General features: G+C 40.1%; 26 protein-coding genes and 1 non-coding gene across 60 annotated transcripts in view; 16 read left to right on the top strand and 11 right to left on the bottom strand.

Moving 5' to 3' along the window:
* The first annotated feature begins 294 nt into the window (after positions 1 to 294).
* Positions 295 to 48239, top strand: dtnbb (dystrobrevin, beta b). 7 transcript variants are annotated; one of them, XM_022210469.2, is made up of 21 exons: positions 296 to 518; positions 618 to 673; positions 3211 to 3251; positions 5314 to 5381; positions 5604 to 5684; positions 5818 to 6031; positions 10494 to 10579; positions 10849 to 11003; positions 11098 to 11203; positions 13074 to 13240; positions 17828 to 17952; positions 28881 to 28955; positions 33382 to 33472; positions 35422 to 35510; positions 36150 to 36263; positions 38373 to 38469; positions 39328 to 39348; positions 41345 to 41504; positions 42639 to 42728; positions 42875 to 42938; positions 43852 to 48239. In XM_022210469.2, exons 4-21 carry the CDS (start codon positions 5315 to 5317, stop codon positions 43904 to 43906), a joined length of 1857 nt encoding a protein of 618 aa, XP_022066161.1. In that variant the 5' UTR covers positions 296 to 518; positions 618 to 673; positions 3211 to 3251; position 5314; the 3' UTR covers positions 43907 to 48239. The 7 variants fall into 7 exon arrangements, with proteins under 7 accessions (XP_022066162.1, XP_022066163.1, XP_022066161.1 ...); XM_022210470.2 differs by lacking the exon at positions 618 to 673 and having other exon boundaries at positions 295 to 518; positions 11101 to 11203; XM_022210468.2 differs by lacking the exon at positions 618 to 673.
* Positions 48240 to 53356: 5117 nt separating this feature from the next.
* Positions 53357 to 112940, top strand: dnmt3ab (DNA (cytosine-5-)-methyltransferase 3 alpha b). Of its 5 annotated transcripts, none has more exons than XM_051947203.1 (23): positions 53357 to 53482; positions 54691 to 54895; positions 58485 to 58592; positions 68039 to 68381; positions 76090 to 76136; positions 79017 to 79163; positions 88242 to 88640; positions 90638 to 90796; positions 91011 to 91118; positions 92745 to 92901; positions 93015 to 93161; positions 94972 to 95016; positions 95351 to 95430; positions 95620 to 95732; positions 102320 to 102503; positions 102586 to 102670; positions 104409 to 104554; positions 105674 to 105764; positions 105849 to 105997; positions 106416 to 106501; positions 107339 to 107408; positions 108204 to 108322; positions 108434 to 112940. In XM_051947203.1, the coding sequence occupies exons 2-23, from the start codon at positions 54812 to 54814 to the stop codon at positions 108573 to 108575; spliced, it is 3009 nt and encodes a 1002-aa protein (XP_051803163.1). In that variant the 5' UTR covers positions 53357 to 53482; positions 54691 to 54811; the 3' UTR covers positions 108576 to 112940. The 5 variants fall into 5 exon arrangements, with proteins under 5 accessions (XP_051803163.1, XP_022066176.2, XP_022066178.2 ...); XM_022210484.2 differs by having other exon boundaries at positions 53365 to 53510; XM_022210486.2 differs by lacking the exon at positions 79017 to 79163 and having other exon boundaries at positions 53365 to 53510.
* A 3330-nt stretch (positions 112941 to 116270) lies between these two features.
* dpysl5a (dihydropyrimidinase like 5a) lies at positions 116271 to 133145 on the top strand. 2 transcript variants are annotated; one of them, XM_022210490.2, is made up of 13 exons: positions 116271 to 116428; positions 121818 to 122088; positions 124964 to 125122; positions 125283 to 125462; positions 125785 to 125853; positions 126295 to 126339; positions 126529 to 126604; positions 127480 to 127636; positions 127722 to 127863; positions 128102 to 128244; positions 128362 to 128569; positions 129983 to 130151; positions 131541 to 133145. In XM_022210490.2, exons 2-13 carry the CDS (start codon positions 121828 to 121830, stop codon positions 131624 to 131626), a joined length of 1695 nt encoding a protein of 564 aa, XP_022066182.2. In that variant the 5' UTR covers positions 116271 to 116428; positions 121818 to 121827; the 3' UTR covers positions 131627 to 133145. The 2 variants fall into 2 exon arrangements, with proteins under 2 accessions (XP_022066182.2, XP_022066181.2); XM_022210489.2 differs by lacking the exon at positions 116271 to 116428 and adding an exon at positions 121526 to 121669.
* Positions 133146 to 134185: 1040 nt separating this feature from the next.
* Positions 134186 to 142683, top strand: mapre3a (microtubule-associated protein, RP/EB family, member 3a). Of its 2 annotated transcripts, none has more exons than XM_051951432.1 (7): positions 134186 to 134329; positions 136252 to 136379; positions 137387 to 137532; positions 137628 to 137820; positions 138747 to 138889; positions 139654 to 139806; positions 141239 to 142683. In XM_051951432.1, the coding sequence occupies exons 2-7, from the start codon at positions 136259 to 136261 to the stop codon at positions 141305 to 141307; spliced, it is 825 nt and encodes a 274-aa protein (XP_051807392.1). In that variant the 5' UTR covers positions 134186 to 134329; positions 136252 to 136258; the 3' UTR covers positions 141308 to 142683. The 2 variants fall into 2 exon arrangements, with proteins under 2 accessions (XP_051807392.1, XP_022066180.1); XM_022210488.2 differs by having other exon boundaries at positions 137628 to 137784.
* A 9225-nt stretch (positions 142684 to 151908) lies between these two features.
* On the bottom strand, positions 151909 to 172571 carry LOC110957995 (otoferlin-like). The gene is given in 43 exon segments (XM_051956643.1): positions 151909 to 152501; positions 155291 to 155391; positions 155706 to 155884; positions 156055 to 156296; positions 156475 to 156573; positions 156775 to 156863; positions 156976 to 157118; positions 158325 to 158485; positions 158709 to 158879; positions 158964 to 159091; positions 159206 to 159337; positions 159494 to 159631; positions 159745 to 159857; positions 160848 to 160920; positions 161059 to 161190; positions 161292 to 161318; positions 161878 to 161951; positions 162133 to 162295; positions 162398 to 162559; positions 162651 to 162770; positions 162853 to 162938; positions 162941 to 163013; positions 164803 to 164937; positions 165036 to 165160; positions 165332 to 165521; positions 166224 to 166376; positions 166470 to 166586; positions 166682 to 166772; positions 166883 to 166983; positions 167072 to 167192; positions 167434 to 167611; positions 167862 to 167970; positions 168314 to 168537; positions 169052 to 169238; positions 169333 to 169519; positions 169595 to 169754; positions 169847 to 169931; positions 170025 to 170087; positions 170179 to 170310; positions 170393 to 170447; positions 170528 to 170654; positions 171068 to 171138; positions 172277 to 172571. Coding segments are annotated over 42 exon segments (5373 nt in total). The 5' UTR covers positions 171114 to 171138; positions 172277 to 172571; the 3' UTR covers positions 151909 to 152320.
* Positions 172572 to 176575: 4004 nt separating this feature from the next.
* Positions 176576 to 182356, top strand: LOC110957996 (ensconsin-like). Of its 3 annotated transcripts, none has more exons than XM_022204264.2 (15): positions 176576 to 177106; positions 177773 to 177877; positions 178072 to 178146; positions 178245 to 178408; positions 178481 to 178580; positions 178739 to 178855; positions 179063 to 179196; positions 179345 to 179481; positions 179573 to 179817; positions 179892 to 180057; positions 180140 to 180308; positions 180447 to 180551; positions 180661 to 180711; positions 180857 to 181085; positions 181463 to 182356. In XM_022204264.2, the coding sequence occupies exons 1-15, from the start codon at positions 176992 to 176994 to the stop codon at positions 181471 to 181473; spliced, it is 1923 nt and encodes a 640-aa protein (XP_022059956.2). In that variant the 5' UTR covers positions 176576 to 176991; the 3' UTR covers positions 181474 to 182356. The 3 variants fall into 3 exon arrangements, with proteins under 3 accessions (XP_022059956.2, XP_022059954.2, XP_022059955.2); XM_022204262.2 differs by having other exon boundaries at positions 176578 to 177106; positions 179039 to 179196; XM_022204263.2 differs by having other exon boundaries at positions 176580 to 177106; positions 179039 to 179196; positions 179573 to 179811.
* A 111-nt stretch (positions 182357 to 182467) lies between these two features.
* LOC127535330 (uncharacterized) lies at positions 182468 to 187869 on the bottom strand. Its single transcript, XM_051953011.1, has 13 exons — positions 187592 to 187869; positions 187183 to 187302; positions 186475 to 186594; positions 186185 to 186304; positions 185829 to 185948; positions 185512 to 185723; positions 185380 to 185425; positions 184797 to 184930; positions 184566 to 184697; positions 183211 to 183325; positions 182978 to 183112; positions 182765 to 182890; positions 182468 to 182623 (listed from the first exon to the last, which is right to left on the bottom strand). Exons 1-13 carry the CDS (start codon positions 187770 to 187772, stop codon positions 182469 to 182471), a joined length of 1716 nt encoding a protein of 571 aa, XP_051808971.1. The 5' UTR covers positions 187773 to 187869; the 3' UTR covers position 182468.
* A 728-nt stretch (positions 187870 to 188597) lies between these two features.
* On the top strand, positions 188598 to 198921 carry ahi1 (Abelson helper integration site 1). Of its 2 annotated transcripts, none has more exons than XM_022204258.2 (27): positions 188598 to 188715; positions 189115 to 189193; positions 189585 to 189703; positions 190022 to 190602; positions 190692 to 190780; positions 190878 to 191064; positions 191303 to 191495; positions 191585 to 191680; positions 191770 to 191955; positions 192112 to 192264; positions 192504 to 192636; positions 192829 to 192952; positions 193239 to 193468; positions 194518 to 194627; positions 194737 to 194855; positions 195035 to 195165; positions 195265 to 195405; positions 195533 to 195726; positions 195824 to 195869; positions 195981 to 196033; positions 196367 to 196484; positions 196737 to 196786; positions 196865 to 196930; positions 197014 to 197176; positions 197261 to 197346; positions 198050 to 198138; positions 198358 to 198921. In XM_022204258.2, exons 2-27 carry the CDS (start codon positions 189184 to 189186, stop codon positions 198536 to 198538), a joined length of 3648 nt encoding a protein of 1215 aa, XP_022059950.2. In that variant the 5' UTR covers positions 188598 to 188715; positions 189115 to 189183; the 3' UTR covers positions 198539 to 198921. The 2 variants fall into 2 exon arrangements, with proteins under 2 accessions (XP_022059950.2, XP_022059952.2); XM_022204260.2 differs by having other exon boundaries at positions 188689 to 188813.
* Positions 198922 to 199314: 393 nt separating this feature from the next.
* slc18b1 (solute carrier family 18 member B1) lies at positions 199315 to 210398 on the bottom strand. Its single transcript, XM_022204257.2, has 14 exons — positions 210108 to 210398; positions 209840 to 209979; positions 206004 to 206099; positions 205837 to 205910; positions 203871 to 204018; positions 202674 to 202830; positions 202443 to 202579; positions 202250 to 202351; positions 202076 to 202167; positions 200621 to 200716; positions 200434 to 200508; positions 200254 to 200347; positions 200096 to 200145; positions 199315 to 200007 (listed from the first exon to the last, which is right to left on the bottom strand). Exons 1-14 carry the CDS (start codon positions 210136 to 210138, stop codon positions 199953 to 199955), a joined length of 1347 nt encoding a protein of 448 aa, XP_022059949.2. The 5' UTR covers positions 210139 to 210398; the 3' UTR covers positions 199315 to 199952.
* A 632-nt stretch (positions 210399 to 211030) lies between these two features.
* On the bottom strand, positions 211031 to 228714 carry tulp4b (TUB like protein 4b). Its single transcript, XM_022204254.2, has 16 exons — positions 228572 to 228714; positions 227666 to 227951; positions 224392 to 224661; positions 223084 to 223212; positions 222838 to 222999; positions 222524 to 222704; positions 222320 to 222427; positions 221288 to 221454; positions 220051 to 220275; positions 219568 to 219802; positions 218578 to 218701; positions 218265 to 218409; positions 217245 to 217338; positions 217011 to 217154; positions 213473 to 216885; positions 211031 to 213238 (listed from the first exon to the last, which is right to left on the bottom strand). The coding sequence occupies exons 2-16, from the start codon at positions 227681 to 227683 to the stop codon at positions 213122 to 213124; spliced, it is 5532 nt and encodes a 1843-aa protein (XP_022059946.2). The 5' UTR covers positions 227684 to 227951; positions 228572 to 228714; the 3' UTR covers positions 211031 to 213121.
* A 420-nt stretch (positions 228715 to 229134) lies between these two features.
* On the bottom strand, positions 229135 to 232890 carry myct1b (myc target 1b). Its single transcript, XM_022204256.2, has 2 exons — positions 232683 to 232890; positions 229135 to 231042 (listed from the first exon to the last, which is right to left on the bottom strand). Exons 1-2 carry the CDS (start codon positions 232735 to 232737, stop codon positions 230552 to 230554), a joined length of 546 nt encoding a protein of 181 aa, XP_022059948.1. The 5' UTR covers positions 232738 to 232890; the 3' UTR covers positions 229135 to 230551.
* A 4094-nt stretch (positions 232891 to 236984) lies between these two features.
* On the top strand, positions 236985 to 332754 carry syne1b (spectrin repeat containing, nuclear envelope 1b). 12 transcript variants are annotated; one of them, XM_051949525.1, is made up of 147 exons: positions 236985 to 237113; positions 247138 to 247199; positions 249724 to 249819; positions 252376 to 252459; positions 252774 to 252794; positions 253329 to 253421; positions 253588 to 253766; positions 253958 to 254154; positions 257460 to 257569; positions 259063 to 259095; positions 259368 to 259475; positions 259554 to 259691; positions 260151 to 260315; positions 260434 to 260546; positions 260697 to 260865; positions 260948 to 261044; positions 261160 to 261180; positions 261490 to 261692; positions 261786 to 261950; positions 262065 to 262217; positions 262312 to 262455; positions 262807 to 262974; positions 263127 to 263285; positions 263363 to 263527; positions 264033 to 264167; positions 264477 to 264635; positions 264872 to 265080; positions 265560 to 265668; positions 265862 to 266026; positions 266933 to 267100; positions 267189 to 267365; positions 269352 to 269492; positions 269581 to 269741; positions 270000 to 270150; positions 273316 to 273543; positions 273630 to 273728; positions 273910 to 274097; positions 274288 to 274411; positions 274515 to 274681; positions 276078 to 276231; positions 276343 to 276968; positions 277104 to 277283; positions 277403 to 277553; positions 277778 to 277936; positions 279617 to 279799; positions 280131 to 280232; positions 280387 to 280590; positions 280752 to 280959; positions 281114 to 281226; positions 281371 to 281576; positions 281656 to 281805; positions 282942 to 283233; positions 283369 to 283541; positions 283646 to 283955; positions 284402 to 284566; positions 285268 to 285624; positions 285754 to 285890; positions 286551 to 286728; positions 286838 to 287020; positions 287130 to 287273; positions 287750 to 287905; positions 288243 to 288407; positions 288503 to 288675; positions 288826 to 288979; positions 289136 to 289279; positions 289583 to 289747; positions 289870 to 290187; positions 290321 to 290476; positions 291301 to 291471; positions 291704 to 292030; positions 292132 to 292284; positions 292513 to 292680; positions 293155 to 293331; positions 293436 to 293582; positions 293665 to 293790; positions 294149 to 294325; positions 294637 to 294902; positions 295133 to 297293; positions 297395 to 297732; positions 297817 to 297961; positions 298049 to 298267; positions 298371 to 298639; positions 298819 to 298984; positions 299112 to 299267; positions 299380 to 299532; positions 299633 to 299815; positions 299942 to 300079; positions 300812 to 300997; positions 301089 to 301211; positions 301311 to 301493; positions 301809 to 301952; positions 302280 to 302468; positions 302617 to 302757; positions 303015 to 303128; positions 303427 to 303588; positions 303740 to 303934; positions 304038 to 304214; positions 305193 to 305384; positions 305861 to 305992; positions 306837 to 306937; positions 307033 to 307186; positions 307283 to 307411; positions 307506 to 307661; positions 307968 to 308177; positions 308411 to 308512; positions 308641 to 308760; positions 308965 to 309165; positions 309291 to 309464; positions 310168 to 310299; positions 310549 to 310745; positions 310940 to 311072; positions 312304 to 312486; positions 312657 to 312806; positions 313054 to 313230; positions 313335 to 313490; positions 313591 to 313746; positions 313888 to 314058; positions 314275 to 314408; positions 314542 to 314746; positions 314868 to 315050; positions 315160 to 315306; positions 315401 to 315555; positions 315840 to 315987; positions 316068 to 316162; positions 316266 to 316500; positions 316648 to 316842; positions 317287 to 317412; positions 317608 to 317763; positions 318526 to 318684; positions 319267 to 319433; positions 319540 to 319702; positions 320207 to 320394; positions 320469 to 320619; positions 320781 to 320963; positions 321134 to 321271; positions 321860 to 322051; positions 322179 to 322506; positions 322960 to 323028; positions 323751 to 323878; positions 324146 to 324272; positions 324683 to 324894; positions 325988 to 326188; positions 326297 to 326425; positions 327028 to 327240; positions 328142 to 328234; positions 329131 to 329189; positions 331702 to 332754. In XM_051949525.1, exons 1-147 carry the CDS (start codon positions 237047 to 237049, stop codon positions 331943 to 331945), a joined length of 26400 nt encoding a protein of 8799 aa, XP_051805485.1. In that variant the 5' UTR covers positions 236985 to 237046; the 3' UTR covers positions 331946 to 332754. The 12 variants fall into 12 exon arrangements, with proteins under 12 accessions (XP_051805485.1, XP_051805482.1, XP_051805510.1 ...); XM_051949522.1 differs by lacking the exon at positions 236985 to 237113 and adding an exon at positions 245516 to 246033; XM_051949550.1 differs by lacking the exons at positions 236985 to 237113; positions 322960 to 323028 and adding an exon at positions 245516 to 246033.
* On the bottom strand, positions 332752 to 336446 carry ccdc170 (coiled-coil domain containing 170). The gene is made up of 8 exons (XM_022204253.2): positions 336345 to 336446; positions 335996 to 336169; positions 335420 to 335701; positions 334324 to 334524; positions 334057 to 334230; positions 333698 to 333940; positions 333248 to 333451; positions 332752 to 333149 (listed from the first exon to the last, which is right to left on the bottom strand). The coding sequence occupies exons 1-8, from the start codon at positions 336360 to 336362 to the stop codon at positions 332889 to 332891; spliced, it is 1557 nt and encodes a 518-aa protein (XP_022059945.2). The 5' UTR covers positions 336363 to 336446; the 3' UTR covers positions 332752 to 332888.
* A 2147-nt stretch (positions 336447 to 338593) lies between these two features.
* Positions 338594 to 343095, top strand: rmnd1 (required for meiotic nuclear division 1 homolog). Of its 2 annotated transcripts, none has more exons than XM_022204250.2 (12): positions 338594 to 338985; positions 339185 to 339632; positions 339727 to 339832; positions 339918 to 339993; positions 340346 to 340385; positions 340490 to 340590; positions 340671 to 340777; positions 340862 to 340926; positions 341042 to 341118; positions 342127 to 342247; positions 342343 to 342459; positions 342536 to 343095. In XM_022204250.2, exons 2-12 carry the CDS (start codon positions 339207 to 339209, stop codon positions 342566 to 342568), a joined length of 1269 nt encoding a protein of 422 aa, XP_022059942.1. In that variant the 5' UTR covers positions 338594 to 338985; positions 339185 to 339206; the 3' UTR covers positions 342569 to 343095. The 2 variants fall into 2 exon arrangements, with proteins under 2 accessions (XP_022059942.1, XP_022059943.1); XM_022204251.2 differs by having other exon boundaries at positions 338594 to 338779.
* Positions 343096 to 343200: 105 nt separating this feature from the next.
* On the bottom strand, positions 343201 to 356133 carry akap12a (A kinase (PRKA) anchor protein 12a). Its single transcript, XM_022204249.2, has 4 exons — positions 355454 to 356133; positions 350960 to 351053; positions 344445 to 350814; positions 343201 to 344354 (listed from the first exon to the last, which is right to left on the bottom strand). The coding sequence occupies exons 1-3, from the start codon at positions 355541 to 355543 to the stop codon at positions 344468 to 344470; spliced, it is 6531 nt and encodes a 2176-aa protein (XP_022059941.2). The 5' UTR covers positions 355544 to 356133; the 3' UTR covers positions 343201 to 344354; positions 344445 to 344467.
* A 16227-nt stretch (positions 356134 to 372360) lies between these two features.
* LOC110957980 (syntaxin-11-like) lies at positions 372361 to 373374 on the top strand. The gene has a single exon (XM_022204241.2). The coding sequence runs from the start codon at positions 372361 to 372363 to the stop codon at positions 373216 to 373218; it is 858 nt and encodes a 285-aa protein (XP_022059933.2). The 3' UTR covers positions 373219 to 373374.
* Positions 373375 to 377780: 4406 nt separating this feature from the next.
* On the top strand, positions 377781 to 383270 carry stx11a (syntaxin 11a). The gene is made up of 2 exons (XM_022204273.2): positions 377781 to 377912; positions 380995 to 383270. Exon 2 carries the CDS (start codon positions 381000 to 381002, stop codon positions 381876 to 381878), a length of 879 nt encoding a protein of 292 aa, XP_022059965.1. The 5' UTR covers positions 377781 to 377912; positions 380995 to 380999; the 3' UTR covers positions 381879 to 383270.
* Positions 383271 to 384319: 1049 nt separating this feature from the next.
* Positions 384320 to 384402, top strand: trnal-uaa (transfer RNA leucine (anticodon UAA)). The gene has a single exon. It is a non-coding gene; the product is annotated as a tRNA-Leu (tRNA).
* Positions 384403 to 386477: 2075 nt separating this feature from the next.
* On the bottom strand, positions 386478 to 392921 carry fbxo30a (F-box protein 30a). Its single transcript, XM_022204248.2, has 3 exons — positions 392716 to 392921; positions 389138 to 391212; positions 386478 to 389036 (listed from the first exon to the last, which is right to left on the bottom strand). The coding sequence occupies exons 2-3, from the start codon at positions 391148 to 391150 to the stop codon at positions 388833 to 388835; spliced, it is 2217 nt and encodes a 738-aa protein (XP_022059940.1). The 5' UTR covers positions 391151 to 391212; positions 392716 to 392921; the 3' UTR covers positions 386478 to 388832.
* A 2560-nt stretch (positions 392922 to 395481) lies between these two features.
* On the bottom strand, positions 395482 to 401542 carry si:dkeyp-110a12.4 (alpha-tectorin). The gene is made up of 9 exons (XM_022204272.2): positions 401104 to 401542; positions 400100 to 400188; positions 399854 to 399958; positions 397703 to 397863; positions 397492 to 397627; positions 397018 to 397112; positions 396428 to 396596; positions 396116 to 396230; positions 395482 to 395803 (listed from the first exon to the last, which is right to left on the bottom strand). Exons 1-9 carry the CDS (start codon positions 401189 to 401191, stop codon positions 395628 to 395630), a joined length of 1134 nt encoding a protein of 377 aa, XP_022059964.2. The 5' UTR covers positions 401192 to 401542; the 3' UTR covers positions 395482 to 395627.
* Positions 401543 to 402178: 636 nt separating this feature from the next.
* Positions 402179 to 424950, bottom strand: shprh (SNF2 histone linker PHD RING helicase). The gene is made up of 30 exons (XM_022204246.2): positions 424774 to 424950; positions 423116 to 423708; positions 421839 to 421968; positions 421506 to 421724; positions 421157 to 421235; positions 419824 to 419974; positions 419595 to 419697; positions 419249 to 419508; positions 418544 to 419155; positions 416478 to 416729; positions 416301 to 416379; positions 416023 to 416186; positions 414202 to 414458; positions 413866 to 413987; positions 413534 to 413622; positions 413247 to 413339; positions 413020 to 413127; positions 411554 to 411696; positions 411292 to 411465; positions 411119 to 411181; positions 410808 to 411033; positions 409128 to 409265; positions 408261 to 408362; positions 408070 to 408141; positions 405358 to 405546; positions 405164 to 405256; positions 404987 to 405073; positions 404045 to 404223; positions 402783 to 402863; positions 402179 to 402690 (listed from the first exon to the last, which is right to left on the bottom strand). The coding sequence occupies exons 2-30, from the start codon at positions 423698 to 423700 to the stop codon at positions 402594 to 402596; spliced, it is 4947 nt and encodes a 1648-aa protein (XP_022059938.2). The 5' UTR covers positions 423701 to 423708; positions 424774 to 424950; the 3' UTR covers positions 402179 to 402593.
* A 1194-nt stretch (positions 424951 to 426144) lies between these two features.
* Positions 426145 to 452400, top strand: grm1b (glutamate receptor, metabotropic 1b). The gene is given in 11 exon segments (XM_022204243.2): positions 426145 to 426606; positions 428890 to 429720; positions 431704 to 431953; positions 439472 to 439707; positions 444925 to 445171; positions 446883 to 447051; positions 448191 to 448317; positions 449745 to 449963; positions 449966 to 450532; positions 450535 to 450670; positions 452247 to 452400. Coding segments are annotated over 10 exon segments (2697 nt in total). The 5' UTR covers positions 426145 to 426606; positions 428890 to 429005; the 3' UTR covers positions 452278 to 452400.
* A 48-nt stretch (positions 452401 to 452448) lies between these two features.
* LOC127533222 (metabotropic glutamate receptor 1-like) lies at positions 452449 to 453325 on the top strand. The gene is given in 3 exon segments (XM_051945765.1): positions 452449 to 452557; positions 452677 to 452900; positions 452902 to 453325. Coding segments are annotated over 3 exon segments (504 nt in total). The 3' UTR covers positions 453073 to 453325.
* Positions 453326 to 464087: 10762 nt separating this feature from the next.
* On the top strand, positions 464088 to 497944 carry stxbp5b (syntaxin binding protein 5b (tomosyn)). Its single transcript, XM_051949703.1, is given in 33 exon segments — positions 464088 to 464425; positions 464427 to 464595; positions 466728 to 466760; positions 466763 to 466827; positions 470701 to 470782; positions 471603 to 471703; positions 473134 to 473268; positions 476494 to 476557; positions 478246 to 478329; positions 479440 to 479563; positions 479727 to 479805; positions 480434 to 480587; positions 480696 to 480731; positions 480733 to 480770; positions 481351 to 481462; positions 481464 to 481499; positions 481666 to 481678; positions 481681 to 481731; positions 481844 to 481885; positions 483123 to 483343; positions 483528 to 483712; positions 484068 to 484193; positions 484398 to 484549; positions 485811 to 485873; positions 485961 to 486017; positions 486112 to 486159; positions 487990 to 488040; positions 489156 to 489395; positions 491440 to 491797; positions 491928 to 492093; positions 492463 to 492574; positions 492939 to 493159; positions 494382 to 497944. Coding segments are annotated over 33 exon segments (3486 nt in total). The 5' UTR covers positions 464088 to 464399; the 3' UTR covers positions 494424 to 497944.
* Positions 497945 to 498897: 953 nt separating this feature from the next.
* On the top strand, positions 498898 to 561052 carry sash1b (SAM and SH3 domain containing 1b). 6 transcript variants are annotated; one of them, XM_022216958.2, is made up of 19 exons: positions 498899 to 499492; positions 499596 to 500198; positions 543137 to 543265; positions 544216 to 544266; positions 544732 to 544781; positions 549587 to 549627; positions 549909 to 549995; positions 550136 to 550248; positions 550699 to 550800; positions 551731 to 551863; positions 552589 to 552989; positions 554317 to 554391; positions 554485 to 554628; positions 554732 to 554864; positions 555106 to 555275; positions 555359 to 555565; positions 556229 to 556379; positions 557473 to 557604; positions 559331 to 561052. In XM_022216958.2, the coding sequence occupies exons 2-19, from the start codon at positions 499743 to 499745 to the stop codon at positions 560158 to 560160; spliced, it is 3405 nt and encodes a 1134-aa protein (XP_022072650.2). In that variant the 5' UTR covers positions 498899 to 499492; positions 499596 to 499742; the 3' UTR covers positions 560161 to 561052. The 6 variants fall into 6 exon arrangements, with proteins under 6 accessions (XP_022072651.2, XP_022072650.2, XP_022072653.2 ...); XM_022216959.2 differs by lacking the exon at positions 554317 to 554391 and having other exon boundaries at positions 498898 to 499492; XM_022216961.2 differs by lacking the exon at positions 559331 to 561052 and having other exon boundaries at positions 498902 to 499492; positions 557473 to 558672.
* ddo (D-aspartate oxidase) lies at positions 560639 to 567808 on the bottom strand. Of its 2 annotated transcripts, none has more exons than XM_022216969.2 (5): positions 567521 to 567808; positions 563442 to 563658; positions 563172 to 563280; positions 562902 to 563078; positions 560639 to 562149 (listed from the first exon to the last, which is right to left on the bottom strand). In XM_022216969.2, exons 2-5 carry the CDS (start codon positions 563611 to 563613, stop codon positions 561591 to 561593), a joined length of 1017 nt encoding a protein of 338 aa, XP_022072661.2. In that variant the 5' UTR covers positions 563614 to 563658; positions 567521 to 567808; the 3' UTR covers positions 560639 to 561590. The 2 variants fall into 2 exon arrangements, with proteins under 2 accessions (XP_022072661.2, XP_022072659.2); XM_022216967.2 differs by having other exon boundaries at positions 563442 to 563661.
* A 98-nt stretch (positions 567809 to 567906) lies between these two features.
* Positions 567907 to 573841, top strand: part of zbtb24 (zinc finger and BTB domain containing 24) — a 15824-nt gene continuing 9889 nt past the window's right edge. The window contains exons 1-3 of the mRNA XM_022216966.2: positions 567907 to 567954; positions 569816 to 570658; positions 573327 to 573494. Coding sequence (XP_022072658.2) covers positions 569845 to 570658; positions 573327 to 573494 — 982 coding nt within the window. The 5' untranslated portion in view covers positions 567907 to 567954; positions 569816 to 569844. The remainder of the gene's footprint in view (positions 567955 to 569815; positions 570659 to 573326; positions 573495 to 573841) is intronic.

Here is a 573841-nt window from a genome sequence, read left to right on the forward strand (position 1 = left end):
AAACTTAAAAGGAGCGATAGAAGGAAAGAGGTTGCATTCTGGGAAATGTAGGCTCAAGTATTGTTGGAGCTTGGCAGGACACTTTGAGCATCATTTACGACCAACATTACTCTATTTTGTGCCACACTGAATTGCTGAATTATCCCTTTAAATCCGTACAAATCAGTGTTTTCCAGTCTGTTGTGGTGAGGATCATAACTCAGAGCAGCAGCAGTGATAGTAGTAAGTCTGGTGCGCCTTTAACCAGCGTGATGCGCACATGCGTAAAAGTGTAGTAGGTGTCCGCGCATGGCATCTCGGCGCCTCCTGCGCTCTGCCGTCCTCTGCCGCTGGGTCGCTGGTGATGCCGAGCGTAGCGGGGCGCTCGTACATTTCTGCGTGCGGCTACAACCGCAGTTGCCAAGACTGAATGAGACGGAGGGGAAGGAGCTGGAAACGAGATGATGGACGGTCCGAGCGGTTCCTCATCGGCCGGACAGCTGTAACGTCGGCGGAGACGCGCGTGGATTTAATCAAAGGTGAGAGTGCGGCTGTGAATCACGGAGGAAATAAACCCCCCTTAATTCACCCTGTAACACTTATCCTCCCCATCTGATGCTGCTGCTGCCGCCGAGGAGGAGGAGGAGGAGGAGGATGATGATGCTCTAAACGCAACCTGCGTGATTTTCCTCCGGTAAAGGCCAGTTTCTGCTCTCTGCCTCCTCGAAGCACGGTTTGAAAAAGATGCTGGCTTGCTATTGTTTGTTGATGATGAGAGAGGGGGGAAAAAGCACATCACGACACACATTTGCCCATTGCGGAAATAAGGTAAATAGGCAGTTAAATCAGCAATATGGCTGCGTTTGTGTCTCCAGAAGTGATTATTTTTTAAGTGTTGCGGTCGCTCAGTGAGAATTCAAAGGCTCGGAGAAGTGAATGATATCAGCGGAGGGGAGATACTGCAGCAACCGAGTCCTTATGTTGACTCGCCTCAAAGGATGTTGTCATTACCTCGGAGCTGAAGGTGCGGTTACAGTAGAGGGAGAAAAATAGAGAAAATGCACCTTTCCAGGCCTGTAATGATGCCCTGCACAGTCTGACTTGACCACATTGGAATTCTAATGAGTGTTTGTGCGTAAATGTGCCATTAATTCACAGTTTTATCACAGACATCATCACACTGGCTGTGGATTCGTTCTGTCATGAATTATTAAAAACTTGCTTCCTTATCTCACATTTAAAAAAGGAATCAACTTCTGCTTACATGTTCCAGTGCAAAAGAAGAAGAAGAAAGAAAAGCATCCTGTTAGTTGCCTACTCATGAATTTCATATTTACAATAAGCCATTGTGGTGTTTTGCTGACATGTGCCTGTTAGGTCTCCCACTGCATCGCCAATGTTTTCTCCCCAAAGTGCAGCAGTCAAAAAAAAAAAACCAAAAAAAATGTCCAAAAATAGTTTTGCTTGTGCTCCACTTAATATAGAATTGGTAGACTTATTTCCAAAGTGTCTTTTCTCACCCTTTGCGCCCTGAATTTGAACGTTTTGCCCTCATGATTCGCTCCACAGGGCTGCAGTTCTGTTTAACAAATAATAACTGAAGTGGTTTATTGCTGCCTTGAAATGCAGCCATATCTGCTGCTCGTGATATGAGCCGAGGATGAGTCAATCGGGTGCTCAAAAGAGGAGAAAAAACCCCCAGAAAATCAGTCATTTACAATAAATATTCTCTGGTTTCTCAGATGCTTTTCTCTCGCGCATTTTAAGGGGAGTTTGGGTTGTGGAATTACAAAGGTGTCACCTTGAACCGTGGGAAATTATAAGCGCAAAAATGATTATTTGGTATTAGAAATGAGCATTAGGTGCAGCCTTTATGATAAAACCTGTTACTAAGAGCCTCGTCCTTTGTTGGAGCCTGTAATCAGCAATGAAAACCACTAAACACAAGCCAGAGTTGCAGGTTTTTTAACTGGAAAGAGGCAAAAATGTTAAGGATAAGAAGAAAACACCAGATGAGATAAAATAAAATTAATTTATTAAAATATAGTTAGGTGAAGGGCAAAATGGAAGTCAAATTCCATAAAAAATAGAATTAGAAAATAATAAAAACACTGTCCTAAGTAACATATGCAATGAGGAAACAGCCAACGATAAATAAAATAAAATAATAAATAGATAAAATATAAATAAATAGGCGAAAAGCAAAATAGAAGAAGAAAATCATCAAAATATAAAAAGACAATAATAATAATAAATAAACTCATAAATGATTTGTTGAATAGACTAAAATATGTAATTAAGGCAGTAAATAAAAAATAAATCAATAAATTAGTTTGAGTAGGAATACTGATCAGATATAAATATAATATTAATATTCAAATGCCTGACTAAAAAAGGGAGGTTTTGAGTTTGTCTTTAAAAACATCATGCAAAAATTTTTGATAAACATAGCATAAAGTTTTAAATTGAGAAGGCCTGAGCAGTTTATTTGAAAAAGTAGCATAAATGAAACATAGAATCAGTAGAAACTTGAATCCACAACACCTAAATGTTAGAAATCTGTGTCTGAAAAGAAGAAAGGATGTTAAATCTTCTTAATTTGTGTTATCCAAGTGTTGTGGAATGTGGATGTTGACACGTAACAGTAGAGCTCAGTGTGAGGAGAGACTCTCTATAGGGCTTATAAGGGAAATAAAGGTACATTATACGTAGAGATGGAGAGTTAGACTCCTTCCTGGGCCTTGTTTGGTCACGCTCTGCTGCTTTGCTCATCTCCTGGTCAGTGAACGCATCCTCCATGCCATCCAGACATGTTCGGGGAGGCGCTCGGACGGTCCAGAGTTTCCTCCCAGCACTCGTCACTCATTGGCCGGCCCGTAATGCGCCTCTGCGTCCGTCATCATTACGCGGCTCCTTTCGGTGTCATTAAACCCACAAGGATGCAAGTGGCTGCTGAGCGCGATGTCATGGAGAATTACCATTCGCACAGAGCACAGGCGCTGGAGAGCTAACCCATCCAGAGCTTACTGATATACATCTCTGCAGGAGGAGGAGGAAGGAAAGAAAGAAAGAAAAGGGGCAGAAAAGCACAAATTGAGAGTTAATGAAGTCTTTGAAGGAGCCAGAGAGAGGAGAGGTGTTAATTACTCATTTAAAAGTCGACTACAAGCAGCTTATCTGTGTGGAAAGACGCCCTCGCTAACAGTTTTCAATGTCTCTTTTTCTTTGCAGGGTTCAGGGCTTCACTTTGTTTGACATTCAGGCAGCGGCAGGTAAGCACTTTGGAAATCCTCGATTCTGTGCCAACAATTTCACGTATAATGAGAATTAAGTGTCTTATTGAATGCAAAATTCAAATTGAACAAGCTTCACACCGGCTGAATGCACCTGTTTCAAGTTAAAATGATGCCGTTTGAGGAAAACAACTAACTTGTGGCGCAGCGTTCAAAGCCCCGAGGACACGTTTTTGAAGCAAAAATGAATAAAGGAAGGAAACCTGTAGCGTTTCAAAGAGGATTTTTCTTTCTAAAGTATGACTTAGAGCAAAAACAGGCTTTTTGAAGAGGCACAACGGTGTTCAACAGATGTGGATTCTTCGGTATGAAAGAGATGAGGTGTCTGCATCGTTACTACTAATTGTTTATGATTAGTAAACAACATTACAAAAACAGATTTTCTTTTTTTTTTCTCTGCAGTTCATTTTACTGAATACATCTTGTCAGTATGTTTTAAAGGAATAGCTGCAGGCTTTTTTTTTTTACAGGAATATTATTAAATGCATCGGCTAGGTGCAGATACCAGGAAGTTACTGCACATATTCCGCCTTAAGTCCGCCACCGGTCATATTTGCAGTTTGTTTATTTGTGCAGATTAAATAAAGAATAAATAATATGTTAATAATGAGAGCTTTGGAGGTCACAGAGCTGGTTGTTTCCATTGTTTTCGGTCCTCAGCTGCTGGCCGTAGCTTCATACTAAGACATGAGAAAAAGCTTATTTGCTCTTATATTTATATGCAAGAAGTGAATAAGGTCATTTCCCATAATGTTGAGCTATTGCTTTGACCTTAATTATAAAGAAACAGCATTATTTATTTTGTTTGTGACCAGTTCAGTCTGATTATTACTCTAGACTTTTAACCCATTGAACACCGAGCAGGTTGAGGGCCTTGTATTTGCTCCCATCATATTTTTACTTGCTGTGGGCTCGCTTTTCACTGCGAAATAAAATCCTGCATCTCTATGGAAACAGCGCAATCATAGCTAGAAGTAGAGAAGACTCAAACACGTCTTTTGAGCAGAAAAATGCAGATATAACACCATAAATTCTATAAAAAAGACTGAAAGTTGAATTTCTTTGAGTGTTTATCTGACAAAAATTGAAAAACCTGGAATCATGTCCAGACATATTCATTTTTTATTCTTTTGTTTGTTTTTACTCTTTATACATGTGTAGAGACTTTACTACTTGTCTCCTATCCACTATGTTTAAACACATCCTGCAGTTCATCCTACGGCGCCCAAAAAGTCCACGAATTTTTGTCACATGACTCTTAGTTGCAACTGACTCATTCATAGTTTTTCTGTTGCATTGAAGAGCACAGAGTCTTTAGTTTTTAACCAAACCTAGTCATTGCATTTTTTTTTTTTTTTAGCGATTTCTTGAAAACAAGACATGCAGAATGAAGCGAGTTTGATGAAATATCAGGATTTTAAGCTGAGATTTGGATCATTTTTGCAGCAGAACGGAACAGCGCAGTGGATGAGTAGTTCAAGGAGCTTCATAAAGTTGAAAATCTGACCATTCTATTGTTTTTACCTCTGATAAACGGTGTTTTTTTTTAAAGCTAAGCTGCCTTTCAAACCAAATGACAGGTTTTTGCCATTCAGAGGGTTCAATTTATGTAATTTCACAGCTGCATCATTTCACAAAGGAATCAGCTAGTGCGATGACTAACTCAGTCCTTGATTCACGGTGTGAATTATCAAGACAAAAGAACATTCTATATGTTTTGGTGCACTCTTATTCAAGAGTTCATGTTGCTGTTTCATTCATTTATTCCAACCATGGAACAGATCACTGACTGTGTGTCCTCCGTTGATAAAATGAACACCAGGCTCTGTTTTGTTTTGCTGTGTCCACAAAAATCATATATGTATCTATTATATCTCTGTTTCCTTCAGTTGCATGCGTGATATGTGCTGAATGTGAATCCGTCCGGCTGGTCTCTTATCTGAATAACTTTGGACAATGGAGGGAGCTGTGTGTTGCATTTATGAGCATGCTGCTGTCTGAGGAGTGAGCGCTGCATGCTCTGCTGTTTGATGTGCCACAGAATGATCGAGGAAGGCAGCAAACGAGGCAAGGCCATGGTGGAGAAGAGACAGCTCTTCATGGAAATGAGTGAGTGGAGTCCAAATCTCTTTTTCACTATCTACAATCAGCGCGTGTGATTCTTTGACTGGCTGGAAGTTGCACAGGAGATGCGTGGTCCCTCACACGTATGATTCCTCCCACACGAAGGCAGTTTGGAAAGCGTTTGATTTCATTGAACTGCTATCTGCGAGAGTTTTGTAGTAGATTTGTCAAATATACATGCCTGATTTTTCTGGGTTTGTCTTGCAGGAGCTCAGAACTTTGACGTTATCAGACTGTCGACTTACAGGACTGCCTGCAAGCTCCGGTTTGTGCAGAAGAGATGCAACCGTGAGTAGATTCCTGAAGGCTTTCTCATCTTTTTTTTTAGCCGCTGTGACACGGTGGAACCAGCAGAATCATTTGTTTAAACACGAATACGGACATGATTGATCACGCTCCGTCTGTTTCGCCCCCTCCGCAGTTCATTTGGTGGATGTCTGGAACATGATCGAAGCCTTTCGTGACAACGGGCTCAACACGCTGGACCACAACGCTGAGATCAATGTCTCGCGGCTGGAGACTATTCTGTCTTCCATCTACTACCAGCTCAACAAGCGGCTGCCCACCACCCACCAGATCAACGTGGAGCAGTCCATCGGGCTGCTGCTCAACTTCATGGTGGCCACATATGACAGGTAGGAGACAGGTGAACACAGACGAACAGATTCCCAAAACCCCTCTGCTTTCTGTTTTCTGGGTAAAACTCATAGCAAACACAGATGATAACACACAGTTGGAGTGCATCCGAGTATTTAGCAGTGAGTCTGAAAGTCTGAAAAAAAACATTTTGTGTGAATTTAAAGATTTTTCTGCCCACTAATTATAGTATTTTAACTGCTAGTCAACAAACAAATGTAACCCAGCTCAATTCAGGTATTAATTGTCCCCTACAAAGAAATTAAAACAACAAAAAAACAACAACAAAAGAGTAAAAAGTGTTAATGGCATACACTTCATCAAAAATCAATACATCAGTCAGACTTTATTTACAGAGCACTTCTCATCCAAATGAACTGTAACACAAACTGCTTTACAGATGAAAGAAATAAAAATGCGATACAACTACAACCCGAAAACCTCCCAACATAATCTTAAAAATTAAGGAACAAATTTTTAAAAAATTGTTAAATAAAATAGATGTTATTAAAATATAGACAAATAGTTGAAGGGCAAAATAGAAGTGTAAAAACAAAATATAACAAAACGATAAAAATACAGCTGTAAATGATGCATTAAATCGACTAAAATATGTAAATAAGAGAAGAAATGAAGAAATCAATAAATGAAATTAGTTCTAAGAAAAGTAATAAATAAATAACTTCCATCAAATCAATCAAAAGCCCAGCTGAAAAGGTTGGTCTTTAAAAATATCATTCCAAAGCTTCGTAAAAATGTGACTATACATAGCATAAAGTTTTAGGATGTGTAGACCAGTTTGGCTTATTTGAAAAAAGTGCATCAATTCAACATGAAATCAATAAAACTTGAATCCACAGCACTAAATTTAGGAAATCTGTGTCTGACAAGGAGAAAGAACGTCAAATCTGTGTCATATTTTGTCCAATCTGTTGTTTTCTGCGTGTAAATGTGAACGTTAACAAGCGATGCATTTACTTAAAGGTGCAGAGAATCATATTAGGCCTTTTTTTTAACTGCATATAGATTAGGATGCTTATCAACCGTGACCTTTTTCTGTTGTTTATTTACATCCAGCATGCTGTCTTACTCCAGAAATACACATCAGCACAGTGGAAAGAGAGTAGATAAAGTATTAGAGGCCTTGAGGGTGTATTTTTAACTTCTGTCAGCACCAAAATCGGGATTTTAGAGATATTGAGGTCATGAGTCAAAATCCACCCCAAGACACCAATAAGACTCTCTGAGATTGTTTCATTATCATGTGGATTGTTCATACTTTATGTGCTGAGTTTTATTTAACAGACAAGCTCAAGATACTGCACTCAACTAGCAAACTAAAATATTAATCCATTTATTATGCAAAAAATATGTCTATTATTACCCCTGTGTGAGGATTCGCTGCTCCTCTTTAGCTTATCTTTGGGTTTTGAACAAAATGAGACTTCCTCCCTTTGAAATTTGAATAAAATTAATTTCACAGAGCAGTTTTCTTTATGATATAAGCTGCAGTAGAGTTTAATTATTATTGTCATACACTCACCCGCCACTTTTATTATTCGAATTTGTGTTATTATTATAGTGAGTGATGTAGTGGTGGTGTGCTGGACTGCATTACATCTAAACATGCTGCTAATTAGATTCAGAATCAGAAATATTTTATTGATCCCTGAGGGGAAATTGCTTACATTACAGTTGCTCCCATTTAAAAAAAAACTACGAATAAAGATAAACATAAATAGAAAAATATGACCTAAAATATAAACATAAGTAGAAAAAGCGTAAGCAAAAAAAAAGAAAATATGCATTGTACTAAGAAAGTAAAATACTCTGAATATGGGTTCCAATATTTTATTTTAAAATAAAAAAACAATATAAAAGTATATATAAATAAATAAATAATATTATTTTAACACAAAAATATTTTGAGATTTTTAAAATAATATTTTGTCCACCTCATTATTCGGAAGACTTTCACCCAATAATAAATAGAAAGTAGAATATTCACCTCTTTGAAAATGGCAACAAATACTGAAAATACTGAAGCATCTAACAAATCGAATTCATGTCAGAACTGTTCAATTGGACTGCATTAGATTTCACAATAAAAGCACCTAGTAAAGTGTTAAATAAAGTACAAAGTGTATATTTTATAATGGCAGGTTTATAATTTTTTTTTTAAAAGAAATTACAGACACATAAAATACAGTGTTAGCATTGTGTTCACCAAAATAAAAGCCCTGTCATCCTAAAAACACACTGGAATGAGCCCAGAAAAGGAGAATCAATGTCGAACTGTGCAAATATATCCAGAAAGGCTAAAAAAAGGCTGCTGTGTAAAATAAGCACCCATCAGCTGGCCGTGTTTTACTGTATCTCCCTGCTCTTAATGCCTCCTCTGTGCTCCAGGGCCCCAGACTGCCGTTGCATCCCGGAGCAGAGAGCTTTATTATTGACCGTAAAGCTCTCTCTCATTATTGTACCTTGTGCGCTCAAATTGATTGGCTGCTTGCCCTCTCCATTCATGGGCCTCATTCAATTGGTTTACTTTTATCTGCGAGGCCATTCTGGTCCCGCTCCCTCATTATTCATGCCGCCGTATCTCTGGGAAACTTTGTAGGAAATGACTGAGTCGCAATCACAGGAAGCGGTTTCGCTATCTGTCCCTCAGGTCCAAACTGAATTAGGCAGGAGAGCTTTCATGCACTCTGCTACCTCTGCTCGGAAGCAGCGGCTAAATGAATCTGAAATGAAGCAGCTGCTCTCGTCTTGGCGAGCTGAAAAGATTTTTAAGAAAAATGGCGGCCTAATAAAGCAGCCGAATAATGACGGCGTATATCCATGTTCATCTGTGATTTGAGGGTTAGTTAGTGATTTTTAATGCACTAATTAATGCAACACTGATATGTTTCACTGCTGTTATGTTTATTATAATACTGTTTCTCTTAGATTGTTAATTTCACCAGAATTCTTACCTTAAAACAGTAAAATTAAACATTTACTTGATTTTTTTTGTATTTAAATGGTCCTAAACTTGTAATACTTCGGTAAAACATGACAATAATGGAAGAATGTAATAAATTAGAACACAGTTTGTTAATATTAGCTCAAAACGCCGAGGTAGTGTTCACTTGTTGTCATAGTCATAATGATGCCTTGTCGCTATCACTACAGAAATCCTTTACAAATCCGTGGATCCAGACTATAAGCACAATCACTGCCAAAATTTAGTCACTTCGTCCTTCGTCATCTCTGACTTTCCCTGAAAATTTCATCCAGATCCATTCATCCGTTTTTGAGTAATGTTGCGCACAGACAAACAGATTCACAGAAGGACAAATGTACGCTGATTGCCACATAACTCCGCCGCGTTCCTTGGCGGAGAAATAAACCAAAATATACATTAGTACTACTTGTAGAAATAACAGTATTGCACACATCATTGGCACTGTATCCTTAAGTATTAACATTACACAGATAATTGTCTAGATTGCACAGATTTGTCCATAAGTAAAATAATAACAATATAGCACATATTCTAGTATATGTAGAAAAAAATAGATATTCACCAGTTAAAGTAGTCTTCATGTACAAACTGTAGCACTGAGTAACAAGAAAAGCGCTCAGAGAGCACAGTAGTCTGCCAAAGCTGCTCAGTCATATTATTTCTGACAGAAAAGCCCCGATAAATCCGGAGTGGTGGATTTGTAGTAGGATCACAATCATGTGGTCGTTAGCAAGCAGCAGACATAGTGGTCACATAGTTACAGTGCCGCGATCTCGCAGTGATCCAGAAATCTTTAACAAATCCGTGGATCCAGACTATAAGCCACATCACTGCCAAAATCTAGTCACTTGGTCATTGTGTCTTTTCTGACCTTCCCTGAAAATGTCATCCAAATCCATTTGTCTGTTTTTGAGTACTGTTGATAAACAAACAGACAGACAAACGCACACCAATCGTCACATAACTCCACCGCGTTGCTTGGTGGAGTAAATATAAGAATTTTATTTCCTCATTATCTGTATATTTTAATTGTTAGCATTTGACACTTTATGCTGCATTTTTTCAATTCAGTGCATTTTTATTCATTGTATTTTTTACACGTTGTGCTGCATGTTGTATCGTAGTATATTTTCCAATATATTTATATTTATATTTTCAGTTACTGTCACTTTACTCTTTGTTCTTGCTACTTTAACAACAGAAATCTCCCTTGGGATTAATAAAGTCATTCTCTTCTCTTCTCTTCTATTTACAGTGTAAAGAGCAAAAAACACTGCATGTTTTTTAATTTTTTTGTAAAAAATTAAGACTAAAATATGCTATTTTTGAATAAATTTTAAAGTTGTCTTGATTTATATAAATCATCTTGCGACCCCATTCAGTGCCTCGACCCACAGTTTGAGAACCACTGCTTTGCTGTATTGTTAAAATGTCCCCTCTCTTTCCATTTGCAGTGAAAGTCATGGGAAGCTGACCGTTTTCTCCATGAAAGCCATGCTGGCGACGATGTGTGGAGGCAAAATTGTGGACAAACTACGCTGTAAGCTCAGTTTTCATTTAGACTACACTGCATTTTCCTCCTGTGTACGCTGCTCTGTTTTCTCCACTTCATGCAGTTGCTCAAATCAAACACACGGGGGCGCTGTTGGAGCATATATACAATATTCAGTCCCTTTAAATGTACATGTGTTAACTCTCTGCTAAGCCCAGGCTCTGAGGATCAATAGTTTCCATTCATGTAAATGTCAGAAGCCAGTTTGCGCCCCGTTTTGGCTGAGAATAAAGCTTTGACATTTCGCCGTCTCTCAGATATTTTCTCGCAGATCTCAGACTCAAGCGGAGCCATGGTGTTTGCTAAGTTCGACCAGTTTCTCCGGGAGGTGCTGAAGCTCCCCACGGCTGTGTTCGAGGGCCCCTCATTCGGATACACGGAGCATTCGGTTCGGACGTGCTTCCCCCAGCAGGTAGGAACTGGACGCTGAACCACACACCTTCATCTGCTCTCTGGAGGAAGCCTGACTTACACTTGATGCTGAATTCCTGTGTGTTTGTATCCAGAAGAAGATCATGCTGAACACGTTTTTGGATGTGTTGATGGCAGATCCTCCCCCGCAGTGTCTCGTATGGCTGCCACTCATGCACCGACTTGCTAATGTTGAAAATGGTGAGTTTTTGAAGTTTGGGAGTCAAATTTGCTGCTATGTCTAGAGTTGTTTGGGAAAGAAAAGCCCAGCTCTTCATGCACTTTTTTCTGATTTCTCATATCGTATGACAGTATGAGCTCAAAGATTTCCATCGACAGTCACACACCAGACGTCTTTCTACAATCAGACTGTGGAAGTAGTGCAAAAAACAGATGCATTCTTCTTAGCTTTTAGAGCTTTGTTTATTTGTTGTTTTCTCAATTTAGCCTTCAAATGCATCAGCAGTTCAGCTACAGAACCTGTTTCCACACATATCCAAAGACAACTTGAACCCCAGTAAATGGAAACCGTAAAATCCCACATTCCAGATCAGGTTTCTCTTTAAAGAGTAGTCAACTCTGGAACTCAGCACCAACTTAAATCAGGTTATTTACAGATGGAAAATGTTTCACAACAAAGTTTAAGTGCTGCCAAAAGACTATTTTTAGCTAAATGTAGTTGTTATTTTCTCTCATATGCAGCACAAGTAATGTATTTTGTTGTTTATATTATCATTTATTATTTAATTGTACTGTGTATTGACAAGATCTGAAAATAAACTCTCCGTATTAGAATTATGATGCATTTCCCCTGTAAAATAGAAATAAATGCGATTAATGTGAAAATTGGATATTACGACGAAATAGGTTTGCAAAATAGACTCACAAGCCGATCCTCAGTAGATTTTCTGTCGCAATAACCAGCAAACTACCAGGGAACAGGCACATATTTAACACCACATGCTGGAACAGTTAACATGCAAACAGAGAGCTTAAATATGTCGCTGAAAAATCCATGAATGTTGACTGATTAGGATGCATATCCACAGTTTTAAAGTCAAGAAATAATGGGAAAGATGCAGAAAAAAATCATCTTTAAATAAAACAATAGATAAATCCTCAGCCTCTACAAGTAGAACTTTGCCAAACTGACGATCAAAATCTATATAAATATACTGGCTAAATCTAAACAATGACAATTATTTGGTATTATAGTGAAAACTAGTAAAACGGTATTGACTTTTATACATCAAATAGTGTTATAATATCATTTAGAAATCATTTAGAATGAAGTAAAGGGGCTGCAGAGAGTAGTTAAAGAAGTATTTTTGATTTTTTCCTTGAGATAATACCAATACAACGTCAAAAGTAAAAGGACAAGCTCTAAAACATCCCCTTTGACTGATACATTATTATATGTAACATTGCTCATACTGATAGATTCGTGTGTAAATAGCATTTCACCATTTTGGCTCTTCAACTAGGAGCCACTTTCATTTACTTTATGGGCAATTTAGGGATTCTGTGATGATGTATGAGGTCGGAAAGAATAAAATGTTTTGGAATAAAATGTAGTAATGTTTTGGATTCTTTGTTGATCATTTAATTTTTGGTGGAATATGTTAGATTTTTTAAATACTTTGAACTTGAAACAGTGTTAAAATAGGAAATGTGTCTTTTGTGGAGCTGTAGACGACTCATAGATGGCCGTAGGACGCTGCTTTAAAAACCGAGCCAAAACATTTCTGAAATGCTGGTTAAATCGCCAACTGAGTGCTGTATTTTATGAGTTTGTGTAGTCCCTTTTCTGTAAAGTAACAACTAAATCTGTCAAATAAATGTGATTGAGTATGAAGAACATAATTTCCCTCTAAAATGCAGTGGAGAAAGTGTAAAGAAACATAAAATGAATATTCAAAGTGGAAGCATCTCGATATGTTATTTCATTCGTGAGTAATTTCACTTATTTATAGGTTGGCTGCCTCACAGAGTTTTTAGTTTGTGACCCTGACAGCAGAGACGTCACTGCTCTGACAGAAAATCCTCTTTGTTGTTGTGTTTGGACTCTCAGTCTTCCATCCGGTGGAATGTTCTTATTGCCGGAGTGAGAGCATGATGGGTTTCCGGTATCGGTGCCAACAGTGCCATGGCTACCAGCTCTGTCAAAGCTGCTTCTGGCGTGGCCATGCCAATGGTCCCCATAGCAACCAGCACCAGATGAAGGAGCACTCGTCCTGGGTAAGAAAAGAGCTCTGAATCTCTCTCATTTTTACATTATGCTGTCGCCTTTTCTATACAGAGTCAGTATCTCTCTGAGAGCGTGGAGAGATTTTACAACATAGCACAGCGTCTCCTTGCATTTCATAGTAATCCAGGAGGGATTTTATGGGCTTTTTACTCGTTTTGGCAAATGAAATTGTATTGATTGAATTTGCTGTGTTGCCGCATCCCCCCCCCCCGAAGCTCAATCAGTGTGTTATAAATTGAAACAAGGGGAGTCACAGGCGCCGGATCCCAAATCCATTTCCCATCCCACTCGGATTTCTGCTCAGAGAAGAATGACTGTCGGTAGCTGCAGGACTGGAATGACATGCCTTACCGCATGAAACAGCGTCTCTAATATGACAAAAACATTTATGAGGTTTATCACATAGGTGGATGAATGTGTCCTGGATGTCGTCCTGTTTTCGTGGTGAATTCGTATAATTCTCCATCACATCTGTGACATTTTCTGCCGCACGCCGTTTGGTTTGCAAAACCTCCTGTAATGTTTGTTTTTTGGCATTTGGCAGTTTTTCCTTTTCCCTCCATCCTGATTAGTTCTCAGTATTACTGGCAGCCATCCTTGTTGGGACAGAAAAAAAAAAGGCTGCTTATTTAGGAGTCCAGTGTTGTGTCCCTCCCTGTCTGTTACAAGTGCAGAATATGTAGGTTTTCACTGTTTTTATCATGTTACATCTCAATACAAGCAAAATCAGTGTGCTTTTATTAAAATACATGGACTAAAGTCACCATAATACCCATAATATTCTCCAAAATTCCCCCACAATAATGAAAAATGTTGCATTTATAGCATGTACTTTACTTTTTGGTGGAAAAACAACAGTGCAGTGTTTTATTTTAGCTCCAGACAAAGTGCTTCAGCTTGGAATTTCACATTTCTAAATCTTTCTTCTCAATATGTTGCACTAAAGACAAGCAACACAAACAGAAATATGAGCGAGTGACATGTAATAATATAGAAGTTAAGGCAAAGCTAACTAATATTTGACAGTTTCTCTCAAAACGGGCATTTGCTGTCGTCATACAAACACATTTATGACCTAAATGTAATCAGAAATCTCAAGTTCTTCCTGTTTTGAAATGGAAAACAGAAGGAACCCAAACACTGGATCACTGCATCTCCTGCAGACCGTGCTGGTATCTCTGATGCAACATACAGCTAATGCAATATTACATCAACGTCTCTGCATGTCAGTCTTATCTGATGCAATCTGTGAAACTGTTGCCGTGTACTTAAGTTATTCGGACAGTTGCAAGTTCAAGGGGTGATGTACTGCTTTAAAATCTCAGTTTACCTGTTCCTATGTTGTGACTAATATCTGTCTTTAAGTAGAGGCTTAAGCCTTCAGGCACAAAATCAGAAAATATTTTTTCTGAACCTTAATATTCAATTAAGTTGAGTAAATTTACACATCCAATAATATTGTTAGGTCTAAGCTTTAATATTTAAACTTGTTGTTTCTCTGTTTGGAAGCACTTTGGCTCAGCATATGTTGTTTTAAATGTAATATATAAACAATGGTGACTGCTGTGATTTTACACTTAGAGTTTTCATCAGCACATTTACATCTTTAAATCACTTAACGAAAGTGAGAAAAATGGAAAGAGCAGCTAACGATCAGTTTCGATCTCCACTTAATCCATTGAACCCAAAGCAGTTTCTTGGTGTTTTTTTATTCCTTATACTATGGGCTCATTTTTCACTGCAAAATAAAGTCCTGCAGCTCAACCATGGTGCCAAGGAAAGAGAACTCAAAGACGTCTTCTGTGCAGTGTGACAGTTACATGGGCATGAATCATAAAAAAAATGGAAAAACGAAAGTTGACTTTCTTTGAATATTTTTTACAAAAATGAACAACATTGTTCCAAAACCCACCAGGTGTTACCAATACGAGGACAAATGATGACTCTACATACTTACACTTAAAAGTTTTTTCCAGTCTGGTTTCTACAAACACGTCCTGCAGTTCAGCCAAAAAGACACGGAATTTTTGTCACTCAAATGTTGGCTATAGCTGAATCACGAATATTTTCACAGTTGCGCTGAGAACTGCAGATTTTTTTTATTTTTATTTTTTAGGAATCTGGCTAGGACAGAATATTGACAAATATTTCATGAAATACATAAAGCCTCTTGATGAAATACCACAATTTAAAGTTCAGATTTGGTAAGTTTTTCTATTAGAATAACATTCCTCTGATGATTACTTCAAAGACTTCTGAAAAGTTGAAGATTCTTTTCTTTTGTACAATTTCTGGCTCTGATATATAAAAAATAAAACATCAAAACTGCTAATTGTATTTATAGGGTTCAGAGGATCAAGTTTATCAGCAAAGAATACAAAGTAGACTGCTCGTATTTGTTATTTTTATGACATTACATGTGAAAACCTTGACTAAATTGTGTTTTTCCTTAACGATGGTGTGTGCTGCTTTTATTCCAGCTAAAGCAATTTATCAGTCTAGCATGTCGTGAATGTTTGTACAAACTTGAATGTGTCGAAAATTACTACCACAATCCAAGAACAATACGGTAATGTTTAGATTAAAGGACACTGAAGCTTCAAATATAAAGTTTATCGACACATGCGGTTACAGTAGCAGCCATCAGAAACTATCCATCCATCCATTATCTACACACCGCTTAATCATCATTGGGATCATGGAGCGGCTGGAGTCTATCCCAGCTGACTCAGGGTGAAGGCAGGGAACACCCTGGACAGGTCGCCAGTCCATCACAGTACTACACATAGAGACAAAAAAATACACTCGTATTCACACGTTTGGGCAATTTAGAGTTACCAATTAACCCGAGCATGTTTTTGGAATGTGAGAGAAAGCTGGAGAACCCAGAGAAAGCCTACGCATGCTCCATGGCGAAATATCCTGGGAAAGCCTGGCGAAATTGCTACCCACCAAGCAAATGTGCGGCCCCCATCATAAACTAGAATCAGGCATAATACTGTTATGGGGGAAAGCCGGAGAACCCAAGACTCACAGACAAGTGATTAACTGAAAGAGATTTATTTAACTAGATAACTAAACCAATACATAAATAGAGAACTGAACTGGGGTGAAAGAACCAAACCAAAACTGCTAAAACTCTACAAGCAAACTCTAAGAATACAAAAATGGAAGTCTACAAAACTGAACTGAATTTACAAAACTGAGCTAAAGAGGGGTAGCCTAGCCGCGCTAGACAACCCACGGCAACGAATTTAATTCTCTGCCAGGGTGGGTCTAGTTACACTCCTTAAGGCTCGAGGCTGGATTCTCCTAAAACTGACCGGACGAATCACCATGAAGTGTAGAGTCAGAAGGCGGGCGTAATGAAGTGACGACAGAGGCGCGACGATTCTGACAGAAACAACCGGAAACAACTAGCCTAGTCGTGCTAGACAACCCATGGCAACGAATTTAATTCTCTGCCAGGGTCGACAACAAAAACGACAACAGTCGTTGAGCTCCATTAGCACCGACTCTGAGTAATCTTTCTGTTAACATGTCTGTAATATACTTGAGCTTCACCCATTGACTGTATAAATAAGGCTTCACCGAACTACCGCATCCTAAAACAAAGGACGGCACTGAAGTGTTTCATTGAGAAGAAAGACGTATTTGGACTTACGCCTACGGGATATGGCAAATCCTTAATATACCAGTTGGCTCCGCTGGTTACGAAGCTAATGGGACTTAGCCACAATCTGGCACTCTAGGAACTCTGTCAGCCTATTCGTTGCGCTGATTGGTTGTATACCTACCCAATTGCTGCAGAGTGATTTGATAGACAACCTTTTAGCCTGCCTCCCTCCCTGTCGAGCGTGCCTAGACCCTTGTGTCTTCAGAGCATGGGTCTAGCGCGGCTAGGCTAAAAGAGGGGTACTCGGAATATGGGGGAACTGACAACCGAGGTGGGCAGATGAGTTGATTATTGCAATGTGAGTCACCTGCAGTAATCAGCTGAGTGTAGACAGGTGAGCAGGGAGAGCAAGACACAGGGACGATAGAGACGAGAGGGAGAATGAAGGACAGAAACAGGAGCTGGAGCAGGGATCATGACAAATACTGTCTGCCTGTTTAGATCATACTACAGGTACAGAGTTCTAGTGTATGAGTTGAAAATTTAGAAGTGCCTGAAAATGTACATAAATAATAATAAAAATCTGCAAAATCAATTATTGAAAGCAGCTGAAGCCTATTTTAATAGTGTTGTTAAATTGTCAGTGCCTGTACATTTCTGTAGTCATAACACCATCTACAGTTGTCCAGTGTTGTGAAGCTCATCGGTAATGTTTCCTATTTTTCCTATAAATCCAATGTAATGTATGTTTTGGGAGCTGTAGGAAAGTTTGGATTACAGCAGCTGATTTAGTCCTACTTGAGAGTGCACAAACACCTGCTGATCCTCACTTTCAACCCAGTGAACAAACTCTCAACTCGGTTATGTAGAGGCCTCCTGAAGCAGCTCAAAACTGTTACAAACAGCAGTCGATACAACAGAAAAAGTGACGGATCATCTGTGTGTGCTGCCCACTTTACAGAAGTCTCCGGCCAAAAAGCTGAGCCACGCCATCAGTAAATCTCTGGGCTGCGTCCCGATCGGAGAGCCGCCGCATCCCGTGTTCCCCGAGCAGGCCGAGAGACCGCAGGAACTCACCCACACTGTGTAAGTACCACGCATCGGCGTCATTATCGAGAGGGGAGACGCAGCTGATTTGTTGATTAACGGCCCAGCGAGAGCATGATCTGCACTCTGTTCCCGTCCATGTTTCCATTTCAACACATGACCGATGCTGTGCCATCTCACTAAGATTTCAAAGCCCCTGATTATTTGCTAACGTGGAAATGCTGATATACTACGCAGGTTGCGCAGGTTGCTCACATCACAGTCGTTTCCATCAGTCTGTTTGGCAATGAAACAGGTCATGATGTCATAAATCTCGCATTCCCGACTTTGAGGCTCCTGGAAGTCATTATAGGAAACGCATTATATTCAGCTGCTGTCTTAAACCCTGCACACTCATTTACATTTCACTTGAAAAATAGTACAATTTCCATAATCAATCCCACCGCCGAGATACATCCACGTAGTCGCCGAGGTCACTACAGTTCTTTTTCTCATCGCCGCACTTGAATCTAATAATGTTTCAGATTTTTGGGAAAAAAAGAGAAAGTGATTCATGATTTTCGTTTGTTCGTGGCGTTAACGGGATCACAGGAAATCTCTCAACTTTCTCATTTGAGCTTTCAACATTTCCCAGTGCACATTTCATAACAAAATCCTGCTTCGCATTCCAGTCACGGCCATAAATCTAAGCTGTCTGTATATGCTTTCGCTGCCGGCAAGTGTCAGTGAGTAATTGATGGTGAGCTGCATCACGGGGGAGAAAGTCGCTCAGTAAATGCCAAGAAAATAGACACAACGTAAATACATTCGCATGATTTTTCTGTTTCCCTGCGTGATAGACACCATCATCTCTGAATCGCATCCAGGCTCTGCCCACTGGCAAGAGGATTTCTGTGTTTTTTTTCTGCATTGTGCCCAAACTTATGCATTTAGGATGAAGTTCACATTTGCATAAATTTACAATTCATCACGACGTGGAGAATCAACTGTCGACCCGGATGTTTTCCTCCGACCGAGAGATGAGGCGATTGGATTAAGCCCGCGCCGTATAGGCTGTGTAGCATGAAATTACATCACACAAGTAGATTAATATTGATAAAAATAAAACTTGAGGCTAAAACTAATTTGGAGTACGTCTCTCCACTGCCCCCAGCAAGCAGTAATCCATGTCATTTCTCGCCTTTTCTTTTTTACGATGTTGATAATTTCAGATGATGGTGGCCCTGAGAAAATATTGAGTTCCGTAGTGGAGAATGCAGTCGGGGCTCTTGGGTTTTTTGGATTTTATAGCACAAAAGTGTTTTATTGTAATTACTGAGTATGTTTTACTGTAAAAAGAAAGATTGTTTTGCAGTGGGACCTAAGTACAGTTTATACAAGTGCAGTTTTGAAGAAGTTGTAGTTTGATTTCTTAGATTTTGTGCTACTGTAGATGCAAACATGGCACTTAAACCATAAGAGTTGTGTAATATATAATTTCAGCACCAACACAGATTAAGGCAAATGAACTCGAACACATGATGTTGCAGCTTATGTTGGTGCTTGATAGCCTAGCCGCGCTAGACCCATGCTCTTAAGACACAAGAGTCTAGGAACGCTCGACAGGGAGGGAGGCGGGCTCAAAGGTTGTCTTTCAAATCACTCTGCAGCAATTGGGTAGGTATACAACCAATCAGCGCAACGAATAGGCTGATGTAGTTCCTAGAGCGCCGGATTGTGGCTAAGTCCCATTAGCTTCCCAACCAGCAGAGCCAACTGGTATATTAAGGATTTGCCATATCCCGTCGGCATAAGTCCAAATACGTGTTTCTTCTCAATGAAACACTTCAGTGCCGTCCTTTGTTTATCTTTCAAGTTGAATTTTAGCTTCAAATATTTAAGGGCTGTGGCCAAAGCCGAGTAGAAAGATAACCGTTTATTGTGCGCCGGTTGTTTCTGTCAGAATCGTCGCGCCTCTGTCGTCACTTCATTACGCCCGCCTTCTGACTCTACACTTCATGGTGATTCATCCGGCCAGTTTTAGGAGCATCCAGCCTCGAGCCTTATGGAGGGTAACTAGACCCACCCTGGCAGAGAATTAAATTCGTTGCCGTGGGTTATCTAGCGCGGCTAGGCTAGGTGCTTGATAGAAAAAGAAGGCTTTGTGATGAATCTACAAGGGAACATTGTCTTATAGAACCTAATTTACTCCCATTTTAAGGTTCTTGGATCCAGTTTTTTTCACTTTATTTACATGACACGCAGTTTGTGAACATGCAGGATCCACGTGTGCACAGAAAAAGTGAGCGAGGAACATGTGAGAAACACTGATAAGTATATTTTGTCACCAAAAGTAACGCAACCCCAGTTGTATGGACATATTTCAGCAACAGAAAGCATGATGTCGACCTGAAGTTGTCACTCTGTCAGGGGTGTTTTGCTGTTGTTGCCACTTCTTGATTTAAATCCGCACCGTAAAGCTCTGTATGATGAGTGTAAATCCTGATCTGTATGCCATTCAGAGCAAAGAGACAGTCATTCCAGCTCAAATCATCAAATTTTTAGAACAATTCCTGCTCGACGACCTATGATTTGCCTGAAATTTTAATAGCATAAAATATGGATATAGTTAAATACTTTGCCAGATATTTTTAAACTGCTTGTCAACCCACTTTGAACACATTTGATTTTCTTTGCACATTGAATTTTGAGGCTGTTTGAACAACAATATATCAGTATTAAGTATTCCATGTTTTGTTTTGTATTATTGTGACAGCAGCTAAACACAGCTCTGAGAATATCACCAGTTGACTCAAAGATAGGACTTTTTAGGACTCCTTCAACTCACCAGTAATCAGAGAATATTTGTTCTACTTGCGCCCTTATCCAACTTCCGAATTAATGACATGATGAGAAATAATAGTGAAAATTTTAGATCTTAAACTTCAACAGTTCCAGAGATATTGTCATTCAAACAGCCTCAATTTTCAATGTACTAAACAATGTGCGTCTTGATGATAAGATATAATAAGATTTCAAAGCTTTTTTAAAAAATTTAATTACATTTTTGATTCCAATTCACTCAACTACAAAATCACCCATGTCATCCCAAAAATGAATAATTCTTTCCAAACTGTTATTTAAGTCATCTGACCAAAATTCTGGTACATAATCATATACTGCCCATATGGCAGAAAGCTAAATATCCCAATGTCAATTTTTTCCAGTGTGATGCAGCCAAATTACTGCACTGCAATTATCTGAAAGCTATAGCTGCTGTTCAGAGTAAGACTTTCCATAAGGGTCCACACTTACTGACCACTTCATCAGTTACACATGGCTTGTATTGAGTTGCAGCCCCTTTAGCCTTCAGACTTGCCTTAGGCGTAGATTCAACAAGGTGCTGGGGACTTTCCTCAGAGCTTTTGATCCATATTGACTTTCAGCTGCTACAGAATCCTGGACAACACCTTAATGATGCGAATCTCCCGTTCCTCCGCGTCTGAAAAGTGCTCTGTTGGGTTGATCTCTGGTGGCTGTAGAAGCATTTTCAGTACAGTAAACTTACTGTCATGTTCTAGAAACCAGACTTAAGATGTAGGAGCTTTATGACATTAGTCTGCTGAACATGGCCATTAAATTAGGGCTTATATAACCACAGAAGGTCTTTTAATGGCTACTTTCAGCAGGACCTCATGCCGTCTTTGAGAGGTTTCTGGAGAGCAACAACCCTCAAGAAAGCTGTGGTGTTTAAATGATGCTCTTTTGTTACTAAAGAATCCAAAATGTGCCTAGAAAATATCACTCAAACCATTATACCGTCAACAGCAAACTGAAGTAAGGATGGATCCATGCTTTTATGTTGTCAATGCAAAATTCTGACCCTTCCATCCCAACACCAATCTTCTATTGTTCAGATTCACTGAGCCATTGTAACCTCAGTTTCTTGTTCTTAGCCGACAGAAGTGGCACCTGGACTCGTCTTTTGCTGCTGTAACTCAAGTTTAATGTGCTCAGAGACGTGTTTCTAAATTTTTTTTGGTTGTAATTAGCTGTTGAGTTACTGTGATCAATTTGCCAACTCAACCCAGTCAGGCAATTCTTCCCTTACCTTGTTTGTCCTGTATTTGGACCATTTTCTATAAACCCTAGAGATGTGCGTGTGTGAAAATCCCGGTAGATCAGCAGGAGCACTCAAACCAGCCCTTCAGCCACCAACAACCTCAAGTGTCCAAAGTCACTTATATCACCTTCTTCTGATGCTTCTTTTCAATTGTAGTAGATTCTCTTAATCATATCTACGTGGCTAAATACATTGAGTTTCTCCCATTACATTGACTGATTAGCTGCTTTAAATAGCAACTCAATACAGTAAAGAAGGCCAGTGAGTGTATATTACAGTCTAATGATTAAACTAGTGGTTCCCAGTCATTTCCCCTTTAAACATCTGGTTTAGCATCATTTAAATAACTCTTAGAACCCCAAAAAGTCCAATTTTAGCCAAGCCAAAAACAAGAACGAGCCTTACTATTTATATTATTGCCAAAATGTCCTGCTTCTTTTCCTTATCCGCATCTAATTGCTGTAACATTTAAATTTCCGGTGAGAGATCAATAAAGTTTATCTTACCATATTTTATTAGTCTATCTTATCTTAAAATATAGTCAAATAAAGTTAAAACTAGCGCTATGTAAACAGCTACAACAGTAAAATAGTGTTTGCATAGTTATAATAATGCAGTCCATGAAATTATATAACTTCTTGGGATCAGTTTTTCTGCATAAAAAGTACTTTTTCTAATACTGGCTTTACTTAGAATTCTAGATGGAGTATTTTTACTTGCAACTGAGTGTTTTTAGATGGTTGTTCTGGTATACTAAATGGAGTAAAACCCCTGGATACATGCATCCACCATTGGACATTTGATGCAGCTAGGACTATATAGTATATGTGATTCCTCTAAAATGGAAGTTTTTGGTCATTATTTCCTGGAACTTCCTATGTTCTGCTTTAGGACTTTAATGGACAAAGTGCATTTTCATGCTCTTACAGATGGCATTTCAAGGTTGGTGACTCTGCATGTGCGTGTTCGCTGACTTTTAGGATAATGGATGTGACTGTTGACCCCGTTACTGGTTTCTATGTGTTTCAGCCTCTATTGTTATGTCTGACGCATGGAAGGTATTCACCAAATGTCCCTGCCTCCTTTCCCCGATGGAGGAAAAAAAAATCTATTTTTGGTTGCAGCAGCATTTATGTTTTTATTTGTGTGTGCGGTGATGAAGGAGCGCCTCTCATCAGCCCTGCAATGAAAAGATGTTTTTAAACCTGACAACCCTTCAAAACACGTATTCATCACTGACTGCCATTCTCAATTTTGGTTCAGATTGAATGCTTCCATATTTAACCGTGCCTTGTCTTCAAACTGGCAGACAGATATATTGGCAAATCAACGGGCCTGTGTGTAGGAAAACACACACAGTCGCGGGGGAAAATATACACACTGTTTTTCAGCAGTTTTAGAATATGATGCACAATATGAGGTTACATCTTCTATAATACTTTTCAGGTGACACCATTGTCATAACAGTCTGTTAAATATGGAGCTTCAACAAGCAACTGGTTAGCCTAGCTTAGCATAAAGGCTAAAAATGGAAAACAAGGCAGCCCAGTTCCATCTGAAAATACTAAATCTGCTACTGGCAACTTTGAAGTATTAATTTAAATGTCGTATTCTAACTGTTTAAAGGTGGAGTCTGTGATTCTCAAGAGATATTGTTGGCATTTAGATAGTTAGCATATCTAACCTTGTTAGCAGATGCTAGGCTGTTGCCTTTTACTCTCTGTCTGTGGCCTCATTTCTCAATACATTATAAAATCCTGCACCTCTATGAAAACGAAAAGAACTACAGAGAACTCACAAATGTCACTTGTGCAGAATTACACTTTTATAAAGCCATAAATCCCCAAAAACAAGAAACAAAAAAGTTGAATTGACTTATTTTACATTAACTGAATATAACCTCGAATCAACAAGAACGACATTTTTCCAAGCGACCACAGGTGTAACCAACACTGGAGAAAAACTTTTATCTCTACATACGATAAATATTTTACTAATTATATTTGAATTCATTTCTATACTTGTTTCCCATGTATACACAGCCTGCAGTTCAACCAGATATTTACAGATTTTTCTCATGTGAGAGTTGGTTGCAGTCGAGCCACGAAAACCTTCACAGTTGTGGCCAAAAGTGCAGAATTTTTAGATTTTTCAGAATCTGTTTCAGGGCTCCAGACTGCAACTAAATGGTCGCGTTTTGCGTCCAAAATTTGAGTAAATTTTTCATCTACTCGCGCATGTGCGACCAGTAAATTTGCTTTTTAAATTATTATTGAATATTTTTTGTTACTGACAAACGTCTGCTCCACACTTCCGCCCAGTAGACAGTCATGCGCAAATGAGCTGTTTGCCAACCAATGTTAACTCCAAAAGAAGAAGACAGGAGTCGAACACCGAAGAAGAAGGCGGGCCAATGTGTGTGAGAGCACGGGGCGAATGACGGTGAAGCTCCTGATGTTTCAGAAAGCCTTTAATTACGTTCAGCCTTATTTTGAACACAAATTCACCTTTCTGTCCTTCACTCCTTTCTTGTCCTCATTCCAGCTGCTTCTAATTTCAGACACATCCTTTGCTAGAAAGCAAAAGCATGGAACCGTTTTCTTTCATCTTTATGTGAATTTTCGGACTTTTCGGCAGCGTCTTCGTCATGTCAAGAAAAACCTCGTCTTAGAGAAACATTTCCTGTGCCGCTGGAATGGTTACAAAATAAAAGCCCATAGCATTAAAAATACGCCTTCAAAATAAAAGCCCGGAGAGAATGGTTATTTTAACACTAGCAAAACAAAGGCTTGAAAAAAGTGATGAATTGATCAGCAGACCTTTATAAGAGAAATTTACACGTGATTCTGTATAAATACATAACGTGCGCAAGCATAACACATGCCTGTGTGCAGCACAAGGTCATTTTTATTGAAGTTTTCATCTGCCGGAAATTATACATCAACTGAGCAGCCTTGGTGGAGTACTGCGCTCTCTGAGTGATATTCTTGTTATGTTGTGTCAACTGCTGCACTATAAAATGTGAATTGAAAACATAGTTTCTGCATTTATTGGGCAAGTATTTATCAGTAATACAGTGAAAATGAGAGGAAGTGTGAATATTTACTTTGGAAGTCGATTTTGGTGTGCGCCCCTAAATTTTCTGCTTGCGTTCCTAAAATTTTAAGTTGGGGCCACTGAGCTCCTGGGAAAAAAAGTTAGTCTGAAGCCCTGTGTTAACTGTAAAGAGCTTATTTTTGACAAATTTATTTAAACAAGACATATGGAATGGAGCGAATTTGACAAAATATCAAGATTTTAAGCTTATGTTTGGTTGCCCCCCCCCCAAAAAAAAAAAACAAAAACAAACAAACAAAAAACAGAATGCAGCATGAGACATGTTTAGTGCAAGGAGCATTAGATTTTTTAAAAAAGTTTTTCTTTTAGTATTTCTGGCTCTGACAAATGGTGTAATTTTGGCATTTTTTTTGCTTGAAGACAGCAGGTTTTTGGCTTCATAGTGTTAAAGTCCCTCTTGTTCCTTTTGGCTCCTTCTTATTCCCAACATGCATGTGGAATTATCTACCGAATTTGTCAAAAAAGTGTATTGGGCTCAAATGTCAAACTCCACCTTTAACAATAAATACAAGAAAAAGCAGTGTAAAAACTGCCATTTCTTTTATGCTGGTTCATTTCTTGGCTGTGGCTCAGAGACTCATGAAATTCCTTAGAAGTGGAGATATTGCTTTTAATCCAACATGCCAACTGTAAATCTTCTACACTCTTCTTAGCCTCGAGCAACAAAGTAAGAAGAACTGGCACTAATGGAATAATTCTCATTTGTTAATGGTCAATTTAAAAGAAATTATGACTGAATACAGTAATTATCTGCATACCCTTCCCAGTTCCCCCGTGGGCCACAGAAACCTTCCCCTCAAACTGGATCCCTCAGATAATTAGTCACAGGAAAACTGCCAAGCCTCCAGTTTTACTCCTCACTGTCTTCATTTTTATCACATAAGAAAGAGCGAGAGAAATGCACTGTTGGTATTCTAAAACTAGTGCAGCCAGCTACTTGTCAATCCTGATGAATGTTATCAGCGGAGAGGTGTTATTTCATGTTGTAAACCGGGAGGCATCCATCAGTGGCGTCTCTCAGGTGTGTGTGTGTGGGTGTTTGAGGCTTCTGTGAGTGACTAATAATGGCAGAATCGGGGTAGAGCGTCAGGTTTGATCAAAGCGCCCAAATCGAACGGACATGAGTCTCCCAGTTGTCCAAACACTCGCACCGTCTTCAGACAAAGTGCAGCTATTCTGATACTGTTTTGAAATATTTACTGGCACCCGAAAGTGCAGACTAACAGTGAGCTGATCTGTGAGTTTTTTTTTTCTTCTTCCCTTCCACTCAAACTGTCAACGAGATTCTTGGGGATTTGTGTTTTGCAGGAGTTATAGGTTTGGGGATGCACTGTCTGTCTCGGAAAACTTTAAATCTAGGATACGGCTTCTTACCTTCAGACTTAGCACCGCTTCTGCCGAAAGACTTTAAGCACCAAAATAGACCGGGAGTCGAAAATAGGCATCTTTTTCATTAATGTGGAACACACACTATAGCTTCAAATATCAAATTCTCCGCTCTCTATATAATCCCTGGAAATCCATTAACATTTTAAAACGCCTCGCTCTGTTTTACGCCTTTTCTTTTTTAAATTCTCCGGGTCAATGCAAATTCCATCAGTGTCATTAAAATGGAGAGAACAGCCATGTAATTCACTTTTCTCTGAGCGTGATCCATTGGGTTTTTATGGCCGAGGTACTGAAGGCCTCGCGGAGGGGGGGAACAGGAGCACGGTCGCCAGCAGGAGAAGAGAGGATGCTTTGCGTTCTTATTTTTAGCCGATTGAAGGCAGCCGCGCTTCGTCAGAAATAAGGTGAATGCGTGAGGCGCCGCTAGACTTAATTTCCCCCCCCCTGTAACCCTGCCAGCTGCCATTGTCATTCTCCGCACGCAGGTAACACGAGGCTTAGCGCAATGCAGGCTTTGATCTCTTAGCACCTAAATGTTGTGTCAATTCACTCCCCGTTTGACCTCTGAGGCGCCCGGATGAACGTCTGGACTGTTTGTCCTGAATCAGCATTCGGTGACCCAGAAGGCTGCAGACAGCAGTGTGAAGGATGCTGGAGAAACTGACACTTTAATGCTTTTACATAAGAAGACACCCCCCCACCCCCGTTTTTTTAATTTATATCGCACCCTGCAAGAGTTATATTCTCAAAAAGGCATGCTGATTATTTATGGAATTCTAGCTGTGAAGAAGAGCTTTGACTTATGTAACTTGCTGAAGGTAAAGGGGGGAAGAGTTAAGATATGCAAATGCAATTATAGTAGAGGCCAGTTTGTTACACGCTTTCCCGCAGAAGGGATGAGGGTAGGGTTTTTTTTTCTTAGAGATTGCAATTTTGAGCAAATGGCATTTCCCTAATTTCTAGTGTTAGAGAGAGAAGAGAGAGGGGGGTAAAAAAAAAAAAAGACAGAAAAGAGAGAGAGAGAGAGGAGAGTGTGTGATAGAGAAAATCTACGTCGTCATAAAGTCACATGACCGCCGAGTTTCCTTGGAGACAGCAGCAGTGTAGTACATTGAGATGCTCGCCCGCTCAGATTAAGCATCTGGCAACAGCAGCGGTTTGGATGTATTTTGCCAGCCAGGCAGGTGCTTTCTCTCCTCACAGAGGTAAGTGCAGGCGCCTCGTGTCTCGCCGTCTGTCTGTCTGGATTCCTGCTATGGGATGCAAACAGTTTTCACATGGGGCTGGGAGTGCTTGGAGGGACTGGAAGGCGGCATGTGCAGGTCTGAGCAGCTCCCGTTTATTGCATGAATTATTGCAAGAGATGTCTTTTGATTCTATTTGGCTATTCTTGAGAGGAAATGTAGATACATAAATATTTTGAAAAAAAAGAACATGCTTAACCTCCCCTTGGAGTGTGCGCATTATGGCAGGGAATGTGAGCAGCTTTAGTTTGTGAACAACAAGAAAAGACAAAAAGAAGCTGCTTTCTGTTTAGTTTTGATTTAAAGCCAAAAAAAAAAACAACTCTGTGGCTCGTGCTGATAACAGTATTTTGCCCAATGTGGATATAAATAGTTTGATTTGACTGAAAGGAAAAATGCTGATTGCACAAATAAGCAGAATAAGACCCAGTGCTGTGCCTTTCATGTGATAATGAGAGCTTTAAATAAAGCAGTCACTTACAGTAGAATGAAGGCTGAGAGATGCAAGGTGCTGATTAAAAAGGGATGCAACTACACAGGCTTGGAAATCCGGCGTTTGATTGGTTTGTTATTCACCACCTGAGACGTGCAGGGTGGATATTGTGATCCGTTAATGAGACTCTGTGGTCCGGGGCTGGTTTCGGGGGGCTCCGGCACCGATTCAGCCGCCAGATGGACCCCATTGCTTTGTTTACTCTCACAAATTACCTCCCACAATGTCACCTTTCCCTGGTTTTTCACAGACTCCCGGTTTAATTAGATTTCTTGTCTGCTGTTGTTGCTCTTGCTCGTGTTAATTAGGTTTAAGCTAATAGCCCCCAAAAACATCTAAATTGCTGTTTCCCCGCAGAAAAGTCAATTATTTCGCCACAATTTTCAGCTAACTGGAGTACAGCATGTTGTTGCCTGTTTTGTTTTGGGTTTTTTGAGTTTATAATGATCCCTTGCCTCATCCTCACTCCCCCTCTTTGGTACAGTTGGATTAAATTGAAGTCAGGATCGCTGATTCATGATTATTAATAAAATGCAAATGCCCTCTCCTCCATTTCCCCCCGGTGACAAGCACCACAGGCCTCTGCAGTGTAGCATTAAAGACCTCTAATCTTGTCTTTTAGTCAGCCGAAACCGGTGGCCAACAACATGAACGACACAATGCTCATGTCCTCCGGGGCACCTACTCCTACCAAAAGGTAAGCAAACGAGCTATTTGTAAGATGTTGTTTCTCTTTAAAGATGGCAAAAATGTCACTCTGACTTACACACACTGAAAATAAGTTCTTTTAATCACACCGAATTCAGTCTGCCGTCCCAGAATAGGTGACAGGTTCTCTCTCATCACTGGAAATAACAAGAATGGCGTGGCAAATCATACTACAGATGTAATTTGTTCCTTCACACTCGACACACTTCTTCTTCTTTTTTTTTTTTGCATCCGAATAGCGTGCCCTCACGAGTGTATTTTTAGAGGAAAATTTGTTACGCTGTCATGAAGAATATGTGAGCACTCCTACTTAAAGGGGCTGATTTGACAAATAGATTATGATGGAACTGGAGCCGAACCATGTAAGCGGATCGCAGCCGAGGAACCGGCCTAATTGTCCTCTCATTTCACCCCTCTCACTCAAAGGCCACCTCTATTATTATTTACTTACAGTGGTAATGAACCGCTGTGGTTCTGAATTCGGTAATGGAGAGAGCACTCTGATGGAGCTGTAATGCATCTGCACTCTCTCTCGGCGTGAATTTCCCTTTTGTGCATCTCGCTCTCGCATCTTTCCGGCAATTTGTGTTTGCAAGACGGGACGACTCAGGGGCTCGGGACTTTTCCACAGCACATTAGCAGGGAAGAGACGTCACTGCCTGGTGTACAGAAAGACTAGATGTGTGCCTGTTTGCATGCTTTACCAGAAGATGTTTGATTAAAATCCACATAAAGACTTGTGTCAAGAATTCAGAGGGTGCCTGAATGACATCTGTGCATGTTTTCTTCCACTTGGGCTCCTCTGGGCTCAGTTATCATACAGTACAAGGACCCCAGCAGCTGAAGGGCAGCATGCACACTGCAAAAAAAAAAGAGAAAAAATCCACCATTGTGCAGCAATTCTATGCCTTAAAATGTGTGTTTTTAGTCACAGCAGTCTCAAAATCTTCCACTCGAAACTGGCGTTACATTTAGATGAGAATGTTATTATTTCACCTTGCTAAAAGCTAAAAACAATCAATAGCAGATAAAATTTCTTGCAGAGACGAACACTTTGTGCAGCTCAGTCTTGTCTCAGAGGGCTGACAGTATCGAGATTAGAGCTGGTTTTGAGGGACAAGATGGAGACACCTGAGGCTGTAAAACGAAGCCTCGCGTCCACAGAGGTCAGTGGAAGGCATCACGAGAGGAAAGCGACGCTCTCCTGAGGTTTGTCTCACAGTGTTAGTAATGAAGAAGCCCGATAACCTTTGTCTTGACATTTTGCTCTCTGAGTCAGACCTGCTTTGGGAAGATGTCATGCACCAAAGAACCCGTTGCCTTGGAGGTGTCTAGACAACTACAAAGCTACCATTTTTGGGGCAGAAATTGCGGATTAAGCCGCCGTGACACTTTCCAAAATAGGTTGTGTTGAGCGTGGGTGTGGATACCAGCAGATAAGGTGGCTGAATGAGGAGGGAAGAAGCAGGTTTCATTTAGTTCCAGGAGAACTCCGGGGCCGGTTCCCACCAGCCTCTCTCTGTCTGCGTCCCACATTTGGTTTGCAAATATGAATTTATTGTTATAATTACCTGGCACTGGCCTGCCTGCCGTCACATGAAGGGCCTATGAGTCAAAGATGCGACTGCTGAATAATGCAAAGCTGCTCGTGGCTCTGTCTCAGTTCAAGAGCCCCAAACTGAAATGCAGCACCAGAGCTGTCCTTGTTTGTTGACTCGCTCAGATTCCGTCTTTTATCGGAGGGGGGAAAAAAAAAAAAGAAAAAAAAAAGCAGAACTTCACTACAAGATGTCAGGGCAGAGCAGAAAGCGAATGAGCTCCGTTTGAAGGATTGTGAGTGTTGTGCTTGTAGCCTCCATCACAGTCTGCTCTCTGATACCGTCTGCTCTGCTGACATGGCATCTCCTCCCTCCCACATCGCAGACAATCGCTCACCATTGGCAAACCAGCACCACGCAATTTATTACCCGTTTGTCATGCAGAAGCACTACGGCAGAAGATGACGTTTTAAGAAAGGAAAAAAAAGCTGCCTTGAGCTTGAAGAACTTTAGCTCAGAGTTAACTGACAACTGATCAAACGTTAAAAACAACTGTAGATGTTGTTATGTGAGACTCATGAGCTGCCAGAACGTTTCACTGAGTGACATGCTGGATGCTTTAAGATGGAGTTTGTGAGTCTGGGGAAAGATTGTTGATATTTAGTTAGTTTGCATAATTAGGTAGAATTGGCCAGATTTAAATGAGCACAGGCCAAAGTGTGCACAAGTGTGTGCAGGACGTGTTGTATGCGAACACCCAATTTGTTGCAGTGCAAATAAGAACTGACAGCTAACCGACTCACTGAAGTTTAGATTAAAGCATCTAAATGTTCATTAATTAATCACAAAGTCTTTTATCTGCTTTATATTTTCCTTCGAGTTCTTATTTGGTGTATTTTTCATTCAGTACATTAACTCTGCCTCTGTTCCTCATTACTTTAAAACAAAAACAACAGCGAAATATGCCAGATTTCTCAATTTGAATGAACTGAATTGAACAATAATTCAGTTTGATCATTTCCTGATTTTGAGGGAATTCAATTGTGATGAAAGTTGTGTATTGAATCTTAATTATTTTAAATGTGGTTTTTCATGCATTTCTCAGTTAACTGTAAAACTGTAAGTCCTGCTTTTTTAGAATTTCTGAGCAATGCACAAACATAAATCCAAATTTGGTGAATTATGAAAACTTATCTGTATTTTATATAACCCCCTGAACCCCAAAATAGTCAATATTACAGCATGCATCATAGCTAGAAACTATAAAAACAGAGACAATTGTTGGATTCAAATGCGGTTTTGTCCAAAATTATAACTAAATCTAAGCTCAATATTGTGATATTTCACTAAAATCAGTTTATCTACATGTCTTATTTAAAAATTTGCAGCAGATTCTGTGAAAAATTGAAAATACAACTGTACGCATTACAAAAATCCAAATGCTTTTCAGCTGAACCTCAGACTGCACAGCAAATAGTAGGCAAATATCGGAACAAATTCAAAATGTTGGGAAAATACCTATAGTATTTAGAGTTACAAGTATTTCCGGTATTGGTAGCACCTGTGGGAACTTGGAAAAATATTGCACCTGTTGATTCCACTTTCTTTCAAATTTTGTAAGATAATTTAAAAAAAATAAACTTTGTTAGATGCCCAAACTTGCAAATTGTCTTTATTTCCAGCCATGGCTGTGCTGTTTCCGTAAAGGTGCATGACTTTGTATTGCAATGAGAAATGAGCCCACAGTGGGTTAAAAACGTTAGAGGAGCAACAGAAGGTTAAAGCCTCGTTTGGGGAAATCACTGCAGAAAAGTTGAACCTACCACCTCTAGCTACCTTTAGCTAAAATAGCACAACATGGCAGACACAGTGGTGTCTGGTGAGAAATTGGGTTCAAGTAAAAATGCTTCACACGTGCAACAAAAATGAAGATCTGGGAAAGATGCCAGTTGAGGATGACTTAAAGGCAGTTCATGTGTCTTCATCGGGCAGCTCCCTGATGTGTGTTAATGTGGTACTTTAATCCTACAAGAAGCCCCAGACTCTGCCTCCGCTTTAGCCTCGGGACAAGACGCTAAATTATTTAGCGTGTGTCCCATTAAAACAAGACATTTTTTGATGTCTTCATTTTGGAGATTTTGAGGTTTTGTGGGTGCAGATGAGATGCAACTGAGTTTTCATGTGACAGGTGACATCATCTCGATTTATTTTAAGATAGTATCGCTGAAATATGGAAAAACCCTCGAAAACGGGCGAGGTAGCTGAGATTATCTCATCGCACCGGCAGCTTTTTGCATCCGCTTTTGGGAAAGATAAGATTTTCAGGCTGGTTTTGCAGCAGCGAAAGCTCGTCGATGCGGCAGGTTTGAAACCAGATTGGGGCTTTATGCTCTTAATCATCGCTTACTCTCCAGTCAGACTTAGACAGCTTCCCAAACAACACTTCAGCTCCCCTTCACTCCTCACTGCAGACCGCCTGCAGAGGAAGAACAGCATATGTCCTGTCATCTGTCCACGCCATATGCCACGCCCATCGTCATTCAAAGTCTTGTGCTTTATTTGACATTTTCAGTTGCTGATGAAATGGCCAGAATGGGCTCTGGCACGGTCACAAACGCATTTGGCATGCTGCATTCTCTCCCTTATCCATCTCCGTTCATTGTTATGACCAATTATCAGACTGTCTATCAACACAGGCGTCAGAGCCAAGTGGCATATATTAAGGTCACCTCAATTATAAAGTTTTTTTACACTCATGCACATTGTTTTATGTAATCGCTTTTGACTGTACCAACTTTTACTTACATAAGAACTTCTGACACGAGAGTCGGTGTTGCTGTGTGTGTGTTAGTGATGTGTCTCTCCGACTTTGGGCAGTGTCTTGGAGAGTCCGAGCCGGCTAGATGAGGAGCACCGCCTCATCGCTCGATACGCCGCCCGCCTGGCAGCCGAGGCGGGAAACTCCACAGTGAGTATCTCACACGACACGAGGCCTCCGTGGTGGGCTTCAGCAGACTCGCATTTTCAAATGGGACGCTTTGAAGTTATTGTTGTCAGCTGAAATGTCAAAGCTGCAGCCTGATTTTTTTTGGTGCCTTCATTTGACAGTAGAGACACAGACAGGAAATGAAATGTGGGGGGATGACTTGCTGTAAAGGTCAAACTGAATGAGAGCTGAAGTGGGGACTTGGGATGCTGAGGGCGTTTTGAGACCATGTGGTACGAGTCATCGCAGTTTTTTTGAAAACAGTAAAAGAAGAAACACAAGTAATCTGATTAAAAAAATAATAATATTGAAGATCTTAGTTCTGGTTGATGGTAGAGTGTAGCAGGTAGTCTTTAGAGATAAGATCAAATAAAATAAGCTAGAATAAGATCAGTTCAGATGATATAAGATAAGTTAAGTTCAATTCAGTTACGGTAAGATAGGTTTACTAGTTAAGCTAAGTTCAGTTCAGTTCAGTTCAGTTCAGTTAAATCAAGATAAGTTAAGTAGAGACAAGTTCAATTCAGATAAGATAAGTCAAGGTAACTTAAGGGTAAGTTAAAATAAGTCAAGGTAAGTTAAGCTAGGCTAAGTTCAGTTCACATTAAACAAGTTCAGTGCAGAAAAGGTAAGTAGGATTCAGTTCATTTAAGTTAAGCTAAGCTACACTAAATTCAGTTTGTTTAAGATAAGTTCGGTTATGTCAAGTCAAGTTATGATAAGTTAGGTTAAAAAAAACTTCATTGATCCCGAAATAAATTCTTGTGCCAGATATGGCTCAGATAAAATAAAATAACATAAAAGCAGAATAAAGGCAGAGCCTAGAAAAACAGTAATAACATTTCAGTGTGACACATACTGAAATAATACAAAGGGGATAAAATAAGACCAGAATGGAAAAGTCAAAAATGATGCTGGCAATGATAATGAGGTAATAGATAATATCACAAGATACTGAAATATTGCACATGAAATTGAAAAAGACACACTAATCAAACACTGTTTGACTGCAATCACCTATTGTCCATTTTATACTTTTAATACTTACTTTTACTTTGTAGAAATCTGTTTCACTTTGACATGAAAGAGTCTTTTTGGGGGTAAATCTTGTCCATAAAAGCCAAATTAAATCGGCCGTGATCGCAGCCATAAAAGGAGAAAACTTCCAAAGGGGCTGAATACTTTCACTGGCACTGTAAAACAGCAAATACTCCTCAAGCAGCTACTTGATCAGAAACAGACCAACTGCTGTGACTGTTTGCTCTGCAGCAAAACAATATCACTTTCTTTTAATGAAGAAGTCTGTTAATAATAATTGCAAGTTTACATAATATAAAATGCAATCTGATTTCATGCTGCACACAGTCGGGGGGAATGCAGCTCGTTGAATCTATTCCTTTGCAGAAATTAACAACTAAGTGGTGCAAAAAATGTAGAAAATGACAGTTAGCTTGTTTTGCAGACACATTTTTGATGAATAATCAATACTTGAGTGTTTCACAGGAAGATCTACCCCACGTTTGCTAGTTGAACGTGTTCTTTAATGTGTTTTTGCAATTATTTCCCCACACGCTGATTGGCAAAAATGAGGTTTTACAACAATCCCAGTGCTAACTTGAAATGACAGAATTCCATCCTAATATGAGGATGGAGAAAACAGGTTTTATTGTCCAACAAACATGCATGACAGGAGCCCTATCGGGAGGCTTAGTTTGGGTTTATTTGGATTCCTGCTCTGCTGTCTGGCTGTTATTTGGAGGGATGATGGTAAGCTGTGGTGAAATAAAATGGTTCCCTGTTTATGCAGGAGCATAATAAGTCTCCAGCCGAGCATCATTACTGCTCGCTGTGGTCAGACGGAAGCTGTTTGCGTTTTGACTTTTGTTCTCCCACCGTTTTTAATGCCATTCTATGGTAATTTTGTTTTCTAGCAACAATGTCCTCCTACGGATCTGAGCTTCAACTTCGACGCCAATAAGCAGCAGAGACAGCTGATTGCAGAGCTGGAGAACAAAAACAGGTACCATTTATCATGTAGTCATAAATTATACATGGGGGGCAAATCATTGTTTTTAAGTGGGCAGTTGGCAGTGGTTGAAAGTGAATATGATACCTGAAGTTTTGTATTTAAGGACAGTTTTAGGTCCTTCAGTTACACTCTTTTTACATCTACAGCTATAGAAACTTTGCAGATAGTGATTTTAGATGCAAAGCCGGTGATAAACTTAGAAAATATGACACATTTTATCAGATTTAGCAGCTGAGCACAGTGTAGAATAGTTAAAGCGGCAGTGCAACATTTCATGTAAATGCACATTTGCTTTCTTGCAGAGTTGGTTAAGAAAATCGATACCACTCTTACATCTGTACGCTAAATAGATGGTTACAGCGTGCGGCATGGCTAATTAAACTGTTCCTTAATTGACTCTGGATTTAAATGGCTGCTTACGAGTTCATGCATCACTATAACAATGTAGTATATTTCATAGAACAGCTCTCAAATTGGTCATTAAGCTTTACTGATACCGCTGATACTTCAAGTACAGTTTGCAGGTGAGAATTTCAAATAATGCAGGACTTTTATGTGCATTAAGGTATTTCTACTTTGCCATATCATTAGTCTAATATGAATAAAACATACTCTATCTGGTGCATTCAGGGAGATCCTGCAGGAGATCCAGAGGCTGCGTCTGGAGCACGAACAGGCCTCTCAGCCGACGCCAGAAAAAGCCCAACAGAACCCAACACTTCTGACTGAACTGCGGCTCCTCAGGTATCAAACAGCACCATCGCTAACTGCATTTTCTACCCAACGCAGGGAGCAAACAGCCATTTATTAAGGAATTTAGGCAGCAACAAAACAAACTTCAGGGCTGCTGTGTTGAACTCATTCCTCAAGTAGAAAAAACATCCTCCTAATTCGGGAGGATGTCTTTGAATTAGCTTCACTAGCGGCGGCCGAGCGGACATTTGTCATGCTGGCAGGACACTGAGACCCTTGGGTTCGGTTCTTGGAAGAGACTCACCCTGAGAGGACGAGCTGCAGCACTTGTTGCCCTGAAGGACTCCTTGTTTGTCTGGTTTGGCCTAAATAATGAATCAGACGCAACGCTGAAGGTCAACAGTTGTGGGAAAATTATACATTTCAGATTCATTCATTTGCATTGTGTTTTCACCAAAACAGTAATTCTCTGACATGTTAGAGTGTTGCGCAATTAGTTGTATACATAAAAACATAGTAACTGTTATTGTAAAATGAATTGAGTCACTGGAGGATACATTCATTCCATTTTCTTCAAGTTAAATTCAAGCATGTTTAGAAGCATTCTTAGTCTTTCTGTCTCCAGAGCTATAATATATCATCACTGAGCCGCAGAATAAAGGATAGGAAATAGATTTTTACAGTCTGTAGATGTCTTTGAGTGTCTCATAGGCTGACTTCAACCAGATTCATGATTTTCTACAATATCTGAAGCTTTTTCCACTTACAGCTACACACTGTGAACACCAGAGGGTGATAATAAGCCAGAATCATCCCTGAAAACAGACGTCCACATGCTGTATATCACTTAACAGTGGACTGAGACTCAAGTAACTTCAGGGCAGGGGATTGGTCCTAGAGGAGCTACTTAAACACTTGAAAAAGTTCATTTTTTTCAGCAGCCGGTTTCCACTTTGTACACTGTGAAGCTGAGACTTTCTCTCGTACTGCTCTGTAGTAGAGTCGTCCTTCTGTACATGTTGTATTCCTGGAGAACAGCAGCAGATGACACATGCAAGAGCTGTTATAAATAACAAAAATAAGCAATTTTTCAGCTCCTTTGACACAGCCAGGGCTCCAGAGCAACATTTTTGAAGCATAAAAAAGACATTTTGGTGTCAGATGCATCACTGGAAATCATGAGATTGACTGATCACAAGTTGAAGTATGTTTATTAATAGTGCAGCTGGTTAAATTAAATTCCATTTGGTATGCTTCAATCTAAGAAAAATATCAATCTTTATTTATGGAGCACTTTCAGAGTGTTAGCAAAATAAACTGACAAATTCCAAAAGCATTGGTTTGTAAGACAGATAAAACCGATTTATATATATATATATTTTTTTTTAAAGTTATAAATATGTGTATTGTATCTTGTGTGTTTTTGGTGTTATATGTGAAAATGAAGCAATGTTGATTGTTCAAAAACTGGATAACATTTAAATAGCTGCTTCTCAATAAAAATATTTGGAAAAAAAAACAACGATTCAGCATTTCTAAGAGAGAATGTACATGATGACTGTAAAAGACAAGAATGGAAACAAATCGTAGTGGGAAAACTATTCGTGTGCCTGATTTAGAAAGTTAAACATCAGAGCCGGATTTCACCACTAGGCCTGTAGTTTGATATTCCTGCTTTAAGAAGACATAATCTCGAGTGTTTAGGGAACATATGGCAGAATAATAACCACACTTGAGGTGTTTGCAGAACTGATGCACATAAAAACAGTGAAAAATATCAGTATTCAACATCTGAGCAAGAGTGACTTTGCAGTGGGATAAAGTAGTTAATTCAATGCTAATGCGTGTGACTTGACATACATTTACCACACAGTATTTTTGTAGCTGTTCTGGTTTATTGGACTTAAACGCAAGTCTGGCATCTGCAAAGAAATCTACACAGAATGCATGTATTTATGAAATTATTTGCTCGCAGGCTACTTCAATAATTTAAATAAATGATCTGACTTGGACACAATAATTGAATTACTACCGGTTTCCAACAGGGAATAAATTAATTTTCGCATTTTGTCTGCACTATAAATAACAAGGAAAGCACTTTGTGTGAGATTCTGCTCTGCAAATGGATTTAAAGCTTGCATTTCTAAACTTCTTCTTCAGACACAGGAAGGACGAGCTGGAGAGGCGCATGTCGGCTTTACAGGAGAGCAGACGGGAGCTGATGGTGCAGCTGGAGGGACTCATGAGGCTGCTGAAGGTGAGAGCATCACCTGCTTCAAGAACATTTAAGAGCTCAGTGTTAATATCCTAAGATGCACATGAACCCTCGTGTTGTCCTGCAAGTCAGAATTGACCCGTTTTAAAGTTTGAAAATGTGGGGGGGAAAAAATAGAGATTTTCACAGTGAAACTTCTGATGTCCACATTTTCAACATTTTTAGGAAATCTTTGAACATTTTTTGGTGGAAAAAAAGAAATGTGAAAAATGTATCTTAACAACAATTCACAAAAAAATCAACCAAAATCCAGTGACATTTGCTATTTTTTTTGTGAATGCTCTTAAAGAAAATATTAGACGTTTTACTGATATATATGTAATCACTTTAGATATTTTTAGGATTTTTTGGATGATTTTTACTCATTTTTGAAAAATATTTACAAGAATTTTCTTGCCAAATTTTGGGGGATTTTTTTTAAAAACAAAACTTTTAAGGGGAAACTTTTAAGTAATTATTGGAATTTTCTTCTTGAAGGTTTTGCAAATTTTCAGACTTTTGGGAAATTTTTTTGCTGAATTTTTTTTATTTTTTTTTTCAGACAATTTTTTGGTGCCTGTAAATGAGGACAACAGCAGGGTTAAATCTTCTAAATCTCCTCTTATTCTTTAGCATTTTGAAGGTTTGTCTACCTTTCAATAATTCCGTTTTAAAGCTTAGCGGCCTGTTTTGTGCAACGTGTTGTGTTTAATTCTTCAAGCCGAGACACTGCAGTGATTTTCGCTAACTGTGACATATGGTGCATGCAGAAACTCCCTTTTTCTCCTCCTTTCATTGCTTTAATTCTGTTACTCTCACTCTCCTCGCTCTCTTTCTCTGCTTACCTTTGCTGGCTGATAGGATGAGGAGCAGAAGCAGGCTGTAAGTTGCCCTTAATTCAGTTTGCAAGGCTCGATACCTGCCTCTAGCCGCATCACTTAGTCTAATGCTTCCATGCTCTCCCCCCGCCTCCGTCTTCACGCAGATGTGATTGAAGGAAGTTTTTTATAATACCTTTTAAGTCGGCCGTTAGGAGAGATGATAGGATTCATGTAACACGGTTATCTGGTCATCACATTCAAGCTGCTCCGCCGCCACCGCCGCTGCTGCTTCCTCGTTAGTTTCACAGCGACAGACGCAATCTCTAAAACCAGTTTTCCGAGTTGAGAGAACTGTGTTTTTCTCAGTCCAAATGTCAGGGACCTGTTCCTTTCATCGGCGCTAACAACCTCCCTTCTAATGTGACTGCAGTCTGGCTGGCCATCTGCTGCCTGGCTGCGAGCCACCAACCTGGGCCTGCACCAGTCCCAGAGACACACAGTGATCCTTTCTCTATGAGATATTGCTCTGCGACTCAGCACAGGCCCCTTTTTGCACACCCACGCATGGTTCCCATTAACCCCTCCATGCAGCAAAGGTACACTGTAGAGACTCAGCCAGTATAGGATTACCAGAAAACTCCTTTTTTTTCCCCCCTCTGTTGTTTTTGTTTGTTCTCCCCGTACGGATTAAGTTCTTTTAGTCACATCTGTGTTCTGTGTTTGTTTTAATAAAAGTCACCTTTGGAAGCAAAAAGGCCATCTCTTCGTTAAGCTGCAATCTGTGATCACAAGACTGCATTCATCCACTGAAACGCAGAATTGGCTTTGTTGATGAAGAGATTATTGAGATTTAAGTCCCTTTTTTCTCTCGCTATCGGAAGCTTAGATTCATTAAAGGCTTGCACATGGAAGGATTGCACAGTATGTCTTGAAACTAACCAAATATTCATTGTTATTTGTGATCTAGTAACAGTGAGTCGGTTATCTCATTCTTATGGTAAAATACAGGGTGGGCCATAAGTTTCCATACATAGGAAAAATAAGCATTGTATGTTCGGCAACCGTTTTTATTTATATAATGTACTCTATATGATTACCATTGTTTCGAAAATGCATATTAATACGTGTTTTCCACTGCTGATGAACTTGCATTAGCACAGTTGAAGTTTTGCTTGTAACGGCGTTGGTGATACGTTCCTTGAGATGATTTATGTCTCGTAGCTTCACCTGATACACCGTGGCCTTCAAGTACCCCCAAAGATAGCGTCAAACGCATCTTCTAGGGTATCTGAAACTTAAAAAAAAATCCATTATACATTTTCTTATGTATGGAAACTTATGGCCCATCCTGTAGTGTTTATTTACAAAGGAATAAGGATTGCACCAATGTCATAAAAGTGATTCTAAACCAGCTAAATGAAATTACTGTGAGATTTTTATTTTTTAAATGGCATTTAAACAGTAATATGGAATGAGTTGAAAACCAGTACTGGGTCAGACCAAAGACTGCAGCTTTGAATACTTTAAATCAGGAAAAAAAAAACTTAAACAGGCAGATTCTGTCTTGCAGGTGAGATTTTTGTTAAGTCAAGAGAAAGTTGAATTAACTTATGTTAATAAAATTTCAACCACATTCCCTGCTTTCATTCTTTAAATTACAATAAAATGATGTTTCAGAACCCACAGAACCAAAACGGACTCAAAAAAACCCTCTAAAATCTCTATAATCTCTTAATGTCCCTCTCCAGAGCTTTCAATCCCATCTCAGAAGATGAAATTAGCTTAAAATAATCTAAATGTACTTCTTTATTTCTGCCTTCGTGCCAAGAATTAGTAAAAACAAAATACAACTCTACATTAAATACCAAATCAGTCAGAAATATAAGACATTTAGCAGAATATTCTGTTATCACTTTCCTCAACTGAAACAATCAATGTTTTGCTCTTTCATATTTAAAAAAAAGGAAGCAAAAACAATAAACCTTTACCATTCAGAGGGTGCCTGAGTGTGGAGGTGAGGTTAAAGTAACTCTCATGGTTGTTTTTGTCCGTTGCAGTCCCAGTCTGGAGGCTCCCCTCATTCCTCCCCCAGCCACGGTGCAGGCTGCTCCATGCCCATGCCCATCCGCTCCACCTCAGCCGGGTCCACCCCGACCCACACACCACAGGACTGCCTGGCAGGCGTGGGAGGAGACGTGCTGGAGGCCTTCGCTCAGGGTGAGTCTCAACCAACACCTCCAATGAAGAGCAGTCACTGCAAACTCAAACATGTGGAAACTTTTGAGTAATTAATGTTGGCGTGGAATTAAAAGATGTCAGAACTTGACGAATGTTTTCCATGTGGTGTATTTAAAGTCACTCTTGATTAAACCACTGAAGGCTCATCTCTGTCTATCTATCAATATCAATCTACCAATCTGTCATGTGAATTTAATGGTGACTATATCCAAACTTAAAGAAAAGCATGTTTCCATCACTGATTTTTTGCATTAACTCTGTTTTTTTTATAAAAATTCCACGGACACCTTAAGCAAATTTTCTCTAATTTACCCATTTCTATTAACTTTTTCTATTGCAATACTTCAAACTAAGCATAAAAATACATAACAGAAACATGGCTAAGGCCAGGCTGTAATACTGGAGTAATTCAGCCTTACATGTTTGAAATGGGGCTGCACAGTGTCGTAGTGGTTAGCACTTTCGCCATGCAGCAAGAAGATCCATGGTTCAAATCCCAGCCTGAGCCTGGGATCTTTCTGCATGGAGTTTGCATGTTCTCCCTGAGCATGCATGGGTTTCCTCCGGGCACTCCGGCTTCCTCTCACAGTCCAAAAACATGCTGAGGTTAATTGATAACTCTAAATTGCCCGTAGGTGTGAATGTGAGTGTGATTGTTTGTCTGTATATGCAGCCCTGTGACAGACTGGCGACCTGTCCAGGTTGTCCCCTGCCTTCGCCCGAGTCAGCTGGGATAGACTCCAGCACCCCCGTGACCCTAGTGGGGATAGAGCAGTGTATAGAGAATGGATGGATGTTTGAAATGGAAACCGATTCTAAAGAAGAAGAAGAATGATACAGAAAGCTCCAACCTGCACGTTGACAGGACTCATTCTTTAGGTTTGCTTTGTATGAAACTCTGAGAGTCGAAATCCTTATTTTTGTCATCAGTACACTCCATTTTCTAAGTGGAAATACTCATCCGAGGTGTCTTCTAGCATATAAAAACCCCATGTAGACACATTACCAGGGTGGGAGTCTAACATAAATTTGGTAATGCAGTGATACTACCACTAGCATGGCATTTTAGACTGAATGTATTCTAGCTTTGATTTTAAACTCTCTGTCTCTCAGGTGTACCTAGAAATCTTCGGAATGATCTTTTAGTTGCTGCTGACTCAATCACAAACACCATGTCATCGCTGGTGAAAGAGCTTCACTCAGGTTAGTCTGCAACACATGTTTTAAGCTCTTCTTTTCGTCTTAATTATACCCTCTGATCTCAGATCATCTGCATGATTGCTGCAACTGGATTTCCTTTAAAACACCTGAATCTAGAGGTGATAACAAAAACGGTTTTATTCTTAAAGTGGATGACGGGGCCGAGGACGAGGAGACCAACATGAGGAACGGAGGGGACCGAGGTGAGTTTAGGTACTTATCGATACTGTTCTTTCCTAATTAAAGCTTTAGAAATAGTTTGGTAGAGATATTAGTGTTGATCGTAACAATTGGCCAAAGCATGAACATGCAATATTTACTTTCTTTTTTCAGCTGAAGCAGAATGAACAACAAAAAAGTAGGAATTATAATGAATTAATATTATATTATGCATATATAATGTGTCACAGAAGCCCAGAACAGGAGTGATTGCAATAATTTAATTTTCCCGTCCCCCTCGGTATCACAGCACCAATGTGTTCTCCTAAGACAATGGGATAATTAAATTGTGAAGTTGAGAAAATTACAGTTTGTTTCTTGGACAAATATTAAAAAAAAAAAATCCAGTTACCTTGTTTCCCAGAGATAATTACCTCATGCTCAGCGACATAATCAAATAAGTAGCTTTTACTAGAAAACAAGAGGTAATTTCTCTACTTGATTATTTAATTTTCTTGGGAAACCATATCTCAAGATAGCAAGATAATTAACCAGTTATCATGAGAGAATAGCTCAAACATCTAATCGGAGATACTAACAAAGCTGATAGAATAAAAGTAAATTATTGCAAACGCAGCCGTTCTTGGCTTCCGTTAGAAATTAAATTAACTTGAGAAACAAGTTTCCTGAAGTACAAGTAGTTTCTCCAAACAGAGAAGCAGCAGCTGGTGCTAATAATGAACATGTTGTTTCTTCATTTGTTCGTTTGGAACGGTTTGCCGCAACTAAATATTTGCATGGCGTCTTTATCGACGAATAATATACTTGTCTGGCTCTTTGTAGTGAGCTACCGCTGCTGCCATCCAAAAGTAGCGAATGCATCGTGGCTCGCTGCCACAGAGTCATTTTTATTCCACTAATTCGTGCAGACTGTCAGCGGCTCGGCTCTTCTGTTTGTGTTGTCCAGGCACAGCGAGAGTACAGAAGCACTGAGGGAAAGACGACACCATCCCATCATGTAAGGACGTACAGTCATCACCTGGGAAGAATCAGTAACAACAACAACAACAGGAACCCCCCTGGCATTAGCACGTAGAGTAATGCATGCTGTAATCTAACAGGATTTCACTATGTGAAAAAAAAAAAAAGTTTCTTCACACCTTGCAGGTAGCAAGATGTGTCCAATTAGCAAGTGTGTATGTTGTCCTGTAAACAAAAATCTGCTGTTATTACCCAATGATTTCCCTCATGACGGCTAAGGAATGGCTTGCTGTGCTTTCTCTCCCAACTGTTCCATTGCAGCAGATCATTCTGTATATAAAATACTGTAAACACATGGGGAAAAAAGGCCTCCTGTCACCACGCGTTTCCCCCTTATTGCTTTTTGTATGATTAGCGCTAGCATTTCTTTTATTTTATTTTTTTTTTGGTCTGTTTCGATCTTTTTTTTTTAATCTTTTTTTTTTTCTTTTGCATGAAGTTGCACTCATGTCAGGATTTAGGTACTGTACCACGCTATGCCAGCTCTTTGTGGGTTTGTGATGACAGCCGGGTTGTCAGAAGTGTCCTGCCTCAGAATTCACGCTGAGTGTGTTTACTGGCACATCGTATTCTGGAGCTCAAGTCAGCAGTAGCCGAAATGTGATCTGGTCTCAGTCGGAAGGGACTGAAGGATATTTTGGGAAATAAATTCATTAGTTTTTTCGCCAAGACTTATATGAAAAGATCATAGTTAGCTAAGCTTAGACTGGAAGCAGATGAATCAGATAAAACAGGTAAAATAGGACTTTCCTGATGGAAAATAGTCCAGCACTAAATCCTAAATTTAGAAGAATGAAATATGTGCGTTTTTACACTTCCCTGCAAAGAGAGAAACAGCTTAACTGGTTCTGTCCAGAAAAAACAGTCTTTAAAGGTTAGTAATAATAAAGGAAACCTAATAATTGAGTGGTTAAGGCGCAAATGCCATCAATAGTGAGTCCTCGGTTCAATTTCAACAGCTTTCCTTTCAACATAAATGACAACATTTCTAAAAAAAAAAATTTGGAGCGAGATTTTTTAATAATGTTGTATATATAGATATATACAGAGCTGCCAAATGACTAAATTTATCTTCTTTTTTTGTAAATGAAGCTAAGTTCAGGACTGTTTTGCCACACAACGTTTCATTTACAACCAGAGTTTTAACCAGGCTGGTTTTAAAAGTAGAAAAAGTCTCTCCAGATCTTGCTGATGGACACTCACTGATGTTATTTTAAGCAATGGTGTTCGTGCAAACTGTCGGATCACAGAGGTGCACACATCTTTTTATCGTTTCCAAAAAGACTATGCACGAGGACAACTGTGCTCCCCTGTTACACAATTTCAAATAATGATATACAGAGCCCACAAAAAGCTAAATTTATCTTCTTTTTTTGTAAAATAAGTTATATACAAGACTGTTTCAGAGTAACATAACTTAATATAAAACCATAAATAAAGCCCGGTTGAATACTTACCTCCCTGCTTTGGGCCGAGTTGAGCAAACAGGTTGTACAGAGTTATCATACAGACCTGAAGGCAGCATCTCAATATTAACAAAAACACAAAAATTTGTAAAAATAACTATGCAGATCCCCCAACAACCTACATTTTTTCCCTTTTTGTTGTAAAAGAGGTGCACACGTTGTGATCTTTTTGCAGGGAAATGATTTAGAGAGAGGACAACAGCGATCATCTGATGCAAAAGTCAAAGTTATTGTCCATTCTTCAATATGTACGTGACATACCAAAGGTCAAAAGGGCCCTACTTCTTGCAACAGTAGACATTAAATAAACACTTAGAATGTATGAGATGAAAACAAATAATATAAATGTAGAAATATATGAATAAATAAATGAAAGTAGAGATTGAAAAAAGGCAAAAACTACGTGAAATAAGAACTAGAAAGCAAAAATCAGCCCCCAAACAACTATAATTATCTTTTTTTTTTGGACTGTTGGACTGTTTCTGGGCGTTTTTAAGGTTGCCACACCTCATACAAATCATATCAATCCATAAATTTGTCTATTTTGCTCATTGACCTCCATGTTTTCAGCATTCCTGTCAATCTCAAATTGAATAAAAAAACAGAGAAGTCCCCAAAACTAATATACAGAGCTCGCGAGTTAACAAAATCTATCTTATTTTTTCGAAAAAGTGTACATGCAGGACTGTTTCTGGGTACTTTGAAGGTTGCCACACAACATAACCTCATCTAAAATCAGATCTTGACCTTCTAGTCTTGGCAAGAAAGCACATGAAGATATTTCTTAAAATGTTGCACTTTTCCTTTAATTGTTTAAAGAACTAGTCATGAAATTAACTGCAGTCGTCGTCAGGAGATTCGAAGAATGCAATCAGATGCAAACCTCCAGAATGCATCGTGCACGTAAAACGCGCTCGCTGAGTCGCATTCTATTCTGCTGCTAACGTGCTCCCAGCGAGCCACCCTTTGCAAATAAGAGGGCTGTGCGGTTCCAAAAAAAAAAAAAAAAGAAACCGAGGGGCTACTGCAAAACACAGTGTCGTTTCCTCCCAGCGAGAACTTGAAACGGAAGCGGCTGAAGCTCTCGTCGCAGCTCGGTGCCTCCTTCCTAAAGACACTGACCCAAACCTCCGTTGTTTAGGGAAGCATCTCAGGATGTTTAGCAGTAGCCAGTAAGGCACTGAGATGTAGTTTAGAGTTGTACCGTGTGTGAGGACGTGCGGTCGTAGTGAGCCTGTAGGAGATGCTTCGATAGCTTTATTTAGTTCACGGAAGAGTATCGATAACGTGCAATGAAGGTAGGCGCTCAGGGACTGCAGAGCTACTTTAGGGGAAATACGGTGCAAGAAACCACAGAGTCAGAGGTCAGAGGTCAGCGATAGTTAAATATGAACACAGTAGATCCACAGTTATTTACTATTTCGATGTGCTTGCTGTAAGATTTGGTTCCCACAGTCGTTCCCTGAGTCTGTTTCTTTCGTTTTCCAGTGAAACTCTTACAAAAGCGAGCAAAGAATGTGGATCCTAAGAGCAGTTTTGGGTGAAGCATGTAGTTCGTCGGTGTGTGAATTTGTTGGAAAAAGCAAAGTGAGGATGTTTATTCTGAGTCGCATACAGATCAGGATATAGGTTGACTTTACGTTTCTGTCTTCGGATTTAGTGTTTTGTCAAATTATAACGTGCGACGTCTGGTTTTTCAGTAAATGCCAACGTGGTGAAGGTGTGGGAGCAGCACGTCCTGGGAAATCTGAACAGGAAGCGTGATTTTATTTCATTCTATTTTCAGATTTGTACATTCAAGCCTGTCTTATAAGCTACGTATAAGGTTTCCACAACCTGTTACACTGTGTCAAGAAAAAGAACAATTCTAAATGTGATGTTTTCATTCAGTTCTGTCCTGCTCTATGTTGTTATTCTTATGGTTATTATGATCATTATGGTTTGCAGTATTAGTGGAGTACAGTCATTGTAATGTCAGAATTGCAGATTCACTTGCACACTTGAATAATCGCCCAAATATAAATTATTATAAATTGCAGATGAGTTCTGTGAGCACTGCTGTCGAAAAAAAACAAGAAGTACTGTCTTCCCCTTCATTTAAATGCAGCTTTCTTTTCGTTTTCTTTGGGTTTGTGCCTGTAGCTGTTCTGTAAAGTGCTGTTCAAAGTAGCCATCCAGCAAATACGACGATATCTCAGCCTTTTCTGTCGGAGTTTTTAGTCTCTTTGTGACTTTGTAGAGATTTTATTGATTTATTTAACGTGTTCCCTAAGTGGAGGGGGGGGACTTAACGCTCAGCCTTTACATTTGTGCCAAACTGTTTGCGGAGCATCGTGTGTCCTACAGAATTACAGGTATATATCAAAGTATATCTGCATTAGTATGTTGTTGCCCATAGTTTACTCACAGAATGCCTGGAGATGTTTAATGATTCCACCCCCCACCCCCCACCCCCCCGCTGCTGGAACCCGCTGGACATTTAAATAGTGAATAAAAGTAGAGAACACATTCCAGATTTTGCTGATAAACAGCCACTGATGTCATTTTATCCAAAGCGGAGGCAATACTGTATGTAGACCAAACTCGGGGTCGTACAAAATAAACACATCCGCTCCCACAGAGGTGCACATTGTGATCCTTTTATCGTTTGCAGAGAGACAAATAGGACGACGGCGATCAGCTCCCCTGATGTTCTTTATCTATGTCTGTGTTCCGTACGGTTCTGCTTCTGGTACACATTTGTTTCTCATGTTGATTTTACAAAAAAAACACATAGTTTTATGTCACAAAGCCACTGTCTTTTGTAAATAAATCAAATGTGAGATATATTAAAAAGATTTAAAATATGGCTTTGGCTGCTCATGTTGTGTTTGTTAGTGTGTGTTTTTGAATTTATTTTGAAATGACCGACTGCATTCACCCAACTAGTACATAAATACAATATATGTTGATCTGCTGTTGCATTAGATAGGATAAGATTAAATGTATTGATCCCACAAGGGGGATATTTACATGTTAAAGGCCAAAAATAAAGATATAAGGACCATGTCCACCTTTCACATGTAAAACTAAAACCAGCTACAACAATAAAAAGCTACTTTAAACGTCACTAATAAGCCAATAAAACAGCGACATATTGATAACATTTTACATAGAGAATGCTTCACTGTTAATCCTAGAGTATATTTTACAATAATTACATTTTTAATACTTTTATTACCACTTTTACATGAACTGAAAATACCTCTGCCAATATAATTCATAAAGCCTCTAAAGTGCAGAAAATGTAATAAAAGCTGCAATTATTCCCTCTGATCGTATGTAAATGCAAATCTTTTAAGTTTAATTATGACATGGAAACATAATTTAAGTTATGACATGAGCTCTATTTTGTCATCAGGTGATGTTCACAGAAGTACATTCGGTACTAAAAAGAAACACTGAGTTAAACTGAAAGAACGTCCATAAGTAATGTTAATATTGCCCATTTTGTTCAACAGAATATTGTGCATTGAATGACAGTCGCTGAATTCAAGTAGAAATTTCAGGAAGTAGTTCTATTTTAAACTTCTGTGTCACAGCATCCATTATTTACCTTATTATTTTTCACATTTTGTTTTATAAATAACATACATATTTAATAATATGTCATTGTGGAAGGGACACTAATACTAAACATGTAATATAAGTATTTCTATACTGTGTTTGCTGCCACCTTTTCATACTAAAAGAGCATTTTATCAACCGCTCGGGTACATTTTCTGACCAAAATCTGCTGTCTTTTGCTCTGTTTCTGATTTACCTTCATGTCAGAGTGGACTGTTTCTCATTGTGGACACTGGAATGAGCATCTTCTCTTATTTTAAACACAAAATTTAAAAAAACAGAACCCCACAAGACCTAAATCAGCAGCAATCTGCCTGTTCTCCTGGCTGCTACATGCACAGATAACAACAGTAGAGGTGAGATGAGGTTGAGACCTGGTGACCCGTCAGCATCCTCCTCTGTGGGTTTCCAGGAGGACACGGTTTCCTCCAGTCTTCAGGTCGTGTTGCATCGCGTGTCCTCACATGAACCGCTCGGTGCCACTGACTCCATGAGAAAGAAGAGCTGATCGGTGAACCGCATCCTCCTGCACACATTTCTCCCCTTAAAAAGCCTTCAGCCTGCCCCACAGGGATCTGCTCTGTGAGCCTTTAGCCCTGCTGCAGCTGGTAACCTGAGGCCTTCGGCTCCAGTGTCTCCGACTAGTGGGCATGTGAGGGATTAATGCTGCCGTGGGGGTGATGGAATGGAAATGATAAGAGATTTAACAGGTTGTTCCAGCTGCTTTCTAGGAAATGAAGTGTAGATGTGGGAATTTTTATGGACTGAGCTACATAGTCCCACGTGCATTTAAAAAGCGCAGATTTAAACCTAAAAAAAATGCTTAACTGAGTGAATCTAGTGCTACTTTATTCGCTCTATCTCTATTAAAATGCGCAACCTTTAATTTCTTTCATTTTTGCTGCTTTTTTGTACACTTTTGATGATTAAAATGAGCTCATATGTCTACTTGAAAAGCATCTTTTTCATTATTTTAACCTTAACCCTGGCTGCTTTTAGGTTTACATACAGAAGACAAAAGAATTTCCTGCTGTGTTAACAAAAATTTCATCATTTTGGATTTGTGCATGCGTAACCTGCCAGGGTTCTTCACTGTCTTTTTACTTCCAGTTATAACTTTGCAGAGTTTGTCTTTTATGTGCTGTTTCTTCTGTTGGTTTCTTCATAAATCTTACTGATGCGAATCGTGACCGCCAAATTAAAACTGCTGACTGTAGGCATTTAGTTCCTGTGCGCCGCAAAACCCTAAACAAACTTGCAGAATATATGAGTTTGTATGACTGTAACCACCTTTAAATTTAGGTTTTTATGTCAACTGAGCCTTAAATACTCACCTTAATCACAAATGCCTCTTTTTCACTTCCTTTCTGTTCTTTTAGTTTGAATTTAAAGACTTTTGTGCTGTTTTTCTCTTTATTGCTTTAATTTACACTGCAAAGGACTTTCAAATTGCCAAAGCAAACTTGTCTCGCTTTTACAGTTCCCAAATGAATACAATTTATCAAACTTCCTCACAGCATATATTTCGACTTGTCATAGCAGGACGCTCCGGCACTTAATGCATCGCAGTGAAGCAGTGAACAGTGTTATTAGCTCTGACTGTGTTTGACAGTTTAAAATGTCTGCTGTGGAAAAGGTCAGTTCAACTTGGACAGCATGGGAAGACTCAAGTAGCACAAAGAACGATGTAGACATACGGGAAAAATAAATAGATCTCTTGCAAGAATGTCAAAGGGATAATAATTGTGCCCATGCAACTATTACACATGTGCAAGAAGGAGCATATATGGTGCAAGAGTTGGTGGTTGAGCAAAGGAATGTAGAAATATGAAGCTTTTAACCGCACTGCATGGACTCAGACATCATCTCTACACAAAACATATGAACGGAGTTATGCTAAAAGATGCAGCATTAGAAGAAGAGCATGCTTCAGTGTCAAAAAGTGAATCTATACAATCGTATAATCAGAACAATAAGTATAACAACACATGTTTCACTTCAGCAGGCCCTGAAGCTGGCCCGAGGCATCAACTAATTACATGGCTGCTTAGGGCCCCACTACCACCAGGGGGCCCATAAATGAGCCAAATTAAAAATAGGAAGTCTCCTCAGGTTCCTGTGTGCATTTTGTCATCATTTAACTTTACTTTGTGTTTGTCATACTGGGACATTAATGCACATTTCAAAGGCTGCGCTGTGTTTGACTTTGCTTTACAGATGTTCTAATTGTGAATATATCATTTTGTAACATAAAAGCTGAACTTAAAAGGCTTGCAGGCTTGTTTGGTGGGAGATTTTTTAAACTTTCAACTGCATCTTTCAAATATATTTGTGTAATTCTTAAGTGTCCTTCAGTCTAATTTGACATTATTGTGACAAACAAATGCAAGTTCTGTGCATCTATGCAACGCAGATGAAGGATGATGAAGGTCACAAATATTCAGTGAGGCCCAAATCTACCAGGATTGGTCGAGTTTGACCATCAGAGGAGCATCTTAAAGTATAGTGGACAGGTTCTGTAAGGACCAGTGGTGAACATGAGGTTAACTTTTGCCCTAAAGTCACAACAAAGAGTCTGAACAGAGCAGCAGCTACTGAGGGGACATCTGGATCATAAAAATGTCCCTGGGGTGTAACTGTACACTATAAAAATAATGGTTTTCTTAGACTTTATAAATATTTTACTTTCCCTGTTCCTGATTTGTTAAATTACAAATAATAACTTGTAAAATCACTATGAAGAATAGGTGTAAATGTATACATTACATGTAAATGTTGTAGTCAAAGTAACGTCCACATGGATGGCAGAACCCAAGGTTTCCCAGCAGAACATTACCCAAAGCATCACCCTGCCTCTGTGTGCTAGGCTTCTTCCCATAGTGTGTCTTGGACTGATGGATAAGCCTTCCATATGATGTAAAAGACTGACTATCAGACCAGGCCACCTTCTTTCATTGCTCTGTGATCCACTTCTGATCATAGACTGTATATAAAGATGGACATAGCATCTGGCTCCAGAATTGAAGCCAACCCGGAAGTGTCAAAAACTTGCAATATCACGCCGTCCGCTAGGGTTGGCTCCAAAAAGCTTTTGCTCCATAGACCCCAATTCATTTTTGGAAAAAATAAAATTTGATAGACTTATGTTCTACAGCTCAGGAGTCCCCCCCCCCCCCCGTTAGTTTTCATGGTCAAAATGGGAGATCAGGTGGCCGATCTTAAAATAAATCAATACTGAATTTTAAATAAATCGTTAAAGTTGGCGGATCCAGGGGGCGTGGCTATACTTGATGGACAGCAACAGAAGCCTCTGCGGTAAAATGTGGGCGGGATAAGAGAGTCCTCAGCCAATCCTGCCCCCAGTCGCTCTCCGGTCCAGTCTGTTTGATGACGCTTTTTACGTCACTGGCTCCAAAAAATCCAAAATGGCGACCAGGAAGTAGCAAAAGCCGGGCTTCATTTTCTCGGCGTTGAAACCAATGGGTGATGTCACGGTTAGTTCACGCCTGGTTCTGATGCTCACATGCTCATTGTTGGTGCTTTCGGTGGTGCACAGGGGTCAGTATGGGCACTCTGGCCGGTCTGCAGCCACATGCACAACAAACTGCCATGCATTGTGTATTCTGTCACCTTTCTATCAGAACCGTGTTAGTTCTTCAGCAATTTGAACAACAGTAGTTCATCTGTTGTATAGCACCACATTGCCAGCCTTCGCTCCTCATGTGCATCAATATGTCTTGGCCACCCACAGCCCTGTTGCTGGTTCACCGCCGTTCATTCCTTTGATCATTTCTCATAGATCCTGACCACTGCAGACCAGAACCACCACAAAAGAGATGCAGCTTTGGAGATGCTCTGACCCATCACAATTTGGCCTTGTCAAGCTCGCTCAAATCGCTAATTTTTCCTGCTTCTGAAACATTAGCTTTGATGACAAAATGTTTACTTGTTGCCTAATACGTCCAACCCACTAACAGGTGCTTTGATGGAGAGATAATCGGTGTTATTGACCTCACCTGTCACTGGTCAGAATGTTTTGCCTGATTGGTGGATGCTAAATTTTGAACTACAAGGCAGGAGGCCTACAGGAAGACTAAAGAAGAGGTTAACGGATGTAGTGAAAGAGGAGGAGAAGCTAGCTGGAGTGAGAGAAGAGGATGCAGACGATAGAAAAAAAAGAAGAAAATTTGAGTTCAGTCTCCATGTGTTCACCTTGATGAACACATCAAATTAAAATGCACTTTTGCACATTTTCAAATCACGACACCGCCCCTTTTACACTGCGTGCGCGTGTGAGTGGTGTGTGTGTGCGTAGCGTGCACGCACGCTGCAAAGCGGCTGTCTTTAGGACCCGGGAGCCGAGGCAGCCCGTCTGCAGGCCCCTGCAGTGAGAGCGGCGCATCTGGAGGAGAGCTGGCCGGCCGGGGAGGTGGAGGACGGGGAGAGAAGAGGAAGGAGGCTCCGGGAGCAAGCGAGACAAAAAGGGTCAGGCCTGGGACTTGGGAAAAATCGGGTAACGAAACACACGGCGATTCACGGTGTTTAAATCCGTTTAACCCGGCACCAGAAAGCGCGCAGGAAGGGTAACCTTTATGTGAACAAAAAGAGCCCTGAGAGCGGAAGGCGCTCGATGGAAACGGGGAAATAGCGATTTAGAGAGAGGGGTTTGCCCTTTTTTTCCTCCTTTTTCTGTTTTTTTGCAGATGTACTGATTGGAGATGTGACCGAATTTCACGGATCTCAGGGCGTCGCGGCTCCTTAGAAAAAAAAAGAAAAAAAAGCACACTGGCCTCATTAAAAGAAATAACGGGGGTTTATCCTTGAGTGGCCGTGGCCTGTAAAAGAGCCAACATCCCCCGGGTTGTGCTGCAGACCGGCCCCGCTGCTGCTGCCGCGAAAGACGCCGAAAACTTTGCCATTTTTACGCACGGCCGGTGGATTAATACACGCGTGTCAGCCGATCGCATGTAATGTGGAAGCGTGTGGCCTGATCGTGGTTCTCATCTGTAGGGAAATGCGGTGACACTGAGCGCCTGTGTGGCCCTATAATAAATAATTTTCTCAAGATAACACGTTGTGGTTGTTGCCTGCAGTTATTTTTTCACGACAGAGAATTAATCAGACTGTCATCAATCTTGACTCCACACTCAGAGGTCATTAAAGCCATCCAATATGAATATATATTCATATAGATGTGTGTATATTATATATATATATATATATGTGTGTGTGTGTGTGTGTGTGTGTGTGTGTATGTGTGTGTGTAATCTCGTTTGCTTTTGCACATTTCCACGAGTGTAAGTGTGCCTGCGCTCTGTGCGCATGGCAGACCGCTGGAGTAACTTTAACCCAGACACTTGAGGTGAAAATGAAATATTAATGCCTTTTACTTGAAGAATATGTCCACTATTACAAGCATGCTGGGTGTATTTTGCAGCTTTCAGTCTGGATTTGTGCACAGCCACACATGCATGCGGTGCAAAAGGGCCTGTAGGCTATAGTAGCCATACAGTATCTATAGAAGCCTCCTGTGTGGATCCTATAGCTGCATGACGTGCACACTCCACAAAGAGGAAAGCTGAGAGCAAAACAAGATGATTTCTTGAAAGGGAATGTGCACAAAATATGTGAGAGATGCATGAAACTCCAGCTTGAGGAGCTGAAACTGATTGTCGCCTTTCTTCTCCTCACAGGAGAGCAGAGAGAAGAGGGATCATCTCTCATTTCTTTATTTTTTGTTTTCATTTTTTGACTTTATTTCCGCCCGACATCAGACCATCATCACCCGCAAAGCAACCCTTAAGAATCTCAGCGATGCCGTCCAACACTGTCACCAATGCCAACACCGCCGCCGCATTCAAAGGCTCAGACTTCACTGATTCACCTGGAAACAGAATGGTAAGCAACGCACCTGCAGGAAGTCACTCATGCAGCTTCTTGTGAAGTTAAGATTCCTTCCCTTCATGGCTGATTTTTGTTTCCCCAAAATATCTGCTGAAAAAGCACAGATACGCATGTGTACGTGGGGGTAATTTTAGGCCAAATTACAGTTTTCATAGCAGTATTGCTGTAATATTACACGGATGGAGCATTGCAATTAGAAGAACGTGGTTTACGGTTTTGCACAGTCACTTCAGGGCCAAAACCAATTAAAACCCTGCTCCGTTTTCTGAATGGAGTTAATCATTCAGTCTGATCTCTTGCAAGCCAACTGGAGCAGACTTGAATTTCTCTTTTTTTTGAGAAATATTCAAATCTTTATGGAGGAATCCGCCGTGTTTAGTGCCGTGTCACCTCTCAGGCTGCAGACATCGTAATTAGTCTGCAGCAACACCTCGGCAGCGGCAGCAGCATCAGCGAGGAGGCTGCTGCTGCTGCTGCTGAGAGGTGCAGCTGTATTAGGTGACATTTTGCTGTAGTAATGGTGCTTGGTGACGTGGGCGTTGGCTGGTGTAGGTTGAGTTGGAGCTGGAATGGCTCTCGAGCTCTATTTTACCGGAGGGTGGGAGGGTGGGTGGGTGGGTGGTGGTGGGGAGGATATCTGTCCTCTTCCTCTACGTTCCCATTACACAGTACTGCCCTTAGTCTTGTTGCCTGGCAACAGACATTGCCTTAAATAACTGACTACCCAGACGGAAATAGTGCAGAGATATTGACAATGTAGTAGGGTTCACTCCAGGCAACAACAAATCATATTACGGGCCTTTTTTTTTTGGTTTGTTTTTTTTTTCCACCTTAGAAAATGTGAGGGTGAAGCTGTGTGTGAAAATGGCGTGTTGTTATTTCCCTCTCCGGCTGGGCTTTTGGAGGAGCGGTGTTGTGTTGGTGTGGGCTGTTCCGGCAGCGATAGCCAGGCACGGCTGAATTGTGTCATCCATGTAAGTGCTTCCCAAATGAGGCTGCACACCAGGCTGCACTCAAAACGTGCTATTATCTATGCAAATTTTGCCACCCCGGTAAGGAAAAAGCACCAGGCACTCTATTAGCGACGGCACGATGAAGGGGAACCATCTGCAACGCACTTCCATTACAAAAGCGTTGTTATCTACATTTAAAATAACCTTTCGAAGGCCCGTTGATAACCTTCATTGATGAATATTTGATTTTTTTTTCCTCCAGATTTTACAACCATTTGTGCCAATTATACTCCTCTGCCCATTAATCACAGCTCCAGTTGCTCTGATCACATCCATTTCTTTATGCAAATGAGTTTATTCCCCTGGGACACTAATGGTTGATGGATTTATTCCATTTTAGCAGCAAACACTCTCAGGACGTAACTTGGCCTGACATTTGAAATTACTGCCTGTGTTCATTAACGTCCTTGACCTTTTAAATTATTAAGCAATGGTCTATTTAAAACATTTTTACTGCTTTTTTGGCGTTTTCTGATCTGTAAACTGTACAGAGAGAAGCGATGAGATGTTTCAGCAGCTTCTTGCTGGTGTTACACTTCGTTTTCTGGCAATATAATCCTCCAGTTGGTCAATATTTGATTAGTTCACAATCTGTTGGGTCACTGATTTCAGTTTAACGACTGAAGCAAACACAGAATCTTTTGTTCCACACTAAACATGATCTATGGTCAAAATCTCCCAGAACTTTTTGCCAAACCATAAGATCCATTGAGTTGGAGTTCTGAACACATCAAAAGATGAATTGTACTTTTCACAGCTGTCACAAAATTCCCATTTTTGGAGCCATTCAGTGGCTTATTTTCCGCTTTGGTTTAAAATGTGAAGTCTGTTCTTGACCATGAAAACAGTAGTCAAGAAAAACAAAACTTCTCACACTGAGGCCTCTTTAGTAGCTCTTCTGGTGCTTTTTCCTTTTTTTTTCCACATCACATGATCACCATGAGGAGATGGACTTTGCCAAAGTGTTGAGAGATAAATCAACAAAGTGCTCTGAATCTGCAGATGAAGATAATTTGATAGAGCCACCGACTAAATGGACGTTTATGATCTCAGCTGCTGCTTTAATAGAATTTGATCCTCGACTGGAATATAGGCTTCAAATGCAAATTTCATGTAACATCAGGGTGCAGAACTAATACAGATAGCTCAAGGGAGGGATAAACGGGCAACACTGACATCATACTAAAATACAGTAAGATTTAGGGGTGGGAGTGACTCATGATACAATACTATCATATGTCGCTACCAATAACAACAAATCGTGAGACAGCAATTCTGCGACACTTTGACAGAATGATATTGTGTAACTAAAAATACAAAACATGTCACAAAAAAGGCAAAAAGCAGCAATTATGTATTTATTTATTGCATTGTGGTGCGAGTGAGAGTGTCTAATATCATTATTTTTTAAATTTTAATGCGATTAGTTAGCTCCCTGTTCGCTATTTTTCCACTTTTTCACCACAAGCTAATTAACTTCTGCTCTGTAAAGCACCGCCATAAGTTGCAATGATGTAGAGACTTTGAAACATTTGGTATTTTGATCATTTCCATGTCAAAAAGTACACTTAAATTGGGTTTAAATTGCAAATTAGTTTGTTTCCATAAAATTTTCATCTCAAGTTTTTAACTCCATGTGTGGACAGTAAAGTGTTGTCGCTCAGGAATCAAAAGTGTCTCCCCTGCTTTTCCTCTGTATCTCAGTCACTGTATTGTCTTCCTGTATCCAAGTCCACCCATGACGTAAGGAAAAAGTCATGTAGGATCTTACAGTAATCTTCTCCAGCGTGCCTCAGCTTAAAATAAATGTACTTCCCAACACGTCAGCAGAGGGACCGGAGCTGCAGAATGCCTTTCGGCGCTGAGAGGCCATTTATCTTCGAGGGAATCTCACATTCAATACTGAAGGAATTTAATAAGGACCTCTCCCTCCTCCCCCCACTGCAGCTGTCAGCAATGGCCTTGCAGCCTCATTTGCATTCAAACCTGGTGCTGGTGGTCCTATTCAGTCAATATTGAAACTCAAAGCATCTACATTAGGATCATCTTTTCTCCCATCAACCCCAGGGGTACTTGGTGGCGGCGGACATTGGGCTTTGTTCGCGGGGGTAGACAGTTTTATTAATCAAAGGGAAATTGCAGCAGGGGAAGGTGGGGGCCGGTCAACGTCTTTGTAACGGTGTCAAGAGGGGATTGTCTGAGGAAGGTCAGCGCTGCGTCCGCAGAGCTTTCACTTCAGCCGAGTTCAAAGGAACATGTCATTCAATTTCTATCTGTCTCATTGTCCACTCAGCCAAAGACACTCAAGGACTCGCTGCAGTTCCTCCCAAACCTTCAAGTGTTTCACTCTGCTGCAGTGTAGTGTGTGTCCTGCAGATCCAGCATCATCGTTAGCCGAGGTGAAACGGCCACTTACAGCTCTACTGTACGCACAGAAGCAATCACTCATCACCTCGAAAGATGCATCGCTTTATGTGCACCTAAATGCAAACCTGACATCTCCGAAGATAAAGACGCTCTTACTTAAATAATTGCAGGATGAGTCACGGTTTGCTCTTTTCTCTTGGCAGGGTGAGAGCACAATACTGGACATGGACCTGATGGCCGAGGAGAAGTCGACTCAAAGTGGTGCCTCTTGTAAGGTTGGCAAACCCGGAAGGAAGCGCAAACAGTTTGCAGTGAGTGTTGAGCCCACACGTCTGCATAAACTCCATCAGTCCATCCATGCATGTTTGTTTTATTGTGATTCTCTACCAGCTTTTCTCAAATTTGCTCATAGCCCAGACTAGACGTCAGCTAGCCTTTGAGCATTTTATGAATTTAATTTGTTCATTGGGTTTTTTTTTGTTGGTAAAATGATCCCTACATTTAATAGTTTCCATGTTATTTATTAACCCGTTGCGCTTCAGTGTCCCGCCCGCGGTGCACTTTGAGATCTGCATAAGCAATTTGCTAAATGTCTGAAACTGCAAGCGCGATTATACAAACACTATACACTGATGGAAAGCTTAGATTCTCATGAATCCGCCGGTATAAACCACTTTCAGATGTGATTACCACAGCGGGTAATATAAACACATTTGTCCGACAAACAACGAATATCCATCCATCCTTTCTCTATACACGGCTTCAACGTACACAGCGCGACTCACATTTCCGGGTTCATTATTACACACAGACGAAAATATTCCACAAAAAACGGCCATAATCCAACCTTGGACATCCAGACGAAACAAGCCAGTAAACTATTTTGTCCAAAACATGTCTTGAAGTCGGTATATGATCCACGAATAGGTCGTTTTCAAGGAAATGCACCTCGCGATGCGCGTCCAATATTCCCTGTATTTCTCGTCATATTTTTTATTTACAAATAGAATATTAGCGATTTTTTTGTACTGAAAATGGCTGGAATTGACTGCAGCTTAAAGGGCTACGTAGAGTGTGTCGGAGCCATTGAAGAACTTCTGCACTTTCTGAAATCGACTCTGAACACTGTAATTTTGTGGCATCCTTAAATCGTTCCACATCAGGAACTTGCAGGACGTTTTAGTGCGGCTTGAGCTATTCTGTGTAGAACCTGTGTCAGGACCATTTTCAGGGGAGAAATTATCAATCAATCAATCAATCAATCAAAGTTTATTTGTACAGCCCTTTGCAGCCCAACCGGTGACCAAAGTACTTCACAGTAAAAAACAAGGAAATAACTTAAAAAACAATACAGTAACTTAAAACAGGACAAACATTCACACTTGCACTCACACCTATGAGCAAATTTAGAATAATCCATTAATCTCAGCATATTTTTGGACTTAAGTACCCGCCTTAAGTTGGATACTACCTGAAAAAGCTGTAGTGATAAAAGCACCATTTTCCTGTCCTCTCGATGTCCTTGTTTGGTTGCAGTCTTTCACCGTATAAGCTAACATAACAAACCCTCTACTGATCCATTTCCTACATGTTCATAGAAGTGAAGTTGCATCCAGTAACTACTATTTATCATTGTTTTGTCGTATTCGAAGTTGACATCATGGTCAAAGCTGCAGTGCAACGGAAACAGAAAGGCTTTAAGGCATGATTACGGGCCGTTCCCTTAAACATTTTGTGCCTGTCTGAAGTTCTTGCGGTGGAAACCTGCCTAATATGAATTTGTTAATTTCAGCTCCCATAGCTGCAAAATCCTCGGATTGATTTCTGCCACCTCCGTCCACCTCTTCGCTGTCAAAAATCAACTGAAATGCAAAAAAAAGAACTACCTCAAACGACGAGTTGTCCAACCGCATCTGAAGACTGCCGTTTCAAACCACTCAATGAGTCACAAAGCTGAAAGCAGGATAATAATCTTTCTGCTGTGGAGAAGTGGCGAGAAGGCATTATTTCCTCAATTATAGGGTTTATTGTGCAAGGGAAAAGGAAGACGGTCTTTGGCTTGACTATTATGGTGTGAAGTGATTCTTGTTGGTTCCTGTCTTTGTATGTTTGGATCACTGAAGAAACCGCATCCGAGAGTAGTGATTCAGAGGTCTCTAACCAGGCTGAAACATTCCCAAAATTGGTGAAATTGGTGATAGGAAAGACTTTGAGAAGGTTTATCTATATTTGAGTCATTATCCGGGTTCCTCCCTCTCTGAGACAGACAGGTTTTTGCTCCACTGCCAAGTTTGGCATTTTGAAACAGCTCCTCTGCTGCATGACGCATCGTTTCAAGCTTAAGTATGACCTCAAGTGTTCCATGAGAGACGTTATGCTAGTTCAGAGGCTTGAGTCTGAGATAAAGCATGCTTAATTTGCAATAATACCACCAAAACTGAGTCCTGGATCCTAATTTGCCTCACGGAGCAATTAAATCAGCTCGGAGTAGTGGAGTGGAGTGGGATGAATTTCTGCAAAATTTCCGCAAAAGTCGATGTTTTTTATTTTACTATGAATATCTTCCGAGACACCACCTATGCACAGCCTCAATACCAAAACGGAGGTGTTGTTTCCGCCTTCTAAAATCTCTTAGTGCTTATTTGTACTCATAAATAAACATGACTGTCTCTACCACGTTTCCCAGATAGACGCTACACTCACACCATTTGTAATCTGTTTGTGATGTCTTTTGTAGTTAAAAGCCCTGATTTAATAATGACTCTTGGGCCAGCATGTATCTGGGTGTTTTTTTTCTCTCTCTCTCTGAGATGTTATCATTTGCATAAGCCTCTGCTAAAATTTGAGTTAATTATCTCTCACAGCGTGATCCGACAAACCAAAAAACGGGATTAGAGAAATATTTACAGATAATATACAGTTGGGAGAGAACCACCGGAGGGACTGAGTCAGTGTATTTGAAGCAGCTGAGGGCTTCTATCAATAACTGATAAAGAGAAGCTGCACTCAGAATCGAGGCGCCTTTCGGGAGTGTTTTCACAGCTGTGGGGGATCGACAGCATGGAGCAGACAATCACATAGGTGTTCACTGATGCTGCTGGTATTATTCTCAGTCACTCCTACGTGTAGGTCACCTTAAAGTGCAAACAAAGGAAGTTTTTAAGATTTTTGCTAAAAATAGTTTTATGTGGGACAGTAGTTTCAGTTTTTCCATTTCATGTACTGCATATCAAATGTTAGGAAAGATGGCAAAGGAGTTATATGACAATCTTCCAAACCTCTTTGTTGTTTTATCAAGAAATTCTCATTTTGTAGAATGGACAGACACTGATCTTTGCTAAAAATATGAAGTCCACACTCTTTTGTTTTTGACTTTTCATCTGACAAATGTTGAGCTGGTTTCATCTAATACTAAAAAAATTGGAGATAAAAAAAAAAAAAAAACAGTAGATGATTGCAAGTTGCTTATCTTGTCTCTGACATGAGGAACAAAGTGAATTTATTGAGAACTTACTGATGAATTCATAAAAATCGACTGCAAATGTCCGTTGAACTGTCTGAATCCTAAGAGGTTTGTGGGTGTTTTTTCACTCCTATCACATTTTTACTCGCTGTGGGCTCATTTTTCCTTCCAATAGAAACGGCACAACCATGACTAGTAGTAAAGGGAACTTTTTATTTTTAGTGTCAGACAGCACAGAAAAACCACACCAAAGTTGAATTTGGAAAAAACAAACCATAATCAGCAGCTTCAGTAGAAATCAGCTGGACTTCTTTTAGGTTCTTGAAGATGTTTCATCTTATCCACGATTCTTCTTCACTTCTGACTGACTGATGGGGAGTTCCAGAAATTTATAGTCACATTTTTGTAGTTCTGCGCAATCTGCAATCAGCATTTTTCCAACTGCTGATTGGTTTCACCAAAGCTGGAAAGAATTGTCGATATTTTACCATTTATATTCTTTATTGGTTTCCACTGATGTCTCCTATCCATTTTGCATAAACACTGCCTGCAGTTCAGTTGTAAAGTCCCTGAATTTTTGTCATGCGACTGTTGGTAACAATGAAGCGACTAAAAGTTTCACAGTCGCACAGAAGAACACAACATTTTTTGATTCTTACAGAATCAGCTTAGAGCAAACCTTTCTTGTGTAGCAGTTCAGTAAAGGGCATGTTGAGTGAATAGGTTTTGTTGAAGCATCACATTTTGAGCTTAGATGTGGATAATTTCCCTGATAGAAGTGCTTTTCAGAGATGAGTAGTCCAAGGACTGTCAGACAGTTGAAAGTCCAACTATTCTTTCTGTTTGCACACTTGCTCTGATAAATCACGTTTTTCTGGCAATTCTTGAACTATGGCATAACTTCCATGCCCACCAATGGGTTTACTACAATAGTACATTATTTTTGGAAATACAATTCCTGGGGGGTCTCGAATTCCGTTCCTACGGCGCAACGTAACACGATTTTCACCGCCAGTCAGAACTCACATTTTTGTGTCACTCACCTAAGCTAACAGTGATAAAAATCATAATCTAGGACATAAAAATCCTGTAGAGTAAAAACACATTTTGAAAGAAATTTTTTTTATATCCAATTTCACTTCCACGGAGATTGCTTTCCTTTTCTTCAAAGCAAAGAAGAATCTGACTTATGCTTGGGAGACATAATAATTAAGGGCAAAAAGTTAAAAAAAAAACACAAACAAAAGAAGGCAAATGTAGCACAGTCCAATGTGGCGTACAACTGACGACTAAACAAAGCGGTCTTCCTTGTACAGCGCCATATTGGTCTGCTCACCAACTAGTTGCCACACAAAATTTGTTTTAACGTCACAAACGCCGTACGCTGAATGATGGAACAAGACTTTAATAAATTTGTGGGAGATGACGATGTAACCACAAAACACCGTAGGTTGAGGACATCGTAAACCGAGCACCTACTGCGTTCACCTTTTTTTTTTTTAGGAGTTCAAAGGAATGATTGACACCATTGTCATATCTAAGTAAATATGACGCTATGGCCATTAGCTTGGTGACTTAGCTTATCATAATGTTAAACCTGATGTCACAGGTCAAGCATTAAACAAACTGGAGAACAGGGAATGTCAGTGATGAATATCATTATTAATTGCCCACAGTGCAAAATCATAAAATCACAATCCTATTCATCTGAATGGGGTCTAATCATATTTCAGACCAGTTGCACGAGTCAGATGAACCAAGGCTGAAAATGCCGCTGCATATCGAATAGCACTGCAATTAGTTCACTGATGCCTAAAACCATCGCATTTAAGTTGGGTCTCAATGCCACTGGGAATAAAGGCTGATCATTAGTCAGTAAAACAATACAGTTCACAAAAATAGAAAGAGTTCTCACAGGGCTTTTCATTGTGGACTAACTAAAGCAAACAAAACCCACAAACAAAAACTAAAAAGTACAGCAGGAGACTGCAAAGCACAAACAATAAAAGCACAGTTTATTGATTAAATGAACGATTAAAAATACCCAAAGCAGAATGAAACTCCCTTTAATAAACATCCTTTAAAACCACGTACCTGCTACACATCTGACACACAGCAGGAAATCCCTTGCCTCATAAAACTGTGCGGTCACACTGCAACATGCAAAGACAACTATTAAAAAGGCACACCGTAACTTTTGCAGACGAGCTACCCCTTAAATAACAAACAGGCATCTTACCACAAATCACAGCTGAAGCCTCGTGTCTCTCTGGCCTCGTCGTCAGCACCTCCCCACTCACCTGACTCACGTTATTTGTTGCCGTGCAGAGGACTACCAGGTGCCGCTGGTTACAATAAAGACTGAAAAGTTCCCCCCACTCACTTTCACCTGAGTCTCATCAACCAGTCAGCTTCTGTTGGTATAGAAGCTGATTGGTCTCTCTTATTTACTTATTTGGAACTGCCTCTTATGCTTCGAGGCTTTTGTGTCTGTTGAATCCGGCACGGTGCTCCTAGGTCATGAAATGTTTAGTGGTTGATTCTAACTTTTACCTGTTTTCAAAGCCATCTGGTCCTTGAAATGGAGGGATGTGAGGACAAAAAACATTGGAATAACTTGTAAAAATGAGAAAACCCTAACCCTCCGCATACTACGTTCCTTGGTTTCTTTTTTCCAGTTTACTCCACATGCTTTTGTTGTCCTTTTGGGTTTTTGATTCACTTCTTCTGGCTCCTTGCATTGTGTCAATACCTTCTGGTTACCTATGAGCAAACTTAGAAGAGACATAATGAGTTTGTGAATATGTTGATCCTAAAGTAAGAGTTTTTCTAGGGATGAAGGTGTCTGTTGCTAGATCACGTCGGTAACGTCTGCTGCTCGGCTGTTCAGATTTCCTGACATTTCTCTGAGTAACATAGATTCTCAGCTGAAGGTACTCACTACATCTGCAGACCTGTTGGGCTGTGCATTAGTGAAGCCACTCATAAACTTGTGCAGTTACAGTAGCACAAACTGAAGGCGTTGTGTTGCGATGAAAATCTACATGCATTCAGCTGGTGACGTTGAAGTCCATTTTACACTGCAGCTAATAGATTGTTCGAAAACCGATCACACCATTTGTATTATCATGGAGAATATCAATCTGGGACATTAATTACACTTTTATTTGGCTGCAAAATGAAAGTAATTTATGTGTAGCCTTCATTATGGGACAATCCCAGATAAATGTATGAAGTTTAAGAGTGCTAATGTGAAGCTTCCACATTACAAATAAGTCATTTTCTACCAACTTTCCTGTCTTGTACCACATGTAGTAAGTTTTTATATTCTTCTTTGATTTCCATTCTAACAGTTTGTTCCTCTTGACTGAAGTAGGCATGCAAGCTATGCTTTCTGTGTGGGTCCACATCCGATATCACAGAAACGATGCTCTTTAGCCTCGGTATGGTTTAAGGTGTAGGTGGGTTTCGGTCAGAGTGAGGTCAGGGGTTTCCCCTTGTTTCCAGTGTTCGTGCTAAGCTAAGCTAGGGAACTGCAGGCTGTAGCTTCATATTGATTGTGCAGACATGAGTGGTATCAGTCTTCTCATCTTGTGTAGCTTTTGACAAGAAAGTCAGTATACATGATTCAAAAGACTGCGGTGAACTATTCCTTTAAGCAGAAACATCCCCAAGCAAAGTGGCAAATTCTTTTTCCCCCCACTAGTACATTCAAATGCTTCAGTGAATGTAAAGATGCTGAACAATGCCCATCAAACTTCCTTAACGTGACTTTTTAGCATTCCAACTAGCTTTTTACAACCCAAAGATATTCAGTTTATCATCGTATAAGATAAAGAAAAGCAGTAAATACCAACAATCTTGTGATGTTTGCCATTTACTTTTGCTTAAACAGTAACTAAAACAATCATTTATTATAAGGGTTGTAGACTATTTTGTCAGCCATTGTAATGATTCATCAGCTACTATTTTCATGTCTAATTTGAGGATTTAATCTTATATACCATATATACTAAAGTAACGTGCCTACAGTGTCAGAAAAATATACAGAAATGTGTATTTTAACACTGTAAATGTTAGTTTATTCATCCTATATTCTACAAATAATGTTTGGGTTCAACAAAAAAATTTACGCCATGGTGTGCATCAATCTTTTTGAGTTGTGACAACTTTTAATGAAATTTTGTTCCACCAACAAACTACACTGAATTCAGGGAATAAACTTTTTGTTTTTAATCAGAGGTATTTTTCAGTAGCAGGATTAGCTGTGTGACATTGTCCAGGCATGTTAAGTAAGTAGGAAGATTTAAAATTGAGAACTCAAGCCAATTTTATGAAGGTCTAAATTTAAATTTAGTTTTTAAATCAAGCGATGGAGAAATTTGAGTGTAAATTAAACTTAAGTTGATGCACTTGTGTCAACAAAACCCTTAAAAAATGATGTTTGCAACTAGAAATGTTTATCTAAATCAACAAATTCCATCTTGCAGTCAATACATTTGTTTAAGTGGTGGGAATAGACCCTTGGATTACTTCTCAGAGTGTATTATCTAGTGGTGTGTGAGTGTAATCCTGCAGCAGTAAGTTGGATTATCTAGTTAGTGTTTAGTTTTTGACCTCTGTCTGCCTCTGTGAGTCGGCCTGATTTACCAACCGTGACCTCTGACCTCTGGCTGGGGCCACATGTAGTTCACCAGGTCACTAATCTGTTGCATAATTCTCTCAGCGACAGTCGTGTGTGTGTGTGTGTGTGTGTGTGTGTGTGTGTGTGTGTGTGTTGGCTTTTTGCATGTGTTCCACTTTCTGTTTGTGTCTGCTTGCTGTTGTGTGTAATTTGTCTAAACTCCCTCGTTCTCTCGTTATGAACGGAATATTAATAACGTCTGAGCGGCGGGTTTGTTGTTTTCGTTCATCGTGTCAAACAGATTTACTGGAGAGCTGTTCTTTGTACGAGTGCAATTGTTCAGTTTACAGTTAATTTGCTCTCAGTTACTACAATGATGAAGTCATTTAGCGCCGTGCGGCCTGTGAAGAATGCTTTAAAGCAAACTTTGGCTCGACGCAGCCTTGTTTTATGATGCCCGACGTTTATTCTGAACGTCTGTTCCGCGTCATTTGCATCGCATCAATTACGCAGAATCGTTTTAAGTCTCTGGCTCCCATTAAGGCCACGTTTACATCGTGTTTGTCTATTCAATCTACAAGAATCAGATTACGTTTGACCTTTTAAGCTTCTAGCGCCGGATCTTGCGCTTGCTAAATATCGTGCGTTGACAGACAGATGCCTCCCGAGGCGTTGCTGCTGCTGCTGCTGCTGCCTGCCTTTAAATGCAAACCGCTGTACCTACATCTAGAGATGAAAGCTGCAGCGCTGCTCTCATCAGCTCTGACAGTCTGATCTCACAAGACATGCTCCACTTTCTGCTCCCAGTGACCCTGTGAAGGGATTGTCTGACAAAGTGTGTTGTTTAAGGCTATTTATAGGCAGCAGCAGAGACACTATTGCTTTTCTTCAAACACTTATGAGTTGAAATGAATCTTTTCTAGGCCTCCGGTGTAAAAACTGAAGCCTAAATGCAGCTTTAAGCAGGTCATCTTGTGTAGAATGAAATAGTTTAACTGGGCGTTGCAAACTGGCCGGAGAGAAGAACGTCTTTGTTGTCAAACAGCCAACATTCTCGACATATTTCCGTGCTGCTGTAATGATGAATGCACGACTACAGGAAGCTCACCCGTGTACCTGATGAACTATAATGTAATCCCTTCCTTGCTCGCAAGTTAATGGCTGTGCAGCAGATTTACTGGCACGGCTTGAAGTTTACAACTCCGGTTTAACAGAGCTGGATCGGAAATGCCATAATTCACTGGCTAATAAGTGCAGAGTTGAGCTATGCGCTTGATTCTGTCCAGATAGAGCCGACGAGGCTTAAGAGATGAAATTAAGCTTGTCTAATATGAAATGGATGAATGCCTTAACTCACATTTTCTGAAGAGAGACTGAAAAGTGCTTATCCGCGCTCTGATAGTGCCAGCTGCTTTAACGCTGCTCGCTCAGATGACCTTTTCTCGAGCGCGCCAGATGATTTGTTGTAAATCCTGAAAGGTTTTGTTTAACTCGCAGCCAGCTACAGTATATCCACTGATGTGTCATAACCGCTGGCAGGCAAAACTCTGTTGTACACCTTCGAAACATCACACTGTAACATACTGCTTCGGCAATAACCATCTTTAAGGTTGATGGATTGCCAGGATGTTAACATTTCCACCTTTTTCTTCCTCCTCCTCCGCCTGCAGGTGGAGAGCGGCTCTCTCCGAGACAGTGTGGGCAACAGCTACTCCGGGGTGGGGAGGCCGTCCATGGCACTGATCCACAATGGAGACATGGGCGGGCACAGAGACAGGATGTCCGATGCCTGCTTCCCCAAACAGGAGAAGAGGGAAGTGGAGAACGGGATCCCCAGAGAGCTTTCCTCCTGCCGGGCCGAGGACAGCTCCCAGGGCCGGAGCCTGAGTCCCTCCCAGGAGAACGGATTCCTGCCCAGCCGGGAAGAGCAGGACTCGGAGAAAGACAAGGACGACAGCCTGATGACGCCGCGCAAGAAAAGAGGGAGGCGGAAACTGGAGCGTCCAACGAAATGTGAGTCTCTTCTTGGGGGCGGTGGGGGTTGCTTCTGGTTGTTGAGTTTCGCTATCTTTTTGATCAGCTCTCCAGCAGGAACAGTCACATGTATGTTAGTAGTACAAGATGTTGAGTAATGAGCTGTAAATGGATGTCAGACTGAGTGGGTGCGTGCGGATCCACACACCGACGATGCCAAGATTAGCAACACTGAGGCTAAACGTGTCGCATTCAGCCTGCTGCACAGTGCAGAGAAGAAAAGGAGCCACGGATCTTAAATCTGCAGAGAAAATCGGATCATTATGATGCCGCTGTTAATATTTATACTAGACACGTCATACAGAACGCTATGCATGTTATGTTTCTCACTTCCTCCGAGTGTCTGTGTGGTCCAACAAATGCTTTCAATATGCACGAGCAGTTGACATTTAAATCCTCATCGTGCACCATGTGACTGAAATTTATAAGAAACAGGCAGCTGCAATGGAAAGCAGCAAAGCCAAGTATATAATCTGAGAGATAGCGGAATGAATGAAGTTTGGCTGCGTGTTTCATGCAACATTCTCCTCCCCCTTCCGCTATCCTTGTGTTACAGCTTTTAAAACGACCTCAGAGCAGCAACCTACTTGCTTAAAATAGCACATTTTGACCAATATTTGGATCTGGCAATAAAACAAACCTGCTTGGTTCTTTTGGTAGATGTTTGTAAGGGTTTCCAAGAAAATTTAAGTAAAATTTTTAAAACATTTTCCACCAAAACTAGTCCCCCAAAAACCATTTAGCACGAGTACTGTCACTGCATCCTGGACTAAGCAAGTCCCAACATGATTGGTTTAAAGAAATGCAAACCTGAACTTGATTTTTCCTGCCTACAGTAGAATGACAGCCAGGTGCAACCAGGCTATTCTCCAGTGTTATGGAGATAGGTCTGGCTTTGCGAGACTAAATTAAATATATAATAATATTATTTTATCATCCACACAGGTTGGACATTGTATTGGAGTCACCTTGCAGTTCATTTAAACATCAAACATGTACACAGAAACTCAGTTTAACACTAACTCTGACATTAGGATGAACAAAATCAGTTAAACTTTAAGAAAAACACTCAGATTTAGCACACTGTGTGCAAATTTTACCTTCAAAAGTCATTTGTCAATGAACAAAATATTAATTGGGAACAATTTTGACATTTTATGTTGTTTTCCAGCCACAGAAATTTCCAACATTTATTCCAGCTTCTCGAGGGTGAATTTTTCCTTCTTTTCTTTGGAGTTGTGACACTTTCATTGGCAAATATAAGAGATTTTTGAGACTTCTCTTTGGAGTCATGAGCATTTTTCACCTTTTTCTGACAGATAATGGAAAAAATCATTTATATTTGTGATTAGATGCCCTAATTATGTTAATTTTGTGACTACAATTAACAGCTAAAACAGCAGGAATCAAAGAATTGGCTATCACTTCTTCAGTTTCGTGTCATTATTACATGGTGCACAGTGGAGCGATAATAGAAAATGAGGGCAGAGAGAAGCAGGATGATGCAACAAAGGTGCTGGGCAGGTAACAATATGAGGATGTTGTGGATGGCGTTATTTATGCTGCAAATGATTTATATTAAAGCGTCTTATGAAGTGAAAATTAATTGAAATTATGCTTTTATGCAAAATAATTGGATTAAATGTAAACGGTGCGCATTCTTCTAATAAATAATTTCAAATGTAAATAGTATTTTGGTGACACTGAAGTGAATCCGGTCCAGCCGCAGTGCAGCAGCAGATAACATTGGCTTTTAAAGATAATGTAAATCAGGGGGTCACTGTTGTGAGAAAGTGTCGCTGACAAGTAGTTTTTTTTAGCCATCGTGAAGATTAACCATATCACCTCCCCCAGAAACACCCACACTCACTTCTTTAGTCCTATCTGCCCCTCAGCCACGTGCCTCTCTTGCCCTTCTCTCGGCCACGGAGACACCAGCTATGACCTTGATGAGAAGCGCAGTAAATAAATCGAGGGGCGGAGCTACTCGTCTCCTGGCAACCAGCCTCTGTTGGGAGCTGGCAGGTCTCTGTTGTGGCCGCCTCCCCGTCGGGGGCCCTGCCAGGTGGATGGCGGAGTGCCCAGAACTCTTTACAAACTGAGTCTGCAGTCTGGATTCACCTGATCTGTGCTTCTATCTGTTACTTCACTTCCAAGCAAAGAATGAAGGGATCACCCTGTTTGAAGTGGTTGTAAAGCAGCTCAGAACAAGTTTTCTGCTCACCAAAATCTTAACCTCACACATCTGCCATGATGATGAGGATAAACTTTAAAGATAATCAAAGCCATTGTTCGAGAAATTCAATTAGAGTGTCCTAATGACATCAAATCTGCCCGGATGGCTCAGCTGGCGCCTAAACATTCATCATGATGCATAACGCTTTGTTTTGCAAAAGTTGTTGAACCAGCACTCATCCACAAGGACATGAGATGGACTGTTGGTCAGCTCCTGGTTTTCCAACTGTGTTTTGTCAATCCACCAACTTTATAGAAGGCTAAAATTAAACTCTGATAAGAAGCACTTACTTAGTGTATTATTAGTAGGGATGCACGGTGGTGGCATCATCATCAGTATCACCCGATAAAGGCTATAAAATGAAATATCAGCACCAGCCCAAACTTAACAGGTAATGCCTGTCAGGCTAAAAGGATAAAGATTAATCTGTAAGTTCAAGTAGTTAATTTTCCCAGAGCATGTGTCCATTTTAAAAGCACGTTTTATGTTGCTTATCCTTCTGTAGTGACCTGATGTCCACTGCAGATTAGTGGGAAAAAAATATTTGCATGATATTTGCAGAAATTATTTGGAAAATATCTGCAAAATTCCAACGTCATTCAGTCCGAGCTGTTAGAGTAGTAACCTACTATGCCCTCATCTAGAAACTGTTTGTCACACTTGCAAATAATTGCATTGTTTTATCACAAATGAGCGTTGTGTTGTCTTTTTAAACATGGTCACATAAAAGAAAAACAAATCCCGCAAAATTGCACTAGGGCTGGACCCGAATATCCGTTCGCTACAGCGGTATCCAGATATTAATTTTGGTATCCGAATATTTGTTACCGGGCAGAACGAATATTCGACGTTACTACCTTCCTTCCGCCTTCGACCCACATCGGCTCATATCGGCTCATCCCATCGTGTGATTACATAAACATATACACATATGTCTATGTGATCACCCCCTCCTCCCCCCAGACGAAAATAGGAATATTTGGAGCTCGTCTCTTCCCTTCGCCTTCAGCCCACTTCGGCTCATCCGGCCGTGTTCGGCTCATCTCGGCTCCTCCATTCGTGTCTGTAAACACCACCCGAATGGCTGGGTGGCTGCCGACTCTGACGTCACGCTTCACTTCGTTGCATAAACACAAGACAAGATGGTGAAGACCTCCGCTGTTTGGGAATTCTTCAGTTTAACTGAAGACAAAACGAAGGCAGTGTGCAAAATTTGCATCCGGGAGACCAGACGAATGGATCCGAATATCCGCCACCCCCGCCAGACGTTACAGGGCAGAACGAATATTCGGATATTCGTCTTTAATAGAGCCCGAATATCCGGAGACCAGAAACCATTTTTCGGGCCAGCCCTAAATTACACTTGACCGTCTGAACTTTCTCCCTCTTTTTCCGCTTGTATTAAGAAGAGAAAAGACAAACTGGCAGCTACACTCGTGTTAACAAAATGTGAGGATTCGACACTGTAAAGGATTAATCTTTCCAACTGGAATTTTTAAAGTTCTTCGCTGTTGTTATTCAGATTTTCCCTGTTTTGTTAAATTACAACTAATAGCTGGTTAAAAAAAAACGCTGGGAAAAAAGTATTAATTTACATGCTAACTTTAAAAAAAAATCTAAAATATGTATTTTTACAAGTTCTAATTTGCTCTTTTATAATATGTGATGATAAAAGAGCTATTTTATTGTGTCTAAATCAGCTAAAATATTATCATTTTACAGATATTTGGTGTTATGTTCACTATTGTTTTTGAACGTTACAGTATTCCACCATTTTACATATCTTTTCTGGCACCCTTGCTGCTAGATTTTCATTTTTTTTTAAAGAGATTTAATAGTTAAAAGTGTTGAGTGAAGCGATAAACATTGAGTTTATTATAAAAATCAAGTCTTTAACAGATTGTAGTGTCCCTTGCGAAGAAGTAAGACGGGGTTTTATTGCTCAGTTTGTCTTTTACAGAGGCACAAATTCACCAAACTCAGAGAAACAGCAAAACATTCCCTCTGATGTTCTGTCTGGCGTGACTGACAGGATTCACAGCATTTTGGTTGACCACAAGTTTTCTCATGCTCTGGAATTTGAGGCAGCAGCCCCTAAGGAGTTCTTTTCATCTTCCGCTTTCTAAGTCATCCCTACACAGAATGCCTCTCATAGCACAGGGGTAATTATTAACATGTCAGTCAGTTTGTTAGACAGGAGAACTAGCCACAAAGTCAAAGACAGAACTTCTGCGTAAAGTCGATTAGATCAGAGGTTTTCATGCTCTCTGGAGGCCTTGCAGCAGATGTTGGCGACACGACCGAGACAGTAAGAGATGCAGAGTACAGACTTCAGCCTGGACAGCAGCACTGTGAGGGCAGGTGGCCATGATGCAGAGCGCAGCAGGAGTGAGCACATGAAGTCTTTAAAAAAAAAAAAACAGGCCCACACACTTTTAATTGCATTAGCAAAATGTTCCGACGGAGCTGCCCAGAGTTTGACTGCTAAGTGATCCTTTGTAAATGCAGAAACTCACCGCTGCACCTGCACGACATATAGATTTACCTTCCTGTAAGTGTCAGCAAATCAAACGGCCACTAAAATATACATGCAGGGAGATACTCGCGCTGTAACTAAACACATTTTGCAAAGAGCGTCTGTGTATTCTTAGAGAGGAGGGACCTTGGCGTGGGGCAGTGTGGTGGATCGATAGTCGGCTAAACAGGGTTTCTGTTATCCATCTGGAGGGCACAGGAAGGATTTGAGCTCCGGCTGGAGTGGAACTGAGCTCCAGCAATACCAGAGCTGGAAGCCGCTCAAACTGGCAAAGGTATACTCTCTGTGGGCAACATTAGCCAGCTCCCCTCGCAAACCCAGTGACCTTGGCAGTCCGCATGCCTCACCGGTTTGTTATATAGTCACTTATTCCCGATGAGGAGACCAGGAGAGACGGATGGGGAGGGAAAAAAACAGCAGAGTAGGGGGCTCAGCTACACATGGAACCAACTTGAAGAGGTGGCTGAGAGAGCCGACTATTGTTTGGACAGGTCTGTAGGGTCCTTCACCCACAAGCCAGTTGTGGCTGTGCAGAAAACATGCCATCAGAAGTTGTCCTCAGCCTCTCAGGGCTCAAGTGTTATGATAGTGTTTGGGCTCGGACTTAGCAGATCATCGTGTTTACTCAGGCGGTGGCATCGTGCTAATTCAGGACACAGCTGCTCTGAATGGTGTCATGTCGCTTTTAGAAACACTTGCCTACGTTCAGATTAAACATTGCGAAAGTACTACCAGAGGTGTCGCTCTGTGATGAAGCTGATTTTGGCTTCCTTATCTGTTTCTGCTGCCGGTGTGGGTGAAAAACTTTTTCATGAATCATGAATCCTGACTAGTGTTTCACTTGGGTGGTATCCATGCTCCTTGGCTAACCCCTCGCTGCTCTGCTGAACACAAGCAAACAATGCAGTTTAAGAATGAATTACACGCCCTTGTTGTTGTGGACCTCTAGATCTTAAATCTTGGCCCAGTTAATGGGAAATCCCAACTGGAGCTTTTTACTGTGTTTGAGAAATTTTTATTAGACTGCGGTTTCAGTGCACGTTTCACCAAATATTTTCAGTGCTATTTTTGACAATCTTTACCCTGCTGCTGCTGCTGCTGCGGCTGCTGCTGCTGCTGCTGCACCTCTCGCTTTTGGTTTTGCAACTTCCTCTGTATGTATGGACACTTTCCTCCCCATGCAAAATATTTATCTTTCTAAGAAAAGGGCTGCTAGTATTTAGGGGTTCTAAATCATAGTAATACATCAGTGGTGGATGAAGTTTGCAGATTTAGGAGAACTTTCCCTTCATTTACCCAACTAAATACACCTTTTGAAAACTTTAAAATAATAAACAGCAAAAATGGGAGCTATTTTCCAGATCATTGAAATACACTAGAGTAGTTACTGATTATCTGACTGGCAAAAAGTTTGAGTGCACACAATTCTTAGTTATTTTTTAACTTATAAATGCCTTTAACAGACTTGCCTGAACTTGTCTTGAGCAAATTGTCACCTGAAAGCATCTTTTATGCTTCTGATATTTTACAGACCAATTGATCTATCAATTAAATCTAGAAAAAATTTAAACGATATTGCAAAAAACAGTTGCTCATGATGGATTGCAGTTCAAGTTTGATGTTTCAGGTAATTGAGGAAGATTAAGTTGTGCTTTTTAGGACTTTTGCTTTTCAGTAAAATCACTAAAACATCTGCTTTTTTGTTTAAAAGTTGTCATTTTGGAGGTGCATGATTTTCGTAGTATAGTAATAATTCTACTATTAATAAGGAGGGATTTTAACACAGTAGCATTTTGCGATGAGCCACAATTGAACAGTTTTACACCATTGTACAGTTCAGCCTTTAACATGCTGTGTGTTGTACATAAAAATTGAATAAGAGAACAAACTATATACTAAAAGTGCAATGATTCTCTCTGAAATGTCATCAAGTAGAAAATATGTGAAAAAACAGACCGATTCCACCTCAGACTCCAGTGTCAGCGATATGGAGCCTTCTATCTTATGTGTTCTTCATCAGCACATTGACTTTGCTTACTTGTCATGGTTGTATTGGCAACTAAGTGCTTAAAATGCTCTGAATAAAATGGAAATTTGAACATCTACATTATCACGCCAGTTGGGCAATCTCCATCTGCTGATAAAAAAATCATCTGATGCGATCAAAACCTCCTGCTAAATGGACCTTGAGTTGAGATAATTGGGTCAGTTTGCTGCGAAGTTGAGACGGAGTCAAGAGTGCTTGAGTGAATTAATGACTTTTCAGCTCTGTAGTACATAAAATAAAAGACCTGAGAATTAACACAGCATGCCTAGTGGGCTCTCCCTCACCATTTTCTGTTCCAAACAATACAAATATTCTCTTTTGAGTCTCTCCACTATCGTATGTAACTCAAGTGGAAAAACGAAGAAACTTATGTCTTGATCCAGTTGAGGCTTTGGAGATTGGCAGGCAGATTATATATACGACCCACAGTAGTGAAGCGAAGGAAGGAGCCACACTAATAGCATCCAGCTGTGCGTCTTCTTCCAGGGGGGATATAAGGTCAGAATTGCGACGTTTGACAAAGCAAACCTGGTGACTCTCCCCCTTCATCATAACCTGGGCAGCAGCTACAAGCTCTCTGGGTTGCATCAAACCTTCACCTGGACGCACAAGCTCCTGTGATTTTAAACCCCGAGCACGCATGAGAAGCTTCCTCGAGCCAGTATCACTCTTATTAATTTGACTTTAATTCAATCAAGCACCCAGTTAATGGGATGACATGCAGGAGGAGATTAATATGAGTGTCACATGGTTTATTGATGAATGAGACGCCGGTTAAGTTCAACACAGATAGGAGGGAAACCGATGCTGGTTCCAGCTTTCCTATGAATGATTCAGGCCATCCATTGTGTCGCTGTCTTCTTTCTAGATGTGGAGCACAAGGAGGAGGACGGGAGTGATGCAGTCAAGACCGAGGTAAGATTTCTGCTCCGTTGTGTCTTTGTTTCCCCGGCTGATGTAACTCTTTAGGTGTCTGTCACACTTGGCAGGGCTGTAGCTTCCTTTTTTTTCGGCCAGAGCGATTTACTTTTCCTGTCTGAAACCGTGAATCGTCTGCTTGCCAGAGTGATAGATGGTTGCGGTGCAGGCTGAACTGAAGCTAAATTGGGTTTTTTTTCAGTAGAGAAAGGACAGTTTTCGTTGCAGAAATACTGAATGTAAGTGGATTTTTCACCCGATTACATCACACTGGGATGTTATCAAAGTCAATCCATCTAGAGTTGTTATAGCAATGTGCTTATTTTGTTTTATTACTCTAATCTTGATTGTAGGACGCTTTGTGATGGAAATGTTGTGTGCTTGTCAAAGGTGATTTAACATGAAGGGATCACAATCATATGTTTTCTTGCCGAGAGATCTTTCACATCTGTGTGTTGCATATAATTTATCCTGCAGCCAATTAGCTTAGCTTAGCTTAGCATAAAGACTAGAAAACAGATTGAAGCGACTAACCTGACTCTATCCAAAAGAAAAGGGGTGTTAAACGAGGGTCATGTACCTGGACTGGTCCTGGCAGCTGCTTACCTGATCCATGTTATCTGTTTGCAGTATTTATGCTAAGCTAAGCTAACCAGCTGCTCCAGTGTGATATTTATGTAAAGACAAAGCGGCAATCTCCAGGGCATAAAAATGAAGCAAGTGTCAAAGGGCCAAAACCGCCGTTCCTTCAATGGCCACTTGAGGATGGCTCCAAAAATGAGTCAATTCTCATAGACCCCCATGTTAAAATAGCCCTTTTTACAACACAAATAAACATGTTTTGAAAGCAGTTTTGGTCTCTATAGCTAATTATTTTCATTCCTGACAACTGTATTGGATGTGAATTTTTATACAACTCAATAAAATCAATTTAAATCATGTTAGGACTTAAAGTTATGCGTAATTAAGGATGTGGCTGTTTTAGTGACGGGCTGATGCCATCACAGGCCTATTTCAACAACTCTATGCTCATTTTGGGATTAGTCAGGAGTTGAGGCCAATTCATGGTTTCCCAACAACCAGCGCGAACTTTCAAAGTGGACAGCAGATGCGCACAAGGTCCTATTTGTCCTACAATAGGTATGCATTGGTCTGACAGTCAGTCGCTATGACTTAGCACTTTTTACAAGATATAGCAGCCAGCCAGAGATTGGACTAGCACTGTGATTTTCCTGACGCCTGCTGAGCACAGTGGGTGGACATGGCACACTATTTCTGGAGAATTTAGAGCTTCCCACTGTGTCTTGGCACCGTCAGTGTAAAGCATTTACAAATCAAAATGACTATAAAGTCCAACCACAACTTCTTCGATGACAACAGTTTTAATGGTGAATCATACAGGCGTCGTATAGTCTCTCTCCCCATGACACGCACTTGTTTTCCTGGCACAGGACTGTGCAGACGGTGGGCCTGCAGTGTGTAGAGTCCTCATAGTCACAAATGTTTGGCTGCACCCACAGACAAGGCTGTGCAGACCCTCGCAGACTGGCTGGATGACAAAATTAACTTGTAACCTTGCGGACATGCGGATGATTAAAAACATTAATTGGTTTTACGGAGAAGTTGGGCACTGCCACTATGACGATGGCCATAGCCACCACACTGCCCTTCCAGACTGCACTGTAGAAAACCTCCAGGTGACATCACAGTGAGTTTGCCAATCTGTTTATACAGAGTTGTATATTTTCGTCAAGCTCTTGGTAAGAAAATATATCTCCCAAAATGTTGAACTCTTCCTTTAACATGGCAAACTTTGGTCTTTGCACACATTCATCAAACACCAAGGTCTTTGAGCTTTAGAGGTGCTGGCAGGTGGATTATGCTGCCTTCATTCAGGCTTGTTTCCACAGTTTGATGCTAAGCTAATCAGCCGCTCCAGCTTTATATTCACATACAGACCAAGCAGAAACCTCTGGGGTTGAAAAATTAAGCATTTGGGAATTGCCTAAATTGCAGTTCCTTGAGGCTGCCTCTGAAAGTGAATCAATCCCCATAGACACCCATGTTAAAACGTCCAACTTTACCACTGAAATAAACAGCCTAGTTTTGACCTCTGTAGCTATTTTCCCTGTTCAGGACAGCTGTATTGGGTCTGCATATTTGCATAGCTCATCTTTTTAAATCATATCAAGACCTAAAGTTGTGCGTAATGAGATGTGCTGCTTTGTCTAGCCTCATATTGTGTTGATATGAGTGTGATTTAGATGTATTCTTTAAATACTGTGGGGGGGAGGCAAAATATGAGTGTATTTTCTAAAGTATCAAACTGTTAAATCTTACATTTTTGTGTTGATTAGCTTTCTGCCACACATGTGTAACAAAAGCCTGCAATGAAAGTAAGCTGTACCTGACAGACTGGGAGCTTTGCATAGTCACCTGTTATCAGCCTCCACAAGTACTTTTCTTGCCTTCGGACTTATGAAAGAAATGGTACCTGATGGTGTATAGATTTGAAATATCAAATACACTTGGGAGCTTTTCGATCAGCTGGTGCCGGTGGCCTTGAGACTGTTGCCAGGGTGTTTGAGATTAGACACCGTGGCATTGCTTCTTGCTGCCTGGCCAATCACAAGCTAATAGCACCATATGGCACACCAACATGTGAGTCATCATCTTTTTCAAAATTCAGACAACCCCATCGCCTCAACCGCCTCAATTACCCACTTGTTAACTAGAATCTGTCTCACAGGCCCTAGTGACAGATTGGATGCACAGTTTTCCTACAAATCCGCATGCTTCCTGATGAGAGAAAAACTTTCATAGGAAGAAATAAAATCAAATAGCTAACATTTTTTTATTTTTTGACACCTTAAACAGGCAGGTCGAGGCAGGCTGCGAGGGGGAGTTGGTTGGGAGATCAGCCTTCGTCAGAGGCCCATGCCCAGAATAACCTTCCAGGCTGGTGACCCTTATTACATTAGCAAGCGGACCAGAGAGGAGTGGCTGGCCAAGTGGAAGATGGAGGTGAGTACCCCAGCTCTGTCCCAGCCACCACAGACAGCAGGGCGAGCGGCAGGCGTCGACTCAAAGCTGCCAGGGCCAAAGATAGCGCTCGTGGTGCGTTCACGGCCAAGTGTATTTGATGGGTCATTTGATATCTCATGAAGGTACCATTTATTTCAGTGGATTTCCAGTTCCATTGGCTCACTCGGCTGCTGCCTTTTTCCTGGCTTTGTTCTTGACTGTTGTATAAGCGGAGAAATCACACGCAGCTGTGTTCATCACATGCGTTTGATGCCTTGACATGATTCATGCTTCCTGCATGGAAATGTTGCCGTAAATTTAGGTTTGCATCAGTCTGGCTGCTTTTGATGTCTTGAAGCGGAGGGGGAATGAATCGAGGTTAAAGGGGTCAGTTCATGCAAGTACCTACAAAAGAATATATTTAGTTTGTCGGCTTTGTTGCGCTTTTTGGTATTTTTACACAACATGATACATAAAAGAGAGAGATGCAACAAAGGTGCCTAACTAGACTTGAACTTTGCACTTCATGAACATGCACCTTAATCTTTTTTTGAGGTTTTAAAAACTCAAAGAAACTTTTTTGTTCTGGATAAACAGAATCCAAATCTGACTAATCCATAGACTTTGCCGAGGTTTAGATCAAAACATGCCTATGTTTATATAAAAAAAAATATCTAAATTTTGAGTAGAATCCAGTAAGAGTGAGAGTTTGAGCCTAATCACAAGCCAAACATTGTACAGAGCAGTTTGTAAATTGATGATGGATTGCGGTGCTCTGCAAAGTTTATCACAACCGCAATCATTCATCATTTGCGAGGTTAATGACATAAATACAGCAATCACGTTTTAAAGTAATCAACCAGGAATGTGTACTTGTTCTTGAAGTGGCCAGTGCTGGATAATGTTGCATTGGGGTCCAGTTTTTTCCTCATCTGCTTTTGAACCCCTGCTGAGTTAGATTTGTTGATTGAAATGCCATCTTTCTTGGATCGAAATTGGTTCTAAGAAAAAAGTATACAGCAAAATCCCTTTAGAGTTCAATCTTTAGCTTGATTTTTTTTTTTAAAAAAAGTAAAAATCTGGTCAAATAAAAGCTTCAGAACAGCCATGGTGAGACAGTTTCACATGAGTACACTTAGAATCAACCTTACAGGCAACAGCAATGAGAAATTGGCTCCTTTAATAATGTGACAGCATCTCAACATGTTGGCTTCATGTCTGAATGACAATTCTGGTCAATTTTCCGTAAAAGTCACAATAGCAATTCTTGCAAGGTCGGACCCAGTGAGATTTCTGTATGACTTTCAACACGACACAAGGCTTAACTTGAATTGTTTTGAGTTTATTTGGGGAAGGTTTTTTACCACATTTCAGCACAAATATTGTTCCAAAAACATCACAAAGAGCAAAAGACACAGTTTGTGTAGTGAATGAGAAAATTTTTGTGAAAATTTTGTGATTTTATTTTATTTTTTCTGCAATGCAATTTCACATCTATTCCCAACTGAAATGCCCACTAAAACAGGTCGTATGATCCTGGTTTAACAAAGTTTAGTTTGTTGCTTCCAGCTGTTTGTAGGATTCTTTTCCTGCGAGTTTATTGGATACTTGCAGCTCCTACGCTCATACTTCCATATATGAGCATTTCCAAAGAGAAAACTGCATGAATTTATGCACAGAACTGCAGCAGCAACTTCATCAATTGCTTAGAATTATGAATTATTCCTGACATGGAGACGAGATTAGTTAGAATCTAACAGTCACTACTTTTCTTGAGCTCTCACACAGAGTCACAGTTTACAAAAAGCAGTTAAGTCATTGTTAATCAGGTTAACCCCTGAGTTCCATCACAGCTTTTATTTTGTTGCTGGCAAAAATAGATTTATCATCACACGTGAACTTCTGTTCACTAAATCCTGTTTTTTCAGGAAATCAAACTTGAGCTTATTGGTGAGTTGGACAGTTTGAAAAGCTTGCTATTACACCGATCAGACATAACATTATGACCACCTGCCTAGTGTTATGTTGGTCTCCTTTATGTTGATAAAACTCCTCTGACCTAGTCGGGCGTGGACACAGGACCTGTGGGGATGTCTTGTGGCCCCGGGATGGTGGCAGTGAATTCTGTGGGTCCTGTGGGTTGCAGGATACCTAAATCAGGCTTTTTCTGGCTCATCCTACATATGTTCAATAAGATTTGGATCTGGTGAGTGTGGAACCCTCAGAACACTCCTGAACAGTTTTTGCGGTGTGTTGGGGTACATTGCCATGCTAAGGGTTGCAACTGGCATTAAGGACTGCTGTTGCCATGGGAGTTGGGGGGTGAAGGGTTGATTGACCTGCAATGTTTAGGAGGAGGGGGTACATGTCAAACATTAACATGAATGTGAGGACTCAAGGTTTGCCGGCATTGTAACAAGATGATTGATGTTATTCACTTCATCTATCAGTGGTCATAATGTTGAGGCTAATCGGTGTAGTTTGAATTCAGATTTTTTTTCATGTCTTGATGTACTGTTCAGTCTTGTGTTTGACAAATACGATACGTGACTCTCTCTGTCAGTGTTTTAATGAGCCATGAGGAGCATTATTGTAAGAGACAGAGTAATGTCCCTTTGTCAGACTAATGAAACCAGCATTGTTCTGTATAACATGCCTGAAAGGGGCTTTAGTCGAAGTGCTCAGAAAAAATAAAATTTCAACTTTTACTATGAACGTTTCTTCTGACAACTGGGAAAATGAGAATCGCTTAATATGATTAAAAGCTCCCAAACAGCTACTAAACCCCTTATCCTTCGAGATTGGTTTGTCACTAATACTCAGGTAGCGATCCAACAATTTTCCCCCTCTTAGCAAATGTGACAACTTGTCCGAGCTTGAATTTCTTTTTTTGGTATGTTATTCGTGCATAAATTTAATCTTCGGAATTGTGAGGTTCTCCATGTTCCCTGCTTGGTCGTGTTAAATTAAATTTCTGGTAGTAGCGTGATGTAGTGCGCCTTCATGTGTTACATAATGAGGAGTCTTCGTAGTATCAACAAGGGGTCTTCGATTTCTGCCGCCTCCCGCCTCCCTCTGCTCTCCTCGGGGGACGGCTCAGCCATAAAAGTGTCTCCAGGGAGGAAATATTGCCAAATTAGCGGGACATGCCGGGTCCTACAAGTGAAATGCCGTAAAATACGAGGCAAGTGGGTAGTTTTGCTTTTTTCAAACCAAAGTTAGATTCACTTGAAGCTCTACAAGGCTGAGATTTAAGGGGATTTGTGAGAGGCAAATTTTGAATGTGGCTGTTTTTTCTTTTTTTTTCTTACCCCCCTCCTCTTTCTTATCTGGTGTGTTGGAAGCTTTGCTCTAATTTGCATAAAGGCTAATTTGTTTTGGCACCAAAGCTTTTTCCTGAGCTCCAGTATGATGCATATGCTGTTGCTGCTGCTGCTGTGGAAGATTTTACTGTTGCACACTCCTGCTCGCAGGGACGACGTGGTGGCTGAAAGGGTTACGGTCGTCTTGCACTTTCTCCAGGATCTTTTTTTTCCTCTTCTTCTTCTTTTTTCATGTGCCTTGTGCTACAGTGGACTTCTCCGTCGCTTTCCCTCTCAGTTTCCCTCCCCCATTCTTCTCCTGACCCCTCCCCCAGCTATGGAAATGAACTCTGTGCTATGGATATGAGGGTGAAGATGAGGTTTGCAGCAAATTTCCAGCCCTGCTTGCAAGACAGCCTCTTGGCTCGTCGCCAACATTTTGCAAGCCCTCTCTAGCCAACCAGAATTCCTGTCGGCAATCACCTGACCCTGAATTCCCAGACAAAGAAATGTTCATGCTTTCTTTTTTTAAGCGATCCCTTCTACCCCGAGAGTGGGGGTGAAAAAAAACTCAAGCCCCACACTGGATTATGAGGGTTGCACGCTGGCGTGTATGGGTATGTGCACTGCATTGTTTGTTTGATAACACAGGGGGATAGTGTGCATGTCTGATTAGCCTGCTTACAGCGAGGGGAATATGCTGACTTCAGGTATTTCCACGAGAGTTGTTGTGGACCATCTGCTCTGCACGGCTTAAAGGGAAACCGTCTCTTTAAAAAAGGAAGAGGGAGCAGGCTTTAGCCATGTTTGGAGGAAAAGGGGGGGAAGAAGAAAAAGTTGCATGCATGAAAAAAGTTTTTCCCGTGGGGTGAATACGCGCTGAAAGTATTTCCTGCTTCATAGCTGCACCTAGAAATGTCAGAATAACATTATTTTTTGTGTGTAACAGTTTCTCAGAGGCAGCGTGATTTCACCTTACATAACATTTAAGTGGGGAAAAGAGTGAAGTTGTCGTGCAGGCCTCGGAGCCGTTTCCTTCCTATCTTTGTGTACTTTGTTCTGTTTGACTCCTGATTTACTGTACGAACCGTAATTCGATTACTTCAAGAGATTTTCCGAGCTCTTTGGAGTTGAACCGAGCAGGGCTGCTTTTTTAACAACTCCACTTGTGGATTCATGGGGAATTCTGTTTATGTATTCATGGCTGACTGTGTAATATTCCTAATTATCTCTTAAAAGGACGCAATACAATGAGAACCAGATGGCCTCTTTTGGTGTGACCCCCCAAGGCCACTCATGAAATACGCTGCCTTTGTAGGGACTGTGTTAAAAATCAGGCTAATGAATGCTGTAGCCACATTGCTGCACACCACAAGCTGCCACTTGTGCATTTCTGCACAGTATTTCCTCCTTTTTAAAGCAGCGTTTTCAAGTTTTAGGATCATATTCTGCAGCTTTCTTTTGATCTCATGCATTTACACCTGTTCTGACTCGAGGAGTGTTTTTTTTAGTCATTTCTGTGCAGTCCTGCTCGGCAGATAAGCTTTAGGTCTTTGCACTGAAGGCACATCTCACTGTATAATCCATCAAACAATTACACAAACCAGTCCCCGCTGTGTGTCTCCTGCCTGTTGCGCATGAGAGACTACTGCATTCAAAGGTCAAACTCTTTTGTGTTGTTTCAAAGGCTCAATGTCACGTTGTGTAAGGAAGTAATGCTCGGTGACAGTTTAGTTCATCTGACTGCTGCCTTTAATGAGAGTTCTTGAGATGCTTTTTTGATTCAGTGCCACCTTTCCCGCAACTTTGAATTTCTTTCTAGCTTTTTGCCTTGAGAGTTTCATGCACATCTCATCTACTGCATCTCTTTCACCCTCTGAGACTAAGAAATCTTCCCGGTACAGGGTGACCCAAAAGTTTGGAAACAAATGAAAAGTCTATAATCCAAATAATATAATGTTATTTCAATAAATCAGTACCACAGATATATTCAGAAGAGTAACAGACTAGTGTAAAACAAACATATTTCGACATGTTCATGCTTGTTTCTTATACAAAGTTGTGGCCGTTTCCACCAACTGGTTACACTGGTATCTTCTGGAATGTATCTTCATTCATGCTTATGAAGGTTCCTCAAACTGGCCAGTAAATGTTGCCTCATAGTACTTTTGGATGTTTAAAAGAATTAAAACTGTCAGTTACTTTACCATCAAGAGTTTTGAAATCTGACACTGATGGCCTGCATTTTGAAGTTGTGCTCCAGCATACCTGTACCTTATGGTTCTATTAATTTTCTTCTGAGTTATTGCACTCGGCAAATACTACGCTTTTAAGCTATTTTATTATACTATAACAAAAATGGGTAAAATAAGAGTGAATTCATGCACCCCCGACTCAAATAGACACTGCAGTTAAACTTTGTTTCCAAACTTTTGGGTCACCCTGTAAAGTTGACAACCTTATAATGCACAGTTGTTGTCGTATAAATAACGCAGTAAACGTGACCTTTTTTGTTAACAAGTGCAGACCACATTTGATAGTAAAGTATCATCTGTGCACCCCAGAGACCAATATCTGTTCTCTCTTTTGCTTTCCTTTTTTTTCTCTGCTTCTCGGTGCACTCTGTCACCCCTTCAGCCCTCAGGGTATCATGCTGCCCAGCCTCTAAGTCAGATTATCCCTTTTTGTGCTCCCAACATGTCTCTACACACTGCCAGAGGCCTCCACAGCTTCTGTTTTCACTGTGTCCATGAGCAAAGCTGCACTCACGGTGTTCATATTTAACATGTAAAGGGGTAAAAATGTGTAGGTGCTTCGCTGTGTTTGTACAACTGCAGTAAGGCTGCTGTCATTTTTGGTATTTGTGTGCAGCGCGGTGTGACAGCAGATATAAAGTGGTGGTATTTCTGAGCAGTCAGTGACGGGCAGGCGTGTGTAAATGATAAAGGCCGCATTGTGTCTTCCACTAGCTCCTTTTGCTATTTTCCCCTTTTAGACTCGGAGGGCCTGTCTTGCTGGTGGAGCTGCACACACACTGTGAGGCCCCCAAAAGGGGGCATTTACAACTGGGAAGAAGTCCAGAGACAAATATCTGGTTCTTATAGCCACTGTACTTTCTCTCCTCCCCCCTTTACTGGCATTTTCAGCGTCACATTCTCATTGGCTCTGAAGAGAAGGAACCCTGGAGACGGCAACACAACCAAAAAGCGAGCACAGAAGCGGCAGAAACACAGCTGCTTCATTGGTGTTCACAGATCCCTCGGTGTACCTGTGATCACTTCATCATTCCTTGCCACCTACATCATCACCTGCTCGTAATGGTTATAGATTGTTCCCCAGCATAGCAGTTTGTTAGTTTTTGCAGTTTACCATCTGGAACTCCAAGCGACTCCAGTGTGGAGCCAAAAGGCCGAACGCATATGGCCGAGGGCTTTGAACCATCCATCCAGAGCTACAGTACAGATATTTATAAACCACAGCAGAGCCTCTTGATTGAAGAGCACATGTTTCTACTCTTCTGCGCCGAAAACCCCTCCCCACGCCGACTAGGCACCACCTCCCCTTAAAGGCGCTATTGTTTACGAGTCACACTGGGAGGAAAGAGGACGGAGGACTGTGCTCAGACTGCTCCGGCTCTGGACGCTTACAGTATGAGTGAGACCTGAGAACCTGAGAAACACTTGAGGAAAGTAAGCACAGCTGTACAGCGGCGCTCTCACGTGGAGCCTATAGTGTGACTAACACGTGTTTACATACGGGGCTGCGTAGATTCAGTGTGTGCGCGGAAAGAGAAGAGAGTTTAGCATGTGAGTCATATCGTGAGCGTTTGAGAGAGAGAGAGACATCAGAATGAGTGCAGCTGTTGGGGATTTGCCGCGAGAGGCTTAAGTCCCGGCTGCGTCTCGTCCTTTCTGATCGACCTAGCGGTTCAGTGTCAGGTACCACAAACCCAGTGAACTCTCCGCTGCAGCTCTGGACACTATAGAGTTACTGTATACAGTGCTGTTGATGAATAGGCCTCACAGTCTGAGATAACGACGTGTTTACAAAGGCTTTCAGGCTCCCTTTCTGCATTTACACGCCAGAGACGAGGTGCACCGCTTGGGCCGGGCTGCTAAAAGCCTGAGCTTATACTAAATCTGATAGTAATACAGTTTATTGATTCCTGCGTGCATCATGGCAGGTAGAGGGCGGCGTAGCAGAGTCCTGAGGGGAAAACTCTCGGCACTAAAAGATTGCAGGGAATGCCTGGAAAAATCTGTTTGGAAGTTTACTACTTTTCTTCCTCGTCTTCATCACAAAGGTTTGCATCAACCAGGTTACTTGAGGAATATTGCGTCTGGGGATAGACCGATTTTCATGGCCCATATTTGACATTTTTCTGGTTATCTGTTAGTCTGTAACATGACTGTGTGTATTGCTCTCTGTGATTGTTGGTTTTGTGTGTTTTCTGTATAATGTGTGTATTCATGCTAAAATCTACTTCACTTTAATTTTGTGTGAATACATCAGAGCTAGGGATTATTTAGTTCGCCGATATTTGGTACTTTTTGATCTGTATCTGTGTTGTTGTTTTTTTTGGCCGATTATTGATAATTTAATGTGCTATTTCAGGTCTGATGCGGCCTCCTTCAGGTCGCAGAGTTGTTTCTCAAGCAGAGTCTACAAAAACTGAACACGTTATTTGCCACAAACCAGGAAATCAGCTTCTCTCACAGTGGCTAAGGCTATGCTAATGACTGGGGGCTAAGTTAGAAGGCAGCCACAGATTTACCTGAAACAGAATCTAGAAAACAGTAACTAAAAAAGCTTTAAGATACAGACCTTAGTGGGCAATAGGTGACGTAACTGCAGGAGACAAACTGATCAATCTCAGTTAATCCAACATAAACAGAGGAAAGCTCCCCTAATTTAATCACTCCTATTCCTATTTTACGTATTCAGTTATAGTTACCCTTGTTGATGAGGAAGACTGGTTATAAATGATAGGTTTTCTGCTTTCACATGCTGTTATAACACTACATTTAATGGATATCGGTCATCTGCCTTTCTTGAGCACCAATAATCGCCATCATTATCGGCCTTGGCAAACCCATATAATTGGATCTCTAAATTTTGTTGCAGGTAATTGGTAAATAAATGCGCTACTTCAGGTCTAATGCAGCTTCCTCTGGTCTCAGAAATGTCTCTCAAGCAGCAAAAACTGAACAAGAAGCACAAGCCATTGCCACAAACCAGGAAATTAGCGGCTCTCGCAGTGGCTAATGCTATGCTAACAGCTAGCGGCAAAATGATAAGGGAGCCACAGATTAACCTGAAACAGAATCTGGAAAACAATAATAAATATTGCTATGCTAAGAATGACATAACTGCAAGAGACAAACAGATCTATCTCAACTGATCCCACATAAACACAAGAGAGCTTCATAATTTAATCACTCCTATTTCTATTATACATATTCAGCTATAGTCACCTTATTAATGAAAAAGCCTAGTATTAATAACAGGTTTCCTGCTTTCACATGCTGTTTTTGTGTAACATTTAATGTATATTGTCTCCAAATATCAGTCATCAGTCTTTCTTGACTACCTTCAATCGGTATCGGACACAAAAATGCCATATCTTTCAATCCCTAGTTGTGTCTGATGTTCTTCTCCTGTTCTTAAAAAGACACATGATTCTTCTCTGGTTAAATTTACAGTTTTTCAGCCTTAAACTCAAACTGCACATATCATGATCCGTCCTCACCTTTGCTCTCACTGGGCTTCGTTTCAGGCAGAGAAAAAGGCCAAACTGATGTCAGCGATGAACGCCATGAAGGATCACGAGGAGAGCGAACCCGAGACCCAGAAAGAGGAGGTCTCAATAATCAAGCACCCGCAGCCTTCAAAGCAGCAGCAGCAGCTTCTGCAGCCTCAGTCTCAGTCGCACACTCAGTCTCAGCCTCAGTATCAACAGCAATCACAGCCCTCGCTGCCGCAACAGCAGCAACATCAGCAACAACATCAGCAGCAGCATCAGCAGCAACCTCCTCCTCCTCCTCCTCCTCCTCAGCAGCAGCAGCAGCCTACTGACCCGGCTTCTCCCACCGTGGCCACGACCCCTGAACCCGTCGCCATCGGAGGAGGAGACAAGACATCCCCAAAGTCTGCAGACACTGAGCCCGAGTATGAGGTAAGAAGGTTTCAGTTTGATTTGTATCTGGTTGTAAGTTAACAGGATTTTGCTGCAGATCTCTAGTGGAAAATGGGTTTATTTTAAGGTCAGGGCTCATCCTCGACATGCAAGGAGCCAGTTTTGGGCATTTACGGAGTTTTACAAGTTTCATAAAGTTCACAAAGACCCAATATAATCGCCAGTACATTCATACAGCATAAAAAACAGTATATTCTGTGTGTGATTCATGGTGGGTTTCAATATTTTACTTAGTGCAAGAATCATAGCTCCAACAATCCACAAAATGTACTCATGGAACACTCCTATTTCCTATTTAATTTAGTTCCCAGTCTGTGTACAGACTTTACACAACTGTTGCAATTACAGTTATTTTTACATATGCAAATCCCCAGATTGCATTAAATCTGCAAACTTGCCGGATAAAAAAGGCATTTAAAAACATTGTTTTTACATTAAATTTAAGGTTGACTTGCAATGTATTATCATTTTAGTAAATTAGAACTTAAAAAAGAAACATAAAATGTAAAAAAAAATCTTTTAAATTTATCTTTAAGGGCTGCACAGTAGAGTAGTGCAGCCCGGGTTCGAATCCCGGGTGGGCCTGGGATCTTTCTGCATGGAGTTAGCATGTTCTCCCTGTGCATGCGTGGGTTTTCTCCGGGTACTCCGGCTTCCTCCCACAGTCCAAAAATATGCTGAGGTTAATTGGTAACTCTAAATTGCCCGTAAGTGTGAATGTGTGTGTGATTGTTTGTCTGTATATGTAGCCCTGCAACAGACTGGTGACCTGTCCAGGGTGTCCCCTGCCTTCGCTCAAGTCAGCTGGGATAGGCTCCAGCACCCCCCGCGACCCTAGTGAGGATAAAGCGGTGTATAGAGAATGGATGGATTTATCATTAAAATTTATTTGTGATAGTGAGATTTAACCATATTTGGGTTTTGGACTGTTTTGGGTTCATTTTTCACTATTTTCTGATCAAAAAATTAAGCAAATAAAAACTGTTTTCTGCATGGTTTCAGATGGCTTTTAATATTTCACCAAATGCAAACATAATGGCTCCAACAATCTCCCAAATATGCTTGTGATCCTCTCATATTTCATTTCTTTCCAAGACTTTACACAGCTGTGACAGTTTCACAGCTATTTTTCACATATGCAAATCCCCAAACAGATGCATTATTGTGTTAAATGTGTATTCAATCTGTAAACTTACCATTTTTAAAAGAAATCTAATGAAATTCATACGTTAAGTTTGAAGATTATTTGCAGTGAGTTATCATTCCCAGTATATTAGAGCTTAAATGATTACCTGACCAACAGAAAATGTAAAATAATCTGCAGATATTGGCATAATCTTTCTAAATTTATGATTGGAATGTTTTATGTGATGGTGAGACTTATCATATTTGGGTTTTGGATTGTTTTGGTGGTCATTTTTCACTATTACTGTACTTTCACTTCACTGCATTGTATGAGATGGGGAATAAATCTGCCAACTTCTTGCCCTTTTAAAAGAAATTAATGCTTTAAGTTTAAGGATTGTTTGCAATGTATCATTATTTTTGGTATATTAAAGCTTTACTGAGCAACAGAAAATTAATAAATCTGCAAACATTTTCATAATCTAATAACGGTTTCCAATGAAAATATTACATGTGTTAATGAGACTTTATCATATTTGGGTTTTGAACTGGTTTGTGTTTATTTTTCACTATTTTCTGATCAAATAATTGGCGCTTATTCGAGAAAATCACTGGCAAATTAACTGTTGAACTGTCAGTTACAGCCTTTTATATGTTTATTTAACCACTTTTAACTACTAGTATGTGGTACTTTCATATATGTTTTTGCTTTGTAGAACCCTTTTTTTTTTTTTTTAAATCTATGCCAAAATGAAAAAAACACCCACAGATGGGCTGTTTAGAAAAGGTTTCACAGTTTTGCCCAGAGCTCCATACAGAGCGGATGATTTGTCTTTTGACTTTGGCTGCAGGACGGTCGTGGTTTTGGCATTGGTGAGCTGGTTTGGGGGAAGCTGCGAGGATTCTCGTGGTGGCCAGGCCGCATCGTATCCTGGTGGATGACGGGACGGAGCCGAGCTGCCGAGGGAACCAGATGGGTCATGTGGTTTGGAGATGGAAAATTCTCAGTGGTGAGTGTCTGAGAGCCAACGTTAATATTGCTGTCAGGTGATTTTTTTTTTCCAGCTTTTTCAAGCAAAACGGCCTTCTGTTTATAGTGACAACCGCACACTTTGTAATGATCTTTTTTTGATTTATTTGCTCACCAGGCTGCTCTTATAAATCACCTGTCACCTTTTAACCGCACGATGTGACGATATTTCAATTTTCTGTGTGTTTTCGCAGGTCTGTGTAGAGAAACTCATGCCTTTAAGTTCCTTTAACATTGCCTTTCACCAACCAACTTACAATAAGCAGCCCATGTACAAGAAAGCCATCTACGAAGTGTTGCAGGTGAGTAGTAGTGGTGGGTTTTAAAGTCGGATTTTTAGCTTGAACCGTTTTGTACAGCCTGATTCACTCATAAAATATCCTCCTATTAAACCGAGCTCTTACCAGTTTATAATGTTGTTTTTTACATTAGATAACTCGAAAGTGTAGCGACGTTTTTAAGCATACACAGTATTGATAGCGTTGTACAGTGATTTCCCTGTCTGGAAAGGGATATTTGGACATTTTTTGTCAACTTTCATACGTATTTTTCGTGCACAAATACAAATTTTGGGACCAGTTGAAATAGCAGTCTAGTTTTGGGTTCACAGAATTGATTATATGATTATTTGTACATCTTGCGTGTTGTTTCTGAGATGATCCATGAAGAATCCCACTATCTTTGAACCTGTGAATGAAAAGAAACCGCTTGCATTCAGAAAAACATGCATATTTATTGCTTTATTCGCGAACGAATGTGAATTTTGAGACCCTTTATAATACTACAGTAGTGCTGAGTTCACACAAATGGTTGCATAGCATCGTACAGGTATTTTTATGTTTGTAAAGAGATAGTGTGGCATTTTTTGGAAGCTCTTAATGCATATTTATTCAATTATTCATGCACAAACGTGAGACCATTTACAATAGCAGAGTAGTTGGTTGCATTGTGGTCATTTGTGGATCTTGCATGCTGTTTCTGAGGCGATCTGATCAAAATCTTACAATGTTTTAAATGGTATTCAAATAGAACTTCGCTGTGCATTTGCATTTAAAAAACATGCACATTTATGCGTTTATTCGTACACGAATGTACATTGTCAGACTCTTTTCAATACAAGAGTAGTGTTGGCTACACACAAGTCGTTGTATAGTATTAATTTATTTATTCATGCACAAATCCACATTTTGAGACCATTTGTAATAACAGTAGCTTTGGGTTTGCACAGTTGATTGTATGATTATTTGTGTATCTTGCATGTTGTTTCTGAGATGATCTGTTTTGACTCTTACTATGTTTTAACTATAAATGGTTTTCAAATTCAAACAGAACTTCCTTATGCATTTGCATGAAAAAAAAATGCACATTTCAGAGACTTTACCGTCTTAGTGCTGGATTTGCATTGTACAGTTATTTTCATGTCTGTAAAGGATAGTTTGACATTTTTTGGGAACTTTCCTGCTCAAGAATAGAGGCGGCTACATGTACTTTGCGAAAAGTTCACAGATTTGCCTATCAACACTTCGAAAGCTCACTGTTTTACATAAGTCGGTACTACAAGGGACATTATAGGACGTACTGGAACGACTTCTTGTGTTTTCCTGAGCATCTTTACTCAGATTCTGTTTAGTGAACAGCATGAAAATGGTGGGAACGTTCTTGCAATTAGCATAATTTGAAGAGGCAGATGCAAAAAAAATATATAATTTCAAAAATAAGTGCTCTCAATGAGAAACTTGAGAGCAAAATTAGATGGCAAAATTATGTGAGACAGCTTGCAGGCAGACCCCAGATCTCCAATTATCCCCTCCAAGGAGACTGTAGTTGGAAAAGAATGGCAGCTCTGAATGGCTAGATGATCTTTACTGTAAATACCATTATAATAAGGGTACATTTCAGTCAAAACTGCTTTTTTAATGTGCTTGTAGGTGGCTAGCAGCCGGGCAGGAAAAGTCTTCATGGCCTGCCCTGACAGTGATGAAACAGAAACCTCCAAATCAGTGGAAATGTTGAACAAGCAGATGATAGACTGGGCGATGGCAGGATTTCAGCCCACTGGACCCAAAGGCTTGGAGCCACCAGAGGGTAAGAAGGCTGCTGCTGAATGGGTTCAAAATAGCCACTTAACCTTCAAATTTCTGGAATTATTCATCATGTTTTCTGTTATATTCACTGTCTGATATGCTGTACGTCCCCAGAGGAGCGTAACCCTTACAAAGAGGTCTACCCTGAGATGTGGGTGGAGCCCGAAGCAGCCGCCTACACGCCTCCTCCAGCCAAAAAGCCTCGCAAAAGCACAGCAGAGAAACCCAAGGTCAAGGACATCATTGATGAGAGGACACGAGGTGAGGTGCCTCGTTTATTAGGTTATATAGGAGTCATGAACTCTTTATTCTGTCCCTTGGGAGCGTCTCAGAAGAGTCAGTGTAAGTGGTCTGAGTGCAAAAGGTCCATTAGTGAGTGATGCGACCAGACAGGAAGACTCAGGTTTTTCCAAAGACAATGAATAGGATATTTATTTTTATTCCCAAATGGATTGCAGGTTATTCCCCACAATTGCCAAGAAAATACAATCTCTCCTACATGAGATGTTACAGGATTTTAAACAATTTTAAAACAAAGCAGACACAAAGAACCATAGTTATGAAAGTAGACTAACCTGTCATTTGAACTGACCATTATTGTGTTATTTTATTTCTTTTACTGATCAAGATAATGAGATATGTGCAGCCAAAGTGCATATAGAAGTTTCTTCTTATCATGGATTCTCCTTTTAGAATTTGGTGTCCCACAGGGTTCTATTTTGGGGCCCCTTTATGTTTCAAAATATGCATAAAAAATCTGCCTGGTGTTCATAAATTGGCACCTAATTTTATTTGCCTGTTACATATTTATCTTTTACTATCATTTAAAAGAACGTTTTCAGTCTTGCACTGTTGCAGAAATTCCTCATTTACAGAAGCGATTTCTTTTAATTACACTGTGTAGAGATGTAGGCTTTATGGGCTTCCGCAGTCTCAACATTTTAGTGTTTTCCACTGTTAAGTGTGCTGTTTACACAAAGTTTAATTATGAAATCAAAATGTATTTTCACACCTTTCACAGATACTAAAGCACAATGGTCAATTCTGACTTTCTCATGTACTACAGCAACTTCGAACAAAAACAAAAGCATGTATACTTATGATGAATAAATTCATAAGTAGCGGAGTAGTTTTGGGTTCATATAAATGGTTTCATGATGAATATTTGTAGATCCTGCATGTTGATTCTCAGATGATCTGATATAAAACCATGAATCTTATACAGTTTTACCCTGTAAATGTTTTTTAATCCACATATAACGTCATTGTACGTTTGCATATAAGAACAGCATGCACATTTATACATTTATTCATGCACAAATGCAAACTGCCAGACCATTTACAATGGCAGAGTAGTCCTGGGTCCACACAAGTGGTTGCATCATAATTATTTATAGATCCTACAATTCGTTTCTGAGATGATCTATTACAAAACAATGAAACAAGTCTTTTTTTACTTGTGAATGGCTTTCAAATACAAATTCCTTGTGCATTTACATTCAAAACATGCATATTTATGGATTTATTCATACACAAATGCAAATTTCAAACAATACTACAGTAGTGTTTGGTTTGTACAAATGGTTGGATGATGATTGTTAGTTGTTTCTGCATATTACTTCTCAGATGATCTGTAGTCATCTGAGATAATAAAACTATAAATTCTTTTTTCTGAGCTGTTGATGGTTTTCAATGTCAGTATATGTTTCTTGTGCATTTGCATTGAAACTATGCACTTATATGCATTTATTTATGCAAAAAAATAAATAAATAATAAAATATATATATATATATATATATATATATATATATATATATATATATATATTTGGACCATTTAAAGTAGTAGAATAGTTTTGGGTTCACACAAATGGTTGGATGATGATTGCTTGCAGATACTGCATGTCAGTTCTGAGATGATCTGTTATAGATTTATGAATTTTGCTCTGTCTTAACTTGATAAATCCTTGATATTCTATATTTTCTTGAGCAAACACAAATTTTGAACTGTTGAACTCAGCATTAGTTTTTGTCTGTCTATTTTCCTTAAACCGACATTTCTCTTTCTCAGAGCGCCTTGTTTATGACGTGAGACAAAAGTGCCGCAGCATAGAAGGTAAGTGATGCGTCCTCGGTGTGTTTTCGCTCGCAGCAGCACTGAAAGGCTTCTCAGGAGGCGGCTAGACGCCTCACACTTCCCCACCTTGTTGACAAGCAGACATGTATGCAAGTGTGTTTGTAAAATGATGAAAGAGTACAAAAGAAGAAATAACATTTCCATGATTTTTACTGCTCCCCTGTGTGTTCTCTCCAAACACACTGTTTCGGCTAATTGGATGTAGACCTGCGTTACAGCTGTTCAAATACTTCCAGTCAAGTGTGAGCTTGGAGTGTTCACAACTCTCTGACCTCAGCCGGTTAAACACTGACACATGCTCTTCTTCCTGCAGACATCTGTATCTCCTGTGGAAGCCTGAATGTTAGCCGTGAGCACCCTCTGTTTGCCGGGGGAATGTGCCAGAGCTGTAAGGTAAGCTGGCGATGGAGGTCATTAAAAAGTCTGGGACTCGACTCCAACTAGTAAAAAAATCACAGCTCATTTCAGAGCTAATAAAAAACTGAGCGCATTTCAGGCAACACCTGATGTGACCCCATAAAAGGTTGGATTCTTTGCATGTCTCGCTGCTCACTTTGGACTTTTTCGCCTTCCTCTCGGCAGAACTGCTTCCTGGAATGTGCGTATCAGTACGACGACGACGGCTACCAGTCGTACTGTACTATCTGCTGCGGGGGACGAGAGGTGCTCATGTGCGGAAACCACAACTGTTGTCGGTGAGGTTCTATTGGGTTCTACTGGGGGTAATCTAAACCATGGCAGCGTGTTCTAGTTGTTACATACATTGTGATTGGTGAGTTTACAGTGTTTCATCTTGGTATGCGACTCATTCCCTTTTTAAGAGGGATACACATCTACAGAAAGGCTGTTGCTACTATGTTAGCCAGCAGAGCTATCTGATGTCAAGTCATTGGTGGCTAAAGAAAGGCACAACTGAGGTTTCCCCTCATAAGGCAGGGAAAGCAGCTGATTTGTCACAGTTTCGCTCCATTTCTGCTTCACTAAATTCCATTTGTGGGTTTTGCCTGAATTTTGTTCTACAGCCCATGTGCCAGGCAGCTGCGGTGTGTTTATGCACAGCACAGACATTAAAATGTAAAAAGAAATGTTGTCTACATAAAATGTATTCGACATACATTTTTTTGTAGCTGCTATGTCAGATGATGATCAGGAAAGGCCCAAGATTGAGATATACTAGCAAAGGAAACTTTAATCAAAGACTTAGTTACACAAGGTAGACAAGTGAACAAGCAAAAGGCCGCTGGTGATCGAGGAAAGATAAGCCCATAGCGAAAAAAAGAAAGACACCCAAAGGAACAGAATTACACAAGATGTAGGGAGGTAAGCCATGAGATGACACCAGGTACAAAAATCAGATGCTGAAGGAGAGTCAGGCAGAGGGTATCAAATAGGATGAACTGACTGAAGACCCATAATTACATATACACACCAAGATCAGACTGGGGAGACAAAACACAAGTGACAAACAAGTCAAAAGTTGGATCTGAGGATGTTCAAAAAAGGAGGGAAAACAGACAAAGGGAAGAAGTAAAAACGCCACAATAAAACATAAGTAAGCCAAATAAAACCAAAGATCTCTGCATACATACATGGTAGGTTTTAAATTTCTATCGTTTTTAGATGTGGAGGACTTCCTCCACATAATCCAAATTCATTCATTTAAATCGTAGTTTGTGGCACGAACACACGGCATCTGTATCCTTTTCTGATGCAATCGTACAGTGCAGCGTCATTAAAATCAGGAGCAGAACTGACAGGCTGAGCACATCTGGCACCGACACCAGCTAGTAAAATGATTCAGTTGGGTGGAATTAGCTGCAGCCTTTTACTACAGTTTGCATGGTAAATTTAGTATAATGTGCATTTCCTGAGTCCTAATCAGTAAAATAGAACCAAACTCTGTTGCTCTGAGTTCCATTTTTATTAATATTTTTAAATTATTCTTTCTTTGCTGCACATCAGCCTTCTTTTCTATCCTTTATTAAATTTTTCTAATTAAATCCCTACTTGTAATAGAAGGACTTTCCCCGTGAAAACTCTAGAGGACGTGTTGCGTTTCATTCATGGTCGGGTGACATTGTTTGGGAAGTAAAGGTCTGACTTGGCTCCTGCATTAGTAGTTCAATTTGTGCTGTGGAAATAGACCCTATATTGAATCCATCAGGCCATAAGGTAAACTTGGAGGGGTTTACATGAACTGGAGAACAGAGGGGAATTAGAATTAACAACCTGTTTTTAATACGCACCAAATAAAAGCCTGGTTCTTTCTGGCACTTTGAAAATGTACAGTATTTGCTCTTGGTAGCAAGTAGACTTCTTTTCAGGGATATGCACTTTTACAAAAACTTTAAATAGGGAATAACACAATAAATCTGCTGAACATAGACTCATCTGTTCCCTAAATCAGGAGTAAAATGGATTACCGACACAAAATATTCATCCTAAACCTCCAGAACAAATTATCCTTCATCAGTTTGATTCTGTGAAGTCTCACTGCAGTATGATAATACCGCCATGTCTTTTATTATCCCCCGCCTCCATGAAGTGGAAAAGGGGGATATAGGTTTGGCCTCCGTCCGTCCGTCCGTCCGTCCGTCCGAGATGAAGGGGACAGCTTTTCTCGGAAACTATTACAGCTAGGATTACAAAATTTAGAGTGTAGCTTCACACCATGGACACCTTGATCAAGTTCGAAAATGAGACCTGTGCGATAATATTTAACAGAGTTATGGCCCTTGATCACTATTTTGGATATAGACTCATAGACATCACATGTGGCGGGGGATATTGATGACCATGTCGTCTTTTTTTGGAAACTTCTCCTTTCCCACCACGTTCGGTCATGTTTAGTTAGTTTGCATGTTCAGATTAATCTCCTAGGCCTCTGTGCTGTTCACATTTCTTACAAAATTGTTGGTTAATGTAGAAAACTAAACCAAACTTAGTCTATTTCTTTAATTCTCTGCCAAGGAAGTGGAGCGTCTGTGGCGTTATGTGACGATCAGCATTGGTTTGTCTGTTTGTCTGTGAGCAACATTGCTCAAAAAATGCAATAACGGATTTGGATGTAATTTTCAGGGAAGGTCACAATGACACAAGGACCAACTGATTAGATTTTGGCAGTGATGCGTATTACAGTCTGGATTCACGGATTTGTTAAAGATTTCTGTATCATTGTGAGATAGCGGCATGGCATCACTGTAACTAACAAGTGAACGCTACGTCAGCTGCCTGCTGACGGTCACATGATTGTGATCCTACTACAAATTGACCGCTGCAGATTTATCGGGACTTATCCGTCAGAAATCATACAAGGTACAACTGATTAAATTGTAGGGGTGTCCAAGTCCCATCAATTTCCGCCACCCGCGACATATTTAGGTCACGCAATTCGATATCCGTACATAACGTACACGTGCATAACACACGCCTGTGCTCAGCGCAACGTCATTTTGTTTCTGAGTATATCTATATTAAATGGACACATTCTACTGTAATGCTGCATTTTTAAAGAAAATGCTGCATTTCTGACAATGTCATATGGAAGAATGAACAGCCTCGGTGGAATACTGCGCTCTGAGTGCTTTTCTTGTTTGTAAATGTAATTAAAACTGTTATTTATCCCTAAGACTAAATTAAAATCTCTGCAGGACAGAAATACACTCTTTACACGACTCAGTAGTTATCATGTCACTGCTTTTGATTTCTATTTGTTTTTCCTGACACAAATAGCGAGATTATGCCATCGCTGCTCGTATTGAATACACAAAAGAGGCTTAGCAGCTGATGGCAAATCTCACAGCAGTGATGTCAGGCTCCATTATGGGGGTCCAGCGGAGATGCAACAAACATAAAGTGTGGTCGTACTGTCTGTCAGCTAAATAGTCGGATCGCTGTTCACTACAAAGAAACAGTCTGATAAAGTCTCTTCACGCAGTCGGACTACGACAAACACCACAGAGAACACGCTGTCAGACAAACAAGGCTTTGCTGTAAGTTTAGATGATGACATTTGACATTTGGGTGACATTTTCATAACTCGCTGCCTCTCGAAACTCCCAAACCTCATTCAGAACCGTTTAAACCCGGCCTCATAGGCGTTTAACAAAGACTGATGCTGCAGCTGCATGCCCAGTTCCTGACCTCTAAATGATTTTTAGAAACTGATTTAGATGGGAGAGAAATGTCAGTCATCTGTCGAGCTTCCTTTAAAGGGTAAAGCTGAAGATGTTCTATGGTTTCACTGTCGGCAAATCCCAGCTTTCGATGTCTTCTCTCTCTGTTATTGTGAGAAAATAGTCATTAATTCATAAAGTTTAAGCAATAAATACTAAAACGAGACTAAATGGGGCATTTCAGCTGCAAATGAATACAGATTTGAGGCTCCAGCTGAACACTGTACATGAGATTGACTCAAAATAAACTACAGTGTCTGTGTTTATTGTCATGAAGCCGCATGTGACCCGGTGTGTTAGTGAGGCTGACTGAAGTGTAGTTTTTGGGCAGCGGCTGATTTATATGACACAAAAGAACAAGATGCACAGGTATTTGTCAGTGAGATCAATTCATTGCTTGCAAAAATACAGTAAATTTGAAATGTGACAGCAAAAATACAAACCTACTAGACAGCTCTATAAATAAAACGGCAGAGAAGAACTCCAGCGACCCAGTATTTCTTCAGAATCTAACTAATTATGGCAGATTCATCTGACGTTGCTGTTGGATGTTGTTTACCGTGACAATAAAATATTTCAGGATAATTTATATTTATATGGCTCCTTGTGAAGTTTCAAGGTGCTGCACAAAGGCAACGTCAAAATAGAGGAGATAAATCGAAGCGTACAAAACACCGAATGTGTGAGAGAACAAAATAGCCACAATGCAAAGGACAGCAGAACAAGCAGACCAACATAGCAAAATATATTTTAAAAACTACTTACAGTGTAGTAAAGGAACAGAATAGGATAAATTAGTCAAATTAAGAGCAGGACTTATGATGAACTAGAGCTTTCAATAATGTTTTATAAAAGAAACTGCCAGTCTGAGATCCTCTGAAAGGGAGTTCCTTTACTTAAGGGGCACAAATGTCTGATACCCAGTTCTGGTTCCAAGGTTCAGAAAGGATCCTGCCAGATAATCTGAAGCAGCGAAATCTTAGTCGGTTTTATAATTAACTTGTTACCAGTGAAGGCCAGCAAAACCTGGAGTAAAGTAAGTAACGATGAATGCATAAAGGACGTTTTCTAAGTCTGAAAGCCGGCTGGACAACAATTGTCGAGTATGAACACACTAAACCCCAGAACCCACATGTGTGTTTAAAAGACATGTTGTCTTTGAAATATCTGCAAAATGAAACCATTTTTCAGAGCCAAAAACTGTAAAAACAGAATGAATTGTCTGATTTTCAACTTTTTAGTAGTCCGACTCCTTGAACTCATCTTGGGTAACTTTACCAAAGCTCACAAATGTGATATTTAAAGAAAGTCCATTTGCTTTTGTTGAGTTTTTACACGGAACATGTGGAGTAAACAATGTAATTAAAATATTCTGTACTTCTTAACACAACTGGGAAGCTGGTGACTCAGCTGTAGCCATGAGTGCCATGACAAAAAATTTGTCATTTTTTTTGGCTGAAAAATAAGAATTCAAACTATAAATAGTAAAATATCTATTGTACGCAGAGTCACTTTGGCTTTTTTCCAATTTGTTTTTATTAGTAGCACACTCTTGGAAAATTGCCATGCATGTTTATTACATTCCTGTCGTTTGAAATATCTGTAAAATTCAGCTGTGTAAAAGTCATTTCTGTTCTTTTCACATGTAGCCATGCTTGTGCTGTTCCCATAGAGGCGCAGAACTTTATGTTGCAGTGAAAAATGAGCCAGCAGTGAGTAGAAATGTGACGGGAGCAAAAACAAAACACCCAGAAACTGCTTTGAGTTCAGAGGGTTAAAGAAGAGACATGAACTAAAAACCACTCCCAGATTTGGGGCCTGATGTTGCTGAACGTTGGTGAATAACGGGCCTAAACCAAACTTAGAGTGATCTGTATTGTCTTTAGTACTAGAAGGAGTGATTTTGATGATTTCTGTGATTTTGCTGACACCGAGAAAAGCATCCACGATCGTAATTTTAAACCTCCTTCTCTAAACTCTGTCCCAGTTACATGAAATATGCTGGACTCCACAATAAAATCGCTTCCTGCCAAGCCAAACATTTCTTCACAAAGCCCTGGCAGCGTGAGAGATTTATTCCCAAACGGAGAACATTTGTGGGAATTCTGGTCGATGTTGTTTCAGCCCTTCAAGTTTTTTTTAGAAACTTCTTCCAAAAATGGCAGAAACATTGGAACAGAACATGTAAAAATGTGTCCTGTTTCCTGTTACGTGTCGCTTATTGTCTCAGGTTGAACCCATTGTAAGTAGTGTCAGGGATGTACATCTTGAACAGTATCATCCTTGTAAAATTGATATGCTTCTTCTAGATAAGGGGTGTCAAACTCACTTCAATTCAGGGGCCACATGTCGCCCAATCTGATCTCAAGTGGGCCGGACCAGTAAAATCATAACATTATAACGACAACTCCAGATTGTTTACTTTGTTTTAGTGCAAAATTGTGCAGTCTAACAATGTTCACATGTAATGAACTGTCTTTTTACAAAACATTGTGAACAACCTCAAGTTTCTTAAGCAAAATAAGTGAAATTTCAACAATATTTAGCCTCATTTTATCATTTGTGTATCACAATTTACAGACAACAGTGTATCTACAAAGCCACAAAACATTCAGTCGCAGGTCTCTGGAGCTGAACAATACAGTATTTTACAACTTGTCAAGATCTAGAGATTGTTTTAAATTCTCATTCATTTCCACATCTGTGTAGTAATCCTGCCACACAACCTAAAGTGGAGAAGGTTAAGTTATCCCCCTGCCTTGTAGATGTAGATTTATACAGAAAAAATGCATGAAAGTCGTGGCGGTGCATCAGCAATAGGGTTCAATCAAACCAAACTCTGTCGTACTGAAGCTGCTGACTCGCTTTAGATTGCACAATGTTCAGTGTCTTTAAATATTTCCACAGGAATACTCAATTGCAAATTTACACATTGCTAAGTCGTCCCGTGGGCCGGTTTGGACCCTCTGGCCGTCCAGTGTGGGCCCGCGGGCCTTATGTTTGACACCCTGCTATAGAGTGTACTTGACATGGACTTCTTGCTCCTGCTGGATATTGGTTGAATTTAGGACTTGTTGTAGTAATAAACCTCCTTGCTCTTCGTTCAGGTGCTTCTGTGTGGAGTGCGTGGATCTGCTGGTCGGTCAGGGAGCCGCTCACGCCGCCATCAAGGAGGATCCGTGGAACTGCTACATGTGCGGTCAGAAGGGAGTGTACGGTCTGTTGGAGCGTCGCACCGACTGGCCCAGCCGTCTGCAGCACTTCTTCGCCAATAATCACGACCAAGATTTTGTAAGTAATTGGCCTTTTAAGCGATGAATCTCCGTTTTTGTTTCCTACCTGTGTGCTTAACATTGTCGTCGTCGTGTTTCAGGATCCACTAAAGCTTTACCCCCCAGTCATGGCGGAGAAGAGGAGGCCTATTCGCGTCCTGTCGCTGTTTGACGGCATAGCAACAGGTCAGGCAGGAATCCCTGTTCTCAATATGTTCTCACGCTCTTATTGTGAAAAATTAGTTATTAATATATATACAGGTTCGTCTTTTAAGTATGTCAAACAGCAATAAATATTAAAACGGGACTTATTTGGGCATTTCAGCTGAAAATTATTAGAAATTTGAGGCTCAAGTGAGCATTTACAGCAGCAAAATAAACTGCAGTGGCCCGTGTTCGTCATAATGAAGCCACATTTGATCCGGTGCCGAAGTGACGATCGCTGATGTGGAGTTTTTAGACAGCAGCTGGTTTTTATGACACACAGGAATATAAGAAACAGGTGTTCAAGTAAGATCAATTCATTGCTTACTCCAACCCTAGTAATGAATTATAATCCGGTCGCTATTTGATGGCATAGCAACAGGTCAGTGTCCAATCAAACTCTGTATGAATTTTCTGCTTGTTCCTTATTATGCTAGTTTCCTTGACAAACATATTTAGAATGATTTTGATCACAGCGAAATGGATTTTTTATCCATTTAAGTCCACTTTAATGTCAGTTACACTATTATTAGACAATAAGCTTTTAAATAATTGCAGTTTTCTATATGTTTACTTTGTGCTTATATCTATAAATTAATAAATGCACATAAGAAGTTATTATTCCTTCAGAAGTCAACATGTGATGATACGCTGAGTGATGTAGGTTGAACACAAATCATTTTTTTCGTTCTTTTAGTCCACTTTCATGTCATGCATATACTTTTATTAGACAGTACGCTCTGAAATAATTAATTTTTTAAAACTTTTTACTGTCTGCTCCTGTGTGCTAATCAAAAAATGTTTATTTCAGAAGTTAATGTTATGATACACAGAGTGATGTAGGTTGAACAAAAGCATTGTTTTTATACTTTAAACAGGCAATAAACATCAATATGATTGCAGATTTTGTGCTTTTTACTGCGTGCTTTTATCTATAAATCAATAAATGCATAAAAGAAGTTATTAAATCAGAAGTCAACATGTGATGATACATAGAGAGATGCAGGTTGAACAAAGACCTTCTTTTTTATCTTTAGTCCACTTTCATGTCATGATTATACTTTAATTGGGCAATAAACATCAAAATAATTGTCGTTTTTATCATTTTAGTGTGTGCTTATATCTATGAATCCATAAATGCACAAAGGAATAATTATTTCAGAAGTCAATATGTGACATACATGGAGAGTGATGTAGAGTCAACAAAAAAACGAGTTTGATTTTTATCCTTTTACTCCACCTTCATGTCATGTTTATACTTTAATTGTGCAATAAACGTCAATAGGATTGCAGCTTTTTAACTTTATGCTGCATGCTTTTATCTATAAATCAATAAACGCGTGAAAGAAGTTCGTATTTCAGAAGTCAGCATGTGATGATGCACAGAGTGAGTGTGATGCAGGTTGAACAAAAATCTGTTTTTGTCTTTAGTCCACCTTCATGATGTGATTATACTTTAATGGGGCAATAACTATTGAAATAATTGCAATTTTTATAGTGCCTGTTGTTATTGTTGTTATATTAGAAGTAAATACCCGCTGCTACATGCAGTGATGTTGGTTGATCTGACTCATCATTTCTGGTATTATTCAGTTGCTAGAGCTTTATTTCTGCCTAACTGGGGACTTTTTATGCACAGTTAGTTTGTTTTTATTAATACATATTGATGAGTTTGTCTTGTCGTGTCCTTTATCCTGACTTGTGGCTGCTTCCTGTGCAGGGCTGCTGGTGCTAAAAGACCTGGGCATCCAGGTGGATCGCTACGTAGCCTCTGAAGTGTGCGAAGACTCCATCACAGTGGGCATCGTCCGGCATCAGGGTCGCATCATGTATGTGGGCGACGTGAGGAACGTCACGCGCAAACATGTGAGTTTGTTTTACGCTGGCTGCTTTCAGTTGTATCATTTTCATGCTGTAGTCTGAGGATTAGAGCTCTGCACGGTTGTGATGCTGTGGAAAACCCACTGCTTATGTGTTAGCTTAAAAAACAGAGAGAGAGAGAGAGAGAGACGTGAGCAAAGGCAGACCCAACCCGAATGATTAATGGGATAATTAGATCTAATCCAAAATGCAAACTGAACCGACCCTAACAGAGAAAACACAAACAGCAGCAGCAGGATGCGTTATCAATTAATTACACTAATTAACAAACAGCTGGAAAGGAAAGAGATAAGAACTTATTATTTCATACTACACAAAAAAATGACATAAGTCCTAATTACAGCTCGTACACTAACAATAGTAGCTACTCCATTTGGATCCATTCCAGTTTTGGAATCTCTGCCTGAATTAGGCTTCTGTTGCACCTTTTGAAGTTTTGAGGTGCTGCCATCGTGAAATACAGGAGATACAACCAAGCATACAAAACACCAGATATAATAAAGAACTAGATGAAAAAAACAGAATGCAAAAGATTAAAAAAAAATGCAAGCAGACTGATTAGAATCTGGACCTGATCTGATTTTTTTAAAAAAAGACATACACCATAGACGATAACTGTCCGAACTTCTCAAACGCTGCTCAGATCACACATGATGACTGTTTCAACGTGCACCAATTTTCATTTTAAGCCTTAAATGTGGGAGAAGAGCACATATCAAATGGAAAAAATAAATGCAAAAATACCAAACTTGTGGGTAATTAGCTCTGAATTTTAAAATTAGAAACTCTAAGCATTAAAATGGTGTTTTCTAACACTGAACCGCAAAAATCCGAACTCAAACCCTTTCTTTTAGATCTGACTATCAAACTAAGAGATCAAAACTCTTCTTGCCTCATAACCTAAGTGCGTGAACTTATTAAAGATGGAGAGTGGAGACTAAAGGACAATAAAGGAAACCCCCTAAGAGTCTAAGGCATTAAGACTCCAGCATCCAGAGTTGCTTATTTTTTTCGAGTATTTGTGCCACAATATACCTCAGTTTATTATCTCTGCTGTCTCTCTTTATCTCTGTGCTTCCAACTCCGTCTCTTATCTCTGTACAGATACATGAGTGGGGTCCCTTTGACCTGGTTATAGGTGGAAGTCCATGCAACGACCTCTCGATAGTCAATCCTGCTCGGAAGGGTCTTTACGGTACGTTTGGAAAGTTCCTGAATCAACACTATATCATGGGGTTGTGTCTTTCTACTGTGTTTAATGACTCTCTCCGGCCCTCAGAGGGCACCGGTCGCCTCTTCTTCGAGTTTTACCGGCTGCTCCACGAGGCTCGGCCGAAGGAGGGTGACGACCGGCCTTTCTTCTGGCTCTTTGAGAACGTGGTGGCCATGGGGGTCAGCGACAAGAGGGACATATCTCGCTTTTTAGAGGTCAGTCGTCGTGTTTCTCCCTGCGAGTGGCGTCTTCCACCTCCTCCTGCAGATCCAGTGTGACGTGACTTGAGGATTTGTGGATTACGAATGCCCCCTTGTGGCGCTAATTCATTATCTTTAGACACGGATCGTTACAAAAAGGAGCTCTGACCCTTTTTCATCTTGATGTAGCAGCTTTAATATGTTTAATGTGCTCTAATCTGCTGCTAGACAGTGAATATTGCTCTCCGTACTCCAATTGGCTCAGTGGACAATGTGGTGAGGTTAAAAATAATCTCCGCTGTGGAGAATTCATTGGAGCCCACAATGTGGAGATTTGATTCAATTGAAGCCACATTAGCGGTAGTGTTGTACTATAAAAAGATAACCACGTGTTGCTGCTCTGCTTGCTCTCTGATTGGTGCTTGTTTTTCAGTGTAACCCAGTGATGATCGATGCCAAGGAGGTGTCCGCCGCCCACCGCGCCCGTTACTTCTGGGGAAACCTTCCTGGCATGAACAGGTGGGTGGGTGAATGGTGGGGCAAGCAGAAGCCTCTGGCATACCTAACAGACAGAAAAACATCAGGAAGGGACTGCTTTTGTTTATTTTTTTACCATTACTGACGATGGCACTCACTGATGAACCAAATGAAGTAATGAATCCGTCTATTGAGGCAGCTTTGGCTTGGTTTGGATCATAAGCAACAATATTTGTGGCCTTGCAACCAAAAGGTCAACAAACCCTTAGGTTGTCTCCAAAGTCCTGAGCTTTACAGTGAATAAAACAGTTGATTAAGAGATTAATGAAGCAAAATGCTTCTGCTTCACTCTGAAACTTACCTCATGTACGGCTAGTTTCGAAGAGATTTCACATTTCCAGTGCAGATTTGTATTTTCGATCGGAAATTGCAATAAAAGACTAATTCTGTATGAAACGTTGTGCATAAATTAAATACATTATACTTTTTAAAGCAGGGTTTTTGGGCCTTTATGGATAGATATGCACAACATGAAGCATGTTTGGTCCGTATACAGTAAAGACAAGGAGTCTGTTCCTTATTCAATAGAAATCTATGCATTTTTTTTGGTGTTTCTGAGCATTTGACAAAAGTTTTGCTTTAGCAAATGAAGCCCCAATTAGCAAAACTGTTTAAAATAGATCCCTATATTTTGATTTAATTCTTCGTTGATGTAATTTTGGCTAAAGCAAAGCTCTTCGTGGGTTGCCAAAGATTGCTTTCTGCAGGAACAAGCAGTGCAAAGGACACTCAGGCAGTCTGTAAACCTGGCTTTTAAATCTGTTTAATATATTCCATGTGACTGTAAATTGTGACTCCTGTTTATGGTCTCGATTTCAGGCCCCTGACTGCCATGTGCAACGACAGACTGGACCTCCAGGACTGTTTAGAACACGGGAGAACAGCGAAGGTACAGACGTGATGCGGAAAACATGCCACCATAAATCACATTGGTTGCTGATAAGAATTATTTAATTATTGTAATTTTTCTGCATGATTTAGCTGAAGTTAATAAAGCAAAAGGTAAAAATCCATCAGTTCAGAGGAATCGTGAGGCATAAAATCTTCATGTTTGATTAACCCTCGTGTCGTCCTGCGGGTCAAAATTGACCCGTTTTAAAGTTTGAAGATGTGGAAAAAAAATAGATTTTCACAGTGAAACTTCTGATGTCCACATTTTCAACATTTTTGAGAAATCTTTGAATATTTTTTGGTGGGGAAAATAAGAAATGTTAAAGATGTTTCTTTAAGAACATTCACATAAAAATCAACCAAAATCCAGCGAAATTCGCTGGATTTTGGTTGATTTTTATGTGAATGTTCTTAAAGAAAATATTAAAAGTTTTACTGATATATATGGAATCACTTTAGATATTTTTAGGATTTTTTTTGAAGATTTTTACCCATTTTTTTAATATTTAGAAGAACTTTCTTGCCAAATTTGGCGGATTTTTTAAAAATAAAACTTTTAAGGGAAATTTTTAAGGAATTATTGGAGTTTCCTTCCTGAAGGTTTTGCAAATTTTCACAAATTTTGGGAATTTTTTTGCTGAATTTTTGTTTGTTTTTTTCAGACAAGGAAACAATATTTGTTGGTGCCTGTAAATGAGAACAACAGGAGTGTTAAAGAAGTACCGAAAATTGTAGAAAAAGTTGCAGCTTTTTCATGCACTAATGCTCCTTTTTCACTTCTTTTCTCCACCAGTTTGACAAAGTGCGGACCATCACCACCAGGTCTAACTCCGTCAAGCAGGGCAAGGACCAGCATTTCCCCGTCTACATGAACGAGAAGGAAGACATCCTGTGGTGCACTGAGATGGAGAGGTGAGTAAAGATCCTCCTTTGAACTCCCTGTTACAGCTCTGTGTGAGATCACAATTTCAAGATTGTCCCTCTCTGTCTTCCTCCTCCTTCCTGGTCGCTTGCTGCCGTCAGGGTCTTCGGCTTCCCTGTCCACTATACGGACGTGTCCAACATGAGCCGGCTGGCGAGGCAGAGGCTCCTGGGCCGGTCGTGGAGCGTCCCGGTTATCCGCCACCTGTTTGCACCACTTAAAGATTACTTCGCCTGCGTCTGAGCGGCAACGAACGGGCCGCTCCGAAGCGTTTTTAGGAACCACAGCACGCCACGTTGCGACTAGAAAAACGAGAGCCTTGATCCTCAAATTATACGCCGGTATAATTTGCGCGCGAAAACATTTCGACGTAGATTTCACATTATTTCTTGTATTTTGAATTGTAATTCTTATTCTATTTAATTTTTTGATATGTCATTTTACCTTTTTAGCAGTGTTATCAAGTATTGTTGATTTGTTTTGTGCAAGCTATACTTGAGACTATGCTTTCTTCTCGAGACACTGAGACAGCAAAGTGCTACACATGTAAAAGAGGAGGGTTCGAGCGACGGGGAAACACCGGGAAGGGAGGAGATTAGTGTTTTTAAAAAGATATGTGAAATGTTTCTGCTGTGTGAGCGCACTGCGAGATTCCCACCTGCAGTGCGGCCATGCTTCCAGCTACTGAGCCTCACAGATGTGAAGAGAAAAAGGCGATTTTTTTTTTTCATTTTTTTTGTTATTATTTTAAAGTGTCAGGAGAGCCGTGTCTCTGAGAATCCAAAACACCAGATCACATATACCTCTTTGTTTACAGTTTCTATACACAACTGAAGGTAATAAAGGTACTACTGTAATATGGTTACAATACCATGGTGCTCCAAAATGATGAGAAACATCATAGCCCATGTGGCACCGAGACTTTATTAGGACAATACGGAGCTCTTTAACCTGTTGCTGGAAAAAAAAACGTGTTTTTATCGATTCAAAAAAGATCACTTCTGTTCCGTTTTTGTTCACTTCCAATGGAGTGACACACATCAGACGACTGCGAAATAGAGTTCATCCTCTTTTTCTGCGATTTTACAGCTTTTATACAGTTTCTAGTGGTGCTCATTGAAACTCTCAGCCTTGCTACGCTCAGGCGCTCCAGCGCCTGGATCTGCACAAAACAGAGAGTGAAGCTAAAGCCACATGGGAAATGATGTTTTCTGTCATTCAAAAAGTGTAAAAAAAAAAAAAAAAAAGCTAAAAAAAAATCAAAGTCTGTGGTGAGCTACTTTTCTAGTTTCATCCTGACCAATGACATTACTGTACAACTGTTAGTAAGCGTGGCGGCTTAAACTTCCACGTCTCGAAACTGAAAAAAAAAAAGCAACTGTCAGGTGCAAAATCCTCAACGATATGGTGCGGCTTCACAAAGTTCTTCTACCTTTTTATAGCAATTTTGTGCTGTTTTATCAACATTATAAAGCACTTTTATATGTATACTTTCTTTTTTTCTTGGTATTTTTTAAAAAAAGATATTGGTTCTTGTGAATTGTTTTTGTTTTTTTGGGTTTTTTGTTTAGTTTTATGATGTGAACTGATCTACCCTCGTGTAATACTTTTTGTATACAGTAGGGCTGTGCCAATAGAAGTGGAAAGAATGGATTTTGATATGTGAAACCCATGTTATTGGACTTGGTGTACAGTCGGTAGATGGATTGACATTTGTAAACCCCCTTCCCCCTTCTTTTTTCATCCATATTGGTCTCTGTTCGGAAGCAGTGATGCAGTATGTTTTCACCCAAATTCAAAGAATGTCTATCTCTATTATGATTGTAACATTTAAGACAGAGTTAAAGAACTGTGTCGTCTGCTTTGTATTATATTCTTTTGTCCCTTGTGAAGGACAGTCAGGCCTCTGCCACTTCACCGATTAACCGTCATGTTGGCAAATTAGTCTCAGTCCAAAATTTGGATTACATTCACCAAACTTGGGCCCCATCCACATGAAGACAAAACGCTTAACAGTTTCAAAAACGATCGCCATAAAGACGAAGGCATCTCAGAAAATGTGTGCATCTACTAGCTTAGCCGCACTAGACCCAGGTCTGAAGACACAAGGGTCTAGGAACTCTCGAAAGGGAGGGAGGCGGGCTAAAAGGTTGTCTTTCAAATCACTCTGCGGCAATTGGGTAGGTATACAACCAATCAGCGCAACGAATAGGCTCCTAGAGCGCCGGAAATCAGAGGATGTGGTAGTTCGGTGAAGCCTTATTTATACAGTCAATGGGTGAAGCTCAAGTATATTACAGACATGAGTCGGTGCTAATGGAGCTCAACGACTGTTGTCGACCCTGGCAGAGAATTTAAATTCATTGCCGTGGGTTGTCTAGCGCGGCTGGGCTTGTTGTTTCCGGTTGTTTCTGTCAGAATCGTCGCGCCTCTGTCGTCACTTAGTTACGCCCGCCTTCTGACTCTACACTTCATGGTGATTCTTCCGGCCAGTTTTAGGAGCATCCAACCTCGAGGCTTACCGAGGGTAACTAGACCCACCCTGGCAGAGAATTAAATTCGTTGCTGTGGGTTGTCTAGGCTATGCGTCTACATGAATGCACTTGATACGCATGGAAATGCTGTAAAACACATGCCAGACCTCTAGGGGCGCTGTAACGATATGGCGGAAACACACGCAAACAGAAGAAAAAACAGTGGGCATGCGCACTTGCGGCAAAAGTTGTAAAAAGAGACCAAACCGGGAAGCATGAGTGGGCAACTCGGTGGTGATTGAGAAGAAGGAGATTTTGCTGCAGCAGGGATAGTAGGGTCACTAGCTTCATCAACACATTTGCTACACTGTACGCCGCCATTGTTGTTGTCGTTGCAGCGTGTGGCATATGCGTGTCAATGAAGTTATGAAACTGCGCATGCGTGTCAATGAAGATACGAAACTATGACGCAAGCGTATCTGAAAAGTAGCGGAGAACCAGTAAACACAGAGCTGCATATACGGCGTTTCGAAATCTTTCCACTCTGGAACCTGGTTTCAAAAATGATCATTTACAGACCCCCAAAACGCCGTCTTCGTGTGGATGATACGCAGATTCTGCAAGAAACTTATGCGTTTAGACCTCAGTTTGTCTTCATGTGGATGGGGCCTAAATTCTCTTGATTGTAACCTCCAAGTTAATTATGGAGGATTTAGGCTGCGGTTTTGTCAAAACGTAAAACTGACGCAGTGTTCGGCGAAGACGTCGGCACTCAAAGAGGGTAATAAAAAACAGATGTATATCATATTTAAGAGTCTAAATTTGAAAATTTACTTTTCTTAATGTAATTAATTTCTTAAGTGACCTTATCGCCATCATTTTTGTCCACACGCGGGGCTCAATAAGAGCTTTGATATTTTAACCAGATGTTATTCCCCCTCTTCCTCCTATAATACGTAACATCCCCTTCACGTTTGTACATTTTGTACATAGTTTTTCCGGTTGCTGTTTTTGTTCATGTCATTTTTAAAAATTTTTTTTAATTACGTATGAGATGTACAAATATAATTCTTTGCTAATATATATCATCAAATTAGAAATCTTTAGGTTAAAACTGAAAAAAAATCAAGTGACAAAATTGATTCAAAACCATGCTTTAAGCATTAGATTGTAGGGAGACTCCAAGTCAAATGTTTTTTTTGTTTTGTTTTTTTAAAATCATTCTGATTTGTTTGTGTCAAGTGAATCCAGATCTGACGTCGTGTGATTTTAAAATATCGGCCCATGGCCAGCTTTAAGATGAACGGTCTCAACTTCGCTGCACAGCCCTACAATGGTGGTGTTTTTTGCTTCTGTTTCCTTTTGTAAGACTTTAAAAAGAGGGATTTTAGGTGTTTCCGATGGTGCTAAACATTTTATCTAATCAAGAAAAATATATTTGATTGGAAGAGAAATAAACACGTCTTGACGATGACTGTTTTACGTTCCTTGTAGTAATGGAAAAGAACTATTATTTCACTCATATAAATATATTAACAAAGGCATTTTAACTTTGTACTTGAAAAAATAAGGATAACAAATAATGAAAGGTTTCCTATATTGTTTTAGACTAGAGATTGCTGTAGTTGGTGCTTATCTGTGGGAAAATCGTGTGCGGATAAAAAAAAAGAAAAAGAAAAAAAAACAGTAAGAAATTTTACTGTAGCATAATGTATGCTTAATACGCATTGCTTCTTAATCCTACATTCCATGCCGTAATATTCTCCATGTCTGTTTTCCGAATGTTGTTTTTGAATTGATGCTTTTTTCTTTTCTTTCTTTGTTTTTTTGTTTTTGTTTTTTGCTTTATCTTTATCAGAAACATTTCATTATACTGTTCAACGCAGGTCAATTCTTCTATATTTGGTGATACTGTTGACACTCTGTGACTTTCTTTGTCATAACTGTTTTATGGCCTATACGCTTTTTTTCCTCAAGACCAGTTCGTACAGCAAATGTAGCAGTCATTCTCCACTTTGAGCCCCCCCAGCCCCACCCCCATACTTATGTTTAGTGTCCAGAGAGAAGATAAAGGCTCCGTATGTACTTGTGCTGGAGAACACTTGAATAAATGTATTGTTTTTGTGCAAAAAAATTCTGCCACCTTCTGTCCTTTTTTACATGCATATTTGACAAAATCTACCTGACTTCATGAGTTTATACTAAAGCCCCTTAGAACGTGGGTTTTGGGATCTTCTGCCTCTGAGTTGTGCATAAGTAAACTGCCCAACAAATAATGTGATTTTGAGTCAAATATTGTTAAGGTCCCTCTGTGGCCATTGCTTAAACCAGAGGTGTCAAACTCATTTTCGATCAGGGGCCACATGTAGCCCAGTTTGATCTCAAGTGGGCCGGACCAGTAAAATCAGAGCATAGTAACTGATAAATCATGACAACTCCAAATTTTTCCTTTGTTTTAATGCAAAAAAAGTACATTCTGACAATATTCACATTTAATGAACTGTCATTTTACAAAACATTATGAACAACCTGAAGTTTTTTTTAAGCAGAATAAGTGAAATTTCAACAATATTATGCCTCAGTTTTACATTTAAACATTACAACTTACAGATCACAGTGTATTTACAAAAGGCACAAAACATTAAGTCTCAGGTATCTGGAACTGACCAATATAGTATTTTACACCACACAAAGTCAAATAGGAACTATAAAGGAAGAAGGTGATCCCCACGCCGTGTACATGTAGAGAATTTATACATAAAAAATTAATTAAAAGGTCACATTTTTAGAATTTTCCCTCAATGGCTTTGGTGTAACTCTGCACTTTTGGTTCATCTACAAAAAACACCTCATGGACATGTTCATGAAGGAAAATAAGGGTTAGGGTTAGATATAAAGATAGAGGTAATTAATTGTAGCTCTAACAGCTAAAAAAAAGACCCACTTTTCATGCAGCAGTGATTGGTTTACATTATTTTTGACATTCTTTTATTCTAAGAAAACGAAGTTGTATGGAATATGCTCTCTGTATATATTCATAGTACACTGTTTTATGCAATGAAAGCAACTGTCAGTGGGACACTATATATAATATTCTGCTAGTACTAAGGACATATAGTCAAACTAATTATCAGTGTCATTATTACAGTGCAATAGTGTTTGCATATTTGTAATAATAGAAAGATAAAAGACAATACTGTCTAATTTCAGCTTAGTTTTACATAAATATGATGATATGTACCTGAAAATCATGTCAGAATTATTTCAAAATGTGTTTCCTCCTAAATTTTGACATGCCATAGTATGAAACAGCCAAGAAGTTACTGATAACATTCAGAATGGTTCTGTTCTGTTCAAATAATGTTGTCATTTGTATTTAATATTACCGCAATGACAGTAAATTAAGTCAGAATTGTGGCATTAAACCATTAAATAATGAGTAATTTTGAGACAAAAGGCCAAAATTATGAGGGGAAAAAACCCACCGGAATGGGAACTTCTATGACAGCTCTGATATTTAACTGCCCTCATTACTCTGTTTGAGCTTGTATTTGCCGGGAGGCCGATGGAGGAGACGTGAACGTTGACATTCAGCTCCGGTTTGAAGCCACCAGCCCTTCATCGGGGACCTGTTCCTCGCTGTCTCGACACCTGCAGTGCTTTAAAGTCAGGTGTTGCCCTGCAGCTCCTCTCTGATCACATCAGTCTTCACATTTTCACAAGACAGCGCTGCTACAAATGTCACACTCTCATTGGCTGAGTCTGTTTAGTGCATTTTCTTTTATTAAATTGGTTGCAGGTGGAGTTTAAATCATTGCAAGATAAGAAGAAAAGAGGGAATATCTATTAATAACTCAGAATGGAGACATTAAAGCCATGAAATCCATGTGTCTGACAGTGATAATCTGTTTAAATGGCGTGTACTCAGCCTGACTGCGCTGCTATCTCCATATCACCCTGCTCCTCTCATAGTGGTACGTCCTCCTCACACTGGACACGCCCTACGTCCACTCTAATTGGCTGTTTGGGCGACCAAGCCTTCAGTGAGCCCTCCTGATTGGTCAGTGGCACCGTCTCACTGCCTGGATGCTGCAAGAGCGTCAAGTTCACAACACAAACACAGACTGTTAGAAAAAGAGGGGAGGTCTGCCTGCAAATTAAAAGACATCAACTGGGTCTTTATTTAGTAGGATACAGACATGCAGGTCAGATCTTGTTTTTTGCATATATCAGTCATTGTGTATTGCTATCGTAACTGTTTGTAGGATGTTAATGTACCATTATATTTGCCTAATTTAATGGAATGTATATATTATTTACTGTTAAGTGTTAAATTATTCATTGCCCATGCCACAAGTTTGATTTATAGTGATAGAAAGACACCATGGATACTTTAAAGGCAGATAAAGCAACATCACAGCATGTTTTTAAATTGTTGTTATTGTTGTTTATTAAGTAATCTGCTTTGTTTTATTTGTTATTTTTCAAACAGCTGTTTTATTTGTACTTTGGAATATAAAATGTGGCTAAAGGGCTGCTAGTCTGACAAAAAATGTTCACCTTCCATTATATTAAGTTTATAAAACCATTAATGTTTATTTATTATTACTAGACATAATTGAAATGACACATGTTTCATATCTTTTGCTATACAGCTATAACATACCAGGCCTTAAAATTTATATTTATAGATTATTTTAATTATTTTTATTACTTATAGTGTCTTAGATTTGTAAAAGTCATTTAATTTGTAACACTTGTCTTGTGTTATTTAAAAAAATCTTTTCTATCCCTTTTTTAAAAATCTACTTACAGAATGAGCAGTCTAGATATTCCTTTTTAGTTTTTCATGAAGCATTCTCAGTTCTTTTTTAAATAGCCTTTTCTTTCTTTCTTTCTTTCTTTCTTTGCATATTAACAGTGCAAAACTCAAAATGTATTGATTCACTGGCATACGTAGGGCTGCAACTAGCCATTACTCTCACTTTTGAGTAACATGTTAATTATTTTCTCGAGTAATCAATTACTTGTTTGGCCTCTAAAATGTCACAAAATAGTGAAAAATGGCAATTAATGTTTCCCAAGACTGAGAAAATTGCTTGTTTTTTGTCAACAACCTAAGTATGTTTAGTTTACTATAATAGTGGAGAAAACTGAACAGTTTGTGATTAATTTAACAGTTGACAAGTAATGAATTCATTGTTGCAGCTCTACTACTGGATGAATTCATCTTGCAAATCTCTTTATATGGGAGTTATTCAATGTTTTTTATATTTTTATGTATATCTATGTTATTTATCTAGAAATGATAGTATATATATATATTTAAAATCTATAATATATCTCATTGGGGTATGTAAAAATAGAACAACATGTGTAAAATTCCTCCTTCAACAGCCGTGCTTTTATTTTGAAATCCTGAATCTGAAGTCTCCCTTGCATCCGCTCCCTGACTTGACGGTGATGCTGCTGGTCTCTGCTGGTCCCGGACCGGCCAGGAAGGTATCCATCTGGTGTGGATCTCCTTGGGAAGTGCCATCCTCGGATTGTGTTGCTTTCCGTTGCTGTCAGAAAGTGATCAGAGAGCCGAGCGGAGCCGCAGCAGCATCAGGCCCACAGGAGGTACGTGGAGCTCATCATCCGCTTTATTGTCACTTCTAGTCTGCAGAGGCTCCGTCTGAGGAGGAGCCTGGAGACTTTGTTTCCATGCCTCCCCTCCTCCTCACCTCCCTCTGGCTGCACGCCTGGGTGTCTGCCCTGCCCGGCTTCCCTGATCCTCCTGCGACCCTCCCCGGATCTAAACACACCCTGAAGTACCGGAACACTTCAGCACCGGGCGGCAGGCCGGGGAGCTTGTACCGGGAGGCCGTCAGACGAGCAAAGCCGGGCTTTATTGTGGAGGGAGAGTTGGGGAAGGCGGTTTCTAGGTCGCTGTGCAGCCGATTATGTCGGATGGAGACCGGTTTCTTTGTGTCAAGACGCACAAGTGGAAGTGTCATCATCTCCCTGCGTTCACACCTAACCAGCAAATAATTATATTTCCCGGAATATTTACTCTGATTTACACCAATTTTCAAATACTAGAGGCTGCTGGTGCTTTCCTGCAGGGATTAAATTGACTTTTACGCACAGAAATCCAAATGATAAAGCCATTAGAGCAACACACCAGCAGTACCAAGGCCTGTAGTTTAATACGTGCACTCCAAAGTGAGAGTGGAATCAACTGTAGCTCATATTTTTTATTAAATTCATATTTTATTTACACTGATTTCTTGTGCAACTCCAAACATAAGCTCACCTGTTTATATAAACTAACCGGCGACAACTTCCCCACAGCTCACTGCGCTCCAGGCCCCACATGAGAGTAAAAATAAGAACTTTATTGCGCCTGTAGACGCCTCCTCAAACATGCATGGAGATTTAGGAACATCTTCCCCTCTATCAGTCCTCAGATCTGGATGTGTGCAGGAGTCCACGCCATGCAGTAAAGTTGCCGCACCCTCGTACGTACGCATCCTGCACGCACACACGCACGCAAGCACGCAGGGATGGACACACACTCAGGGGGATACATCACATCATTATTAGGAGGAGAAGGGAGGGTGCAGATCTTGGAGATTCTTTCTTTGTTGGTGATAATCACATCAAGAAGTGATGTAAAGGAAGTGTTTTTGAATAATTGTGTGTTATTTCTAATGAGTTGGGGTTGAGAACAGAGTAGAGAAGGGAGTAAGGAAGCCTTTACAAGCTTTTAAAACCCTTTAAAGGAGATGTCTTAATTTATTCAGCTAAAGGAGCAGTATGGAATTTCTCACAATAGCGTCTCTCTCTGTCAAAAAGAATTAAATATGTAGTTTAATGGCATTGTTTGATTGGAGTTGTTGTCTTTACCAACATTGTCTATGAAATGATGACAGACTAAAGAAAAGATAGATTGTCCACTTTGTTTGTGGACTACACAGTTGTGAAGCCTTGAGTTTTTGATTTTCTGTTCGTGGCCTGTCAATCACAAAATAGCCCCGCCCTAAGGCATACCCTGTTTTATCATCCATTTTAATCTAAATGGGATGATAATTTACTAAATGAACATAATTTTGTGATTAAAAAGTCTTACAACTAGCAAATGAGACCATAAACTATTTAGTAAAATCTCTACTGAGATCCCAAATTAAGGGAGAAGCAGAATCTCTTTCTATACACTCAGACTTCTCTGCTGCCAGAGGAGTCGCCCCCTGCTGGTTGTTAGAAAGAATTCAACTTCTTGGCATTTCTGCATTGGCTTAATTGTCAGATCCAGAGGCTCCAACTGTCTTTTGCAATCAGTTTACGGCATTAATAATGCATGTTAAAGTTAGTACTGAATTTCTACCACAACAAAATATGTAGTTTGAGGAGGATTAGTGGAGGATCATAGGGGTTGTTGTCTTTGCCAATTTTGCCGATGGGAATCTTTCGAACATGACCATAGATTGTGTGTAAAAGATAGACATAGCCACCTTGATGCCACCAGTTGGTTTGTTGACTGCTTTTGTGAGGCCTCGAGTTTTTTTTTTTTTTTTGGCCATGTAAGACACAAAGCAGTCCCGCCCTAAAACCTACCCTGTTCTATCATATCTATTTTACTCTATGTGGAACCATAATTTGCTGAAATAACATCATTTTGTGTTTAAAAACTTCTAAAACTTACGATTGAGACCGTAAACTTAGTAGGAAAAAGTTTCCTCTGGTAGTAAATCTAGAGAGAAGCTTCTTTTTGCAACTACAGGGGTTGCCCCCTACTGGCTGTTAGAAAGAATGCACATTTAAGACACTTAAGTTTTCAGATCTGGAGGCTACGTCCATCTTTTCTATACAGTTTATCATGTAGATTCTGGACGTGAAAGTTCTTACACATAGAAAGAACGCTGATAGAAAGAACGTAGATTTAAGGAACTTCAGTTTTTAGATTCAGAGGCTACATCCATCTTTTAGCTCCTGTCTATGACATTGATTATGGACTTGACTTTGCAGAAATCTCATTTTTCAACAAGGTAGTGTAGTGCAGTTCTATTCACATTACATTGGTCAGGTATGTTCACTTTATTTGACCTTTATTCTAAAAAAAATAGCTGCGAGTGACATTCGTTAACATTGTGCAATGTGTTGACTTCCCATACAGCTACTTTAGGCAGCATTATGTGGGAAATGTAACTATTTGGCAGCCCAGTGGTATCTGTGGACAAAACTCTCCATCTAAAGTAATAGTGTTGAGCAAAACATATGACAGTTCATCCAGTTCCTTTTTTTGTCTTCCTACCACACTCACTGAGGTGTCATCCCATATTTATATTTCACTGTTAAAGGGGACATAACAGCACTGACCTGTGACTGTAATGAAATGTACCGTTACATTGGCTCAATCCCAATCTGCACCATCTTGGGCTCACCAAATCTGAGATACATTCTCGCTAAGTGCATGAAGATTTATTCTGCTGTCAGTCTGTCAAGTGCAGAGGGCTTTGATTGCAGACTTTAAAGCTTCTTTAAGTCTGCATATCTGCCGACTCTTCTGAGGGACTCGCCCATAGCTCACAGTAAAATGTGTTTGTCAGGTCATTCACGAAAAATGTGCACAAACTACGCATGGATGGTGTAGCGAAGGAAGTTTATTTTGTCAGTTTCAGCATCTGGCTACTTGCTGTTGTGAATATTTTATACTCTTGTTTGTTTTTTCAATTAAATTTAGGATTTACAGATGCCACTCGCAGCTTTCTTCCTTTTGCTAGTTTGCTAAAATGTATAGACAGTGTAATGTCACAAACAGGGAGAATCAGCTGAGCAGCTGATAAAACTGTGAATGTAACACAAGCCTGTATTCGTGTTTTTTTCTTTTGTGGTGATGTGTTGTTTCCAGGCAACGTGTGCCGTTCTGATTCCTTCTTTTTATACCATTTCGGCCCTCATGAACTCTCACACTCGATCACTCCAGCTGTGACGTCAGTTAAGTCTGTGGGTTTAGTGCTCAGGCCTCAGTGTGAAGATTGGGACTGGGCCAACAAATAAAAACTACAGATTACTTTAGGTTTGAACATTGTTGAAAACATTTGGGACGTTTTAAGTACACAAGTCCATGAAGTACCTAAGGGTGGTCTCTTTGTTTTTAGACCTTTTAATGTGGAAATGTCACATATTATTAAGGTTTAAATTAGGATTAGTGAGGAGGCAGAGCTCTCGTCCATTGAGCTTATAGAAAAGACTGCTGACAGTAGAAACAGGGACGATTTCTGCAGTAGAAACTAGTTTTAGTTAAAAGTAACAACAATTCTGTTTCTGGACGGACTGAATTTTCCTTAATGTTAATATTTAACGTATCACAAGTTTAATTCCATTCACCTCCAGTGTATTAGTGGCGTATTTCAAAGTCAGAAGTCTTTAAGTAATCTAACTATCTAAATAAAGGGATTATTGCAGGGGCAAGCCAGAGCATTCTATTTTTTAGAATTTGATTTGTGTAATTTCTCATACTTTTCACAATAAAGGTTCACCTAAAGTCACAAAGGACATTAAAAAAACCCTCAATTATATCAATACACTGCAGTGTCAGACCACTTTATTATTATTATTATTTGTATTTAATTGGTGGATTAGGAATTTATGGACCGAGTATAATTATGTTTTCATAGGTTGACTGATTAGATCAGCTCATGCTTGACATAATGCCACTACTGCAAAGGTTATGACATTTAAGCCACAAAACCGACATTCATCTGCAATAATCCACGTTTGCTGAAAATAGAATTGTACAGACAGCTCTGATATCACCGTAGAAAGTGTGACTCTGTGCAGCAGCAGCAGCTCAGCTGTTTGTTTGTAGGAGAGTCACATGAGGAAAGGATGCGGGTCAAAAAGGCCACATAAGATCACTACGACATGTCAGGAGACTTAAATAATCAGTGAAGTCACCCTCTGAGCCATCTGCGTACGCTTTGCACAGCTTCTCTCTCAGTTTGGAGGTTGTATTGATCCTGCTGTTGTTTGGTGCTGCAGAAATCAAAGAAGGCGACATTCTGCATTTGTTTGCGTGAAACTGCATCGGAAATCAGATTTCAGTATTTGTCTGTGATAGTAACGGCTCCTGCATGTTAGATGTTGAGGAAAATTTAGTTTCACATCATGAAGGTCTGAAATATTTTGCAAAACAAATCTTTATTACCTCCGCCAGGAGGTTATGTAATCAACGGAGTTGATTACAGACAAACGGCATGGCGGAGGTATGCGCTCTCCGAGTGCCTTTCTAGTTTTGTTTTGTGGTCCAAAAGTAGCCCAATTGATGAGACAACCACAATGTGTAGATTTTAAATATTAAAAATTTATTAAGAAGCTGCTTGAATACACAAAAAAAATATAGCAAATTGTTATTAAACGTAACTACAGACTTGGTTGTGACTGATCAGGATGCATCTCTGTGAGTACTGACTCCCAAGTTGGAAAATAATTTGAGTAGATTAGAGCTATATTGGGGTACAGCACACTGTGAAAAGAACCCCATCTCTACACTCTTTACTCCATTTTTTAGCCATTATGATTCGTACAATTTAGTTCCATAGTGAGCTGAACCTCATTGTAAGCAGCTCCATTCATTCTTCCTCAGTCCTCCTAAAATAATGGCCTTATTTACCCTTGTTTGCCTTATTGTGACCCACAACTGGACTCAGCTTCTTGTCTACTTGCATCACTGGCACGTCAGGTTTCAGGCGGCGACTGTCACAGCCTCCTCAGACTGGTAGCTGATGTCAGTGTCAGTGTGACAGACCGATCACAGAGCAGCATCGCCCATCTCTCCTCTGTAGTCCTACTGCACTGTCTCAGCATGAGGCACCAAAAGTTAGTTTTCTTTAGGGCTTTTCTCTATCTTCTTGCATTTCTACATAGAAAACAGGAGCTTTTCTGTGTGATAGTGGGTCAACTTTGAATCAGATCACTGCTTTTTCGTCTCCGCTCTGCCTAATCTGGTCTTCTTTCTTCCTTACAGAGCAATAGCCATGTCTTCCAGCTCAGCGATGGCCCGGATCCTGATAAAGGGCGGTAAGGTGGTGAATGACGACTGCACCCAGGAGGCCGACGTCTACATCGAGAATGGCATCATCCAGCAGGTGGGGAAGGAGCTGATGATCCCCGGCGGGGCCAAAGTCATCGACGCCTCGGGGAAACTGGTGCTTCCTGGAGGCATCGACACCAGCGTCCACCTGGAGGAGAGCTTCATGAACGCCACCACGGCAGATGATTTCTACAGCGGCACCAAGGTAAGGTCCTGCTGGAAATAGACGGGAAAATGGGGTCTAGTTTAATAGTTCTACAACTTTATGTTAAAGCATGAAATAAAAAGCATGTTAGGGACCAGAAACTATCAGCATTCCTCTCATAAATGACTAAATGCAGGTTTTCTTGTAAATTTAACTAGACTTTCCAGGATATTTTCCTTATTTTTCCATTGCTGATGATCCCAAATGTGTTATTTTGCACTCCAGATATAGGTCAATAAAAGCTTTCCACTGATGTTAATTTTAGCCAACATGTCAGTGACGCTTCTTGTTTCTGGTTTTGATGCTTCTTAATATTCCAGGATCAAATGTGTTGGTTATTTTTGGGCAGAATTACTGCTTCTGTTGCCCTAGTCAAATACAGAAGTAAGAAGTTACAGCAAAATATCGCGTAAGAACACAAATGCAGGAATAAAATAATGTGAAATATGTTTCAAAAGGTTGTTTGGCATTAATTAAGTCTTAACTTATTTTATCTTAAAATACAGCTGTGAGATTCTTGATTGTAACAATTTAATTTGGCTGTTTTGCTGTAATCTATGGTTAGCACTGAAATGCTTTGGGTTTTTTCAGCGAAGAAATAAATCTAGATGTCAATCAATCGTTTAAGTCAGTATTTAAACAAAAATGTCAAAAATTCTGAGGTATGCTTTCTCAGATGTTAGATTTTCTGGTTTTCCTACTTTTTTGTGATAGAACACTGGATTTATCTTTGGGTTTTGGACAAAAAGAGCCATTAAAAGATGTCACCTTAGATACAAATGTGTAATTTGTTGCTTGTTGCTCTTCGTAGAGCCAGAAATTGACAGTTTTACTCACGATTTTAAGTGACGCCATCACTGCTTTAATAAACTGTGGTAATCATGAAGCAGATAAACAACCAACAGAAAAAGGACAAAGAAATAAATCAAGATGATGTTGATTGGCTGTTTGGTAAAAATAGCCAAATTTCCTTGCTTTCAATTCTCAAATGCTAGAATTTCTGGATTTTCTTACTCTTCTATGATCTAAAATTGAATATCTTTGAATTTTGGACAAAAAGAACCATTTAAAGATGCTGCCTTAGTCAAAAATGTACACGTTGTTTGTTCTTGCGCTACAGAGAGCCTGATGTTGCTAATTGTGCTTTAAAACTGCAAAGGGACCAACTACTACTTTGCTTAAACATGTTAGAAGTCATGAATCAGATGAACAGCCAATAGAAATAGGAGAACTGCATTAAAGAAATGGGTCTCAGTGGTGTTGATCAATTGTTTAAGTTGTTTTTTGAATAAAAATAGCTCAATTTATGTTTTTTTTCTTACACTTCTGTGATAGAAAACTGAATATCTTTGAGTTTTGGACAATATTAACTTTGACACAAATGTATAGGTTGTTTCTTCTTGCGCCTCAGAGTGCAGACCAGTTACTGTAGGTTTTGAATAAAAATAGCCACGTCTTTGGCTTTGCTGTCTTAAATGTTAGATTTTCCGTGTTTTCTTACTTTTCTATGATAAATAATGAATATTATTGAGCTTTGGACGAAACAAGTTATTTAAAGATGTCACTTTAGGCACAAATGTATAAGCTGTGCTTTCCTGCACCTTCAGATATCAGCAGTACACCCCAAAACTGCAAGTGATGCATTTACTACTTTGCTTAATCATGTTGGTTACCATGATCCAGATGAACAGCTGATAACAGCTTTAAAACATGCACATAAAATAGCAAAGACTTGTTCAATTTTCTGATATTTTACAGCTTAAACTGCCAGCTGTTTGTTCACATAAATAGTCAGTTAGATGCACAGATAACCAGATAGGCAGTTTTATGTGTCTGGTTTTTCTGGATGTGCCACAAGATTGCAGAATGTGTGTCACCAGCTTCACACGTAGATGATTTTTAGCTGTTAGCGAGGCTGGTAGCTGCCAGAAGCCATGCTGGAGGCTGATCAGAACCGGGGTATCCCACTTCACCACCACGATGACTCAGCACTCTGTAGCACTTAGAGGTGATGGGAGCTGAGAGGTGACGGATGCTGTGGTCGGTAGACGCTGGTGACAGACACTATTCTCCGCCGTCCTCCCTCCCCGCTCCTCCTCCGCCGCCGCTGCCGCCATGCTCCAGATTAACTCAGACAAATGCAGATCAGTGTCCGTTTCCATGGAGACCAGGGGGCTGCTGCAAAGACTGCCGCAAAGCCTTTTCACTCACGCCATTGTGCTGAGAAACAATAGTCCTCAGACCGACGCCCCCCTCCCTCGGCCGTCCTCCTCCCCAGCGCTCGTTACTCCACTCTCTATAGTCAGCTGACAGATGCTCAGTGAAGCACTCACTTATACACAAAACCTGCTCTGTCTTCACTTCTTATGGTTTTTTTTTAGATTAGCTGTAGTTTAAAACGTCTAAATCTGCATTCAGAGGATGAAAACATGAGAAATGCTGATGCTAGAAATGAACTGTGGCTCTAAATAAGTCATGATTACACAGTGAGAAGCAGTCAATCCTGCGCTTTAACTACTGAAGGATTTATATTTCCCCCAGCACACATCTGCAAGTAACCATAAAGATAAGCATCAATGACAACTGAGGCTTTTACTTTTATGTTTAGATCTAGAACTGATCAGTAGATTGCACTTCCTTCAGGATTTATGGGCTTTATAATTCAATATATTCTGCTTTAATGCCACTTTTTTTTTAAAGTTTGTTAATTAAAAGTTCATTTTCATTAACCTTTGGTTCATTTTAGTGTTGATTTACACTTTTTAAGTAACTGAATAACAAATGACAAACCACAATAGCTTTTGCATATTAAATTCTACAGTTAATGTCTTACTTTTTCTGTAATTTGAGACTCTTTTCTTTGGTTTTCTTCCAGGCGGCTTTAGCTGGCGGAACAACAATGGTGATCGGACACGTTCTGCCAGAGAGGAACGAGTCTTTGCTGGAAGCCTACGAGAAGTGTCGCAGCTCGGCCGACTCCAAATCCTGCTGCGACTACGCTCTGCACGTGGGAGTTACTTGGTGGGGGCCCAAGGTACTGCAGCACTGTGTTCCCCTCTCTGTGGAATATTTTATTTCCCTTCAAAATCACTTGTTTTTGGGGAAGCTAGTTCAGTTTTCATTCATTTAAAGGGGTGTTCTAAGGATGCGCTGCAGGCAGTGTAACAACTAATTTCCATTTTTCCCTCCTGCAGGTGCGAGCCGAGATGGAGAAGCTGGTGCGAGAGCATGGAGTGAACTCCTTCCAGATGTTCATGGCCTATAAGGACATGTTCATGCTGAGGGACAGCGAGCTCTTCCAGGCCCTGCAGCACTGTAAGGACATCGGAGCCATAGCAAGGGTTCATGCTGAGAACGGGGAGCTGGTGGCCGAGGTGAGGAACCATCAGAACATTACATATTTATTCCTCAATGCACCAAATTTCCCACACCTGACTATCCTCAATTTGACTGATTTTACACATGGTCGACTCAACCAATATTCATCACTTTAAAAAAAAAAAAAAAGATGGTCAGGTGTGAACCTTTTTAGTGAACTGAGACGGAATGACCCAATGAAGTTGTCATGAATGCTGATGCTATTGCACTTTGTATGTTATTCTGTTGGCATTTAATTTGTTGACACTGAACGGTTAAGAGATTAATTTTGTCACAGCCCATCATATCCATAATTTTACGTCTCTTTCTTCTTCTCAGGGTGCAAAGGAAGCCTTGGATCTGGGCATCAGTGGTCCAGAGGGGATTGAAATCAGCAGGCCTGAAGAGGTGTGAAAGTCAGAAATGTCCTGTGATTGTGTGTCAATCTAAAATAAATGTACTTAATTGAATTGAATTGAATTTATTTATTTGATAGGGACGATGCAGTTTAACATAGTTCCATTACTTAGCATGAATCTGATGTGCTGCACAGAGAGTTTATAGCAAATGCTAATTTCCAACTCTTGTCCCTAGATGGGCCTTTAAATATAAAAGTCAGAATATATAACATCATAAAATAACAGAAAAGTTTACAAAAGAACAATAAAATACATGTTCACATAAAAACAAATAATTACACAAACCAGTTCAAAATAAGTTAATAAAAAAAACATGGCAAACTAAGAATGATTACAGCTCTTAAGATCATTTCAAGAGCAGTGATGGCATTGCTGTGATCAAAAACCTCTACCAATACTATGATTCCTCACAATCTCCGATTTCTTACAGCTGGAAGCAGAGGCGACTCACAGGGCAATAACCATCGCCAACAGGGTGAGTTATCAGCAGACAGGAAACAAATATGTAAAGTAAAAATACTTTACACAAGAATGAGATCATCAGCATGTTAGCAGTGCCACTGTGAGCTCAGTAAAATACCATTACAGCCTCAGAGAGCTGCTAATGTGACTGTAGATAATCTAAAAATGGTCATATTTATCTTCTGTGTGTGTTTTGTGTCAGGCCCACTGCCCGATCTACCTGGTGAATGTGTCCAGTATGTCTGCAGGAGACGTGGTGGCTACAGCTAAGATGCAAGGTGAGGATTTATTTCTTTTATATGTTGTTTTATGTCTCTCTGGAGAAACTTTATGTACTTTTGATCAGATTTGACCTTCATTTGGAGTCCAGTCTTTTAAATGAAATCTTAGATGGGCTGTTTTTAGGTCTATGAAGTTTTAGGAGCTACTTTTTTTTTGACAGTTTGTTTCTTAATGAGCCCTTCAGTGTTTTCAAGCTAATATCACCACATTTACTTTTAAGCTCTTTTCTAATACAAGATCTAGTCATACAACACAGCCCAGTGTTTCCAGGTCCATCCATCATTACATATGATAATACTTGCAAATTTTCAGTTTTAACCTTTATATCCAGGAAAGAACTAGACTTATTCATTATTTACATATGTCTCACCATAAAATACTGCCATTAGAGATGCATTTTCAGAATATGTAGGGGTGAATCTAGCGACATCAGACTTAGAAATTAGGTCAAATATGTGCTTAAGGCTAAACAGATATAACGGTCATTATTTTATTCACTGAAGTGTTTACATCCAGTGGCCTCCTTGCAGAGGTGACAAATATTTACCCCCCACAACCACTTAGCTCCCAAACAAGAGGCCCCAAATTGCCACTTTGCCCTCAGAACCCCTAGAGTTTAGGAACACCACTGATTTCTTGACCAGCCTTCATCTTTTGAATTGAATTCCAGTTAAAAGCAAAGCAATTATTTTGTTTCTTGTAGTTTATTTTGTTTCTGGTCTGGGAGACCAGACGAATGGATCCGAATATTCAGGCCGTCTACGCCATATCCCCAGCTTTCTGACATTTCGTCTTGAATCCCTTGTCTTGCAACACATATTTCCCTATCATTTGCTCTAACATATGTCTACACTTTAACCTCTGCCCTCAGGTAAGGTGGTCCACGGGGAAACCACCACGGCCCACGCTGTCCTGAACGGTATGCAGTACTACCACCAGGACTGGTCCCACGCGGCGGCTCATGTAACGGTGCCTCCTCTCCGCCTGGACCCCAGCACTCCAAATTACCTAATGAGCCTGCTGGGAAAGTGAGGAAAAAGTGTAAAAAACCTCCCATTAAATGCAATCCCATGTGAGTGTGTCTGGTCGTGACTTCCTGTGTCTTCCTTGCAGCGACACTCTGAATGTTTTGGGGTCCGACCACCGTCCGTTCACCATCAAACAGAAGGCCATGGGCAAGGATGACTTCACAAAGATCCCCCACGGGCTTCCTGGTATTCAGGACCGAATGAGCGTCATCTGGGAGAAAGGAGTGGTATGTGTAGCTTCTTTGTTCCCGTCTGGCTGCCAGAGAACTTCCACGAATGGGACGCCTGTTTCGATTTGGTGGTTGTGGATGTGAAACTTCAAAGAAACAAATGGAGTCGGATCAGATGCAAAACCATCTGCTGCTTTGATGCGTCACATGATTCAGTCATAATTTGTGCATGATTTTTAAACGTATTCCCTGTCATTCTTGGCGTTAGGATAATCTTCTCTGTTGTGATCCCCAGATTGGAGGCAAAATGGATGAGAATCGTTTCGTAGCCGTCACAAGCTCAAACGCAGCCAAGATTTACAACTTCTACCCGAGGAAAGGCCGGATCATCCCGGGAGCAGATGCTGATGTGGTGGTTTGGGACCCCGAGGGATCCAAGTATGAAACTCAAGCCGTCCATTTATCGACCGGCTTGTCTCACTGCAGCTTTTATCTCTGAGGCTGATGTAGCTTTTGTCTGCCTAAACTGGGGCATCTCCACCTTTTCTCCTGCAGGACTATTTCTGTGGACAGCCAGGTCCAGGGCGGGGACATAAACCTGTATGAAGGTCTTCGCTGTCACGGCGTCCCTTTGGTCACCATCAGCCGCGGACGTCTGGTCTATGAGAACGGCATGTTCACGTGTGCTGAGGGCTCCGGGAAGTTTTGCCCGCTGAGGACTTTCCCAGATTACCTCTACAAGAAGATGGTTCAGAGGGAAAAGGTACCAGACTGACTTCAAATGCACGTAAAGTAGATGTAGAGATGCTTACCATTGACACTAGTGACTTATATATAGTAGTATTTAGACTATATATTGAATTTGAGACATCTGTTCTGACTGAAACTGTAATTTTCCACATATACATACAGATTATTTCCATATATTGTGCAATAATTATATAATTTGTGTGTTCTACTCATACTGCTACCAATACCACTAGTGCTACAATCTCTACTCTTCATCTACTACTAGCACTACTCATACAAGGGTGCTATTATTGCTACTGTATCTATTGTCTCTGTTGCTACTTTAAATAAGCTTTCTATTATTGTTAATGCTTTTAGGACTACTACGACTGCTTCTATAGGAGTACTATGCATTGTTAACACGGCTAGCACTATAATCTGTGCTATTACATAATGTGGAGTCAAAATAGCTAATTATAATCCATCCTGTTCTAGTATTTGACTAGAAGTGTTTTCTCTTTCCCTTATGGTTCCGCTTTTATTATGGTGAGATTATGATGATCATTAAAAATCAGTGAGACGTTTAAATTGTGGTTTAGCCATCTGAACCCTAAACACACCAGGGATTTTGAAAGGTGATGTGATATATTCATCAGCGTCAGAAACTGTAAAAACAGAAAAAATCTGCAGATTTTCATCTTTCTAATGGTTTTGAAGTGATTGAGCTGTGATGTGCGGTTCCATCAGGAAAAATGATCAAATCTAAGCTATTTGTTCGTAATCACTTTATTCTACGTGTGTCATTTAAAAATTTGCCAAAATAAGTCCTTTGCAATAACCACATTTTGGGGAAAAAAATAAAAATTCTCATCTCCTTTGTGCAACTGTGAAGATTTGACTGACTTGGCTAAAACCAACAGTCACATGACAAACATTCAGAGATTCTAGGTTGAACTGTAGGCAGTGTTTACACAGAGCTGATGTGACACAAGTATGGAGACAAATAAAAACTGGCAATAGTAAAATATCTACAGTCTGTAGAGTTACCATTTTTTTCCAGTGTTAGGAACACCGTGTAGCCACTTGGAAAAATGTTGGACATTGATTTCAGACTTTTTCTATTTTTATAAAATAAATATTCAACTTTCATTTTTATTTTTTTAGTCATTTATACCATTATATATGCATTGTGTTGCATTTCTGAGTTCTCTGTCCTTCTAGCTTTGGTTGTGTTGTTTCCAAAGAAGTGCAGAACTTTGTATTAGAGGGAAAAATGAGCCCACAGTGAGTAAGAACGTGCCGAGTTAAATATGCCTTGGGTACAGAGGGTTATTGGTTCTGATTATAAATTACAGTCAGAATATGACACATTTTCTCAAAGACAGCATTTTTCTAGTGCATGTTTTTAACAGTTTTAACATTGTTCTTATTCACTTTGGTGTGCTAGTCCCAGGCGGTGAAAGCCGTGGAGCGGGAGCCCTACACAGGTGATGTTGTTGCCGTGGTGAATTCAGGAAAGAGGGACTTTGGGGCTTCGGATCTGGACACTCCGACTCGTCCCTGCACCCGACATGGAGGCGTGAGGGACCTCCACGAGTCCAGCTTCAGCCTGTCTGGTGAGAACCAACAGATCTATAGATGCATTTTGCATGTGATTATAATACATGTGCTTAAAAGGAATATTGTTCAGGCTTTGTCCATTTATATTGCTGGAATTTGGTACTGCTGCTGCATCCCTTTAAAGGAGCACAAAGAGTGGCCTGATGAGGGAGCTGTAGTGAAAGTAACTTGGACAGTGCATCTTGTTAACTCTGTAGAGGCTTTAGTTGGTACAGTAGAGGCCTACATCGGGAATGGCTGATAAAATTAAACTTGTTTACATGGTATTTTCGGCGGTTTTAGAGACAGATGAAGCATAGAAGGCCTAGACTGTCCTGTTGAGGTGTAATCTTCACAGTTATGCATCTTGCAGATGCATAACTGTGAAGTTGCAGAATCTGTGTCCTCATTTATATCAACTCTTAAATTTCATTTTTTTAGACTTGCTTTTATGTGATGTCATCTATTTTTTGTCTATTTTATTCTCCTTTTGTCCTTTAAATGAATTTATTTTATTTTATTCAATTTTATTATTTTACCCTTGTTTTTATGATTTTAGCCTCTATTTTCTTTTATTGTTTTTATTTTTTTCTTTATTATGATTTATCATTTTTGATGCTTTTTTATTTTTTAATGTTTTTTTTTTACCAATTAGTGTTTGTTGTAATAGTTCATTTATTTTTGACATTCCGCACCTTGTATTTTGTGTCTTTCACTGCGTTTTAACTCTGTTTCTCCACTTTTTGTTCTTTTACTTATTATTATTATTAATATTATTGCCATTTTTTAGCCTTGTATTCAATTTTATTTTAGCCTCTGTTTTCTTTTGTTGTATTTACTATTTTTCTTTAATATGATATGGCACTTTTGATGCTTTTATTTTAGTTTTTTTGCCAGATAGTGTTTGTTATACTGATTCACTTATTTTTGATATCCTGCATCTTTCATTGTGTTTTAACTCTATTTCTCCACTTTTTGTTATTACTATTATTATTATTGTTGTTGTTGTTGTCGTTTTTATTATCATCATTATTGTTATTATTATTATTATTATTATCTTTAGAACTTGGTAACTGCTGAGAAGAGATAATAATTATCGATGTTTAATTAAAAACTTCATTCAGGTAACAGGATTTTTACGCCAGAAGAAACCATAATTTCCCTTTTCCCACCCTATGATTTGCTAGTAAACATGAATGTTTTGACTGGTGTCTTAAATGGAATGTGAAGAATTGCTTTCATCTTTTAAAGTATGCCGCATTTCCTAAGTCTGCCTGGAACTTAAGCCGTTTACGCAGCTCTTTACAATAACGCTGGAAAACGTGATCAGGCTCCACATGAGTACTATGAGGAAACACTAATTTCTTGTGTTTTACTGCTAAACTCACTGTTTCCGGCTTTTCCAGGCGCTCAGATCGATGACAACATTCCAAAGAGATCCTCTGCCAGGATCTTAGCTCCTCCTGGAGGAAGATCCAGCGGCATCTGGTAACGGAAGAAAGACACCTGAGGAGAAAACGTACAGCCAAGCAAGAAGACTTGTTTTTCTTTCTGGAAGCTTCGATTATGTGTGGAGTTATGGAGTCATGTTTTCATTTTGAACTGTAAAAAACATTGCCATAATAATATTGGGAAAACAACCAGGAAAAATAAGTGGTTATAGCTACCAAATTACAGTCAAATGTTAACCAAATATAAGCAGCAGATAAAAACGATGAGTTGCCATTGAGTTAGTTTGGTTATTGGATCATGTTTAGGGGAGAAAAAAAAATGTTGTATCTTACTAATAGTTTTAGAAATATGAAGGTGAGTCCTGGTTTTTATGATGCGATTGTGTTACCTCACTGTAAAATACGATTTTGCACTTGTATCATGTACTATTTAGATGCCTTTTTACATGATTTAATGTCACAAAACGTCTTTGTACCGCGAGCCATGAGGTGAATGAGATGTAATAAATTATTACAAGGATGTCGGCATGACGTTAATATGCCACTTATTATCGACCGATTGATGACAAAACAACCATAATTCAAGCTGTTTGTTTTTTTTATTATTGCATCATTTTGTGTTGTTTTCCTTTCCATGTTAGAAGAGAATGAGCTCTTTGTTCGGCGGTTCATTATTGTCAGATTAGCATTTCAGATCAAGTTTACAGCCTCACAGCAGAATACACTTCTGTTTCCACCCCCACCAAATGTGAATGAACCTCCGCTGTGGGTCCTGTGCATGGTAGCATAGTTAGATCTACTCCAATAAGCACCACTTCTTTGTATTCATTTCCACAGAGAGCAAAAAGTCTCACCCAAACTGCCTTTTCCGCACCTGAGAACACCGACACCCTCAGACACTCCGTCCACTACCACCGGTGCAGGACGTGGAATTAGTTTTTTTTTTTACGCTTTCTGGTCTGAAACGGCAGCGTGTAATAAATGTTCCTCTGACTGACGTTTGCAATGTAGCATAACCACTGTGAAAAAGGTGAATCGATCCTCGTGACGAAGTCCAACAGCAGATGTGTTAGTCGGTTAATGCCAAGTCTTCAGGGGATCAAATGCCTTCTTAATGCCACCGGAAGTTTGTATTGTTTGTTTAGCAGCTACAGAAAAAGCACTGATACCTTTCCAAGTTCTACTACTGTATTTTTATTGTTTGTTTTTTAGTTACTGAAGTTTGCTTGTGAATATTTGTCTTAGTAGATTTTATTGTATTTTTTTTTGTTGTTTGTTAAAACTGCAGCACAAGCAGGGACGCACACAGGATTTAGCTCATTTTTAGACTCAGTCATTGTTAAAAAGAACTTCATGCATCCACAGTAAACATCTTTATTTGTGTTTTTAGACAGATTTCACTTTTGAGATGCTCCAGTGGATCTTGTCGTGTTTTTTTCCCTCCCAAATGTGCACTGGTGCTGAACAATGTGTCGACACATTGAATTCCGTTATCTCTTGTTTCTTCTTGCAGCTCTTTATCACATGATTTGAGTGCAAATAAACCACCATGAAATCCAATCTTGTGTCCGACTGTTGACAGCGAAAGAGACTCACGTACTGTTTAACTACATTTTTAGGCACTCCCATTGACTAGATTGCCTACTTTCACAATTCAGGGAGAGAGATTTTACTTACATTTACATTTATTGTACAGCTATAGTTAACTATTCTAACAAGAAAAGCATTGCCTGGTTGTGTTAGAAGCAGGAAAACTGGGCAAGTGTAAGGATTTGAACGAGTTTGACAAGGGCCAAATTATGATGGCTAGATGACTAGATCAGAGCATCTCCAAAACCGCAGCTCCTGTTGGGTGTTCCTGGTCCACAGTGGTCAGTGTCTATTAAGCAGTGTTTGTGCATTGTGATATCAACAGTTTTCTATGCTGCTGATTAAAAGTCTCATCCAGCTGCAGATAAAACAACTACAATGTCTCCTTATTAGCAGGCTGTGTACCACAGGCTGCAATTAAAGAATTCAAAAAGTCTACTTTTGATTCTCTTGAAAAAACCTGTTGCAAATCAAATATATGAACATTTGCAGAGAAATGCTTTGTTTAAAAACTTCCACTTAAGCTTTGGTTGACATTATAACACAGACACTGTACTGTGCATTCATCCTGCTCGATCTCAGTGCTGCATTTGATTATTATTATTATTATTATGAAGACTGGAGCTTATTATTGGGATTAAAGGAAGCACATTAATCATATTTATCATATAGATTCCAATTCTTTCATGCAAATCTGAACTATGATGCTTCCTTTAAGATGTGTGATTGTGGATGTAAGACTTTGGACTTGAAATGTAGCGTTTGTACACTGTGATAGCAACAGTTTTCTGTGCTGCTGCTTAAATATCAAGACAAATAAAATACCAACAAAAACACATTTTTCGTGTTTTCATGATGTCTGACCTCACAGACACGCAAACACAAAAAAAGCCTTAGTCACTGGCAGGCCCCTAAAAACCCAACCAGACGCATCATGTGTGTGTTAGCCGGAGCAGGCCACAGTCCTATTTATAATGAACCTTTAGCAGCATGGAGTCGGGCGCATGCGCGGTGCGGGCTGGATTGTTGCAACCCCAGACAGGGCGGCCCGTTACCAAGCACTGCACCGCACACGGTCTGAACGACGACGGCAGCAGCGGGCATTGACACACGGAGCACTGCCAGTGACAACAACACAGACACTCCTGAACACAGTGAGTAAAGAAAAAACCGCTTCTTCCCTCCGCCACGCGCATGTCTTGCCTTTTATTCTGTTGCGTATTTTTTTTTATTATTATTCCCACGCAGCGAGGATATTTCCCGTGCGCTGTCACTCCGGAGGCATTCGTGGAGGCCTGTAGAGGGGGCCGCTAGGAGAACAGCACCAGCACAAGCGTTGCGGGATTTTTTTCTCCCCTCCTATACACAACAGAAAAGGCTCCCAGAAAAACCGCATTTATTGTTCTCCTGTTGGGGCTCGGAGATGTCGGACCTCCGCCCTTCTCGCTGCCTCTCGGCCGTTTCTGCGCCCCGGATTGTGCTGCAGTCATTACCGGAGCTTTTTTTTTTCTCCTCCTCCTCCAAAGGCCCTGCTCATTTTTATTTTATTTTTATTTTTCTAAGCGAATAGATTGGCTTCCCCGTCGTGCTGTTGCTCTCGATGCATGTGTTTATTAAACTGCACACCCACCGCTGCAAGGTTATGATAAAGATCCGGCCTGATCTGTGCCTAGGATCATGCATTTGCAGGACAGCCAAGCCCCCATGGGAGAACGCTGCTGTGCGCGTTGCTGAAGGTGCACTCACAATACAGTGGTGTTATCATGACCAAAAAAATGTGCAAATTGCAGGTTTCACTTGAAGAAATCTGCGCACATGATGCCGTTTCTGCAGCTGCATGTGACCTTAAACGCCTCATCGCCTCTCCTGAGCTCATGTGCTGTCAACATTTGAGGTGTTAAAGGGTCTTTTTTTTTGCTTTTTCAAGGTATTAACAGGCAAGCAAAGTGAGCACAGAGAAGCCTGCAGCTGCCAGATGTGTAAAGCTGCTCACAAACACCAGGGTATTTCTCGTTTAATCTAAGCGGGATTATGCTCACAACATATCTGTAGATTAACACTGAAAGTAAAGATGCTTGTCAGGCTCTGTGTTTACAGTCCAAAAAAAATAACGAATGTAATTTCCCTACAGGGCAATATCCCAGCCTGAGATCTCTATTGGAAAAGGCAGAATCCATTAAAACCTGAGGAATGATAGTAAAAGATAGCTATTTGTAGTAGTTAGCATAGATAGAAATGGTTCAGTGCCACATTATGGTGATGCATTTGTGTAATTCAGCTGATAGAAGTTAAATCTGCAGCTATTTTGATGGTCCGTTGGAGCAAAAGTTGGAGGATTTTGTGTTAAACTGTGCTTAACTAAGCAGACGGCAGCACATAATCAATCACTTAATCAATTACTTGACAATTATTGCATCATTTGTCAACTATTTTGATCATAAGGTCACTTTTTTATAGAAAATAAAGTCAAAGTCTCGGATCTTGGTGTCTTAATTTAGAATATTTTCTATTTTTTCTCCTCCTTAATTACAGTAAGCTAATTTTTTTTGACAAAACAAGACAGTTGAGGATGTCATCTTGTTTTTTTTTTTTTACTATTTTCTACATCAAACAGCTAAATGATTAATCGAGAAAATAATTAACATTAAACATGGCCGTTAATTGCAGCTCTGTTTGGGTGTTGTGCTCATGACAGGAAAACTAAAGCTAACTGAAGACTTCAGAGAATCGAGGAGATTGTGGTATTTATTTTCTATATCAAAGGACTATTTAAGAAGTTAATCATTAGCTGCAGCGTGACGCAAGTATAGTATCAGTTCTGTGTTCTTCTAAGTCTGTAACATCAAATGTGGTAAAGCTCAACAAACGTGGGAGTCCAAACTTCATGCAGCTTGATTATATGATAAATGCAATCAGTGTAGTTTGACTTGCATACAATAGCAAATCAAAGCCAGATGGAGCAAAACTGAGGGATTTAGTAGAAGCGTGCTGGTCTAATCTTCAATCAAACCCCACTGAAGGTTTCTGAAAGCCCAGCTGAATGTGTGTTTTTTTCATCTTGTGTTGTTTCTCTCAGGTAGGGGATGGCAGTGAATGTGTACGCCACATCTGTGTCCATTGACAACCTCAGCCGACATGACATGCTGGCGTGGGTCAACGATTCTTTGCACCTCACCTACACCAAGATTGAACAGCTCTGCTCAGGTGAGGCCAGTGAATTAAAAAAACAAAACAAAAACTGGCTTTTTTAGCAAAGTATTTCTGTATACACTACCGTTAAAAAGTTTGAGGTCACCCAGACAATTTCATTTTTGTCCATGAAAACTCACATTTTTATTCATGTGGTAACATAATTGCACAAGGGTTTTCTAATAATCAGTTAGCCTTTTAGCATGATTAGCTAACACAATGTAGCATTTGAGCACAGGAGTGATGGTTGCTGGAAATGTTCCTCTGTACCCCTATGGAGATATTCCAGCTAAAATAGTCATGTACCATATTAACAATGTCTGCACTGTATTTCTGATTCATTTAACCTTCGTGTTGTCCTGTGGGTCATATTGACCCTTTTTAAAGTTTGAAAATGTGGTAAAAAATATATATTTTCATAATCAAACCTTTGATGTCCACATTCTCAACATTTTTGGGAAATTTTTGAACATGTTTTGGTGGAAAAAAAGGAATGATTAAAAAAATTCTTTCAGAATATTCGCAAAATAATCATGATTTGATTTTTTTTTAAATATTTTTGTGAATATTCTTAAAGAAAATATTAGAAGTTTTACTGATATATATATATATATATATATATACATATATATATGTCGTCACTTTAGATAAGTGTAGGATTTTTTTGGAAGATTTTTACTCATTTTTTGAAAAATATTTACAAGATGTTTTGCCAAATTTGGGGGATTTTTTAAAATAAAACTTTTAAGGGAAATTTTTTAGGAATTATTGGAATTTTCTTTCTGACAATTTTGCAAATTTTATGAAATTTGGGGATTTTTTTTGCTGAATTTTCAACAATGAAACTATATTTTTTGGTGCCCGTAAATGAAGACAACAGGAGGGTTAATGTTACCCTCATTGAAAAAATGTTTTTCTTTCAAAAATAAGGACATTTCTAAGTGACCCCAGACTTTTGAACAGTATTGTGTATTTGACTGTAAATAGCAGAAAACAAACTGTGGTGTCTTTGTGTTTTCCAGGAGCGGCGTATTGCCAGTTCATGGACATGTTGTTTCCGGGGTGCATTCTTCTGAAGAAGGTCAAATTTCAAGCCAAGCTGGAACACGAATTTATACACAACTTCAAAGTTCTTCAGGCAGCTTTTAAACGGATGAGTGTCGACAAAGTCAGAGTCATTTCATACTGTTTTTAAAATATCTGAGATCATTTATTTAGATGCTACATGGAGCCTTTCTGACATTTCCCGTTTCCACTGTCCAGATTATTCCTGTAGAAAAGCTCGTAAAAGGGAAATTCCAGGACAACTTTGAATTCGTGCAGTGGTTCAAGAAGTTCTTCGACGCCAACTACGACGGGAAGGAGTACGACCCTTTACTAGCCAGACAGGGGCAGGACGTGGCCCCTCCCCCCAATCCAGGTGATCACTTTATCCACAAACCAAAGAGAAACCCAGGTAAAGCAAAACAGTTTCGCCTCTGCTGCACGGTCTTGCTGAGCTTTGGATGGCTCCAACAGCGCTCCCTGCAAGCCAGTGGTGTGAGCAGCACGATTCACAGAATGACTGCTGTCCTCTCTGATCCATCTTCACTGCCCAGCATTTACAAAAACCATGACGCTGTAGGTACGACTGGTGGGATTTGTAGTAATCGCCACGGTGCATTGTGGGACGCAGCATTAGCGAGGCAACGAAATCCATCCAATTTGCTTTCTCACTTCTAATTGATCAGTGAAGCTGAAAAAAAACCTGCAGAAATCTTAAACCCAATAAGATCCCCCAGTGTCCTGCATCAATCAGCTGATGCAACACTGCTGCAGCTTTATCTGTAAAAGCTGGTTTGACAAAAAAAGTCTCATTTTACTAACAAGAGTAACCTGACCAGCCTTGCTCTGTCTCTGTGGAAGCTTTTTTTGCTTGAAAATCATGGTGAACAATCTAATTTGACATGTAGCCTGCTTTGGGACTGTCACTGGTCAGCAGTGTGGTTGTAAGTGGGCACAAGGACTGCATTTACTTTCAGAACTATCATAATGCGTGTTTGGCATGTTTTGTCTTTGAGTTTATCTAAAACACCTTTGCTGAAGCACTCATAGAGGTTTGTTAGGACACTTTTGTTTTTCTTTTAAGTTTTTGACTCAAATAAACAAGACTTTTGACCCTTTTGTAAATTTAAAATTTGGCCTTTAACCACTAGTCTAGTGTAATTTGAAAACTATTCAGTAAAAATATCAAAGGCACAACATTGCGCTACAAGCTGATGGCATCGGCGCTCTATAATGTGCTAAATCCATCGCCACAACTGCTACAAAGCTAGAAATAAGAGCAGAATTTCAGTTTTAAGTCAAATGCTTAACACCTGTCCCTGTTTGTGACCCCTCCAGGACCACAGAGGACATCTCCGACAGTTCCCAAAAACATGCCAACACCACAGCGGGTCCAGCACAACACTCCGGCCATGAGGAAGAACCCGTCTTTGTCTAGAAACGGGGGCAGCGATGCTGAGATCATGGAGCTAAATCAACAGGTAGAGGTGATTTTAAATGAAGGAAGGCGGCACTGTTAAACCACTTCATCCTGCTCTTTGCACTTTCTTGGATTGTGAATTGGATTATTAAGGATTTTTATACTAGACGATGCTTAATATTGCAAAAAGCATAGGTGTAAATGATAAAAACAGTAACATTGTGCATGCTGTTTGCACTTTGATGCAGGGAGGGCTCGTTAAAGTTATTAGTAGCAGCTGTGCTTGACTTATTGTAAAGTCCACTGGCTTCTGGTCAAGTATATTTTTGCTAGATTGTCCTTCCTCACATATTTATATTTATATGAACTGAAATGAAAGACACTAAACTGACATTTAAGCTATTGCAATTAGATGAAATGCACAAAAGCAGGATTTTTTTTATACAATATTTGCAAAATACTTTAAATCTTTGTCACTAGAAAATATGTTTAAACTGCAACTAATGTTAAAAGCAACAGGCCTTTTTTACAAACACTTCACAGTCAGTTAAACGCAGCTGCTACTAATAATATTAATAAGTGCTGCCTGGATCAAACAGTGTGATGTTGAGACAACATGCACAGGATAAGATAAGAATAGAAAAGCACAAGTACAACATGATACTGAAAATACACATAGTAATTTAAAATAAATCTACAATAGACAGTAAAAATTAGTACAGGCAGTGATTCTCAGATAGTAAAGTGTTCGGCCTCCTTCACTTTTATAACCTTTTCTTGTTCCTGACTACATGTTTCAACACGTGTTTTTCTTTCCTCCCTAAGTTGATGGAGCTGAAGTTGACTGTAGATGGCCTAGAGAAGGAGAGAGACTTCTACTTCAGCAAACTACGCGACATCGAGCTGATCTGCCAGGAACACGAGAGTGAAAACAACCCCATCCTCAGCAAGATAATTGACATTCTCTACGCGACAGAGGTATCCGTCTTTTACGATATTTGTCGCTATGCAAATTAGAAATGCTCTCAAGAATATGTTGTGTCTCACGTTACATCTGTAGAATATATTTTTTATCATCCCTTATTTCCGTTTAGTCAGCATTTCTGTTGTAGTAGATCAGATATACACTGTTAAATGTCACAGTATGACAGAATAAGGGGAGTCTATGGGCAAGTGTGTGAGGAAGTGTTTTATGGTGCATAGATTACAGCTAAACAGCTGTAAGAACACTAGAAACCACACTTTGGAAATAGATGCATTGCTGTGCTGGTGAATCTTGATGGGAAAGACATTATATCTGATTGGTTATGGTTACTATTATTTTATTTATGCATTTATTTAATCAAGGACTATGCAATTATCTTGGAACACGTAGAACTGGTGCGTATAATGTAGGAATAAATGCCCAGAGCAGTGAGTCCCTGGTTCAGTTCCTGGTTGGCTGCATCATTTAATGCGTCTTTCCCCTATAATTTTCTACACTGTTGCCATAGACTGTATATAGAAGATGAATTTACCCTCTGGGGATGAAAAGTGAAGCCAATGCAGAAGTGACTGAAACCTGCCTTCTTTATAGTAACCAGCAGGGGGCGCCTCCTCTGGCTGCAAATGTATAAAAGTCTATGGTAAAAATAGCAAACTTCTCTCTTGATTTGCTACCACAGTAAACATTTTCCTAATAAGTTTATGCTCTTAATCACGAGTTTTAAGACTTTTTAAATACCGCAGGGTGTTCATTTTACCAATTATGGTCCCATTTAGAGTAAAGTAGATGATAAAACCGGGGTAAGTTGTAGGTTGGGGATACTTTGATTGCCAAAGTCCAAACTAAAGGCTTCCAAATCCTAATCCACAAAGGTGATGTTGCATAGGCTTTTAAAAGTTTTTTTTTTTTTTGTGTATGCTAACTAGGGTTGTTCCGAATAGCAATTTCTGGGCTCCGGATATTTGGACCCAATTAATGACGAATATCGACGAATATTAACGGGCGAAAAGTGAAGCGTGACGTCAGGGTTGGTAGGTTCGCGTGATACAGTGGCGAATATTCGGATGTCAAGACTATTATTCGGATACCACCACAATGATAGGGTATTCGGTCCAGCCCTAATGCTAACAAATTGCTTTACTTTGACAATATCATGCTGGATTTAATCTGCAACAGTGAGTGCCGTTATAAAGACTAGAGAAGTTGTCATTCACTTAGATACACCTGGTCCTGTTATCCCAAAAGAACTGCAAGCAAAACTAAATAAAACCTTAATGATACACTGCATTGAGTTGCTAAAGCTAGCTGAAAAGCACTTTGCTCTTATGTTAGCTTTTATCTTTTCATACGTCATGTTTGTTGGTTCAAAGGAAATAAAATAAAACAGAAAACCTGAGTAATATATTTAATTTTTCTGTATTTCAGGAAGGTTTTGCGCCTCCAGATGATGAGGACCTTGACGAACAAGCTCACCTGGACCAAGACGAATACTGAACCCATCATCTCCTTCTTCCCCCTTCCAGCATCTCATCTCCATCCTCCCTTTTCTTTTATGCCCTCATTTTGTTTTATACGCTCTGCACGCTTTCTATAAATACTCTCCATCGTCCCTGCTCTCCGTATGTCTTTTCCTTTCTTTCTCATATGTATATCTGTTGGTAACTGACCCCCTCCGCCCTCTGGCCGTCTTCATCGCTATACACAACTCCTCATCATCTGCTGCTCCTCCCTGCCTCCACTTACACAGTAACAATAACAGTAATGTACCACATCCCAGTTATTTCAGCATGAGTAACGCAGAAAATAGAGCCGAGCCTGGCATGGAGGTTGTGAACAGTGAGTTTAAGTCTGTAAATATTTCCAGCATTTTTGATTTTTCCGAAAGAACAAATGTCTTTTTGCTCATTCTTGGAGTTATTTATTTGCCTTTGGTGCGCTGTTAATACTACTGTTAGAGCACAGAACAACAACTCTGCTCCGATGTGCCATCAGGACACTCCCTGAGCTACTAAAACTGTAACAAAAGTGACTTTTTAATAACGATTTCTTATTTATTTAACTTATATTTCATTTAGATTAACTTTCTGTAGCAAAAAAATTGGTGCAAACCTACTGTACAAGAATTGAAAGCTGAGGTCACGTGTGTTCTTTCAGTTTGTGCTTGAGTCAGCATCGAGCTTTTTTTGGCTTCTGCTGTGGTGGGTTCGTGGCATGTAGAAACGCTGAAGGAAAGTCTTTGGTGTGATGACTCGAGGCGTATATGATCAGTGCTCTGCGATTATTCATTATTGATCAGCAACATATCTGAGCATGAGAATGTTACACATTGACTGTGAATGAGTGATATTTTGTAAATGTATTTTGTGTGGAGATTTTGTCTGATGTCGCACGATCCCGGTTAATCGCCGTCTTTTAGGCTGACATGCAGTAGCCTATAAGTTTAAACATTTTTAGAGGTGGAATCGCACCTGCAGGCTGACAACATGGTTATAGATTGTAGCAGTTCTAATGTTTTACTCTAAAATGTGACGGACACTGAATCAATACAGACACATGTTTTCCATGACAGCCTTTGTCATGTTTTTACTGCTAACCATACTGTGTTTACACTTTTAACTTGCTGTAAAGGGTCTCCCAGGGTTTACTAGTCGTAGTCTTGGAAGAAAGTCACTATGAAGAAATCTAAAACCAGTTGACTGGTTATCATTAGCATCCAGTAAAAACAAGGACGTCACCGTGTCCTTCCCTAGCTATTTTTACTTTGCAAAACTGGCTGTCGTCTGCTCTGGAACTTGCATTCACTGACCATGTGAACATCTACAGAACACTCATCTTTTGAGTTTTGAATAAATAAACAGTTGTGAAACAAACAGTTGTGGTGTCATTTGTGATGCAAGACTGTACGTGTGTTGCAGGAAGCGTGTGTGAACATAAAATGAACCCTCCAAAGTATCGAATTTAGCCAGAGATTATATTTGGGCTACAGTGAAGCCCATTTAGAAGTTAAAAATGTGACAGTCTTTAGTAACTTGCACAAAAACAGGCTACTCATTATCGGCCTGACACATTTTTGGTTGTGCAGGTCAGAGTGTTAATGAGTGTGTGAAGAAAATGGAGGGAGCGAGTTCGCGTCCCCGTCTGTTCCCCCACCTAATTTCAAGGTTCAAACACTAAACACTGTACATAGATGAAGATGGGGCCCAATCGCACTCGCGAAAATGATGCAAATGACGTAAAAAGGAGGCGAGTTTTCACGGAAAAGTGAATGGAGGATGCTCCAGTAACATTTGAGCATACTACGGTTCAGAGATGAAAAACAACGTGTATACCAGAGTCTGTTGCGATCTCACGATCCTTGTTTTAAGCAGACGCTAGTGCCATTCTTCCGTGACATTGTATCCATTATATAGTCCCACCCAATAGAGCAGATTCTTCCATCCATAACATTAAAGCTATGCCAGATATATTTGCTTCCTAGACTTATCATTTTTAGTTTTGTTGTACTACCTGCACTGTCGTGACAGCAGCCAGGCCGCCGCCCAAACGCAACCGCGTTGATTTAAATTAAGCGTGACGTACATTTATTTTGTATTAAAAAAAATACAGTGTTAACTTTGCTAATTGTTAAAACAATAACACTTGTTGGTATACTCTTGTTGGTGTAATACCATGTACAAATCGTCATTTTATGGCAGGTGATCCCATAATTATACTGGGGTGCACACAATGAATAAGAGGTTTTAGGCGGGCATTTATGATATTTCATAAAATTACGATCATAAAACGGCTCTAAAACGTAATATATTCAGCTGGCCAGAACCTCCACAGAGCACATATTTTTGTAGAAGTATTATTACGTGATTATGATGGCAAGAGTCGTCAGATTACTTTACGATAACAAGCATTATTATGACGACATCATTATAAACTTACGTTAGCTACTCCCCGAGCGCTATATACTCTGAAGCAACTAGTGAAAGGGAGATGTACATCACAGAAAAGTCGGTATTATGTGCTCTCTTTGTTGTGTACCCAATATTTTAGCATCAACGTCACACTACGCATTACCAAAGTTCTGTTTTTCGCAATAAACATGTCACGCTAACAACAACAGGATACAGTTAATGTCTAAGACACATTTAGCTGTTAAAAAGAGAATATGTTTAAATGTACCGCTTGCTAAAAGATAGCCCTGACAGCTGTGGATGGCTGTTTATCATTTTCCTCCGACAACTTAAAAAGGATCCGGGAGATGGAACGTGATTGGTCAAAAGTAAGCCCACAGGCTCGGGACGTGATTGGCCCAACGGAACATGAGGTCGTGCGCTGATTGGCTGTTTTGGGCTTACTTTACTGTAATCGCAGAGTGCAGCAGTCACATTCTGTTAAAATTCATGATTTGGAAAGTAAAAATTTTCTTGGAGGATGCGGGCATCGATCCCGCTACCTCTCGCATGCTAAGCGAGCGCTCTACCATTTGAGCTAATCCCCTTGTACAGTATTAACTCGAGGCAGGCTAAATTATCCAATTAGACACCATAGTCCACTCCTTTTTACTGTGTCTATAATTATTAATGGTAATTTGCACCATTTCACACTCGAACTGTTATTTTTAAATGACTGGAACATGTAACTTGCATTCCCTGTCTCATAACACCTCCCAATGTATTTGTTGTGATGTGCTCCCATCTGCTGGTGAAGAGGAGAAATGGCACCCAAAAAAGAATAGAATAAAATAGAATAGAATAGACAAGAATAGAAGAGAAGAGAATAGTTTTGTTGTATATGAATAGTGTACAACGAAATTAAGCAGCAATCCTCTGCATTTGCACCAATTTAAGTGGCTATTGGACACTCAGGTCTGTAAAGTTTTGTTTTTGTAATCTGTCATGATCACGTTAGATTCAACCAGGTTCTTTCTTGCTAATTCACGTTAAATTAAGTTCGAAACCACTTGCAGATTACAGGGGGCAGTGGCCCCCCGTGATCGTTGGAAATTTAGATTACTGATATTCCGATTTGTGACGCTTCTGAACCCAACTTCGTTGTCCGACTGCACCTGAATACACCAATGACGTTACTTTGATTCTTTGATTGTATTCCGTTTGACTTTGAAGAAGCTTTGAAGACGTTTCCTGATGCCGGAGGAGAAGACGAGCAGCTTTGTACTTTTGCGGTAAGAAGACTGTGACCGTTTTTCAGTACGTAACTGTCCATACTTGGTTCTCACGTGCTCGTGAAACGTCATCATGGAGACTGCAACGGACCAGACTACAGTGGACGTGACAGATCAGACTACAGGCAGGAAGATACCGACCCAGAGAAAATTACAAAGACGAGAACTGTACAAAATTAAATAATCATTCATCACAATCATGATTTTTAGCTTCTACGCCCTTTAAAATTTAAAAATGCGCTCCGCTCTGAAAAGACGTAGCGCTGTTGCGTGCGCCCATAGAGAACAACACATGTGGATAAAATCAATCGCTTTCATCTTGGACTACTCTTAAATAAGGACACTTTATCTCACTCTTTTCAACGTAATTTTTTCTCTCACACCTGTCTGATCACCCAGCCACTGAGCAGCATCGACCGCAGTCTGTGCTGTGAGGCGTTCAGTGAACATCGGAAAATGTCTGTTGATAAGCAAATGTTCAGCTCGTGAGGTGTTTCACCTGTAACCAGGTGGAACCAGGTGAGTGTGAGGAACGTACAATGTCTATCACACTTTATTATCAAAGACAATAACCCTGGGGGGGGGGGACTTCATATATTTCACTATGCAGACATTTTTATTGATGTCCAGTATATTTTATAGACATAAACATATTTGATCGAAATATTAGAAATGGATTTCTGTTTCATCATAATAATTGAGCTAATGCCATTAAATGTTCATCAGTGATTCATCTTTAGTGTGAAACTTTTACTTTACATCTATATTTTTTAAAAATGTAGGTCATTTTAAGGTAAGACATTAAAGGATCGTTTTCTTAGGCAAAAGAATTTAAGGTTTAATCGACTGAAATCTTTCAGTCAGTGTTGTGTTTCTTTCAATTTGAAATGTATCGATTTAATTAATAAAGCTCAGTCAGTTACATTTTATATTATTCCTATTCCTATTCAGATGACGCATCGGTTCACTGAGTACTTCAGAGCCAGGATTTTCTTATAATTATCTGTATTTAAAGTGATATTTTTAAAATATAATTGCAATGAAACAGCAGCAACATAAGAAATGACCCAATATGCAAATGAAGTTCAGCTATTTTAATATAAAAAAATGATCTATCAGTTAAAACATGGTGAACGAAGTGCAGCTACACTTAAGTTAGCGAAACTACGGATAAGCAACGTTTCCTTTTACTTCCAGAAAAATATAATCCTCTTATTTGTTATTTATTAAAAAATCACTAAAAGCAACACTTCCACCAAATTTGTAGCTGTTGAAAAAGAGAATATGTTTAAACTTACCGCTTGCTAAAAGATAGTCCTGACAGCTGTGGATGACTGTTTATCATTTTCCTCCGAGAGTTTAAAAAGGATCCGGGAGATGGAACGTGATTGGTCAAAAGTAAGCCCACAGGCTCGGGACGTGATTGGCCCGACGGAACATGAGGTCGTGCGCTGATTGGCTGGCTTGGGTTTACTTCGGGCTTACTTTGCTCTCACGGCAGAGTGCAGCAGCATGCGAGAGGTAGTGGGATCGATTCCCGTATTCTCCAAGAAAACTTTAACTTTCCAAATCATGAATTTTAACAGAATGTGATTCACCCCTGCCATGCTTCTCTTTCTTCTTTCTACGTTCTCCTCTCCTCCTTCACCCACATTTCAAGCGAGAAGAAGTAGGAAGCGAGGATAGATGACAGGAGAGGACACAGACGTTAATCAGTCTTCAGTTTCACCTGCTCAATGTCACAGCTGACAGCCAGTTATATTGCAAGTCATGGACCACTCGAGAAACATCAGGATTGATTCTCCACACTCTAAAAAGTAATTCAAGGGACCTATGTTTGCCACTTAATAAAATACATGGTTGCAAAAGAAAATTTCAAATTTCAAATTTAGATAAACCTTTAAAGTTGTAATCGTAATTGTGATCAGTAGGGTTTACATTGTAATGCTGGTAATTGAAATAAAAATGTAAACTGTTTTTATTTCGAGCTTAAATTTCTGCATTAGTCGATCAAAAACTACAATGAAGTTGATGCAATGTGGTAAAAGTTAATGAAATTGGCTTGGTAGATAGTTTTTTTCCTTCATCTTGAAAACAGATTTCAAGCGCCCTACCCACCACATAATTAATTTGCCAACTTAAAAGCTTGTGTTTATAGTGATAGTAGTGAAACATACAACACTTAAAAGTTCCCTATAAATAGCATGGAAATGCTACTTGGAACAACTTCATTTTTATGCTACCACTCCCTATAGACAAAAAGCTAATTCCCCAATTCAGTGTAGTTTGTGGGGTGAAGATAGTTTCAATAGAAGTTGTCATAACTCTAAAAGTTTAATGCAAACTGTCAGATGATGTTAAGAGTAGAAACTTTTATTCATAAATTACTTCACAATAAACACAATAAATCAAAACAAAGTTCTATCTTGAAGCAGCAACCACAACCATCACAACAACAATATGCCTAATAATTAGAATTTCAAATCAAAATAAAGTTACCCATTACGTGAAATAACAATAATTTTTACCAATACATTGAAGTAATGGATTTTATATGTCAATATGGGAGGAAGTTTGACTTTTTGTGTATTTCTAATCTACAATTTGATTTTCTTTTTCTGTGAAATGGCAAAGCACACTTTCAAAAAACACAAGTAAAATGACTTCTTTACAGTGTAAAACAGTAAAATCCAGCAGATCTTTCAAACCCCCAGCATTTTTTTCACCATGTATCCAGGCATGTTGTAGATGAAAAGACCCACGATGACCAGCAGCAGCAGAGCAGTGAGAATCTTGATGGTCAGCCACCTGTACTGGTCACACATCAGGTGTTTGGCTGCTTTGAAGGGGATCAGGAACCAGAGGAGGGCGATATCTGGACGGCTGGTGGAGCACACAGATGTAAAAGTGTGTTAGACAAATAACTTCAAGTAAAATGTGAGAAGAAGGCCATTTAAGAAGTAATTTACTGTGAACTTTCAGTAGTATCATAAATCAAAATGTGTAATTTTTTGTTAGTGTTTGAATGACTATAAGCACATCATGTAAACTTTTTGACACATTTTCAAAAAAAAAAAGCAATCTTACGTCTACAAGATTAGACACTAAAAAAAATGACAGCAGGTGTGCCAAAAAATGCAAAAAAACAAGGCATTACTGTAGCATTCAAAAACTGTAAACACAGTGAAAACTACAGCATATATCATGTCGTTTTGGACGACATATGATATTTTTTGACATTTTGGATGACATACTAAACTATGACGTTATTGTCATATTTAACATGACATCCTATGACATTTTCATCAAAGTTGTTTTTTGGGACCTTTTGTTGGTTTTATTCAATAGGTAAGTAGAGATCATCAGTAGGTAACAGACGCAGTGTTCATTTGTTGTCATGGTTACAGCGATGCCGTGTCGGCAGCCATATCTCGCAATGGGAAATCATTAACAAAGCTGTCTATAAGTTGCATCACTGTGAAAATTTATTGAGGTGGTCCTTGTGTCATTTCTGACTTCCCCTGAAAATTTCATCTAAATCCATTAGTCTGTTTTTGAGAAAGGTTTCACACAGACAAACTTATGCCAGTTGTCACATAACTCCGCCGTTCCTTGGTGGAGTTATTGGTATTTGTAATTTTTTTATTTTATTTTTTATATGGCGATTATGAACAGGTTTGGCCTGTTTGTGTGTTTTATCGTCACCAGGAAACATTTTCTGTGATTTATTGTTGTTTGTATCATAAAAAAACAGGGAAAAATCTGTAAAACACCATAAAATATTATATTTATCATTTAAAAATCCTACATATACAAAATGTTTCATTCAAATAATGGCAAATATTTGTAAAATTGCATTTTTTTAAAATTGATTTTATTACAGATTTAAATACAGTAAAGCATTATTTTAAAAAAGACAAATGACCAGTTATAACATACATAGATTTCTGACAGATAATGGTTATTATTCACAGTGTCTTGCTGGCCGAATTAAACAACATTTAACAATGTATTTATTTTAAAGGTTCTTCTTATTATCTAATAAGTAAAATTTTAATCTTAAAAGTAACACAAGTTACTTACATTATCTGACAGATAATGGTTATTATTCACAGTGTCTTGCTGGCCGAATTAAACAACATTTAACAATGTATTTATTTTAAAGGTTCTTCTTATTATCTAATAAGTAAAATTTTAATCTTAAAAGTAACACAAGTTGTCAAATAAATGACGTAAAGTAGAAAGTACAATATTTCATTCTGACGTAGTGGATTGGAAGCAGAAATAACCCAATAAAACTACCTAAAAGGTGTACTTAAATAGAGTATTTGTTTTTTTTCATAAACAAGGACACATATACAGATATACCACCAGAAAACTGAATGATCTAGACATCAATTTATTCACAAATTTGAAATATCATACATTGACACAGAAGCAGGAAGTTGTTAATTCCAACACATCAACTATGTTAAATATGCTTTTTCTTGCATTCCATTGATCAATAAAATGTTTGAACTAGTTAAGTAGTCATGTGTTCTGACAAAGGGGAGCAGTGGACATTGAAATGATTTAACTGGATTACAGAAAACATTTCAAGAAAAACTCCATAATTATCACAACAACAGAAGCAATATGAGATTTGTACACATAATTAACTATTAATAGATACACTCAGGATGCATTACAAGCTCTGCTATTGTAATAGTGCTCTTTTCAATTACTTTTTTAAATGGTAAATTGGAAAAAAAACATTCCCAAAACAATACAAATTCTTACTGAAGGCACACCACTGGAAAAAGTGAAAAGCTGAGCTGTTGTCTTTAAGCTCCCAACATCTTCTTGACCATGTATCCAGGCATGTTGTAGAGGAAAAGAGCCACGATGGCCAGCAGCAGCAGAACAGTGAGAATCTTGATGGTCAGCCACCTGTACTGGTCACAGATCAGGTGTTTGGCTGCTTTGAAGGGGATCAGGAACCAGAGGAGGGCGATATCTGGACGGCTGGTGGAGCACACAGATGTAAAAAGTGTGTTAGACGAAAAACACAAAGCAAGATCTGAAAACAAGCTCAGTAATTTATTGTTGGGTGTAATTTTGCAATGATTACAAGCACACAGCATTGGGCTTCGGGCAGGCTTTCATAAAAAGCAATCTTACTTCTAGTAAACAATGTAAAAACACAATTTGTGAGAAAAAAAAAACTGTGAAAAACTGCAGCAACAAAGTCAGAAAAAATATGTTAAAAACAATCAAATATTTCAACTTTCAAAAATTGTAAAAACAGTGAAAAAAAACAGCAAATGTCTGTAAAATAATAGATTTTTAGGGGATTTAAATAAGGTAAACCAATGTAATTTTAAAGAGAAACGTAAAAGAACAAATTACTATTATTTAAAATTTATTTTTTATTCTGTATAATTTTGTGCTGCTTGGTTTCATTTACATTTAACATGTAAATTATTTATTTGATTTTAAAAGATATTTTTTTATTTCATCAAAATCTGTATCTTTATGGTAACAAATTATTTCTTTCTTATGTGATTTTATTTGTTCATCATCTGTACAGATAATGTTGTAACAAAATTGAGACAATCTGTAAAAGAAGGTAAATAGTTGAAAATACTACAGGTAAAACTGTTACTGTCAGCCAAAGGTCAATCATTGACTTCATAGTCGTATCATGAAACCTGCGAGCTTAGGTCTCGGACGCTCAGGTGAAGTTAAGAAGAAGATTGTTTCACTGATCAGATGACAAGGAAGGCTGGCCAACAGATCTGGTAAGCCCAAAAGTGTAGTGAGGCTTTGACGATGTTCTGGCAAGTCATTCAATGCCTCTGGAAGGGGAGGTGTACATCTTGGAGGGCAAAATGATGAATCTGATTGAAGGCAGTGGAAGGAGCACGTCAAGAAACACCTTAACACAGTTACCATGTGCAGAGTCTGTGTCAGCAGAGTGCTGAGGAAACAGGGTTGGAAGCCTCAGGGGAAGCTTGACCCATATGGTAGAAATCACAGAGCTGATCAAGAAACTCCACGCACCAGGTGTAGACAAGATCGCCCTGAGATGGTTAAGGCTATGGAGATTGTTGGTCTGTCTAGTCTGTCATGCATCTGACTGAGATATCAGACCGGGGTGGTAGTTCCCAATTCTAAAGTGGGGGACCAGAGGGAGTACTTCTAATTATTAGGCTGCCAAACTGCTCAGCCTCCTCGGGAAAAGTAATTCCACAGTGATGGAAAGGAGGTTCTGACCGATTGTCAAACTTTGGATTCAAGAGAAGCAATAGAGATCCCGTTATGGCCATGGAACAGTGGCCCAGTGGGCCAGGTCTTTACCCTTGCAGAGATGCTGAGTGTTATCATGGGAGTCTGACCAGCAAATCTACAAGTGTTTTGTGGATTTGGAAAAGGCTTATGACTGTAGTCTCTGAAGGGCCCTGTTGAGCGTATGGTGAAATTATGGGGTACCAGGAAATGAGTTTCCTCCACCTCTAGGTAGGTTGGGCTCAGTCTAAAAGATAGGGTGAGGAGTTCAGAAATGCAGAGGAAGTTCAGAGTAGTGAAGTGGTCAGACATCCGATTAAGATGTCTCCAGGGCAACTTATTTTGGAGGTTTTCCAGGCATGTCCTGCTGGGAGGCCCCAGGATAGACCCAAGACTCATTGGAGGACTTACCACATATCTCATCTGGCCTAAGAACACCATGGGATCCCTCAGTAGGAACTGGAAATGGTGGTTGGGGAGATGGACTTATGGACCCGACCCCAAATCAAATAAGCAGAAGATTGATGGATGAAAGAAACTCAAAACTGTATGTAAGTGCAGTATTAAAGGAAATATAAATGTGATATTTTCCAACACAGCACCAAAAATAAGGACATGTAAACAGAGATAACAGAAACACGAGACAACTGAATGTTTCAGAGGTCAATTTATTCACAAATCTGAAATATTACTTGACACAGAAGCAAGAAAATCTAAATTTCAACACATCAACTATGCTAAATACACTGACTTTTTCTCACAAATGAAACATTTAGGAGCAGATAAAAGGTCATATATTTTCACAAACGTGAGCAGCAAATATTGAATGGATTGAATGGGATTTTGGAAAACATTTCAAGAAACAAGAAAATCTACATAAATATCACAACAGAAGCAATAGATTTGTACACATTAATAACCAGTAACAGATACACTCAAGATGTATTACCAGCACTGCTAATGGAATAGTGCTCTTCATAATTACTTCATGAAATGGTAAATTGGAAAAACTCTCATGAAACAATACAAATTCTTACGGAAGACACACCATTGAAAAGTGTTTTTTAAGCTCCCAGCATCTTCTTGACCATGTATCCAGGTGTGTTGTAGAGGAAAAGAGCCAAAATGGCCAACAGCAGGAGAGCTGTGACGATCTTGATAGTCAGCCACCTGTACTGGTCACAGATCAGGTGTTTCGCAGCTTTGAGGGGGATGAGGAACCAGAGGAGCGCCACATCTGGACGACTGGTGGAGCACAGAGATGTAAACAGATGTTAAAGAGGGCAAAGCCAAGCAACAAACTAAAATAATCAGTTCAGTAGTTCTACAGAGAGAGAGCTCACATACTGACGTGACCTGATGTAAGATGTGCTCACCTTCACACCACAGTTTATGCTCATATTGTGTAGGTTTCACAAGTTAAAGGGTCACTTGTCACCTACAGTATTAGACACTAACTGTAATTCATAGAATGTACAAAAGCATATATAGTCATGAGAAGGAGTAGTAGAGCAATTACTGGGACAGTTAATTACTAATATATCATGAAAATGTTGCGCCTAGCACATTAAAAAAACAATACCAAACACAAGTAATATAGTAGCATTTTGCACATATTAAATTTGTGTTTCTAACTTGCTTGAACTCAAAGACTGCTATAGAAAATATTGATGTTTCTAAGATATTATTTGTCACAAAAATAGTTTTTCTTGTGAAGTAAGGCATCATATCTTCATTAATGCATTGCAAAGTTACACCATTCTCACTAATGATCAAAATGTATAGAACTTTATCAGAACACAAGCAACAATAGCTAAAAAAGTAAGAACTCCATATCACCACAACGCAGTTTCTTTCATCGTTAACCAGTTGGTGATTTGGTTCCAAACTTACGTTGCTCATCATTGTCTTATCTTCATTTCCACGTGATTAAGCGACTCAAACTGTGAATCAACTGTAGCCACATTTTTGCTGAGGTTATCTTGTCACATCAGTTTCAGTTGATGCTTTTGGGGATGTTGTTTTATTCTGATAAGCAGACTCAACATTGAAATCCTTCCACCACATTGCCAGCATACCCGAGCAGCTTTTATCTTCTTTCTTTGTTCTTTGCATCATTGCTACAGAAGCATTTTCTCTCGCCTCCTGATAAACATGCTTCCACAACTCCTGAATATAATTTTTATATTCATCTAGATCCAATTTTAGGTCTGAGCATCTGCTCATCTGCTGCTGTTGCGACTTTGGAACCCTCTGTTTTGTTTGGCAGGTTTCTTTGAGTAGCTTTATTTCTCCATTTAAGGTTTGAAGGCAGGTTTAATCTCTTGAAGTAGTGCTCTTGATTTTTCTCCACAGTTCTACTGACTTACTCTTCAGGTTCACGTCGGGTGCAGTTCGTGCTCCACAGCAGAAGATGTTTATTCATTGACAAAATTCTGTATATTGTACTTTTGGAAAGGACAAATTGCCATGCACGTTCAAAGATTTTTTTCATTCTTGCTATACTTTACTGTACCGTGAAGACTAGCTGTCTCATCTCTAACCTGCAGTTTAGCTAAAATATCTTTATCTACAGAAAACTAAACATGTTCAATCAACTGTTTACCGCTCAACTAACCTCCCAACAGATGTTCAGCTGACATAAAATTTGTAAAAGTGGTCTTTTAACATTGTTATATTAAAAACGCTACTCCGTATAAGAATATTCAGTTAAAAAAGGAGAATATCTGGCAGAATATGCATTTCTAAGCATGCAATTCTCTGTTGTTTCATCTTAATGTATTCAAATTATATCACTGCCTCTTTTTTAAAATGCTGCAATTGAAGGGTCAGTGTAGATAGAAAATATGAAGGAGAGACAGTAAGAAGTGATTTGGTTAGTGAAACTGCTGGAACTTTCTGAGGAAGTGCTTGAGCAACATCTCAAGCTCCCAGCATTTTCTTGACCATGTAACCAGGCATGCTGTAGAGGCAGGGCCGGCCCTAGGACTTTGGTGGCCCTAAGCAAGATTTTTTTTGTGGCCCCAAAACATGCACAGGGCAACTACCAAATCACGTGCACAGCTTGTAATTGGGTTAAAACACACATGCACATGATTAACAGCAAATATTTATTTTTTAAAAAATGTGTCCCAGACAGGGACAAAATGTGAATCACACACTTATTGTGGTGTGGCCCCCTCTAGTGGATGTGGCTATAAACAATGGCTTAGAGTGTTTATGCCAGCGGCCGGCCCTTTGTAGAGGAAAAGAGCCAGCATAGCCAGCAGCAGGAGAGCTGTGACAATCTCGATGGCCAGCCACTTGTACTGGGTGCAGACCAAATGTTTTATGGCTTTGAAAGGAGTGAGGAACCACAGACGGCTGGTGTCTGGGCGGCTGGAAGGACAGAAATGAGCACGTTCAGTAATACAGACGTCAAGTGCTGTCAACCATTGTATTGTGTTGTTATTCGTTTTCCGAGTTTAATTCAAATGTAAATGTAGCTGACATTACTGAAACGAGAAACAAAGAGGAAATAATCACAATATTTTGAGAAATTAAAGATGATTCTAAGTGGAAATACATGAAAGGGACAAAGAAAGAGCAACTTACCATGTAAAGAAAGAAGTCCAGAGCTTGGCTGAAGTAAATCCGTAAAAATGTCTTTCCTCAGTTCGTAAAATTGCTTTTGCTTTTTATTGTTTATGCAAATTTACGCTTGCATTTTTATATCTGAATTAATTAGAAATTTATTGTTATAATTTAATTTATTGCAGTGTTTATCTTGTTGGATTTTTAAATGGTTTTCCATTTGCTTGCTATTCGGAATCAAGGTGGATTTGTTAAACCTAATTATGTCTGTAAATATATGTATACATGCACATAAACCTTCAAATGTGTGAATGTAGGTAAATGTAGAAGGCAAAGAGTAAACTAGACAATGCCACCGAGAGGAATAGATCAAAAGAATGGTATGACAAGTAGATTCCATTGAGATTTATAGATTTCCCATCCAGTCATAACATAATTGGATGGGAAAACATCCTTCATACTTGGGTTTCTCCAGCGGCTCTGGTTCGTTGCGTCCTTCACCAGCTGGGCTTTTCTCAGCTTCCTCTCCTGTCAGAAGGTGCAGCTCTGCTTCCACTTTTCCCTGCAAAGTCAAAAAAATACTATGCCGGTCAGTCATCATGTGGCTGTGCATTAAAGACTGCAACCTGATTTATCACAAAGTCACTATGTGAAGTCACACTAGTAAGGAAACAACTCAAGTTAGATGCACAGTGATAAATAGATGGACAATATTTCATCTGGAGGGAGCTAGATCAAAATGTTAATGCATGATCAAGATACTGAAAAATAGTAATTCTGAGAATAAAATAGCATAGCCAAACTGGATAACGTGCTTGGCTATGCTAAGCCAAGCTCCCCCTGTGGTTTTGGAGGTGCCTATTTGCTGTGACCCACCGTGAGCTCAAACTCATCTTCTTCATTTCGGGCCACAAACGGCCACCAGCCTTTGATCCTCTTCTGTTTGAAGATGGAGACCATGGGCATCTCCGCTTCGTTTGTCACCATCTCTATGGTGCACTGCTTGGCGGTCTTTGCACCACGTGGGAAACGGTTCAGGTCGAGCTCGATTGCACCTATAAAGACATTTTTTTAACTGAATTAAACACAACACAGGTTAATCGACAAAGTGGGATAAACTAATACTGCTCTGTCTTTAATACTGAAGGGAATTTAGTTTTTCTAAAACATAATGAATTAAATCTTTAAGAGTTGCATTTGGTAAACAAAACTTTAGCCACGTTACCCAGGAAATCATCTGCTGAGAAATGATCAGCGTCCCACACTTGCAGATTAAGTCGAGCCGGGATCTTGTACTCGGTCTCATCCCAGGCGAACATGGACTCTTTTTTAGAGATGACAATCTTCTCCTCAGCCATGAGGTAGTCGAAGGGGTAGACGAAGCGCCAGTTGAAGTTTCCCTCTCCGGTGATGGAGTGATAGTGGACGTCAGTGTCCTGTTTGTCCTCCTGCTGCCCTTTCAACCAACTGTGGCAGAAATAAAGGTGTAGAACGGACTCACAGTTCTTTTTACACCAAGAAAATGGTTGTTTTTCCTCATTGTGAATCTAAGAAGTAGATGATTTTGTGTGCTTCTTGCCACGCACATAAACAAATGAAAAGAAAGAAAGAAGCAATACATCAAAAACCAAAAGCTTCTGATTACCCGCGAACAAAGATGTCACTTGATTTCTCGCCAGTGAAGATATCGTCGTCCTCCAGAACGACTTCATCTGTATTCCAAACGATCACCCTCAGTTCAAACCTGCACACAAGCAAACGTGGTCACATAATGAAACACTAATGTGTATCATTATCAGAGATGGTGGATAAAAACATTTTCAGATTAGACTTTATCATTTATTCAGATACATTCTCAAGGGCCTGACCTTTGTCAGTGGTATTTCGGATAATGATGAATTAAACTGTGTAAATTAGAGCCGTGAATTGACTACTTGACCCGTACTTCTTTGGTTTTCTTGGTGAAATGTCAAGTGCTGGGCCTGGAGCAGTCATATCCTTCGGGAACATGTCCACCCACATCTCAATCCTTCCCTGCAAAACAATTGAACAAAAGAAAATATTGCTTTTCATGATGCAAACAAACAAGAGGCGGTAAGATGAAGGTGCTTGTTTTGCTGACATTTATGTTATTACGTTAAAATACCTGCTCAATTCCAGGTTTATCAGGGTGCAGCAGTGGTCTGGTCTCCACGTGTTCGGGGACGAGTTTGCAGCCGACTCGAGGGATTTCCGCCCAGTGGTTCAGCACAGTGAGAGCGAGGTGCTCATCTGTCTGCTTCTTCAAACCTGACAAACATCATTGCAAATCTGTGCAATTTATCTTAAAACGTATAACTAATGAGACTAAATTATAACATTGAGCAGCGTGGAATCAATGCATGGCGCTGTTGTCTCTCCAGAGGCTGCTGCATATTGGCTCAAAGATTAAGGGTCAAAGTTTTCAGGGTGCATAGACTTGAAGAATATTGTGCATCTGAACCCTCTCCTATTTTATTTTAAGAATATCAGCTCAGTCCCACAGGCTTGACTGAACAGACTGGAGAATGCTTTTGTTCCCCAGTCTATCAAAATGTTAATCCGAATTTGGGTTTGAAGTAGGCCTCACTGCTCCTGTGTAGATTCAATTCAATTCAATTCAATTTTATTTATATAGCGTCAATTACAGTCAAATCGTCTCAAGACGCTTTACAGAACCCATATGCCTGACCCCCAGAGCAAGCCCAAAGGCGACAGTGGCAAGGAAAAACACCCTTTTAACAGGGAAGAAACCTCGAGCAGAACCCGGCTCAAATAGGGGGGACCCATCTGCCTGCTGGCCGGGCGGGTTGAGAAGGACAGAAGAGGGCAAGGGGGAGGGATGGGAGAAGAGGGAGGGGTGAGAAAGCAAGGAAAACACAACACACATTTGAATACATGCATGACAGGATATGTGACACAGACAAAGTATAAGCTAACATTGAAAACTGACTCATAGTTTACTCTTATGATGTACGGCTCTGACATTAAACATACTCCATATATAGCTAGCAGTAAAATTCAAACAGTATGTAAGTTAGCATAACAGTATATTGAAGGCGATGCAGAGTTGACTCGTGGAAAAAGGGAATTGGAAGCAGAGGGCTGGTGGAAGGTCAGTAGCAGCATCCCACAGTGGACATGGTGGAGACTGGACCAGCTGGTGGAACATCGACCGCAGATCTGAAGCATCCAGCTCTGGGACTGAGCACAAACTGATCCATAGAAGCTACTTACTTGCTATAATGATCTATTGTATATTGTAGTATCTATGTTGCTGGTTGGTAAAATCTTGCGCCTTTCAGAAGAGCATTAAAAATAAAGTGAACAATTTCCAATCACATTTTCTAATTGAACACGTCACCATGTCTCTGTTCATTCAGCTCATCCTATCAATCCTCAGAGCTTCAGTAGAAAACAAACTAGACCTCTCTTTCTAGATTACTGGAGTTGGAGAAACAGAAGGTCATAAAGTACCATTTTCATCTTCTATCTCAGTTGGTGCCATGAAGACTCGGTTCTCCACCTTCACTCTTCCTCCAGGGCCGTAGTGAGGCCCGTCCAGTTTGCCGTCCTTACACAGCTTAGCCAGGATATGTGTGGGCTTCATCGGGTCTCGCCACACATTGTAACCATGGCTACAGAATAGAGCAAACATGGTTACAGCTACCCGAGAAGACATACACTAAAAAAAACAACAGTGTACCTGCTCGAAGCAAAACTTTGATTCTACAGTCAAGATACAAACAAAAACTACGTGAGTCATCCTGATGCTCCAACTGTTTTACATTACATAAATCACTACACTTTGTCTGCAGTCTTTCACTATTTTCTACAAGTTGTTAAGTCTTTGTGTCTTACATGGCATAGTTACATGCAATACCACATGTGGCTCTGTGTTTGCTGTAGAAGCGGTTCTCCAGATCAAGTTTGGTTTCTCCAATCAGATCATCGGTTCCCACCAGGTCCCAGTCATAAATCGACACCGTTAGTGTGGAATCCATCGGGAACGTGGCCTCCACATCAAAAGATCTGGGGAACATTGAGATTTGGTATGTTTTCAACCATGTTCAAAACAGGTAAAACTTCATATAAATACAGTCATTCTTTACTTACTTCCCAAACAAAGGGTTCAGCTGTTTAGAGATGTAGTTCTCTTTGTCTTTGATCTCTGTTTTTCCCAGTTTGATAGCAATGTAGGGGTCAGCTTTCCCATTTATGTCTGCTGGATGCAGGTCAGTCGCCTACCAAAAAGCAGCATAACTTCACTGTGAAGTTGATAATCACAATCCCTGCAGAATCTGACCACTCTCTAACGTTATGTACAAGATGATAAAGCAGCCAAGTGAGGAAAATACCCGGATGACGTAGATGCGGACGAGGACGTTAATGGGATCATTGTGAGGAATGTTCTGAAACATTCCCATGTTGGAGTCGAAGCTCATGTCTCTGGACATATCGTCCGACACTTTGTACATGCACAACGAGCCCTAAATTGACACAGTTAAACAACAAAAGAATATAGAGATAAGGTACTAGGAAGATATATTACTTAGAAAACATATAACATACAAAGTACTCCATATTGTCTGAAAATGTCTTATGTGCAAATATATAACGTCTAATGTGTATTCCTTCTTTCTTACTTTGAATTTTCCAACAACCCTGTCCTCATCTGTCACATTTTGGTCGTCATCATCACCACCTTTTCCCCTGAAGAGGTTAAAACTGTGCAGCCAGTCCTCAAAGTTGTCAAATTCACTCTCCAGTTCCTTGGCGTACACCTTGTTTGAGAACACAGAACATACAAAAATAGAAATGCTTTTTCATTTTAGCCGTTTTTCAAGACAACACCTCCACCCGTATAATCATGTACAACCAAGAGGTTGTTCTGTACCTTCAGCTCATCCAGCTTTGGCTTCTTCCTCTCAAACGAGTCGACCGCCGGCCTCTTCTTCTTTCCCTTTCCTTTCTTGGTGCCTTTCACAGGAGATTCATCGGGTTTGATATCTGAGTACAGGTTAGCATTGAGGAAGAGGGAGAAGAAGGGGGAGCAGGGAGGTGGGGACGAAGGAGCAGAGCACTCGAGACATGAATTCCACATGAAAGTTGCCAAAACCAGCTTTTATTCTACATAACAAGCACACCATTGAATTATATACTACTGGAGCATACAGTTCAGTGGGCACACTTGGTGATGCGACAGGATCCTCCAGGCAGGCAGCTGTGTAGACAAGCTTGACTGCTGCTGATTATGTCAAAGTATATGTAACCCAATATAATGTAGTGTAGGCTACATCTGCAAGCTCCTATTATAGATACAATACATTCTGTACAGCCTGGTTGGCACAGCAGAGAATCAAACGTGTTTGCTGTAAATCACTCAGTTTAATGCTCATCCTGTCATTGGACTGCACCGTCTTTGCATTTCTATTCTCTGTATTGTTATTGACAACTTTCATGGCCAGCATACGACTAAATATGCATGTATGGGAGAGAAAAAGCGGCGATCCCACAAACAGAAATTTGGATTCATGTCAGCATCTACATGGAGGCATTCTCGGGCTACGAAGGCTACGAGGTTCACTACTGCACTGAAGGAGAAAACAACAGAGTTAGTGAGCTTATAAAAGACAAACATGCATGAATGTTAGATATTCCAAAAATATATGTCCTATAAGCACTAATACTGGGGTTCACTGAGGACTTCAGTGCTAAAAAGGGTAGCTGATTACTAGATATGCCAGAAGGTTTACCTAGTCAATGAAAAGCGCTTGAAAGAAAGCTAATTTAGCAGCTTTTGTATCTATTTTGCACACATTAAACTTTAAACAACATAGATTTTATACTTGGTCACAATAATGCAGCTACTTAGAGCTACTGCTACTATAGATACTACTTGGTTCAGGATGATACGGAGGCACATGAAAGCATAACGAACAATATAAAACGAACTGCTGAGATGAACTTAACATCATTTAAAATCTCATCTGATTTTACCTCCTCCATCTGCAATGTCCATTTCATCTTTGTCCTCTGAATCTGAGAGAGCTGCCTCTTGAGCCTTGATTGCCTAAAAGAACAGAAGCTTATTTTTCAACTGTATTTACCAAGATCTGAGCTGATAAAGTTTAAAAAACACTGAATGGAATTTCTTTAACATGCTCAACTCTCTGCTTTGTCAAGATCGTATAATAAAAAGCAGACTCACCTCTGTCAAAGTCTCAATGGAGGCAAAATACTTGGACCACCAGTCCAACATGCTCTCATCAAGTTCCTCCTCTTCCATCTCATCGCCCTTCTTTCTCTTCTTCTTTTTCCCTTTTCCATCCTTGTCATCATCCTTTTCATAAAACAAACATTGTCATAGGTCTTGTCAGATCTTTTTATGCAACAAGAAATCATTCAGTTTGATTTCTAAGTTCTTCACAAAGCACTGCTCACCTCAACTTTGACCACAGCATCAGATCCCTGTGGATGAACAAAGAAAGGATGTGAAATCATGCAACAATACATTTCTGGACAAATACAAAACATTATCTCTGTGACAGTTTACTTCATATTTCATTGCTATATCTGCCAATGCTGTTGATTATTCTCTTGATTATTCGATTAGTTGTTTTGTCTATGAAATGCCAGTAAATGGTGAAAAATGTCAGTTAGTATTTTCCAAAGCCTAAGACGACGTCTTCACATCTTGTTTTGTTTGAAACCCAGTTTACTGTTATAGATGAGGAAAGAAACCAGTAAATACGCAAATTTAAGAAGCTGGAATTTTGAAGATGTTTCCACAAAAAATATTCAAACAATTGGTGACTAAATTTTCTAAATAGTTGGCCATTCAATAAATAGCTAAGAAGTGAGTTCATCATTGCAGTTTCGTTGTGAAGAGCGGAGTGTTTTAATCATTGACTTCATGTAGAATTGTTTAGTATCTCACCGGTTGTTAATTTAACTGTTTCCTGTGATGCCATAAAAGTCAGATGTAGCTATTGAATGAAGATTTCATCAAATTTTAAAAGAAACTTACACAGTCCAGCTTGACCACAGTTTCCATCTTCTTAAAAGCAGGTTCAGTTTCCATACTGACCACAATAATTTCCTCTGAAAGATAAAAAGACAATGTGAACGTGTGACCTCTACCATCATAAACTATTACCCCTAGAAACCATGTTTTTACAAAGACAAACATACTCTATACTCTACTTATCATCGCATTATTAAACTGCATGTTTTTCCCAAGTTCTAATAATGCATCACATTGTTAAATGACTTGAGTTTATACCTGTAGTGGAATAATTGTTGGCCTGCTTGTCAGCTCCTCTGTAGATGAACTTCCGCAGGCTGGTGACGGCGATAGAACCAACTAGAGTGTATCGTCCGAAAGCTCTGCAGTCCACAACCCGAATGTTGAGCGGTGGGTGAAGCAGCTCATTCTCAGGCAAATCCTGATACACAAAATCCAGTGAGTTACTTTCAAGTTTATTTATTACAGGCCATTAAAGTAGGTATTAAGAGAGAGCTGTAAATGATGAAATACAGTACAGTACCACTTCAAACCACTTGACAAGAGTGCTGAAGTTGGGGTTTTTCTTGTAGTTGGGAATCAGGGCAGACTGGACTCCTTTTCCGGCGCATTCAATGTCCACACGAGGTCGATCCACCTGAGCCAGATTCACCCTCTTCAGGTCCCTCAAGCCCCAGAACAACACCTAAAGGAAAGGGATGTCAACTGGGTTTACTGGTGTTTTACTTTCTTCATATACTTTCCCATGAATTTAACTGTTCAAATGAAGTCTTCACCTCAATCCTGTACTTGCTGAGCACTGGTCTGATCCCCAGCGGTACAGGCAGGATGGGCCCACGGTCCATGTCTGTCGGCCCATCGATGGGAGGGAGGTCAGCTTTTCCATTGGGACCAATCTAACAGACGACACAAGTAGTTACAAAACAACTGCACTGACAGGTCTGTAAGCAGAGGGTGTCTCTACTTTGACAAACTGACCTGCAGCAGTTCAAAGGCTGCCAGCATCTCCCCAGCGGTGCAGTTTCCACGGTAGATCTGATAATACTCCAGCTGGGGGGGAAACGTGGAGGACCGTAGTGTTCGTCGGCCATCTTGACTATGGGCTTAGCGAAGGTTCTGCCCATGAAGTCGGCTTTACCCTGGAAGCGCCGGACACACAGTGAAGCATGAAATCTGGTTTGAATGTTTGAAAGAATCGTGTTTTCGGCCAGGGGTTAAATTGGGATTTAAGAGGAAGGAGAGCCCTGGTTTAGTGAACTGAGGCCTCACAGATAATACTGCTGACAGTAGAGATAGGAACTGTGTCATTAGTAGAAATTAGTTCCAGGAAAACTGTAAATATTATATTCTGTAGCTACTTATTGGTTACCCAAAGTAACACTAGCTCTGTTTCCAGAAATAAATGTTGCAGCTGAATCTTTTACAAGAATATTTTATTTAATAGTCATTCTTTAAATTAAAACTAATTCCATTTCAGAGTCAGATATCTCAAATTAACCCCTAAAATCTTCCATTTTTTTCATGCTAATATTGTAGTATATTTTCTGTATCTCTAAGCAATTTTTAAGAATGTTGCATCAAAAAACGTTTAACAATGTGAAGCAGAAAGATCGAAAAGAAATATTATGATTCTCCAGAGGAAACTACATTTGAATTGAATCTCAAAATTTAAAAAAAACTCTAGGTTCATCCTGAGCCCAACTGTTTATTTCCAGTGATTTCACTATAGAAATCGTGAATCTGTGCACTCAGTTTAACTGGTTGCTACTAGAAAAGCATTTAAGTTAATAAAGCTACTTCCATCATAATAACATGTCAGAAAATAGATGTGATGAAGTTATCACTGTGGAATGGACCTTCTCTCAGAATGGAGACAGTATGGATTATGCTGCTGCGCAATGTTACAACTAGTAAAAAAAATTTTTTAAAAAGGGTTGGCGATTATTCTACATTTGCCGTCAGACAGCAGATTTCTAGATTTGTATGTGAGCTGGTAATTGACACAGAGCTTAGGTCCAGTGTGCTCCAGCCCAATTTAACCCCTGTTTTATGCCTACCATATCCAGTATATTACTGGTTAATTACTATTGTGTTATTAAAAGCAATTGAAAAAGGTGTAATCATTAATATAAGCTATAAGCAGGAAGAAACATGGCTTAAGATGCACATGTTTCCAAGCAGACTTCTAGATTAAAAGAAGATAAAAGAGCCCCAAGAAAAAGAAGAGAAAGACCCCTAAAATAACCAGTGAACTGCAAAATAGATACGCATTTACGTCGTGTCAAAAAGATAATAGAAAAAGCATATTCAACTAAATCTTTCTTGCAGTTAGTGGTTATGGAGAGTTTAAATTCCTGTTGACCACATACCAAAAAAAGCACAAATTTTAATTTAAAGGAATGCAACAGGGATAAGTTGATGAAGGAGGGTCCATCTGTCTGGACGTATCTTATTCCTCTTGCATGCCTTTTAATACAATATACTCTGCACACATAATAGTGATGCTACTGTACATCAAGCCAGTCCACACTCTACTTATCCAAAGCGTCATCCAAAACAATGGTGTTATTGTCAGGAGCAAATATAAAATTATCAGTTAGCAAACATATTCTCTCAAATAATCAAACTCTTATCAGGTTGCTATTGACACAAACAAAGACAAAATCTCATTTTACCAATAAAAAGTGATTGTAAAACAGGTTATTGAGGACATATCACATGCTGATTTAAAACTCTTGACGTGACATGTTTAGTTTTACATTTCAAGTGAAAGACAGATGCTGTTAAATTATTAGGCTGACAAAGATGAAGGAGCACGATAAGGCAGCCGCTATCCGGAAATTCGAGCTGCATGAAGGCAGAGTTTTTGCTCACATTAATACAAGTGGAAACAGACAGACATCTCCATTTCTAAACAACAACCCTTACCACTGTGTCCTGATCATAGATTTCAATGACGATAATAGGAGGGTCATCTCTCAGTTCGCCGGCTTCTCCGAACAGCTCGACGTTCTCGAAAACCAGCAGCTGGTCCCATGTAGGACAGAGAGTCTCAGCCAGCACCTGCAAGAACACGAAAGATTTATCCAAATCCAGAGCCTGCTTTCCAATAAATCAGATTTTAAGATGACGGGTGATCTAAAACAAAGATTTTTGCTCACCTCAGTGACTTGGCTTTGTGTTGAGAAGAAGACTCTTGCAAAGGGATCAGACAGACCACTGCTGTCAGCTGCAAACAGGCTTCGGGCCTGATACATGTGGACTCTCAGCTGGAAGATCTGCTTCACTGCAGAGATAAACGTCCTCATATATGAATCAGTTAGTCTACAATGTGTAGTCTGCATTTACAGACATTAACATAATTGTTCTGTCACTTGAAAGAAATCCAAAACTAACAAGGTGTTTGATTTTTCCAATGTTGGCAAAGCAAGTATGAAAGAAATACTGATAGTCTTACTCATGTATGTGAGGCTGATGGGAGGTGACATCGGCAGTCCAGGTCCTTTAGATAACCTATTTTCCTCAAATCCGTTGGGCAGACCGCTCAGGTAATCTTTGCGCTGCTTGTTCAGACCGAGCCAAAGATAAATCTCTATCTTGGACTGAACCGTCCAGCCAGCAGGCCCGAAGCCTTTCTTACCGGGAATCTTTATATGAGGAGAAAACAAAACAGTTTTACTACAGCAGACCAACATGGCCACAAACTATATAATGAAATTACATAAAAATGACTCTAAATGTCTATTAGAACAGCAAAGGTTGAAAAAGTACTTCATAAAGTTCAATAATATGACACAGAAATACTTAGTTACATGGTTTTAAATTCTCTTTATATAAAGGTTTTAGAGTATTAGCATCAAAATACAGTTAAAGTACCAAAACTAATTTTACCCATAGTAGTAGTAGTAGTTTTCACAGTGCAAAATGGTATATATATTTAGAATAATGTATAATATTGGATTATATTTATTGATGCATTCATGACGTACGTTCATCACTTTAATGCTGCAGCTGCTAAAAGTGGTTTAAATAGTTTCTGTGCTGCCTATGAATTGCTTGGAGATCAATAAAATTTTATTTTAATCAGTAATATTCCAGCATAATTACTTTTTTTTTATGATATTTTGTATTATTAGGCTAATCTGCAAAGTAACTAAAGTCATCAAATAAATGTAGTTGAGTAAAAAAGAACTATGTTTGCCTCAGACTTGCAGTGGAGCAGAATTATGAGGCAGTAGAAAGTGAAAAAACTCAAGTACAAGCATTTGCACTTCAGTACAGTTTATAAGTAAATGTACCACTGCTGCGGTTTACATTAACTACTTTCTGATTATTCCTTGCAAACTCACCCTGAGAAAGATTGTTTTGACTTTGCCACAGTCCTTTCCTCTCTCCTCATCTGTGCTGGAGAAAAGGATGTCTTTGGAAGGGACACGAGCATAAGCAATACGCTTCCCATTGCTAATCATCCATATGAACACATCGGGAACGCTGTGTTGAGGCTGCAAATACAAAAGAAGACTCATATTAAACATAAAATAAGCACCACTTTACATGAAAGCACAGTAAAGCATCACGCATGTTGCGGATCTTACTTCGATGGCCAGGAAGCGCAGCTTTGTGAGGAAGTTCTGAGCCAGTTTGATTTTATCTCTCACTGTGCTCTTTTTCACCTGTGACCTCATGGCCTTAGCTTGCTGACCTATGCTCTCCTGAAACCAGAAAGAAACGCAGCGCTTAGCAAGAAAGTAGAAACATTTACAATCAAAAAGGGGTAGAAATTTGCGGTTTCATTTAATCAACATACCACTTCTGCCAAGCACAGCTTCAGTCTCTCCCTGTCCAGTTTGGTTCTGCCCGACTGATTCTGGTCCTTGTTTGCCAACGAAAGAAACTGACTGGAAGGATTGGAGTTTGGTCAGTGTGAATATTTTCACTTATCAGTAAGATTCAGTGCTGTAAACTCATATTATTTCCTAATCTGTGGCTAAAGTTTGCCATTACAGACCTGCATCCTTGGCTGAGCTCCTCTAAGACTCCTCTAAGTCGGCGCTCAGGATAGGTCTTCTCAGTTTTGATGATCTCTTGCACATCATTCAGTCCATCCTCCTGTAGAAGCAATCAAACATCATGATAAGAAGTATTATTTTTGTACCTACTAAGACTCACTGAGCAGGTAATAAAGGGAATGACTTGCCAGTTTGTCAGCAGTGTTGTCTATAATGTTGGCGTTGTAGAGCCTCCTCCTCTGATCCTGCCAATAACTCTTGATGTAAATACATGGCTTCCTCTCAAAGTACGGCAGATGGAAGTAGTTTCTGTGGAAAATTAAATAAGAATTACATTTAAATATTAACTAGGAAAGCAGGCGGAAAACAATACGTCCAACCTATTAAACTACATATAAACTACTCTCCTCTCTAGGAAAGGATTAGCAAATTGAGATGTCCAAAGTGCAGCTATAATCCATTCATCTTATATCATCAGCTCTTCATTTTGTTCATTTACAGGGTGGTTTGTTTGCACTGTCGCTCTATCTGATGATATTTTTGCTCTGACCGGTCAGTGATGACAGGTTTCATGGGCGGAGTAGTCGCCACTGAAGCCAGATCTCCGTCATCCTCCATCTCCTCCTCGCTGTCGTTGTGGATCAGCTCGGTCTCTTCTTCATCGCCGTCGCCCTTTTTACCCTTCGTTTTTGGTTGGACAACTCCGTCAATCTCGTTTCCATAGTAACCTGGCAGCAGCAGTTAATAGTGAGCCCATTAAAGGTGCTGCACTTGCTGAATATCTCAAAATTATGAATACACTTGGTCTATAAGTGTTTGCTTTCATATGAAATAGAGCAGTTAATACGGTAAATTATAACTCCTAAACTGTCTTATGCAACTTTTACATGTTGGGACTCTTACAAAATGCATATTCAATTCTCACTAAATTCAGCTCAAAAATAACAGTCCAAATTATGGAAAATTAATGGCAAATACCTATGGTGACCTCAAAGTTGATCGGCTTATCACCGATCTTTCTGTCAACCATCGTGGCCTCCAGGAAAGACCCAAAGAGGAAAAACTCCTCAACTTTCCCGGTAGCAGTCTGTCGAAAAAACACACAGTGTGAGTATCTGACTGTGAGAAAAACTATCAGTCATTTTAATTGATGAAACAAAGGTTAAAAAAAAAACCTCTCCAAAGCACTTTAATTCAAGAAATATTAACAGCTATCACTTTAATCCATTGCTATAGTGCTATTTGCAGTGTGACTTACATTGTCCCCAACAATAAGGAGCCACAATAATGCAAACAGCTATAAATAATGCAGCAGGTGGGCTAAATACAGACTATTAATAATTCACATAAAATGAAGCACAATGACCTGTTGGTGGGAGCAACAACTGAAATCCTCTGCATGGCTGCCCACCCAGGCAGGGAGGACCCACCTCTGAGATGTTGGGCACTCCCTCCAGCTGCACCTCAGTAGAGCTGGTTATGTCAGGTGAGGAGGGGTCCAGGATCTCCACACCGAGGCTGATGAGCAGGCGGGCCCTGAAGGACACCCCTTCGCCGAGGCCTTCGTTCAGCTCCTGGTACTCGTCCATCAAAGTGTAGGTACGAGTGGAGCCGTACATGTTCACCCAGGCAGGTCCCAAGGTGGGGAGGAAGCCTAAAAGTTAAAGAATAAACTGATTTGCATGTGGAAATTTGCAAATAATAGGATGGAAAGGTGCTTGATGGATCTGATTTTAAGGGAAAAATAAAAGGAATGGCTCTGGAATTTAATGTATTCATAGAGAGGATGCATCATTGTATGATCTATTATTTAATATGAACGTAAAAAAATAAAATGATACATATTATATCATGTTGCACCGCAGTTTACAGGACTTTGATGTCTTCATTCATTGTATGTTTTAATTCTTAGCATTTCATTTAGTACATTTTTATTCATAGGATATTTTACACTTTTATCTTAGTATATTTTCTGTTATATTTACACTGTATTTTGTATTCTTCTATTATGTGGTGGTCACTTTAGTCTTTCGGCTTGCTACTCTAACAACAGAATTTCCCCTTGGGATCAATGAAGTATTTCTATTCTATTCTATTCTGTTATTCTAACTACAAAGTTAGTGAAAACTAGCTGGTCAAATGTCGTTAATTAGTAAACAATAAATCACCTTTATCTCCATCATTGGAAATCTTCCGCAGGTCTAAGAAGTGCGTTCCTATAGCAACATCATTCACTTTGTCTGAGTCGCGGATCTGTATCTTCATGCGTCTGCAGAGTGGCGGAAACATCTCCGTAAAGACGATTTGCTCGTTCCAGATGGGCTCGTAACAGCTCTTCTGAATTGATGTTTTCCCCTGAAATCACACATTGCAACCATAAATCATATCATACCATGTACGTGGCTCAAAAGAACAACTACTTGAATTTGTGATCTTTATTAACACTCACCTTCTGCCCAGCAAACAGTACTTGGACGTAAGGATCAACCAGGTCCTTGTTTTCTCCTATGAAGGCCTTTTTGACATTAGCCATGATGCTGGTGTTCATTCTGGGGAGTCCTTCAGCTCTGTAGATCTTCAGGTAATAACGAGCCCACTGTCGCTCTGCAGGGACTCCCTCCGGTAACAACAGATTGCTGAAACAGAATTGTTTTTATCAATAAGTTTTCTGCATCAATGAATATTTAGATGGATTTAAAAGTTGTGTTTACCCCTCTATGTCGTCTTCATCAGACTCGTTGGCCTTGTGTGGAGTTTTTATAGTGTCTCCTTTAGCCACGACTGCAACGTCACATTTAACGTAGCCTTTACAGCCGGCTGTGATGTCGTCTGGGTCAGACAGCAGGGCCCATTTGTGGTAAAACTGATGTTCTGCAAAACAACAAAAGGCAAATTAATTGATATATCAGAGTAATTTATATAAAATAATAACAATAAAGCTTATTTCCATTGATTTTTTTTACCTGGGTGGGAGTAGATGGTGCCAACATCGAGTTTAAAAGTTCCAACCAGTGTTCCACTACGGAGAAGATTTTTGGAGTGGATAACCTAGATCAGGGAAATGAAAACACTAAAACATTAATCACATTTACCTTTTGACAACCAGTTGGCTGATATCAACAGCTTTATGTGATGACTCACAGATATCTTCAGGATTTTGTCAAACATGACATCTGGAGGGACGTGGAAGTCGAACACAAAGTACTGGGAAAAAAAAAGTTTGGCGATATTGGTAATACAAACCTTGTTTTTAAGCTGTTTTCACAAACAAAGATAAACATATGTTGCAACTCACTTCGTTGTAGTACGGACAGTTGGTGGATTCCTTCATTGAGGTGTACTTTTTATCTTCTCCGATCTCCACGCAGACCATCGGATCCATGTTGAGTCCCACCAGCTGCCTGGCTTCAATCACAGTCACACTGATCTGAAATTAAAGGAAGCAGCTCTCTGATTGACCTACACCACCACAGCTAGTACAATAACACTAATATACTCTGCACTCTTACTTGGTAATCTACTGGTCTTCCAGAACTGGGCTCCATCTTGATGTCTGGCTTTGATCTGTGTGACAACATGGAGTCAGAAACCACTGGGAATCTTCAGATGGATAAACACGATTTGTTAAAAGGAACCATGCTTGCCTCTTGTTGGACACATTAGTGGTGACAGCGGTGACTGAAGCCAGTGAGATGGTGTCGGGGTCGGGGCCTCCTCCCATGAACATGCCCTGACGATCCAGGTTCTCTGTCTCCAAAATAGCTGGCTCGTCTGGAGATCATATAAAAGATACAAATTGTACTAGAACTAGAAATTTATGACACTATAAACTTAAACTTAATACTAGCATCATGGGTGTGTGTTTCATGGGATATTAGTATTACTGAAATTCAGTGATAATACATAATAAAGCATTTTAAAGCAGAAGTAAAGGTGCAATATTTATAACACTGTATGTATTTTAATCTACTGCAGGACTGGCTAACAAATAGCTACCAAAAACAGCAAGATCAAAGCATAAAAGTTGTTACATTTGTATTTTTCAGGAAAACAGTAAATTCAGAGAAAATCTTTGGCACACTAGTTTGCCTAAATGTGTCCTAGTGGGCTGAAATGGGCTGTAAGACACCAGCAAGCGCAGCCAAGAGTTTTTCCTCATCCTAAGCATCCATCTTAGCTGGTACCTCCATTTCTGTCCTCCTTGTGTCCACGGTGCTTACTGCGCTTCATGGTTCAAAACAATTCTTTGTGTGCTCTGTGAAAGAAACGCATAACAATTTACTATTTCACAGACAATGGGTTTGAAAAAAATGGTAATATATGGTCAGTACTGCCAACAACTTCCCTCTAATTAAAATGTTAAATCCTTTTGTGTGCATGTAGAATCTTTTTTTTTTTTGTAAATTCTGCACTTAAAATCGATCTTCTAAAACATGTTACTCTAAAAACAAAACTGTAAAACCACAAGATTAAATCATGACAGGCCTCTTAAATGAGTTGCAGACAGACGGAAGCTAATTGCCATAAAGAAAAGAGAGGACTGGAAACATGCCTGAATTATTGAGAGCATTTACATCATGTAATGCATACCAAAACATATGACTTAGGAAACAATTCATGACAGAAAGTGTGAGGACAGAAGTACAGTACAGCACATACAGTATCATTTTAAGAGAGGTGTCAGTGTGCCACCACACCCTGGTTTGGACTTTAAAAGGAGCCTTTCAATTATTTAAATCAGCTGACCTTAATGCATCAATTAAAGAGGATACATTTCGAACACACATAGTGAAAAATAGTGCACTTAAAATAATGAATCTGCAAGAAATTAATCAGCAAAGTGCATTATTTATGGGTTCACAGCTTTAATCTAAAACTGTTTTTTGGACACAATCAAGTGCGCTAACTAGTTCCAGTGCTGGCACCTCATTGCTCTTCATGAGGGAGCTGCCACTTTTCCATTACATGTTAAAAACATTTTACATTTTCAGAGTTGCACGCAACAGCCAAAACAAGGCCAACCATATATGTTCCAACACGTCATAATGTTTAAAAGCTTATTTAAAATCAATCTCTGTCAGATAAATAATGAAACAAGCTTATGAGCTATGTTGCATGGAAAAAATAACTTTCTCTGGAAGCTCACAATAATCTGTGAAATCCCAAACAGACAACAAGAGACCTAGAAAGCAGATTTCTGAACATTTCTACAATATCCATGAAAAAAAAAAAGAATTCTGCTAAAACAGCCAAACAAAACAACTATTAGTCATCAAATTCCCTCCTCAAAGAAAGTCTTTCAAGTTTACCACAAATCACAGAGGCCTAAATAACAAAGTTTGTCAGCTGATCTGAGTGTTGCTAATAAATTAAAATAATCTGATCGTACGTACCATACAAGAAAAAGGATTCTCTTGTCTCCCTCCTCCAAGTAGCTCCGAGCGGTTTCTTTTGGAGGAAAACTCTCCCCGAACTTCTCTCTTTTTCTCTCTGATAATGGAAGACACTCTACACAAACATTTTAGACTTTTACACAGCTCTAAGAATAAGGCCACAAAGTAAAGTTGTTCAGAAAAGAATTGGGTTTGTCCAAGTCTGAAGTTGGGCTGGAGTGATGTGATACACCAATGAATAGTGCATGAGTGTTGAACCCGAGACTGGTAACTATAACTAGGGACTGCTGAGAGACGTCACTGTGAGCAGAGTCTGCCAATCGAAACAGGCCCTGAACACAAAAGGATATATGAATAAGGTACTATTTCAAGAGCTAAATGGTCACTAGGAAGCAAAATCGACTTGTATTCAGGCAATCTAGCAATCCAATCGTTAATACAGCTCAAAAGCACTCATGCTGCTAAAATGAGTGTAGACAAGCTACTAGATGTAGATTGAAAGTTATCTGACATGCTGCAAAGTGAAAAAAAATCACAAAATAATGTTTTTGTTGCACTCAAAAGGGCTTTAACATCCTTTAGTAAAAGTTGTATCGAAACACAACAAAATCGTCCAAAAGTGCATGAGGTAATCAATATATTGCCATGTCACCAGTGATTGAATTTCATGGAAGTAAACAAAAAGTAAGCCCAGCCTAGTTGGAAGAATGCTCCCTTTAAATCATTAACAGGCTGCTCCTCCAAACTGGGTCTTCAGGCAGACACGTTGTCTTTTGTCAGTGCATCACGAAATGGTGTCAGATCCTATTTGCAACACCTTGTGTTTTACACTCAAATTTCCATCAGATTTGAGTGTACTGATTAAAAATAGATCTAAGTTTGGGGTCACACAGGTGCTATTGATGCTATTTGAATCAAGAGATTTACATGAAAGGTTAAGGGCTGAATAAAAGAAACAGGGTGGGATGTGTCTCTGCATGAAGTGAACAAACGCTGTGTTTAAACCATTGATTAGATGCATTATTTTGGTGGCCCGAGGCATGCTTTAGCAACTTCTATTCAATGCAACTCCTATTGAATGTTGAAGTACAACTCATCATCTCATCAATTACACATACTGTCAGTCTGTAAACCATACGTCTAAGTCTAAAGTTGCTGGTATCCGATGAAACAAGGCTCTGAATTATTTAGGCGGCCCAGTCAGTGTTGCATGTGGCATCCTCATTATTGGAAGGTATCACCGTTCACAACAATAGATATAGATTTTGCACGGATGGAACGACAGTGAAATGTGTTATTATTAGTATCACATTGAGAAAATTTCTTTTTGTTTTACCCCCTAATGGAAATAAGCACAGATTACGCTCCAGTTTGCATATATAAAGCACTATTTAATAAATGTTCTTCAAACAAAACTGTGAGATTTACTTCTTGTAACTGTTTTCTGGCTCTTATTCAGAAAAGATTCATCCTTTTCCTGTCTACTAGGCTTGAAGTGTGCGATGGTCTCGGTGACAACAACCTGGCCGCTCTGTTGAGGGATTCTGCCGTTAATTACATGATTCAATACCAGCTAAGAGGGGTTGAGGAGATGTCCTACTTCCTCCAGGATAGCCGGTAACCATGTCACCAATCGTGCACAGTTACCAGTTGCCCCTGTAGTCTAATATACTAACCTTCCTCCTCTGATGGATGTTGTCATCAAACTCAGCTTTAAGTACTGAGGTTGACATCCGCTACCAAACCAAAGTGCCATGGCGGATTTTTCTGGTTTAATAAAGAACAAAAAGCACATTATAACAACTGTGTGCAATACTACTCTACATTCAAGTGTCTCAGAACAGAGGATGCAAAACAACAGCTTAAAACCTCAGGCATCTAGCATCTGTGCAAATAAAAATAAGAGACATTATTTGTATTATAGATGAATATTTAGGTAACGCTTATGAATATGCATGAGAAAGCACCCAAGCCCTTAAACCGACACCTTTGACAATGTCGTCTAGGGTGAACCAAAGAATGACTTGATACCAACCATGCAATCTTATCCCATGTAGGTCCAGTGTCCAGAGGCCTTTTTTGGCTGTTGGTTGTAGACTGGTTATCAACATCTTATTTGTGCTCCAGTGACTCTGTGGGCACACCACCTGACTGCGGTGTAGTGTGTCATTATGGCACATTTGGATGGGGGAGTTTGGCAAGAGTCGCCGGTGAAACACAGCCAGAGCGCTTTGTTGTTGGTCGTGTCAAGGGGGGCATCCACTCGCCAGCGAGCACGTAGGGCCCAGGTAGATGTGACCTCAAGTGACCCCAGAAACTGAAAAATAATCAATCAGAATATGAATGTTTGGTTTATTTGATCTTTATAAGACCTATGCTACTTTAATGCACAAAGGACAAATTTGCAAATTTGTGCATTCAAACTCTAACATAAATCTACTCTAGTCCACCTAACCCACTAATGAACATAGTTATGATGGTTTAAAGCAATTATAGTAAAAGAAAGTCTGTATAGATAAACCAAATAGACCTAGAAATAATAAGTGTAAACATGAGTAAGGATCTTGCTGAAACACATATGAGCTATTAAAGTCTCGGAGTTCATAAATTAATTTAAATGCATTCATTTAACCTCCCTGAAAAGGTGCCACATGCATATTTTAAAAGGTTACTCCCTCAAACAAAAGACACAATAAAGCACAGAGGAGAAAATTGTAGGTTGAATCAGTGGGTATACTATCTAATAAGAAAATTTGATCTGTTAGAGAAGAATACTTGAAAACAATACAAGATGCCTGAGAGCCTTTCTACATTATGTTCCATTATGGTTTAAACTGTAACCTACATTTTTATTTACAAAAACCATTAGTTGATGCAGAGAGAGAAAAAATGCTGCATAAAAATCCACCAGAATGAAGTAAATTAAGTGTTTCACACTCAGATTTTCCAGGGAGAGGACACCCACATCCCCTCAATAACCATTTTCACATGTTGTAGCAGCAATAATGAATGCAAGTGCCACCTGCTGGCCAAACAGATTGTAAATAAAACATTTTACATACAGTCTATGGCTGTAAAAGTCAGAATTATTTTAAATACTACGGAGACTGGCAATTTTAGCTAACTCTACAGTCTGTGTAAGCTTCATATAGTATTTGCTAACTCCTGATGCCTGTTGGTAGCTTCTTTGTTTTTCTTTAGTTAGCGCCTCTTTAGCTCCTCTTGGCTTTGTTACCTCCATTTAGCACATATTAGCGCCACTTCGTTATTCTTAACGCTGGGTAGCTCCTGGTATCTAAGGAAAGCTAGCTCCAGTTAGCTTCTTTGAGCTCCAGATAGCTCGTGTTAGCGCCTTGTTGCTCCAGTTAGCTCCAGTTAGCTCTAGTCGCTTGTCCCAAAGTCTTAAACTAGCCTCTACTTAAACAGCATTTTATTCTGTGAGCAAACATGAACTTGTGTCCTATTTAACCCTGTGTTCTTCAAATGAGCCCTTTGCAGGTAAGATTGTCGACCCAGTTTTGTAGCATATAAAACATTCATTTATAAGATTGAGTTATTTTGTTGTTAATGGACTTTTTCCTTAATAGTTCCCATTTTAGTTTGTATGATGTGGTGGTCAGGATTACTACCCAGATGTGGAAATGAATGTCAGTTTAAAAATAATTTCTAGCTCTTGACAAGTTGTAAAATATATTATTCAGTTCCAGATAGCTGAGACTAAGTGTTTTGTACCTTTGTAAATGCACGGTGATCTGTAATTTGTAATTCACAAATGGTAAATTGAGGCATAAAGCTGTTGAAATTGCACTTATTTTTCTTTTGAAAATTCAGGTTGGTCATAGTGTTTTGTAAAATAATAAGGTCATTAAATGTGAACATTTTCAGAATGTGCTTTTTTGCACTAAAACAAAGGGAAAAATTTGGAGTTGTCGTTATTTATAGGTTATTATGCTCTGATTACACTGGTCCAGCCCACTTACCATTTAATTGGGCTGTATGTGACCCCTGAACTAAAATAAGTTTGACACCCCTGATCTCTTTAGTAGCACCTCTGACTGTTGAAAGACCTCCATCTAGTGGTTAGACAGTTCACTCATCACGGAGGAATCATGGTTAAACAAAAAAGCCTCCCATATAAAGGACACCAACTTAATCACAGTGAGTTAGCGTCCCAGTAATGTATGTCATCGAACATTACACCCCTGTTGTCATGGCAATTATTCATGAGGGCAGGCCAGGAGCTTTGCATCCATTTTTTTTTCTGTTTCCAGGAAACGCTGCATCCCTCTAGCTGCCTCCATGTAGCAAGCAGTGAGTGTGGTGGAGGAATTAAAGTGACACAGCTATATTATGTGAAAGTAAAGCAGAGCAGCTCACAAGGGTGAGATCTTTAAAGGGGGAGTAGCCTTTTTATAGACGAGGCTCAGAATCTCTCCAGACCTCCGTAGCCTTAAAGGAGACTGGAGGAGATTGCCTGTGTGGATAACCTTTCCCCAAAAATCTCCAGTCTGCTGCACAGGGGCATAACAAGATGCTTTGTTGTCTTGCTTTCCTCTCTGTTCATTTGTAAAGGGCACAGATGGATAAGCAGCTGATGCAGGAGGCAGATCTCGGCACAGCACACTCGAGCGAGGACCCGGAGGCATCTTGAAATAGAAAATTCAAAAGAGGAGGAGGAGAAGAGAAAACAGGAGGTTTTGAGCGAGAGCATTGGCATGCCAGGCTCAATACCTAGCATGGCTGTGCAGAAGAAACAGAGTGTCGTCCCTCCATCGCAGGGACCACTCTCTACACGTACCATCCAGAGCCAGAGGAAGGGAAACAGAGCAGGTTAGTAGCATTTATCTGCGCTTTTCTTTAATAACGGATTGTATGTTATCGGATCAAAACAAGCCTTTGACTCTAGATCTAGATCATGAATGGAGCATATAGATACATTTCCTATGAAAAATCATCTGTAATCGGTCATAAAAAATGAGGAAATCATGTGACATTTGTGAGCACAGATTACATAATTCACATAAAATAACCAGTATCCTTGTTGTTGTTTAACCTTAAAGGAAAACATCCATGTGATTGTGTCTTCTTGTGCATATACACAGATTTTTCATTAATCTTGCGTGCTGCCTTTCTCTTCTTGGCCTTTTTTAGTCATATTCATGTGGACCGGTCAGGTGCTAGCAGGTTCTCTTTGCTTTGTATATGCAGGCATTTAATAATGGCTCTTTTATTTGGAGCTGACCCTAAGGCCACCCAGTCCATAACAGCCACTGTTAGGGACAAGCCGATTTGTTCTTGGGCTTAAATGGAACAGCCGTTTCACACCGTGTTTTACTAAATAAATCAATTTCGGGGACAATCTCATGTCTGTTTACAGATAGCGGAAAATATCAGGAGGATATTGGCTATCAGATGACTAAATCTTTGAAAAGGTCATGGCTATTTTTGCTCTTGTTCTCTGAAAAACATGCAGATTTTTTTTCCCTTCACTTGCAGAAAATGGCTCTTATATGAAACCAAACTCACAGACAAAGAAAACCGCCTCTTATGTCAACAAGTCTGCCCAAATCTGCAACACAGTGACTCCTCGGGCCGCTGCAGGTTTGTTAAAGTGCTCTGTTTACCTGAGGCCACACTCAGCCTTTCACCAAACGGCTGTCATGTTTTTTTTAATGCTTCTCCTTTTACACACTACTTTTATTTGGGTTTTCATATTTTAATGTAATTAAAAGTTTCACCTGATGTTACTAATGGAGTCAAATCATCTAATATAAACTCTCATCCTGGTATTTTAGCTGCTAATGGGCTAAATATCGATGAGAGGCTGAAAGCAGCACGAGAAAGAAGAGAAGAGCATCAGAGGTTGCTCGGTATGTGGTGGCACAATTCACCGTTGGCACATTGTCCTCGATTTTTAATGACATTAACATACATATAAATCTATTTATACCGGTTCATTCATCCTTAGCCTCTCGGGAACTGAACAGGTTGGAGCGGGAACAGCGAGCCAGGCGCTACTATGAACAACAACTGCAGGAGCGCAAGAAGAAACTCCTGGAGCAGCGGATCAAAGAGGAGAGGAGGCGAGCTGCCGTGGAGGAGAAGCGCAAGCAGAGGCTGAAGGAGGAGAAAGTGAGTGTCGACAGCGGAAACTTTTGCATCGAGTGAGGCCATTGTTGAGCGTCTTGTTTTTTCTGAATCAAGGAGCGACATGAAACTGCAGTGCGGAGGACGCTGGAGAAGAGCCAGAAGGCCCAACAGAACCTCGGTCAAAACTCCAGAGGAAGGAAGCTCACCAAAAATGGTACAAATAATGAATGTGCTTTCTGCTCTTCCTCCCTTCTAACATAATCTCACTAAACTTCAGTGTCTGTTCTCTCTGTAGCTTATCCTAACGATTCTTGGCATGCCTTATCTTCTGTTTTTGCTGCTCTTGAAACTTTATACCGATCAATACGCTAGTTCCACGTCGCTTGCCACTGACAGCATGGGAGAAGAATCTGGTCAGTCGCCTCCTTACCCCCACATGCTCTTATCTGGCCAGGAGCAAGAGCGCTGGTTGTCAGTCAGGAGAAGAAGGTACTTTGTCCCGTTATAACAATTTGCTTTAAATAATATTAAGGCGCTACTTTGGCTGCAAGTTTTCCAGGCCCTGCGGTCACTAATGCTGCTGCTTCTACCTCTCTGTTGACATGCTGCCTCATATTTCCATCCTTTTTCCCCACCATTTGTGCATAATTATGGCACAAAACACTGGCTCAGTTGTCCATGTTTGTCGCCGTGCAGTTTCATTCCACTCTATGAACACCACCACCACCACCACCCCTCCTCACAAACCCCAACACCACTCCAGCTCAGTCCACCACAGGGCATCTGCCTCCCCCAGCAGCAGCCAGCACAGAAGCATCAACCTGGCGCAGGTAAATCTAACCCAGTCTTTGGTTTTACATGCATACAGTATTACTCAATATTTTACAATCACTCATCTGTCCCCACCTTTTTTAGCTTTAACAGCTTAAATCACATCTAAAATGTGTTCAAAACCTAATTCTGCTTACCTTCATTTAGATTAAAGCATCAAGAAAGCAAGAAACTGTCAAGAAGAACTCCAACAGTGGCTCAAACATCAGATCATCCGCTGCCAACAACAGCGTCAAACCAGCCGCAGCTACACAAAGCAGAACAACCTCGCCCTCACCAGAACGGTAGGTTAATAAACCAGTTTGTATGTTCATGATATAGTGGCAGTAATGTAAACAAAGTGGGACATCTGCTCTCTTCTGCTCTATGTTAAAGGACCGCCCGAAGATCAATCAGCAGACATGCAGCCCCGCTGCAGCTTGAGCTGCCGTCTGTCCCCGAGGAGGATGTTGCTGTTTGTAGCTCTGCCCTCTCTCCTGGTAACTCAAGGCCTGTCAGGACATCAGATGAAGGTCAGCAAGAGGAAATGAGGGTGGAAAACACACCAGAGACTGCATGTTCAAACCTGCCTGACACTGAGAAGGAGGCTTTAACCAGAACAGCAGGAGATGGAAGTAAGAGTAAGAGGTTTTCATCGCAAAAAGTGTCTTAAATGTGTTTTATACGTATTGGAATTGATAATATTTCTCTTTAGGTCCTTCCAAAATGGCTCCACAGGCTCCAGAAGTCACATCAAGGCCCTCAGCCGGGACCACGAACCCAGAGGAGGCCTCACGTCTCCTGGCTGAGAAGAGGAGGGAGGCCCGGCTGCAGAGGGAGAAAGAAGAGCAGGAGCGTCTGCAGAGAGAGGAGGCTGAAAGGTAAAGAAGGACATCAAACGACGAGACAGAAAATACGCCACTGGCAGGCCATTAAGACTGCTGTATTGCAATTTATGTCCAGGCGGAGCCGCGAGGAACTGGAGCGCAGGAGGGCAGAGGAGCGAGCACGACAGCAGGCCGAAGCTCAGCGTCTAATAGAGGAGAAGAGGAAGAGGGAGGAAGAGGAGCAGAGACGAGCTGAGGAAGAGAGAGCTCAGGCTAAGAGGGAGGCCGAACTTCTGCAGAAACAGGTGGGAAATTCAGCATCTTCTTCTATACAAGGAAGGAAACCTCATCATTTCACTTCATGCATTTTTGTACAGATGTATTAAATAGGAAAATGTCTTTTTTATCATGTTGATGTTCTGACTAAATGTTCTTTTATGCAGAGAGAGGAGGAGCTAGCTAAAGAGCAAGCACGAGCCGAGCAGATCAAGCAAGAGCGAGACATACTCGCACAGAAAGAAGAGGCAGAGCGCCAAGCAAGAAAAAAGGTTTGACAAGAGATCTATGTTCTTTATCTATATTCATCAAAATTTACTGCATGTTTTCCTGAAGTATCGTGTTAAAGTGTTTTCAATAAAAGCAGTTTCTCTTTCCCAGCGACTTGAGGAGATCATGCGGAGGACCAGAAGGACAGATTCTCCAGATACGGTGAGCTGTAGTGGTGTTTTTGAAGTCAACTGCCCCGGGTCTCTTATGACGCACATGCAGCATTCAGCTAACCAGCTGGTCTTTTAAAACAGCTTGTCCTTGATTATAACAGTTAATTTTAGTTTTTTTTTTTTTCTAATCACAGAAATCTGTACCGGCGAGGATCCTGCCAAACGAAGCCCAACCAAAGGAAAACACAGTGCCTGTGCACAATGGAACGATAAAAGATGCTGTCAAGCTCCCCGTGGGGACGAAAACCACGCAGCTGGGGCTGAACAACGAGGAGGACATGGTGCCTGTCGTGGCCTTCAAAGAGCGCAGGTCTCTCAGAACGCTCACCGGCCTGGAGGAGATCCAGACGCACCAACGGGCAGGTGAGAATCGCCTGAAAGCACTTGTCCTCAGGGTGGGAAATCCGTACCAACCACCAGCCTCATTCTGGTAACTTCAGGCGTTGGCTATCCATCACTTGTCATGCTCCAAAGTAGCTGCACAACCCACACAATGAGGATCATTCATTCATTGCTGATGATCAGCACTGATACGTGCAGGCAGACTGTCTTGAAACCAACACAAAAAATTACAGCTTGTAAACAAGGGAGAAAAAAACTTGTGAATGAGTTTTAAAAACAGTTTTCCAGTTGGTGGATACGTTCTTACCCTGGGGACACCCCTGTCAAGCCACAATGAATCAAAAATTATTTTTTTTTTTAACATTATAGCTTTAATTTTCCTATGTTGCATTCTTTAGAGGTCATCTGAGGAGCTGCAGAGCGGGCGGGCATGCAGAACCTTTGTTGGAGAGCTGCGATTTCTCTGTAAAACACGGGAATTACTGCAGCACAGCCATCTCGCTACCCTTCAGCACTTGAAAGAGCATGTACAATTACAGCCTTCCCTCCCAGTGAGGACATCAGCATTTGGTCACTCTTCTGTGTGTAACTAGTGGCACAAATATTAAGCAAGTTACTTCAACATTTCTCTTCAGTACAGCAGGTTTATGATCTAATAATGACTATCCAAAAAATTACAAAAAAAGCAGTAGATGTAGACGGTGCTGATAGTTTGCTGGCAAATGCGGTGTATCAGTTATGGAGAGTGTTGCCTGTGTGAAATACTAGGAATAGCCATTCAACAGTCGCCACATGTCAGATGCTTTTTGCTTATTCCTGATATTTCTTGCTATCGAAGCACTTTTCCTTCCTCAGTTTTGTCACTGTGGAATTAGAATAGCTCAAGTTGCAGTTTGCGCTAAGAAACACAAGCGTGTGTTAGTGAGAGACGACTTCCTGCATTCCTATCTTATCCTTGAATTTTGTAAAATATAGCAATCATGTATTTCAAAGCTGCTAAGGAACGTTGTTCCCAAAGACTCTGCTTCAGTTTTGTGTTGTTTTAGACGATGCACAAAGCGTTCCTTGCACTGACTGTTGCTTTGTTTATTATTGTGCAATCACTTCCCAAAGCAAAGTCTGAAGCCTAGAGGTTAAGTGAATTTATTATAATAAAAGCGTGATAAAAACAAATGTATCCGATCATCAATATTTGATCTTATAGTTTAAGTATTGCTTATGACTATCACATGTTAACCTGTTAAACAGTTGAACTGTATGCCATATTTGATTAAAGTTGATACTATGCCACATCTCTGCCCTGTTTTTCAGTTAATTTTGTCAACTGTAAATATAAAAACACTATAAAAATGAGCAAATTAAGATATTAAAACACAATATAAAAATACTCAAAGTCCACATCTATCAGTATTTATGCTGAGAGAGTCCAGGGTTGACAGAACAAGGAGAAAGAGGCTGAATCATTTGCAGCAGCTGTCTGGTTTCCTCTGTCTGTGCATGAACCTTCCACAGCTCAGCTTCCAGCTCACTGTTGGCCACCAGCGATGAAAAGTCTGCATCTGCAGAGGAAAACAGCACAAATCAAGCTCAATTACAAAGCCTGATTGTTTCCAATTTGCCTAAAGACATCTGGTCTGATAAGAAGAAAGAAAAGTGGCTTCAGGTCCTTCGGTTGCTAAACAAACACATCCACAACAAACCTTTCTTGAGGTTGAATATGGTAGCTATGCCAAGCTGCTGGAATTTCACATCTTTCTTCTTGAGAAATGCCAACAGGTACTTGGACATGGTGATGTAGTGAGGCTTCAGCATCTGGAACATCTCCTCTGTGTAAGCGGACACAAGCAGCATTTTTATTATGAAAAAAAACAAGTTATTTGATGTTATTCTGGAGTATTTGCACATTACATTACCTGTCATTTCTAATTTGCTGACGACAGCTGCACAGCTGTATGACAGCTGAGGATTTCTTATTTGTCCAGACAGCTTTACAAGTTCTGAAACATGTTCTGGTTTCACTGTTGCAGAAAACTTAGACTTAAGTACATCTGAAAAAAAAAACAAACAGCAAAGTATTTATCAGCAGATTTTTGAAAAATCCACAGAAAACATTTAAAACACATAAATTAAAGTGCAGGCCTCTCACCGCAGGTCATCAGGTGGTTTAAGCATGATGTCACATGTAGCAACGGCTCGTCTGATTGGCTGGGAGACAGAAGTGCCCAGAGGAGTCCTGATAAACACAGACTTTCCATGACACCCTAGAAAGAAAACATCACGGGTGGAAAATCCTTTTCTTTAGTAAAAGTACTAGTAACAAACTGTAATAATAATACTCTACTCCAAGCAGATATCCTGCATTCAAAACTTTACTTAAGTAAAGCGATGTAATATATGGAGTATATATATATATATATATATATAGTACATATTAGCACATAATTGTTGTCTCACTGTCATTAGCCAAGAAAAAAATAGTCTTAATCTAATAAGAATTTGTAAAAGCAGTTTGTGTGTATATATATATATATATATATATATATATATATTAAAAGGAGACTGTTACCAACTCATAAAAGGAACAATTAATTTTTTAATTTTTCTCAAAGGAAAAAAAAAAAATCACTTAATTTAAATATATATATTTATTTTAATAGACAGAAATAGTCCAAAAATGTGTAATCCAAGTGACAAGTATGTTATTTACCTCTGATATGTAGGGGGGTAAATGTAGAAAGTTGCATCAAACAGGAAAAAGCCAAATAAAGTACAAGTAATTCAAATCTGTATTTATGTACACCACTTGAGTGATTGTACCTAAATTTAGTCACTCATTCATTCAGCCTTTATTTAAATTCTGAGTTTACCAAGTTATTTAAGATAAATAAGAAACCTGAATAATAACAAGAAAGTAAAAATCAAAAGGAAAAGTTAGTAAAATAATAAAAGCAATCAAGATACAAAAACAAACAAATCAACTACGGGTATATAAAGAGCAGCGGAATAGCAGCAAAATAAGATAAAAAATAAAAACCGTAATGATGCTATGAATACAAATGAGTCCAGCTTAAAATTGTTCTGTATGTGATTGCAGGTGCACAGTGAGTACAACTGGATTTTCCAAGCTCAGTAAAAATGGCTGAGATCTGCAGAGCAAGTAAAAGACAGAAATGATGTAATGTGAAGGGCAAAAAACCAGGAAGGGCCTCATAAATAAATAAGACTGGAGACGCCATCCAACATTAGCGCAGAGCTCCCAGTGACGGCTTAAGAGTCACCAGTGATGCATAAATGAATAAAATGTTACCATAATCCAGGACTGAGGAAAAGTTGCCTCAATAAGCAGTTTTTAGACACATGATTACATTTCAGCATCTCGTTGGTCCAGATTTGAAGATATTTGGACTCCACTGACTAACTTTAATGTCATTAATTGTGACTTTATCAAGTCAATCTCAGGCTCTGTGCACAAACAAGTCATGATTTATATTCTTCGCGTACCTGCTCATCCAGGCAGGAACTGCACAGGTCAGTGATTATCTTGCAGCAGTGTGTGATTATAGCAGCGGTGGATCTGGGATGATGAAGCAGCTCACTGATCTCCTCCAACAGTCCTTCACCCACCAGGATGTCCTGCAATCAAATCACAGTAAAACAAACAATATAAAGAAATAAACAGAGAGTTGTGCAGTCACAGAATGCATCATGATCCTGCTGTATGGGGGATCGTACACGGTTTTGTGGGTGTGCAGACAACGTGGACAGCAGAGCGAGGCCTGATTCGATCCACTCAGGAGTCGATGTTTTCAGTAGAGCCTTCAGAGGCAGCACACAGTCAAGCTCCAACAGCTGCTCCTGGATCAGAACTGCACAGGAGTGATGTCATAAAAGCACCTGCTTCAGGTGAGACACACACTACCGTTCAAAAGTTTGGGGTCACCTAGACAATTTCATGTTTTCCATGAAAACTCATACTTTTATTCATGCGCTAATGTAACTGCACAAGGGTTTTCTAATCATCTATTAGCCTTTCAAAACCATTAGCTAACACAATGTAGCATTAGAACACAGGAGTGATGTTTGCAGGAAATGTTCCTCTGTACCCCTATGGAGATATTCCATTAAAAATCAGCCGTTTCCAGCTAGAATAGTCATTTACCACATTAACAATGTCTAGATTGGATTTCTGATTAATTTAATGTTATCCTCATTGGGGGAAAAAATGCTTTTCTTTAAAAAATAAGGACATTTCTAGGTGACCCCAAACTTTTGAACGGTAGTGTAAATCCTGGCTTTACTGTTTGATTGCATTTACCGTGCTTTGAAAGCATCTGTAGGCATCTGCACGCTTGAGCTGAATTCTGCAAAATCAGTACAGAGTTTCATCAAGAACTGCTGCTGATTTACCTTCAAATTCAGCCATCACCTACTTACAGTTCACATTTACCTTTTGCACAGAAGAGGACATGAGAGTCAGCAGAGACTTTGATAAATATTGACCTCCGACGCTGAGCAGCTTTGCGTGATGCTCCTCAGCAGCAGCAGCGATGTTGCACAGAGCAGAGCAGCTGTAAAACTGAACCTCTGAATCTGACGACTGAAGCAGAAGAACCAAAACAGGAACAGCTCCGGCCTGGCATAAAATCCTTGTTGACCAATCTGGAAAAAGAAGATAAAGTTCTTTCAGGAAAAGCAACATTTAGATATGATACTAACAAAGCAGCTTGTGTAGAAATATGTGACATTTAAAGGAAGAAATCCCACCTGACTGTGTGAGGTGTAGTAAAGCCCAGGTCGCGTTCCGTTGTACCTTCGGATCGTAGGATTTTGCTAAAGCCAATAGTGGGATGATTCCATCCACCATGAGGGCTTCTCTGTTTGACTCTGCATGACAAAAAGCAGAAAGATAACCTGATCTAGGAAGGTGTGACTTTTCGGAATTGTAGGAATATTTTGGCGTTCTTTCAACAGACAGAACAGACAGTTGATGGTAGAATTAGCAATATACCATAAAATATGTTGTGATTGTACCTTATGTAGGTTTCTTTTCCTCTTCCATTCAATTCCCAAACACTTACTTTCTACTCAGATGTGAAAATAATGTAGAATTCTACACAAACCTGAGGAGGCCAGCATGGCGACACAGGCACAGGAGTGACACTGAGCGGTGGGATCACCAGACTGGAACAGCTCCAGTATCGGCACCAGCATCCCCATTTCAATCACCAGATCTTTGCACACTGGAATCAGATTCATCGACAAAAATTATGCCATCTGATCCCCAGAAATGATCAGATTTGAGGCGGAAGCTGGCATTCTATGTTGATTTTACCTAATGTGACTACTCCAATACACAATGGAGGTTCAGGATTATGAATAAACAACAAACAATATTAAGAATATCTCTTACCATTATTCTTGACCAACAGGTTGACAAGGGACAGGGAGATAGTTTTCTGGACATCCAGGTCAGTAGATAGAAGCAAAGCCATGAAAGGCTCCATGAAGGCATCTGGTAAAGGGGATTTCACTGTCACACACAATTACAGGGGGAAAAAAGACACATTTATGAATCATTAAATGTTCTTGCAAGTTCTTTGTTGAATAAGTCATAACTATGTTTAAGTTGAACTCAATTTTAAGTAACAGAGATTAGCATTATATAGCAGGTAGTTGATTATAAATTCAAGTGCTAAAAGAGATATCCCTCTTTTGTTTAATGGACTGAAACCCAAGTAAACAGAAGAATCTGACAACCTGCAAGTAAAATACGCGGCCCAACATTTACATATTACACAACATCACCTGTTCTGATGAGGGTATTTCTACAATGATCTGAGGAAAAGAAATCTAAACTACAAATCATCTATCTGAGCCACACTTCTAGTGGTTAATAATGTATTATAATAAAACATATTCTAATATCTTATTTTTCTCCTCAGAATGACCCTTCCAGCCCTGGAGGAGAACTACAGTTGGAAATTTGCATGATACTGGTCAGACCCGTTACAGGGCTTATCTCCAATGCTAACAATACTCACCTTTTATTTTATGTGCCACTCATCTGTTATGAGTGAAACTGTCATTAAAAAAAACATAAAAAAAAAACTTTACTCACAGTGATGGCTGAGTTGTAAATAATACACAGCTGCAGTCATTTGTAGATCAGAGTTTTCTGAGGCTGCAAGTCTATTCAGTGTTTGTAGAGTTTCCTGATTGAGAAGTTGAATTTCATTATCTAAGAGGGGAAAAAAAAGATTAATTTCCCAACTTAAGAGCAGATCACTAACATAAACACTTTTTTTTGTTTTACTCTGATTATGTGAATGATTTATGTAACTATCAAGCAAACGTTTCTTCTTTATCTTCAGAGATTTAGTTAAATCAAGATAATAAACTTTGTTGAATTGTGACGTTTCTTCTGTGAATCTACAATTGAATTACATAATCATATCAACTGGGTGTGTTTCTCCTCCACAGCAACACAGTGTGCAGACAAAGACAATGAACGGCTGCAGTGTTCCTACCACACATCAGGTGTAAAATCGGTAAATCATGATCCGTCCTCCTCTCAGGTGTCATCTTGCAGCAGGTGCAGCGACGGATCTCTCTGAAAACTTCCTTCATTCTGTGCTCCAATTCTCCCCAAGCTCTCCTCAAAAGATCCGCAAACAGTCGGGAGCAAATGTCACAAAGGCCTGAAGCCATGACTGCATCCTGAAGCACGAAGACGTCTCACCTGCCTGTTTCACACAACCTGCACGAAGACACGCCCACCGCGATGGCACGTCACTGAAAAAGTAAATTACTGTTCACTGTTATATCAACTTTAATAAAAATGCAGAAATACTGAAATGGAAAAATTCGGTTTATTTGCTGCGAACAGAATAACTTGTAAAACAGCATTTAAATATAAGAGACACAAATCTGATTACTTTGTGTTCATGTTTTGCTTGTAAAATAGTTATACCACGATGGCTAAAATACATAAATATATTTTGTTTGTTTTTGTTGTACTATTCATATATGATCCATCCTGTGATATAGGGAATTGTATAACTAAAACTCAATTAATAGAAAGAGTTAATAAAATAATAAAGCCTTTGAAAACTGCACAAAAAGTAAATTAGTTCGTGGTACCTGTTGAACTAAAAGTCAGGACCCACTTAATAAAATAAAATAAAATAAAATAAAAAACGAAAGCTGTACAGAAAGTAAATATATAATTGATACCTGAAAGAGTTGACTATTTAAATAAATGTATTTAGTACTTCTGCAATGATTATGTTGTTTTCAGTGTTACGCTTCTTTATTTTCAGTAAAAGGATTTATTTATTTTACAAATGGACAGTATACAAAAAAAGCAAAATAATAGCCGCACATTGAAATAAAATGCTATCTAATTTTATTATAATGTAATGAAATATATAAAAAAATAATTTAAATCTTCCAAATGCTGATTACGCTTGAGAGGGCTTTCCGTTACGTAATTACGTATCCTCTGTTCTCAAACTTCACTGGTCAAGTTCGTTGTTTGTGTTTGTACGTCATGAACATGGTCGTCACGCTCCGCCCCCTCGTTCACTCCTGTTGACTTGGAAACCGTCGCAGCGTCGTCGGTGAAGTTGGAGGACAGCTCAATCACTGCGGGGTAGATACGCGAAGTTACCCTCAAACAGACCTTATCCTGCATTTCAAGTGCATTTCTGCGGATTTTGGTGTATATCAGGCCTTAGAGTAATTGTTAAAGTATGTAAATATTACTGTAACAAGCGTAGTAAGTTAACAGTTAGCTGTTATTAGCGCTTAGCAAGCTAGCTGCTAAAGTTGCTAACGTTAGGTTAACTGTTGTCCTCTCACAGACTTTTTCTCATATCACTTTTAGCTTTGGATAAACAGTTACAACTTAAAACGCGACTTTCTTTCTTTCAGGTTTTGATCCGAATTGCTAAACCGGAATGAAATACTTAGCTTGAGAAACCATCGGTGTGAAGCAGCCACAGAGTCATTGTTGTGCTACGTTAACCTTGTCCGTGTTTTGTGTTTTTAGAATGAGCACCTTAGTCCTTGGATTAGTCTTCTTTCGTCCTCAGAATGAGAGACATTACGGTGCCTGAGAATGCCAGCAGGTGAGTTTCCTGCTGTCCCCGTAGAACACCAGTGTTGGTAGATGTACTTTGATTTTTAATTAAATAAAACTAGAAGTGCTCTGCTCCAGTTAACTTAGCAAAACTGCACAGTAGTATCATCAACAACATACATAAGATTAGTAGTATCAGTATTTGTCATGGATTATAGCGGAATCAGCATTGTAATGTTGTAGCTAATTATGGATGGGCTTTCTTCATTTTTTTAGACTGTATGGTTGTTAAATCTGTAAAAGTCCACCACCTTGTCTTTGTTGATCACGTTTGGGATGTATATAAATGAATACAAAGTACTCCACAACTGTACTATGAACAGTATATAAGTATGAAGTGTCACCACCTTGCCTTACAAGGATTTTATAACCTTTTCTAGGTGAAAGTGAAGACCGGGCAAAGACCCGGGAGAGATTCAATGAAGTGTTGAAGAAATACAGTGAACCAGACAAGAGGAAGTCGAAGAAGAAAAGCACTGAAGCAAAGGAGACTATTGTGGTATGAGTTTTAATATGTACATTTAAACCTTCAGTGGTAGAGAACAACACATTAGCTGTCCAGGATGTGGTTATTTTGTGTTGCAATGCTTGCAAAGCCATAAAGTACTCGCAGAGCATGTCTTACTACAATTTATGACATCCTTGGATATGTGGCATTTCATACGCAGCAGAAAATACATACTACATATACACAATGCCATTCCTCCAAAATATACTGACAGACAGTGCAAACTAGTGTTCACTTTTGAAATCTTAATAAGGAACAATATGCTGTAAATACTGACATTTTTGTAATCACCCCTGTGACTCTTTTTAGCTCCAGAATCTAAAAAAGAATCTCAACCTTGAGAAGGACACAGAAGATGATGAGACCATCCTCCAGAATACGTATGATCCTGAACATGGCAGCCCTCGCTTCACCAAGAACAAAAGGAGAGAAAAGGAAATTGCAGAAAAGGTTAATGTCAACAACAGCAGGAACCAAGAGGAGATTAAAACACCCAAAGCTAAGAAGAAGAGTAAGAGAGACCTTCCCTCCCTTCCTGCACCTGAGGACATCATAAGTTACATTGAGAAGGATGCAGATGCTTCAAAATCTGAGGTTGCTTTGGACTCGGATGATGTTGGTGGTGGAAAAGAATCAAAGCGGAAAAGTAAGAAGGGAAAAAGTAAAAAAGATACAGAGGCTAAAGCAGAGAGTCAGGTGGAAGATGCAGAGGATAAGCTGCTGCATGAATACCAGCAGCAAATAGCACAGGAGGAGGAGAGGACTTTTAAGAAGACGAGGGTCAAAGCCGAAGACGAGAGCGTTGTCTCACAAAATGTTACGCTGAACAATGATGTGGGGAAGAAGAAAAAGAAAAAGCTGAAATCTGTAGTCACAGAGTCAGATGTGGGGTGTGTATACCTCCTCATATATTGTGAATTTGTTGTTTGTTTTTATATTCAGGGTACTAAAATTAGATTTAATACTTTTGTTCCACCAGGGATCAAGATGAAGAGGCAGCTCAGGATGCTGATGTGGAAAACGAAACAGAATCCAAGGGAAAGAAGAAAAAGAAGAAGAAAAAGCACGGTAATTGGATGTTAGTTTTCAGGATTTACAAAGTTCAGAATAAACGTGTAAAAAGAAACAGGTAGATGAATGTAATATTTCCTTTTCTAATCTTCAGTTGTCAAAGAAGAGAGTGACACAGAGCCAGAAGCACCAGAGAAACCAACATTTGATGACAGCCTTGTTCTGGCAGTGTTTATCCACAGAGCAGATCACCTCAAGACGGGCAGACTGATCTCACACCCCATGGTGAAGGTCCATGTTGTTGATGAAAACACGGGACAATATGTGAAGAAAGAAGACTGGTAAGAATGATTTCTGTACAATACAACACAGTTTTAAATAGTGTTGTCACAGAGGTGTGGTTTTCATTGCAGGGTACACTTTTTCTGTGGATATTTAAAACATTTGGACCACAGTTTCTCGCTGTTTATTAAATCTAGACATGCTCTACAGCCTTTCTAACATTTATTTATGTATTTATTATTTATTCATTTTTAGTATTTGCTTGAACATTCAATGTCATTCCCTTGTTTTTCACAGCCACAGGCAAGTCTCCTCGTTTTATGAACATGAAAATGTCGACCACATTATCCCCATCATGACTCAGCCTTTTGATTTCAAGAAGAACAAGTCAATCATCCCAGAGTGGCAGGAACAGATCATCTTCAACGAGCGATTTGGTTACTTTGTTCAGCAAAATGAAGACAGCCCCAAAGTCATACTCCTCTTTGAAGTAAGAGATATTTTAATTAACGATTAATTAAACATTTAAATGCTTTTAGCTGCCAGTAATGCATTTTTTTATTGAAATGTTTCGTAAAGATCCTGGATTTTGTAACTATGGAAGAAGCAAGAGCCAATGTTGACGTCGACAAGCACGAGCGAGGATTCAAGAAGATTGCATGGGCGTTTCTCAAGGTGATGTGTTTTTTCTGCTCATATAAAAAGAAAAGAGCTGCTCTTGTTCATACCAACTTACTTAATTCATGTTTCCCTCCATCGTTTAGCTTGTTGGCACAAATGGCGTGCTGAATATTGACAGCAAACTTCGCCTCCAACTCTTCTGCCCTCCACCTCGGGCAAAGAGACAACCTAAAACGGTGGAGGTGGTTGAGTGGTGGAGGAAGCACCCGAGAATCAAATACGCATCCACCCTTTATGTTACAGTGAAAGGCATTAAACTCCCTGAACATGTAAGTTGTTTGCTACTTTCTCGCTGCTAGAAAGCGAATATTTCTATTTATCTTTTCACACATTAGTTACACTGCAGATAGTCTGGTGTAAAGTTTAAGTCAAGCAACAAGTAGATTCACTTAGATGTCATAATTGAGCTGTTTTTTGTTTCACAGGTGGATCCAAGTATCCGATCTATGATGGCACTGCAGGAAGAGAGAGGCAGCACCTCCTACAGTGAACTACAGAATGAAGTCACCAAGAGAACCCTGACACAACCTCTGGACAGCAAACCGCCTGTCTTGAGATGGAGCAGGCTGCCTGGTCAGGTAGCTAATCATAGTTATGAGTTTCATTTTAAACTGCTCTGATCAGTCGTACAAACAAGTCATCTTTTCAGACTTTTTTTTTTTGCCTGTTTGCACCATAAGATGTTTGATTTCCAAACTTCAAAGGTGTATCAGCTCTTTATTGTGCTGCTTCTTTCCTTAGAGGACTAAAATAAGCTAAAATATTTGCTGATCTGAGGCCCCCTGATTCAAGTCTTACAAGAGTTTTTCTGTCGCAGATCTGTCGGATTCCTAATAAGTCTGTGCTGATGTTCCGTGGTGGTCAGATGGGCTGCTTCACGGTACTCTTCTCTCATGCTGGAACTGTATTGGCTGCTGCTTGTGCTGACAGAGATGCTTTCCCTGTTGTAGGTAAGCAAAGCCTCATCACTGTAAAACTCCTGATGCTCCTTTTGACTCCTCAGCAAAAATGTCCAGCTAATTCACCTGCTGTTTATCCACCGTAGTCATCAACAGCTCTGTGATGCCCTCAGGAGTTTCTAACTTACATGCACATGCAAAAGGAAAGGTATTGTTAATGAAATAACATATTTATTGTTCCAGTGTATGAGATTCCTTCTGGCAAGGTTTTGGCTGCCTTCAGTGGCCATCTGAAAATAGTTTACGATCTCTGCTGGTCCAGAGATGATCGGAGCCTTTTGTCAGCCTCCTCAGATGGAACTGTGAGGTGAGCTTCTGTCTGTAAATTTAAAGAATACGTAGAAATAATTAGGAGTGAATGAGGTATCACTGTTGTTTAGTGGTAGTTCAGTTGTTGCAATAGCTTCTTTGGTCAAACCTGCAGGGGGAGCCATTATTGCTCCTATAGTAGGAGGCTCGAACTGTATTGGATTGTAGTCTGTTTTTAGTGGTAAATGTCTTACTAACAAATACATTTAAAGAACACATTTGTCTTCATTCTTAAAATTGTATTAAATATGATAATTTTTCTCCCCCTTCCTCTTCTGCTCCAGAGAGTGGAACGTGGAGAAGCTTCAGGGAACAGCCCAGAAGGTTCTCCCTCACCCCTGCTTTGTGTATTGTGCTCAGTACCACCCCACATCCCAGAACCTGGTGGTCACTGGGGGCTACGACGGTCTGGTTCGAGCGTGGAGGCTCGATGTCAGCGATGTGAACGGTCAGCTGCTGCAGGAGTTTGAGGGTCACAGCAGTTTCATCAACACCGTTTGTTTTGACTCTGAAGGTATTGTATTTTCAGCGTGGAGTTTTTGTGTGTAGGTCAGTGCATGCTGGGAAAGACCCACAGGGAGCCACAATGCTGCACAAGATAAGAATGAATGCAGTCGCTGAAAAAATGTAGTTTCACATGTCATTTAAGTGAATGATATTAGGTTTATAAGCCAGCTGATATAAAGTAGGGCTTGGCAGATAATATGACAATGGAGAGAATCAACTGCCTACATGTCTAAGAAATACTGAATGATATAAACTTTGCATATAGTTTGGTTTTATATAGATCTGGGGTGATGCAGGGAATATCTCCCCTATTGCTTAAACATCACTGATAGAACAAAAAATGCCTCAGACAGGAGTTGGTCTTTTTATTACTCTCACAATGTGAATTATGAGCTCATACAACCACTTACTTTTTCATGGAAAACATAATTCCATCTGTAAATACTGCATTATATTCTGAATTGTACCCTGGTGTCTGAATTTTCTGTTTTCTTTAACATAAACAAACACATTTCGACCATAAACTGATGCAGAACAGGCACATTGGTGTTTAAAAATTCATCAAAATGCAGGAAATTAAATGTTTAATGCTCAAACTTTCCTTAGGGGAGGACCCTCAGACCTCTATCTTAATGCATCCCCCCAATATTCAAATGAAGCCTTCTCCCGTGGCTGTCTGTCTGTCTGGCTTTTATGCATGCGATTTACATTTACTTTGCCTTTAACTGTTTTCTTTGTGAGGTTTTTTGGCACTGACACTCTGGGAAATGTCCTTATTTCAAGGACTAAGTCAGCAGCAGGAGAAGCTGCTCTGTTTGCTTATCAAATGAAAAACTCCCAACCAGAGAGATCTCTCTATTACATGTGTCTGTTTTTGTGTATGTGAGGTGTATATTTGCCTTTCTATAAATTTTTAAAGAGAATTCTGTTTAGTTTTTACAGTCTGTTGTAAAACATTTGTGTTCTGTGTACTGAATATGAGGCTATGTGAATGAAGGATATTTTACTTATATTTTCACACAGCTGATGTTTTTTTGTTTCTTCTGTCGCGTGCAGGAAGGAGAATGTTCTCTGCAGACAACAAGGGCTTAATCATCGTGTGGAAAACGTCAGTAAGTGAGAGCAGACAGCGGCAGCAGCCATCCCACAACTGGTGCATAGAGAAGGTATAAGAGTTGGTATTTATATGTAATATGGTATAGATTTGTCAGATGTCGGTCAAATTAAATGGAGTTGCACAAACCTATTCCTCATCTTGTGTTTGCTTCTTGGCAGAAAATTGATGAGAGCGACCTCAGCGGTGTCCCCATCAACATGCTGCAGCTCCATCCAAACGGGCGGTGTCTGCTCATACACGCCAAAGACAGCGTTCTGAGGATGATGGATTTGAGAATGTAAGTCAGAGAAAGCTGAAAAAGTGCAATCGAGAATATAATAAAGCAGAAAAAAGTCTTATTAGAAGACAAAATAGGAATTCCTTAAATAAAGTCTAACATGTTGTAGATGATAAGCGTGTGGCATTACCATATTTGGGGTCTTATTGTACGGTATTATGTCATTTTCCCGCTTTCAGTCTGGCTGTAAAGAAGTACACTGGAGCCACAAACTACAGAGAGAGGATTTACAGCACTTTTACTCCATGTGGGAACTTCATCTTTTCCGGCAGTGAGGATGGGATGGCGTACGTCTGGAATACCGACACAGGTGAGCATCATGTTTGTTTTCTGTCGTAAAGAGACAGGTTAGTTTTTAACATTTTAGAAAATATTCTGCGTAGTGCTTCAGCTGACTGTATTTTCTTAGGTGACCAGGTTGCTGTGTACTCTGAGCTTTGTTACCGCACCGCTCTCCACGGCGTCGCTTTCCATCCTCACGAGAACATGGCGGCGTTCAGTGCCTTCGGTCAGAACCAGCCTATCCACGTGTACCTGTACAATCGTAAAGGTTGGTGTTTTCTTTGACAACAAACACCACGTTTTTGTTTTCTCTATATGCAGCTCAAGTCAGTCAGTAGTGAAATCCAGTGTTTGAGACGCACTGAGCTACAGCTGTGTCCCTCTGTTCCCTGCAGTTTCCCAGCTGGAGGTGCACAGTATAAAAACGGCGAGCATGTTGACTTCTACAGACACCAAAACCGTCAGAAACACTCCAGACCCTCCAGCCTTGCAGGACACATCTGCATCTTCAGCCATGGATGACTTTGCTCACGCAGCAAGACTTGCACTGAAAATGCAGAGTGTCAAGGAACAGCTGGATTCTGTTCTAGTAAATCCTCATTCTGTATTACTTTAGGTACACTTTAAAAGATGAATCTTAATACAGTCATAGAAGCAAAAGTTAAACATTTTTGCTCTATTTTTAGGAAACGCATCACAGATCTTCAACGTCTGGATTGATCTATGAGCCAGGTACTGTTTGCAGTTTTACCTGATTTACTGGATTACATCTGGATGGTCTTCTCTCTCTGTTCTGTCTTTATTTACACAAAGAATATTTTTTGTTATGTTTTGGATTTGCAGACAGAATGAGCATGACTCACACGGGGAGGAGCTTTACATCAGACACTGGCATGGTGAGTTTTTTATTTCCCGTGCTCCATGAACACACCTTTGTATACTTTGCACATTATTAAGGTCAGACAGGGTGAGTAAGTATTCATGAGCAGTTTGTCAACATTGATTTGCTTCCTGGTGTATGAAACAGCTCATTGCTCAATTGCCAGGGAAAGAAATAACTATACTGTTGGATTTTTGTTATTAAGGCGATCCTGTTGTATATGAAGGGAATTTCAATTCAATCCTGACTTTTTAACATGGTTTTCCTTGCAAATACCCACAATGAAATACGTCATAATTACTAAATTACCACCGATGTAAAAATGTGTCTACCATTTTTTTTCCCCCAGACGGGATTAAACGCCTCACTGCCGCCTCCATCTCTGCTGTCGCCGCACTCCAAGCTGCAGCTCTCTGGTTCTCTAGCGGAGCAGCTTATTCCTCAGGCGGCTCTGATCACACAAAACCGTGAGTGGCTGCTTCAGTCAGTTATTATTTTCTGTAACTAGTAAGTGGCTTTACTGGAGCTGTGTAACACCTGAGGGTCAAATATTTCCAAAGATTATAGCTGCATAAAGTAAAGCATGTTTAGACCGAATGCTCAGACACAGACGGACCGCTTGTGATTTATACGTGTCCGTAAATGTCGAATATAACACGAGTAATTGGATTGTGTTATTGTGGAAGATGAAGTATTTTTGCTTTTTCTTATAATTTCAGGCGGGTTCATGCCAGTGGCTCAGCGTTTAAAAGGAGCTTCATCTTTGAGGGTAAGGCTTTGTGCTGCATCATTTTTGTCTCTAAAACTGCTGCTACACGATTAAAACATTGTTGCGCGTCTCCTTCAGACCCTCCCTGACAACATCTCTTCAGGCTCAAATGTGGAAACAGACTCTGCCCCTGTTCAACAAGTAGTAAGTATCCACTCCAACTTTAAGCTCTGTTACAGCCTTTCTCCTGTAATATTCAATTGTTCTCCCTCTTGTTTATCTCCCAGGTTGTTTGCCTGTACGACTACAGAGCCAATCGGTCGGATGAACTGACAACACGTCGCGGCGACGTCATCCAAGTGCTGTACAAAGACAACGACAACTGGTGGTTTGGACGTTTGGTCAACGGGCAGCAGGGATATTTTCTTGCTTCTTATGTTGCAGATCAGAGTGAGTGGCTTACATTTCCTCGTGCTAGATATATAATTTAACACTTCTAAAAACTTCTAAATGTGACGCATGTTGCTGTTGTAGGAGATTTCAATGAAGAGTTCAGTCAGTCTGCAGAGGCACAGGCAGCTTTGTCAGAGGGGACTATTGACAGGTCGACACCAACCAGGGTAAGAGGAGAAAGTGATATAGTACAGTATGTAGGTTAAAAGGTGAAATGGGATTCAGATATATCTTCTGCACTTTCTATCTCCTGTGTTTAATGTGCTTCTCTCTGATCGTGGCTTAAATATAACCTTTTGACCATTAAACACCCACTGCAGGCTTGAAATGTGGCTCTAAAAGTTTTATTTCTGCCAGCTATGATGGAAAAAAAAGCACCAAAAATGACATGCATGCAGCTATCTTCTTCACAGTTCACAGGTGGTCTAATAATTTTTTTTCCATGACTGTATATGCCCATTATGAGGTCCACACTCCATCTGCCATATTAAATCATTTCAGTTCATCGCCTTTATCTGCGTTGTTTACAATGGAAGCAGATTAGAGATTCCTGGCACAGCAGAGGTCAGGTTTTCTTGGGTTTTTACGTATTCTGACCTTTTCTGCTCTCTGCATATTAACTGGTGCAAGAAAACCTGTGATAAACACAGCTCCCATGCTCTGCTGAAAGTAGTTATATCTTAGTGAACGTATGAAAAGTTCTGAGTCACACTGAAGCCTACAGTGGGTGTACGGTATGTAACGTGTTTTAGGAGTATCACTTTCATCTGTACTTCCAAACAGTGCATGAAGGTGGTGTATTTAGTAGCTTATGGTGTCTGTAGGGGGTTTATCTTTTCCTGTTCTTCTCTTAATGCTCATATCTTCAAGGTATCTGCTGCAATTAGTTCTTCTGGGGAACTCAGGTTTCTTTCTGAGCCGACCCTCTCTGACACCGAGCCCGAGCTGACTGACGCCAGGTGAGTGGCTGTATTTGCTCCACATGAGGTGTGGTTACTGAACACTGCACAGGGATTAAGGCAGGGGTGTCAAAATGATCTCGCGGGCCGGATATGGCCCACGGGCCTTGAGTTTGACACGTGGATTAAGGGTTTACTCCTCTAAAGGAAAAGCAGAACTGGTTTATGACTGACATCCCACATTGTGGTGTTGATTGTGAAATCTGGTTTTCCTCACAGGACTAGAAGGAAAAAGAAGGTGAAGAAGCCAGGAGTCCCTGCAGCTTCTTCTCAGGCCACATTTTCAGATGCAGATGCTTTGGGCTCCATAAGCAGCAGGAGGAGAGTCAGATCGACAGGCAGACCTCTGCCCAAGAGGCCGACGGGTCAGACCAACGGTGCCTTTGAGCCTGATGCATAAAGTCATGAACACGCTAATTCTGTGTGCACACGCAGAATCCAATCCTGTCTTGCAAGCTTGTTGTATTTTTTCTCTTTGGTTCTTAGATGCTTTTTTTGTAATATTTGAACAGCCACTATGTTTGTATTCTGTATTGTATTTATCAGTTTGCTCAGTAAATTTGTTTTATAAAGATTTTTGCTCACATCAAGAATGCATAAATGCTGTCAACTCTTTTTGTATGTTTTACAGTTAAAGTAATTCATATATGATGATTGGAAATCAGCTGTTACACATTGCTGTTGATATAGGATAAAAAACATCTGTATTATTAGACCTATTTTTACAGCCTGTCGGAGATTCGTATAAGACACTTCACAACATTAAAAGTATTATTCAATTAACTTTTTCTGTTGGTATTTCTACAAAAAATACATAAAGACACACTTTTAATGCCTAACAATTTTAAATAAAGCTTCTTCAGGGCATATTTGATCAGTCAAGCCAGTCAGGCAGGGTTACCTGTAAATTTGGATTATCATGATGTTGATCTGTATAAAAATTGGGACAAATTTTTCACATTAAGAGGATTGATTAGTTTTAGTGTGGCAGACCTGGGAGCTCCTTTCTAATCCAGCTAATATTTAATCTTTTATGTATTAGTAAACTGCAGTACTATAATACTACCAATATACCAAAGTATAAGCACTCTATGCAGTGCATGCCATCAGGTAAACATCAGGCCTCTTCCACACTGTACACAAAAATGCTTTGTGTCAAGTAAATAAACGGGCACATCACTGTTTTTCATTTATTTTTCATTGAAATCTGTAAATGTTTAAAAATCCTGTACCCAGAAAAGAGGCACATTACAGAACACGGAGACGTATACAACACTAACAGCAGTGAAATCTGCTTCATCCTCCCTGGTTTGTGAGGTTCACTAAGACTTTAGTAATGTATCTTCTCATATACAATCTTCAAGTCGCGTGGTTTCCTAACCTCAGCATGAAATCTGAGTCAAGTGATGTAGAAAACAAAGATCACGAATACAGAAGAGCTTCAGAACAAAAGCAACATTCAGTGTGTGATCTGGGTTAGTCTGTAAATGTCTGCAATTTACAGCATTTGACTACATTCACAGTTGTGCCACAGTATGAAATGCTTTGACTTTTTGAGTCAAGGCAGTACCCGATAAGAACTAAAACATTTTCTAAAGCACAATACTACAATTACCTGAAACTAGGCAACAAACATGTTTTGTTTATTGGCCCAAGAAAATCATTATAATCTCTGGAACACAAAAAATACATAATTTAAAAGTGTTAAAAGGCAAATTTTAACAGGACAATCTGTGTGGCCAACAGGCAGCTTTAACAATAAGATCACGTTTTGTTCAATAAGACCTTCTTCCATGTGTAGCTGAGGCCTTCATTCATTCATTCAGGAGTGGAGTGTTTTCATCTGTTTGTTGTCTGTCTGCTCGATTCCTTAAATTAAGACACAAAAAGTGAGTGTTAACACCCAAACTAGACTATAGCAATGCTTGACAAATCTTCATATGTAGTTAATAATTACCTTTGTTGTCGTGGCGTATGGCAGAGAGAGTACACACACAGGAAGAAAGCCTGAGGACACAGTGATCTTTGAGTTTTATGTGTGCATCTATGATCTTGATTATATGGTCCTAAACTGGGATTATAAACTAGCTAACCGCTGCAATAACTGACACTTACCGCCAAAAACGCCAAGCCTCCTTGGACTGTAGCGGCCCACTCGAAGCTCAAGTGTTGCGTGATTAAACCGCCCACTGTCGGGCCATAAAACATCCTAAAGAACAAAATCTTACATTAAAATACAAATCACAGCACTGTAAAGAAGTCAAATGGCATGAAATACGAAGCTTTTGAACTCACCCCAAAGACCAAAATGCACCAAACAACCCGGACACCATCCCAAGAGTACTCAGCCCCTCTTCAAAGCCTTGATCACTACAAAGAGGGAATCCATTTAGAGCCTGCATTTCACATTGCTGTGTTCTTTTTTTTTTTTTTTTTTAAAACTGCAGGTTGTGAACGTAGAGCAGCATGCAAAGTCACTCACTATGCGTGTGTGATGATCTCGGGGAAGGTGGGGATTGCAGTCATGCCCAGAGAAAACCCAATCAGACCAAGCATGACGACCAGCAACCACAGCGGACTAAATGTGTAAAGAAAAAAAAAAGGAAAAACAGTTAAAGTTGTCAACATGAAAGGATTGATTCTGTAAACATGCTGGCTAACCAAAATGAAAAAATGGTCACAATATTTAAATACAAATAATGACTTAATATGCTTGTATGAAAAATACATGAGTCCTAAAAAAATGACAAAACACAATGTTTAATTTAAGAATTTTTGAGTTTTTATCACCTTTGACTGAACACTATGAGGTAAAATTAAGGTACTGAGTCGAAATTACAAAAAGAATTTGACTTCCCGTTTAATGATTTTAACTTGAAAGCTCAAAAACAAGTGATAAGTGATATACTCAAGTTCTTTATGTGAGAAAATAAACACAATTGCATTGGCTAAACAATATTTCAAAATAAAAGTCTTGAAGTTCATGGACATTTGCAATATGACACACTCTTCCCTCTCATTTTGATCATTTTAAACATAACTTCTTTATTTTTTTTAAAAGTTCTGCTTGTCCTCTCTAAAACTATCTACAAAGAACTTGATTTGTTGTTGATACTGTTTAAAAATTTAAGAGAACAGCAAAAAAATATATTAGATTTTAATGGCAATAGTGTGCACAAATTGCAGGATTTAGTCTTAGTCTCAGTGCATTGCAATTTAGGTAGCTGAAGCCAACAGCTGCTTATCTTATCTTAGTATAATGTTAGGAAACTAGGTGAGGCAGTCAGCCAGACTGTCCGTGAATGACCTACAATATCTTGATTGTTAAAGTTATACACAAACCAAACAACTACTTAAGGATTTCTACAGTTTTATGGGTGGGACTGGTTTTTGAACAGACTCAATGAATTCCTTTCCTTTGTTTCCCAACTGAACGACAAGTATCTCAAGTCCCTTTTGCACTTCTTTCCATTAATCTAACAACAACTGACCGTGTCAGCTTCATGTCTGAATGACTGCCCTGGCAGCTATAAAGCCATAAAGGCAGCACTGGCAATCTAATTAGGTCAGATCTAGCAAGATTTCTTCACTTCTAACACGGCCAAGTCTGAACAGCAGGCAGTCACATAAACAGATAAGCACACAAATTAAGTTATGTAAAACGATTTAGAGAGGGATTTCTCCACATTCAAGCACTAATATTGATCTAAAGACATCACAGAGAACGCTGAAGATACAATTTGCTGCCAAAATCACACAAAAACACACAACTGTCTGATTTTTGACTACTCAACAGTGATGCTGCAAGATTCTGTTACATTTAGACGGAGTAATGCTAATCTACATGTAGTTTCAGAGATGTGTCACCCCTCTTCTATGAAATGGAAAAGGTGTGTTGCCTTAAATGTCAAATTTGCATCTTAATTACGTCACTCACCCGGAGATGTTTAGGAAAGGGGAGGGACCAAGCAGACAGAACCCGGTAGCAGTGATGACGGCTCCTGTCACCATGAACACCATCCTGCTGCGCTGTTTAGCACCAAAATTTAGTTTAACTACAAGAAAACTGCACATTTTTTAAAAATCTTTTTGGTTGCTTTAATATACTTACAGCGTATTTATCTGTGATGTAGCCCATCAGCGGCGACGCCAGACAATATGGCAACGACAAGCCGAGCATGATGAGTCCAACGTAGCCGGGCGAGAGCTTAAACTAAGAACAGTGCAGGGGGAAAAAACTCATTCATACGATGCACAAAAGTACTATAAAGTCAGCTGGGATTATCATAAGCGGGGGATATTACCTTGTTGATTGCAAACAGCGACAACGTGGCATCCAGGAAGCCCAAACCTGCACTGAGAGTGAATATGGTGTAGCAGATCAGGACTACTTTAACGTGGCTGAGAAGGTGAAAGAAGGAATCCTTTGATGGATCTGCCTCTAAAGGGAAAAGAGGCACAAAGTACAACTCACAGTTAGAGGCTAAGAAGGAGATAAAGAACAAATAATGTGGGTAAATGCTAAAATTCCTTACCGATGCTTGGCAGGACGTAAATGTTGAAAGGAACCATAACCAACAGCAAACATCCGAGAATCATGAAGGGGACTTCGTAACCAAACGACTGGTAGAACCATCCTCCAACCGGTGGCCCCAGTATAAGACCGAGTCCTGTGAAAATCTCCAAACTACCCTAAAAAATAAACAGAACAACATGCAGGTGGAAAAAAAGTTTAAAAGTTTACACAATAAAACAAATATTATCATGAAATATTTGTGGAAAAATCTCTTTTGTGTTTCAAAAGACAGACAAATACAAATGATTTTTATTTTTTTGGTTGATCGTTTACAAGAAAAACTAACAAAACTAAATTCTACCAAAATGACCCAATACAGTGGTCCCTCGCCATATCGCGGTTCACTGTATTGTGGATTTATAAATTGCATTTGGTATCGCGGATTTTTCACTATATCGCAGGATTTTACGGCATACAGGTATTTTTACACACTTTTTATTGTGGTAAGCTGTGTTGAAGAATGGCACTGGATAAAGGATATCTGCCTTCAATGCACTTTGCAACTGACAGATGCTTTTATTTTGACGCACAAAAGAAGAAACACCATAAGAAATGTGGCAGGAAGTCATCAAACGCACTACACTTCACTCTCACAGCCCTGACAACACAGCACTTAACCAAACTATCTAGGCTGACTAAATTACAAAAACACAATCAAACAAACACTAACAACAATGTAAACCACAATGACATTTAATCCACCAACACCCCGAACTCCCATGGTGCATAAATAATAAAATATGGTCGCTACTTCGCGTATTTTCGACAATCGCGGAGGTTACGTTCCAGATCACTGTACTCAAAATTTTTTATTTTTATGGAACCAATCAGGTTTAAATTTTTAATAGCTTTTTTAAAGGATTTGTTTAGTATTATGGCTGTGATTGCACTAAAAGAAATTACACCTAAGAGTGCTTCTTAATCCGATACTTCACAAATGTATGGGGTGTCCAAAAACTGTTTTCCACCCCTGTATAAACCAGCACTCTTTTCTATGTGTTTTCTCAGCGTAAATACTGCTACTACACCAAAGCTGAGTATTTTCCATGACGGCGGGAGACGCATAGCAACCCCACCTTACAAGGCTTTGTTTGTCTTCTCGTGATTCTAATGTCTGAACAACATGCCAGTCAGACAAGGGGTTCTCTACTCTCACCAAAACAGTTGCCACATTGTCTGGGAATATTTTTGCTGTCATGGCAAAAGAGGAGGTCATCGCACCGGCAAAACCCACGGCGTCAATGGACCTCACTATGAAGCACAGGGCGATGAACGTGGGTCCAGAGGGAGCCCGATCGAGAAACCTGCAAGGGAAGAGACAGGAAACAATCAGCTGTTGTCACGTTTTCTGTTGCAGACACTCTAAATATGCTGTAATTTATAAAAAAAAATTTAAAAAAAAGGGTGACAAACACACCGCGAGCGCAGCAGGAGTCACCGATTACACCATTTGAAACCACAAATCCCATCTTATCTCTATTAAAATAGCATATCTATTAATACTTTACATCTCTCCTGTCCTGTCTGTGTCTCTGAGCCCATTTGTTCCTATTAAAGCTGCACATAGGTTACAATTACACATTTGTATTTGTTAATAAAAAGCAGAGCACTGTAGATTTTAGCAGCTACGTTCGAAAAAGGGGTAAATTGTGTGTTTGCTGGGGACTACTTTTATCTGCGCATTAATACACACTTGCTGCTCTGAGTCTATAAGCCGCTACTTTTTTCTCACGCCTTGGACCCTGCGGCTTATACAAAGATGCAGCTAATGTATAGATTTTTACGTGCAAGCTTCATGCCATCATTAAGTTTAGCCTCGTCACATCAGACCAATAAAATTGCCAAACAGGTCACAGTGGGCCATTGACACTGTTCGAATTAAATCAAACACACACTAAGTTCTTCAGATCAATCATTCTGCGCTTCATGCACACACCCTCATCATGGAAAACATGAAGAAATGCGTACAATGCAGCTGATGCAGGCCAAGCATGCTCTCCTTTAAGCTAGGCAGGTTACGGTGTGTGTGAGAGAGCGAGAGTATATGTGTGTGTGTGTGTGACGTGAGGAGGAGCACTGTAGCTGTGTGTGCTTGCTGCAGAAACGAGTGTGGAAACGGAGGCAGAGCGAAATGCACCACGATGATATATTACACAATAAAAAACTTAAAGATAAGTTTTACCGCTAGTGCGCTAAGCTAAGAGCGCTAGCTTAGCGCGTTGGAGTTGGCAGCATGAACGGGCTCAATGTGTTTCACTGCCGTGTTGCAGGCACTGTTCGGGAAGAAAGTATGTATTTAATTACAAGTTAAATAAAGTCTTTCTGTGCAAATATCTCATGTTACAATGTGGACACCTGCGGCTTATAGTCAGGTGCAGCTTATATATGTGCAAAACTTTTTTCTTTTTATATTTAGTGGGTGCGGCTTATATTCAGGTGCGTTCGATTTTCCGGAAAATACGGTATTTATGTGTGCAGAAATGGCTTAAAATACACTATGTCACTTTAAAGTGCAAGAAAGTGACTAATGAATGCATTTTCATCCTTGTTTGGATGCTCTACGGCATAGAGAAATAATATTTGGTGCTTTTTATGACTGTAATAATGCAAAATATTTTCAACCTTGTCCTGGAATGACCTTCATACAAAGACTAGCCCAGACAAAGTCAAGTATTTGTCAGTTAAATGCAATATATATAAAGGATTAAAGGCCTAAGAGGGTGTGTCCACCAAAGCGATTATTCCGTTGTTGCAAAGGGAGACTCATATATTACCACTGTGTCGAAGGTTTAAATGTCATTTTACATGCTGAGCAACTATTTGGTGCATTTTTATCTGATCACTGACAGTTAAAAATGTTCAACTTTGGCTGTTTCTTTTTAACTAGCCATCCAATCGCAGCAAAGAAGGATCAAAACAAAGTAAAACATACTATTAATACAAGGTGCTGAACCAAAATGGAGGATAATTCAACAGCAACAACGTAAGGACTAAAAATATGACATTTTTCTTGCACTTTACATTCAGTAGGGCTTTCAGAAAAAAACAAAAAAAAAACTTTCAAAACAATATCCAGTTGTATGATTGTTGATGTTTCCGTGTCTTATCAGCACAACACTCACCCAAACATAATGGTGCAACCTGACGACACAAAAAGTCCTGCAATTAGCATGAACTTTGCACCAATTTGGACAATCTGGTGCAAAAAAAAAAAGAAAAAAAAAGGGAAATCAGTTACACTTGTGCATCAAATCACACTACAAGACCTGATATTAATATATATACTTACATATCTCCCCAGCACCAAAGAACCAATCAAATTGCAGACGGCGTAGCAACCGAATATGAGGCCGATGACAGTCTGACTGGCTCCTTTCTTTACTGCCTGTGTGGGAATATTTATGCATTTACGGGTCTCATAGGAATATGAAAACAGATCATCTATAACACTAAAACAATAAACAATGTAAAGCCAGTACCACTACAGGTCAATAAAAGGGGGCAGATAGCAGGAATGAGGGCAGTCATCAGAGATCAGCTCCCGTTATTTAATGAGCGTCAGCAGCTTTTACCTCTGACCTTCTGCCTGCATGACCTGGATGGTTAAAGACAAGCAGTCATTCAGTGGCCTTCAGGGAGGCTTTCTGATCCCAGCACATGATTACTCACTCGCTCCCATGAGATGACGCTGCTGCTGACTTTTTAAAGGGGTTGTTGTTTGATTTGCACCGTGACGCGATAAATGATTATAGGGTTTATTTACACCAACGTCCCGAGAAAAGCGTCATAGAGCTGCAATAATTAGCTGATTAGTTGCCAATTATCAAATGAATGGCCGGCTATTTTGTTAACAGATTACTCAGCTTGGGTAATTATTTCAGAAAAAAAAAGGTCAAAATTCTCTGCTGTCAGCTTCTTAAATTAAAAAAAAAGAGTCTTGTTTCATTCCACCTCTGTTACAGCAAGCTTAAATATTTCGGACAAAACAAGACGTTTTAAGGATGGAATTTTGGGGCTTTTTTCCACCATTTCCTCACAACTAATTGAAAAAATAACCAACAATGAAAATAATCCTTAATTGTGTGTCTGATAATTAATGCTATTTGCATCTTCATGTAATCATAGCATTAATTATCGGACACATCCTTGATTGAAACAACAACGTTTACCACTTGTGAATCACTTCTCAGACTTTTTTATCCTGATTATTACATCCTAATAATCCTATCTTACCTTTTCTATACAGCAACCACATAGCTAATATGTAGCTTTGTAAATAGACCCAAAAAACACCCATTCCAAAATATTTTTCTTTGTGTTTTCTAAGTAGATTAAAGAGCTATAACATGTGGTGTAAATTAAAAATACAGATGTCAGCGTGTTGATAGAAAGGATTCTGCACGACCAGTCAACACAATATTTGCAAAACAAATGCCTGAAATTGATTGTTGCATTTTAAATAAATACTAAAGTCCCTCTCTTTTTATTGATAAACCCTCTAAAAAGCATAAAAAGTCACTAGAAACATGTTTTGAAAGGTATTTTAAATGTGTCAGTGAAGGATAAACACTTGTTTAAAGAGGAAGTGTCATCCAAAGCGATGGATCTGTTACTTCAAAAGCACAATCTCCTTTTATCCACAGATGTAACAGCAGCTTTTCTGAGGACCTAAGAGGCCTAAAATCCACACATGGCTTTATAAACAAGCAGAGGAACCACGTGAGCCATCTCTCACTTTAAACATTCGTGGATCTGAATTCAAATTTTGTACATAAAGAGCAGCGTTCGTATGATTTCATATTCTTCATATTCATATTTATTCTTATTACATGTCTTCAATTAATGCTTTTTTTTTTTGCTTAAAGTTATTTGTACAGTAACGTTGCAATGCTGAAATATATATAAAATGAGTTAGTTGTTTATTAAACCCCTAAGAACTCATCTCTGTGCATCACAGCTTCATATTTAGCGTTTTTTTTCCATAAATATAATCCCTTCATGGCTTAAAATGGCCTAAACTGCTGTTTAAAGTAAAACATTTAGTCCTATAAAGTCCCCACCTCTCTCTCCATGCACATCACCAGCTCACCTACAACCCTGTTACAATATTAGAGTCACTTTCCAGTACATGTTGGTCTTTTTACTTCAGGTCCAGACTACAGTCCCCCAGTAACACATTCTACTTCCTCATATGCATCCGTTTCTGTCTGTGGAGTAAAATGAGCTGACATCTGCTCTCAGTGGTTTTAGGCTCGTTTATTTATACTTGTCGAGACTCCATGACACCGCTGTGCAGAAGACTGAAGCCAGAAAAATGTGGCAAAATCTGAGCGGATGCAGCAGAACACACTGGTGGTTTTATCCCAGCACGTTTCACAAATGCTTTTCTGGCCTCCTGTACAGTCAGACAGCGTGGATTCTGGACCACAACCTGATTCTGAAGAAGAAGAACAGCACGGAAAGCCCCCACTCCACCAGTAAACGTGACCGGTTCCTTTGGTTTATGCAAATGAAATCCCACAAGTGTTCTGGTCACGTGTTGGCAGCCGTTTTAAGGTGGAAATGCTACATCATGATGACTGCTCCTTTCACTCATTAAGCATCCTCCAGCTTATAAAAATCACAATATGTATATAATTAGGTAATATATTGTTTAAGAATTGCAACATCAATGCCAAGATATTACTTAATGTGGTATATTATTTGCAGCGAGTTAAAAAAAACATCACGAGAACGTGTTTAAAAGCAGAACCACCCGTTAATGAGGACTTCATTGACAATTTACACAAGGTATATATTATGGAAAAAGGTGACGTTTGCCTTGTAGAATGCAAAAAGATAAGTTTTATCAGATCCGGATTAAACAGACTACAATTAAATAGTATCTAAAACCCATAGAATCTGATGTGACTTGAATATACCTGTAATTAGATACAACTGGCTCTCTTTATCCGTTTTTTTTAAATTTCTTGTGTGATGTGAATATATTTTCAGAGAATAAGCTCTCTGGCTCTGCTGTTTCTTATGGAGTATTGAAAGAGTAACTTAAAAAATGAGAATATAGGGAAAGCAATAGTAATGAAGACAATTTTTCATGTTGTAAATGTCATGGAAGTTGTAATAATTAGCTTTTTTAAACCAAATAAAAAGAAAATTTAGTTTAAAGTAATAATAAGGTGATGTTAAAAAGGCAAACAAATAGTTTATCAGCATCTAAGACTTTCTGTTTTATTATTTTAATTTTAAAAAAGCAGAGATAACATGCAAATGAAGCAAAGATTAATAAGCCTTAAACTATGATACAACAAATGCAAAAAGTTCCACTGTGATTTTTAAAAAGTGAACATTTTGGGTAAAGATATAGTCACAAAGATTAAATGTTATAAATACAGTGGAAACTTTAGTAACTCTTTCTTACCGAAAAGTAAAAAATCTGAAAAAAGAGAACGTTAAGAAGGCAAAAGAAAAAAAAAATCAGCATCTAAGACGAATTTATTTTGATTAGGCAGAGGAAACTCTGCAGTTCTGCTATTCTTATGTAATATCAAAAAAGTAATTTAAAAAATGGTAAATGCAATTCAAATTGTAATAAATCAAACCGCCAAAAAGTTAAAAAAAAAAAAAAAGAAGGAAAAAATACAATAAGGGGATGTTAAAATGGCAAAAAAAAGTAACAAAATGTCACAAAGACATTTTTTAAAAATGTTGTAAACGCAGTGGAAACTGCAATAAGTCGCTTTTACAAACAGCACAAGACAAGGAAGGTAAAAAAAGTTAATTTTCACTAAAAGGGCAGAGGCAAGGCATATAGGGTGAGTTTATTTTGACTGAAAAAAGCAGAGAAAATGTGTAAATAATGCAAAAAATGTTGCGCTTCCCTCAGAAAAGGGGTATTTGGACCTGATTGTGGGCAAAAATCAAACCTCCAAACCTCAAAAATAATAATAAATGCTAATATTTGGAGCTAAAACACACTACTGGAGAAATCTAAGTTAATGAGTTTATTCTGAGTGCAGTTTGTGTAACTGATCAGAACCAGTGTGTTGTTCCTCCATTCAAAGCTCTTTATTCCCTTCTGACCTGCTGGAACATGTGATCAGAACCTCATGATGGGATTTTTCTTACCTCAGCAGGGAAAAAAGGGCCCAATATCGAGTAGCAGATCATGGAGCTGAAGTTGACAGAAGCCATGGATATTAAAGTGAGGGCCTGTCTCCTGCTCATCCCCCTGGAGGGTTCTGCTGGCTCAGCTGGAGGGTTCTCATCTGGAATAAATCAAAATAAACAGTTAAAAGAGCGGAAAGTTCGTGTTTATGTCCCTCTAGGTTCATCTGAGGTGAGCTCAGGAGCCTCCGGTTCATTGTGATCTGTCAGAGTGGGAAAGCTGACCCACCTTCATGCTGAACATCGACGTGCTGCTCCATGTTTAGTCACTTTGGTTTCGACTTTTCTCAGCTCAGAGACGCGGCGGACGGAGACATAACGTCGGTCAGAGGAGGCAGAAAAACCCCGAAAACACCGTCCGGAGTCCGGAAAAGAGCCTCCGACCGCCCGGTCAGCGACTACAAACTCACACTGGGCAGCTCCGTGCACATTTCCTCGAAGACACGATCATGTCTTATGTCAAATCAACCCGTCAGCACGCCGCCTTCAGAATAAAAGCCCGTATTTTCACAATAAGAGCCGCAAATGTTGAGTCGTTACGAAACGGACAGTCCCATATAACAACAACAACAATAATTATAATAATAACAATAATAATAATAATATATTCTTATAGTCTATAGTAAGACCATACAGTTTTAGATAGAAGTGTGCACTTTATTGTATATATTTTATTAGCATGTGTAATATTTAAATGGAATGTCTAATGCTTATTTATAATATAATGTGCAGTTTTCAAATTTCATTTGTAATATTTAAAATTACTGTACAATATTTTGTCATGTGTAATATGCGTAATATGTGTAATATTTCAATTTAATGTGCAATAATTTAATGTTCATGCACAACATTTAAATTCTAATAATTATAACGTGAAATTTTCTAATTTCATGTGTAATATTTATAATGTATGATATTTTATTGTCATTTGAAATAATTAAATCTCATGTGCAATATTTTCATGTGTAATATTTAAATTTTATGAAACATTTCAATTTCATGTGCCATATTTCATTCTAAAGATTCTGAATTAATGTAATAAAATAAAAAAAATATCAGTTTTGGTTGTTGTTGCTCAGCACTTAAACCAGGTCCTCCATAAGTGCAACACAAACTGAAGGAGAAAGTCTGTGTAAAATAACAACAAAAGACTCGGAACAATAGATTTTTTATTACATTTTGTCCAGCCTATAGGTCCTCATAAACCTACAGTCCTATAATTTTTGTTTCCATCACAAAACAAGAGGGGAAAAAAAATCAGGCAGCAAACTATTCATTAGGCAGTATTGCTGATAACTGACACACACTGAATTCTCTGAAGCTGCATTGAATGAAAGAAAAAAAAAGCTCTTAAATGAAATCTCTTCACTACATTTCCTTTAGCTCCTCTCAAAATACTTTCTGGTCAAAATAATCTTCGAAGAACAAATGACAAATGTCCCGACATTATCACATTTGTTTCTTTATACATTAGCACCAAATCTACATGAATCTCACTCTCACTAACAGTTAATCTTTTGAATATGCTCTATTTGATACCTTTTCAAGTTTGTGTCGTCTTTTTTTCTACAAGTGTCGACATCAAAAAACTCTTTTAACATGTCAAAGCAAAGGTGAAGTACAAAAATTACTGAAATTTAGCAACATATAAGCACATTTCTCTAAGCGTATAATGATGTTTGGCCACTTACTAAATACACAGTGCAAGCAGCATTTTATATTTTCTTTTTTTTGCAAGTACAACACCGGGTCTATGTATTTAGCGTTATTGCACACAAGCTCTATCTATCTAAAGCAGCACTGATTTTCGGATAGGCAAACTACTGTACTTCACATTCAAACGCATATTTCAAGTAGCATCATAAACACTCAATGAGAACGAAACTGAGCCAACCAAGAAAGACTGATCAAGAAGATTAGGGGTCGACCGATTATTGGATCCAGCATTTTTGGGATTTTCCACATTGTTGTTTGTTAAAAATCGCATTTTTAAAATGAAGTATTTTGGCTTTGATCTGGATAAATGAAGAAAATTTCTCTTTTAGTTAAACATTTAATGATATTTTGTGCTGGAGTTTGTGTTTTAGTAAGTTTTGACGTCAAGATTTCCACTTTTACTGCAAATGTTAGCCCCAAATACTAATAATCCCTACTGGTATCAGCCCTGAAAACGCAGTATCGGTCGACCCCTCGAGAACATATTGACCTTTTCTGTATAAAATTATTCTGTTTGTCCCTTCACTAGCTTACATTCAGCCAAACATTCAGCTATATTTGGCACTCATAGGCTTACTGTAGACTATTTCTGACAATTTCAACCATCACACAGGGAAGTTTTTAAAATAAACACGGGCAACAATGGTCGACAAACAGATCATGTTTAAATTTACAAATGTAAAATGTAGGATTTCAATGGCTCTGCACAACGATTTGCAATATTGTGCCCAAAAAGAATATGATTTACTATGTTCATTGCACCACTTCATAGAAGTAACATGGATAGAAAATATACAAACTGTGGCAAACTGTTCTCAACTCTTTACGTTGCAGTTACCAAATCAATATATTCCTCTATTGCATGTTAAGCAATTTCAACATAATGTAAAAGACCACCAAAAACTGAACATACTACCTTGAAAAATGGGTTCTGAATGAAGAAACGTGCAAATAACAATAGGTTTAATACTATTAAATAATAAAACTTTAATTTACTTACTTAAATCTTAATCAAATCTGAATTAAAATAGTGCAGAATTTATATAAGATATGATATGGCTTAGTGAAAATATACTATCAATTTTGAATGCCACCGTACCTTCACGTATTTGTCGTTTTATTTCATAAACACCACAAATGTTATCAATTTGCAATACAAGAGTGGGAAGATGTCTTTGGCACTACATATGGCACTGGACCTCCAGGTTGCTTTTAATATTCATTGCAACACATATTTAGTTTCCCTTTTGCTCTTCCAAGAGAGATTTCCGATAAATACTGCTCTAGTAACAAAACCAGCTCCACTACATTCAAGATATGAAATAGAAACTATGGACTAACTGATCTAACTTCCAGGATCGCTGATCTCCACTTTACCTTCAGCCTACTGATTGTAAATTATCTGCATGTGCAACACCAACTTGAACATTAATGTCTGCTTTAAAAAGAATTTACTCAGCTAGAGTCCCACGAATTGGACCGTGAGACCGCGGTGGCTTCTTTTGAATGAATCTACAACAACAGCTTTCATTTCAGCCTTTGAGTCACGTTGGCCAAGGCGACAGCAAATGCCTGCACTGCTGAGAAAGGATACTGGAAATCCAAGATGTAAGCATTTCCATCTATTCTTCCAAACTGCATCACCTGAAAGAAAAACATAAGAAGGAGATATTTCAGAAAGAATGCAATTTGTGTAGAGCTTTATTTTATTTTGAAGGATTTTTCGTATGAAGTGAAGCATGCTGATCAAGTAGGTCAAGTACAGACGAAACAAGACATTCAGGTTTGTTTTGTCTGAGTAAAACAAAAACATCTGCAGAACTATAACTAATCATTCCATCTCTAGATGAGATTTTTTATCATTGCGGATCATGTTACCTGTCTACCATCCAGTTCTATCTGAAAATTCTTTGCCGACTCCTGCGTGACTCGACCTCCAAAGTCGAGCTGGTACACCTGGGTGGCTTCGTTCCACAATGGCTGTTTATTGGCCATCACATAGACGAATCCTTGGCTGCCTAAACTGCGGTCCTCTCTTTCATTTGCCTTGCGGCATTTGATCTCCTCTAGTTCACTCGCCATACGCATACTCCTCTTGTTCTTCCAGCTCTTCTTACTGCTCTGGTTCTGATTCATGAGCTCGTCGCCGCTAATGAACAGCTCCGGTTCACTCTCGGAGCTATCCTGGAACTCATTTGTGGTCCTGCTCATCTTCTTTGTTTTATTGAGCTGCTCTCTCTGGCCTTTCGGCTTCTTCTTCTCTCTGCTACCGAGCCTCGGGCTGGAGATGAGAGTGTTGAAGTCGGACAGCGCTCGGCCTTCCTTTCTGGATTTGCCCTCGGACACGGTGGGCATGTTGGCCTCCTCGGCCCTGCTGTCGAGTCTTTTGCGGCTCTTCTTGTTGAAGCGCTCGGACTCCTGCGGGACGGGGCTTTCATTCAGGGACGATGGCTCCGGGAAGTTGTTGGCAGACTCGGCTAGATCTTCTGCGGCACTTTTGGATGGTGGCAACTCAGTCGGCGGCGGAGGAGGTGGAAGAGGAGGTGGTGGAGGCGGCGCAGTAGGGGGAGGTGGCGAGAGGATTGGCTTCTCTAGGATCTGGTGGGTTTTGGTGGGGAGGGGAGGTGCAGGAGGGTCTTGCATGGGCGGTGGGCAGGGGTAAGGGTTCCAGGGGTGGAGGCTGACGGGGTGCAGCTGGAGTCCGGCACATGAGCTGGCTCCTGGGTACAGCGGGGGCAGAGGGCAGCAGGCTAAGTTGGCCAGATTTGGAGGGTAACCAGGTGGTAAGACCAGGTTGGGGTCCTGTTGAGCGAAGGGGACTGAAGTGACCACTTCATTTGGGGAACACTGTGGAGGAGGGTTCTGCAAGGTCTGGAGCGGGGGTCCACTGTGACCAACACCTGGAGGGAAAGGCGACAAGGATATCTGGTAACCTGACGGAAAAGTGAGCGTGCTCGTGCTCGGACTGGTTGGAGGTTTAGTCGTGAGGACGAACGGAAGTCGAGTCACGTCCAAGTGCTGAGCCTGACTGATGATGAGCGGAGGAGGTTTGTGAGGTCCTGGTGGGGGGGCTAACATGGTTTGTTCTGGGGTGAGCCAGAACTCCTCTGTGGTGGAGGCGTCCCACTGGTAAGGCGGAGGGCGTTTAACTGTCAAGCTGACGTCGCCGAGAGTCAGCTGACGTACAGATTTTTCAAGGTGACACTGCTGATTTAAAGTCTCGTCCTCGGTGAAGGCGGAGTTCACGTATACTGTCCTGTCTCGGCTGTTATCAACAGCACCCAGCAGGCTGTACGATGACTGAGAGGCCATCGGTGAGGCACTTTTCGAGTGCACTATAATGGTACTGTGATGTGCCCCTTTCCCTGGTGGGAAGTCCTGCCTCACCACCGTGCCTCCTGCAATGCCGCTGCTTGTAGTTCCACCACCGCTGACACTCACACTGGTGCTGCTGCTGTTGCTGCTGCACTGTGTGCAAGTGTACAAAGCAGTCGGCACCCTCTGCTGGTAGGAAAGTGCTAATGCGCTGTTCATTTTAGCCTTTGTGGGAAGGGTTCTTGAGCTTTCCATCATCTGTGGCACTTTGAGTCCCACATCCCTGCGGTCACGACGTAGAGTGGCATGAATCAGACTGCTATCGATCCTCTGAGGGGGAGGAAGTGTAGCAGTGACCTGATTGGCTGGATCAGGGTAAGGAGGAGGGTCTCCACTTGGTATAGAATAACGAGGGACAGACAGGCGACTTAATGTTGCGGAGCTGTATGGAAGTTGAATTTTTTTATTCTCTGAGGAGGTGACTTTGAGCGTGGCTGAGCCCCCGATGCTGTGGACAGCGTACGCATTCTGGTTGCGAATGAGCCGCCTGCGAGGCCGACAGACCTCCTCCACGTTGCCACTGCTGTCAAAGGTTGTGATCCTTTCATACCCCAGAGGTGTTGGATACTGCAGGGTGACAGGGTGGAGCAAAAACTCATCCTTCTTCAGGCAGGGGTCTGGCGCCAGGACACTTGGGCTGTCACAGTTTGTCACAAGAGTTTGAGGAGTGGCAGCGGCTGTTGCCGCTGCTGCCGCTGCTGCTGCAGAAACCACAGTCCCTGGATATGGAGGAGGAGGATTCACCTTCCTCATCTGAATCTCCACAGGCCCATCAGTGTCATTGAAAGATGGGGGTAAAGTCCGGGGCAGACTTGGCTTCAGAGTGTGTCCGTGGTCGCCCCTATCGAGCCCAGGGTCAGTGATAGGAGGAGGCATCTGAGGCAGAAGATGAATCTGTTGTAAGGAAATGGTCGGGTAGCCAGATGGAGGAGGAGGCAGCGACATCTGCATCTTTAGCTGCTGCTGCATTTGTTGGTGCTGCCTCTGCATCTGTTGATGTTGCTGTTGGATCTGCTGATGCTGCTGCTGGAGCTGCTGCTGCTGCTGCCTCATCTCTAAGATCTGCTGCCGGATTTGCTGCTGCTGCTGCTGCATCTGCTGCTGCTGTTGTTGCATCTGCTCATGCTGCATCTGCATCTGCTGCTGCTGCTGTTGGATTTGCTGTTGGTGGTGCAGCTGTTGGCTTGTCACTTGGTGCTGAGCCTGTTGCATTTGTTGGTGCTGCTGAACTTGGTGTTGTTGGTGTTGTTGCTGCTGCTGATGTAGCGTCTGCTGATGGTGGAGCTGTTGTAGCTGCTGCTGTAGCTGTTGCTGCTGCTGCTGTAGCTGCTGCTGCTGCTGCTGCATCTGCGACTGATGATGGTGTTGTTGCTGCTGCTGCTGCTGTAGCTGCTGCTGCTGTAGCTGCTGCTGCTGTAGCTGCTGCTGCTGCTGTTGATGATGATGCATTTTCTGCTGCTGTTGCTGCTGCTGTGTCTGCATTTGTTGGGACTGTTTGGACGGCGGTGGGCGAGGCTGCTGCGAATGAGACCGCTGTGGGTGAGGCTGTGGTGGGAGATGGTGAGGTGGAGGTGGGGGAGGCAGAGTACCAGGTAAAAGAGGACCCATCTCCAGCCCATTGAAGATCACCTGACCAGGGTTTGAGTATCTAGTTGGCACAGGGTACGGTGTTGCAACCGTGTCCTGGCCATGATCAGTAACAGGGACAGAAGCTGCTGCCGCTGCAGCTGCTGCTGCTGCAGTTGCTGTCGGGTTGGTCAGGACATCCAGCTGAATATTCTGATTGGCCAACAGGGACTGAACCAGGCCGATGCTCTGAGTCGGGGACATGGCTTGAGCTGGGCTGTGGATGGGAGCAATGGGAATGTTGACGGTACAAGGAGGGTTGTCTCCTGCCACTCCAGACGGCCCCATCACTTTATAAGAACAAAAAGAAGAACTCTGTAAGCATTCAGAAAATCTGCACTGAAAATTAACAGACACATACAGTCATGAACAACATTTTAGTCTGTTTCTGGCTTCATAGTATTTGATTTCATACCTGGCAAATCATCCTCATCCTCACTGAAGACATTGGGGTTGAACACTGGCAGGCTCATGAAGTCATGTGAAATCTTTCTCACTTCTGGAAGGTAGATCGTCATCTGTCTCGGTTGCAGATGAAGCAAACTGGTCTTATAGATGACTGAAACAGAAGAGAAAAGAAGAAAGCAATATGTGGTATCTGCTTAGGCAGGCATAGCGTATGTATATGTGTGGTTTTGGGGAGTTTTACCTGCACCAAGATTGGCAGGAAGGAAAGAAGCGAGTCCAACAATTTTGAACTTTGTCCCCCAAATGTTAGATGTGACTTGTGCAAGATAATTGTGCTGCAAAACAGAATAAAGGGAGACAGATGGGAAAAAATGTGAATTAGCTTTAAAGAAGAAGAAAATGAGCCTCGAGTTGACAGCAGGTTTTGTAAGTTTATTAGATCACATTGTAACAAAGACAATATATTTTGTCATTATTGAATAACTGTTTTTATATGGTTGTTTTGATTAAAATTAAATAAAGTAAAAATTATTTGCAGTTGCATATATGAAGTTGGTAAAAATTTAAGCCGACATTGGGTTTTTCTAACAGAATTAGGTCCTGCCTATTGTTTAAGGTCCACAAGGCTTGTTTCCACTACCTTTAAGCCTGTGCAGGATTATGGTGATGACACATTTATGCCTCCTCCCAGTGCCTACATGCATTCTAATATAGTCTACCGCAGAGCACTGAGGTTTATCACAAATCTTACATCTCTTACTCGTGTTTGTGTGTTATACACTTGAGCTGGATGATCTGCATTGTGCACTCATAGACTCAGTCTTTGGCATTTATTTTTTTTATTCACAAAGCTATTTTTGGGCTACCTCTATCATATCTATGGCTCTATATCAGCCAAGAAAGTACAGGAGGCTACTGACTCATTCTTGCTATCTGTTCCCAGAACTTGTATTGAACAGGGAAAAGAACACGCATTTCATTCCAAGCCTCCTTTGCTCAGAATCATTTTTGCAAACTGCCTGATTCCTAAATAGCTGATCTCTAATTATAACCAAAACAAGGCAGACACATTTGGAGGTAGATATTTTGATGGACTCAGATTAGTCTTGTTACATATAGTTTTGCTGTAATACACTTTTAATATTTAGGTAAGCCTTATTTTGTAGTTTGATGTCTGTAACCAGTGAATTTGTGCATGTAAAAGAAATTCTTAACCACATACATCCTTTTCCTGGTAAAATCTACTTTAAATTTATATCACCTCTGTGATTCCATCCATAGAAAACTCTCGGCGTGTCAGACTCGGCGACCGAACTGGAGGCTTCTTAGTCGGTAACCGTGGCGACCGCTGACCTTCCTGATTGGCACGAGAAAGCTTGGGAGATTTTCTCGATTCCATGGTTAACCTTTGAAACAGATAGATTTTTTTTTTTTCATTATCTTTCATGTTCACATTACAATTGATAAATCTTTTGAGAGGGTGAAATAAATGCTATAAAATTATGTGCAAAATCTCAGTTATATGATAAAAAAAGTGCATTTATATAATGTCCGCCATGTGGCGCTTAGGTGACCTGTTTCCTCGGGATAGCTTTGGTGACTTTTTTCCAACCCACTCGTCGCTCAGCTCAATGTCACTGGAGTCAGAGCAGTTACAGCTGTCAGTGTACGAGATCATGGGATTCACACACACCTCCTCTGAAAACAAAACGCACCAAAGAAGTTTAGAGGAACATCTACTAACACGGCATTAGACTTTCCTGAATAAAGAGCATTTTTAAAGGTAACTTTGCTGGGAAAGCAGGTTAAAAGCAACTCAAAGTCATGAGGCGCACTATTCCTGCATCAGGCCTCAGACCATGTTACATCAGAGAGAAGCCTCACCACCAGAGTCTGCTTGTTTCCCCTCCAGGTGCATGATGGGAACATAGTATGAATGTGCACAGCAACCAGGCAAGCTGACCCTAGGCAGGTCTGTTTTTCACCCAACCCTAATGCTTTCCAGTGTTTTAACAACATGTCCAGAGCAATGAAGAGTGTGGAAAAGAGGTGAAGAAGCAAGCAGGTGGAGAAAAGTGTTGGGTTTGATAAAAGAGTATCAGCAAGAATGAAAAGAAAGATGTAGAAAATGGTGGTGAGAGCAGCGATGTTGTCTGGTTTAGAGACAGTGGAGGCAGAGCTGGAGGCAGCAGAGATTAAAATGTTGAGGTTCACTTTGGGAGTGACCAGAATGGACAGGATCAGGAATGAGTGCATCAGAGGGACAGCACATGTTCGATGTTTCGGAGATAAAGCCAGAGAGGACAGTTTGGACATCAACAAAGGACAGATGGTGAATATATCGGTAGAAGGATGGTGAGTTTTGAACTGCCAGGCAGGAGCCATGAGAAGGTGTGAGAGAAGAGGATGCAGGTGTCAACGATAGACGGAAGCAGATAATTCCCTGTGGCGACCCCTGAAGGGTAAAGCCAAAAGGAAAACAAGACTCTGCTTTAAAAGCATGCCTTGCTGTGTAAAATTATGGAATCACTTGGGTGCAACAGCTCCTTAAAGTCCAAACCCACCTGCCTTGCCGTCATTTTTTGGATCCATTATGACAAACTCTGGCCGCAGTTTACTGATGCGCCGTCCTTTCAGAATCGGCACCAGCCCTCCTAAATACTCCAGGTAGAGAGTGTAACAGGGACCGCCGGCCTCTGGACTGTCCTCTGCTCGCTTCATGGTGCAGTGGAGCCTCTCGTTGCCAGCTGTGGGATAGCTGACAAAGTCACGGATGTTGTTGGGGTCGGGAATCGGAGGCTGGAACAAAGAGAGGAAAGAGCTGTGGGGTTGCTGGACACTCAAATGAAAACACGTCACTGTCAGCAGTTTTGGCTTCGGAAGCCGCGCAGCTAAGCCGGCGAGAAATTGATTGTCTCTGCACACTAATTAAGCCAGGATCAATGCACCTTGACGGAGGAGATGAAAGCATTGGTCCATCAATCACCTGACCATCTGCTGTGCCAAACAAGGCGTAGAGGGCGGAGCATCGCACATTAAAGTAGTACCTTGATGGTGGGTATGAAAGCGGTGGTGACATAAGAGCAGAGCAGTGAGGGCATGTTCAGCTTCCCCACGTCTTTCTCCTCTCGCAGGGCGCTGGCAATGCCCTGCTGGCACAAGAGTTGGAGGCTGGCCACCCGATGCTCCACCCGGACCACATAGAGCGCCGGTCCACAGGCGAGGAAGAGGCGAGAGTCTCTGTGACCCCAACAGATGGTGGTGATGGGTCTCTGAAAGACAGAGCCATTCACAATCAAACAATTCCTGTGGTGTCTCAGTTCTCAGCCAGTCATTGTACCCAATTCTAGAAATATTAGTTTTTATCTGTGCTGGTATCATTCATCCATTTATTCAAGCTCTTCATTTTGAAGCACTTTTGCTTTGAAAAGTTTAACAGAAAAAAAGTTGTCACTCATTAGTCTTAGTCTCCTCAAAACTTTAGAAAAAAGCTTGAAAAATGTATTCAAACACTACTATCTTATGGACTTTCTTACCATTCATATTTCACTTCGGCTCTTACTTAGATGCTAAACTACATTGTTTTTGCTGTTTGGCATTTGAGTTTTTGCATTTGTATACACACTTTAAGTGTCTTAACCCCAATAACCCCTAAAACCTGTCAGCACCTTTGAAAGGCACCTTGTCTTTAAAAAAAAATCACCAAAAATGAACCTTTCATTAGAGCAAGAAGCTGTAAAAGTAGAAAGAATCATTGGATTGACAATTCTTGAAGTATTTCTCAGTTGACCAAGTCTAGGCTTAAGATTATGATATTTTATCCAAGTCAGTTTATTCTGCATGTCTCATAAAAAATGCTAAAAATAAACATTTTGCTCTAGACATATTCTGTATTCTGTTCCTCAATACAACTTAAAAGCCATTAGACATATGACTCAGCTGCAACCAATGACACATGACATAAAAATTCAGGGACTTTCTGACTTGACTCGGTTGAACTGCAGGACGTGTTTAAAGAGAACAGAGAGTAAACAAGTAAAACAATAATCTAGTATAATAATAATCTAGTAGATGTTAAATCCAGGTTTTTAGCACTATGTGCATGAAATAAGCTTGGTTTCCCCACGAAAGACTTCAGGCTTAATACCTGTCTGGTTTGATGGACATCAACCAGAGACAATAACCGGTCATCTCCATGACTCAAAGGATAACAAAATCAGAAGACCTTTCAACCATATTGTCGAGCAAGACATCTATCCTTCAATGTACACATTTCGGACTAACCTGTGCTGGGGTTTCCAAAGTGTAGATGTGTTCTCCTTGGACGTTATAGAACTTAACGAGGGCGTTCCTCATAATGGATGCACATGCAGACTCAGCAGGGAGTCCATGTCTCTCCATGCCAGCTACAGCCAGGAGGTCTCCCTGGGAACACCACTGGGCCTCAACATCTGGAGGCAAGATAATCAGCAGCTCATTAGCAAACATGGAAAATAGGGATGTTCTGATCAAGTATTTTGTGCCTCACTTGATTTTTTATTTTTTACTCATTTTCTATTACATTTCTACTTCCTTGTTGTTGTTGAGGTGGTTGTGGTTTATTTGTGACATTTATTGTTATTTCTGATAGAAGTAGAAATGGGATAAGTGTTGAAAGACAGCTAGGGAATGATATGCAGTAGGAGTCCAGGTTCAATTTATTTTCCAAAGATAACTTTATTTTCTTTTTTATGACCAAGTATTTTATAATAAAAAGTATTCTATATATCTTTTGTAAAAAAAAAAAAAAAATTGTGTCATTCAACTACATATGGTTCCAACGCAATCCAATGAAAGTCTTTTAATATCTAGTATTCTGCCAACACCATTATCCTCGAAAATACACACTGAAAGTATAATAGAGTAGCTGTAGTACCTGCTTCCTCTTACTGTTTAACACTGCAGTTTCTAGAGGAGGCAAGCAGTGGGTATTAAGGAGGTATAGCTAGTAAAGGGGCACCATGACAAAGTCTTCTGTGATGATTAATAACCTCAGACCAGAGCATGTGTATTAAATTAAATTGAGACCAAATATGATATTGAATTTGTATCCTAATGACATATGTAACAGTTGGCCAACAAAAAAACAATAAATTGCCAACAAAAAAGAGTGCAGAATCAAGTGTTTAGCAATGCTGCTGCACACATTAAGTGGATGCAAACAAAGAAACAAGGCTAAGTTCTTGCAGATCCTGATCAGGCAAAAAAAAGCTTTGATCACCCCGACATCCCAATTATGAATATAACTTGAGATCATACTGTAATTCTGAGTCGTACCTTTCAGCCCTGAGCGAATTACAGCAGGAGAGAGGTCATCGTAGTTGTTCATCAGACTGATATCTCCTGACAAGAAGGTGACTGTCAGCAAAGGTTTGACTCTCCGCACTTAGAGGAAGACAGAAAAGTACATATGTGAGTTTCCCACTGTCAATACATTTAACTATAAGCATTTCTATAAGCAAAGATGAACTGTGTTTGTACCTAAAGGCAGAATATTGTCATCGGAGTCGGTGTCGCTCTCTGTGCTGTCCTCCACCAGGAAGTCGGGGCAGTTCCAGGACATGCTCACGATCCCATCAGACTCGTGCAGCAGAACATGGGCGAGCATCCGTCCGTGACAGTCCATCACTATCACCTGACCATCTGCCGTGCCAAACAAGACCTGAGAGCACATTTCACATTAAGATTTAACAGTTGACAAGACAAACGCCGTCTCACTGAGCAGTTGGCCTAAAAAGCTCTGCAAAAACACCAATCTTAAGAAAAATACTCCAGCCCACGTTTAATTTATTTACCTGCTGATCATCAGGTGTCCAGATGCCACAGGTGATTTGACTCTCCAGGTTAATCTCAGAGGACCAGTGTCTTTGCCCGCTGACCGAGCCGACCAACACGAAGCCGTCTCTGTACGCGATGAGGGCTTGAGTGCCATCATGGGACCAGGTGAAGTCGCTCACCTGGAGGACGGAGAAAAGACATTTGGGTACGTATACAACAAGACTATCATCGGAATACTCTTTTTATATAAGGTGTCTTTCTACCTGGGCTCCTCTGTCATTCACTAACTCCACAGACCATCTTCCTTCATACTGGATCCACACAAAAATGCCTCCCTCCATATCGCAGGTGGCCAGTTTCTGGAAGGGCTCATTCCAACGCACCAGCACAACCTGCAAAGGCCCAAAACGCTGTCACTATTTTTCACCAGCACAGGTGGCTGTCGACACAGAGGAACATCCAAGATTAATGTCCTGTATGAGCACAGGGCTAAAAAAGCATTTTAGGCAGAAAGCGATTGAAGAAGAAAGTGCAGTTGGAAGGAAAGTCAGCGCACAGAGATCAAACTGAATCAGTAGAACAGCAATAAATATGTTTGAATAACACTACCAATGATAATCGCTCTCACTTTCTCTCTATATTTCATTTGCATTTGGGCATACAGGCACAGAATTCTTGTTATACGAATCTATAAAGTGAATGCATTTGGAGATGAAGTGTTGTAAAGCACATTAATGCACAATCTGTCAGCTTTACACATCTGAATTTGCTATCTTTCTAGCATGTTTTTACTTAAGGTTGGACTTTATTTTGTACTGCTTATACTCTAAATAAGATTTTTATGCTACAATTTCATATCACACACATTTGTATTTTTGTCTTTGCATGCTTTTCCCAATTTAACTCAGAAATATGCTGGATTTCTACTAATTTTCTATTATATTGCTATTTTCTTGTTGTTTTTTTTGACATTTTACTTTTAGTTTGGACAGAAATGACAGAGAATTTCAGATTATAAAGTATTATATGTTTTGTTTTGTGTCATTCTGACATGCAGCTACATGATTCGTAAAATATCACCAGTTGACTTCTGCATTATCAAGTTTTTTGTTCACTTGAGCTCAAAAATGGAACTTTTCATCACTAAAAAAAATTTTTCAACTCCATCACAATCAGAGATTATTAGCTCTACTTGTCCAATATTGCAGATTCAGAAGCAATGACATGATGAGAAATAACAGGGAAATTTTCTGGCTTTTATCTTTAAAAAATCCTGAGATATTGTCATTCAAGCATAGTCTTAACTTTCAATGTGCAGAAAAAATGTGTTAAAATATCACCAAATTTTTATCTTGGAAAATACTACTAAAATTTAACAAAAATCTTTATAAAGATCCATATTTTATACAATAAAAAATCAGGCAATTTAGAGGCGGTTGAGCACAAATTGTCCGAAAAATGGGATGATTTGAGATGGAATGATCCTGAATTGTTCCTTGTGCATGTCAGTAATAAGACATTTCAAAATAAAGACAGCAAAAGCAGTGATAGTGCTGAAGTGAAGGCCGCACCTCGCTGTTGTGTCCTCGCAGGTTAAAATTGATTCTCTGAGGTGTACTCCTGTCCCTCCTGCAGTGACTCGATGTGAAAGTCACCCCAACGACTCCTCTCCCGTTCCCCGTGGCGAGCCAACCCTCCTCATAGTACCGTCGGCGGCACACCGGCTTGTCCTTCTCGCTCTTGGGGACCCGGCCTTTCCACGACAGGCAGAGGATGTTGGAGTCGCTGCAGAGGATGGGACCATGTTCCACGGCAGCCAACATCCCTACTGAGTGACCAGGCTGGTGGCAAAACAGAGAGAAAGACGAGATAAAGCAATTATTATTAGAGCCATGCTCGGCCTTATAGTAAGTGTTTGTGTCGGTGTGTGACTTTACATTTACGTCTACAAGGTGCATTTTTAGTGCAGTTGGGGCCATTTTGGGCTATTGTCACAGTCTGCAGGAAGCTGTGCTGTGATTATTAGTGTAGTAAAACGTGAAATAGTTGAGACTGAAAGCTATTTATAGACACTGGAACCAGAAGTTGACAGAACAATCTCAGCACAAGGTTATTCTGATGCATTCAGTTACATCACACAATCTTCCTAAGCAGATGGTGTTTTCTCAGTTCCAGTTTCCTTCTTTTTGAGCATTTTTGGACCTTGAGGTGAATCTTTCGGCTCAGGAAGGATCAAACAAAGCCACAGAGGAGCAACCAAAAATGAACTTTCAAGTCAACAAGGACAGAAAGGCTTTAAATTGCTTAGAAAAAAGGAATTTTCGACATGTACACCACCAGTCAAAAGTTTGATGTCGCTTAGAAATGTCCTTATGACGAAGATGACATTAAATGAATCAGAAATACAGTCTAGACATTGCTAATGTGGTAAATGACTATTGTAATGGGAAACAGCTAATTTTTAATGGAATATCTAGATAGGGGTACAGAGGAACATTTCCAGCAACCATCACTCCTGTGTTCCAATGTGTTAGCTAATGGCGTTGAAAGGCTAATTGATGATTAGAAAACTCTTGTGCAATTATGCCAGCATATGAATAAAAGTGTGAGTTTTCTTGAAAAACATGAAATATCTTTTCAACAGTAGTGTATGTCGACAATGTGACTCAGTGAAACCATTCAAACAGCCTTGTGGTGAGGTTATTCTATCGAAAAATTAAAACGCAGGTTTGCAGCTGCTCGTTTTTAAACAAGAATTCTGCTGCCTAACAAGGTGAAGAGTTGCATATTTAAAGAAAACTGAAAGAAGAACCAGTGCTGTGTGGGTGTTGCCTGCAGTGCACACACAGATATCAGTGAACGAGCACACAAGCTTCAGATCAGCGTCTGAAACCAGGAGCTTCCAGGTTCTTTGTTAAAGAACGTCCATCCTGATGAGCTGCATTTGACGGAACAGACTTCAGCCCGAGTGAATCACTAAACGTGCGCTGACACCAGTAAAAATCATCTATGGCTGCTGCTCATAATGTTCTAGCTGTTGTTCTATTATTCACTGTCTATGGAGCGGCTCCAGGATTTGTCTCCAGATTACATCATCACACAGTCTGTCTTGTATTTGTACAGACTCTGAAAATGAGAGGAGTACACACGAAACTAGGTTATTATTTTCACTGTGGATTAATCCGTCTCATTTGATCGACTTAGAAAATGTCCAAAAATGGTTAAAAAAACATTGATGATGTCCAAAAATGTCTTGTTTTGTCCAGAATATTTAATCTACTGTCGCAGAATAGGAAAGAAATAGGAAGATATTCAAATCTAACAAGCTGAAATCTGAGAATTTGAACTTTTTTTCCTGCAAAATTACCTAAACTGATTATTAAAACAGTTGCCGATTAATCTAATCATCACAGCTCTGGATGGAACACCTGAATTTCAATTTAGGGTTGACATTCTCCCCTCATTATGCAAACCATATGTTTGCAGCTTTTAACGTCTGTTGAAATACCAACTCCCCAGTGTTGTTTTTGTTCATTATCGTATCTCAGATTGCATCAGTCTCCAGCCTCGTCTTTCCTGCTCACACTTTCTGGCCTCACATGTGCAGTTAAAAGTAGAAAACCTACATTTCTCAACACTGGCGCATCATTTAACATACAGTTTTGCCCTTTCTATGTCCTCTGAAGTAGCTTGAAGGTTTATTAAATCAGCGGTTTCTGAACTTTTTAGCCTGGAAATAACAGTGCAGAAGAATCGTGACCTCCACAATCCCCAGAGGTGATGCAAGCAAAAATACGCCTACCCAGACACAAGGAAAACCACAACACAAAAGAACACAACTAGCTAACAACCATAATATTATTTTATTTTAATTTCATATACTAGGTAACTACATCAGTCTTCTCCTAGTATAAACTGTAGTACAAATACAGTATTGAGGAGCAGCATTTCTTGTTTTTTTTTTTATAATAATTATGGCTAAAATAGGCAATTTCCAATTGGCTTTAAATTATATTGGATTTCTGGAAATCATCTCCTTTGTGTTTCATGATGTCCATTATTGCAACCACTTGTTTAAATCTTCTTATTTTTTTTCTTTTTTATTAAAGCTTAGTGACGTTTTACAAGTAAAATGTGGACAAACTGAAAACTTAACGTTAGCATTTCAAACAAATTTAGCCTGGCTTATTCGGTAGTCTTGGAAATTTTGGGATCATGTCTGCTATTTAGAATTATTATCTGTGCTTACAGGACATGCGTTTATACTCAGCTCACTAACGAGAACACAACAAATTGTTTGTGTGTGTGTGGGTGGGTGTTGTACATTTATAATGTTGTCTGTGCTTTTTTTATTGGTGTTGTTGGTCCTCTGACTACTTTTACTGAAAAGCCCAACCAGGGACAGGAGTTGAAAACTAGCTCAATGCTATACACTCTATATGTAATACATCAGATGTGTTCTATGCTAACTGCATGGTCCCTGATCAAATAAATGAATAAATAAATAAATAAACTGACTGATAAATCTATTTTGATCGATTTGATGATCAATTAATCTGTTTGAGTATTTCAAAATTCTCTTATTTGAGCTTTAAAATGGAATATTTCTCATTGTTTTCCTTCCTCTATGACAGTTAACAGAATATCTTTGGGTCTTGGACAAAGCAACACACATGTCATCTCAGCTTTTGGAGAAACACCGACATCTTCCACCATTTTTTGATCCTTTATAGCCCAAAAACTGATCAATTAATGGACAAAATAACAGACAGATTAAAGCTCTTCTGTGTGTTATGGTACAGCTAAAATAAATGTGGAAATGTGCAGTAAGGTTAGTGTGAATACCTCATAGTTCCTGGACATGTTGAGTCAAAATTCCTCCATTGAAGGTGTCCATATTTCCATTCAGATGAAACACTGAAGGGTAATGGCTGCTCTGCTCTCGCTGCTTACAGTAAAACCTACGGGGAGGTAAAACTCATCATACGGCCAGATGGTGTCCAGCTCCACATTCAGTCAAATCCGAGCAGCTCTGCACTTCAGAGTTGTGCCACGAAACGATGAGAGGCTCCTTTGATGCCAGTGGCCCATCCCATGTCTTCCTGATGTGGCTCCGGAGAGTTGTGCAATCCTGTTGCAGGGAAGGGAGGGGGGGAAAAATCTGTATCATTCAACAAGTAATGCAATTTAAGAGAGAGATAGAAAAAAAGAGAGATTTTTTTCTTCTTTTCCATCTGCCTAAAATAGCAGCCTTGTCATTCAGTGCATCAACCTTGAAATACACACTGTTTCTCAGTCTCTATGCAACAGCATCACTGCATAGGAGAGCAGGGCACTCGCAGTCTCCATGGGTACTGATACTGTCCGTTCATCAGCATCAGCACCACAGCAGCACAACACACAAAGACACCAACTCAGATGGTGCACATTTGACACGAAACAGACCACAAATGCTGCTAATTACGATTAAAAATGCTGAATATTCAAACAAAAAGGCGGTTAAAGCCCACCAATTCCCCATATTGGTTTGATTTAAATCACCGGATTAAAGTAAAAGAGCTCCTCTATCTGTATGAGACGTTACATCAAATGCATTTTCCTCATTCAGAGGCGTCTTACATCTGACCGCATGCAGCACCTCCAGACTGGATGAGACAAAGCTGCCGAGACGGACAAGCTGCGGATGGAGGATGAACGGCAGCGCAGGGATTTGAACATGACCAGACAGTGGTGTTGTGTGACTGTACGTACCTGACCAGCGGCGGAATAACGGTTTGGTCCGGAGCTCCAGTCGGCGCACAGTGCGGTAGTGTTGCCAGGCACTTTTCCGCAGGCGCACTTTGGGGTTGTGGCTTTAAAAGCGGGTTGCCATGAGGCAGGTAGCACGGAAAACACACCACGAATTGCAGCATACACTTAAGTGGGAAGCGCCGGCAGCCATAAAAACGCCACTTAAGAATTCCTGATGATAAAAATGTGAAGTTCGATTTAATTTATAGGCATTTCCACTCAATTTTTGCTCCACATAGCTGATTTAATGCAAACTAGACTAGATTCTGCACCTAAAAAGGGGGATTCTGTCACAATGGCAACCCACCAAGGCGCACCCCAGCTTGCTAATGTAACTCCAAGTGACATTTCTGACACAAGACTTTGATGTGATGAATGTGCAGGTAACCCAGTGTCCCACCTTCCTGCTATATACCGTGTCCAGTGTTATTAATTAATCAGCTGATGATTTCTCCTTCATTTCACATATTCACAAATAATATGACAGCAGTAGATTCACACATTTTTAAATGAATAAACTGAGATTTCCATTGGGTGTTTTATTTTTTGCTGAAATCACAAGCATTCTCACGCAAATCACCATATTCTTTATTATGTTTATCCACCTATCCAGTACACAGTGTTCCCCTCATCTGAAGACGCTGTCTCTGCCAGCACTGTCTCTGTTTTGGGAATACAGAACTTGGATTATGAGTTGTTCTGCAATCATAGGTGCAGACTTTAGTGGGAATGTACGGGAATGTGGATTTTATTTTCAGTGCAGAACAACAACAGAGCAACACTGCATTATATTCAAATACATTTTTAACTGTCACCTGCACAGTGACTGAAATTTGTGCTGTTGATAAAAACATTTCCTGCAAGAGGTGACACAGAAAAGGCATGGACTGGAGTATAAATATACACCTGACTGCAGAAAATATTTTTTTTTAATGGGTAAAATGTTGCATGGGAGGAAACTGACACTTTAGTGTTTCATTACTGTAAATGCTTTTTTTTTCACTCTGATGAATATTTAAACCAGTCAGGAACATATTATTCAACCCTGAATCACTGGACATGCTGTACATACTGTATATATCACAATCAAGTTTACATTTCATCCCTGCATCACCACTCTCCCATTGTTGCATTGCTTTATCATCCAGCTACCTCAACAATAACTCTATTTATTGTTAATAACTGTATCTTGCACTAAACTCCCACTCTCTTCACTTTAAACATGCGTTTTTTTGTTGCACATTTCTATAGTTGCACATAGTAGCTACACTCTCATTTTCCTTCTGGATCTTTAACACAAAAAATACTTGTGTGTATTGTTTTTAAGGCAAAGAAAAGACTGTAATCGAAGTCTGTGTTCCCATATTTGGTCAATTAACCCTCATAATGTCCTCCCAGTTGGCCATACACCTTTTGTCCTCTGGGGTCAAAAGCATATAGTATAAATTGTCAACCAATTTTGTGTTATACCTTTAGTTCCCTTCATTTTGGAATTTATTGGCCAAATAGACCTTGTTACATAAAAATACACAACGGCAAAAGATTTAACTAGGGGTCAAAATGCCAACATGAGGATTTAGCTAAATCTGATGTAATGTTTTGTGGTTTTGTCTGGGGACAAAAACACAAAAATTGCTGTTACCTCTCAAAAACTGTTATTTTTGTGACATTTTGCGTCAAGAAAACAACTCAGCAATTAGTCAAGAAAATAATGTGCAAATGCATCAAATATGGAAACTGCAATCTTAATATAAAGCTCAGATGATGCTTCCTTTCTGTGGAAGCATCTCTTTCAGTTTGCGGACACACTGCTTCAAATGCTAGAGAGGGTTTGATCTCTCAGCAAGCAGAGATAGCCGCCCCTTTAAAGGCCAGCACAAAGCCAGGAAGTCCACTTTAAAGCCTGCATTTTCTGCTCAGTCTCAGTTCTTGGTGACACTTTCAAGTGCACGTCTCCTCAAAGGCGTGGATGACACTGTCGTACGCCGGAGGGGGCGTCTGAGAGGGCAGGAATCCTTTCAGTCCATTGCTGCCCAGCCAGAATGAGTGCCTCTTGTTTGGCACCAGAGAGGTTGAATCAGACGAAGCCGCCGTGTCCTCGGTCACCTGTGTGTCTTCTCCCATGTCCAGACTGGGCCTGCTCTTCTTGACCAGAGGCCGAAAGGTGGAGGTCTCTGCTCCCGGTTTGCTCCCCAGAGGCCCCACCGGCTCGAGGGAAGGTTGCCTGTAGACGCTCAGGAAAGTGCTTCTGTAGAGGCCCATCTGGCTGCCTGTAGGGTCACGGGCTTGTGAAATGCCAGATTTCTTTTTGGAGCGCCTGGTGATCCTGGCCGTGGCCCGGCGCCTCGACGCCCAGGTCAGCAGAACGTAGATCAAAGCGCCCAGCACCAGGCCAACCAGCACAGACAGACAAAATGCCAGAATCATATCGCCTGGAAGCAGAAAAATCAGTGCAAAGTCTCAGAAAAAAGGGGAAATACAGAAGGATCAAAATAACAGCTGGAAACATTTAGCAGGGTGGGAGGCGGGAATGCAATGTGTGGCTCTAAAAAAGGGGAAATTATTTCCCCAGATAGTGGAAACCAAATGTTATTAACATAGACAAGGAATATGGTAGAGGTGCATCAGTGCAGCAAAGTAGGTCTCAAATGTGCCAGATTTGTTTAAATATTGATTTCTTATTGCTGGGAGCTGCTATACTGGGCAAGATGTTACATAAAACCTTACATCATACCTGTTGTGTGGGTTCACCGACTGTGTGCAGCAGGATCATTGTGTCGAAGCACAAACTGATCATGTAATTAAAGTGACGCATGAAAGATGACTTGGGTCATGCTAATCTTGAAATTATGACGCATGGAAATGGACACTGATTACAAAAGTTTCCTGTCTTCTCAGGAAAAGTTGATCAGAGGAGGCTTATTGTATACGGTAATATAACAAAGACACACAATATACAACATATAAGAAAGTTATATTGTATAGAAATGAGAATTTAAAGGATAAAAAAACCACATAAAATACATAAAAGGAAGTTTGTGGGGAGAAAATGCAACAGTGCAGTAAAATATATCTTAATAGTTGCATGAAGTGACCCATGAAAGACAACTCTTCTCATTTTGACATGATGACGCACATAAATGGACACTGATTACAAAAGTTTCCTGTCTTCTTTGGAAAGGTTGATCATAGGAAGTTTATTGTATACTGAAGCACAACAAAGTGACACAATAAAAGACATATGATAAAGTTATACTGTATATAAATGGGATTTAAGAAGCGAAATACGATAGAAGTACAAAAAAGGCAAATTTAAGGGGATAAAACATAAGAAACTGAGAGAGAACTGTAACAGAGCAATCAGAGATGTCTAAGTAGTACTAAATTTTACGCCCTAAATATGCAAATATAATGATTTTTACACTGCAATTGAGAAAAATGAAATTGAATTCTGGAAACTTGTTGTGAATAAATGGTGTATACTAACTGTTCTAACCCTGGCGAAAGAAAGGAAGCACATTCAAGATACCTGAATGATATCGATGGGTCATGACTTGGCAATGGAAATCTATTCTAGCCGAATCACTTCTTTAGTCTAAGCACATTTGATGATTTTCTCAAAAGTGTGTCTCGAAAGTGGCTGAATATCTATAGAAAGTCAAAAAAGCAAGTTTTAGCTGATAAAACTAAAGAAACAAAGGGAGAAATGCAACAGTGCAGTACAATGGATCTCAACTGTCCTCAATTTAACCAAGTAAATATACAAATAAACTGCGATTTAGAAGAACTAAGTTGTTTTCTGGTAATTCAGTCAAAATAAATGGTATATATTAACTTTTCTGACATGTCAACGGCAAGGAAACCCATACAAAACACCTATGTAACATCAGTGTCTATGTCTATGCTTATTTGATGATTTTTCATCTAATAATCTAATACTAAAATTCAGGTGAATCAAATGAGGAACTATCACATCTACATTTCACAATGCAACCCTTGCATAGCTTAAATGACGGTTTTTACGGACAAAAGCCCCCAGATCTTTAGAAGAAACAACCACAGACACACTTACCAAGATTAAATGATTGCAGTATTTCCAAAATGGGATGTGTTTCATTTTGTGCCATTATTCCACCATAAGCTGGTGTTCGATTCCACTCGCACTCCCGCAGACGGACAAACACTAAGCTTTTTCCAAGACAGGCCCTTTTCCCCCTGCAGTGTTTGCTGAGGCGGAAACTTTGCTGTCATGCTTCCTTCCCTCTCTGGCTTTAAAATTAGCAAATGCATTGCTTATCAGTGTAGGACATAACACTGGGAAACAGGGTTGTTTCCTTTTGCATCATTTCCTTGGGATCAATACTCTTTAACAAAGGCTCTATTGGCACGATTTATGCAACATTTATGGTCACACAATGTCTTTCATGAGGTATACATGAGTTCTCAGTGGAACTTTCAGGTGAAATACCAAGAAACAAGGCCCATTAAAATGCAGCTTTCCCGTTAATGTCTTGGAAAGTTTTCAAGTGTCTTAACAAGGATCTGGATAAACTACCCTGTAAAAACTGAACCATCCACTAGAGAGTCTGCAGTGTGAGAAGCTCTCAGTCTCTGTGGGGATTTCCTTCAATTGTTGCTCTGTTCCCACTTCAATCCTGCTGCCCTCGGTGCTTTCAGGGGAACAAAACCACAAATCAGGCCTCTGTAGCCCAACAGCGGATACTAAACCCAACTACTTCCACTCTATTAATGTACCTAGTCACAAGCTTTACAAGACTACAACAAAGCAGGAGTGTTATTTAGACTTTTCCAGCTTCAGGAGAGCAGATTGTTACACTAGGTGTTATGACAGGCATTTCACAGAGAAGTCCAGCAGGTGGCGCTCAAGTACTTGTAATGAAACTGCAGGTTTGAGCACTTAATTCTCAGTCAGCTATTTATTACAAGAATTGCAGAGTCACAAGTTCTCTGTACTCCTGATTAAAAATCTCTGAGAAAAAAATTCTGAGAAGACCCACAATGCATTTCTAATTTCCCTTCTGTAGACATTTACAGCATCCTGTAAGAAAGTCATTTGAATGATTCGGCTGCATATTGTGCCACTGAGATAGAGGAAATATTCATATTCTGATGTAAAAGCTGCAATACCACATTGTAAAAATGCTCAGTTAAGGGGAATATTTCTAATTTATGAAAGATGATGAAGGCATCTTGAAAAATTGATATGCAATTGTAGTTTGATATGCAATTGTAGAATAGTTCATGTGAATTTTATTATATTTTATTTATTAATTTGTTTATTTGTTCTCGCGGATGCATTAATGTTTAAGAAGAGTTTCATTATTAGCTGTCGGCCAAGGTGAAGCTACGTGTAATTAATTAAATGATGAGTTTTTTCATACTTTGAACTGTATTTTATTTCTTTTAATATTTTGTCTACCTCTTTTACAAAGTGTTGGTTTTTACAACGCGTTATCTGTCTTTTAAATTCTGATGAATCTATGTCCTTTTGTTATATATTGCTGCCCTGTGAAGCACTTTGTGGCCTAGATTCAGAAAAATGCTGTATATAATAATGTGTGGCCCTTTGAAGCAAGTTATCACTAGCATAATTTAAAAGTGCTGTCTAATCTGAATACTTTAGGGTTGCTTTCAGTGGTTGCTGTGATTGTTTTTAAGGTTCAAAATGCCCTAAAATGGCTTTTAAGTCCTTGCAATGAAAAAGGCCTGTTAAGTCACCCCAAAGTAAGAAAAGGCTTCAGTTGTCTGGCTCCCCCACTGAGTGATCAGAACATAATCCCTTATTTATTTATTTATTTAAATTTATTTTTCATAATGTTATTCATTTACTTTTTTGGTAATCTGACTGCATGCCATCAGTCAAACCCGGAAATAGACTGTCAGTTTAAACTAACTGCGAGGAGAAACAGATATCAGAGGTTCGTCTGTGTGCAGCTGAAGAATGAATGCATCAACGAATGAATGAATGAGGCCTTTTGTCCCTAGAAACGATGCTGACATGAACCAAACCAACTCATTTCCGACCCTCCTTCTCCTCCTCCTCCTGCTGCAGTTTGCGGTCACAAACTTCTCTCGGCCACCTTGTTTCGCTCTCTTCGTTGCCGTGGCAACCGGGTAACACACGCACTCACTTCCTCCGAGAAGTTATCATGGTCCGCAGGGCTCAGAGGGGTAAGATGAACTGTCAGCGTACAGCTTTGAAATACATCCATAGAACAATGTTTTATAGCGGTTTTGTTTATTTTAGACGTCATGCTGTTGCGGTGGAAGCTTCCATGTTGGTGGTTTTGGGGTTTTTTAGTCACTAAGTTTGGCTCGTGTTCAGCAGGTGGCTATACGTAACAACACGCCAGCGTTCAAATAGCTCCACAGGTGCCAAGTTTAGATGGTAAATGATGAAAAACAGCTTCAAAATAGCGCAACAGACATTTATCTGCGGGTATATACAGATGTAGGTCTGTCTTTTCTACTCTTTTTACCGTTTTAGTGTCGAAGAAACGCTGGACTCCCAAAGGTGGAAGTGCCAAGCTAGCTTCTTTAAGCTAGTTCAGACATTTTCTCACTCAACATTTGACTTATTTTGAATTTTACTTCACTTACATACATATTTTTTATGGTTGCATGATTCTCAAGCTATTTTATTGCTACAGTGGTAAACAAAAGCTTACATACACTTGTAAAGACCATGTGTATCATGCAGTCTGAACTTTTCAATGACTCTTATAACTATGAATGTTCTATAATGGAATCAATGAAACTCGTGTAACCTCAGAATGCATTTTGGTTCATTCATAGATTTTTTTATAGGTGTTCTGGAGATTTGGCAACATCTGTTAGGCCAAAACAATACATACAACAATGATAATATTTGGTTAAATGACCTATGACTATTTTCAGCTCATCTAGGCGTTTTTGGTATCTGTCTGCAAGCTTCTGGTTGTAACTTTGGCCATTCCTCTTGACAGAATTGGTGCAGTTAAACTAAATTTGTTGGCTTTTTCATCACAGTCCACAGGTTCTTGAAGGAGTTTAAGTCATGACTTTTGGGAGATCAATCTAAAACCTTAACTCTAGCCTGATTTTTTTTTTTTTTTTTTTTTTTTTTAGCACTTTCAACATGTGTTTTTGGTCACTCTCTTGTTGAAACACCCAACTGCATGCAAGATCCAGCCTTCTGGCTAGCTACATTAGGTTTTCTTGAAGAATGCAGAGGTAATCCTTTTCAATTTTTCATTTACTCTGTGTAAAACACCTTTTCACTGGCACCAAAACAGCATAATACTGTCATGCTTTTGAGTAGTTTTTGTGTTATTGGGGTTAAAGACCTCACCTTCTCTTTTCCAAACATGTTTCTGGTCATTGTGGCCAAATAACACAATTTTCTGTTTCACTCTTCAGATCTTTGCTCAGCTCCTCACACTTTCCCACTGTGATATTTGTGGCTAAGTTTAATGAGTGTATCAAATTGGCCATTTTTAATTTGGCTCAATTGTAATCACTCATGAGAAGTTAAGAGGTCATGGCACTATAACAACTGATAATTGAAGTTGCTGTGTGTATATTTTTGACCCAGCGGATTTAGTAATTTTTCCAGAAGACCTATAATCAATCTATGAAAGAACCAAAATGCATGATTGAAACAAAGACACAGGTTTCAGTGTTTCCATCATAGCAAATCAAGAATGATAGGAGTGATTGGAAAATCAAAACTGCCATAAAATACGTGGTCTTTGCAAGTTTGTGTGAACTTTGTTCATGACTGTATATAGACTAAACCATACTGTGTAATTGTTACTTCCCTGTCGATAATGTGTTTGCTTATCTACTTATCTTTGCCTAGCTGTAATGCTATTTTTATATATGTGACTTCCTGACAATTTACAATCAACCAAATTCAGTGGAACATACCCACAACATTAGCTGACATTACCTAAAAGTTCTCAGAATGTTTTAGAGAAAACACTGAAGAGCTGACGTTCAAAGAGCATTTTAAGGATATTTATCTTTTCAATTAAATGGTTCTATGAGGTTAAAAGTTTACAAGTAAGCAATATTTTAACATTCAGTGGATGTTTTGAAGATGTCAAATCATGTTTTTGATAATTTAATAAGCTATGAGCAAAACAGTGTGGTGAAATAATTGCTTGAAGAAAAGGTGCATGAAGTCAAACCTCCTTGACACACCTCTCTTTTGCAGGCAGTGAATGGAAGAAGTGCTTCTATTGGACAGTAAACCTGCTTGTCCCTGCATGAAACCTGAGATTCAATTGGACCTGGTCCTGCAGTGAAACTAGAAAGAGAGAAACAGAGGGAGGGAGGGAGGAGTGGAGGGGATGTCCCACTCAGGACAGTTGTGAAGGATCTTTGCTCTCAGCATCAGTGACCCGTCTTGTCGTACAGCTGCGACGAGTCGACATGGCTTCTCCGAGGCATTTCGGCCGAGGGTCCGTGGACATAGCTAATGTGATGCAAAAGCTGCAGGGTAAGTGTCACTTTTTTTGCTCAGATGGCCTACGGACTAAACATCCTCTCCTCCTGCGCTGCTGCACAGTAACATAGTGCTGATTCAACGCCTGGGCTGCATGCCCATCTGAAGTTTGCCAGCATTTGCAGGCAGGATGCTGACACACACCCGCTCACACACTTACTCAAACTAGGGCTTTTAGGCAGCATAGTTAGAAAACTTAGTGGAGTAAAATGATTACAATTGAATTATTGATATTATTTATTGTTAGTGGATTAGCATAATTTTAATATTAAGTTACAGTCCTACATTTTGAAAGCAGCCTGTTTTCAAGTACTTGTAGTCTTTGAAAACATACTAGAATCACACATTTGTGTAATTTGATAAAATATGCACATGGTCACTTCTGTCACCAGACTTATTTTTTATAAAACGGCACATAATCTTATTTGGAATAATAAAAAAATCTTGTAATGTCTTATGACCTAACTTGAAAAGACACACTACAATAGTTTTGGCAGCCCGCTGTATGTTGAGTGATTTAGAAGTTATTTAGAGGAACATGAGGCCATTTATTCATAGAATATTGTGAAACTCCTGATCTCACCACATGCTTCAAAGCATGATCTTTAATAAGTTGGTTGTCCCATCTTTAAATCAGATTTTCTGTAGAGATTAGTAACGCAATTTTTTAGCAAAGAGGCTTGTGTTTTCATGTCCTGTCAGCAGTGTGTCACAAGTGTAATGAACTTAATGCGTCTTAGATGCATCAAATCAGTCTGTTTTTTTTTGTTGTTTTTTTTAATGAAATTGGGTCTTTGCCCTTTTCTTTGACCACTTCTTAGAAAATGTTCTTTTTTATCTTTAGTTGAAAGTTTAGGATCTTTTTGAAGCCTGCTACTGCTCATCAGGATCATTTAATCTGCCTGAGTCTTGACATGAGATACTGAGTCACAACAACTGCGGCTTCATGAATGCACAGACAATGCACTGAACAAGACTAAAACCTGACACCCTTTCTGCCCTTGGGAAGAGAATAGATCAATAGCAGGAGCCTCATTTTGTTGGTGTCCCCCTTTTGTTACAAGGGCATTAGGCCACAACCATCACTACACGAGTCTGGTCATTTCTGGCATCTTGTTCCCAGTTAAGATGCATTTCGAGATGTACAGTATAGCAGGAAATTTCACACCTTATGGCGTGTTTCCATAGCTACTGTTATGAAACATTTGTGTGTGGTTTTGCCAGCGTTGCCCAGTTCCTGCTACTGAGACACTTGGTTTCCTGTGTACTGCACAGCTATCTCCATTTGCTTGATTTTAATATGTATTCGAAACACAATGACGGTAAAATGTGTCGCGGCAGAGAACACCTGCCATTTGGGTGTTTTAACAGTATGTTTTGCTCAAATTGGCTCAGACGTGCAATGATATGACGGATAAGCTCACTCAAGGTGATATAAAGTTGTTTAGGACTCTCTAGGTAGATGTTTCCTCCTGTTAATTGTCAAGAGATAAATGCAAGCTGCATCTTGTTGCTGTTACTGAAAAAAAATCAAAACTATATAGTTTTTTTCACCTGAACAGTGCACAAATGCCACAATCTGCTATGCAAAGCGCCACTCACTGTTGCTTTTCATGTCAGGAAGTGGAATTTGGTGTCAGGTCACATCTGGAAGATGTTATTGTGCCAGTGGTTTGAGGTGCTCTGTAAATGGCAGGCAACAAGGTAGTCTGGGCTTTTTCGCTGTTAATCAGAAGCAGCTTCCTGTCATTAAAGGCATCCTGCAGAGAGAGTTACTGCAGAATCACTTTGACTTGAACAACAGTCCATGTGGGTGGATGAATTATTGACAACAGATAAGCTTGTAGTCTTGTGAATACACAGATCTACAAGTAGATTCTACAAGAAGATTTGTGAAGAAGCATTTTACCCTTTCAAACAATCCCTCTTTGAACTTGTTGCTGACGTCATGCTGTGGCAGTATTCTGTGCTTCTGCTTGGTTTCAGGGCCATATGATGATGGTGCACCAACACCTTGCAGCCTTAAATGCCCTCAGGGTGCAACTGATGTCTGTCTGTTGCCTGGTGTGTCTGCATGACAGGCGCTTTGCTCTCATTGGCTTTCTTGTGGGTTTCACTAGTTGAGTGTCAAACAGGATATGAAGACACAGAGCTGGTGAAGCTGGTGAAGGGTTTGTGGCGACACCATGATGTGCTGTGATGACTCTCCTCCCCGGAAACATGGAGAATCAGTCAGATCTCATATCATATAGAAAGATATGAGAAAGTAATGCAGTTTTTCTGGTATTTTTGTATGTGTTTCTCTGATTTCTTGTAATTAAATGTGAAAATATTACCCCTAATTGTTTCCTGTGATAAATAAGACGGTAAGTAAAGCTCACTGTCTGAAAGGAGAAATAATTAGGGTTGCAACACACGGTTATTTCCTCAATAGTAGCAATGTCCACAAATAGTGAAACAGAAATACCTTGAAGTTTTTTGTTGCAAGCCCAACAGACTGAAATCCAAATATATGCTCTTGAAATTATATGAAACCACTGGTAGAAAGTAACTATTTACTCCCTGACTACACTTAAGTACGGTTTTGAGATGCTTGTACTTTGTCAGTATTGTGATTTTATTCTACTTTATATTTCTACTCCACTATATTTCAGAGGAAAATATTGTACTTTCCTCTCATTACATTTATTTGACAGGTTTTAAAATGAAGATTTTGCACATTGGATACTATAGCTATGATATAAGATTTTTAAGATTAGAATTTCCAACCTTTTAGGCTTTTGACATCTTATAAAAAGAAGTGTGTGTTCAGGCTCTCATTTCAGGCGTCTGAGTTGGGAACAGCTCCACCAAATGGGGATTTTATCCTGTAAACTTCTCACATAGTCTCATTTTAATGAATGTTCAGTTGATCCAAACTCTCATTAAAAATCAAACATTATAGATATAATATAAGACACAACAAATTGAAAACATATTTGTGTAGATAAATTCTGTCTTTTTTTAGGACAAGCAGCAAAGATAGTGAAAATATTAAAGGAATATAGTACACAAATAACATAAACTACAGTCTACATAAGTACTAATTCTAAAAATAAAACAGTAATGTTATTGGACAGATTTTTTTTGACAAATAGAAATGCTGAGAGTGTTGATATTGCACAGATTGTACATAAGTAGAAAATTAATTCAATAGTATATGTTCTAGTGCATGTAGAAAAATAGATTTTGTGCAGGGTTTTTAAAGTACAAAATATTCATAATTCGCAAAATTTGTGCTCCCATTAAATCTCTGACTTGATTTATCCGCTTTCTTGTGTATTCAATTGTATATAAAATAGTTAAAACTGGTTCCACCTGCAGCAACTACAACAGTAACATGCTGCTGACTCACTGATGTTTCTCTATTAATAATTTAATGAAGCGATGTATAAGAATATATTTACTTTAAAATGTTAACTACATTTTGCTGCTAATGCTTACATAGGAATGCTAAAGTATCAGCCATGAGAAAAGCACATAAAAAAAACTGACATTGTTTTGCTTAAAAACTTATCTCAAAAGTTGCATTTGTTTTATAGCTTGAATGCTGAAGCCCATAATCATACTTTTTGGTAGATGGCCTCCCCATCCTGCACATGGAGCCGGTAACACTAGCTTTGTTGTTAAAGGTCACAAACTAAAAGCACTGAGAGCCACTGTGGTGGAGAGCAGCCATTATGCTCGCCAAAGGGGTGGAGCAGTTACATCAAGACAAGAAGGAGAAAGAGAAGCATGCGTGTTGTCAGCTGTGAGAGATGCTTTTACTCTACAGTGTCACTAACAGCTGCTGGAGACAGACAGACAGCCATCACACTGACATGACAGAGAGCCTAATTACCGCTCTACACTCTGCTAAGCTGCATCAGGCTCTAAATACTTCTTGCACAAGCTAGCATCTATATCTTGTCTGTGATCCCGTCGTCTTTTGCTGTCAATGTTTTTGACTATCACATTACAGTGTTGTCATATTGTTTTGAAGCTCAGGAAGCCATTCAGTAAGTAATAAACCCTCAGTGTCAAGTATCTGAGAATGGACTGGCTCGAGTCCAGCGACAGAATCACTTCTTGTCCTGCTTGGTGCTAAAACTAGGCCTGCTCTCCGCTAAATGGAACAGCAGAGTGAGTGGGCTTTCACGGTGCTCCCAGGCGACCAACCCACGCCGATGTAAATGCACCTACCTACTGTATACTATTGCCAGAGGTATCATCTGAGCTAAGATCACCTTAAGTACTCCATTACTCATGTGAATTGCACACGCTTTAGTGGTTTGATGTGCCGCGTTGTGTTTGTTGCTGGGGTCATCCACTTATAATTGGCACTTAGCTGCTGGTACTGCATCAGGCGTAATTAAATCAGTTGACAAAACCGTAATGACTCAGTAATGGGGAGATGTTTTACGTAAAGATTTCATGCATGTCAGAGTAAGTATATCCCGACCTACACACGTGGACAAAATTATTGGTACCCCTCAGTTAAAGAAGGAAAAACCCACAATTCTCACTGAAATCACTTGAAACTCACAAAAGTAACAATAAATAAAAATTTATTGAAAATTAAATAATCAAAATCAGCCATCACTTTTGAATTGTTGATTAACATAATTATTTAAAAAAACAAACTAATGAAATAGGGCTGGACAAAAATGATGGTACCCATAACTTAATATTTTGTTGCACAACCTTTTGAGGCAATCACTGCAATTAAACGATTTCTGTATTTGTCAATGAGCGTTCTGCAGCTGTCAACAGGTATTTTGGCCCACTCCTCATGAGCAAACAGCTCCAGTTGTCTCAGGTTTGATGGGTGTCTTCTCCAAATGGCATGTTTCAGCTCCTTCCACATATGTTCAATGGGATTCAGATCTGGGCTCATAGAAGGCCACTTTAGAATAGTCCAACGCTTTTCTCTCAGCCATTCTTGGGTGTTTTTGGCTGTGTGTTTTGGATCGTTGTCCTGTTGGAAGACCCATGACCTGCGACTGAGACCAAGCTTTCTGACACTAGGCAGCACATTTCTCTCCAGAATGCCTTGATAGTCTTCAGATTTCATCGTACCTTGCACACTTTCAAGACACCCTGTGCCAGATGCAGCAAAGCAGCCCCAAAACATTACTGAGCCTCCTCCATGTTTCACCGTAGGGACAGTGTTCTTTTCTTCGTATGCTTGGTTTTTGAGTCTATGAACATAGAGTTGATGTGCCTTACCAAAAAGCTCCAGTTTGGTCTCATCTGTCCAAAGGACATTCTCCCAGAAGCTTTGTGGCTTGTCAACATGCATTTTTGCAAATTCCAGTCTGGCTTTTTTATGAGTTTTTTTCAGCAGTGGTGTCCTCCTTGGTCGTCTCCCATGAAGTCCACTTTGGCTCAAACGACGACGAATGGTGCGATCTGACACTGATGTACCTTGGCCTTGGAGTTCACCTTTAATTTCTTTGGAGGTTGCTCTGGGCTCTTTGGATACAATTCCAACGATCCGTCTCTTCAATTTGTCATCAATTTTCCTCTTGCGGCCACGTCCAGGGAGGTTGGCTACTGTCCCGTGGGTCTTGAACTTCTGAATAATATGAGCCACTGTTGTCACAGGAACTTCAAGCTGTTTAGAGATGGTCTTATAGCCTTTACCTTTAAGATGTTTGTCTATCATTTTTTTTCGGATGTCCTGGGACAATTCTCTCCTTCGCTTTCTGTTGTCCATGTTCAGTGTGGTACACACCTTTTCACCAAACAGCAGGGTGACTACTTGTCTCCCTTTAAATAGGCAGACTGACTGATTATGAGTTTGGAAACACCTGTGATGTCAATTAAATGACACACCTGAGTTAATCATGTCACTCTGGTCAAATAGTTTTCAATCTTTTATAGAGGTACCATCATTTTTGTCCAGGCCTGTTTCATTAGTTTGTTTTTTTAATAATTATGTTGATCAACAATTCAAAAGTAATGGCTGTTTTTGATTATTTAATTTTCAATAAATTTTTATTTATTGTTACTTTTGTGAGTTTCAAGTGATTTCAGTGAGAATTGTGGGTTTTTCCTTCTTTAACTGAGGGGTACCAACAATTTTGTCCACGTGTGTACATATGTGAATCTTATTACTTAAGGTGAACCGTGTGACTGAGTTCAGGACTCTGGACAGCTCCTTAATAGCAGGACGAGAATAGCAGGAAGCAGCTGGAACATCAGGAAAAGTTCATGTTGTGATGGATAGAAGGTTTTTATTTCATGGGTTATTTTTGTTCAGTTTGATGATCAGATTATGAAAGTGTTTTTGGGCGCAGTATTGGACATCGATACCTTTGCGTGTCCGCAGAGTACCGACAGCTTTACAAGAGTCGGTGCTGGATGTCTGTGTCAGATTTGTAATCTTATTAACTTGTTCTTGAATTATATAAGTCAGGATTGAATATAGAATTTTTGTAGTTCATCTTACATGTAGTTTGTGAAGTTTACCTGCACATTGTTGTTGTTTTCACAGGATGCAGTTGCTTAGTTTGAACTGGAAAGTCAGCACTTAAGTCTTTAACAATAACTACACTTAGAACATTTAACAAGAACACAAAAAACAACAAGACAGTTAAACAATACCAAATTTGACAACAGACACACAAATAAACAGTAAGTATAAAAACAAAAAGCCATACAAAATCAGGAACTGATAATCCAAGCAGTGCATAAAACTAGATGAGTCATTGTCAGTGATAGCGTTAAGTAATATTATAAAGCAATGGAGTCATAAGGCATAATTACTACAAACAACTCCAATTCTATTAAGAAAACAGTTTAGAACTAGTGAAAAGATCATTATTGACTGTCAACTACAGCTAAATTATAGTAGGTTTTAAGCTGAGTTGACTTTCAGTGTTTGATTATTTAAACAGGAATTAATATACAGAAGCATTACATTTTAGTTAAACAGTCTAAACGAAGGAAAAAGGTTTGTAATCAAACACATTTACACTTCTCATTGTTAGATTACTTGAGTCGATATTGGCATTGAAAGTCATGTGCTGGCACTAATATTCACAATGTTTAAATGATCCCCTGCCCTGGTTGATTCTGGTGGAAACAAAAACACACCACTTCCTTTGCAGCTTAGGATTTTTCCTGGGTTGGACCTGTCTGGATGTTTGGAGTGTAAAAAAGGAAAAGTTATAATAGAGGTTGAAGCCTGCAAAGAAAATATTTTAGTAGCCATTTGCTATCTAATGTTCATCCTGTGAGATGTTGCATTATGTAGGACTCTATATCATGAAAATTTGCATTTATATCAGCAGTTAGTACATGCATTGATAGATTAGACTCATCTGTTTTTGTCCAGTGTAACTTGTTTTGAAAAAAAAAACATTTTTATCGTAAAATAGTGCGGTTTGTCGTGGATTGATGAAATAAAAATATAAAATATATATATTCTTCAAACCAAATATGGTCTATAAAATCTAATTCATTATAGGTTTAATGTTTGTTTTTTGTCCTGACTGAAAAAACGATTTGAGTACCTAATCTGAGTCTTGCGTCTCCAAAAGCTCATTGTTCTTAGTGTGAGCAGCTGTCAACAGGATTTTAATGGCACTACTAACCTTTTGCTGTTTTGATGTGAAAAGGGAAAAAAAACATTTTCTGCCGAACAGCTTTTCTGGGCCAGTTGCACCAGCAGTCTATAGAGGAGTAATAATAGAACGACAACCTCAGGACTATTTTTAGCATATCAGAAGGGCTTTTAGTAAGCTGGTGGTCTTGAAAGAATAAAGGGGAGTTTTCTGCAGGAGACGATAAGCTATCAAGTACCGTATTTACTAACTATTGTGTGTTATATTCACAACAGCTGAGTAGAAAACCACAGTGGCCAGAGCTGAAGTGGTTCTGCAAGGTCTTGTAGGACAAATATGGATCTGCTAAAGAGCTTTTACATGTTACTTTGTGTACAAAAGGGAATCCCGGCGTGGGTGTGTCTGCTTTGTTGTCACAAAAGCACAGAGAAGGAGCAGGTGGTGGGCGTCTGTCACCAGCCTCGGCATTAATTATTAAGATTTGCTGCAGCAGGATGAGCTTTGTGTAGCAGTCTTTTAATTTTGTTCTGGTCTGTTTAATCAACAGGCCTTTGAGGACTTTATTTAATGCTACAGCCAGAGAACTATTTTTTTAAGTATTTTTATTATTATTAGTATTGTTGTCTTGGACACTAATGCTTTTACAGTCTCATAGAAGATTAAATAAATCTTTTATTCACACACAAGCCAATACACACACACACGCACAAACCAAGCTTAAATCGGGATAATGCAGCCAAGGCTGTGACATCACCGCCTCCCACATGCTGATTGGTGGAGCCATTCTCCAAGCCGAGCTCTCTCCAGCCTCAGATGGTACGATGATACAGCGAGGCAGTGCAGCGGGGGCTGTGCACATCCACACAGGCATGGCTCCTCTGGATGGCAAAAACACAGGAAGAAGGAAGGCTGGGATTGTAAATCACCCTCTCTGTTAGGAGTTTTCTGTTTTTGCCATCTGTGTGTGTGTGTGTGTGTGTGTGTGCGTGTGTGTGTGTGTTTGTGTGCATGTGTGTGAGCGTGTCAGGGAGGAGGGGACGGTTTCATCTCCAGCAGCTCTTTTTTTTTTTGCTTTCACTGGGGGAAACCAGGCAGCCAGATCTGTTTTGCTTCCTGCTGGGGAAAAAAAGGTTGAAAGGACAGCTGTGTGTCAGTTTTTCCACCGTGGATCTAATTTTCAAGCATACATCTATATGTACCCTGGAACTCATGAAATGCGAAGAGCGAGCACTGGAGAGTGGGGTGTAGAATGGCTCACTATAAGGATGTATCTGTCAGGAAGACTTCTTTAAATCTGGTGACTGGATTTTTTCAGTATCTCCGTGGTAAGTAGGGCAGCAGCACCCTTCATCTCTCATCTGTGTTGACCTGTGTAGCTGATATGGGACACAACATATGCTGATGTTTTGTAGGCGAATCCCTGCCTTGTGAACTAATTCTCCTGCTGCACAAACACAGCTGTACTGTGCTGTATGTGTGCTGCATGTGTGTGTGTGTGTTTTTCCCGTGGATGTGCGTGCTATGCTTCAGTGGGCATCCCCTGTGCATCAGTGATGAAGCGTTTGCCTGTGGGTTAACGTGATGCCTTTGCTCCCTGTATAGTGTTCGCATTGCTTCCTTATACACGTGACCACTGTCTATATCTCTGAGGGTGGATGTTTAAAAATGGCCACTCTGTGCGGTGTGCAGCACTAGCCAGCCGGCATGCATGACAGGGTGTTGGAAACCAGCCCCCGACGCAACAACAGCAACACCAGACCAAAGAAATGTGTTGTTTTGTTGTACTTGCTGCATAATGCATGAGGCACCGTGGCTGAATATATTAATAGACCACAAAAGGAGGCTGGGGGGTGACCGAAACAATCACGCATGTTATTAGTGAGCACAGGCAAGACTCGTGAGATGTGTTGGCAGAAATTTCCTCCCCACTCACTCTCTAATCCCTTCGTATGACCTCTCTTTGAGAACACTTCTCAGTAGCATCCTTTATACTCGCGCTGGCAAGCTTCTATTTATCACGCTGCACACATCTAATCATTGCAGAAGGCATGCAGTTTAACATACATGCTGCAGGACTGCTGTACTGCCACTTGACATCCCGGAAGCAGTGTACAATTGTACAGCGTGAGGTTGGACGAAGTAGCGTCCCGGCTGGAGGAGGCTATAACTGACAAAAGTTATTGTTAGGGATAAATATTTTATGTGTTTTGTATTTCTCTGGCAGCTATAAACTCAACCACATCCATATCAATTAACAGCCACATCTTTGCAAGAACAAATCCAAACATCAAGTCCTATATATATGTATATTCCTCTCCATGTGCATGTTCCTGTAGTCAGAGTGTTTGGCTTCAGCTCCACAGTCCCCCATCAGAGCACATGTTGCTGCTATCATGTATTGACATGCCCTGTGTGCCTTTCGTTTACAGATGAGCAAGAGGCGGTGCAGAAGAGAACATTCACAAAATGGATCAATTCTCATTTAGCCAAGGTAGGTGTGAATTTCCACTAATGCCATCCACTGCTGGCTTCTACTTTAGTGTCACTCGTTAGGAGGCTGCAGGATTTAACAAGCTCGTCTTAAACAAACTGTCAAAACAATTACATCACAAGTAAGTTGGAAGTAGCGCTGCGATGACCTTTCATCCTCAGAGTGACTCGTAATATTTTATCCCCAGTCAAGACTGTGTACTTCCTCTTTGGTAAAGGGGGTATCTCAGGGCAGTGACCGGTCATGCTTGTAGGAGATTTGCCGAGCAACAGCCTGTAATGACTTCTTAAAACAGAGCACAAGATAACTGCAATTATCCAGTTAGCTGTAAATAATGGCATCATTTAGCCCATTTCAAAATCAAATCACGTTTAATGGAACAGGATTGGTTATAATGACGGTTTGCTGGATCTGACAGTGTGGAAGGAACATAGACTCACACCTGTGATTCTTCTGGCCTATTATGCTGTGACAAGAGCTTTTGAAAGGTGTGGGCAGAGGCTGCAAAGATGACACAGACATGAAAAAGCTCATAGTCAGTTTAGTTTTTAATAAATCTCACCAGTGGGATTCATACTCAGAAGAGCTTCTATGCCACTAGTGGAGTGTGTTTGTGTGGACATATGGGGGGCTTAATGGAATTATTCAGACACCGGTGTGTGGGTTATGTATTTATTGTGTATTTAGCGTTTGTGTGTGTCAGTATGCGTGTTGGTGTTTGGTGTGTGTGTGCTTTTGTGGACAGGATTGGCAGGGGCAGTAATGCGGTGTGCAGATGGAGAACAAGAGGGGTGAGGACAGTTCCCTGCGGGCAGTCGTCTGCTTGTAACGTTCATGCATGTAAATGACGATGCAGCGAGTGCACAACAATAACACAAGCCTGCATGCTGTGTTACATCACACTGTGACCCGAAAATAACAGCGGCGGAATTAGATTATGCACCTCATCAAACCTTAAAACTACAAAGCATCAGAGGACTACCAGAAAACTGTTAATATTCAGAATAAGCAGCTGGTATTCTTTACATAACAGTAAGTACAGATGACACAGCAGAGTGTGCAACTCAGACAGCATTGCAGGGTTTAAATCTGGGATCTGGCAGAGAGATTTAGTTTCGAGGGGTCTTTTGTTTGGGCCTGATCTGCCCACGATAGTTCAAAGCTCGGGCTTCTAAAACTTTGGAAGAATCTGAGTTATGTGGTGGGCCAATGTTGGGACGCTCTGTTGGTCTATTCATCATTATTCATGCACTGCGCTCAGGCTCACTCACTGTGCATACCAATAGGGCTAATGTAGCATAAGCCTCATCATGAAAGCAATGTCACAGCACAGACAACTCCTCAGCGACTGCCTTATCTTACAGGAAAGTTTATGGTGGTGACTTCTGTCGTCAGTACACGGAATATTCCTTGCAATAATAGTAAAAGTTCTGCTTGAAAATTGTCTGTTTTTGTGGATAAATGTTGAGTATTGGTTTGAATGAAATCCCCCTGTTTTATGGGTGAAAGTGTGTATTATCTGAGCTTGAACTTCCAGCAGCTATCACACTTCCCCTTCAGCTTTTGTGTCCATTTCCTGTGATATTGTATTGCTAAGCGCCTTTTCAGTAATTTTATCAGTTTTTTTCCACTCTCTCATGTAACTCAGTGAATTAGGTTTTCAGGGTGGGTGTGGTTTGCAAATGACAAGGGTTGTTTCGCATTTGGAAAACCTATTGGAATACCATTGCTCTTTTGTGCTTAAACCTGACTCACAGAAATAGATCAGATTATTACAGACAAATTCTGCCCTATTTTCACATATTCCACGAGTGATCCTTGAGCTGTTTGTTTTCACAAATCTAAAGTGAACTAATTAAGTTTGAATCAAGATTGCAGAACTCACCAAGACACATTCTCTGAAGCTGTTTTGTAATGAGAGGAAAAAGTTAGTACATGTACCCGATAGCAGGATAGGCGCTTGCCTCTTCACACTGTTTTGCCCCAGATAGGCAGCCAACTGCATCCTGTCATGGAATATGTTGAGTTGTGAAATGGCCTGTATACAGTGCCAAATAAAGAATTCCCGTGGTGAGCCTTCGTTTTAATTAAAGCTTCACTCTGCTGAAATGAATCAACATCTGTTTCATTTACTAATTCCGTGCTGAACGTGTGTTACAGTATGTCATAACGCTGTCATTCGTCTTGGGCAGCTCTGTAAATGTGTGGAAATGTTATGAGGACACAGTTAGGGTTAAACGAGCACCATCGCCTCAGGACTGGGCACCAGGCCACTGCCGAGGAAAAGGCACCATCTTTTCAGCTGCAGGGAGGCTCTGTGGTTGTTGCTAACAAGCCTGTTTCTCACAAGCAGCACTTGGTTTCCCCCTTTCCCTGCTAATGTGCTAGAATACCAACATCCTTTCACACTGTAGAATCACCAGCGTAAATACATTTGTCGTGGGATTCCATAATTGATTCATATGCGAGACATTTCCATAATATTTTCTTTCTGCGTGTTAAACCTGCGTCTTCTCTCCTCCAGCATAAACCACCATTAGAGGTTAACGACCTTTTTGAGGACATCAAAGATGGGGTGAAGCTCTTGGCTCTGTTGGAGGTCCTGTCTGGCCAAAGACTTGTAAGTCGTACTTGTTTATTGCACAGGATTTAGATACATAAATTGTGTGGTTGTGTTAATACACGTAAGATGCTTTGCTGGGTGATTTGCGCTCTCTGGATTTCATGTGTGGATTTCGTAAAGGGGAAGAACCGCCCTTTATAATATCCACTAGAAGTAATGAATATGCAAATAAGGGTACATATTTTCACTTCCACATTCTAGCAAGTCAGCATTTTGAAGTATAAAACATGAAAGATGCATATGAGTTGAAGTGCCTCTGTTGCGTCAGACAAAGAATCATTTATGATTTAAAAATTTAAACAAATTTTTGAGTCATGCAGTTGATTAGTCCAGTAATTGGACTGATTTGTTTCATTTATTCCATTAGAATTGCTGAACAAATTAGAGATACAGGCGGTGATGCAGAGGCATGGAGATGTTAACTTTCTGTTTCATCCAAAGCTATGAGATTCTAATTTATTCTAAATGCCATCTTTGGTAATGACAATGCAATGGAATCAATACGCCTGACTAACGATTGTATGCACCTATCAGCCACAACATTGAAAACACTGACATGTGAAGTGAATAGCAGTGATCATCTTGTTACAATGCAATACTCTGCTGGGAAAGCTTGGGTGCGGGCATTCATGTGGATGCTACTTTGATTTGTACCTCCCACCTAAACACTGGACCAAGCATACCAGCCAGGGATAGCAAAAATATTCTCAGACGCCAACAGTTTCCCCAAAGCAGAACAATGATCCTCGTCACACTGCAAAAACTGCTCAGGAATGGCTCAAGAAACAGAACAACCAGCCCAAAGATCCTGCCTCCAGACTATCTAGATCCCAATCAGATCAAGTACCTGCAGGATTCAGCAGAACGAGCCACAGAGGCCCCACTTCACAACCCACTAAACCAAAAGGATTGGCTGCCTATGGCCACTTCAGGACGCCCCAAGATGTCTTGTGTCCATGGCCTGGTTATGCAGACCTCTTTTGGTGACATGATTCAGAACTACACAATACTAGGCAGGTGGTTTTATTGTTGTGGCTGATCGTTGTGCTCTCCTGTTGTTATATAACATGCAAACCTCCTGATATGACAGATCTGTAACGTATATTTAACAAAACTTAAAACACCCATGTTTCGACAAAAATGTTGCAAGCATTTAGTGTTGGATCGCTGCACATAAATTAAAAGGCCATAATTTAGATCTGAGCCTCCCACTGTGAGAAGCTGTTAGTGCAACACTCTCACTATCTCTCTGACACTCACACTCACACAAACACTGACCCAGATTCTGGTGTTTAGTAATTAGACCTGTCTTGATGCAAACTGCCATGTCATCGGTAAAGCTGTTACTTGGCAAACGAGGCAGGCTTTATAGTGAACACTCTCTGCTTTCAGGAGAGCAACCCTTCTGGTTTGTATCCGCCAAAACTTTCACATTATCTCCTTTTAGATGTGCTCTCCGTTAATCCGATGGGGTTTGAAAGAGACGACTTTATGTCTGGATTATCACCCTGGTAACTCTGCCACAAAAGTTGCCATGGCAATCTTAGGTGGTCAGATGTAGTAACATATCTTTATCACTTTGAACAAGTCTGCACAAGTCTGAACTGCAACGGATAGGCACACTAAAGCAACATATTTTGAATATTGTGACAGATTTCATAAAGCTTTGTCCATTTTTCAGCACTGATATTAAAATGTCAAAAATGAAAACTTCACTGCAAGGAAGACAGAAGCTGGAGCAGGTCAGATTAATGGGACTCAACATGACAAAGCATTAGCAGTAGCTGAAGCTTAGTTTGTAGCTTCTTGCTGTTTGTGGCAGTGTTTCCTCTGACGTTATTAAAAAGCTGTAGCATCAAGCCGAGCCAGGCTCCATACGACACCTCCGAAGAGAGAGAGAGCATTTACATTTATGAAACAACAGTGGTAACTTCATTAACACAGCAACAGCTTAAATGATGGTCTGAAATTATTTGTTACATAGAAAATTTAGATGTATTATTTTCTTTAATATTGCAGTATTACGCATCGTGTCACTTAATGTTGAGTCCAATCTCATGTGTATGACAAAACTCACACATACCATGGCTTTTTCCGTCTGAATGAAGCAGTGAGGAACATTACGTAAAGGTGACCTCTGTCTGAATGACAGAAAGGCATCACTTTACCAGATTGATGAAACCAGCAATGTTATCTCATGTCTGAAAGGAGCTGTAGACAGATCTTCTTGATTCTAGTCCATTTTTTTTAAAACACAGGGTGATTGTTTGTCTCTTAAAACAGCTTTGACAATCTGCAGATAATTTATCTAAGAAAAGCCTTGTCAAAACCTCCTAGACATGTTCACCATCTCATAGTGCAATTAGAACCAAATGTGATCATTATTTCAGCTGCCAATGTGAGTGGTTGGTACAGTTGACAAAATCACCATCTGCAGTTAAATTTGTACCATGTTTCTAGTCAGCAGATGGTTTAATGAAAATATCCACAGCTTTGCATGATATGGCTGCTTTGGCTAGCTTGATTTTCACTCTCTGTCCTGTCTGTCTTAAGCCCTGTGAGCAAGGCCGCCAGCTGAAGAGGATCCACTGGGTCTCCAACATCGGCACTGCACTTAAATTCCTCGAAGGCAGAAAGGTAAGCGTGCTGTCGTATCAAGCATTTAAATGTTTTGAAGTATTTGTCATCTACAAATAATACTTAAAAGAAACAGTGGCATGTCTTAAAGAAGTCAAGGGTATGATTTAGAAGTCATGAGAAAAAGCTGTTGACTGGATATTTGTCTGCACAACATGCACTATGTTCAGCGTAGCGGGAGAAGGACTTCTTGATTACATAACCCATTTCTAAATCCCATGGCTCTATGAAGCCAGTGTCCCACTTTCATCTGGGTTCCCTGAGGACTCAGACTTACATTGTTGTGATCTCTCTCCCATCATGTGTGCCTTCAGTCTGTGTATCGAGGATCTCCGGTCAGTCGCCATTAAACGCCCTGTGTGATCATATACTGTATGCATTCTTTTCCTTTGATGCACGATGTACTATATGCAACGCTTGGATACAGCCATTCTGTTTTCATAAATGTAGTCATTACGCTTTTCTGTTGACATGAATTTAATGCATTTTGACTTGGACACTGGTTTCTGGTGTGTCTGGCTTTCTATAATTCGGAATTGCTCAAGAGTAAAGATGTTAAATGACTAAATTCTAGCAGTTCTCTAATGCAAGGTTTGCAATGCTGTGGTGCATCTGCTTGTTCCTTAATGCTTAGTTTAATACTCTTTTTTTTGTTCTGGTTGACCTTTCACTGTGGCTGTTTCTGCCTTCTGCCAGTGACAATACTTAACTGCATCAAAGACCTGACTTTGATGAGAAAACAAAAGCTTGCAATGTTCTTTTGGGTTGTGAGAAATTCAAAGGGCTTCTATGAGTCAAAATTCTCACTTTCAAACTACCTGCATGTGACTTACTTTTCAGAGTAATCTTCTGCTGGGTTTTTGTTTCAGATCAAACTTGTTAACATTCACGCCACTGATATCGCAGATGGACGACCATCAATCGTCCTTGGGTTGATATGGACCATTATCCTCTACTTCCAGGTAATGCTTCGTCTGAGAGTTTAATAACTGTGCTCACTCCAGGGTGAGTTGCTGCCCTGCAGATAAACCTCTCAGACCAAATATTTTTTGCCCAACACTTTAATTCAGTATTGATTTTTGGCAAAACACCATTTGCTTTTTCTTTTCCCTCTTTTTTCTCAATTAGATTGAGGAGCTAACCAGCAACCTGCCAGCCCTCCAGGCCCTATCCAACAGCAACTCTTCTGTGGAGAGCTTACCCAGCTCTGAAACAGGAAGCCCTCCCATGAAGAGGAAGGTGGTTAACAAATTTCAGGGCAATGCCAAGAAGGCCCTGCTCAGATGGGTGCAGTGCACAGCTGCCAAGTATGTCACCTTTAAATTACCTTCTCAAATTACCAACATGGATAGAGTTCTAAATGCAAATCTGCACAAATGATTCAAGGAAATGATTTGAAACTAATTTTATAAGCCATATCTTACATATTTCTACATTTATGCACATTTATTTAAGCCCTTTGAAACATAAATAGTTACATTACATATTTGTTTTTCAGGCATCATGGAATTGAGGTGAAGGACTTTGGTCCCAGCTGGCGCGATGGCGTTGCCTTCCAGACGGTGGTGCACGCCATCAGGCCAGACCTGGTCGACATGGAGGTGGTACGGCGGAGAAGCAACAGGGAGAATCTGGAGGACGCATTTGCACTTGCAGAAAACGAATTGGGCATTCCCCGTCTGCTGGATCCAGAAGGTGTGTCCTTGACCTTTTCTGCATTAAAAATTTCCGAGTCATAGTCTAATGTACCAAAATAGCACTGGATATGTGTGTGAAATTTTTGATTCTGCTGGAGTTTGCTGGTGTTTTAGATGTAAAAGCAGCAAATATGGCATATTAGTTAGATTAATTAGGGGCTCGGGCTTCGACACGAGCCACTCTCCTCTCCATTGCAAAGCAATGGGAGGAGAGTGGCTCGTGGCGAAGCCACGAGCCACTATTGTTCTCCTGTTGAAAAAGCGTTTATTATATTTTATTATTATTAACGTTTCCGCCGTTTTTCGATTCGTAACTCGTCCTAGGCCTTTGAGAGCACCAATACAAATTATATATCAAAACGTGCGGCTTCATCGGGAATAGTGTGCTATGACTTTTCTAAGAAATTCGTCATTTTATCGCAGAATTATTCGCAAAAAACTGCGCAAAAAGTCCCATAGGAAATGAATGGGAACTGAAAAAAATCGGCTGAAAAAATCCACTTTTTTCCAAACGCCACTCCTTCGCCATACGTTCACCTAGAAACGTCATTTAACCATCAAAACGCAGTGATTTTTCTTGTCTCCGCAGGAATGTAGTTTATGTCAGGCTGAGATTTACAGTTTTTCATCAGTGAGTCCTCAAAAAAGTGAAAATTCTCAAAATCTGCTCTGGTTAGAGTGCGGCATGTCAGTTGGTAGAGTGGAGGAGAGGAGAAAAATCCGCCTGAAAATTTCTCGATCGCATCGCCCTCATGACCAAACGATAAGAGATAGGAGATTGAAATTTGGTCAGATTGTAAACAGTTTTCCTGGGATTCAAATGAATCCAAGTTTGAAGACCTAGCTCTTTCTGAAGTGAAATGGCAGGCAGCAGTTTAGACCAAAGTCGCACCGTTCTCTCCATAAGAACCAATGTAAACTGGATCATCTGCCTCATGGAGGGATAGTGTTTTTTAAATCGCTGTAACTCGGTCATTTCTCACAATATTTGGAAAATAATTACATTTATGGTTTGCCACAGCCTTCCTCTCGCTCACGGTCATTTCGGTTTTCAGCTAGCATTAACGGTTAGCCCACAATTAGCGCCAGAACGACACGTTGCGCGCTGCTGCTGAGAAGCACTTTTCTGCTGTCTGTGGCAGGCACCGTTGCTATGGGGGCCCATAGCAACCGCCCTTACACACGCGCAGGCATGCTCCCAAGCACACACACAGACTCACTGGAGTGCCACACCCACCTTCACACCCAATACCTCCACAGGAGCTGCATTTCAGCCTGAAAATCAGTTCAACCTCTCAGCTTCACACAGCCTTTAGAGCAGGGGTGTCAAACTCAGTTCCAACACACCTGATTCAAATGATCAGGCTCGTTATCAGGCTTCTGCTGTGCTTGATGATGAGCTGATTATTTGAATCAGGTGTGTTGGAAGAGGGAAACATCTAAAACATAGAAGATAGTTGACCTCCAGGAACAGAGTTTGACACCCCTGCTTTAGAGTAACTCCAATCCAAATTTTGACCTGGTGAGATCTTCCTGTCTTTGCCTTTCAAAGTAAAAGCACAGCACAATTTCAAAATAAAAGCCTGCGATGGGCCTGAAAACATCAGTTAAACCTCTCAGCTTCACACAGCCTTTACAATAACTCCAATCCAAATTGTGACCAGGTGAGATCTTCCTGTCTCTGCCTTTCAAAATGAAAGCACAGTAAAATTTCAAAATAAAAGCCTTTCACACACCGGAAAACACCAGTTAAACCTCTCAGCTTCACACAGCCTTTACAGTAACTCCAATTAAAATGTTGACCAGGTGAGACCTTCCTGTCTCTGCCTTTCAAAATAAAAGCACAGCACAATTTCAAAATAAAAGCCTGCGACGGACTGGAAATGCAAGTTAAACCGCTCAGCTTCACACAGCCTTTACAGTAACTCCAATTAAAATGTTGACCAGGTGAGATCTTCCTGTCTCAGCCTTTCAAAATAAAAGCACAGCACAATTTCAAAATAAAAGCCTGCGACAGACTGGAAATGCCAGTTAATTATCGCAGCTTCACACCGCCTTTACAGTAACTTCAATCCAAATTTTGACCAGGTGAGATCTTCCTGTCTTTGCCTTTCAAAATAAAAGCACAGCACAATTTCAAAATAAAAGCCTGCGACGGACTGGAAACGCCAGTTAAACCTCTCGGCTTCACACAGCCTTCAGAGTAACTTCAATCTAAATTTTGACCAGGTGAGATCTTCCTGTCTCTACCTTTCAAAATAAAAGCCTGCGACAGACTGGAAATGCCAGTTAATTATCGCAGCTTCACACCGCCTTTACAGTAACTTCAATCCAAATTTTGACCAGGTGAGATCTTCCTGTCTTTGCCTTTCAAAATAAAAGCACAGCACAATTTCAAAATAAAAGCCTGCGACGGACTGGAAACGCCAGTAAAACCTCTCAGCTTCACACAGCCTTTACAGTAACTCCAATCTAAATTTTGACCTGGTGACATCTTCCTGTCTCTGCCTTTCAAAATTACTTTACAGCACAATTTGCCAGTTCAACCTCTCAGCTTCACACAGCCTTTTGAGTAACTCCAATCCAAATTTTGACCAGGTGAGATCTTCTTGTCTCTGCCTTTCAAAATAAAAGCACAGCACAATTTCAAAATAAAAGCCTGTGACAGACCAAAAAATAACGCTCTCCTGCCCGGTTCCGGACATGCACCCATCCTGAGCCCCTCCCACGATTTCCGCACCAGCGGGAATTGTCTAGTTCAATTGTGTTACCATGCAAATTCATTCTATATGAGCGCTTTTTTGAGGAAATGCGTGCCAAAAATACCAAAGCCACCTCACAAAGGATTAAAATTCAGTGTTTATCCGTAGCTCAGAGTTTAAGTCTGTGGAAGTGAAGCAGTCCTGCAGTGGCTCTGCAGTCCTGTCTTCACTGGCAGAGTCGTGATGTTTTATTGCACACAGAGCTGCACTAAAACGTCTCTGCTTTTACTGGAGCTTGACCCTGATTTCTTGAAACATCAGGTCAGGGATGGAGATGAGAGTAGACATGTATAATTAGCTGTCATGCCTCAGTAGATTTATCCTCTTGAGGACACAGATTGTTTTTGTGTCATATTGACTTAGAATCAAATGTAATGAGTCTGTCATATATTCCTGTCATTTCTACAGGCATGAGGGTATGGTTTAAATGTAGCATTGACATGGTTATTTTAAGCTTAAATTACATTTGTTTCTGTTGCCTCGATGAGCTAATTTTCAGCGTGAAGTTTCATCCAGTGATATTGTTTGTGTTGCTCTGTAGATGTGGATGTAGACAAGCCAGATGAGAAGTCCATCATGACATATGTGGCTCAGTTTCTCAAGCACTACCCAAACCCCCACCATTCTGAAACGGATGGACAGCAGGATGAGGTACCTTGTTTAAATTTATGATTCTGTATATTAAGTTCATCTAAGGCAAGTGATACTTTTGACAGTTTTGGGGATATCCTTGTGTATATTGTCTAGGGTCTATTTAACTCCATGTGTTATAGTCTGTAAAGCTGTTGCCATCCATATTTCCCAATAACTGCCTGGTATGAGGTGCGATCACAAAGTTTTTACACTACTACTGCTGAATTTGCTTGGACCATGTTACAGTCATTGAACATATGTGAGCAGTCACTGTCAGGATTCCACTTGAGACTGGTATATCAACATTGGGATCTGCGTTACCCACATTTTTGTGACCACTGGTGCCTTTTTGGGATTTTACCGTGGAGCTCAAACTCATTTGGGAGCGTCTCATTTGGGATTAGCAAACTTTAATGTCAAAGATCACCACTAGTAATGAGAGTTGGTACTGCCGCCACAATCCAGAGACCTAAAAGCAGTCTTTGCAGTGGAAAAGCCTGGCATGTCAGGTTAGAAGCCCACAAAGTAAATGCTTGTCATTTTGTACAACGTTTACAGAGTAATGCTCTCTGAGTGAGTCTCCCAGGATCAGACTGTAAAGGCAGAGTTCTGCTGTTACGTCCTGAGGCATTTGAGGGAGCGTATTCAGCACAAATTACCTGAACTGTGGCGTGATGAAATGTGGATGCTGTGTGAGCATGGTGACGATGCACAAGTTTTTTTTACCACAAAAACACAATCTTCGCTTCCCACCTGCACCACTCACCAAATTTCCCTCTCTGCAACTTCTTCCTCTTCCCCATGAAGAGATTCCAGTTAGAGGGTCGCTGTTTTGACACAGTTTAGCAGATTCAACACCCACCACAGACGGTGCTTGATATGTTTACAGAACAGGATTCCCAAGTACCATTTCAAGCGTGAGGAGTAACATATCGCTGTGCAGGGTGACTAATTTCACGCAGAGGTCTGCCAGATTTAAATTAGGTGATTTTGGCTTTTTAAAGGTGTAGTCTCTGAACTTTTTGATCGCACTTTCTCTATCATTCATTGTAGAGAAAGACCACAAACAGAGATCATACCATCATTATATGAAAACTGCTTTACCTGCTGCTGATGTCAACAATTGCAGGCCCGTGCCTGCAATTCTTCACTCTTGTCATTTTATCACGTAAAGCTTAAATTAGTGAAATCAATCATGGCATGATCACGGCAGTCATATAATCATCACCGTTTTGTTTTCCATCATCACCGACTCATTTGATTTCTCCATCTACTCATTTTTTGTGCACATTAAGCTGCTTCTTGGCTCAATTCCAACTTTTGCACTGTCACTGCCGGTACTTCAGGTGAGAGTTCAGGTCGTAGTGCTGCATGCTTTCTGTTTGGAGTGTATGCCCATCTCGCCCTCAACTTATTTCCCACCCACTTTGCTTCTTCTTTTTTCCCCTTGCTAATCTAATGACTTTATGACGTGTTTGCATCTCTGTGTGCCTTGCTGCTTTCCTGGATAGTTTGGTCCCCAAGATATAGAGCAAATGCTTGAGGTATGTTCAACCAAACATACTAAATCAAAAGTTTGAAGAAGATAGAATTAGTGTCCGTACCCCCTTCATATCCCTTTACTTCCACCTCAGCTTCTAAGATTAATTAGTTCTAAAATGCAGACTTATATCCTAGCAGATTAAGTCTTCTGTCTAATCTTTAACTGTGTGTTTCTGGAATGTCATTTTGGTGTGATGCTTCCAATGGCATGCTGATTAGAAAACAGGATTAAGTTTGTTCCCAATCTAAGCCGCATGTCTATTAAATGCAACAGAGAGAGGAGCGGAAGATGCTGAGAGAGCTGAAGGTGTTTTTAGATCAACTGGAAAGAGATGTGCTGCGGGCCCAAGGGGCCGAGGGAAACCTCACCGACAAATATCAGGTGAGTTTAAGAACGGAAATGCATTCCTACAGCCACAAAAGATGCTTTTCAACACACGCGTCTCCTGATGTTTTGCAGGCATTTAAGAGCTTCCGTGTACAGTATGAAATGAAGAAAAAGCAAACAGATCCACTGCTGCAGCCAGTTCACAAGGAAGGCAAGCTCTCTGTGGATCAAGCTCTGGTCAAACAGGCCTGGGACCGTGTGTCTGCCAGGGTAATTGTACTGCATGCTTCTGTACAACATGAATAATTCATATCTAAGCCACAAAGAAAAACAGAATTAATTATGATGATTAATCATACGTAGATTAAACAAAACATGAGGATTAATAATAGATCATTGTCTTTTTTAATTTGTCATCACTAAATAAATTGCATCATCGCTCTGGAAGCTGGTAGAAACACATGTCGCGCTTCTTCTGTTTACTCTGTGCCAGTGAAAGTTCATTGGGGTGTAAGTGATTGAATCAGTTTGTTCAGAGGGGAGGAGATGGGAACAGAGGCGGTTTTGTTCTTTGGGCAGTCCTCCTCTCTGGGCATCTCCAGCTTGTCTCGACTGGCATAAAACTCTTTTGTAGCCCGATTGCTTGAGAACATGTGGAAATGTTTTGATCAGCATAGCCTCCTCTTGCTTTGGTAAAGTGCCTTTTTTTTAAATGAGTGTCAATTGCAGCTGCTGGACTGGCACATCCATCTGGACAAGTCCCTGCCTGGTCCTCTGGGAGTGATCGGAGCCTGGCTTCACAGAGCAGAGATGGCTCTGAGAGAGGACATTCCCATCCAACACGCTCATGAGGAGACAGCCAATGTTCTTCACAGAAAACTGGAGCAGCATAAGGTGAGGTCGCATGCTTTTATTCGGTGTATTTGGATACCTATCACATTGCTTGCATTGTTTAGTCCAAGTGCAGTATAATGCAAAGCTAATGTGGATATAATTTTCTTTCATTCTGCAGGAGGTATTAAAAAACTTGGAATCACACCGGCAGCCCTTCCAGCAGATACACAGGGACAGATCAGTAAATGGAGTTCCTGTCCCACCTGAACAGCTCCAAGATATGGCAGAACGGTAAAATGTTTATCAAAATAATTTAGATATTTTGTCATGTGAAGTAATTTTATCCACACAACAAAATCAGTTTGATGTTTTCAGTGTTTTCCTGCACGGCATTCCTTAAAACCAAAGCAAAAACCGAATTACAATTGTTTTAATTTGCAGGTTCAACTTTGTGTCTACATCATCACATGCTCACTTGATCAAAATGGAATTCTGGGAAATGAAGTATCGACTGATGGCGTTTCTTATGCTGGCTGAGTCAAAGCTCAAGTCCTGGATCATTAAATATGGCCGACGGGATTCAGTTGAACTCCTGTTGCAGAGCTACCTTGTAAGTTGAAATCTTTTTCGTTGTAGTTGCATAAATGGTGCTGCATCTGTCAGACCATCTCATGTTTGTCTTTCTGTTCCAGACTTTCATTGAAGGCCACAGATTTTTCGAGCAGTATGAGATAATCTTCACATCCCTCAAACACGCTGCAGAAGTGTATGTTAAGTCTGACAGCTCAAGTAAGACTCCTTTCTGTTTTATTCCCAAATTGTCTGTTATTTATACATATTATATGTGTGTAAGTGTTTGTCTGGGCTCCTAGTAAACAGTCTTACTATTGATTTCATGTTACAGGGTCTAAGACCTGTAACAAAGGTAAGTCTAAAAACAGTTTGACAATGTTTAAAACCTTAACCTTGCCTGTCTCCTGAGCCATTCCTCTCTGTAAATTTGGGGCTGCACTTTTCTTTTCTAACATTCTTTGAACTCCCAGAACTGAACAATCATACTACATTCTGCATGAAGGAATAACCATAACTGGAATGCTATTAAAGCATGATTTTCCTGACCTAACACACAGCACCATCAACCGCAAGGCCAAATGATCATCAGACATAATCAGCTGCTCTTAGTAACAGTGATGATTTCTAGCTAAAATGCTCCTGTTCCACATTTTCTCTTCAGTTGATGAAGCAGAAGGGGTGAGTAAATTCCTCAGTGATACTACGGCTCAGTGGAAGAACCTGGCTTTGGAGGTGCGGAGTGTTCGCAGCATGCTGGAGGAGGTGATTGCTAACTGGGAAAAGTATAGTAGCACAGTGGCAGCTCTGCAGGCCTGGCTGGAGGATGCTGAGCAGATGCTCAACCAATCAGAGAATGCCAAACGTGTAAGTACATTCAGGGATACTAGTGAAAAGAACATGTGTCTGATTGGCTATAGGATGTGCAGTTAAACTCCCTGTTTTTCCTCTTTGTTGCAGGATTTCTTCAGAAACCTTTCTCACTGGATCCAGCAGCACATGGACATGAATGATGCTGGGAACTTCCTCATTGAGACATGTGATGACACGGTTTCACGGGATCTGAAGCAGCAGCTTCTGCTGCTGAATGGGAGATGGAGGGAGCTGTTTGTCAAAGTCAAACATGTAAATGCAATGCTTTTGAAACATAAATGTGCCACCAGAGCAGGTTTGATAATACTGGGGCATTTACAACATTTTTTTAAAATCACATACCGTCTTCTTTCGTTTTATTGACAGTATGCAAGAGCAGATGAGGTGGACAAGCTGAGACAAGACTACCAAGATGGGATTAATACCTTGAAAATGTTCATGGATGCAACCAATGAGAAGATGACTGCTCCTGTCCAAGTATCTTTCCTCAATGTCAGAGCCTTTGCTCAAGATGTTGAGGTAAACAGCCTGCACTCTTGTCATCATTCTCCATTCCATAAATCCTTAATCTCTGTTCTACATGATATAATAAGATATTTTCAATTACCAACAGGAAATCAAGCACAAAGTGCCAGCTATGGAAGCAGCCTGTAAGGCAGCCAGCCGTACTGCTCAGCTGTTGACCAAAGACACTCCACAAGAGGAAGTTTCACAGATGATGGCTGTGATGGCTTCGATCAAAGAGCAGCTGAGTAAGGTGTGTGCATGTCAATATGCATTAGGTGTCTCTTCTTCATCTTCTCATGTGAAAACTTCATTGTAGTTAAACTGATGTGGAGATTCAAGACTGATATTGTTGTCCAATGTGTGTAGAAGACACTCAGAGCTTAGAATTCTTGCCAATTAATTTAATATTAAGGCCTGCCAGTTCTCATAAGATGCAAATTATTGTTTTTAATAAAATGTGAAGCTACAGTTTCTTGTTCTGAAAATGTTTTGCAGTGGGTAAAACTTTTTCCAACTATGTCTAATGAAACGTCTTTGCTACATATCACAGCTACTTTTTATTTGTGATGTCGCTAACACTTCCACGCTGTCCTCCATTCAGATAAGGGAGAGATGTTTGCCTCTGCTGAGAGAGTCTCAGTCTCTTTTACCTCCACTGGAAGAAATGGAGAAGAACATCACAGGCTTCTACCAAGCTCTGGAGAAGGCTAGTCATATCACCAGCACCCCTGATTCTGAGGGACCAGTAGACTTTAAACAGAAATGTCAGGTGAGTAATGTAATTTGCAATAAAATTTATCTGAATGACTTTAAAATAGATAAAGAAATTTGCAGCATTTCAATTTGTCATTTTCTGCAAGACTATTTTCAGAGAATATATGAATAAATGTCTATTACTCTGCTTGCCGTTTGACACCTCAGGAGCTGGTGACCTTCACTCATAGCTGTAAGAAATGTCTGACAGTAATAGAGAGAAACCACCAAACCATTCAAAAAATAATGAACAGCAGTAAAACCCTCCAGCACATGGACATGAGTCTTCTGCAGAAACGAGTAGCAGACCTGCAGACCTCCTCACAGGTAAAAACCTCACAACCTTCTGCAGTTCAACACATTAACCTTTAAAAATGTCTACAAATGACTTTTTTTGTGTTTAGAACATGATTAAGGAATCCACAGAGTGGCGAAAACACGTGGAGGCAAACAGCTGCCTCATGAAGAGGTTTGATGAGTCACGGGTAGAGCTGGAGAAGGTTCTTAAAATGGCGCAAAACTGTCTGACAGAAAGAGGCAACCCAGAGGAGCTGCTCAAGAAGCACACAGTAAGAGTCCTGTGTGAGATTCTGATAGTTTTTTACCTCTTACAATTGTGTTCTTTTTTTTATAAGAATGGCTGCTGATGAGTCATCCGAAACACATGGATGCAAACATACTAGCTTCAAGGTTGAAAGAGCCAACTGTAGCTGCACATACAATGTAGAATGTTACACAAGCAGTGCTGGAACAACATGGAGCAAATCCACAAACAGAAAAAATCTAATTGACAGGCATTGGTGAACACAGGCTCTGCTCAGGCCAATGCTTGGTGCAATTTTATAAAAAATGGTGCAACAACATTTAAAGATTTTTACTGTGCTGATGCTCCAGCTTACCACCAAATGTCATGCCATTTTTCTTGGTAGTTTAATCATGATGACAAGTAGATACAAAGACAACCAAATTCACATACTCTGCATCAGTTCTTGCTTTGATGCAGGATCTAGAGAATAATTACAGCAGGATGTATGTTAATGAGACACAACCTATCCTGATGATGTTTTTTTGCAGGAATTCTTTGGACAGCTCGACCAACGGGTCTTGAACACATTCCTCAAGGCTTGTGATGAGCTGACAGATATTCTGCCAGAGCAGGAGCAGCAGTCACTGCAGGAAACAGTCAGGAAGCTGCACAAACACTGGAAGGTTGGTGCCATAAATCTAATGTATTATTATGAAAAATCATTGTAGTCATTTTTCAATTCTCCCACAGCCCTGTGTATAACAACTACAGAACAATATCCTTAAAACTTACAATGATGATTGCTAATGATCCATTTGTACGTATTTAACAATTTAATGTTGTCATAATACAAACAAAAAAACACTTACATTTTTACTGACACATATGAAGCTAAATTTGTATAATTTTGTATAGCTGTCCAAAATGTTACTTGTTAAAAACTGCACTGTCCTGAATCTAATTTCATAGCTGTTGCCCTTCTTCTGTACCAGGACATTCAGACAAACTCCCCCTTTCACCTCCTGCACCTGAAAGTGGAGGTCGAGAAGAGCAAGCTGATGCTGTCCCTGCAGGAGTGCCAGGCAGAGGTGACCAGGGAGAACCGCCACCTGGCCAGCATGGGCAGCGAGAGGCTCATCAAGGAGCACAGGGTAATAATAAGCACAGTGTAGCTGGCTGAGTTACATGTATTGATTAACAGACTGTGAAATAATTCAGTGGCAATTCACTGCCTCGTACAGTAAGCAGTGTGAGAAGACTTTCATGATATCGATCCATCCCAAAGAACTGAGGCTTTTCCGCTGTCAACCAAATACTATCCTCGATCGACAACATTTTGTTGCCTTGGATTCACATAAATCTTCCACTGTGTAAAAATGGCTTTCAGGCCTTCTTCAGGGAAAAAGGCCCCCAGTCCATATGTGAGAAAAGGCTGCAGCTGATGGAGGAACTTTGCCAAAAACTCCCCGAGGGCGACCCAGCTCACCAAACCTTGGAAACAGCGAGAAAGGACTTCGCTGAGGTCCGGGAGGAAATCGAGAACACCCATCAGAAGCTAATGCAGCACCCAGAAAAATGGAAAGACTACAATGCAAGGTCCACAATCTTATACTTATTTTGGTGAAGTCCTTTTTTGAAGTTTAGTAACTTTTTGTGAAGGTGTTAAGAGTGGTTATACCTCACATAAATCCAAGAAAAGAAGGGCGTTGTGGTGTAGAATTGTCCATTGTAGCAACAATAGAACATTGTGCTGTGCATTCCCAGGCTGTGTCATACATTGTTTGCATAGCCAAAGTAATCATGTTAAAATTCCTTCAGTCAAGTGAAATATAGAACAGCAATTGTAGTTTTCAGTGCTGATGTTTTTGATAGATGGCAAATCATTATTGGAAAGTTTTGATCCTTTGTACATTCTTATTCACACACTGCTCGCCAAGAAGCAGGGAATATAGTTTGTTTATCATAGCTCAATCTAATTAGCCCTGCTATTTACATATATTTTCGAGAAAATAGCTATAAGTATTCCCGACATCTTTTTGAGTTTGCATAAAGTTTTTCTTTATATCGTCATACAGGTATGCTGAACTCTCCTGCTGGCTGATTTCTAAAGAAAGCCAACTGAGGCTGCTGAGAAACAGAGCCAACGACCCCAGAAAATATGGCCAAGTGAAGGCGACCATCATGGTGAGTTTGTCGCTTTTATAAACTCCAAACTATCCACCAACATTCTTCTCCTCGCTTCTTCTGTGGTGGGTCACTTGAGTTGTACCACTAACTTGTCAATGTCACTTATGAGGGGATGGAACTGTAAAAGTGCTTGGCGTCAGATGAGTCTTTTGTCCACATGTCTTGTATCACACTTTGTTGCTGTGTGCAGGAGCTGAGAAATGACGCAGAGCTACAGGAAGGGAATCTCGGCTGGCTGAAAGCCCGTATGGCCGTACTGATTGAAATCTGTGCTGACAGCGATGCCCAGAGGCAAGGAAGTGCACTGAGCAAGCTCTCTACTGATTTTAAGGGTCTTCTTGCTTCTCTCATAGAGGTGGGTGAAGTTCTCACATGTTTTATTAAGGTGCCAGACAAACTTTGACACTATGCTCCCTCTGGGACTCTATAGTGTGCTGCTGAAATACTTTAATCTACCTAAAAACCACATGCAGGAGCAAATATGTCATAATAATATGTTTAAAACATGAGTGCATATTATTAGAGCATTACTACAGCTGTCATTATCCCACTTTTACTAAAGACACCTCTTGGAGTCCATGTAAAGTAGTTGAAAAAAGGTGTTTTAAGTTTAAACTGTTATTAACTATCCAGACAAATTTGAATGATTCTACAAAATTAGGTTTTAAATTCTGTAAAAAAAAAAAAAAAGCAATAGGAGATGGTTGGTTTGGCCCCGTTCATCAGTAACAATGGACTATCTATGAATCCTAGCGATGAAAGTTTATAAAACTGCCCAGTGTAAAGTGGCTCTCCATCAACGTGGCTCTTGTGTTATAATATAATGTTTTAGTGTTATGGGAAGGGGTCATTCAAAGTATGGCTCCAGTGCCACCATCAAACTCTGTTTTGTGGCCCGCTGAAAAAATCCTGAACACAGAACTCCACAGTTAGGTAGTACAGGGTTCACAGTCCAGTCACATGTTTTTATTAGCACTGTACGATATGTTTAGAAACAAATCTGTGGATTTCTTCACTGAATACATAAAACCATAGTTACAAATGCTCCACAGACATGTTCCACTAAAGAAAAGCTAATGCTAAGAATGGTCACCGTCCATATCAGAGTTCTTATACATTCATATTTTATACATGCAGGCCTATAGGCTTTCATCATCAATTCTGACTACGGTTTGTCACATTTATGTAATTTCACATCATTTCATATGTGGTAGTAAATTTGTAAAAGTCTTGTATTTTCCTCTGTCATATCCTCTAACAGGCTGAGAAGATGGTGCTGGCTGTGGGTGATTGTGTACAGTTCAGGGAAGAGGTACAAACTACTTTGGACGACCTCGTTCAGGGCCAGAAAGAAGCTCAGGCTGAAGTTACCAAAATACTGGACTGTTCAACTGCTAGAGAAGCCCAACAACTGCTGCTTGTTCACCAGGTACTATAGGACTTAGAGTTTGCTCATTACTAATCAAACTAGATGAATTAATTACGATTTCAATTTGACTGTGTCTCCCTGCCCATAGCAACTGTTAAAGCGGCTGAAGCTGAAGAGGAAAGACGTCCAGCAGCTGATCACCAGAGGCCAGCAGCTCCAGGCCGAGGAGGGACTGGGCGAGACTCTGCAGCAGGACCTGCAGAGCTTAGAGAACACACTCAGCAAAATGGAGCAGAATATGGATTCACAGGAGCAAAGCCTCGAGGTGAGAAATACTTAATCAAAAAGTGATTCCGGAAAGCTTCAATACACGTGTAATCAATCATATTTCACCGTAGATAAAATCTGCACAGTTGCTCTGAATACTAACTTACAGCTACAAAGTTAGGATAATTTTGCTGCATTCTTTGCTAAATAGTGTTGAAGCAGACACCTCCACCTCACATTTCTTTAGCTGTACTTCTTTATTTTTCCTAAAAAATTTGAATGTTATGTATCTTGTGACATGCTGCACTGATTTATTACTGGAAAATGAGAATATGATGAGTCATTGTCTGGATGCTAGCTTAATCTTGACACATTTCATCTCATGATCAGTTTATTATTGAGTTATGGCGCTATCAATTGTCTCCTTCCTCAATTTCCTCAACCCCTTCCCTCTTAATTGAATAAAATGTCAGAATTAGATCTGTCAGTCGCTGAAACACTGTTTATTTAATCTCTACTATAATGCGCTCTCAGTAGTTTTGTTGCCTTCTGAGATCGTGTGCATCTGCTGTGCAGTGTTTTCGCACTGTTTTGTCGACTTTTTGCTTCTCTTTGCATTTTTAGCATCAACCTGTACATCTAGACTGTAAATGAAAATAAGCCCTTCTGCCTAATTCTTGCACAGTGGCGTCATATCACTAAATACATGTGTTTCCCCCCTATAAATATATACATAAAGTGTAATACTTAAATGAAATGATCAGCTGTTGATGGAAAATGTGTGTAGTTGGAAAGTACTAGAGGGATTCCTGTTAACGCAGCAGGTTTTGCAGATGCAGCATTCATGGAAAATGTTCAGACTAGAGGGTAGAAAGGTCTGCTTGATATTTTCCGCTGCAGGGAATTGCTTTCCGAGGCATTACAGTGCTTTAAGAAGATAGCAACGCTGTGAGTCAGTCTTCTTACCCTTAATGATGCTGTTGTAGGATGTTAACAACACGGGGGTAATAATTTTGAAATGGAAACTTTGTTGGACCTTTTTGTGCTACAGGTCCATGTAAAAGATCCTCAGTAGGATGTGCAGCAGTGAATTGAGCGTTTCTGACTGTGTCAATAGCTGAACAGTTCATGTGCAGCAGAGTGAGGTGCTGGCAGAGTATTATCTGTGTGAGCTCTGAAAATATGCTCATCGCCCCGCTGATAAGGCCGTAAAATGACAGTGGCATCTGCATACATAATGGTGTTATGTGAGCTGGTTCAGCAAACACAGTTATGTGTCAGGTTGTTCTTTGGTGGTGATCTTGATCTGGGATTTCTGCTACTGGATTACGGCTGACTGACATGTAAATAACACCATACTGTGGTTATTTTGACGGATATTGCTTAGCGAGGATGCTAATTTTTGTTTTTTCTGCTGAAGCAAACACAAAACTGATGATGTACCAAACAAGCAGGTTCCCTCTTGACTGGAAAATATGATTTGTAGGCATCTCTGTAGCACCACAATCCTTCATTTATAATCGTACGTTGTGACACATTTTTACTCCTGTGATTTGCATTTGACATTTATCATATTGCAAGCTTGATAATATTTTGATTAATTGTTCAACACGCCTTGAATTATTTTCCTGCTGTAGCATTTATACTACATTCGAGTGCTAGTGATAGCTGCAAGGTTTAATATCAGAAATAAAGAGAGTGGTTTGCTTGATAATGAAACATATTAGTAGTGTCTCTTCCAGTTTTTGTTGGTATACATTTTAGAAGTTTCAAACAGACCCCTGTGCACTGCTAAGCTTGCAAAGATACATTAATTAGTGCAGTATTTTGGTGCTAGACTTTGATCAGCAGGAAAAAAAACACACAAAAAACAACTTTCAGATATGCCAGTTACTTTATTAGGCACAGATGTGTGACAAATTTCTTTGGTTTAAATACATTTAAAAATAATAAATAAATAAATACATTTAAAACATACATAAATGGCAATAGAAATGTAGTTGATTGGTTTGATGTCAATAATTTTGGATCTTTGGATCATCAGGTCACTCTGGCAGCCTGGCAGGAGTTTGACAGCCAACAGGAAGCAGCTCATGAGTTTGTCAACAAAGCTCGCTCGTCAATGGAGAGAGACCTGAACTTCAGCAGTCCAGAGAGCCTGGCGGTTGAACTCGACCAGGCCAGAGTCAGTACATCTTACTACTATGTGAATATCCTGTGGTTGTTCTTCATACTGTAGAAAATAATGCAAAGTTTCACCATTTTGTAACCAGGTGTTGTTGAAGCAGTGTGAAGCCGAGGCCTTGCACATGAACACGCTGCTGAAGAGAGCGACGGAAATCCAGCTCGGTCCGAAGAACAAGACTCTGCTTTCACAACAAGCTCGTTCCCTCTGCGAGCAAGTGGACAAAGTGGAGGCCGGACTGAAAAAAGAGTAAGATGATGGATTAGATACAATTTACTGTCAGATAGTGTTTCCAAATACTCTGTGGCTTTTCCGCATTGCTATACCAGATGAATTGAGCAAAAAGGAAAACTGACATTGTAATGAAGACATATTTGAATGTCAATTGAGAGTATTTTTGTCTGATGAATGACCCGACTCACTCTGACAGACCCATATATTCTCTCTACCACAATTTATTGGCAACTATTGCTCAGGTATTTATGATTTTTTTCTCTCGTTCTTAAGTGTGAAGACTCTGGAAGACATGAAAGATCAGTGGGATCGGTTTGGAGCTGGATTTGAAGCCTTTTCCTTGTGGATATCTGACAAGGAAAAGCAGCTGGATGTAATGAAGTCTTCTACTTTGCCTCTCGCAGAACAGATCAGCACAGTCAAGGTACAGTGCTGTCTCCTGAAGTTACAACCCTCTCACACTGTGTACCTACAGTAATCTTAGCCAGCAAGCTTAAACCACAAAACCAGAACACTACAGTGTAAATCAATAGGGCCTTCTTAAGGAGACATTGGCACCGGTGTTGCAGCTTTGCTGTGTCCACTGACAGTCTGTCTCTGTTTTTGACACCCACATCAGCCCTCTGTCTTAAACACAAATGTAGAGGAGGAACTATTTATGAGGTCTGTGGTTTGTGTTTGACTTTGTAGTTTCAGTGCTGCTGATATGCTCATGCTGTCACAATTAGACACAAGTTTGTCTTTAGTATAAAGAGTAACTTTTTACTATTAAACATTCAGTTCAGGTGTTTTTGATGGTTGTAATCAGGGCTTTTCGTGCACCTTCTATCAGGTTTCAGTTAGCACCAAAAAATGGCATCAAATGAGACTGAATGTAGTATTTTTTTTCTTTGGCTTACTAATGTTAAATTTACTCAAGCATCCTAGATATTTTAGTTTATCAAATGGACAAAAATATGTTTAGATTTCTGTTGTTCAACCTGTTTGTCATGTGTAAGTAGCCCCCAAAAACCCATTCTGAGCCAAGGAAAGCCTTGATTAGGATGATTTGCTCTATTATGTGAAATTAAAACTCAGAGTATATATTTTTGATTCAGATGTCAGCTGTTAAATGCTAAGTTTAAAGGGAAACTTTACCAATTTTTCACATTAAGTGCGTTTACAGGTGTTGAGCAAAATCTGATAAATTATGTCAAGTGACTCCATTTGAATCGGTGTTGGTAGCTGCTGATGATCATTTCTTTTTCTTCTTCTTCTTCTTCTGAATTCCGGCAGACTAGGAGCCTCACGGCACATTGCTGCCTTTCTTGGTGAAGTCTGAAATCGCAGCTGCTATTAAATCCTTAGCAGATTAGTGGCTGCCAGAAAGTTCAAAATCGCCCTTACGGCAAAATCCTGTCCCTTGGACGGGCTTAGAACAGTTTTTAAGTTGATATTACTTCCACATACTGGCGTGATAGTACGAAACATCTGCTCTCTCTTGTCTTCATACAGTGGGCAATCTATAAGGACGTGTTTAACAGTTTGAGGTTGTTTGCAGTGTTGACACAACCCATCTGGGTGTTTGCCCATTTTAACCAGATCCCACCCAAGCCCGCAATGACCCAATCTCAGTCTGGTTAAAATTACAGCTGTTTTTCTGTCTGTCCCTGTGTACACCGCTGACGGTTTAACTGATGGCTGATGATCATTTCTGATTAAGAGGCGACATCAGCTGCTACCAGCATAAGACACTGAAATCTCACTGTAGTTTCCTGATTGGTCACTAAGCTGTTTCACAAGACTTATCTACATCCTTAAGCTTGAATTAACTTCTTTTTTTTACATCAGACTCTTTTCTTGTGAGTTTCAACTGAAAAATGATCTTTTGTTTGTTGGTCAATTGAAGCAATGTGCATTCTTACCCTATTGAACTGCAATCTAAGTTGTCTTTTACGCAGTAATATGAATAATGCATGAAAGTGATCTCTGTTACGGTATCTGTCTCAAGCGTGAGTGAATTATTGTAAACTTCAAATCTGAAACCAGACCCTTCACTTGTCTAGCAACATGTCCAGCTGAGTCACTTAATGCCAGCGACAGAGAAAGAAGAACCAAAGACAGTTTAAATGATACCACTGGGCCTTTCTAAACGGTAACATCCAAGTTTTAATGAAGTCCAAAAGAAAGCAATGTTATTCTAATGATTTTTGGAGTTTACAAATGCTTGTCAGGAAGCAAAAAGAATGGTTAGTAATTATTATACTTACTGAAAAATTACTGTTTTTACAAAGAAGTTTACAAAAAGATGTTCTCTTTGAAGTCAAGCTTCAGTTCAGTATTCATAATGTAACAAATTTAAAGCATGTGATGGAACTATAAGAGATAACATAAAAACTGTGACTGTCACAATGTGTTTATAAATTTTTTGGCATATCATTTTAAACCCAGGATCAGACAAGCTGCATCGCCTTTACCCCATATTGTAGCCTTTTTTTTGCTAATTGCACTGTTTCAACTTGTGATTTTGATTATAAATCTAGTAACTATTCAGCGCTAGTTGTATTTTAAGTTTGTATTTTAATAGGGAAAAATCAGCTGAAATCATATACATTTTTGTTTTTGCATTTTTGTATTTGTAAGATTATTAACATATAACAATATTGGTTATTGGCCACAATAAATATGTAAATATAGGCTATGTTACGCTCATTTTGTGCACTATCCACTGTGAGTCTGATACTGATTTGACACAAAGAAGTGTCAAATCGGTGGAGTAGTTCATTAATTTTACCACACTGAACATGTCTTTGCAGTGCTCAGTGTCATGACTCAGTCTGCCTGCCAGAGGCCCGTGATGATCAGGCAGCTTTGTCAAAAGTTTAGTCAAAATCACTATTGAAGTCTTCAGAAAAAGGTTCTCAAAATAGCAGTCTTCAAAAGTTTTCAGAGTCTATAATGAATAATGTTTATTCAATACAGAGGCTCTAAGAACAAACATGAGCTTGCATTACATCCTGTTATATACTTCCACAAACTTCTGCTAAACTCTCCCCCTTCTCATGGAAAACCACAACCCATCTTTCTTAAAAAACAATCAGGACATCTCTGTCATCATTGTGCTTGAATGCATTTGTATCTGGGGTATGTGTGGCAAGTGTTTAACCACCTCCCTTTCTTAAAAAACCCACACCCCTTTTTTTCCCTTTTCTCCTTCCGCAGCTATTCCTCCTCATCGCTGAATCTTTTCCTGCCTTCATGCTTGCTTAAGCCATCATGACCTTGGTTTTAACTCACACACGAGTGCAGAGAGAGTGAGAGAGTATGTGCTTCAGGCTTTGCTGTATTGCATAGGTTTTCATTGGGTTGCAGTTTGCACAGGATTGTTCAGTGTATACATGAATTCAGTTTACACATCTTGTTTTCCGGGTTTATCATTTGTTTGTGGTCAAGTTTGATTTAAACATCCTATTTTCCAGTTTTGGCATTAGTTCAATATCAAAATCCCACAACATCAGAAAAATCCTGCTGTGCTTCACTTCTGCTAAACAGTTGTAAAAGACTCAAAGTGAACATCTCTGTTTTGCTTTTTATTGTTTTGCAATTCCAGGCTGTTGGGAAGGAGCTTCAAGACCGAGCTCAGGTTCTTTCCCAGCTGGAGACAGACTCCCAGGCGCTGGCCCAGTTTGTATCATCAGGGGAGGCGGCTCGCATCAAGGCCCGTCTGACCCAAATCGGCAGGTACTGGGAGGAGCTGAAGGAGAGCGTGCAGCAGCTTGATGGACAGCTGGAGGAAAGTTCTTCTCACCAGCAGAAGTTCAAAATGAACCTGGAGGAGGTAAATACGCTCACTGATACTGTCACAATACTGTATTTACTGAAGATCTGGCTATACAGTTTGTTTATATCTTAACTGTCTCCCAGGTACAAACATCACTTAGTGAGCTACATACAAAACTGGAGCATCCACTCAAATCCTGCACCTCCTCTTCAGAGACCTACAAAGCTCTTCAAAACCACATGGTATTCCCTACTTTTTACTGCTTCTTTAGTAATAGAGTGTACAAAGTACCTTAGTAAAAAAAAATATTTTATCACTGCTCATTTTATTAGTGAGCTGCAAAGTATTGTATTCCTCTCTGTGGCAGTGATTCAGTCACTGGAAATGCTTTGTGTGTCACTGTCATGTTCTGTTGTTCCCCAGGATGTCTGTCAGTGTCTGGAGAGGCTGAAGGGAACCTTGCTGTCGCTGTCAGCTGGAGCCCGACGACTCAGTGACAAAGAGCAAGCAGAGAGGACGGTGACGGTACTGAACACCAGCTATGAGGAAAACGTACAGGAGGCAAAGGACAAACAGAGCACTCTGGAGAACCTGCTGTCTCTTTGGCAAAAGTATGAGTTACGGAACAGAGAGTGAACCTAACATAATGTAGGATTTTGATGCCATATCAGTTGAAGAAATGCTGGTAGTTAACTTTACTTGGTCAGATAGAGACAATACAAAGTGTTTTCTCTAGCCAGCAGTGTAACCTGAAAAATAAATCTTGCAGTTTGAGACACCAGTTTTTGTAATATGCTTCAGGTACGAGAAGCAACGCTCAAACTTTCTTTCCTGCTTGGAGAGAAGTGAATCTGCGTCCAAACCAGAAAGTCGGTGTCTGTCAGCCGATAAAGCCAAGCTGCGCAGTGAGATGCAGGATCTGCAGGTACAGTTTATGCATATGAATATCCTAACACTAAAATAAACCGTAAATTAATAATATATTATTATGAATGCATACACGAAGAAGTACACGGTTTTGCTTTCAGGCCCTGCACTCTGAGATCCAGTCCCTTGAGAGGGCTCATGTTGAACTGGCATCTCTGGGGCCTTCATTATATCCTACTGCACCTGATGAGCGAGTCAGTCAGCTGAAAGATGAGCTGGAGACCCTGAAGAGGAGATTGCATGTCCAAAATGAAGTCCTCCCCCAAAGGTATAGTAAAGCACTCTAACTGAAAATGATGTTTTCTCATAGTAATTGGTCCAGATAGTAGCTTGTCATGGATTACACCTGTCAGTATTTATACAGCACCAATACACAACATATGCCATCTAAAAGGACTTCATTAACCCTTTGCGCTTCAGTGCGCTTCAGTGTCCCGCCGGCAGTACACTTACTAATTTGCATAGGAATTTCAAGAATGTCCGAAGGCTGCAAACGCGATTATACAAACACTATACGCCAATGGAAAGCTTAGATTCTCATGAATCCTCCGGTATAAACCACTTTCAGATGTGATTACCACAGCGGGTGAGAAAAACACATTTGTCCGACAAAAAACGAATATCCATCCATGCTTTCTCTATACACGGCTTCAACGCACACAGCGCGACTCACATTTCCAGGTTCATTATTACACACAGATGAAAATATTCCACAAAAAACGGCCATAATCCAACCTTTTACATCCAGACAACACAAGCCAGTAAACTGTTTTGTCCAAAATATGTCCTGAAGTCGGTATAAAATCCACGGATCGGTCGTTTTCAAGGAAATGCACCTCGCGATGCGCGTCCAATATTCCCTGTACTTCTCGTCATATTTTTTATTTACAAATAGAATATTAGCGATTTTTTGTACTGAAAATGGCTGGAATTGACTGCAGCTTAAAGGGTTAAGGTGAAGAAATTGCAAAACTACACAGAGAAACCCAACAAATACCAACCAAAATTTCCTTTAGATTTCCTTAAACAAGCGCCTTGGCAACAATGGGAGAACCAATAGCTTCCCTTTACCAGGAAGAGACCTCCAGCAGAACCAGGCTCTGGGAGGGCAGCATTCTGCCGTGACCATTTGGGGTGAGGGTAAAGGGGAGAGAGAACAGAATAGCATATAGAAAAGAGAGATAAAAGAGCAGAATGAAAACATTTAGCTCCACAGTCAGAAATACCTGCAGAGAGGACAAAACTTGAACCACAGGAAAGAGAAAACACAAAATTAGTGACATGCAGTGGCAGCATAGGAATGGATAGAGAGAAAGGGAGAGGGGTTGACAATTTTATGTGTCTGGTAGGATGAAAATTCTTTCCAAAACTTTAAACACCTGGATACTAATAAAATACAGCTATTGGTTGTTTTTTGTGGTATACTGTATGTTTTGTATCCCAATTGTTTAAATGATCTGTTGTCAGTTATCAGCTGCTAGGATTACAATACTTCCAGTATTTGTCATGCTCATGAACCTGCAAATGCTTACATATGGACATAGTGTAATAGTGGGGAATTTTTTGGTAAATTCAATTCAATAACATACAGAAAGTGTACAGAGCAAATGTTATTTAAAGGAGGCTGAATTGCAGACTCACTGTGGATCCACTTTCTTCCCCAGATTCAAAGAGCTTCAGAGCCACCTATCACTGGTGGAGCAGTTTGATCAGGCGCTGCTCAAATTCTCCCAGTGGAGTGAAACCATGCTGTCAAATCTGCACTCAGCTTCTCAGATCAACATTAGCAACCTGCAGTCTGCCGCCACACAGATAAAGGTAAGAACAGCACCGAAAAGAAAATCAGCGCATGTGAAGGTCACTTCATGTCCAGTAAATAGTGCTTTGCTGCAGAGCAAGAGCTGATCTTCTATCACTTGCCTTTGACAGGAGACCCAGGCGGCCCTTCAGAAACAGTCCGCTGTGAGACAGAGCTTGGAGCAGCAGACCGAGAAGCTCTGTCAGTTCTGTGAGCCTAGTGATGTTCAGCTCCTCCGCAGCAGAGCAGACAGCTGCCTGCAGCCTTACCTGGAGGCCCAGCAGTTAGCTGAGCTGCAGTTAGAGTGTCTGGAGAAACTTGAGACTTTTTTACAGTCCCACAGTGTAGCAGCAGGAGTGTTACGGGGCCTCAGACAGACAGTGGAGAGTGCCGGGAGCTGGGATCGTGGAAGAGTTGAGGAGCTGCAGCAAGAACTGGCCACTATTGTTCCAGACATTACTCAGCTGGAGACTCTTGCCATCACTCTGGACAGCAGTCTCTGCAAAAGCCATCTCCACATCGGTGCTGATGAGGGTTCTCGTAAGACGTGCCGCATGCTGGCTGATTCACTCAGTGCTGAGCTGGATGCTGTGAGGAACTTGCTTGGTACTAAACAGAGTGAAGCAGAAGCCCTGGGGGCTCTGTGGACGTCATTTAGACAGCGGAAAGAACAGCTGCTCAAAGCGGTGGAAGACATTGAAGAGAAAGCCGACCACCAGAGCTTCAAAGAGCCCAGCCTGCATGCTCTGCAGCAGCGGTAAAGTATTACAGCAATATCTGATTTAGGTCAGGGAGGTCAGTGGTGGAGTTAGTGGGCTGTTACCTTTATGTGCTAGTACCATGGGTAGGCATGAGAACACAAGCAACAACATGTTATCTCTCTGCTTGTCAGACTCCGGTTCTTTAATCAGCTGGAGGATGAACTCCAGTCACATCAGCATGAGGAGCAGTGGTTGAGGGATAAAGGCAACCAGCTGGCTCAGAGAGATGCAGAGCTGGCTGGGGAGGTTCTGAGAGAAATCAGCCTGCTGGAGACGACATGGGAGGACACCAAGAAACTCATCACAGAGAGGTGCTTATTTGTTTTTGCTAAATGCATTTCTGCGTTTGGCAATTTGTTGTATTTTGTACTTCATCTGTGTATAAGCTGGCATAGCCTGTATCTAATAAACTTCTCACTTCTGATGCTAGACAAGACCAGTGCAATATCCTTGCTGAGCTTATGAGAGAATACCAAATCCTGAAAGCCTCCATCAGCTGCATTATTGAGAGTGCTGAACCTCTGGTTGAGATAAACGCTGTTCTAAAGGACCACGAGGAAACCAAGAGATCACTAACCAAGGTTAGAACCGCCTGAATATTTCATCCTCAGAGTTTTGCTTTTTGGGGTTATACTTCATTTCATTTCTTGGAATTAAGTTGTTCATGATACCAATGTCACCAATGATTCTACAATACTTTTTAAAAAATTTTATTTTATTTGAATTTTTTTTTTTTACATTTTTTCCGTTTTTTCCTTACTGATCAGTCATTAATGTACTTTTGTTGTATTTGCTTGATTTTTAGCATGAAGGAGTGAAGGTGGAGATGGCCAGTAAGCAGCACGAACTGGATCAGTTTTCCAGCAAAGGAAAGCAGCTGGTGATTGAACTAAAGAAGATCCCCGACTGTGACTTTCAAATGATGAAGAAGGACATGGAGACGCTTGTTGATCAGTGGCTGGACGTAAGTCTGACTTTATGCATTAATGTGATGTGTTGTTGTTGTTTTGGAATCAATGAAGCTATTTCAGTCCGTGGTTATACAGGCAGTACTTGTTCTTCACACCAATTCAATTTCTTTTATTACTTGATTTAATTTTATGTTTTATTGTCAAAGATGCTATATAAATTATGCTTATTATTGTTGTCATTAATATCATTCGTATTAGCATTAGTTTTAGTATTAATAGTAATAGTGGTCGTAGAAATAGTACTGGTGGGACAGTTGAGTTTCTTATTTAGCTTAATTACATGTTTTTATTGCCGAAGATGTTATTGGAATAAAGTTTATTGTTATTATTATCATAATATCATTATTATGAGTAGTAGAAGTAGTGGTGGTAGTAGTAGTAGTAGTCATGGTAGTAATGGACAAATTCATTTACTTTTTTACTTTCATTATATGTTTTTATGGTCAAAGATGCTAGATAAATGAAGTGTATTAGTAAAACTACTACAAGTACTCCTGCCACTACTACTAATACTAGCGAATAATAACAATGATAACAGTGGTAGTAATGGTACTACCTGGCCCATTAAGTTTCTTATTTACTTTCATTAAATGTTTTTATTGTAAGAGATGTTAATGAACTATAGTTTATTAGCAATACTACTACTACTATTTATTGTTAGATTATTATTATTATTGACACCCTAGGAACTATTATTAGGGTTCGAAGGTTTCGAGCACCACGAAGTGGTGCGAGGACCCTACCTGGCTTATTCTTGAAACCCTAGAGAATATTATTTCTGGACGGGAAATAATGTTTTCCGTTATTATTGTTGGATAATGTTGTGTCATTTTTGAACATTTTCAAAAGCTATAAACTCAAACACACTAAACCCGAGAGAGCTGAAATTTGTCCAGGGTGTACACCAGTCATGGGTGATTAAGCGACCTACAGAATGTGGCCATTTTTAAATATAATTCACTTTTTGGATAATTTTGTCAGTTTTGGACATTTTCAAAAATTGTTAAGTCAAACAGACTAAACCCGAGAGAGCTCAAGTTTGGTCAGGATGTACACCAATCATGGGTGATCATGTGTTATCAAAATGGTCCACCAAAGTCTGAGGGCATGGCCATGGTGACCATGGTGGTGCGGCCATTTTGGATATCTCGCCATGAAACAGAAAGTGCTCTCTAACTAGCCCGTGTATGGTCCAATCTGCTTCAAATTTTACAAGTGTTATTTTAGTTCGGCCCTAATCATATCCATGTGACTCCTGGCGGCCATTTGGGATTTCTCGCTATGAAACAGGAAGTGCTGTGTACTTGGTCCAATCTGGCTGAAACTTTACGCTTTTAGTTTTAGGACCACCTGGTGGACATGCGTGGGACAGCGCTGCTTGCAACTTTAATTATTATTGTTATTTATTGTTTTTATTGTTAGTAGCAGTAGTGGTGGTTTTATTGTAAATATTATTCTATTATAGTATATATATGTATAGTAGTGGTACATATGTATAATTATTATTTTGTTTGGGAAAAAATAAGGCCTGTCTCATCCTTTAACAACTAATTTTTGTTTTGTTTTTAGTGTGTTTTTTGTTACACTTCTGTGAATTCTGTCAGTTTATCGTCTTTGCGTTTCAACATATCTAACGTAACAAACTTTAGTGACTGATTTAATCTATTACCCAGGTGTCTGAGAAAATAGATGACAACATAGTTCGCCTGAACCAGAGTTTGGCTCTGTGGGACGATGTGCGGAAAATCAACGAGGACATCGAGGGCTGGACGAGCAGCTGTGTGATCGAACTAAATGAAAGCCTGAACAACCTGAACAATAGTCAGAAGGTGTCAGGACGGCTCTCAGCGTTGCAGGTATGGTACGACTTAAGATGTCTTGTTAAAACAGTGTAATGATATGATTTTACCTTTAGTGACTCATACTGTATGTGTATTAATGTTATAGCAAATAAATAGGCAGTGTGCACATTTACTCAGTAGCACATGTTCAAAAAAAATTGGCTCAAATACCACAAACATCTCTGGTAAGAGACACCAAATGCCTGCTTTACAATGCAGAAATGGTTAGACGTACAGACACTGTGCGACCACAACCACATTGTGTATTATCTTCCAGAATACTAAACAAAACTGAAAAACCAAGCCAGACTGGGTGCATTACATGCGTTTCTCTTTTCACCCGCAGGCAGAAATGGGTGAGAAGGAGCAGAAACTTGAAATCCTACAAAGCAAAGTGTCAGAGCTGAAGAAGTGCAGTCAAAGTCAAGAGACTCCAGCCAAACTGCAGGTAATAGATGCGATTATAATCTTACCTTTTAGATTTTCTGAATGATTATACTATTTTTCAGAACTTAACACTCCATTTGCACTCACTGACCATCGGGTTTTAACTCTCTGGCTGTCTTCGGTTCACTATAAACTTCTTTTTCTAATTGCATCAGGTTTTGGAGAACGACCTAAGGAAGAAGATCAGCACTGTTCAGAAGCTACACGAGCAGGCCAGAGGAAACCTCGTGGACTTCAGCACCCAGAGGAAACAGCTGGAAGACTACATCTCACAGATGTCTGCATGGCTGAAAAGCATGGAAGATTCTCTGGTTTCTTCTCCGACTGGGTCAGATCCCGAAGACATCTGCCGAGTGAAGGTAGAGCCTAAATAGCTGTCACATTGTAACTTAAAATACAATTCAATATACAGCATCGAGATGCAAAGTTGTTGGTATCACAGATGGGAGGTTATTCTTCTTTTTCAATGACAACAATGTGAGCTATTCAGCTAAACTACATTTTTAAACATGTTTTGAAGGACCTTCAGAAAGAGCTGCAAAATCAGCAGGGGAGTATTGACTCCACCAGGGAAAGCCTCAACACGCTGTGTAGAAAGTATCCGTCTGAGGAGCTGGCTGGTCTGGGTTCAGCTCTCACTGACCTCATCAAAACTTATGAGTCAGTGAACCAGCTTTCTGCCCGGACGCTGGTCTCACTGCAGAATTGTCTTCAGCAGCAGTTCAACGGTAAGAAGATTAATTTAATAAGAGTTTAATCAAATAAATGGCTTTTTTTCATGAGAATCCATGCCTCATCTAGTGGCCACTGAGAGTAAAAAAAGCATTCAATCTGTCTGATTCTTGACAAATATTATTTCTGCTTATCCCCCATCCTCCTCAGACCTAGTTCAGGAGTTCCATCGCTGGCTTTCGGAACAAAGGGAGATCGTGAAAGAATGCTCTGATCGATCAGGAGACACTCAGATTGTGGAACGCAAACTACAGAAGCTAAAGGTAGGTTCAGTAAATCACAGACTTTGATGAGAATGAGAAAAGACTCTGCAATATGCTCTTAATTTATCACAGGGGAAATTAAAATAACTGTTTATGTGCAAGGAGATCTAGCAAGGAAACTAAGAGGATGTGATTATCCGTCAGGGTGCCATGGATCGCGTGGAGGAGGGTGAGGTGCGTCTTACTCAGGTCTGCGAGGAAGGAGAGAAGCTCCTACTTCATCTCCCTAAAGCCAGCGCTGGGCAGGTCCAGCAGCACCTGTCCTCCATCCAGCAGGACTGGGACAGCTTTGTGGAGCAGTGCAGACAGAACCAGCAGATCCTGGAGGACAGTGCTTCCCTCATGAAAGGGTAAGAGAGTCACATGAGCCACTTCTGTCATGCACTTTGCAAGCCCACAGCGTTTATAAGCATCTTGAATTCCTTCTAGGTTCGAAGGTCGCCTCAAGAAGCTCAGGTGGTGGTTGGAACATATGGAGAAGAGAATGACCACAGATCTACTTGAGGCCAAGCAGCGAGGACCAGAAAAGGCTGTGCTGGAGCAAGTGGAGGAGTATCAGCAGGAGGTGCTCAAAGAAAGGTGCTCATTCTGTGTATATTTTTATAAAGTAGTTTTTAATGCATAGAAAACTAAATTCATGAGCCAAAAATATTGCTCCCTTCATTCTTGTTATTTTCTTGAGCAGCTGACAGTATCTGGTTTCCAAAAGAGCAGAAAGTTCTTAACCTTCAAAAAGGCCTCTAACTCAAATAGTGGCAGATACTTTATCATTTATTGGACAGCTGAAACTATCAATAATCATGGATGGAAGATTGTAATTGGCATAAAGAGCCCGAGGGGGAGAACGCTGGAAACAGGAGTGAGAGGTTGCAAATAATTCAGTTACTTTTCTCTGCAGAAGTGAATAAACTCACATCATTTTTCAGTGAACTAAAGATCTTTATAATGTCTCTTCTCTGAGTTCATCCACTACAAGTATTTTGGAATTTGGATCGATGAGTGGGTGACTTTTTGATAACAAGTGACTAAATTCACACAAAAGTGGTTACTTTCACAGGAATGAATTCTGTTTCTCCTCTGCATTGTAGAAGAATGCTTGTCGAGGCAACTTTTTATCAGTGTTGGATTGTGACTCCTAAGCCCTTGGATACTGTTTATCTCACTGCATTAAGTTTTATCACCAGTGATAATTATGATCCCCATCACTGTGGGCTATATGCTAAGGTTGGACAGCCTTTCCTTACATGACTTCATCACTATCCTTTACTGAACACGCTCAAGTAATTGGATTACCCTGCATGTGCTGTTTTCAATCCAGTTTTACTCACTGTACAACCTTGAATAACATGCAGATCAATCTGAAGCTCATTTTTAGAACAACTTTGGTTTTATGTTTCATCTTATGCTGCTTCTAGCTGCTCTTGTTTTAATGGATTCATTTGTTCTGAAATCTTAAATGCTCCAATTAATGTTTTATGGAACATTTAAGCAGTTATTGGAACTTTATGTAATCATCATTTAATGTTTTTTAAAAACAATCTTTCCCTTTAATGTTTTTGTTATTCTTATCCAAGTTTATTATTCATGTGCTTACATTTAATAGATAGATAGATAGATAGATAGATAGATAGATAGATAGATAGATAGATAGATAGATAGATAGAAATTGTCCTCACTGAAACAATTACTTAAACATTCTACTTCTTTACATGCAGGGACTCCTTTGAGCGTCTCTGTCAGGAGGGCCAGGCTCTCAATGAAGGTGGGCGAGGTGACGGGAGTGAAACGAGAGTGTCAGCTCAGCTTCAGTCGCAGCACCAGGCCCTGCAGAGGCGTGTGAGAGAGAGGCTGCGCAGTTGTCAGCTCACTTTACAAGAGCAGCAAGCCTTTGAAGAGACACTGCAGACTACCTGGATCTGGCTTAATGGTGTTCAGGAGCGTCTGGCTTCACTCAACAGCACAGTTGGCAATAAAGAGACTCTGGAGAAAAGACTAGGTCTTGTGCAGGTCAGTGGATAATGCCCTGCTTCAAAAATACAGCTATTTGCATTGCATGGTTTTCTTGGCACATCTTTTTAGAATCACATAAATTATCCTATAGATGAGTCATAGTTGTTTTTTGCTATTTTTGTGTATATTTAGGATATCCTGCTAATGAAGGGTGAAGGTGAGGTGAAGCTCAACATGACAGTAGGAAAAGGAGAACAGGTCCTAAAGCACAACAGAATGGAGGGGCAGGAGGCTATTTGTTCACAGCTCCAGAATTTGAAGGATGCCTGGGCCAATATGTTGATGACCTCTATGAGCTGCCACAGGTAGGAAGCGTATCCTGTCAAAGAGCTGTCAGGCATAGAGCTGATGCTATATACACAGATCTTCAATACTTCATAACCTAATAATGATGTATCTTTATCCACAGTCGTCTGGAGTGGACAGTGGCCCAGTGGACCAGCTTTCAGGAAAATAAGAGCCAGCTGCAGCAGTGGATGGAGTCCGTGGAGCAGGAGGTGGGGATGACTCTGCCTCAGCAGCCAGGCCTCAAAGAGAAATCTGCTTTACTGGAGCGCCTCAGGGCCATCCAGGCCGACGTGGACGCTCATGCGACGGCTCTGTCGCGCCTAACGGACAAGGCGGTGGAGATGCACGAAAAAACTGGCGACCAGACGTTTGGACCAGAGTCAAGGGCGGAGCTCAACGCACACTTTGCTGATATCTCAGCTGTCGTCAAGGTGATTTAGAATCAGTTAAATAGTGCTTACAAATCTGGCTGAATCCTTGATGTATAATGCAGGAAAACGTGGCCAACAAAAAAGAAGCTGGAATCCAAGAACACTCCCTAAGGCCAGATAGTTAGTGTCTTGGCAACTTTTCCTTGGAAAGTTGTCTAAGCAGTGGAATTGTTGCCCGAAAGGAAAGACTATTTACATTGATGAAATTAAGACAGTAGGTTAATAACAGTGTGATATAAAGCACCGCATTTGACTGTGATTGCAAACTCCCATTCAACAGCATACAATAAAATACTTCATACTATACTATACTATACTATACTATACTATACTATACTATACTATACTATACTATACTATACTATAATATTCAACACATTTATATTTAGAAGGGGCCTCATAATATCTTAAAGTTTGTGTTTACATTGTATTTTTCTTCCCCACAGGGTAAAGTGCAGTCCATGCAAAACATCGTGTCTGAACATGAGCAGTATTTCGACGCTGTAAGAGACTTCAATGACTGGCTGGTTTCTGCAAAAGAGGAGCTCCAGCGCTGGTCTGACCTTTCAGGAGACTCCGTTTCCATCAAAAGAAAGCTCTCCAAAGTGCAGGTAAGCAATCTCAAAAGGTTATAGTTGACAAAATAACTCTGTAAGAGAAGTCCTTCAGTTTCAGGACACATGGAACACATCCTAAGCTGTCTCCTCAGTGCTGACTCCATCTTTCTTGCCGTGTGATAAGGATTAAACATGGATACTCAGTTATTTTTGCCACATGTAGCAGTTTCACTGCCACACTCAAGGCGTCAAGATAATTATTTTGGCTCAGTCAGGCTTAACTTTGTTGAATCTTTGCAGCTTATATGTGTGATCCTTTCTATTCATTTAATTGGGACATTAACTTGTAAAGATTAAATGACTATAAAGACTCTTAAAGACTTCCTAAGAACCCACTAATTGTCAAAGTGTTGCGAGGGCTTATTAAACTAATGAGGAGCCCTTTAGGGGTAGAAACAATATTTAGGCGAGAATCTCTGTGAACGAATTAATGGTGGATTGGATTGGACAAACATCCCAGTTTGTTCTCAAAACTTACTAAAAATAGTAATAATCAAAATGTGCAACAGACTATGTAGCTACTTACAGGACAGTTGAGAGATTTCTTTCTCAATATGCTTTGGTAGAACTAAGTTTAGAAAGTTGAATATGCAAGCATGATATCCCAAATCATACTCCTGGTTTACTAATATGTTTATTAATCCCACAAACATAAGGTAAAATAACTGTTCATCATTCCTGTTTGATCTTTCCAGGAGTTGCTTGACTCTAAGCAGCGCGGCAGAGAGAGGCTGAACCGAGTTCAAAGATGCGGGGCAGTGGCGAGAGATTACACTGGCTCAGGGGGTTACGAGGCTTTGGAGCGAGAAGAAGCAGCCCTCCTGTCGTCATGGGATCAGTGGGAACGTGGGGCGCTGCAGACACGAGCCAGTTTAGAGACAACACTCTCACAAATAGCCAGCTCTGAACAGGAGTTCACCAGCTTGTCAGCACAGCTGGAGCAAGACCTGCAGGACTTCAACCGCCAGCTGAAGGACTGGAGACTGCGACTGACCCAAGCAGAGGGTAAAAATGATGGAGAGGAAGCTGTTAAGGGCTGGCAGATCGCAAAGGCAAGTCCTGGCTTAGTTTAATTCTATTAATTAGCTATCACTCATTTTAAACTTGCAGTGATGCCAAGGGATGACTATAGCATATAAAATTCTGCATTCATTGCTTTATGATATTTGTTTTCCATCCAGGACACTTTGGAGGAACTTGTCAAAGCTGAGCCCACGTCTGATAGTCTGAAGACCCAACTCAATGATCTGTGCCGGTTCTCCAGAGAAATGGGAACGCAGTCTGAAAGAGTGTCTGCTCTCATTAAGGAATACAACAGGTGAGAAAATGCAAATATGCTGAACTGTTACTACATTTAGCATATATCAGACATTTAGCTATTTTTTCAGAACATTAAAAAAACTGCGGTGAAATTACGTACTAGGAGTGACCAGAAAAATTGTAACCCTGGTACAATCAAGTGCAAAGCAACACAATAGTCACACAAAATACAGTGCTCATGACTGACAATTTGTGTCTTTCTATGTTTGTGTCATATTTTGTGTAACATGTGAGACTATATTTTGTGGTATTTTGTTCACACAGACTCCCACACATCGTCTAACTTGCAAAGATACATTTGTTAGTGTAATGTTTTGGTGCTAGACCAATGTTTGATCCACTGCATTTGCATATACAGTATAGAGAAGCAAGCATGCTAGAAACAAACACTACAATTAAAGTTAAACGCTGCAAGCCGCGCTGGACTGTGTAACTATTAGTTACTACATAAGTGAATCAACACCTCTTGGACACAATGTCAACAAATTTAAAAATCTTGAACAGTTAATATTAATTGCATGGCAAAGTTAATGATTTCTAGTCAGACTGACAGACTAGCACAATAAGAATGACAAAATCTGATTTGATTTGTAAATTACATTATAATTTAATGCCACGCTATACGTCCAGAATCATTTTCTTCCTGATTTGTTTCTAGTCTGAGCCTCCAAGCATCCAGGGAGTGCCAGAGCAAAGAGAAGCTGCTGGAACAAGGCTTCCGCTCGGCTTTCAGAGAGTTTCAGCAGTGGTTGGTCAATGCCAAGATCAACACAGCCAAGTGCTTTGACGTACCTCAAAATCTCAATGAGGCTGCATCTAGCTTGCAGAAGATTCAGGTAGAGTCAAATGCCATGAAAGAGAAAAATAGATTTGTACTGGTGTGAACAATTATTTTTATCTTTAAACTTGTCTGTGTGTTGCATCTGTTCTCATTTCTCTTCTCAGGAATTTCTAAGTGACAGAGAACAGGGTCAGTCAAAGGTGAATGCTGTGGTTGTGAACGCTGAGCTCGTCTCTAGCGTCGCAGCTAAAGACAGAGTAGATGCAGTTCGGGCTAAAATGAACACCGCCAGAGAGGACTGGAAAAACATCATGTCTAGTCTGCACAACAGGGAGACAAGTCTGCAAGTGAGGATTTAAACACTGGAGCCATATTTCATCTCATTCCCTCAAAACTGTGGTGCATTATTTAGTTTTAAGTCAGTGAAACATATCAGCATCTTTTTGTGTGTTTCAGAACCTTTTGTCTCAGATGAAGGACTTTGAGGCCAGTGCAGAGCCTCTTCAGGAGTGCCTGAATGCCACGGAGCTGGCTGTACAGGAAAGCAGCACAAGACTTCATGATCTCACAGCCAAAAAGTTAGAGCTTCACAAGCTGCAGGTACAAATGCCCAAAGCCCACCAAGCTTGGAACATCCCTCAAAACCAGTCATGTTCGAGTGCCATAACCACTGAGTGCTGAGCTCCCTTCCATTTGCAGAAGCTCACCATTCCAGCTCTGTAATGAAGTGTTAGCACTGAAACTCTTCACTTAGGAAGCAAAGCGCCAATAGCTTGAGCTAACTGCCAGAACTTTCCGCCCCTCTTTGCTACTCACTTTTTACCAGTGTCTTTAAAAGTGATTTTAGAATATATTCATTGTTTAAACCTGTCTGCTGGCTATTTTCTGAGGGCTTGACTGCATGTCATGACCAAGAGCTTTTACCAGAAGTAACACTGGCCATATGTCACATCTGCTTTTCTTTTTGTCATGTCCTCATCTCTAACCCCTCTTTGCTGTGTGTCTGAATTTAACTGTCTTATATCTGTGTGTGTCAGCTCGCATGCCTCTTTGATAACTTGCTTGTGCTCTTCCAGTCTGTGCTTGAGGAGTTAGCCTCTCACGAGGTTCAGCTGAACAGGCTGAAAGAGAAGGCCCAGCTGTTGTGGGATGAACACGCGGCCGGCAAGGGTTTTGTGCACCGCGTCTCGCAACTCTCTGCTCAGTACCTAGCTTTAACCAACCTGACCAAGGTAAAGTAATGCCTACCAAACTGCGTGGGCACTGGGGCTTTTCTGTGGGTAGAGCTGGAGATGAAACAGAGGCACTAGACTGGACGGAGCTCTGACTTGACTTTATTTTGCAGATGATAAACAGTGATGGTACTAACTCACCATTGTTAAATACTAATGTCTTTGTTTTGTTAGTGTAAGTATTTGTTGGAAGATGTACAAACTAATGTCCTTCATGTCTTTTGTAGCACATAATGTTTAGACATCTGCATGTGCACTTGAGGTTGAAATCTACTTGGCCAACTTCAAAACCTATATTGGTCTTTTTTTGATTGTGTCCTGCTCTGTGGTTCTGCAGGAAAAGGCATCCCGGATTGATCGGATAGTCACAGAGCACCACCTTTTCTCCCAAGGGTTAAAGGAGCTGCAGAACTGGGTGGCCGACACCAGCCATATGCTGCAGACGTACTGCGCCCCCACTGCTGACAAAAATGTTCTTGACAGCAGGATGATCAAGCTGGAGGTAAACCAATTCGCTGTTAGTTTTTAAAAGGCAAACTAACACGTTGAATACAACATATAGGATTAATCACTGCACACCGATGACTTTTGCACCAGGCCTTGCTGACTGCTCGTCAGGAGAAGGAGATCCAGCTGAAGATGTTGATCACAAGAGGAGAGTCAGTTCAGAGAAACACCTCTGCAGAGGGAGTACCTGTAGTCCAAAAACAAATACAGGACCAAAAGGATTCATGGGATGCCCTGCTCTCAGCTTCTATTCAGTGCAAAAGGTTTGTTCACACAAGAATTTCTCTGTAAAAAGAAAAAAGTGAAATCTACACAGCTTGTATCTGCTGCTCTTTCTCTCCTTCTCTTCTTCTATTGTAGCTTTTCTTGTAACCATCATTGTCTGACGTTATTATAATCTCTAAAATCAACAGTCAGCTGGAGGGTTCACTGTCTCAGTGGACCAGTTACCAGGAGGACGTACGCCAGTTTGTGGCCTGGGTGGAGCGTGTGGAGGAGAGTCTTGATCCTACCGATAAACAATGCCCAGAGATGAGAGATAAAACAGCTAATCTGAGCAAGGCCAAGGTACAGCAGTCTTTCTCTATCATGCTGTGCACCACAAATGATTTATTGCATTAACTTGCCACTTTCATAAACTTCCAAGTACTGAAAATGCAGCAAAATTAGACTTTCATTCAGAATTGATTGGTAATATAACTTCAACGTTCCCTCTTGTTTCAGTTACTGTATGAAGAAGTGCTCAGCCACACCAGCCTGCTGGACACCATCACTGCAAAAAGTGCCAGTATCACAGAGAACTATGTCACTCAACTGGAGCTGCAAGATCTGCAGGAGCGTTATAACACTATCAAAGACAACGCTATGGTAAAAAGCAGCAGAATGTACACATCGCTGCAGTATTATACAAAAATATAGTTAAAATAGTTTCTTGAGTTCTAACAACACAATATGAGGTTTATTTTACTACTAATGACAATTTGATTTAAGACAAATGACGTTAATCAACACAGAATTCAAGGAAAACAACATCATACTGCTTGAAATGCAGTGAGTGTGAAGTGTAAAAATGGCAACCCCGGGGCTGCATATTAACCCAGATGTCAAAGGAAAAATGAGGTACAATTAATTGTTAGATTACTACTGAATTCTCACTGTGCACTTCCTCAGAGGGCTGTCGGAAAAGCAGAAGAGCTGGTGAAAGCCCATCAAGAGTATCAGCGGGGACTTCATGCATTTGAAGAGTGGCTGGAAGAGGAACAAGAGAAGCTTGGCTGCTACACCCAGCTGGAGGGGGATGTTGATATGCTGGAGGAAACTCTCCAAAAGCTGCAGGTTATTATCAAATTATCAGTGTGGTAATTAAGTGCCTTTAGCTCCGTAGTCAGAAGTTGTATTCAATTATTATGCAAAAGTGTAGAGAGATAAAGTGCTCAACAGCTTCTATGTAATTACAGGAGCTGCAGCTGCACTGCACAGAGGGCCAGGCTTTGCTAAACACCATCCTGGTCAGTCGAGAGCTGGTCATCCCCTGGGGCATCCCTCAGATAGAAGACAGAGCGCTGGAGACACTTCAGCAGGAGTGGAGGCTCTACCAGGCCCGGCTGGCCGACACCCGAGCTCAGCTCAACAGCGCTCTGGCCAAACTGCGGCAGATGGAGCAGAAGTTCCAGCGTCTTGACAGCTGGCTAAAGGGCATGGAGACAAAAGCACAACTGCGGAGTAATCGGCGATCCGACCGCGCCACCAAAGACGCTCAACTTCAGCTGATAAAGGTCATCTCTGATTTCCCCAATTTCCATAAATCTTGCAGCAAATTATTTTAGTTTTGAAATCAAGTAATTAATGTAAATAAACCTAATTAATCCAAGTGTCGTATGACATTTATAAGAATCTGTCTTTTATCAGAGCTGGCAGGAGGAAGTGCTGGTTTATCAGGAGGAGATGGAAGGCCTCAGTCTTTTGGCTCAGCAAGTTCTGGATGAGACACATATTAGCAGCCGGATCAGCAGCAGAGCCACTCAGATCACAGCTCGATACCACGCCCTGCTTCTGCATTTACTGGTAACGTCTTCTTGAATACACTAACACAAACACTACCGTTCAAAAGTTTGGGGTCACCCGGGCAATTGCATGTTTTCCATGAAAACTCACGCTTTTATTCATAATTCCACAAGGGCTTTCTAATTATCAGTTAGCCTTTGTTTCCTGACTGTGGTCATTTTAAACTGCAGTTTAAGGGACCGCAAACTCATAACTGTTCTTTGACAAAGTTATGATGCCATAAATCCTAAAAAAGAAACATACAACTTTGATGATTCATTTTAAAGACTTTGAAAAAAATATTCTGATTAACGCCTAAAACATTTTTAGTTTATTGTCTTCAACTCTTGTTCATGTTTGAGCCACTATGGCTTCATGGATGTGCTGACAAGTGCAGAATTTTTTTGTTTTTTTACAAAATCTGGTCAATGCAAACACCTTATTTTGTGTGAAGTTTAAAAAAGACATGTAGATTCAAGTGATTTTGACAAATTATCCTGATTTTAAGCTTGCATTATATTTAGAACATAGCTTAGAGTATAATTTAAGTTCCCAGACAGAAGTGGTGGTAACAGGGCTGTTAGAAAGTTGAGAAATCTTACAGTGTGCAGTTAGTGGTTCTGATAAATTACGTAATCTTGATGTGTTTTTGAAAATACAACATATCTTTCAAACCCACCAGTGGATTTTGGGGTTCAGAGGGTTCTTTGATTAAAAGAGGTAGCGTACAATATTCACTGGAAATCAATGTTTTGACAGCTAACTGGAAAGATGTCATCACTTTAGCTATCATAATCCTTCCTTTCCCCCTATAACTTTGTTTTTCCTGTTACTTTATATTGCAGGAGACCATTAAACAGCTGCAGGAGGAAATTTGCTGCATTGAAGAGGCTCAGTGTGTCTTCACCACCTTCTCAGACTGGCTCAGCTCAGCTCAGAATAACTTCAGCACTGTGGCTATAAGTGTTGATATAGTGGACCGCTTTGCCATGGAGAGAAAGATGAAGAAACTGGAGGTATACTTAATAAAATACTGTACGTGTCTTATGCATGAATGTCTGTCCTGTAGAGACAGTTTATAGTGTTAGACCTCCGACAGAACTGTGTGACACCACTGTGGCCTGGCCAAACTTTTCGTAGCATTACCGACCTTTTAAAGACTTTTGCTATTAGAAGAAATCGCATAAAAATAATGCAATAGGTCTAATGTGTTAGACACCTATTAATAACGGCTCATGTCATTTTCAGGGTCTTCAGGCTGACATGGAGCAGGGTCACACTTACCTGAAGGCGATGAGGGAGAAGACAGAGCGGGCCATGGCGTTCTTGGAAGAACCTGAAGCAGAGCAGCTGAAGGAAGAAGTGGACACTCGACTCTTCCTCCTAGAGGAGTTGATGACAGCCCTACGCACAGAGCATAGCTCCCTTGAGAAATGCATCTCCCTCTCCAAAGACTATATGGATAAATACAAGGCTCAGGCGCAGTGGGTGATGGAAACCAAGAACCTTTTAGCATCAAGTGTGGAGCCTAAAGCTGAACTCTACCAGAAGAAGGCTCAGCTAGCAAAATACAAGGTAACAATGCTCACAAATCATTTTTGTCCTTGAAACAGTGAAAATAGAGATACAACTGCTTGATTTTATCGACTATATTTTGCTCCTTGTCATGCTTTCAGACCATCCAGCAGACAGTGCAGTCTCATGAGTCAGCAGTAAAATCTGTCATTGAGAAAGGAGAGGCGCTGCTCGACACAGTGAATGACCCCACTATCAGTGAGAACATGAAGAGGCTGCAGGCTGACTACCAAGACCTCTGTTTGGCTGCTAAGGTATGGCTAGTTTGGGAAGTTGCTCTTGGATGAAAAGTCTGAAATTAGTAGCAAACTAGTCATTTTTATTCATTGCTAATGCTTGTGTAATATGTTTCATGAGCAAGCATTGTAGACAGAAGCAATTCTGAGCCCAAGTGTATAGTTTTGAAAGCAGTGTGCATATATATTAGATCATCATGTGTGATTAAAATATACAAATAAGAGAGGTTTGCTTTTATGTTTCAGACGCAGGTCCAGAACCTCATAGAGTGGGTGAAGGAGCACGAGGATTACAACAGTGAACTGCAAGAAGTTGAGAAATGGCTCTTACAGATGTCCAGCCGGCTGGTGACCTCGGACTCCATGCAGACCAGCAGTATGGAGATGGCCACTCAGCAGCTAGCCCGGCATAAGGTCAATAACTCCATAGTGCCCTAAATTCACAGTTTTTACTGTAATATTTACAGTTTATGAAGATACTTTTGGTTCTTGTGACAACGTCCATAACCCTAGATCAGCAACATTTCAATTAGGGAAGTGTGCCCTTTTAGTGGTAATGATGCAAAAGACTGAAACCAGCTTTTAATCCTCTCCCTTAATTCAGTGGCTTTCCCTAATTCCCCTGCTTTTATCATTTCAATCTACGCTGCCTTTACTTTATTTAAACTGTCTGCAACTTTATTCTCATCTCTTGTCTTTTTTAGTTATTTAGTTTTAATCATTTGTGTCTGCTTCATTCAACTTAACTTTGCTGTTTTTGATTAATTAAATTGAATTAATTACATTTTTATTACATTTTTTGTTCATTTGCCTATAAAGCACTTTTATGTGTATGATAAGGTGCTGTGTCAATTGACTTGCTTGTTTGCTTGCTTGCATTATCTTCAGGCAATTATGGAGGAGATAGCCAGTTTTGAGGAGCGTCTCACCAGCTTGAAGCAGAAAGGTGAAGGTCTCGTTGCCAGCTGTACAGATCAAGTTCAAGCTAAGATCAGCCAACAAGTCCAGGCTCACCAACAGGGAACCAGAGACAGCTACTCTGCTATCTGCAGCACCGCCCAGCGTGTGAGTAATAAAAGACAACCATTGCTTTTCATTTATTGTTTGTCCAATGGATGTATCACACCAAGTAAAGTTAGTGAAATTCTAATGCTCCCATTGTGCATCAGGTCTACCAGAGTCTGGACCGGGAGTTGCAGAAACACGTTAACCATCAGGACACTCTGCAGCAGAGCCAGACGTGGCTCTCCACGGTACAAGAGGAGCTTCAGCTCAACGATCAGGGACCGTCCGGTCTGCAGGAAGCACTGAAGCAGGTATTCAACACAGCACAGTTTTGGAATGCAGTAATGTTTTTATTCTGTAATTTATATAGATGAATTACTTTTCCACACACAGGTGAAGCACTACAGAGCCCTTCAGGAGCAGGCCAGCACTTACCTGGACCTGGTGTGTTCTGTGTGTGACCTGTCAGATGATGCTGTAAGAGTGACAGCTGCTGAAGTCCAGCAGGTCAAACTCACGGTCAGTGTTATTTTACCTTGTTATATATTACACGACATAAAGAGGAATTGTATGATTTTAGTACAATTAATATCATAAGTCTTGAATACTGTAATTAAAATGAAACTGGATTTTTGCAAATAATATACTGTGGTGTGCTACAGCAAAGTTTAGTCTCAATATTACTGAACAAATGTTATTCATCAATAAGTCACTGTATGCATTCAATAAGGGATACAGTGGGGTTGCTCCAGTGATAGAGATATATATTAAAATAGAAATATAGCATTATATTGTGTTCATATATTAAAAAAGGGATTTCATGATGCATAATCCTGCAAATATGAACAAAATGAGGGTTTACAATGTGTTTGTGCAGATAGAGGAGCGGATGTCCAGTGCTCAGGAGCTTTCAGAGGGCTGGAGAGAGATCAAAGAACAGAAACAAGATCTAACCAGCCTCTTCCAGGACATGGAGCAGCAGCTTCTCAGCCTCTCCAGAAGACCAGCAGAGCTGGAGACCAAGATAGCACAAAACATGCTTTCACAAGCCAAGGTAGGACACAGTATCACAACCATCAGTCCCTCAAGAATGCACACAGGCTGAAACCTTTTTGATCATACTGAAAAATCACCCTTTCTCCTTTTTCTTCCGTTATGCTTATCAGAGTGATAATATCTGTTTGTCTGCATGTGCTTTTTACTTTAACTGTACAGCAGAGTGAGACCAGACTGGATTCTGTCTGTGATTTTGTCATTATTATCTAATCCAACATTTTGGCTGGGCTTGTGAAGGGATTAGAGAGAGATCTGCTTAGTGTTTGGAAGTATTTATGGTTGCCATCCAATATATTGCTTGTCACTCAGGAGTGCAGCCAGCAACTGCAGTCTAAACAGAGTATCCTGACCAAGATGACCGAGACAGTGAGCAGATTGACTGGAGGCCAGGACTCTCCGGAACATGCAGAGCTCGACCGTCTGAGCCATTCCTGGCTTGAGCTCTGTCACAAGGCCAACAAGCTGCAGAGCCAGAGAGAGGAGGACCTGCAGAGATCTAAAGAATATCACGACTGTATCGCTGCAGTGGAGGTGCTGTTTGAGCAGGTGTCCAAAGAGTGGGACAATTTGGCCAGGTGTGTCAATCAAAATCTGTCATTTCATACTGCTATGAAAGTGTCATAATATCAGGAATCACAAATAAAGTCACCTCAGCTGTTTGTGAAGCAAAAGCTTCCATAAGCACTATTTCATTTACTTTCAAATGCTGAATTTCACACCTATAAATTTAAATATTTAATCTTTAAGTGGTATTGGATGTACTCCACAAATTTGTATAATGAGTTGTTCTGTTTTTGTGCCACAGAACGGACGCCGAAAGTTCATCTCAGCATTTGGAGGCACTGAGGAAACTTGCAGTAACTCTCGAAGAACAGAAAGGGGCTCTTGAAGACCTCAAGGACCAGAAACAGAAAGTCATCCAGCATCTGAACTTGGACGACAAGGAGCTGGTAAAAGAGCAAATCAGCCACTTTGAGCAGCGATGGTCTCAGATGCAAAACCTAATTGAAAGAAAGATCCAGGACTCAGTGGTGACCCTAGAAGATATGGGTCAGGTGGAGGCCCGCCTGAGAGAGGCTCGGGACTGGGCAGAGGAGCAGCAGCCTGCCCTGTCAGAGGCCATGAAAATGAGCCCTCCTCCTGAGCTGGCTCAAAGCTTCCTGTTTGACCACCTGAGCATCTGCAGCGAGCTGGAGGCCAAGCAGCTCCTCCTGGCCCAGGCCATGGCGGACGCTGACAGGGTTCTAGCACGACTGGGCCTCAGCGAACGACATCATCTGCAGCAGCTGATTTGTGACACACAATATGAGGTGGAATCTCTGAGCGTGAAAGTGGTGCAGCGCAGAAAACACCTGAGCAAAGCTTTTACTGAGAGGACGCAGTTCCTGATGGCTGTGAGTCAGTCCATTTCCTGGGTCCAGCAGAATGAGAAGAAGGCCCAGTCGGAGGAGTACATTGCTTTGTTACCTGATGACTTAGCCAAGCAGGTTCGAACATGCAGAAACATCCAAAGCAGTTTAAAAGCGTATCAGAGCGAGCTCACCTCCTTGTGGTCTCAGGGAAGAGACCTAATGAGGGATGCCAGCGAGGAGGAAAGGACTGAGATTCTCACAAAGTTGCAGGAGTTACAAAATATCTTTGACAAAACGCTCCACAGATGCGGTCAGAAACTTCAGGAGCTTGAAAAAGTGCTTGTTTCTCGAAAGTATTTCAAGACTGATCTAGAAAAAATATGCCAGTGGATAAAACAAGCCGATATCGTCACCTTCCCTGAAATAAACCTAATGGTTGGAGATGCTGAACTGGAAGCGCAGCTAATGAAGTATCAGCAGATAGTTGAGCAGGCGATTGAGTATGAGAACCTCCTCTTAATTGTCCAAAGAGCTGGACAGGAGATATTGCCCACATTGAATGAAGTAGATCACTGCTATTTGGATGAAAAACTCAACACCCTCCCCCAGCAATATAACAGCATATTAGCACTAGCCAAAGAGAAACAGGAGAAAATCCAGCAGGCCATTCTCACAAGGAACGAGTACACGTCTTTCATAGACGTCACTCACAAAGCTCTGAAAGAACTCGAAGAACAGTTCAACAGTCTAGGGACGCAGCCTGTAGGCCTGCAAACAGAAGAGGTGCTCAGCTTGCAGAGTGATTACAAAGCAATTCAGACTGATCTCAGCAACCTGGGTCTAGCTGTGAGTGAGCTGAACCAGAAGAAAGAGGGATTTCGGAGCACCGGGCAACCGTGGCGCCCGGAGGAAATGACGCAGCTTGTGAGCCTGTACAATGGGCTAAAGAGGTTGGTGGAACAGAAAGTAGAGCATTTGGACGAAACCTTGGAGTCATTTGAGGACCACAAAGCGATGGCTATGCAGGTTGACTTTGAGTTAAAGGCCACAAAAGAGCAGCTGGTGAAAGTGAACGCTGAGACGCAGTCGGCCGAGGAGAGGCTAAAGAACTACCACGCTCTGGCTGGGAGTCTCCAAAGTGCCAACTCTCACTTGTCGAGGCTGATGGAGCAGATGGACACTCTCGCCCCTCGTGTGGACCAAGCAGCTCATGACGCGTCTAAAGAGCAAGTGGTCCTGTGGCAAGACGAGCTGCGATCCTTACAGGCTGCCGTAGGGGATCTCATTGAAGAATGCGAGACCAGGTTTATCCAAAGTAAAGACTTTGAGACGGAGATGAAAAGGACTCTGGACTGGCTGCAGCAGGTCAGGGATGAACTGGGCTGTGCTGTGATTGTGGACGTCAGAGTGGAGAAGGTGCAGGAGGAGATCAGGAAGCAGCAAATTATGCAGGAAGAAGTGCAGTCCAGACTGAGAATTGTGGCTGCTCTTAGTAGCAGAGAAAAGCAGGAGTTTATCAGTGCCAACGAGCTCGTCCCAACCCACGTAGATACAAACCTGGAGGAAATGGCAAAGCTGCAAGCAGACGTTCAGAAAGCGCTGTGCTCCAAACAGGTGGGACAGTCTTACATTCAGTGTCTAATGAATGTGAAATGCTTTAATGTTGTTAGCTGTAGTAATCCACTATTTTCTATCTCGTTTGCGTTTGTGTGCAGATTACTCTGGAAGAGGCCTTGGTACTGTGTCAGAAATACCACTTCAGGATGCAGTCGGCCTGTGAGTGGCTGGAGGATGCTGTGTCTTTCCTGCAGCAAGCCAGCTTGGGCGTGGATGTAGAGAACTATGAAGAGTGTCTCAGACAGCAGGGAGACATCATGGCTACGGAACAGGAGTTTCTCATCCACCTGGAGGAGCTGCAGACTCTGCTTCCTCAGCTAGAGAACCTGGTGAACCCTACAGCTAAAGATCAGCTTCGGGTGAGCGTGGAGTCGGCAAAGCAGAGAGGCGTGGAGGTTCGAGATCAGCTCCAGTGTCATCAGGATGTCCTTCACAGGTAATGAGAAGGAAATAAAGATAACAGATTTTAACTGCAGTTAACAGTGGAATTTTATACTGTAATTTATTCTGTTTTTCTCAGCTGTGTGGCCCAGTGGAAGACATACCAGGAGGCAAGGCAGACAGTCATTGAGCTCATGAATGAAGCCGAAAAGAAGCTGACGGAATTTTCCACTGCAAAGGCAGCAACAAGCCAAGAGGCTGAAGACAAGCTGTGCAGTCACCGCGTACGAGATAGAATTTCCTTGTGGAAAATAGGTGGTGCTTCTATTAATTTTATGTGCAATTAACTGTCTTTTTTTTTTTTCTTTTAGTCCCTTGTATCACTGGTGAATGGCTTCCAAGAGAAGCTGAGTGGTTTAGAGGAACAAGCCGCTCAGCTTGAGCTGGTGGGCAGCGATGCCAGCAAGGCCACCATCAGTCGCTCCATGACCACCGTGTGGCAGCGCTGGACACGACTCCGCAGTGTTGCACGAGGACAAGAGAGAGTGCTGGAGGACACAGCACAGGAATGGAGGACTTTCACAGAGAAGGTACACAGGCAGAAAGCAATTATAATGACGTAAAGAAATAGCTTTGCAGGTGAAGACGTTTACAAATAATTTTTTTTTTTTTTTTTTTTTTTTTTTTTAACAGATGGTGAAGGTTAGAGCTGTCTCTGATGAGCTCCAGAGTCGTTTCCCGGATAGTGCAGTAGAGAAGGCCTCCAAAGCTACTCTGCAGTCTCTGTTGGACCAACATGACCTGCTGAGCCAAGACTTGGAGCGGGAACTGTCTGCCCTCACTCTGCTGCGCCAGTACGCCCTCAGCCTGCTGCACGATGTGGAAGTGCCTTCACCAACAAATGATCAGGATGAGCTGCCCAGCCTGAAGGAGATCAGAGCTGTACAAGACCAAATGGAAAGGTAGGAGAAGATAAACTCTAAATGAGGGCTATCTGCAATCACTGTTTTAAATGACTGACTTGATGAATAGGTGCTTCCTTTCCTGCCTGAAATCCAACATCTGTTGTGCTTTTTAAGTTAACTATGTATGTTTTGCCATTCTGAATTTAAAAAACAGTCAATTTTCTGTTTGCCTCCAGCCTTTTGACTCAGTCCAGGACCAAGCGAGCTCAGGCAGCCCAAGAACTGAGGGACAGAGAAGAAGTGGAGAAGGAGCTTAGTGTTGTAAAAGCCTGGATCCAGGAGACCAGAGAGCTTCTCCTCAATCCCACACCAGACATCGATTCTCTGTTGCAGGAGCTTGAGGTATATCTGCCATCTAAAAACACAAATACATTAGTTTGCCTAAGGTGTACCTAGAACAACACAGTGCTTCAAATTTTTCTCTTATTTCCACAAAAAGTCAAATTGACCTGCTTTTTGTTGTGTACAGGTTGTACATGGAGATGTGATCACATATCGTCAGAATGTGGAGAAATTAGCAGAGCAACAGCAGAGCAAGTACCTGGACCTCTACACTATACTCCCTTCTGAAATCTCCATGCAGCTAGCCGAGGTGTCGCTGGCATTGGGTGCTATTGAGGATCAGGTACTGTATCATGTTAACAGCTTTGAAAGTAGACAAGAAGTTGATTGCATGCGTCACTTCTGCTATTATTTACTCATGTGGCTTTTGTGTACTTTTCTCCTTCATGTTCCAGGTTCTCTCCAAAGAAAGAGAAAACCAGAAAACAAGAGAAATAAAGGAGGACTTCAGCTCCAGAATCCACGAAATTTCAGAGAAACTCAAAGCCATCTCCAATAAATTTAAGGAAAAGTCTCCTGATGTCGATCATGCCAAAGAAGAGGTCAAGGTATGTTGTCTTCTTTTTTGCTGTAGATGACACACAAGGGTCTTAAATTCTTGTTTTTTATTATGTAAAATTATTCCTACTATTGCTTTTCTTTTCTCAGAGTCTGTTTGAGGATTTGGACTCCTGCGGTCGCACTCTCTCAGAACTTGATGCTGCTGTTCAAGAGTTTGGGCGCAGAAACCCCCTGCTGGCCAAACAGCTGAGCGACGCCATTAACAAGCTATCAGAGATGCATCACCACACAACACGACTGGCAGACTGCAGGAACAACTGGCTTAAAAAGGTTTGCTTTTTAAAGTTTTCTGCACATAGCACAGCTGGTGAGCCATAACATTGATAAATACTATGACATGGGTAAGGATACTTTCCTAATTGTTATTTTTTATGTTGTTGTTGTCTTTCCATTCAGGCTGTCTGCTATTTAGACGAGTATAATGAGATGCTGGACTTCATCTTGAGGTGGTCGGAGAAAGCCAAAAGCCTGGTGAGGGCAAACATCATCTGGAACTCTTCAGTTCATCTGCAGGAGCAGATTCGGATGTATCAGGTGAGTTGGGATGTTCTGGTGTTTTAAAATTGACTGTCCACATTTTTCCATATATTTATAGAAGGTACGATGTAAGTGGATGGATATAAAAATAGCACCTGGACTTTTCTTTTTGGTCGTTTAGACCTTTTCACCTTTTATCTAAGAGGCTTCTTCGGAAGTGAAAGAGCCTCTTAAAGTGGTAAAATGGTAAATGGTCTGTATTTATATAGCGCTTTTTTACTATACCTGCAAGGTACCCAAAGCGCTTTACATGATACATCACATTCACCCATTCACACACACATTCACACACTGATGGCGGAAGCTGCCATGCAAGGCGCTAACCACGACCCCATCAGGAGCAATTCAGGGTTAAGTGTCTTGCTCAGGGACACCTCAGACACGACAGGGCGAGGATCGAACCGGCAACCCTTCGGTTGCAAGACGGCCACTCTACCCACTGAGCCATTCCGCCCCAAAGTGAACCATCTTCTAAAACCTAAAAGAGAAATTTAGTTACTTTTTAATGAAGCTCCTGGGATGAAATGGCTTAGATGACTGAGAATCCACACAGACACACACAGACATGGTTTCACCGTGATTCGTGTTTCTCTACCCAACAGTTCATGGATACTTGTGGACTGTAGGGGAATGTTGCAGAGAATAAACCTGTGACCCTTTGCTCTCTTACCACCAGAAGCCCAAGAAACACGTGCCTTTCATTCGCCTACCTTTCTTTCTTGTGTTCAGGCTGTCCTGCGTGAATCTCGAGAGCTCCACGGAGACCTGGAATCTATGGCAGAGAAAGTGGAGCTTCTGTCTGAGGTGCTGCAGGTCGAGTCTATGAGCCAGCAGGTTTGTGAACTGAGTCGACACACTGAGGAGCTTCAGCAAAGCATGAAGACCCGACTGCAGAGCCTACAGGATGCAGACAAGGTACTGAGATTTCCTGTTTTCTGTTTTACTTTTTGTATCATGTGATGTGTTCATACCTCATGATAAATATACAACTGACTTGTGTCTGCAGAGCATGGAGGCCCTCGAGTATGAAGTTAAGGCTCTACATGTTGCTCTGGAGCAGGTCCAAGCCACACTGACCTCACCAGAGTTGGCACGTCAGAGCCTGAAAGAACAGCTGGCCCAGAGACAGGTAACGTACAACATCAACATAATCCATGATGTGTGCTTACTTTGCATGTTGGAGCTTAGAAACAGTTCCACACAATATAAACTTTCCGTGTTTTTGCAGCGTCTGTTGGCAGATATGGAGAGCTTCAAGCAGCAGGTACAGGCCGTGCAGCTGTGTCAGAGTGCTCTCCAGGTCCCAGAGGAGGTGATGCCTAACCTCGCCATCTGTCGCACCGCTCTGCGTCTGCAGCAAGAAGCCAGTCAGCTGCAGCACGTTGCCATTCAGCAGTGCAACATCCTGCAGGTACAGTGGGGGGGCGCCATAACTGAAGCAGAGTAACGTATGTTCTGGCCAAGCCTGTATTCAGAGACAATACGCAATAAAAGTGGACATGGGAAGTAGCTCAAGAATGTATTTTGAAGCAGTAACAATAGAAAATTGATATGAAAATGTTTCCAGTTCATGTTTTGTTAGTTGTTCTTTTAGTTTCAATGTACAATGGATTCACATGGTTCTTTCCGTATTTTGAGAAGTTTACTGTTTTTACATTCTTCAAAAAACATTTTTGCGGTTTGCACGGATATGAAAGTTACAAAATGATTTTATTTTTTCATGCAGGAGGCAGTGGTGCAATACGAGCAATATGAACATGAAGTGAGAGACCTACAGGGGCTGATAGAGGAAGCACATCGGGTTATTCAGGATCGTCCGATTCCCAGCAGCAACATCCAGGAGCTGCAGGCCCAGATCCTTCACCATGAAGTACAACTCCTTTATTCACTTACTTAATTTGCTCTGTCTTGTGCAGGAAAGGGATTCACTGAGGGAAAGGAACTTTACACATACGATTTGTTTAATACAGGCCCAACAAATAAGATGCTTAATTGTGTTTCTAAATTTGTGGCTTTACTGCAAAATACACGTTCACTGTGCATTTACTGAGCTGACAGTCTGTATCTGTTGAATTAATTCAGTGTAATCCTGCTGTCTCCTTCTGGTATTGTCTGCACTCAGTATTAAGTTGAAGGTGAAAAGGTGAAAATTCCTCGTAACTGCATAGTAAGTTTTGCATGTCATTTCATATTTTAGGAACTTGCCCAAAAGATCAAAGGCTACCAGGAGCAAATTGCCTCACTAAATTCAAAGTGCAAAATGCTGGCAGTAAAGGCAAAGCATGCCACCATGCTGCTGACAGTGAGCGATGTGGAGGGGCTGCCTGAGGGGCTGCAGGAGATGGAGGCAGAGAAATCCAAGAAATCCTCAGCACAAGCCATCATGGTAAGCGACCATAATCTCCCGTGTCATATACTCATTCTGCTATTTCTGGCTTTATTCCTTTAATTTCATCAACTAAACACCTGATGTTTTCCTATTCACCTTCCATTTCTGCTCTTGTGTTAATTCTGCTTCTTGCATGCTGTGTCAGATGACAGCTGGTCGCTGTCACACTCTGTTGTCACCTGTAACTGAGGAGTCCGGTGAGGAGGGAACTAACAGCGAGATTTCATCTCCTCCTGTGTGTCGTTCTCCTTCTCCTATAACTCATGCTGAAGTCACCATAGCCAAGGTATCAGTCTTTTCTCTTCCTCTTCATAGCAAAAATGCAGATGTGTGTGAAATTTCTCTAGTTTTTCTGACGTCTTTACTCAGTTTGCTATCACACCTAATCCATGCAGTAGGTAAATCATTAAGGCCAAAATACACCAACTTCAGCAATCATCCATTTATATTTTCTGCCTGCACCTGTAAGTTCATCATTACAGATAGTAAACTGGAGGCTTTAATAAAGTCTTTCTTTGTGATAATGTTGAATGTTTTGTTTAGATGGGACGAGGAACTCTTACAAGAGCTCCAATCCAAGAACTATATGACCCCACATTTGAGTCTGTAGCCAACTTGGATGACCTGCAACGCTCATGGGAGACTTTGAAGAATGTGGTATGTAGAATACAAAACCTCACTCAGCTTAATTTAGTCATAGTGTCATTTCTGTCAGCTGCATGTTCTTGACACAAGTTGCAGTAACTCTATTATGCAATTATTTTGCTGTAAGTCACTAGTACTCATTAAATTGAATTTAATCTTATTAGAAACTTGCAGCCAAGCCTTTTGACAAAACAGCGTCTAATAATTCAGAAAAGTAATCTGATTTATAATTCCTACTATCTATCATTATTTTCAGGCATCAATGGTATTTCAAACTAAACCCTTTTTATTCTAATTCATTGACTTACAGATCAGTGAGAAGCAGCGGTCTTTGTATGAAGCTCTGGAAAAGCAGCAGCATTACCAGGGTTCACTGCAGTCAATCTCTTCTAAAATGGAGGCTTTAGAGGCCAAACTCAGTGAGCCTCTGGAGGCAGATAGAAGTCCAGATAGTCACATCAGGGCACATGAGGTGAGTCCCATACAAATACGTGCTGAATTGTTTCATGTGTAGGAAGCTAAGGTCACTCTTGCCTCTGTCTTTGTGTCAACATCCACATTTTTGTGGCGTTTATTTTAAGACATACCGCTACGTATTTCTAATCTTCAACTCTTCTCTGCAGGGTCTGATTGAAGAGATTCATAGTGTCCAGGATGAAATAGACAGGCTGCAGAGAAGCTTCACAGAGGATCTTGCCACCAATGCTGTGGACTCAGACATGGCTGACCAGCTGGCCATGCAGTCCTCCCTCGCTGTGTTGGCAGAGAGGATGGCCACCATCCACATGAAGGCCACAGGAAAACAGCAAATATTGGAGGTAGCTTTTGTATAAATTTGTAAAAGATAGTAGCCGCTAATAGTTGTGTGTTATCTACTAATCTGAATTCTGTCTTAATAACTTATGAATTCCTGTACTTCAGGAGCGTGTCAGTGACCGTCTGGAGGGTCAGCGTCAGGAACAGGCCATACATCTGTATCACACCCAGGCAGATGAACTGGACCAGTGGCTGATCAGAATGCGCAGTGCTGTAACCTTCATCCTTGAACCTCAACCTGTAGAGGAGACAGATATGGAGGACCAGCTGGCTGAGTGTCAAGTGAGAGCTCCCTCTGCTGTCTGCTCAAAGCAATAAATGCAATCAGGCATTTGAATTCCTGCTTCACTTAAGAATATTAATAGATTCATTAATATGCATGTGAGGTTACTTAATGATGCATATGTCATAGCCGATTGTTAGGAATGATACAGACACTCTGAAGAACTGTTTTCTAGGTTAGTGTTTCTGCTCAAGACATTAATGGAAATTAAATCTAGCATAGGGATTATTTACATATGTCCTTAAATATTGTGTTTGCCTTATTACATATGGATCATCCCAGGGGGGCAGGGGCCTTTCAGTGGGTAAACAAGAGCATTAGTGGAGTTAGAGGGGTATTCAGATGGCTGGCCTCCTAAGCGACTGCAGCACTAGTCTTAAGCAGATTATGCAGATCGTTCTATGGGACGGGGCGTGTTAGAAGCAAAGGGCGGAGTAGTCAGAGCAGGAAGCTTTCAGATGATTAATAGAGCCTCTGCCAGGATTGGTGCTAGCCACAAAGCTGCTAGAATATCCAAGTAGGGGAATCCTAGAGTGCGGGGCGGGTCAGGGGGAGGATGGGACAGTTACTCTCTCCCTGAGAATAACCTGCTGGAGCTATCGATTGCAAAGGAGTAGCAATGCAATTAGAAAACAAATGCGTTGTCAAACACTGGAGCAACTGTCACTAATGGGCACTGACAACTGGTCTGGACTTAGAATGGTGTTTAACGCAGGGGAATTGTTTTTGAATTTGAGGAAGAGCGCGTATGCTGCAGGGCATGGAGCGTGAAGGATTAGCGGTAATATGCTGCACAGGAGGCGAGGCCGGCGAGGTGGGCCAAGGATGAGAGCTCTCCCTGTCCTGTGGCCGGGGAAAGCTGCTGGTGCTGGGGGTTCAGACGGACCTGGGGGGTCTGTGGTGTAGAGGGAGGGGGGAGCTCCTGTAAGTGGTGAGACATCATGTTTGAGCTGGCCTCTCTCCTCCTGCTGATGCAGAACATGCTGCTGGAGATCGAAGAGAAGGTGTTGGCCCTCTCAGAGCTGTCCATGCACAGCGAGAACCTGCTGCTGGAGGGCCGGACGGACACCAGGGAGGAGGCTGAACATTTGGCCAGGAAGCTACGGACACTGAAGGGTGGTTTGTTGGAGCTGCAGAGGATGCTACAAGACAAGCAGGTTAACATCCAGGTGAGATTTAAGCTCTGACATGCACTAGTGTGTGAATATTTGACAATATTGGGTTTGTTCCCTACTTTGGCAAATGCCTTTACAATGTTTGCACAAGTCAGTGCAAAGTGTTTAATATAAAAGGCTTCTCCAAAATAGCGCACAATGTTTACTTTTTGCCAGCATAATTAAGAACATTGTATATTTGCACCACCCTGTTCATTAGAGAAAGGGAGCACATCAGGTTAACCTAAGTTTCTTGTTCATTTGCTATCTGTCTCCTGGCCAAAGATGGAATGTTGATCAAGTAAATATTAATTTTTCCTCTTGAAGCTCCCAGTATGACACGTCTTTGCTTTAGCATTTTCTTTGGCTCGCTAAGGAATTTGCAAATGTGAGTCAAACTGCCATTAGTCTGTTTGGCATCCCCTTTATTTGCCAAAGTGTGTGTTTCTTAAAGAATTCTTGCTTTACAATAAACATATGTAATTCTACAGGGTTCTCTGCAGGAGCAGGAAGACAGTGAATCTGACTCCAGTCTCTCTCAGAGTCCCAGTGTGCAGGACTGGCTGGCCCAGGCCCGAACCACACGGACTCAGCAGCACCAGGACAGTGTTCAGAGACAGAGGGTAGGAGGTTTTACCTTGTTTTTTTAACCTTGTTTAAATGCTTATGTATTGCAAAACGAAAAACTGAAATGCCCACATTTTGTACCGAGGGTTAGGCGGCAACACGATCCAGATAATACATACAAAAAAAATCTTCCAATAGATGATAAACTGTAATTTATGATATTCAGATCTGTTCCAAATCAGCTTGTACAACTTTATAGTTACTATTAAGTTCCAACTATAGGTTGAGGCAGCTGATTTGTGTCGGGCCAAAACACAAAAAAACTAACACACTGTGGGAAAACCTAAAATAAGCGCAGCGAGTCAGATGTCCTCAAAAGATGAGAAAATTGTAGCCAAGAGAGCTCCCACAGTGTTGCAGATAATAAAGTAGATTGGATTTCTAAAGCTGAATGAACAGTAGAGCAGTATAGGTTGACGGATATCCAGACAACCTACAAAAATGGGAAAGACAATAAACCTCTTCCTCCATTTCAAAAGGCAGCGTATGCAAAGAGCCTGGCGTGAAACTGCTAATACTACAATGCAAGCACATGTTTGCATTCAGTGTTTCTCACCAAAACATAGAGTGTATCCTCTTCAACAAACACATTGCATGTGTTTCCTGTCTCATTAATATACATTTAAATCAATGTATGTTGTGTTAATGAATGATATTGATAAATATGAAACAATTTAACAATATTGTTGCTCAGCTCCTCTTTGAACAATAAAATCAAAACGCATCAGAACTGAGGGTTGTGACTCAATGTATTTTTCAAGGTTTTATGATGAAATGAAGCATAGTCACACGTCTAGTACCATCTAACATGTTTGTCATGTTGTGTGTTTTGTCATGCAGGAACTGGAGGAGCAGCTTGCAGAGCAGAAAAAGCTGCTTCAGTCAGTTGCCAGCAGAGGAGAGGAGATCCTCATCCAGCAGGCCTCACCCAGCAGTGCCAGGTATTTCATATACAACATGTACACAAAACTTACATAACTAATGTATGTAATAATGCATGTAATGTGTGTTGCTTCGTGTTTCTGTCACTCTGCAGTACATCGGAGCCGTTTTCACCGGCAGCTTTGGCTGAGAGGGAAACTCAGGCTGGACGGGAACAGATGAGGCAGAGATGGGAAAGTTTGAGACTGGAGCTCAAAACTAAACTGCAGCTGCTGCAGAAAACCCTGGAGCAGGACCACAAGCAGCCGGTACAAACACTGTGTTTTCACTATTGTTAACATACAGTTCTGATAGAAAATGAAGTGCAGTGTTTTTAAACAGCTCCAATTTCTTTTTATTTCCAGGTGTTTTCCAGACCTCCTCGTGTGACCACAGCTGGGCCTCTGTTTAAAGGCGACGCACAGGCAGACAAATCCTCCCTGAAGACTCTGTATGATCACTTCAGACAGACCATAGAAGACATGACCACTCAGGTTACGGCATTTCTGTATTTAAATTGTACTTTTAAGACATTTAGTTAAGCGTGTTGTGTTAATGGAAGTTTGCATCATTCTTATGTCTCTGCAGCCCGGTGGTGGTGAGACACAGGTGCCGCAGATGGAACAGAAGCTCTACACAGCTGTGTCATCCACCTCCTCCTGGCTGGATGGTGTCGAGAACAACGTCTTCTCTGGATCAGTGCTGCTGGCGGAAAATGCAGAGACTCAGCTGCAAAAGCAGGAGGTACAGTTGGAACAGCAGCTTTGTTATCGCTGCAGATTTAAAATAACAAATCACACAAGCCTGGTAATGCGCATGACCTTGGATTAATTCAAAACTGTCAATCACTACAAGATGAATCCTTTACCCATCTTTATGTGGTGTAAGTTTGGCATTAGTTGAGAAAATAACATATATAAAGAAATCTGTGTTTGTCATTGGACTGTCAAACTGACAAACTCTCAGTTTACCCTACAGATATATATGTTCTATGTATAATGTTGCAATTGTGTATTTTTTTGAATTTACCTAACTGCTTCTTCTCTGCAGACCCTGGAGAACGATGTGAGGCACGTGACGGAGGAGGTGAAGCTCAGCCAGACTCTGCTCGCTGGATCTTCAGGGATGCGACACGAAGACCGAGCGCTGCTGGAGGACAACCTCGACTGCCTGAAGGAGAGGTTAGGAGCTCTGGGTTGTGCTCTGGGACAACGCTGTGACCACATGAGGACCAGAGCACACGAGCTCACAGCCTACCAGGTCGGCCAAATGTTGTGCTCATCTTGTGCTTGAAGGGCTTTTAAATATTGATTTTGATTTATATTGTCATTTTTGCAGCACTAATAAATGTTCAGGAAGCATTTGTTCCTATCTGCAGTAAACATAAATTAAAATGCTTAATAAGTAAATGTTATATTATTTACTCAGACATTCGCCAATGTACACTGCACATATTAATATAAATATTCTCTAAATTTTCTTCTGTCTGACAGACTGAATTACAGCTTCTCCAAACGGCTTTAATTGAGACCAAATGCCAGATCCTACAAGCCCTGGCTGGAGCAATGGATAGACCAGCCTCGAAACAACTGGAGGTAATGAGAGTCTTAGCTTAGAAATTCATGCGCTGCATACAGCAGCACTCTCACTGTCTCCCAGGAAAGCTTACAGAGAAAAAGAAAATTCCTGAATTTCATTAATTCATCTCACCCCTGTCTCTCAGGTCATTGCCAGTGCAGAGGAGAGCCTGAAAGACTTTGAACAGAGAATCACAGAGCTTAAAACCAGAGGAGCAGCTCTACAGGCAGATCAGATATCAGCAAACAAACTGCTAAAACTACAGGTAACAGACGTCACCGCTGGCTCTCACAAAGTTGTGCTCAGTTTGAAATCTTTGTGGTAAAAGCTACTTTTTTTCTGAATGTACCGTGAAGAAATTGCGATGAAAATCTACATACCATATCCAGCATAAAATTGATGAGCTTGTGTTTTCAGCGAAACAAAAACACCAGACTGGATTTTTTTTAATGTCTGTGTGTCTTTCCAGGATTCTTACGAGGAGCTGGTGATGACAGTGGGCTCCCGGCGCAGTGGGCTGAACCAGAACATGGCTCTGAAGGAGCAGTACGAACGAGCTCTGCAGGATCTGGCCGACCTGGTGGACACCGCGAAGGACAAGATGGCCGCAGATCAGAGAATCATCGCCAGCTCTGTGGAGGAAGTCCAGCATCACCTGGACAAACATAAGGTCCAGTCAAGCTCTGATGAGTTTGTAGGCTTAGAAGACACTGAGCCTGTTTTCTTTTATGAAAGAAGAGAGAATGAAATAGATCTGGTCATTACTGAGTTTATGTGTCTGTTTGCTTTTTCTAGGAGTTCTTCCAGGGTCTGGAGTCCCACATGATTCTAACAGAGACGTACTTCAGGAAGATCAGCGGCCTGATGCTTCCAAAAGAGAATCAAGCTTTGGAGGAAACGTTGGCTGAAGCTCAGAGTGTCCTGAAACAAGCGCACAGTAAAGGAGTGGAGCTGGAGTGTATCTTGGAGGTAACAGAGAAGGCACAGCTTATGTTAAACAATTAGATATTGTTAAGTGTTGAAGTGGTTACTGTTTGGAGAGAGACAGCTTCATTAATAATCTGTCCAGAAAAAAGTAAATTCAGTGTTAACTTGTATCCATGGCCTCCTAGCCAAGTATCTCTGACTTGCTTGATTTTCTTAAAGCAAACAATATGAATATTTATGAAGACATTTATGCAATTTTAACTTGATACACTAAATCAATCATTTTTTAAATTGCCAGTTGACCTACTTTTAGCAAAAATTTTTTCACAAATTGAAATTTGAAGCTTTTTGAATGACATTGACTCAGGAACGGTTTAAGATAAAAATCCTAAAAATGTTCACTGTTATTTCTCATCACGTCATGATTCACAATCTGCAGTATTGGACACGTAGGTCAAATAGACTTTCATTATGAGTGAGTTAAAATATGAACAAAAAGGATGCTGTCCTGAAAAGTCTCATCTTTGAACACACGACATTAGAAAAATAATGGAGAAGTCAAATAGTTATATTCTTCAACTATATAAATGCCCATATTTTATGCTAAAGAATTTCAGACAGATGAGAGATGGCTGGGCAGAGTGTGGTCAAAGTATGCATTGACAGTGTTATAAACTAGGAATAAACATGAGGTTTACTTGGAAAATAACAGATTTTCAAATATTGTATTTATTATTTTTTTCAGACTTGGTGCCGTTTAATGCAGGACTACCAGAGTCTGAACCGACACCTGGAGACGGTGGAGGGAAGTATTCCTTCTGTGGGTTTAGTGGAAGAAACCGAGGAGCGACTTTTGGACAGAATCTCCTTGTACCAGGTACAAAGTGACATATATTTAGATTTCAGCCATAAAATACCTGCGTTTTTTTCAGATATAATACAGTCATAATGGCAGAAGCTCTTTTGGTAGGATTTGTTGTATGACTGATGAGGTGCTTTATGTTAACTTGCACTTCTTGTAGCTCTGATCTGCTCTATACTTTATCTTAGATTCCCAGCTGGTGCCACTTCTCCTGCAAAACTCCACTTTTTTTCTTTTTGATTTTCTTTTATTCTCTGTGAAAAGGGTCTGAAGGGGAAACTGGCGGAGCACCAGCATAAGCTCTACCAGGTGCTGGATGAAGGTAAACATCTCTTACTGTCAGTTTGTTGTCCTGCGGTGGAGAATCAGCTCGCCCTGCTGGGAGAACACTGGCTCAACAACACCTCCAAAGTCAACAAGGAGCTACAGCGCCTCGAGGCCATCCTGAAACACTGGACCAGGTCAGAAAGACAAAAGAACCAGCACTGCTTTTAGGCATAGATTCAAAAAGAGCAAATGTGGCACTAGATTAGGCAAATTAATAAAGATTATTAAGGATGTTTTTACCTAAAAAGTAACACTAATCTAATGAACATAATTAAGCTACAAAGGTGTCACTGTGTCACATCATTTGAATTCTGTTTATTTTTTGTAGGTATCAAAGGGAGTGTGCAGAGATCAGTGAATGGCTGCAGTCCGCACTGGAACGTCTGGAGTTTTGGAACACGCAGGCGGTTTTAGTCCCACAGGAGCTGGAATCTGTCAGAGACCATCTCTCTGCTTTCCTTGTAAGGCCACAGACAATACGTTTTTATTGATTTGTGTTTTATTTTCTTATATTAATCCAAAGTTTGTCACTTTTCCAGCAAAGGAGGTGCTCGATATTTATAGACTTACAAACATTGACCTGCTGGGGCTTGTATCAATGCCTTTAGTACTGGTAGTTAAACTGTGCTACACCTCAAGTCCTTAAAGGCAAGTCTTATCATTTGGGCTACTGTCCAGGGGCAATTTCAATCGTCACTGGGACACAAAACTGGCATGTATGTGATCATGAGTCAAATATGATGAAAGAAAACTTTCAAATCTTGATCAGTTTGCCCCAAAATACAGTTTAAAAAGCATAAATGTCACAGGTTTTACAATGCTGCTGTTACATCAGTGCAACAGCATGATGGACTGGATATTTCCTGGTTCAGTATAATAATAATAAACTTTATTTCTGTAGCACCTTTTAAAACTGGAGTTACAAGATGCTTTACAACACATTGGAATAGACTAAGCATTAGAAAACAACAATAAAGTAATAAAAGAAGACAATAACACATTAGTAAAGACAGTGGGACATTAACATTAGAAATTGAAGAGCGTCAGAGAAAGAATAAAATGTCACAACTAAGGCTTGTCTGTACAGATGGGACTTTAAAAGCTTGTTCCACGGTGTTGGGGCCGAAACGGTGAATGCGGAGTGCACCTTTTTATTTTAAGCCTGCGACTTTTGAGGTACAGAACAAGGTATCAAAAGGCCAAATATGTGATATCGTCTCTAGTTAAAGTTCATATTTGGAGGAAAACTTGTAGGATATGAATACTCACCCTGGTATGTACAAAAATATAAAAAAAAATATCTGATTTATTCATACTTGTAAATCCATGTTAGGACATTAGCCTGCTGCATTTGTCCCATCTTAAATACTCAGTAGTGGGAAGCCACAGTGCAGCGCTCTAAACTGCTCTTATCTTTGTGGCCAGTGCCTCAGTCAAAGACAAAGTTAGAGGTTTTCACAAGTTTGATGTATGTTTGAAGGGTCTGTAGTTGTTTCACACAGTTCTCTTTAAGTCTGAGGTCTATTTTTTAGCTTTTTGTTTAGCTACTGGACAAAAAAGTGCTTTGTTTTGTATTATATATAATACAGTTTATAAGTAGTTTTAAGTAGTATTGTTCCTGTAATATCATCGCACTCTATAACATAGTTTTGATTGCATACCAGCTGATGATTTTCCATCACTGTCTGTCAGGAGTTTTCAAAAGAAGTTGAAGGAAAGTCCAGCCTGAAGAGCTCCGTGGTATCCGAGGGCAACCAGCTGCTCCGACTGAAGAAGGTGGACACTGTGGTGCTACGCTCCGACCTGTCACGCATCGACACGCAGTGGACTGAGCTGCTCACACGCATCCCAGTGGTCCAGGAGAAGCTGCATCAGGTATCAGGTGTCACATGCGGCCAGACTAAACAGGCTTAGCCACTCTGGGGCAAATAGGATTACCCCTTTCCACTGTAGCTTCACCAGTATACACAGGTTTTCACTGAAAGGTTGCCCTGAAACTGGAAACAACATGTACTTTTATTTTCTCCTATGTTTAATGTTTTTAGATCCAAATGGAAAAGCTGGCCTCCCGTCATGCCATTTCTGAGCTGTTTAACTGGATATCGTTGATGGAGAATGTCATCGAAGAGGATGAAGAAAACCTCAAGAGTGCTGTCGGCTCAAATGTGATTCAAGATTATCTCCAGAAATACAAGGTAGTGGATTTTTTCTGATTCATAACACTATGTAAAGATATGTAAGTTTTGTATTCAATATTCAAAGTGTGTTTTAAGTGTAATTAATTGTTTTTGTAGGTAAAACTAACTCAAATTTAGGTTTTTAAACATGTGAATTGATTGTTTTTTGTGCACTCAACCTGATTGTGATAGAGCGATAATCTATGATTCTTAATTCTAAATCTGTGACTTTTCATGTGAATCTACTGTTGTTTCCTCGCTTTAGGGCTTCAGAGTAGATCTGAGCTGTAAGCAGCTGACTGTGGACTTTGTCAACCAGTCAGTGCTTCAGATAAGTGGTCAGGATGTGGAGAGCAAACGCAGTGACAAGACAGACTTTGCTGAGCGTCTGGGGGCCATGAATCGACGGTGGCAGATCCTACAAGGCCGCATCAATGAGAGGGTGAGGCCATAACTGCTGTTGCAGTAAAACCCATAGCATTGAACAGAACGTTATTTAACAGTGTGACACAGAACCTTAAGTTCATTTGTGTAAAACACTTGCAGATCCAGTTCTTGGAGAGCCTGTTGGAGATGTGGCTGGAGTATGAGAGCAGCGTTCAGGCCCTGAAGTCTTGGATGGCGACTCAAGAAGAAAGACTGAAGAGGAAAAACCGGATAGAGGATCTGACATCTGTGCAGAATGCGCTCAAAGACTGTCAGGTAGGACTGATTTGTTCTAGTTTTATGAAAGCATGCCCCCCCCCCCCCCCCCCCTTCATGTTTTTTTCTTTTTTATTAAGTGAAAACTTGTTGTTTTTAGGAAATGGAGGAGGTGGTGAAAGAAAAAGAGAAAGAGCTAGAGAGAGTAGAGGAGCAAGGCTGTGCTCTTGTCCAGAACAAGACGGATGAGGCCTGCGCTATCGTCATGGAGACGCTCCAAGGTGTCAATCACACCTGGGCAAACCTGGACCATTTGGTAATTTTACTGCTCTCTTTTCGCCCAATGTGCCACTTAGATTGGACCTATCTATTCTGTTTTGTCCGGTTGTCTGTGATGTGTTCTGATCTTTACAATCCACTGAATCCGTTCAATGTCGCTTTATTTTACCTTCAACAGATAGGACAGCTAAAGATCAGCCTGAAGTCGGTGCTGGATCAGTGGAGTCTGTACAAACGGGCTTCAGAAGAGATCAATGGCTACCTGATGGAGGGAAGGTACTCCGTGTCTCGTTTCCGCCTCCTCACAGGTTCCCTGGAAGCTGTTCAGCTGCAAGTGCAAAGTCTGCAGGTACATTAGGAGGAGGAGGAGGTGTTTGATTTATTATCCAAGTCAGCTGTTCTAGCCGTCAAGACAGCTTTTCTCATATTGATTGTGTTTGTGTGTGTTTCTGAAATCTCATTACGATTAAGCTCACGTTTCTATTTTTCATAAGAGGAGTTTTTCTAAATTTGCTCGTTTCCCTGCTGGTAAATTAAGCACTCTCTTTGTCTGTCACCTGTGAAGGATTTGCAAGAAGAACTGGAGAAACAGGAGAGCAGTCTGAGAAAGTTTGGTGCAATAACCCACCAACTGCTGAGGGAGTGTCACCCCTCAGTGTCAGATTCTCTCAACAATGCCCTTAAGGACGTCAATGCAAGGTGATCTTTTTTTTTTTTAAATCATTTCTTACTTCTTTAAATAATTTTAATAGTTCATTGAGTAAAATTGGGAAAATATTGCCATATCATTTTCACTAACCTTTACATCGATCCATGTCATATTTGCACTCAGATGGACTGGCTTACTGGAGGAGATAGCAGAGCGTCTTAGAAGCAGCAAAGGCCTGCTTCAGCTGTGGCAGCGCTACAAGGAGCTTTATGAACAGAGCTGCAGCAGCATCCAGCTGCAGGAGGAGAAGGCAGACCAGCTCCTCAAAACCACCTGCAGTAAGGACGTTGCTGATGAGGAAGTGTCTGACTGGATCCAAGAATGCAGCGTGAGTACACGGCTGTGCCACTGTGACTAGTTCTACGTCAAAATAAATGTTCAATATATGATTGTGTGTTTTAGGGCCTTAAAAATACTTTACTTTAAAATTCATGGCTGTTTTGTCTCAGGAGTTGCTTCGGTCTCAAGCTCCAGTTCAGGCTTCGCTGCAGGTTCTCCAAGAGCTTGGAGAGCAACTGAAACAGCAGGTGGACACATCAGCAGCATCTGCTATCCAGTCAGACCACCTGTCTCTGACTCAGCGGCTTTCTGCAGTGGAACAGGCGCTCACCAGACAGCTCACCGCCCTGCAGGTAAAAGATTTAGTTTAGACTCCAAGTTGTCCAATAAAATAGTCAGTCAGCAAGGCAGAATCGTGAATTTTCATGTTCTGGATTGACATCTCTGTCTCCTCTACACCAGACTGGAGTTCAAGACTATGAAACCTTCAATGATCAGCTGGAATCACTGGGCTCCTGGATAGTTGAAGCTGAGGAGGCTCTGAAGGTACAAGATCCCAACGGCTCCACTGACCTGACACTCATCCAGGACCGCATGGAGGAGCTCAAGGTTTGTTGTGTTTTTTTGTCACTTAGTTGAACAAATCAACAGCTCGTCACCCAGAAGCTGAGAAATGCAACCATTTTTTCTTTACATCTAACAGAGGCTGATGCTGAAGTTCAGCAGTATGGCCCCTGAATTAGAGCGTCTCAATGAACTCGGTTACCGGCTTCCTCTCAATGATTCAGAGATCAAGCGCATGCAGAATCTCAACAGAAGCTGGTCCACAGCCTCAGCACAGACCACAGAGAGATTCAGGTATGATCTGACCAAAGGTAAAACAAAAATGTGCCAGACTTTGCCAAGGGTTATTAAAATGCTGTGTATCTTCTGTATTTCTGAAAATAAACATGATAATGACAGTAAAATGTCAAGACTCCAACAAAGTTAGATTAATTGATTAACTGAATGAAGGACAGACACAGAGAGCTTACAAAACACTAAAAATGTACAACGAAGGCCACTCTCCCTTGTGACTGAGATTTTAAAATGAATTAGCATCACAAAAGCATCTTTTATTCACTCAATTTTTTTCCTTGCAGCAAACTCCAGTCATTCCTCCTCCAGCAGCAGACTTTCCTTGAAAAGTGTGAAACGTGGATGGAGTTCTTGGTCCAAACAGAAGAGAACCTGGCGGTGGAAATTTCTGGGAACTACCAGAGTTTGATGGAACAGCAAAAAGCCCATGAGGTTAGAATTGGTTGAAAGTAAAAGACTCTGAAACATCTGCTTTTGTTTGATTCATTAATTATCCATATTTTGTGTTGCAGTTATTCCAAGCCGAGATGTTCAGTCGACAGCAGATCCTTCACTCTATCATCAGTGATGGACAGAGGATGTTAGAGCAGGGTCAGGTAGATGACAGGTAAAGTCCACATTGTTTAGTGTGTCCAAAGCAAACAGATCTGAATGATCAAATGTTTTTTGTTTACCACCAAACTCTGTCATAAACCTTTAATCTCCTGCAGGGATGAGTTCAACCTGAAGTTGGCCCTTCTGAGTAACCAGTGGCAGGGCGTCGTGCGTCGGGCTCAGCAGAGGCGAGGAATCATCGACGGTCTGATCCGCCAGTGGCAGCGCTACAGAGAAATGGTGGAGAAGCTGCGCAAGTGGCTGATAGAGGTCTCCCATCCCGCAGAGGCGCTTCAGTCAGGAAATACAATCCCTCTGCAACAAGCTCGCTCCATGCTAGATGCTGTCCAGGTACATGAAAGACTGTTCCAGGCTCTATACCACACCTGTCATACTATACTATAAAATTTGCAACTCTGAGAAACATTTACATTTATTGGTAGAGCAGGATCTGTATCAGGTTTGTAGCTTGATAAGAATTCTTTCTTCCTGGTTCAGCTGAAGGAAAAGGTGCTGCAGCGTCAGCAGGGCAGCTACATCTTGACAGTGGAGGCAGGCAGACAGCTGCTCCTCTCTGCTGATAGCCGAGCGGAGGTGGCCCTGCAGACGGAGCTGACTGATATCCAGGACCGATGGAAGCAAGCGAGCATCTGCCTGGAAGAACAGAAGAAAGAGCTGGCCACCTTGTTAAAGGTGTAGTACAGGAAACCATGAAGGAATACTGTAATTGTTTTATTTGTAGGAGTATTTTGCTTTGTATGTATAGATGTGTGCTTTTTAACTTTTAAGTTTTTCTAATTTTCTATCAGTAGCAACTACTTGTGGTTTCAGTAAAAAAAAAAATTAGACCAAATAGCCGTTTTAAAGTAATATATGAAAGTACAAATACCTAGTTTGCTTTTTCCTGTTTAACTAGTAAACTAATTTTCTGTTGAAGTTTAGGTTACATAGTTTGAATGCAGTTGCAACAGCTGTTTTTGTCTTATGTGTGTAGATTCAAGATGTTAGTGTTTACTTGTCAGTGAAACGACTGTTCAACAGGACTGTACGACAACAAGACATGATAAACGACATTCCTTAAAACAATAGAAGAAAATATGGTCATATATAATGAGGAATATGTATTGTGTCATACAGGACTGGGAGAGATGTGAGAAAGGGATCTGTGGATCACTGGAAAAACTTCGAGCCTTCAAACGGCAACTCTCCCAACCCCTTCCTCATCACCATGAAGATCTGCAGGCTGAGCAGATGCGCTGCAAGGTACCAGCTTCAGTCATTTCAATAAATGCAAATTATACAACAGCAAGTTGACAAATTAACATTGCTTTGAGGATGTTAAATTAAAAAAAAGTGTAGAATTGCCGAATGATTATTTAAATTGGCCTCATCTGTTGAACTGATGTTCAGATCACAAGGCTTGTTTTAATAAGTTTGCTGTTTTTATTTCAATAACAGGATCTGGAGAATACATTTGATGGCTGGACCGGTGATCTGGCTCATCTGAATGTACTGAGGGAGTCTCTGTCTTGCTACATCAGTGCTGAGGACCTTTCTGTGCTGCAGGAGCGTATTGAGCTGCTGCATCGACAGTGGGATGAAATCTGTCACCAGGTACATCTCTCTATGTCTGTGTGTTTTAATATACTGAAGAAGTATTTCATTAAAAAACTACTTTGCACACACATTCTGTATCACACATTGTTAACCACATAGCATATGTAACACCTTCAAGTATCACTGTGTTTTGCTCTTGTTATGTGCTGCAGTCCCTTCACACACCAGGTGGTGTCGCTAGTGTGAAACTGCATTATAAGATATAGAGGAAGTCATATCCTAACTGCTGTACATCCAGATGGTGTAATTTGGCCAACATCAAATATAATTGCTCATGATATGCTGTAGATACAAGACAGAATGCTAGATGGAATTGATATTAATTTAATATTTAGTAGTGAGTTTTTCTAATGTTGATATACACATTTATAAGAAGTGGTGTTATAGTACAGTATGCAGTGTTCTTTGGATTATTACAATTTAACTTAGCATGGCCTTTTAACTTAAATTTTGCTGTCTGCGTCAGTAACTTTTGCATGCAAAGTTAACTTCACTGCAGTCAGACAGTACAGAAAACCTGAAACCTTTTTTTTTTCAGAGTCACATCCTGTGTGGACTAGATAAAACGCACACACAGGAAGCACAGCCTCACACACGATCTGCGTGATGCAAATGAAGCAGTGATCTCTGTAACACTGCTTCCTTTTGAGACATTTTTGTTTGCATTTGCTTCAATTGAATGTGCATGTAGTGATTGTTTTCATGCACTTCGCACAGAGATGCTGTTAACTTTGTATTTGTTTTGCTGTGCTTCTGCAGCTGTCGCTCCGCAGGCAGCAGGTGAGCGAGAAGCTGAATGAGTGGACTGTGTTCAACGAGAAGCACAAGGAGCTCTGCGAGTGGCTCACCAACATGGAGAGCAAAGTGTCCCAGAATGGAGACATCAGCATTGAGGAGATGATCGAGAAGCTCCGCAAGGTAAATACTGTAAATACGTGACCTAATGGGCACAAATCACTCAGACGTGTCTTACTGCAAAATTGGCATTAGTACAGTTAGTTGTTAAAATGCTGCTTTCACTTGGCTACTTATCACTATGTTGGTATTTGCTTTTCTCATTATCTTCTTTATTCCTGTCTAAAATGTTTGGGATTATTGTATCCAGTGAATGTGGCTATCATCCTTTTTTTCCCCTTTTTTTCTCCTGTCTCATTTGAAAACCATAATTCTCAGTTAAAGAATCGGCAAGTGATGATAAACCAAAATACAGCAATGTATGCATATATTGCTGTGAGGACATATGTTTCACAACATTACAGCTGGTTAGAAGACCAGCTGCATCTGTGTGCTCCACTTTAGTTTGACATCTCTGTGCTTTCTCCCTACAGATTTCATATTTCTTGTCTTGCCTCTTAAATATTTGTGCATCCCACAAATTAATTGCTCATAAACACAACTCAAACAGATGTGTTACTGTCTGCTTCGTTGGAGTAGCTTCTTATTCTTCTTCTGTTGCTTTTACAACTGCAATAATAGTTTTGAAATTGTATTGTTTCTCAGGACTACCAGGAGGAGATCACAGTGGCTGAGGACAACAAGCTGCAGCTGCATCAGTTGGGAGAACGCCTGGCCAGAGCCAGCCACCAGAGCAAAGCCAATGAAATAGAACAAAAACTCAACAAAGTCAGCGACCGCTGGCAGCATCTCCTGGATCTAATTGGAGCTCGGTGAGGAAACACTCCCACTCACACCTGCGTAGAAAGTTTGCTCTGCTGTGTCTGTTCCCTGCTGGGATATTTTGAGGGTAATTCTGCTGACTAATTATGTTAACAGAGTGAAGAAGCTGAGAGAAACTCTGGTAGCCGTCCAGCAGCTGGATAAAAACATGAGCAGCCTGCGCTCCTGGCTCGCTCACATTGAGACCGAGCTGTCCAAACCCATCGCCTACGATTCCTGTGACTTCCAGGAGATTCAGAGGAAGCTCGATCTGCAGCAGGTGACCTCATATACTATGTAGTGCTTAAGATATGTGCAGCATGCATCATAGATTTTTAATATATCATAAACACTTCACTGTTAACCTGTCGCCTCAGATTAATACTGAGTTTCACTAGTTCACATTTAAGTACTGAATCCTACTATTCTCCTGGTTTTAAGTTTCCTTTTATCTTCTTCCTTTAGCTCTTTGTTTATCGTGTGGAACAACTTCAATAAATGGCAAATAGGCATGCAGACCTCTTTACAGCAGAGGTGCAACAGGCCTCTGTAATGGTTTTGTAAAATGCAGTTTCTGAAAACGTGAAAGGGAAATGCTTTATGTGTGTAGTATTGTATTTATGTATTGAGTAACAGTACTGCTGCACAAACAATTTGTCAGATTTATTGATGAAAATACATTCATCCACCATCATTTTCACAAAGTTTCAGCCCTTTGTTCCTTTCTCATTGTTATTCATACTCACTCATAGTCACTCTTTGTCACTCTATTCCTGCCATTTAGGAGCTTCAGCGGGACATAGAGAAGCACAGTACAGGAGTGGCGTCTGTACTGAATCTGTGTGAGGTGCTTCTGCACGACTGTGACGCCTGTGCCACCGATGCAGAGTGCGACTCCATCCAGCAGGCAACTCGTAGCCTTGATCGCCGCTGGAGGAGCATCTGTGCCTTGTCTATGGAGAGGAGACTAAGGTAAGCGGATAGTTATAAGTGTGAATAATATGGGTACATAAATGCTGTATTCTACTAACATTTACTTCTGTTAGGATTGAGGAGACGTGGCGTTTATGGCAGAAATTCCTAGATGACTTTGCACATTTCGAGGAGTGGCTGGCCACTTCAGAGAAAACTGCAGCTCTGCCCAACTCCTCCGGTGTCCTGTACACTGTAGCCAAGGAGGAGCTAAAGAAATTTGAGGTATTTCATAATTATTCTGTGTTACCAATTAAAAACACATCACAGAATGAAGGATAACTCGACCCTCTGTTGACTCACAAAAATAGTGCTGATTGTTGCAACTCTAAAGTGTATTTTAAGCCAGTTTTTCCTGACAAACATGTTTATTTGGGTTCCTTCAGGCCTTCCAGAGACAAGTTCACGAAAGCCTGACCCAACTGGAATTAATCAACAAGCAATACCGCCGCCTGGCCAGAGAGAACCGCACTGACTCTTCCTGTCGTCTGAGGGAGATGGCTCATGATGCCAATCAGCGATGGGACAACCTGCAGAAGAGGGTGGCGTCCATCCTTCGCAGGCTCAAGGTGCAATATCCCTACTATTACTTTATATATTACTACAATCATGTTTTCATTTCATTTTGATTTGATTTAAGTTTACATCTTCTCCACTTTTATGTTAGATGTGTGTTTTGACTGTTTGTCCACAGTGTTTGCATGATTCTAACGGCAGCATCTATTTCTTGAATATGCAGCACTTTATCACTCAGAGAGAGGAGTTCGAGACCGCCAGAGACGGCATTTTGGTTTGGCTGACAGAGATGGACCTGCAGCTGACCAACATCGAGCACTTCTCCGAGTGTGACATTCAAGCCAAGATCAAACAACTCAGGGTAAGTTTGTTGTAATGTTTCAGATCCATGTAGTTTTTAAAGACTTTGAGATTTCTTTACTTTTTATTGCCTACTTGATATGTCTGTATATTTTTAGATCTGTTGTAGTTTCGGATTTTATTCGAGTTTGAGGAGTGTTTCGCACACTGACATGCAAAATAAAAAATGTAGTTTTTTATTCTTCTTAAATGATGACATAAATGTATGGTTTTATTCAATTTAAAAAGTGATAATTTCTTTCATTATTTAGGTTGTAATGTAGAAGGCCTACATATTTACTTTAAAAAAATCAGGATTTCCAGCTCTTGATGAGTTTGAAAATCTATCTAAAAACTTTTTATCCTTTATTTTTCTACAAATTTTCTAACGATTCAGAAACTTGTCAGATATTTGGATATTTACCAACATGAAGAGCAGCTTGGCTGACATTGCATAGTTGATATTGGAAGATAATTATCACACAAGTCATTTTGAACATTAAAATTAATTAATTAACCAGTGAGCAAAGGTGAATGTGAAATGTGAAAATGTGCATTTTTGAGAACTCTGCAATTTGAATTAAACATTCGTCCTCCTCTTGTTCCACAGTCGTTCCAGCAGGAGATTTCTCTGACAACAGCCAAGATCGAACACATCTTCCACCAGGGGGAGGCGCTGATAGAGAAGAGTGAACCTCTGGATGCTGCTGTCATCGAGGAAGAGCTGGAAGAGCTGCAACGCTACTGCCAGGAGGTTTTTGGTCGAGTGGAGCGCTACTACAAGAAGCTCATTCGCCTTCCTGTAAGACTTTAGATTTAAACCAACTAAAGAATTACAATTTATATTCATCTGAGTAGTTATTTTCTATTGTAAGTGCTTAAATGTTGTGCATAAAGTGTTAATTTCTTGACCTTTCCTTTATCTTTAGCTTGCAGACGATGATACTGAGGTGTCATTCTCGGATCGTGAGCTGGAGCTGGATGAACCCTGTGATTTGTCCAGCCTGCCATGGAGTGAACGTCTGGGGGATGGCTTCCTATCACCTCTGCCCTCCTCCGGTCGCTCAGCCTCCCTGGCAGCTCAGCTCCGGACCGAGCGCTCGGGCAGAGACACCCCGGCAAGCGTGGACTCCATTCCCCTGGAGTGGGACCATGATTACGACCTGAGCCGAGGGCTGGAGAGCGCCAGCAGAGCCCTGAGAGAGCAGCAGAGTGAGGAGGGAGACTTCCTCCAGCGTCCTGCCTCAGGCTTGTCAGGTTAGTTTCCTTATACATTCACTGTTTTGCAAAGTAAAAGACATTTGTCTGACTTTTAATAAACATTTGCTTGTAACCAGGGTAAATCTGTGCAAAAACACTGGCTGTTTTTGATGTTTGATGTCATAGTTGAAAGAAAGAAATGTCTTTAGTCTGAATTTATTCATGAGCGTGATGTTTACTGCTAACTTGCAAAATGTTTTGACCCTTTGAGAAACCAAATTAAAAGGATGATTTACCTACATATACAAAACAAAACAATAATGCATTAAGGCTCTGTAAGGACTGAAATATTAGGACAGAAAGTGAATGTTTTTCCTGTGACTGTGCAGCGAGCTCCATCCACATGTCGGTGCATCAACAAGGTTAAAGACAGCAGATGAAGACCAGTTAATCAGTCAAACATTGTCAAGCCCACTGCTGAATGTGTGTACTGTATAACGTTTCTTCCAGATGTAGTGATCCCAGAGAGCCCTGAGGCCTATGTTAAACTAACAGAACAAACACTGAGGTCCTCCACTGGTAGGCAACAGCAGACCCCAGCATGCCACTTGTGTTTGGGGCCAGAAATAACAGCCTCACTCTGAGTGATATCACACTTAATAGCGTATTCCCCGGCTTTGTTGATTTGTGTTGGTTTCCTCTCTTATACACATTTTGGGCACAATGGCACCACTTCCTAACACCAGGGGATAGGATCAATTCCATTTTTATCTCTTGAATTCGCTGGTTCTGCGTTGGGCTCTAATTCAGCAGAACAGAAATGGAATTCAGCCTAACCCTTCTTTCTAACTGGCTTTTCTTACTTTTGTTTGACTTGCAGTGTGCTGTGTAGCTAACCTGTTTGGATTGGTTTCATGTGCATTTTGTTTCAGAAAAGCATGTTGTTTTTTGTCACAGTGAGCAAGTCTCAACTGGTAGAATCTAATAGAAGGGATTGCAGATTTGTTTGAAGTTTCCATAGACTCAGTTCACACAGAAAAAGATCTCTCAATTATTAGAAATGAGGGATGCGGCTCCCGATGCAAGTCAGACAAAGGAGCACTGTGGCTTGTTAACTGCACCATGAATGACAAGTGGTCAGGAAAACCAATCTGCAGTCCTGTCTACTTATTTTTTTGCTGTTGTGTTTCTCTATCTGAACTGGGCCTTTTCTTGGGTAGTTTAGCATATTTCAAATAGTCACTATGGCTGAATATTTGTTTGCATGCTAAAAAGCTGACCAGTTGATGATGTGTCAACAGGGGAGGTCGCATCTGGAGACTCTCAAATTCACCCTCTTGATGTCACCCGTTTCCACCTGCAACAAATGGAAAGCAGCCGCAGCAGAACTCCCACAAGCACAGAACTGGACGCCTCATATATGGGATATGTATGTGTTATTCAAACTGCAGATCAAAACAAAAGTCCATCAAGCCTTTTTTTGCACTGAACTGCACATTAAAGCATATTCAATTCTTCTGTATCCTCTTTTATGCAGTATAACAACCAACAACTTGAAATAAGACCTGACAAACTCTTTATTTTTTTTAATAATGTCATATTTTGTGACACCGCAAATATTACTTTTAATGGAGTGTTTACCTGATTATTGAGTACTACGCTGCTTGTGGTAACCGGACATCCATCTGCTCTGTAGATGCGGCTGTTGGGTGAGTGTCGTGGCAGCATCGACGCAGTGAAGAGGATGGGCTTTGAGCTGAAGGAGGAAGAGGATACAGTGTCTGGACTGGCAGATCCCAGTAGCTCAGAGTCCCAGACATCAGGTAATATTTCACCAAAACATTTTCTGCGTCCATAGATCCTACATTACCATATATTTAAATTAACCCTTAGAGCCTAGTCTGAAACAGTACACATATTACCACATCAAATAATGGAAGATCTGGATAACCTGGGCTGATCTGAAATAAATATAACATATGTACATATATGACACAACATATATGAGTCCTTACAATGACCATGTTAAGAGCTCAAAAGTAAAGGCGGTGAAATTACTTTGACAGTAGCCAAGGGTTTAAAAGAGTAATGTTCCTTAAATTGAAAGATTTTAAATGTGTATATGTTGTCAAGCTTACACCCAGTGAGACGCGCTCTGGTAAATTCAGCTCACACAGTCTTTATCGCCTGACCTTTTTCTTATTTTTTTTGTATTTCACTCCCTGCTTTCTAGGCGTTATTGAGCGCTGGGAGCTCCTGCAGGCTCAGGACCTCAGTAAAGAGATGCGTACGAAGCAGAACCAGCAGCAGTGGCAGCAGCTGAACTCTGACCTCAACAACATTTGGACTTGGCTGGGAGAAACGGAGGAAGAGCTGGAGCAGCAGCGAAGGCTCGACCTGAGCACGGACATCCAGACGATTGAACTACGCATCAAAAAGCTCAAGGTGTTACACTTTTCTTTTTCACTGGGCCTTTGCACTGTGTGTTTAATAGTTTAATTGTTTTTTTTTTGTCATTAAAGTTTGTATTAATTTTACACCAACAGAAACAAACAGCAAAAAAAATATTTAAATTAATAAGAACAATCAAAAAACAAAAGAGCTGATGCATTACTCAAGATGATGCGGACAAGATATGTGGTGACCATGAGTCAGTAAAGAAAAACAAACAAACAAAACACAAAAAAAACAGACAATGAAAAAAGAGCAGCAATCACGTATCAATTTTACAATTTATGAATATCATAGATTTTATACAGATGTTTTGCATCACTAATGTGAACCAGAAAAGCCTGTCACATTTGGCTAATTTTACTTGGGACATTGTTTACCCTGACAATCAAATTCTCAAAAGCAACTGTCTGTCATAAGCTTAAGCCATTCTGCAAATTCTGGCTTGCATTGGTTCTTCCAGTTCCATAAAATGATTCTGGCCCCTACCATACAGCCTGTTCAAATCAATCTACGCTCTGCCTTACACAGGCTTGATGGTATATGAAATGTATCACCTGACAGTATATGTTTTTTATTCTCTCTGTTGTTTTATTCTTTTATTTTGTGAAGCACTTTGTGTTGCATTTTAAATGGATGAAAAGTGCTATATAAATAAAGTTTGATTTGATTTGATTTGACAGACATGGCTGAGGTGATTCTTGTAGAGGTAATTTAAGCCACTCCTGCAGTTTTTTCAATATCGTCTTCCAGAAAGGAAGTACGCTTGAACAGTCCCATATATTTTTTTATTTGTTAACATTTTAATTAATGTTGCTTTTTGTCTTTTTTCTATAGCTTAATTTCCCTTTTTCTCTTAGTGTAGATGAATTTGACTTACAAGCGATATTCAAAGACTGAGCACAAGGGTTAGTTCAGAATCTGGAGTGTCAAAATCACCTTGATGCCTTGTCTCAACTCTATTAGTTTGTCCACTTGGGATCTTTATTTTGTTCCTGGTATTATGGCCATTTTTTGTGTTTTTTTATATAATTTATAAGTTTCCATGGCTGCCCGCAGTCCTTAACTATAGCATGTTTGTCTGCAGGAACTGCAAAAGGCGTATGACAAGCGCAAGGCCATCGTGCTTTCCATCAACCTGTGCAGTGCTGAGTTCCTGCAGTCAGACACTGAGGAGTCCAGAGAGCTACAAGCCAAACTGAAAGACATGAACAACCACTGGGACAAACTAGGCAGCTCGCTGGAGGAGTGGAGGTCTTCATTGCAGGAAGCTCTAATGCAATGTCAAGTGAGTGCCATTCAGGACATTCACCTTGATATGCAATCGTTTAGTTTCATGCGTGGATTTTCTCATATATGTACGGTTGTTGAGTCTGATCTACATCTTGATCAACAGGACTTCCATGAGATGAGCCACGGTCTGCTGCTCTGGTTGGAAAACATCGATCGCAGGAGGAATGAGGTGGTTCCCATTGACCCGATCCAGGACAGTGACACTCTACATGAGCATCATAAAACACTCACGGTATGGAACATATCATTATTACCATATGCTGTGTGTTAAAGATGTATGTAGCCTCCATGACATCACCCATTGGTTTGTGGAGTGCCATTTTGAAGCCTCAAATTTGGCATTTGGCCACCAAGACTGGATCATACCCTCCTTTATGTTCTTTTTTTCTCTAAATGGTTCCATAGTTTCTAAAATGAACATCTTACTCTACTGAAGGAGGCTTGAAACTAGATATCTGGACCATAAAGTCATGAGAAAAATGTTTACTAAGGTAATAATTTGAGGGATATGTGGGGTCATATTCTCATAGATTCCTATACAGTTGCAGGTTGAGGTGTCGCCCCCTTCTGGTTGTTCGAAATCGTGCAGATTTAAAGCACTTCTGCATTGCCTTTATTTGTCAGACCTGGAGGCTGCATCCATCTTTTATGCACAATCTATGGAAATTACTAACCCTTCAGCCTACAAACTGCAGCTTGTTTTCTTATATTTGTGCTGTATTTAAGTGAAATGACAACACTCAAGAACCTTACGTCGAATCCAATGCAAGAGGACCACGTAAATGTTTCTACTATTGTTTTTGAAATTACGTCTGAAATCTAAAATCCCCACAGCAAATCCGCCAGGAGCTGCTGGACTCTCAGCTCAAAGTCGCCTCCCTACAAGACATGTCCCTCCAGTTGCTGGTCAACTCTCAGGGCAGCGACTGCCTGGAGGCCAAAGAGAAAGTTCACGTCATTGGGAACCGCCTCAAACTGCTGCTGAAGGAAGTGACCCGAGACCTGCGAGAGCTGGCCAAGATCCTGGACATCACAAGCAGTCAACAGGTAGAGCCCTGAATCAAAGCTGCCTTTTATATTTATCATATATTTTAGCTTTACAAGGAATTTAAATATAGTGTAGTTGATTAGCTGTTTTACTCCTTTAGTCTGCTTCTCGGTCAAAAGCTCCAGATTTTATACTTTGTTAATCGTCTGATTTGTGTTTTCTTTTATGCCTTCCTTGCATTAGGGGCCAACATTTATGGGCCACTTTTTCAGGATTCTTCATTAGGAAGCCAAAGTTTTACAGACATCTGTCGAAACAAAGAACTCTACAGTGGTTTTTTTTTTCCTTTGTCAAGTTTTAGGTTTTCATCTGTCAATTTTCTCATTAGTAAATAAATGCAGAGTTACCAGCCAAGACTTCATTGTTAACAGCAAACAGTTTTACTTTCTAGGTAGTATTGGGTAATTTCCTGGGATTTACATGAGTCTGGCTTGTTCTCTGTTTTCTAAATTAGATTTTGGGAAATACTACAGCTGCAGTAATTAGAAATCTAGATAAAGTAAAAGCAAATGCTGGATGTTGAAGATACAACTGTCCTGGGAGGCTTTGTTGCTTTTTATAGTTTATCCACTGATCTGATCTTAAAAGTGATTGGCCAAAGTCTCCTGTCATCCCCTGCATCTTCTAAAACCTGAAAAATGAGCCAGAAGGAGGTGTAGAATCTAGCTTGCTCTCAGACCACATGAATTATAATCTGCTGAAGGATTGGCGCAGAATTTTTGCCCAATGACTCCAAAATATCACAGTTTACCTCAGCTTTAACTAATCAGAAGGTCCATTTTTTCATCGGAGAACCACATTAGGAACATCTTAGGCCTGCCGATACACCCACCACTACCAGATATCTCATATGTTTCTCTCTTTCTGTCTCTGTCTTTGTAAATGTTTGTGAATCATCAGGATCTGTCCTCTTGGTCGTCTGCTGATGAGTTAGACACATCTGGTTCCCTCAGTCCTGTATCAGGAAGGAGTACACCAAGTCGGCGACGATCGGTAACGTTTAACCCTCCCTGTAATGCTGCTCTATGAGAACCAGGTGTTTGGTAAACCCCCCTGCTAGGACAGTAACTTGTGCCCCGAACGCCCCGTTGAAGGCCAGATTCATCCCTGTCATCCCAAGATCTTTCCTCACACCCTTTCTACACCTCCACGACCTGCTTTACACTCCCTCCTTCTGGATTCTGAACCTTTTCCCAACCTTTTACTCTTGTCGCACGATTTCTATTCCCAGAGAATCTTGGGAATCCTTTCTTTCTAACTTTTATTATTTCTTCCTTCCTTTTCTTGGCAGCCTTTTAAGTTCTGCCCCAGTTGTCTCTTTTTCTCTTCCAGACTGAAACCTTTCCTCTCACTGAGACTTTCCTCTAAATTCTTCTCACTCTAGTTTGTTTTTTCCCTGTAGTGGTATTTTTAGTAATACTGGCTAAAATGATCATACAAGCACAGAACATGTCGTTGGTTTTGTGATGTAGCAAGCATGACTTCATATTTGTTGTGTATTGTCGGCAACAAGGATGAGAAAGCGGTATTTTCTCGTTTTTTTATCTGAAAATCAGTCCAAATAAGCATGTCATTGCTTATATTATGTGTATGTTACTAAATGTCACTGTTACCGGAGAGATTCACGCATCACTTTGCGTAATTTAATCTTCCTATTTGCCCTTTATTGCACTCACAAAGTGAAGCAATACCAAGTAATCATGCACGACGATGAAAAGCCAGATTCCTTGTAATTACGAAAATCTGTCACCTTTCACGTATGATTTTGTTGCTGCTCTTCTCTCATTTTGGGTTTTTTTTCTTTTCATCGATAGCTTTGTCTTGATTTGCCTGGACTGAAACATACTTTCTTTCTTTTACCTCCCCCTCCCCCTGTTCATTGCAAACAGAAACGGGGCAAAAGTAGTCTGTCACAGCCTGGACCCTCTGTGAGCAGTCCACACCACAGGTACCTTTCTGTTGGTTTCTAGCACAACCAGAAGATAATGGAACTCATCAGCCCATGATGCGCTTGGAGACCGGTTCATGCTTTCTAATGCAACATTTAAAGCACGAAAAACAATTCCCAATTTCTCTGTATTAACGCTTGTGCCAGTTTAGCAGCTCATGATAGTGAATTCCATCATCTTCTGCCAGTCTAGACGCTCTGTGTAGGTTAGGCGGTGAGGTGAGTGGCAGCCCCACACGTCCTTGATAAAAGAGTTTCACAAGGAATGGTGCAAGGCCTCTTCTCCGCCAGTCTTTGGCTGCTTAATATCGCTAACCGGACGGCGTGTCTTAACACAAATACTTCTCTACGTCTAACTCTCCCTTGCTAGCACACACACACACACACACACACACACACACACACACACACCTTTTTTTCCCCTTAAGTTGCCGAGCCAGTAAATGTCTGCAATGAACAATGCAAAGGCTGCAGTTTCTCTTTCTCTCTCTCGCGCTATCTCTATCTGTGTTTCTCTCTTTTGTATGTGACATTTCTTCTTCTTCTGCTGCTGCTATCTCACTGACTATCCACCATCTCCCCCCCTCAGTCTGTCATCTGTGAGTCTCACCTCTCAGGTCTCCATTTGTGAAGTGGTAAAGGGGCACTTTTGGTAACAACAAAGCACAGCCTGAGTGTGAATCATGCGTCATTTTTGCTCATGCATTCCTGGAGTGACTGACTTTAAGAAATACGCTTAAAGAACATAGCTGGCCTCATTTGTCCCAGTTATTAACAATATGTTTTTAATGCGTTTTGTCACAGTAGGTATGTAAGTAAGCTTCTAATATGTATACTTCCCTTTAAGTGACCATGTTGTCTAACGTTTGAGGCTATAAGAAGACAGTTTTTACTGAGGTGATGGTGACTTTTACCCTCTGAACCCCAAGCAGCTTCTTGTTGTCCTACATTTTTACTCACTGTAAGCTCTTTTTTTTCACTGAAGTATAAAGTCCTGCACCTCTTTGGAAATGCACAATCATGGCTAAATGTAGAGAGAATTCAAAGCTGTCTTTTGACAGACTCCTAATGCAATAAATCATAACTAAATTTTAAAAAATAACTACATATTTTTCCTACTCTGCAAATCAGCGCTGGAAAGATATTTAATTTCTTGCTCACAACTTACTCCTTTATATATGGTTTTGGAGCCGTGCAACATTAATTTAATGGCTCAAGTACATTTTATTTTCCTCTCGATTTCTGTAAATAATTTCCATACATGTTTACTCTCTGCTCTGTGTAAGCACAGCCTGCAGTTCAACTCAGAAGTCCCTCAATATTTTGTTTGTTTGCTGAGTCAATCGTAGTTTATTAGCTGTGCAGAGATACGCAGAATTTTTAGTGTTTTTACTGGGTGCTTTTTACTCTAAACTGTTTATTTTGGAGCACATTTGTAATTGAGAGATTGTAGATTGAAGTGACTGATAAAATATCAGGATTTTCAGCAGGTTTTTGGTTATTTTTCCCAGCAGAATAGCAGATTTTGGGGTTCGGAGGGCTAAATGAGAGAGTAAAGTTAGTATAATAACATTTTGTGATAAAAGCTTATTTATTTTTGTGCTGAGAGCTTTCTTATTTAGCCGTGGAGGTGGTTAGAAACAGTCAGGCTGGCTGTTTCCCCCTCCTCCCAGTCTTTAGGCAGTCTCCTTAGCTCCAGCTTCATATTTAACACCACACGTTATAAAGTGGTACCAAAATTCTCATCTAACTCTGTTTAAGAAATTGAATTTTTCCCAAACTGCTACTTAAAAACACAGAGCAAAACTACCTTGTCCGAGAAGCTGTTTCTAATCGCTATGCTCTCCTTGCCTCGGCATGCTTTGCATTTTTCAACAGGACACAAACTTTCAGAGTCCGTTGTTAAAAACAAGAATGCGTTAATACTCTGCTGATACTTGCAGCATGCCTTTTGTCTTTTATCCTAACACCTTCTGCAAAGGAATGCAAGCTCACATATTAAATGTACTCGTGTGGTGCAGGATTGCAGTATGTCTGCCTTGAGGACTGTTTTGTGACTGTCTTTGTAAGTGTGTTTATCCACCCAGTCTCAGTCAGCATGTAGATCACAATGTTAAACTCTGTCGTAACATTGCTTTCACCTACGTTGGCAATGTCATTCAAACCCAGCATGGTTGCTTATGTTAAAGCAAAGCCATGCAGTTCTCATGTCACTGAACTGAGATCTTATTTGGATTGAGAACAGGCATTTGTACAATGAAGCCTGTGGAGCGGATATCAAATTAGGATGTGGTCCAACTGAAGTTTGGTTATTAGATTAGACTAATTCCATTTGTTGCTTATTTTTAGTCTATTTGTGTCGAAAAAACAGACTGACACATTTAATAGTGTTTTAATGTGATTATACGGCAGTGAGAGTTCAGGTGAGAGAGGGATTTTCTTGTCCGTGCTGGTCGATGTTTTTAACTAAAGCCGAGTGTTTGCTGCGTTGTGGATGCTTGTGTGTGATCAGGTCTCGCAGCGACGTTGGATCCGCTTCCTCCCCTTCTGACTCGGAGACGCCGTCGGCTCGTAGGTCCTCGTTTCTGTGGCGCGTCCTCTGGGTCGCGCTGCCTCTCCAGCTCTTCCTGCTCCTGCTCGTGGTCTTCGCCTTCCTGCTGCCAATGTCCGAGGAGGACTACTGCACTCAGTCCAACAACTTTGCTCATTCCTTCTACCCGATGCTCAGCTACACCAACGGACCTCCTCCAGTGTAGGTGGGCTGCCGAGACCACGTTTGACTTCACGTTGGTATCTTTGAAGTCACGTTGGGTAGCAAAAACTGACCTTGGTCATCTATTTGTACTACAGAAAAAAGAACAGCTGCCATCTCCAGTTAATATCTTTGTGTGTAGCACATAGGATCAAGCATCTCACTATGTTACTCTGTGTAATGCTGTGTCAATTAAGGAGCATTTTTTTGGTGTTGTTACAAACCTGGAGAGACTGTGGACATCTGCTGTTCACTCAGTGGTGTGTGTGTGTTGGAGACAACAGTCAGTGGAAAACGCCAAAGCAAAAATGCTGAATTATAGCCTGTGAATCTGCTCGTAACCGAAAAATTTGTAAACGACGACAAAAAAAAACAGAACATTAAATATATCTTACATTGCAATTATTTTTTTACCTGTATTTTGGCATGCAGTTTTAATCCTTTTTGCTTTTATTTACTGACATCCCTCACTGTGTCTGTGGTAAACGATCCATTTTTAACTTGAATTACATGGATTCACTTCATTTAGGCCAAGCCGAGTGTTTTAATATCATCGGACACAATTCAAGAGTTTAAAATCATCCATCCATGGTCTTTATACATTCTGCTGTTTTATTTTTGAAAAGTATCAAATCTGTCTTTAAGATTGAGAATTACGACATATAGAAAACTATTGTATATTTTGTATGACTGTCGGTTCGGTATCAAATGCATAACAGTCTGAGATTATTTAACGTGTATATAATGCAAAAAAGTTAATATGAGAAATGTATGTATATGCGACCATCAGAAACAATGAATGCCAAATCCTCATTCTGAAATTTGTCTTTTTATTAGATTTTTGTACTATCTGCTCTCTGAATGTGTATTGTAACATGCTTTTTAGATAATACCCCAACGTTTCTCGATATTTCAAGTGACATTTGGCTTGAATATGATGGAAACATTTAGGTTTCATGAAGGCGAACTGCATCTCCTGAGGAAGACCTGCAGGTAGAAACATCCACAGTGGAGGAGTCGGGAAGGATTTGCAGCAGATGAGGCCACTGGTGAGTAGAACAGAGGCAGGGTGGGTTAACGTGATGATGAAGGTGATGATGACCGTGAAGAAGGTTCTCCAGCAGTTTGATGATTTCATAATTTGAACGAGCTGAAGATGTAGCGTCCACGCCTAGCATCTGGGAAACCACCATCCGGAAATCCGTCAACTGAACAATGCAGGATGAAAGGATTATTGACAATGTTCTTTTAATTTTCAGAAAAACAAGATGTTGCAGGCTTTTCGTGTTTATTGTTGAACCCTCACCTCCCTCTGGCTGTCGGACAGCTGAGCCAAACTCTGTCTGAGGCTGCTGAGGTGCTGCTGGTCCTCTTTGGTCTTCTTCTCTTGGCTCTGCAGGTCTGAACTCACTGTGCTCAGCGTCTTCTCCACCTTCGTCTTCACATCCACCAGCTGATCCAGCTTCTTTTTCTGCTCCTGCATGGCCTGACTCTGTTCCACAACTTTCAACTTGACACAGCAGAGACCCAATCGGGTGTTGGTGTTTATTAAGTGAATCAGTAGTGGCTTTATTGACATATATTGGCTCTCAAATATTCTGATATTTAGAAAAAAAATGTGCATGTTTGGCTTCAGGACCAAATTGCTTTATATATGTGATTCAGAATTACAGTATTTTAAACAAAAATACATCAAACATCATGAGGTGAAAATGCCTCTGGAGTGAAACTGCGTCCGAACCCGTCTCCCCTCTACCTTCAGCTCATTGGTGTGGGACAACTGGGCCTTGAGCTCAGTGTTGGACAGCTTGGTGGCCTTCAGTTCTCCTTGCAGACGCTCCACTTTCTTCTGCAGCCTCCTGACCTCCAGATGTGCATCGTCTCGTTCTACACCCAACGCCGATCGACTCCTCTTCTCTTCCTCTAGCTCTGAAAGCTTCTTCCTCAGGAGCTGGATGTGGAGTCCTTTGCTCTCTAGCTGGTCCTTCTGTGACTTCAGCTGTCAGGAAGGGGAATATCGTGATTAGAGGTGCATCATGAAATGCCAAAGATGTCTGAAGATAATTATGTTCCAGATGCCAGCAGTGTCACAAGCTCAAAGAGTGTGTTAGCTACCTTTCGTTGCAAGCTGTAGGTCAGACTTTTAGTCTCCACCAAAGCCTTTCCCTCATGTTTGACAAGTTGTTCTGCACGTGACAGGATGAGCTTCAGCCTCATGTCGAAGCCGAGATCCACTGCAATACTGTCAACCTTCATCATTTCTGACAGCTCCTCCAGAAACTCCTCGTACTGTTGAAGAAATGAGCAGTACTTTAACCTTATATACATGCTTTTATTGTGCATTTGCCTGTCACTTACTTCCACCCCTGCTGCTTCCCTCACCTGCTGTTTGCTGCGTCTCAGTCCGTCTCGGTGCATGTCGGCTGTCATTAGTTCAGCCTCCAGACTCTGCAGTCTCTCCCTCAGGTCCTGGACTTGCTGCTCTGCGAGTTGAGATCTCTGTTGTGTGCTTTGCTGGAGCTCCGTCTGCTCACTCAGCTGCTCATAGAAACGACTCAGCCTCGCCTCCATATCTGAAACTGTCTGCAGAGACAGAGCAGTAAAACTGGGTAGTTATAACCCCGAGTTTTAATGTACAGATACAGGAGGATGAGAGAAGTATTCAGATATTTTCCTTTCATAAAAGTACAAATACAGTATTATAAACATACTCCATTACAAGTAAAGTTCCTGCATGGAGAAAAACACTGAGTACCACTTGCACAAAGAGTCAGCAGCAAAACATAGTTAAAGGATCATGAGAAAAGGCTTGCCCCCTTCTGACTGATATTACAATTTATTAAATCATTATATTATTAACGCTGAAGCATCAGTGTTCAGAGTGGAGCTAGTTTACATGCAGTTTCATCTGTTAGTCAGCTAATTACTGAGAGTAATAATAGGTGAAACAGTTTTTTCTGTTCTTTAACCTTTGATTTTAGATAAGATATTGGATCATTTGAATCTTGGCCAAAATAAAACCATGTGACAAGTTTTAGGAAGAAAAAAAATCCTTTTATGGCTCCAAAACAAACTTGTATACTCAATACTGCTGTCTTTTGCTTATAATGCTGTTAATTGTGGTATTGCTAATTTTATTGGAGTATTTGATCTTATTGTATGACAGTTTTATGATGTTTTATTAATATCAACTGAACTACATAATGATTTTGAAATACTAGTAAGTAGTTTGTCATAGAAATGTGACACTTTTAAAGTATTGAGTTGATGTGTAAAAATCTAAAACAAAAAACACTACGGTAGGTAGCATTGCTGACTTTATTATCTTACAATATATCGCCAAAAGTCCAATATAGTGCAAAGCAAGTATGTTTTCTTGTGATCACAAATGAATGGTGGATTTTTTACTTTCAAAGACTATATCTTCACCTTGTAAGCTGTTGAAGTTGTATCAGAAATTTCCCTCTTGATTCCTCACCTTATTGCAGAGCTTGTCCAGGTTTTGCAGAATCTCTCTCTCTGTGGGTAGGATGACGTCCTCACACTTCCCCTGCAGGAGCTCGGCCACCTTCTCCAGAAACGTCTGCGCTTTCCCTTCAGCTGCCTGAATCTTTCTTTCTAGCTCCTCCACCTGTTTCTCCAAGCACTGTGACTCTCTCCTGGCCGCCTCAATCACTCTCCTGCTGGCTTCAAGCCTCTCAGTCAGACTCTGCTTCTCCATCTCAACACTCCTCCGTCCCACTGAGAGGCCATCCAGCTCCTAGAAGATACAAAAACACCACAATGCTGTCAAATCTGAAGGTAATTTGAGAGCATTACTAATTTAAGACAAGGGAATTACAATGGGTATTTTATTGGCTAACTACCTTTCAAGCACTAAATGAATTCATGAATAAAAGCAGAAATACTATTTACCCACCACAGTTTTATTAGTATCTGTTTGGGGAAACATGTTTGCACATTTAGACCTTCAACATTCAGCATTTGGAGACTTGTGCTGTAAAGTAACAGCATTGTAAACATACTTAAGGACAGTTTTATGCTGTAGAAGTACCACTTTGAGTGAATCCAGAGCAGCTGCACTACTAGCCGTCCTCCTCCTCTCCTGGTCGAGTTCAGCCACCAGCCTCAGCACCGTCTCTCTGCTGGCTTTACACTCCACCTCACAGGACTTCACACTTTCCTCCAGAACAGCGATCCTCATCTTCAGCCGCTCCTTCTCATTAGGCTGGTAGTTATGACACCACACAATGATATTAATAATTCAAAAGAAAGTTGTTGTTTTTCTTTTATCCATCTGCGTTTAGGGTCTTGGAATACCAAAAATGCCAACTTAAGGAACATTGTAGTTCTAGCACACAATAATTGAATTCAATAGACCTTTAATTAATTTTAAATCATACCTCGTCGGAGTTTTCCATAATTAGAAGTGCTGCAGGAGAAGTGAACACACAGGAGATGGTTCTGTTTTAAGAAGTTTCCTGGCAACACCAAACAAAAGATCTAAAAGGTTTACCCAGAGGGGGCGCTGTAAACAAGCGGATGGAAGTTTTTGTTAATAACTGTATATTTATCCAGTACTTTTTAACATGAATTAACATTATTGCATATAAGAAACCTCAACGAAGCCAGCAAGCACACTTAACTTGACATGAAAATGACATCTGGCAAGCTTCTTCTCTAACTGAGGAATTCTTTGTTGGAAAAATTAACAACAGTTCAGTAAAGAAATGGTGAAAAAGTCCATAAACAAGAGGTAGTACAATTACATCAAAAACTTTGGAGTCATTCCATGTCCGAACAGTACCACTGGACTCTGGGACCAACATCCAAATTTTCCTCTGTTCTGCTTTCTGTAAAAGCTACGGCTCAGTGGAATGCCCTGCCTGATGACATTAAGACTTGTAGTTCTATCAGCAGTTTTAAAAACAAACTGAAAAACCTGCTTAAGAGCACTCAGAACTGCAACCATTAATGTCTTTTTAATTGTCATTTATGTGTGACTGTGTGTACATGTCAACTTTTAAGAGTGTGTGTGTGTGTGTGTGTGTGTGTGTGTGTGTGTGTGTGTGTGTGTGTGTGTGTATAATGTTTTGATTCACTGTTATGTATTTTAGTCTAGCACTGTTCTTTTAATTGCTATTTTTGTGTGAGTGTCTGTGCTTTTAAGTGTGTGTGTGTGTGTGTGTGTGTGTGTGTGTGTGTGTGTGTGTGTGTGTGTGTGTGTGTGTGTGTGTGTGTGTGTGTAATATTTTGTTAACTGGTTATGTACTTTTTAGAACGTAATGTTGTGATGTTTTTATTGTGACTTGCTGGGGGACTGCAGATGAAAATTAGCTTAAAGCTATCTCTGGTACAATGCATCGAATGGAAACATTTATGTTTAATATTGTACAAGGTCCCTTCTTAAATAAACTCATAATAATAATAATAATAATAATAATAATAATAATAATATGACTTCATCCATTTGTGTCAGAGCAATAAACTTTGCCTTTAAATTTTTGCATTCAGTGTCTCCAGAAAAACAGACATGAGAGATATTTTTGGGTAGATGTTGAGCAGTATACGTGGGGAAACAATTCAGGTCTGGGATACAGATATTTTGATATGTTTTGAACGTTTTGCTTGTTTGTAGTTGTTGTACAGTTTCACAACCATAGCAAGAGATGACCACTCTCCAAAACAGATTTTGTACTTTTTCGAGAAAGAACTCTCAAGACCAAAATGACACTTTAAACAAATTTTATTTTCAACACTTTTATTGTGGATCGAAACGATTTTAATCAGAATTATGTATTAACTTTTCATTTTAGTGTACATACTGTGAGGGAATTTCTGCGTTGTCGAGAGAGGACTGAGGGGGCACAAACAGAGACACTCTGGAGGCTCAGATGGCTTATGTTGAGAATAAGGTTTACTGATAACAGAAGTGATACAGCGAGCAACATCAATTGTGACGATTCTCTTCAACTTTGGGTATATAAGGAGTTTGGGAGGAATGCCAGATTTAGGGTACAGCTCAATATGGAGACAACTTGTCTGCTCAGGAACGTCAACTAGACGATATCTAATCTTAACCAAGCCATGTTTTTCTTCCAGCAGTTGTCTTTGCAGCATCTGCCTTTCTCAGGGTCATATCAGGGACAGAGAGGCCTTGAATGTCCTCACAGCCTCAGTTTGGAGGAAGCAAATAGGAACAGGTGATAACCCGTAAGATAATTTGATGTGACCTTTTGGTTCTACATAACCCCGAATGTTTAATGAGTAACCGCAGAACTAATTTTTATTTTTGTTAATTAAAAAAAAGATAACACTAGATCTGTTTCTCTATAAGTTGGATCATGACAGATTGAATATGATGTTTGATTTAAGATGTGTAATTACTTTATAATTTGTAATTGTCTGATTCATCCCTCATACTGTGTTATTTATCTGTTTTTTTGTTTGTTATTTTATTTAATATTGCAGTAACAACAGGTTCACACTTGACTTGTATGTATAGTAGAGTAAAAGGTAATATAACAAAAAATAAATAAATGAGAAAGGAGAAAAAATGTAACTGTAAAGCCAACGCAGCCTGGCTAAAGGTAGCAACCATAGCAACTAGCAACCTTTTTGTACTGTCGCTTTAAGATGAGGTCATCTGAACCCGGAATTGACTAAACTTTATTAGCAAAAACATCGAACACGCCTCCTACTCGTTATGTCAAGCAAGCGGTCGTGTAGTAATGTTAAATTCACAGTTAAATTTAATCACCACTCTTCACCCAGTTGTTGTTTTCTGACACCGTGAATCATTTTAACCTGGTCTGAATCGCTGCTTTTTCTTTTTCCGGTAAGCTAACCGACGGCTAACCGAGCAGCAGCTCTGCAACCACTGATCTTGATAACTGACAGACTACTATTGGATTTTACTCAGAAGTTAGAATCAGGGTTTTGAGACAACTGCTTTATTAGTGTGTGATATTGTCACAGTTTGTTCGTTATGGATAAATAATAACCAGGCTGCTGGTGTGGATTTTGCCAGCTGCTGAAGTCAAGGTCAGTCCTGCTTGTTTGGGTCGTTATTTTTGTGTTTACATTGAGTTAAAGATGTGCAAAATTAAATATGTGAAGTGTAAATCAATAGACGGTAAGCACACGTGGAAATAGTATTATTAAAGCTAAAGATGTAGGCTGGTGGGTGGATCCAAAATACCATGCTTTTGAAGTTCGCTAACTGCACTTTCCTGTGTTGCAGTTCACCTGTACGACTGTGGAAGATGCTTCTCCGGACATTATTTTCCAGACTGGGAGTTCCACGGTCCACAGAGACTAAACCAGTTTGCCTTTCAGCCTCAGCCAGTCTCTCCCAGTCTATCCAGTCTCACAAGTATGAATCCAAACCCAGGACTCACTCTGCTCCATGGATCTTTTCAAGGACCTTTCATTCGAACTCTCTTCACCAACAGCACATAAGACTGCCTGCTTCAGGTGGATTTCAAAGTCTAAGCAGCACTTTGTTCACTGAACCTGGGGCTCTGACTGACTGTATAAGAGGACAGACTCGTTTTTATTCATCCAACATTGTAAAGGCGGTGTTAAAATCAAATTTAAAACCAGCAATAGTGCCTGGAAAAAGAGCTCCAAAGGGACCACGGACAAAACAACCGTCTCGAGCCAATCAGCCTTCACAGAGCGAGGACAAGGTGGTTAACCTGTAGCAATAGTATATTTTTTTTATCCTTTAATACAAGTCAGGTTTCAGTTCAATGATTAACTCGGGTGTGTTTGTCTTCATAGGACATGATGCAATGCATTGCCTTTGCAACAGCAGATCAGTATCATTTACCGACACTGTGCCACGACTTGATAAATCAAGGCTTCCAGGAGATAGATTTACCAAGAGGTATCCGTTCAAACAGCTCACAAATAGAAGCTTTTCAGGGAATTCACTGATGGATGCTTTTATTGCAGTCATGTTTTGATTTCAGATGCCTCAAACGTGCTGGTGATCAGCACAGACATGGCTGCAAAACCAGACGACAACGCTCAAATATTCTTCTTCAGGTAGACTCTGTTTTAGCCTTTATCTTGAGGTCCGATTTCAGTTAGTTATCAACAGATATGAGTGTCAAACCTGAGTAAGATCAGAAATATGTTGCTTGAATTCAGCATTGGTGGTGATTTGGCTTAAAGGAGATGGTCTCCCTCAATAAATCTTATTAAATCAAATATTTCCGGATGCTTTTCTACGTTTAAAAGGTGCTTTATTCCTCCAGAGTGTTTGTTTGTCTGCTTGATAGTTTGTTTTGCAACATAAATTAGGCTGCAATAATATATGTGTATATTCTGATGCTAACCAGCTCTGGTTTTATTGTTTTCATAATTCATTAACTGACTTTCTAAATGTAAATTCCAGGGAAGGCTCTGTAGTTTTCTGGAATGTTGAGGAGAAAACGGTAAACTTTACTGTACATTCTGATATTCTTTCATTGAATTTGTAGTTTACTCCTCTATTGTGGCATTCTTCTTCAATCTAACAGCGTTTTCTCTGTCTTTACAGCTGAAAAGGGTTCTGAGAATATTGGAACATCATGAGATTCAGCCGTACGAAGTAGCTTTAGTCCACTGGGAAAACGAGGAGATCAACTACACTGTCGGAGAGTACGATGGCGTCGACTCTTTATTTTGCTTATTTGTACTTCTGGACGCTGTGTACACTTTCTAAATCTTCTCTTCCTCAGGGGAAATACGAAGCTTGAACGTGGAAACTTTATGCTCAGTGACCAGATGGACCAACAGGAAGCTGTTCTGGAGAAATTTGCGTTTTCAAATGCTTTATGTTTGTCTGGTGAGAATCTGAATGTCAACTTTCAGTCAAGAAGGATAAAGGTTGTTTTGAGGTCAGCTTCTAACCTCTTGGTTTCTTCTCCAGTGAAGCTGGCGATCTGGGAGGTTGCATTAGACAACTTTGTGGACTCGATCCAGTCGATTCCAGAGGTACGGTGGACACTGAGCAGAAAACAAGAATTATGAATAATTGAGTATGTTTAATGGTTGTAATGCTGTGGCAGATGGTTATTATTCTCCGGTCCTAATTTATTCTTTTTCCCAGATGCTGAAGTCTGGCAAAAGAGTGAAGTTGTCCTCAGCTGAGGTTATGAAGAAGATAGGAGAGCTTTTCACGTTAAGGTAAATTCAATTTTCTTTAAGTAGAAAGGAATTCAGGGGGAACTGTTTCTATTTTTGGTTCAAGATTTTATAGCAAACCTAGATGTTTTATCAGCGACAATGTCAATTTCTTTGCCTGATTTACTACAGACAGGTGACGAATTAAAGGAAAAACCTGAACCCTTCACCTCTGCATTGCTGGTGTTCTGCTGTGTTTGTTGTGCTTATATGCAATTGAATGTGAGATCAACATAAGGTGACAAACATCCCACTTGTGTTTCTTTAACTGCACAAGCTATACTTTTTTTTTTTTTTTAAAAAGCATGTAATCTATATCAGATCAAATAAAAGAAGTGTTAAAATCCTAAATTAATGAAAGTAAAATATAATTTACTGTTCAGATACACCTTTTTAAAATTTCAAATTTCAGCTTTAACTGATCATAAATATTATAAATACAAAAAAAATCTGACACTGGACTGAGTTGGATTATAGATGCAAAAATGTTAGAAGCAAATTACAGCATCAGGACCAGCATAACCAGCAACTAGTACACTAATGCAGAGCTGGTTGAAAGAATATATTTAAAGAAATACTGCTAGTAATTACAACATATTAAAGTTTAGAGTAAATAAACAAATTGTTCTGAGCGATTAACTTTATCCTCTGAGGAAACATTTTTATACCTTCTGGAAACCTTTTTCTTATATTAGACAAATAAGGGTTCTCACCACCATCATTAAAACACCAAAGGAGGGATTATCTTTAGGAAGAATTGTGTTTATCCCTACTGTACACTTCTGGAAACGTGGAGAATCGATGTCAAGGTGCATTAAAGCTGTTCTGGTGGCTCAGCACCACACTTAATGTTCAGTTTTCCTTTGTCAACCGTCTGTATGTTTAGCAGCTCAGACTTGAAGTAATTCTGCATAATATTTCTACTAGTATGTGCACTGTATTATAAATTTTCATGCTCTGGGATGACAGACGCTGTATTTTAATCTTTGTATTTGCTTCCCGCTCTAACAGACACTGTATAAACCTGCGCTCCGACCTGCTCCTCACTCCTGATTTCTACTGGGACCGAGAAAACCTGGAAAAACTCTACGATAAGACGTGCCAGTTCCTCAGCATCAACCGCAGAGTCAATGTAAATGAAAGCCATTCTAGTTTGGAGGCTCGCTCCAGAAGACGTGCTTGCTTTGTTTCTGATTTCAGCGCCGAGTTTGTCTGATTTTTTTTTAGGTTGTGAACGAGAAGCTGGAACATTGTACACAGCTGACCGACCTGATGAGGAGCCACCTGAGTGAGAAGCATAGCTTGAGGCTGGAGTGGATGATCGTAATCCTCATTACGATCGAGGTAAACGAGCTCCACAGCGTCGGTGATTGCAGCGTTTGCTTGCAGTTATGTTAAACACATCTTGCTTTTCTTGCAGGTTTTGTTTGAACTCGCGAAAATGATCTTCTAAGCTGCTCCTAAAAGAGTGCACAAATCTAAAAATGGACGCTGGAAGCTCCAAGAGACGAATGCTGCAGCGAGCAAAGGTACTGAGTCTGTGAAATGTGACACTGGATTGTGAAGGGGACCGAAACAGTGTTGAATGTCTTATTCTTCGTGTTTTACAGTTTGTACATGTTAACAAAACACAAAACAAACTTTAAAATCAGCCATTTTCCTTAGTGTTTCTAAGGATCATTCGTGTCTTCCTGATTTTTGTTGTTTTAAAAAAGAATCAGTGGGACTTTGCCACTTTTGGGATCACATACAAGTGATTGTTTTTCAACTTTTGATTGCTGGATTTATGTTAATTACATTTTTACATCATGTGCAGTATGAAATATAACATTTTTTTTAAAGGCCTCAACATATGACATTGTTCTTGTGACGGATCCCAAGCAATTTGATAAAAAAAAAAAGGGATTATAGCAAAACTTGATTCCCAAACTATAAGTGCTGTGTGACAGAAAATGCAATAAAATATTTATTCTAAATGTTTGCCAGTTATGTTTCAGTGTTTGCATGTAATATATTGACCCATTGAGTGGTTATTTGTTCAGTTTAAGGCATGAATTAGAATTCTCACAATCAACACAGGAGGTATTTGAAATTTGTGGGTTTTCTTTATTCAAATAAAATACTTCTTATTAATAAAACAGTGGTAAATATATAAATACAGGAAACTTGGCTTTGCATTTTGCATTAGTTGACATCACATGACTCAGATCAGCAGGAAGTTTCTGTAAAATCAGTGTATGTCAGGAAAAAGTAGACAAATGGCTAAAATAAACACCTTCTTTTCCACTCCTGCTACACAGTTCGATTACTGAACCTGTGGTGTCAAAGATACTTAAAAGTGCACAGCTGGGAGAAAAAATGGGAGGAGTAAAAGCTGCCGTGATTGTTTAAGGCTCTGCAGATAGTAAATATATTAATTATAAATATATTTTTGATTAATTTAAACTTCAACTGTAGTATATTGGCTCAGTTTCCCAGACATGGTTAAGCTCAGTCCTGGATGAACAACTTTATTCAATGGAGATATTCATTGAATTTCTCATTTGGCTTCATCCACGTCTGGAAAATTGGCCAGTAGTGTCAAATATAACATTTTTGTGCCATGCTGTCTTCATGCACTTAGAGTAGAAATTCTTGTAGATTGAAAACGCACAGTTCAGCCTCTTTAAGCATTAAAACAGTTATTTACAAGATAAAATAGAACAACACTGCATATCCTCATTAGGTCCAGGTCTTCCTATTGCTTTTAGATACCATGGGAACATTAAGTAAAATAAACAAGTGAAACAATTTGTGAACGTAAAGGATGCAAAAAGAAAGCTGTGAATTATCTACATATATTAATATATATATAAAATGTGCTGTACTTGGGTTGCATACATCATGAAGTAAAGTTGCTTCTGAATAATGTTGTTGATGCTTTTGTACCATAAAAGATGAAAAAAAAAGATATCAGACAGAGTATGGTGTGAAATGTGATTGGAAAGACTTGGCATGATTAGTAATTAAAGCAAACGGCTCGTTAAATTTACTTAAAGAGGTCACTCATAGTCACTGTCACACCTCAAACATGCCCTCTGAGAAGCAGAACTCCTCTTGCAACATCTCACTCATACATCTTTATAATATTATTAAAATAATGTAATAAATCTAGCTCATTTTTGCTTCTACAGAAGGCAAAAGAAAAGGCTTTAATGGCTTTTTGATACGTTCTTCCTTTTCCTTTTTGATTGTCCAACCTAAGGAAACAAAGAAAAAAGTAGCAGGATGTTAATTTATTTGAATATATCAGTGATTTTCATGAAACTGCAATAAAAGAAGAAGCTTACCAGTCGCTGAGACTTGAGTTGAATTAGTTCAAATCCATTGTCATGTCGCCTGCAGTTACAGTTTCCGGATGCTCGAGTGCAGCAACAAAATGTTCGCCTTCACTCTCAATCTCAGGTGTTCCTTCAGTTTTGTGCGTTTCTTGTTGGGCTTCTTGTCCATGTTCTGCTTTTTCATCTTGCTCCTTCTCAGTTGGCTGTTGAGTGAAAATCTCTTCTTCGGCATCCTGCCACACATCATTGTCCTCAGCTATTGGTTCCTTTGCTTTTGCTTCACCGAGCAATGGTTGACTCAGAAACACTTCTCTCGACTCTGCTTGCGTCTCTGGTTGGATTGTTTCTGCAGCTTGGATGTTCGGGGTTGCAGTCTCCGTAGATGTGATTTCTTCTACTGGTGTTATGGTTTCCACTGCTCGGATACCGACGTCCAGTTGTGCTGCCTGACTTGTAATCTTTGTCATTTTGTTTGAATCCAAGTTTACTGGCGGTTCTGTGATCTGTTTCTCATCTCTTTCGGTTGCATTTATGGGTGCTACTGCCTCCACTACCTGAATGCCGACTTCAGACACGTCCGTCTGCTTTACAGGTTTGAGTGTCTCTGTAGGAGATGTTGGAGATTCAGGAACTTTTGTTTTCTCAAACTGTATGTTAAATTTGACTTCAAAGGAGAAGCTAGTTGGGGACTCCATGTTACACAGTGACGAGATGGTTCCAGTGTTTTGCTGAGTTACTAGTCCGGTATTACTGGTTGTAACAATCTGGGTTGTCTGTTGTGCTTCTGTGGTGTTTTCAATGACTTTCTTCACAGCTAATTCTTCTGATGGGCATATTTCATCTGCTTTAGTTTCCTCCAAATCCTCTTTTTGATCAGGCACAGAAACATCTAAATCTCCTGGAATATCAGATGTTTGCAGGTGGGAATCATGGTGTTCGGTTGGGATTGCACCACCATCACTGGGGACAGCAGAACCTTCATCTTGTCCTTCCATAAACTTCTCAGTGCCGTTGTTTATCTCTTCTTGATTCCTTGCTTGATTTGATACATTCGCAACCACTTCTGTCAAAGCAACTTTCAGAATTTCTTGTTCCAAACTGACAACCAGAGATTCAGGTATCGTCCGTGGTAAGTTCTCCTTTACATTTGGAATATCTCCTTGAACAGCCGCCTTGGTTTCCTTGTTAAATACCTCATCTTCAATTCCTGAAGTTGCAGAGAGAACTTCTACTTTTTCAGTAGTTTCATGACAAACATCTGTGACCTTTGTGTCTTCTGTAACTCCTACCTCTAGTAGTGATTTAATATCCACATCCACTTTCTGCACTTGGATTCTGTGATTGTCCTCGACCTCTACACTGTCTTCCACTAACGGTGCAGCACTCTCGACTCCCTCCTTGAGCTCGGTCTCACCTGCCATCTTGTCTATCAAGGGTTCATGAGTTTCTGATGTTTTCTCTACGAAAACACTGGGTATCTCATCTTTTAGATTACACGTGGTTACTTGCATCACAACAACATGTTGGACCTCAGCAGTCTTCATCTCAGCACTTGGAAGTCCATTTATTTGATCTCCTATTCCGTTGATGTGCACTTCACATGTGGGTTCATCTGAAGCTTCAGCACTGTCTACACAAGGCTCAGGGGTTTCTTTAGAAAGGACAGTCTCCTCCAGGATCTGAACACAGCTTGCTTCTTCCATAACAGAGGGCACGTTAACTGCTGTGGTTGTTTCTAACTCCTCTACAGCTTCAGTGGTGCTGTCCTCAACCTCAACCTCAACACTTTGGGAGAAGCTCTCTGTTTTTTGATCGCTGTTTCTCTCCAAAGCCTGATCCACAGCTTTGATCTCAGTTTCCACTTGAACTGAAGCAATGACATCTTTCCCAGCTGGTTTTGTAACATCATCTAACGGTATTTGTTTTTCCTGGGCATTGCATTCCTCAACACTGGATGCAGCTGCCCCAGTTTCTGTTTCAGTTACGACTTCTTTGACATCAGGTGCCGATATTTCTGGTTCCACTGGTGGTTTTTCTAGCTCAGTGCTGACTTCAGGTGCCTGTTTGGGTTCATCTGTAACTGTTTTTACTTGAACATCCTCTGATATTTCTTTCTTTTCAAGTAACTGAGGGCCACTTGCTTCAGAATTTGCTGTGGTTTCTTGTACAGTTTGTAGCACTTCTGGTTCTTTGGAGGCATCCACTGATTCAACATTAACCTCAGCAAGAGGTACTGTTTCCTTTTTAGTTTCATCTTTCACAGTTTCTGCTGGTGGAACATCCTCTGACATCACTTCTTTTTCAAGTGATTCGGGGCTGCTTGCTTCTGAATCTAATGTGGCAGCTTGTAACACTTCAGGTTCTTGAACGTGCTTGATTTTGGAGGCATCCACTGGCTCAACATTAACTTCAGCAAGAAGTACTGTGTCCTCTTTTGGTTCCTCTCTCATGGTTTCTTCTGATGGAACATCCTCTGATATTACTTCTTTTTGAGATAATTCAGGGCAACTCGCTTCTGAATCTAATGTGGTGGCTTGTAATGTTTCTGGCTCTTGAATATGTTCCGTTTTGGAGGCATCCACTGGCTCAACATTAACTCCAGCAAGAAGTACTGTGTCCTTTTCCGGTTCCTCTCTAACAGTTTCTTCTGATGGAACTTCCTCTGGTATTACTTCTTTTTGAGGTAATTCAGGGCTACTCACTTCTGAATCTAATGTGATGGCTTGTAATGTTTCTGGCTCTTGTATATGTTCCGTTTTGGGAGCATCCACTGGCTCAACATTAACTTTAACAAGAGCCACTGGTTCCTCTTTGGGTTCATCTCGAGCTGTTTCTTCTGGTGGAACATCCTCAGATATTACATCTTTTTGAGGTAATTCAGGGCTGTCTGGCTTTGAATCTAACGTGGCGGTCTGTAATGTTTCCGGCTCTCGAATAAGTTCAGTTCTGGAAGCATCCATTGACTCAACATTACCTTCTGCAAGAGGTACTGGTTCCTCTTTAGATTCATTTCTAGCCATTTCTTCTGATGGAGCATCCTCTGATATTACTTCTTTTTCAAGTACTCCCTCTAAATTTAATGTGGCATCTTCTACAGCTTGTGATGCTTCTGTTTTTTGAATATGTTCAGTTTTGGGAGTATCTACTGGAGCAACATTATCTTCAACAAGAGGTACTGTTTCCTCTTTGGGTTCATCTGTAACTGTTTCTTCGGGTGGAACATCCTCTGATATTACTTCTTTAGCAAGTGATTCAGGGCTGCTTACTTCTCGATCTAATACAACAGCTTGTAACGCTTCTTGTTCTTGAATACGCTCAGTTTTGGAAGCTTCCACTAGTATAACACTAACTTCAGGGAAAAGCAGTGTTTCTTCTGGTGGAACTTCTTTTTCAAGTGACTGAACACTACCATCTTCTGAATCCACTATGGCTTCATGTTGATCAATTTTTGGGGCATCAGATTGTGGTTCTTTGTTTTCAGTTACTCCAGTGAGATGTTCTGCTGTCTGTTTGAGTTCACTTGTAACATTTTCTGCAGGTAAAATATCCTCTGAGATTGGAACATTCTTTTCAAGTGATTGTGCATCACTCTTCTCTGAAGCTAATTTGTTGGTTTCTACAGTTTCTAGTTCTTCCTGCTTGTCTGCCACTACAGCTGGTTGATCCTCAAATGGAAATTGTTCAGGGACATTTTCCTGGATCTGATCTTCCTTTTCTGCCAGACTTTGGATTTCCTGCACCACAGCTCCATCCTTAGGTCCCTCGGCTATTGCAGGAGCTGGTTCTGTGTCTTGGGAGTCCATTTTTGAGATTTCAGCTTCATCTGCCTCAACTACAGGATGTGGGACAACTTCTTCACCTTCAGGTAGTGTCTCAACAGGCACTGCTTCATTTACCTCAGGTACAAATTTCTCTTTATGTTGGCTTTCTTCAGAAACCTCTAATTCACTAATGGTGTCTTGTAACTGTGAAACATCTTCCTTATAAACATCATCTGTGGTTATTTCAGCAGTGTCAAACTCCTCGGTAAGAACCTCCGATATGATATCCGTTGACATAGCTTCATAGGTGTCAGATACACTCTCTGGTTGGGCTGTTACTACAAGGTCTTGAGGTGCATCTATTGCTTCAACATCTGGACGTGCTTTTTCAGAACTTGGATCGTCTGAGCACACTGGAACTGCGTCTTGGCTCATTTGGATGTTTTCAACGACATTCTGCAGTAACAACTCTGTATCCTTGACATCAAGTTCTGCTGGGACTGGAGTTGTGTTGCCAGATGTTTTTGAAGACTCTGATAACTGGGAAACTGCTGAGATCATCTCGGTTTCATCTGCCAGGGTAACATCAACAGGCTCTGGAGCAGTTATGGCCTCAGATGTGATCTCTATCAGGTCCTCTGCTATAGTGTCATCTCTAGCTGCCTCTTCATTGGTTGATGCTGGAGTGGCCATTGTATCTGTAATTGCACCCTCCTCTGTGATATCACTGAGTTGTTGATGCTTACTGATCAGCTCCTCATCTGGTTCTTCATTTGTAACAGGGGCTGTAGATGCCTCATTCTTTAAAGCTTCCTCCTTCTTTTGGACTGTCGTTGCTTCAGTTTGCCTATCATCACAAGGTACGACTGGCTCAGACATGTCATCTTGCTTTAGATTATCCTCTAATTCCTTTGGTGTGTCACTTTCTATGTCTGCCTGTGTTTGTATTTGAATTCCTGTCTCAGCTGTATCAAACTCTGACAGTGGAACCACAGCTGGTGTTTCAGAGTCTTCATCACCTGAAGCTACTTCCTTCTCAGCCTCGTCTGAAGACACTTGGTCTTGTCTCTCACCGGACTTTCTCTTTTTTCGTCCTGGTAGGAGTTTCTTTATGGAAAAGGAGGAATCATCTTGAGTAATTTCACTGTCAGAGTGTATTTTGTCTTTTCCTTCATCTTCGTCTTTGGCTTTCCTTTTGGGGGTGACAAGTTTTTTAAATGATTGCCATGTCGATCCCCCGTCACCCTCTGGAAGACTTCCAACTTGTCTGGTTGATGAAGCTAGAGTTTCATGGACCTTGTTAGAATTTTCTAGTTGTGTTTCAGCACCCTGTTTGGCTCCACTGTCTTGTTTGTTATCGGCATTATCATTTTGAGGCGATTCATCCTCAGAGTCGGATGTTTTCCGGCTTCTTCTCCGTCCTGATCCGCACAAAACAGCTTCCCATGACACTGATGAATCTTTTCTCTTTCTTCCTTCTTCTGAGCTGTGATCTGATGTTTGTTCTCCTTGTCTTGGTTTAGCTTCATGTCCTGAAGCTGGGACTTGTGTCTCTTCGTGGCCTGAGGACGAGCCCTTCGAGCGTTTTTTGGGAGTCATAAGTTTTTTGAAGGAAGCCCACGGACCCTCTTCCTCTCCTGTTGCGTCTGCAGAGGATTGTGGAGAACTGTCCTCTCTGGGATTATCAGCTGACTCTGTAGATGACATTAGATGATCAGAGCTGTGTTCTCCAGAGTCAGACAGCCTTCCATCACTTAATTTCCTGCCTCTCTGCTTTTTGGAGAGTTTCTTCAAGCTAGAACCTGACAGCAGCCTCTTCATGGGACTGGCTTGAACTTTTTCTTGAGAGCTCAGAATTTCAGACTCGGTTGCAATGATTGCTGATGGATCCGTGGAAGGTGATTTTGCTTCGTCTGTTGTTTGAGCTGATGCTGCAGACACATCTTTAGGTTTCATTTCCTTAAGTTCCTGCCAAACTGTAGCAGTTTCATCCTCCACCTTGTCCTGTTGTTGGTCTTGTACAGTTTGTTCCGTTGCGTCCTCCTTTTTGCCCATATCTACCAGCTCTTTCTCAGCTGGCTCTTTTTTCTTCCGTAGACCAGAAAAGAATCCAGTTTTCAACTGAAGTGAAAAACGTTTGAATGGAGATGGGACCACATCTTCAGGTGCGGCTTCTTGGTGTCCACCTTCACTTCCATGTGAACTTCTTGCTGCGTCTGCTTTATTAGATTCAGCTTCCATTTTGGTTTCTGTGTCGAGCAAATCCTCTGATGTACCATCAGTCATTGTCGGGCCTGTTGTTGAATCATTGTCGTAAGCCTCCTGTGCTGCGTTAAGTTCCTTGTTCTGCTCAGCATTCTCACTTTCCTTTGTTGTATCTTTGATGTCTTCTTCTTTGTTTGGTTCTTCCTCAGGCACTTGCATTTCACCCTTTTCGGCGGAGCCTTTCTTTACTGTCAACTTCAAACCAATGTTGTTAAAAAATCTCTTGAAACCCTCATTGATCTCATTCTGCTTCGCCTCCATTTCAATCGTTTTCACGGGAACGTCTGCTTCTTCATCGGGTTTGTTTGCGCTAATTTCAACATTTGGAACATCTTTGTCTGGAGAAGGTATATCTAAACAAGAAGATAGATGAATTATTAATACACTTTAATAGCATGAAGTGAAAAGACTGTTCAAACTCAACAAGTCATGCTTCTGTTGAAATTATGCCAACACAGTCTGTCGATGAGCAATAATATACAGAATATGAATACTTACCCTCTGCCGCATCCACACTGTGACCATTAAATCCTGCTAATGTGCCGTCTGCTTTTCCATTGAGCTCTGAGATCGGCTCTTTGTTTTCCAGAGGCTGAAACAAGACACAAAACTGAATGTACCTCTTCTCATGTGATAAACATTAGATTTTATCAAAGCTCAAGTAACGAGTTGCCAGCTGTAAACATTTCAAAGTGATAGATGGTAATCATGCAAGCATTTGATGCAATTAAAAGAAAAATGCAGCACTGGACAATAGTCTCATAGCAAGAGAACAATTCATTTCTATGAGGGGGAACAAAGAATTTCCATCTGTGATTATCTGGGGCTCCAAAGTCCTATTTAGTAAACAAATAATACAGTTCAGTTACTGTTGCTTTGGTGTGATTGCAGCCCTACAGCTACCAAATCTGTTCCAGTCTCAAATCCGTGAGGCGGATTAATCAGGAAAGTCTGAGTAGGTGTTAAGGAGCAAGAAACACATCTGTCAGCTAATGTGGAGAATTCACTGAATAGAGAAGGAGCAGAAATAGCAGAACCATTTTTCACCCGGAAACACAACACATTTTGCATACATGGAGTGGTATTTAAAGCTAGAATGTCTATTTTTAAATGTGTAACAGTGAAGCTTTATTATGCCCAACTGAATGTAAACCAAGAAGAAGACTATTTTAAAATGTATGTAAGACAAAGATAGCAACCTCTCTGAATTTATAGACACGGTTGCTCGTGAAAACTTCAAACGTCTTCATAAGATTACAGGCTAAATGAATTCTCCAGTGAACTGTTCTTTGGACATCTGACCTGTATTACAGGTTGTACACAGACATGTCTTTGTGATTTCTACTTATCTGGAACCAAAATAGACCCGAGTGGCACCGTATGGTTTATTTACACACGTGGACAAAATTGTTGGTACCCCTCAGTTAAAGAAGGAAAAACCCACAATTCTCACTGAAATCACTTGAAACTCACAAAAGTAACAATAAATAAAAATTTATTGAAAATTAAATAATCAAAAACAGCCATTACTTTTGAATTGTTGATTAACATAATTATTTTAAAAAACAAACTAATGAAACAGGCCTGGACAAAAATGATGGTACCTCTATAAAAGATTGAAAACTATTTGACCAGAGTGACATGATTAACTCAGGTGTGTCATTTGATTGACATCACAGGTGTTTCCAAACTCATAATCAGTCAGTCTGCCTATTTAAAGGGAGACAAGTAGTCACCCTGCTGTTTGGTGAAAAGGTGTGTACCACACTGAACATGGACAACAGAAAGCGAAGGAGAGAATTGTCCCAGGACATCCGAAAAAAAATTATAGACAAACATCTTAAAGGTAAAGGCTATAAGACCATCTCTAAACAGCTTGAAGTTCCTGTGACAACAGTGGCTCATATTATTCAGAAGTTCAAGACCCACTGGACAGTAGCCAACCTCCCTGGACGTGGCCACAAGAGGAAAATTGATGACAAATTGAAGAGACGGATCGTTGGAATTGTATCCAAAGAGCCCAGAGCAACCTCCAAAGAAATTAAAGGTGAACTCCAAGGCCAAGGTACATCAGTGTCAGATCGCACCATTCGTCGTTGTTTGAGCCAAAGTGGACTTCATGGGAGACGACCGAGGAGGACACCACTGCTGAAAAAAACTCATAAAAAAGCGAGACTGGAATTTGCAAAAATGCATGTTGACAAGCCACAAAGCTTCTGGGAGAATGTCCTTTGGACAGATGAGACCAAACTGGAGCTTTTTGGTAAGGCACATCAACTCTATGTTCATAGACTCAAAAACCAAGCATACGAAGAAAAGAACACTGTCCCTACGGTGAAACATGGAGGAGGCTCAGTAATGTTTTGGGGCTGCTTTGCTGCATCTGGCACAGGGTGTCTTGAAAGTGTGCAAGGTACGATGAAATCTGAAGACTATCAAGGCATTCTGGAGAGAAATGTGCTGCCTAGTGTCAGAAAGCTTGGTCTCAGTCGCAGGTCATGGGTCTTCCAACAGGACAACCATCCAAAACACACAGCCAAAAACACCCAAGAATGGCTGAGAGAAAAGCGTTGGACTATTCTAAAGTGGCCTTCTATGAGCCCAGATCTGAATCCCATTGAACATATGTGGAAGGAGCTGAAACATGCCATTTGGAGAAGACACCCATCAAACCTGAGACAACTGGAGCTGTTTGCTCATGAGGAGTGGGCCAAAATACCTGTTGACAGCTGCAGAACGCTCATTGACAAATACAGAAATCATTTAATTGCAGTGATTGCCTCAAAAGGTTGTGCAACAAAATATTAAGTTATGGGTACCATCATTTTTGTCCAGCCCTATTTCATTAGTTTGTTTTTTTAAATAATTATGTTAATCAACAATTCAAAAGTGATGGCTGATTTTGATTATTTAATTTTCAATAAATTTTTATTTATTGTTACTTTTGTGAGTTTCAAGTGATTTCAGTGAGAATTGTGGGTTTTTCCTTCTTTAACTGAGGGGTACCAACAATTTTGTCCACGTGTGTACAAGAGAAAGTGGAACAGTTTGACTCAAAGTGAAGTTAACAGGGTGAAAACGGCAGCACTGGGATAAATCTGTTTTTTTTAAAGGTGAAATATACCATTATATCCACACAATATATCTGGAATATAAGGTATTAAGGGTTCTTCTGGCTCTTGTAGGACAATGCTGTCTAATTGACTTCCTGCTCAGTCTGGCTGGGTGATGATGTTGTACACAAATAATCAATGGAGCTTCTGCTGAGTGCAGCAGAGGGGAAATTCCATCCCTCCCCTGAGCTTTACTTGGGTTGCTCTAAGAATGAAAGGTCATTATTATTATTCTCTCATACCGTTTCCTTTTTCATCTACAGTAAACGCAAACTGTGGAAACATAAATGAAACGGTGAAATCAGGATCTTTAGAGGAGCAAAACTTGCCTCAGACCATTAAAGCAAAAGTCAACAACCATTTTTGGCTGCATCAGAAAAATGGCACAAATTTCCTGCAACAGTTTTGTGTTGCTAGGAAGAAAATAGAATTTAAAAAAATACAAATTTAAATAAATCCAGAAAATATACTGAAAAACTTGCAGCAAGAGTGGCAGAAAAAAATACAGTGGGCTTTACAAAACTGTCAAAACAGTAAAAAAAAAAAAAGAATGAAATCAGTTTTTTGCTTGGTAAAACGGGAAAAAACTTTACTCATACAGATTTAAGATGTGGACATTATCAACTTTTTGCCTTTTTTTTTTACTGAATATACATATTTTTCTTTCAAATTATGGCACATATATAAAATATAATTATATTTTTTCTGACCTTAGCGCAATAAAAAAAAGCTCTACAAAGGATGAATAACAGTTTGCAAAAATGCAAATTTCTGAGTATTTTTACTTCTTAATAAACATATTTTCTTCTTTCAAATAATGACAAATATCTGCAAAATAGTGTGTTTTTTTTAGATTTCTAAAAACCATGCAACTTTATGGTCGAACGACCATTTGTAAAAAAAATAAATAAATAAAAATACAGATTTTTAATGTGGACATTATTTACAGTTTTGGCCTGTTTTTTGTTGAGTTTTTAACCCTACTGTTTAAATTAATACTTTTTTCAGTGAAGTTACTGGTCTGCAATTTAACAAAATGGGGAATATGTGTAAAGTATAAGTTAAAAAGATTTTTTTATCTTTAATGTTCATCGTTTTTCTTTCAAATAACAGCTAATATCGATATGATTCTTGATGTAGGCATTATTTACAGGGGGTGAACTTGAGAAAAAATACTTTCCTTTCAGTTACTTTAGTTATTATTCGTTATTTAACAAAACAGGGACACTCAGAAAAATACCTATTAAACTATTTACCACCTCTGACTTCTTACTCGTGTTTTCTTCCAGCTAAAGAAAGACAAACACATCTGAAATCAAAGGAAACGACTAGTAAGACATGTTACTACAACAATAAATTAATGCACAAATATGGCCCATGCACTTAACAAGTACCACAGTTTTGGCTTGTTTCTCAATGTTAACATGTAAATTATTATTCTATTCAATGAGTTTTACTTATTATTTGCATCTACCAAAGCAGAGGGAATTAGTAAATCAACAGTAAATCGTTTTTTAAGTACAGCTAAAAAGTGACAGTGAATAAAGAAAAACTTTCATTTTTTACAGTGAAGTTTCACCACCTCCTCTTAAGAGAAAGCTAGAAAACCGTGTTTTCTGTTAACTTCATTTCCACTGTCAGTGTCACAGCATGGCTCTCTGTCCTTTATTCAGAGACAAGGACTTCTGCTTTATTCCTGCTTTAATGGATTTGTTGGCAGCATCTGCAGGACAACAACAGAACCCAGCCTCAGCATTTTTACCAATAACACCTCCTGCTTTTTGAAACCTGCACGTTTTTCACACAATCACACAGTGGTGCAAAGTTGGATGATGAGTGTCTGTCTGTCTGTCTGTCTGTCCGTCCGTCTGTCCGGTACCTTGTCCTCGGTGCTCTGCTCGGTTTGGACATCCTCTCCGGGCTCCGCATCCTTCTGTGCGTCCCGCTGCGCAGACTGAGCGTCTCCCATGATCGGAGCTCCGGAAAGAGCCGCAAAACTGCTGCAAATATCCGATCAGGGGGGAAAAGAAACCATAGATGTAGCTCCGAGGAGAGGAGAGAGAACAGTCAGCTCCGAATACTGCAGGCTGGATGTTGGAGGACTCCTGTTTCCTCCCTGCAGGATCACAGGAAGCTTTATTAACTGAGCCTGGTCCGGCCCAGCCCGGCCCGGACCGCCTCTCCCTGCATCAAAAAAAAAAAAAAAAAAAAAAAAAAGCTGCAGAGAACACAGCAGCACGTTCTCAGCTGACTAGAGAAAATGTCCGCGCAACAAGCATGAACCTGCATTTAGATCCTCATCTGAGGCTGAAAAGGAGCATTTTATTGGAAACTAATGCATCAGATGAGAAGATAGTCAGAGTTCTGTAAAAGTTCTGCATCTGTGAAATGCTTTCAACATCTGTCATGTGGGTTTTATTACTACCTGAAATGAGAGGAGACTTTGTTGATGTTTAAACTACTAATTCATATTAACATAAAGTGAAAATGCGCCCAGAACCAGAAGTTTGATACCATGTGTCCACTCAGAAGAATCACTGCACTGTATCTGTCATTTTCCTGAATTTTTCATATTTATTTTACAGATTTTTCTTTTAAAAATAAATGAAAACATAGGGGGAAAAGGTCTGAAGTGTCTGTTGTAAAATAACAAAAAAAATCAGATGTATGAAGTTACATGAGAAAACTCACACGATCTAAAATGAAAAGCTTAATTATTAGTTTTTAGAAAATGATGTTGCATTAATTTAAAGCTAAGTGGAAATCCTTCTTTTAAATGGTAAACACCTGTCAGACATACAAGATTTTCATTTTAAGCTACATGTAAAAACTTATGTTATACTTGATGTCATCTAAAATTAACAGTTTATTCAAGTATTTGTATATATATATTCAAGTATATATAGACCTGTCAAGTATCCAAGAATTTTGTTTGACATTAATTGTAAAACAACATTTATATGCTCTAAAACTAAGGGAAGATTCCTGCAATTCGAATTACTAGTTTTACAACAGTGTTCTGCAGTTTCTTATAAGATATTTTTAAACTAAAATTATATATCTAATCATGCCAAATATTCCACCTATTTGTTTGTATTAAAGCATTGCTTGACTATTTTTATACACAATTCCATTTTAACACAGAGAAACTGCACTTGAATTATTGAAAATAACTTTTTATGGTTATGCTCCATGATTTTACAGTTGTTTTCAGTGCCGCAGCTAATGCTATCTGTTGCTTAGCTAAATAGCTACACAAAAATAATGTTTGTTAGCATCAGCTAATCATACTGGAACAGGAAGTCCAGGTCTGACCTGGACTTCCTGTTCTGTTGTAGTCTTTTGAAGATCTAAACTTGGGTTTGCCAACAAGTTTTCTTTGCACAAAATCTCATACTAAAGTATAAATCTAAATTTTTTCAGAGGTTAAATGCCTGTGTTTGGTTTTCGGGCTGCACAGTGGAATAAGTGGTTAGCACTTTCGCCTAGCAGCAAGAAGATCCCCGGTTCAAATCCCGGCCTGAGCCCAGGATCTTTCCTGGCAAGCGTGGGTTTTTTCCGGGTACTCCTCCTACAGTTCAAAAATATGCTGAGGTTAATTGATGACTCTAAATTGCCCGTAGGTGTGAATGCGAGTGTGATTGTCTGTCTGTGTGTGTGGCCCTGCGACTGACTGGCGACCTGTCCAGGGTGTCCCCTGCCTTTGCCCGAGTCAGCTGAGATAGGCTCCAGCATCCCCCGCGATCCTAGTGAGGATAAAGCGGTGTATAGAGAATTGATGGATGTTTGGTTTTCATTGAGTAAAGGCCTCATCCCCACAGTTAAACTACAACTATCCCTTTTATACACGCTCTTTTCAGGGAAAACTGTATTTCTGTTGGCATCATCCTAGTGGCTACTCTGTCCCAAATTTTCAATTTCTGATTTAAAACAAGTAGAGAGCATCTTGATCAAGAATAAAGTTAACCTCGTGCTCTCCTTTTTATTCATTCGTGTAATTATCTACATCGATATCATCATTTAGGTTGAATCCTCACATTTAATCTGTCAAATGAGCAAACTAATAAGTAAGTCACTTCTTCTCGTACCGATGTGTTGGGAACTAAAAAAAAATAAACATACAGTAACCTTTGAACTATAATTTATTGACCTGCAGTCGGAATCGCTGTAGAAATAAAGGCACCTCTTCTCTGTAATTAAATCTAATATAACTTTTTTACAGGTCATGTGAAGCTGTGACTCTGTTTAATGTTCCTGTAGTAACTCATGCTGAAATGACTGATGGCTCTGCCTGTCATTCTTTCTAATTAGTCAATAAAACAGTGTAAAATCGGTCAAAATATATTATGCAACAGCTTAAAAGACTTGTAGACAGATTTTTTGGCCAAGTAAGAAATTTACTTGAAAATGAAAATCAACTGACTGGTCAAATTTAACTCCTGAGCAAAACAGATTTAATCGGATTTGGAGACTAAACTGAGACATGTGGGCAGAATATCATGATCGGGGCAGGAGAACACAAATCATGTTGATAGTTTGGCTGGATTAAATCCCATATGATGAAAACTACCATTCATTAGGCCGAACCACAACTAGTTAGCCTCCCAGATTCACAAACCAGTGTAAATTTTACTCAGTTTCTACATAAAACTTTATATAATCCTGCCCCTTTGCTTTGTTTACTCTCTAAAGCTGCTTCTGCAACTCTGAAATGCTAGCCTAGCCGCGCTAGACCCATGTTCTGACGGCACAAGGGTCTAGGGCCGCTCGACAGGGAGGGAGGCGGGCTAAAAGGTTGTCTTTCAAATCACTCTGCAGCAATTGGGTAGGTATACAACCAATCAGCGCAACGAATAGGCTCCTAGAGCGCCGGCAGATTGTGGCTAAGTCCCATTAGCTTCCCAACCAGCGGAGCCAACTGGTATATTAAGGATTTGCCGTATCCCGTCGGCATAAGTCCAAATACGTCTTTCTTCTCAATGAAACACTTCAGTGCCGTCCTTTGTTTATCTTTCAAGTTGAATTTTAGCTTCAAATCTTTAAGGACTGTGGCCAAAGCCAAGTCGAAAAATAACTGTTTATTGTGCGCTGGTTGTTTCTGTCAGAATCGTTGCGCCTCTGTCGTCACTTAGTTATGCCCGCCTTCTGACTCTACACTTCATGGTGATTGGTCCGGCCAGTTTTAGGAGAATCCAGCCTCGAGCCTTATGGAGGGTAACTAGACCCACCCTGGCAGAGAATTAAATTCGTTGCCGTGGGTTGTCTAGCGTGGCTAGGCTAATAAATGCTGAAGTTGTGAGCAAATATTCTGTTGTTGACTGCAAGAGTGAACACAGGAGTCTCCATGCACTGCCAGCATCTATAAAACTGAAGATCCAAATGATTTCTATTATTATTTTTAGAGCAGTTTTCCACCAACATGGAAACTCCTTAGTTTTAGCAAGCTGTGTGGCTAACATGGCTAACTTTAGCATTAGCTTTGATCAAATGCCGCTCGTTCAGAAGTCGATGTAAACTGTAACTTGGAGGAATATTCAGACATGATAGAAACTGTTTATGACCAACTAAAAACCAATAACTTGGTGGGTTAGAGTGCTGTTTGCATTGGTTTACTTCTCTCCTGCTCCCTGTGTTCACATATACCCTATTTTAATACAGTTGAATCGCCAAGAAAGTTGTTCTCCTTTACATATTTGTCTGTTTTTGTTGTCAGATAATGGTGCACATTTTAAATAGGAACTGAATGCAGCCTATCAAGACTACACGTTTATCGGTGTCACTTTAGAGAAATTTCCAAGCTGCAGTCGACACAGATTTTATAACTGCGACTACTGCTGACAAACTTTCCAGGCACATAACTTAAAACAATAGTTGTCCAGACAATTCTGCAGTATTTTCATTTAAAATTATCACTGAGGGAACGTTAAAAGAGACGGGAAGTCCTTGTTTTACACAATCAATTCCGTATCTACTGCTATGTGGTCAGTTACAGATGCAGAGAGAGTCTTCTTCCTGACGGGGCCGTGGACTGCAGACACTGAAACAGCCAATTAAGAACCATCTTTCTAATATTTTGAGATGCAAATTTGAAAAATGTCTTCAAGGGACATTTAAGACTTTAATTAAGACCCCAACAGTTCAGAACTATTTTGGCAACACAAAGGGGCCTACTTAATATTAGGAAGGTGGTTTTAAAGTTCTGGTTTTATCTTTGGGAAGCCTCCAAAACAGCGTTAAACTGTCACCACCTGCACTATATGTCCTTATATATTTCATTTCCAAATTTAATTTTAATTTTGTTAAAAGGCAGGCTGATGACTTAAAAGTAAATATGCCTGCAACTCTTTCAAAATCAATTTTTCCCTGCTGGAACTTTCTATGTCATCCAGTGTACCTCCGGGAATGTAGCGTGAATTTGCCAATATTACTGCACCTAGCAGAATCTTTTTCATCCTGTGCGAACCGTTTTATCTAATCTACATCATGCGAGGTGAGTGATGGGTTTCTCTCGGTCTTTATCATCTTTCAAACGATGACGTTGGTAGTAAGACCCAGAACTCTCCTCCTGTCACTGCTTTCATAAGTGATTGTAGCAGCATGAATACCAGCTGATTCATTTAGTATTATTCCATTATTCATGTCTTTGTTGGTTTGATCGGACCAGATATTTTCCGTTCTAGAAGTAATGTCATTTTAGGCAGGAAATGCTTTGGTTTTTAGAGGTCAACAGCTCAATTGTACAGTGTGATAAAAAAGCATTGTGCCCCAATTGGAAGTTTTCTCCTTTGGTTGCTTTTTAACATTGATTTGAGGTCAACTTGACTATTGATCAACATGACTCTTCTATGTTAAAGTGAAAACAGATTTCTTATCATAGTAAAAAAATATATATAAAATAGTTAAACAAGTACTTGTATAAGTATTCAGCCCCCTTCAAGTCAGTATTTAGTAGATGCATCTTCAATTACAGCATTAAGCCGATGTGGATCAGCCTCAGTCTGCCCTGTCCGTCCAGAAAGTGCAATGTTAACCACTTTTTCTTTGCATAATTCCCCAAATTCTGTTAGGTTACACAGGGATCATGAGTGAACAGCCCTTTTCAAGTCCAGTCACAAATTCTCAATTGGACTGAGATCTGGCCTCTGACTCGGCCACTCCAGGACATTCACTTTGTTGTTTTTAAACCAATTCTGTGCATCTTTGGCTGTTTGCTTCAGGTCATTGTATTGCTGGAAAACAAATCTTCCCCCAAATGGCACTTCTCTTGCCGACTGCATCAGCATCAATAAACATCCCCACACCATGATGCTGCCGCCACCGTGCTTCACAATAGAAACGGTGTGTTTGCGGTAAACAGAGTTTAGTGTACATAGCATCTTGTTTAATGTTCGAAAAGCTCAGTTTGGTCTCATCAGATCCTTCCAGTTGAGTTCAGAGTCTCCCACATGACCTCTGGTGAACTCTTGTCGAGATTTTATTATGTGGTATTAAAACAGCAGCTTTCTCGTTTCCACTTTCCCATAAAGCTTTGACTTTTTGAACAGTCTCTCCCATCTAAGCTGTAGAAGTTTGTAGCTCCTTCAGAGGAGTCATAGGTTCTCGGTGGCCTCTTTCACTTGTCTCTCTAATTTACAGTCGCCCAGTTTTTTTAAAGATGGCCTGCTGTCCTTCCATTTCTTGATGATATATATATATATATATATATATATATATATATATATATATATATATACATAGCTGTACTTCAAGAGATGTTCAATGACCTTATCTTCTATCCATTTCTTGACTTACAATAGCCTTTTCACACAGTTGCTCGTAGTGTTATTTGTCCTCATTTATTTGTCCATCAGTGACTGAACCTTCCAAATACAAATGTCTTTATACTACAATAACTTGAGACACATTTACTGCACTCAGATGACCTCCATGCCACTAATTGTGTGACTTCTAGCACCAATTGGCTGCACTTGTTTTGAATTAGATAAGTCCCTTTAAAGTTTGAATGTTTATATGGACTTAGTTTTGTAGAAACTTATTTTTATTTAGTAGATTTTTGCTCAAAAGGCCAAATTATTTTGACCATGATTCAATGTTGAGAAGCAATAAAGTGACGTTTTGAAGACCTTGTGTATATCTTGAATACATTTAGCTTAACTGATGTCTGTAAGAAGTCTTTATTTAACTAAACATCCGTCCACTGAAATACTGACAGAATAGTATACACTACACAGTTTTGTAAAGCCCATACGAGTTTTAGAATCAGACATGCACTATACTTGCTATGTTTGAAGCCTATCTGCAGCTGTGGGTCACTTATTTACCTCAGTGCTGAAGCCAAGAGCAGGTTAACCCAACACTAGACTGCTGTGCCACCTAAGCCAGACAAAGTGAGCAGCATCTCCAAACTCATGACCCATTCATCTTAATTCGATCAGGTGCTCGGAGACACTGGCTCTGCTATGTGAAGCTCCGTATGAAGTTAATAAGTTGAATTAATAAGAGTCACAACATTGGGTAACTGGAAACAGCTGATGTTTTCTCCACTGATTACAGCAACCTAATTCTGGAGGCCTGGTCCGACGTAATGTAATAAAATGCAGGGGGGCTCGGCGAGTCACTCTGCATGCGTGTCTTCATTTGTAAAAACGAAGGGAAGTAGAGTGGTCTAACCCACTTTGTGTAGTTTGTGTAGTAGAAAAATGGGTCCAGAGTTTTGGAGAATGGTCTAACATTCAAAGCGCCACTGTAACGCTGTATTTGGGTTGTGGGTTTGATGACTTCCTAGACCAGAGGTGTCAAACATGCGGCCCACGGGCCAAAATGAGTCCGATCCGGCCCTCAAAGTGTAAAAATTACAGAAAAGACATTAACTGCCAATTGTAAATTTGTAAAACTAGAAATTTAAAATAATTTCATGACCATAACAAGTTCTGATCATAAAGTAAAATACTAGATTGCTCATTGTTCTTCTGTCATTTTAAGTCTAATTATTGTAATATTTTGTCTTGTTTATGTTGTTTTTTTGTCTGACTTTTGAGGTTTGTTGTGTGTTTTTGTCGCTTTGTGTTTCCTTTTTGTCTCCCTTGTTTTTTTGTCTTATTGTTGTTATTTTGTGTTTTGCTTTATTCATCGTTTTGTGTATCATGTTTGTCATTTTGTTTCACGCTTTTGTCATATTTTTTGTCTCGTTTGTGTCGGTTGTCCATTTTTTTGTAACGTTTTTTTTTTTTTTCAAATTTCTTGTCTTGTTTTGTTTCGTGTAATTTGTCTCAATGTTTTGTCATTTTGTGTCTCTGTTTCGTAATATTTTGTCTTATTTTTGCCTTATTTGTGTCATTATGCTGTGATTTTACTGGTCCGGTCCACCTGAGATCAAATTGGGCTGAATGTGGCCCCTGAACTAAAATCAGTTTGACCCGCGTGTCCCAGACCATAAAATATTACAGATATTATATAAAACCCAGCTTGGCTTTTCTGTGGGTCAGATCATTCTGCTTCTAACCCCCTCTAATATAAGTGTGTGGATGAAATTCAATCCCAATGACTGCGTCTTTTTTTCATGCTAAACCAAAGAAATGTTTCTTTTGCTCATGGAATTGGGATAGAATCAGCAAAGTGTCATTCTTTCATCTCTTCTCTCTTGTCTTTGAAGTTGTATTTTACAAGAAATTTTATCAACTATCCCTTTTTTTACATCACACTACTGGCTTTGTTGTAACTTGCTTCTGGGGAAAAAACACTAAAAGTCTAATAAATTAGAATTAACTGACCATGTTAAAGAGGTTGGCATCTTAAAACTAGACATGACAGATTTGTCAAATGAAGTAATTTTAAAGTGACTGGCTCTAAGAAACCACTTTATAGTAACACTTGAAGACAGTAACAGTTCCTGTGTTATAATCTTGTGTCTTATTTTAATGTGGCCATGATCTCGTAATGAAATGTTTTGTAGATAAACGGGTAAATACGTTCACGAGAAATGGAAAAAGAATGGCTTCTGTGTCAGCTGATGTCAAGGTTATTTATTCTGTAAAATAAATAAAAGAAAACATGATATAGATTTTTTTTGAGCAACACTACATCTTCAGTGTGTGAAGAGAGCACAGGATGTCTTAAAATTGCAAATTTGGTCCAAATAATCTAAGCACATGGCAAAATTTCTTATGCTCTTCATCAGATTAGATAAGATAACAAACACGCCTAGGTAAAGATGTAGCATTAGATCAGCTGTATTTGGACACTGCTTGCGTCAGAAATGTACTAACTGAACTTTTTCTTTTTGCTTTCCATTTAAAATGATAAACCAAAGCAAAGTGAGGGCTCCTGATAACAGTTCAGCTGGTTATTTACCACCACTGTTGCACAAAGATGACAAATGGTGATTTTGCAGCATTAAAGTCCCTCTTCAGTGAGTTATTAAACCCCTGAAAACTCATCTCTGTGTATCATAGCTATATGTTTTGAAGCTGTGGGAATAATCCATCTCTGCCTGAAATCTTTCCAAACCCAATCTAAATCACATCGCACACATCCACCACAACTTTGACAGGAGAAACGAATGACATTAATTATCTTGTTACAGTGCATTGCTGCTGGAAAATCTTCAGACCCGGCTTTCATGAAGATGTTGCTTTGACATTTTGGTCAACCCACCGGAACACTGTTCCAGATTAAGCTCACCCTCCACAGCAACGGCACTTACCCGTGGGAGACCAAAGGTTGACTCTGTTTTCATGCAATTTATATTAAAACGCAGCTTAATGTATCATCAAAAGTCAAAAGGACACCATCTTTCACTGTTCTGTCATGAGTTACAGTAAAATGCCTTTTATGCCTTCAAAATGTTCCTTTTATGTTTTTTTTTCTGTATAATAAAAAGGTCTTTTGCTCAAGATCACAGTTTGTTACCAATCATTTAGGATATTGTTTTTTTTCACCATCTTTAGAGACACTCGAAACAGAAAACGCAGTTAAAAGCGTTGTTCAGTTATCTTAGTCAGGTGGTGAATAAAGTGGAGCATTTGACTCTGTTAACTATCCACTGTGTAAAACTTATATCCTCACAGTTTGTGTGCCTTTTTTTTTCAGCAAAAACTCATGAAAAGTGAGCATTAATAACACTTTGGCTTTCAATTCCCACCAGGACCATTTACTGCATCGTAAAAACTGCTCAGGAACAACTCAAGGACGATGACAAAGAGCCCAGGGTGTTTCCCTGACAACAAAACCCGTCAGAGTCCAATCCGACTGAGCATCCACTGGATGTTCCACACTCTAAAAAATAATGGTTTAATAATAACAGTTTCCATCAATCTTTTTGAGCAGTGACAACTTCTTCCCAAATGTGTTTGTTTTGTAGAGAAGCATCCCTACATCATGATGCTGCCACCACCATGCTTCACAGTGGGGATGGTGTGTTTTTAGAGTCACCGAACCTAGCATCTGGTCTGATGGCCACAAGGGTCAGTTATAACCTCAGTTCTAAGCAGTTCTAGTTTGTTGGTTAACATTTATTTAACCAACAAACTACACTGAGTTAGTGAAATCTGGTTTTTCTCAGCAATCAAAAAAGCAAATACCGCTAACTTCACGATAGCTAGCATAAACACAAATTTTCAGTTGATTATCCATTAAAATTAAGCTGTTCCGATATTTTCATGTTATTAAAATATATATTTTGTGTTAATTACCATAATTATGTCCACTAGTTTCAATTGTGGCCATTTTTTTTAAAAAGAGGAAGAGGCTAAGATCCTAAAATAAAGAAAAATGCAGTTATCGAGCCAATTTTATTAAGTTAGCTCAACTTGAATGTAGTTTGAAGTGAACTAATGCAGAAATTTTTTTGTTTAAATTTCTTGCAATATTAAGCTAATGCAACTACCAACATTATTATGTCAAGCCATTAAAATAAAAGAAATCCTTAAAAGGGTGGTGGGAAAATTCCTTTAAAATATTTTCAGAGTTCAGAACAACCCTGATGTATGAGGGCCTCAACTAGCAACCTACTGGATAACACAATGGAAGAAACCTGTTTAGAACTACCGGTTTAGAAGCTAAAAGGAAAAGGAAACTAAAAGCCAAAATAAGTTAGAATCCAATCTGGCCCCAAAAAGAGGTCAGAAATGAGAAAAATATCTCTCTGCTGTCAGTAATTGATCCTATTTAAGTGACCCCAAAAAAGGAAGACACAAAAGATCAGAACTTTTATGAAGTTAAACAGCTAAATGATCTCTCACATATTAAAAATATGGACAATCTGAGGGACGTTAAAGCCTCTGACGCAGTGCAGTCATGCAGGTGATATACCATACATATGTAATGTTTTCATGTTCTATTAATGTTTAAATGTCTATTTTTGTGTACCTGTCAGATATTTGATGCTGTGGCAACATCATTTCTGTAAACTTCCCTCTGAATTGAATCAAATTGAATCAAATTGAATTGATCTCCAAATAAAACTGGATTGGTGACACGGTGCTAGAGATGCCAAATTGAAAATGCCCTGCTTTCCTGCTTCCGTGGGCACAAAATGGACCGTTTGTCTTCAAGTTTTGCACATTTACAGCCTGATATTCATAAAATAAATCTTTTGTAGAATCTCTTGGACTCGGTCCGACAGTTCTGAACCTCTGCTGAACTTCCAGGAGACTCGGTTAGTTCATATTTCTGCGGATCACCTGCTGAGATCCTGACTGGTGAACAGAAACGACTGCATCTGAAGCTCATACAGCAGAATTGATTAAATTTAAAAAAAAAAAAAAAAAACAGAAACGAGGAAGCTGCTCAAATAAGAGCCAGCTGACAGAAAACTGATAATGTGATTCAGATTAAAATTTTAAACTTGTAATGTTTATTGAGCTTGAGTTTGGCTGGAAAATCAAAAAAATTGTTGCTGTCCATCTGTGAGAACATGGAGTAGCATTCACAAACAGACACTGTTACTGTTTGCTATGAAAAGTTGTTAAAGAAATCAAGTTTAATGTTGTTTTTCCGTGTTGAAAACTGTAGTTTTCTTGTTTTTGCCGTGCTGTACTTTGGCAAATACTGAGTCCTGTAACATGATTATCTTCATGTTTCAAAATCTAACAACAGGAATAACGGAAACAAGTAATTTAGGCTAATATGTTTCAGCTTATAGCCTTTAATTGCTTTTAGTTTCTTTAATTAATAGGATTTTTCTTCTTCTGTCTAGTTGTTGTGTGAATGTTGATGCTGCTGACATCTGCTGGACAAAAGAAATACTCCACCAGAAAGGACAGAAAACACGGAGAGGAAGAAAAAGCTTTTTAAAGTAGCATTTCAGCTAATAAACAGTAAACATGTTTTATTATAAGTTCTGCATTCAAAATCTGAAAACTGTTATTACTTCAAAGTAATCATTGTGCAACAAATGGCACCATGGTGTGTTATATGTTTATATGTGACACTATTAGCCTCCTAATATTGATATATATTTATATTGATTTAGCATTTTACAGCTGATTAGAGGCAGTTTTGATTATAAAACTTCCTAAACTGCATGTAGGCGTTGATTCAGGTCTGGTGGGTGAGAATCTTTAATATCTGATGTTGGGCCTGTTTGATAGATTTCCCTTTGTAAACACCACCACAAATTCATTTTAAATTGGATTTTACTACCATTTAAATATGTAAAAGTATATGTTTTTGTTCAGTTAAACTGTCAGTATTTTGGCCAGTTAGATTTATGTTTTATTTTCGGTCGTATATTTCAACATTTGTCTATTGCTTTACTCAGCTTTTCAACTATTTCATCTGATTTTTCAACATTTTAAATGGATATTTCAATGATCCATTCACTTTTTAAATCCTTTTTTAATCATGTATGCATTCTTTTTGCTTATTTCAACTGATTATCTACTATTTTTAGTAAACTTTTGTGCTCAAACCTAATCTGATCAATTAATTCTTTAATTAAATTGTACTTTTTTATGAATTGAGCCCATTTTTCCACGGTTGGTTCATGCAATTGTAACCTTTGGGTCAGTTGTACATTTGTTTGGGAAGCACAAGATCGGTCTGAAACGTCATTAGAAGGTTAATAGAAAACGTCATAAGAAATATATAAAAATTTTGCCATTTTATGGTGCAGTTGCTGCAGTTTTGCAACAGAATAAAGGCTACTAAAGGTGATAACTTCCCAAAGGGAGCTTAACGCTTGTTGTACTTCCTTACACAAGCGTCGCTCGTTTTTGGGTTTTTATACACTGCATTTGTAGTTTTGTTTTTAAAGTAAAGTACCTGGCAGGTCATCTGTGAGAACTTGCCCGACAGTGAGAAAGAAAAACCGCTGCTTGCATTGTGGTTTAGTGGGAATCTTTAGCTGTAAATGGTTTCATTCATGCGGCTCTTCACCTCTTTAGAGTCAAGTTTCAGTTCCACGGTGGTGGAGGAGAGCGAAGCTACAGCTGAGTGGCACATCATTTTTGCTAAAATACTTTTTAAAAATCCCCTCTGAGTAACAATCCCAGTGTGACTCAGACTCAGGGATGTTGGTGGAAATGACTAATTTATGCTGCCTGTGGAAATGACTCTGTCACGGCCGCCTACACGTCGACTCAAGCATCCATCTTCTCATTCAAATATAGCTCGGCTTCTGTTTTTTTTGGCTGAATGACTGAAGATCACGTGTTCGCTGTGTGAGAAGGAGCCTTGATCAGATTTCTATAAGAAGACTTGTGCAAAACTTCATAATTCCTTATCACATGTGAACATTTCAGTCACACCCCTCTGGAAGATAACATAGCTGAAATACTTCCTCTTTGTTTTCAACACGCTGCTGTCAGTGACTTCTCTCCTTGATATTATCTTACACATGCTTTTTTGGACACCAAACACAATCTTTTGTCAACTTCTGTGTTAAAATACCAGAAAAATAACCCGTATATCTCCCTTTTCTTATTTCAAAAGCTATATTCGATGACAGCTACACCTGAGAATTTAGAAAAATGCAAACATCTTTATGATGGATCCTCGATAAGCTCGTCTTCATTTTACTCTACGTCACCTCTGTGCTTCCATGTGACCCTAAAGGAATGCAGAAAGTTTTGTTTTCTATCAACCTTTCCTCTTAAACAGGTGCATCAGGGAAGATGGTTAACACTTTTAAAACACCATCCACCATTTCAGCAGCCGGTAATTGGACTGAACTCCCATTTATTTGAGCAACTACAGAGGAAAAATCTACAGAAAGTGCAAGTAAGATATAAGAATTCTGTCTTTATAGATACATATGTTTGATATTCTTGAAGTTTGGCAACAATCTGGATTACAATGATGCCTGTATTGACTTTTAAAGTGAGTAGAGGTGATAAAAACTCAAATCAGGCCATTTTTATGCTCAAAATTAAGAGGAAACATCTCAAAAATATTGAAAATGTGCATTATCTGTTGTAAAAAGCAGCTAAAATAAACCAGACTTCCTTGTGGTTCATGCCTTCTCTTCTTGAGGATGGTTAGGAACAGAGATTACACTTCTTTTCTAAGTATGACCACTTACTTTAAACCTAACTACAAGCTCAATTACTTACACACTGCATGTTTCTGCTCAGGAAACTTGTTTGGTCGGTCTTTGGAGAGATTACATGTCCCAATGAATCAAAAGCTTTCATCTGAGATAACATGATACAGGAGATGGAGAAAAGCATATTGCTTACAAAAGCTTTGCATTTTCCTGTTTTTCTTATACACATCACGTAGCCTGTGGGCCTGCGTGACGCCTGCTTAGGAAACACTAAACGTGAACAAGCAGAAGCCTGTTTCTTGCAGCTAGCGAGTCGTTGTCTTGTGCTGTCTGTTGTTTTTCTTCTCGTTTTGAATTTGATTCATCTGTTTCTATTTTTAGCTGCACAGCTGAGTTCGACAGTCAGTCAGCTTCAGGATTTAATCTTTTTAAGCATCAGTAATGGAGAGGTGCGTCATGTTGCTCCATCTGCTGATATAGGTGTCTACATTTGCCTGACCTAAATTCTTCTTGCGCCACTGTATGTCTCCAAGTAGTTTTTTTTTTTTTTGCATTACGGCATCTTAAAATGAAGCAGCATCCAACCAGAAACTGTCAGTAAAGCCTCAGTATGTTTGTTAGCTGTGAGTAATTCTACCATTTTTTGTTATATTTGAATTACTGCCACTGAAAAAGGAAAGATCTCAAAATGAACTGCATTTTGTGGAACAGAATATGCCATTGCTATTGTTATCTTTGGCGCTGTTAACCCTTCCCACCCTGTAACACTTGATGAAACACAACCTGTCTTCAGTTTTTTTTTTTTAAATTACAGATTGTGGCTCATTTAATAAAGAGTTTAACTATTAGTCTTGTGTTTAAAATCAAAGTTTGCCTCATTTCTGTTGTATGAAATTAGGTAGAGACGCATTTGAAGACTTCTAGAACAGGTTTAATAACATCAGTGTTTACTGACTTTTACAATGAGACAGTTTTGATCGGTTCAAATGTCCAAATCTCACAGAAACTTACTGCGTTTCGAATTCGAGGTTTATTCAGTTTGGCCTCAGAGTTGTGAAGCCGATACTGACCGAATTAATGGATGCTTTTCTCAGGGATAAATAAAAAAATATAACCTGGAGCTTACACACGTGGACAAAATTGTTGGTACCCCTCAGTTAAAGAAGGAAAAACCCACAATTCTCACTGAAATCACTTGAAACTCACAAAAGTAACAATAAATAAAAATTTATTGAAAATTAAATAATCAAAATCAGCCATCACTTTTGAATTGTTGATTAACATAATTATTTAAAAAAACAAACTAATGAAATAGGGCTGGACAAAAATGATGGTACCCATAACTTAATATTTTGTTGCACAACCTTTTGAGGCAATCACTGCAATTAAACGATTTCTGTATTTGTCAATGAGCGTTCTGCAGCTGTCAACAGGTATTTTGGCCCACTCCTCATGAGCAAACAGCTCCAGTTGTCTCAGGTTTGATGGGTGTCTTCTCCAAATGGCATGTTTCAGCTCCTTCCACATATGTTCAATGGGATTCAGATCTGGGCTCATAGAAGGCCACTTTAGAATAGTCCAACGCTTTTCTCTCAGCCATTCTTGGGTGTTTTTGGCTGTGTGTTTTGGATCGTTGTCCTGTTGGAAGACCCATGACCTGCGACTGAGACCATTCTGACACTAGGCAGCACATTTCTCTCCAGAATGCCTTGATAGTCTTCAGATTTCATCGTACCTTGCACACTTTCAAGACACCCTGTGCCAGATGCAGCAAAGCAGCCCCAAAACATTACTGAGCCTCCTCCATGTTTCACCGTAGGGACAGTGTTCTTTTCTTCGTATGCTTGGTTTTTGAGTCTATGAACATAGAGTTGATGTGCCTTACCAAAAAGCTCCAGTTTGGTCTCATCTGTCCAAAGGACATTCTCCCAGAAGCTTTGTGGCTTGTCAACATGCATTTTTGCAAATTCCAGTCTGGCTTTTTTATGAGTTTTTTTCAGCAGTGGTGTCCTCCTTGGTCGTCTCCCATGAAGTCCACTTTGGCTCAAACAACGACAAATGGTGCGATCTGACACTGATGTACCTTGGCCTTGGAGTTCACCTTTAATTTCTTTGGAGGTTGCTCTGGGCTCTTTGGATACAATTCGAACGATCCGTCTCTTCAATTTGTCATCAATTTTCCTCTTGCGGCCACGTCCAAGGAGGTTGGCTACTGTCCCGTGGGTCTTGAACTTCTGAATAATATGAGCCACTGTTGTCACAGGAACTTCAAGCTGTTTAGAGATGGTCTTATAGCCTTTACCTTTAAGATGTTTGTCTATAATTTTTTTTCGGATGTCCTGGGACAATTTTCTCCTTCGCTTTCTGTTGTCCATGTTCAGTGTGGTACACACCTTTTCACCAAACAGCAGGGTGACTACTTGTCTCCCTTTAAATAGGCAGACTGACTGATTATGAGTTTGGAAACACCTGTGATGTCAATTAAATGACACACCTGAGTTAATCATGTCACTCTGGTCAAATAGTTTTCAATCTTTTATAGAGGTACTATCATTTTTGTCCAGGCCTGTTTCATTAGTTTGTTTTTTAAAATAATTATGTTAATCAACAATTCAAAAGTAATGGCTGTTTTTGATTATTTAATTTTCAATAAATTTTTATTTATTGTTACTTTTGTGAGTTTCAAGTGATTTCAGTGAGAATTGTGGGTTTTTCCTTCTTTAACTGAGGGGTACCAACAATTTTGTCCACGTGTGTAAGTGGTTAAAGCAGCCCTTGATCAAACAACCGTATGCAAAGTAAAACATGTTGCCTGCAGTGATAAACTTACAGATATTTTACCATCAGTGCTCGTATTCTCCTCATCTCTACAAGGCCTTGTGTGTTTGAGCTCAGCATTTAAATGTTTTTTTTCGCCCTGCAGCTTTCATGCCCTGCAGCTTTCATCTGCGTCACACTTATCAGAGGATCCATCAGCTTCTTTTTCAACCACAGCAGGCATCAGTTTGGTAAAAAGACAAACATTCATTGTAAACTGCCCTTTTAAGACTGTATCGTAGAGATCATTTGTGACAACTTGGTGAAAATAGTGAAGCATTCAGCAGCTAAAGAGACACATATTTCCCTCGGCAGCTGGTGATTCATTAAGTTGCCTGAAACAAAAGTGCAAATGAAAGTTGTTCTTTGTGTCCTGGTTGTAGAAATATGACACCTTTGGCTGTTTTTGCATTTTCTTTTCTCCTGATGGACGAATTCTTGCTCCCAGATGAGTAAATCTTTCCTCTTGTCATTTCCTGTCAGGCATGCGGGACAGACTGAGGCACCTACATCAGGTGCAGACCGACTCTGAAGGCTTCAGTACAGTGGAGCTGGAGAACTTTGAGCAAGCAACAGCAGCAGCATCAGATTCTGACCAGGACCTGGACGCCGTCCTGCAGGAGGCCCAGCAGATCCGTCTGGAGATCCAGCAGATCCAGAACGACATCAGCGAGTTAAAGGATGTGAACTACCAGGCTTTGAACAAGACCTCCTTTCCTTCTGTAACAAAACGGGACGCAAATGTGATCGGAGCAGACATAAAACGCAGAGGAGAAGCTGTTCTGCATCGACTGCACATGATGAATGATCTTCAGGGACAACTGGAGGCTCAGCGTGGAAGTTCTCATCCCACAGCAAGAATCGCTCGGACGCAGTACCACTGCCTCAGCAACGCTCTGAGGGAGGTGATGTTCAGCTACAACGACACTGAGATGAACCACCGGGAGGCCTGTAAGCGGCAGATCCAGAGGCAGATGGAGGTGGTGGGCAGGGAGGTGAGCGAGGAGGACCTGGAGGAGATGATGGAGGACGGAGAAGTGACTGTGTTCAGCGCCCAGCTTCAGGGGAAAACCGCCCACTCGGCCTTCCAGCAGATAGAGAGCCGCCACCAGGAGCTGCGGGAGCTGGAGAAGAGGATCGAGGGGATCCAGGAGCTGTTCCTGGACGTGGCCGTGCTGGTAGAGGAGCAGGGCGTGGCCGTGGAGAACATCCAGAAGAACGTCCAAACTGCTGAAGTGAGCCTTCAAGAAGGCATCGGCAAGCTGGAAAGAGCCACCGCATCTGATAAAAACAACCCCTTTAAGAAGCTGTTCTGTGGCTGCTTCCCCTGTTATTACCAGTAGATCTAATGATCCTCTAATGATTGTAAAAATGTTACAAGACTGTATTTAATGGCACTTTTTCCCCTAAATGAAGACAAACCCATAGATGTACGACACCATGAGAACATATCTGTTCATTGGAAGGTTTTATGTGAATAAAGAAAGAACAAACTTGCATGCCATGCGAGTTCCTAACAAATAACAGAAATGAAGCTTAATGCAATAAATCATTTTAAATAAGAGCACAGCAGCAAACAGTTGCACAATTTAGTAGAAAATCAAGAACACCAGGCATGACGTTACATGTTGCTTTCAGTCTTAGAAAACAAATTGAGTCAACTGATTATCCAGCTTGAAAATTAATCTTTTTAATCTTTAAGCTGACGTGTATGACAAATAACATCCTGACCGTGACCCTGGCAGCATTAGAAAATAAGCATGATTGACTGCTTTAACTAGCATTAAAAGAAATACAATTTTAAATCTTCCTAATGTTGCTTGTGAAGGTGCTGAAAAGTTTCAACACTTAGGAATTAGAGTGAAGTCACTAGTAGGTATGTTACAGTCTCTAAAAACAGGGAAAGGTGGTGCAGAGCTACCATGATCAATGTTGCTTCAGTAAGGTTCCCACAGAGCTGGTTTCTAATTAAACGAAGCATGTATGTTCTGCCTCCCCTGATTTCCACTGTAATTTACTAGACTTTGTTGCTTGGCTTGAAGAAGAGGCAGTTGTAGAAAAAATAACAGCAGCTAGCCTATTGGTGTAAAAAGACACCAAAGACATAAGCTCAACCCCCATTCTACATGTCAAGACTTTCTAGGTAAAGACGTAGAAAGTGTTGACATGCAGGCATCTCTCACCAAAAAAGATGCCACAGCTTTATATCAGGTATCTATTTGCAAATTAACAAACTACCTACCACTACCTTAGAAACTGTGAAAGCCTGAGAAGTTTAAGCACAGATGAAGTCTCGTAAATAGTTAAAGGCATTATGGAGGATTTTTTTTTGGTTTAATTTGTCTGATTCACATAAAATGAATATACTGACCTTTAGTGGACTTGTAAATATGGTCTCTAAAAGAATAAAAAATTAAAAAAAAAAAAACTGTGGACATGGCAGGACCTGAAAAACATCAGCCAATCAAAGCGCTCGGACCGAGGCGTTTGGTTTGCTCCCTTTCCTGTCAATCAAAAATCTTCCGGCTCAGGCCTAGTTACGTAGATTACGTACGCCTTGGACTTACGTGTTTTCTGTATGTGTTGCTTTGGTATAGCTTCGTAGTTAGCTGGCGACTTGTTTTGCTCATCTTTTTTTACATAATGGCAGATAAAGATCCAGGGGGACACAGCCGTAAAAGACAACTTCACGAGTGCTACGCAAGTTTCTGGAGGGGGCGTTTCTTCATAAATGTTAAGAGGGGGGAGGTTAGAGGGGGGTGAGGGAGAGGTTGTATGTGCATGTGCATGCTACGTTCAAAGTCGTAGGAAATTAAATCTCCTCTAATGCCTTTAAAGGAGCAGGACAGATCTTTGAGATGTGGCACAAAGCAGCAACACACCATACTATGATGTTTTTACAGTGAGGGTTCTACTATGGAACCAGTTTGACATGTTCAGGCGTTCTATGTGAGAAAATTCAGAGATTTCAGGTATCAGAAGGTGGTTTATAACTTTCTTTGTTAACTTTCTGCTTCAACTTTAAACTAAATTTACTTCACAAAGCCAGCCCTCTGGACTTCCAGTAAGCTGTGTTCCTATTGGCTGTCCAGGTGGCTACTTGGTGTAATCAGAAACACCTGAGAAGCTCACTGTCTTCCTGCTTTATTTGGCTGCAGTCAAACATTTCCTCTGCTTCTCTTCACTAAACCGGGTTTGGTTCTGTTGCTTTAGTTTGTTATTTAGGCGTTGGTTTGCAGCTTTCAGCAGTAAAATCGTCTTTAATGTGTTTCTTGGTGTGTTTTAGGGCTTTGTACTGGATAGTTGTCTTTGAATAATTGACTAACTCATGATTGTTACAACAGAAGTATTTTTATTGTGATTTAAGGGTTTGGTTCATTTTTAAGGTTGGGGTTAAAATCTTGAAAGAAAAAAAGATTTAAGAAATAAATTATGTTAAAAAAGCAATTAAATCAAAGGAAAACACATTTAATACAATAAAACTTTTAAAAAGAAAATCAAACAAATACAATTAAATTATATCAAACAGACAAAATGTTTAACTGACAGATCATTTTTTATATTAAAATAGCTGAACTTCATTTGCATATTTGGTCATTTCTTATGTTGCTGCTGTTTCATTTCAATTATATTTTAATAATATTAGTTTAAATACAGATAATTGAAAAGAAAAAAATGGCTGTGAAATACTCAATGAACTGATACGTCATCTAGTGTTAAACTGAATAAGAGTTCTTTTTTCTTTTTTTCTTCTTTTTCTTCTGAATAAGAATTCTGAATAATATAAAATGGAACTGACTGAGCTGAATTAATTAAATCGAGATATATCAAATTGAAAGAAACACAACACTGACTGAAAGATTTCAGTCAATTAAACCTTAAATTCATATACCTAATAAAACCATCCTTTAATGTCTTAACTTAAAATGACCTACATTTTAAAAAAAATATAGGTGTAAAGTAAAAGTTTCACACTAAAGATGAATCACTGATGAATATTTAATGGCATTAACTCAATAATTATGAGGAAACAGATATTCATTTCTAATATTTCTATCAAATATGTTTATGTCTATAAAATATACTGGACATCAATAAAAATGTCTGCATAGTGAAATATGTGAAGTCCATCTGCATTTATACATCATATTGATGTTTAAATAATGGGAACTGCAGCCCACGTTCAGTCTAGTTTGTGGAATTATAGATAAACAACATTTCCAAGATTCTCTGACAAAATAAAAGCCGTGATTTGTTTTACAGAAAAATTACATGATTTCAAAAATATGACTTTGAAAAAATGTAAATCAAACTGTAATAAGCATTAGCTAGGTGCTCTACTTGCTCTGAATATTTTTTTTCTCGTTTTTGTCAAACCCAAATGAAAAATTAATCCATATTCTGTCTACATTACCAACAACAGAATCCCTGGAGTGACCGGAAGTTAGCCAACGTAGCGGAAGTGCTAATGAGGTCTGCTCTGGCACGGATTTTTACCTTCACACATGTAGCTTTTAAAATAAATCCTGTCCAAGACACAGAGCTGTAGCTCCATTTCAGTGTGAGCTCTAATGTTTCTCTGTGTGACTGAGTCTGACTTCCTCTAACAAAATCCTCTTGTTCACTTGGAGCTGCAGCCATAGATATCTATCTATCTACTGATTCATATCTGTGCACATTAGTCTCGTCTGATGCAGTCTCGATGATGGTGTTTCACGAGCACGTGAGAACGCAAGTACGGACAGTTCCGTACTGAGAAACGGTCACAGTCTTCTTACCGCAAAGGTACAAAGCTTACATTCCAGCATCAGGAAACGTCTTCAAAGCTTCTTTAAATCCAAAGGAAATTCAAACAAAAGAGAAAATTAACGTCATTGGTGCATTCAGGTGCAGTCGGACAACGAAGTTGTGTCAGTAGCATCGGACTATCAGTACTATAAATTTCCAAGGAAATTTTTGGGGGGGCACACTGAGTGGCCAATCAGATCACAAGGAAAGGGGGGGCACTGCCCTGCCTTGCCCCCACGGAAGATCCACCACTGTGTGTACAGAATCTAAAGATTGTGAAGTATGTAACATAAAGATTGTTTGAGAGATCATTGATTTTTTTGTTGCAAAATTTACATTTGGAATAAAAGGAATTCTATTTTATTCTAATTCTAAAGGAATTAAAATCCTACACTTAGTAGAGTATAATGGTAATAGTGGCCATTTTGTCTTCTTCTGAATTTTTGACTTTTGATACTGAAAGTCCAGTTACTCTTATTTATATGGACATTTAAAATAATAGCAGTTGAGCTGCAAAGTGCTGCATTAAGACTCTATAATATTATTTGTTATGTAAATTTATCTGACTGACCAAAATATTACGATTAAAACTCTATGTTACTAAAGTTGTGTGCATTTTGATGATGCCACTGTTGGACTATTACCTAAATAACATGGAGTAATGTTTTAATTTTACTGTTTGAACGGTGTCAGTGTAGTTTTTCCACTATTTTCATGAGCTTCAAAGCTTCAGAAAAGCCACTAAATTGACCTTAAAGGGATTTTTGTCGATTGGTTTGGCAAAGTTGATATTGAACTTGTATTTGTTGTAAATTCTAACGTGTTTTGATGCTATCTATCAGTTCACAGGAATGTTTTATATGATGACATTCACCTTGCCTCGTGTGTTGTCTTGGTAAATCACTTGACGCCTCAGAAATGTTCAAAGAATTTAGGACCCTTTTTGAGCGCTTGTGCGTAAAGGCTCCCCTGCGCCTTTTACGCTCGAGCAAAGTGAAATGAGATAGGTGTTCTCTTTCCTGGACTCGAACCCGAGCAGCGGTGACTGTGAAGGCGTTGATCTTCCGCGTTAGAAGCTGCAGCTGCATCAGTGAGACACTCAGACGTCCTCCAAACTCTCAAGACTCTGGTTCATGTTGAAATTTAGTCTTATAACCGAGACTAAAAGAGGAAATGAGCGCTTTTCAACTCGCCTCTTCTGCTTTATCGACTTTATTAAAGTAAAACCGCCGGAGGATAACTCAACAAGGTATGTGCTCACTCATGAGTTTGTATATCTTGTAAATGTGCTCAAAAGATCGATTAATTGATTTCTGGAGTCAGGCAGATGGGTCTCTGTAACGGTTTGGTTTGTATTCTCGTGCCATGCCAAAAAAGCCCTGAGGTTTCCGGTGTGTTTTTTAAAAAAAAATCATTTTATAAAACAAACATCAGTTAATCTCCAACAGTGTCTTTCAGTAGGAAAAAACTGATGTTAAAGAGCTGTGGTCGATTTTCATTTGCGGATGATACAGTTCACAGTTAGGGAAGTAACGCCTGTTTCACAGGTCTGACTATCTGTCTTCAGAGTTTAGAAAAAAAAACGTGATGAGGCAGTTTCTATAAATAAAAATCTAACCGTCTTAATTCAGTTTTCAAGATTATATACAGATAAGAATCACAAAAAGAGCTCCAGCCAGTCCAGCCCTCCTTACCAACAGACTACATCTATAATATAAGATAACAAATGATAGAAATTACAACATGGAAATAAAGAAATTACTCCTGCATGTAAGAATAATGTGTAGGTTAATCTCCTTTATCTAAAACCCATACATATAAGGGGTGGTGACTAATTCTTTTTTTACCAGTGACTGTGGGAACATAGGAGTGCCAATATGGAAGTAGTTGAACCTTCAGTAAATACAGTCCTGTAGTTTAAAGTCAGGCCACTGAATTTTACTGTAATTTACAGATTGTCTTGGTTTAATCAATTTAGATACATCTAAATATTACATATTATCATATCTAGTAAAACAACAGAAAAAGTATTAATTTCCATATGGACCGTTAAACTGTAAATAATGTCCACATCCAAGATCTGTATTTTTATAAATGGTTATTTGTTCTTTACAATGCTTGACGAATTTACACGTTGACTGTAAAACAAACAGGTTTTAAGCAACGTGACCATCAAACTATATTGCTTTATTGTATTTAAATCAGCCAAAAAAACCCAATATTTTACAAATATTTGCCATTATTTTCACTGTTTAAAGTTTTTTAATGTAGACTTTTTTATTTTACAATATTTATTCATTTATTTTACAATGCATTGCAACAGACCACAGGCTAGATCTAATGGGTAGTGAGATTGTTAATGGGATTAATTAAAGAGGAAAGATCAATTCTTTAAAATTTTTTGGGACTTTTTAGCAGTTGGATGTTTTATTGGGGTTTTAAACATAAACTGGTGCTCTCAATCTAGTTCTCTGGCTCCCCACCAGAAAGGCAGTACGTCTAATTCCCAATACACACGTGGACAAAATTGTTGGTACCCCTCAGTTAAAGAAGGAAAAACCCACAATTCTCACTGAAATCACTTGAAACTCACAAAAGTAACAATAAATAAAAATTTATTGAAAATTAAATAATCAAAAACAGCCATCACTTTTGAATTGTTGATTAACATAATTATTTTAAAAAACAAACTAATGAAACAGGCCTGGACAAAAATGATGGTACCTCTATAAAAGATTGAAAACTATTTGACCAGAGTGACATGATTAACTCAGGTGTGTCATTTAATTGACATCACAGGTGTTTCCAAACTCATAATCAGTCAGTCTGCCTATTTAAAGGGAGACAAGTAGTCACCCTGCTGTTTGGTGAAAAGGTGTGTACCACACTGAACATGGAAAACAGAAAGCGAAGGAGAGAATTGTCCCAGGACATCCGAAAAAAAAGTATAGACAAACATCTTAAAGGTAAAGGCTATAAGACCATCTCTAAACAGCTTGAAGTTCCTGTGACAACAGTGGCTCATATTATTCAGAAGTTCAAGACCCACGGGACAGTAGCCAACCTCCCTGGACGTGGCCGCAAGAGGAAAATTGATGACAAATTGAAGAGACGGATCGTTGGAATTGTATCCAAAGAGCCCAGAGCAACCTCCAAAGAAATTAAAGGTGAACTCCAAGGCCAAGGTACATCAGTGTCAGATCGCACCATTCGTCGTTGTTTGAGCCAAAGTGGACTTCATGGGAGACGACCAAGGAGGACACCACTGCTGAAAAAACTCATAAAAAAGCCAGACTGGAATTTGCAAAAATGCATGTTGACAAGCCACAAAGCTTCTGGGAGAATGTCCTTTGGACAGATGAGACCAAACTGGAGCTTTTTGGTAAGGCACATCAACTCTATGTTCATAGACTCAAAAACCAAGCATACGAAGAAAAGAACACTGTCCCTACGGTGAAACTTGGAGGAGGCTCAGTAATGTTTTGGGGCTGCTTTGCTGCATCTGGCACAGGGTGTCTTGAAAGTGTGCAAGGTACGATGAAATCTGAAGACTATCAAGGCATTCTGGAGAGAAATGTGCTGCCTAGTGTCAGAAAGCTTGGTCTCAGTCGCAGGTCATGGGTCTTCCAACAGGACAACGATCCAAAACACACAGCCAAAAACACCCAAGAATGGCTGAGAGAAAAGCGTTGGACTATTCTAAAGTGGCCTTCTATGAGCCCAGATCTCAATCCCATTGAACATATGTGGAAGGAGCTGAAACATGCCATTTGGAGAAGACACCCATCAAACCTGAGACAACTGGAGCTGTTTGCTCATGAGGAGTGGGCCAAAATACCTGTTGACAGCTGCAGAACGCTCATTGACAAATACAGAAATCGTTTAATTGCAGCGATTGCCTCAAAAGGTTGTGCAACAAAATATTAAGTTATGGGTACCATCGTTTTTGTCCAGCCCTATTTCATTAGTTTGTTTTTTTAAATAATTATGTTAATCAACAATTCAAAAGTGATGGCTGATTTTGATTATTTAATTTTCAATAAATTTTTATTTATTGTTACTTTTGTGAGTTTCAAGTGATTTCAGTGAGAATTGTGGGTTTTTCCTTCTTTAACTGAGGGGTACCAACAATTTTGTCCACGTGTGTATGTGGAATTGTTTCTTAAAAGAGGGCAAAAGTTGGTCGATGATTGGAGAACTGGTTGGATCCCCAGTGATGACAAACTGCCACTGAAAGGCTCCTTAATGCTGTTTGCACTCTGACCACAACTTCCTAAAAAACTGTGACATGTGAACAAAGAATTTCAGCATTTCTTCTCTTCCTGTTGCAGGCGAGATGAAGGACCGACTGCTTGAGCTGCAGGTCATCACCAGATCTTTAGAGGAGGAATTCAGGTCTGAGGAGGATCAGACCACTGAGCCTGGTGGACAGGAGGAGCAGCAGCAGGCCGTCGTGTTCGAGGGCGAAGACGTGGCGCATGGCATCTACAAGGAGGCCAAAGAGATCAGGAGGGAGACGGAGCTGCTCAGGAGGGACGTGGAGCGCCTGAAAACGCAGAACACTCGTTTCCTCACGTCCATCAGGAGGATCAGCGCCATCAAACGGGACACCAACGTGCTCGGACGGGACATTCAGGCCAGGGCGCAGGAAATTTACAGGAACCTGGAACGTCTGGGGAGGCACAGCAAAGATCTGGAGCAGAGCAACAACTCCACGTCAGCCGTGGTTCGCATCGCACGCTCGCAGTACTCCTATCTGACCAGGGCCTTCCGCCAGGCCATGTCCGAGTACAACGAGGCCGAGCTGATGCAGAGGGAGTACTGCATGGGCCGCATTCAGAGGCAGGCCGAGATCATGGGCAAGGAGCTGAGCATGGGGCAGATAGACGAGATGATCGAGTCGGGCAGCTGCTCCGTCTTCACCGGCGTCGTGGCGGATACGAGAACTGCCAGGTCGGCCCTCAACGAGATCGAGAACCGGCACAAGGAGCTGCTGGCGCTGGAGAGTCGCATCAAGGAGATCCAGGAGATCTTCCTCCAGATTGCCATGCTGGTTGAAGAACAAGGCTGCATGGTGGACAACATAGAGGCGACTGTAACTGCGACGGTGGACATTGTTGTTGTGGCCGAAGCTCAACTGGTGAAGGCCAAGAAATACCAGAGAAGCAATCCATGCAAGAAACTGTTCTGCTGCTGCTTCCCGTGCTGCAACTGAGACTCTGTCACGACAATATGGAGCCAAATGGACTTTTTATGCAAAGATGCATTTAGGTGATGCATTTTAAGTGATGTATATTTATGTTTTTAAGACTCTAGTACAGGGGTGTCAAACTCATTTTAGTTCAGGGGCCACATTCAGCCCAATTTGATCTCAAGTGAAGAGTAAAATCGTAAAATAATAACCTATAAATAACCACAACTCCAAATTTTTCCTTTGTTTTAGTGCAAAAAGGTACATTCTGAAAATGTTCACACTTAAAGAATCTTTTTACAAAACATTATGAACAAACTAACATTTCTTAAGAAAAACAAATTCAAGTTCCAGAACATTACGCCTCAGTTTGTCATTCACACATTACAACTTACAGATCACAAAGTGTCTGCAAAGGAATGAAGTATTTAGTCACAGGTATCTGGAACTGAACAATCTAGTATTTTACTTTTAAAGCACAAAAAACAACCAAAGTAAGATAAAATATTACAAAAATGAAACGCATGACGACAAAAGCGCGAAACTAAATGACAAATGAAACGAAACAGTAAAAGAAGGGAAAAATTAGAAAAATAAGTTACAAAACAACAAAAAAATAGACACAAATGAGACAAAAACGATAGCCAAAACAATGAACAAAGCAAAACACAAAATGACAATAATGAGACAAAAAACACAAGCTAGACAAAAAGGAACACAAACGACAAAAATGTGAGACAGACGATTAACGTCAGACATAAAAAGACAAAAAACAACAAAAACAAGACAAAAAATATTAGAAAAATAAGACACAAAAGAACAATGACCAGTCTAGTATTTTACTTTATAATCAAAACAACTTGTCATGGTCGAGAAATTATCTTAAAATAATAATTTTACAAGTTGCAGTTAATGTCTTCTCTGTAATTTTTTCCCTTTACAAAGTTGTCCTGTGGGCCGAATTGGACCCTCTGAAGGGCCAGATTTGGCCCACAGGCCGCATGTTTGACACCCCTGCTCAAGCATCATTTTCTTTCACCGAAGAAGGACCCGAGTCATTGGAAACCACACCCACGTCTGCAAGCGATTAGCTTAGCTTAGCAAAAAAGTGGAACAGAATGGAAGCAGCTAGTCGGGCTACAAGCTAACAATTATTTTCATGCTGATTTTCTTGAATAATCAAGAAATGAAGGTTCTTAACTGTTGCTGCCTCTGAATGACATTTGATGCGGCCTCTCAGCTTCAACTTTCAGCTCTGTAACGACAAAATTTAAGCCAGTAAAGTGTGTTTTTTTTTCTTCTTGTCCTAAATTACTGCCTCAAAGAGTGTGTCATTTGGAAAGCAGGCCTGGTGTTTACTGCAGTCGTTGCTTAACACGTCTTTAGAAACAGTGAACGCAGCTATGCGTCTCATTGTGGTTAGCAGGGGAGGCGAGATAGATTTGTGTGAATTATGCAACCAGATGTTTGGCCACCTCTGTGTCGACTTGTTGCTATCTTTGCTTAACTTCCATTGGTGTCAGCTTAATCGTCCTGTTGTCCTCATTTATGAGCACCAAAAATATTGCTTCCTTGTCTGAAAAAAAAAATCCAAAAATTCTGCAAAAAAAATCCCCCAAATTTCTGAAAATTTGCAAAACCTTCAGGAAGAAAAATTCCAATAATTCCTGAAAAGTTTCCCTTTAAAGTTTTATTTTTTTAAAAATCCCCCAAATTTGGCAGGAAAAGTTTTGCAAATATTTTCAAAAAAATGAGTAAAATTTTTCCCTAAAGATCCTAAAAATATCTAAAGGGATTCCATATATTTTCTTTAAGAACATTCACATAAAAATCAACCAAAATCCAGCGAATTTTGCTGGATTTTGGTTGATTTTTATGTGAATGTTCTGAAAGAAACATTTTTAACTTTTTTTTTCCACCATAAAAGCTTCAGAGATTTTCCAAAAATGTTGAAAATGTGGCCATCAGAAATTTCACTGAGAAAATCTATTTTTTTCCCCCACATTTTCAGTCTTTAAAACAGGCCAGTTTGACCCGCAGGACAACATGAGGGTTAAGGATGTGAAGCATTTAAACAATACTGAAGGTTTACTTGTACAAAAATGCACCTGAATCAACGTGAACACGGAGGATCTTCTCTTTATCTCGCTGTCTTGTTGGCGCAATGATGGTAAATTCAAAAACGTGTGGATTCCCGGTCATCAGCTGGTAAAGTGAGCGTTGGTGGGAGCTTCGGATTGCATGAGACGCTAGTGGGTGTTTTCAGAATTCGTGTTGAAACCGCTGCAATGATTGCACTTCCTCAGCAGCTCTGTGTGGTTTGTTGGGGGCATTTACTCGAAGCGGGGCTGGCTTTGTTTGAATGAAGGAGTCACGAGTTTGCTCAGGTTTATTCTACCTGTTGTCCACGCATGGTTGCACCAATCTTATCTCCTGTCTCTTGTGTGCTGTGATTGTTTGCATTCACCAGGATGGCCGAGTGGTTAAGGCGTTGGACTTAAGATCCAATGGACAATAGTCCTCGTGGGTTCGAACCCCACTCCTGGTAGGCCGTTTAAACCTTTGAACATGGACCTTCTGGTTTACAAATTAAATATATAGGTGGTTTTGCACATAAAAACAAAAGATAAATGTGTGTTAAACAGATAAGAAGCCTAGATTTGTCACCACATTTCAGTCTTCTCTTTAGGGTAATTTATGCTCAAGAAGTTGCAAAATAATGTCTCAATATAGCCTCTCATAGATGATTAACAAAGCCAAAAAGGTTCATAAACCACCAGTAGAAAGGCCTGGAGTCAGCTGATAAACTCTAACTAGGTTATGAGATTTTCTTGCTTTTCCAGTAGGAGTGTTTGGCTAAATATCAACATTTTACTACATATTTCGGTGTTAAAATCATGATTTAAATGCATAATCTGGCCCAAATGTAGGAAATAAATTACTATTGAGTTGATTTATAAGTTAACCACCAACACTACAATGACATGTGGCAGCTTCTGATGCTGTAATTAATGTTTGTATATCAGGAATAGTACAAGAAAAGATGATTACTATCCTAAAATGAGCTTTATTTTACACCCAGAGGTGGAATTAATACTCAGATCTTAAGTAAAAGTATCAACACAGCATTGTAGAAGTGCTGTTAGAAATGCACTTAAGTATTAAAGTATTAGAATTAGTATTCCTCATATTTACTGATGCATTAATGTGTTTACCACCTTATTGACTGAGCTGAAAAAGATGGGTTTAACCATCTTATTTAGTTAATATGCTGCATAGCTTGTGATTTTTTTCCCCCTTGGATCAGTGAAGTTTTTGTCTTAATCTCTAATTTTAAATCATCATGTATTCGTTGGCTGTATTGCGTATTGTTTAAGTAGTTGAAGTTAACATAGTGGAGTAAAAGCTACAATATTTCCCTCAGACAATACATACCCAAGTAAAATACAATTAATTCAAAGTTGTACTTACAACAAAGGTTGCACAGTGGAGTAGTGGTTAGCACTTTAGCCTTGCAGCAAGAAGATCCCTGGTTCAAATCCCGGCCTGGGATCTTTCTGCATGGAGTTTGCATGTTCTACATGTGGATGCGTGGGTTTTCTCCGGGTGCTCCAGCTTCCTCCCACAGTCCAAAAATATGCTGAGGTTAATTGGTTACTCTAAATTGCCTGTAGGTGTGATTGTTTGTCTGTATATGTAGCCCTGTGACAGACTGGTGACCTGTCCAGGGTGTCCCCTGCCTTCGCCTGAGTCAGCTGGGATAGGCTCCAGCACCCCCTGCGACCCTAGTGAGGATAAAGCGGTGTATAGAGAATGGATGGACTTACAACACTGCAGTTGCTTCTCACCACTGTTTAATTCCATCTTTCTCTTCCATGTGAATTTATCTTTAATTTAGATTATTTTAAATTATTATGTTGTGTTTCATTCTGTTTATTCTGCATTTTATATATATATATATATATATATATATATATATATACATATATATATGTGTGTGTGTATTGACAAAATTAATCACATCATGACTCATCATAATAGAAGAATTGCAGTTCGTGTATTTTCTGTCTGTTTCTCACTGGTAAATTAGATTTGTGTTAACTTAGTGCCATCTAGCTGCAGGAAATTTGAATTTCTAGAACTTTTCCTCAGATAGCTTTCCTTTCACATCTGCTTACAGCAACTGGACAAATAAAACCTATTATTAATAGTGGTCAAATTTAATATTACGGGTAAAAATAAAAAAGCACACACACTGAATTAAATCTTTCTTGACTTTACTGGCCTGAAACAAGAGATTTTTTTCATCTATTTTAATCTTTTGTCTTGAGGAGTGCATTGTGAGTGTTGCTTATTCGGCAGTTACATCGATATGACAATATTCTGCCGACATGTATTTTATTTTGTGTCATAATTGAAAGATTTATGTTGTATTTGTGAGTTTTTTTCAGTCCACGATAGTTTTTAGAATAGGAATAGTTTCCAATTTGCCTTCATTTACTCTGTTACTGCCTAAATACAAGCTAAAGAATATGCAAAGCTGTTGTTCAGAAACATAATATAAAAATCCGGGCATCAAAGTGCATCGTCAGGAATCGCTGCTTTAAAAAGAAAACTCAAACATTTAAAAACCGAGAACCTGTTTATTAAAACGCTTCAAAAGTCAAACAAATGAAGCTGGCATATTGTGGTGAAAAAAAACAACAAACACACTTCAGCAGGAGTGAAAATACAATACTGATGAAAATGTTGATACACTCCAGGTGCAAAGACTGAACAAAAGAGGCCATCCGCTTACGAAAACCTCACATTTGTCTTGCTCAATGTACGAACCCCGACGGAGCAAAAGACCGATTTAATGCTCGGTTTCAAACATTTGACAGGATTAAACCCGAAGAGTGAGAGCGTGTGATCGGGTCTACGTGTTCATTGTGGTACAAGATTAGAAAACCATGAAAGTTACATAAAAACGTACTAAATTGATGCACAGTGCCTGAGAATAAACTGTATAAATTAGCCTGCAACTGGACTTACCGATACATTTTCCAAAGACGTCAAACTCAGAACATGCAGAACACGAGGGAGGAAAAACAAGCCCTCAGCTTCAGGATTTAAATGTTACAGTACATGCCTTCATGTGCAAATCAATAATTTAAATCTAGACCTTAAAGAGGCAGATTTCTTTCCAAATACAAGTACCAGTACAAAAAATAGGGGAAAAAAAACACAGAGGGGGACTTGTTCAGATAAAAAGACAGCTTAGTTTCAGCACAGTTTGGGCTTTACATCAAACTCAAAAGTATAAAAAAAAAAATGGAAAAACACTCTTTCTCAAAGGAATATTCATATATTCATGACTGCTGTTACTTTTCTGTGACATTTTTGACCCAGTTTTTCATTCTTCATTTAAAAGAATTTGAAGTTTTTCACACATAAGGGAACAAAATCAAATCATATGTGTCGTTAGACTTTAATTCAACCTAAAAAAAACAACAAAAAAAACCCTGCATCACTCTGTGTTTAAAAAGAACGTTTGCAAAGCATTTTTGGCCGACAGCCTATTTTAGTTCGAAACACATCGCTGATGGATGACAAACATGAAAACATGTGTTATTCTAGCACTGCAACACACACGCCGTTATGTTAATTTAATACTGAGTCAGTTCTAAGACCCACAACCATCGAGTGGCGAGCTGTCAATTTTCTCGACTACACACAACCTACTGCGAGACGAAGCTTCATGCTACAACCCTGAGACACCAACAACGCTTGAACACAGTGGACATGTAGTGCCGAAAACATAGAAGCATGATAAATAACGACGATGAACGCAATTAGTGATGCTCGCTAATGGAGGGAAGTGCGTGCCCGTCATGCTTCCTAAAACCTGGCCTGCAGGGTTTTCTGAGGTCTGACACTGAGGGGAAGGAAACCAAGCTTCCTGCTTGCTAACCACTGATGTGTTCACCGGGTACATTCATTATTTCGCTTGCTACATTTCAATTTTTTTTGGTGAAAAGAACCTACGAACAGTTGCTGGTTACTCGTCAGAGCAGCTGGTAGAAAAGCCCACAAGCCAACCACGGTTATAAAAAGTACTGCCATTTGGCTGGTGAATAGTGTTGCTTCGTGTCTCACCCTGACCAACACGCCAGCACATTAGTCAGGAGTGAGAGAAGAAAAGAGGAGGATGGACCACCTTTGTTAATGCTGTAACATGCCAAACTCGCTAAGTTTCAACACCAGGCATGCTTTTGCTGGTGAACAGAAATCAACATCCACGGTGATAAAGTTCATCACAGGATCCTGTAAAATGGCAAACGTCGTAGCTAGCACAGGTGTTTGGTCAGTCTTAAAATGTAGTATTAAAGCCATGAAATCTATGAGTTCTTAGCAAATGGTCACTCTAGGTATCACGAGAACTTGTAAAACTGTGCAAGACACCAGTAAACTGTTCCAGCTAGAAGCAGTAGAGAAATCTCACTGAGATGTTCTGAACAACCTCGTGGCTAGAAAATCAAGTGTATCTTTAGTTAAGGCTCTACTCTTACCACCAACGTAGCACAGTACTGACGTCTTGATATAAAAAATAAAAAAATCTACATCAAAACATCTGATTATTTACACAATGTCAGAGTAGATAAGGGTACAGCTTCAGTACATTGATATTAGAAATCCATCAGAGCGGAGGATACAAGGCTAGCATTTTGATTTGCTTGTTTACAGTCCTCATCTGTGATTGCTGCATGTCAGTTTCAGCTGAAATAGAAATTGGCTCACTACTGGCTTTGTCTTTTTTTTATGTGATTGACGGATTCTTTTCCGCTGTGAAGCAAAAGAACAACCAACAGTTTATAATGTTCAATGTGGAGTTTACTTTTTGAGGCCTGAAGAGAATATCGTCTGTAAACACTGGAGGAAAACGCGAGTATTTGAGTTCTGATGGTCTCAGAAATGTCCAAAAGGTGATGATGTTGTTTATGCTACTGGTTTGAGGACTGAACGTAAACACCTCCCCTCCTTCGTGAGCTCTCTGGTGAAACACATGCACGGCAGAGGGATCGCCTCCTCCCGGCGTGCGATCGTGTTGAACTTGCACTTCTTGAGGTGGTCGGCCATGCTGGCGATGTTTGCGAACTTCCACTCGTTTACTGTACCAAAGGCTGTACTGAACCGCCACACCTGAGTGAAAACAGAAGGAGGACAGATGTGATTTCAATGATTTCATGTGGTGAGAACAGCACAGAAGACAAGTGAGATTTGTGAGCAGCTTGAGGACTAACCTTGTCTGTGATCTGCCACGAAGGAGACCCGTCGTCGCGCCGCTTCTTCTCCCACAGCAGGACGACCATTCCTCTCATCTGCAGAAGGCTGGCACAAACATCCCTCATGGTGCGTGACACTCTGGACAGCTGGCACAAGCTAAAGCTGTCCAGAAAACTCGCTACGTGTTGTAACACCTCAAATGGAAGGTTGCTAAATTGATCGCACTGAGAGCCATAGTAGCGGGTCTTTCTAGGGAGGTTGTCCCCAGTTTTCAAAGGCAAACCAGGCTGCACCCCGAAAGAGCCGAGGTGCCTGTCATGGATGATTCTGAAGCCCTGTACGGACGGGCAGAATCGTCTTTGGGAGTAGGTGCAGCCGTAATAGGCCAAAGGGCAGCGCTGCTCCATCCAGCCGTTCAGGCCGGCGTGGATGTCCCCGTGAACGTTTTTGAAATGAGACGAGAACTCGTCCCGTCGGAATAACTGCCCGCACACGAACGTGAACATGGAGCGCTGTTTGGTTTGGTATCGGGCCACACATTCGAGCACCAGGTCCAGTCTGAGAGTGTGGAAGGGGCTGGGGTTGGAAAGCTGCGGACTGGCGTGATCGCAGGCCGAGGCCGAAGCGATATCCCCCACCATGGTGTTGGTTGCGAGAATGGCAGAAGGGAAGGAGAATGTCTGCGTACCGAAGTCAATGTGGTAGCCGTCGACAAACCTGCTGTCCGAGATCCCTCTGCCTCCCGGAGAATCGCCGAGGCAAAAGAGCAAAGCAGCGGTGATGAGGTCGATGCCGTGGAGGCCCATGGGGTCGTCTGCCACCTCCAGGTCAGACGTGTCCACCGCCTTGTCCTCCATCTTTGCTCGAAACAAGTACGGGTCTGACAGCAGGGCCCGACGTCCGTTAAATGTAAACATACTGATTCCTCTGAGCACCTCTACGTTCTGTAGTTTGCGCTCCAAACACCTGTACCTGAGTTCAGTGGGTAAGTGTTGCAAGAAATTATTTCTCACGTGATCGGACAGCAGGAATGGCATTGGAGGTGCAAGTGGCGCTTGTTGAGGCACAGGCGGCTCCAGTGCTACAACAGGCATGTAATCCTGAGGCATCTCTGGCCAGACGAGGTTGGAATCATTTATTGGTTCCTCAATGATGTCTTCCTTCTCTTCAAAGAACAGCTCGACAAAATTGTTGTCGTCTGCCCAGTTTATACCGTCTTCCTCTCCATCTGTTCCCACAGCGCAATCTACTCCACCGACTGCTCCGAGCTCACAATCTGAATCAGAGTCACTCTCTTGCATGTCTACATTCTTCTCCTCCTCAGCGACATAGACGCTATGACTATCCCCATTTTCTCCATTGTGGAGAGCACCGTTCTTATCAGTCTTTTCACCATTTAAATTTCCAACAATTACATCTATATCCTTGGAATTAGTGAGAATGTCCAAGGCAGCAGCTAAACTTCTGCTCGTCTCCACTGAAGCCCTATACAGCTCATTATAGGGCTCCTCCTCCATTTCCACAGTTCCACTCCCCAACACTGTCTCTGGTAAACTTGACGCCATGGCCATTTTGTCACTTTCATCTACTTCTTTGTCTCCATTCTTCGACACAGTGGTCGTGACCTTCAAGGACTCCAACAGCATCCTCTGATCCTGCAGGGCCAACGCCATGTCTAGCTGCTCCACCTCATCAAAGTCTTTGCTCAAGTTTTCATAGGACTTGCGATCAGCGTAGCTCACGGGCCAGCGGTTCCACTCCATAGTACAACACACTATGCTTGCAGGGCACGTCTCGAGGTGCTGCGCCATCTTGATCCTTGCGATGGTGAAGGGGCAGCCGAAGCCGCTGTTTAGGCAAGGCAGTCGTTCATATGGACACAGCAGACGGTGTTCTTCAAGTTTGCACGAGTGAAAAACAGCCCCACAAACAAGAGGACAGCCGATGAGGTCGCAGGAGACACCCGTCTCTGGTCTTACCATGCATCTTCTGTTGATGCATTTAAGGCAGTGGGGGTGAAGGTTCTCCATTTGTACTGGATTGCTCCTTGGCCAGTTGGCTGCAGCAGGAGAAAGGGGTGAAGAGGTCAACCCTGAAAAAAAGATAAAAATCAGAAACATTTACTGGCTTAAGAAACAACTACGGCATCGGTGTGAATGAAAATACAACAGGATATGTCCTCATGACAAACACTTCATCAACAGCATTAAAAAATTCTTTGAACAACCCCAACTCTGCTTTATAACAGCTTTGTTAATGGAGCCTGCTACTTTCTGTTGTTCTACCTATTGATATTCATGCAGGTATCACAAGCTGAGTCACCTTGGCGTAGTGGCTACCCTAGCAAGACAGGCTTAATGGGCATTAAACACCCAAATCCTGTTTCTCCCACCAACTCCCCCTAAGGGACTGTGGTGTGCATGGAGGTCAAAGAGTTTCTTGCACTGAGCCTTAACTACATCCTGGTTGTCCTTTGCACACCTCTAAGCTTTACTTGCATTCTTTTATTAATGTGTATCAAGGTAAGGTCATTCCTTTATTGTTATTTATGCATGTGAATATGTTTATTTGTGTGTGTTTTTTCTTTATTAAATGATTACCAGTGTGTCTTGACAACTAGGCTAAAGTGGTTCAATTCAGATTAAGTCTCTCAACAGCTCTAGATTCCCCTTGATCTTTATTAAAATAGGTCTCTCAAATGAAAACAAAAACTGTTATCGTGATCATTTTTCCAGGCATTTTGTCCAGACCGAGTAAAGCACATGAAGCATTCAACTGTGACAGAGCATGCTGGGGTGTTTATGTTTTCCCCTGGACATTGTTGCAACCCTGCAACATAACACACATGAGCTGCAATGCTTTTAAAGTATTCTGTAACTCAATCTCACCATGTATGCCCTCTGTCCAAGCATGTTTACTAATTCTTTAGTTGTTCAGGCACATTTCACAACACCCTTTACAAGTTTCATGGTCACACAGGTTCTTCCAGGACTTTGAGTACAAGCCTGAACGTTCACATTTGCTTTGTAAGCCGTGGAACAAGCCTTTATTCATAGAGCTTCGTAACAGACTTTTATTCAACATGTTTGCCCGCCGGGAACAACACAGCCACAGGGTAAATACTTCTGAATCATTAGGCTTGTTTGGCAGTGCTGCTTGTGTGCAGGGATTTGCAGGGTAATGCTAACAGGACACCAAATAATAATTTAAGACCCACAACAATGCTGCAAGTCCAAAACCGCAGTGCCAAACAGGAGAGCTATTGTTTAAGTTTCAAGCGCTGCCTTAGCCAGCAACAGCTAGCTAAATTACGCAAGCATAGCTGGCAGGTTAGCAAACAGCTAAAAACACAAACAATAGCCGGTTATAACACATTTAATTATTAACAACCTACAAGCAAATAGAGCTTATGGAGTCTGTTTAACTAATTTGAACTGATTTCTTGGCCACAGCGCAACAGAAAAGTGTGAACTGACAAGTCACAAAACTTTTAAAGTTTAAACAAAAGAACATCAACAACATGGCCAGCCTGTTAGCATTAGCACTTCGTTAGCATACTAAGTTAGCTCGTTAGTAGCTTCTAGAAACAGCTCACCCGAGATTTGGGGCTCTCCGGTGGGGTTTTCTTTGTGTTTTCTCGCTTATTTCAGCTCCGTGGACATCAGTAGCGGGGAAGCTGCAGCTCCACAACCACCTGCTGGTATTAAATATGTGCAAATCTTCTTATGATATGAACTGGCTGGGGCTGGTTCCTCTGAGTCCTTCGCTGCTCTGATGGTCGCTGCTCTGTTGATCCTGGTTTGGGACGTCGCTCTGCTACGTCATCACGCACAGCAGCCGGTCATATTTAGGTCTGTGGATGCAGAGCTGAACTGAAATAGACAGACTGGGAATTACCCCGAGGGCTGCTGCACTTCTAACCACTCTTAAAACCTCTCTGCTGCTGTTTTTGGATTTTAATGGACTGTGACTATCTCCCAGGATTTCAAATTGCACTCTCCAAAAAGTATTAAAAACTCTGTTGCACTGGACGACATGTACCTTCTCTACAATGTGCCCAGTCATAGTCTCAGATCCCAGTTTATATAGATATATCTTTTATTATAATCATGTTTCTTTTTTGTTTTGTTTTAGGTAACAGTCAAATCTCATAAATTGTTCCATACATAATTATTAAAAGTGTCTTTATATTACTATCTTCTGAAATAATATTAATAATAAATACACATTTAATTTATAGTAAATTATTTGTTAATACCAAAGGGGAAATGGAAGACAAGGAAGTTTATCTATGTCCCACCTTATCACACAGAGAGGTTAATCAAAGTTCAGAAATGGTAAAATAACATAAATAAATAAAGAATAAAACAAACAAAATAAAAATATACAGATAAGAACCAACATGCTGTAGGGTACAATTTAATTTATCAAGTTAAACAAATCAAAAACAATGCAGCCAAGTTAAATAAATTTTTTCTATTTTTCTATACTTGAATGATAACCATGAAAAGAGTCCTTTTTTTTCTATTTGAACAGAAATATTAGATGAAGTAAAAATCTGTCTACTTAAAACATACATAATAACATAAGGAGTCAGCACACCAAATTTGGTGGTGATAGCTATTTTCCTTCTGAAGATATTTGTTCCACAAGATTTTTTGCATCTCGCCAAATCTGTTGCTACCATGGAAACTATAAAATGTGGCAGACTTTAGCTAAATGTAAAATGCTTCTACTAAATCTGTCTTTCTTTGTGCCAGGTTTTGTATTGATTGGTTGCATTGTTTAGAAATTATAACAAAATAAGTTTTTTAATAAATTAGGGTAGACTACCACCTTAAACCCTATGATGTGTGAGAACAGTGTGTCTTGTCCAAAGTATTGGCAGTCCATGTTATTTTGCAGTTTTTAAAAAAAAACTTTGGTGAAGCTCCTCCCACTGTCCAGAAGACCCACCCACCTGAGACTGTGATTGGCTGTCATCACCTCATCCAGATCACCTGGCCTTCGAGGTGAAGCTAGCATATGTTCACTGTCACTTTCTTCCATCCATGAAATTTTCTGAAAGATTTGCCTGAAGGTTTAGGACCGACATGTAATTAATAAGTGTATTTTTACTAGTTAGACAGCATGCAGGAGAGCTTTTTGAAACTTTAAACCCCTTTTAAACGCACCTGTCTCATGATACAGATGTGTCTTGCATTAGCATTTTGGTAAGGCCTCATTTTTGGGGAGTCAGAGGGTGAACTTCAACTTTTCACTGTATTTCTGCTTTAAAAAAGGATCTCCAAGTCGAGATGGATTCTAATTTACACTCCTGGTTACCAAGAAGCTAAGAAATAAGTTTAGAAACCACATCTGGTCCCAAACACCAGTTTTGTTTTGTTATATTAGCATACCTGCTAATTCACTTCCTATTTCTTTACTAGTTTTCTTGCTCCTAACTGCAAAACTTCTTGTTTTTGTTGTGTTTAGTTTAATACATCTGCTGTGTGCACACTCTACTTTTCACTTTCTTTGAGCCATTTTGTGACAAATGGGAGCTTGTCTGGGATATTTAAAGCCGTTTGGTGATGTTAAAGGTTGTAACCTACAGTTAAACATGGCTTTAATGTTTAGTATTCTAGTTTTTAGTTCTGTTGTCTGTATTATTTTGGTGGACGTAGGACAAGACCTATTTTGTTTGCAAACCAATTTGTTTTAGATGCAACAAGCGTGTCGTTTTGGTGACTCATTTTCAACTATCACCAAGAAACTGTCTTTTTATCTGGTTAGAGGACAAGATGGTTGCAACTGTGGCTCCTGTTTCTAATAAAATGTGCAACCTTTTGTTAAAAATCAAACTCTATGGTGCGCACTTAAATATTTAGATCTTAAATAAGGATGGATGAGCTTGGGGCAAAAATATAGATTTGTTTTATACTATTACCACAAAAAAGAGACCTTTTAAGGGTACATCTTGCAGAAAACTTAACTTAAACACAAAGATATTGGCAGCAAAATGTAGCTGAAGTATTCAGGGATCTGTCAAAGTGGGAAAATTATATTAGTGGATTATTCTTACGTACATTTTGCTCAGTAGGTGGCTTTTCATTGCTGTTGCTTGTCTCAGTGGAGCTAATTTTAAATATATTTTTTTATTGATGAGTCTAAATGAATCACTACATTTGATAAATGTATCATATTCTTTGCAGATTCACAATAAAAAGGACAATATTTTACTCCGAATTGTTGTGAAGTAGTAAATTAAATGGCAATAGTTGGGTAAAGTCCATATTTTTCAACTGGAGCTTCAGAAAAGTGCTCAAATAAACACACCTTGTCATTATTCACCTGGGAAGAATCAGAAAAACACGAGAAAGAGAGAGAGCAAGATCTTTATTATGTTCTTACAAACCATGAAATTCATTTTATAACAGGGAAAAATACACAAAACCTTCATTTTTATCATTATAAATCACACATGTGCTTTTCTTTTCTATGTCCATTTATCAGCTCTATGAGGATTCACGAGGCCACCTCTGAGATGTGGTGGATATTGGACAGGGTGAGCTGAGCCTCCCGAGCCGGATAGAAACGTCTGGAGCGAAGCCACAGCCTCCCGAAGACCGACGTGATCAGCAGCAGGACCACCAGCAGCCCCCCGAGGACGAAGGTCTCCACGGCCGGGACTCCACCTGCATCTGACACAGGTAGAACCACGTAGTAGTTCAATATGTGGAGGACGTCTGTGGAGACTCTCATGGTAATCCTCAGTAGAAAGCAGCTGGACTTTTCTTTTAGTTTCTTTAAGGCATTTTACCTCTCAAAGGGTGACATTTGAGAGCAGAAAATCCATTTTAACTGCATTTTTTTAAGGCTTTTTTATTTTTCAGCGCTAAAGAAGCCTCTTGGATGTGAGTTTAAAGGTCTTCGAAAAGATAAAAGAGAAGTCTGGTTGCTTTCTGTGGAGTATTTAAGCTGTGAGGTGTCCCAGAGATGACATAAATACATACTCAGATTGGGCTTTTCATTGTCTTGTAGCAGCCGCCTGATTGGTCCGTAAGACACAGTGTGGGATAATGGGATGTCTCTCCTCGTCCTCATCAGTCCATCTTCACTGGAACAGTTCTGTTTGGCAAACGCACGAGTGAAACTATTAGCCTCAATCATTAGCAATGTATATTTGAAATAACAGCAGCTCATGTGGCCGAAAAACAATTCTGGTCTATATTAAGGACTTAAGCTCCCACATACAGCAGGCTGCTTGTCTGAACTGGCCCTCTGACTGTGAATTTGAGGAATGGGAGTCGCCTGAGTTCACTCACAGGCTGGCAGAGTCCCGAGCCGCCGTGGCAGATCTGGACGTTGCAGTGCAGGAAGACGTTGGTGTAGGAGCTGCCGACGAATTTGAACATTTGTATCTTGAACAGGGCCTCCGCGCCCTGGCCGTTCTTCAGCACACTCAGTGTTTGTTCGTTGGTCAACACCGGACAGCTGAGGAGACAAAAAAGAAAAAGTCAGAGGGGATGAAATACTACACTTTAAAAGCAAGAAAAAGGGAATAGGTTTCACTATTGGAGGTGATTCAGAGACAGATTAGTGTTTTCCTTTCTGGCTGCCATTGTGAAATCACTTCATCGCCCCGCTGTTGCTAACAGAACCAAATACTGCCTGGTTGTCAAGGGCATGCACAGCTGTTGAACTGGCCTCTCAGACTGGAGTCACGTGACCCCGGCTCTGAGAGTTGTTGTCTGGCCGCCTCTCTAAACAACAAATTCTCTTATTTCACATTTCAACAGCTAAGAGCTCCAGTAAGAGGACTGAGAGCTGTTAGGAGTCATGGTGAAGTTATACGCCTCACTTATTGCACTGCATTTGCTTGGATTACACAATAAAAGGTAGTCTAGAGACTGACCTGTCTCTGATGAAGGTGTACTGGATGTTGCTTGAGGGGTCGCTGGTCGGTGTGGCCCAGCATCGCTCCATACGCAGCATCAGGTGAGCCGGTATCTGCAGGACAGCCGAGTCATTATTTATAGCGTTTTATTAATGCTGATTCATGCTAAGACATAAACAACAGGTGTGCCAAGAGGTTATAACAACACGAGAAAGAGAGCAGCGCTAGATCTGGTCACGAGTGGAGGGTTAGATTTCCTTCTGGAACATCCATCCACACAACATGTTGCTTCACACTGAGGAACGGCAGCAGGCTTAAACTAACCCAGGAATAGCTGTCAGTAGTAGGAATACTTAGCATGCTTGCATCTATTTTTCCTGTTGAAGTCAGTGCACGGTGTCCGTAAAGGTCCTCGCATGTCAGCCAAGTTACAAAATGTTGCTTCACATACTGCAATAATGTGCAACTAAATCTTACATAGTAAACATTTACCATAAAAACTTTGACGTAGATGTTGTCGTCAAGGGTCAGAGACGGCACCGTCGTCCACCTGTCCTCGAAGGCCTCGTCTTTGTACAGCAGCATCGACACCGAGAAGTTCCCGTCCTCCGTGTTCAGAGTGATGGTTCTGCAGAGTTCATACAACCACATCTTAACAACTAGACATTTTACTGAAAGTCAGAGAGAAGAAGAGAAAACTGACCTGACATCCACTCTGATCATGTTTACACCGTTGGGTTGTTGCACCATGTAGTTTATGGGGTAGCGGCACACGAATGTGATGTTGATGTAGTTTCTCGTGATGATGTCCGACAAGTTATTGTGGATGGTGTTGATGAACATGATGTGTGTGTCATCTGAGGCCTGAGGAGAGGTCAGGGAAGAAAAATGTACAGATTAGTGGAGGATTATTTGGGTTTTTTGCCAGTGCACAGCATCAGAAATTGGATTTTTGAGGTCAGAACCACTGCGGTAATCTGGTATGTTGCTCGCTCAAAGGACAATAGTTGGGTTTCTCTCTATGATTTAACACCACAAGGCCTTCAATTTCTTATGTGATGTGTCCCTGTGAATTGGTACTACATAAATAAAACTAGATTTAACTTAATAGTTAAAGAAAGACTGAAAAAAGTCTAATTTGATAAAAATGTTACGTATGGAAAATTAAGGTGGTGAAAAATGTTTGCAGTTTCCAATCTGCATCCATCTACTTTCATTTAACTGAAATCTAGTTCACCTTACTTCACACTATTGTCTTCTCAGAATTTGAAATTCCCATAATGGTATCGGCTCTACTAAATGAACAACTCCAGTTCAATTCGGTTTCATTAAAACAATGTATTATAGAAAGAAAACCCAACATATTCCTTTGAGCAGCACTTTGGAAAAAACTGGAAAGACAAAAACTCCCTTTAACAGGGGAAAAATTCCGGCAGACTTGAGAATATGGAAATAGGATAGCTTGGGAGTTGTATGTTTTCTTTTTTGTCCAACTAACAAATCAAACTCTCCTGTCTTTCAAAGGCCGGAGAAACAGATAATTATTTTAATTAAACTGCTTCATGTCACAACTCTGGCCCTACAATGTTTGAGGCCAGTCAGGATGAAAATGATTTAAAACATCCATCACAATATGGCAGAGTCTTGAAATTTCTTATATTTTCCAGCCAGAAAACAATCCAAAATCCTTCATTTCCTGTTACAGAAGACAAGAATCCAATTCTCACTTTAAGTATTTGAGAATATGGAAATTGGATTTGCGAAACAGCTGATTTTATTTAACTATATTAAGGGCAACATCAGTGATACTTCTGTTATTTGTCAGGTTTTGAGTATTTTTGTGTTTTGTAAAGCATTTTTAAAGGTGTTATAGAAATGAAATGTATGATTACTATTAAAATAAATCAGAGAAAGTGGGAGACAGTCAGGGTGCTATGTTGCAGGTTAAACTAAATGTTCCTCCTATGAACAAGGCAGTAAATTTATGTGTGTCTGTGTAGTTAAAGGGCAGCGAGACTGATCTCCTCTAGGTACAGGTTCAGGTTCATGCATATGTCACTGAGGTGAAGACACCTCCTTTTCCTTCCTGTAAATGTTACCGATGCAGATTAATATTCTTCTCCAGTGACGCAGATGTAACCACAACATGTAAAAGCGGTGAAAAGCTGTCCTGCTTCTCTGGGCCCCTTCTGGGCTCAGACAGATGAAGGCCTCTGTTGTGGTCTCAGCTCAGGATGAATTGCACCGAGCTGTTACAGTCCAACCATCTTTTACTGCTTCTCAGTAAACACACGACTCCCCCCCCCATGTAAATCCTGATAATTTAGAACTTATCGGCCTCTCAGGATCCCCCTCCCTGCTTTGAATAACGCTCTGGGCCGGTTTAGGCTAAAAGGAACAACGCTGCCCTTCTTTCTTGACATAAATGCCACATCCCCCCTTCCTTTTCTCTTCACTCCTTTCTGTCTGGCGTCGGAGCGTTCGCCTTTCTCCGTCCGTCTTATTATACTTGCTATGAGCTGATTCCATAGAAAGGTTATTTCTGCTCTTATGCAAAGACCAATAAAGAGCCACAAGTAGCTGCTTCTAGGAGCTGAAAAGATCCAGATTGGGCGAGAAAAGTTCCCACAACAACTGCAGAAGTAGTAAAATAGATAATTTATTATTATGGGGATTTTTATGTTGTCAATAAAAGCAGATACAAGAGTAGTTTGTCTTCATGTCGGTTCCCTCCTTTGTGCAGAGCTGTTGAAAACGTCCCAGCTCACGCGCAACATTTGATTAGTTGGACTCGTGCGGTTCTGACTGTAACTTTTAAAGACTTTAAAGCAAACGTTCAGGAAAAAGCTCGTACCACTATAGTGCCACAGTCTGAGAGGTTCTGTTTTATGCTGAAAACGTAGTCGTCCCCGATCTCAACGCCGCGGCATTCAGGATCATTTAAATGCAAATCCCAAACCTAAACGCAAAAAAACACAATAAGTAAGGACAAATATTAAATATTATTAACACCACAAATATTCTAGGGATGTTTTGCTTTGGGAACAGTGATGGTGAAGTTACTCTGAGGGGAAAACAGTCTCGATCTTTGCTGACTTACATAAACTGGAGGCACTTTATTGAGGAAAAAAGTGCTGGGAATGACGACCTCCATATGGTCGTTGGTGCAGATGACGGTTTCATTGAGTTCTGATGGAAAGAAAAGAGACGAGAGAGTAAAACTGAAGACAAAATAGTCTTTTCTAATAACGGGCTGGAGATTATTATTTAAAAATCATTATCAATCTCACTGTAACTCTAAATGATTAATTATCTTACAGACTTTTTACAAATATGGTCAGAGAGGAGCCTCAATCATGACGTCTCTCTTAGTATGAGTGGCAGAAATTAAATATTATTAGCTTGTTTGTATCTCACAATGCTAAAAATGTATTTCTTTAAATCATTATCAACCTACACTTATACATATATTTTACAATTTTACTTTGTGTATTATCACACAGGTAAGTCTTACAAACCAAATAAACATGCAAAATCTACCCACCAATAACTAAAAGATCAGAGGTGGAATATAACTAAGCAACATAATTTTAACATTTTCTATGATTTTAAGCTTCTGCTGCACCACATTTCAAAGGGAAATGCTGTAATACATACTCTAAAATAGTTGTTTTTATTGTATAAGTTTGTACTTTCTTTTCAAATCAGGATTTTACATAGAAAATGTAGTGATTGAAGGAAAAAATGCAACAATAATAGGATGCATTTTTATGCATCAGCATTACTAGTTTTTGTACACTTGCACATACTTTTGTGATTTTCAGAGTGTAGAATAAAGAACATGAATATAGCATCCACCACTGCTGAATTAACGCCAAATTACACTCTTGCAACACTTAAGTCACCAAAAATAAGGTTTTTAACTGACTTTTTAGAATTAAATTGTCCTTTTTTGTAGGACCATTTCAAAGCTGCTGCAGCCAAAAAACACAGATGTTTGACTTTAAATCAGTCAGTATGAAACCTGAGTTGAAATCAGCGTTTTGTTTGACCCTTGACATCTCATCCTGTGGAGGTTTGTTGGGATGTCAGGTGTGTTCTCACCCTCCTCCTCCGGCTGCAGATACGCTGTCGAGCCGACCGTCCTCACGGCGAACAGTAACCAGGCGAAAACCAAACTGGCAGGTGCCATCTTCCAAAAAACCTTCCAAAGAGGGATTCTCTCCGCTCAGCCACTCTGCTGCCTTTTGGCCTTTTCCCTGCGACCCTGTGAATCTTCTATTCAGCTCAGACTCGCTGTCAGCAGAAGACAGAGTGGCGATCTCTTACTCCAGCCCTCGAAACACAACCTCTAATGAACTGGGAGCCTCCCTCCGGCCTTAAAACACCAGCTTGAATGATGTCCCCACCGACAATGAGATTCCGCACATGAATAGGGAGAACTGAGGGGAGTCCAAGGTAACACGTATGTCACCGCCTACTGCAGCCACGTCCTCTCAGTAAACATCTTACAACTGCTGCTTGCTACAGGGAGTCTGGTAACCATGTAAAGAGGAGCAGCAGCAACACGGGGCTGGACCTCTTTGTCGTCTCCGGCTTTTGTGTGGACATTTTAAAATCTTTACTGGTGCGGGAATCCCAGTCAGTCAGGTGAAAAGAAACTCATTACGAGTCAAGGGCAATTCAGTGACAATGCCGAGGGCTGCGGAGGCATGTGCGCGGTGGAGCAGGCCGTAAAACAGAGGAAAGATTATTTTCATCCCTTTTCTTGTTTAAATGAAAGGTTTGAAATGAGGGACATCCAAAAACACGACAACAGAGCAGATAATTTGTAGGTGCTAATAAAAAAGATTTGATTGCTGCTGCAATGAGGCAGAAAACTTCTCCACGTTTCCCAACTTCTATGAGTTTAATTTACAAGATTTGAGTTTCCAAGACAGAGAGTCTCCGGCTTTTTTATTTGTCTTGCAAATAAGACGAGGATCGTTGTTCCACCCAACTGTCTGGCATTGATGTGACAGTAAAATGGACTAAAAAGAACAGTTTCTACTTGAAGAAAATCCTTCTACAATTTGCTCTGCTTCATGTGTAAAGGAGTGACTTTAGATCAATGGCTTCCTTCCTGCTTCCATTTTTACAACAGAAATGAAGCGCAGTAAAAGCTCTGGACAAAAACAGGTGCTATCATTGACAGACTTTTATTTGCTCAGTGTGATTTTTAGCATCAAAACTCCATTTTCATGTCAATCCATACAGAGAAACTGTATATAAATGCACATAATTACAACCGATTAACACAACAATACTGTACAGTCTAGTCAGATGTTACAATCCAACACCTGAATTTGTTGAAGATACGACAATCAAAACGAGAAATACAACAGCTCCAAAAAGAGTTAAAATTCGAAGAAACGTGTCAGTGATTTGCTAAAGTCTGTTTCTTTTTTATTTTTGGGAATTCATTTCAGAGCTGATATAAAAAGTGGAATGTGCAAAATCAGAGTGTTTTCATCAACGGCTGTGTGAAGAGTGAGCTCCCGTCACCGGTTTTATCTTGAGTTGGTGTTCTTCGACGTGCAGCTCGACGTTCAGATTCACTCCAGAGGTTCAGCGTCTTCGGTAAACAGATCAGCCAGGTCAGCTACCGTCAGGACGGCGGCCTCAGAGTGCTTCATGGCGGTGCTGGTGTGACTAGAATGAAGAGATTTCAGATTAGTCCTCTCCAACACAATGTAATTTGTCTTTTAATACTAAAATGTGGACAGTTAGAGTTTACTCCGCACCTTTTCTCGGCTGTCTTCAGCATTGCCTGCATTCTCTCTTCAATAGTGGATTTGATGAGGAATCTGTGGACAAACGTCGGCCTGGTGGGCAGAGAAAATGAAAGATGGTGACTGTGCAAATGATCATTTATTGTTAGAACTTTGGAGGAAAATTCGGACATTTTTACCTCAAATTATTCCTTTTTTGTTGTTTACTTAGCAGGATATTTTTTTAATTTTGTTCAGGGATAACAAATTCTCAACATTTTCTCTGCTTTCTTGTGCGCTACTGCTATTGCATCAAATCGGATTGATTCATGTAGAACCTTTAAAAACAACGAAAATTATGTATATGTTCACAAATAGGCAGCAAAAAATGATGTGCAAACAGACCCCAGAAAAATATAATAATAAACACTTATACAATATAAAACTAGTAAAACCAGATAGAAAATGTATAAAATACTAAAACAGGCAGAAGGAGACCAGCTCTGATTTGCTTGAAACTTATTAATCATAAACTCTGGATATTTAAAATGGTGTGAAATAAATTTTAGATTTATAAATCAGATACTTTATAAGCTAGTTGTTGTTTTTTACCCAAGCTTTTAACACGTTTTTCCCTACTTTTAAATCTGAGGCTATTTTTGGATAACAATACGTCAGTAATTTTTTAATTAAGCTAAAATTTAAAAACTGAATTCAAATTTTAACCACCTAAAGTCGAGTCAAAGTCCCAAAACGTGCAGCACTGAATGAAGTTTCTGTTAAGTATCTTTTGCTCAAGCACTTCTTTTGCCAAAGTCCAAAAGTGATCTTCAAATTGCTTGTTTGGTGAAATCAACAAGACATTAAATGTATCATACTGTCTATAACAAAGTTGGAACTTATGATTGAAAAATTAGAAAACTAATCTACTGCTTGTAAAATACTGCAAATATTTTTTTGATGGACAAATCTACCAAATTATTGAAGCTCAAATTACAACATTTAAGATACGGATAAGAATATGTCTTCATAAGAAACAAGATCAACCACTGAGCTGCTTATAGTTGTAGTAAAAAAAGGCGAATGAAACTTAAAAAAAACATGCAAAGAGTGTGTAAATACAAAAAAAGAAACTGCAGCTTAAAATGACCAACTTGCATGTTGAACAACATCTAAAATGCAAAGCTTCTTCTTATTCTCCATTAAAGTTGCAACATCAGCACATCTAAACTGCTGCGAATGTTCTGTTGAAAGCTGAGGAGTTTTACTGGCAGACTTTATTCTGAGCTTCTTACTTGGTCTGGCCGATCCGGTGCACTCTGCCGATCGCCTGCAGCTCATGAGCCGGATTGAGGATCGGCTCGACCAGCAGCACGTGAGTCGCTTCGATGATGTTCAGCCCGTTAGAGCCGGTGTGGAGAGGAAGGAGGAGGATGTTGATCTTCTCCTCGTATTTGAAGGAACACAGATTCTCCTGTAGAATTGGTCAATAGTGCACAAATTACAGTGTAGAAAAAACGATTCGATTTATTTGTTAAGCACAAGATAACTGAGATCTCACACAGTTTCTATGCAGCAGTCCAGAGTAGGGCTAAGTCTGTGTTTTTTACTTGAATGCTAGTACTGGATGTGCAGATTTTTGCTCCAGTATTTATCATTCCAACACACTTTTTCATGCAAAAAAAAAAATTATATATATATAAAGATTCACTGTGTTATGTTTCATGGTGCCCAACTGTAACTCTGGACAAATTATTTAGGACTTTTTATAAATCAATAGTCAGAGTGGAGCTTCCATTATGATGTTTTTCTCAATATAAGTAGCAGAAACTCAATATGAACAGCTTTAAAAAGGCATGTTTAATGTTTATTCTTCCATTTGTCTGTTAGGACGGTGTCTCGCTTTGTTAAAAACGGAATTCTGGGAAATTTTTAGAGAAGACTGATGACAAATGAAGACGATTTGATCCCACACACATGTTTTCAGGCTAAAAATGCATTTAATTTAGTAATAAAGTGATAGGAATGAGGTGTAGCTGCAGGTTGGACAACTGCTGTGCTGGTGGAGAATTTATATATTGTTGTCAACTTAGTCTGCAAGTAATTAAGAGTCTTTAGACAGGCTTTAAGTAACAATGTGTGGGGAACTAGTAAATCTCACATACTGTAGAAGTATCTGTGTAGATAAATGTTCCAGTGAAGTCCAATGTGGAAACGGTACGATGCCAAATTCAAACCTGGAATTTGTGAATCCCGTTGATTTGAGAAAACTCCATGTTGTTGTCGAACAAGGCCTTAGCGATGATGTCCAGGACGCTCTGCCACTGTGCAGCGGAGACAAAAGAACCAGGTCAGATCCAAACTCCATATCACCAAAATAAATCGCCTCCGGAGCAGCGGTAGTTTACGGTTACCGTGGAGAAGACGAGACACTTGGCCCCGGGGTCGCTCACTTGGATCTTCTTCAGCGTTCTCACCACCGCCTCCACTTTAGTCGAGTGGCTTCCCTGACAAACGCAGGAAGAGGAAAGTTATCGAGGCTGCCCTAAATCCCTAATATAGTCCTAAACTCCAGATCTGTATTCTGTATTCTGGTGCTGTTGCTGACCTTGACCGGTATGTCCTGATCCTGGCTGGATGACTGGGTGGTGAACACGTAGGAGATTTCTGTGTGGGACGTAGTTTGTCTGCAGATGGCACATTTGATGGCCCGCCGCCTGGAGCCCACGCTGTACTGCTCCACTATTATAGCGATGCACTCGTTACAGAAGCAGTGGCCACAAGTCAGCACTGCCCACTGGAAAAGAGAGGATAAGAAATATTGTTTCTATGTTATATCAAAGGAGAAAACAGCTGGGGATCCCTGTTAGGAAAATACCAACTTTTATTTGTACAGCACTTCTTTTTTAGTCATTCTTTTGCAGGTTTGGCAGACGTTTTTAGGCACTATGACGTAAAATTCTGTTAACAATCAAGTATGATGAGTTCATCTTAATTCTTGTATTGTTTTTACCCCCAAAAGACGTGAATAAATAAGAATATAAACCGAAAGGAAAAGCAAGAAAACAATCAAAGTAGTGAGTTAAAAGCCAATTTAAATGTGTTTTCTTTACTAATTTTATTTATAAAAGACGCAAGTAGAGGTGCTGGTTGTCGATAGTGATTCATTTCACATTCAGCCCTTTATGGAAACACTCCATGCAGTTCAGCTGACAACATTTTTCATATATTTTTTTTAAATAAAATAAAATCTGCTGCAAATAGAGCACTTTTTCAACAATGTATGTAGAATAAAGTGATGGAATATCTTAGATTTACAGCGTGTATTTATGTTATTTGTTACTGTGTGGTACTTCTTAATCCTGTAACTTCTATAATTTCGTATTTAATCTGATAAAGAGGTCAAATTTAAGAACTACACATGCAAATTTCTAAATTTACCCAACAAGGGAAAGTCAGACTTAACGCTTGCATGAAAAAAATGTTTCTGTATATACACACGTGGACAAAATTGTTGGTACCCCTCAGTTAAAGAAGGAAAAACCCACAATTCTCACTGAAATCACTTGAAACTCACAAAAATAACAATAAATAAAAATGTATTGAAAATTAAATAATCAAAATCAGCCATCACTTTTGAATTGTTGATTAACATAATTATTTAAAAAAACAAACTAATGAAATAGGGCTGGACAAAAATGATGGTACCCATAACTTCATATTTTGTTGCACAACCTTTTGAGGCAATCACTGCAATTAAACGATTTCTGTATTTGTCAATGAGCGTTCTGCAGCTGTCAACAGGTATTTTGGCCCACTCCTCATGAGCAAACAGCTCCAGTTGTCTCAGGTTTGATGGGTGTCTTCTCCAAATGGCATGTTTCAGCTCCTTCCACATATGTTCAATGGGATTCAGATCTGGGCTCATAGAAGGCCACTTTAGAATAGTCCAACGCTTTTCTCTCAGCCATTCTTGGGTGTTTTTGGCTGTGTGTTTTGGATGGTTGTCCTGTTGGAAGACCCATGACCTGCGACTGAGACCAAGCTTTCTGACACTAGGCAGCACATTTCTCTCCAGAATGCCTTGATAGTCTTCAGATTTCATCGTACCTTGCACACTTTCAAGACACCCTGTGCCAGATGCAGCAAAGCAGCCCCAAAACATTACTGAGCCTCCTCCATGTTTCACCGTAGGGACAGTGTTCTTTTCTTCGTATGCTTGGTTTTTGAGTCTATGAACATAGAGTTGATGTGCCTTACCAAAAAGCTCCAGTTTGGTCTCATCTGTCCAAAGGACATTCTCCCAGAAGCTTTGTGGCTTGTCAACATGCATTTTTGCAAATTCCAGTCTGGCTTTTTTATGAGTTTTTTTCAGCAGTGGTGTCCTCCTTGGTCGTCTCCCATGAAGTCCACTTTGGCTCAAACAACGACGAATGGTGCGATCTGACACTGATGTACCTTGGCCTTGGAGTTCACCTTTAATTTCTTTGGAGGTTGCTCTGGGCTCTTTGGATACAATTCCAACGATCCGTCTCTTCAATTTGTCATCAATTTTCCTCTTGCGGCCACGTCCAGGGAGGTTGGCTACTGTCCCGTGGGTCTTGAACTTCTGAATAATATGAGCCACTGTTGTCACAGGAACTTCAAGCTGTTTAGAGATGGTCTTATAGCCTTTACCTTTAAGATGTTTGTCTATCATTTTTTTTCGGATGTCCTGGGACAATTCTCTCCTTCGCTTTCTGTTGTCCATGTTCAGTGTGGTACACACCTTTTCACCAAACAGCAGGGTGACTACTTGTCTCCCTTTAAATAGGCAGACTGACTGATTATGAGTTTGGAAACACCTGTGATGTCAATTAAATGACACACCTGAGTTAATCATGTCACTCTGGTCAAATAGTTTTCAATCTTTTATAGAGGTACCATCATTTTTGTCCAGGCCTGTTTCATTAGTTTGTTTTTTTAAATAATTATGTTAATCAACAATTCAAAAGTAATGGCTGTTTTTGATTATTTAATTTTCAATAAATTTTCATTTATTGTTACTTTTGTGAGTTTCAAGTGATTTCAGTGAGAATTATGGGTTTTTCCTTCTTTAACTGAGGGGTACCAACAATTTTGTCCACGTGTGTATCTGATGTTACACAGTCTCTGGTCAGTGGTGATGAGACAGAAGGTGAGGTGTTTTGTTTTCTTCTACTCAGACTAAATTTTAACCCTAAAACTCACCTGGTGTTTCAAGGTAGTAAAGTCACATAAGAGCAGAGATGTTCTGACACAAATGCAACTTGAGACACATTTGAAATCCACCATAACTCACCTCCTGTCCCAGAGGCCGGGCACAGATGGGACATGGTTCTGGGTTCAGCCCTCCAGTGGACTTGTCCTGGGACTTTAACAAGAAATTAAAGTTATCTGGACTAAGATCATGCCACACAATTTCAGATAATGTTTGTGAATAAGCTGGAGAAAGTTTATGCAGGTTTTAGTTACTATCAAGTATAAACTTACCTTCTCCAGGTTTGTGAGATACAGGAACTGGCCGAGCTTCTTCTGGAGTTGAGACTTTGCCACGGCCTGGTCGTTCAGAAGCTTCACTCTGTTCTGCTCCACCTGGAAGCAGAACAACGGAGGGCAGCGGTCAGGAATGCAGTAAAAACAGTTAAGAGGAGAATATTACATCCTTTGAAGCTTTCAGTAACACAAAACAACAGCAACAAATACAAGGTCAGAGGCTACATTAAGGCTTTGATTCCATTCAGACCATTAATGCAGTCTGTGGAACACACTCAACCGACCAAATCAGACATTATCCACGTGGTTTATTCCATCTTGAATAATCAGATGTCTTCTGCTCGACCGCCTCTGATTTGCTTGAAATGTTTGCATCAATATTTGCTGTCGTTCAAATTTTTATGTGCAAAAAACCAACAAAAATGGAACTAAAAAAAAGGTCTCTGGAAGTACACTACAAAAAATTCTGGACAATCATAGGTGAATGAGCAGAAATGATTCAAAAAATTGGATGATTTGGCATAAAAAAAGACCCATATATATTCTTATTAGTTCCTAAATTTTAAAGCGATATACTTTTAATGCTGAAATATAAATGTAGGTCACTTAATCATCCAAAACAGAAGACAAACATATTTAATTCGTGCAAACTGTCTTTCAGTGGACAGCTTATTGACTATTGAGCATTAAAATGGTCTTGAAAGTAAAGCCAACTTGCAAATTAAGAATTATTAGTGGAAATTTAACAAGTAAAACAAATACTAATTATGATTTAACAGCCACAACAGCAGACTATTCCTGTTTTGTGAAGCATTCTTTATAGGACTGACATAATCAAGCTGTAATAAGTCGTGTTGAACTCGCCTCATGCGGCTCTATGATGTGCAGCAGTTTGGGCTTCGGCTCATCAGGCAGACGAACTCGCAGCCTCTCGGTGGCCATTCCCAGCTCATCGATGGCCGACACGTGGTTACGCAGCACCATCCAATACTCATGCAGCACCTGAGAAAAGACAAATGCAGCTTTAAACTCAATCTAAACAATATTCTACAATTTCGTTTAGCAGACGCTTCTGTCCAAAGCGACGTACAACGCAAGCAAGAATTCAGACATAAGGAAAAACCTGTAGTAAGTGCAAAAAGTGCTTCAAGTGCGATTGGTCAAAGGTGTTGCCATCAAGCTGCAGAAGAAGTGCCAACCACCCCCCACCCCCCCTTCTTTTCTTTTCTTTTTTTTTTTTTTGATATGAAACATGTTTAGCAAAAGATGCTAAAAGTGGGAGCAATATGGTGATAGTTTTACTGAAGATGAAAACAGTGGCTTATATTCCTAAATATCAATAAAATGTAAGTAAAAGATTTTAAAAATTGTTAATATTAATTCTATTTAAATTCAACAGCCTATTTCGACATATTGTCCTGCAGTCCAAAGCTCAGACGCACAACTTTTTAAATCAATGAAGAATCTTCATCATGCCTCATCTGTACATGTGAAAGGTCTATATAAGTCTTTATAATATCTTTATTTTTTGCCCAATTGTACTTCTGAATTTCTTGCCCTGCTTCTTCCATGTCTTATTTGTATTTAGCTGCAGCATCACATACATTTTCTAGGTATTTTTTAATAGAATCTGGTGCAAATTTTTCAACCAGGCATGTGGAATAATAGCCTAGCCGCGCTAGACAACCCACGGTAACAAATTTAATTCTCTGCCAGGGTGGGTCTAGTTACCCTCCATAAGGCTCGAGGTTGGATGCTCCTAAAACTGGCCGGACGAATCACCATGAAGTGTAGAGTCAGAAGGCGGGTGTAACTAAGTGACGACAGAGGCGTGACGATTCTGACAGAAACAACCGGAAACAACTAGCCTAGCCGCGCTAGACAACCCACAGCAACGAATTTAATTCTCTGCCAGGGTCGACAACAAAAACGACAACAGTGGTTGAGCTCCATTAGCACCGATTCTGAGTAATCTTTCTGTTAACATGTCTGTAATATACTTGAGCTTCACCCATTGACTGTATAAATAAGGCCTCACCGAACTACCGTATCCTCTGATTTCCGGCGTTCTAGGAGCCTATTCGTTGCGCTGATTGGTTGTATACCTACCCACTTGCTGCAGAGTGATTTGATAGACAACCTTTTAGCCCGCCTCCCTCCCTGTCGAGCGTGCCTAGACCCTTGTGTCTTCAGAGCATGGGTCTAGCGCGGCTAGTGGAATAAAGCAGTTTTGCTGAATTACCTTAATTTGAATTTAGGATTTGGTCAGTTTCCCCAATTTTTTTTCCAGATTTTACACTTTCTGGCTCTGATAAATGTTGTAATTTTGGCATTTAAAAGTTTTTTTTTCAAGATAACAAGCCTTTCAAGGCCGCCAGCAAGTTCTGGGAAGCACCATTATAGCAAATTCACGCTAGGAGGTACAAAACCAGCTGTTTCTGCTGACTAAAGTTTATCTAATCCTAATTTTCTTCTACCTTTTGCTTTTCAAACGCCATGTCGTTGCCTGAACACAATCAATATGTCGTAAGCCTACATACAAACCTTATATTCCTTCTTCCAGTTCTCAAACAGCTCCATAAACGTGTTTCCCTCCTCCACCAGCTCTGGGTCCATGCGTTTCGCTTTGGCAAAAGACAAAATAGCCTTCAGAGTGCGTTCGGTCTCGCTGGCTGCCCACAAACCTCGACTGGTGGTGGGGAGACGGTCGTCCACGAGCCCCTCTTCATCCTCGATCATTTCCTCAAAGATGGCCGTCTGACCTTTCACCCTGTAGAGACATGTCACCAATTAATCACTAATGTGTAGCCATGGGATTTGTTCTAAAAATCTCAAAATGCTGCTTTTCTACGTACGTGTGAGCAAACAGCTTTGACTCGTAGTCCGTGAAAAGTTCATCTGCTTTACAAAAAACACAACTAAAATATGAGGAGAGAGGAGCAGTTAGTTAAATATAGAAAACAACTGCTGCAGGACAATAGAAGACTTCAAATTCCTGAAATGCAGCAACAAACTACAGTTGGCGTACTTGTTTAGCGGCAGTCTCATGGGCCTGAGGTGACAAACTGTGGCCTCATCGATAACTTTTTTCGAAGCCGGACCCTCCAGACTCTTCACTGCGTCTTGCACAGTCTTTTGAGATTTCATCAGATCTTCCATTTGCGTGGTGAGAATAAACTGGAGTCCACAGGCATCTCTGAACCTGCAAGACAGGAGATTCAACTGGTTTTGCTGCCTGTTTGTTTCAGGAGGACCAGCAACTGTGCTCATGCTTCAACAAACTATTTTACTTGTCTGCCATGGAGAGTTTGTGGGCTTGTTGTTTGTAGCTGCATGTCAGTTCGTTCGTCACTCGAGACACCAGATCATCGTCTGTGGAGCAACGGATCGACCTCTGAATGACATCCAGCCACCAGGGAGAGTTCAGCTTCACCTGGAGAACAAAAGTTAGGCAGGTTTTCGATTTAATCATTCAAATGTATGTATGAGGACCTATTTGCGCTGAACTGAGGCATTAGAGAAGTTTTCTGTCTCTATTTATCCAAACGTAGATTTGTTGAACTTGGGTGAAGTTGAAAAGGCAATCCTTTAGTATTTTCTAGCCTTTAATTTAGTAACAAATTAATTAACTAAATAATTACAAACATAATTTCAGAATAACTACCAATGGAAAAAAATGCTTTTTTGCAACTACTTCATTGCAACTGCTTGCAGTGGGACAAAATAATGAGGAAAATTTAACATAAATCCTAAAGAAAATCCCAAAATACACATTTTCTCACTTGCTTAAGTATTAATGACAATACACATACAGTACACATTAGGCTATTTTCTGAGCACGGAAATATAGTAATAACAAACCATCAGATGCTGAAATCATACCAGAGAAATAAGTTCTGTTTTAAGAAAAAACGTTGAACTGAGCCATGTTGGTTTTTATAAAAGCTGACCGATCATTTACTCTTAACTAAATGTGATTCATTCTTAAAAATGTTGCATTTTCACATCAATAATAATGAATACATCTATATAAATTCTATGTAAATCAGACTGTCTTATTTTACTGTGATCAAAGGAAAATAGCTTTTATATTGTTATTACTGTTTGATATGATCAAATAATTGATTTAAATATGATCCAATTTCCTGTTATATTGTTTATTGTAGCCCACTGCTTGATGGAAGTCACCTTTAAAAAACTGAATTACGTACAGATGTAAAACCAGCCACAATTTCAATATATTTTAGATTAATTAATTATATAAAGTGCAAAGAAAACAAAAACAAGACGACATGGTCATCAATATCCCCCCGCCACATGTGATGTCTATGAGTCTATATCCAAAATAGTGATAAAGGGCCAGAACTCTGTTAAATATTATCGCACAGGTCTCATTTTCGAACTTGATCAAGGTGTCCATGGTGTGAAGCTACACACTAAATATCATGATCCTAGCTGTAATAGTTTCCGAGAAAAGCTGTCCCCTTCATCTCAGACACACGGACACACGGACACACGGACGGACGGACGGACGGACGGACGGACGGACGGAGGCCAAACCTATACCCCCCTTTTCAACTTCGTGGAGGCTGGGGATAATAACTCTCTTATGTCAGCTGTAACTGCAGGTTTATCACCAAGAGCTGGTCCATAAACACAGAGTTTTCACAACATATATGATATGCTGTCGATTTCTTCGGGAGGTTGTGTGTTACTAAAAATAGCACAATTTCCCAGAAAGCGACGGCATTCTCACTTTTCGCTTCAGCTCTTTGATGTTCTGTAGCACCGGCTGCAAGGCCTGATGGGCGTCGGCAACCTCAGAGTTGTATTTGGTCATGTAGTGCTGCCGCAGCTGCTCGGCCTGCAGAGACGAGGATGAAAGCAAAGCTGCAGATGCAAAGCTTCAAAATAACAACCCAGGGGTTTTACTCCCAAAATGGAATATTGGAATAAATGTGTAAGGAAATATTTGCAAATTACCTCCTCACTGAGTCGGTCATCTCTCAGGGTCGGGGGAATCCCAGGATGCTTTGCGCTCAGCAGCTCCATTAAGTTGTGGGTAGCATGAAGCCTCTGTTTTATCACAGCGGTAAGAAAAATAGAAGTAATCAGAAAATGTGCAATGCTTACATGCAGGAACACAAAAAGCAGATTCTGTCTTATGGAGCTTCTTCGTCTCGGTCGTGTCTTTGTAGAGACACAAACCCTTCATATGTCAATTGCAGCTGCATTAAAAGAAGACGCATGAATAGGATGAGGCCATATACCTGTAATGAGTCTGTTTTCAGTCGTCCTTTGTGCTCCTCTGACGAACGAAGCACTTCTCTATACATCTCCGCCGCCTCCACAAACTCATCTGCGGGTGGCAAAACAAAAGGTCAGCGACACTCAACATGTCCGTCACACGCAGAGTTAATGAGAAAATCTACACAAACCGCCTCAGTATGGCGACAATATACGTATCGCCTCACAGAGAGGGGCTTTAACAAAACACCTCGAAGTGGTGGAGGACACAAAGACGAGACGGCGGCTTGTGTTTTGCCTGAATTGATTCCCATGGGAAACTGGGAGCACAAGAGGCAGAAGTGGTTTGTTATACCTCTGATGATGTGGATTCCAGCCAGACCGTTGAGGGCGCAAACCAATTGTCTGTGAGCTTCTTCGCACTCCACTCGACATTTCTTCTGCAGGGACTTGAGGAGCTCCTCCATCGTCATGGTGCTGTGGACAGACGGAGCCACTTTTAAATCAGATCCTCCAGATGACACAGAACGGGTCAGCTTTAAACAAACACGACTGCATAGCTGACAAAAAGGTCACCGAGGTTTATCTCCATTAATACGCTGTGATACTCCATTTAGTCTGGCTAGATGGTTAATTAGCTGCTGCAGCCTCTCGTCTCATACATGCAAATCATAAAAAATGTGTCATCTACCTTTTCTGCAGTGGCAGGAACTCTCCTCTGACAGCCTGAGGATGGCAGCAGGCCTGGCGAAGCCTCAGCAGCGGACACAGGATGGTGTTGACGGTGCGGCGGTCGAGGCTGCCGAGTTTCAGGCTCCAGTCGGAGATCTTCCTGAGTTTGACTAGAGCGTCCTGGGAGCAGACCTCGTGCTGTCGGTGGTAGAAATGACCCTCGACGGGGGAGAAATGCAGCCAGTGCACCTCCTCCGTCTGAGGGGGGATCTGGATCTGGAGAAATAGAAGAAGGTACCAAGAACATGAAACCCTCTGTGGCTAAAATCTCTGAGATGAGTTTACTATGCTGTCATGATCAGGCGTGAACTAACCGTGACATCACCAGTTGGTTTCAACGCCGAGAAAATGAAGCCCAGATTTTGCTACTTCCTGGTCGCAGTTTTGGATTTTTTGGAGCCAGTGACGTAAAAAGCGTCATCAAACAGACTGGACCGGAGAGCATCTAGGGGCAGGATTGGCTGAGGACTCTCTTATCCCGCCCACATTTTACCACAGAGGCTTCTGTTAATGTCTATCAAGTATAGCCACGCCCCCTGGCTCCGCCAACTTTAAAGATTTATTTAAAATTCAGTATTGATTTATTTTAAGATCGGCCACCTGATCTCTCATTTTGACCATGAAAACTAACGGGGAAAAAAATCCTGAGCTGTAGAAAATCAGTCTATCAAATTTAATTTTTTCCAAAAATGAATTGGGGTCTATGGAGCAAAAGCTTTTTGGAGCCAACCCTAGCGGACGGCGTGATATTGCAAGTTTTTGACACTTCCGGGTGGGCTTCAATTCTGGAGCCAGATGCTACGTCCATCTTTATATACAGTCTATGGTCATGATTAGCCCTCTGAATTCCAAAACTCATAGGATTGTTTAAATTTTTAAACTTTTCAAAACTCCAAAATCACAGCATTTCTCAGAGTCATTTATCCAGTTCTCTGACCCTTGCTGATGATCCTTGAACTCATCAGTTCTAATGAGCCACTCGGTTAGGAAACTAAACCAAATTAAGCTTAAAAATTGGAATCAAAATCCCTTTTTTTCTACCTGTCTTATTTAAAAGTGCACCCCAAAAAAACATTTGTTTTGGCCATATTCTGTAAAAACAATATAAATCTATGCTCCTAACTAGGAAGCCACGAGTGATTCAGCTGCCACCAACAATCACATGACAAACATTCAGGTGTACTTCAACAGAGCAAATAGGAGGCAATTAATTAAGTAGAATGGAGGTAATATGCTGAGCCACTCTTTTTTCCAGTGCTCAGAACGTTTCTGGGCACATAGAGAGTCCAGGTTTTTCTAGTTTTTGTAAAATTGGTATTACACAAAATTCAATATTAGTTTTTTCTTTATGATTTGTGGCATTTTAACTTTTTTTTTTTGCTACATAAAACACATTTTGGAATGTTCTTCTAGCCGTGTTTGTGCTGTTTTTATCGTGCATCCAGTGAAAAATGAGCCCAAAGTGAGTAGAAATTGCTTAGGGTTCAGACGGCTAAAAAAGCTTACAGAAATGGACTTAATTATTAGGTATACTTTCATCAAAGGCAAATATTGTAAAAGATTAAGAAAAATTGAAGCAGAAACTTTAACAAATAAAATGCAGCACAGAATGCTTTGCACAACAAAAATAAGAACAAATGGTCAAGGAAAATAAAATATTCTTGAGGCATTCTTATGCAGAGCCAGAACAAATGTGAATGAATTAACATTTAATAATAAAACAGTCTTTATGGAGGTCTTCTTCTTGTACAAAAATGAAGGAAAAAAAGAAAAATCCTACCTGATCAATGACGTCTTTTTTAGCCGATCGCCATAGTAACTGAGCGATGACGTTGTACAGAGGTTCTGTGTTTCCACGGCGATATGGGCGATAAAGTAGCTGGTCCCACCAGTGTTTGACCCAGTAAGGGTCAACTCCCAGGAAAAGTACGAGGCCATACAGATCTGCACAGTCAACAAAATCAGCTCAGGGTGGGAGTGTTTCAATATTACTGGAACTGTAGAGAACCAAAGCGCCATTTATACTTTTGCTCCATACAAATATTTAGCTGAGGATACCTTCTAAGCCTCTCTGGACTGGAGTTCCACTGACACACCAGCGGTTGACTGATGCAAGACGCAGAGCCATTTCTGCAGCCTGATAGGAAAACACCAGGCAAAAGCATGAGCAAACTTTAAATTAACAAAATGATACACGACACTGCACAAAAGCCACGACGAATTCCCTCTGCCCACCTTGGCAGTGGGACATTCAACCATCTGAGCCTCGTCCAGACAGATGCGCCACCACTCCACGGCCACCAGAGGACTCGGTACGGCCATGTAGCGCTTCTGGTTGCGGAAGCGGCGCCCGTCTTTGCTGTTGCTATGAGGAATGTCGACGTAGTTGAGCTCGGATCGCAGCACGTCATAGGTGGTGATGACGACGTCCTGCTCAGCGAGCATATGCGGCTGGATGAATCCATGTTTCTTTACACCCTGATAAACCTGAGGGGAAACCAGACAAAGTGCTAAGTGCAACGGACCGAGGGAAAACCAGATGTGTGGAGATAAATGTGTACGTACATTTATAACAGGACTCTTCAGCAGGGATGACAAGAAAGGGGAACATTTATAGCACATTTAAACAGCAAAATAAGATTTGATTTAACTTAAATATACAGAATTTGAAGTGTGTGAATGGGCATCAAGAAAATGGGACATAAATATCACACCTGCGACATCTGATAACATAAATCTCAAACTTATCTGCCTTAATTATGTAACAGAGATAAGTGGGTAGTGTTAGCTCTTAATGTGGTGCACTATGACTTGCTATTTCTTGTGGATAGCAACGTAAGCACATTGGTCATGACTTACTTAGTTAACTTAGTGCATTTCAGATTTCTTCAGATGCTTTACATCAGTCATTTGCACCAGTCCACTCCACAGCACAGTGTAGAGAAATGCAATGTTATAAAACAGCAGGCATTTGTGAAGTGTCTGTAATATGCATATTTACAGATTCATTTTTATTTCGGGTCCACTGGAACAAGTTTACTATTTGTTTGTTTGTCTCATCCTGCACATCGCTATAGCATCTTATCTCACCATCTGTCTGAAACACTCTCTTTTAGGTCCAGTCTATTTAAGGCCTGTAGTGAGGAAATAACGGCTAACTGTGAGGAAGCTGCTAATTCTTTGATTGAGAGAGAGTGTCCCTAGCTATGTTACATGGTGCTGTGGATAAGAAACAAAAGAAAAGTCTGGACTTTAAATGAGCTGTTTCTGGCAGATAAGGAGCTGTGTTTCCGTTTTATGTGCATTTGAGGTGATTGTATTAGAAAAGGGTAATGGAAATGGGAAAAAAAGAAGAAAATTCTCCAATTTTGCCAAAAAGCTCTACTTTCTAAATGAGCTAATTTACTTCATTTGAGATTGAAACTTTTGACATAACGAACATTTAACTTACTGATCAGCTGTTTCTGCTTTTTTTCTCGTCTTCAACAGCATGAAACATGTCTAACACCAGCTGACATGAAAGAATAAATACAGCTTGCCTGATCAAACTTTTCCTGAAACTTCTCTGTTTTTTTTCTCCCGTAAAAGACCAAGGATCTATTTCTTTCTTCTTCCTCAAGTTTTCTGGATCAACTGGTAAACAGCTGATTTTGTTAACAGATTTTTCTACTCTGTTTATTATGGCCACGTGTAATGTTGCCTATACCGCCACCTTCTAATGATGGCAAACAAACTGCCTTACAGAAACAAGGTTAGGTTGCATTTTCTTTGTTTTAGATTTTTAGCGAAATTTCAGAAGTTCACGTCAAACCTGCTTCATACGTCTAATAACTCAATTTGCAGTCTGCACTTCAGGCTTTTTAAGTTTTCAGGCCATTTACACGCACAGAGAAAGCTATAACACAACAAAGGAAAGGATAAACTTTCAAATGCAAAATATGCGCCCTTTAAAATAGTTTTAACTTCACATTTGGTAGATAGGCTGAATAGTTATGTGGCATAACTGGGTCCAAACATGCTAAATTTTGCAAAAATGCACGTGCGTTTGGGGTATTTAGATTTCTGAGATCTTAATATGTCACACTCCTAAACTAACTGTCTATAAAGTTTAAAAACGAGCATTTGTATCACTTTTAATTCCTTCCCTGATGCTCCGCTGTTGGTCTCTTTAAGGCTGCACTGTTTTTTGTTTTGCTGTTTTATCACTTTATAAAGCACTTTGTAATTCCAGTTTTGGAATTTGCTATAGAAATCAAGTTTATTATTATTACTATCATTATTATACGTATGAACTCCCTCACCAGCACTCGTAGGGACGAGGACCTGATGTGCCGGTTGATCTCCTCCACCCACTGGTGGCAGATGGAGCTCGGGGAGATGATGAGGGTGGCTCCGGTGGAGACGGGTTTCATGGCTACCAGGCAGTGAGGGCAGTAGAAAGGTGTGGTTTCAAGACTCTCCTCTTTATAGTTCACACAGTCCGCATGCTGCCACAGCTGACAGTTCATACACTGGACGCGAGCCTTGTAATCGACGATGCCCAGTTCACCGCAGATGCACTCGAAGCGATAGTCGGGGCTGTTGAAGGGGATGACCGACGCTCTGGTTGGGGTTTCGGTCTCCTCCAGCTGTGAAGCTTCTCCTCTTTCTTCAGGTAGATCATCCACTCGGCCTCTTTCCTGTGAATCATTTTTATCCTGTAAGGACGTCGTGGAAGTGTCCAGCGTGTCATCTTTCTCGCTCAGACTTTCATCCCATTCCTTCTTTGTTTCCTCGGTTACAGGACAGTCGGATGTCGGCGAGTTCTGATCTCTCTGATCTTCAGAAAGGGAGTTTTGAAGAGCTGCTTCCGCCTTCTCCTTTGCTCGTCTCTGAAACGTCTTCCTGGGCGTGCTCTCTGTGTTTTTGGAGTTCTGACAAAGAGGAAAAAAAGGCCAGACTTAGACAACACAACAGGGTGGTACCTGTAGAATTAAACACTCATATTAGAAGCTCTTTCTTCTTACAGACTTGGAAGCTGCTGCTAACATCTTCTTTGTCTCTTTGTAGTTCTTTCCCAGCTTGAAGGAGCCGGCCAGGCCTCGACCTTTGACCCGATCCACCGTGCCCTCGTCTATGAGCTTCATCAGCGTCTTCTTGATGTGGTTTCGGTTCTTCAGGAGGTCGTAGCCGTAAGTGGCTCGGATGTAGGTGAAGACGGCGTTGACTGAGGCCCCTTTCCCGGATCTCATCTCCTTTATCGCAGTGAGTAGCATGATGCGGACGGCTGCAGAGAAACAAACACAATATTAAAACGTAAATTAACCATTAATAAATAATGAGGATTGTCTAAGAGGCTTGTGAGCGACATACTTGGGTGGGATATTTTGATTTTAGGCTGAGCTTCAGACTTGCAGCGGCTAACCTTCTTCCTTTCTAGTGGAGGAGGAGGAACAAAGTAGTTCACAGATTTTCCCTGCAAGAGATTAACAGATGTTATAACTCACAATTTAGCTGAAACCTTGTATACAGAGTGCTTTAAAATATCGTAATCATCCCTGATACTAAGAGAGGAATGTTAAAGAGAGAGCAAGAAGCACACCACAGGCAGTGTGAGGGCCTCCTGCTCGAGGTTCTGCCGGGTATGAAACAGGATCAGAGCCAGAACTTCCACCGTCTTTCCAAGTCCCATCTCATCAGCCAGGATCCCACCAGGCCACTCGATGCCAGCCAGTGGAAATTCTCGAATTAAGCTGCAAAAAAGAAAAACAGTGGAAGTGGTCATACTTAATATTTGCAACAAGAAAATACAACATCCAATAACTGATGTGCTTCATGGGTCCAGTTTCCCAAATTCCAATATCTCATTAATGATATCTACAGTTTTGGCTTTGTGGTTTTCAAACAGATTTCTTCCACAACCCAAGACAATGGAGAAATATCTGAAAAGCAGAGACCCGCTTCTAATAAAACCACTAAAGTAGCAGTTACCACAAAAACTGCTGACAGTGAGGGCCGTGGATGATTCTGAGTAAGAGGACCATTATTTCTGTAAAGATATGTTCCTTGATGAGTTGTTCAGAATGTTCTGAATGTTATGAGTAGCACTAAATTCCATTCACCTTTAGGAATGCTGCTTTGGTGGCAGCAAAATCCATTGAATAAACTGAGATAATGTAATTTTAAGCCCTTTTAAAGACCATTTATGAATTCAATTTAAGAGCTATTTCACATCCAAACTGGCAAAAAAAAAAAAAACAGCCTTGCAATCTAAAATTCAGAGCATCTCTGTTTGTAATGTTTGTGTTGATCTAAATGCTGTCCTGAGGTCACTTACTGCAGCTACAGGAGTAAATGTTGTTCATGTAGAGTGGGTTGACTCTCCCAATGTGAATGAGAAAGAAAAATGTTGGGTGAAGACAGGCGTTTGCTGGTTGTTTTTCACTGTGAATTAATCTTTTTTTTTACTTTCATGCAACTATAAAAACCTTCACCTTCTCCTAATTTTCTTTCACAATTTCTCATTTTTAACAGGCTTCAATGAAGAACTAATGCTCTATTCTTGAGCCAGATCTCATTCAACTTGCACTTATTGAGAGTAGACGACAGGTAGACAACAACATGAAGAGAAACTTTAACTTATTACTCTCAGAAGTAGCTTTTCTTTAATATGACGAGATGCCACGAAGCCTACACAGCACACTGCGATGTCCTGAGTGTGCTCTAATAAACAATTAATGAATGAAATTTCCCTAAAAACACGTTTAAAAGTGAGACTGAAGTTAATGTGACTAGATAAGCAAACTATCATAAATGAATCAGCTTAAGACCTGTCAAAAGCATATCAAAGACATTTTAAGGCCTTAAATTCAGATTATTAGATATTACAGTTTTTAAGGCTTTCTAATGACCCATGAAAGGAGCTTTGTTCTTACCAGCCAGTAAAAGGGTTGTAAAACAGCTTCTTGCCACACAAAGTGACCAACTCCCTCCAGAGGAAATGCAGCGATTGTTCTGCAAATAAACAGAAAATACTGAATTGTTTTTATATTATTAATAAAGTCTCAACTTATGGACATTATAAGTCCTGTGGAAAACTTGATGCATGTAAAAGTATTCTTTGGTAATGGAAAATGTAGTGTCAGTCTGACAAAAGAGGCAAAACCACAAAACTTTCCGACCTCAAAAGATGACAACAACAACCACTGGTCCAAATTCTCATTAAAGCAGGGTTTACATGAGCAGAAGAGGAATGAACACACGTCCTGAACATGATGAATCTACCTTTAGGTGAGGTGTTCCTGTATTTCTCTCTCCTCAGCATCCAGTTGACCGCCTGGCTCTGATAGCGTCTGAGAACCGGAATCAGAGCTTTGTGCTGAACGTCGTACGTCGCCTCCTGACTCTCCTCCTGGTGCAGATGTCTCACGAAATCATAAAGCTCCTCCACGTTCTGCCTCTCCAGGTCGGTGTCACACTCCTCCTCCTCGTTCTCTACAACCTCTACATGGAAAATACGGCAGTTAGTGTTAGAGTTGCACTTAATTTAGGCCACTTACCGTTTAGTTTTTATGTTGTTTAGAGAATGTGGATTAGACATTAAAACCAGACCCTTACCGGGAATAATGAAGTCATAATAATGCTCCATTAGCTTCTGCATCAGTTGATTTGCTTTCTTGAGCCGAGTGTTTCCTTCGCTGAGGAACTCCGGCTTCCCGAGACCAGTTTCTAGCAAGTAAATCCCCACCTGTCAAACAGAGCCAAACAACAGCTTCAACAATTGTTTACACTGTCAGCCAGAGACTTTTTACTACAGCAAAAACCATGACAGTTGACTTTAACACAGGATTAGCTCTGGGAATCAATGGATCTGGTGGGTTTTCATGCATATTTTTGTAGAGTCAAAACTTTATCTTTAAATTAGTCAGATTAACATTGACACTTAATAATGGTGTAGAGTCTTAGCTATAATATTTATATTAGTTAGGTTGATTTATTATACTGTAAGGTTAGTTAGTTATACTATTCATTGCTCAGGTTATTCTCTATAATTAATAGCACTGTAGTGTCTTAGTCTTACTATACATTAGTCAGGTAAAGTAGTACTTTATATGATTTTTAAGAGTTTTTTTCTCCCATACATACATTATTCACATAAAATTACATCATAAATACCACTACAGGGTCTTAACCCCAATATTTAAACTTGTTGGTTTACTTTTGTTCTACCAATCTTTTTTTTTTCCCACTGGAAAGCAGCTGCTCTCTTAAACATAATAAATGTTAAATTGATTTAATTATTTTAACTTGTTGACGCTGCATGTTTGGGATCATATTTAATAGCTTTGATTAGTCTCCACTGGTCGTTGTGCAGTTTCTAAATGTGTTCTCTTGCTTTTCTTACTGTCACTTTGCTGTTGTGACATTGCAAATTTCCACCTTGTGGGACTAATAAAGGATATTCTATTCTATTCTATTCTATTCTATTCTATTCTATTCTATTCTGCCACTTTGTAACTTTGGTTTTCGAAAGACAGAAGTAAAGTGTTTACTAGATATTTCAGATGTTAGTTTATTTAAATGTTTGGTCTTAAAGAAAGCATGCAGGCTTTTAGGGAGCCTTGTCCATGTATTTAAAATGAAATAAAATCTGGCTGCCTTTTATCCATCATCTTTGTCCACTCCGTGTCTGTTTCTCTACTGTAAACTCCGCATAATATGCCCAAAAAATACTTTAGCTTGATGTCTGAGCAGAAGAAAGTTGTATGGACCTTGCTTTTTTATTGGCTACTACTGAGTAATCTTGTATACACGTCACCACCAGAAACATGCTCAGTGTTAACTATGAGTTATATTCATTTTCCAACTTTATTCCATCAGAAACACTTTCACACCTTGACTGACTCCTCTTTCTCCTGGTGGCAGAGCTGCACCACCCTCCTCTTCTGCAGCCAGTCCAGGTCCTCCAGTGGGATCCTCCTGAGGCTGCACTCCGCCGTACAGGTGTCCTCATCAGGCCTCCACTGCTGCCCCGAGTTCTCATCACAGCTGCTGTAGCTGAGGCAGAGCTGGTCGCCCATCCTGTGGAGAGTGAACGCTCTCTGCTCACAGTCGGCTGGGAGCCAAGCCGGACGGACGCTAAACTCCCCGATCAGAGCCTTCCAGATGTTGCCCAGCTTCAAAATCGGCAACACGGTGAGTGCCAAAGAGGTGGAGGCGAAGATGCTCTCAGACGATGTGCCGGGAAGTCCCTCTGAAAACTGGACAGAGCGAGTGCTGGCAGCCTCCGTGACGTCCTCTGTGACAGTAAGGAAGGTACTGCTGGGAGTAGAGTTGACTGAAAGGACAGAGCAGGTCGGCATCTGGTTGTCTTCCTGAGTCGCTTCATTCTGACGATCCTCCAACATGTTCCAGTTCAACCTCTTCTTGGCCTCTTCGTCCACCCTCACTGGAGGGGCCCTCTTTCGTCGGCTGCTCATGGTGAAATCTGCACAGAGAACAAATTATTAGAAATGTTACCAAAAAATCTTCTACTTTATATGTATTTATTACTAAATCTATAACAGACATCAAATATTTATTATATATTTAGTAGAGTTCAAATGTCTTTCTGGTGTTTATGCTGCTCATAATCATGACAAATTATTTCAATATTAATGTTTTAACATTGACAATGTTGTTTCTTTCCTACAGATGGACATAATTAAGCAGTTATTGCTAATCTTCCACCTTTTTTACTCAATATATATATTAGGCTTCCTTTTGTTGGTTTGCAGTTTTTAACTTTTTTTTTTTTTTTAAATGCTCTTAAAGACACAGACATGAAATATAAGCAGTTCAACCCTCAAATTTTCCATACATTATCTATACACCGCTTAATCCTCATTAGGGTTGTAGGGGGGCTGTAGTCGATCCCAGCTGACTTAAGAGTGAAGGCAGGGCAATTCAGAATCGCCAAATTAACCTTTACATGTTTTTGGACTGTGGGAGGAAGCTGGAGCACCCAGAGAAAACCCACGATGCACAGTGAGAACATGCAAACTCCACACAGAAAGATCCAAAGGCAAACAGGCCCAAACAATGGCAACTAAATGCCCCCCACAGCACAACAGAGCCACCAGATCCCCTCAGTGTGCAGGTCAATGGACCAGGAGTTTCCTTTAATTTGTTAGTTACTAGTTAATAACACTGCTGGCTAAATTTAGCCATCAGAACTAAACATTGAAGTTGCAGCAGCACATTAGCAGCTAACTTCTGTCCCAGTTTATAGTTTAGATGAATTGCTGTGTATCTAGACTATATTTATCACAGTTAACAAGGCTAATTATTAAGTTAACTGCTAGCTAGCTACATATAGTACTCGTCTACGTTTTGGCTTCGGAGTTACCGTTTTAAAACTCGCTCCCTTCTTTTGGGGAAAGTTTTAGTGGCACAGAAACAGGCAGCAGAGCTGCTCTGTATGAACACTGTTACACAATGGAAGCACTTCCACACAGCGCTGCGCATTTCACGGTCCCACTGTAAACAAACGGGTTAAAAAACGAATATTTACTGTGTGAGCCTCCCGCTGACAGCTCCGGATGTTACTGCTGCACCTCAGGAGGTTTCATGTAGCTGCAGCTCCTGTAGACGAGCCTGAAATGCACCAAAACACGTTTCAATTACAGACATCAGTGTTGACGTCCGCCATTTTTAAATACAGGACGTGACGCAGAATGGGAGCGGTTTACAAAATAAAAGACAGACTTTAACCACTGACACTAACTTAATATTTTTTTATTAAATATTTATATGTAATAATAATAATAATATTTGCTAGGGTGTCAATAGGTCCTTGCACCACTTCGTGGTGCTCGGACTTTCCGTCCCTGATCGTTCTTCGGGTTACAATAGGTTCCTTTCTAATAATAGTAGTAGTAGTAATAATAATAATAATAATGATAATAATAATAGTAGTAAGGCAAATATGTATAACTAACAATATTGTAGGGCTTTACCATAATATTTAATTTAGGTAGGTCAAATAGTATTTTTTAAAAACATTGTAGGGTCTTAACCATAATATTTAATTTAATCGGGTTAATATTGAAATTGTTCATGTAATTTTGTGTTTTAATTCGTATTGTATGGGTCTCAAAATGAGCTTTCACACTGGTCTTATAAATTTGTAGAATTAATAACATTGAAATGCCTAATTGTCTGATTTAATTTGGCAGGTAAATTTGTGTTTGATATAATCTTGTAAGATCTTATCCTCAATAATTAAATTATTCCGGTAAATGTGCATAATTATGAATGTTATAAGGTTATCCTAATATTTAAATAAGTCAGGCACATTTACATAATAAATTATATTTTTGTGTTTTAACCTAAATGTTTCAGTTTGCCTGTTGTTGTTTTGCATTTCTTGTAATATTGTAGTGTCTTGACTTTAATTTTGAAATGTAAATTCACATAAAATAACAACATCATGGAATCTTAACCATCCTATTTCAGTTAGTGGGATAAATGTGCATAATTAATAATATTGCAGCTTCGTCATATTAGTGTAGTTATCTTAGCTTTTATTTTTTGTAATAATGTCGGTTCTTACGTGTAATATTTACATTGCAATGGTGTATTATTATACATAATAAATAATGCTGTAGGGTCTTAATCTTAATATTTAAGCTTGGTGAGTAACCAGTATTCTTTATTTATGTATTTTTCTGCATGCATTTTATTTAGTGATTGGAGTTTTGTTGTCTCTACAGAGTTTATACGTTCATTTAAGAGGAATATTGATCTCTGTTGACCAAAGTTTCATTGAGGGTGCAGATGCAGTAGCATGTATTATCCGCACGGTGGCAGCAGAGTCTGATTTCTGTTCAACGGCTGCAGCAGTGAATTGCAAAGTGCATCACATCTGTTAGTGTCAGACACGACGCAGGAGGGATCATTCAGGTGAAGTTTGACGGGTCCATTCACACTTTCCACTGTGGACACCAGCAGCCTCCCACTTTGCATTATCTCATGCAGTCATCTTGCTTTTCAAGCCATATCCCTTTAATTATTTACATTTCCCCCACATATGCACCTCAGTGTTTCCCTCCCAGAATGTCATTAACGGGCTGCATCATTTTTGTCTTCTGACGTGTGTGAACTGTGGCTCCAAATCAGGGACACTGCAGTGAGAGTGACCCGCTTTCAAAATGCAGTGAGGAGGAGAAGGAGAAGAACAAGAAGAGGGCATCTCATGATCAGTGCAGAGAGAGAGGGAGAGGAAAAGAGAGAGAGAGGTTCAGAATGACTGATCTGGAGAAAGAGAGAGAGTCAGTCCCTCCGTTTTGTCTCGGCAGAAGAGTCCAGTCTGGCTGCTTCTCAGAACCACTATGTCCTGCTGCAGGTATGTAAAGTCACGTCTGTCACACTCTTAGATCAGATGCTTAGCACAGACACACACTTTGCTGCTTCAACATGCGACCGTTTGCTGAAAACTGCTCGAATATTCAGTCAATTAAGCCTCAGCCTGTAATTAGGATGCATGTGCATGCAAGTGACGCTGACTTGTCCTGTAAATGACACCGGTTTAGAGCTGCCACGGAGGATTACGACTCAGCAGTGAAGGGATGATTCAGGTGGAGGCTGTTTTTTTATGTTTATTTAAATTTAGTCTACTATGTGATGGTTTTCTGAGGACGTTAAAAGTTGAAAAGGCATTCGCAGGTTGAAATGGAGAACCAACCAGAGCCGAGGCAGCTGTCCGTGGTGCTGAATGCTGAAACTTGAAGGAGGAATAACTTCATATCATGTAGCTCAGCATATTTCTACATTAAAAGCGATATTAAATGTGTGTTTAGCTCCAACCTGTAAACATTTAGCATGTTCATAGCTTTTATTTTTCCTTTTTTGCATGTTTTTGAACATGAAAAACTGCAAAAACAATCCTTTTCTTTTTTAATGATGTGTCATTCTACCTGTGTCAAACTGCTGCATAACGTGATAAAAAAATGGGGAAAAAACTCTATGTTTTAGAGAGTTATGATGTGACTGAGTCACTAAAACCACAGATAATAACTGAGTGTTACATGCAGGGCTGCAGATAAGCAACATTTTTTTTATTATTAGAGCCGAGGATGACTAGCTTTGTCCATACTAGACATAAACTGGACAACAACATAAAGACAGCATGGAAATTGTGTTATTTTCTGACTTAGAGTGAAAGCTAAAAATCTAATTTTGTTGTAAAAATGGGTTAAATGTAAATATTTGTGCAGAATAACTTTAAAAGATGAAATTATCAACTACCGAGCTAATCCAAACCCTAATCAGGCACTACTTTGCCCCCTGACTGTAAAAGGACACCTTAAGATGCAGCTATATTTAAATGGCAAGAGAAAGATGGGAATGAGATGTTGGAAAGGACACTGGCATGTCAGTCAAGACTGTAGCTAAAGGAAAAGCGTGACAAAGTCTATTATTTCTACATGCAGGGCTGCAGTTATGCACCATTTTTATTATGAGAGCTTAAAATGACACATCCAGAGCTTTTATTTTGTCCAAGCAAGAACACAAATTGGGCAAAAATATAAATGCAGCATGCAAATTGTTTCATTTTCTGACCTGGAGAAAAACTTTAAAATTTGATTTTACTGTAGAAAAGGGTTAGATGTCGGTAATTGTACAGAAAAAGTTTTTGAGTTGTTTGACTGGTGATGAATTCTCAACCGTAATCAGACATTCCTTCAACTGGTGACTGTAAAAGGACACCTTAAAATGCAGCTTTATTGTAATGACAAGAGAAATGTGAGAATAGGATGTTGAAAAGGGGTCTGGCATCTCGGTCAGGGCAGTAGAAAGGTGCAAATCTAACATTTGTCACCTAAGAAATCGATTCAGACAGCTTCCAATGTTTGACAAAGTGACCCTGACCCCTAAAAATGTGTCAACTTCACCGTGTCCTAAAAGTGTCTATCAACTTTACCTTGTCCTAAAAGATATGTCGGCTTTACAGAATCCTGAAAATGTCTGTCACCTTTGCCGAGTCCTGAAAAAGTCAGTCAACTTCAGAGTTCAAAAAATGTCTGTCAACTTTCAGGCTCCTAAAAATGTCTACTTCCCCAAGTCCTGAAATTTTCTGTCAACTTCGCCAAGTCCAGAAATGTCTGTCTACTTCACCAAATCCTAAAAATATTTGCCTTTGTCAAGTCCTAAAAATATCTGTCAACTTCACCGAGTCCTAAAAATGTCTGTCAAATTCACCAAGTCCTAATAATATCTGCCTTTGTCGATTCCTTAAAATGTCTGTCAACTTCCCTGAGTCCTAAAATGTCTGTCAATTTTGCTGACTCCTAAAAATGTCTGTCAACTTCACCGACTCCTGAAAATGTCTGTCAACTTCACCGAGTCCTCAAAATGTCTGTCAACTTTGCCGAGTCTTAAAATTGTCTGTCAACTTCGCTGAGTCCTAAAAATGTCATATCATTTCCAATATAGTGCTAGTTTCATGTCATTCATTCTGTTGCAGAGATGGCATGTCCTGCAACAACAACATACTTGGATAGAAATGAATGAATTACACATGTTGCATTTATGTTTTTATTCAGTATATTAAACAGGACAAAGGAAGGTGAGGTGTCTGTGGTGTTTATGCTCTGACTGGATTTAATGCTCCATGTCTCTCATCCAGACCGACACCACTGAAGAAGCAGCACCTGAGTTAATTACCCGTTTCACCCTCAGAGGATTGATGGACCTCCATTATGGCCAACTGGACATGATTCTGCACTCAGCACTTGTGGCACAATGTCGAATATGATTCTCCTGACTGCAATAAGCATTTTGTATTTGCCCGTTTTGCTGTTCGAGGCATTTGTTTTGTCCAAAGGGAAGTATGAGAGGTCAGCGGTGCCGACCTCCGCCACCCGTCTGGTGGCCAGGATGGATGGGGATATTATAATCGGCGCTCTCTTCTCCGTCCACCACCAACCGTCTGCCGAGAAGGTGGCAGAGAGGAAATGTGGGGAGGTCCGAGAGCAGTACGGCATCCAGAGAGTGGAGGCCATGTTCCACGCCTTGGATCGGATTAACTCGGACCCCAACCTGCTGCCCAACATCACCCTGGGCTGCGAGATCAGGGACTCCTGCTGGCACTCTTCGGTGGCTCTGGAGCAGAGCATCGAGTTCATCCGAGACTCCCTCATCTCCATCCGGGACGACAGGGAAGGGTCCAGGTGGTGCATCGAGGGGGTTCCTTCCAGCCAGCCGCCGCCCACCAAGAAGCCCATCGCAGGGGTCATCGGGCCCGGATCCAGCTCGGTGGCGATTCAAGTCCAGAACCTCCTGCAGCTGTTCAACATCCCGCAGATCGCCTACTCTGCAACCAGCATCGACCTCAGCGACAAGACACTGTTCAAGTACTTCCTCAGGGTTGTTCCCTCAGACACTCTGCAAGCCAGAGCCCTGCTGGACATCGTCAAACGCTACAACTGGACCTACGTGTCTGCAGTTCACACGGAGGGTAAGAAACCTTTTTAATTAAAAATGTTACTCTTGAGGGGCTCTCAAAAGACTTGAAAAGAATCCTGACCTCTACATTCACCATAATGCAGCTCAGCTTTTACGAGGCCCTTCATGCCTCCTTAAATTTGAAGATCCTCAGACTTTCTGGTATGAATTTTTGAGCTTCAAACACACACTAAGGTATCCTAGATGACATTATTATGACATCACTGGGGTTATTTTCTGCAAACATTGGCTCCATACTCATAAATAACGGCAACTTTGCACCTTTTTTTGCAAATAAATGCATTTTTGGCACCTTATATCTGTTTCTTTGTTCGTCAAGCACAATGTGCACGTTAATTGCACATTCTTTTACACACTGCTTTCCTTAAATATCTTGACTATGACATGTGTGAGCTACTGGATACCTTGAATTTCTGCATGAAGTTAATTAACTCGGACTTGAATGTCTAAAACTGCTGCAATGCCTCTTTAACGACTGAACAGCTCTGTGTTTGTAGAGTTTTTTGTCTTTCTTCATTAAGTGAAGTTAAACAGAAAAAGGAAACAGAACCACCTTACAGACAGCAGTGTTTACCCACTACAAGCAGAGCAGCCATTTAATCAGTGTTGTTTTGTGTCGCAGTTGTTGTTTTATATGACAGATGCACACTGCTGCTCAAACAGCAGGTGGCTGCAGACAGAAGTGGAGGCTCTTTTGTGAAACTCATCCATGCGATATTAGGTGAAGTAGCGGGCAATTTCAGAATAGAAAAGATTAAATGGAGCTCTTCTTTGTGAGGTCTCTTTTTTCTGGAAAATATACCGTAAGGCTTCTTTTTATGCTTCAAATAGCAGAAAGACAGGCTGCATATATCCAAGACACAAAATGATTTTCCTGCAGAGACTTTCCTCTTTTCTTTTCTTTTCTTTTCTTTTCTTTTCTTTTCTTTTCAGTGGTAGGAGCCTTTATTAGCTGCTTCTGCTATTGTTGCAAACCAGTTAATGAATCGATTAGTCAAGCTGAAGAATATTAAAAAGGCAAATTAGACAAAAATGCAAAGCATGATAGGTTTTTATCCTTGTTAATGTGAGGATTTGCTGTTTTCCTTTTTTTTTTTGCACAAAATCTTTGAATTCCAACGCAAATCAAATGCACTTTGGAGCTGTTGCATATTGGTAGCATTTTTGTGGATATTTTTGAATCTTTTATGACATTCTGTAAACAATACATTGAAGAACGATAGCTATTTATGTAAATCAGCAATGAAAATGCCCATTAGTTGCAACTGAAATTTAATCTGCATTAAATAGATGCAATTGTTTGGTACTTTTTAAATTAACAGTCCAGGTTGTGCAGCATCATCATGTAAAAACAAAATGTTTGCATGACTTTTCCACATGTAAAAACAGATAATTTAATCGTAAACTGTATTACTCAAGCATGTAAGAGCATAGAGAGATCACAATAATTAAAATTCCTCCCACAGTGTTGAGTCGGGGGTGATACCTGAAACCCCCATGAAGCATCTGTTGCTAATCTCTTTATTTTACCGATGGAATATGAAGACGAGTTTAAGATGAGCTGATAAAAATCCAATCAAAGAACTGGCAGGCCGTCCTTGTTTACAGTGATGCAGATTTGCTTTTCGTGTTTGTAATTTAGAAAAAAAGCAACAACACAGGTATCACAGGAGCAGCTGGATTCCAACCAAGCCAGTTTGTCACATTTGTCAGTGCAGCTGTAGGTGAGACTGGTTGTGAAACATCTGGACAGGTGACCTAAAAGTGACAAAACTTGCTGCTGCTGAGGTCACCGTCACCCCGTTTGCTCTAGTTTTGCTGCTCTTGATTCCACATAAAGAAGTCTGGGGACATAATGAGCCACTTTAATGCTAAAAGAAGCAAAGAGACATTTAGGCAAAATGGATTTCTGGTTGTGAACTTATGAATGAGAACCAATTAAGCTTCACCTGACAGCTGCTCTTTTCTCTAACAGGTAACTATGGCGAGAGCGGGATGGAGGTGTTCAAAGAGCTCGCCTCGCAGGACGGCCTCTGCATCGCCCATTCTGACAAGATCTACAGCAACGCCGGCGAGAAGCACTTCGACAGGCTGCTGAGGAAGCTGCGGGAGCGTCTGCCCAAAGCCAGAGTTGTTGTCTGCTTCTGCGAAGGCATGACGGTCCGAGGGCTGCTCATGGCCATGAGGCGGCTCGGAGTAGCCGGAGAGTTCCTCCTAATTGGCAGGTTTGTTCCAGAATGTTTTTTTCCCATGAGGCTTTCGGCTTTGTCAGCCCTGCTGGAGTTTTTATGGGGTGGAAAGTTTTCAAACAAGCCTGATTAAAAGTGTTTCTTTCGGTCTTTCCTGCAGCTGCTGGTTTCCAGTAGGAACACAGATGATTTAATGGGCATGAAAGTCAGTCAGCACAGTAAAAATGGGCAAAGTGAAAGTACAAACAAAAAGAAAAGAACAGAGAAGACATCAGCTTGTGGCAAATGTGACTTTGCAGCGATTGTAGTTGAGCATCATGATCTCAGTGTCAGCAGGTAGACTGATTTAGTCCAGTTCTTCAGCAGCTACAGACGCTTCTATCAATGCATTGCAACAAATGATCTGTCTGTTACCTCGACTCACTTTGACCTAGAACAGGGGTTGGCAACCTTTAACACTTAAAGAGCCATTTCGACCAGTTTCCCACAGAAAACACCAGGGGCCGCAAAATCATTTTGGCATTTAAAATGAAGACAACACAGCATATATCGCTTTTTTTTTTACCTCTATACCTTTGTTAATCAGTCATGATTAATCAATTACAAAGCCTCTAATTAGATAGATTCATTTTTTAAATTGTGTCCTACCACTAATATTTATCTTACTTGGTTAATGTCATTTTTGCTCCTGGACCTCATATGTTACATAATGTTAGCTGGAAATCAATATTTTGAGAATATTTTTTGAGAACTTGTAAAATCTATTTATCTTAAGCTAATAACTTTTCTCTGGTAAGTCGCTGCCCTATTTTCCTTGACAACACTCCTCTGACTCTCTGACCTGCTGCCTGGACATCGAGCCGTGTTCTTGCGAGTAATGTGTATCATGAGTACTTTTGACTCAAAGACAAGACGTGTCTTTCTTGGAGTGGAGCTCTAATATACAGGCTTGCCATTCTTAAGTACAAAACGATGTGAAACTACCGGCGTTGCTTCTCCATCTTCTCTGCATAAACTTTGCGCTCTCATGTCCCAGCCAGGGGAAAACCCCAGCAGCACATCCGGTGGAGTGACACGTCAAAATAAGAGCGGTAATTTCACAATAAAACTCTCTATATTAAAATGCATTGAAACGCGCCTGAAAGGCAGAACAATTTATTTTCCAAAGTTACAAGGAGCCACAGCAGAGGGCTGAAAGAGCCGCATGCGGCTCTGGAGCCGCGGGTTGCCGACCCCTGACCTAGAAGGTAGCAGGTTTGCAGGAGCTGAACTAAGCTTACACTGGATGAGAGTGTGCACCAGTCAACACAAAAAGACAGACAGCTCACATCTATTGCCAATTTAGAACAAGAGCAATCCGAGATTTCTGACCTCCGCCAAGGGAAGACGTGAATGGTAAAGCAAGATCTTTTTTTGCAACCAGATCCAAAATCCTGATACATACATGTAGGACCTGCACATTATCACTGATTGATGAGAACCCCAAGATCTGACGTTGTTGCAAATTACATTCCCATCGATTCATTAGTTTTGGAGAAATGATACGAAGTTGGAAAATCTAAATCCGGATCCAGAATCCAGATCCTTATCCAGATCAACACAAAATTTGAATGGAGTCTTCCCTGGGCCAAGATCCACCTCTAGTGAAAATTTCATGAAGATCCGACAAGTAGTTTCCAAGAAATCCTGTCCACAGACACGCACACAGACAGACAAATAAATAAACGGACCCGATCGCATAACCTCCTTGGCGGAGGTAATAACCACTAACCTGTACTGCATGTTTTTAGATTGTGGGAGGAAGCATGAAGAGAAAACCCAGGCAGGCATCAAGTGAACATGCAAACTCCACGCAGGAAAACCTGCAAAGTTCGAATCCAGAAGCTTCTTGCTGTGTTGACACAAATTAGGATGTAGTTAAAATAAAATTTCACCCATGTTAACCACTAAAATGATTTTTGATCGACTGGTCCTGAGTGTTTTTTTTTTTGTATATTCACTTCAGATTGCCAATTTACAACATAAGTCATCTCAGGGCTCTCAACAGGATAAGGTGAATACTTTACAGTACTATATTATAGAGATAAATCCAAAATTTTGGTGGCAATTGGAGGAGAAAGTTCCCCTTTAAGAAGAAGAAATCTCCAGCAGAACCAGGCCCAGGGAAGGTGGCTGTCTGTCGCCCTGTTGGAAAAAACTGATGCATAAGAGAATGAAAACACTGACAAGGCTGCTGTAGCTTTGAAGCCGGACTTTCATAATTGCATCACTCAAAACTGTCCCATTTTTCTCATAATTTCAGCCATTAGTGACAGTATTGACTATGAAGGTAGCAGACTAAATAATCTCACTGCAAGCTCCATTTAGTGGCTCTTTGGTAGCTTTCAGTCATGTTACTTTTTTCATCTGTAGATTAATTTATACCCTTTTGAGCACTTTATGGACTGTTTAGCCACAATGGCTTCAAAGCTTTGACTGGAAGTAAATTTTTGATCTTTTTGATGAAGAAATCTCCAGCAGAACCAGACTCAGGGAAGGTGGGCGTCTGCCTCGCCCTATTAGGGTGAGGTTAAAACTGAGGGAAAAAAACAAGGGCACATAAAAAAACAATAACACTGGTGAGGTTTCTGCAGGCCTGGAGCCACACTTTAGTAGCTGCATACCTCAGAATTGTCCCATTTTTCTCATAACTTTTGTCATTTGTGTCACATTTATTAATGGCATAGTGGCAGTAATGACCATGAAGGTAGCAGACCAAATAATCTCACTGCAAGCTCCATTTAGTGGCTCTCTGGCAGCTTTCAATCACGCTACGTATTCGTCTACGGATAGATTTACACCTTTTGGAGCACGTTAAGGATTGTGCATCTGTAATGGCTTCAAAGCTTTGACTGGAAGCTATTTTTTGATCTTGAAAACCAAAGTAATCCGCACAAAAATGCCATGATGTAATTTTGATATTCACTTCCTCATTATAACATTCAGCCACACTCAAGAAGGATTGTATGCAAAAAAAAAAAGTTCATATGGAACCGAAATATTCTTCTTTTCCTACCGGGAACCGAGTTGCTCCTCTGAAAGCAGAAGATGCTTTGAGTCAGGCTCGGTAATGAATAATGCATCCACACAGCGAGCTCTCCCGCTCCCTGTCAGATCACAGGCAGGATGGGCTAATATGGGACAGCACCTCCAGCATAAGCTGGGGAATGTGGAGTAGCGAAACATCAAAGCTCATATCAACACATACAGCCGACACACTCCCTCTTTGTGGAGTCTCGCTTCACCTCCAGTCCTGTTAGGAGCCATTTCAGCACCTAAAAAAAAACAAACGATAAAAAGCCGGCCATGGTTAATTCACTGCTTCATTAATGTGAGGCTCTTTTATTCACAAAGGCTGATGAGAAGCAGCAGAGCCACCCTTCATGGAGCCCCAGTGATGAAATGTATATCTAAAAATGGGGCGTTTTAGAGCCTAAACTTGCTCTCACCCCTTCCACTTGAATTTGCACTGCTGCTCAAGTCTCCACGGATGATAAGGAGGGTGTAGAGCAGCGTGCGAGTGTGCTTTCTGGGTCAAGGAGACGACTGAAAAAGGAAAATGTTTTTTAGAGCAATGCAGTAAAGTGAACACATGCAGGCCTGTGCAGCGGGCCAATCGGAGCGCCCGAGGTGCTGGTCATCGGCCATCCGTCTTCTTCTGCTGTGTGGAGGATGAAAGCGATGGCTGTTCTCACACCGCTGATCCCACACAGCTCCGACAACAAACAACTCATTTGATCAACTCTCCAGTGAGGCTTTGGAGGTGATGAAAGAAGCTTCACGATCCCCCGTCGCTTGCAACTGATTCCTAGTTGGTTTTTTCTGTTAAGATAATTCAGCTTCAGTGATGCTCTGCTGCCCTAAATTAAAACCTGTGCTATAAATCTGTACAGTACATACCAGGGTTGACGTCAGAGCTGTAGGTTCTTGGCAGTAGCCGTGTTGAACTGGGTGGAGTGTGATGCTGAGAAACAGATGGTCAGGTACTGTTGATTCTGTCACGCCGGACAGCCATTGTGGGTTCATTGTTGAAGTGCCAGCCAAACCAAACGTGCTGCTGGCTTCGGCTTCTAAAATGAACCAAATGTGGGTTTTTGAAGTCTGGTATTTTCATCCCGTGGCTGCACAACAGTTTGTGCCATATTCAGCATCTTTAAATTCTGTTTTGAGTGTGGAAAAAGGGAATGTTTTGCCCCAGATTTATTTGTCTGTTCACGGGATAAAGCAGCATTTCGACGCCAAAACCCTGAACCTGCTGTTTTAGTCATCTTTTCAGGTAGTGATACACATGTATGTTATGAGCGTCATGTGCTTCATTTTGTGCATCATGATGTATTTTTTGCACCAATTTTGTGCCATTTCTGCATCAGTTTATGGTGGAAATGTCTATTTATGTACAGAAAGGCACAAAATTCAAAATATAATGGAAATATACATTGTTTAATTACATTTTCACAGTGAATTCATCACCTGAATGAGCTCATAATTTATATTTTTTTCATATTTTTTGCAGTAAGAAGACCATCGTTTGAGCGATGCTTATTTAAATATTAAGGATAGAGCAGAATAGATCAATTTGCTGGTTGGCTGATTAATTTGCTCGATTAATGCCATTTTGAGATGTTGTATCACAGCTTGTTAGAAGAAGATGATGACATGAAACCAGATATTTTTGGTAGGAGACAGTTCTATATTAACAAGAGAGCTTAAGTGTATGAGAATATGAAATGAATGAGGCAAACTACAATGGAAAATGGCATGAGTGCTGTTAAATTAACGAAATTAATATAAAAATCAAAGCGAACCTCATTGTCAATATCTCTACATGTGCAGTAAATACAGAAAAATGTAAATACAGTCTCTATGCAAAATATAAGCACATTGCAAATAGCTCGAGTATACTCAACTGTTAAGAATTTCAACACCTTTTCTATAGAAAAAATGAAAATGAAACCCTGCTGGACCTTATTTAAAAACCAAATCCCTGTCAAACAGAACCCCTGCTGCAACCGATGCCACTAAATGAATAAATTACCATTAAAATAAGCACTAAAAGAATCCTGAGTGTTTATATCGATCAGTTTTAGCATCTAAACATGGCCCAGTCCCCTGGTATTTAAACAATCACCTCATTCCTCATGCACAAAGTTATTACAGGAGAAGCAGGTACAACCTAACACACTCTGGTTTTGGCTGAATATTTTATGAAATATTTGACTGAGAATAATCTTGTGTATGTGTAGCCCTGCGACAGACTGGCGACCTGTCCAGGGTGTCCCCTGCCTTCACCCGAGTCAGCTGGGATAAACTCCAGCACCCCCGCGACCCTAGTGAGGATAAAGCGGTGTATAGAGAATGGATGGATGGATGAAGCTGACAGACATTTTTAGAAGTCAGCAAAATTGACAGACATTTTTAGGACTCAGGGAAGTTGACAGACATTTTAAGGACTCGACAAAGGCAGATATTTTTAGGACTTGTTGAAGTGGGCAGAAAATTTCAGGACTTGGGGAAGTAGACAGACATTTTTAGGAGCCTGTAAAGTTGACAGACATTTTTAGAACTCTGAAGTTGATTGACTTTTTCAGGACTCCGCAAGGTTGACAGACATTTTTAGGACTCTGAAAAGCTGATAGATATCTTTTAGGACAAGGTAAAGTTGACAGACACTTTTAGGACACGGTGAAGTTGACACATTTTTAGGAGTTAGGGTCACTTTGTCAAACATTGGAAGCTGTCTGAATCTAGGTGACAAAATGTTAGATTTGCGCCTTTCTACTGCCCTGACTGAGATGCCAGACCCCTTTTCAACATCCCATTCTCACGTTTCTCTTGGGATAGGGTCCAGCCATCTTAAGTTTTATTTCATTCATTGTGTCATTGCATTGTAAGTGGCTGTTGTTACGCCAAATTATTACTGGTAGTGATCATTTAAGGCATCTCATATCCACTGTTTTCCTCTTTCATTTCATGCACATGCAGTATTACATGTATAAATCATGCATCTGATTCCAGACGTTGTTTTCTCGTCTCATGATCTTTTGCTGCGGGATCAAATGCAGGACTGAATCCCAAATAGCAGAGCCTGTGAACTATAAATACAAATTCTGACCAGCGCAGACACAAAAGTCACACTTCGGAGTCTGTGTGTCGGGTGAGAGCAGCTTGCACCGCCACAGTACTAATCTGTGAATTCTCACCGGAGTTGTGATCGTGTCTGAGGACTTTTTTTTTCTCTTGTTTTTTTTCTTCCTCTTCTTTCGGCAAGTACAGTGAGCTCTGCCCGCCCCTCAGCAGGGAGGCTGAAAGGGAAACAAAGTCAAGGAAACAAAAGGCTCCAGTGTGTTTTGCGTGGCTGTATGCAGATTCAGACATGACACTGAGCGCTGACTTTTGGAGCTCAGCGGGATAAAACAGCGGGTCGTTTTCCTTCCGTCAGATGCTGATTGATGTTTTGTTGCTGCTTGTAAAAGGAGGAAAATGTGTTTGACTTCAGTTGGCTGTTAGACTTTTCACAGGTTAGTTTGCACTGACATTGCATTCAAGTCAAATAAGCATCTATTTTGTCAAAATTCGCTGCCTTGCAATAGTTAAAAGGCTTGTTTAATAGCGCCTACTGCTACTCTGAAGGTATTTCCAGCATCCTCAGAGACTTTTCCAACCATCTGGATGATAAAATTACTGTGTTGGTTTCATGAAAAGATTATTAATACAATTTGCAGCACTTGTTTTGTGTCCAGGCAGCCAGAAATGATGCATACTTGGTTGTTTTATACACCACAAGACAGGTGGAAAGCAATGCATATATCATTTCTGTCCTTTTTTGTCCAGATTAGGAGTTATAGTTGTCTTTATATGCAACAATAAAGCATGTTTTTTTCATCTAAATGGCCAAAAAAGTCATATAAGGATCTGGAAAAACCCTAATATAGAGTAAATATTTCATTTGTGTGTTTTTAGGAGTATTTTAGTGCTTTTATATTGCTTTTTTCTGTTTTGTTTTGCAAATTAATGTGATTTTCATGCAGTCTTTATATAGAGTAGGTTTGTCATTTTAATTGAGGTTTTGTGTTCAGGTTTCAACTGTACACATGCATGTTTTATGTCAGCTGGATGCCAGATGTTGGATTAAGAGGGAAAATGGAACTTTTGTAAGATGCTTACTTGGACATCTGCACCGTTATACTCCAGAAATGAATACCGGAACATTTTGATTAGAAAAGTGTCATTTAAGTGCAAAACAGTAGCTTAGGCTGCAATATAATTACATGTAGTGCACGTGTGATATATAGCAGTCTTGATTTGTCATTCAGCCGGGTGCCAGATGTTGAGTGTGTAAAATGTTTCTTTGCACTTTTGCACTTTTATACTCCAGAAATTCTGCGTTTGAATAAGAAAAGTGCAGCCGAAGTACACAAAACTCTTGCTCAGGCTTAAATATAATGCTATTCATGTGCAGCACCACCTGTGGTTCTGGTTCTTGCCATTCTGATTGCACCGTGCTCCTTCCTGCAGTGACGGCTGGGCTGACCGTGTGGAGGTGGTGGAGGGATACGAGCAGGAGGCGGTGGGCGGCCTCACCGTGAAGCTGCAGTCTGAAGAGGTCTCCTCCTTCGACGACTACTTCCTGAAGCTCAGGCTCAGCACCAACACCCGCAACCCCTGGTTCCCCGAGTTCTGGCAGTACCGCTTCCAGTGCCGCCTTCCCGGCCACCCGCAAGAGAACCTGAATTATGCACGAAACTGCTCAGGTATGAACAGCTCGTCAAGCAATTATGATGTTTTGTTTTTTTTTTGTTCCTGGTTGACATTTTCTCTTATGCCGGCGTGCACATCCGCTTGTCTTTTTGAACTGTTCTGATGTGTTCAATGCCCAGAGGACAACGCCAAAAGGCCCCTCGTAAACTGGAACACACGCTTTTAATTATGAATTAGACTGCCAGAGGGTAGAATTCTCTCCAAGTCAATCCAGTAACACATATTTTTTTCATATTGTTCATTTCCGTGACACTTGGCTTTACAGAGGATGATGAACTAGGTAAATTAAATCCTTCTTTTTATTAGCAAAAGGAGCAAAGTTAATGCATTTAGCTTAAGTTCTTAGTTTTTCCTTGAAACAATGCTCAACAAGCATGTTTCCAAAAAAAAATTTTAAAAATTGCTCATACATTTTTTCTTTTCAAAATAAAAGCCTGTATATTTACGTTTACAATCTTAATTTATGAGAATTCTCAAGCGATTTCATTTTTAAATCAATCCTTTTCAAACATATTGATAAACGTAAATATAAAATGATGCATGCAGCAAAAAACAAACCCATTCTTTTACTCTTTTAGCAATCAAGATACTTCTGTACATTTGTTTTTGCCATTGCACCTTTTTTCGTACTTAATTTCCTTTGCAGTGTTTGCACAGAATCTCTTCTTTCTAGCTTTTATTCATTTCTAAGAAACATCATATTCAGATATCAGCTATTAGAGTTGCGATAGAGTTATTCTTTGCTGTCCTTTTTACTGTTTTTATTCGTTTATTTTGGCGTAGAGCTCCAAGACGGTGAGTGAATCCCTCAAAATGAAACCCATAACGCTCCTCACTTTGGATATATACGTAGAGGTTGACTGATATTAAAGGTTTTATGACATGTTGGGATGATTTAAATCTTGTTTACCAGTTACATTTCTAATTAATCTCAGTTGACCTCTAATATATGAAGCTATTGGGATGTTTTTTGTTGTTTTTCTTTCTTGCCACATTGCAGTCCAAGCCCAATAATTGGGCTCTTTTACCCTTTCTAGCCTCGTATAAAACAGCCCAATAACATTTGAGTGAGACGGCTGATCCGGCTTAAGTTGCATGCAGCCACGACGAAATGACACATGTTCGGATCATTCTTAAAAAAAATTCCTTTTGGAGAAGGTTGAGTTGTCTTGCAGCCGACTAATCCCGACGTGCAGCAGTAGGTCCTTCTGCTTGCATGCTGACTTCATGGCATCATTGCATCATGACTGAAGCTCTCGCAGCTCAGCGAGCAGAAAGGAGTCTGTTAAAGTAGGTCATCACCAGCAGCTCCCATCGGACGCTCACCCAGCTGCTACCCAACTCAATTTACTGTTTATGTGTTTGTTTGCAGCAGGCAGCCAGTTTCCCAGCAGTTTTTTCTTTTCTTTTCTTTTCACCAATCATTACTCGGTTTAACACAAGTGCCAGCAAACACAGCTTCAGAGGATGGATGCTGTAAAGCCACCGTGCAGTTCAGCGCTGCAGGGAACAGCAGGAGAAGAACCGTATTTAAAGACAGTGTAGAATAAAAGGAGTGACAATGATGCAGCAAGGAAGCATTTAGAGAACAAACCTCTGCCAAGACTGCATCACATGAAACACTGTAACAGGAAACCACTGCGATAGAGCTGCACTGACGGCATAAAGTGTATGTTACACTTGAAACTCAAGCTCAAAATGACAAAATGCCCAAAATTAGCAACACCAATGTGAAAAAAATCAATAAATCATGAGAAAATAATAAAAATTAGATTTAAAAAGAAATGTAAACTTGCCTCTCTACCTTAAATCCCTTACGTTCTGTAAGCAAACCCAACCACTGATGATAGATTATTTCACACTAATTAATAAATACAATTCATACTGCTCTGACAATATTACCGTAATTTTATTCTATTACTTGACATAAAATGCCAAATTTTTAAAGGAAAATACCCCCAAAAATGTGCAACATCAGTGTAAAAAAATCTATAAATTGTGAAAAAAAGAATAAAAAAAATATTGTAAAATTTTTCCTTTCTACCTGAAAATTCTTACATTTTGTAAAAAAAAAAAAACACCAATTGAGAATTTATTATTCCATATTATTTCAAAAATACATTTAATACTGCGCTGATGGTGTGAATCATATTTTATTACTTGAAAATGAAACACAAAATGACAAATGAGTTCAGAAAAAAGACAAAAATTAGCGTCATCAGTGTGATAAATATCAAGTAATCGTTAGGAAACTATAAAAATCTTGTCATATTATGTTGAATTCAAAAAATACAAAACTTACTTCTACCTATAAAAACAACAAATGATTGACAACTGATTATTTCACATTATTTTAAATAATACGGTTTATGCTGCACTAACGTAAGAAATGTATTTTATCATTTGAAAATGAAACCCAAAATGTCAAATTATTGAAGGAAAATACCAAAAATTAGCAACTTCAGCGTAAAAAAACATTAATAAGTCCTGACTAAAATAATACAAATATTGTAAACTGTGTTGCCAATACTCCAAAATGGGATTTTTGCTCAATTCACAAGAAAGAAGAATAAATAAATAATGAGAAACTAATAAAAATGTTCTAAAATTAGCTGCATTTTACATAGTATTATTATTGGATTAGATACTATTCGAACAACCAAACCTAACACCATAACAGTTGATTATTTTATGTAATTTCAAATTATTGTCCTCTGTTATGTTGTAGAAGTATTGACTTAAAAGTAATTTGATCTAATTCGAGTTGCTGAATGCCACAGACAGCTGTCTTACTAACTTTTAACTAATATTTATTACAAATTAGCAGCTGTAAATAACATAGAATCACGCTGTATCAACAATATTTCTGAATATTGAAATAAGTTGCATTATAAAAAAAACACATTAAACCGTATACAAAATGGACAAGTGATGCTAAATATATTCTCCTCTGGGGAAAAATTCAGTCATATTTTAACATCATCATATTAAATTCAGTTGCTCCATCTTACTGCACTTCCTTAGCATCAAATATTAAACGAGGGGTTTTGGAAGAGATTAAGGTAACGGAGTGAAGGGAAGAACTGCGGTGCATCACATAACTTTTGCTTTGTTGAAGACAGTCCAATAAAGGACTAGAATTAGGTGCAAATGTAAAACAAGGCTTTAGTAGCTTGCAGCTTTTGTAAAAACCAACGGAATTTGATGATTGTAAGGGAAAAACCAACATTCTGAGACAGTTATTTCATAGAAAATATGCTTGTCTTTGATTATAAAGGAGATTAGACTGAATGCATGATGTAGATTTGTGTAATTTAAACACAATGCAACTAAAACCTGCTTCCTCTGCTTCTAGCTTGCATTACACTGAACTGATAGGGTGTGTTAGAACATCACACGTTCATCAGTTGTGTCTCATCCTGTTTGTCTGAGGAACAAAAACTATAAGAAGACGGCAGATCTGCTCGAGGAGGCAGAATTTCAGTGGCTTTGTAGAGTTTTCCACTGATTGAATCCTGAATCCTGAATGCGCTAACGGGGAAAGTCTTGCCATGAGGTCTCTTTGAAGCCATTTTCTGAGGTTTCCAGTCCCTTTAAAGCCCACATAGGCAAAGATGCATGTAGCTTGCTGCCTGAATTTGGAGAATACATTACAAGAATGCATCAGCGAGCACCCTATCACTCCTTTGTAATAAGTTACATCCTGCTGATATGTAAGAAATGACCTGAAACACATGACATGCTACTGCTTGCAGCAATGACGCCCCTTCCTGTGGGGCTCATTCCGCCTCAGGTCACCAAATTTTTAAAGAAGTTCACAGTTGACCATCTTCAGTTTGACTGATTTTTATTCAAAGTGGTGAATACTGGTTGAGTTAAACATGTGTAAAGTCTAGGCCCATAGGTAGCTGCAGTTTATAAGTTAAAAATTCTTCAAGATCATTGACTTTTTTTGCATCGTTTTCTTGGCTCCAGTCTGTGGATCAATCTTTGAAGGGCCATAACTTGAGAAATAATGTAGCTCCAGGCCTGAAATTTGGCAGGTCCATTGATATGTACATATGGTTTTTAATGGTACAACCATGCTTTGATAGAATAAAGCAAACCAGTTATATGATGGTGCGAGTTTGGTTAAAAGTTGTCAGTGTTTCTATCTACTCCAATATTCCACCAATCATAAAACCTTTTGGTTGCTTATGGTTGCTTATGGTACCACTTTTTTTTAATGAAATTACTGTATTTGAAGCAATTTGTTGGATCAGTGACTCTTCCATCAATGAACCTGCAACATTTCAGATATAAGATGACGTAAATTTGGTCAAAAGCTTGAAACGTTTCTGTCTACTCTGTTATGCCACCAACCATAAAACCATGACTACTTATGGTACCATTTTTCATGAAATTTTTGAAGCATTATGAGCTGGAAAAACATGATTATTAACAATATTATGTAACTCTTCCAGTTGGGTCCAGTATTGGAGTGGTTTCATCGTCATGTCCACTCAAAGGTTGCCCTAATATTGGTCATGAATGTAAAAAATGGACTTATTCTTCTCATTAGGTCAGCTCTGACTGGTACCATATCCTTATTAGTATTAGATTCTGCATTTATGACCAATATTGGGACAGTTATTGAGCAGGTATGATGGTGAAACCACTCTAATAGTGTTCCAACTGGAAGAGTTATGTAATATTGTTATTGGGCTAAAAGAAAAGTCATCGTTTTCTAACTAATAGGGTCAAATAATGTGTCTGCTATAATCCGCTATAAGTAAAACTAACAATTTTACGGTTGGTGGAATATCAGAGTAGACAAAAACATTGACATTTTTTGACCAAATTTGGACCATCATATAACTGGTTTGTTTTATTCTATCAAAGCAGGGTTGTACCATTGAAGACCAGATGTACATATCAATGGACCTCCCAAATTTCAGGGCTGTAGCTACATTATTTCTCAAGTTATGGCCCTTCAACCATTGATCCACAGACTGGAGCCAAGGAAAAATGTAAAAATCAACCTATGACCAAAGATTATACACATGTTTAAAACACTTAACAACACACAAATACACAGGAAAAGAAATCAGACAAACATGAGGTGGTCAGACATGAACTTTAAAAAAAAAAATCTGGTGAATTGAGGTGGAATGACCCGTAAGGCTTTTATTTTGTAGATGAATCCTCACTGTTTTCTCATGTGTGGGCAGGTTATGAGAGTCTGGAGGACAACTATGTTCAGGACAGCAAGATGGGCTTTGTGATCAACGCCATCTACGCCATGGCTCACGGGCTGCACGACATGCACACCCACCTCTGTCCGGGACACGTGGGGCTCTGCGACGCCATGAAGCCCGTCGATGGAAGCCACCTGCTGGACTTTCTGCTCAAAACTACCTTCACAGGAGTGTCTGGGGAGGATATTTGGTTCGACGAGAACGGAGATTCACCTGGAAGGTAAGTGTTTCATGAGACTACGTTTTTAAGATGTAAGGATACCGTTGCTGACTTGATTTCAAAAATATATTTATAAGTCTGCAATCCTGTCTTTGAATCAATGTTCCTAATCCATAAAAATATAACTCACCTATCCTTCAGCATTTTTAGTTTTAGGTGTTTTAATGGATTGTGGATTTTTAAATGTTGAACAAAGTTGGTAGATTTCAATTCCAGATCATAAATATCAAAGATAAATCCCAGTGAATTCCCTGAAGCCTTAATGTTTTTATGCATTATATTGTTTTTTTATGCTAGATGTCTGCAAATCACAGCAGTGTTTCTACATTTTCAAATAACAAACCATGTATTTTACAGGAACTACACTGTAAAAATGTGTTTTTTTTTAAAGCATCTTTAACTGTATTTTTTTCAGTTTGCTTTTATTTCACCAATTTTACCTGCTATGTGAAATTACAGATCATATCTAGTAGAACTGAAGAGAAAATGGGATCCGTAGACACATTAACCCTAAAAAAATTAACAAACATGAATGTGTTTATACAATTTATACATTTTCAAGTAAGGAAATGTTGTAATTCACAGCTAACTACACTGCAGCAGCTGTAAAGATCAATTCGTTCCAGTGGTGATTTAGCTCATAGTTGTAATTCTCGTAATGGCTGAAATTAAACCTGCATTAAGAGCCGTGTGAAGTAGGGATCCAGCAAAAAGGCCTTTTTTGAAGATTGTATGAGCAGTTTTCAGATAAGATTTCAAGAACATGCAGTTTTTTCTCAGCCTTTTTCACTGAGTTTGTTGACATCAAACAGTTAAATGAGCAAAGAACGAACAGGAAATAAACAAAAATAGTCATTCAAATCAGCACCACCAAGCTCTGTTTGACTAGCGCAAAGCCAAATCTAAGCACCGTCCAAAGCAAAAACAAACTATTTTAGCTGGTTCTGCCAGTGACTTTCAGTGGCTGAGCTTGTCACTTGGCTGCAGCAGTGAAGAAATGTGTCGCTGTTGCATCAGCGTTTGGTTCGGTTACAGGTGCAGCACATTTCTGATTACATTTAATTACACACCTCAGTGGTTTCAGAGGTCAGTCAGAGTTGAAACATGCTTCAACCAGAGAGAGCAGTGAAATTTTATTGTTCAGACTAGTGGTAAAAAGGAAAAAAAATCACCTGTGTTCATTCAGAACAATAGAGAACAACTAAAACTGAGATAAATGCAAACAAGCTGCGCTACAAACTGTTAAAAGCTGTAAGTTAAGGTAACTATATGTATATTTTTTTTAAATTAATTATCTCAATAAGCAATCTAGTATTTTTACTTTGTGATCAAAACAACTTGCCATGGTCTAGAAATCATTTAAAATTTCTGTTTTTTGACACAAAGTCATCCTGCGGGCCACAGGTTTGACTCCCCTGGTGTAAAACATTTCATTTACAGGCTTGTAAAGGATAAATTCATTTGCATGTGCAAAACATGAAGGTCGTGTCAAACAGGCTTTTTAGATTAAGTTATTTAAACTTCAAATTTAACACAGGAAAAGTTTCAGTGACCTGTTTCCTTCTGAACAAAATGAAAGGTACAAATCTCAGTACATGGACACTTAATACCTGAATTCTTCAGGTTTTTTTGCTCTCTGCTGCAGTAAAACTCTTATTTCCCCGCTGATCCCTTGTGTTCCTCTAACTCACGTCCCCGTTTCCTCCTTCAGATATGAGATCATGAACTTCCAGCGGGTAGAACCTGGAGTGTACGACTACATCAACATCGGCTCGTGGCACGAAGGAGTCCTCAGTCTGGACGACGACATGATCCAGATGAACCGCAGCGACATGGTCCGGTCGGTGTGCAGTGAGCCCTGCTCGAAAGGAGAGATCAAGGTCAAGGACGCATCTTTTAGATGTTCTGACAAAACATCTTTGTACATCGTTTCATTTACTTTAGTTTGATTAAGTATTTACATGTGAAATGTACGTAAAAGGGATATAAATGTCACATTGTTCACCTTAGCCACAAATAACTGGATTTGTAGCGGAGTACTACATGTTTTCACCACTTTCTGCCCTTTAAGTTGCAACTTATGCCTTTATTAATGGTTAGTATTCACAACAATGTCTAAATGTGAGTCATAAACCAGAATTAAAAGCACATTTTGGGTTGCAAGGTTGTAAAGAAAGCACATTTTCTGATGTTTCTATTCTATAATAAGGTAAATATAAATGTTGGAAACATACTATGCACGTAGATTTCTTTAAAAACATCTAGTTTATAGCAATAGGTTGTTAATTAATAAAAGTTTTTCATTGTCTAATCTGTACTATTTTTAAGATGTAAAATCTTGAATTTCAACCCAGACTTTCAGCTATATTATATTATGTCATGTTATATTATATTGTTAGGATGAATGGTAATTAACTAATAAAGCTGCAACAATGAATGAATCAATTCATAAGTTATCAACTACTAAATTATTTTTCAACAGTTTCGAGAAACAAAAAACAATTTGAGCGATTTTTTTTTTTGAGAAAAAAATCTAAATTCTCCGACTTCAGTTTCTTAAAAGTGACTATTTTAATTTTTTCCCCTGCTTTATGACAGTAAATTAAATATTTTTGGACAAAATGATAGATTTGAAGTTGTCGTGTTGGCCTCAGGGAAACAGTGATGGATATTTTACACCATTTTCTGACATTTTATAGACCAATCACATAATTAACAGATACATCATCAATAAAAATAATTAATAGTTGCAGCACTAATAGCATAAAACTTGTGAGTAACCATTAATAAAGGCACCAGGTGTGTTTTTAAAAGGCCATATACTGAGACTTGGTGCCATATTTCCACGTATTTGTCCATGTGATGCTCCTTTCTATCTTTAGTTTGACTGTGTTAAAAAAAAAACACTTAAATATTTATACATAGCGAGCTTCCATCTGACATGGAAACATATCCACGGTGGATGCAGGGACTTGTAGGGAAAGTATTTTTACATTTTTCCACACGTTTTATCCACCAGGTGATAAGGAAGGGGGAGGTGAGCTGCTGCTGGATCTGCACGGCCTGCAAAGACAACGAGTACGTCCAGGACGAGTTCACATGTAAAGCCTGTGAGCTGGGCTGGTGGCCGGACAAAGAGCTGGAAGGTACGTCTGGACTCTTCACTTATAACTTCTGTATCTGCTTAGAAAAACTGTAAAAGACGTGGAAGAAGAATTTTATTTCTGGGAAGAGTTTAACTGTTTTGGAAATATGCTGTGCTTGAATATCATCAAACAAACACTAAGCAACGACATACCTTTTTGTACTTTCATCAACCTTCTGTTTCTTCAGTTAATTGAACTAAACGGGTGTTGAGGAGTATTTGGTGCTCCTGGAGAAGCTATAAAGCAAACCTGGAGGCAAAACTGTTGGTAGCTGTAGTTTCATATCACAGACAAACATAAAAAATAATCAACTCCCAGCGAGAAAGTCAATAAATGCTCTTCCTAAAATGTCTAACTGCTGCTTTAAATAACCAAAACACCAGTCAGTCTGCAAAATTCATCTGAGACTAAATGCCTCGTCCAATTACAATGCAGGATTTTGCTGTTCTGGGCTTATTTTTTCATTTAAACGGAGATGAAATCCGGCTGCTTCTGTGGCCGCAGGCTCCCTGTTGCATGATTGATGCATCCAGAGAGAACAGCAGGTTCTTCTGGCTTATTACGGACTGTGTAAAAAAAATGAAAATAAAAGTTAAGTTCCTCCAAAGCTCTTTCTTCTTCTCCTCCTTTCTACCTGTTCTCCGTACAGCTTGTCCTGCTCGGCTTTTTATTTTTTTATTCCAGCGCTATTTCACAAACCTGTTCTGTCCTATTTTCACTGCTTTCCCATGACACCTGAGAGCCATTCATCATCTTCACCATTTCATCCGACAGCAGCCCTACTTCGCTTAACCGCTCTTCTGGCCCACTTTCAAAGGCCTTCTACGCTGTTCAAAGACAAGACACTTTCCTAATAGGATCATCTCTTCTCTATACGCTTCATTTTTTTTAACCACATGATGTTTTGATTCACACAGAAATGATATAATTTAGAGCACAAGGATGATGTAAAATCTACACTTTTGCATCTTTCTAACTGGAACAATCCTGCTGTTAGATGATAAATAAATGAAGCAAGAGGATATCAGATATTCAGAGTGTGTCCTCGACGGGAAGCAGAGAGCTGATCTTATTTGGAGCCATGAAAAAGGCAGTTATTTACTTTGTCCTGCTGCACTGGCCCCACTCCTCCGCTGGCTGCAGCCCAGCCCGGCCACGGCTGAGTAGAAAGGAAGTTTATTTATAGTTGAGCTAAAAACCTACTTTGAGACTTACTGTATTTTCTCAGGCTAAGATATATTTGATTAATGTTGCATGCAGCCATGCAAAAACCACCTGAAGATCTGACACTTTTTTCATTTAAAAGGCCTTTTATTTAATTACTTTTCTCCAGATAATCAGGAATCCGGCAACCGAGCCGATGCTGGGATGATGAAAAGTTTATGAGAAGCTTTCATTGTATGGTTTTTATTCTCGTGTTTTTTCAGTCTGTGAGCCGATCCCACTGCGCTACCTGGAGTGGAGCAACCCGGAGTCCATTATCCAGGTGGTTTTCTCCTGTTTGGGCATCCTGGTGACGTCGTTCGTCGCCTTCGTCTTTGTCTTGTACCGAGACACTCCCGTGGTCAAATCCTCCAGCCGGGAGCTCTGCTACATCATCCTCGCCGGGATCTTCCTGGGCTACTTGTGTCCCTTCACCCTCATCGCCGACCGACAGTGGCCTCCTGCTACCTCCAGAGACTCCTCGTCGGACTCTCGGCCGCCATGTGCTACTCGGCCCTGGTGACCAAAACCAACCGCATCGCTCGCATTCTGGCCGGCAGCAAGAAGAAGATCTGCACCAGGAAGCCCAGGTTCATGAGCGCCTGGGCTCAGGTGGTGATCGCCTCCATCCTCATCAGCGTCCAGCTCACCTTGGAGATCACTCTTATTATCATGGAGCCTCCCGAACCCATCAAATCCTACCCCAGCATCAGAGAAGTCTTCCTCATCTGCAACACCAGCAACCTGGGCGTCGTTGCGCCGCTGGGCTACAACGGTTTGCTCATCATGAGCTGCACCTACTACGCCTTCAAGACCCGCAACGTTCCCGCCAACTTCAACGAGGCCAAATACATCGCCTTCACCATGTACACCACCTGCATCATCTGGCTGGCGTTTGTGCCCATCTACTTCGGCAGCAACTACAAGATCATCACCACGTCCTTCTCCGTGAGCCTCAGCGTGACTGTAGCTTTGGGGTGCATGTTCACGCCCAAGATGTATATCATCATCGCCAACCGGAGAGAAACGTGCGCAGCGCCTTCACCACCTCCGACGCTGTGCGCATGCACGTCGGCGACGGCAAAATCGCCTGCCGAAGCAACAGCCTGCTGAACATGTTCAAGAGGAAGAAGAACACTGGGAACGGCAGGTAGGTTCGTTAATTGAGTCTGTGATTCCTGCTCCTGAGGCACCTCAGGGATGCTGGTTTTACTGTCATTCCCTCTCAGAGGGAGCTGATGTCTTACTGTATTCACTTTCATAGGGACACCTGTTGTAAAGTGTGACGGATGTAGGTCAGTACGCAATTCATTTTAACCTTTGAAACTGTTGGTGAAATTAAAACAAGCATCTCTGTGTGCTAAGGGAGGGCAAGTAAGATCACAAATACAGAATACAGGGTCTCTTCAGGATTCATCAAATTAAATAACCAACATTCCTGCCTGCTGCAAAAATGTCGAATCTGTTTTTTATTCAACCCCCTGAACCCCAAACCTTTCAGGAGGATTTAAAGGCATGGTTTTTTTTTTTTTTTTTTTTTTTTTACCCTTTTTGGCTTTATTGGACAGGCGCAGTGTAGAAATTGACAGGAAAAGAGGGAGTAGAGTAGGGGGAAGACATGCACCAAAGGGCTGTAAGCAGGAATCGAACCCGGGCCCAGACCCTGTACGTGGTTCACCTGCTTAACCTGCTGAGCTATACAGGTGCCCCTGAGAGTCATGTTAATGTTAAAAAACAGCAACAAAATAGTACTATTTGCCCGCCAGAAACTGTAAAATCAGACTGAAATTGTTGGATTTTCAACTTTGTGATGGGTTCTGAATGAATCAATGTGACACGCAGTTCTGCAGTTAGTTAAATGTAAGCTTCACATTGTGATATTTAATCAAAATCGCTTTAATCTACATTTCTTGTTTTAAAATTCACCAAAAATAGTATGTTTGCTCTAACTGGATTCTGTAAAAAAACAAAAATTCTACACTTCTTGGTAAAACGTATAAGTTATACGTGACTCTGCTCTGACCAGCAGTCACATGCTGAAAATTCAAGGACTTTTTGAACGAACTGGGCTGAACTGCAGGCTGTGTAAAGAGCAGATATGATTCAAGGAAGATTAGATTAGATTAGACACTTTATTCCTTCTTGTGAGGAAATTCACAAGTTCCAGCAGTATCCACACATGATAAATAAAAGGCATGTCAAAATACAGTAAATTAAGAAGATTCTATTTTGTCTGTTCTATTTTTCCAGTATTGGCAACACTTGTGGATACCTGGAATAAAATGTTGTACATGTTGATTTCAGTTTTTTGCCATTATTGTAATATAAATATACACAGAAATTCATTTTGTTCTTTTTAAAAATGATTGATGGTTTTATAATTATTCTGCAAAAAAGATTTTTTGAGTTCTTTCTACTTCTAGTCATGCCTTTGCTGTTTCCACAGAGGTATATTGCATTAAAAAATGAGCCACAGTGAGAAAAGATGTGACAGAAAACAAAGAAACGCCCAGAAACTGCTTGGTGGTTTCAGAGGGTTCATGCAATCTCATGTATTTTCAATGCTTTCTAAAACCTGCAGATACCCTGGAAAACAACTTAAAATATGAAATACATTTTTAGCGGAAATCGTTTTTTTTATTTCCTCACATGATCCAGAATGCTGTTTCTTGTCTCCACCTTTCTGGTTCCTATGAAGTAACAGCCGTCTTTATTTGTGTTCATAGTTCTAATGGAAAGTCTGTTGTCATGGTCTGAACCAGGTGCAAGACATCTCCAAAAGGGGATCACATGTGGCACAGACTGTCAGTGCATGTGAAGAGACAGGAAGCAGGTTCCAATCAGATGGCTGTCATCAAACCCTTAACTAATACCTTACCAAAACACAGCCCTGGAGTTCTCCGACCTCAGCACTAAGGACTCTGTACAATGTGGCTGAGGAGGGAGGACGAAGGGCGAACCTATCAGCTACGACTCCCCCGCCACTCCCCCCATGGTGGCCCACGTGGCAGATTGCCGGCCTGTGGGCTGATAAAGGGTGAGGAGGTGGAGCTCTATTCCCCCGAGGCCCCTGCAGCCAATAGCATTAATCCCCCAACACGTCATGAAGGAGGAGGTGAAAATGTGAGTGGGCAGGTTTAAAGTGACGTCCCTGAGCTCGGCATGCCGGAGCCCTGAGCGGCGGCATGCCGGTGTACCACCAGGCCCACCCATCCAGCAGGAGCCCGTCCTGCCCCCTGCACCTCGACCCGTTCGACGAGGGAGCCCGCTCCCCTCTGGAGGAGGAGGAGATGGAGAACGAGCAGTTTGGGCCTCTCCACGGCTACATGTACAACAACGCCAGATCACGACTGAGGAGGATTTGGTCGAGTCAGCTGGCATGGAGGAGTCTCTGCTCTGATGCCTCCGTCACCTTTCCGCGATTGCTCCGGCACCCCGGTGAGCCCCTTCCCCAACTCGCCGGTGTCCGAGTCGATTTTGTGCACGCCCCGAATGCGACGTTACGCCTCGGTCATCCTCAGAGACTACAAGCAAAGCTCCTCCACTCTGTGAGGGCCGCACTCTACATGCTCCCACTTGTGCTATGTATAGTTCCAGGTTTTTAAAGACTGTGTAAGATTGAGAGGAAAAGTCATCCTGTGGTCATTTTTCACTTAGTAGCTTTGACATGATAAGGTTGAGCATCAAGGCGCCACATTTTAAACTCCTTTTAGATGTTGTTATACAGTAGTGAAGCGACTTCTTAATTACAAATATACTGTATATTTCTATAAGCTTTTAGGCTAAAACTAGATTTTGTTCTATGAACGGATAACTAAGGTGTGTTATGTATGATACATTTAGCGTCCTATCAATAGATCTGTTTGATGAATAATAGGTGAGCTTAACAATCAGACAGTTAAAACAGGGCAACTTAATATAGTTTCTATGTGATGCAAAACGATTCACTTTGAAAAGTGCTAAGAAAATGTGTTTGTCTTACACCGTGTGTGTTCTGTCCTTTTATCAGGCAAAGGAAGAGATTTTAAGCAGGAGTTTGATTTTGTGGGAGGGACAGATGAGAAGATCAACGCCCCACTGTATTTGTAAATTAAATGTAGCAATATAAATGTGAGTTCGTGGACCTTCAGGTGCTGGTTAGTGGGTTTGTTAGATTTAGACAGAGCTAGAGGGCTGAACTATGAAGCAGGTTAACAAAGCCGGGCTTTCTTCTGACAAAACCGAAAACAAATCACTTATCCAGGTTATTATCTTGTTATCCAGTTGTTCATCATCCTACCATAAAAGAGGGCCGTCTAACACACCATTTAACTCCTTTTCCACATAGAATAAACCAAATACATGTTGAATACTTCAGTCAAGAGGAACAGGTTGTTCTAAAGAGAGTTATGGAAGGAATATAGCAATCTATATGATGAAAAGTGAGAAATGCTGGGGTAAAGTCTGCTAAAATGTAAGTAAAGATATTATTTACCACTCAGTGACTTTCAGTGCAGCTGTTTTTTATTAAACTGACAGCTGCACATTTGAGCTCTTCAATTCTGAGCTACAATCATTTTAAAAATGACTCTCAGCAAGTGATATGTAGACTTAAGATGGTTCCATAATGAGGATAACGTGGGAAATCACTTTAGTTTGTGGCCAAAGCACAGTTAAATTAATTTAACTGATTGAGATTCTTGTCTCAATCTGGGTTTTATTACCAATGTGAGAGGTGTAAACAGATTGGACATCACGACAGAAACATGTTCTGCAACACCAATGAATGCATTTAGTTTTCCCGTAGCGACACCACCGTATAGTTTATTTTTCATTGCCACCATAAAACTCCACAGGTTTTGCAGATACAGGCCCAATCGTGTCGGGAAGTAAATGGTGAAACTGATCCAAAAACTCTGAACAGACCCTCCTCTGGATGTGCAGCATCAGTTACCAAGGCGATCCATCCCGGTTATGTGATTTAAGCTCAACATACTTCGCTACCCATTAATCTTGCTTCATAGTTCATCCCTCTGCTCGGTGTGGCTTCATATTTAGCATCTAGACATAAGAACGGTCTACAGGTGGTTTTCCACTGCAGGAATGAGTTGTAATTGACCCTTTTGGCATTTCTTTTACCACTGGATGCAGCTACTTAACTGAAATTTTGACTCTGAAACAATGATAAATAGCAAGTATAGCATAGTTCAATGAGCGTGCAGTAAATGGAACAATGGAGGGTTTGTGATGGTGAATTTTAAGTTGAAGATTGGGATGTTTAAAGAGGAGAAACTGCTTTTGAAAACACGTCTTCAAACTGAACCAATCAGCTCTGTCACTGAACATTTTAAGAAGCATCTAGGACTTTTTTTTTTTTTTGCCCTGAAAACATCCCTGAAGAGCTTCTGCAGGGGTAGTTCTGAAGTTGCACAAGGAATTTTAGTTCCTGCAGTGGAAACCGGCTTCATCTTCTCATCTAGACCTAACCCCAAAATGCCAAACTGTTCCTTTCAACTTAGTGTTCGGAGAAAGTTGCAAATGTTGGGGAATAACAACAACAACTACAATCTTGAATCTATCTTAGATCGATACAGTACTGCCAAGCAAGAGACTGTGTCACGATGTAGCAGAGGACAAAGTTTCAAGTGCCACGTTTTCATTCAGATTTTTTTCTTTATACATTTATTTCTATGGTCTGGAAAAATGCAAGTTAAACTAGTTTAATGTTTGTATCTTTATAACTTAGACATCTGATTTCCTAACTGTATAGGTTATTGTTTAAGATAGATGACATACACATGTTTTGTGAATGTATGTTGTGTATCATATTTTGGTATTCAGATTATCTATATGCATTACAGTATTACAGAGGATTTGCCAGCTGTATATGCTTCTATTGTGTGTGATTGGTTGTGCACACCAAATCCATCTGGTAAATATTAAGACTTTAACAGCCTATCAAGATTGTATAATGTGATCAAGTGCTACATTAGTGATATTATGAATAAGCTATTTGCAGCCGGTGCAGTATTAATTAGGTTTGCGGTTTTAAACACTTGCTGTAGACAGGAGCACCTGTTTGATTGGAGTAAATTAAATATTTTTTATGCTTTTGTCCTCCTGTTTTTCATGTTGAAACGTCTTGGCCTCCTTTTACAATCACTGTTTTGGATCAAAGTACAAAGATTTATGGCTTCGCTTTGAGAATACTGCAGAGTGATAGTACAGGTAAGAAAACAGAACTGAGACGCTGCTCTTTCAGTTTATTAGCTTTCTGTTGCGATTTGTAAAATCAGGCGTTAATGTCACCTTTTTGCGCAGTAGAATTAGGAAAAAAGAACATTTCACCTGCAGCTCAGTGACCACAACATGGAAGGGGAGTTCAGTGTCGGAGAAGCTGTTTAAAGTTGTAGTCATCGGGGATCCAATGGTGGGAAAAACAGCCATTGTCATGCGTTATGTGGGAAACGCTTTGATCCAGCGTACAAAATAACTGTTGGAGTTGAGTTTTCCTGAAAACATTGGAATTGGATGCAAAGACTGTGGTGAGAATGCAACTTTGGGATTTATCAGGTGAGTGAAACTAAAATCTGTTCCTGGAAAGTTGTATCACAGTGAGAGCGATGGAAATCTGACTTTATGGCATCTGTTCTGAATCACTGAAATGTGAAATTCATCTGAAAAGAATGTTAAAAAAATCTGCAGTGACAACAAAACAAAGCAAAAACTGAAAGCTAAAACATGTACAAAAAGTATAAGTAGTTTTCTCTTGCAGTATGTGTATTTTTTGTTGGGTTTTTTGCACTGATGTGGCTAAATTTGTTTCTTGTTCATTCTACATATTTAAATAAGGAAGTAAACCCTTAATGCTCACACACTACACTCTAAAAAAAATCTGCAGTACCAACAAAACAAAGCAAAACTCAAAAGCTGAAACATGTACATAATGTCAAATAAGGTTTCTTCCTTGTGTTATCTCCAAAATATCTGTTCCTTTGCACTGACATGTGGGTAAATTTGTTTTTTCTACATCTTTAAATAAGGAAGTGAACCCTATTAATGCTCATAGACTGCAGTCTAAACTAAGCAGAGGAGCAGCAACTTCAGTCACTGTCATTTTATCATTAATTTACACATATTTAAATGTACAACAGTTTGAGTTAATATCTTGTGGATATCAATATAAATATTATTAGTTAAGCTGGCAGATTTAATCCTATAAACTGTGGAAAAACATGTTAAAAAACTAAAAGAAAGCATTTAGTATGTTTTCCAGTTGCATCCTGTGAGATTTACTCAGAGGCAGAGAAGTGTATTTTCTGCTGTTATGGATTCTTTTGCGATTTATTTTGAGTTATATAAAAGAATACACCTAAAATTTCAATATAATGACGTCTCTGTATGCTGCATTACAAATCAGTCTGTCTACTTAAAGCCCTCTTTGATCATTCTTATGCCGTGCAGCTTTCAGTAGTCTGGTGGGAGACGATCCAAACTGCAAAATGACCTTCCAATTCTAATAAATCCTGCTAAATGTAACTGCAGAATGAGTTTTCTGTGTGCTTCCAAGCCCGGAACCTGTAGGAAGTGAAACTGCAGCCTGTTTGAAGTCATTGTTTTCTCAGGTCTAATTTTAATCCTCACCAGTGTCCATGGAGACATACAGAAATTCTCACGTTTCTTATGTAACATTTGGTTTGATTTCTTGTAATTCAAATCATGCATTATAATAAACTTCCTGAGTGTTTGGAGCCATTTTACATTCAAATGTGTTTTGCAGAAAAGCAGCCAGTCTGTGCAAACTGAGCTCAGATTTGGGCTGCTGGAAAGCATTTAACACACGATTGGTTTTCTCTTCCCTCAAGGTCAGGACAGATTTAAGAACATGTCCAGAGTTTTCTACAAAGCTGCGATGGGAGCACTGGTGTGCTTGACATCACGAATAGCTTTACCTTGAAGTCTGCCGCTGAGTGGAAGCAGGACTTGGACAGTAAATTGTGTCTGGACAATGGACGTCCAGTTCCTGCTGTCCTGCTAGCCAACAAATGTGACCTGATGGAGACGAAGGGCGAAAACGTTGTGAGCTTGCTGGACAAGTTTTGTAAAGACAACAACTTTCTGGGCTGGTTTAAGACCTCTGCAAAGGTGTGTGTTGTACTATTGTTTGTTGTTATTATTAAGTAGGGGGAAACTAGAAAATTTGAGGAGACATTGACAATATGCCAATGCAGCCTCTGCTTATAGAGACAGCTTTTTCTCACCTTCCTGGCTACATATCTTAGCCCTGTAGTTTAATTTAACTTTGAGAAAAAGGTGTGAGTGGTCTCCTTCAAAGTCAGTCTATTCATTTTTGATTCATGTTTCCATAAAAAATGTTATTTCTCTGCTTTTATTTCGCAAAGGAGCCACACATTTTGATATATAATTTGCATGGGTCTTCTCAAAGCTGTGGATGAGTTCAGTAGCAAAAATCACGTCGGAAGAATCTATAATAAGAATGAAATACACCAGTAGGCTTCAATGCTTACACATTGGCACACTTAATTAGGGATGCGCAAACATTTCACAGAGTCAGTTCTGGCTGTTTAGTTTCATTAAAATCAAGCTTTCCTACTTTTCTGTTTGGTTTGAATCAGCCAGTGAATAAGTGATTGTCAGACTGGATTTATTTGTTGGTTTATTTGATGGATTTTGCATTTAAATGCTCCGTCTGCGCCAGTGCATTTTGTGATGAACTTAACGCTGCAGTAAAAACATTAACAGGAGGTTAGAAGTCTTACTAACCTGACAACATGCATACACGGTGTTTCTAAATCCTATTCCTCCTCACCATTTACAGAAAATATCAATATTGATGAGGCAGGTTCCTTCCTTGTCAAACAAATGATGCTATGCGACAGAAGCCTGTACCATGAAGAGCACCAGAGGGACGAGATCCAACTGAGCCAGACTCCAGGGAAGAAGTCTGAGACTTCGTGCTGCTGAAAACCAGTGAACTGAAGCAAAAGAGACAAAGGAAAGCTGCTGCTGCTGCTGCTAAAAACGCTCCAATAAGACCTGATTAAAAGCCACAACAGAGGAGCTGTGAAAGTTACATCCTCCATGCTCACATTTCTGCCCTTCCAGCTCCCCTCAGCAATGTGTGGGTTGATTCATAAAACACCTCTGTGGACACAATTGAGCTCATTCCTCTGATTCACGGCTGATAATAAAACAGATCAGCGGACACACATCCTGCTGGGAAAAGTCTGCGACACTCCCGAGCAGCCGTCGATTCGACCGGCTTTAATGAGAGGCCAGAAACTGTGACAGTGATGTGTCTTAGCCACAAGAACATCAAGAGAAAGAGAGGGAAAATTCAACCCCCGCTGTAAATATTCCTCAATAAATCACGACCTACTCAGCTCGGAGTTTCTCTGTTTATGCAACCAGTGCATCTAATTATCTGTTAATCACTTTGCAGTGAGATCAGCTCAGGCCAGAGCAGCTCGGATTGATACAACAGAGGAAAGATTTCAGCGTGACCTGATTTCAGTGCAAGGAAGAAATTTGTGAAATGCCCAGAGAGGATTGAGTGTTCTATACTGGGAGCAGAGCAATGATTCTGTGTCTAGATAGAAAACAAATGTGCAACAAGACTGTATGTGATTTGTGACTGTAAAGTAATTTAAGTTAAAAAAAAAAAAAGGCACAATATTACCCAAAAAGCTGGTGTGTAAATAAAAGTATTAATTTGCATCATTTGCCATCAAAAATTAAACTTAAATTACACTTTTTTCCAGTCGTTGAGCAACATAATGCAGCTCTACATCCCTATTATGCTGTTTCATCTACTTTGAACTCTTTTCTTGGCACATAATAATTCTATAGTTTAGTTTACCCCTGAGAAAAAAGAGTGAAGGAGTTTCTTCTTAGTCAGTTTGTTCATTTTAATCATGTTTTCATGTTAAAAAGCATTTATTTTCTCTGCTTTAATGAATCAGACACATCTGACTGAAAGATTTCCTTTCAATAAACCCCCAATTTTTCTGAAAACAATGTGATAAATGTGAAATTGAAGCTATTAATGCTCTAACTAGCTAAATAGTTACAGCATTTTGAGTATTATTTATGTTAATCATTTTCACTTTTAGAAATTAGGAACAAAAGTAGTTTGAATACATTTTCAGTTCCATTTTTTTCTTAACTCTGCATTGCAAGCAAAAAGCAGTAATTAAAGTAACTTGGCTGCCTTAAAAAGATAAATTGATTCAAGAAAATGCTTTTATTTTGATGTTTTCACAACTTCAGACATCAATCAATTGTCATTTTATGTTGTCACAACTAATAGCGCAGTCAAACGAGTAGAACATTATAGAAACTGTAGCTTTTCGCATCAGTTACTTAAGTTATTTTTGTTTAATTTTGTCCTTTTAGCCTTTATTATGTAGGACAGTGGAGAGAGATAGGAAAAAAGGGAAAAGAGTGGAGGGAGCAAAGGGCCATGGGCTGGACTCGAACCAATCCCTACTGTGTCATGGGGACTATAAAATCTGTTTATAGGGGATATAAACAGGGACTATTAACAGTGTAACAGTAGCTCAACCAGCTGAATTACAGGGATGACAGTGAAAATTTGATATATTCTAAAACTCATTACATGAAAGGTGAATCTTGCCATGCCTTTTGTGCTTTATTATTGAGAATTATGGCTTGTAGCTCAAGTAAATCAAAAATCTTGCATCTTAAAATATCTGAAAATTGCCTAAGATCAATTAAAAAACAGAATTTTCAAAACTGGAATGTCCACCTTCTGAAAATGATGGTAATGTATACTCTTGGTTTGGCCTCCTTTGAATTACTACAATGCTTGAAATACTTCACTTTACTTGTAATGAATATAGAGTCTATGAAAGTATTTTTTGTATTAAATCGTGAAAAAAAGTAAAGTTTTGTGATATTCTAATTTTATGGGATGCTAAAAAAAAAGTAGTTTATTAAACCTTAGCTTAAAGTTGATTAGCTTCATTATCATAGATTTATAGGTGCAAATAAGTGAAATTCTCAGCTGTTGGAGTCAAGACTTTAAGCCAGCCAGGTGAAAATTATTTGCAGTTGTAACTATGTTTTTAGAATTTCTACAGTGCATTGTGTTACAGATATTTGGGGAGACTGAAACCTTGTCCTTTATGTGCGCTGACATATTGTGTGTTGCGCGGTTATTTTGCACACCAATTGTTCTTTGCTGTCCTGTAGTTTTATTTCGGTGCCCTTGCCGTGCAACAAGGGAACTGTTCCACATCCGCCCGCTGGGTACTACACAGTCGCTTTTTGTCCAAATTCAGGCTCTTCTCTCCAGGTGTGTCACACAAATGGTTTTATTTAAACCTTGGAATAATCTTCTTTAGACCCCTTTTACTGCTTTGTTGCATCAGAATTTACTCACTTGGAAGATTTTCAGTATTGAATCCAACTTATATTCTGTAAAAAGACAGAAAAAAAACACAATTTTCCAACTATTAACTTACGAAAATTAACACAAATCTACATGCTGATCAAGTGAGTTGCAGTTTAAAAGCCAGGACGGTAGTTTACCTCATGTGTCAATGGTTCCTGAGGGGAAGCGATGGAAGAAGTTAACACACAACTGCTAATTATGGATTTTTGTCCCAGATACTAGAAGACCTAAATTCAGAGTCAAGCAGGGATGCTGGCCCCGATACTCCTCCACATCGGACAAAAAGCTCAGCTTCCTGACTCGTTGTTTATAAATATGACAGTGTGAATGGGAGTGACACTCTTTGCAACAGATCCCGTCACTGGTGCATTATTGATATCAGCCTATTTTATCTGCCCTCCAGTGTGCATTTTCTCCGGCAGCTTCGTTCATAATTCATGATTGCATGAAAATTTCAATTTAGTCAAACTTGTGATAAAGAGCAAAGCTGTGTACGTCCCCCTGCTGGGCCTCTTTCCTGTCTTATTGTGACCCATTTAAAGGTGGCCAATGTTAATTAAGTATTCCCAGACAGCTGGTTTTTCACTGAGCAGACATTACGGACGTTGAACCGTCTTTGATGCATGAAAATAATGACTCGTGAATGAACCGAAATCATCAGAACCAGACATTATTTAAACACGGATCTCATCCTGGATCATTCATGAGCAGCTGAGATCCACGGGTTGCTGTCCATGGTGCTGAATTTTGGTTTTAAGGAGACTTGAATGCAACAAAACGCTGTCAGATTGCAGGAGGACTGAATGTTGGTAGACTGCACCACCTAGTGCACAAACACGCAAGTGCAACAACAGCTGACGTAAATATGGAGTTTATGACAAGATTAACATCTTGTTTCTCAAGCTTGGGGTTAATGGAGCTCAGGGGCAAGTCTTAATTTAACTGCATCATATGTTTCACTCTATTACAGCTGATTATGAGTTATTTTCCACCATGTATGTGTGTGTTGGAGCTGCACGGTGAGTGAGTCTTAAAGGGTAGTACAGAGGTTGAAGTCAGCATGTTTTTCAATGCAAATCTCAAAAAAATCAAAGAATTTGTCAACTAGGTTGGAAGAAGATTTTCACATCTGTTACTTAATTAAAAGTAGCAATACCACAAATTAAAAATGTTTGTTTAAAAGCAAAATTCCTACACTCCCAACCTTACTAGTGTCAGCAAACTGTACTTGTGTAAAGGTATTCATTAGTCACACATTACAATGGGCTCTTTCAGTGTTTTATTTTAGATTTATACTGTAAGATTATCACCACTTATACATTAACAGGCAAGCAGAAATTAAAATTGAAGCTGATGGATTTAATGTTTTTCATTATTGTTTTATTATGTCATAGTACATTTTTAAAGCGCTAAAGTGCTACATGATCTGTCAGATAAATGCAATGGAGTAAAAAGTACAATATTTTCTCTGCAATGTGGCGGAAAGTGTAGAATGATGTGTGAAATACTCAAGATAAATACAAGTATCTTGAAATTACAGTACAGTCCAAATACCTGAAACAAACTGCCAACATGACCTCACTTTGGACCATTTTATTTTTTTCTTTAGTGACATTAACTACACGTAGTCCTTTAAATATTAGATAACTCAATGTTTAAGACTTATAGATGTAGAGTGGACATTATACAACATGTTCTCTGTGTAATACTTGACCTAAAAGGAGGGTGGGCGTGATTTTGTGATTCATACTAATAAATAAATATTAAATAGTTCTTGTGTTATTCCAAAACATTTCACAGAATCCAGAGAATAAGTGCATCTTAGCAAAAACAGCAGATCACTCTTTCCTTAAAGATTCCTTAAATCTATGTGGCACAACAGCTTCCACAAAGTAAATAATGTGCATTGATTAAATTAGTCATGTCCCTTGCTTTCCAATAAAGCACTGTAGGGATCCACTACTTTCATCTTTTGCATATAATTGTTTTAGATTTATTACTTAAGAGGTGCTGCTTAATTCCCAAATCAGTGTAGAAATGTCATCCACTACAAATGTGGGCTACTGAAGAAAAAAAGAGCAAAAGACAGACATAAAAGTGATCATTTACCCAGCTTCATTGCTTTTCTTTAACCAGGTGTTCTGGTTTTTATGTGTAATTCTCAGTGGAGGTAAATAACCTATTTTTTCCTCCTGTGGGAACAAGGAGAAAATACGGCCTATTTTCAGGTTGCACAATAGATTAGAAGGACTACACACCCTGGTGTCACGTTTTCTGTGACCTTTAATGAGTCCTGCATGTGATTTCATGATTACTGGCAATACTTGTTGGCATTTTTAAGAGTTTAATACTTTAATTAACAGGTGCCACGTTGGCAGGTCTTACCTCTTGCCCAACCTTGAAGCATTACAGCTGCTCTAAAACCTTCAGCCAGCAGGGGGCCACAGAATAATCTGAAATGGTGAATTTTAGGTTCTTCTGTTTCGTTTTTGACACAAATAAAGTGTTTAATGCGGATTTTCTTCCAGTTCTCACCGGTGTTGTGATTATGACAATATTTTTAAGGATTTAGAGCTGGTCTAACAAAACAAACATATGTTAAAATTATTATATGACATGTTTTTTGTCACTTATTTATGTTTGCACTTTAGATAAGGTTGATAGTTTTAAAAAAGACTGATTTTTTCTCATATTTGCTCACAGTCATTAAAAGGTGCTTAAAAATTAGGGCATTTGTCCTGCAATAATTTAAATAAATTATATTTAAATAAATATTCATTTTTGAATATGCAGTTTGATGTGTTTTTTCCACTAAAGAGGATGAAGTGCTTCACTCAGCTTTTTCACCTTATTCTAGGCTGTGTGACTGATAATTTAAAAAGAAAAGATGCTTAAAATAAGGGCACTCGTTTAATTTAATTTAATTCAATTTAATTTTCTGATTAAATAAATTCTGAAATTTTTTTTGAACGTGATCCTTGTTATTTATTTTTGTTGTTGCATGGAAGTTATTTTTTTCTCACAGTGATTAAAACAGTCAATAACACACAGTAGCGGCTTTTAAACGTTTCTTCGATCACGTTCCGGTCGAGGTCACAGATTGTGACAGTTACAGAATCCGCCGTAACACCGGCCCTCCATCCGGGTGACCGCAGAGCGCAGACTCAATCCCCGCTGCAGCTCACTGCGTTTCCGTAGCCAGTTTGCTACCCGCTGAGCCCTGGCTGGGGAAGCAGCTCACGGAAACGATTGATCCCGATCGAATAACGCCAAAGCTGGACCCATAGATGGCGGATTAACACCGATATCGGCAAGGACTCGCTAAATCAATGTTCGTGATTCGGGTGCTTTTGGGGAGTGCGCTGGCAACACCCTCCGTAACATGTGAGATGTACACAGAAAGATATTAACTGTGCGTTATTTCGGCTAACTAGCTAGCAGCTACCCCCCTTCTGTCCAATTTATGGTAGCTCGCCTGAGCTGTTTTCTCAACCGTCGCGTCCGTACCGGAGGAAAATGAAGAAGTTAACATTAGGAAGGTGCTCGACGGCTTGACAGCGGTTTCTTCGTCCTCCTCCGCCACTGCCCAGCCGGGTGCTCCCCGGGAAAACGACGTTGTCCAGGAGACTCTCCAGTCGGAGCATTTCCAGCTTTGCAAGGTGGGTGTCCGTTAATAAGAGGCTAGCGTTAACGGACTGTCGGTGCTCTCTGACAGTCAGATGACAGCGGCGTGAGCAAACACTGGCGTTGTTTTCATCTCCATCAGCTCAGCTCGGTGGGATGGAAATGCCTTTAATTTGCCCATACAGCCTCCAAAAGCAGCAGATTTAAAGTCAGATATTAAAGTAGTTGTTAGAGCTACAGGGACATTAATGGGGGATCGGTGTTAACCATTGACTGTCTTGCTATCCAGCTCCAATCCTCGCTTCAGGCCACTGTTTCTTCTTGATCACTGGGAGTTAGCCAGCTAACATAATCAGCTCATAGTCTTATAATACAACACTCACATGTCCTGTGCTGTAATAACTCGTCTTGTCCATCCTGGCTGTGAAGTGATCCCCTCCTGACACAATGTCTGTGACAAAATTAATTTATTCTAACTAATTTCAGCTTTTAGCTGTCGGGGTAAAATAAATTCTAAATTATTTCAAAATTCCCTTCTTGTGTCTCAAGGACAGAAAGAATCTGAATTCAAGTGGAGCAGCAAAGATTAATCTATAAGTTGTTGACTCTTAAAGTGATCGCCAACTACTTTGAGAATTGATTCATCCGTTTGAGTAATTTTTAGAATGAAAAGCATAGAAATTCTTAACCATTTGCTGATATCTTTGCTCCTCTATGTTGTCTCGTTTCTCAGTGACAGAAAGAAAGGGCAACCTAAGTGGCACTGCAAACGATAAATTGATTAGTTGTGAGCTGATAAAGTAATCACCAGCTATTTTGATAATCAATCTATCAGTTTGAGTCATTTTTATTAAGGAAAGGAGTGAAAAATCTTAAGTATTTGCCAGTTCTTTGCTCCCTTATGTTGTCTCATCTCTCAGTGACAGAAAGAAAGTGGAACTTAAGTGGATCTGCAAATGATTAATCGATTAGTTGTCGACTCTTAAAGTGATCACCAGCTATTTTGATATTCGATTAATCAGTTTGAGTCATTTTTTAAAGGAAAGAAGTGAAAAATTTTGAATATTTGCAGATTCCTTTGCTCCTTTATTTTTCTCGCCTCTCAGTGACAGAAAGAAAGTGGAACGCTTAACGATTAACTGATTACTTGTGGGCTATTAAAGTAACCACCAACTACTTTGATAATTGATTAATCAATCTGAATAGTTTTTATACAGAAAAAGAGTCGAAATTTTGAGTATTTGCAGGTTTCTTTGCTCCTTTAAGACAGTAATGGAATAGTTTTGAGTTGTGGATGTCATCTTGTGCTTTTAGATATTTTTTCTACCGTTTTCTGATTCTTTTATATGCTCCATTAGTCAAGATAGTAATCCACAGTGAGAATGATCATCGCTTGCAGCCCTGAACTCAAGCAAATACTCACTATATCCCTGTAGAAGCTTCAGCTTAACCTTTGTTTGCATTTTTGCACTGAAATGCGCCATGGACCAACGAGCATGTGTTGTTTCGATAAAACTCTGAAACACAAAAATCAGATCAGACCCAGAGGTCACTAGGAGATATTTCCCCCAAACTGACTCACGCACGGTTTTCTAATTCACAATGCATGGTTTAGCTGTAAATAAAGGTTTTGTATGGAAAGTGTGGAGCACCTCGGAGAGCCGGCCCACCAGCTCCTGCCCCAGCTGGGAGCAGAACAGGTCAGGTCCCTAGGTTACAGGACCACGGCTTTACCTGTTACATAATCCTGCTGCAAGCCGTGCAGAGCTCATGGTTGGCTGGGCGAGGGTTTCCGACCTGAAATAATGGAGTTATGGATGCCTGATGATGATATATTTGCTGGCTGGACTACTGTACAGACCCTGACAGTGAGCTGCAGTCGGAGAGCCCGAGGATTTATTTTATTGCTGCTGTTTTACAGGACCGAGCCTGCACACATGTCACGCCAGTTATCAGAGAAAAAAAACATCCCAGTCCCCATTTGCACTAATGTTTATGCACTATCTAATTTATTTCGATAATGAGACTAATTTTCCGCATTGATGGATTACATTTCTAGGAGATTATGTTAATGTTTTTTTCCACCGCTAATGCCAGCTTGGCTGTGTAGGAGATGATTGATTAGCTGACTGGGAGGTCTGATATAAATTCTGCTCTTTTCCTGCAGACTGTGCGTCATGGCTTCCCATATCAACCGTCCTCTCGATGGCTTTTGACCCCGTACAGAAAATCTTGGCCATTGGGACTCAGACCGGAGCTTTGAGGCTGTATCCTCGTGAAAATGAAAACCAAGAGAGCCACGCAAGGAGAGGAAAGCTCGATGATCGTGTAGAATTTTTACATTTTTTACTAACATACACACAAACATAAATCGGACCCTCGGTTTTAAGCTCCTGGAATAATTCCTCACGTGGCTCGAGCTGCCATCCAACATTCCTCAAAATCAGGGGATTCACCCAGTAAGTGATGCTTTCTGTCTCCTGTCATTTAGCACGAGAAAGGGGGGGGAACCACGCTGAGAGAAGCGGAGGGAGCTTAGAGGTAGCTGGGATGTGCTTGTGTGCAGCCGGCAGCCTCCTTCTCCTGGAGCACCCGGGCTCATTAGTGGTATCTCTGCAGTAGCATGAACAGCTCCTCCGCCATATGCCGAGGAGCCAACCTCATCAACTGAGCTGCCCAGTCAGTGCCGGCATGCCACTTCGTATGTGCTGTAAACATAACTGGACTTGCACAACACACAGACACCACAATCAAGCTGCCACGGAGCTGCGTAGCCCCCTCAGGCAGTTGGGAGTCAGTTTTGTGTTTGTTTGTGTTCGAGGATTTAAAAAAAAAAAAAGGAAAAAATGTTTCTGCTTTTACAGCTAACTTCTCATGAGTCACGGCAACACAAGCGCCCCTGGATTCCAGACTGCCGCCGCATGTGCCAGCCGAGTCACATCCAGGTTACCGCCGCGACGTCCGCGAGGGCCCACCCGTTGTGCTTTAAGTCAGGGTTTCCCTTTGCGCTGATATCCTGCTCTATGGGGGCCCATCTGCTTCGTTTAGCTCTTTATTACGAGCCGCTCCGTCCTCGTTTCACAGGGCGACTCACACACTGGCTTTCATGTTGTCCTAATGTGCAAGGTGGAGCTGATGGGATTACTGTCATTCGGCAATTGGTCCCATTTATTCAAAGACGGCCCGTATCGATCCACCTCATTGCCCCTGGAGTTTGGAAACGCTGCACAGCTCAGTAGACATAAGCTCATGAGGTGTCTACAAGCAATAATGTCTGCTTTTACAAGATCTGTCTCTACTACAGTGTTTTAATCAGTGTGTTACTGTAGACAGCCTCGCCGCTCGTTCCAGCGCTCGTTCTGGCCGCCGCGCAGACTCGCCTCCTGTTTGGCAATTAGAAACACTGGAGTCTGTGGCGAAAGTGAACATTTGGACTTTTTCAAACTGGACCTAATGTTTTCTCTCCAGTTTATACGCAGAATGCTCTACTTGTTGCGTGACCAGCTGACTGGTCACGCTGGTGAAAGTAGAAGTGAGAAGTTTGTTTCGTTGAGTTTGAAGCGATCAGCTGCTGCCTGTGTAGCTTCCTCTTCTTTGGCTTCAGCTTAGAGTTTTCGAAAGGCCGCACAGGACTTTATCTGTCTGTCTCCTAGAAGCTAGCATGATAAAGATCCGTCCCGCCCTGGTGATCGTCAGTTGACTTCACAAGAAAAGGCAGCGAATGTTGAAATGCTGTGGTGAACCACACTGGTTTACCGATTGGGGAAGTGTCGAATGTTCAGGGGAGATGACTTGAGCGTGTGATGTCCAACCCTCATCAGAATTGACCCGTTTTAATATTTTCACAGTTAAAACTTCCACATTTTACATTTTTTGGGAAGTTTTGAACATTTTTTGATGAGGAAAAAAAGAAATAATTTTAAAAAATGTTCTTTAGAACATTCACAAAAAATCCACCAAAATCCAGCGAATTCGCTGATTTTGGTTGATTTTTTTTGTGAATGTTCTTAAAGAAAATATTAGAAGTTTGCCGATATATATGTAATCACTTTAGATATTTTTAGGATTTTTTTGGAAGAGTTTTACTCATTTTTTAACAACATTTACATCGGCGTATAATCCTGCAAATTGCAAGATTTCTTGCCAAATTTGGGGGATTAAAAAAAAAACTTAGGAATTGTTTGCATTTTCTTAAAGAAGGTTTGCAATTTTCAGAAATTTGAGGAATTTTTTTGCTGAATTTTTGGATTTTTTTCAGACAAGGAAACAATATTTCTTTTGGTGCCTGTAGGACTACAGGACGGTTATACTCTTGGGAAGAAAGAGGAAATAATACGTAAAGGTTGAGAAGCAAAATATTTGTGTTGCCCTCTTTTTTTTTTTTTTTACCCCTATGTGAAACATATATGACTAATAAGTATTGCATCTGACACATGGAAAGTAGGGCTGCTGATGATAATAATTTCATGATTGATTATCAGCCAAACTTAACCAGCAACCTTCCCATTGAGAAGTTCCAGCATTGACTAATTAATTACTTGGCTTATTATTTCAGCTCTAAACGAACGAGATCACATGAAAATATGGCCATTGATTTGGTCACATGACCAACAGATGGTGACAGGAACCATTATTTTGCCTTTTGGTTTCCCTCGCAGCGAGAAATTTTGCTTCGTGTGAATCATCGTTTCGTAGAGTGACTCAGCTCCTGTGCTCACACTATCCAGAAGCGTGCATCTGCTAATGAAACAAAGAATTGTGCTCTAAATAGTCTTGTTCACACCGACTGTGTAGTTGTAAGTGTGTTTGATGTCAGGAAAGTTCTGATGTGTGAAAAGGAAGTTTTAAAAACGATAAATCTAGTTGAGGTTTGTTGGTGTGATTTCCTGCTAGCTTGGGAAGTAGCTTCGCTCAGCAGCACCTTTAACTTGAGCATTTCAGACTCCTTCTTTGCATATATTGAGTCAATGCCAAAGAAAACTGTTGAAGTGATGCTACTGCATTATAGCAACACATCTGCGCGTTCCATATTATCATTCTTGCTCTTTAGACTACCTCTGTTCTTATTTATGCATGACCAGAGGCTATGAAACGGACTTAATGACTCGTCCTCCTCCATTGTGGACCTGTGAGACATGATATCCATTAATAATTCCGACAAATGTTGTACAGACTGGCAGCCCGGGAGCTAAAACTGGAACCGAAAAGGTACGGGTGAATGCGAGTTCAGCTGGCAGCAGCCGCTCGACTGGCACCAGCTTCACGTCTAAAAGTCTGCGATTGCCTCCGTCTTTCTGCAGTAGTGATGCCCACCGTTGAGTCTGTCCTGAAGAAAAAGAAGCCCCGCCTTAGTTTGTTTAAGGAGCCGAGGGATTGTTTGATCGCGGCTTGGTTTATCCTGGTCCGACTTCTGGTGCTGTTTCAGCTCAAAACACACTCAGCTGCCTGCCTGTGGAGCTTTTCTTTGAGTCTGAGAAACAGCGCACCTTTTTTTTTTGTCTGTGGCGAATCTGTCTGTTAGAGATCCTCTGTGTGATTAGATCTGCTTCCTTGTTCTTTTGTGCTGAAGTGCATGACTCCGTGCACATGCCGTCTCTGAGAAAGTGACTACAGGCCGGGTGAAATGGAGAAGCACTGTCCCCCTTTTTTTTTTTTTTTTTTTTTGTGCCATGCATGCAATTTTCTCGTCCTTCTTTTCAACAAGATTGAAACCCCACCCTTACCGTTAGCTGAATGGGTGGCCTGACTGGTTTTCAAGGGATTCTACAACCTGAAATTCCCGTGCAAAAAGGAGAGATGAGTTAAAGTTAATAATGCTGCCGTCACACCGGCTGACGCATGTGAATAAATAAGGCTGACAGGGCCCACTGATTTTATTTATAACCCACCAGTTTGGTTTGTTTCAATGCCTTTTTAGGAGTGCAAGCTGAAAGTGTCAAGTTACATTTAAAAAAAAAAGACAAGCTTGGGAATCTTTTTTTTAATATAAAGACACCCACAGTAGGCCGGAAATAGCAGCTTCAATTGACATTATTACTGCGTCAGATAAGCCCCGGTATGTCAGAGGGGGTTTTCCTGCGTTTCTGCTTGAACTTTTAATGGCCACCCTCCAGTTTTTCCTTAACTGAGGCGACTCCCAGCTTCGGCCGTGCAGGTGTGGAGTGCTACTGTCAGCATGAGAGCGGCGCTGCTGTCATCCAGCTCCAGTTCCTGATCAACGAGGTCAGTCGTCATCACCTGCTTCCTGTTGTCCTCGTTTGGCTTCCTCCTCCTCCACTCCCAGTCTGTCCATTCCTCCTCTGCATCTGTCTATCCTTGATATCCTGCCACGAATCATCACTGATGAATGAACTGTGCTTTTACACATTAGTTAACCCTCCTGTTGTCCTCATTTACAGGCACCAAAAATATGGTTTCCTTGTCTGGGAAAAAAATCCAAAAATGCAGCCCGAAAAATTCCCCAAATTTCTGACAATTTGCAAAACCTTCAGGAAGAAAATTCCAGTAATTCCTTAAAAGTTTCCCGTAAAAGTTTTATTTGAAGAAAATCCCCCAAATTTGGCAAAAAAAAATTTCTTGTAAATATTTTCAAAAAATTAGTGAAAATCTTCCAAAAAATATTAGAATTATCTAAAGTGATTACATATATATCAGTAAAACTTCTAGTGCTTTCTTTAAGAACATTCACAAAAAAATCAACCAAAATCCAGCGAATTTCGCTGGATTTTGGTTGATTTTTTTGTGAATGTTCTTAAAGAAACACTTTCAGCATTTCTTTTTTTCTACCAAAAAATGTTCAAAAATTTCCCAAAAATGTTGAAAATGTGGACATCAGAAATTTCATTGTGAAAATATATATATTTTGTCCACATATTCAAACTGAGTCAATTTTGACCCGCAGGACGACACGAGGGTTAAACGGTGACGATGTGATCTCCGTGCCTCTGCAGTGCCCCTTGTATTTATGTGCTGCTAATTTATTACAAAACTGCGACCCACAGGCTGTTTTCTGACGAAATCCTGTTTATTACCGTCCCTGCAGGGGGCGCTGGTGAGTGCCTTAGCTGACGACAGCATCCACCTGTGGAACCTGAGGCAAAAAATCCCCGCCATCCTGCATTCTCTCAAGTTTAACAGGGAGAGGTACGTCGTCGGCTTCCTGTTTTCGGCTGCTGTGTTTGCGGTGACGCCGCATCTGTCTCTCTGTGATGTGTGAACAAAATGCTGGAAACGGCCCCTCACAGCTGGCCACATGTTTTGCACTGAATAATTAGGTGTTGTGTTGCCGTCAGATCTCGAAAAGCTCGCTCACCGAGCGTCCCCTTGCGGTGTCGCAGCGGCTCGGGTGTTTTCCCTTACGCAATTAGGAGATTTTGTGGTAGAGACGGAGTCATGTTTTCTCGATAGTTTGGTCTTTAAAGCTCCGCCGATCAATACTTTTGCAGGCATTGAATGCAGAAAGTGGAGATTTATCACCCAATTCTGCAGTTTCTCTCAGCTCTGTGTAGTTTTTTTTTAGACTTTTTAGCTTATTGTTTTGATTTTCAGCCAGCAAATTGTGCTCTTATCAGACGTAGGTAGTTGAGATCAGCTAGAAAACTACAATCGATAATATCAATACTTAGCAACAAAAGCAAACACAATCTAATAAAAACGACAATAATCAGTTTAACAGTGAAATTAAAGCATACTGCAAAAATATTAGCAACATGCTCCACAGCAGCCTTAATCCCTTGACGCTTGAGTTTATTTAGAATATATAAAAAGCATTTTTTTGTGTGTTTTGCTTCCAGCTGATGCTAAAATAAATTGAGACTTGCCCGTTTATTATTACACATAGAGCAGATATAATAATAATAACAGATGTATAATAAGTGGTCCATGAGAAACCATGCTGCAAAAGGTTCTGATGTACTATTGGATAATGCACAAACCGGGCATTTGGGGAATGGATACACTATCGAATGTTTGTTGGTGTTTTGTTATTTCACTTGTTGTGGGATCGCTGAGTTCCTTTTTGCACAACAATTTTTACCATTTGGTACAACTACAGAAACTTGAACCTATCCAGCTGCAGTCTGAATGAAAGTGGTAGTTGCGAATTTGCGACAGTAAGCATCAAAGGGGGCTAATTGGTGCAACCTTTTGGGCTAATTATTGTGGGGTTTTTTTGTTTTATGACACAAAAGCTTTTATTGTGAAGTCAAGATTTCCATGCTCATTGACAATCACACAGAATGTCACCTGATAAACCACAGCCGAACACAATAAAGCGGTTAACCTAAGCCCCGTCAGCTTGATATTTTTTACAAATGTGGTTTACGGCTGAATGTTTCTGTCAGCCAGTTGAGAAAAGGCAGCCGTATTTGCTCCGCCATTTCTTCCCCGCCGATCTATATATAGTCCTGCTTCATTAGTGTGACACAGTGCATGGCCTTTGTAATTAAATCTTAGTCACTCGCTACTCCTTCCAGTTGAACCGGCGCGATTAGGGACGAGGGCGAACCCTTTGATGGGACTGAGTCACGAGATAATGAAAAGCCTGGTTTGTGATGGATCCCGATCTCTTGCAGAATCACATACTGCCACCTGCCCTTCCAGAGCAAATGGCTGTACATCGGCACGGAAAGAGGAAACATCCACATCGTCAACGTGGAGTCCTTCACTCTCTCAGGCTACGTTATTATGTGGAACAAAGCCATCGAACTGTGAGTCTGTGTTTCGCAATTGTCTTCTGTTGTGTTTTTTTTTTTTCTTTCCCCCTCCCTTTTTACTCACTGGCCATTTGCATATCTTCTGTGTGCAGTTGACACTCAAACAGGAAACTCTGAAACACAAAGGAATGTGGATGCCTGTGTTTGCAGATACAGCGTGTCCTGTAAGCTGAGAATACTGTAGCTCTGATCAGTGTGAGGGCGGTATGGAGGTGGTGATTGTGCCATGCCAGGACTGGCTTGTTGAGACTTCTGGAGGTGTTTGCTGCCTGATTTAACAGAACATCTCTTGATAGGAAGTGCCTACTTGATAACCCCGGTGACTTATCCTGTGTCACCCACTCCCTCATGTAAACACCTACTGTAAAGATCACAGGGAATTTTACATCACATCCTGCGTAAAGGCAAAGGTTTTACTGGATTTCCTGCAGGGCTCCGATGTAACTTTGTAGGGGTCACATACAGGTAAAACTTATGAAATCAGCATCAGAAACGGGCGGCGTTTGATTCTGTAGCACTGAAAACGGGGAGGGTGAGGCCTGTTTTGTGAGAAGTGAAAACTTTAGCAGGTAGAAGTTGCTCTGTCCAAGTCATTTCTCCAGGGCGAGCACAAGTGAGCGGAAAAAATTAGATTTCAGACAGTGACTGGCAGCTGGAATCGGTAGTAGATTATAAAGGTGTGCGTGTGAGGCTGCTGGTGAAATCTGATAAATTGCCGTTTTAGATCTGGGAGTTGAAAGTGTCAGAGGAAAGTATGCCATCTGCGAAGATGAATGTCTCGCAGACAGACAGACAGGCAGTGGAGTTGGGAAATGATTTTGCCTCTCTGATTGTGGAAAAACATGCAGCGTGAAATCTTAAACATAATATTCGGACGCTGATAGATTCGTCTTTTCAACACACTTTCTGCTTTTTAGTTTGTTGTCTCTGGAAACCTGTGGATTCACGTTCTTCTGCTGCAAATAGGGTTTTAATGATCATATTTGTAGGTCTTTTGCTCCACTGTATGTATAAATGAGACCTCAGCTTCAATGTGAGTTTAACTCTCTAAGCAACAAGGGTGTTTTTAGCTCCAGTCACATTTTTATTCACTGTGGGCTCATTTTTCACTGCAGTCTAAAGTCCTGCACCTCTATGGAAACATTATAACCACTGTTAGAAATAGAGATGACTCAAACATGATTTCCATGCAGCGTAACAAAGTTATAATGCTGTAAATCATGAAAGGTAATCAAAATTTCATTTCAAAAGTCATTAAACGTCCAATATTGTGTCGCTTTTCAGCAAATTAATAAAAGTCCCACGTCCCTGGAGTTTTTGAGCTAAAAAAAATGCAAAAATGGTTCGTTTCACCATGTCTGTATAACAGCTAGGGCTCTGAATGGGCTGATTTGCACTTAAAACCAATGAGCTACTGCTGATCCCGCCCCCTTCAGGAAGAAAACACTGCCTGAGCTGCAGCTATTGGTTAGTTGGGTGTTACATAGCACCTAGGTTTGAATTCTGTATTCTAAGGCAGGGAAGCTAGCTAGTTGTAATAAAATTTGAGGAAATGCAGAAGTAAATATCTCTAAGAAGTTTTATTTTACCGCTTGAAGTTCATAACAAAAACAAAAGACTGGATTTTTTGCCATATGGGACCTTTAATTAGTGACTCCGGTAAGACAAATTGGCAAGAGGATCTGTTTAGAGTGTCTGCATGTTTTATTAAAAACTATTGGTGTTTGGCACCAATATATTGATAACGTCTCTCAAGAGGAAGTGTCGTACTGATGTTTTGTCCTGACTGTTAAGTGCGACGAAATAAAATTTGCCCTAATTCTTCCCCAATTCAGGATTTTATTGTGTTTCAAGTAAATGAGAAGCATTTTCTGACAGCAAAATGAGAACACTTCGCCACACTGAGTCTTGGGGTTGTGTATTTGCAAACAAAGCATAACAAAATTATAATGCTGTAAATCATAAATGTTAGTCAAAGTTTCATTTCTTTGATTACTTATTTACAATAATTGAAAAAACCTGGATTCAACATGCACAACACTGACCTGTTATTAATACTGGTAAAAATGTTCCAACTACAGCTATTTTAATGTTTACGTTTTCAAATTGCTTTCAAACTTTTCTCATTTCTGCTTTGTGTAAACACAGCCTGCAGTTCATCCAAGTTTATTTGAAAAGTTCCCCTTTTTGTCATGTGACTGTTGGTTGCAGCACAGAAACTAAAGGCCTCATGGTTGTGCCGAGAAGCACAAATTTTTTTCTTTTTCCACAGAATTTGACTAATGCAAAGAGTTTATTTTGACAAATTTTTGAATGAGACATGTAGAATAAAGGGATTTTGCTGAAATACAATATCACTACTTTGAGCTTAAGTTTCCTAACAGTCACAGATGAGTAGTTCAAGATCTGATGGAAAGTTCAAACAAGTCTTCTTGCTTGCAGTTCTTTCCGTTGTACAGTTTTGGCTGTAATAAGTGGCATCATTTTGGCAGCTTTGTACAGACAAACTCGTCAATGGAGGGTTGAAAAATGCTGAATGAAATTTAATCCTGTTTCTGTGTAGTCAGTGGAAATCAATGTTATGTTCTTGAACATTCAAGAGAACAATATACACGGTGCATGCACATATATTAAAATCACGACACATTTAAACAGTTACTTGTACGGATGCTTCGTTGTGTTGTGGCGGTTACTGCCTGAAGTTCATATTCTGGTCCGTCCTTGCCTTTTATTCACTGCGACATCTCTGACTGTATCGACTCATCAGCAGCAATGAGATCATTAGCCACTGGAGCCAGACCACACTCAGAGGCAGCAACACTTTCTTTAGGCCAGACCTTCACTTCCTCCATGCCCCTTGCTCTGTTGCCACGGTGATCCTGTCTCCACACACTATAATCTCTCATAGACCCTCATGTGACCCTGCTCTCTCTCTCTGTTTGTCTCTCTCATGTGTCATGTCTCTTTCTCTGCTGCACTGATGCACATTTTCATCTCATAATTGTGTCCTTTTTCTTTGTGCACCACCAGACGTTGTGGCTTCTAAGATGTATTTTTTTTTTTTAATCTTTTTGGAAGCTTTTCCTAATTGCCTCCCTATCTTACTTTCCCTCTAAAAGCAGCACAGTATGTTTTTAGACAGTATTTATCTGATTTTGTAGCTATACAACCCAAATATTCCTAAATGCCGTCTCTTTTTCCTGTCTTTTCCTCTCACAGATCCACCAAGACACACCCAGGGCCTGTTGTGCACATCAGTGATAACCCCATGGACGAGGGCAAGGTAGCTGATAGCAAAAACGCCGCATAGCCTGTACCAAACAGATACGTTACAAACCCCAAGACTTAAAACAAATGTTCCATTTTATTTGCTATCTAGTGGTGTGCTTTTCGTTTTTTTTTTTCCTGTGGGTAACTGCCCCGGTGCAGACGACACAACGTCAATATGGTTTGTGCAGCTGCGGTGGAGAATGAGAGCAGAACATTTTTAGCTAATTAAAATGTCAATGTAGCTTCAGATATTGGTGTCACAATCAAATAGGAAAGGGGTTTCTTCCCAGACTAATCATTTTCTGTAACCTTTGACGGATAGAAAATGGTGACAGATGGCAACAGTGGCCTGAACAGAGCAGAACACGTGTGTGGCTTTAGTACTAAAAATAAAGAAGATTGCTCAAATGTAGAGTACATTCTGTAACCCAGAGTCAGCTGAACATCGAAGACAATGTTTCTATGAATACAAGCATGCTTTCATTTCAAGAAATCCCGAAAACATGGTTTCCAATAATTGATTCGCTTGGGTTTTAATTTGTCACTCTCATGCACTGAGCTGGAATTGATCCGTTTTTCCAGTCATTAGGATTTAAGCAGCTTTTACAAAGAAACTCATCCAGAAATCAACTATTGTGTGCAAACTCGGCTATTGTAGCACTAATTGTTCGTCTTATATGAGCTATTTCTTACTTATAAGTCGATTTCTTTCCGTTTTATGAGTATAAGAACGCTTTACAACACAAGTATTCTCCAAAAACGTAATGAACAAAGTGGAAAGTCTGGGATAAATGTGATTTACACCAGCCGAGTGCGGTTCCTTTAATTCCAATGGCTGTAACAAAATGTTGTGATCAGTGGTGTCAGATGCAGCACTCAGATCTCGCAGGACAAGTGTAGAGACGAGTCCATTGTTGGTGACTTTCACTAGTGCTGCTTCAGTGTTATGATGTTGTAACTCTTGACTGGGACTCTTTAGTTTCTAAACAAATGGTCACACAATTAATTTGCAACACTTTGGGGGATTTTAGGAATATAAGTGAGGTTGTGTATCACTCTAACCTGGATCAAGAGTAATTTTTACAAATAGAGGTTTAATTACAACAACCTTAAAACCATGTGGTATGTAGCGTGTTAATAAAAAATGTGTTATTTTGGAAAAACACTTGGTACGAAGTGGAAAAGAAGTGATTTCAATCAGGGAACTATCAATGTATGTGTCCGTTTCGGAATATTTTCAGTCTGCTTTTATGTAACTTACTACCAAATTGCATATTTTGTCGAAGAAATGATCAAGAAATTCCAGCGTTACGACACTCAACAAAAATATAAACGCAACACTTTTGTTTTTGCTCCCATTTTTTATGAGATGAACTCAAAGATCTAAAACTTTTTCCACATTTCTATCAAATATTGTTCCAAAATCTGTCTAAATCTGTGATAGTGAGCACTTCTCCTTTGCTGAGATAATCCATCCCACCTCACAGGTGTTCCATATCAAGGTGCTGATTAGACACCATGATTAGTGCACAGGTGTGCCTTAGACTGCCCACAATAAATTTATATTTTTGTTGAGTGTACATATTGTGAAAGATGGTCCACTGCTGATGGAGTCATGATAACTGGATGCAAAGTTCTATGTGCAGAGTGTTTTTTCACAGCAATCAGCTGAGTTGTGTTTTGCTTCTCTTGTTATTGCAGCTTCTGATTGGATTTGAGTGCGGGGTAGTGGTGTTGTGGGATCTGAAGTCCAAAAAAGCTGACTATCGCTACAATTATGATGAGGTAAGGTGTTATTTGTTCGCTTTCTACTCAAGTCTTGTGAGAGGAGCTAGTTTGTTGAGGATTTTCCCAATTTTTGCCTCAGGAGCATGTTTGGTTTTGTTAGCTTGCGTAGTCTGTCAGTTTAATCAAAAGAAGGAAAAAAAAGAAGAGAAAAGAAAGGTCCCTGAAGACTTGTCATGAAATCCAACACGGCTGCTCATTGTGTCCCTCTGAAATTTAGTCTCAGGAGCTTTTGAATCAGATAAGGATGACTTCCAGTGAGACAAACAGTATAAAAAACAGGTTTGTAGATGACTGAGCTAAAAGCATAAAATGAGAGTAAGGGATGAATGACCGTGTAAGTCATGATAACTTACTATAAAGATACGTTGCATATGAGAAAGATAGTATTACAATGCAGCTATTCTGCATTACTTAATACATTGCCACACATTCATCTACTATATATCAGAATATCTGTGTAAGTGAAGCAGAAAATTACATCTTCAAAGGCAAAGAGCAAGAATTATTCATGAGTTGCTTCAGGAAGAAAACACTGCCTGAGCTGCAACTATTGGTTAGTTGTTAGCACCTAGGTTTGAAATCTGGTTTGTAAGACAGGGAAGCTAGCAAGTTGTTGGAAAGTTTGAGGAAATACAGAAGTAAATGGTTTAATATCTCTAAGAACTTTTATTTTACCGCTTGAAGTTCATAACAAAAACAAAAGACTGGATTTTCAGCATATGGGAGCTTTAATTAGTGACTCTGGTAAGTTAAATTGGCGAGAGAATCTGTTTAGAGTGTCTGCATATTTTATTAAAAATATTGGTATTTGGTGCCAGTGCATTGACAACATCTCTCCAGAGGAAATGCCGTACCGATGTTTTGTCCCGACCATATAAAATGTGGCCAGATTCTTCTCAAATTCGGGGTTTTATTGTATTTCAAGAAAAATGGGAAGCAGTCTTGTTAATCTGTATTTGCAAACAAATCCCTCAAAGATACCTCAACCACCAATTAACAGATCTTACAAGCAAGTATCGCCTCAAATATTGAAGGAAAAACCTGACCTGTCTGGACAAACATTAAGAAGAGTCGCGCTCTAATGATGTGCTGCTGTGTGTCTTTCAGGCGATCCACTCAGTCGCTTGGCACCATGAGGGGAAGCAGTTTGTTTGCAGCCACTCCGATGGCACTTTGACCACATGGAATGTACGAGCCCCAGCCAAGGCTGCACAGATCATCACACCACATGGTAGGAGCTGCTGTAGACGCACAGTTGTGTTTGCATGTATGCGTTTAAAAGCACATGTTGTACTTCCTCCAGACTTAGAGGTGCGAATCGGACATGAATGGCAGCAACGTGAAATGAAATATGTGCTGTACTCCTGCAAATTAACCTCCTTGACCTCCAATAGGAAAGCAGCCTAAGGATGGAAAAAAGCCAGAACCATGCAAGCCTATCCTGAAAGTGGAGTACAAAACAACAAGGGCTGGGTAAGTGTGACAGTAGTTAGTCTCCACCCATCCTGTGTCTTAGCAGACTCCGGTTTGAATCCATGTCCTGTACTCAGACTGGCCTTTCCTGTTATTCTCCATGTATCCAACACGCCAGTCTTGTTGACAGCATCCTTACGCTGATTTAAATTGGATGGAAAGCTGGAAAGACCCTGTCTAATTATTATTATTTTCCTCCGGGCTTTGTCTTGCTGTGATCATTGAGTACATGATTTATTTTCCTGACAAACGATTTGTTGTCTGCGTGTTGATTACGTTATGATCGCTGTTAACACAGTTTGTCAAGGTCACATAGTGAACAGAAAGGACTTTCCATATTCTAAAAGTTAACAATTTCACTGAAACTGATCTAGTTATTCCTTTTTCTTCGGTGTTTGAGGACAGGGATGAATATAGTTGTCATTATAATTAAAAGTAGCCCCCTCCCCTGATAGAATCTCTTGAAATGGGGCCAAATAATCTCCAGAGATGGCTCAGGAGTAAAATGTGGCGTCCCTCGTCACCCATTTCCCACTGATTGGACAGGGTAGTTTTTTTCTGCCTTCACAACAAACCCAATTTTATTGAACAAGCAATTAAAATGTTTATGCGTGTTTGCCGCACTCAGGGACCCATTCATGGTCCTGTCTGGAGGTCTGTCCTACGACACGGTGGGGAGGAGAGCCTGCCTGACTGTGATGCATGGAAAGAGCACCGCCGTCCTGGAGATGGACTACCCCATTGGTAGACTCCTAACGCTGTGCGAAACTCCATATCCAAATGGTGAGCCATGACACTCTACACAGCCTTTTGTTTGCGTTAAAATATGTATTGGAGCACTAAAAACATGTTGTTTTACATGTTAATATTGTGCTGTTTTGTTTGCCCAGACTTTCAAGGAGCCTTATGCTGTGGTGGTCCTCCTTTGAGAAGGATTTAGTTGTAATAGACCTCGGACAAATTGGGTAATTATTGTGTTTTCTAAATGTGGTTTAGTTGTACTAGGTAGCTTGTGTTTTGTGTGTGCATGTGTGTCTAAGATATGTGTATTTACATAAGCATACTATATAAATAAACGTATACAACAGATTATATTGAGGATTTAGTCAGAATTTTGTAAATGTTCATAAAGGATAGAAAGTGATACAGTTGTAACAGTAGATAGTTGTTGCATTTCTTAACGGTTGGGCATTTTTAATACAAAATTGCTCTAAAAGGCATTTTAATGACAAATCGATCTTTAGAAAATGTTCGTACGGCATCGCTGTATCGCATTTGATGAGAGTACACCCTCAATTTCATATAGCTGGAAGTAGTGCTCTTAAATTCACAAGTTCCCCGAAGCTCTCAGTTAATTTGAAAGTCACACTGGGACTGTCATGTGTGACTTTAAAATCAAATTGCCTTCACTTGAGACTGCCATCGTTTAAAATATTTCTCGGTCCGGCTAGAATGCTCGTAGTTGTCATTTATATCTCAATTAGACAGACGTGTGCATAACATGTGTGATATGCGTATATGAACCACGGTTCCTTTTCTTGACAGATACCCAATATTTGAGAATCCATATCCTCTGACTATCCACGAGTCACCAGTGACCTGCTGTGAGTATTTTGCTGACTGCCCTGCTGATCTTATTCCTGCACTTTACTCCGTCCGGCAGCCGGCAAAAGAGACAAGGTTACAGCAAGAAGGTAAACCATTCCTCCCCGTCATCTACATTTAAGTGCACTTTAAATGAGACGCACTGCAGGGACAAACTATTTTGTGTAGCTGATAATTAAATACATGAATAAATAAAGTATCCAGATGGTTATATGGCTGCATTTTATAATTAACATGCTTTCTTGGTTTTAACAGGAATGGCCCGTTAGTGGGGAAACTGGGGCCAAAACACACAGAGTTATCCAGAGATTATAATACAGGTCTGTAGTTCATGAATAAATAGACTCATTTCACATTCACGCCTTAGTTCTATTTACATACATACAGTTTGTTATTTTCTTTTTAAATGACTTTTCTGCTTTTCCCTCAAACAGACATGCTGATGGGTCAATCAAATTTTGGGACGCTTCTGCATGTGAGTAGCTTTGATTTATTTTCTGTGTATTTTAGCTTTAACTCACATTTTTGCAAACGTAACTATAACGTTGCTTTGCAAGGTGTCTATGGAAGAATAACGTATGATGGTAAACATGTGACTCTATAACTGCATGAACCATAAAATTAAAAAGCTTATATAATCTGAAATAAAGGAAATGTTAAAAGCATAGATTTATGACAAAATACATATAACTGTCCAGATACACATTCTTAAATTTCAAATCATTTAAAGCAGCTTTAACTGATCAGAAATATTACAAAACAAATGCTCTAAGTTGGATGTAGACCCAGCATAAAGAGGGGCTCGTTAAAAGAATATACTTGAGGAAATACTGCTAGTACTTCAAAATATCTGTAAGTTTCTAAAAACAATGATAACAATGTAATTAAACCTTCATTCAGCCTGTTTTGCAAAGTATAGAAATTCATGCTGTGGAAGAGAAACTCACTATTTAGCACCTTCAATGCAAGACATGTTTAGAATAATGATCATTTTGAACATATTAGATTTCCACATGTGTACATTTATACTACATTTATAAAAAAAATATTTCATGGGTTAAAATGACTCCGTGCACCATCTACAATTTTTAACTATTTTTGAACCATTCCAAGGCTGATGACGTGTAGCCCACCTCCCTCTCCTATCCTCTGTAAAACTGCACTCATTTTCAAGTCATTCCTATTTAAGATTTATCATTCAGATTAGTTTGCACTATTTATGTTTATATATTTTGCAAACGCTCTCTTTAGTTTCCTTCCACGTTTGGTGCAGTTGGTCAGACGAGCTTTGACAGCTGTAGAAGTATCATTGTTCTGCATTCTTTTTTAACGTTTTCACGATTAATGCAGTAGTACTGTTGCACTTTAGGATGAATGATTGTTCTTAGATTTTATAAACACAGACTTTTTATGACATTAAAGCTTAAAAAACCCCTCAATTGATCCATTTGTTGCCGCCATAGCGCTGTTTGAGAATGCGTATATAGCTCAGTGTCATCTGCGTATAGTATGTGCCTCTCCTGTCACACCGTTTTTCTATTTAAGTAACCAAATTCACAAAGACTAATGCTAGTCATACATACATTTTGCTCTTAACGCTGCTTGAGAACCACACTGCCTCATGCCCCATTCTGACCTGGCTTCTATCAGAAGTACATTGATTGCAGACAGTGACTCATCGTGTCTTTTTTTCTTTTTTCTTCTCCTTAAAGTAATGCTTCAAGTGCTGTACAAGCTGAAGACTGCCAAGGTGTTTGAGAGGGCTCGCGGTAAGGAGGAGAAGCCCAACACAGATATCGTGGACGAGGACCCGTTTGCCATCCAAACCTTGTCCTGGTGTCCTGAGAGCAGGATGCTCTGTGTGGCCGGAGTGTCCGCTCACGTTATCGTCTATCGGTTCAGCAAACAAGAGATCACCACTGAAGTTGTTCAGGTAGGAGTACGGGCATTGTCTAGGGTAGAATTGAGGGTTTGTGCGATTGAATCCTTGTTAGAAACGTCTTATTTGTGACCAGTCTGCTTCCATTTAGAGAGGTGGGACATTTCAGGATTAGCAAATGAGTGTTCTGGAGCGATGAATTGTCCGAAAACAAGCCCTTTTGTCTCTTTTCATTTAGCTTTTGGAGGTGCGGATGCAGTGCGAGTTTAGCGATGTGGACTCCCCCGACCCAGGAGGGGATCAGACCCCCACCCTGCCGACGCCTGGAGCTTCCTCCAGCCCTCAGGAGAGCGAGCCTCCCACTCAGCCCTCCACAGGCAGCAACTCCTCCGACGGGCCCCGAGACAATATACCATGCCTGCAGTACGGACCGTTGTGTTTTCTGCTTGCGTTTTTGCACAAAGGTTGAACTGGGCTCAGCTGTTTGTCATTTTGAAGCATTCTGTCACTGAGCAGACCAAAAACTGACCCTAAACGGGAGCTAGTCATCCATTCACTAGTTCCAGGCTGCTGCTCAAAACATTTCCACATGGGTTCACCGAGGGAAATAATCCTTTTCATCAAATGCAAAGAAATTGTAAAATATTTTGACAGTTAAAGGGTGGAAGGGAAAGCAGTAAAAACGATGCTATTGCGAGCGCGGCTTATCAGTAGAGTTGTAATTCATTCCAGTGCAAAGTGCAGCCTGCTGTCTGATCCCGCGGTGTGTTTGATGCAGGGTGCGGAGCTCCCCGCTGAAGCAGTCTCCGGGCTACCAGGTGGAGCTGGTGATCCAGCTGGTGTGGGTGAGTGGGGAGCCGCCTCAGCAGATCACCAGCCTGGCAATCAATTCCTCCTACGGCCTGTAAGTCTCCGCAGCCAGTAAGCTGCATATTTTGACATGAGGTCACATCGAATCATGCCCACACTTCTTCATATCGATGCTTATTCTGTCCTGTAGCTGTGCTTTTGCTAAATTTGTGCACACGAAGAAACTTAAATTGCATCAGTCTGCCTAAATCATAGTTCTGAGCTCTCGTTCGTTCTTTTTTTTTTTCTTTTTTCCCAGTGTGGTGTTTGGAAACAGTAATGGTCTGGCTGTGGTGGACTACCTCCAGAAAACTCTGCTCCTCAATATGAGCTTGTCGGAGCTGTACAGCCCGTCTGACCCCTACCAGAGGCAGCCTCGCTCCCCACGTAAAGCCCGACAGCCCTCTGGAGGTGAGCTGAAACTCCACAAATATCCCCAATGTCTCATTTTCCTGTTGGTTACTAAGTGCTGCTGTGCAAGTTTACTCAGTGTAGCTAACATTATTGCCACTGAAATACAGCAAACACTCATTCATTCATTCGTTAGCTTCAGCCCTTATTTCCCTCCGAGTTGTGGCTTTTAGAGGAGGGTTAGGGAGGCAGAGCTGACACTTGGCAGCTGCCCCGACTTCGCACCATGAGCACCGCCCCCTGCAGTAGCTCCTCTCCCTCAACAGGGGGCATCGCTGACAGATTCTCCATCTGTTCAGTTGGACGGAGCGAAGACGGCAGAGCGTGCATGTCAGAGAGGATGCTGTATCAGAGCCGCTCTAATAGAACCCTCTTTTGATTCCTTTAACTGACAAAGCGACACATAAGCCTTGTTTACTTGCTTGTTAAAGCCTCGCCGATTCTGTCAGCTCTTTTGTTGTGTTGTTTTTTTTCTCTCTCTCTCTGCCTAATCATCCTGTCACTCACTGTTTTTTTGTCATTCTTTTCAGTCTCAGAGGCTTGGTGCTATATTCAAGACTCCTTTATCTGGGTGTTTTTTTATCATGAAAAACACTTTTAATGTATGCAAAAGTGCAAGAATACCGTCTGGTAAATCTGTGTTCGGCTGTTTTAGGAGGTGCAAACTGAGCAGCAAGCCCCTGAGACTCTCTCTGCTTATGATTTCCAGTCACTTTTCTGTCTCACTGTTGATCTCTCTCTGTGATTTGGTAAAGACATTCCACCTGTGGCGTCTTGCATGTCCAGACTTTCTAACTTGTATTCTGAGTCTGTGAAAAAACTACGCTCCTCTTCCTTCCGTAAGTCACGTTGAGTCAGAATTTATTCCCCCTCCCGCAATATTGTTCTCCGCTCAGCTTTACCTTTTATATCCTAGAGAAACACTGCCTGATTTCGCACTGCTAAATGTACGAAGCCTTTTTAAACTCCAGCAGTGATTTTAGGAGGAAAATTTACAGCTCGAGGCGTTGTAACAAAATCAGGTAGTGGATCTTTAAACCCCAGCAAGCTGTTAGTAGACAAACAAGACTGACACATTAAAGTCAACAGATCAGTACTAGATTTGTGAACTCAGCTGCAGCTTCTGTATGGCTAGCTGTCCCTGCCTTTGTTCTGTAGGCGACCCTTCATTGTTTTCACCACGTGTACTGTAAGAAATAGCTTTAATGGAGTGGGACTATTTCTACTGTAGTTTTAATTACATTTTCTGCGGCTCCCACAGCGCTTTGTGACTCCAATGATGGTTCCAACACCTCAGAGGATCGCTGCAAATCTCCAACTTCAGGTAAACCTCCCTGAAGCTTTAGTATAACGTATATTAAAAAATTATTTTGAAGTACGTCTTGTTCAAGTGCCGCTGTGTGTCATGTAGGATCTACCTCGCCCTGCAATTCAGACGATGAACGAAAACAGAACTTCATAGAGAAGGGTACTGTGTTTCTAAATGCATGTCCCCTTAATTTATAGCCAGTATATAAAGTGGCTGAAGTTGTCTGATGTGTATTTCTGAACCTTGTTTCTAGTGAAGTTCAAAAGCAGACGCTTTTCCAAGACGGTTGCCAATGACTTTGGTACTGTATCTCGCGGATGAATTCTTTGTGATGACTCACTCTTTCTCTCTGAATGACAGCGTTCTAACCACACTGTGCCTTAATCCTGCGTCAGTCTGTGCGTCTTGTGCCAATCAAAGAAAGAACTGCATCAAGAGATGTATCTTTACTAATCACATTAAATTTCAGGCCTCAGATTTTCTATGCAGTTACTTTTTTTTTTTGCACAAATACCGTAGACTCTTATGTGTAATATATAATATGACAAATTGGAAGATGTTACTGGATGTTTTTTTTCATTTTTTAGTGACACAAAAGCATAGAAAATCTGCTTCCTGCCTCGATCTGTACAGCACTAATGTCTAACCACTTAAATGAGTGAATTATTTCTCTTTGATTTTAGACACTCGCTGTATGTGTTTCTGATTCCAGGGCTTCAGTTGAGTGTTAACTGTTTGGCTGTCCACTGATTTTTATTTTTATTTTTCCTTCCACCTACTCTCTTTGCATAACTATGTTCACTGAATTGTAATTGCCTTTTTTTTTTCTCGACTGCCTCTTGCTTTGTTTGACATTACAGGCCCCTTTGGTTGTCTCTGATGCTTCCCTGCCTCATTTGTATTCTCGTGGTTTTCTCCGAGGGTGGTGATAGACTGCAACAGGCAACTTTTGGGGATTTGTATTTTAAAATGACAACACTCCTGGTAGCGAGCAACAAAGCACTAACCGAAATCAATTGAAATGTTTCTGGAATCAGAATATTTCCCCTAAAGCGATAAAGAGTTGAGTTACACACAGTAAAAGTTGTTTCTTGTACATCCTATAGTTTTAGTATAAGGTACGGCATACACTGCCGTTCAGAAGTTTGGCGTCACTTAGAAATGTCCTTATTTTTGAAAGAAAATCAGTTTTTAAATTAAGAGGGGCAAGTGATCATATTTGGTAACTTCCACACGCATTAAACATGGCATTGCTCCTGCCTCTCAATCTTCGAAGACTACATTACAGAACACGATATCTTGGCATTTGACCAATCAGCAGAGGTCTGGAACGCATTAAACTTTCTCTTTTCTCTGAAGTTGGAAAATGACAGACTTGCGGCTTCGTCCTCTTCCATATTTTCGATTGAAATGTCAAAACTAACCATGGATAGCTGACGAAACTCACACATTTTACGGTTGAGAAGTGATATCTACATTTCTTGAATTTTTTTTAACCACTAACTGGCAAGGAACCACATATGGTAACTTTATTTACATTGAATTTTGACATGAAAATTAAAAACTTTGAAAAATGTCACAAAAGTAAAAAAGTCTTGTATCCTCCAATCACACTCTAGGGTTTAAATTTTGAATTTCAAAGTATTTCAATGAGTGTCCTTTAAAGGGTTACCAATAAATTTATCAGAAATACAGTCAAGACATTGTTAATGTGGTAAATGACTATTCTAGCTGGAAATGTCTGATTTTTAGTGGAATATCTGCGTAAGGGTACAGAGGAACATTTCCAGCAACCATCACGCCTGTGTTCTAATGCTACATTGTGTTAGCTAATGGTGTTGAAAGGCTAATTGATGATTAAAAAACACATGTGCAGTTATGTTAGTACAGGAAAAACAGTTTTCATGGAAAACATGAAATTGTCTGGGTGACTCCAAACTTTTAAACAGTAATGTATATAGAGTGTGTATATCCTCAACACTTGACCTGCAGTTACTATTACCACTTTCAATTATGGTTCCTAATTGTGTTTTCTCAATGATTGCGCACTGATTTGCAAAGTACAATTGCAAAAGTCACAATTTTTAGTCGTATTTTCCTCATAAATTAGGACTATTTGTTTCTGTTACAGCCAAGATGTCACGGAAAATTAGCTCGTCTAATGAGCAAAAGACAGACCAGGGTAAGCCAAAACCAATGACTTTAAGTTTGTTAAACCCTTTCTCCACAGGTGTTCATCTCTCCATTTGAATCTTCTGCTTTGTATACGGCTCACAGCTGTAGAAGTTTTGCTCATAGTCTAGTAGCATGACGCGGTGAATGTGAGATTCCTGATGTTCTGGGGTTTTCTGCTGTAAGTTTAGACGAATGCTCTCTCTGTTTGCACTGGGAACAGAGGAAAGGTCCCAGCGATGGCACTCTCTGACATGTAAGAAGCGCTCTAGTTGTGTCACAGACGCGAAGCCGGTGGCCAGAACGCGCCAGAAGGGGGTCCTCTGTAGAACTAAGTCAGACCCCAACTCCTGTGAGTGGACAAGCCGTGGTCTGACTTGGGCTGAAGTGGTATAACTGGTACTAACCCCAGTGCTGGGGCTTTTGTTCTGTAATCAGTTGAGATGTGACACTAATCCTCTCACAATGATTGTTTCCTTCTTTTCGAGGAAGTTCCAGCGGCACTTAGTGTTCAAAATCTTGCTTTTCTCGTTCACAGTTTTTTCCTTGTGAAGAACGGACACGATGGGCGATGTGTTCAGCCTTCCCTTCTGTGTTCTAAATCTTTTTGTGTATTTGTTGGGACCCCTCATTAGTTTTTTTAAAGAGGGTAAAAGCTTGTGCTTCAGCTGTCGACAGCACAGCAATGAGGCATGAATAATTCTTCCTCCTTAAATACCAGTTCTTCCTTGGGAGACACTGTACTACTACATGCATATCTTACACATTTTTTCACATTGAGATGCTGTTAAATCTAATTGTAGAAATTGGTAACTATTCAAAGAAAACTGCATCCTTGAATGGCATCTCAATGTCAAAATGGCTTTTTGGTCTACAGCAGGGTTTGTTGCCGTTTGTCTGTTTTGTTTTCTGCACTGGGTTATGTCCATAAAAGACATGAATGTGATGGAAGTCTTTCTCTGTTTAATGTTCGGAAGCATAATAACCTAACCTGTTAGGTTATTACCTCTAACCTGTTACTGACTTTCCCGTTTTGCTTGGAGAATTGCTAAACTGCTTAACCTTTGCATTGGATGGGAGTCATTTCCTCATTCTTCTATTTGTGTGCTCACTCCTGCCGTCCAGATGCCAAGGACAACTCATTCACCCGCTCACGTAGTTCAAGTGTAACCAGCATAGACAGAGAATCTCGAGAGGCCATCTCCTCCTTTTACTTCTGTGAGACTTTCCCCAAGAAGGGGGACAGTGTGGTCAGCCCCTGTCTGCTGGTGGGGACCACGCAGGGCTCTGTGATGATGGTGGCCCTCAGCCTGCCACCTGGTGGGGACCAGAGGCTGCAGCAGCCGGTCGGCATCGCCTCCTGTGGTAAGAAGCTCGACTGTGTTTGATCACATTCATCTACATATGAATGAAGATGCATCATGGCCTGTTGTGGCAAGTAGTAGGAACTCAAACAACAATGATAGGGTTTAACAGTGTTAATTGAGCTTAAATGTTGTCTCAAAAAACGGCATATGGGCCAAAAAGATCAGCTTTTAGTCCGAAAAATCTGTGCATCTTGTTATTATTGAGACACCTCATGTACAGAGTCAGCCAAAATAATGTATACACACATCAGGAAAAGGAAAACTTCCATAAATATTTCAACACAAATTTATTCAGACATCAGGAGATTAATACAAGTTACCTTTGGCCTCTACAATTTAAAAAAGGTGTTCAAAGTGGTGGCCATTGGCTTCCCTTTTATGTTATGTTGTAGATGTCACTTGTTGATGCTACATTCAAGAGGGTAATGCAATCTGTGGGTAAAACATCGTACAACAGGACACAGTGTTATTGGAATTTAATCAAATTTCAAAAAAGGGTATCTATATGTATAGAAGTACTTATGCAAATTCAATATTTATGCTAGTTTTTCTTTTCCTGATGTGTGTTTTGGCTGATTCTGTATGTTCACTAGCAAGTCCACAGTATCAAAGACCCACAGATAGTTTTACTATACTGAGTGCTAAATGGTCACATATGGTACACATGGGTACAGTAATTAGCTGTAGGCTGGATGTGGTTTAGAGATGAAGGGCACATGAATACAGAGCCTGTAAAAAGTATTCACCCTCCTTGGAATGTTTACCTTTTATTGCTGTTCAACATCAAATCATGGCCAATTGAAGTTTTTTTTCACAAGAATTTACAAAATGTATGCTCTATATAAAATCGATTTTTGTTAAGTAATGTCAGCAGGATCATGAGTGAACGGCCATTTTCCAAGTCCAGCCACAAATTCTCAATTAATTCCAGAACATTTACCTTGTTGTCTTCAAACCGTTACTGTAAAGCTTTGGCTGTATGTTTCTGCTCATTGCCCTGCTGGAAAACAAATCCTCTCCCAGTTTGCAGTTCTCCTGCAGACGACATCAGAATGTTCTCCAGGATTTCCCCATACTTTGCTGCATTCTTTTTACCCTCTACCTTTACAAGCCTTCCAGGGCCCGCTGCTGAGAACCAAATAATGATGCCGCCACCACCATGCTTTAGGGTGGGATGGTGCATTTTGTGATGAAGTGGAGGGTTTGATTTCCACCAAACATAGTGACAAGTCTGATGGCCCAAAGGCTGGATTTTGGTCTCATCAGACCAAAGGATTTTCTTCTATTTGGCTTCAGAGTCTCCCACAAGCTTTCTGGCAAGCTGTAGTCAAGATTTAATTAGAGCTTTTTTCAACTGTAGCTTTCTCTTTGCAACTCTCCCATAAAGCTTTGACTGGAAAAGAACAGACAGCAGTTGCTTTCTGCATAGTCTCTCCCCATCAGTCACTTATTTTACATTTTATATTTTTGATTGACATTATTTTGTCAAAATCTGTTTTCTGTTTGACATGCAAGTCTTTTTTTTTGTCTGTGTGTGTAAATTATTGCCAAAAAGCCAAATTAAATTGACCATGATTAAATGTAAAAAAGCAATAAAAGGCAAAAACTTGTGCTACATTCAACTAAAACCTCATAGTTTGGGCTAAGCTTACAGTAGTTTAGGTTGTCTTTTGCTCATGTTGAAAATTGCAGTATATATTGTAGCACTTCATGGTTAAATATTAACATTTCCTGAAGATTGCACTTAGAAAGGACCAAACCAGTGTTATTGTATTAAAAGTAAGCAGAATAAGGTTCATTACTTTAACTGAAGCAGTAAATCAAATGCATGTGGGAGAGAAAGAAACATGGAAATGATTTTATTGATTTCCCATCACAGTTATTGTGCAGATGCTCTAAATGAAGATGTATAACTCACCATCCTGTACTGACCTTTTAGTTGACCTTGAATTAAGGACTGTAGCACTGAGCAACGATTTTCTTTATATTCCATGGTTATTTGAATTTCTTGTCTAAATGAAAATAATACCCCGCATTTTTAGGCACTATGGCCCAACTCAAAGGAGGCATTTTGACGATGGCTCTGCTCGACGCTGCTGGAACTCTGCTGCCCCCTTCCTACGAGCCATGGTATGACCCAAATGCCTCAGATGAAGAAAAAGAGAAGAGCCGGAGGCGCAGGCCAGCCTCCCCTCCTTCATCACAAGAGGGCCAGGACACCCAGTTTGCCGTGCTGTGTTCGGAGAAACAGGCCAAGGTGGTGGCCATGCCCTCCCAGACCCGTCTCTACAAACACAACATCACAGAGACCTCCTTCGTGCTGAGAGCTGATGTCGTGCAGATGGCCGGGACGAACTGCATCACCTGCTTCTGTGCTAACGGCCACATAATGACTCTCAGGTATCATCATTTCTAGCTCCTACTGACACAGTGTGATCTCACAGGAAATGCATAGATGCAGCTTTTCAAAAAAAAAAAAGCAACCTGCAGGCTGCCGGCTTTATATCATCTGTTGTTTCTGTGATCACAGTTTGCCCAGTCTACGGCCTCTGCTGGATGTGAACTACCTGCCGCTGACAGACATGCGGATAGCCAGAACGTTCTGCTTCTCTAACCTGGGTCAGGCTCTGTACCTCACTTCACCTACTGAGATCCAGAGGATCACCTACAGCCAGGAGACCTGCGACAACCTGCAGGTCAGATACTCTTGATTTGGAGGGAAATTTTCAACATGTTATAGAAGATAGTTTGTGGCTGCAGATAATGTTTTTTTATAGACTGAAGTAGTCTCTGTGTGTGATTTAACACACATTTTCAATTTTAACACACTTTTATTCCTTTTTGTCCATCTGCAGTATAACCTAGCATCATGACTACAAAAGAATCTTTTGGTTTTCAGACACATCAGTAATTATCCTTATACCAAACATCCTCTAGAGGAAAGCAGAAATCTGTGATCTCTGTCTATGTAGATCCAAAAATCAAATGAGTCTTTATAGCTCAGCCTGTGCATTTTCGGGGAGAATATATTGAAACAAATGTGCTGATGTTCGTGTCTTTATCAGGAGATGCTCAGTGAGTTATTTACCCCTGTGGAGACACCAGAGGCTCCAAACAGAGGTTTCTTCAAAGGCCTTTTTGGTGGAGGAGCTCAGTCTCTGGACAGGGAGGACCTCTGTGAGTACAGAATACCCTCCTGTATTGCATAAGGATTCCTACAACCTCTTACTCTACATTTACATTAATGCTTCCATTTAAATGCAAAGTGCATTTAGTTTTTTTTCCCATTAGTGGCACTTTTGAGACTAGAGTAGATTCAAAATATTTCTTTCTCAAATTTTTGCTGCTATTTAGGTATTTTTTTATGTCATGCTATACTGTGCTTTACTATGTGGAGATTTAGGGAAACTAGAGGACCAATTCCGACATTTTTAGGAAGTGAGGGGCGACTTTTCGGCTACTGGAGGATTTTTTTTTTTTATCACTAGAATGATTGATTTTACTTGAATTATGTGTCGATTCCTATTTCTGTCTCTGCTAGTCGGTGAAACGGCCTCTGGTAAGGCGTCTCGTAGCCTGGCGCAGCACATCCCCGGCCCAGGCAGCATGGAGGGCATGAAGGGAGCAGCTTCAGGAGTCGTGGGCGACCTCGCTCGTGCCAGGATAGCGCTGGACGAGAGAGGGCAGAAACTGGGCGAGCTCGAGGAGAGAACGGCCGCCATGATGGCCAGCGCAGATTCCTTCTCCAAGCATGCCCACCATGTACAGAAATCAGTTTAAGCACTTCGAACAGGGGTGTCAAACTCATTTTAGTTCAGGGGCCACTTTCATCCCAGTTTGATCTCAAGTGTTCCAGACCAGTAAAATCACAGCATAATAACCTGTAAATAACCACAACTGTAAATTTTTCCTTTGTTTTAGTGTAAAAAAAGTACATTCTGACAGTGTTTACATTTATGCCTCAGTTTATCTTTTACACATTACAACTTCCAGATCACAGTGTTTCTGCAAAGGCACAAAACCTTTAGTCACAGGTATCTGGAACTGAATGATAGACTATTTTACTTTATGATCAAAACAACAAAAGTCAGATTAAATAAGAGAGAAAAACAACAAAAACAAGGGAAAAAATTCCAAAAATGAAACACAGAATGACAAAAAATGCAACAAAAGACACAAAATACAGCACAAAAGGAAACAAACAATGAGACAAAACAGTTACAAAGTGACAAACAAAAAGGGCAAAAAATAGACAAACGGCACAAGTGGGACAAAAGCAATACACAATACAACGGAAAACCAAAACACGAGATGACAAAAAACACAAGCGAGACACAGAGGAAACACGAAACGACAAAAATGAGAAATAAAACGACAAAAATATCAGACAAACGTCAACAAAAAAAAGGCAGAAAACCAACAAAAACAAGGCAAAAAATTATAAAAATGAGATGCAGAACGACAAAAATGCAACAAATGACACAAAAAAGACACGAAAAATCTGACAAAAAAGTTATAGTGACAAAAAATGGACAAGCCACAAAAATGACAACACAAACGAGAAAAAAAGAAACACAAAATGACCAAAATGATACACAGATCAACAAAAAAAGCAAAACACAAAATGACAAAAGCATGACAAAAAACACAGGCGAGACAAAACGACAAAAATGAGAAACAAAACGACAAAAATATCAGGCAAATGACAAAAAAAGGACAAAAAACAACGACAAAAAAACAATGAGCGATCTAGTATTTTACTTTATGATCAAAACAACTCGTCATGGTCTAGGAATCATTTTACAGGGCATAGTTTTAGACTTTACAAAGTCATATAAGCTAGACTGAACCCTCTGGAGGGCCGGTTTTGGCCTGTGGGACGCATGTTTGACACCCCTGCCTTAGAACATTGTTTTGGTTTTGTTTATTTGTTTTAAGCTCAACACCTTCCTAACTGATTTTTTTTTGTCCCTTCTCCCCCCAGATGATGCTGAAGTACAAAGATAAAAAGTGGTACCAGCTCTGATGGCAGCGTGTGGAGCTTCGGACTCTGTAATCACGCACACCAGTATCTCTGAGGAGCTGCAGGTCCCTCTTCTTCTTCTCTATTTCTCTCCACCAGGGTGGGGTGGGGGGATCCGGCTCAGCAGAATCATGCTTCTTTTTTTCCCCTCAGCACAATATCATCACTCTGCATTACCTCAGTCACCGGAGGACTGCTGCAGAGGAGACACTGGCCGACGAGAACGGAAAGAAATGGAAGAAGAGAAGCTTTTAAGAATCTCTCTCTTCCATTTCACCACAGAGCGATGATGATGATGATGATGATGATGATGATGTTGGTTTACCATCAGACCAGGAGAGGAGGGGGACTTTTCATATCCGTCATGCACTCGTATACGTCTCACGAATATATATCTACACACCTTGCTGTTTTGTTCAGAAAGAGGAAAGACAATTCTGCAAAAAAAAAACAAACGAAAATGTGCTCGTGGTGGCCTGACTGCAATTGTTTGTTTTCCTTTCTCTGCCCTTTATGGTGTCTGCCAAACACAGTGGACTTAAATGAGGAGAAAAGTCTGATGACCCCTTGTCCTTCAAATCTAGTCAGTTCAGAGAACATGTAAGTTTCCGTAGGAACGATTGAATCAGTGAAGCACTGTTTGTGTTTTTGGTCTAAATTATTTTTATGAATTTGTCCTTTCCCCTTTTGTTTGTCTGTTTGTCTTTTTTTGTCAAGAAAGGGCCTTTCAAGCACTTAGAACAGTAACATAAGAAAAATGGACAGGGAGATGATGAATCTGTTGCCTCTCACAGAATAAGGGCTGGTAGTGCACTAGTTCATCACCGACCATACCTTTCACAGCATTTTCCAATCAAGTTGTTTTAGGTGAGAGAGACAACAAAAAAAAAAAGCTTTCTGGAAGTCACTTTGCTTTTATTTTGAAATTGAGCTATTTATTGGAGCAGTATAATAGAAATGAAGTAAAAGAAGGTTTGTATGTTGGGAATTAGATTTTCTTTTGTTTGATTTAAATGCACAATAAAAGTGCTGAAGATGTTTACCCGCTAAATGAAGAGTTTACATTGATCCATCAGAAAAACGAGTTGATACACTGGAATTAAACCCCCGAAGGTCCTGCATTCTTACCTTTCGAGGGGCTGTAGCTACGTGAAGGACGACGAGTCGACGGGCAAGACATAGATTGTCCTTGATATAATTAGCATAAATGTATATTTTGGTTACAATTTTATGTTTTTCTGTGACAAAGATCTATTTATACGCGATCATACGGATTTGTTTTTTGGCATCCTGTCGTAGCCGAAGTCGATTTTTGTTTTTGTCTTAATGTGTAGGGGAAAAAAAGCATGCGTCTCTTTACAGCACAATGGAAGTGATAATGCTGTCGTCGTATTTGTAGCTGCCAGTAGAAATGACCAAGCACAACACGGTGTTCCACACAGTGCCATTGGTCATCTCTCTCTCCGAAAAACCGTTCACTCAAAAATACTGTTTCTCTTCTGCCTTTGCCTCATGATGCATATATGCTAACCTCTACCTATGTGTATATCTGTGTGTTTGTGAACATACATATATTCAGGAATATGTGTATGGGCGCCACTGTTTATAATACTACATAGATGCAGTGTATTACAATAGGTCTTTTGAGGTTTTTGTTTTTGCTTGACCGTGTTTTTCAATGTGATTAACTAGACTTCTATTGTAATTAGATTTCTTTCTCATGAGGTGCAAGGATATGCTGCTATTTGTGTCAATATAGCAGCATCATCTTCTGTCGGTCTTTTATTTTGAAAAGAGAGACAAGACTTTGTCAGTCCAGATTGCTGCCAAATGTTGTAAATAGCGGGACAGCTGGACACAAATCTGACAGTGCAGGTTCAGGCAACGTGACATACTGTACGCTCGCGGCCATGTTCTTTTCTGACACCAAAGAGTTGCTTAATTTCACAGAGTTGTCTTGATTTCATTTAGTTTTTTTTTCCACCCCCAAATGGTAAAAAGTCAGTCAGGATGGATTGACAACAGTCTGCTGTGTGTGAGCGGGCGGGTTTGTGGGGTGAGAGCAGTAGATTGGCTTTGCTTCTCGTTTCTGGGCGTGGCACCTTCATTCCTGTCCCAAACTGCTGTACATGTGCAAAGTGAATTTGAAGAGTTTCATTCCAAGATTTTATATCCACCAAAGAAAATGAAGCTAACTGTGACTGGAAATTGAAAATCCATCGAAGGCATGAAGTAAATGAAGAGACTTTTTCTTTTGATTTCAGACTTTAGAGTATTAAATCTTGTACATGTAGGGGATGTCGAGTTATCAGTCATACCAAAAATGTTTTATCCAAAATGGATATAGAGCATTTTGGAATAAAACCCTTCACTTTCAGACGGCTGGTTCTAATCTTCTCTACTGTGTTCTACTACTGCTGAGATGTAAACCCATTAGGAAGAGCGGTTATGTGGGTTTTGCACTATTTTTTGTACTTAAGATAATTTTGTTGGTATAAATTTTTTTATTGTGTTTATTATTTCATGTCCCGTTTTTTTTTTCTAATTATTTCCCAAAAGGACCAAAACATGACAGAACCTATGCTTATCTATGTCGTTTGCCAATTGTGCTGATTGCTTCACTCTCAGATTTGTTTTCAACGTCAGGTTAGTGATACTATGATATATTTATATATTTGAAAACAAATATATATATACTTTTAATTTCAATAATCTATTAAAAATGAATACCTTTAATGTCATTTTTGGGATAGAATACCACACATTAATGTCCAAACAATGGTTGTGCATAATTACCCATCATCCAGACATGACAATACAACATTTTCTGGTATATATTGAACATGCTCATCTCAGATTTAAGCTTTGCTACTGCGGGAGGATCGTCTCCTTTGGGTGGGCCGCCGAGTCTTTCTACAAAGTGTGGCCTCAACTTTAAAGTGCTTCAGTTTGCAACATATATGTCCTAAATGGTCTCTTATTGCACATTGAAGGATGCATGATATTAAGTGTTTACAAACTTGAAACAACCACGTATTATCCCTCTTAGAGATTGTCTGTTCTGGCATTTGTATTAACCCACCGTGTTGAACAAAACCGAAGTTCTCATCGCACATCCAAAGCGTGTCCCGTTTTCATTTTGACCATGCCAATTGTACACGTGTGAGAGATTCTATTTATTTTACTGGTACATCTGTTAATGTTACTGTTTTTTGCTTCATGGGAGCTCTTTGCTTGTCCTGCGCTGTAGAAAAACGCGTTGAAAACCGAAGCTCGGCTCGCAGCAGCGTGCAGGAGAGCTCGAGGGTTTCTCGGTCGCCATACTTCCGTCCATCTGTCTTCTGGGATGAATATCTGTGGAGTTGCAGTATTTTCTCATAGTAGGCAATTTTTGTACAGTTTTATTAAAATAAATTTCACATGGATGTCTGACTTAATCTGCTGCCACAAACAATTTAGACTGTAGATACAGTATATATAGATATTATTGTGCAATGGAAAATAAATGTAAAACCAATCCTAAAGAGTTTTGTCTTGTGTTTTTCTGTTCTGTGATTTCCTGTTTAATTACTGACTTTATTGAAAATATTTTACCAGTTCTTTTGTTCCTAATCAGTTCAGAAATCATTCTCTTATAATATTTTTGCCATTATTTTTCACATGGACATGACTTTGTAGACATGCTTTCTTAACTTCTCTGAAAATCCCTTTATTTAATTTGCGTTCTCAATATGGTATCAACATTTATATATTTAATTTTCTTACTACAACAATTATTTTGCCTCTACAGCTTGTAACATTTAATTCAACATTTCCTCTATTCTGGTATGTGCTAAGTTGTAAAAAGCATTGCAACCAGAATAGTATTGATCAGTTAGGAGATGAAATCTGCATTTTGTGTGTATTTATTGAGCAAAAAATGAATACTGGAATTATCTTTTATTTGCATTCTTATGTATGATTTAAATAATTTAATCAATCTAGTTTCATTTAACCTGATATTTCTCAGGTTGAGAACAGCAGTGAAAAAGGTGATATTATTGGTAAAATACTTTGTGTATTTTCTGGCTTTTTAAAATGGTTTTAACTAAAACAATTATCGATATTATTTGAGGCAGTTAGTGTATGAAATTTGCGCTAACTCATAGTTTTTCTCTTTAAAAATGTGCTATATGTGGAATTGCATTATTAAGTTGTGCATAACATTTAATATATTTGTATTTATCAACGTGGCAATCACATTTACTAGAAAAGGCATAAACTGTGAACACAGATTCTGAATAAACAATAAAAAAAATAAAGTGAGGGTCATATCAGAATTATTTTTTTAATTCAGTATTTATTATTTACTGAAAAAATATTTTATTTTATTTTATTTTATTTCTATCCACTGCTTCTACATTTCCCAGGAGCACCCTGCAGGTGGCGCCAGTGCCCGCCGAGCTCCCGTGGTGCAGCGGGGTTCCAGCGCAGACTGAAGCCCGGAGCAGCATCCTCACTGTCGGACTGAGCAGGCGGATGGAGCGGAGGGACGACAAACTTAAAAACGGTCAAAGCCGGACAAAATGTAAGCCTCAACAAGTGCAGTCTGGACGGCTACAGATATTTTTTAATACTTTAATATCTCTCTTTGTCTTTATATCAGTTATAAATCCTTTTTTTGAGCGCCGGCGTTTACATGTCTTTTGCTCCGGATGAATGTTTGATGGATCTCTGGCTCTGTAACCGTTAGGATGGAAGAAACAAAGAGGATGGATGCACCCGGAGAACACACCAACTGTTAGCGTTACGGTGTTTTCATTCTTCATTTTTTAAATCCATCTTTAACTTCAAAATGAACGTGTTTAACTCATTTAAATAGTTTTTCACCAGCTAATGTTGACTTTACGTTCCGGACGCCGCCGCTAACTAGCTTAAATTTCAAAAAGTCTAAAGCTGACTCGGTTAAATTCGGACTCTTTCGGCTTCCTTGTGGATTTCGCCCTTTTCCTTCACTCAGACTTCACAGGTGGAGCTCATCAGGGCAGAGTGAACCTGTCTTGGCTGTTTTTGCTCCGCAAAACTTCACCAAGGTACACGTTCCTGCCACAGTTTGCATTGTTTAGAGGGCGACTGACAGTTTAAATGTGTTTTAATCAACTTCCTGTTGTCTTTAAATATGCTTTTTTATCCAAGGATCTTTCCACAACTGATAGATGTGTCTCATTTGGAGAAGTGAGGCTGTGTGCAAGGTGGGAGTTGCGTGGATCTCAGCACAGCAGCCCTGTGAATGGAAAAGATGATGCTGATGTTGCATACTTAAGGTAAGCCTCCAGTTTGAAGATGACCCAAGGGCCAAACCTCGTCCTACAGTGGCTGTCCAAGCTCCATCTGGCCCACTATATGGAGTCGTTCCTAGACAATGGCTACGACGACTTGGAAGTTTGCAAACAGATTGGGGAGCCAGACCTGGATGCAATTGGCGTCCGCATCCAGTATCACAGACACAGACTGCTTGCAGCGGTGGATATACTAAAAGAGCAGGATAAAATGAAATCACCAGGCTACTATTTCACCTTAGAGCCTCTGGACGCTTCTACCTGCCACACACACGACTTCAAGGCTCCGAGGTCGCAAAACGTTGGAAAACATGAGCCATCCTGCCCTGGAAACCATAACCTGAGGTTCACAGAGTGCAATGACTTTGTGACTTATCCCAAACTGAAACTGAAGGTGCTTATAAGGGATAAACTTGCAAAAGATGGCATCAACCTGGGACAAGCACCTTACACCCACAAGGTAAGATCTGCACCTCCTCTTTTGCAATACATTGACGCCGTGCAAAAGCTGTCTCATGGAATTTTATATGCTTGCTTTGTTGTGTATGTGATGAAGACTGTGACGAATTTCTTTGATGCTGCTGACGTCCGGTCTCCTTTTATTGCTCCGAGGCTGTGTGGGTGACTCTGTCAAAGGTTTACTGAGTGTTCATTCACTCACAACATTTTCATACTAGGCCTTAAGTTGATTAAATTAGATGTAATTACGCTGAGTGAGTGGGCAACATTTACAGTGTCCTCTGATCTTCACTGTGCTCCAGTTGTTTTATGCACACAAATTCTGAATACATACAGCTTAATCGTCATCACAGAGTCAGTGGATGGTTTTGTTTTTTGTGCCATATGAACTAACAAATTTCCATGTTTAAATGTGTTTTTCAAACTCGAGCTGCCACAATTAAATAGTTCTCAACTATTAAATTAATCATAAACTGCTCTCATAACTGGGTTGAGTGTTTTATTTTTTTGCAGAAAGAAGTCTAAATCCTCCTATTCCAGCTTCTTAAATTAAATTGACTATTTGCTGGTGTTTTACTCCTCAAACAGAACATTTGAGGACATCATCGTGGGCTTTGGGAAACAGATTACATCTAGAAGATTAAATGAGACAATAATTGACATATCGATTGGCAAAATAATTGTTACTTGCAGCAGTATTTTATACAATTATCAGAATGTCATGTCAGAGAAGAGGAAACTCCCACACGTTGCTCTATTTCTTGCTGTGAGCTGCATTGAAAATACAACATTTTGATCCTTAGACTTTCACTGAAATCACAGCATCACGCTACGCAGCAAGTCATTATTTGAATGCGATCAACCGGGCTGTATTCCATGATGAATTGTGCTTTATTGAGATGATTTAGGAGTTTATTTGATCAATTTTGGAATTGATATTGTAGTTGCTGTTAATGAGAGGTTGTTGATTGTGTTTTTTGATAACAGGATGTGCCTTTGGTCACACCTGAAGAAGGCCATGTCCACACGTATCCGGATATTTTTAAAACCGAATATCCGCCCCCCTCCGTTTAGGAAAAAATCTGCGGCCACACGTCTCCGTTTTCGACAAAAATCTCCGCCTACACGTATCCGGAGACATGTACGTATATATCAAGCTTATCCAATCAGAATAAGCTTCTGTCTCGTGTCGTCACTTCCGCAAAAAATAAAATATGGCGCCAGGCTCGTTTGTGTGGACCGACAAGAGTCGGAATTGCTTTTAAATGTTGTTTTGGAGTACAAAGGGAATAAAACCCAGCAAAGTATTGAATTGGGAATCTTGCCAGAGCAAGTATGGGGACATACTGGCATACTTAAAATTTCTTAGATGTCACTCTAGTCTTTTGCTTGTTGTGAAATGTGCAGATCTGTTTAGTTCCCACTCCATCCTCACCTCCCCATTCGGTGCAGCTCGAGCACACCAGCTCACCTTTAACTCTGCTTGTACACAGCAAAAAAATGCTACATGCTGCACAGGATACGATGAACAATGATACAAAAAAAACGCCATAGAGGTATGTTAACCAGGTAAAAAAAATATGACTATTTGGGGGTATTTACCACTTGAATACATAATCTTGTTTGGTAATCTATTGTTTTTTTTTACTGCCTCAGTAGTTATTATGGTATCTTCTATTGTTTGGCTGTTTGTGCTTTGAGCAGAACTCAGTCAGAAAGAGAGGACAACACCAAAAAGCAATTATTAAATTAAAAACACTTTATCTGTTTGAGGCGCAGTGACAAAAAAAAAGAAAATTCTCTGCATATCCAAAAATTTAAGCTACCCCAATGGTTATACATCTCCTGCTAAGCTTTATAAACAGCTTAGCAGGTAGAGGATGCTATGATCCACTGCGGATATGAGCTTTATACTGTATTGTTCACACATAACCTCTGAGCGGGAGTTAAAAATCCTCTGACCCCTGAGGACGAATGTCAGTAGGACAATAGGTCAGCCTGCCTCGGTGACAGATGCTTTCTCTGGATGATACATTCTCTCAGCATGCCATTTAATTTCTGGGGATCCTGACAGCTGCCCTGTATGTGTTCACTGCAAACAGTAAGTTAATGTAATTGCATCGTTACTCTGCTTCGGCATCAACTAAATCCACTCAGTCCACTCAGTGAATGCTCTGATGCCAGCCACAGGGCAATCTGAGTGACACATCTGGATTATTTTCAACAATCTGTCTGACCGTGGAAGGTGTGATTGATGGATTCTGGATTTGATTATATCACAGAAAACTGATGCTGTTTACCATCAGTTAATACGGAGCATATTGGAGTCTGTTGTAGCTGAATCCTAACAGACCGTCAGAGTGAATCCCTGCTGGGCTGCACTGTCGGATGCCACCCCAGAATATCTTTACGCTTTGAGACCTGAAGCGCAGTTTGTGTTCTGAGCGGTGCAGTTCAGCCAAGACACTTTGTTTTTTTAATGTACAGTTGTATTTGCCTTTCCTCAGCAGATACTATTTAAACTGCTGCTCATCAACAATGGATGAATGAACGGCCACTGAGGGACGGGCACGCCAGGTGTAGCGTTCCAGTTTGTCGTCATGTCACAACAAATCGCGGAGAGCATTTTGAGTGTCTTTACACAATGCTTTGTAAGATTCAGTTTTAGAAGAGGACTGTGCAATGTTTGGTGTATTCTCATTTAGCTTTTACAATAAAAATCCACTTGTAAAAGTTGATTTAACCGTCTGTGGTGCCGTAAGCTTTAAAATAGTTGCATTCTGCCTGAAATACTCAACGGTTCCGGCCAGTTTCATTGCTTCAAGCACGTACTGTTCATGAAAGATTCAGAGGTTGCAAACTACTAAGTGCAAAGGCACTTTGTGATTCTCCTCAAGCTTTTCTGCAGGCTACAACCCATACAGGAACAGTTAGATTCAAAGTTTTTTTTAAATAAACATATTTTCTACCTAAAAGCACCACCACGTATGGAGTCAGCACGGTCATACTGAGGTTTGTAGTCCATTCACAGAGCTTCACTCATACACGATGTTACTGAAATAGATTTTACAGTGCTGAATGGGATAGTCATTGCACTGTGTTCTACTGATGCAGCCTCTACAAAGTGCAAATGGCTGTCACAAACAACTGATTTACGTTCAGCTTTGCGTTCCACTGTGTGGCGAACATTTGGAGTATTATGTCATCCTGCTGCGTTTCAGGAGGAACTGGGCCAGCCATTTTGGCTCATTAAATTTGGCCCATTTGATCGTCTTTCCATTGTTAAGATGTGCACTATCATCTCATTCATTTACAAACACAAGTGTCATCGAGATTTGGGAGCAGCTCATCAGTGAAGAGTGATTTAAAACAATCAGGACGGATTGGCAGACTATGTGAACAGCGTGCAATTTGGCCTCTCAGGTTCATCAGATTTAGTCCATTAAATAGTTGCAGAACGCAGGTATGTAGGCCAGTACGGCCCATTTATTCACCAGGAATAGCATCCAGTCGCTTCAGGCTGGGGCTGGCTCTTATAGTAATACGTCTGTGCTTGAATTTGTGCAAAGCTGAGCCACTTATCAGTATGAAAATAATACGACGGCAGTATTCATGTGATCTGACATTGGTTTTTTTTTTCTTGTTGGATGGTTTTTACCTAGTAACAGGAAAAGAACTTCAGAAATTTAAATAATATATTTTGCCAATTGGAATCTATGACTCTACACTGCCAGTCTTATTACATTAGATTGGAACAAAATGACCAGGACTTCATCTTCATGCCTCATATATTGTTCCTGATTGATTTAAATTTAGCTGTGCAGTGTGTCCTCAGGCCCTGTTCTGTCTGCTCTTCAGGAATTGCAGTGGTGTGAGTCTTTAATCCCACAATGCCTCTGTCTCTCAGTCTGGGTTTGGTAGCACAATCAATTCCCAAAGAGAAATGTGCTTTTCTGAGTAATCTGCACGCATGACTAGTTCACACAGGCCTGTAGGACCTATTACTGACTTTGAGAAGAGAAAAAAATGATAAAGTTAAAGCTGGTTGAGCTGTATATGACATATGGCAACATGACAAGTCCTTCACTAAAGAAATGCATTTGGATTCTTAGACAATAGATTTGATTTTAAAAAAAAAACAACAAATCCAACCTGAAACAACCAAAATATTAAATACACAACACACACTGATATTGGCAAAAAGGACTGCTATACACTACAATGGATACAGTGAAAATGTCATTGCACACAAATACTATAAAAACACACAGCAGGCTCATGTTGACCAGCTTCATTTATATATTCTGTAAGGATAAATGTCAGATTTTCTCTCGACTGAGCATCTGCTGACAACTAAAATTTAGCTCTTCCACTGTATGACATGAGAAGTTTGATTAGGTTTTAATGGACTCCTCTCCTACAGATATACCAGGCTTTGCAAAAGTTCTGTTACACTCGGTTTCATGATCTTTAGAGACGTTTACATGTCGGAGTGAAAAATTCCATTAAATAAACTGAAAGTTCTACCTTATAGGCAGGTGTCCTTAATACAATTTTTTTCTCCGGTGAAGTTGTATCAAGATGGAAGTCAAAAGAGTTGAGATATCTGCTCTCCTTCATGCTGGCCACAACAAGTCTGACAGAGCCAAGCAGTTGAACATCAGCCGGATGACCGTCCACAGAGTCGCGGAGAGGCTCAAGAATGGTGAAGATCTTTCAGTGATCTTTCAAGAATGGTGAAGACCTGAAAGATCTTCACCATTCTTTAGCCTCTCCGCAACTCTGTGGACGGTCATCCGGCTGATGTTCAGCACAAAGGAGAGCAGATATCTCAACTCTTTTGACTTCCATCTTGATACAACTTCACCGGAGAAAAAAAATTGTATTAAGGACACCTGCCTATAAGGTAGAACTTTCAGTTTATTTAATGGAATTTTTTACTCCGACATGTAAACGTCTCTAAAGATCATGAAACCGAGTGTAACAGAACTTTTGCAAAGCCCGGTACAGTTGTGCTCGTAAGTTTACATACCCTGGCCAAATTTGTGAAATATTGTCCTTTATTTTTTAGCAAGTATGTTTGTTAATGGAAAAGTTTTTCGTTCATTTAGGGCTGGTGTTCACACAAAGCTATTTATTTTCATGCAATTGTATTTGCTCTGATCATTCAAGTTTTCATTAAAAAATTGGAGCACATTTTACAAATTCTGCCAGGGTATGTAAACTTATGAGCACAACTGTATACTCCAAAACCTCCAAACATACCATGTCTTTCTAGATGGGCAACAAATGACTAGCTTTGTCATTTTTCAGCAACATTTTCCATCACACCCAAGCTCCTTTTTTTTTTTTGAACTATTCCTTTTATAGCTGTGTTGACAATGGGCTTCAACTCCCCAGAAGGCCTCATTGCAGTGCCTTCTCTAAAAAAAAAAAAACACCCCCAGAATGGAGAACAAATCTTCACCGTTCAGAAGATTTCCCTGTGTTGCTCTGCCAGAGCATTGGAGGACAAGCTAAACCAGCAGGCTCCTTTTGACAGAAGAAAAGACAGTTTGAATAGAGTCTGGCAAAATACAAGGTCTGCAGCAGCTGACAGCTGTCTCTGCTTTTGTCACTACAAAGCAGAGGCTGAATAGAACTGTTGAACAAAGTTGGTTTTAAAACACCAGCAACTACATTTACTGTGTTTCTTGTGTAACATAATGCAGGGCAGGAAAGACTGGTACTTGTAAATGAATGGGAGAAGTGGCTGTGGTTTAACGGCTGGTGACTTACATTCTTTTTTCTTTGGCTTGCTTCAGTACTTCATGTATGTTGCATTTAAAACAACAGCTCAATCTGTTACTTGGGTGGCATGCTGCTGCAGAGGTGAACACTGTTGCTTTACTGCAGGAAGGGGTTTGAATTTGAGAGTCTGCCGGGACCTTTCTTTGTAGAGTTTGCATTTTCCCTCTGCCTGCATGAATTTACTTCCATATGCTTTGCTTTCCTGTCACAGTGGTGGTTAGGTGAACTGAAAGCACTTAAAGGGGAACTTTGTTTTTTTTTTTCAACCTGGCGTCTGTTTCCATATGTAATTTCATACATGTGAGTGATGGCGAAATGAATTTTCGACATAGCTCCAGTATTTAGCCAGGCAGGCAGCTTAGCAGCTCAGCTAGCGAAAAGTATGGGACAACTTGCCCCCCCCGCCTCAAAGTCCGCCCTAACGTGCTTTTTTCCCCACACTGACCGGCTCGGATAGTCTCAATGAGTGTCCCACAACATACTAGAGATGAGAAGTGAACGAAAACCTCCACATTACCTGGCGATCGCTCTTTGTTGTGGTCTGTATCCAAATCTCAGGACGCTAGAAAGCAAATCTCGTTCCGAAATCGTGCGATAGCTCACCCCAAAACCGCATTTTCGGAACGAGATTTGCTTTCTAGCGTCCTGAGATTTGGATACAGACCACAACAAAGAGCGATCGCCAGGTAATGTGGAGGTTTTCGGAGGGGCAAGTTGCCCCATACTTTTCGCTAGCTGAGCTGCTAAGCTGCCTGCCTGGCTAAATACTGGAGCTATGCCGAAAATTCATTTCTCTATCACTCACTTGTATGAAATGACATATGAAAACAGACCCCAGGTTGAAAAAAAAACGAAGTTCCCCTTTAATTCCTCTTTGTGAGTGTGAATAAGGAGCATAGTGGTAATTAGCACCGTTGCCTCACAGCAAGAAGGTTTTGTCCTCGAACCTGCTGCGACCTGTCTGTACGGACACTGTGTAGGTTTTTTGAATTGGCTTCCTCTCACAATCTAAAGACATGTATGGTAGGTTAACTGGTGATTTTAATCGGTCATTGCGTGAATGTGTGCATAGGTGTCTCTGTTTCTGTGAACCACTGGTATGTGTAAGGATTTATCCCGTCACTCTTCAATGTCAGTTGACTCATAGATTGTCACCTTCCACGAGCCTTTACAAGTTAATTAATTCAAATACCATAAAATGACACTAGAATAAATGCTTTACATAAATTGCAGGAGCTGTAAATTTTCTTTAAGTTAAAATTGTCAATATAACATTTTAAATGAAGGATTGTGATGCTGCAGAGATGCTCTGACATGCAAATCAAATTCTCCAGATGTAAGAGAACATGCTTGTTGAAGCAGCAAAAATGATGTATGCGAAAAATATGAATTGCATTTTTTTGTACACATTTTACCCTTGTGATGTGAATCAATCTTTAATCTGTACCATTTGGCCAAATAATTACAATTATCTTTGTATTGCTCAGCCCTACAATAGGAAAAGACGAGTGGTAGCAAATGAATGAATAGATATGAATGGTTGGTCAAATCATAAAACACTGATTTATTGCTAGTGGATAAATATAGACATTACTCTTTTAATAGATATTTTTGTTTTTGAAATGAGCAGACAGAGCATGAAAATGCATAGATTTCTATCAAATAAGGTAACAGCAGTCCATTGTCAGCGGATAACTGCAGAGACTAATCTCGGATTAGTCAGTGAAGAAAGCAATTGTTACTCTGACTGAATGTTTTCATCTGACAAAAGCTTCTCCTGAACTGACCAGAAAAGGGAATGCTAGGCTGGCTGAGATCTCCTCTTTTTCACCCAGATTCTGGGATTATGAGTTGTGACTCTCTCTCTGTTCAGATAGCTTTACGATCCAGCTGTATGATCTGATCGTGTGCCAACAGCCACGGCATGCAGCGCTATAGCTGTAGGCTGAGTGCATAAACAAACGATCTGGTCATGCTGCACAGTGGTCCTCTATTAGCATGTCCTCTATGTGCGACTACTGTCTTCATGCTTGCCGTGTAGTGTACTGTAGGGTGGGCCTTATGGACTGAATCCATGTTATGTCCGTATAGATGAGCTCAAACCACTTGGCGATTGCAGGAATGCTGCTGGATTATTACTCTGATGGTGTGGAGGGGGGCGTTGTTGGGGGTTGAATGGTTTTGCGCTGAGCACTCAAAAGCTTAGCATACCGCGCTCATGCTTGTCATTTACCGTTTGCCATTCAGTAAATTCTTGTCTGGCTTTGCTACTAGTCTGTTCACCTCCTCCTGAAGACGCTGCATTTGTAGAAAACACAACCGTACGTAGACAGCCGTCAGTGTAGCAGCACATACTCAGCCACTGTACATTACATGAGTACTGAGCAGTATCAGAGATGGGAAGACGTCCCTATGTATAATGTAAATCACTGACCTATATTTGTGAATTTAAGATTACAATCATCCAGGGTCACTTGTTCTTTATGTATCCGTCTACCCAGTTCATTTCCATTCTGAATGTTTCTCTGCTTTCATGTTGCTTTAAAGTAGAAATTATTCAGTGGAGCATCTGGAGCAGCTTTGCCCACAGAAACCAAGAGAAGTGCACCAGAATCACATTCACTTGTGAGCTTATGGAAAAAGGCTTTTTATATTCCGTTTTCCTTTTGAGTGAAGAGTATTTTGTATAATTGGTTTGTGTAAACATAAAAGCACCCCTGCTTATTCAAACAGTCCCCAGTCTTGAGCCTTTATTTCTCTGTTGCTTCAGCCATTGTATTCCAACCTCCTCTAAATGGGCTTTTCAAACTACGTGGCGCCCTCGGAATTTAAATCGCAGTTTGGTAGAGAAAACCTCTTTTGCTTTGTGGTGGACACACACAAGATGCAGCGGAAGTGATGGAGAAAGTTTGATTTAAGTCTGCGTTTTGACATGACAGGATTCAGGTGTGGTTGCTTCATTTGTTTAATATAAAGTTAGACTCGTCATTTCACACATATGGACATTTTTCTCATTTGGCAGTGCCATGTTACACACTGTAACGTGTCTGTAGTGGAGATAGAGAAGTGGAATTTAAATGTCTTTGCATGTATCATTTGTTTATCAAATGTAGTCAGTTTCCTTTTGTTGAGGCATTTATGACGTGCATCTGACTGCTTTGGATAAAAACGGACACACATAACAGATTTAGTATCATCTTAGAGGGCTTTCCATCCTACATGCTTTTTCTGTATAGAGGAATTTTTGCCACCTCGGAAAGAGGGTTTAGCTAGCCCAATGAGAAAATCAATGAGGCCACAACAATCAGAATTGAGAATGAAGAAAACAATTAAATTTCTGTTTCTAAACCAGTTTTATTAATGATGGTTTAATTTACTCAAGCATGGGAGACATTGATGCTTGAGTGGTCAGAAATAATGGGCAGGAAAATACATAGGTTTCCATCAAGTAGTGTACACACTGATTCAAGGCTCATTCTAAACTATGAAAGGCTCTTTAATAGATTCTTTATAATAAACAATTCATTTCTTACAACCACATCCTCCCAGTTCCTGATGAATATGTGAAACATGTGACACTGATATTTTTAATAATATATTAGATTCAAGTTGTAGTAACAGCCAAAATAAATCCATCAGTTGGCTTCATCAGTTTGAACGTGTGTAAAATCTGCCTTCTGACCTTCACCCATCTGTCTCTGGAGTGTTGCGTCATTACCAGGCTGCTGGAGGTTTGTACAGTATCCTGACCTTGATCACATTCCATTACTAGGGTGTAACCATGCTCTCTGCTGGGTTATTTTTGCTACATGTCTAAGATGGTCTTTTTTTAGCACGCTTACCAAGTGTTTTCAGTCAGTCAAGCAGAGAAACCAAGTTAGTTGATGGAAGGGAAAGTGACTTTTCCTTTAGAGAAAGGCACCATTACTGTAATGTGGTGAAATGTTTCCGATTTTATTTATTTATGCATTTATTCTTCATTTTGCATAATTGGATGCGATGTTTTGTAACAGAGTAAATGGCCTTCTATTTCAGAAAACCCACTCATTCATTCATGTATATAACAACTCATCTACACTGTTTTAATTTTTCATTAAAGAATGTGAAATTATTATTACTGAGGATGTATCAGGAACTAGTGTCATGTAGGTAAATGAGATATGTTATAAATATATAAACTGCCAAGATGTAGAAATTACACTAAACTTTAGTAGATTAGACTATCGAGACTCAGTTTACATCTGCAAACAAAAAGCTGTTTGCATCAATCTTTTTGAATTAATACCACTTCTAATGAAAATATTTTCAACTAGGAAACTGCAATGAGGTATCAAAATTAGGTGTTTTGATAACCACAAGTTTTCACGTTGATTACTCATAAAAATTAAGCTGTTATATGTACTATTTTCATGTTATATAAAAGGAATTTTCAAGTGTTGTGCTTCTAAATAACACAATTATGAACACAACTTTTCAAGTTGTTGGATTTTTACAGATTAAGTTGCTTCAGTGGTAAATAGGATGAGGTTTGAAATCCTGTCCTCAACTTATGACGCCAGTTTATTTGGGTTACCTCAACTTCAATTTATTTTTCAACCCAGTAATGCAGAAATTTGAGTTTAAATCACACACAGTATGAGTTGATGCAATTACCAACATTGCTATGTCAACACAACTCATCCAAATAATGTTTGCAACTTAAAAGGTTTCTCTAAATCAGGACTGCTTGCATTTTTTTAAGTGGTAGAAACGGATCTCTTGAATTGCTTTATATAAAGTGCTGCCAGGTTTTAAATGTTTTGCCAACATGCATTAAATAAATAAAACACTGGCATGTCTAGACGCCCTCAGGCCAGCTCCAGTAATCCATCATGGTTTGACGATCGGTGAAACGCATTTTTCCGTGCCAGTAAAGGGGCTTTGCTTTATTTACACAAACCATTATAAATATTGTGATCTGCTGTCCCTGCATTTATTCTGAAATATAGGTCCTGTATAGATACCGTTTATAGATTGTTTGCATGCTTTGACTTTCCCAGTACATTAGTGCTAATTCCACACGGAGCATATTAATAATGTGACTCGATGCATTTAGCACAGATGTTTTAAAACACTTTGCGTGACTCTTTTAATAGCAATACAGTGAATGAATGGTGGGATTACCATAGGCGACTATCATTTTCTGAACTGATATTCACATTAATTATTTTTATGTTTAGTGTAGCGCTGCTTTTTAATAGTGTGCAGCTGTTGAGGTATTGAATTTGGAATTATCTCTGGCACATCTAACTACACTGTCCCACATCGATTTTATTCAGCGTAGTATTGAATTTGCCAAATAATTAAGAACTCTTGGCTCAAATAGAAACATTTAAATGACCCTATGTTGTGGTAAAGTGTAGTCACAATCATGAAAAATGGAGAGAAAAGTTCGAGATAAGTTATCAGACACATCTCTTGCTGATATAAAACCTGATTTAAACTGTGTTGGGTCTTGTATAAGATGTAAGAATGAACAAATTAAAGGGAGGGAACTAATCAGCGGTCCAATCTATGAGAACTGTCTGCTAAATGTAATTAATTTTGCTCTTTTTTCCAACTTTCCTCACAGAGAAGTTCCTCACAGCTCATTCAAAAAGCAAAAAGATAAAAAAGAAAACCATGAAGAGTAAGCACAGCAATACACTTCAAATCTCTGCAGATGTTTCACCGACAGCTTTACAAATCCTTCCAAGCTTCTTTCGCAGGTCACGCAAACACTTGACATCCCATAACGCCAAAATATGTTTCCCTGAATCATGTCTGTCAGGAGGATGTGAATTGTTGCCGTAGCTACATCCTTTAGATGAGCTGTGAGATGCCGGGAACTAAATTTTTTATTGAAAGGCAAACAACCCTGAAGTTTTTTTTTTCTTTTCCGCAAAGTTAAAGTTTAATCCTCGTGTGTTTAGAGGTCTGTCTGCTCCGTGTGCGGTTACCGTCTCCACAATCTCGATTTAAACTGACAAAGCTGCCAACCAAACAGCCGCTCAGGTTTGCTTTGAAGATCACTGAGGAGAATCGTTTTGTTTCAGTTGAGCTGCACCACTACAGAGAAAATACCGTGGAAACAAACAGAGCCATTTTTTGACTCAATTTTTTATTTTCCATTCAATTTTAATGTCAGATCCTGTGCAGCGCTTCTCTTTTGGGCATTCAAAAGTGCAACAGAATTTGTTTGTCTTCTGGCTCACTTGGGGAACGCTTGACCTCGTTGTTGTACTTGATTTGTCTCAAAAAGGGACAGCAAGTAAGAGAGACAAACTGAAATAGAAACCCAACTTTATCTGGTGCTTATGTAACATGCAGTAACTCTGTGTAACTCTATGCTTCATCTGATTTGATTTGAGAGGAGCTTCAGTGGCAGACCAAACTATGCAAACAACAAAAATCAAAATGTAACATGTCAGCATGTCATTGTACCAACATGTGTTGAATTTGTATGCATTAGTCAGTGTATTGAATTTCTTTATGGCCCTGCTACTGTACATGTCCTGCAGATATTTCTAATATTGTCAATAGGAGGCTTCCGTTTGTTGGTTGGCTTTGAATTTTTGACCTACATTAAAATATCGTGCTTCCAATCCATCTGTTTTATGTTTTGGCCCATTACTGACTCGGTCTCGAGGGCCAGGGGATTAGACTTGCGTCACTGTTACAGCTCAGGCAATGTGCCATGACATGACATTTATCCATCTAAGTCAGGGTGTCAGGGTTGATCTTTTTCTGGTCCCTGGTTGTTGGATAGTATTCAGATATTGCAAATATATTAACCAAAGACAAATCAAAATAAAGAGAATTGGCATTGAAGAAAATGGCAAAAAAGTGAATGGGGGGGCCTTGTGGCATTGATTGGTCCGAATATTCGGATCCATTCGTCTGGTCTCCCAGGTCCAAATTTTTCTGGGGGGGCGAATATTCAGATACCAAAATTAATATCCGGATACCGCCGTAGCGAACGGATATTCGGGATATTCGGGTCCAGCCCTACTTTGTTACAATCAAATGTAGTTTCAGTGTTTGCCAGAGATTACTAAATGGAGACAGACATTAATACGAAGAGATGTCAGGGAAAAGCACAGAAAGTGAGATTTGGATCATTTCTTACTGAAAAAGAAACTGTACAGGACCACTATTGTACAGATCACATGGTAACTTTTCATCATTTATCCGTCTGTGTTGAGGACTGCAGATGGAGAGGGGCAACTGCATCAGATCCAAAATGGCACATTTTTTGTTTATTTGTTAATTAAATAACAATACTGATAAATTGAAAAATACTGTATCTTACAACTAACCAAGCTGATAAGTGTTTGATACCTTGCCTGTTGGAAAACCAAACTTGTCTATTACAATAGCATGACATCGAAGAATCCCAGTGGCCCAGACACATGCTAGCATTAGCATTTAACATGAATCAATATGAATACTAGTTGAGATCTCTTTTAATTGCAGTCTAGGGTTGAGATTAAGGCTAGTAAAGTGCAGAATCGAGTACTGGAACCTTCAGATTCTGTCTGCAACAAGCAGCTGACAGCTAAGATGTCAAACTGAAGCTACGCTAGCCGAGGTGTTAGTTAACAATGTAGATTTATCTGACAAACTGCTTAAATAGTTTGCCTTTAACCTCAATCCCTCCATTCTAACACTATCAACTTGCTGCCAAACTAGCTAACTGCTAACGTCAGGTATTTCGTTTCAGGTGTCGTGTCATTTTCCTGTCAGATTTTGACAGATGTTCTCAAAGTAGCTGTGAAGGATATTTTGACAGTCTTTCAATGGGCCTGTCAACATATGCCTCTTTATTTCTTCTCACTTTTCCCACTGAGCTGCTGTGTTGTCTAAACTATATAGGACTTGGTTTAGGTATTGATGTGTATTCAGTTTACGCAAAAAAAGTATAGCAATTAGGCAGATCTTTTAACATAATCAAATTTCCCTTTTATATATTGTCTGTTGCTTTTCAACAAAGCAAAAATGTAGCCAACAGTTCGATTCATCATTGGAATAAATGGTATATTACCCGATTTCCAAAATATTTGATAGCTGCAGCCCTAGTTGTAAATGTATTCCTGTTGAGCAGTAATGTAGAGAATTACTTGCTCACCCACTGGGAAAACAGTCCTGAAAATGATATTTATATAGAATTGTCAAATCAACAAATGCATTTTAGCTTTCATAGTGGAAATCCTGCTGGGCAATGGGAATATACCTTCTCCTACATAAGATCTTGTTTGCTTGTTTCGTCCAGTGACCGGCAGTGCACTACAACCTCCCCTATGGTTGCTTCAATGCACCGGTAGTCAGCAGAGCAAGAGTTTATAGCCTGGCCTCCATCCAGCTTTGTAGTATTGGTCGGGTCACAGTGTAAGGTCTACGCATGCAAGTGAGCTTTCATACCGTAAAAACAGCATTGTACCTGACCTTTCAACATGGCTACGGGGCGTTTATAAAGAAAAAAAGCCAAGGGTCTCTCTCCTGTAGTGCAGTGAACACTGTATCTTGAGATTATGACCCACTTTCTGCTCCTCTTCCCCTCCACAGCAGCTAAGACCCTCCTTCCCTATGAATTTCAGATGACAAGTCAACTGATACGATTGCATAAATTCACCCATAACAAACCGTAAGCTGAGCTGCTTTCCCAGTAATCCATTTGCATAGAATACTCTCAATTTTAATTTTAATATTTCCTGCCACGTAAAATTAAGACTTGAATTTGCCCCTATTATCTTGCATTGGCTTTCCAGAGAATAAGTAACGTGCGTAATGTAACACTGTCAACATGCATAATATATTCATCCAAGAAATCCAAATGAAATGGAGCATCTATCGTGCATTTCTGTTTGTTTTGCCCTAGGTTTACCCATTAGCCTCCTTTTTCAGTCTCGGTGGATTATTATAATCTTCTGTGAGTTTTTAAGTCATCTTTTGCCCCTCATATAGAAGGCGTATAAAAAATATTACCGCTATCAGATCATTTTCATTCTCAAAAATGAAAATGCTTCTACAAGATAATTTACTGTGAGCACTTTTTTCCTCATAGTGCTTCATGAACTCTGTTATATAGACTGCATTGTCTTTTTTTAAAAATTGTAAATGTGATTGCAACAATGATCTCTTTGTAATATACGCACTGCATCACTTAGAGGACCATCTTCTCTGTATGGACCCAGGTTGGAAACTTGATCCTGTTAAAAAACCGCTAATATTCTGGAAGTAGGAGTAAGTGATACCCATCAGACCAATTACATTACAGCTTATATAAGTCTCAGAGAAATCTTATAGAATGCATAGAACTTTATGATCTGCGTGGGCTAAAGCGTTTAGGAGGTATCTGATCCACTTCTTTTAGTTTCAAGAGTTATTTGGTTACATAAATCAGTGTGCTCTGTACACCAAACTTGAATTGATCTCACAAGACTTTCACACGCCACACTGTCCATTTGTAATTGTATAAATCTGAATATTGCGATGCATTTTAACTGGGGCAATAGTGGCTAACTGTCGGAAAGGGAAGCAAAATCAAGTTGATGTTAAAGCTCAAAATACTGTAGCAGAAAAGTGCTACTTTATGCCACACATGACAAGTTCTGACTAGTGCCAATGTGCTTTGTTTCACCACTGCTACCCCTCCTCAAATATTCATCACTTTCCTCTTTTGCAAACTTTAAAAAGAGTGAAATAAAATAGTAATAGACACGCACTTTCAGAAGATTAGCCTTTTCTCCAGTTGGAACTGTGGCGTGACTACCGCCATCTGTCTGTTAGGTATGCTTCTCATTAGACCAGCATCTCTCAGTAGTTCCTGGATCTAGACGGGTCTCCACCAGGGCAGGTTTGCAGGTGTGAACTGGGGACACAGACTAGGACGCCTGGGAAGACCTGCAAGAACAGTGAGAGTGACGGGAAGCAAGCATAGTCCATTGTCCAGGTTTTTTTTGTGGTTTCTGAGGTAGGTAGGAAATATGCTTGTAGTTGGTTCATGCAACTGAAAGTTTCATTATGTGCTTCTATTGCGATATGCATCTAATAATGTTAAATGAAACTATCAAACTGTTTATTTTTTTATTATTTTATCAATGAAGTGGTCTGCCTCTGGTGCATATTGCTGTCTACCCAGTCCTATTGCAGTTAGTTGAAAACCGACTGTTTATTACTCATATATTGTACCAAATTGCAACAGTCCCCATATTTTTGTTGTCATTGTCTGTGTAATCACTCAGTTATTTATTGCAGACACTGACTCAGACGTGGATCCTTGATGCATGGTCAGTACTTACAGCACATTGAGCTTACTCAGTGCTGGCAGCGGCCTCTCTAAAATGAATTGCAGTGAACATTGTTTCAGTGACGAAACACTGTTGTATATGGAGGTCAGGATAAGTAAACATTTCCAGATTATAGTACCAATTTGTAAGACATGCCCCTTGAGCTCATGCTCCTTCTAACACTAAATCAGACTGAAGTGCTAGACATAAAAATCTTCCTGAAAGCTTAAGTAAACACTGTCATTTTATGGTGAATAAGTTCAGCAGGGCATATTTGGAGCTCAAGGACCTCCCACAGTTATGCTTGAGGTTTATAACTGTTTTGGGCGGCTATCAGCCAGTTCCTCTAGCAGACAGTTACTTTGTAATGTCTCTTTTGTTGACAGTTCAAATTGCGTCTTGTGGCTTTCTGGAATTTTTCTGTTTGTGCCACTCATGTTCAGCTGTCCTTGCAACAGATAAAACATGTTGAGTAGTAAACACTACTTTTGCCATCAGTAGTAAATGGAAGAATATTTGTAGTGACTCTTGAAATAGCAGACTTTCCATTTTGCTTGTTACTGATCTTTGATTGACTGTCCAACAATATTGCAGCTCTCCTTTTTTAGAAACAGCTGTCACTTTTTCTACAATTCTCTCTACAGGCCAGTAGCAGCTTTCATGTCTGGTATTAGAACTGATGAAACTATTGCATTGTGCAATTCCATTTTAGAAAGTGTTGTGTACATGCATCATTGCTGGAGCAGAATAGACCTCAGGCTCAGGTTTTAAAGCCAGCTTTAAAAAGCTGATTTGTCTTCCTGCTCATCAGTCTCATCAAAGTGCTTCCAAGCTGCATATCCTTTACACCTCACCTGAATACATGTGGCAGGTCTTTGAATAATGGATAGCTATGTTTTTCCTGCTTCAGTGACAGTGGGGAAACCTGTTACTCTGAACAAGCTTCCTCAGGAGCAGGCTTTTCCTCCTGGGAAAGTAGATGGCAGTGAGTGAAGATCCTGGTTGTAATGGCTCACGTGTACGGCACAGCTTTGAAGTTTCCCTCAGGTTTTCCCTGGGAAGCTGAGAGAAAATGATGGTATGTTGGAAACCATTAGCTTGGGTGTTGTGTTATCAGCTGAAAGAATCAGGGCAAAGCAAACCGCTACACTCCATGTGGCTTCGCATAACCGCATAAGAAGGAATGTCTGTTGTGAAATATTGATTATCACTTTCTATATCTGTACTGCACACTGCTGCAGCTTGGTCCTGAAGGCTGTGGCCAGTTTCCTCTGGATAGCTTTAGAGATCTGGCAAAGTTGAGTGATGGTTTCATTTCTCCCCTGTGGTGCCTGTTTGAGTGTGCAGTCGTGGCAGTGGATTCCTCAGTGCTGTTCTCATGTGCTTACATTGTAATGTCCCACTGTTTATTGTAAAATCTTTGTTGGGAGGACTAAGTGAAAGGGTTGTTTCTGTTCATGTGCTTCGTCTTTAATCTTACTGAGTGTGTGGGGGTGTTGACTAAATGTCAGTGTTGTGTAAAAGATTACAATGTTGAAGGCAGAAAAGGTTTCAAGGGTCTATATATGTTACATATGTTTTATAGCCACTGAAATATGTACTGCAGTATATATTCAGACCTATACTTTAAAATAGAATTACTCAATGTGAAAAAATTATGATTAACAAGTTTTTAAAGCTTCTACAGAGATCTAAAGTTATCTGGATAGCTAACGACACTAACTATTAAATAACCATCCATTACTGGCAAGTTCAAGTCAAAGTGCACATAAATTAGGTAAAGAAATCTGAAAAAGTGGCAAAAAAACTCCACAGAAGTGCTTCAAAGCTGAGTGTAAGTAAATGTATACTTATGTTGAGACTACTGTGATCAACAGCTGAAAACTGAAGCATACTGGCTTAGCTCCAGTCATCTGCATCATCTCACTTCTGTGTTTGTGCGATCTTCAACTGTTCCCTTAGTCTGACATTGTGTGTTGATTCCCCAAATTCCACAGAGGTTGAATGTTGGAGTGGTGTTTTAATAAAGGAAGGAACTGCGAGGCTGCCAGGCACTGAGCCCAAAAAGGCAGGCAGGCTATGAATGTTATAAACATCCCCTGGTGTTTGGGCCAAGCGGCTTAGTTAAATTTTAAATGAGATGTATTATGGCAGAATTAAGCTATAGTGCTGGAAAGCTTGGCCAAATCCCTGTTTCCTACTGCCAACACAATGATGTTATACAGCTTATGTCTGCAAAGCCCATTCTTTACACTACCAGAGAAATAGCCAGAAATTATGGATTGATTAGGGTTGCCTTGTCCTGAAATATTTTAGTGAATGGTTGTAGGCGTAGTTAGTGCATAGAGACAATAGTAAAGGTTCTAATTAAACTCCTCTGTGTTTATCATGTGCTTTGAAACGGCAGTGATGCTCAAGCAAGGGTGGAATTAATTGGCTCAATTCAATCAATTACTATTTGATCAGGGAATTCCCTCTGGCACAGTTATATTTTCCCATTCAATTTGTCTAATTGTAGCTCTGATTCCTGTATGTGCTGGAAATCTTTTGTTAGCCTTTTGTTATAATCTTTGGCAGAGCAACAGCGGAACAGAAAAGGGAAGCTACGTTCTGCAAAATATATATTTTCTCATGGAAATAATTACATGCAATATTAGTGGTTCTGTTAATTGATTGTGCTTCTGCAGCAATAGCTGTTTGTATTGACCTCGTATATAATTATTTATTGAAATACGATACCTTAAACAGGATGAACAGCAATTTTAATTATTCATACTGTAATTGGTGAGGGCCAAACTCTGTTCCCTGGTGTTTAGCTTTATTTGCATATGATTTTCTTCCTCCGAGATCGTTGCTCTTTTCCATGGGAAACAGGAGATATCTGATACTGCATGTGCAGTCAATTTCTGGCACACCCAACAAATGGAGAAAACAGAGAACGATTGAAACCAGAAATATCACTTGAACCATCTGACTCAACAATCCAACCCTTTCTCCTCTTACATTTGACAGTTTTGTATGACAATGAGATGTAATTATCTTTGTACGTATTTTGTCCCTGAATGTGGACTGTTACTTTGGTTACATCTGATTTTTGTTTGGACACATATGGTTGGAATTTGGCATGCATGATACACTCAACAAAAATATACACGGATACACTTCTGTTGTATAATGAGATAATCCATCCCACCTCACAGGTGTGCCATATCAAGATGCTGATTAGACACCATGATTAGTGCACAGGTGTGCCTTAGACTGCCCACAACAAAAGGCCACTCTGAAAGGTGCAGTTTTGTTTTATTGGGGGGGCTTCCTCAGGACTTCATCTCACATTGCTTACAAATTTGTTTTGTAGATAGTGAAATCAGATATGAGATTAATTCTGCTTTTATTTTCTGACTTTAAGTTATTTTTTCAAGCACACGTGCATCATTGTGTCAAGTCAGTATAGTAGAGTGCAGAGAGCTCGGCACTTGCTTGCATTATAATGTGCTTTTATGCTGAAATTGAATTTTGTGTCTGAGTCAGTCGGGTGTTGTGCATGTTCGGAATTGTGTGACACAGAAAATGCATGGTGGAGACACTGTACTGTGATTGAAGTGACATTTTGATGACCTCGGTCTGAAAATGTCATTGAACCAGGGGGTGAGTTGTGTTCTTTGTGTACAGCATCTGGTTTTCTTTATGCTCTAATGCATAGGAAGTAAGATGCATCACCGTGGCAGTTGAAATTTTCCAACCAACGATTGCCAATGCATTTTCTGAGGTGTCTGACACTAATTGAAAAATAGTCAAAAGCCATTAGAACAGCGTTTCCCATGCATAGATCTATTTGTGGGGGACCCACCACATTTTTATCAGTGTCCACCATGTATTGATTGTCTATAAGATAATATTTAATATTTGTAAAACGTTATTTTATTGCAGAGCTGTGCCATGCCTTAGCTCACCATTTTTATGTACGCTTTGAATCAAAGCAGTCGTGGAAGGATTGGTGGAAGTTTGTTTTTGGCTTTTCTCCACAGAGTAGAATTCATGCAGACTTAATGAATGGTTTTATTAACACTTTTGTGCAGATTTATCCAAAACTGATGCGTTCAAGTGGACTTTAATAGAATCTAAGCCTATCTGTTTTCCAGTTCCTTGCACAGCTTTGTATTGCACTTTACAGGTTAATTAGGCAATTTATTGAGTTGAATTCTCAAAGAGACAGACCGTTAAATTAGCACTGAAATGACAAAAATTGCACCCAAAAAAACCATCCAGCAAAGGACAATAATCGTTAGCTGTTCATCCAATCGCCCAACTGATACTGAAGTAGCTTTTACTGCTTTACAGACCATCTGGTATCTCATTTAGACATGCAGACTGGAGAGCCTCAACCCACTACGATGAATGTGTGCATAGTCGATAGTATTTGTGGTGCTAATTAAATGTTTGACCTGGATCATCCACAGACTTCACTGTGAAAACACCTTCCTCTGAGGTTTGGGGAAAAAAAGATTATACTTTATAATAATAAAACCAACAGTATCGTGCAGGTTAAACCCATCGTAATCTCTGCCTGCCCTCTTAGTTATGAACAAGTACAAAAGGTTTTAAATGAACCTTATGAGACACAACTGAGATCACATGAACTATTTGGGTCAGTCAAACTGTAAATAAGTATTATGCTAAAATACACAAACTGTTTAGAGTTGTAATCAATAATAGTTGTGTTTTGCTTGAAGGTTTAAATTGAATGGCATTGTTTTCCAACCACTACTGCTGATATTCAGCTACTGCTTTAACAGTGAGTTTGGGCAGTCATTAGCTCCATGACACCCTGTGGGTGCAGTGGGTGAGTGTTGGTCCGGTACCTTCTGGCAGACTGACAGGAGGCCCATTAACTGTTGCATTCATGACTAACTCCAGTTGGTCCGGCTGCCCACTCTGCTACAGGCTCCCACAATCATCCACCCAGACATGGCAGCTGTGGTGGATACTGCAGCCTGGGGTTCACCTTTGCAGTGGCAGGTTTCAGAAGTTGGCATGTCCGTTGGCACATGTTTGGTTTTCTTTTAGATTAGTGCAGACAAGCTAAAAATCATTCCATATGGCACAATGAGGGCAGCGTACTACCAGCAGGACCTCTGGCCTGGAGTCTGGTGGATCCTAGTCAGGGTGATTCACTAGTCAGGCTAGTATTCCCTCCAGCCATTAATCTCATGAATATTAAAAAAAAATACTTTTGGAAATGGAGAGATCTGAGTCATTAAGGTCTTGATTTTTCAGCCTGTTTGCTGCTGACTCTTATCCAAGAAGGCATTTTACATCTTGCACAAAGTTTGTTAAATGTCACATCGCCATTATGTCACGGTTGTGAACCATGCCAAGCTTTTGTTGACATTTAAGCTTTAAGGTCAATGAAAAGGTTGTAGTGTGGATGGTGGCATGGTTTGGAGGTGAACATATCGACAGAAAATGGCACTTTGATTTGTGAATCATACTATAACAGCATTCAAGTGAGGAATGTTGTTGAGGAAGGCTCTCTACAAACTACTGTAAGGAAAAATGGAAGCTTAGTCCAGTAGGTTATGGTGTTAAGTATTGCTGTCAAATACTTAACATCTGCTTAATTGGTGTAGCAGCTGGATGGGGTTTAACCAAAGAGCCAGGAGGTTACGCATTTGGAGGAAAATGCCAGCAGGGCTTAAAAATGTTGCATTTACTGACTGGATGAAAATCTGTGAATGCAAATTAAGCTGCTGACTGGGACAGACTGTGGCAGGAACTTCTACTTAAAGGGGAACTTCGGTTTTTTTCAACCTGGGGTCTGTTTCCATATGTAATTTCATACATGTGAGTGATAGAGAAATGAATTTTCGACATAGCTCCAGTATTTAGCCAGCCAAGCAAATCTCGTTCCGAAATTGCACGAGAGCTCGCGTGATTTTGCAAGCTCTCGCGCAATTTCGGAACAAGATTTGCGTTCTAGCGTCCTGAGATTTGGATACAGACCACAACAAAGAGCGATCGCCAGGTAATGTGGAGGTTTTCATTCACTTCTCATCTCGAGTATGTTGTGGGACACTCATTGAGACTATCTGAGCCGGTCAGTGTGGGGCAAAAGCACGTTAGGGCGGACTTTGAGGCGGGGGGGTCAGCTGCCCCATACTTTTCGCTAGCCGAGCTGCTAGCTGAGCTGCAAAGCTGCCTGCCTGGCTAAATACTGGAGCTATGTCGAAAATTAATTTCTCCATCACTCACATGTATGAAATGACATATGAAAACAGACCCCAGGTTGAAAAAAACCGAAGTTCCCCTTTAATTCACTTTTTTTATTTGCATGTTGACAACTAATTTCTTTAAAAAATTGGATGTGACATCTGGCAAGAAAGATATTTATCTACAATTCTATACATAACATAAATACTTTATTTTTTTTAACACTTGAGGCTCTTTTTCCAGTCCACTCTTTAACTACAATAAATGTTGGACTGAGAATCCCTGAAGAAACTGAGTAATTTGTTGAGGTTTTAGATACCAGAAACCTGTTGAAAACACAGCACTGTCTTTAAATATTTAATTTTGACAGACAGCATTTAGGCTCAGTGTGTAACCTGATGTCTTTACAGTTCTTGTCATGTTCTTTGCGGTTCCTCTGATGTGTTACTTGACATGACTGAACAGTGATTGCTGGAAGAAGTTTTGTTTGTGCCAGTTTTCGCCTGGAGGCAGGCTGCATCTTTTCAAGGCTCAGATCCACCATGCTGAATATTTATCAAGCTTTCATGTTTCATTTAAATATGCTCAAGTGTCTGGGCGTATTACCGAGTCTGACTGTGGATGTTTATATCTCATTCACCTAGTTAAAAGTTTGATGATTTGAATTTTAAAATTGCTTACTTCAAAGTATTTCTAAATGAAACAGATCCAAGATAGGACCCATGAATCAGCTCGTAGAGTAAACAAGGGAGAGCTCAGAGCCGCTGACATTTAGCTTTTGGCTTTTTTAAAATTCCTCTATGGAGTCATCCTTGGAAAAGAAAAAATAAGAAAATTCAAAGTGCAATAGATATTACATGGACAACATGAGACACATACAGGTTCAACCATGGATGTACATTTATGAAGTGAAAGATGGCTTCTTGGCTTGTTATCCAAATATATATTTTCCCTTTGAGCTACAGTGTACCCAGAGGCTCATTCCTGTTTGCCAAGTAAAGATTGATTTGTGTCTTTAAGGTATGAAGATGGATTCCTGTCTTTAGTGTGTGCTGCGTACACGATGTGCCACATATAGATTGCCTCTCCTCCCTTGTCCTAATATCTTTGTCAAGGTTATAGACACATCTGATCCACTGTATCCATTATTCAAGCAGTTTCCTCTGACTCCAATTAGACATTAATCACGTAATGGCCTCCGCCGTGGCCAGTAAAGTATATGAGAAACGTGACTGTGTTCGCCTATTATCTCATTAGCTCAGTGACATATTTATGATTTGTCTCCTGTACTGTATAAATTTTACATAGTGGATAGCACACAAGAAGTTTTTGTGCTGCACAAATTGCTTTGTTCTTAATTGTCTGCGTTGTTAGCCCACAGGAGAAGATAAAGTATAACCTCCTCCGCACTTAGAATTAACGGCATGTATGAATTACAGTCTGCGGATTCTCTCTCACAGCTCACTGTAGATACGCCATTCCGGCCTACTGTGTGAGGTGAATGCATACATCTATTTAGTGTTAGTGGTTTTATATGTAGAACATCATGTCTGTACCACAGAGAATTTAATTAAATCTATCTACAGAATCTGTCTGGTGTGTGTAGAAACAATCTGAAGTATTTTGAGTTTGGCTTCATTGTAGAGCTGAACAATGTGCAAAAATTTGTCGTATTGTGATTATTTTTGACAGATATTGTGATCTGACTCACAATTTTAGTGGCAAATGTTATTTTTTTCATGTCTTTTCCACTAAAACTGCAGCATGTACCTAAGACGACCAACGACCTGCGCCAAGCAAACCAGTTGAAGGAGTTCTACTGTCGCTTTGAAAGGCAATGGTCAGCTGACGACCCCATCCCCCCACCTCACACCTCCAGCCCACCTCTTCAAAGGCTAGCTGATGACCCCTTCCCCCCACTTCACACCTCCAGCCCACCTCTTCACACCGGCCCCATACCCCACACCCCAACTCCAGACCCCCCCGCCCAGAGACCCAACTCAGGAGAGAGACGTTAACAGGCTATTCAAGAGGCAGAACCCCCGCAAAGCAGCAGGACCTGACCCTGTCTCCCCCTCCACCCTGAAACACTGTGCTGATCAACTGTCTCCAGTCTTCACTGACATCTTTAATGAATCACTGGAGACATGCCACGTTCCAGCCCGTTTCAAGACCTCCACCATCATCTCTGTCCCGAAGAAGCCAAGACCCACTGGACTTAATGATTACAGACCTGTCGCTCTGACCTCTGTGGTGATGAAGTCTTTTGAGCGCCTTGTGCTTCCCCACCTAAAAGCCATCATAGACCCTCTTCTGGACCCCCTGCAGTTCGCCTACAGAGCCAACAGGTCTGTAGACGACGCCATCAACCTGGCTCTCCATTTCATTCTGCAGCACCTGGACTCAGCAGGAACCTACGCCAGGATCCTGTTTGAAGATTTCAGTTCTGCTTTTAACACAGTCATCCCTGCCCTGCTCCAGGACAAGCTCCTCCAGTTGAGTGTGCCTGCCTCCACCTGCAGATGGATCACAGACTTTCTGTTTGACAGGAAGCAGCATGTGAAGCTGGGGAAGCAAGTCTCTGAGACCAGGACCATAAGCACCGGCTCCCCCCAAGGCTGTGTTCTTTCCCCACTGCTGTTCTCCTTGTACACCAACAGCTGCACCTCCAGTTATCAGTCCGTCAAACTCCTGAAGTATGCAGATGACACCACCCTCATCGGACTCATCTCTGATGGGGATGAGTCTGCTTATAGACTGGAGGTAGACAACTTGGTGACCTGGTGCAGCAGGAACAACCTGGAGCTCAACGCCCAGAAGACAGTGGAGATGATGGTGGACTTCAGGAGGAACGCAGCCCCCCCGCTCCCATCAAGCTCTCTGACTCCACAGTGCTCACCATAGAGTCTTTCCGCTTTTTGGGATCCATCATCTCCCAGGACCTGAAGTGGGAGATGAACATCACCTCCATAACCAAGAAGGCACAGCAGAGGATGTACTTCCTGAGGCAGCTGAAGAAGTTCAACCTGCCAAAGTCTATGATGGTGCACTTTTACACGGCCATCATAGTCCATCCTCTCCTCCTCCATCACAGTCTGGTGCCCTGCAGCCACCGCTCGGGACAAGAGCAGGCTGCAGCGCATCATCCGCTCTGCTGAGAAGGTGATCGGATGTAACCTGCCATCTCTCCAGATTCTGTATACCTCTCGGCTTTTAAGGCGTGCAACCAAGATCCTGGCCGACCCCTCTCACCCTGGACACAAACTTTTTGAACCCTGCCCCTCAGGCAGGAGGCTGCAGTCCATCAGGACTAAAACCTCTCGCCACAAGAACAGCTTCTTCCCCTCTGCTGGATCGCTGATAAACACTGCCCGTGCCACTGTAAATCAGCTCTGTTGACTATATTAATTACTGCAGCGTAGTAACTCCACATACCTTGTCTATTTTATCCGTATTTCTTACATCTCTTTACTTACTATTTTATTTTTTTATTTTTATTTTATTTTATCTGTACTTGCACCAAGAACACCAGAGAAAATTCCTTGTGAGTGTAAAAACCTAGTTGGCAATAAAACCGATTCTGAGTCTGAGAAGCATGTTCCTTTGCATCCAGAGAAAATGATTTCTAAGTCTGAGCATCTCCGTAGCACCACAATGCCTCCTTTATTATGGTGTGTTTTGACACATTTTCCTTTCATCATCAAATTTGCAGCTTCTGTGATTTGCTCATTGAGCTTGCCATATTGCAATTTCCATATTAATTACTTTAATTGTTCAGTTCCTGCCTCTTTTGTCTTCTTCTTTCCCTTCTAAAAGTAGAGCTGTCACTATTGTTTTCTTTTCAGTGTGGTTCCACCTGAAAGACTCAGTAGATTTTTGTTCTAACTTCCTAGAGGGAGCATGGTTTGCTTTTCCTCCAAAACAAATATACATGGTGTCCATCAAGTGTTTTCTGTATGTCTTAAGGTAGAATCTGTTGTTGCAGTTTTGGAAATTCACACCCAATGCAAGTAAATTCATTTTGAGAGTAAAGAGTAAGTTGTTCTGTAGCTGCAACTATCAAACTGATCCATTAAGAGCTTACAAATTGAAATCTCAATTTGAAACAATGGAATTAACACATTGCAAAGACTGTGATTTAGGATATATGCCCAGTGCATCAGCAGGATTTAGACTGTCAGTTGCTTTGCAAATTTAGGTCGTCCTTCTTGTGTGGCAGGCACACTTTTTGTGGTATTTTATCTGGCAGTTCTCATCATGTTTTTTATTACACAGTGGATATTGAATGGATGCCTCACTTTAAAAATCATGTTAAATATCTCATCACAATTGCAGTATCTGTCTGGAAAATCGCAAGTATATATTATGCTAAAATTGTTCAACCCAAGGTAAGACTGCACAGATGGGAAGAAAATGATCTCAGACACGAGAAAACTAGTTAGAACAAAACAGTACAGCTCAGCAGCACCAATCTGAATGCTTCAACCTTCCTGAAGGTTGGAATTATCACAAGACTGTCAGTTAATTGTACCTAATAAACTGCCAAATGTTCCAAATACATGTTACAATGGACATATACAGCGTTTAGGGTGCTGTGTTTATGTTTCAGCATTTATTTTCCTTTTTATCGCTGTCTCAAAGCACCTGAGCAGAAATAATGAACCCCAGCTGTTGCCACAACATTTGCCTGTTTCCTGATCATCTTAATGTTGCCCCCTTTACCCAGATCTCCTCAGAGTGCAGCGTTTGAACCGTCGCTGCTAATTGTTCACGTAGACGTCCTCGTACAGTTTCCATGCAGCTCTGTGATTGTAATTAGGTTTGACTCTTACTGTGTTCCATCAATATACAATTATGCTCAAACTGCCATCTAACAATGAGTTGGCCCCCGTCCTAAATCACCGTACGTGCAGCAGCACGGCGGCTGCGAATCTGGGCTCTGCTGATGACATCAGTTACACTCCGTATAGCCTTGATGTTAACATCTGAACAACATCTGTGCTGCTCACCTTCAGCATGTGAGCTGATGGTGCCCAGTGGACAACGTGCACCGTGAAATGTAGAGTTATTTTCAGCTTCGCTAGCAAATCTGGCATATGTATCAGTGTCACACGTGCTTGCCAGATTTCAAACAACGCTGGAAGTCCACCGTGAACTCCACAGAAAGGAGTCGAGGCTTATGGACGTTTGCCATGTCTTTGATGCCATTTTCCTTTTTACAACGAGAGTAATTTCTCTCTGTGCAATTTGTTTTAAAACATGCGACTATATTAGTTGTGGTTGAAAGCTTTTCCTCATTTTCTGACTAGCTTTAAGTTTTCTAAAAAGCATTATAAAAATAACTATATTAAGATATGTATCTAGAAGCATGTATGTTATTTTAAATATCTGCCTTTAGAAATAAGCTCGTGCAGTCACAGCCTTCCCAGAGTACCACTGCTCACTCTATACCTTGGAGCTTGCTTTGCTGCACAGTCTGCCATATAGACAGCTGCTCACTCATACCTGTGAAAGCTCCAGTCAGTTGCATCTCTCCAAGCTGGAGCTGCTCGGATGTTTTGGCCTGTTTTTCTGGCCCGTTTCCCTGCTTTGGCTCGATTCGAACAAATAATTAACCAGCCTTTCCACCTCGCCTCATCTGCTTAAGTGAAATTAAACGGATGAACGACTGGAAGAAAGTCGAGGAAATGAAGTGTGCTCAGCTAGGCTCCACGTTAATAGAAAGTCCAGACAGCAGTATTGTCTTTTTTTTTTTTTTAAACTAACTTTCAGATTATCGTTTTTCTCAGAGAAAACAAGAACATTAAGGTGACTTTCCCATCAAGGTGTTGAGCTGGAAGCTGCTTGCCTTGCGCTCGTGCTATTTCCTCTTAGCAACACAAGAAGGACTCGTATTTGAATGATCAGAACAGTGCAGCTTTAGGCAGTTTTATTCACAAATAGAGACTGTAACAGTAGTGTTTTAACCATCAAATATTTCCCAATGTTTGGTGCCTGACAACAAACCTCTTCCTACCTCTGATGGCTGTTGTTTTATATTAACTCTCTACTGCTGGTGCAAAGTGAACATTAAAAAGAGGATGTAAGTGTTCTGATGATAAGTGTGATAGGGAAGCTGCAAAAAAAAAAATGCAGAATGTGCATTTCTGTGAGGAATGATGGGAAGCTGGACAACAGGTATTGTATCTGGCGGGCCTGCAGGATGGACAGAGCAAATAAAAATTAGCCCCGCTGACCCTTGGTTATAGCTAAATGACCCAAGTGCCTTTCCTGTAGGGGTTTAATAAATGTTTACATAGAAAGGCAATTATAGACTTGATGAAAAACACTGTATGATTGTTTCTCATTCATAAATAGAATGATTCTCAAGTGTTATTTTACATTCATACCTTGTTCAATGAACTTGCTTTAGCTTATGTCAGTGTATGACATGAATGTATGCCAATGCTTCCTGAATTGGAAAATGTATATTTCCATATATGAGCTTGTTCTATTTCTGTGAGAAATATGATGATATATGCTTGTATGAGCAGGATCCAGTGCATGGCCAATTGCAGCGGTAAACAAACTGGTTCAACCACCAGGGTCATTTAGATCTCGCCACACATAATTACAATGCCAAATGCGGCTGAGAGGATCAGAGGACGGCAGCCAAGTCTGCATTTTAACAAGGCTTTTGTCTGCACGCTCATTGTGACATTAGATGCAAAACATATCACAGGAAAAATTACTATACGTGGCTTTATTTTTACTGGCTGCAGACTTAGTTTTATGAACTAGAAGTCCTTAATTTGTTATGGTGATAAACTATTAGACCTGCCACCATTTATCAATTTGTAGATTCACAACAAAGTCATTACTAACTGTGTTAAAAATGAATTAATCTGTTTAGTCAAAAGCTTTTTCAATGTCACATTGTTTTTTTCTTTGTCATTTATGCTAACAGGCTAAACATTTTTGCGGTCTGGACTGTTGATTTGATAAATCAATGTACTGAAATAGAATACTTTATTGATCTTCTGAGGGTAATTGCAGTGTTGCATGAGCAATTTACATTTATGATTTTCACTAAAAACACGCATTGAAATACAAACAAGAAAAAAAATCTAGTTTTGAAATATTTTTGAATGTCAGAATAATTTAAATAATGTATATTTAATAATATATGATGCATACCCAATATAGTAATGAAAAAGTAATAAAAATACAGTCATCAAAGTTGAATGTGTAAAAACCTTCTCTCCTTGCACAGGTTAGTCATTATACAGCTTTTTTGCAGTCCATACCACCTTAAAATCACAGTAGTACACCTTGTGTTCTGGAAAATTTCAACAGGAATTTTAAAAATACATGGGCTATCATTGTGTCCTCACAGCAAGGAGACTGAGTTTAAACCTTCGGGTCAGCTGAAGCCTTTCTGTGTGGGGTTGATGTTCTCATCTGCCTGCATGGGTTTTCTCCAGGTGGTTTGGCTTCCTGTCACAGTTCAAACACATGCATGGTAGGTTAATTTGTGATTTTAAATTGACTGAAGGTGTGAAGCCTTGATTCTATGACCTTGCAGACTTGCACAAACATCTGCAGACACCACAGACGTATCGTTGCTGTTATTATTGTTATATTACAGTAGATTGTTAACTACATATTTTTTCCATGCACAGACACATTTTGAGCTGACCTGAAGGGATTTGTGCAGACTCTCACAGACTTGGAGATGGCATGAATTGGAGTTGGACCATACCTGCCAACTCAAAGTGTAGCACTGGCCTTAGTGTGAGCGTGCACGGTTTCTGTCTCTTGGCATTAGCACTGCATTGAACTGCTGGCCCATCCAGGATATGCTCTGCCATATGTCATCCAGTGTCAGCTGGAATACACTCAAACCCATCATAACCTTCTACAGCATAAAGAGGGGATAGCTAATGGATGGATGAATGGATTCTCCAATAACTTCTGACATTCTATAGACAAATCAGTCAGTCAATAAGAAAAGTAATCAGTAGTTGCAGTTACACTGTTGTGAGTGAACAGTCTAGCAGGACAAAGTATTTTTGTGTCACTAGTGTACAGTATTAATTACACTGACATATGATATTGCAGCATGTGCAACAAACACATATATTTCAACATATGTGCCGTTTATGCATTGAATTATATCTACACCATACTTCCATGACAATTAAACCAGCAAGTTTTCACATTTAAGAAAATGTTAGCGTCAAATAGCTTCTGTTTTTGCTTGAAAAACAAATGATTTAATTTTCTAATCAATTAATCAGCCACCTGTTCAGTTCCCTCCATGTTGTCTGCACTCAGAGCCAGACGACGCCATCTGGAGGAAGCTGGTGGTTTTTTAATTATATTTTATGGAATTTCTACAGCGTTTTCACATTCTAGAGCTTAATAGCCCCAGTCATAGCTTTGCTTTTCTGCTATATTAAATTCTTTACATGTATTTGACATCCGGATTTTAACACTACTTAGTATTTCTTCCTGTTTCTTTCCTGCTCCTCTTCCTCAAATTGTCTTGGCCTTTATTTGACCTCTGGAGCAGAAATGTATGAATAATTTGTTTGAATTCATAATCTTAATTTAGACTCCAAAACAATGTGATATAATGCATTATAATCCTCTTTTCATGCATCGTGAAGCAAATGCATCGAGCTGTAGTCAAAGTGGTCGGCAGACTGGGCGACAATTCTGATGAGATAATGGAGAAAAAACATTTGCCCTAAAGGAAAGTGGATAAAGACAAAGGAATAGAAAAGTGGGACAAAGGAGATAAGAAACCAAATGGTTGTAGATAAGGAGCAAAGCACAAAAGAAGGGAGGAGGAGATTTAAGGAGGAGGTGATGACTGAAGTGTTGCACTGAGGAGTAGAGATATCTTAGTGGAGAAAACTATGTATGGATCAGCGACCCTTAACAATCCTCTGAGGGGGTTTCAGACTTGAGAGGTTCTGCTAAAATACAAAAAAAAAATCAACTAAATTCGCATATATCAGCATTTTCCTGACTCTGAAGGTTGCTCTCATGGTTACTAGTTGGATAGTAGCACATATAAGCAGCTGCATAATTGCTATGCTCCCGTATTTAATGTGTTTTAATTCTTTTCGTTATCGTCTCTAAGGTACCGGTCCTGAAACCTGTAATTGGAGCACTTTGGTAAATTGGTCGTGGTGGAAATCTCATTTATTGTGTCAGTGAATTTGAGATGCATTCAGGAACCGCTGTATGCATTGTGTGAGTCGCAGAGCCAAATGCATGGAGATGGTTTATAATGCATGAGTTTGATTATTACATTTTTCATTCCTGAGTGCTTATGCTTGGCTTAATATGGTTTAAGCATTTTGCATTATTAAAATGTATTTGATATCTTTACAGCATGTTTGTTAGGCTCTTCTAAATGCACCTCAGGAGCTCACCTTTACAGGATGTTTCAGAGTAATACAGTAATACCTAATCTTATTTCTTTACTGGAAAGCACTTTGGCTCAATGACTGTTGTTTTTAATATATTATATAAATAACTGGAGGGCTGAGAACATACTAGAAAGATTAGAAGTAATGGTAGAACAATAAACATAAAAGCGACTGTGATTATATTTGATGCCAAATTTGATTGAAAATTCCTTTTACCCTCAGATCCTGAGCTTTTCATGGGTATTTTTGCTCCGATCATATTTTTACTCTGTGGGCTCATTTTTCACTGCATTATAAGGTCCTACACCTCTATAGAAACAGCACAACCATGACTGGAAGGAGAGATTCTAACTCAAAAATGACTTTTGTGCGGTGTAACACAGTCATAAGGCCATAATTCTTAAAAAATAAAAAGAGGAAAGGCAAAAGTTTAATTTCTTTGATTATTTATTTTACAAACAAAATCAACATATAAAGCATTTTTCAGTGTCCACAGGGGTTACCAATATTTGAAAAAAGTTAGTTCTGCATTCTACAGATATTTAATTACTTACATTTTGCAACCTCCTACAAATTAGCCTCTGCACAGCAACTCTAGAAAGATACAGATATTTCACCATGCTGAATGTATCCTTCAACAACTTGCTCCTCTTTATACTGTATTTATATTATTGATCAAGTGTGGGTTTTTTTTGCTATCAGTTTCTCAGATTTGTTTCCATACTTGTCTCCTATCAGTTCTGTGTAAACACAGCCTGCAGTTCAACCGAGTAGTCGCTGAACATTTTGAATGTGATGTAACTCGTGGCTTCTTGGTGATGTCTGCAAACACCTTATTGTTTTGTAAATTTTTGAATGAGGCATGTAGAAAAAAAAAGTGATTATGAATTTTAAAATCAGGATTTTAAGCTTAGATTTGGGTATTTTTCCCAACAAAACGGAATGTTGTGCATGATTAGTTAAAGGACTGTACAGAGTTTAAAGACCAACTGTTCTTTCTGGCTCTCATAAATGGTGTATTTTTTTATTTTTACTTTTTTAAATTTTATTTTTTAAAGGTACCATGCCTTTCAAATACACTGGTTAGTTTTTGGGTCCCAGGATTTAGAAAAACCTCGAACCACTAAATAGGAGAGGGGGATACTGTGTAGTGACAGCCCAATCCTTTTTTTTTTTTTTTAATGCTTGTGCATCTGCTACACATGACAAACTGTACAACAGCTTCAGTGGTATTTTACTAGTAAGTGCTATTTCTAATTTTCATGAAACTTTAATAAGCTACATTGATTGAAAAGTGAGCCTGTGAGAAACTGTGAACACTTTGCAAGGTGTTGGCTTGAAGAATGGGCCAGATATTGAGCAAGAAATCAATTCCAATGAGTGGTTATGTATATTTAATCTATAGGTTTGTGACTTTTCAAGCATCGTGTCACGCAGAGGTTTGCTTTTTACCAAATCCCATTCACTTTACAGCAAAAATGTAAGCAAGAAAACCATACACAACAGCAGCAGAATTAAATATATATGACCACTGTATTGGATTTTTCTGCAGATGTGGTGTTGGTAGGAATGCTTGAGGCTAAGAAATAAAGGTTTAATAGCTACAGTATGATTACCAGGTCTACAATCTCATCTGTCATTGAAAACGTGTCAAACACTGAAGCGAGACAACTCGTGAATGCTGAACTATTTTCCAACCACTCTTCAGGCTCTCTGTACATCTTCATGCAATTCTCATGATGTCAGAACATGCTTGGCTAGTGCCGGTTAGCATCCATTAATGGATGTAATGGCTATAAGGTGGATGCTCTTGGAATGACAGAGGGGATTTGGAGGAGGAGGCAAATGAAGTTGGACAGGAGTTGCTGTCAGCAGCTCTGTTGGGGTGCCTCCAGTTGTCAAATGGAACATTGGGACTGTCCACAATCATAGTTAACATTTATTTACATTACGTTACTCACTTCTCATGTGTTGCCGTGCTGTTTTTCAAGTCAAGTGAATTTCTCCTCTGCAGGTTTTTCCCATGAAATGGTTCAAAGGAGAAGCAGCCAGAGGGTGTTTTCTTTCCTGATTGGACCGATCCACTTGTTTTTCACACCATGTAGAATGACCTCACTCTGGAGGCCCCACGATCTTACATTTCATGATTGACAGCTGCCCTTGACTCCGGCGGGGCATCTCACAGGAGGATCGGTGGATGTTGCGGTCTTGTGAGAGGCGAGCCGAGCTGCTGCTGATGCAGCCGGAGACGCTGGCGGTCGTGTCTGAGGGGTTCGCAGCACAGTCACCCAGGGGTAATTGGCTGAGCAGTGGGGTGAGGGGCAGATAAAGTGATTTCAGCACCTCTAAATTAAACATGCTTCAAGGATTATGAACAATCCACAGGCTGCTTCACTGCAAACCCTCAGCCATTCATAGAGTCCTCTCCAGCTGAGGAATACACATGCTGATTCTAGGTGTGAATCGAGTTGAATTTTAAAAGGGGAGGTGTCTGTATTTGTTTTCAGCACCACTGAATTAAACATGCTTCAAGGAATGGGAACATTCCACACGCCACCCCCTGACCGCAAACACTGCCATCCAAAGGGGATTTAAGTGAAATTTAAAGGAGATGATTCACAATTCAATCTTTGAATTAAACATGCTCGGGACAATCTAGAAGCTGCTTCCAAGCAAGCTGCGATCCACAAAGATCCACAGAGTGCTTTTTAACTGAGAGATTATTCATGTTTTTAAATGTGCACTGTGCTGAATTTTATAGCTGAGCACTATTTTGGAGACTATAGTTTGTTGCATCTCAACCTGGCCTGTGTTTTTACAGCTAATGTTTAAAGTCCCCATCGGATTTGCAAGGTTTAGTGGCGTAGACGAAAAGTTTGTTTTGTGCCTCCTGTCTGCCCACCTAATCTTCTTTGGAGTTTCTCTCCTGTCCTTTTTTAATCTGGATTCCTGGCCCATTTCTTTTCGTGTTTCGTGTTCCTTTTTATTGCGCTGCATACCAGAAGATAACAGTGCTTTTGTAAATCCGTCAGATTGTGTTCTGTATCTCTAACAAAATAAGCCAATTCTTGCATCAAGTTATTATTTTTGTGCTTTTTTTTTTTCCAGTATGAAAAACCTGTTTTGCTGTCAGTTCTCTTCAGCCTACGTATTACTCTATATTAGAGAATGAGAAATGCCCTGCATGCAGTGAGGCTGGTCTTTTGTCTCTGTCAGCAGTGAGACATGTTTTATTTGCTCAGCGACTGACAGGATGAAAAGTGGGAGCAGAGCAGTGTGGTTCAGACCTCACTAATGCAGTTCAGAGAAGACCAGGTATTCTCGATGCCATCTGTGCATCTCTGACTGACAGTGGGCATGTCACAGAGTGACCCTTCTCATCACACCCTCGTTTGGGACTTGTCAAAATCCACTTAACCACTCAGACATGAATGGCTGAGCTCTTTGACTGATCCTCTTTTTCTCTTTAGGGGGCCCTGGGGCTGTCGATCCAGACCGGACCCTTGGGTGCTCTGGAGTAGCAGCAGTTCTCACATGCACCTCTTAGCTGTAATGAATGTCACTACTGTCATTTTAAACTCTTGCACTGTAACTGGCTTCATGTCTTAAAATATAAAATTCTGCACTGCTTCAGCTTATCGAAACATTTCAGAGCCAGAATGGAGAATGTCAAAAATCTGTCATCATTAAAGGTAAAGTATACGGTTCTAATCCAGGACAGCTTTCGTCACATTAAGTGAGTATTTTGCAGAGAGTTGTCTGAAAAAATACAGTAAATGGGAAATTATCAAAGTGACCTGGACAATCACCTGAAGGAATGAAACTGGCTCTGTGCAAACAGGGAGAAAGTTTTTTTCTTAGTAAAAAGTATCATAGATAAAGACCAGCAATGCAAAAACGAAGATCAGAGATTGACTTTTTTAGCTGCACAATAGCTGCTGGCATAGACAACAAAATCCGCAGCACTGATGGATGTCGTTATGCTTTTTTGTGTTACAGAATACAGTCGTGTGATAGGAGCATGATAAATATCAGATGTTTTCTAACAAGAACGCATTACTGTCAATGTAGCCTAAATTTGGGGAATGTTAATTATCCGAATATGTTAACTAGCTAAATATAGCTAAATACCCACAGTCTTTATTCAGAATTACAGACTCCACCTAAGAAGATTGCTTCTGTTTTAATTTCAGTTTTTCATCTACCAGCTTTCCAAATGGCAAACTGAACTGCCTCACACTCGACTACGTGTAGATTATAGGCAGTTGGTTACCAGGATGGATTTTGGTATTTTGACAGACTAGGTAGCGATTTATCTTGCAAGAAGCAAAACAGAACTCAATAGTATACATTTATATCTATATCTACATTTTATAGGTGATAGGAACCATTGTGTATAAATGTATTGTATGGCAAAACCAGTAGTGCAGATATACGTGGCATAGTATGAAGTACATTTAGTGTACTAAAGTATATCTGAGTTCAATGAATAATGCAGAATCATCAGCTTTTTCCACTAGTTTAGGTTTTTTGTAGAAAAAAGTGTGCTGAGTCTGGTTTGATTCTATTATAGTTAGAAGAGCAGATTCTGCAAAAACCATGTTTAACTTCAGTTGAATGGTTTCATTTCTCGCTGTTGCTTGATTCAGTAACCTTTAGTAAGCACATCACTCACTGTATAAACTTATCATTTCAAGGAGTCATGTTTAGATGCGAGGAACGGTTAACAAATACATGTACATTAATACATTGTAACATGCAGTCGCTCAGCACTGATTGGTGTCAGCCTTTGCCTTTTCACTGGAAACAGATGAATGTGTCTCTTGGTCTCTTGAGCACAGACTGATCTCCTGAGGGATCAAAGCTCAGATGAGCGCTCAGGCTCTCCAGGTTGACACAAAGTCAGTCGACTTGACTGAGATAGAAAAGGAGCTGGCTGACAGGGAGGAAAGGCATCCGGTTTCTCCTCCTGTGCACCGAGGTGACAAGCAGCCCGCCGCTGTGTAGCCAGGCGGAAAACTGCCCTTTCTGGCATGAGCTGCCGCTGGCCTTTGGCACCGAACACTGAACATAGCCCTCCACCATCTCCACCATCCATCTGCAGCTCAGCGTAATCTGCTGCCTCCTGCCTCAGATCTGACTCTGCTATTGTTACCTCCTGCTGCTGCGGCTGCTCTGGAGTCAGTGGTCAGTTGTTAAAGAGGAAGATTACTGGCACTGTTGTCATGATTAGACAAAGATGCTGAGGTTATTTCTCCACACTTAATCTCAGTGGCTAATACTACAAGCAAAGGAGGTCATGGCTCTGATACTTCCTTAATTCCTCACGGGCATGTACACATGCCTTGGTTGATATATGGAGACAGGCTACAGCAATGAGCGTAGGAGGAAAGAGGAGAATCACACTGCTGCTGCTTCTGGAAATATTTCATTTCCACTCAACCTAATGTGTCCACTTTACTTTTTATCTCACTCTTATTACCCTCATGCATTAGAACCTCGGAGAGTAACTGAAAGACGTTGATTACTATTTGCTGCCACCTGCTGGACACAGTATTCAAAAAATAGATGCAGTATGTACTGTATGTTCACCATGCAGACTTTAATTTGTATTGCACATTGTTGGCCTGTTTCTTTGTAAGAGTATGTTTTAGTTATATTTCTTTTCTGTAAGGTGGGGGTTGAACTAGGAAGATGAAGGGAAGATTGAACAGGACCCACTGTACACGTTTGCTCAAATCTAAACTACTCTGCGAGTGTCTAGTCTGCAGTTTATCCCTATCAGGTAGGTAGATAGATAGATATCACTCTTGTACTCCACACTGTAAAAACGTCCATCAAATATACATTTAAAAGGGACAAAAAGGATGCCAGAAAAAATACAAAGGGACAATGTAATGTTCAAAAATTGTAAAAACAGTGAAAATAACAGCAAATAATTAAGAAATATATCTATTTTTTTAGCTGATTTAAGTAGTGTAAAACTGTTATTTTATAGTCACACATTTGTAAAGAATGGATGACTTGATGTGGACATTATTGACAATTTGACAATTTATGTAGATTTTTTTTATATGGAAATGTTTACAGTTTGGGCCACTTTTCAGGATTAACATGTTAATGAATCCTTTTTTTCTGTGAGTTAGCAAAACAGAAAAATCTCTAAAATAGAAGTCATGAAATAATTTAAAACTTTTTCAATTTTTGATATACATAATTTTTCTTTTAAATATCAGCATATGTCTGTAAAATAATATTTTTTTAATTTTTGCTTTGTTCTGGCTAATTTAAATGCAGGAAAATATAGCATAGTTCTACTGTCAAACGCTGTGAAAGAAAAAGCACAATTTGTAAAACTACAGATTTTTAATGTGGATATTACTTTTGTTTTTTGTTTAACATGTTATTAACATTTTTCTTTAATTTTACTTGTTACCATCAGTAATTACTAAAAATTTGTAAAATTCTTACTAACACTAATCGTAAATAATCACAAAAAGATACAGTTCAAACTTTTACAAGTCCATTTTTACAGTGAACTCCAGACATAAACACGTAGGCTCGCGTCCATACACTGAGAGGTGGAGGTTTATTTGAACATGAGTCAGCCGGTCTCTGTGGGCTGCAGCTGGAGAGACTCGGCTGCCCCACCCAGCAGCACCAGCGTCATCTGTGGTCGCAACTCCCCCAATCTGTCCTCAGCCAAACTCCCTCTAATTTATGCGAGCTGAACTCCCCTCCCCTTCACTTCAGGATGCATTGTCCTCCACTCTCTCTAAACTGAGTTAACTTTCAGATCGGAGCCTTTCACTTCCAGAACTGTGGTGGAAGTAAAGAGCAACTTCTGGAGAGCTGTTGTTGGCAGCCAGATGCCTGTTTGTGGTGAGTGTATTTTTATGTGTGTGCTGGAATGTGCTCCTATGACTGGAGGTGGAAGTTTTCTGTACATTAACTGCAAGTAGTTGAATTCTCTATGGCACTGTGTTAAAAGACGTGGTGTTTGCTTTTTAGCTCTCCTCTGTTGTTCTGACTGCTGTTTTATTCAGTTAATGAAGACTTTCATTGAGCTGAAATCGCTTAAACACGTCGGTGCATGTCCTCGCATGATCTTTAGAAACCTCTCTCAGTTCATTCATGACATGATCAGCGATGTTTATAACAGGAAGTTCTCCGCTGAGTGTAAATGTTACAGTGACATTTGATTAAAATCAAGTTTTTGAATTGCTTGCTGGATGATTGACAAATCTTTACGAAGCCCTCGTTCGATCTGGGTTACTTGTTTTTAAACGTCTTTTGTAAATGACATCCTAAAATGGGCTGTTAATGAACACTTTTTGGAGATGACTTGGCTTTCACAGTGCCATGTTTTAAAAGAATGCTGCGCTCCCACATCAGCCCAGATGTGCTGTTCTGTGATGTGTAGTTTCTGACAAATCTACCGAACTGCTCTCAAAATAACACTCACTCCAGCCTGCATCAAAAAAGCTGTCTGTAACATTAAGCTACATTTACAGTCTTTATAATTGTCGCCACCTTCTCCCACTTTTGACACAAGACCTACAAACAGCATCTCAAAGCAGGATAAAGCAAATTACTCCCTGATACTTTGCGACCCGGGTCTTGTTGCCTGAATAAGTGAGACAAGAGGAGCTGTAAAAACACTCATTAAAACCCTCTCAGCCCCGAGGGCACGTGGATCTTTTGTCTGACTATGTGATGCTCAGCGGCTGAGAAATGTGACACCACGCTCTCCTTTTCAAGCCTCTGCGGTTGATGTCTCATGCTGCAGTTTTGGCTTAGACACCATTAATTTAAAGACAGAGGCGAACAGGACGCTCGCTGGAATATTTTCACCCATTTTCTAGGAATTTCTAACCTCATACTGGCTCTGTCTTTTTTATTTGATTCATCATTCAGGTCACTTTGTTTACCAGCGCTGCGTTTACATCCAACAGTAGCGGGGATGTATGCATGCAGCGTGTCTAATAATCACTCAGGGCGCTGTAATATCATGTGGCTGTGTCACAATAGGCTGTTTATGTGAATCAGTGGCAGTCGGAGGCAGAAGAGCGACGGTGGCCAGGCACAGTGCAGAGCTTCTCAGTCGGCCTCGGCCTTGTTTCTCGACTGTATGAAAAGCGGCCAGATTTTCAGGGCCCTTTTCGACCCGGGGGCATGTCATTTACCAAATGAATGGGCCTCTTTTCTGGACAGTTGAGCCAGTCACAGTCTATCATGACACGAGACAAGCGAGCTCACAGTATTACTTTTCACTGCGCTGTTTTCAGCAGGCGCATTTGCATGTCTTCAGGGTACAGCATGAGCGAAGGATAATAATACTAAATGTGTGAAGCGGTTTATGCACAGACTGGACGGCTGTTCCTGACACAGCTTGTGTTTGTCTTCCCAGTCTTAACTCTTGACTAGGCGTAAGGATGAACTGTCTTCCTCCGTGTAGAACTGTATTCCTTCACGCTGTATTACCCACAATACAAGACATTGTTTAACAGAATATTTTTGTTGTTTATCTTCAGTTGTCTGTATGTTGTGAAAGTCTCACTATATTGATGATACTGTGTGGCTTGTTTTCAGGCACCTTGCTCTATAAAATAGTATTAATTTAGCAGCACAGTTATTGATTGGGCAGACAGATTAGTCATTTTTGATTAGATTTTCTTTATCTGTTTAAAAATGGAGGATGCAATCATAACCTAATACATACGACTAATTCATGCGGCTGATACGTCCTCTGAGCCCACTAGCTAACAGGAAACAAACAAATTGGTTCAGACAAATCCACACAACACCATTCCAGTGTGTGAACATTTGAGTGCATGATAGAAGAGAGGAAATGGAGTACAATAAATCTGACACATGCCAGCTATCTAAACAAACTAAAGTAGCTAAATATCAACAGTCTTTCTCCTAAATCCCAGATTCCCCCTTTATTTCAGCAGTAGCCCACCCACGTAAAATGCTCATCTTTGTTTAGATGTTAATATTATTCATCTACTGAAGCATTGGACATTAAATATCTTCACAAAAACATTTTAAAAAGTCTGTCAAAAGTCTCTCCCGAAACTTTATGGGTAGTAATTAAGTGATAATTAACGAGATGCTTTCAGAAACGCAGCTTCAGTTTGGATAAGAAGCTACTTCCTTTAGGTTGATCATTGCAGTAATTAACTACAGATCACACGACTGCTTGTATGTCAACGTGTCACTTTTACTGATGAAGCCAGAGATCCACAGAGCTTTGAAGCGTCTGTCACCTCTTTGTTTTAGTTTTCCTGCCCGCGACTTTACTTTTGTTTTACTTTCACTGTTCTACCATCATTTCATAAACACGGCAGGCAGCTGTTTTCAACTAAAAACCTCCAGAAAACCCACTTTATGTTTTCTGCTCAGGATCAGACAAAGTGAGCGGTCAGCTGGTGACTCTGCTCCGTGGTTTCCAACATCTCAAGAATAGAGTCTGACCGATATTGGATTTTTGGGCCGGTAGTCAGGCAAAACATGATATATATTGATATATCAACTCGTATTCCTTTGTATTTAGGTTATATTAAATGTGACAATGGTTATTCTTTAATAACTTTCCAGCAATTTATTTCACAAACTAGTTTGCAGCTTACAGTGAAGACAAAACTTGGCTCCGCTCCACCATTTGCTCAGCTGTGATACTCTGCTACATGTGCTGCAAAAGAGTTGAGAGGATTCAGAACATTAGAGTCGGAGCTGCTCTGCTGGATAAATATGGTATCACAAGTTCTAAGTTAACCCAAGCATAATTTTCATCATTATATTCTCTAAAAAAGTTTTTAAATTACCACTTTTTGGACAGCATATACACTAATACTTATATATCTGTAATAAATTGGTTCTATTTAAGGGCAAATAATGGATTTACACTCATTGGGAGGCAGAAACTTGAGTCCAAATTAATATTGATGCTGCTTTATGTTTACTGGATATAGAAATAGGCGACTGTTTACTAACATGTTAAATAAAAATGACTTTATAGAGCACTATTATCATAACCAGTGTTTCCTGGCTGCATAAATATTATTTCCAGCTCATCTATAAATGACGTTAATCTTGATTATTACCAGACACACTGATGAGGTCTGATTTTCATTTGAGGATCATATGTGTTTTATCATCATGTTGTTTACATATAAGTAGCATGAAAATCATTAAATCCAAAAAAAATTGCAGGTTTAACCATACTCTGATTATTACAAACACCTTTTTTAAAAGGAGTAAGAGATTTTAAAAACAGTTAATGTAGTATGACTGAACACTTTGTCAGCTGTATTAATATACAAACAAAATTAATATACAAACAGTTTTAAGAAATCTAATTGTTGTATAAGAATTAATTTTTTGCGTAAAACCCTTGGACAGATGAAGCTTCAGTCAAAAAAACATTTGATCAGCAAAGATTGTGAATCATGGCAAGAAACACTTTTCTGTCCTGAACTGTAATTTGCAAAATCATCCAATGTGTCTTTAATTACAGACTGTTGGAGTCATCTGGTTAGAAATGCCTCTTTAGTTTAGATCTAGGATTGCTGCCCTGACAAGGAAACCGCCCCCATGTGTTGTTTCTGGTCCCAGAAGTCACAAGATCATAAAACTCAGCAAAAATGATGTGATTTGTATTCCTCCCACACGGCAAAAAGCACAGAACATTCAGTTTTTACAATAGAAGGAAACTGAAAGGGGGTTACATCCAGGGGAGCGTGCTGTGTCTCAGGACAAAAACTCGTCGGCCTGGGTGACTCTGCTCCTTTGTGATTTACGGTGGATTGAACCGTGGCCTCTCGAGTCGAGTCCCGATGACTTTGAGAGCAGATCGAGCCTCGTAGCTGCGTCACTCGGTGCCTCCTCGAGCCGGGGGGTCACGTCTGAGGAGGTGGACGGGGTCACCGGGCAGGAAGACGACAACCAGCGCAGTGAAGACGGAGGCAATATCACAGCTGGGTGTCTGTGATGCCTTTGCTGTCCTGGTGCTTTATCTCAGTGTTTCCTGGCTGCTTGTGTTGAAGGTGACAGTGCAAGAGCTGAATACAATGGCTTATCATCAACAACAGTGGTCAGTGTTTGCAGTGTTTGCCTGCCGTCTGGCATGTTGCTCGGCCTCTGTGGGGTGCCGTTTTCCTCCTCACGTCTCTGAGAGTCTTTGAATGCCTCGTTATCTCTTGCAGGATGGCTCGGTGGGGAACCTTGACGACCTGGCTCAGGAGTACTCGCGGTATTACGGCACCTCCCTCAGCGACGTGTGTGAAAGGATGGAGGAGTTACGGAAGCGCAAAGTAGTGCAAGATTCAGAGATGGTAAACAGCCTTATCTGTCGTGTTCTTGTCAGTTCAGCACTCGTCATTGAGGTTGCTTCTGCTGCGGTATTGCCAATTTTATCACACTCTTCCAGTAATAGTATGATATAGTTGTAAACCGTTTTATTTGAGGTATGTTGGGGTTTTTGCTGGCTCAGAAAGGGTGTTTGGGCAGTGACAGAGCATGATCTGTGTGCCCATTCTGCCTTTTTGACAGAAAACTAAGCATTTTCCAGCTATTTCTCACCATTTTATCAACAAAAATGTCCATTATACCTGAGTCAGTGAAACTCCAGTTTACAAAATCCCTCAAAAAATAAACTTTAAAAGTAGCTTTTTATTTTATTCTCAATTATTGTGAATTTGGTGCTGCTTATTTTCATGTTGTGCTGGATAGAACCTCAAATAACCCCTTATAATCTATGCAGGAATCGATGCCACTCTTAAATCTGCCATTTGAGTGTAACGTTACAACCAGCAACTGGATAGCTTAGCTTTGCATAAATGCTGAAAACTGCTAACTGGCTCAGTCTGAAGGTGTCTTTTTCCTCATCGAACTCTCAGCATGAAGGAGAATAAGCAAACTGTTCCTTTAACGAGTGGGTCCTGGCTTCCCTTAATGTTGTTTTAACTGTCTGGTTGATTTTAACCTCATGTAGCCTTTAATTTGAGTACACATGTAAACATTGCTTTTTATCATGTTGAACTTTTAGTGATGCTGCAAATGAAAAGACTAAGTTAAAGAAAGTAATTTTGTTAAACTATTATCTCAAAATCAAATTCAGATCTATTCAGACAGCACACAGAAATTGCAGAGGTCACAACCATTGGCACATAATTTAATTGTCCCTTTATGTGGACTGGCTGATTCAGTCAGATGAATATTACGTCTATATTTATGTGATGACTCTATAATTTACTCCTCCACTTCCCCTGTCCGTGTGTTTCAGGGAAAGGTTGACTCAGCGGCCACATCACTGCAGCTCCGCTCTCAGATCCAGGTGAGCGTCCGACTCTCGGTGTGTCAAACCTCATGAGGAGGCAACTTCCTCCTCCTCCTCCACTGTGCGTCAGCAGACAGGCTGATAAGAGGCAGACGAATCGCCTTGTCATGATTATCCCGAGCAAAAAGCAACATAGGAAACCACCAAGTGGCATTTGACCGACTGTGATGCAGAGAAGTGTCCTTGAGAATGTTGTTGAATGTTTGGGAAAAGCTCCTGGAATATAGTGAAGAAGGAGAAGTGGGGTTATGTTCCCACAAACTTTACTACCTGAACCTTTTAATTACGCTCGGCATAAGCTAATTACATCAGGTATACGATTTTCCGGCCACACTTTAAAGGAAGACGTCATAATTAAATCCCCCCCGTTGCTTGGGAAAGTGCGAACTTTAAACAGCTAATTAAATGAGAGCCTTGCTGCTGTGCTGTCTGTATTTACATTTACACTTTTATCTTCTTAAGGAATCCCTGGGACTCAACAGTACGACATCAACTCCAGAGACCGAGAGAAGGTAAAAAAAGAAGTCATAATTACAACTTGTTGTTAAAAATGCATGTACTCGGTGTATTTTAAGACACAGTTTCCATTATTGGGCAAAGCATCGGCAAAAAAACAAGCACGTCTGTGATTTATATTGTTCTAAACATGGCTGGAACTCTAGTTTTGTGCCAGTAGTGTCTTAGTTGTTATTTATTTAAGTCCTATCAGCTCTGGAAGCTGAACTGCGATTACTTCTCCTGTGTTATCTCCGTTACTTCCATGTGCACGTGCATTTCCTCCATTTCCTGCTGCCCCTCACCTCACATTTATGAAGCATTTCTGTCTCACCTATGAACTTCCTTCCTTCCCTGCATTGTCTCTTTTGAAGGATTTTGAGGATTAGTCATATTTTGTCACTGGACAGCTGGATAAGATGAAAGATTTTATATGGTGACTAATGAGAAAGCAGCATATTGATCTGATTAGGTTTGTTAAAGAGACAGGACAGACGGTGAGTGGCCTGAAAGTTGGGCAATTTCCTCGTGTTTCAGGAGTTGATTATCGCTGTGAATGAGTCTGTAGAGATACAACTCATAAAGCTCCATGTGTTACTCATATCTGAACAGGGAAGTTACACTGCCCCCTAGTGGTTTCACTTCATAATGTTAGAAGAAACCCTCGAGGAAGCTGATTGATCACTATCAACAAGGAGCATCACTTTTTGGAAAGCAGCTCCGTTATTTTTACACTTTTTTATGCTATCTTTTGTTTATTTTTTTCTTAAGATCCCACCATTTTTTTCTCATGATTTTGGAGTTGTAGCAATTATTGGTGTAAATATCAACCTAATGCATTCCACACTGATGCGATTATCCTAAAGAGCCAATTGAAGCGTTTACTTTTAAGTATAATTTTAGTCAAGTATTGCGAACAATTAAAGATGAGGCAAACTGAAGATAATATTTTAAAGTCTGTCTGAAATATATTTACAGCCAAACTCATTTAAGGTTTCCCACTTTACAGAATTTATAGCATATACAGTCTCCCAGTGGGTTTCTCCTCATTGCAGAATGGTTACTTCAAGCAAAAAAAAAAGTACAGAAAAAGAGCAGAATGATGCCCCAACTGTAAGAGCAAAAAGTCTGTGATCCGTTCAATGGCAAATAATCCAGCAAAAGGAAAAAAGAAGCGATCTCACCGGTTTGGCAGATTTGTCGTTAGATGATCCTCTCCGTGCATAATCCCTGTTTCTTTGCTCAATCTGGCTTTCAGCTATTTCTACAAATGCCCATTTATAATGCAATTTAATCTAAGAAGTCTCCTGCGGACTCCCTGAGCTTTTAAACCTTCTTATACCGCACTTTGTCTCCTTTTAAAGAGATACACCTCAGTTTGTGCATCAGCTGATCGACAAAGTCAGCTGAGCTCCAGTCGCAAATAAATTCAACAAAGGATGACAGGATCCATTAACATAACTATCTGACAAAGGAGGATGAAAATATTTTATCGGGATTACACCTAATCGTTGTTTTGTTTACCTGGTTTATGATTGAAGTGAATCCTGCGTCTTAATGTTATTGGATGTCGTAAGTCGGATGATGGGAAGCCTTTTCAGAGCCACAGAGAAGAATGTGTTCTGGATCGGTTGATCCTCAAGCCAAATATTTCAAAGATTTGTCTTCCATGTAGTTTTTATGGTAAAAATTTAGAAGAGGGAAAATAGCGATGATGTTTTGCTCTGTAACGTCGAACGCAATCCACAGTTGGAATCACAGACGTAGATTTTAAAATAGTTAAATCACCTGCAATATTGAGAACACGTGCATTTGCATATTCAGTCTCCTGTGCATGGGGGGTACATCAGAATAAATATTTAAAGACAATACAGAATTTTTGATAGTCTCATTCCATTATCTTCCATTATATTTTGAAACAGAACAAATTTAGTTCTTTCCGTTACGTAAATAAAGCCATTTCCACCATGAATTGATGCAGAAAAGACACAAATTAGAGCATAAAAATTCACCAGATTGTGAGAAATACCACCTGACCACCTGCATAATGTATCCGCTTCTGTTGTTCAAGATAAGATAAAACCTTGTTGATACTAAAAGATATTCTTTTGCTGGATGTAGCTCTGAAAAAACAAAATAACATAAGAAATTCAGTGCTTGAAAAGCAGAAAAACAAGTACAAACAATACTGACAAATAATAAAACGACAGCAGTTATGCTGAAGTAATAGCACACTTGATAATGAAACATTGTAGAGATAAAAATGAAAAAAAAATAATTTGACAATGTTGTACTTGAATATATTTCAATATCATGGTGTTCTGCTGGTGTCATTTATAAATGTATAAAAAATTATATCTAACTTTCACATCTTTCATGAACCTTAAGAAGACAATAAGGGTCTTCAGACTGTCTTCCAACAAAATATGTCGACCTATCTGCTACACACGTGGACAAAATTGTTGGTACCCCTCAGTTAAAGAAGGAAAAACCCACAATTCTCACTGAAATCACTTGAAACTCACAAAAGTAACAATAAATAAAAATTTATTGAAAATTACATGATCAAAAACAGCCATTACTTTTGAACTGTTGATTAACATAATTATTTAAAAAAACAAACTAATGAAACAGGCCTGGACAAAAATGATGGTACCTTTATAAAAGATTGAAAACTATTTGACCAGAGTGACATGATTAACTCAGGTGTGTCATTTAATTGACATCACAGGTGTTTCCAAACTCATTATCAGTCAGTCTGCCTATTTAAAGGGAGACAAGTAGTCACCCTGCTGTTTGGTGAAAAGGTGTGTACCACACTGAACATGGACAACAGAAAGCGAAGGAGAGAATTGTCCCAGGACATCCGAAAAAAAATGATAGACAAACATCTTAAAGGTAAAGGCTATAAGACCATCTCTAAACAGCTTGAAGTTCCTGTGACAACAGTGGCTCATATTATTCAGAAGTTCAAGACCCACGGGACAGTAGCCAACCTCCCTGGACGTGGCCGCAAGAGGAAAATTGATGACAAATTGAAGAGACGGATCGTTGGAATTGTATCCAAAGAGCCCAGAGCAACCTCCAAAGAAATTAAAGGTGAACTCCAAGGCCAAGGTACATCAGTGTCAGATCGCACCATTCGTCGTTGTTTGAGCCAAAGTGGACTTCATGGGAGACGACCAAGGAGGACACCACTGCTGAAAAAAACTCATAAAAAAGCCAGACTGGAATTTGCAAAAATGCATGTTGACAAGCCACAAAGCTTCTGGGAGAATGTCCTTTGGACAGATGAGACCAAACTGGAGCTTTTTGGTAAGGCACATCAACTCTATGTTCATAGACTCAAAAACCAAGCATACGAAGAAAAGAACACTGTCCCTACGGTGAAACATGGAGGAGGCTCAGTAATGTTTTGGGGCTGCTTTGCTGCATCTGGCTCAGGGTGTCTTGAAAGTGTGCAAGGTACGATGAAATCTGAAGACTATCAAGGCATTCTGGAGAGAAATGTGCTGCCTATTGTCAGAAAGCTTGGTCTCAGTCGCAGGTCATGGGTCTTCCAACAGGACAACGATCCAAAACACACAGCCAAAAACACCCAAGAATGGCTGAGAGAAAAGCGTTGGACTATTCTAAAGTGGCCTTCTATGAGCCCAGATCTGAATCCCATTGAACATATGTGGAAGGAGCTGAAACATGCCATTTGGAGAAGACACCCATCAAACCTGAGACAACTGGAGCTGTTTGCTCATGAGGAGTGGGCCAAAATACCTGTTGACAGCTGCAGAACGCTCATTGACAAATACAGAAATCGTTTAATTGCAGTGATTGCCTCAAAAGGTTGTGCAACAAAATATTAAGTTATGGGTACCATCATTTTTGTCCAGCCCTATTTCATTAGTTTGTTTTTTAAAATAATTATGTTAATCAACAATTCAAAAGTGATGGCTGATTTTGATTATTTAATTTTCAATAAATTTTTATTTATTGTTACTTTTGTGAGTTTCAAGTGATTTCAGTGAGAATTGTGGGTTTTTCCTTCTTTAACTGAGGGGTACCAACAATTTTGTCCACGTGTGTATATGTCACTTTTAATCAGCTAACTGCTCTTTAAAGCAAGGCGATAAGCCAAATATTGCCAAATAAAGTATGTTATGTAAGATAATTGGAGTACAATTTGTCATTTATTAGCAAAAAAAAGACCTTGATTGCATTGGAATTTTATGCGTCTTTGATCAGAAAACCTCTGTGACTTTGGATTTAGAAAATCCAAAGTAGATCTGATCTGCTTTTAAAGTAATACACTGAACCAGCAGAAACAAGTGTCATCTGAGGTGGAGAGAGACTGAGAGGAAGACAGACGTACACAACAACCAGTTCAGACAGACAGACAGACAGAAAGAGGGAGGGTGAAAGTGTGCAGAGAATGCAGAGACCACGTTAGCGCTGCTGCTGCTGCTGCTGCAAAACCCCAACCAGACCAGAAAAAGGCTCTATTGTTCCAGTGATGGCCGCAGAGCTCTGACCTCTGTTCATCTGCCAAGAGCAGTCAGTCTGTTTCATCTGCTTTCACTACTTTGATTCCTACTTTGCTGCGATGCTGCTGTCATGAGGCACAGTGAGCTTTTGCGATTCCGATTTTTTTTTGTTCTTTTTTTTTGCTAATCTGACGCAAGTTCGAGACAGACTTGATGAGGGAGATGGTGGGATAGAAGGGAAAATGAAGAAAATAACTTTGGATAACAGGTACAGCCTTGTTTGGGGTTTGATTCCTCTTTTATATATTTTAAGTGAAATTAATGTTTTTTGTTTGATTTTTTAGGTTTCCTGTGCACAAATCCAGCTCGGATGATGGATCAGGAGGTAAAGTTGAAGTTTCACTGATAGATTTGTTTGGTTTTTACTCTGTGTTAAATTAATGTCACTTTTGTCAACTTCTTTTAAGCAAATTTAATCTTACAGAAAAGACAGTAAATAGAAAATAAATCCTTTTGCATATTGCTTATGTTTGTGTTTTGACAAATGTAGGGTGTAATACTTAGTATTTAACTGTGATATGGTCATTTTTGTTTCATTTTGTGTTTATACAGGTTTAGATTTTGTGATTTTTCTCTGTGTTAAAGTAAACTGATTACATTTCGTAGGAAAATTGGATGGAAAGAGAAAAAGCAAGTCTTTTTGGCAGAGTTTCCGAAAGTCACAGAAGGGGGTGATGCGTCAGATTTCTAAAGGTATGTGAAATAAACGCAAACTCAAAGGCCGTTTCTGTTTCTAGGGCTAATTCAAGAACAGATTTATTCATTTTTTAGTATTTAATGCTCAGAGTTTCTCAGGAGAGCATAGTAAAACTTTTTATTTCTACTTTTTGCAGGTGATGATGTTGGCTTTGTGGCCAGTGAGATTACGATGAGTGACGAGGAGCGAATTCAGCTGATGATGATGGTGAAGGAGAATATGATCTCTATAGAGGAAGCCCTGGCTCGGGTATGATATCATGCATCCTAAATAACTTGGCTTTACTGCTGTATTTCTCCCCTTTTTTGTGATTAAGAATTGGAACACTAAATGCACTTCTTTGAGTTGGGCTCATTTAAAAAAAGATAACATTATTTCAGTCAGAAAATGACATTATTTATTCAAAAGCCCTGTCAACATTTGTTTTGAATGAATTACAAGAAGACATTATTAAATTGCAGGGCGATCTGTTGGCAAAAGATAATAATTATCAATCCAAATTATCTGTTTATTAAACAGTGTTTTTATAACATTCTCATGGAGGCATATGGTTAAAATATGGTTTTATCCGCATGATTAAAAAATGCAGTATCATATTTCTCAGCAGTTCAAGAATGAAAGACTGCATCAGCTGGTTGATTACACGTAATGTACTCTGCACATGCATCATTAACTAACAGGGTCATCCTCTTTTTATAGCTGAAGGAGTTTGAAGTACAAAACAGACAAACATGCAAGCCTGATCTCACAGAGTGGACCGAGCCCTGCGGTCCCAACACAAACGAGCCGCTCAGCTGCAACGTAAGTCTCCGAGGGCATCTTAGTTGCTTTTTAATGCTGAATCACGACTTCAGGCGGCGTGTTGTTGCGTGAGGGCCTCTGATCGACCGGTGCCAAGGCTGCTGAGCTGTTGACAGAGCCCCTCTCTTTCGCTCCGTCCATGTCCCGGGAGTGAACCGGGGCCCCTCTAAAGCCCAGCAGCTCAGGGCCCTCTCCCAACTGCAGGCCACTGGGCGGACTTCTATTCATCGCTGTCAAAGCGCTAACCCCCTATTGTGCTGCAGTGAGCGGGTGGATTCAGCACAGGGCCCTGTTATGCAGGCCGCAGCTCTTTTATGCATGGGTGGGGTGATTAGGGGGCTCAGCTTCAGGGCACATTTTTCAGATTCGTCTGGATGGCCTGACTATTTCTCTCTACTCTGCGTGCATTCGCCTCATACTTTCTCTTTTTGCGTGTTCGTATGATTCACCTCTTCCCCCTGTTGTTCTTTTGTTAATTACAAACTGTTTCTTCTTGCATTGTCGTATAATCTGCTTTCAATTTGTCTTTTGATGTACATTCTGGGAAGCCGCCCATGTTTTGGTCAGCATTTAAATGTTCAGCATGTATGTTAGTCTTTAAATGCACCACTGACATTTTCATTTTATTTTGGTTAAGGTGATTTCCAGGCAGCTAGCTTTTTATTTTCCCACGTATAGACAGTCTGTTGTGGCCCCGTGCAAATGGGTGAGCTGTCTGCAGTGGCCTCACAGTCATTGCTGTGGTTTTCTACCACATATGTATATTAAGCTACAAATGGTTTCTAGTTGAAGCAGCACTTGCAGCATGAACACAGCTGAAATGAAAATATTAGGCCTCAGAGCTGCTATATACTGACAACAGACCAGTAGTGTTGTTTACCTGCAGAGCTCAGTTGGAAGGTTAAATGTTTCCTTTCTTCGTCCTGTCAGCCCTGTGACCTGTCAGACAACGAACAGGAAGAATCCGTGACATTCAGGAGGCTCCATAAACTGGTCAACTCGACTCGGAAAGTGAAGAAGAAGCTGATCAGAATTGACGAGTCCAAGAGGCCCGGAGCAGAGGGTACTGAAACCGCAGCCAGAAAATATCTAACAAAGTGCACGTGGATGTTGCGGACATCAGTGTCTTTGCAGAAACTAATGCATTGTTTTGATTTTTACTGTGGTCTAGTGCGATGCTGCATGGAAAAACACGCAAAATTTTGGTGTTTGCAGTAAGAACAGAGCGTGCATTATGAGGAAATATTGCACCTGGGTCACCGCAATGTTCACTGTGACGTAGATTCTAGAGAAAATTTCAGTAGTTGTGCTACATCTAAGTACTGTTTGACTGAGCATATACACCATAATAACAGTATTTACCGTGTGTTTTCACTTGTTGCAGGGCATGCGCTTTGAAGAACAGTCAGTTTATTTTTCCCCCCCCAATCTTTTTCAGCGTGATTATTGTTTGATAAAGCTCCAATCATGGAAGTAGTCAGTGTTTGACAAGTACATACATCTTAGCAGACTGAAAATACATCTGAAAAAATGCATAAACAATGAGGAATGTCATGAAGGTTGGAGATTTACTTGAGTTCTTGTTTTCAAAAACTCATCTTACCGTAGTACTGACTGCAGATGACTGCTGTGGTGTTTTTATTTGACAAAAGTCCGCCCATATTATTTTTAATATGTTTTTCTAGGACCACTTAACAACACAATTAATCTGAAATTAGTATGCAGATTAGATGATTTATTACATTTTATTCCTTGTTAATCTCCTCTTTTCTCTTTCTGCCCACCCAGAGAGCCTGAATGTAGATCTTTCCTGTGGAGATGCCAGCCTCTCTCTGTATTCAGGTGTGCAGAGGAAGCCTGCCGTTTGTCCCGTGGACTCGCTGGCGTCAGCTCTGCAGGAACAACTCGCCTACGACAGGGACTCGGACAGCCTGACCACCTCCCCCTCCTCCAGCAGCCTGGACACCTGCAGCAGCCAGAAGATCTTCCAGGCCTTCAGCAAGTCTAGCGGGAGTCCCGGTCACCAGCAGACCGGCGTAGCAGCAGCAGACGTGAGGGAGGCAGCCGAAGAAAGCGGCTCTTCCTTTTCTGAAATGGAGGGCTGCAACGAGGAGGAAAGCAAAATTGCTCGCTCGGTGACCGACGGGGAGCTTCGCGACCGGGTTCTCAACCCACTCAGCCACCATGGGGTGAGTACAGAGGAGCCTTTGAAGAAGCACTGCAGTTTGGCAAGTGGGTCAGAGTTAATGCTATTCTATTGTGCAAAATTAAAGGGAAAGTCGGTGATTTTAATCCAATACACTTCGTCAAATTCAGGGAATGGTTAGTATATCTACGGTCCCCTATCTGTCTGTTCAAGTGTTCGTAGACAGCCCTGCTTCCACAAACTCCACCTTTAATCCTTTAGAAAAGTCTTTTCACATCCAGGGTTGTTAAGTTAGCTAGTTCCATCCTTCAATACTCTTAATTACGCTACTTTTAAAAACAGAATTCATGTTTCCATAACATGTTTTATATGGATTTTGAAATACTGCATAATTTGAGAAGACTTACAAAGTTACACAGGAATGTTTTTGCACTCTCTTCAGGTGGTTTTCATTTTTTTGTTTTTGAATAGGTATAATGGGAGACGGAGACATCTTTCCCGAATGAGTTCTGTCATGAGCAAACATTTCTTTACATGACCATTACCAGCTGACATGAAAGAATAAATAGAACTTTATGGACCGAAAACAATTCGGGAAAACTTGTCTGTATTTTTCTTGTAAATGGCCAAAGTTTGATCTTCAAGGTATTTTTGTTGGTGGTGAATGGCTGGTTTTGTTTCCAGCTTCTTCTACTCTGTTTATTACAGATTATGTGTATCGTAGCTTCGTCTGATGACACTACAGAGCCAAATTTATTTACTCCAAAGAAGTTAAAGTGTAAAAGCTTAATTTTTAAAGTGACATTTCAAAAGTTTGAAGTTGAGATTTTTGTAAAGTCTTCACCTACTAAGCTACAATTCTGTTTACCCATGGCCACGTGAAGTCTTTAATGCCTAAAAAGGTCCAGCTTGTCACTGAAGATTCAGTTATCAGACAAACAGACCCTGATTCTGCACAACATTCTGTCATATTTTTATTTTATTTTAATGTTCTCCTCGCTGCCCGACTTTTTGTTTGCATAAATCCCCAGCTGATGCTGTATCGATTCCAAACTAAACTGATACCGATCAGCATTCTGCAGCACCTGTACTGAAGACTGTTTAACGTCGTCGTAGTCCTAGCTGATTTTAGATTTAGCAATAAGTGACTGCTTCACTAACTAATGGAGAGAATCATGTACTTTTTCTATAATACAGTCAATCACCTGTTAACGTCCACCTGATCTGTCCAATGTTGCAACAAAACTTCAACTTAATCTGTTGGGCTGAAATTGTACCTGCGACTGGAGCTCAAGCTTCAGTTCCTCCAGTGGTGTCTAGAATAAGTCTCTAAAAACTCATCTGCTTCCATGTTACCGTTTTTCCCACAGAGAGCTTGTAGCTTTGGGGGATTTGACCTGACCAGCCGCTCAGGGCACGCCGTCATCTCTGACAATGATAACACTGTATGTAACTACTACTTTACCTGAACTCAGTCAGTTGAATTATGGTGTTTAACCTTGTTTACTTATGTGCTTTTCTTGTTCTTCTCTGCGTAGAGCAAAGATGGAGAAGGTGGAGTGAGAGACGGTGTCAAGTCTCCACAGATGTCCCGTATTTCGCTGGGCAAAAAAGTCAAGTCTGTGAGAGAGACGATGAGAAAACACATATCCAAGAGATACCACAGTTCTCTCTCTGAACAGGTATGTTTTAGAAGCATCTATCTGTGTTACCATTGTAGATTGTGCATTTAAGTGATGTTGTGAAATCTTTATAATAACATTATTTTTTCCTATCGTGTCTTAGTCAAGCCCAGACCGTATATCCAGCTGCCCTCACTCGCCTCAGACAGACTCTGACTCTTTGGAAAAACCCAAACTGAAGCCCGGAGGCTCTGTGGAAAGCCTGAGGAGCTCCCTCAGCGGACAAAGTTCCATGAGTACGTCTTTGTGTTTATAGGTCTGGCTGTATGTGCAAATAATCCTCAGTGTTTGTTTTAATTTGTCCTTGGAACGCCAGATGTGTGGTGTTTATCGTAGAGGTGTTTGGAGGACTTTGAATCGCCTTTGAGGCAGTCTAAACGTTCTGGTCTTGCGGCATTCATCTATATGGAAAACCGCTGAAAGTTCAAAAACACATTAAAAATGATGTGACTTATTCTTCTTTTGTTATTTGTGCAGGTGGTCAGACGGTGGGCACCACTGACTCGTCCAACAGCAACAGAGAGAGTGTGAAGTCAGAGGATGGAGAGGAGGATGAGCTGCCTTACCGCGGACCCTTCTGTGGACGAGCTCTGGTTCATACCGACTTCACCCCGAGTCCCTACGACACCGACTCCCTCAAACTGAAGGTACACCACATTAAAGCACACACCACACACCGCACAGAGATGAGCTGAAAGTTTTAAGGCGGCTCGCTGGTGTCGCTTTGCAGAGCGGCGACGTCATCGACATCATCAGCAAGCCTCCGATGGGAACGTGGATGGGGATGCTCAACGGCAAAGTCGGCACCTTCAAGTTCATTTATGTGGATGTTCTGAACGAAGAGGAAGTGAAGCCCAAGAAGACACGCAGGAGGAGGAAGGCCCGGCAGCCCAAACCCACCTCTGTGGAGGAACTGCTCGATCGCATCAACCTCAAAGTAATGATCTCGTAGCATAATGACAGTCACACACAGGCAGTGGGACGTGATGTGGCACACGCACAGGAATTAATTTGACAGTTGTAAACAAAAACAGTTGTGGGATTTTCAGTGAACCCAGAGATACGAGTCTTAGATGAAAGGAACACTAGTGGGGATGGGTTTTAGCTCTATCAAAAGAAACAGTTTGACATTTTTGGGACATGCAGATATTCACTCTCTTGGTGGGAGGATATACATCATTTAAACCACTCTTTCTATCTGTCTACTAAGTATACAGCTAGAACCAAGACACAAAGAATACCTGCAGCTCTGGTGCTCACTACGTGGTTCACTAATTCATGTCTGTCTTAAATTCATTTGAAAAGCAAAGTGTTGAAAATGAAAAATTGTGATTTTGTGGTCAAATTTTCCTGACTGGATGAAATAACTCCACTACTTGTTGTTTTGTATGTTATTTTCTACGCATCAAACCAACAAGATAAAACATGTTTGTGAGCTTTACTTTACTTCCCACCAAGAAAGCAAATAAGTGCATCCAAAACCCAAACTTGCTGAACACTGAATTTTTTCATCTGCTGATACACACATACAAGGCGTTTGGCTCCTTCCACATGTTTTTATTGATCTGTTTGTGCATCGTCCATCCTCTCCTCACAACAGGAGCATCTCCCCACCTTCCTCTTCAACGGCTACGAGGATCTGGACACGTTTAAGTTGCTCGAGGAGGAGGACCTGGACGAGCTGAACATCAGAGACCCTCAGCACAGAGCCGTGCTGCTGACCGCTGTGGAGCTGCTGCAGGAGTATGACGGTAGGTCAAATACAAACCAAACATGCAGAGTCGCAACTGCCAAACGTAAGATGAGAATATTTCAGGGTTTGCACAAAGCTTAATGCTCAATTAGCAACTCCGCAAATGCTTTATATGTCTGTAATATGTATATATGTGACGGTCCAGTTGCCAACATGTTCTCATTTATTTTAAGTCCCTCCTTTGACAATCTATCATTTCTCTGCTTGTGACTGCTGTGCATCGGGTTTGTCTAATTACAGAGTTTCACACATAGACTGTATGTAAAAAAATAGATGTAGCGACTGTGATGTCACCCGTTGATTTTTGGACGCTCATCTTAAAACCGCAAGTTTGGAATTTGAATTGGTCTTTCAAAACGGGATGCAATGAGAACTGGATGACACAACACAAGATTATATGGTAGCAGTTTTTCAACTACTACGGAGCTTTGCCCTAAAACATACCCTGCTTTATTGTTTATTTTCTGCTCTAAATGGAACCACTGTTTATAAAATGAACATGATGCTGTATTGGAGAAGGCTTAAAACTGGCAATTGGGGCAATAAACTGATGAGGAAAATGTATACTGAGGCAACGGGTGAAGTGAGAATTTTCTCATAGGCTTGTACACAATCAGACTTAATTATGCAACTGAAGGAGTCGCCCTCTGCTGGCTGTTAGAAAAAATGCAAGTTTAAGTTTAATAATCTCGTGTTAAACTGAAACAGAGAGTCTACACCACCATTTATCAGGTACTTATGATGCAGTCCTGAGATCCCTCTCCAAGCAGTTTCACAACCACTCACACCTTGAGCCAGTCTTAGTTTGTTAACTGGCCATGAGCCATGTGATTTAGGAGTCATAATAAATACGTGGGACTAACAGCCATTGAGTTAGAACCCAGAAAGCTTCTTCGATATGAGATTAAATTTCTACAGTACCAAAAATGATGAAACTACAGAGGCCGTTAGGTTTGAGGCACTTCTGCATCATTTTTCATACCCGTAGGTTGCATCCATCTTTTACAAACAGTTTATGGTTTTACAATAGTTTTTCTTGCGATCATAAGATGTGACTGTCTGCCCCCTGTTGGTGGTTTCATGCCTTACAGGGAGCAGCGACCCAGAGCGAAACAGTCCGTCTGGAGGCTCGCAGGAGAAGCTGCTGCTGGACAGGCGTGGCCTCTTAGGAGATTCCCCCCGAGACTCGGGCTGCTACGAGAGCAACGAGAACCTGGAGAATGGTAATGACAGCCTGACTCGCCTGTGAACACTGTCCTCTTCCTCAGCCCTCCTCTGCCTCATCCTGCTCTAGAAAGACTCTCGCCGTCTCCAGTCCTTCTCGATGCTCAAGCATTCCAAGCCACCAAACTCAGCTCTCATGCTCTCCTGGAAAGACTCTGTCACATTTACTTCCTGGCGCTCTATTTTTCCAGTCATCCTTTCCTCTGTTTCTGCATCACTGGAACTGTTTTGCTTTTGTCTGTTCAGTGCTTTTGAGAGTTGACATTACTTGCCTTTCTTTACAAGAATTAAGTTCTCGACATAACACTCAAAGTGGAGCAACGCTAACACAAGATTTTTACATTATCACAGGACTAGAAAGTGAACTCACTTCATAATAAACTGACTTTTCTTCACACCGTCGAACTATTTCTATGTGGAGCAGCTTGTAGGTCTACTCACAAATAGATCTGCAGTTGTGTGGTGGTTTTTTGCTGAAAGTGGTGACTGTTGAACCGATGTGTGATACGAGTGTTTAGACAAACTAGGTTTAATTAGAAAACTTTCTCAGTAATGGCAGTACATATTTACTGTGAGTGCTTGCTTTATTCGTAGCTATATTATGGTTACCGTGGTTATCTGGTTTGGCTTCAGTCTGCAAAGTGTTTCTGTTAATGAGGGCTCTGAATGTCACAAAGGTCGCGTGGTTGAACAACAGTGTCCACTCAGCCACGCTTGTATAGGATTTCTCTTAAGATTCTGCTGTTTGTGTGTATATTTTTTTAGTCCGGTTAAATATGATGTTGCACAATATTTTATCATGTGCCTGAAAGCTGCAGAGCTTAGAAGAATTTAAATATTTACTTAAGCTTATAATTATAATTGTTGAAATATGGCATTTTGTATAAATGTAAATGCACTAAAATGCCGAAGGCTTAAGACAACTTTAAAAATTTGTAACAAGGTCAAAGTTAAACCCACTTCTGAGTGAAGTGTGGCAGGTTTAGGGTCTGAAATCTCAGCGTTTTCTGAGGTGTGCTTCTGTCATGGTTGAGCGTGAGGAATAAATTGCTCCATGCTTTACCACACTTGACTGCTTCCTTCTTTTGCTTTTATTCATCGTTCATTTCAGCGCACATTCAGGTTTTTGTGCTCAGCCCGTCTCCTCTCGGACACCTTTTTTTTTACAGTAGCCACTTTATTTTTTCCCATTTCATGTTGTTTTAACCCTCGTGTTGTCCTGCGGGTCAAAATTGATATGAAATATATATTTTCACAGTGAAACTTCTGATGTCCACATTTTTGGGAAACCTGTGAAGATTTTTTGGTGGAAAAAAAGAAATGTTAAAAATGTTTAAGAACATTCACAAAAAAATCAACCAAAATCCAGTGAATTTCACTGGATTTTGGTTGGTTTTTATGTGAATGTTCTTAAAGAAAATATTAGAAGCTTTACTGATATATATGTAATCACTTTAAATATTTTTAGGATTTTTGGAAGATTTTTACAAGAATTTTCTTGCCAAACTTGGGGGATTTTTTTAAAAACAAAACTTTTAAGGGAAACGTTTAGGGAATTATTGAAATTTTCTTCCTGAAGGTTGTTCTTTGCTGAATTCTTGGATTTTTTTCAGACAGGGAAACAATATTTTTTGGTGCCAGTAAATGAGGACAACAGGAGGGTTAAGAAAAATAAATGTCTCAGCTCACTGCATGATCTGCACACACTTCACTTGTTTATTTCAGGAAGGGACAAAAAGACACCTTCAGCCATGAGCAGGTCCTCATCTGGTTTCGAGTCCAGCCACCTCCCGTCCCCAGAGTTCCCCGTCTTCCCAGTCTCCTTGACCTCCACCTGCCCCAGTAAGACTTCACTCCAGAGTAAACCCAAGTACCTGCCATGTGTCCTACTGTCACATAGACCCCCTAAGAACAGCTTAAGACTATTAAGCTCGGCAAAAGGTCATATTCCCAGGAGTCAAAGCTGTGTGGAGCTAAGAAGAAGCACAGCACCGAGTCTGATGCGACGCTGCTCCTCTCTGAAGGCCCTCTTCCTCCAAACGAGCAAACTCCTCAACCCTAAAGACTGGAAACAAAGCCTGAAGACTGAGGAGAGTGCACAGCACATGGAAAATCCTCAAAAGCTGAAATTTACTGCCATGTCTCCACCATCCCAGACACCCTGCAAAGCTGTGTGCAGCACGTCAAATACAGACAAAAGCAAAGTGTTTGAAACGGCGCCGAGCACAAACCTGGAGCCGCCACCCACAGTCCAGGCAGAAAGGTCTGATCACCACGTAGCGACACCTTCCTCACCAAACCCACACCGAGAGCTCTCACAAACAGAAAGTACCCACAGGCACCACTGCACGGATCACATCTCTTCAGAGGACAAGAAGAGTCGCTCAGTTTCAGCCGCCGCTGAAGCCCGCCGGCTGAAAATGAAAAGGAATACAAAGAAATCCATCAACTCAGTAAATCTGGAGCCTCACGTGGAAGAAAGACTCCAGTTACAGAGTCACGATCTGAAACTGGAGCCGGTTTCTGTCAGGGTGGCGGCTTCAGACGTAAACTGAGGTGTCACTTTACAGCTGATGTTTGAAATACTGTTTTTTTTTTTTTTTCCCTTTCAAATAACCGATTATTTCTCAAAATGTAGCAATGGGTTGGACAGACTGTGGTGTTACATAAATGTTTCTATTACAGACGGAGCAACAGTTTTAAATCATGTTTATGTACTGACCTTTTTACTGACACCTTAGTTCCTGTTTCAGAGTTCTACATGGCTGAATCAATGCTGTACATTAGCATTTCTCTGCAGTGGATCCTTTCATCAAAACAAAACCTCCATTAATAAATTACTCATTGCTGGATTCACTTTCAGAGCTTTTAAGTTTAAGATGGAATTTGCTCTGCTGTTGCCATTGCTAATATGTCCTCACCTTAGGGGGCCTTTAATTAAATTAACTGTATATAAACATGTACAGACTCTCCATTACTAAAAACAGGTCGATCCACAGACGAACATGTGTAAATAAGACAGTAAAGGATGGCTAAATTGAATTTGGCTGCTTTAATTTCAGCGTATTGTGTGTAATATGCTGTGTGTTGCTGGGACAGAGTCATGTTTAATGTTATTAGTAACATCTGTGTCAAAATAAATGATGATTAGCAGGTATCTAGCTTTTCTAATAATAGAATTCATGTTTCCAGAAAAAAGTATTGACATGCATTTGAAGTAGCAACAGAAAAATCACTGAAAAGTATACTAGTGTATTTGATAAACAGTGAGAAGTGTTGACAAAGTCCACTAATTGTTCTTATTACATTTAACAATGAGGTTTTTATTTCACAGCAGCTTCACAGGATTAAATTCATAAAATTTCTTTACAGTAATTAGTTTTTTTCCTGTTTGTTAATTTTATTAATAAATCTTCTTTTACATATACATTGTAAAAATCCGTAAAAGGCTGTTAATCTCTGTTCTTGTCTCGTCTATGAACTTATTTTCATAAGTTCAGAGTACCTAAGAGTAAAAGTTATTAGTAATTAAAAAGGCAGTGTTTTTGTGTTAATAAAATGAAGAGTTCATTTGCAAAAACAGATAACTCCGTTTTGATAAATTTCCAGAAAACTTTTTTATTGTTTACTTGAGATAATATCAATCAAACTGAAGTTGAGTGGATTTGACTCAGTAGAAAAATACATGACAAAAGAGAGAAAATAAATTATTAGTGTTATTATCTTAAGTAAACAATAAAAAGAGTTTTCTGAAAATGTATGAAACGGAGTTAGCTGTTTTTGCAAATGAACTCTTCAAATATTCACCACTTTAAATTAGTATTTTGTCATATTTTCTTTATAAACACCGTTAACTGTTAAATCTACAACAAAAAATCTTCTGTGCATTTTATCAAGTTGCTTTGTTGATATGTTGTCTATCTGTGTGTTGTGACTTTAATTCAAGCGTTATTGGCCCTGATTGCTAGCATGAATTAGAAGTGCTTCACAGTTTAGCTTGAAGTGGCATTTCATGAAGACATTGCCTGACCAGCCCCAGAGCGTCCCGGGCGGTCCCCCAGGCGAACGAGACTCCCCAGCCTGAGTGGCCATAGTTGTGGACTACAGGCACCTGGCGGCCCCTCAGCTCCACCAGCTCCTTGTCCACCCTCGGGCTCCTCCTGCCGGGCCTCAGACCGACCGGCTCGTGTAGAACTTTAGCCTTCCTCAGCGACGGCTCCAGTTTCCTGCAGCGCTCCAGGATGCTTTTCGAATCTCCTTGGTCCAACTGCAGCCTCGAGTCGCCCACCTGCTTCGTCCCGCCTACAGTGACGCTGTGGATGCCGGGGTAGATGTAGGACATCCCATCTCCGTCCCTGATGAAGTGCTTCAGCCAGGGGGCCTCCATTTTGAAGACCTGGCCTCTGATTGGGTGCACTTGGTTGTCACCCACCAGTGTTCTGGAGCCCAGACCAGTGCAGTTAACAATGATGTCAAAGTTGTTGCTTAATTCTTGGAGACTGTTGACTTTCCTCTGCTCCACTCGGCCTCCAGCTTTCCTGAACCTTTGGAGAAACGGTATGACAAAAGTTTATGTTGGTATAACTCAGCGTATCTAAAAAAAATTACCTGTACATATTAAGAGATGATTTGTAATTTAAAACTTTAAGAACAATAATTATACAGTTATGAAAGAGAACTCAATATACAATGTCTATAAAAAGTATTCACCCCTTTTGGAGGAGTCATAGGTGTCTTGGTGGCCTCTGTCACTAATCTCTTTCTTGCACTGTCAGTTTTTGAGGAAGGACTGATCTAGGCAGTTTTCCACATATTCCATATTCCTTCCATTTCTTAATATCAGATTTAACTTTAGTGCAAGGGATATTCAGTGACTTAGAAATGTTCTTGTATACATACCAACTTAGGCTTTCTAATAACACCTTCAGAGTTGCTTCAAGTGGTACTTTGTCTTCATGGTATCCTTATAGACCGTCCAGATACAGGTTGTCTTTATCTACCATCACTTGAGATAAATTCACTGCACTCAGATGATCTACATTTTGCTAACTGACTTCTTGTAAACAACTGGCTACACTTTACACTTTACAACAGATGAATAGTTATTTTACATTTTGTGTGTAAATTAACTAACATTGCTTTCAAGAAATCTGTTTTCATTTTGACATAAAAGAGTCTCTCTTTGTAAATTTTTGTCTAAAAAGCCAAATCACCATGATTCAATCTTGAAAAGCAACAAAAGAGTAAAACTTCCAGAGAGGGTGAATGCTTTTTATAGGCACCTTAGAGGACAAACCTCTTCTCGAGCCACGGCAGGTAGATGGAGCACTCGCATTTTAGGGTAGTGAACACCTGTCCAAACTTGTGATTTGGAAAACGTTTCAGTTCAAGATCAGTCATGTTCCGAAAGCCAATCACAATGTCTGACCAGAAGGGCTTCATCTCAGCTGGAACCTCTTTGAAAATCTGGCAGCTGGGAAAAAAAATCAAAAAGAAAGATTTGAACAGTAACTCTGGCTGCGTATTCACCTTTTCCTTTATAGCTCGATCATAGAACAGTTGTTACCCAGAGGTCAGCAGTACTCCAGCCTCTGGTGCGTGTTCAGATTGAGCAATGTCCAAGAGGTGATCAAAGCCGTCCTTGAACCAGCGTCTTTGTCTTTCCAAGGGGATATCTGATTGAGAAATCCAGTGAAATCAATCATTTCAAGGATGCAAAGCAAATTAGTGCTACATATTGTGCGATGTATTTGTATGCACTGCATCTTTTGTTAAAACTGCACAACAATCTGAGATGTAACACCGTTTATTTTCTGAGAGAGACGTTGCTTCATACCTGGAAACACCTCAGCGAGCACCATCCCAGCGGCTACATCACTGGTGGTGTCCGGGCTGAACTTCTCAGCCAGCAGAGTAACGGAGCAGATGGGAAGAGCCTCAACGATGCAGACGGCCGTGGAGAATCCAACCACGCCAGCCCCAACCACTGCAACCCTGACGGTTTTCATCCTGCGTCTCAAACCGGACGTAAACTGGAGTCGAATGCTTCTCGGCTGCTGAAAGACAACCTTTGTTATGACTGCTCCTCAGAGTTAATCCACAACTAGTAACCTTACATGATGCCTACCGCACAGTCCGAGAACCATAAAGCCCCACCTCGGTCAGAAGACTTGTCTTTGCGGTAATATGTAACGGTCGCTGGAAACTAGCCCTTACTTAGTGTCATATCAAAGTCAAGCATTTACAGTCTACTTACTGCGTCTCGTACACACAAGAGCACCCAGTTGCAGTGATGGCGCACAAACCAACAGCAATGTCTTCTACAACTACAACACTAAATATGCAGCAGAATATCCCTTTAATTAATACCCATCATCTTATTAAATTATTTTTCTGAATGCATAATGTATAAGGATGCATTTTTTTGCAGTAGTTAGCCTTTTATCTACTTCATGAACTGTGCAGTACATTGTATTTTGTAAATGAATAACCTGTATATTGTAAAATTTTAATCTGCACTGACTATGAATAACTTTCGCTGTAAATGAAACACAGTTGTGCAATAAGGGCAATATTCATCTACTGGAGAATAAATATTTGAAACGAATACAGAATGCTTGAGAGCCTTGCTGCATTATGTGTCCGTTATATTTTGAAATGACACCTGTTTCCAGAATTTTGTGTTTTCTTTTACATACATAAAGACATTGCTAGCCTCGGGGTTTGTCCGGCCTTTCCACAATGTCTAGCTTTTCTTGGAAAGTCCACCTTGAAAATGTTTTTCTAAGTATATCTGCGACCAAATCAATATCTGGGCCATTCTAGAATTGGACGACATTTTACATCTCACCTATCAGATTTCAGATAATCCATGTACCTGTTTTGGAAGGCCAGAAATATGCCAGACAGACCAGAGAGTCTAAGAAGAGCTTCTCTTCTGAGAAGCTGAAGAACCGGTCATAAGCAAACGCCAAATTGGCGAATCTGGTGGCTTCACTGGGGGGCGGCAAATGCTGGCTGTCAAAATCACGCCATACGCTGTCAGTGAGATGCTTCTGATGAAAGTGAGAGCTGTCAAAGGTAATCATCTTCTGTCTAATCATTCTATGTCTGAACAAAAGAACTCCAAACTAATGTATTAATAACAAGAAGACATGATGAACGTTTTTAAGCTTAGCTGACGAACCCCGCTTTAAGATCTCAAGAACCTCGAATACCTTCTACTGTAGGTTACCTAAAAACAAATAAGTCTGGAGTTCATCCCCCTGATGACCAAATTGAATCTAAAATAAAACAGTTAAAATGGAATTTAAATGGGGGTTTTTTTGGTAATATTTTTTCATTGACGTCTTCTGTAATTGTGTGATTTTTTTATTTTTTTTTTAAATCAACATATTTTAAATAGAATTATGCATGGAATGTGTGTCCCAGGAAAACCCTGTTAGAAAAACATGTTTAGCTGGTATAAGAAGAAAATGAATTGCATGAAATGCTGGAATTAACATCACCAAACAGTTTTCTAAAAGAAGGGATAGAGCAAAGCTATGTCCTCTTTATTTATTTTTTACATTTTCATAACATTTTCAGCCTTGATTGAATCTCTCACTCTGCCTCATGCAATCCTGTTATACATATTATCAGGATAAGACAAATTCTTTTCACTTTTTTCCATCAGTTAGTTTGGTATCTTGGTCAGCAGTAACAGCTGGCTAAATATCTAGCTTCTACTGCTGAGAAAAAGCTAACATGACCTGTTCAGTGTGGTGCAGTTTAAAGCCAAGAGCAAGACACAGATAAAGGTAGTAAGAGAAATGCTCTTTGTCGACGACTGTGCTCTAGTTGCACACAGTGCGAAAGATGTACAATCTTTAGTGGAGAAATTTGCGAGAAGAGCTAGCCTCAAAATTAACATCAAGAAGACAGAGTGCCTTTATCAAGCACCAGAGTTCCAGCTATCAACATCCCTACCAGAAGAGATCAGCATTGGTACAGAGCTACTAGTCAAGTGCAAGACTTTCAAGTATCTAAGCTGGAGGATGAACTCTCTCTCAGAATGGGAAGAGTGAGCGTTGTGTTTGGAAACTCAAGGGAGAGACTGTGGAACAATGGACGTGTCTATCCATGTGAAATGCAAAGTGTACAGAGCAACAGTACTGGCTGCTCTATTGTACGCTGCTGAAACTTGGACTGTTTACAGATAATAAAAGTCCACACATACATGACGAGAAACCTTCGAGCCATAATGAACATCTCATGGAGAGACAAGATAACCAACATAGAAGTGTTGAAATGAGTTGGTCTACCATCAGCGGAGGACATACTAATACAGATGAACCCGAGACGGCTTGGACATGTTGAGAGGATGGACCACCAGTGTCTCCCTCGGCAGTTTCTCTACTCAGTTATGCGAGGGCAAACACAATCGGGGTAGATCAAAGTTCACATTTAAAGACACTGAATATAAACAGGAGTTCCTGGCAGCGGAAGGCTAAGGACAGAACTGTGAAGGAATCTGGTCAGACCCAAATGAAACAGTCACTGTCGCCACGACAAACTATTACTGTGATCAGAGTAGGGTGAGCAAAAATCAAATAAAACATGGAATAAATTTTGTACCATTGATGTGTAAGCTAAGCCAATTAAGCCTTTGATAGATTATTACCTATTATTGATGAAAATGTAGCAGAAAATTGTTAAAGAAAAGTTTTATTTTTCAAACATTTTGAAGCCCAAATTGTAGAAAAGACCCAGAATTATACTTTTATCTGTGATATGACCAGGCGTAAACTAACCGTGACGTCACCCGTTGGTTTCAACACAGAGAAAATGAAGCCCGGATTTTGCTACTTCCTGGTCGCCGTTTTGGATTTTTTGGAGCCAGTGACGTAAAAAGCCTCATCAAACAGGCTGGACCAGAGAGCAACTAGGGGCAGGATTGGCTGAGGACTCTCTTATCCCGCCCACATTTTACCGCAGAGGCTTCTGTTGCTGTCTATCAAGTATAGCCACGCCCCCTGGCTCCGCCAATTTTAACGATTTATTTAAAATTCAGTATTGATTTATTTTAAGATCGGCCACCTGATCTCCCATTTTGACCATGAAAACTAACGGGAAAAAAATCCTGAACTGTAGAACATCAGTCTATCAAATTTTATTTTTTCCAAAAATGAATTGGGGTCTATGGAGAAAAAGCTTTTTGGAGCCAGCCCTAGCGGACGGCGTGATATTGCAAGTTTTTGACACTTCCGGGTGGGCTTCAATTGTGGAGCCAGATGCTACGTCCACTATATATACAGTCTATGGATTTGACTGCAAACATACACTAATAGAGGCACCACAGTCCAGAATGATGTGAAAAGACTAATGGGAAAATATTAAAACGTAAATCAGTGATTCTGATGGAGTGTAGGCCCATCAGAGAAGGCCTTGTGGGCCCAAATTGCAACGAAAAAGTTCTTGTGAAAAATGAAATTACTATTATTGATTTACAGGGCAAAGCAGGTGTCACTGCAGTTGGCAGCAAAAAACTGTCAACTCTGGTCTTGCTTAGTTGATGTCAAACATTTTTGTCACAAACACACTTTTTTTTACCCCATAATTCTAGCAGTAAAATCCTCAAAAATAAGACTTAATTCCACACTGCTCACCTGCACTCAATGTGATTAAAAAACGGATCTAAAGACATAGTGGTAAGCCATTATTATACCTAAGGCACAATGTCAAACATTTTCTATTAATTACTGCTGTGAAATAACTTGAAAGTGGTGCAATTATGAGGTTAAAATGAGCGTACAGTAACTGTGACCATAACAGGGACAGTACATAACACACATAACACATAAAACACATTTTTATAAAGGTTTCCTGCTAACAGTGTGATATAATAAATCGGTCATAGTAAATCCCTTCACCTACCTGCAATAAAAACCGTTATTTCCTCCATTCAGCGCACAGAAGACGGTCACCCATACATGTTTATTTTCGGCAGTGTAGCAGGGACGTGCAGGTCCTAAAGAAAGTCCTCTTATGAAATAAAACACTTATTTAAAAGTCTAGACCACGGTGGATCTAAAAAAAAAGGTTTTAAAAATGAAACGTTTGCTTAAAAAATTCTCTCTGAGTTTTTCCTAAATATTTTAAAGAAATATCCAAACATACAGCAACCATCATTTAACGCCGGCTTCGTCCAGTAGCAGGTTTACTGATGATCTACAAACGATGAGTCAATCCGCAGAGCAGCGTTAGGTCCATTCACTGTATGTGTAGATCAGCTGTGCGAGAATCTCGTCGAAAAACCTCACCTCTCGCGATAACTAAGTCACACTCTCAGTCCAGCGGGAGAGACGAAGGTAAGGTCCTAAAAGCTCACTATTTTGAATCACGCCGGAGTTTGTGCAGTCGCAGCCGCTTGTATTCTGTTACAAACTGAAATAGAAATAAGATTTAGCGCGTCGAAAGCGGTATTTCTGTCGCAGTGCTCGCTGTGTGTGCCCGTTGTGGCTGGTTTCAAGCTAGCAGCGGCTGCATTGTTGGGTTTGAGACTATTAGCTGCTTTGCTAAGTGGCCAGAATTCAGCTGCAAACATTTCTGACACCAAACAAGTCGATAAAGTTTGTATGAAGACGGTAAACGCTGCAAAATACTTGCAGAAAACGGAGCTCTGACTTATTGTAGGAGATATAATTGGGTTAAGAAAGTGGCGTCCGTCAGTTTACAGTTTTGATTAATTGTTTGTCTTTTGTTAGTTTAGGAACAACAAATATTATGAAACAATATCAGTGTTTTAAAGTCCTTTTCCATTTTCTAATCGTTCATATTTAAATGTCGGGCTTTTGTGATGAGCATTTGAAAGACATTCCCTAGCACAGTAGTGTGTTTTTGATTATCAAGTCATTTTTAGTCTATAAATTGTCAGAAAACAGTGAAAACATCCAGCACAGTTATACTGATCATCTTTGTGAAAAGCACTACAAAAATGAAGGAGATTCATATTACAGTGATACAAAATAATTAAAAAATGCAGCATTTCTTTAGAGAAATGCCTGATATTAGATGATCAACAATACTGATAGGCAAGTTATCTGATCATATAGTTGTGGTGAGAGAGTGTGTGTAGATATATATGTACATACCCAGGGTGGGAGGGAAAGATTTTCTTGTTTTTATTTCAATGTTTAATGTTGTGAAGCACTTTGTGGTGTGATTTCATTGGATGAAAAGTGCTATACAAATAAAGATTGATTGATAGTAAAAAGTTAATGGAACTATCATTTCACTATTAAACTACTGGTTGATCTACACTGAAAATAATCATTTATTCTGGGTCCTAAAGATCCTGAAAATAAAAGACCTTGTGTCCACAACAGACCCTTCTTTGAATTGCTATTGATTATTCATTAAAAAGAAAATTACTGTGCCGCTATATTGATATTTGATTAATCTTTTCAGTCATTTTTCAAGCAAAAAGTTCAAACATTTTCCATTTCCAGCTCCTCAAATGTGACAGTTTGCTGCTTTCCACTGCCATATGTGAGTGTTTGAAGCAGAACTGCAACAATGAATGAAGTTTTCAGCTCGAAAATCAGTCGACAACTATGTCGTGATTGTGATAATCAAATATTGAATTCTTTTGTAAGAAAAAAGTTTTTTAAAAAAGTTAAATTTAGCTTTTTTCTGAAATGTGAATATTTAGTTTACTCCTCTAGGACAGTCAACTAAAGATCTTTGAGTTGTGGACAAAACAGGACATTTGAAACATAAGCTTGGGCATTTGGAAACACTGATCTACTTTTAAAATTATTTTCTGGCATTTTATAGACCAAATTGAAAAAAAAGAAATCCAAGAATAATCATATAATTGTATGTTTCGGACATTATCTCAGATCTTAAGGTCAAAATTGGGCAAAAATCAGCATACTTACCTAAGTTTTTTTTGTACCATTTTAACAGACTAGTTCATTAAGAAAATAATAGGATAGATTAATAAATAAATGTTACATTCCCCCTCATTTGTTTCTACTCTCACTTTTGTAGATTGCTTCAGATCAAAGCATCTGCTCAATGAAATTATAGAGTTCTAGCACCAAGTAAGCAGTAAAAGCAAAGTTACTCGGATGAAGTTGGTAAATTCAAACACTGTAGTTCTGCTGATTTAACAGAGGCTCCTGCACTGTTGTCTTACTTTGACATTCTTTTTTTAATTGCTTTCAGGTACAGATGTGGTTGTTTTTGAGGGGAAGATGCCTCAGAAAGCGTCGACTGCAGCCTCCTCTCTCGTGGCCCTTCATTCAGAGTCACACAAACTGAGCATCCTGAGCAAATTCGACAAGCTCAGGAGAACGGAGCTGCTGTGCGACATCACTCTGGTCGTGGAGGACGTACACTTCAAGGCACACAAAGCCCTGCTGGCAGCGAGCAGCGAGTACTTCTCCCTCATGTTCACGGCGGAAGATCAGATCTGTCAGTCCACCTACCGGCTGGACGGCATGGCGGCCAAGATGTTTGCTGCGGTGCTGGAGTTCATCTACAGCGCTCAGGTTTCCGTGGAGGAGGGCGCCACTGAGCAGCTGCTGGCCACGGCTCAGCTCATGGAAGTCAACGACCTCGTGCAAGTCCTCACTGAGCTGACCCGCTCTGCAGCAGAGGTCAGAGGTGACGCCGTTAAAGTAGACAGAGCCGAGGCAGCAGATCTGATGAAACGCAAAAGAGGACGACCGAAGAAGAGCGTAGATGCTCCTGGAACAGAGCAGGAAGCTAAAGTCGCACCCTGTGAGAGCTCAGAGGACATTCAGGCTGGAGATGATGTGGAGTCCCAACCTAAAGATGATGCAGATTACGACCCCAGACCGCATCGGAGCCGCCAGAGCAAACGCAGAGTCAGACCACCGGTTAAATACGAGGGCTTCAAGGTGGGCAGTGACGCAGCGGGAAGTAAAGAGCCTGGAAAGAGGGGCAGAAAGAGGAAATACCCCAACACTGAGGCACGATGCGAGGACTGTGGAAAAATGTTCAAAAACACCCTGTTCCTGAAGATTCACCAAAGAACCCACACAGGTAATCTGTAGTCACATACACTTGTGTAATAAATAATGTCATAGGCCCATGATTTAACCCTCGTATTGTCCTGTGGGTCAAAATTGACCCATTTGAAAATGTGGTGGTGGTGGTGGGGGGGGGGGGGGGGGGGATTACTTTCACCGTGAAACTTCTAATATTCACATTTTCAGAAATATTGCCGTTTCTGGATATTGCAGGTGAGTCAGTGATTTAGTAGCCTGATAGCATGTGGATAAAAACATTTTTTAGTCTGGTGGTCCTTGCTTTCATACTCATGCCAGACAGCAGAAGCATGAAGAGTGTGGATGTGTGTGGTCCTTAGTGATGTGGGCTCCCTTTTTGATCCTGGTGGTGTAAATGTCCCGGAGTGGGGGGGGCTGCTCTGAAGATGAACTGTGCTGTCTGACATGCTGGAGAGCCTTCCTGTCCTTATTGCTGCAGGTTCCATACCATACAATGATGAAAGTGGCCAGGACACTTGTAGCACTTGCAGTGGAAATATGCCACCATTAGGGGCGCTAAGGGCTAGGTTAAGGAACAGGTTCGGCTCTGGGAGCTGTGTGAAAATTAATGAACACAAGACACAGAAATTAGGTTAGCGGTAATGTATTAAAAATAACAGGAAATACTTGAATATGTCAAGATAGATCAATGATCAAAATAATAATAATAAAATAGAACAATAACAGAAAATCAGAATAAATCAAACATTCACCTGTAAATCAAGCAACTAAATCATACTTCAGCAGCTTCACCTTTAACAAGTTAAAGTGACTGTGGTACGTTCAATTCAACAATCCGACGACAGTTCTTAATTCAGGTGAGCGTGGTTCCACTGTTGCCAATGGTGTTAATCAAAATAATTCATCCATGAAACAAGTCCATGAACAAATCCTAACAAAATGAAATAAATCCAAACAAGGCGCAACAAATCTAACCAAGTCCTACCACACCATTGGGGAAGGGATGAAGCTGTGAGGCTTGAGGCCTGCCAATGAGTGCGGTGGGTGAAGGGGGAAATCTTCTCTTGTCAAAATGTTTCCCAGTTCGTTCCAGGGTAGCTCGCCATCAATTCAAATCCTCCATAGGAGCCTAACCTGTTCAGCAGACAGGCTTCATTATTATCATCAGCATCATCAGTCGCTCATCGCATTTTCCATTAGTTGCTCACCAATGTTAAGCACGGTATGGGTTCAGGTGGGTGGCATCCAGAAATCCAGAAGCATATGGTTCCAGTGGTGAAGGTCTGTTAGCATTGGTATGAGCATTAGCATGATTCTAAACAGCTTTCACATGCTTAGCAAGAGTTTTAACTCACTTCCTCTTTGATGGTGTGATTTCCAGGCTTGTGAATAGTTTCCAGAGATGAGTGGTGTGATCCTGTTGTTCAAGTCACTGCTGTGTGTGACTGAATGAAGCTGATGTGCTTCAAACAAAGGAATGGGGTGGATTCCAGGTGGGAGAGAGAGACTGCTGTTGATTGGTTCAGGTGTTGTGACTGACAGTGAGGAGGTCCAGTAATATGGAAGTGACTGATTGTGACTGGCAGGTGTCTGTTCATGTTGGGAATCTTGATGGCCAACAATGAACTATTACAGAGTGACTATTGCAGAGTGAGTGCTACACACTCTCCACTGATCATCTGTAAAGGTTGCTGAGCAGTTTGGAGGATAATCCAAACGTCCTCAGCTTTCTAAGGAAGAAGAGTCTCTGCTGAGCCTTCTGTTGTGTTGTGAGTCCAGGAGAGGTCCTCGCTGATGTGAGGAGTTTGAAGGACCTCACCCTCTCCACGTGGTCTCATTGATATGTAATGGGGTGTGTTGCTCTGTCCTCAGGTTGATAATCATCTCCTTCGTCTTCTCAGAGTTTAAGGAGAGATTTTTATCCCAGCACCAGGACACCAGCTGAGCTACCTCCTCCCTGTAGGCTGCCTCCTCTCCACCAGTGATCAGCCTAATGACAGCAGATTACCTAATCTAATCTGTCACCTAATGACATGTGTCATCAGTGAACTTGATGATGGAGGTGTTATATACTATATGATAGTGTGGGATTGTAGCTTTACTATTTAAATTATGCAGATATATTTAATCATACAGATACATAGCCTTAATATTTAAATTAGTCAAGTATATTTATATAAGTGATACTGTGTGAGATCATAGCCTTAATATTTGAGTTTGTCAGGTAGATTTATATAGGACTACAGGATCACAACCTGAATATTTAAGTACATCAGGTATATTTATATATAAATTGCTGTCTTAAACTTGTCAGGTTATTTTTTTAGCAATGTTGTTTTTCAATTGGAAAGCATTTTATGTCAAGTCTGTTTCAAAGGTGCTGTATAAACTATGAATTGACTTGTTATGTGACATACAATATGAGGTATGCTCAAAAGGTTAATGTTATGTTTATAGCTTTGAGCATTATTTCAATAATTTCCCAAAAAGTAAATACATGCATGTCTACAATTTATGTCATATTTTTTATTGTTCAAAAATAGAAAATATGTGTTATGATGACAGACAAAAGGTTTAATTAACAAACAGTAAACATCCGTCACAGAGGACTGATTCTGTTCGAAGAAGAAATCAAATCAACCATGTCTGTTGTACTCCTCATATCTAATCACTTCACTTTCCTTCCTTTTTCTTCCCCTCAGGAGAGAAGCCTTTCCAGTGCCTGGTTTGTGGGAAGCGTTTCACCCAGAAACACACTCTGCTGGCTCATCAGCGAATGCACACTGGAGAAAAACCGTTCGTCTGCAGCATCTGCTCCAAAGCTCTGTCCACCAAACACTCCCTGCAGGAGCACATGAACCTCCATGAAGGTAGGGAGTTACTGCTGGGCTTATCGTGTTTGTTAGCTTCCAACTGATATCTACAAAAGAAATCTGCTTTTTAAAGAAGAACAACCAAGAAAGATTTGCATGATTTGGATGAATGGTTAATGAGGAAAGTGTTCCTACAGATATTGGAAGGAAAGAAGTTCATGAAACTATTAGAATTATATCAATGTTGATAAAATACCAGACTATACTGCTCTTTTCTAGTAATACCACTCTGTACAATGAGTACATTTTATACCTAATCTACATCTTGTTGCCACACTTTTTAAAGCTAAATTAGACTGGAGATGCAGGAAAAAAAAACAACAACAAAAAAACATCATAGTAAT

Source organism: Acanthochromis polyacanthus, chromosome 1, assembly GCF_021347895.1.
Source record: "Acanthochromis polyacanthus isolate Apoly-LR-REF ecotype Palm Island chromosome 1, KAUST_Apoly_ChrSc, whole genome shotgun sequence".
NCBI lineage: Eukaryota > Metazoa > Chordata > Actinopteri > Pomacentridae > Acanthochromis > Acanthochromis polyacanthus.

What these genes read in the sequence shown, in the direction of transcription:
- shprh (XM_022204246.2), bottom strand. Translation starts at nt 423,700, where the DNA reads ATGAGCAGCCGACGAAAGAGGGCCCCTCCAGTGAGGGTGGACGAAGAG. An exon ending in AGAAAGAGGAGTCAGTCAAG is followed by an intron (nt 421,969 to 423,115) that starts GTGTGAAAGTGT and finishes TCTGTTTGACAG; the next exon opens with GTGGGGATTTACTTGCTAGA. An exon ending in TTGAATGTCCCACTGCCAAG is followed by an intron (nt 416,380 to 416,477) that starts GTGGGCAGAGGG and finishes TTTTCCTATCAG; the next exon opens with GCTGCAGAAATGGCTCTGCG.
- rmnd1 (XM_022204250.2), top strand. Translation starts at nt 339,207, where the DNA reads ATGCTTCTCCGGACATTATTTTCCAGACTGGGAGTTCCACGGTCCACA. An exon ending in CTTCACAGAGCGAGGACAAG is followed by an intron (nt 339,633 to 339,726) that starts GTGGTTAACCTG and finishes TTGTCTTCATAG; the next exon opens with GACATGATGCAATGCATTGC. An exon ending in GGAGATAGATTTACCAAGAG is followed by an intron (nt 339,833 to 339,917) that starts GTATCCGTTCAA and finishes TTTTGATTTCAG; the next exon opens with ATGCCTCAAACGTGCTGGTG.
- mapre3a (XM_051951432.1), top strand. Translation starts at nt 136,259, where the DNA reads ATGGCAGTGAATGTGTACGCCACATCTGTGTCCATTGACAACCTCAGC. An exon ending in GATTGAACAGCTCTGCTCAG is followed by an intron (nt 136,380 to 137,386) that starts GTGAGGCCAGTG and finishes TGTGTTTTCCAG; the next exon opens with GAGCGGCGTATTGCCAGTTC. An exon ending in CAAACCAAAGAGAAACCCAG is followed by an intron (nt 137,821 to 138,746) that starts GTAAAGCAAAAC and finishes TGACCCCTCCAG; the next exon opens with GACCACAGAGGACATCTCCG.
- syne1b (XM_051949522.1), top strand. Translation starts at nt 245,958, where the DNA reads ATGGCTCACTATAAGGATGTATCTGTCAGGAAGACTTCTTTAAATCTG. An exon ending in CTGAAGTCACCATAGCCAAG is followed by an intron (nt 302,758 to 303,014) that starts GTATCAGTCTTT and finishes TGTTTTGTTTAG; the next exon opens with ATGGGACGAGGAACTCTTAC. An exon ending in ACAAACTGCTAAAACTACAG is followed by an intron (nt 308,761 to 308,964) that starts GTAACAGACGTC and finishes GTGTCTTTCCAG; the next exon opens with GATTCTTACGAGGAGCTGGT.
- LOC110957980 (XM_022204241.2), top strand. Translation starts at nt 372,361, where the DNA reads ATGCGGGACAGACTGAGGCACCTACATCAGGTGCAGACCGACTCTGAA.
- tulp4b (XM_022204254.2), bottom strand. An exon ending in AATTCGCTCAGGGCTGAAAG is followed by an intron (nt 221,455 to 222,319) that starts GTACGACTCAGA and finishes TCTTGCCTCCAG; the next exon opens with ATGTTGAGGCCCAGTGGTGT. An exon ending in GGATGAGGATGATTTGCCAG is followed by an intron (nt 216,886 to 217,010) that starts GTATGAAATCAA and finishes GTTCTTATAAAG; the next exon opens with TGATGGGGCCGTCTGGAGTG.
- fbxo30a (XM_022204248.2), bottom strand. Translation starts at nt 391,150, where the DNA reads ATGGAGAACCTTCACCCCCACTGCCTTAAATGCATCAACAGAAGATGC. An exon ending in CGTGGCAGATCACAGACAAG is followed by an intron (nt 389,037 to 389,137) that starts GTTAGTCCTCAA and finishes GTTTTCACTCAG; the next exon opens with GTGTGGCGGTTCAGTACAGC.
- myct1b (XM_022204256.2), bottom strand. Translation starts at nt 232,737, where the DNA reads ATGGCACAAAATGAAACACATCCCATTTTGGAAATACTGCAATCATTT. An exon ending in ACTGCAATCATTTAATCTTG is followed by an intron (nt 231,043 to 232,682) that starts GTAAGTGTGTCT and finishes TTCTGCTTCCAG; the next exon opens with GCGATATGATTCTGGCATTT.
- dpysl5a (XM_022210489.2), top strand. An exon ending in CAATAACCATCGCCAACAGG is followed by an intron (nt 126,340 to 126,528) that starts GTGAGTTATCAG and finishes GTTTTGTGTCAG; the next exon opens with GCCCACTGCCCGATCTACCT. An exon ending in GTCCAGCTTCAGCCTGTCTG is followed by an intron (nt 130,152 to 131,540) that starts GTGAGAACCAAC and finishes CGGCTTTTCCAG; the next exon opens with GCGCTCAGATCGATGACAAC.
- ahi1 (XM_022204258.2), top strand. An exon ending in GGCTCTGATCACACAAAACC is followed by an intron (nt 196,485 to 196,736) that starts GTGAGTGGCTGC and finishes TTATAATTTCAG; the next exon opens with GCGGGTTCATGCCAGTGGCT. An exon ending in TTCTTATGTTGCAGATCAGA is followed by an intron (nt 197,177 to 197,260) that starts GTGAGTGGCTTA and finishes TTGCTGTTGTAG; the next exon opens with GAGATTTCAATGAAGAGTTC.
- ddo (XM_022216969.2), bottom strand. Translation starts at nt 563,613, where the DNA reads ATGAAAACCGTCAGGGTTGCAGTGGTTGGGGCTGGCGTGGTTGGATTC. An exon ending in GCTCGCTGAGGTGTTTCCAG is followed by an intron (nt 563,281 to 563,441) that starts GTATGAAGCAAC and finishes TTTCTCAATCAG; the next exon opens with ATATCCCCTTGGAAAGACAA. An exon ending in GGAGTACTGCTGACCTCTGG is followed by an intron (nt 563,079 to 563,171) that starts GTAACAACTGTT and finishes TTTTTTTCCCAG; the next exon opens with CTGCCAGATTTTCAAAGAGG.
- dtnbb (XM_022210469.2), top strand. Translation starts at nt 5,315, where the DNA reads ATGATCGAGGAAGGCAGCAAACGAGGCAAGGCCATGGTGGAGAAGAGA. An exon ending in CCGAGGCGGGAAACTCCACA is followed by an intron (nt 33,473 to 35,421) that starts GTGAGTATCTCA and finishes TTTGTTTTCTAG; the next exon opens with CAACAATGTCCTCCTACGGA. An exon ending in GCTGGAGGCCTTCGCTCAGG is followed by an intron (nt 41,505 to 42,638) that starts GTGAGTCTCAAC and finishes TCTGTCTCTCAG; the next exon opens with GTGTACCTAGAAATCTTCGG.
- dnmt3ab (XM_051947203.1), top strand. Translation starts at nt 54,812, where the DNA reads ATGCCGTCCAACACTGTCACCAATGCCAACACCGCCGCCGCATTCAAA. An exon ending in CCATCTACGAAGTGTTGCAG is followed by an intron (nt 91,119 to 92,744) that starts GTGAGTAGTAGT and finishes ATGTGCTTGTAG; the next exon opens with GTGGCTAGCAGCCGGGCAGG. An exon ending in GTTTGACGGCATAGCAACAG is followed by an intron (nt 102,671 to 104,408) that starts GTCAGGCAGGAA and finishes CTTCCTGTGCAG; the next exon opens with GGCTGCTGGTGCTAAAAGAC.
- akap12a (XM_022204249.2), bottom strand. Translation starts at nt 355,543, where the DNA reads ATGGGAGACGCTCAGTCTGCGCAGCGGGACGCACAGAAGGATGCGGAG. An exon ending in AGCAGAGCACCGAGGACAAG is followed by an intron (nt 351,054 to 355,453) that starts GTACCGGACAGA and finishes GTCTTGTTTCAG; the next exon opens with CCTCTGGAAAACAAAGAGCC. An exon ending in CAGTGTGGATGCGGCAGAGG is followed by an intron (nt 350,815 to 350,959) that starts GTAAGTATTCAT and finishes CTTCTTGTTTAG; the next exon opens with ATATACCTTCTCCAGACAAA.
- sash1b (XM_022216958.2), top strand. Translation starts at nt 499,743, where the DNA reads ATGACCCAAGGGCCAAACCTCGTCCTACAGTGGCTGTCCAAGCTCCAT. An exon ending in ACCCACTCAGCCACCATGGG is followed by an intron (nt 552,990 to 554,316) that starts GTGAGTACAGAG and finishes TTTTTCCCACAG; the next exon opens with AGAGCTTGTAGCTTTGGGGG. An exon ending in CCGACTCCCTCAAACTGAAG is followed by an intron (nt 555,276 to 555,358) that starts GTACACCACATT and finishes GTCGCTTTGCAG; the next exon opens with AGCGGCGACGTCATCGACAT.
- LOC110957996 (XM_022204262.2), top strand. Translation starts at nt 176,992, where the DNA reads ATGCCAGGCTCAATACCTAGCATGGCTGTGCAGAAGAAACAGAGTGTC. An exon ending in AGAGGCTGAAGGAGGAGAAA is followed by an intron (nt 178,409 to 178,480) that starts GTGAGTGTCGAC and finishes TTCTGAATCAAG; the next exon opens with GAGCGACATGAAACTGCAGT. An exon ending in AGCAGGAGATGGAAGTAAGA is followed by an intron (nt 179,818 to 179,891) that starts GTAAGAGGTTTT and finishes ATTTCTCTTTAG; the next exon opens with GTCCTTCCAAAATGGCTCCA.
- ccdc170 (XM_022204253.2), bottom strand. An exon ending in CCTACAGCTTGCAACGAAAG is followed by an intron (nt 333,941 to 334,056) that starts GTAGCTAACACA and finishes CCTTCCTGACAG; the next exon opens with CTGAAGTCACAGAAGGACCA. An exon ending in CCCACACCAATGAGCTGAAG is followed by an intron (nt 333,452 to 333,697) that starts GTAGAGGGGAGA and finishes TGCTGTGTCAAG; the next exon opens with TTGAAAGTTGTGGAACAGAG.
- slc18b1 (XM_022204257.2), bottom strand. Translation starts at nt 210,138, where the DNA reads ATGGAGCAGCACGTCGATGTTCAGCATGAAG. An exon ending in TTACGTCCTGCCAAGCATCG is followed by an intron (nt 202,580 to 202,673) that starts GTAAGGAATTTT and finishes TTTTCCCTTTAG; the next exon opens with AGGCAGATCCATCAAAGGAT. An exon ending in GAGATCATCACACACGCATA is followed by an intron (nt 200,509 to 200,620) that starts GTGAGTGACTTT and finishes CCCTCTTTGTAG; the next exon opens with TGATCAAGGCTTTGAAGAGG.
- stx11a (XM_022204273.2), top strand. Translation starts at nt 381,000, where the DNA reads ATGAAGGACCGACTGCTTGAGCTGCAGGTCATCACCAGATCTTTAGAG.
- si:dkeyp-110a12.4 (XM_022204272.2), bottom strand. Translation starts at nt 401,191, where the DNA reads ATGGCACCTGCCAGTTTGGTTTTCGCCTGGTTACTGTTCGCCGTGAGG. An exon ending in ATAAAGTGCCTCCAGTTTAT is followed by an intron (nt 399,959 to 400,099) that starts GTAAGTCAGCAA and finishes TTTTGCGTTTAG; the next exon opens with GTTTGGGATTTGCATTTAAA. An exon ending in TACACCTTCATCAGAGACAG is followed by an intron (nt 396,597 to 397,017) that starts GTCAGTCTCTAG and finishes TTGTCTCCTCAG; the next exon opens with CTGTCCGGTGTTGACCAACG.
- LOC127535330 (XM_051953011.1), bottom strand. Translation starts at nt 187,772, where the DNA reads ATGGCTTCAGGCCTTTGTGACATTTGCTCCCGACTGTTTGCGGATCTT. An exon ending in CTGCACACCCACAAAACCGT is followed by an intron (nt 184,698 to 184,796) that starts GTACGATCCCCC and finishes ATTTGATTGCAG; the next exon opens with GACATCCTGGTGGGTGAAGG. An exon ending in AAACCACCTGATGACCTGCG is followed by an intron (nt 183,113 to 183,210) that starts GTGAGAGGCCTG and finishes TTTTTTTTTCAG; the next exon opens with ATGTACTTAAGTCTAAGTTT.